Source organism: Rutilus rutilus, assembly GCF_951802725.1.
Source record: "Rutilus rutilus genome assembly, chromosome: 4".
Classification (NCBI taxonomy): Eukaryota; Metazoa; Chordata; class Actinopteri; order Cypriniformes; family Leuciscidae; genus Rutilus; species Rutilus rutilus.
The window spans coordinates 35677630-36199772 of record NC_140212.1 but is presented as its reverse complement, the minus strand read 5'-3'; the positions used below and the strand labels follow the sequence as shown (position 1 = coordinate 36199772).

The 522143-nt window shown below is 38.7% G+C and overlaps 5 protein-coding genes and 5 long non-coding RNA genes across 21 annotated transcripts; 5 read left to right on the top strand and 5 right to left on the bottom strand.

Moving 5' to 3' along the window:
* The first annotated feature begins 46590 nt into the window (after positions 1–46590).
* LOC311289760 (uncharacterized protein) lies at positions 46591–254788 on the top strand. Its single transcript, XM_084408013.1, has 4 exons — positions 46591–47069; positions 47244–47294; positions 253868–253996; positions 254176–254788. Exons 1-4 carry the CDS (start codon positions 46619–46621, stop codon positions 254460–254462), a joined length of 918 nt encoding a protein of 305 aa, XP_084264139.1. The 5' UTR covers positions 46591–46618; the 3' UTR covers positions 254463–254788.
* LOC311289067 (uncharacterized protein) lies at positions 91055–98450 on the top strand (the record flags this gene model as incomplete). Its single annotated transcript, XM_084406826.1, has 9 exons — positions 91055–91202; positions 95002–95063; positions 95421–95582; positions 95724–96301; positions 96421–96748; positions 96877–97681; positions 97790–97999; positions 98106–98395; positions 98442–98450. The coding sequence occupies 9 exons, from the start codon at positions 91055–91057 to the stop codon at positions 98448–98450; spliced, it is 2592 nt and encodes an 863-aa protein (XP_084262952.1).
* LOC311289755 (protein NLRC3-like) lies at positions 140059–188243 on the top strand. Of its 7 annotated transcripts, none has more exons than XM_084407999.1 (10): positions 140059–140193; positions 140423–140510; positions 165744–166103; positions 174229–176094; positions 178670–178843; positions 179311–179484; positions 184407–184580; positions 186336–186509; positions 186628–186674; positions 186762–188243. In XM_084407999.1, exons 3-10 carry the CDS (start codon positions 165748–165750, stop codon positions 187286–187288), a joined length of 3492 nt encoding a protein of 1163 aa, XP_084264125.1. In that variant the 5' UTR covers positions 140059–140193; positions 140423–140510; positions 165744–165747; the 3' UTR covers positions 187289–188243. The 7 variants fall into 7 exon arrangements, with proteins under 7 accessions (XP_084264125.1, XP_084264129.1, XP_084264126.1 ...); XM_084408000.1 differs by having other exon boundaries at positions 140070–140193; positions 140447–140510; XM_084408003.1 differs by lacking the exon at positions 165744–166103.
* On the bottom strand, positions 144833–154016 carry LOC311289764. The gene is made up of 5 exons (XR_014627223.1): positions 153929–154016; positions 151615–151680; positions 150725–150758; positions 150524–150621; positions 144833–145670 (listed from the first exon to the last, which is right to left on the bottom strand). It is a non-coding gene; the product is annotated as an uncharacterized lncRNA (long non-coding RNA).
* Positions 229127–352827, top strand: LOC311289759 (uncharacterized protein). Of its 4 annotated transcripts, none has more exons than XM_084408009.1 (4): positions 229127–229695; positions 351728–351778; positions 351884–352015; positions 352219–352827. In XM_084408009.1, the coding sequence occupies exons 1-4, from the start codon at positions 229155–229157 to the stop codon at positions 352497–352499; spliced, it is 1005 nt and encodes a 334-aa protein (XP_084264135.1). In that variant the 5' UTR covers positions 229127–229154; the 3' UTR covers positions 352500–352827. The 4 variants fall into 4 exon arrangements, with proteins under 4 accessions (XP_084264135.1, XP_084264137.1, XP_084264136.1 ...); XM_084408011.1 differs by lacking the exon at positions 229127–229695 and adding an exon at positions 321056–321527; XM_084408010.1 differs by lacking the exons at positions 229127–229695; positions 351728–351778; positions 351884–352015 and adding exons at positions 321056–321527; positions 321706–321759; positions 321855–321986.
* On the bottom strand, positions 238125–239473 carry LOC311288647. The gene is made up of 3 exons (XR_014626967.1): positions 239254–239473; positions 239081–239178; positions 238125–239010 (listed from the first exon to the last, which is right to left on the bottom strand). It is a non-coding gene; the product is annotated as an uncharacterized lncRNA (long non-coding RNA).
* LOC311289066 (uncharacterized protein) lies at positions 267646–292348 on the bottom strand (the record flags this gene model as incomplete). Its single annotated transcript, XM_084406825.1, has 2 exons — positions 291718–292348; positions 267646–267713 (listed from the first exon to the last, which is right to left on the bottom strand). Exons 1-2 carry the CDS (start codon positions 292316–292318, stop codon positions 267646–267648), a joined length of 669 nt encoding a protein of 222 aa, XP_084262951.1. The 5' UTR covers positions 292319–292348.
* Positions 282079–286262, top strand: LOC311289123. 3 transcript variants are annotated; one of them, XR_014627065.1, is made up of 5 exons: positions 282079–282593; positions 282822–282853; positions 283006–283244; positions 283655–283818; positions 285787–286262. It is a non-coding gene; the product is annotated as an uncharacterized lncRNA (long non-coding RNA). The 3 variants fall into 3 exon arrangements; XR_014627066.1 differs by having other exon boundaries at positions 282079–282853; XR_014627067.1 differs by having other exon boundaries at positions 282079–282853; positions 282965–283244.
* A 60273-nt stretch (positions 352828–413100) lies between the features above and the next one.
* LOC311288673 lies at positions 413101–415602 on the bottom strand. Its single transcript, XR_014626972.1, has 4 exons — positions 415300–415602; positions 415150–415226; positions 414958–415010; positions 413101–414857 (listed from the first exon to the last, which is right to left on the bottom strand). It is a non-coding gene; the product is annotated as an uncharacterized lncRNA (long non-coding RNA).
* Positions 415603–418416: 2814 nt separating this feature from the next.
* LOC311288711 lies at positions 418417–420702 on the bottom strand. The gene is made up of 3 exons (XR_014626980.1): positions 419423–420702; positions 419073–419239; positions 418417–418913 (listed from the first exon to the last, which is right to left on the bottom strand). It is a non-coding gene; the product is annotated as an uncharacterized lncRNA (long non-coding RNA).
* Positions 420703–522143: the final 101441 nt, after the last annotated feature.

Genomic DNA, 522143 nt, shown 5'->3' with positions numbered 1-522143 from the left:
CATGCTGCTTCTCCAGGAGAATTGTAAACAAATGAGCGCAGCACACAAAAAAGCAACCCAGTTAACAACATACTGACTATAAAAATTACAAATATGGAGTTTTTATATATTTTATAACATATGATAGAGTTAAGCAACCTCACTTGACGAGTAGGCAACTATTTCCTGAATACAATCACGATTGAAACTGTGACATTGATTTCATACAACAGGTTAATAAACAGTTACAATTAAGTCACTTACATTTTAGATGCAATATTGACTGTTTTTGTTCTGTTTCAGCAGCAAAAATAGTTAAACAAAGATCACAGCAGAACCATTGCGCATCTCACAGCAACTTGTTTTCTCATTACTGAATGATTCAGCATTTTGAAACGAATCGTTTGACTCAAAGATTCAATGGTCAATCCATAAACATCTGTCTCAATCATGAATGACTCAGTCATTGGAACGAATCATTTGAACGAATTAATCAATGACTCGCTCATTAAGATGGTCGCCTGGCGACACCTAATGGCGGTTTAGTGTTATGTTTAAAAGTATCATTCTTTCCAACGTGCACCATTATCAATGTCCGTGCGGACGTCCGTTTTTTTACTTTCACTTTTATATTAGCGATTTAAAAGCACCCACTCGTGTCACACGTCGATTAACCAGTGGAAAAATATCCTCAGACACATACCTAATAAATGTATATTTAAATACAATATTGGCCTACCTGGTAAAAAGTTTTATATACTATTTTGATGTCCTTTTGGACACAAGAGGGCAGTATAGCCCTATGTTTGCTTTTTTGTTGAACCAAATAGCACTAAATAGCCTGTTTTTAACTTTTTCATTCTTCTTGAATTGCAAAAACAGAATAAAATGGGTTTAGTTGTGATATTTGTATACTTTTATATAGAAATAAATGGTATATAATTACATTTTTAGAAGATTTTTAGTGTTTCCTTTTTGGACATTACTTTAATCCCTCGCCATAGCAAAACCGTTTGAGATATTTATTATTTATTATCACAACTTAGCATATTTAATGTAGTTTCATCATGTTGAAAAAGTTTGGTACGAATAAAATAAATAGTTTAAGAGGAGTGGCTAAAAATTCAGAGGCTGATTTTGCAAAAAAATTCACATTCAGACCAAAATATCTGACTTCCTGATGGCCAGAGCTATTGAATGTAAATTAGAAAGTTGTCCGGCTTGATGAGAACAATATACAAACTATTTTTTCTTTACTGTAGTTAAAAGTAACCCCCCCACTTTTGTCAAAAGCATGTTGAAAGTGACACACTTCCTGCTGCCAGTTGGTGGCGCTATAACTTTGACTCACAATAGCTACATCCATCTGATCGGCCTCTTACCACGAACACACTGCTGAAGTTTCATCATGATCAGTTAATGTATGCAGAAGTTATTCCACTTCCGTGTTTCTCTTTTCTCGCCATAAATTCGATTCCTCGCCACAGCCAAACCGTTCGAGATATCAAAAATCCGTCCGCAATTTAGCATCCTCAAAGTCTTGACTACATGCACACCGAGTTTGAAGGGGACACGGTGAATTTTCTAGGAGGAGTATTTCACATTCCACAGCAAGCGTTTTCCAAACAACCCATAATAGCCGACTTCCTGTTGGGCTGGCGTAAAACTTGACCGGGGTAAAGTTGTTCGGCCCGATGAGATCTATATGTGTACCGAGTTTCATATTAATTCATGCGAGCGTGTTTGATATATGGATCAAGTTTTAGAACCCCGTTCAAGGGGGCGCTGTTGAGCCCCCCAGCCACGCCCGGGTACCAGCTTCAGCCCGGCCCTGATGGCCGTGGGTTCTGACTTGTGTGCAAAGTTTCAAGAGTTTTTGAGCACGTTAAGGACCCCAAAAGCCCCTGAAACCTTGATTAACAATATAAAAGCAATAGTCAAATCCCCCCCTCCCCTCACACACACACAGACACAGAGAGAGGGAGAGAAAATTCTTCAGAAAATCCACATTCAAACCAAAATATCTCTCTTCCTGTTGGTCGGAGATGGTTCATGTAAATTAGAAAGTTGTCCGTCTTGATGAGAACAATACACATACCAAGTTTTGTTGCTGTTGATAAAACTAACCCCCCCACTTATGACTAAAGGTGGCGCTACTGAGCCCCTCACCACGCCCGTTTCTGAAACTTTGCACATGTCTACGGGCTAATAAATGTGATGTGTCTGTCGAGTTTCATCCAATTTCAAGTATGTTAAGAGTCTCAAAAGCATCAAAAAAGAATATTAAAGTTTGAAGCGTTGCCATGGCAACAGTATTAAAGATATCAAAAATCCTTTCACAGGTCTACATCTGCCGTGTGTTTACATTATACACATAAAGTTTGAAGCAAATCGGGTAAAAATAAGAGGGTGATTTCAAAGCATTTTGAAAGGGACACACTTCCTGCTGCCAGTTGGTGGCGCTATAACTTTGACTCACAATAGTCACATCCATGTGATCGGCCTCTTACAACGAACACACTGCTGAAGTTTAATCAAGATCAGTTAATGTATGCAGAACTTATAACACACTTCCTGTTTCCATTATTCGCCATAAATTCGTGTCCTCGCCACAGCCAAACCGTTCGAGATATCAAAAATCCGTCCGCAATTTAGCATCCTCAATGTCTTGACTTCATTCCCACCGAGTTTGGTGGCGATCGGGTGAATTCCCTAGGAGAAGTGTTTCAAATACCAGACCATGCGTTTCCAAACAACCCATAATAGCCGACTTCCTGTTGGGCTGGCGTAAAACTTAGAGCACGAAAGTTGTTCGGCCCGATGAGATCTACATGTGTATCGAGTTTCATATTATTACATGCAAGCGTGTTTGATTTATGGACACGTGTTCGGATCCCGTTCCAGGGGGCGCTGTCGAGCCCCCCTGCCACGCCCGGGTACCAGCTTCAGCCCGGCCCTGATGGCCGCGGGTTCTGACCTGTGTGCAAAGTTTCAAGAGTTTTCGAGCATGTTAAGGGCCCCAAAAGTGCCCGAAAGGTTGACAAAATAATAATAATAATAATAATAATAATAATAAAATATAGCTGCGAGCAGCGATTACGGGCCCAAGCTGGTGGCACCGCTACCCCGGTGCCTTTTGTTACCTAAAGGCACCAGGGTGGCGGTGCCGCCGGCTTTGGCCCTTCATTGCTGCTCGCAGCTATTTTTATTATTATTTTGTCAACCTTTCGGGCACTTTTGGAGCTATATATATATATATATATATACACATACACACACACAGTTAGAAACAATATATATATATATATATGGGTCATTGACGAATAAGGTTTTTAAAAGTGTAAAAAAATAGAATGGAGATATAACTATATTTGAAACCATTTTTTAGTTTACTTATTTTTTTTGTTATTTTAAGTTTAAGATTTTGTGGTTTGTACAATGAATTAACACTGTTTTTTGTCTTTTTTTACAAGATGGAAAAAATGTCACCAAAAAGTCATTCGGTTTAACCATTGATTTGAAAGTTAAAAACTGATTTGACATTGATGTTGAGATAGTATATAGTGTGTACCACAGAAGAAATATTACAACAAATTATCATTGATCTCATAAATGTAATCATTTATTGGACTACTCTAAACACTCCAACATATTCAAGTAAAACATTGCACAGGGAAAGGAGAAAAGGGGAAATGTAAAAAAAATAGCCTTATCTGCTTTATATTTGTATTATTGTAGTTCTTTTAGTTATTAAAAATAATATTATTCCATATAAATATTTACTATATCGGTTTTACCGAATGACTTTTTGACTCTTCAAAATCTTTAAAATACCTTTATATGTAGTAAATTATAATTAAAATCTTTTGGATTCAGTAAAAGAGATCAAGTTGTGCTACCTTACTTACAGATGTTATATATTTGTTTTTTTATTATTATTAAGGCCTTTGGGCAAAAAAAATGACTTGTCACGTCATTGACCCATATAATGTCATTTTTGACAGATAGATAGATACCTTTTTTTTTTTGTGTGTGTGTCAAGTAAATTAATAAAGTAATAAAGTAAACGCATTTATGTATTTTGTAGTAGCTAATAATAACAAGCAAGTACACTGCAGGGAATCGAACCCCACCCAAGTGGTTAACCTGGAGTACCATTACCAGTGTATTTTTGCTTTTTGTTATTGTTTTAACTAAGGAAAAGCAAAAACTTGTATTAGCAACAGCATAGTGCAAGTATGTTTTAGTAGGTACATTAGCTTGAGATTAAGGTAAACATTAAGTATGGCATGTGTTTTATGTGAATTTTAGAGGCATTAAATGACAATTTAAAATTAAATAAATTGGATGACACTTATAGAAATCCAAATATTGCAATAACAGTTATGTAATGTTTGTAATCATTTTTGTATACAGAATATTCATATATTGTTAATTTGTATGTAATACAATCATAAATTTGTATGTAAATGTATTTGATTTGTAAAAATATTTTTTTCAGTAAGTATAATAGGCTATATTATGGGTGTCGACATGTTTTTATGCTTTAATATAGCGAAGTTGGTCGATTTTATGAAATGTACACAAAGTAGAACTCTAGGTATTGTTGTGTTATACACCGGCTGTTGCAATACAAGAAAAACAAAACCTTTTTTGTTAAAATGTGTTAATAAAAAAAGTAACTTATTTAGAAATAATTTGATATGTTTGTAGAAAATCAATATTTGTTTAGATATTTTTTTGAAGGATTTAATTAATATGTACATGTAAAGCCAAAACACAGCAATTAATTACACACATTAATAAAACACAGATCAGAACTGTGTGTTTGTGTAAATCTAATACTGGGTGGTTTCATTCAGCATACTCACCCAGCGTTTAGGATCACACTTTGTATTGCACATAGGAATAACCAAAATGCTTCTATTACGCACATTAATAAAACACAGATCAGAACTGTGTGTTTATGTAAATCTAATACTGGGAGTGTTTTTCAGCACACTCACCGAGCGTATAGTATCACACTCTGTATTGCACACAGGAATAAAATAAATTACTGCAATCAATTAAGCACAGAATAGAACAGTTAAAGAATGTGGTTTAACAAGGATCGAAAAGATAGAGCTAAGCTTTGTCTTGGGGTCTCTGTCTCCTTTACCATGTAATTAGATCTGTACATAATGAAATGAAAAACAAAACCTTTTTTGTTAAAATGTGTTAATAAAAAAAGTAACTTATTTAGAAATAATTTGATATGTTTGTAGAAAATCAATATTTGTTTAGATATTTTTTTGAAGGATTTAATTAATATGTACATGTAAAGCCAAAACACAGCAATTAATTACACACATTAATAAAACACAGATCAGAACTGTGTGTTTGTGTAAATCTAATACTGGGTGGTTTCATTCAGCATACTCACCCAGCGTTTAGGATCACACTTTGTATTGCACATAGGAATAACCAAAATGCTTCTATTACGCACATTAATAAAACACAGATCAGAACTGTGTGTTTGTGTAAATCTAATACTGGGTGGTTTCATTCAGCATACTCACCCAGCGTTTAGGATCACACTTTGTATTGCACATAGGAATAACCAAAATGCTTCTATTACGCACATTAATAAAACACAGATCAGAACTGTGTGTTTATGTAAATCTAATACTGGGAGTGTTTTTCAGCACACTCACCGAGCGTATAGTATCACACTCTGTATTGCACATAGGAATAAAATAAATTACTGCAATCAATTAAGCACAGAATAGAACAGCTAAAGAATGTGGTTTAACAAGGATCGAAAAGATAGAGCTAAGCTTTGTCTCGGGGTCTCTGTCTCCTTTACCATGTAATTAGATCTGTACATAATGAAATCTACCAAATCAAGGCTTTATCACTGATGGATCTGTGTAAAAGTAATATATCATCTATAAGCTACAGTTGTGGAACAAGTTGTCCAACACATTTAAACATGTAAGTTTTGAAATGAACACAAAACTCCCTCATGTGTGCTAAAGTAAACTGGCACAACGTTTGTGTGCACAGAAAAGTCGATAATGTTCTTCACGTACACATGGTCTATTAAGGTTCCCTTTTCAGTTGTTGGCTTTTTAACAAGTTGATCAAAACCACTATCTGACATGAAAGAGCACAGGGATTTTGATTTCAATGCATCATTATTAAAGTCTCCTATAAGTACAATTTTATTGCAGACTGAAGTCATGTAATTAATCAATGTACCTAAATTTTGTTTGAAAATGGATAAAGGATATGTTTGTGGTCTATACACTATTCCAAGTAAAATGTCAATTTCAGTGAAGTGTGTCAGGACGCACTCCAAGTTAAGATTTGGGAATGTTATAGTAGTGTTTTCCACACCACATGCTGTATATAAGCCGACGCCACCATGTTGTTGCACTTTCAAATCACTGAAAAGAGGACTATCATTTGTGTATGCTGCTGATCGAGAAAGATTAACAAAGTCATAATTGTCTAAGTGCACATTGTGTGAATGATAGAAAGCAGGCAACCATGTCTCAGTTAAACCAATACACATGGGTTGCAATTGTTGAAGACAAACCATCAAATCCTGTTTATGGCATTGCAAACTCTGTACATTTAACAAAAATACAGAAAAAGAGCTATTTGGCATTGTATAATCTAAATCATTGCATGTCATAAAAGAAGACATTTTATTAATTGCCTCGAAGACTTTGTCATTACAATAAATACTTTTTTCTTTGAAGTCTTTTATTGTCAAACCAGTCAAAGTTCTTACCCGACTTAATGCTACATACGCCTGCCCAGCAGCAAAAACTCTTTTTAAACTAACTACTGCACTATCGACAGTTAAACCCTGAACTTTATGTACTGTGCATGCCCAAGCTAATTTTAAAGGATACTGCCGACGAAGTCCACCTTTCGTACAAACTGTTTCTTCTTCTACATATATTGGTGTGGATTGAAACACTCTTGCTGGCTCAGACAAACACTGCTTACGGCTTTTTATCCCCACGTTACTATCATCAAAACAAACGTAAATCTTTTCAGGTAATTTATTTTTATCTGAACGTTCAATGTGTGTAACTGTACCACAAACACCATTAACTAGTCCATCATTGACATCAAGATTTTTAATTAACATGACACGTGCATTTATGCCTAAAAGCAACTTTGCTGCCAAGCTTGTATTATAAACTTTTACATGATGTCCAACGAGTAATTCTAATTTACCAGTTTGCTTGCTACGTGCAAAATCTTCAGCCTCTATAGTTTCAATATCTTCGCAGATTTTAATTAATTGCTCTAGGTTGTGCTCATGAACTTCATCATTAGTAGAAAAAATATGTAAAGAGTCGTTATTTTCATCATTCTCACAACTTGCTAATATTTCCAAATCTTCATTTTTTAGTGGAGATTTCTTGCTTCGCTTTCTTAATCGATTTAATAATTCAGCAAAAGTGCTGTCCTGTTGTCTAACAACCTGTGTCAACTCTACAACACCAAAGTAATTTATCCATAAATCAATTCCTGGTTCATCCACAAAGAGTGGTTTACCCTTCACAGGAGCTAATTGGAAGAAATCGCCAACAGCTATGACGGCAATATTACCAAAAATAGAAAAATCTCCGGTTTGCTTAATTTGTCTCAATCTTCCATGAATATATGTTAGCAGTTTATGGTCTACCATTGAGATTTCATCTATAATTAATATTTGAAGGCCGTGGAATTTTGCGCGTAAAGAATTTAGCTTGTTTTCGCTCAAAGGGGTGTACGGCAACTTCACATTTATGCCAATACAAAAGGTTGTATGAATTGTGGAAGTTTTTAATTGGAATGCGGCGATTCCCGTAGGCGCGGTTAAAAGAACAGTAATGTCATCTGGTTGCAGAGCTGTTTGAGACAATAATCTTGTTGCTTCATATTGTATGGCTTTAATTAAATGACTTTTTCCTGTGCCTGCTCCACCAGTAATAAAAACATGAAATGGTTCTGGGTTTTCTCCTCTGATTTTATTCAAACACCACTGTCTAATTTTATAGAAAACAGCCATTTGGGTTTTGTTTAAAGAGCGAATTAAGCTCAACCCATCTACACGACTGAGACAATTATCTCTTCTTTCTATCTGAGCAATTTGCTGATTGTTACATGGTAAATCTGGAATGATCTCATGTCCCTCTACTTCCTGATCCGTCTCCTGTCTAAGCTGTTCACACTCAAAACGTTGTAGTTGCTGTTCAGGACAAAGTGCACACCATGCATTTTCTAAAATGCCCTCATTATTAACAGTATTTTGTGCAGTGTCCATCACATTGACATCCTTTTCAAAAAATGCTCTGTTTGTATTTACGACATGTTGTACTAATTGTGTTGATCCATCGCTAAAAGAAACCTCACTTTCCCTATAAAAATGTTCATAATTATTATATCCTTCTGGTTTAAGTTGACTATCAGTACGGTATGGAAGAAAAAGTTGTAATAAACTTTGATAAAATTTTTCTGGACTTTTTGTCACTGAGAATCGTGCAAAACGGACTATAGCAGGTTGAGTGCGTGTTCTTTTCACAATGAAACCCAAATTGTTTTGTAACATAATTTTATTGGAAGTAGGTTCACTTTTGTATGCAATTCGGTACTCTGACGCAAATGTGGCTAAGCACATATCATTAAAAATAAGCTGATTTGGTCTATTCTTGTAACGATCAACAAAACTTGTCATCCACATATCTTCACTTTTCAGATTCTGAGAGTTCAACTTGTTTTGTATAATGCTAAGTGGCAAACTCATACGAACAGTATCGTCACCTGTAGGAATAAACTGAACCTTCCTTGAACACTCTTTTAAGTGCATATTGGTTAATCTATAAACTGCTTCCTGTGCACTAACTTCTCGATTGTGTAAATACACGGTCCCTAATTTTTTCAAAGCTTGTTTTGCATCCACATTACCCTGAGTTGTTGATTCTCGTTGGGCATTAGCTAACAACAAACCCATTTCCCTTTCAGATTTTGAAATGTAGGAAATTATATAAACAATGCAGGCATAAGCATCTGTTACATATTGAATGTCCATATTAGCATTCCAACACTGAAGGCCAAACTTATTATACTGATTAACCCACACTTCATTTAATTGCCGTTTCAAGACAATGTGTGTGGTATTATTTATGCATTTATATGCCATCTCAAACAATTTCTGATTTATTCCAACACTATCAAACAAAGTTTGTACAGAATCTATCTTCTCTTCTAAAACAGCTATCTTAACTGCTGTCATTATGCCACGAGCATATTCTACATTGATGTTATCATTTACAGGTCTACTTTTAGTTCCATCTTGACAACTATTTGTACAATCACCATTATCGGGCACGTCTACCTCAGACACATCTACCTTTCTTCGACATATGAACGTCTGCATTGATGGTGGCTTAGGAAAGTTAAAACGACAGACTGTGTTTTTCTTTTTGCACGTTTTAGAATGATGTTTGCTGTGACATTGCACAGATGTGACAATACTGTGTAAGTTCTCATCTTCAGTGGGCACTTCACAAGTAACATATTTATCTATAAAATCAACAACCTCATCATCAGAATTTGTATCTATTTGTGGAGCATTTTTGATCCAAAACAAACAATGAACATGGGGAGAACCACGTTGTTGAAATTCAACCCTATAAAAATAATCTACAATTTCTCCTATGGGGTGAACAGGTGACATAAGCACCTCTTTTAAAAAACAATGCCACCTAAAATCAAATATGCGAGCTGCAGTAACAGGATTACGACGCAAAAGCTCACATTTGTCAGCCCATTCTAGCTGATCTAAAGTTTCCTGTCTTCCTTCATGTTTTAAAATACTTGACATCAAATTTGTCCATCTCATGTCAGCAGATGAAAACGAGCAAAACCAAGTGGGAATGCCTAACTGTCTAACCATAGCAAACAAATCTTTTTGCACACCTTGCCAGAATGATGGAGTTCCTCGGATGGGTTTCAAAAACCTGTATCCTTCATCAAAATTAAGAACTTGCCTCAAGGTCTCTGTGTCTTTAAACATATCACTTGGTATGGATTTACTACAGCCATGTCCTTTCCTTAGAGCAATAGATACACTAGCCACTACCTTTTCAACTTCAGACAAATACTGTGCATAAAAAATGTAATCAACATTTTGTGCAAATCTTCCATCTGCATGCAAAATTCTATTATTAAAATAGCGTGACAATGTTAATCTCTGTGGCCTTTTGTCGCTATAAATTGAACTACCATCTGGAAATAAAACAGGAAAACATTTTGCCTCGTTTGTTTCATCTGCAAGCATTTTCACTGGATTATTCCCTTCAGCAGGAGCAATACTCAAGATCCCATCAAAGTACTGATCAAGAACTTCTTGCCCTATATCTACAGGCTGTAAACACGTGTCCATAAAAACACAGTGCTGTTGCCTATCATGTAACTCCTCATCAACTTCATTTTCTGCTTCATTTTCTTCAATGTCATTTTTATCATCTTCATTTTCTTGCCTAGTAAACTCATTAAACCAATCATCATTAAAAACTATATCTGAATAAAATTTGTTGCATTGTTTTAAGTAACATAAAGCCTGTCTAATCTTATTTGTATCTACATACTGATATTTATAATGACCTTTATAAGTTAATTTGCGCTTTAACTTCACACATACGAAAGACCCTTCAGCTTCTGTTCTAGGCAAGACATTTGTTGTGTTTTTAACATTAGCTGGCACACAAGTGACAGGACCATGAACTCCATTTTGACCACCTTTTGGTAAAGCCAACATTTTCATAAATGGAATATGCAATGAAATCAAATGTTGCTCTAAGTTATTAAGGCAACGGAGTTCTTCTGGTATTTGTTGCAAGTCCAGTTTGTTAACAGAACTCTCTGCTGGCATTTCACCTTTTTTCAATTTAAAATGACAGGTAAAGCAAATCCAAAGCTGACCTTTACTTGACTTTAATTCACAAGGCAGAACACATTCATTGTTGCACTTGTGCAAAAAAACATCTGTAATACATTTGTTAGCTACTGACGCCACGTTTGAATTTTTATTGTAATGATCTTTTTCACAACATAACACTTGCTGCCTAAATAACAATCTGTGACAAACACAACAAACAAAATCTAGGCCTGAATTAACCTTTTGTGCAAAGGTGTTTTTGACAAAATCAAACAAATGTTGTTTTTGTTTTAGCTGCTCTTTCTTCACCTTATTTAATCTTTTAACATTTTCTTTATGCAACGGATCATTTGAATACTTTAACTTACTTATTTCCTTTACTGTAATTCTGTGTTTTTCATCATTACAGTATTTCATCCTGCTATACTTTTTCACTTTATTTTTGTGTTGCTCATCGGTACGATATTTCACCCTGCTGTACTCCTTGACTTTATGGTTATGTTGTGCATTGGTACGATATTTCACCCTGCTGTACTCCTTGACTTTATGGTTATGTTGTGCATCGGTACGATAATTCACCCTGCTGTACTCCTTGACTTTATGGTTATGTTGTGCATCGGTACGATATTTCACCCTGCTGTACTCCTTGACTTTATGGTTATGTTGTGCATCGGTACGATATTTCACCCTGCTGTACTCCTTGACTTTATGGTTATGTTGTGCATCGGTACGATATTTCAGTTTACTTGTTTGTTTTAGTGACTCATTATATAATACATTAGTATAATACTTAATACTTGTCATAGTTTTGACACGTTGCTGAACCTCTTTGTTGTTATGATACTTAAATTGCTTGTTAAGCTTAATTTTGCTTTTGGCTCTTTTTAATAAATAATATTTTTGAAAATAACTGTTCTTATTAGAGGCATCTTTATTTGTATCTTCACAAATAGAATCTGGTGTCTCATGCTTTACATAAACTTCACTCTGTAACTTTACACTTTGTCTTGTGTATAATCGTTTAACATCATTTTTTTTGTTTTGACATAACTCATAACAGAAATGACTCTCAGATCGTCTTGCACAGACAACAACTTCATAATGATTTCCATTGGAGTGTTGTAAATATATGCCTTGGTTATGCATCTTTTCATGCATACAACTATACTTTAACCATTTCCCATTATGAAATGTATAAATGTCTACCCCTAAATAGTTTGCTGTGGCTTGAATTTCCACCTCAGTGGCCCATGATCCTACATACTTCATTTTTGAACATGATAAATAGTCTCCCATAGATGAGTACTGAGATCTTAACTGATTCTTGTATTCTACACTGTGCAATTCCATATGTTTTACAATTGCAAGTCTAACTACCCTATGAACTTTTTGTGTACCACACACCACATTTGCCACTGCCCTGAAGAAACAATTCCCATCACCTACAATACTTTCTGTTTTACAAGGGCTACCTATTGGTCCAGTGTCTGATGGCAAAGCTAGATTTTCAACCTGAAACTCTACATGCAGTTTACTACATAATTTTTGTTTATTTTCATGAGAGAGTGGACTGAAATTAAACATTGTAGTAGTTATGTTTCCCAAGCAAACTACATCTGCATTTGCATTACTTTTGGAAATTGTTTCAATTGCCTCATTGCCTTCTTTACAAGGTTTTTTCTGTTTCTTCATGATACATTCTCTCTCTTCTTCTAGACATGACTGTGAACTCTGAATTCTTCTCTTTTTACCAACACAATTCCTTTGTTCAGTTTTAGCAATTAGGATTTCTGCCTGACTGGCACATTTATTACTGGTTATAACTTGGTGTACGCAAACACCACTTATTTCAAAAATCTTTCGGTTTCCGCCAAAACATGCAGCCAAATTTTGTATGTGCCTCAAGACACAGTTCAATGTTTTGTGATACACAACCACACTGAAGCCATCACCATTAACCATCCCAGAACCACTACGGGCATGAGAATCAACCACAGCAAATTTTCCATTTTGCTTAATAATTGCACAGGTATTACCATTCAAGGTAAAAAAGCATGTGGAGTAATTTTCAAACATTGTTTGCAAACCATCAGCTAATGTCACACATGCACCAGACATAAGAAATTCTTCATCAACCATGTCTACATATCCAGAAACAAAGTCACCGTATTCAAATGTAAACCCATTCGAATTAAAAGCATAGTGCTGAGGAAGATCTGGAATGGACAACAACTTTTCCTTTGTCGGATCAGTAATTGAACCACTTTGATGCAAATTGCCATACAAACTATCACCATCAGTTACCACGTTATCTAAATCATTTGTTTCCCATGAGAACACACTGTGTACACTGTGCATTGCCATTGCAGCCAAACAAACAGCAATACACTGTTTCCCTGGCCACCTTAACTTGCTGTCTCCCTGATGAAAAGATCCATGAATGCTTTCTCTTTCATTTGATGGATACACTGGACTTTCTTTAATGTTGTTTTCAGTGCATGTATTAGTTTCTCCATCAACATCACTGTTAACATATAATGACATATCTGATGTCATAACCTGTACGTTAATTCCACATATAATGAACGTATGTGCATTCAAACTCACCATAAGGGCATCAATGTGCAAAAACAGATCGTGCCAGTTTGTGTTAAACACCACAACTGATGTACCAATGTCTGATCCCAGACCATGTGCATTACGAACATTACAGTCTACAACCACATAAAAATCATTATGTCTCATTATAGCGCAAGTGTCTCCATTTATGTGCACCAGGCAAGATTCATGACTCAACAAAATCTCCTGCAGTCTCTCATACAACTCGCTCTTTTCTGCATTCAGTGTTTGTTCTAGTGCTACTTTGCACATTTTATTGAAAACAGTGTATTGGCCACTAATCCAACGGGGAAAATTAAAATCTTCATATCCCTCAGTAACTTTTTTACACAAGGGCCTATCCTTAATCAATTTTGCACCCTCACTATGAATGTCTTTAAGAACTGTTTTGTTCCAGGTACACACATGTTGTATCTTATGCTTGACAATTGAAGCTACACTGGAGGTTACGTCTAGAAACTTCACATTTACCTCTGCAGACTGCAATCTTACCTCATTGGCTGCAACAATGCCGGACACATCCGGACACACACAAGCAAATGAATTAGAAACCTCAGCCTTACTTTTGTTGATCAATGGCTTGCGCCGCATTCGAAAACTCTTCAGCTTAGGCATCTAAGAAAAAAAAAAAAAAGGGATCATTTTAAAATTACACATCTGTTGCTCCTGTTAAGGCTTCCTCCAATTTAATAACTTTCTATTTGAGTAGTAGTTGTTCATTTAAGCTATTATAGTCAACTTGTCGCATGTTTCTGATATCAATTTGATTATTTGGTTTATACTGGGGAGGGGACTCATCAGAAAAAGTTTGGGTTTCAATGTTCAAAAATTATAAGTAAAATTATTATCATTCTTGCAGATTATAAAGTTATACAATAACATTTAATTAAGCATTGATTTCTTTATTTAACAATTTAATTAAACATTTAATAAAGTAAGCAGTCAAGCACCGGAATGAAGCTTGCAACAGGGACTCCGGCAAGTGATGATATTTATGTTGGAAAAAAACAAGGACACTGCCAGAATATTTTAATAATGTAAAAAAAAAAAAAAAAAAAAAAAAAAAAAAAAAGTTTATAAAATGAGATATATGTGATGCGATCTGGGAAAACCCGTCGGATGTCGCGCTGGGCCGTTTTCAGTAAATTCCAAAATAGTTTGAATGTCAGTTTTTTTGTCAAATTTTTTTTTCCATTAAATTATTATTCTATAACATCTTTTCTCTTATCTCTGAAAATATCTTTGCAAAATTCCCTTGTTTAGTGCAGAAAAACAGCGATTTATAGTGTCAAGCTGAAAATACTCTCTTTCTCTAATGCATTCTATGCGACCATTAACGCCCGGCAGAGGTGAAAAAAACTAAACAATCGCCGTATATCCCATACACCTGTCCGTCTCGTAACACTACAAAGATAGTTTACCTTTAAAATAAACCACATACATGTACAGTGAATGTGTATAGTGCGCATTTCGCGCCAATCCTGTTTAAACTATAACGTCACGCAGTTTCATAACAATCGCGAGATGGACGCGTCTCAACGGTGACAGTTATTTAAACCTGTTTTTCTCAAAATTCCGTTCCAGAAAATCATTGAGATCGGCCGACTTCAGATAAACATAACTTCTGCTACCAATAAGCTATGATAAAAATAAAAACAGATTTGGAAAGGGCTTGACACCAGCATCCATATGATATCAAAACCTGTAATAGGTAAAATTTCACCATGTGGTGGGTTTTCCCAGATCGCATCACATATACAGTCAACATTTGAAGTGAATCAAAACCTTTCATCAAAGTGATACATGATTTTTTAACAATAGCCTACCTGTTCTTGTTTTAGGACAACTTTGATGCACTTCAGACAAATGTTGAGTACTGGATATTTTATATATATATACAGTGCTGCTATGCATAAGTTTAGACACCCATTCTAAAGTTGACTAAAAAGAGGAATAAAAAATCATCTTTTGGAAATTGAACTTAATGCCTTAATTTAAAAAATTAGGAAAAATCCAACCTTTAAGGACACCAATTTTCTTTGTGAATGAATAATGCATCGAAAATAAATAAATGTTCTTCCTTAAAATACAGGGTGCATAAGTTTGGACACCGCTATGTTAAATTCCCATAGAGGCAGGCAGATTTTTATTTTTAAGTATTTTTATTTTTATTTTTTAGGATACTATGCATCCTGATAAAGTTCCCTTGGCCTTTGGAATTAAAATAGCCCCAAATCATCACATAGCCTTCACCATACCTAGAGATTGGCATGGGGTACTTTCCATAAGATCATCTCTCAATGCAAATCAAACTAGCTTTTAGGCTAACTGAAATAAAACCATGCCAATCTCTAGGTATGGTGAAGGCTATGTGATGATGTGGGGCTATTTTAATTCCAAAGGCCAAGGGAACTTTATCAGGATGCATAGTATCCTGGATCCATGAAGTAACTGGCTTTTAAAAATAAAAATCTGCCTGCCTCTATGGGAATTTAACATAGGGGTGTCCAAACTTATGCACCATGTATTTTAAGGAAGAACATTTATTTATTTACGATGCATTATTCATTCACAAAGAAAATTGGTGTCCTTAAAGGTTGGATTTTTCCTAATTTTTTAAATTAAGGCATTAAGTTCAATTTCCAAAAGATGATTTTTTATTCCTCTTTTTAGTCAACTTTAGCATGGGTGTCTAAACTTATGCATAGCACTGTATATATTATTACATATACATATATATATATATACATACATATATTAGGGCTGTCAAAAGATTAATCACGATTAATCCATCCAAAATAAAAGTTTGTGTTTACATAATATATGTGTGTGTACTGTGTATAATAATTTTGTATATATCAATACACACACATGCTTGTATTTATATTTAAGAAAAGTGTAATTTATTTATAAAAACATTATATTTATATATAATATAAATTAGATATAAATATACAGTATATGTATGCAAATATTTCTTAAATATATACATGTGTGTGTGTATTGATATATACAAAATTATTATACACAGTACACACACATATATTATGTAAACACAAACTTTTATTTTGGATGGATTAATCGTGATTAATCTTTTGACAGCCCATATTATATATATATATATATATATATATATATATATATATATATATATATATATATATATATATATATATATATATATATATATATATATATATATATATATATATATATATATATATATATACACACACACACATATATACACACACACATAAACAAAATAGGGATTTAATTTTTTCCCGACACTCATTAACCTTTCATTAATGTAAAATGCATTTTGTCTTTGACACTTAGAAATTACCAGAATTTGCATGGGTTTATTTAAATGTGTTTTTGAACTTTTTAGAGCAACCCCCTTTTTTTTTTTATTGACGCGACCCGCATATAGGCCTACATCCATTTATGCAAACAAGTCAAGCAAAGCATTATAATGGGGCTAAATGGGGTATTTTACTTTATTCCCCTTTAAACCACTAGATTGCACAAAAATTCACGTGCACTGGCTGATACTTGACGCGATCGCAAAGCTAAGTTGATTCTGCACTAATTTTTAGTTATACAGGGATGCTAACCATAAAATTAACCACCCATAAGAATTTCAACCAATTAGTAGCTTACTATCATTTGCTGCATTCTTAAAAAAAATACATTAGAAATATTTTCGTTTGTTTTTGAGAGACAAAAAAAACAGGCATTTTATTGCATTTTCAAAATAAAACTGGTAAATAAAGCGAAATGTCATATAGGCCTACAAACATTATAAACTCTACAAACATAATAAACACTTCACACATAGCTATAGGGAATGTGAAGGTGACGTCACGCCGTGATACATTATGCGTCCGCCGCCATATTTAGAGGATCGCGCCCTATCCCGCTCTACCCGCTGTATTTGAATTCGTGTGTAGGAGGCTGTTTTTGGATTTTCTGTCGAGTTTTTAATAACAGCGTTATTGTTGGTCAGTGTTGCTCGATCAAGAACTGCCATAGCAGGTCACACGATCGTTCAGGGAGGAAAATAAACAAAAGGAATACGTTTTTCCAGCAACATGGGAAGCAGGTGGAGGAGCTGACGAGAAGACGCCATGATCGCGTGGGTTGCCGCAATAATGAGGAAATTTTAATAAACAAATACAAAATATTGTCTTCTAAAATTCCCATAAATATGGTTCTGTCATGTGAGGGTGAGACTGTGGTTTTCTTGGATAAAGTTGTCATAACGTTAGTCTGCTGTGCTCTTACAAACGTGTCCAAGTGTTGAGCAGTGATTGCTAAATCAACTGGTTTGTAAAAACGTTTGTTAAAAGTTGTACAAAGCTAGAGGTTTTGTATTGTATATTCCTTGATGACTTGTAGGATAGTTGATGAATTATGTTGATTTTGTGGTTCATGTTAGCAGACGATAAAGCCAGGCCACATTGCATGAATCAAATAAATTATATTTATTTTGTTTTCAATTAACAATTTGTTTTGATATTCTGTACATCTTTTTACATACCTTTTTAAAATGTTTGTGAATCAAGGTTTTATATAACTGCTTAATAAATACATTAAGTGGCTTGTATCTGTTTTTCTACTGATTGCACTATTTTTTTTTACAGTCTATGTGATTGCATCCACAAAGACTCTTTTAAGTAACGTTACACATAAACTGGGATGGGCAAAGATACATCAGTCTATTTTGAAGGGATGTATAGCTCTTAAACTCCTGCAAAGTGTACGCACTCAATTCAAAAACAAAGTTAACGATGTCCAGATTTGTGAGCGGAGGTAACGTTAGTGCGTCTGGATCTGTAACGTTAATCCAGTCTTGGGCTGCTAAATAATATGGATCAACGTTGTTTATCGCGGACAGTTTGTCCAAATAACTTTTAAATTAAAATTTTGGCAGTGGCATTTAGTTTCTCCCGATAGGGTCCCTTGTCTTTTTCTTCAAATTTCTTCCGTTCTTCTTCAATTTTACCTCGTTTTAGCCAAACACACCAACTATTACATGTCATAGCAACGGGCGGCGAAAAGGTAAACAGAGATCGTGCCTCCTAAGATGGCGCCCACGTCCCATAATGCAACACTGCGTGAAGTACCTTCACATTCCCTATAGCCTAGTCTATTTTAGTTCCCCTCACTCCATAACAAATCCTTTTAATTTCGATCTTGTCACAGCTCCCTGAAAACTATCAACAAAACGGACAACATCTGCTATTCTTACTTTTGTCAGATATATTAATGACAGAGAAAACAAGCTGTTCAGTCCATTTTGAGAATGAATGGCGATCGTAGCGGGCGGCGGCTTGACCGGAAGTATCGCTACCCTAACTTCCCGTCTCGGTCGCCATTTTGTGGTAGGCCTATTCAGCAGAAAAAGAATGAAAAAAATAAATAGGCTAAGCCAAAACAAAATATTTTTAAGCAAAACTTAAAGTAACCAGCGTTGGGCTCACGAATATTTGAAAAAAAATGTGGATGCTAAACTATTATTTATTATTGGCTTTATACTTCTCTCACTTTACAATGATTGACAGAAAAAAGAATACTCTTTACGTGTGCAAAAATATGCTTGGAAACACCACAGTGGAGCAGTGCTCACAACTGTTTGACTATTTACATAAACAGCAGTGTCATTTTTTATATGTTACGGTGACTATTTTATTTTAATAATGAACAGGCATGAACATGACAATGAACATCACAATTGTTTGCAATAGTGGATTATGGCGTTGTGCGCGTATAGGCGCCGGCGCGATCGAACAGAAGAAACATAAAAACATACTCCATTTCTTCAGGACATCATTCGAAATTGCAAAGTGTGTGAGTGTGTACACTCACGATAAAACAGAACATTGTGCTTTTGTAAAATAAAGAAAACAAACACACTGCCGTCTTGGTTTCTTTTCGGTCAACTTTGTGGAGAGCCGCGTGCTTCACAAAGATGAACCAAACTCAGCATATAGTTTTCTCTTTCGATGTCGATGTAACTGAATTTTCTTTACATTTTCCTGGCGACCTATTTTTGAAGGGGTCGGCGATCCAAGATTTGAAAAACTGTGGTTTACAAAATGCAAATAAACAACAGAACAAGGATTCACGCAGCGTCACATTAGTGCAGTGATCCTGTGAACATAAAACCATATAGGCCTAGCCAATATGATTAATTGGTCCAAACGCGAAATATATTTCTCTTACATAACAGTAAAACGTCTCTTACAAACGTGCTAGTTTAATAAGCAGTTTATGCTGAGTTTCAGTTCATTTTTAAGATGCGATTCAGGGCCTAAATTTAGGCCTACTTTTCAAATTCACTTAATTTAACAAACTAGTGTACTGCTAGCACACTTAAAACCCACCTAACATTCGGTAAATCTGAACATGTAAACTATATTTTACACAACATCGAAAAAGCCTGACTTTATCTTAAAACAATCCTGTTCACTGGAAAGAAACATTATGCCACATACCTTGCTGAAAAGTATTAGCTGAAATTTCTCAGAGGAAGATCCGGCAACAGCAATCCAACACTTCTTTCTCGGGTAATAGTCCTTGTTATTTCACGGTGATACGTAAAACTATACCGCAGAAGACACGTATGCTGGTTTTTGTGTAAAAAAAAAAATCGTCATCGCGGTGTGGGCGGACTTGCACCTGGAATGCATGCCCCTGTGTCACGTGACGATTTGAATGACTTATTTTGCTACTTTCTAAGTTAGGCCTAATAGTGAATTTTAACTTGCAGTGGCATTCCTTCCTTGTTTATTGTCATTATTATCAATATAGCTAGCTAATATTTTCCCCTACTCTGTTTGTTTTGACTATAGTGAGTGAGTGAGTGAGTGAGTGTGTGTGTGTGTGTGTGTGTGTGTGTGTGTGTGTGTGTGTGTGTGTGTGAAAGTGACTGCAAAGAAGTTTCATATTTAGTTCATAATCTTATAGGCTAACAAACACTATGCATTGTTTTTAGGAGTGTAACGGATCCCAGTTGAATCCGTATAGGCCACGGTTCGGCACTCATGTGATTCGCAGATTAAATATAACCATCACAGAGTGAAAGGTTTTAATGTGGACACATTTTTTTCTTGCCAATTTACAGCTTCCAACAATTTTAAACTCTGAAGAAGAGGCGAAAATAGGGATTCACGCGTTATCCGCGCCCGAAGCGCACACGCTGAGAGAAAGAGAAGCTTGAACACCGAATTAATTCCTCTTTCGCGTTATATATATATATATATATATATATATATTTTTTTTTTTGCTGATCCGTGGCTCAAAAACATTAAATGATCCAAGTGAATTTTGTGATATGTTGCACCACTAATTGTATTTATTTTATTGTCTGTAAAGTGTATTAAAATATATATTTCATTTAAATCTAATTGCTTACAGATGATTACTATATTTGGTTAAGTTTTTTCAAAGAATGATTATTTTAGTATCCTCACGAAATATACATTTCAGGGCCTGATTTAGTCAATGCACAATCACCTATTTACTCCTACAAAGGGTAACATACAAAAGAGAGCCTTTCAAAGGATTAAGATTCTGTCTCCAACCTGCACACGTGTGAACTGCTTGAAGGTAAAAGGCAGTCACCATGTCTGGTGTGGTGTTGCTACTTCAAAACCAACAATGCAAGAAGTAAACTGATCAATGAAAATGTATTTTAGCACTTTGACTATTGTTTAAAAACATCTGAAGTTTCTGGAGACTCTCCCTCTCCAGTGACATTTGACCACCCTGCTCGTAATTGGACCTGCACTACCCCAAGCACATTAGTCTAATTACAGCGCCACAATACGTCCCACTACACAATTGTTATTTTTCAGTGTAAAAGATGTAATTTGATCAGCCCTACCTATAGGGTAACGGACCTATATAATTGACCCTTCGCTAAGCCCCGCCCTCCTTAGTTACTGTTGCTACGCCTGTCAAGCTTTCGCGCCTGGCACGTCTATTACAGTATGCACCGGTTTCAGACATTCCCAAGGAGATAATTAGTCATTTTTGGCAAAACAGGTGAAAATCTGAGAGAGCAAGACAAAAGGGACTGCAGTATGCATTCGAGGGATGTATCCACGACATAATATGCAACCGATTACAGAATAATTTCATAAAAAGTGAAGCTAAAGCCTATACTGTAACGTTAGGTCCCAGCGCAAGCAGCCGACGCCTCATACGCTGACCATTCAAATGGGAAACACACAAATTGAGGAACAGCTATGTGCATGCACAGCAGGGTGGGTGAAATTTGAAAATATTCTAATGTTTATAAATCAAACAGCTTATCCATAAGTATTGTGGAATAAACACAAGACATTAGCCTGACCACTTTGCAATGATAACATTCTCCCGCTTATATTTTTAGTGCGCCAGGCTACTGCTCACACGTCGTGGGTCACATAAGTGACTACTGTTATGATTAACTGACTAACTGATTAAGTTTGGATACCAACCTTTTTTCTTGGAGATGTCCAGTAAGCCCCCTGGTGTTCCCTCCTTTTACTAACTACCTTTTACTTTTACTAGAGCTAACACCGGGACAGTCACGATCGGATTGGGGTAACGTTAGTTCGGCCGTTGATTAACAAAACGCTGAAATAAGTTATGTTATGATAAGTTATGTCAGTGAGCCTCCGTCTTGCCTTTAATCACACTGCTTGATCCACGAGCTTATCCATTTAAAAGCCCCAGTTTCACACGTCGATTAACCGGTGGGAAAATATCCTCACAGTCACATACCTAAATGATGGAAAAAAAATTCTCCGCCTATCATTTTGAACACAAGAGGGCGTATTGAGGGCACAAGAGCTAATGACTGTAAATTAGAAAGTTGTCCGGCTCGATGAGACCAAGATACGTACTGATTTTTGTAACTGTGGGTAAAACTAACCCCCCCACTTTTGTCAAAAGCATTTTGAAAGTGACACACTTCCTGCTGCCAGTTGGTGGCGCTATAACTTTGACTCACAATAGTTACATCCATCTGATCGGCCTCTTACCACGAACACACTGCTGAAGTTTCATCAAGATCAGTTAATGTGTGCAGAAGTTATAACACTTCGTGTTTCTCTTTTCTCGCCAAAAATTCATGTCCTCGCCACGAGCAAAGCGTTCGAAATATCAAAAATCCGTCCGCAATTTAGCATCCTCAATGTCTTGACTTCATGCACACAGAGTTTGGTGGCGATTTAATTAATTCTCTAGGAGGAGTGTTTTAAATTCCACAGCAAGCGTTCTCCAAACAACCCATAATAGCTGACTTCCTGTTGGGCTGGCGTATAACTTAAGAGTGCGAAAGTTGTTTGGCCCGATGAGATCTATATGTGTGCTGAGTTTCATATTAATTCATGCAAGCTAGTTTGATCTATGGACCAAGTTTTCGAACCCTATTCAAGGGGGCGCTGTTGAGCCCCCCTGCCACGCCCGGTTACCAGCTTCAGTCTGTCCCTAATGGCCACAGGTTCTGACCTGTGTGCAAAGTTTCAAGAGTTTTCGAGCACGTTGAGGGCCACAAAAGCCCCTGAAACCTTGAAAAACAATTATAAAAGCAAACCTCTCCTAACAGACAAATTCCCCACACCCCACACACACACACAGAGACACAGATACAGAGAGAGAGAGAGAGAGAATTCTCCAAAAAATCACATTCAAACCAAAATATCTGACTTCCTGTTTGTCAGAGCTTATGACTTTAAATTAGAAAGTTGTCCGGGTCGATGAGATCAATATATGAACTGAGTTTTTTTTACTGTAGTTAAAACTAACCCCCCCACTTTTGTCAAAAGCATGTTGAAAGTGACACACTTCCTGCTGCCAGTTGGTGGCGCTATAACTTTGAATCACAATAGCTACATCCATCTGATCGGCCTCTTACCACGAACACACTGGTGAAGTTTGATCAAGATCAGTTAATGTATGCAGAAGTTATTCCACTTCGTGTTTCTCTTTTCTCGCCATAAATTCGATTCCTCGCCACGGCCAAACCGTTCGAGATATCAAAAATCCGTCCGCAATTTAGCATCCTCAATGTCTTGACTACATGCACACCGAGTTTGGAGGGGACACGGTGAATTTTCTAGGAGGAGTATTTCACATTCCACAGCAAGCGTTTTCCAAACAACCCATAATAGCCGACTTCCTGTTGGGCTGGCGTAAAACTTGACCAGGGTAAAGTTGTTCGGCACGATGAGATCTATATGTGTACCGAGTTTCATATTAATTCATGCAAGCGTGTTTGATATATGGACCAAGTTTTAGAACCCCGTTCAAGGGGGCGCTGTTGAGCCCCCCAGCCACGCCCGGGTACCAGCTTCAGCCCGGCCCTGATGGCCGTGGGTTCTGACCTGTGTGCAAAGTTTCAAGAGTTTTTGAGCACGTTAAGGACCCCAAAAGCCCCTGAAACCTTGATTAACAATATAAAAGCAATTGTCAAATCCCCCCCTCCCCTCACACACACACAGACACAGAGAGAGGGAGAGAAAATTCTTCAGAAAATCCACATTCAAACCAAAATATCTCTCTTCCTGTTGGTCTGAGATGGTTAATGTCAATTAGAAAGTTGTCCGTCTTGATGAGAACAATACACATACCAAGTTTTGTTGCTGTTGATAAAACTAACCCCCCCACTTATGATTAAAGGTGGCGCTACTGAGCCCCTCACCACGCCCGTTTCTGAAACTTTGCACATGTCTACGGGCTAATAAATGTGATGTGTCTGTCGAGTTTCATCCAATTTCAAGTATGTTAAGAGTCTCAAAAGCATCAAAAAAGAATATTAAAGTTTGAAGCGTTGCCATGGCAACAGTATTAAAGATATCAAAAATCCTTTCACAGGTCTACATCTGCCGTGTGTTTACATTATACACATAAAGTTTGAAGCAAATCGGGTAAAAATAAGAGGGTGATTTCAAAGCATTTTGAAAGTGACACACTTCCTGCTGCCAGTTGGTGGCGCTATAACTTTGACTCACAATAGTCACATCAATGTGATCGGCCTCTGACCACGAACACACTGCTGAAGTTTTATCAAGATCAGTCAATGTATGCAGAAGTTATAATACACTTCCTGTGTCCCATTATTCGCCATAAATTCGTTTCCTCGCCTTGGCCAAACCGTTCGAGATATCAAAAATCCGTCCGCAATTTATCATCCTCAATGCCTTGACTTCATGCACACCGAGTTTTGAGGCGAATGGATGAATTTCCTAGGAGGAGTACATCAAATTCCACAGCATGCGTTTTCCAAACAACCCATAATAGCCGACTTCCTGTTGGGCTGGCGTAAAACTTAGAGCACGAAAGTTGTTCAGCCCAATAAGATCTATATGTGTACCGAGTTTCATATTAATTCATGCAAGAGTGTTTGGTATATGGACCAAGTTTTCGGACCGCACTCGGACCCCATTCAAGGGGGCGCTGTCGAGCCCCCCTGCCACGCCCAGGTACCATCTTCAGCCCGGCCCTAATGGCCGCAGCTTCTGACCTGTGTGCAAAGTTTCATGAGTTTTTGAGCACGTTAAAGGCCCCAAAAGCCCCCGAACCCTTGAACAATAATAATAATAATAATAAATATAGCTGCGAGCAGCGATTACGGGCCCAAGCCGGTGGCACCGCAACCCCGGTGCCTTTAGTTACCTAAAGGCACCGGGGTGGCGGTACTGCCGGCTTTGGCCCTCCATCGCTGCTCGCAGCTATATTTATATATATATATATATATATATATATATATATATATATATATATATATATATATATATATATATACATACATACATACACACACATACATATATATGTATATGTATATATATATATATATATATATATATATATATATATATATATATACATACATACATACATACATACATACACATACGTATATATATATATGTATGTATATATATATATATATATATATATATATATATATATATATATATATATTATTGTTCAAAAGTTCGGGGTCAGTAAGATTTTTAATGTTTTTAGGAGAAGTCTCTTCTGCTCACCAAGGCTGCATTTATTGATTAAAAATACAAACAAAAACAGTAATATTGTGAAATATTATTCCAATTTAAAACAGCTGTTTTCAATTTTCAAATATTTTACATAGTAATTCATTTCTGTGATCAAAGTTGAGTTTTCAGCATCATTACTCCAGTCTTCAGTGTCACATGATCCTTCAGAAATCATACTAATATGATGATTGATGCTCAATAAATATTCATTATTATTTTCAATGTTGAAAACAGTTGTGTACAGATTTTTTTTTTCAAAATGCTTTGATGAATGTAAAGTTCAAAAGAACAGCATATATTTCAAAGATATATATTTTTAACATTATAAATGTCTTTACTGTAACTGTTGATCAGTTTAACTCATCCTTCATAAATAAAAGTACTGATTTATTTTATTTCTTTCCCCCAAAAATAAAATTGTAATTATTACTAACCACAAACTTTTGAGCGGTAGTGTTTAACGTTACAAAAGCTTTAGATTTCAGATAAATGCTGTTCTTTTGAACTTTCTATTCATCAAAGACTGTACACAACTGTTTTCGACATTTAAAATAATAATGAATGTTTCTTGAGTATCAATCATCATACAAGAATAATTTCTCAAGGATCATGTGACAGTGACGACTGAAGTAATGATGCTGAAAACTCAGCTTTGATCACAGGAATAAATAACAGTTTAAAATATATTAAAATAGAAAGCAGCTGTTTTAAATTGGAATAATATTTTACAATATTACTGTTTTTGTTTGTATTTTTAATCAAATAAATGCAGCCTTGGTGAGCAGAAGAAACTTCTCTGTTATGTGCGCGCCACAGACTGCACGCACGTCCGCTTAGAGTTGCGCCTTTTGCCTTCCGTCAATATTACGTTATTAGAAAAAATATTTTTTTAGAGAATCGATTTTTTTACATTTGTGAATCGATTCAGAATCGTCCACGTCCGCATCGCGATGCATCTAAGAATAAATTTTTTTCTCCCACCCCTAGATTTCATACAACAGGTTAATAAACAGTTACAATTAAGTCACTTACATTTTGGATGCAATGTTGACTGTTTTTGTTCTGTTTCAGCATCACGTGTTTTCTCATAACTGAACGATTCAGCATTTTTAACGAATCGGTTGACTCAAAGATTGAATGATCAATCCATAAACATCTGTCTTAATCATGATCGACTCATTCGAACGAATCGTTTGAACGAACGAATCAATGACTCGCTTATTAAGATGGATGCCTGGCGACACCTAATGGCGGTTTAGTGTTGTTTAAAAGCATCATTCTGTCCCACATGTGTGTGATTTGTGTGTGCAACATTATCATTATTTTTCTTTCACTATTATATTAGCGATTTAAAAGCACCCACTTGTGTCACACGTCGATTAACCGGTGGGAAAATATCTTCAGACACATACCTAATAAATGTATATTTAAATACAATATTGGCCTACCTGGTAAAAAGTTTTATATACTATTTTGATGTCCTTTTGGACACAAGAGGGCAGTATAGCCCTATGTTTGCTTTTTTGTTGAACCAAATAGCACTAAATAGCCTGTTTTTTACTTTTTCATTCTTCTTGAATTGCAAAAACAGAATAAAATGGGTTTAGTTGTGATATTTGTATACTTTTATATAGAAATAAATGGTATATAATTACATTTTTAGAATATTTTTACTTTAATCCCTCGCCATAGCAAAACCGTTTGAGATATTTATTATCCATTCACAATTTAGCATATTTAATGTAGTTTCATCATGTTGAAAAAGTTTGGTACGAATAAAATAAATAGTTTAAGAGGAGTGGCTAAAAATTCAGAGGCTGATTTTGCAAAAAAATTCACATTCAGACCAAAATATCTGACTTCCTGATGGCCAGAGCTATTGAATGTAAATTAGAAAGTTGTCCGGCTTGATGAGTACAATATAGAAACAATTTTTTCTTTACTGTAGTTAAAAGTAACCCCCCCACTTTTGTCAAAAGCATGTTGAAAGTGACACACTTCCTGCTGCCAGTTGGTGGCGCTATAACTTTGACTCACAATAGCTACATCCATCTGATCGGCCTCTTACCACGAACACACTGCTGAAGTTTCATCAAGATCAGTTAATGTATGCAGAAGTTATTCCACTTCCGTGTTTCTCTTTTCTCGCCATAAATTCGATTCCTCGCCACAGCCAAACCGTTCGAGATATCAAAAATCCGTCCGCAATTTAGCATCCTCAAAGTCTTGACTACATGCACACCGAGTTTGAAGGGGACACGGTGAATTTTCTAGGAGGAGTATTTCACATTCCACAGCAAGCGTTTTCCAAACAACCCATAATAGCCGACTTCCTGTTGGGCTGGCGTAAAACTTGACCGGGGTAAAGTTGTTCGGCCCGATGAGATCTATATGTGTACCGAGTTTCATATTAATTCATGCGAGCGTGTTTGATATATGGATCAAGTTTTAGAACCCCGTTCAAGGGGGCGCTGTTGAGCCCCCCAGCCACGCCCGGGTACCAGCTTCAGCCCGGCCCTGATGGCCGTGGGTTCTGACTTGTGTGCAAAGTTTCAAGAGTTTTTGAGCACGTTAAGGACCCCAAAAGCCCCTGAAACCTTGATTAACAATATAAAAGCAATATTCAAATCCCCCCTCCCCTCACACACACAGAGACACAGAGAGAGGGAGAGAAAATTCTTCAGAAAATCCACATTCAAACCAAAATATCTCTCTTCCTGTTGGTCGGAGATGGTTAATGTCAATTAGAAAGTTGTCCGTCTTGATGAGAACAATACACATACCAAGTTTTGTTGCTGTTGATAAAACTAACCGCCCCATTTATGACTAAAGGTGGCGCTACTGAGCCCCTCACCACGCCCGTTTCTGAAACTTTGCACATGTCTACGGGCTAATAAATGTGATGTGTCTGTCGAGTTTCATCCAATTTCAAGTATGTTAAGAGTCTCAAAAGCATCAAAAAAGAATATTAAAGTTTGAAGCTTTGCCATGGCAACAGTATTAAAGATATCAAAAATCCTTTCACAGGTCTACATCTGCCCAGTGTTTACATTATACACATAAAGTTTGAAGCAAATCGGGTAAAAATAAGAGGGTGATTTCAAAGCATTTTGAAAGTGACACACTTCCTGCTGCCAGTTGGTGGCGCTATAACTTTGACTCACAATAGTCACATCAATGTGATCGGCCTCTGACCACGAACACACTGCTGAAGTTTTATCAAGATCAGTCAATGTATGCAGAAGTTATAATACACTTCCTGTGTCCCATTATTCGCCATAAATTCGTTTCCTCGCCTTGGCCAAACCGTTCGAGATATCAAAAATCTGTCCGCAATTTATCATCCTCAATGTCTTGACTTCATGCACACGGAGTTTTGAGGCGAATGGATGAATTTCCTAGGAGGAGTACATCAAATTCCACAGCATGCGTTTTCCAAACAACCCATAATAGCCGACTTCCTGTTGGGCTGGCGTAAAACTTAGAGCACGAAAGTTGTTCAGCCCAATAAGATCTATATGTGTACCGAGTTTCATATTAATTCATGCAAGAGTGTTTGGTATATGGACCAAGTTTTCGGACCGCACTCGGACCCCATTCAAGGGGGCGCTGTCGAGCCCCCCTGCCACGCCCAGGTACCATCTTCAGCCCGGCCCTAATGGCCGCAGCTTCTGACCTGTGTGCAAAGTTTCATGAGTTTTTGAGCACGTTAAAGGCCCCAACACGCCCAGGTACCATCTTCAGCCCGGCCCTAATGGCCGCAGCTTCTGACCTGTGTGCAAAGTTTCATGAGTTTTTGAGCACGTTAAAGGCCCCAAAAGCCCCCGAACCCTTGAACAATAATAATAATAATAATAATAATAATCCTAACGAAAACAATAGGGCCTTCGCCCTTTCAGGGCTTGGGCCCTAATAATAATAATCCTAACGAAAACAATAGGGCCTTCGCCCTTTCAGGGCTTGGGCCCTAATAATCCTACCGAAAACAATAGGGCTCTTCGCCCTTTCAGGGCTTGGGCCCTAATAATCCTACCGTAAACAATAGGGCCTCCGCCCTTTCAGGGCTTGCCTTTAAAGGCACCGGGGATGGCGGTGCCACCGGCTTTGGCCCTCCATCGCTGCTCGCAGCTATATTTATATATATATATATATATATACATACACACACACACACACACATATATATATATATATATATGTGTGTGTGTGTATATAAATATCTATCTATATCTATATATATATATATATATATATATATATATATATATATATATATATATATATATATACACACACACACACACACATACATATATATATATATATATATATATATATATATATATATAGATAGATAGATAGATAGATAGATATATATATATATATATATATATATATATATATATATATATATATATATATATATAAGACAGAAAATATTACTTGTCTTACCTTATTCTGATTTTATGATACACTCAAAATATTCCACAACAAATCCTTTAAATTTAATGTAAAAATAAAAACGAAAGTAAGCAGTGTTGGTCTCACGTAACCCTCTCATTAGAATCAAAATGTTTCAATTTTTGCTATGTATTTGGATGCTAAACTATTCTTTATTATAGGCTTTGTACTTCACTCGTGTTCCAATATCGATGGAAAAAATCATCCTCTTCACACGCGCAAAAATGTTCTTGGAAACATCACAGTGGAGCTCTGCTTACTGTGAATGGTACAGATTGTACTACTGACTATTTAAACAGAGCAGTGTAATTCGTTTATGTTAGGTTGACTATTTTTATTATTATATTGTATTAGGGCTATAATGAATGTCAAGATTGCAATTCTGGAATGTGTGTGTGACGCGGTTGCGGTTGAACAGTGGACACAAAAACATAAATAAAATGTTTTAGTTAATTCCTACATCCATAGGAATACATTGAAAATGCTCGCTCTACTCCGCACCATTATCAATGTCTGTGCGGACGTCTGTATTTTACTAGTATATAGTATACTATAGTTAGCGATTTAAAAGCCCTCAGCGGTGTCACATGTCGATTAACCGGTGGGAAAATTTTATCACAGTCACATCCCTAATATATTTATATATAAATACAATAGGCCTACCTGAAAGAGAATTTTACTTGCCCGACCAAAGTATAGCCTGATTAGAACGTCAATAACAAAAAAATAACTTGGGAATCACTAAAACGAGAGATTATTCTAATTTCATTACATTCATTTTAAGTTGCAATCAGCAGTTAATAATAAATGTATTACTGATCAATGGTAACAAGGTTGCACTGCTGAGGCTCATGCTGCTTCTCCAGGAGAATTGTAAACAAATGAGCGCAGCACACAAAAAAGCAACCCAGTTAACAACATACTGACTATAAAAATTACAAATATGGAGTTTTTATATATTTTATAACATATGATAGAGTTAAGCAACCTCACTTGACGAGTAGGCAACTATTTCCTGAATACAATCACGATTGAAACTGTGACATTGATTTCATACAACAGGTTAATAAACAGTTACAATTAAGTCACTTACATTTTAGATGCAATATTGACTGTTTTTGTTCTGTTTCAGCAGCAAAAATAGTTAAACAAAGATCACAGCAACTTGTTTTCTCTGAATGATTACTGAATGATTCAGCATTTTGAAACGAATCGCTTGACTCAAAGATTCAATGGTCAATCCATAAACATCTGTCTCAATCATGAATGACTCAGTCATTGGAATGAATCGTTTGAACGAATGAATCAATGACTCGCTCATTAAGATGGTCGCCTGGCGACACCTAATGGCGGTTTAGTGTTATGTTTAAAAGTATCATTCTTTCCAACGTGCACCATTATCAATGTCCGTGCGGACGTCCGTTTTTTTACTTTCACTTTTATATTAGCGATTTAAAAGCACCCGCTCGTGTCACACGTCGCTTAACCGATGGGAAAATATCCTCACAGTCATATACCTAATAAATTTATATTTAAATACAATAGGCCTACCTAGTAAAACGTTTTATATACTATTTTGATATCCTTTTGGACACAAGAGGGCAGTATAGCCCTATGTTTGCTTTTTTGTTGAAACAAATAGCACTAAATAGCCTGTTTTTAACTTTTTCATACTTTTTGAATTGCAAAAACAGAATAAAATAGGTTTAGTTCTAATATTTGTATAATTTTATATAAAAATAAATGGTGTATAATTAAATTTTAAGAATATATGAGATGTTTTCTGATTCCTTTTTTGACATTATTTTAATCCCTCGCCATGTCAAAACCGTTTGAAATATTTAATATCCGTTCACAATTTAGCATCTTTAATGTATTTTCATCATGTTGAAAAAGTTTGGTGTGAATAAATAAACCACTTAGCAGGAGTGGGTAAAAATTCAGAGGCTGAATTTGCAAATAAATCCACATTCAAACCAAAATATCTGACTTCCTGTTGTTCAGAGCTAATAACTGTATATTAGAAAGTTGTCCGGCTCGATGAGACCAATGTACGTACTGATTTTTAAAACTGTGGGTAAAACTAACCCCCCCACTTTTGTCAAAAGCATTTTGAAAGTGACACACTTCCTGCTGCCAGTGGGTGGCGCTATAACTTTGACTCACAATAGTTATATCCATCTGATCGGCCTCTTACCACGAACACACTGGTGAAGTTTCATCAAGATCCGTTAATGTATGCAGAAGTTATACCACTTCGTGTTTCTCTTTTCTCGCCATAAATTCGTTTCCTCGCCACGGCCAAACCGTTCGAGATATCAAAAATCCGTCCGCAATTTAGAATCCTCAATGTCCTGACTTCATGCACACCGAGTTTGGTGGGGATTGGATGAATTCTCTAGGAGGAGTACTTCGCATTCCACAGCAAGCGTTCTCCAAACAACCCATAATTGCCGACTTCTTGTTGGGCTGGCGTAAAACTTAGAGCACGAAAGTTGTTCAGCTCGATGTGATCTATATGTGTACCGAGTTTCATATCATTACATGCAAGTGTGTTTGATTTATGGACAAGTGTTCGGATCCCGTTCCAGGGGGCGCTGTTGAGCCCCCCTGCCACGCCCGGGTACCAGCTTCAGCCCGGCCCTGATGGCCGCGGGTTCTGACCTGTGTGCAAAGTTTCAAGAGTTTTCGAGCACGTTAAAGGCCCCAAAAGCCCCTGAAACCTTGAAAAACAGGAATTTTAAACAAATCTCACTCAAAAGACAAATCCCCCCACCCCTCACACACACAGAGGCAGAGAGAGAGAGGGAGAGAATTCTCCAATAAATCACATTCAAACCAAAATATCTCACTTCCTGTAGGTCACAGCTTATGACTATAAATTAGAAAGTTGTCCGGCTTGATGAGAACAATATACATAACGATTTTTGTGACTCTACTTAAAACTAAGCCCCCATTTTTGACTAAAGGTGGCGCTACTGAGCCCCTCACCACGCCCGTTTCTGAAACTTTGCACATGTCTACCGGCTAATAAATGTGATGTGTCTGTCGAGTTTCATCCAATTTCAAGTATGTTTAGAGTCTCAAAAGCATCTGAAAAGAATATTAAAGTTTGATGCGTTGCCACGGCAACAGTATTTAAGATATCAATAAACCTTTCACAGTTCTACATCTGCCAAGTGTCTACATTATACACATAAAGTTTGAAGCAAATCGGGTAAAAATAAGAGGGTGATTTCAAAGCATTTTGAAAGTGACACACTTCCTGCTGCCAGTTGGTGGCGCTATAACTTTGACTCACAATAGTCACATCCATGTGATCGGCCTCTTACAACGAACACACTGTGGAAGTTTCATCAAGATCAGTTAATGTATGCAGAAGTTATAACACACTTCCTGTTTATCTTTTCTCGCTATAATTTCGTTTCATCGCCACGGCCAAACCGTTCGAGATATCAAAAATCCGTCCGCAATTTAGCATCCTCAATGTCTTGACTTCATGCTGACCGAGTTTGGTGTGGATCGGATCAATTCCCTAGGAGGAGTACATTAAATTCCACAGCATGCATTTTTCAAACAACCCATAATAGCTGACTTCCTGTTGGGCAGAGCTAATAACGTAGAGTGCGAAAGTTGTTCGGCCCGATGAGATCTATATGTGTACCGAGTTTCATACTAATACGTTCTTGTATGTGTCCAAGATTTAGGATTGTGTTCTAGGGGGCGCTGTTGAGCCCCCCTGCCACGCCCGGGTACCAGCTTCAGCCTGGCCCTAATGGCCGCAGGTTCTGACCTGCGTGCAAAGTTTCATGAGTTTTTGAGCACGTTAAAGGCCCCAAAAGCCCCCGAACCCTTGAAGAACAATAATAATAATAAATATATATAAATATAGCTGCGAGCAGCGATTACGGGCCCAAGCCGGTGGCACCGCAACCCCGGTGCCTTTAGTTACCTAAAGGCACCGGGGTGGCGGTACCGCCGGCTTTGGCCCTCCATCGCTGCTCGCAGCTATATTTATATATATATATATATATATATATATATATATATATATATATATACATACATACATACACATACATATATATGTATGTATATATATATATATATATATATATATTATTGTTCAAAAGTTTGGGGTCAGTAAGATTTTTAATGTTTTTAGGAGAAGTCTGTTCTGCTCACCAAGGCTGCATTTATTGATTAAAAATACAAACAAAAACAGTAATATTGTGAAATATTATTCCAATTTAAAACAGCTGTTTTCAATTTTAAAATATTTTACATAGTAATTCATTTCTGTGATCAAAGTTGAGTTTTCAGCATCATTACTCAAGTCTTCAGTGTCACATGATCCTTCAGAAATCATACTAATATGATGATTGATGCTCAATAAATATTCATTATTATTTTCAATGTTGAAAACAGTTGTGTACAGATTTTTTTTTTTTTCAAAATGCTTTGATGAATGTAAAGTTCAAAAGAACAGCATATATTTCAAATATATATATTTTTAACATTATAAATGTCTTTACTGTAACTGTTGATCAGTTTAACTCATCCTTCATAAATAAAAGTACTGATTTATTTTATTTATTTCCCCCAAAAATAAAATTTTAAATATTACTAACCACAAACTTTTGAGCGGTAGTGTTTAACGTTACAAAAGCTTTAGATTTCAGATAAATGCTGTTCTTTTGAACTTTCTATTCATCAAAGACTGTACACAACTGTTTTCGACATTTAAAATAATAATGAATGTTTCTTGAGTATCAATCATCATATTAGAATAATTTCTGAAGGATCATGTGACAGTGACGACTGGAGTAATGATGCTGAAAACTCAGCTTTGATCACAGGAATAAATAACAGTTTAAAATATATTAAAATAGAAAGCAGCTGTTTTAAATTGGAATACTATTTTACAATATTACTGTTTTTGTTTGTATTTTTAATCAAATAAATGCAGCCTTGGTGAGCAGAAGAAACTTCTCTGTTATGTGCGCGCCACAGACTGCACGCACGTCCGCTTAGAGTTCCGCCTTTTGCCTTCCGTCAATATTACGTTATTAGAAAAAATATTTTTTTAGAGAATCGATTTTTTTACATTTGTGAATCGATTCAGAATCGTCCACGTCCGCATCGCGATGCATCTAAGAATCAATTTTTTCTCCCACCCCTAGATTTCATACAACAGGTTAATAAACAGTTACAATTAAGTCACTTACATTTTGGATGCAATGTTGACTGTTTTTGTTCTGTTTCAGCATCACGTGTTTTCTCATAACTGAACGATTCAGCATTTTTAACGAATCGGTTGACTCAAAGATTGAATGATCAATCCATAAACATCTGTCTTAATCATGATCGACTCATTCGAACGAATCGTTTGAACGAACGAATCAATGACTCGCTTATTAAGATGGATGCCTGGCGACACCTAATGGCGGTTTAGTATTGTTTAAAAGCATCATTCTTTCCCACATGTGTGTGATTTGTGTGTGCAACATTATCATTATTTTTCTTTCACTATTATATTAGCGATTTAAAAGCACCCACTCGTGTCACACGTCGATTAACCGGTGGGAAAATATCTTCAGACACATACCTAATAAATGTATATTTAAATACAATATTGGCCTACCTGGTAAAAAGTTTTATATACTATTTTGATGTCCTTTTGGACACAAGAGGGCAGTATAGCCCTATGTTTGCTTTTTTGTTGAACCAAATAGCACTAAATAGCCTGTTTTTAACTTTTTCATTCTTCTTGAATTGCAAAAACAGAATAAAATGGGTTTAGTTGTGATATTTGTATACTTTTATATAGAAATAAATGGTATATAATTACATTTTTAGAAGATTTTTACTTTAATCCCTCGCCATAGCAAAACCGTTTGAGATATTTATTATCCATTCACAATTTAGCATATTTAATGTAGTTTCATCATGTTGAAAAAGTTTGGTACGAATAAAATAAATAGTTTAAGAGGAGTGGCTAAAAATTCAGAGGCTGATTTTGCAAAAAAATTCACATTCAGACCAAAATATCTGACTTCCTGATGGCCAGAGCTATTGAATGTAAATTAGAAAGTTGTCCGGCTTGATGAGTACAATATAGAAACTATTTTTTCTTTACTGTAGTTAAAAGTAACCCCCCCACTTTTGTCAAAAGCATGTTGAAAGTGACACACTTCCTGCTGCCAGTTGGTGGCGCTATAACTTTGACTCACAATAGCTACATCCATCTGATCGGCCTCTTACCACGAACACACTGCTGAAGTTTCATCAAGATCAGTTAATGTATGCAGAAGTTATTCCACTTCCGTGTTTCTCTTTTCTCGCCATAAATTCGATTCCTCGCCACAGCCAAACCGTTCGAGATATCAAAAATCCGTCCGCAATTTAGCATCCTCAAAGTCTTGACTACATGCACACCGAGTTTGAAGGGGACACGGTGAATTTTCTAGGAGGAGTATTTCACATTCCACAGCAAGCGTTTTCCAAACAACCCATAATAGCCGACTTCCTGTTGGGCTGGCGTAAAACTTGACCGGGGTAAAGTTGTTCGGCCCGATGAGATCTATATGTGTACCGAGTTTCATATTAATTCATGCGAGCGTGTTTGATATATGGATCAAGTTTTAGAACCCCGTTCAAGGGGGCGCTGTTGAGCCCCCCAGCCACGCCCGGGTACCAGCTTCAGCCCGGCCCTGATGGCCGTGGGTTCTGACTTGTGTGCAAAGTTTCAAGAGTTTTTGAGCACGTTAAGGACCCCAAAAGCCCCTGAAACCTTGATTAACAATATAAAAGCAATATTCAAATCCCCCCTCCCCTCACAGACACAGAGAGAGGGAGAGAAAATTCTTCAGAAAATCCACATTCAAACCAAAATATCTCTCTTCCTGTTGGTCGGAGATGGTTAATGTCAATTAGAAAGTTGTCCGTCTTGATGAGAACAATACACATACAAAGTTTTGTTGCTGTTGATAAAACTAACCGCCCCATTTATGACTAAAGGTGGCGCTACTGAGCCCCTCACCACGCCCGTTTCTGAAACTTTGCACATGTCTACGGGCTAATAAATGTGATGTGTCTGTCGAGTTTCATCCAATTTCAAGTATGTTAATAGTCTCAAAAGCATCAAAAAAGAATATTAAAGTTTGAAGCGTTGCCATGGCAACAGTATTAAAGATATCAAAAATCCTTTCACAGGTCTACATCTGCCGTGTGTTTACATTATACACATAAAGTTTGAAGCAAATCGGGTAAAAATAAGAGGGTGATTTCAAAGCATTTTGAAAGTGACACACTTCCTGCTGCCAGTTGGTGGCGCTATAACTTTGACTCACAATAGTCACATCAATGTGATCGGCCTCTGACCACGAACACACTGCTGAAGTTTTATCAAGATCAGTCAATGTATGCAGAAGTTATAATACACTTCCTGTGTCCCATTATTCGCCATAAATTCGTTTCCTCGCCTTGGCCAAACCGTTCGAGATATCAAAAATCCGTCCGCAATTTATCATCCTCAATGTCTTGACTTCATGCACACCGAGTTTTGAGGCGAATGGATGAATTTCCTAGGAGGAGTACATCAAATTCCACAGCATGCGTTTTCCAAACAACCCATAATAGCCGACTTCCTGTTGGGCTGGCGTAAAACTTAGAGCACGAAAGTTGTTCAGCCCAATAAGATCTATATGTGTACCGAGTTTCATATTAATTCATGCAAGAATGTTTGGTATATGGACCAAGTTTTCGGACCGCACTCGGACCCCATTCAAGGGGGCGCTGTCGAGCCCCCCTGCCACGCCCAGGGACCATCTTCAGCCCGGCCCTAATGGCCGCAGCTTCTGACCTGTGTGCAAAGTTTCATGAGTTTTTGAGCACGTTAAAGGCCCCAAAAGCCCCCGAACCCTTGAACAATAATAATAATAATAATAATAATAATAATCCTAACGAAAACAATAGGGCCTTCGCCCTTTCAGGGCTTGGGCCCTAATAATAATAATCCTAACGAAAACAATAGGGCCTTCGCCCCTTCAGGGCTTGGGCCCTAATAATAATAATCCTAACGAAAACAATAGGGCCTTCGCCCTTTCAGGGCTTGGGCCCTAATAATCCTACCGAAAACAATAGGGCTCTTCGCCCTTTCAGGGCTTGGGCCCTAATAATCCTACCGGAAACAATAGGGCCTTCGCCCTTTCAGGGCTTGGGCCCTAATAATCCTACCGAAAACAATAGGGCCTTCGCCCTTTCAGGGCTTGGGCCCTAATAATCCTACCGAAAACAATAGGGCCTTCGCCCTTTCAGGGCTTGGGCCCTAATAATCCTACCGAAAACAATAGGGCCTTCGCCCTTTCAGGGCTTGGGCCCTAATAATAATCCTAACGAAAACAATAGGGCCTTCGCCCTTTCAGGGCTTGGGCCCTAATAATCCTACCGGAAACAATAGGGCCTTCGCCCTTTCAGGGCTTGGGCCCTAATAAGGTAGAAGGTGTTTGGGGATACACACCATAAAACAATATATATAGACATTCAATTTGAATGCCTCATGGGCAACGCAGCGATATATAGCGTTGTTGCGCTTCGGGCGACCTGACTTCGAGTCCTTTCACGAACCTTTCTCCCTCTCTTTATCCCAATTCGCTTCCTGTCTATAATAAAGACACAAACACAGAAGAAAAAAAAACACTTTTTGCTCTAATATAGTCATATCGAGACTTTCCCCTCAGCTGTATTGATAAATTAATAAATGGGATTAATTGACTTTTACTGAAGCAATTTGTATGAATCAGCTTCAACACATGCATCACATAAACTCTTGCCTTAGTTCTAAACCTATGAGTTCATATAAGAAGTCCTTGTGATCTGGGCAGTGAAACTGCTTGTAAACTGGGGAGATGATAATCAGTGCAGGAGGAGTAGCGTGCCAAACTTTTTAAAATAAATTGTAAAGGCTATTGATGTACTAGTACATGAAATATTGAAATTTCATTTTTTTAGTTCTAACTTTCCACTTTTTTTTTTTATGGGTTTTTTTTATGGGGTTTTTATTTCTGGCAGATTATGGGTCTTGCCGCTAGTTTATGTTAAACATTTTTTAAGCTTTATATACTTGTAGCGCCCCCTACCTGTCTTTCTTGTAATTAAGTAGGAGAGCGCTCCAGATTCAGTAATGATACGCCTACAGATGTTGAAGTTAGGCCCCTCTGGTGTCACTAAATTAATTAATTTTCCTGTAGAAAATTATAATAAAATCTAGACTAACTTATGCTTAAACGGACTGGTATAAACTCTTTTGAAAGAATAAAACTCTTTGAAAAGTAACAAAATATAAATAATTTAATTTGTATAAAATAAAAATGTCAAATGAGTTCATATAAACAAATTAACTGTATGTGATTAATTAACAGTCACATTTTATCTCAAATCACCAATGGACACAATATCACACACAATATGCAATATATTAAGTGTCAAAATTAATGAATGTGTCTGTCACACTTTCACTATAGATGAAAATAGTCAAAAATCACAGTTTTTAAGTGCACTGAATAACAACATATGATGGATAACGAAACACTGTGGGCCTACACACATACACACACACACACACACACACACACACACACACACACACACCGTTGCAGGCCTGAGACGTTGCTGGGGCCTTTGAAACAACAAACTGGCTGCTTCACACTCCTGAGCGGGAAAACAAACTTACACAAAGGTACCTGAATTCAGTTTGGAACCATAAGTGACTCAGCGGCACTGAAGAAATCTAAGGAAATCGTCCTCCTTCGCGTTGTCGCACGCCCTCTGAATAAGGGCCAACGACTCCTCTGCACAGTAGGCCTCCGGGATATCGTCCTCCAGTGCGCGGCTGCCCTCTCTCTGAAGACGAGCCACAGACTCCTCTTTTGCAGCCGGCAAAGAGCTTTCATCTTATAGATTCCCCTATCCTAGAGAGAGTGAATTGCTAAGTGCTAATCTGTCTAGATATGCAATAAACATTTTGCAAAAGAACACCTCAAAAAGTTTAATTATAGATAAATTAAGACAGAAACACACCCGTTCACCGGTCATTTTCCTCAGCTGTAGGCAAAGACAAGTTTCAAATCAGTGCTTCTCCCGGGAGACTAGCGTTAAATTAATCCCCTAGTTAGCGCCATCTACTGTTTTAGAAGAGGAAGTTGCTCAACTGCATTTGTGAGAAAATCTGCCTGGACACATTTGTGAGAAAATCGAGCGGAGAGATCTCATAAAAAGCCAAGTGTCACACAATCATAACAGACAGATATGCATTTTTATGCACTAGATTTGGTATTTGTTCCAAGGTTACATGCAATTTGTAGGATGGTTTGTATTTATTTGTGAAGTATTATCTTGGCTCATTTATTTATATTTGTAAAACATAATACATATTTGTTACTCCACTGCATTTTCACTCAAACTGACCTTTGTACTTGCACATTGCTTTCTGTTTGTTTGCAAGTCGAGTTTTCCTTTGCAAAGCAGATCCAGTTTGTTTGCAAAATGCTGGATTTGTTTGTTTCATTTTGGCACATAATTCACTCCATAGTACTCCAGTACAATGGTGTTCTAGGTTGAAAAATTGCGTGCACACACACCATACAAAAACTGCATAATCCTAGCTTAAAGATTTTGTTGTTATACTATAGAGTTGGTAAAACAGTTTTCCAGGGAAGAAGTTCCAGGTTGTGAAAAACCATAAATTCACAGAGCTCCACATGGATGCTGTAGTGGCCGTTTGTCAACAAACAAAAGGAAATTAAACTTAAATCAAACTTTCAAACGACAACTTCTAGCACCCTGGGCAGGTGATGTACGCAGGCAAGAAATATAATCTAATTCCAGGCTGGATTCAAGGTTTATGGCTGGTTTATTTGTTCCAGCTGAGCAAAAAATACAGCATCTCTCACGCTGTTAAAAAAACACAAAAAAAACATATGCCCATCACTCAGGTGCATACAGGCCACCTCCTACTTCCTACCTATATTTACCCTTACCTGTGCCCACTACTGCCCTCAGGGGGGTATTCCAGAAAGCAGGTTATGTGACATACCCGGGTAAGTTTAAGGGTAAGTTAGTGGATAACCTCAACTTTCGGTTCCAAAAACGGAGGTAACTTTCTGGGTATGTATGTAACCATAGGAACTTACTCTCTGAAGATAACCTGCTCGGTAGCAGGTTATGTTCCAGGGTTAGTTTGTTTCAGAGAGGTGACGGAGCATGGCGTGCCCTTTTGAAGACGATCCAGTGGATGTGGAAGCACAGATAATACGAAATCTTTTCCGCCGTGAGGGTGATACGACCACGTATCAATGTGTTTTCGTATCCAAGTGAATATTTACCGTTTTTCAAAAGAATCGTTAATTTATTAAACGAAGATAATGGAGTTAAATATTTAACTCCATTTATTTAACTTTTTTTGCGACAGGGAGTTTTTTGTATAGCCTACAATAGGCGATGCAGAGCATGTGGGAAAGGCAACTGTGTGTAGGGCTGTTCGTACAGTATGCATTGCACTCAAACAGTTCCTACACACTTTTGTGCAGTTCCCTGGCCATAAACCACTGAGGGTCATTAAAGAGGAATTCCACAGAGTGGCGGGTTTGTCCATTCTATGATATTCTATGAAAGACCATTTTAGTTACATAGCACTACTTAATCTATTCATACTGTATACAGTCACAATAATTTTAAATGTTTCTAATTATATAACTTTCAATTTCAGGGTTCCCAAATGTGATTGGGTGCATTGATGGAACCTACACTCCCATTAAAGCTCCTTCAGTCAATGAAGGAGACTATGTTAATAGGAAGTCAATCCATAGCATCAATGTGCAGGTGACAATAGATTTTTTGGGTGCTAAATGTTTGGGTGTTTAAACCATTAAATCACCCTCATTACTGGTCCCCACTAACTGATAATATGTGATGCAACCCCTAATGTTGAAGCCAAATGGCCAGGGTCTGTACATGATGCCAGAATGTTTAGGGAGTCATCATTGTGCCACAAATTTCAACAGGGTATGTTTTGCCTTACACAATGTTTTTTTTTTTTTTTTTTTTTTTTAATGCAATTATACACTTTAACTACCTTTATAGGACACTTCAATGGTTACTTGCTGGGGGACAGAGGGTACCCTTGTCTGCCCTATATGATGACACCCTACCCTGAACCTGAGCCTGGACCACAGGCACAATTCAACCTGGCCCACAGCAGAACACGGGTCAAGGTGGAAATGACTATAGGCATCCTGAAGGCAAGGTTTCAGTGCCTGCGTGGGCTCAGGGTCAGCCCAGAAAGGTCATGTGACATCACAGCTGCTTGTGTTGTTCTTCACAACATTGCCACACTGAGAGGTGAGAGGGCCCCCCCTTCTCTTGAAGATGGCCAAGAGGAACCCCCAGTGAACCCAGTAGACCAAAGAGATGGCAGGGTGGTACGAGACATGATTTGCCAAAATCACTTTAATTAAAACCAGTTAACAGTCAAGGGTTGTTCATTGTTTCTTTATTTCCTGTAACAATATACATTTGTATTTATTGCTTTAGATTTCATTCAACAACAAATTACAGATTAATGTTCACATACTGTTTCCCACCTTAAGCTGGTGCTCCAGCAATTCAAGTCTGGCCTTTTTTAGGTTAAGCCTTTTCTCCTCCATTTGAAGCTGTATAAGGTCCATCTCCATGTCACTTTTTCTGATTTGCTTTTGAAGGTGGACCTTATACAGCTCTTTGGCAGGCAACTAGAAAGACAGAATAATTAAACATGACTGATAAAGTCTGTAATACAAACACAGACCAAATATTTAAATGAGGAAGGAGAACTGCAGATTCTGTGTGGAGGTAGATGGACCCTCATCTGTATTCAAATCTCCTGCCATATTCTGTAAAATGACAATGACAATTTATTTATTCTCTTATGTAAAAAAGGGGGAATGCATTCTATGCATCATACCTCTATGGGCCTCCCCACATTTTCTGTTTCTGTCACAGCAGAAGTGGTCTCTTCATCGTCAGCCTACAGTAAAAATAAGGAATGCTTGGTCTAGCAAACAGAAACCTAAAGACAATAATCACTTACAACTGTGACAGAGTGTGGTGTTGCAGGAGGATCCAATAATACAATGTGGCCATCAGCAACTGCAAGATAATTAAACCAATAATATAATCATGCATATTCAATACTCAATGTATATTCTTAAACAAATACAACTAATAATGAAGGACATTAGGAACATCTAAGAGTACTAGTAATAAGATTACAGTATACAGCATATGCAGTCAAAGCAGCATGCATACTGCACAAGTGAATCAATGACTGTAAAATGCATTCAAAATGCCTATTTAAAATGGTGACAATGTTGATGATTTTCTTTATTAAAACACTGACAAAAACAGTGAAAACATCAATAAATCATAAGTATTAATATGGTACACCTACATTTTACTAAGCCACTTGTCTTGGTAGCTGAGTCTGACGAACTGCCCCCTGGAATCCCATCGACCACAGGTCGCCCTTTACTAAGGGACAGTGCCAGCTCCTCAGCTGGGGTGAGGGAAGGTGGAGGTGGACCCCCACCTGTTTTACGGGCCTCAGCCTTCTTTCTATTGGCTACTTAGACAACTAAATTAGGCTACATTAAATACTAAATTACATTGCTGGAGAATGTTTTTGTGTTTCATTTTGACTTAGCTCACACTTCTTCTGGCTCCAGAAGGATTACACCTGAAAAAAACAAGAAGCCAACATACTAGCCAATTATGTGCATTACTACTGTAATATTAAGAAATGTATGGAGGCCAACAAGTAAAAACTTGTCTATTTTTACTGCATGCCCCAAAGAATTTTTGCGTCACAATGAAAGGGGAAAATAGCCCATTTATAATTTTATAAACTCACACATTTACTCTGTCGTTATTTTTTGCCAAGCCAACTCTCTTTCTTTTGCTGATGCAGCAGTATTGCTTTTTTTTAGTTATAATGGGCTTATAGTCTTCATAAGCAAGCATTAAAACCTCCAACTCAGTTTCACCGAAATATGTAGCTCGCTTTTTTTCTCCCTGGGTTTCCATGGTGACTCCTGAAATCGGAGATCCATTGAAAATGTCTTTATGTACTCGCCGTGCGCGCGCATTAACTCTGGGTTACCAATAGGAGGTTGATTAAACTAACTCTTCTCAGGTGTTTTGGAACCGACATACTCATTCTTCTTTGATTTATGATGTTGTATTATTGTATTACTTTTACAAAAGTCAAGCTCAAATGCAGTTACAGGGTTTTTGACCTGCGAATGTGTGCAAATGTGCATTTTGTCCATCATTAAAACAGCGCCGGCGGCATCACATTATATTTTCATCAACAGGTTACGAACTAGTTTGTTGTAGTTATATGGGTGCTCAGTTTTTCCTGTTGTAAAATACATTTGGCCAAAATCTCATTTTATAAAAGATGAAATGCTACTGTATGCACAGGCTATTTAAGTGTAGGCTATGGCTATGACTAGATGGCAAATGCTAGACCTCTCTCTCAGGTCCCACATGTTTCAGTCAGACATCAAATAAATAAAATATGAGCCTTTATATACATAGTGTTTAGTACTTATTCAAACAACAAGATCTTTGTTTACCCTTGCAAAACTTCATTCAGCTGCTGTCTGCTGTGTGTCTGCTGCAGAACTTCAGTTCATTCAGTCAAGATAGAGGGGGCAGAGTTATCAGGTTTACTGACAGTTTGAGGATCAAAGAAGATTTACACAAGCTCTTTTTAAGATCTTTCATTGGCTAAATATTTGTATAAACAGACAGACAGATGTAAAGGGTGACCGATAGCGTTGATTTATTGAAGAAGAAAAAAACACCACCATCAAAAAAAAGTGTAAGATACGCACATGGATACCAGAGTCATGTGACCATCTATATCAGACGTCAGAAATATATCAGAGGTCGGGATAATCACTGGCATGTGACAATAGCTAATGTATTTGATTTAAATAAAGTCACTCAAACTTGAATATTGACGTACATTTTGAGGTAATCATTCCTCACAGTCAGATCCAATAATCCATTCACACGACCGGAGGTGATTTTCTCTTTGTGTGCTATAATGATGCCGATCGCTGATCTATATAAAAAAACAGGTAACACTTTATAATAATGTTCAGTTGTAAGTCATTTATAAGTGGTTAGTTAATGATGAACTAATCATTTACAAAACATTCATAAATGATTAGCAAGAGATATACTAACATTTTATGTATGTTTTGTAAATTCCATTACAAGTCATTTACAAGTGATTAGTAAATGATTAACTAATCATTTATGTTCATTATTTTATGTATGTTTTGTAGATTGTTATAAGTCATTTACATTTGATAAGTTAATGATTAACTAATCATTTACAAAACATGACTATGCATTTCATAAATGTTTAATACATTAATTATTTTTGTATGTTTTGCTCACATCAGGTGAACAGTGTTTAAAGACTCTGTCTATACCCTCACCAGTCAGCACTTACACTGCAGTACACACTACACTACACACTACAGTGTTCAACACCTGTTATAGATGTTATAACGCATGAATAAATCATTTACAACACTTTCTGCATCCCCTAATCTAAAGTGTAAACTATTCATCACTTGTAAATGTGTTACACATCATTCGTAGATACAAACTATGTCTTATGCCTTATTGATTCTTGAAGTGGTAATCTATGAATGATGTGTAACACATTTACAAGTGATGAATAGTTCACACTTTAGATTAGGGGATGCAGAAAGTGTTGTAAATGATTTATTAATGCGTTTACACATCGTGTTGAACACTGTTACTGACCTGGTACAAATGATCTGTACGTGTATACAAGGCATTTACAACACTTTCTGCACCCTCTAATTGCTACATGAATAATACAAAAAAATAACATAATTTATTAAACATTTATGAACCGCATATTCATGTTTTGTAAATGATTAGTTAATCATTAACTAATCAATTTTAAATGACTTACAACTAAATATAGAAAACATACATACAATAATGAACATAACACTTATTAATTATTTATGAATGCATAGTCATGTTTCCTAAATAATTAGTCAATCATTTACTAATCACTTGTAAATTACTTGTAACAGAATTTACAAAACATACATAAAATGTTAGTATATCACTTGCTAATCATTTATGAATGTTTTGTAAATGATTAGTTCATCATTAACTAACCACTTATAAATCACTTACAACTGAACGCTATTATAAAGTTACCAAAAAACATTAAAAAAACCATAAGGGAGAGAGATGAATCAGTTATTTTCTGCTGTGATCAACAGTGCCACAAATGTTGTGAATAGACATCTACTGAACCCGGAACATTCCTTTGATTTTGATTAACAATTAACTTGAACTACTTATTTATCTGGAGCAATATAGATACAAAAGTACAAAAGACAGTAAATCAGGACACTATAAAAGGAACACGAGAGGCTGTGAGGAGGACAGAGCAAGAGCTGGAAACAAACATCAGTGAAGAATGAAGGGTTTAGTATGTTTACTGCTGCTGTTGGAAACCTTTGTGTGTGTCGTACAGCATCAGGTAGATGGAGGACTCAATGAGAATGAGATCAGTCAACAGCTCAGATCTGAGGACGGAAGACAGAATCCACCTCAAACAGACACTTTGAGAGATGAAGCTTCAACTGACAGCCAACAAAACTGTTGCTTCACTGACATCCATGCAGCGCTGAGAGAACTGACCGCCACAGTTACAGAGCAGAAAGTGAACATCAGAGAACTGACCGCCACAGTTACAGAGCAGAAAGTGAACATCAGAGAACTGACCGCCACAGTTACAGAGCAGAAAACCATCAACAGAGAACTGACCGCCACAGTTACAGAGCAGAAAACCATCAACAGAGCTTTAGAGACGCAACTGAGGGAACAACAGACGTTTATCCTGGAAGAGATGAACAAGAAAAATGATGGTACCTCAACAAAACATTAATTCTTTTATCAATGATCCTCAAAGTAAAACACCAATGCAATACATTGTATAGTGTAAATGTTAGTGTAAAGTTTAGTGTGTAATGTGTAAATTGTGTTATCTATTACAATAATCAGTGTGAATTACATTTAACAGAATCTTTATTCCTTAACAGAAATCTCAAATCTTACTCTGGGTCAAGTGGAGTTGAGAAAGGAAAATAGAGGTGAAACTGTGCTTGAATGATGTTAAATCCAGTGTATACATTATCAGTGTAATAGTGTAATATATACTACCAGTGTTGGGAGTAACGCGTTACAAAAGTAATTAATTACTGTAATGCATTGCTTTTTGCTGTAACGCGGTAATGTAAGGCATTACAGGGGGAAAAAAAGTAATATTTTACTCGGTACAAATGTCAGTAACGCGCGTTACAAGCATTGTTAGTTAACCTGGAATAAGGAGTTTTTTCTTCATACAAATTCGCCAAAATCACCGCGAGAGATCAGCAGAGGAGAAACGTCCGCGCAAAATGTTTCACTTTCTGTACGTTAATCAGACAGAGCCGAGATGAGTGAGCCTGCAGCGGATAGTACATTCTCAACAGCGAGAGAGGGAGTTTCTTTTACTGTCTATGGGAGTTTCCTGCTTACCAGTCGCAGTGGTCCAGCGCCGTTTCCATGGCAACTCTGCGCCGCGGCCGCTCCAGTGTTTGAAAGCGACATGAATGTTCAAAGTTCACGCGCACGGCCATTGATTAAACCACGTCAAAATCATGCAGCATTTACAAACATCTAGAATTAGAACATTACTTAAATAAAAATCTCATTAATATTAAATTATACATTTAAAACTGATTTTGGAGATCTATGACTCGTTCATAGACCAAATGGCCTATGCCCACACTACTGCAGTCACTCACAATAATAATTAAAATAAAATAAAAATATTTGGCTTAGTTATTATTCATTAGTTATTTTTATTTTTGCTAAAGTTTAAGCCTAAAGTTTACCCCGGGCTTAAAGTAAAAAGATGTCTGTACCATGCGTCCATGCAAAGTACCATGGTAATATTTGAGGTACCATGGTTATATCTGAGGTAGTATGTACCATGGTAATATGTACGGCAGAATGTACCATAGTTATATCTGAAGTACTAGGGCATGTACCATGTTAAATCTGAGGTACCATACTATGTACCATAGTAACATACTGTACAGTATAGTACTTCAGATATTATCATGGTACCATGATAATATCTGAAGTACTATAAAGTATGTACCATGGTTATATCTGAGGTTCTATGGTATGTACCATGGTAGGTACCATACTATGTACCATAGTAACATATACAGTACCATGCAATGTACCATGGTACCATGATAATATCTGAAGTACTATATAGTATGTACCATGGTTAGATGTAAGGTACCATGGTACTACCATGGTATACCATGGTATGTACTATAGTACATCATGGTAAAATTTCTTATGGGTCCAAGCTCAGTCGGATACCACATCACCTTCTACTGGATGTGTAATGAGCTAATTGAGCATCATACGCTACATTTAGATTGCCAAATCCATATTGGCAGTTATTTTGGTGAGAGTAACTTAAAAGTAATGCAATAGTAGTGTAATGCCTTACATTTTAAATACAGTAATATTGTAATGTAACGGATTACTTTGAAATGACAGTAACAAGTAATAAATAACGCATTACAGTTTCGAAGTAACTTGCCCAACACTGTATACTACAATATTGCTTATGTTTTTCAATAACAGAAAGAGAAATAGCTTTTTCAGCTTCACTGATGCAATCTGGCAGTGGAGATATTGGTCCTTTTACCACTGAAATCACACTAACCTACAGGAACGTCTTCACAAACATAGGGAACGCCTACAACCCAATTACAGGTAATTATCAATGAAATGAGTCATAAACTCAGTTTATAATAATGAAAACCCTTCTGCTCCATTCAGACCTCTCTGCAGTTGTGTAATGTGTATAAGAGAAATAAATGATCTGCCATCTTTAAAAACTATTACACAGTGTGTTTGGTAATTAAGCGATCCTACAGGAAACATCTGATTCTGTATCTCTTGTTATTTGATTTAGGTGTTTTCATTGCCCCACTGAAAGGAGCGTACATGTTCAGAGTCTCTATATATGGTTATGGCCCAACTCCATCAGCTGCATCCATTGTTAAGAATGGAGAGCGTGTGGTTGTAGCACATGATCATCAGGCTCAGGCTCATGATCGGTTAAACTCCTCTAATGGAGTTGTGTTGATCCTGGAGGTTGGAGATGTTGTCTATGTGAGACTTTGGTCTGGCACGAGGATATATGATAGCCAGAATACCCACAATACTTTCAGTGGTTTCCTACTGTTTCCCTTAAGAGAACAGGAGCTTTGCAGAATGTGATTACAGTAATACTGAACCTTCAGTGTATGATTTCAAAATGAAAATGTGAATCTGTATTAATGAGGACTATTGTGTGTTTGAAATGTGCAATAGATTACTGAGCGGTATATACATGTAACTTTGTATAAAGAGTTTCAGCACTGAGACAGGACCCATGAATACCACATGTGACTCAAAAGTGTTTTGATAAAGTATTAAATCTAGAATGTTAAATAATATCTTTTTAAGTGTAGTTTGTAACTGATCCTTGATCTGTATCTCTTAACCCTACATAAATAAACAAGAGAATAAAGAGACATTGTGGCATTTTCTTTTCCTCATATTTTTCGTGAATATTTTCCTAACAATGCTTGCTTTAAAGCTCTCATGGTATCATATTTATTTTTCCAGAAATTTTTAAGAGTTTTTTTTATAATTAGGACAGCTCATTTACCAGATTATGTATTATGTTAGATGCTCAATAGTCATACATGACAAAAAGGACAAACAAAATGCATAAATCTTTTTTATTTTGGTCTCTTACCAAATACTGATACATTTTAACTTTTAAAACAACATATGGTATTTTTTTTAGGTTTGGAAAGGGGGATGTTGAGTGTGGTCAAAGACTATAGATATTGAAAGTCGGTTCACTCATATTACTTATGAATGGGATAAACTCCAACGCGCAATATGGCGGAATATGTCCCGCCTTCTAAGTAAAAGAGCCAATTGCTGATTGGTCATTGCGTCACTGCAGCTGCCATTAAAAGCTTCAGTTCTCATAGAAACCTGAGACTTGCGCTTATTACTACACATGCGCATTGGCTCGTCTTGCCTGAAAAATACGTTTTTTTACCGCTATTTTAGCATAAGAAGCAACATTTATGGGACAGTTCATGTCAGATTTTGTTGCTGATTTGAAATATGTTATTTAATAGGGAATTCGGCAAGCAGTTTTTGAAATATTAGGGTTCCCCCATTCAAATAGATAGGACTTTGTCTTGAATGCCCGAAACAGATGCCCGGAGGTGTTGGCCGCCAAGTAAACAGACTTTCCTTGAACGGGACTTTGGTGTGGTGCACAGACTTATTTCACAATCTGAAATAATTTTATTTATTTATTCATTTTCAAACTTGTAGGGCTATTATAGATAGCTAGTCTAATCTAGTGGTGTACTAGCTTTAATAACATGATCACTCAGGATGGGCAATATGACCAAAATCTTAGAGGCTAAGCAAATCACAGCAAAACAAATACTTACAAATACTGCTGTGCTCCGTGTACGACACCCTGTGGTCAAAAGGGGACACTGGCACACATATTGTCAGGGTGCAAAACATCTTTAACACAAGGTCGATATAGGTGGCGTCACGACAAGGCACACTTGAGCGAAAGAGGTGCAAGAAGAGGCTAGGTAGTACAGACCTAGTATCACCTTCATCAAGGAGGGAGCCAGACCCTTCACAGCCAGGGCATCAGCAAAATCCAGTCTGCTGCCACAAGCTCTTGGGAAATGAGAGTCGACGTCGGAAGGAGGCTACAGTTTCCGGAAGTGGTCCACACAGCTCTTCGCGCAGACATCATCCTGTGGTCAGCCAAAGACCGTAAAATTTTCATATTCGAGCTGACCGTGCCATGGGAGGAGGGCTGTGAGGAGGCTCATGAGAGGAAGGCCTTGAAATGTCAGCCTTTAATCCAGGAGTGCAAAGACAAGGGATGGCAGGCATGGCTGTTCCCTGTGGAAGTAGGGTGCAGAGGCTTTCCTGCAAAATCAGCATGATGGCTGCTGTCAGCTTTAGGCATGGACAAGAAGAGCAAAAAGCACGCTACTCGTAGGATGGGAGAGGAGGCTGAACGAGCTTCAGGCTGGATATGGAGTAAGAGAGAGGAAGACAGCTGGAAGCCAGGAGCAGATGGGCAATGATTTGGCCACCACTGCCGACCCACCAACTGGAGAGGGTTGTGGTTAAGGGTCGAAACACTCAAGGAAAGATGGGTACCACCTGATGATATCTGCTTCTGGCTGAAAGCTACGGTTACCTTAAGGCAGGGCTATTCAATTGGTGGCCCGCCAATCATCTCCATCCGGCCCGAGGACACCCTAACCTCCCTCCTCCTCTGTTTCCGGCGGTGCGGCTACATTTGGTTAGATATGCGCGTGGCCACAGTGGCGCATACACAGGTGTGTGTCCCGTATTTCTGTCGACTGAACCAGCGATACCAATCATTCATGAATTAATAATTCTTTGGTTCGATTCTTTCGTTTCCATGAATTGGCCAAACGTGCTTGCATAATGGTCTTAAACGATTCGGATTCGTTCGGACCGCTCAGTCACTGAATCATCTGAAGTGGTTTCTCCATCTGAAGTGGTTTCTCAATTAGTAACAACAAATAGAGAACAAATCGCGCTGTTTTCAGTTGTTTCACGAGTTTACTTTGAACTACGTAGCATGGCCTGGTGGATAACGGAATGCAAGCTTAAAGCCCATGTTGCAGGTTAACCACCACTCTCAATTAATGGGTACATAAATCACTCAAGATATGTATATAATTTTTTAAATATCTCAAAAATGGTCTTAAAGACCAGTTTTTTACGTTTTTGGTATTAATGTTTTTTTTTAACACAATTCGGTGATGACGTCACGTTGGGGAGAAGTGGAGGAAAGGTAGCCTCAGCCTAGTGTTAGAACTATGGCGACTGACTGGGATGAGGAAGAGGTGGCAAGAGCCAACATGTATGATGGCCCGCAGCCGTATAATTTTGAACCTGCCAGACGTGAGAGGGCAAATGAGGAATTGCCAAGAACTGATGGCTGTCAAAGCCAATTAAATGCATGGTCCGAGGAGAATGAGTGGAGAGTTGGTGAAGTGTCCTGGTGAGTTGCTATCATTTAGCAACGCAGCAATGAGCACTGGAGCTAGTCTACGAGCAGCAGTGCACAATAACGACACTTTTTTTTTTTTACTGTCATTGAATAGCACAGAGTGAAAAATCAACGTTTTCTTTATATTTAGTGACAGTGATCATGACGTTAGTTCAGATAAGTACCGGTAACCTTTGTCATAGTGTCGTAGACTCGTAGTACTAGTAAACTTTGTATTTGTCATCTAGAAATAGAAGGCATCATGCTAGCTATATGGGCGTTTCTAAGCGTTTATCTCTTCCTCCGGTGAAAATGTTGTTGCAAACGTAGCCGCCGTGTGTCTGTCGCTGTGTTTGGCAGGTGCTTGTGTGGGCGGTGCCGTCCCATGGAAACTGCGTTGGAAAGCTTGTGCTGTAGGGAAGTGAGTGCATTTTGGTCACTGGTCGAGGAGCTTACCCCGCGATGGACCCAAATGACCCAGCCCCCTTCTCAAAGGAGGATCAGGCGGCAACTGAGGAGATGCAAGCCAGGCAAGGCCCCAGGGCCTGGGATCCCAGCAAGGGTGCTTAAGACCTGTGCTACTGAACTCTCTGCAATAATCCACCCACTCTTCTGTGAAGTCTACCATCAATGCAAAATCCCCACCCTCTGGAAAACAGCTACAATAATTCCAGTACCTAAAAAAACACGTCCCAAAGAACTCAATGACTTCCGCCCCATTGCTCTTACACCCATCCTGATGAAGTGTCTGGAATATTTGCTGCTACAATCCATCCTGCCACATGTCTGTCCACATCTGGATCCCCTCCAATTTGCTTACAAGGCCAAGAGAGGCACTGAGGACGCTGTAGCATGCCTGTTGCACCTCGTCCTACAACACCTGGATTCTCCAGGCACGACTGTCAGGATTCTGTTTGCAGATTTCAGCTCTGCATTCAACACCATTCAGAGACATCTACTGATCCAGAAACTGCTCCACCTCAATGTCCCCTCCCGCCTGATCCATCTTCTCCACAACTTCCTCACCAACAGACAACAGGCTGTACGGGTAAGCACAACCACCACAACTATACTGACTTCCAACACAGGAGCCCCGCAGGGCTGTGTTTTAAGCCCCTTTCTTTATACCCTCTACACAAACGACTGTACCAGCCCCTCACCCAACACCATATTCCTCAAGTATGCCGATGACACTGCAATCCTTGGACTCCTCACAGACACACATTCAACCCAAGAATATCTTAACACAGTCTCTCACTTCACGCAGTGGTGTGGAAATAACTATCTCAAACTCAACATCAGCAAAACAAAAGAAATGGCTTTTGGATTGGCACAATCCCACCACCCCATTATCATTAACAACGAAACAGTAGGGACAGTAGATCACTTCAAATATCTTGGACTCACAATTGACAATAACCTCACCTTTGAACACCACACAACAGACATACAGAAAAAAGGAACCCAAAGACTGTCAGTGGTGCGTAAACTAAAAGGACTTCATGTTGCCCCCCATCTACTCCTACTACTGTATATTAGCATTGTTCAACCCATCCTACTATACTGTTCCACCTGTTTTTTCAACATGCTTACTGTAAAAAACCGTAACAAACTTACACAGATAACCAATACTGCCACCAAAATAATAGGTTTGCCCACTTCAAATCTACTAGAACTAAACACCAAAGCCATCACACGTATCGCTCATGCAATATCCCTGGACATTACTCACCCACTCAACCGCTACTTCTTACTCCTACCCTCTGGCAGGAGGTTCAGAAGCATAAGATGCAATAAAACCCGCTTCAGCAGAAGCCTAATCCCTTCAGCCATCCAAACACTCAATAAGACAAAGCCACACAGATAGATAAATTGTTTTACAGTGAAATAATGTATGTTTTTCCCATATATGTATGTGTCAAATGTCTACTGTGTATGAAAATATGTATGTCTATATGTGCCGTGAGTATGTACAATGAAAAGCGTTTCTGGAAATGTGAAAAAGAATTTCCCTAAAGGGACAATAAATATATACATACATACACCAGATGTACACCATTGTCAATCTACCTACTATATATTTATCTATTTATCTATCTAGCTGCTAGCTATCTATGCTAACGTTATGCTATCTGGCTGTCTGCCTATCTCTCTCTATACTAGCCTATCTATCTATATCTATCTATCTGTCTGTCTGTCTGTCTGTCTATCTATATATCTAGTCTATCTATCTATCTGATAGATTGGATCAGATGAATGTTTTAGTGAGCTTTCACTATGGCACATTGTCTTCCGTTCTAGGTGACACACAGGAACATGTTACATTAATTGCATGACATTATATTTGATTAAATTAATCATTGTGTTTATTATAAACACATGATGATGGCGGATACGGCTGCCTGCAACCCGGCTCGTGCTCTTAAACGGTCTCGTCTAAAACCAGAGATCTACAGGACAACTGATGGCAAAGTAATAGTGGGGGATGAGTTACTAAACTTCCTGGCTGTGAAAATTAAGACTCTAAGCCAGGATGAGATTGTCTTATTGGCCACAAACACGTTTGACTCGGAGGCAATTGAAGCCTCCAAGAAAGTTTTGTTAGAGCTCTGTCCGGGAACCTCGCAGAGATGTGTTGCATACAAAGGGCAGCACAGAGACGCCAACAACATAAAACTCTGCCTTAAAGTACTGAATGAATGCGGGTCTAATATCCCTAGATTTGTTTCCTATTACTTGGATGAGCTCCCTCCGGTGACATTCTCGAGTCTAGATGTCTCCTGTTTGCTTCGGAGAATGGAGCAGCTTTGTGTGGAAGTGGGAGCTCTAAAACACATAACCCAGCTCCAGACGGGTGTTTGTGAACAAGTTCGTGCTGAAGCTGTGGAAATTAACCACCGGGTATCTGTTCTGGAGTGCAGATCTGGTAACCCTACTGCTAGTGCTGTTGCTGCTGCTGCTGCTGCTGGGATTTCTCCAGGATCAAAGAAGGCCTTTCACCATGGCCTGGGGAACGCTAAGGAGCCGACGCCGGGGGTGCGAGGTGGCGAACATGCACAGGCTGTGGAGCAGGGAGTTGGAGGCTTGGCGGACCTGCACACAATGCAGGCAAATGGGCACTCTGGTGTTAACCCGTTGGCATGAAAATGTCAATTTGGGTACTGTCCTACAACTGCCGTGGCCTGCGCCTGGGACAGAGTGCAGGGGATAAAGCTCGACGTTCTGTGGGGGACAGTTTGCTCGCAGAATGTGACATTTTATGTTTGCAAGAGACTTTTATTGCTAAACAAGATCTAGAGAAACTGAACACTCTTTATGAAAACTTTCTTGGAGTGGGAGAGTCAACGACTGATCTTAGCAAGGCTATAGTCAGAGGCAGAATCCCAGGTGGGGTGGCTGTGCTCTGGGACAAAAAGCTTGATGCTGTGATAAAGCCGTTCAGGCTTGATGTTGACTGGTGTATTGGTATACAATATACTCATAAATGTAATCATTTTGTTATTTTAAATGTTTATACTCCATATGAGTCTAGAGAGAATGAGGTTGAATATCTCAATAGACTGGCTTTTATAAATGCTTTTATTCAAGACAATAGCATCTGCAGTGTATATGTTGTTGGGGAAATGAATGCTGATATCAATGACAGTAACTCATTATTTGCTAAGCATCTGACCTGCTTCAGTGAAGATAATAACTTCACTCTATCAAGTAGAGTACTGTTGCCTGCAGACAGTTGTAGCGACAATGGGTAGAAAGCAACCACCAACTAATCTTCTTTTTGAATATTAATTCAAAATCTCTACTTCTCGATGACTGAGGGGGGAAGATTTGTTCAGAACGTCTCATGATCATCACCGGTCTGACTAATTAGAGGAGCCCCCAGCACTAACTAAATAATGAATGGACAATACTATCTTTGTTGCCGAAATTACTGATTGGTTAAGAGAAAGACAGAGACCAAGGTCTCACACAAGAGCCCTCACATTCCAGATTCAAATTACCCAACCCAGAGCCATGAATCATTTCAGTCTCCAGAAAGTCTGCTTACCAAAGACTTTTATTGGTTAACTGAAGGAAGAACTGGTCAACGTTTGATAGTTTCGCAAGACGGATCAGTTCAGAAAATGGTACTGCTGACCCCTGCGGCTAACGGACCCCATCTTGGTCCCATGAGAGATGAACAAAACCTCTCTTCAGCAGGAACTATCCATGACCTCAGATTGGAATGTCTAAACTTTACACACCAAAAAGACTTTACCTGTCAAAATCCATAAAACTCATTCAAGAACAATTTTCAATGGACTTATAGACATCAGACATCATTCTATGTGTTTCTACGATATATGTGTCCATTTAATATGCTTTAATCCCATATAATTAATGTAATTGTATAACTATTAGATGTTTGAATGAAAGTGTGTTGTGTTTCATATCAGTATGATCGTATGCCCGAGATTCAAAAGATGGCTTGAATGATATCTGGTAATATGTTTTGATCTTCTTTTAATTAGAAATCATGTCTAAACTGTGGCCTCTGTTCTCTCTGCTTAAGAGCTAGAGAACAGACACCCCCCCAGATAATGCATGATTTACGATGAGACAAACAAAGCCAGTGTCTAATTGGTCCGATCTCTTCAGGAGGGGTGGACAAACTTTTAGTTTAAAAACCTTAGACTTAAAACTCTCTCTCTCTCTCGGTGCTCTCTCTCGGTTCTCGCTCATGAAGAAGAAGAAGAACTCTCTCAACAAAGGCAGAACAAAGATGGGCAGAAAAAGATGAAAATCTAAAGCAAGACAAGTAACCATGTAGGCTAACTGAAGAGCAGACCAACCCAAATTAAGATCAGATGGGTTAGATTTATTTCCAGTCATCTAACTACTCTCCATATTTCATTTCATTTCTTTCTTTGTGTTATTTTCCCTTTCCGATTGAAAGTCTCGGTTTTAAGTTAAGTTTTGCGGCAAAGTTTCGGTCAACGAATCACGGTTGCAACGAACACTTTCAACTTAAAAGACTTTTCATTCAGCAGCTCCAGCACGCCACGTGACTGGAACGCGCCACAGACATTTATCCAAGCACGAGGAGGCCAGCCGACGGACGAACAAAGGGAAACCCCCCCCCCTTTTACGCAACAAAAGGAATTCCCAAAAGGAAAAGCAAAGACTCAAGTACCTCTAGGCTAAAATCTTAACTGGTGCATTGATACATTTAATAACCTGTCTTAAAACGATAGAAGGGTTAAATTAATGTTTGATGGTTCATTCAGGTTGTGTCTTATTAGTGCATAGAAACTTGGGATTTAATCATCTCATCTCTTAAAACTCTCTCTCTCTCTCTCTCTCTCTCTTTCTTTCTGCAACTCGTATGAATGTGTATGCGTGTGTTTGTGTTAGATATTAGCTTTATGTGTTAGTAGCCTATATAATCAATAAAGTATTGTTTGTATTTAAAAGAGATTACTCGTGTGTGCTTATCAGATTTATTGTCTTGAACTTCGATTTAAGTTACCTATGCTGTTACCCTTAATTTACTTCGTAATTTATTGTTAGCTGGGGATTGATTCTTTCTTGGCCAGGAAGATATTATATTTCCTAGAGTTAATACTTGTTTATGCTTTCTGTTCATTGGATGAACTGATAAAATGATCATACTATTGATTCTGCTACAGTAAATTCTGAAAATAATTAAAAATAATTAAAATATTAATTATTGGTCATATTCCGTTATGAATAATAATTAGTAATATTTATACGTGGGCGTATAAACGCTACACAGTTATACATACATAAGTGAAGCCTGGCACTCAACATCATGGCTTGACCATTGTTTTAGTACAGCTGATGGGCATGCAGCCATAGAGAATATCGCTATTAACCCTCTGGGGTCGGCAAACGCGCCCCCGCGTTTTGCTGGATTTTCTTCACATTGTAGCACAATAAACTTAAATTACTCCGTCATTTATGGTCATACAGAAAAAAGAAATATAAAAAAAGAATCTGTGATATTTCTACTTTTGTATGTGTCCACTTACAATCAAATCAAAACATTGTGCTTTTGTAAAATAAAGAAAATAAACAGGGTGTGCGTGCTGCCTCTCCGTCGCGGTGAACTTTTTTTTCTTGAGCACATCTATAAACTGAAACAAAACTCAGCGAATACTTCTCACACATTTATGAGCCATATACCTTTATAAACATTTAAGTGTGTACTTTTAAATGACCGGATTCAAACTGAAAACAAATATTCTCTGTTTAAGTAATTTGTATAAAACCAACAAGATGTCCAGTATCTCAAATGCTTGCTCATTATTTTTTATTTGACCACGCCCATGCGCGCAAAAGAGATTCACATGCAAATCTCCACATGGAATGCGAACGTGCTCATTACCTCAAAATCAAAGCACCAAAAAACGTAGTCTCTGCTTTTCGTCGAGTTTGAAAGACGCGCCGTGAGCTTACATTGGATTTACCTCAGAAGAAGAAGAACGCGATTTGAAGACAAGAAAGATGTAAGGTAAGAAATTCTTACTTATTAGTTTATGTTATTGTTGCATAAACTTCACATTGTAGTTGAACTGTTGCTAGATATATGGTGAATATTATAATATTTAGACCCGTGTTTACTGTTAAATACTGTGTTTGTGGATATCTGCTCAAACGTAGATATGTACAGTATAATATGGTAACCATAATGTTTCATATTTTGGAGCATGCTGTGCGTTAGAATGTATCATATTTTGGAGCGCGATCGCGTTTGAAAAGCAAAACGCACCAAACATTAGGCTTCATGTTTTTACTATTATCTCATTTCATATCATCATAATAAATGGAAACATTTGAAGTAACATATGATAATCAATATATTTTTCTCTAGCGTAGTTGTTACTGAAATCTTTTGTAAGATTTAAAGGCTGCTATAGGTTATTGTTTGTTATTATTATTTTTTGCAGCACTGCGCATAGCCTATGCCTACAAGGCACAACAAACCTGGTGTTCATTATATTATATATTGTTGGAAACATTTGTGTGTGTGTGTATTCTGTGAATTTTAAAAAGCAATTTTAACCAGAAAAATCTCAAATTTATTCCCAAAATCGTGCAGCCCTATAGTTTCTCTTGATATTAGTATGTTCACTTTTTTTTTTCAGGGCCCAGATGCCACTGAGTCCTGCTGACTTCAACATTCATATGAGTCTCTGTATATGAACATGGTAAAGTGAAAATCAAACACCTTGGAAATGAAAGGTATGTAACAATGTTTTTAGGAATGGCACAAAGGTCTCTGTCTTTGGCTCATTGTTTTCAATAATGTGCTTTTTTGTCATTTGTTGTGTATCTTTGGATTATGTTGTGTTGTAAATAAATCCAAACAATCAAAAAGCCATTCTTTTTTAAATCTCCTCATTCTTTGTGCAAGGTTGCTCAGAATGATAGGGCCTGATAGCTCCTAATAGGGCATTAGGGGTGGGTCTTTGTCTTTCTGTCAGACTGTCTGACTGTCAACTGTCAGATAGAGGAGCACAAGAGTAATCTATGTGCCATGTATGATGATGTTGTGGTTGCTCTGTTGGAGGGTGGTAAACCTCTTCAAAAACACAGGAGAAATGGGGCCTATAATATTAGACCAGGATGGAATGAGCATGTAGCACCATATCACACCGAAGCTCGGGAAGCTTACAAGCTTTGGGCCCTGGCTGGGAGACCTAGGCAGGGTCCTGAGCTTGAGAATAAAAAGCTTGCCAATGCCAGATATAAGTATGCTGTTCGTTTTATATCTAGAAATGAGCAAGCCATGAGGGCTGACTCTATGACCAGTAAAATGATGAGCAACAATATTACTGATTTTTGGGAGGAGGTGAGGTCCCTCAATAACTATAAATCTTCCCTTCCTTGTACTGTTGAAGGAGTCTCTGGAGAAGATAATGTTGCTGAAATAAGGAGACAGCACTATAGCTCCCTCTTTAACTGTTTAAAACATGATCCACATGTGGAGGACTCTGCTATCAGTAATGAATCAATAAGTATTCTGACACGAGGTATTTGATGCCATATGTAAATTACCTAACGATAAAGCATGTGGTATGGATTCAATAACTGCAGAGCATCTGAAAAATGCCAGTCTTAGGCTTGCTTCCCTCCTAGCAATCAACTTTACTGTTTTGTTGATCCATGGCATACTACCAGATTCAATGTTATCTATTCTGCTTGTCCCAGTTATTAAGTCCTTCCGGACTCTGGATGAAGACAGGAGACACTGGATGGGCGGTCTCGGCGGAATGAGACTCAGGATGGGTGGTGATGATGGAGGCTGGTGACGGTGGTTGAGCGGCGATGTTAAAGTCAACCTCACCCAAAGTGTAGGCTGAGCCGCTCAACAAAAGCACGTGATCCAGATAATGAACAAACGCCCCTGGGATCGCTGCTGCTGGAGCTTGCTGGTGCAGATGATCGTCCAACCCGTACCAAAACAGTCTTTTGGACGTCATCTGCCCAGCTTACCCCGTCCGAGAGCTCCAGGAACTCAACGACATATTGCTCTATGTGACGGCCATCCTGGAAACAGATCAGAAGACTGTTGGTGGAGTTAGCAGGGGTGATGAGTATGCCCATCTTAAATTTCTTCTGTCAGGGTGTGGTGTAGGTTGAAGAAGACGATGAAGGCAGAAAGCTCCAATGTAAAGTTTTACTTACAAATATAACAGGTTACAAACAGGCAGGTAGGATACACTCACACCAAATACAACATGACTCAGACATAACTATGACTAGACATTAGAACGGACAACGACTAACTGAACAGAGGGAAACTAAATACAGACACAAATCAACAATGATGAGGTGAGCACAGGTGACACGGATGATGAAGACGATGAACAGGTGGGTAATTGAGGGAGTGAGTTAAGGTGTGAAGACACGAGGGATTCTGGGAAGTGTAGTGCAGATGAAGACAGAGTGGTGAAGACGATAACTGTGACACTATTACCACCAAACAGAGGAGGCTACTTGTAAGACTCCTTATATCCCACTTGCTGGAAACCAATGGGGAAATGTGAGTGAGCTATATTTAAATTAGCATGTGAACACACAGCAGCTACCAAGTGCTTAGAAGACATAATTGGCCATTCTCTTTATTTAGCGTTTAAACATGAAAATACCAACATTATTTCGAATTATAAAATGGTTAGTTCCAGCCCTTGATTCTGACTGGTCAATATCTGTGTTTTATTTACGATAAAGCACAGCTATGACCGCTTCACCCAACGGTTCTGTGTATCACTGCACAACACCCTTAGCAACCACTCTTTGCAACATAAACATATCTTCTCAATTGATATTGTTCATTGAAGCTTACTGTATTATGTAGAAGAGTAATGTGAGAGAGATCGGCTGAAAGGGTTACTTCGCTTTGCGTACCTAACAACGCCCTTCAGCCGTGACTTATTCACGATACAGCACTAGCATCGAGTACCTAATTACTTATGTGAAGCCTGAGTAAGATCATACTGGCCTCTGCAAAAGCCTACCATATTGCCCCTTTTTTGACATCTTCATCAACTTCTGTTGTTTACATAACAGGCCATGCTCACAAAGAAAGGACTTGCCATGGCTTAGTTGTATGAATTTCCATGCCTAAAGGATGATACAGGCACTAGCTACGTAAGTAAAACCAGCTTTACATAAAAGGATCAATAAATATTTTTACCTATTCTGTGCTTTTTATTTATTATTACTATTATTCAGGGGCGGTTTCTTCATTAGGGCGATTGGGCGACGCACCACCAAAGTGTGAAAGGGACTTTTTCAATCACATTCACAATCTCATTCAACCACAGAGTTACGCTAGCCGTATGTTCTGCCCTGGTTCTGCCTCTGGATATAGTCCAATCAGCGTCATGTCACGTTCTGTGGAGTACCGCCTCTTTTTGGGCGATTTCACTCTGGCTGAGAATCGCCCAGAGTGTTCCCATAGACTTACATTCAAAGATGTTTTTTTTCGAACTGCAGGCACTGCAATGCATTCTCTATGGGTTCCGGGAGGGCTCGCACTTACGTGCTTACGTCATCATACGTATCCTTAACTTGTGCAGCGATTGGTGGAAACAAACATACACTATTAAAAATCTTTAAGATTAAGTGACAAATAATATTTGAAAACAATTTTGAATTTGAACAACAAGAAAAAAATGAAACACTACTTTAATATCTTTATCAAATGTGTTTAAAAAAAACAAAAACAAAAAAAGAGAGCGTGAGAGACTGTTAGGACATCTCGCGAGTTGAGGCCAGTTGAACTTGAACAACGTCATGGCGAACGCAATTAATTCTATCGTCTGAATGCACTGGCTATGCTTTCCATGGAGAGGGAACTAGTCAAGAACATGCCTGCTTTCAATGAGAGAGTAATTAATCACTTTGCTACGTTGAAAGAGAGAAGAGCAAAATTTCAGTATAAGTAAGCAGTGTATTAAGCGAGTAATGTGATGTAAGCAGTGTAATAATAGTGAGTAGTGTAACTAGTGAGTAATGTGCAGGGTTCGTACGGGTGCTTGAAATCCTTGAAAGTGCTTGAATTTTGATGTGTTTAAGGTTTGAAAAGTGCTTAAATTTTGGATAAAATGCTTGAAAATGTAACTGTATTTTTTTTTCACAACAAATATTTATCTGACGGAATAGTTTGTTTATTAAATGGAGAAATAAAATGTAGCCCTTCAGATTCAGAACGATTTGCATTCTGGCCAGAGCAAGTAGCGTAAATAGTGAGTTATGTGATTTCAGTTGTTTCTTATTAAATTGAAATTGGAGTAAATGTTTTTGGAAATTCGCATCTTGGCTGGGCTTTGTTTAAATTGATTTTGACTTGCTGCTGAATTGTTAACCCTCATATAGAAACAAACAAGGAGATTTATTTATTGTAAATAATTTATTTGTAAGAGTCACTTGAATGCGACAATATTGTCACTGAGTGCCAACATGCTCTCTATACAAAACTGCTAAACAATGGACATGCTGCGATTGCCTCAAAGACGCACGAGAAGAAGAGCAAGCGCAACTATGCAGAAGTTGAACTGTTAATTGTACTGCTACTTGCCGGTGATATAGAACTCAATCCTGGACCACATCTACCAGCTTCGAGTACCGCACTATCGGCTTCTACTCCAATCAGCCCCCAGCATCCCGGTTTTGACAGTCCCACTAACCAAACTCACTTACCATCGTTGGGGCTTCTGTTTCCGCTGGATGTGTTGACGACGGCCTGCGCTCACCTTGGGCCGGCGGCTGGTGGTGTGCTGTCTCCTGGTTTTGTGTCCCCGCTGTCCGTGCTTCCCCCGTCTGTTCCTGAGCGGTTTGGGGGCGGGTCTGTGGTGGCGGCGGGTGTGGTTGGCCTTGGCGGCGGCCTTGGTCCGGCTCTCTGCCCTGGTTGTGCACGCGGCGAGGGGTTGGGAGTTGTTGGCGTCTCGGTGGCTGGCGGGGGCTGCTCGTCGGCTTGTTGCACGGCCGTGGGAACGGCACGTGCTCCTGGATCGATTTCTGATGGGCAGCTTTCATCAACGGCGGCCCCGGTGGTCGTTGGGTGTGGCACGAAGGATTGCATGGATGTGTTCAAACCAGGAATTCAAACTACCGATTTAACTATTGGAAATGGCATCGCGCTGCCTTTGCAAGACTCAGTAATTTCCATTGAGGTGAGTGGAGGTGCTTTTACATCCAACGTTACAATCACAGATGCGCCTCAACAAACTGTGAAAGCGAAAGACAAAAACGCGTCGGTTAACCCTTTAAAACCCCGTGTTTACTCAGGCTTAATGGATACAGACTTGTGTACAGACAGTGCGGCCTCAAAGCAGACAACGTTTAGGTTGTTTCAGACCGTAAATCATGCAAAAATACTCTGGGACCCTAAAGTTAAACCAAAGGGTATTCTTGGTGGACATTTGAATATTAGGAGTGTAGTGTCAAAGACTGAGCAACTAGAGCATTTGTTGACAGACTCTAATTTGGATTTTCTGTGTCTGTCAGAGACTTGGTTAAAACCATCAACTCCACAGAGTGTTTTTTATGTACCAGGGTATAACGTTTTTAGATGTGACCGAAAACAAGGAAAAGGTGGTGGAGTAATGATATATGTGAAAGAGAGGTTTGACTGTAAATTAATTGAAAACCTCAGTGATTCTATAGAATGTGTGGGTATAACCATCAGACTCTCACCGGAAATGTCATTTGTAGTTATTGTGCTGTATAGACCTCCAACGGCAAAGGACATTTTCTTTACCCATCTCACTGAGATACTTAAAAAATGTAACAATAAGGAAATTATTTTGCTAGGAGATTATAATATCAATTGGCTAGATAAAAGCTGCAGGAAAAAATTAAAACAAATAACAACTAAGTTTCACATGGCGCAAATGATAAAGAATGCAACTCGTATAACAAAAACATCCCAAACATTGATTGATCTTGTATTTTCAAATAGAGAAGAACGAATTGCAAAATCCTATAACCTGATAACTGGACTATCTGACCACAACCTTACTTTGATAGTCAGGAGATTATCAAAAACTAGATATAAAACTTCTAATAGAATTGATATCAATTCAGGGGCTACATATATCTCAAATAGAGACTTGAAATTGTTTTATAATGAAATAGAACAAATTCAATGGAATCAGATAACTTGTGGTAAAAATTGCCAATCAGCAAGTAATGACTTCATGATAACCTTTAGTGATCTCCTATCGAAATACTCCAAAGAATCATCTCGGAAAATCAAAAGTAAAACACCCCTTCCATGGATGAATGAGACGGTGTGGAATTTAATGAAACTAAGAGATGCAGCACTTAAAAAGTCCTTGAAAACGGGCTTTTTGACAGACTCGCTTCTGTACAAGGAGCTCAGAAACAAAGTTACCACACTGTTACGAAGAACGAAAGCAAATTTTTTTATGAATTTAATTGAACAAGCAAAAGGAAACACTAAAAGACTTTGGCAAACCATTGATAAAGTAACTGGTCGGAAGATTTGTAAAGGTCATAAACTAGAAATTAATATTAATGGAAATCCGGAAACTGATGCTCAAATAGTGGCGAATCATTTTAATAATTATTTTATAGAATCAGTCAAAGAACTGGGAATTAAAAATATTGCATCAAATGATTATGTACGAGCATCTGACTGTATCTCACACGAACAAAATATGCTATATTTTAAATTGACAAATGAATTTGAAATAAATAAAATGTTGCAATCATTGACAAATTCTAAAAGTAAAGATATTTGGGGAATGGACAATGCTCTTCTTAAAAAATATAAAGACAAATTTGTAACTCCCATCACATACTTGATAAACAAATCTATAGAAGAGAGCTCTTTTCCAACTGCTTTCAAAACTGCAGTAATCACTCCAGTATTCAAATCAGGGGACAAACATGAGGTCTGCAATTACAGGCCGATTAGCATACTTCCTGTTGTCTCAAAGATTACAGAGAAAGTAATTGCGGAGCAATTAAAAGAACATTTAAATAAAAATAATATGCTACATCCCATGCAATTTGGATATAGAAAACACCATTCCACCGAAACTGCATGCAGTTATTTTATTGAGGTGGTGAAGGCAAAGCTGGAAAAGGGCGGGGTCGTGGGCGCCGTGTTTTTGGACCTACGCAAGGCGTTTGACACGGTCAACCATTCTGTGCTACTGAGGAAGCTGAGCAACTATAATTTGTCCCTAAGAGCACTACAGTGGGTGGAATCATATCTCAGTGATCGTGTCCAGTGCGTAAGAGTCAAAAGTAAGTTATCAACATTTAAGACTAATGACATGGGTGTCCCACAAGGCTCTGTCCTTGGCCCATTGCTGTTCGCGCTTTACATAAATGATCTTCCTTCGGTGTGCGGTGATGTGGACATGCAGATGTACGCGGACGACACTGTAGTTTACGTACATGGAAGTGATGCGACCACTGTAGCTAATAAACTAACCAATGTTATGGGAAACATCTTGAATTGGCTTTCGTCTGCCTCGCTTACGCTGAATGTAAACAAAACAGTAGCAATGTATTTTACTAAAACTCAAAAACGGCAGTCCTCCTTCCCATGTATTTACGCAAATCAGAGTCAAATAAAAGTGGTGGAGGAATTTAAATATTTAGGCCTTATTTTGGATTCAACCTTTACTTTTAAAAAACATGTTAAGAAAATCTGCTGCACGCTAAAATACAGTTTGTCCGTTTTTAGACATATTAGGAATACACTGACTCATGATGCTGCAAAAATTTACTTGGAGGCAATGATAATTCCTCATATCAATTATTGTATTTCTTGTTGGTCACAGACAAGTGAAACAGCAATAAAACCTCTAAAATCTTTATATAATCAAGCTGTTAAAGTGTTAGACAAAAAGCCACTGAGATACCATCACTGTCTGATTCTTGGAAAATACAGCATGTTAAATTTTGATAATATAATTGTGTATGCCAATGTGCGACTAGTTTTTAAAATTTTGAATAATATTGCACCACCACCCCTGAAAACATTTGTCCAGCTTTGTTCCGAACAGATGACTAGGAGCTCCAGGTCCACGAGTCGCAATGACTGCAGACTGCCTAAACGTGGCTCGGCTTTTGCACAGACAGCCTTCTCATTTAAAGGCATCAAAGAATGGAACAAACTCCCACAGAGTCTGAAACTTTCCTTAGACCTAAAGGACTTCTCTCGCAATACAAAGAAAGCGTTATTGGAAACCCAGTCGTGTCAGCATAGATAACTGTGTATGTATATATGATTTTTAGTAATGTTTTACTGTAGTAAATTTGGTATGTTTATAATAGGACTGGTGGCTGTAATGGGTGTATGGCTGATTGAATGAATTTATAGTTGCATTTGAGTTTTATATTGTATATTTTGTATTGTAATTCACCTGCTCAGGGACTGCAGATGGAAACTAGCTTAGGCTAAATCTGGTGCAAGGCATCTTTAATTAATGTTTTTTGCACATTGTCCCTGTTGAAATAAATAAACAAAACAAAACAAACAAACAAACTTTATTTTTCATTAATATTAAAGTAGTGAAGTTGCCTTTACATGCTTAAGCTGTTAATTTATCCAGTGCATGTGTGGACCTTATCCTTATCAATCATCCAAACATTTGAATGGGGTAGCATGCACAGATAAATGTAAAATTGGAACTTTTGTAAAAAACAAAAGAACCTTTTCACAGACTGATGACACGTTTAAACGGTCATCAACATCGTAAATCCTGCAAAGTTTTTATATTTTCATGTAAAAAAAAAAAAAAAAAATGTATGTACATTTATAGCATTATACTTTGTATTATATTACCTTTGTATTAAATTACAAAAAACTAGTTACCGCTGCTGTGAGGATGTTTCAAATTCAGCGTCTATGGGAGTGTCTATAAAAAGTTTTTCTCTCTTCAGACTGCCGTTATCAGTCTCTCTCTACTTTTTTCCTCTTTTTGAAAGTCCTGAAAACAGTTTTTCTTTTGATATTTGAGCAAATGGGAATGCAAAAATATATTTAACGTAGCCTCATTCACCACTATAGAAATTAACCCAACTATGACGACTTCCGCTTCTGAGAAACCTGGATATGTGAAAAGGGTCTACATTGAAATAGTTTTTTTTTTTTTTTTTTTTTACACAAACAATATTTAGAAAACAAACTTTTAAAGAAAAATTGTCGATGGCTCCTTAAATCCCTTTCAGTCATCTCTTGTACAAAACTATGCTTCACCCAATCCTGGTCACGTTAAGCTGAATTTATTCTAATGTTACAGGGAGCTTGGTACACACCTGGACGAAAACACAGGCCTGCTACAGGTTTCCTGGAAGAGCGTCTGCGGAACGTTAGGGAACGGATGAGAAAGTTAAAACAACCTGGTCACCTAGAACCACAGCAGGACCATATGTGACCCGTCACGGAAACCAGTGACACAAGTCGGCAGCACAACTTTCGAGCAAAATGAGAAAGAAGCGCGGTTTTTTTCAAAATTGGTGATTTTCGTTTTTTTGCAGAATCTGTTAGTTGAGATCACGAAGAAGCCTCTCCATGTTTGAGATAGCAGTATTGGTATATTTAAAAGCGTACATTTTGAGGTTGAAATCGGCTTGTTTTTCGGAGATTCTAGCACACAGTAGGGGCGTGTCATTGTCGGTGCGTATTTCCATACTGAATAAGCCGGCTTTTGTTTCTTTTGTTATTGCCCCCGCCCTCCAAGGGAACAGCGTGGCTACTTAGGCTATTATGCAGCGCTCTGGCCGGCTCTATCTGGTTTCAAAATTCAATGAAGATGGACGCCAATAACATTACGATGTCCACCAATCGATTTAAATAGTAGGTTACATGGGGTTTCATTTGTCGTTTAACCCCCTGGGGTCGTTTTTTTTCCATATGAGTGCAAAAAAAAAAAAAAAAAAAAAAAAAAAATTTTTATCTTATATGCTTGTGTTATACATCAATCGATCCTGTTTAGTGTGTATTTTTTTTGTGTATGCTCATAATAAAAACAAAGTTGTGCTGTTGTGTTGTGTTGAGTTGTGTTGTGCTTTTCGCCAAACAAAGAAAAATAAACATGATGCGAGTTCTGCCTACTCTCTGTCAGTGAAGTCAATTCTGAAACGCGTCCGAAAATGAACTGTAACTCAGCGAATACTCAGTCAAACAGGCATATAGTCACACAGGCATGAAGCTTGAATTCTCTTCTTTTAAATGAAGTATTTTTTATAAAAAACAAATATTCACAGTTTATATAATATGTATGTAAAGAGAGAGATGTCAGTCGTTCTCATCTCAGCTAATTAAGTTTTAATGTGACTCCGCCCACGGAGACCGCGCTATACAAACGCAAATGTGAGGCGATCCATACAAACCTGTGAAATGCCCACATCCGCTGGATAAGGCCGGTCACACACTGGATGCGTGGCGTAAGCGACTCAGCTGCGTGGCGTGTCCGTTTTTATTTCGGCTCCCATGTTAACAGTTTAGAGTTTGCACACTGCCTGTGTGAGATGCGCGTCTCAGGTGCGGCACGAGCCGCGTGGAAAACGCGTGCATGCTAGAAATAGAACCGACGCCTATTTTTCACGCGACACGCAAGCGTCTTGGAAGCGTTTCCATGCAAAATTGAATAGGAAAATCTGTTTATTTGTCATTTTGACACGAATACATATTAATAAATGTCCTTTTGATGTTTAAAAGTGTCTAGGTTTTGACATAAATGCAAATATAAATGTAATTTTACAAAATATGATTGATTTTCAAATACTGCTGTATTGAATGAACAGCTTTTAGCAAACTCTATTGCTATACTGAGATGAGGAATTTACTGTATGTGTTTTGTCAAAAATAAAGTCATCAACTAACTAATGAATCCTTTACTTTGAAATACGTATGATAAAATGTATACTTTAGTTTTGAAAGACGTTGACTAGTTTTGAAAAGATTCTAAAGTATGTATGTGCATGCATATATATATATATGTGTGTGTGTATATATGAAGAGTTCAGATGCAAAAGCCTCTAAATGCCATCTGAAATTTTCTCCTAGAATGATCATTTTTATGAAGCTTGTATATTTAAGTTAGCTATAGGTGACACACCTGAATGAATGGCTCATTAAGTATGCAGGGGCATTGTCTCACCAGGTGTGAACTACTAAATATGCATGATGCTGTTGGAGCGTTTACGCCCCATCCGCATATTGGCTTTCCAAACTAAAAGTGTTTCACAAAACTAAAATCAATGTATCGTTTTATGTGAACGATTAGGCAGGATGATTTTCACATCATTTTGAAGAAAAAACTCTAGGCGACAACATCCATTAGTCAAAAGTCTTATTGCCACATATTTAGTATGTGTTTTGTGGCCTTATTTCAGAAACTTTCATTTTTAGTTTTTTCGATAACCATGCATAAACATTATTCTCTCAAAAATGAAAACATGTACATACATGTGGCTCACATATTATGGTAGTCCTGTTTGTGCTATATAGAGTGAATTTACACCTTTGCCATTAATATGTTTATAAGCAACTGAAAAAAGCACAAATGTCAGGGCATGTCAGAACATCTCAAGGACCCCAAAAACACCCCAGACCCCAGAGGGTTAATGAGATGTAGCCTAATACATGTTGTCAGTGCCAATACATAGATCCGCCTATTTAACCAATGTGTATCTTAATGGTCCAGTGGTAGATCTTTCGCCAATGGTGTCAGAGGTTTATGGTTCTAATCTGCCCTCGTATAGGTTTTTTTTTTTCTCGTAGAGTTTTTTTCTCTCATCAAAACGATTATGTTCATCAGTGGTTGTATATCAAGCAGGTACACGCAAACGTTTGCATTATGTTTTGTGGTTTCACCAGAACGAATAGAGAGTATCCGCAACGCAACGGATTGAAGCGCGCGTCGAGTGAAGACAGTGCGGTGTGTGCGCGAGCCACACGAGAAAACACTGATCGCAGCGGCAACGAGCACCTTGATCACTGGATTTAAAAAACACATTTCAGCGCTAGTCCCTTATTTAAAAAACGAACGAAATGAATGCTCTGCCAGGTAACTGGAGATGTTTTATTTATTTGTAGAATTGGTACATTCGTGCTGCGAGATGTTTTAAAAAGTGGTGGGGACAATATCGACCCTGGCAAAAAGTGGTGGGAACATGTCCCATCCGCAAATTACTCCTATGCCTATTTCCATAGTTTATTGCATATTATTTATCATTAGAAAAAGTTTGTTTCATGTTGCACGAGTACACTGAAGAAAATTCCTAGTCTGTGAAACCTTTCATTGACAATGGCAATAAAATCTATTCTGATTCTGATTCATACTTGGATTCATACTCATATACTGTGTGTATATATATATATATAGAGTTCAAAGGTGCAGCACGCACATCCAAAACAATAAAGCTGGGTGCTGGACAGACAAGTAATAGCAAAGATGAACAATGAGTCCGCACACCAGAGAATGCTCCTTAGCAATTTTAATAGTTGCTCACCAACTTGTGACGTTTCGGGCCCAAGCCCTTCATCAGACATGAAAAAAGTGGGGAGACACACCTCCATATATACAGCCATGTATGATCACATGATCACATACATCCATGATTAATCACATGACCAATCAAGTGAAAATGCAATTACATCAAGAAAACAGACAAAAAAATATATATATTTCAACATACGTAATACAAAAATATATTAGAAAAAAATATTAGAAATATATTAGAAACATACCAAAAATATATTAGAAACATATTAGAAATACCTTAGAAAAACATAAAAATACATAGGTGGCTAAAAGAAGGCCTAAAGTGCTTAAAACATAGCCCAAATTTTTTTTTTTTAAATGTCTCTACCACTATAAGCAGTAATGATAGATGAGCAAGAGTATAAATACTAGAGTTGAGCCGGATACTCGGCTGAAACGAGTATCCGGTACGGATAAAGCACTTTTGTCGAGTACGAGTATTATACGAGTAATACGAGTCAATATCTGTGCTCGGATTGAAAAAAAAAAGAAAGTTATGTTGAGATTAGGGCTGGGCGATATATCGATATATTTATTTATTTATTTTTTAATGCGATATGGAATTAGACCATATCGCATACCATATCGCATATAGTTCAAATTTGCGCTGTGATCCTTGCTCCAAGCAAGCTGCTGACCCGGAGCTCTCTGCACTGCTCCCCGCACCCCGCCCCTCCTTTTCCACTTTGCGTGCGTGTTTAGAGCATGTTATGTTATAACATGAAATAAAGTCTTTCACCTCAGAAAAATGGACTTTCTTGTCCTGTCAGCCGTTATACTGTAGTCGTAGCGCACACTCAATTGCACGCGCAAATGCGGCGTCGCGCGCTGTGTATCGCCTCACTGTATATAAAGTGCAAAAGAAACTATGAGCATGCAACGCCGTTACGTTGTAAATTACACAAAATAAAAGTAATGCAGGTATGATTTTCATTCTATTTACCAGGAGCAGTTTCCATGTTTCATTAACAGTTCTTGTATTGTGTAGGCTATTCACCATGGTAACTGTCGTTTCCATATTAACCCCAAAATGCCACTATTTTTCTTTGTGTTATTTTTTATATTTTTAAATGACTCTAGTGGCTCATACCAACATTGTATTAACAAAAACTAGTTTGGGACTGCTATTTAATACCTTTAGCATTGGCATAATGTTTATTTATTAGTACTAGTCTTTACTATTAGTCATATTCTTACAATTTATGTTAAGTAAAGGGGGACAGTACTTGTGTGTGTGTTAACAAATTTTGAAAAAAATAAAACATGAAAAATAAAAAATATTGGGATATATATATCGTATATTGAAATTCAGCCTAAATATATCGGGATATGACTTTTGGTCCATATCACCCAGCCCTAGTTGAGATGAAAACTCTTGTTCATTACATTTTACTTCATAATTGCAACAGCATGTGTTGTATTCATTGTTGCAAAACTTGTTCTGTAGTTCGTTTGTTATCGTGATCAAAACCATTGATCTGAAGCTCAATGCTGATGCTGTCATGTAAATATTTTTTTAATCAGCAATAAATATAACAATTTCTGATCAACCCATATCAATTGCATGCTTAAAATAACATACCGGTTAAATCCCCGCCCATTTTAAGACAACCTGACTCACTTCCTGGTTAAATCCCGCCCACTTCCGGGTTAGGCCCCGCCCAGTCCGAGTACAGATACAGATACAGATAATTCATATGGTTAACAGATACAGATACAGATACAGATAATGCTGTACTCGCTCATCCCTAATAAATACATAAGGGATACCACAAAGGTGTGTTACATATATCATATATCAAGTCAGCAAAAAGATAACACAACATTTACAATATACAGAGATAATTTACAGAAATGATTTACAGAAATGGCCTCAGGTCAAAGTCTTCATTCAACCCTTTTGGAGCTAAAGTGTCCAGGGTATAGATCCAGAATGCTTCTCTTTTGAGTAACAGACAATTTACATCTCCTCCACGGGAGGGCTGTCTTACAAGTTCAATGCCGCAATATCTGAGAGAGGAAACGTTATGAGAGGCTTGTGAAAAATGAACTGCTACTGGGCTTTTGATGTCATGGTTACGAATATTTTGATCTGTGTTCTGAGATTCTTGTTTTCAGTGGCCTGGTCGTTTTACCAACATAGGCCAAGCCGCACGGGCATTTCAGTAAATAGATAACATTCTTTGTGTTACAGGTGATCACACCTTTGATGTCATAAAGTTTTCCAGTGCGGGGATGATTGAAGGTGGTAGTTTTATGTGTAAAGTTGCATTGAGTGCAATTACCACATCTGTAATTCCCAAAGGGAATAGACTGTAAAAAATGTGGTGGAGTCAGTGATGGAAGATGAGCTCTCACCAACATGTTTTTGAGATTAGGTGCTCTCTTATACACAATGCGGGGTGATGTAATGAAGCATTTTAGTGCTGGGTCAGAGTCAATAATGTGCCAATGTTTTTTAATGATGGATTCAAAATCTCTACCAAGAGGTGAGTATTGGACAATACAGTTAACTCTAGACTCAGAAGTTCTGGATCTGGTGTTACTGAGACAATCAGTTTGTGATATATTTTCAAAACGATTACGTGCTTGGATAATCCATTCATGTCTGTATTGTCTCTGTTGAAAACGTTTTTCTAAATCAGCTGCCTGGGCTTGAAAGTCACTATCTGAACTACAGATCACGTTTTCCTCTTTAGAGGCATGAGACTTCAGAGGCTGGTTTGCCTTCCCCAACATCTTGGGCCACATGTAGAGAAATACCCTGGATGAATGGCCAGTCTATAACAGGGGTCACATTCACACCTAATGACAGTTTATGTCTCCAATTGAACTATGATGCATGTTTTTGGACTGTTGTAGGGAAACCAGAGAAGGTTAGGGTTAGGGTTAGGGTTAAGCCTGAGGAAACCCCACATATACTGGCTTAGATGATCAAATAGGGACATTGCCTGTTGAGCGAACTTCCTGTGAACGTAACATTTGGACACCTAATTTGATTACTCTCTTTTTGATTAGTAAAGAGAGTCATTTGATAAGTCAATGCAGATGCTCACGGGAGCGTGTCTATGTTCCCACAGCCCTATGTTCCATCATTTCCAAGGTTGATTTTCTTTAACCCTAACCCTAAACCCAATATAAACGAGACTGTGGGATCATAGGGCTGTGGGAACATAAGACTGTGGAAACATAGGGCCTAATTTTCTAAATTCTTCGTAAAAAGAAAAAAAAAATTCTTAGAAATGTGGGAACATAGGGTTGACCCCATGCTGACAAGTTCATGACTCATACAAAAACACTTAAATAGTGCATATTTTACTTGGGTGTGGTACATGGTACATGCATATGTGCACTACTGTAATAAACACAATTGTGATGGGATGCCTGTGAGGTTGGAGGCTGGAGGTTGGGCTTCCAAAGGTTTCACTGAAACTATCCCTGGGACAAAGCTGTGTCCATGAAATGTTGAAATTAAAGCCTTGACGTATGATTAGAGAATAATATATGCCAGTATGAAGATTGGAAATGGCTCCTGCTTTGGAATATTGACCTCTGAACCTTGACCTCAGTGCATGCCCTGCTGAAAAATCCAGCTAGCCATGGCTGGTCTCCCAGCCTGGCCTAGCTTTTTTCCAGCCTGGCCTAGCTGGTTTTAGCCTGACCAGCTAAAACCAGCTAAGACCAGCTAAAAAATGTTCAAAACCCCTCTAAAACCAATCTGCTATAGCTACTTCCAGTTTAAACCAGCTTAGACCAGCCAACTGTCTTAGGCTGGTTTTAGCTGGATTTTTCAGCAGGGTGTTAAGCCTTGTCATTCAAAATACAGAAGGGGCGAAATACATCGGACCAATTGTTATAGAGAGCTCTTTAGCTATGTGACTATACTCTTAAGGATAGAGTCACTAAAATGGGGTGCAGTCAATTATGGTCAAAATTGATTCTCACCTATTTAGCAGTTATATAAAATATTATCACACAAATGCGATTACATCCACTTAAATCCCGCCTAATTGTACTCTTAATTCAGTATTTATTACTTTCAATTTTAAGTAATAAGCTATATTTATTTAAAACTACAATTTCCTATAGCAGCACCTTCCAGCTTGACACAAATTAGCGCCATATTTGTAGTTCTTCCAGTTACCAAAGTATTGCTGTGAATAGGGTTGTAAAAAGATACATCTACGGAATATATCAAACCTATAGTAGCCTAAAACCGAAGTCATACTTACACTGTATTTATAGATCTATGTTGTGAAAAAGTAAAGATGTTAGTTAATATTTTGGAGCAGCTTTATAAAAACATCAGCAGCACCACTCTCGTTGTCTTAGCAAATTAGGGGTTAAATATAGGGTTATAAAACCATCTATGCACATAATATAAAAAGGTTTTACTGCAGCCGGAGTTTTAAAACGTTTGTTTGGCCATGGCTTTACTAAACTGCCCCCTTACTTAGAAATTAGCAGTTAGCATGTTGTTAACAGTGTAGGATTAATGTGATATGAATAATGCTATTTGGGTGAACATGACGCTGTTTGTAGTTTGCATTTACTTTTGGATGTGAAACTTACTTTAGTAAATTGTAGTAGGCCTAACTGTATTACAACACTTTGTTAATGAATACTACAGAACCCTGATAAAGTGTAGCCTACTGTTTAGTTTTTACTACGGTAAACTGTAGTGTAGTTCACTCAACAGGCAATGCCATCACAATTGTCTTTATAATTGTCTTAACAATTGTCTTTACAGTAGTGTATGCACCACACAAGTAAAATATGCACCATTTAAGTGTTTTTGCACGGAAGTGTTTGCTAAGTGTTTTTGCACAATTCATGTAGCCTACTTGTGAGCATCTGCATTATAGAGAATAAGTCAATTAGGTGTCCAAATGGTACTTTCATAGCAGGCAATGCCATCACAATGGTGTTTATTAGTGCACATACGTTTGTACCACAGTAAAATAGGCTACACTATAGGCCTAAGTGCTTTTGCATGAGTCATGAACTTGTGAGAAATAAAAACTATAGTAAGCATGATACATTTAATTTTTGTTTATTTGATGAATGGAAAGTTTAAAATAATTATTTTATATTATTTAACAGAAAGCTTTTGTAGCATTGTAAATGTCTTTACTGTCACTTTTAATTAATGTAATGTATCCTTGCTGAATAAAATTATAAGTCTACTTTCTTTAATTTATTTTTTTAAATATGTATTCTGTTAAGTTCACACAACCGGCCATTACAATTGTGTTTATTACAGTAGTGAACATATGTATGCATCAAGACAAAGGAAGAAATTTCTCCACAGATTTACAGGATGTCAGTGAAAGTGGATTTTATCGATGATACAATATGGAAAACATAACAGAAAAACATCTATGGTTTAAATTCCATTTGATGATGTTCAACAAACAGTGAATAGATATTGCATACATACACATATAGAATAATATGAAGAAATTGAAGAAGATCAGAGGCAATATTACATACCCTGTCAATGTACTTCATGCAAAAGTTACAGTGATTTATTAAAGCAGTAGGCTACTAAGGACTTTTTAGTTCACTAACAAACTTTTAACATTATTATTTCGCTACTGGTGATGCCAGTCAAGAGAGACACTTATTAGCTTTGGTTTGAAATGTAAAATTCAATTGCACTATTTTCCAACAGACAAACAGACGATTGATAGAACTGTTGTGCCCACATCTAGCGTCCTCTATCAAGTCACAGGAACCTGTAGAGGAATTGTAAGGAAAAACAGAAAGAAAAAGATGACATCACACAGCAGTCAAGGTCCCAAAAAAACATGACAATTCCAAATATCTACAAATAGTCTACAATGCTGCATTTCCAACATCAAAATAACTTTTTAATCATTATCTTTACTCATCAAAAGAAAATGCAGCTTCATGTAAACGATACCAAGATATCATACAAGTGGCTATAAATATTTGGCTGGAGATATTGTGAAATTGTGACAGACAAGCATTTAATTACAGATTACTACAGCAGATTAACATTGTGGTCAACTTCGTAATAAACACAAAACTTCTTCATGTCAGATCATGTTCATTATTTTCTTACCATCTGCCCACTCTCTCATTTCCAGCTGGTGCTTTCAGGGTTTCCAGGTCCCAAAGTGGATCTGCTTTAGAAGTCTAAAATTACAAGAAACTTATTATTAGTGTACGAACCACCATTTGATTTTTGTTATCTGATTACTTGATAATTCAGGTTATTCTGTTTAATCATGTTCATATTGTTAAAAACAAGTTACATTTGTTTCTTGGATATTAAACAGGTCTCTTTTTTATGTATTTAAATTTATATGTAATTTTATGCCAATATTAAATCAGTTTGATGCTTAGAAGGCATAATTATTGCATTGCCAATGAATAATAGATCAAAAGATACAACTGCTACTGGTCTTCTATCCAAATACAGAGGCATATAGTCAGGGGGCCAATTCTGAAAATGAACATTTATTGTACAGTGTAAGAGACAACAGAACTAGAACATGAAAAAAACAATCTCCGCCTAAAGAGAACCAGTTTTCAAAGTGAATATCAGCTTGGAAACATAACCTAGTATCCCAAAACCTCTATCAATCAGTACCCATATCTATGGGAATGAGTCAAGCCAAGTTTAAAGCTTGTAGGGAGAGACAGTGCAATGCTGCACAAGTTATAATACTTTAATGTCAAGGCGGAAATTTAGAACTGTAGATGATGGTCTATGGTGCTATTTGACTTAGTGTACCAGGTTGTAACACAAATTATATTTAATTCACATATCACTATAGTTATTAATTCCATCCTAACAAAACTGCTCTTTCACTTCTTTAGGGTTAGGGGTTAATAACTAGTTAGTAGTAATAACTATGTAATAGGCGTATGGCAAAGGTATGTTTTTCCCCATCAAAGCAGTGGCTCTCAGGTTGGCAGAGGTTGGCTCTCAGGTTGTCAGTCTCATCCCTTTGAGACTGAATGGATTGAATAAGCAAGGTCAAGCTAAGCGCAATGCAAATAATGGTGTGTGTCTATTATATTACAAAAATTTGCACAATATTATACTACAATAATCTCTAGAAAGAGCACAAAGACACCACTTCCTGAAAAATCACTTCAATCAAAGGGCTTTATCTTGACAAATGAAACATTTTTCCCAATCAATATCTCTTCCTATTTTTTTTTTCTTTGGACGCTAGGCTTACAGCTCCCTCTGGATCCATGTTATCTCATCTGAAGGCAAAGAAATTTTTCACTACACTAGTCTGATTGGTTTCTGAGTGGATCACTACAATGTCCTCTGACATAAGCTGAGGGCTTTGCTATCTAACAAACTTATTAACACTTTTAGCTATAGAAGACTGTAAAATAGGCTGCTGTGCAGCAAATAAATTAAAAACATAATATTTCCATTACACATCTGCACAAAACTTAATTTACCTATTAGTAAGTAAGCTAGTAATTATGAAAGTAAATTAGCCTAGCTATACACTCACCTAAAGGATTATCAGGAACACCTGTTCAATTTCTCATTAATGCAATTATCTAATCAACCAATCACATGGCAGTTGCTTCAATGCATTTAGGGGTGTGGTCCTGGTCAAGACAATCTCCTGAACTCCAAACTGAATGTCAGAATGGGAAAGAAAGGTGATTTAAGCAATTTTGAGCGTGGCATGGTTGTTGGTGCCAGACGGGCCGGTCTGAGTATTTCACAATCTGCTCAGTTACTGGGATTTTCACGCACAACCATTTCTAGGGTTTACAAAGAATGGTGTGAAAAGGGAAAACATCCAGTATGCGGCAGTCCTGTGGGCGAAAATGCCTTGTTGATGCTAGAGGTCAGAGGAGAATGGGCCGACTGATTCAAGCTGATAGAAGAGCAACTTTGACTGAAATAATCACTCGTTACAACCGAGGTATGCAGCAAAGCATTTGTGAAGCCACAACACGCATAACCTTGAGGCGGATGGGCTACAACAGCAGAAGACCCCACCGGGTACCACTCATCTCCACTACAAATAGGAAAAAGAGGCTACAATTTGCACGAGCTCACCAAAATTGGACAGTTGAAGACTGGAAAAATGTTGCCTGGTCTGATGAGTCTCAGAGTTTCTGTTGAGACATTCAGATGGTAGAGTCAGAATTTGGCGTAAACAGAATGAGAACATGGATCCATCATGCCTTGTTACCACTGTGCAGGCTGGTGGTGGTGGTGTAATGGTGTGGGGGATGTTTTCTTGGCACACTTTAGGCCCCTTAGTGCCAATTGGGCATCGTTTAAATGCCACGGCCTACCTGTGCATTGTTTCTGACCATGTCCATCCCTTTATGACCACCATGTACCCATCCTCTGATGGCTACTTCCAGCAGGATAATGCACCATGTCACAAAGCTCGAATCATTTCAAATTGGTTTCTTGAACATGACAATGAGTTCACTGTACTAAAATGGCCCCCACAGTCACCAGATCTCAACCCAATAGAGCATCTTTGGGATGTGGTGGAACGGGAGCTTCGTGCCCTGGATGTGCATCCCACAAATCTCCATCAACTGCAAGATGCTATCCTATCAATATGGGCCAACATTTCTAAAGAATGCTTTCAGCACCTTGTTGAATCAATGCCACGTAGAATTAAGGCAGTTCTGAAGGCGAAAGGGGGTCAAACACAGTATTAATATGGTGTTCCTAATAATCCTTTAGATGAGTGTATGTCTGGGAGGTATATAGCTAGTTGGAAAACAGTTTAGCTTACCTGTTTCTGGCAACATTTGATGGTAGAATGGTAGAATCTTGAGGTAGAATGTGTAGACAAATAGATCAAGTTAATCTGTTGTGTGATTGTGTGATTCACTCCTTTATAAAGTTTTGTTCACACTGTACTGTTGACACCTGCTGTGATCATCTTCTCTGGATCTGCTGCCTCAATCTGCTGCCAAATCACAGCTGTGCTGAAACAACAGTGACCCTTGTGGTGTGATACTCTTGTGGTATTTATTGATTATTATTTTTTAATGATCATGCTTGCACATAAGTTGGATTATATTGCACATTTGCCCAAAATTACAATAGGTAACATGGAAGAAAATGGAAGCACTTTGGGAAAAAAAATCCGCTTTTACCACTTTTAAGAATATAGTGTTAAAATGGACAAAAAAACATTTTCTAAGCTGACAACCTGGCTAGAACACATGTTGAGGGGTTAAATATTAATACTGGATAGGTTGTATACTTGTACCAAAAAGTGTCCAACAAAGTTTTAATATCAGTTTTGGCCCCCTGACTAATATAATGATGGCACTTGGCACATCTATGGCGCTTTTCCACTACACAGTACCAGCTCGCCCCGACTCGCCTTTGTTTGGTTTTCCACATGTATAAAAGTTGTACCTGTAACTGCTTCCAGGTACTTTTTTTCGTATCACCTCCGGCCAGGTTCTGAGCGAGCTGAGGCGATACTAAAACATTGTGAAAACCAGGCAGACTGCTGATTGGTCAGAGAGAATCGTCACTATTCACTGCATCACTGCAAAGTAACGAGTGAATAACCCCGTCATTTTTAAATAGTTTACTTTTTGCTATGAGAAACAGCCACATCCAGAGGATCAAAAACAGCATATACACTCGATTTCCTCCATTGCCCTGTGTGTGTGGGTAGCGGGAGTGTGTCGCTATGACAACCAGGTACTATTGTGAAGGTACTAGCTGCAATGGAAAACACAGTGAAAAGCTAGCCGAGCCAAGCTGGTACTGTGTAGTGGAAAACTGCCATTACATGGCATGCCAACTACTGTTCCACTTCCTTCCCTAGTGTGGAACCAGGACCATTATGATGTTTACCACACAATGTCATCTGAACAAAGGGACACAAACCTGAACATCAAGGGCATATAGTAAAGCAAATGTCTCCAAATACATCCATTTTAATTAATCTAAACCCTAATAAAAAATTTGATAGTTTCCTACCTGGACCATGCCCCACCCATCCATCAAGTTACAAGTAATCCTGTTTACAAACAAGACACATACAGAAAAACACAGGTGAAAAAAAAATAACATCTTTCACAGACATAAATATAAATGAAGTTTTATTAACTAAGTTTGGGAGGAACACGTTCAGATAATTAACACGAGTGGATAGCACTCAGCAAACAAGAGGGTATATATAGACTCAACAGTTTTACCTCGATCCATTAACAGTTTGCATCATCCCTCCACCACCCCTTCTCCACACTTCTAGTTCTGAACACTTACACGGGGGGAGTACTCTGGATTCGGGCCTAATCCGAGCTCGGAGCCCTCCCTCCGGACAGCACGCCAAATAGGCATTAAACCTTGCTACCTGAAATTATATGTAAGTGTGAACTAGTGAACATTTATTCATACAAAACTGACATTTAATACAATATTTTAAATTAAGTTATTTCTAAAGATCTGTATGAACTGTATATAGCATAGTTTTTTAGACAATGAATAACAAGCCAAAAACTTTGAAGTTATTTTATTCATTATAATTTTAAAATTAACAAACAAAATGCTTAACTCATTCTTCAAGAAGGGAGGAGGGCTCCCAGGAGTCCTTTCATTTGGTCCCACTGTAAAGATACAACGTTTAAAGTAAAAATTTACATTTGCTGAGTAACTCTGTCAGGCTAGCAAAATGGTATATCATTTTATGAAATATAACTATTAAAAAAAACTGTTAACATTGTTAATGTTTAAACTGTTGTGTATGGTGTCAGTGTGTAATAAACTGTACATTAGTACACCTACCAGGTCTTGCATGGAACCCAACGAATAAGGACCTCCTCTGTTCCCTATAGAATAAACACACACAGAAAAACTATCACAACACAACATCCAGCAACGTTTGTCTTGGCACAAGTCTTGCAATTGTGGTGGTAGCAAGTAAGTCATGTCAGGAGTACTCAAAATATACTTTGTTGGAAAATATTAACATGTAATAACATTAAAACAAGAACATTTATTGCTGTAAGGTGGTGTTTCAAAGTGGTACAGTACAATATCATACATCTGAGTGGTCTAGTAAATTACATGAAAACATTGTGACAGTTTCAATTAATGTTAACTTTACATTACCAACGTATTCATTCTACTATTTTATCTTTACATTAATGTTTTCAAGGTTTCTGCAAGTTTCAACAAGTAAATTACATTTAATTAGTAAATAAATATTTTTAAGATTTTAAGAATTTAAGACCTATTTCATGTCAATACTTGCAAAAAAGTATGAAGGCTATAAGGAAAATCAAAGACGAATAATTACTTGCAAAATTACATTAATGTGCAATTGTAGGTTTCATATTTGTCAGACAGACAGACAACTAATAACTACAACAAGTAACGTTAAATAAATTCCAACATAAGACCTACCTAAACATATATTGGTTGGTAACCGAAGTATTGATTGGACAGCAGTCTACATTATATGAGCAATACGTACAGCCAAATTATTTTCTGTTATTGTAAAGTATGTATGCATCTTGTTTGTAAAACTCTGGTTAAATTAGTGCTCAGTGCATGAACACTAAATCCAGATTATTGTTCTCCAAACATCCAGTTGTAGAGTCAAGTGCTCAAACAATGAAGACATTTTTTTAACGCAGTATTAAACCGCATGTCCACAAGCCGTTTTTAGCCAGCTGAAAACGCTAGGCGCTCTGCTGAAATCACATATTATATGAAATATCAACAAAAGTGTACTAGTATCTCATTTCACAGATCATTTTATTTCTGTGTTGTTAAAAATTCCAATAAATTTAAATGTGAGCAAGCAGAATGTGACAGTTGGTCTGTGTGGCATTTGTCCAGCCCCTCCTCCACTGTGATTGGACGGCTGGGTAAAAAGTGACAGTGATGAGCGCTGCGTTTTACCCAAAGTTGAACATTCGTCAACTCTCGGCGACTGGTAAAAAACGCAGAAGGCTCGGTATATCAGCGTGTAAAATACGCTCAGCACCTTGTTACACCCATGCATGTTTTAAAACCACGGCGCTCCCATTAAAAACAATTGGAAAAATACGGCAGTCGCGTGAAAAAAACGCTTTGGTGGACACATGGCCTTTTTTCATTGTAGAATCAAAAAGGATTAAAATATTAATAATGAGTGAATGAGGGTACATTGATATAAAGCAAGACAATTTGAAATGGCTTTAGAAAGACAAACCTCTCTCACTCTTCTTTTCAAAACCTTGGAGTACTCAAAGTTGTTTTGCCTCACTCTCATACAGCATTCTGGACACTCATCTGAAAGATAGGCAATATAACATTGAAATAAGTATACCAATATACCAGTATAGACAAAACCAAACTGTGGCAAACTGTTACCAAATACCCTGAATCAATGTGTAATTGATACATCATATCATTTTAAATAGAGAAAATTTACTTAACACTTTTTTTTTTTGCTTCATCTTGCTGGCTACCCTCTGTTGGACTGAATCTGTATAAAGAATATACAACATACCACATTTTATTAAACATTATTTCAGTCAGGACCACAATCATCAAACATGATTGACAGTTAGCATACAGTTTTGATTGGCGATCTAGTTTTGCTCTGGACAAGAACTCCATGCGCATCCATGCAGCCTAGCATGAATAAGAGCAGGGAGAGCAGCAATAACAGAACAGAACCAACATTAATGTATTGCAGATATCATTAATTATTTGTAATGTACAACATTATTAGAGAATTTAAGTCTCATTCAGAGGGAATCAGAATGCCACATACTGATTGATGAGAGGAGGAGCTGGGGATGGAGGAGAGTAAATAACTCCTGGGAAACGCAATAGCTGTTAATAATACTGGAGGAGCGTATATATGTATTCAGTGATAGGCGTTGTATTCCTATAGGTAGACGTGGATCAGCTGATGCGAGCTTGTCTAACGTGACCTGCCAGAACTGGGTTCTACAGACTCATTTAGAATGTACAGTATCAGTCAAAAGATTGGGCACGCTTTCCCATTCTCTCAAATGGGTATGTGGGTTCCAACTTTTGACTGGTACTGTATTAAAAGACATAGTTCTGAGATGCCCCACATATTATTCACTAATAAGACATTACTGACAATTAAGGAAATATACTTCACTTCTTTGTCTTTTTTTTGCCTTAGGGCCCCGGGGTCTTGTAGCTTCTGATGAGCCTGTGGTCTCGCTGACAGTAGCTACTGGAGGGTTCTCGGTCTCGCTGACAGTAGCTACTGGAGGGTTCTCTGTCTCGCTGACAGTAGCTACTGGAGGGTTCTCGGTCTCGCTGACAGTAGCTTCTGGAGGGTTCTCGGTCTCGCTGACAGTAGCTACTGGAGGGTTCTCGGTCTCGCTGACAGTAGCTACTGGAGGGTTCTCGGTCTCGCTGACAGTAGCTACTGGAGGGTTCTCGGTCTCGCTGACAGTAGCTACTGGAGGGTTCTCGGTCTCGCTGACAGTAGCTACTGGAGGGTTCTCGGTCTCGCTGACAGTAGCTTCTGGAGGGTTCTTGGTCTCGCTGACAGTAGCTTCTGGAGGGTCAGGGGTTTCTGTGCTACTTGTTGCCTTCTGTCTTTGAAAATGAACTTGCAGAAAAGACAAACATCAAACACAAGAAAAATTAAACAGTTTGCCTACATTTTTGTTAGTGCCACTTTATTCTATATAGAATATGACTAATTATAATTAATAGGACCTGCAGCGGGTGATGATAACAGAATAGTATTTATAATAAGATTGATTTCTACATTACAGGTGTTTTATGTTATGACTGAAAAGTGCCATTAATTATCTACAGTCTATGTCAACAAATCTAGTCATCTAGTTCTCAGTCAAGGTAATGCTGTGCTGATCAGAGCATTCTTGATTTTCTGCTTACTTTTTATCTAGCTTGTTGACTTGGCTCAACTGCTAAAAAAAACTATTGGGTGATCACATGCTACTTTATCCTATTATGGCTGAAAGTAATGCTCATCCTTTGCGTCAATATGAAAAATAAAGAGAAAGATACTTGTGGGTTCACATTCCTTTGGGTTACCAGTGTTTCCACATTACAGAGCTCCGTGTTTGTACAAAAATACTTACTCTTTAGCACAGCTTCATACATAAGTTTAACCCTCTGAAGCAAATCAGGATCCAAAACATAATCCCCTCCTAGGATGACATCGGCCACTAAGCTTCCTTTGCATTTCTTCCCCAAAAGTAGTACAGGGTAGAAATCAAGGGCAGCAAGTTTGTCAAGCTGAAATATAAAAACATTAAATAAAAAACATGCACATATTTTTAAAAAATATTTAAATATGAATTTCATGACAGCTGTTTAATGGTAATATTTAATGTACAGCTCATATCAAGGAATTCATTACTATACTATATGTTTCACTAACCATGTTTTCATCAACATTAGAGAAAAAAATATCCTCAATTTAGCAAAAAACTTTATTTTAACTGTTGTTTGAGGTGGTATTTGCCTTTTTCGAAAAAGAGTTAATGTGCTGAACGGGATATGGAAAAAGCTTTGACAAAGTTCCAAGCTGTATATGCAGTCAGGCACATTACTAAGTGGAAGAAAATAAACTAACCAGGAAACTCTCAGTAGCAGTGAGCAAAGATCCCAGCACTTAATACTTATCTGACAGGCGGAATGGGAAATGTGGTGTAAGGCAAACCTGTAATTTCCCTAGCTGGATCTTAATTAATTCCCTCCAAACCAGTTGATAGAAACACCTGATTCATATTTTACAAAAAAATTCTCTTTTTCGAAACATTTAAAAATTTCACTTGACAAATAAATGGAAACATGGCTATTGACTGTTGACCTTTACTGTGTCAATTGACCCTTCACAGGGAGCTTAAGTGACAGGTGATCTGACAAATCATACTTTGCCATTTTGCCCGACAATGCAGTCAGAAGAGATAGCAGATTAACGTGAGGATTTGAACTTGAGAAACGGAGTGTACTAATGTCTTTCCGCGGTTAAAACAACATTTCTTCTTATGTTCATTCATGTTTATTTGATGATATAACTGAACTGGAAGGAAGAGATGATCGGGTCACGAGAAGCTGTAACTGATGCTCTACAATGATCTGTCAAGAGTCTCACAACACATTATTACGATATTTATTGTTTATATTTCTTTTTAAAAAATTTGAAAGGTGAGCCTTTGTTTAAACGTACAATATGTAATTTTTTCGCCGCTAGGGGTCGCTAACCTCTTACAATAACAAAGGCGTATTTTGATGACGCAACACTTGCTAAGAAGAATTATGGATCTTGTGGTCAACTTCAAGTCCACCAATCTAATATTGTTTATGGATGAGTAAATACATCAATGTGATATTAAGCAGGGCGCGTTTGCTAAGAGACAGCTATCAGTTCCAAACGCGACGTGAGTCCAGCAGATATAACAGCTAACGTTAAAAGGAATATGCTATGGACATTTCAGCTATCAGCAGAATCACACGCGAATCGAGTCCCACGCAAATGTAACGTCAAAAGGAAAATGGACATTTCATTCTACCAAAGTGCAGAATTACTACTCACAGGTCAGTTTATTAAACAAATTAAACGTGTGAGGTAATGCAGCACTGTTTCACTTGGTCTAACGTTACACTATCAAACAAAACTGCACATAAACACAATAAACATTTATGTTATTCTATGTGTTCGTTTGTCTGTATGACAAACGAACAGTAAGCTGTAGCAGTAAGCTCAATTAATATTAGAATAACGTAGGCCCTACAGATCATATTCTAACATTTTATCATTGCTGAACTATATAACATTGATTAGTTTATGTAAATGTGCTCACCTGTTTAATAAAGTACATGTACGAGCGGTCGAAGTTAGTCATAGACGTGGAACTCGATCTCAACATCTCAAAAACACAGCGCTGATCTTAATCCTCGTTTTAGTTCTCCTTTTTTATCCAAAGTCTGCTTGCCATGATGCATAATGTTTGAACGAAACAACAACAGCATGCAGATAGACATTACAAGCTACACAGTTGTCCATGTCTGTCGCCTTGGTTAAGGTGCTCTGGTGTATGCATAGACTGTATATGGGTGTATGTCAGTACGAGCGGAAACCAGAGAGAAGCGGATATGACGCCATTGACGGGAGACAAAACGAAAATAAAGACACGTCCCATGTCTTAGAATTAAATTACAAATTTATCCTTATTTGAAAGTTGTTGAAAAGAGTCGGGATAATGTAAGTACACAACTAAAAAGATACATAACATAGATATATTGATTTTTGCTATTTTTAAAGCAAAAAAACTACATATTGTGCCTTTAATATGTTTAATATCAAAAGTAACCGAAAAGTTGTCGGGCAAAATGGCAGATGGCGAAGTATGATTCGTCAGGGGGTGTCAATCGTCCTGTCAATCGAGCTCCCTGCAAAGGGTCAATTGACTTAATTTCATAAATCCATATTAGCATCCTTAACTCTGAACTAATCTTACCAACAGATGACTGCTATTAAGAACAACTGTCCTGTTGTTGTTTTTATTTATTGAATCCTTCCACTTGATTTTTTGATTTTCAAAGTTGCGTCTCTTGGCTGCAACTTTGGCTTTGTACGGCTGCAGTTGTTTGCAAGCTGGACAGGTCTTGTATGCAACACTTATTAGGGTGTTGCACCCTGTGCACATTTTCTGAGAACTTCCTGGCATCTCTAAAATGAAGAAAAAATTATATTAAAACCTATATACAACTTGTTTTTGTAACATGAGATCCAGTAACAAGAGGCACAATTATAATGTTGGGTTAAACCAAAAATCACATTTAAAAAGCATTTAAAAAGTAAAGGGGTGGTTGAATATGATTTCACTTTTCTAACTTTAGTTAGTGTAATGTTGCTGTTAAATTATAAAATAAATAAATTAAAATTTTGGATAGGCAAACATTAAATTTTATATATAAAAAAAGCAACCAACTAGCATTAATCAACTCACCTGTCTGTGTACGTTATACTATATAAAAAATGAACATCATGTTGTGCATAAAAAATACACGTTTTTAATTTGTACCTAAGACTGTAAGGTTTGTACCATAGTACACGCTGTATTATGGCAGGAACACGTGACTTAATTGGTCGAAAGTTTCATGGGATCTGTAGTTCTTAAGGCATAGGCCTACACGCAGCTTATCTACATGAAAGTAATGCAATATATCTCGCATTTGTTTGCACATATTTGTTGAAGAATGTGTGTATGTGCAAATATATATCGTTCAGTCAGTACAGGGTTAGCTCACTAAATACGTAACGTTAACTAACTTTACAAAACATTACAGGATACGTAACTGAAGGCCATTGGTTTCATCGAGAGTGCTCACATACGATTCTAACGTCATATTTACCATTACAGCAAACATATCACTAAAAAATAACTTAACAAGCGCTAGCTAGCAGCTAGCTGGCCAGCTGGCTACATGCGTACTTTGCCGATGTAACTTTACGAACTTCAGCTAAATCACGAGGCATTCATTTGTCCTACTGACGTCATGATCACTCACATGGTTCTAAAGTTAGATTTTTCATTACAGAAAACATGATCAAGTAAAACAACACGTACCACTTAACATTTATCATTAAATAACACAGTTTTAGGAAATTGGATATACTACAGTACATACCTCTCCGACTGTCGATCGCAATGCCACATACAGTGACAGTCCTTCTCTTTAGCGACTCCAATGGATGTTTGAGCATTGAGCATTAACTTTACGTACCGAGTGGTACATATTTGTGGCGCTGCAATAAAGTGTTAATAAAACAAATCACCTGACTGAAACGTATCGTTCTGGCTAAACTTGTTAATGCGTTTGATATCTTATTAAATCATACTTGTGTGAGACATAGTGAGACACATAGCAAAGGTATAATATTTTTTGGCTGGCTGTTCGCGAATAGTTTGCCAACAAGTTTTGTGCGGTTTGGTACGTAATCAACACGGTCATGATTGCGCGATTCCCTGCCGTTTAATTTACACAAAACACATGAAAACTAAAACATGCAAAAGCATTTTAATTATGAATTGTTCCTTTTGCGAGGCAATACCATACTATTTCGGTAAGTTACCTCGGGGAAGTGCGATCCAAGGTGCTCGTCGGACGTCTATCCTCAGTCTGGCATGCTTGGCACCTCAAAGGCGTGGAAATAATTCCTAATTTATATTAAAATAAGTGTATGCTGAACATCATTTATTAATATTGTCGCCTTTATAAGCTTATAAACAAGCATCTGGAACGGGGGAAATGTATGCCAAGCTTAAATGTATGTATAGTGCCTCTAGTGGACGTTTCACCCGGAAAGTGCAGGGAAATGTACTTTCAGGTACGTATTTCAGGGTTTGCAAAAAAGTACCCAGAGTAACGTATTTCCAATGAGCCTGGGTTGGAATATGGAGTGCCTCTCGAAAAAGTTCAGGAGATGGTTGAGTGGTTGAAGGTCCACAAATATCCCATCTCTGAAGTCGAAAATTATATGAAGGAAACGACTATTTACAGAGGCAAGTGGATCCGCAACAATGGGTCTAAAAGCATTCCTGAAGTTTTGAAGGAGTTCCCCAGGCTTGTAGACAATCCTGGCATGGTAAGAATTATTTTTGTTGGTTTTTATTATTATTTTATTAATTATTTTGGTTTTGTTGAAGAAATTTGAAATGGTTAAGCTGCTAATGGGATGAGAAGTGGGTATTCATGTGATTTTTATCCTGGTCATTGAATTTTGAACATCTTTTTGAACTTTGATTGCTGATTTGTTGTCATGGCACAAATAGCCAGATTATAAATTGACCTTTATGATTATAGGCTGATGTGTTGTAGGTACTCATTTAACATTTGGCAAATTTGAATTTGGACTATACAAAAGGAGAAGAAGGGTAAATTCATATCCAGTGCATTGATTAAAGGCGACTTACTAACTGTACTGTTACTCTGGACTGTCTGCTTCACTGATCTAACTAACATACTTGACTATTAAGACCTAAGTTACAACCTTTATTAAAGGAAAAACCTGAACCCATGACTCCTACAAGTGAGAGAATCTGGGGGCATTTTTGCTGGCATGGTTTTGGTCCACTTGTCTTCTTAGAGCAGGGGTCTCCAATCCATGTTCCTGGAGGTCCACAGAGTTTAGCTACAACCTACTCCAACATTAATGCCTGTATGTTTCTAGCAGTGCCAAAACGCATTCAGTGGGTCAAAGTTGTTTTGAGTGATCACCTTTATCATAAAACATCTTTATCCTCCTGGAAGTGGTCTCTTCCACGAGGACAATGCCATCTGAATGGTTTAAATTAAATGCTGAATGGTTTAATCTATATCCAACTGAACACCTGTGGGAGATTTTAGACCAGCACTGTCTAACAAGTTATTCTTCACCATCATCAAATCACCAAAAGATTGAATATATTTTAGAAGAAGGATGTTTCATCTCTGTAAAAGAAAGTACCATGTACTCAAGCTGTTCTGGTGGCATTTGCAGTACCAAAACTTTACTAAGACATTTTATGTTGGTTTTTCCTTTTATTTATAACTGATCATCTGTCAAATGAACATCTTTTAGTACTTTGTTCTTTCCTAACAGGTGCTTTCTGCAATACATTTTTTTTTATCCGTATTGTTCTAGTTACATGTGTTTTCTATGTTTTCAAAATGGATCAGATTTCACAAGATTTCAAGCAGCTGTATCCTGATGCAGCGAGAAAACTGTTTGAAAACTGGACTACTGTCAGTGAAAGATTTCTTCCATATGCCCAGCGAGAGGGTAAACTGCACTCAGTACTGGGTGACATGACACCAGGTAAGCTATTTCTTATAATGTTATCTCAGAATATTGTTTTTGTAGTTCACCTACCTAAAGCATTTGAGCCTTCCATGAAGTAGCTCTAAAAACAATGTCATTTTTTTGATTCACCATGTACAGTCTTCAATAGGATCCTTGCTGTTACAGTACGTCTCCTCTACCTCTGTCTACCACCACTGTTGCAGTTTCAAACTTATATCATTCATAGCCTATATTTAGCACAAAAATCCTAAATAGTCCCCATACATTTAGAAACTTGATGTGGGTATTCTTAGTCAGTCAGTCATTTTACAATGATAAAATGAAATTTAAAAAAGCTTAAATATCTCTTGCTTGTCTCCTATTCTTTTGAAAGCAGGCATTCCAATGAACTAGCCTGGGTTTCCCCCTGCTGCCTTGCGTGCAGCGCAATTTTATTCACGCTGCTAGGCAGCCTGGATACCATGGACCAGATTTTACCCTCAAAAAGGGAACCAATCACAGAACGGGGAGGGAGCAGCAAGACGATGACGACGTCCATGCGACACACCGAAGCAGTTTGTTTATATCTATGGATCCAACATGGCATCAGACGCGAAGTTACCTTTCGATGCAGCCTTAGATAGTGTTCTAAGTAGTTTAGAACGCAAGTTTATTTCGTCTTCTTCCTCGTCGGATTTCTGTCGCTCTACATACGTCATCTGGTATAATTGAAGCGATTGGCTATGAGCTACGTACAGGCGCATTTGATAGACATTTGTAGAGCCCAATAAACAGCTCTGGGCATTCGTAAACCACGCCTCAAATACGAGAAAATGAACATGTGGTTCCCAGACCACGTCTCAATGAGAAAAGAGGTCTGACGTTAGCCAGGCTACCAATGAACAGCAGTTATAAGACTTTTTTTATTTTATATAAAATGCTATCGAATCAAAACTATTTGTTATAGGGCTGTAAAATCGATTAATCGTATCTAACATAAAAGTCTGTGTTAAAATAATATATGTGTGTGTATATTATATTTAGCACACATAATATACACACACACACACACACACACATACTGTATATTATGTTACACATACAGACCACTTTTGATAGATACTGACCACTGCTGACCGGGAACACCCCTCAAGAGCTGCAGTTTTGGAGATGCTCTGACCCAGTCGTCTAGCCATCACTTGGCTAATTTTGAAAGCTGCAGTCCATAACTTTTTTTGTGTGTTCAAAATGTACAAAAAGTATATAATGAGTACATCATGAATCTATTTTCCAAATCGTGTTTTTGTCTTATCCTGAATCACTAACGGTACACCTATATAATAAGTGTTTATATTCAGACTATTTTAGAATGGCGGAGGAGCACAGTACCTGCGTGACTCGTCATAGACATAAAAAGAGAGAAGTAACTCCGGTTACAATGTTCTTCTGCAAGACGCATGCAGTTCTGTTTATTAACCGCTAGAGCACCAAAAGTTATGGACTGCAGCTTTACCCAACAAAAGTTAAGGAAAGCTGCAATTCGTAACTTTTTTTGGATAAAAATGTACAAAAATCAGTTATTGAGCAAGTACACGAAAGAACCGTGTCCTTTCCCAGTGTCCCAGTCGCCTTAACTTCCCCAGATTCGCAACGGTACATTTATAATAATGATTTATAATTTGAGCTGTCGGGTCCGATTTCACTGGAAATGTCTGTCTGTATACTAAGAATATACAGCTATTATATCGCAAGTGAGAGTACTGGTGATGGTGCTTCATTTTTAGCTTAGTTCTTACAGCAGTTATTTAGAATTTAAACCACATCAAGAAAATAGCTTCAAGTACCCTGCAATTTTATGTTTCAAACAGAGATGACAAAAGTTATGGATTGCAGCTTTAAGAAAAATACATAAATTATCAAAATTAACCAAACCAGTAAATGAGAAAACAAAAAGTACGGCAAGTAAACAACCATAAACAAAGAACAGAAAATTTTAACTGAAGAATAACATTTAAATGAGAAAACTATAGGCCTTTATCAAAGTACGCGTCGTCACATCCGGCTCTGATTAGTAGTGTAAAGGAATTTCCGCCTGGATTATTTTCAATGGACAGGCGCCAGTTTTGAGAAAAAAATTATACCCGTTAAGTTGAACTTAAGATTGATCGTCAATATTTTAAACTTTAAAAATGTTGACTTACATGATACCCTACCATGCATGTAATTTTTCATTTTATTGTGTAACATTATCTTTCCTGTAGCTGCCGGGAGACAGTTCGTCTGTCTAATTTCGACAAATCACGTCTCTGCATGTCCATCTTTTGCAGCCCATCAGATCTCAGCATTTCCATCTTTTACATTTTACGACAGCCAATCAGGTCTCTGCATGTCCATCTTTTGCATTTTATGAAAGCCCATCAGATCTCAGCATTTCCATCTTTTACATTTTAAGACAGCCAATCACTGTGGCCCTTTCCATCATTGCCGGAGCATGCGCATAAGTCCACCTCTTATCGCTCACAGCGAATCAATAAATACTATTTTTATTTATAGAGTTATTTTTGGAAATATATATATATATATTTTTTTTTAAATAAACTTTTAACTACGTTACATTGTTTTAGGTAAGACATTGACACCGAAGTAAGATTTATCTATTTAATTAACTATATTTAATTAATAGTTTTTTCTTAAATAAACTTGTACATTGTGTTAGGTAAGACGTCGACGTTGTTGCTTTGTTTAGTCTGCTAACGTTAACTAACTTAGCTAAGAATGAATGAATGAATGAATGAATGGAGTAACGTTAGCATTAACGTTAGCTGAAACGTATTTTCGGTACAACACCTGATATTGTGTTCACTTTTAACACAGACAATGATTTAATATGAATGAATGAGTTTTGTGTTGTATTCAGGTGTTGCACCTGTTATAACAGGAGACTTTGTGTTTACCAACTGATAATAATCTTAATATGATTGTATTAAATTACTTCTATATCTGCTACTACTATGTATTAATATATTATACACTGAGGTACTATGTATTAATATATAATACACTGAGGTACTATGTATTAATATAGTATACACTGAGGTACTATGTATTCATATATTATATGTATTACAGAAATATATAATACACTGAGGTACTATGTATTAATATAGTATACACTGAGGTACTATGTATTAATAAATTATACACTGGCTAAAAATAGCTAGCCTATCATATAACGTTAGATTATACATACCTCGTACCACGATATGGCTGAATTATGCATAATGTTAATTAGCCTATAGTTTTGGGCACCAGTTTTTACCTGAGGTAAAATAATTTTGTCTGTTCATTGCATCTGTAATTCAATACATAGGCATAAAACTGCGCCTTTATTAACATTAACATGACGTTTTATGACGTAATATGGGGCTTGTGTTGTTTAAGTGGGCTATAATCGATAATAATCATAATGTGGGCTAATTGTAAGCCTATGTAATCGAAATGGTATGTAATAATCTGATTTTTATGGAGTTATGGCATATTATTATACCCACACACCACAATTCCTCCCAAAATATCAAACTATACCTTGTCCAAAAACACTGAGATGAAAATGTGCTATGTGAAATAAATGTATGAAATTGATTCACTGTCATATGTTACAGATTGAGAAGTGTCTACTGCAACACAGGGGGCAAATGTCTCTGTTTGGGGGGACACAGACATGTGACTGTGGTTTCCATACGAAAAAGGTATAAGAAGTGTTTCATAAAACTGTGATGTGTTGATGGTGTATTGTGTATTTTTGAATTTAATTTCCTTTTCTGTGAAACTGTAGCCTTCCAGTTTGGCCCCTGTGTCATCCACACCATCCACGTCACCACCTGTAACACCAGGGCAGTCAGGAACAACATCTGGAAAGGCACCTTTAAAGCCTACTTTAACTTTGGCATCGGTAAATGCATGTCTTTACAGATATTTATGTTATCATATGTTATAGCATTTTAAAATGCTTCACATAATGTTACTAATTTCTTTTTGTCAGTTTACAAAGCCACGTTATGGTGGGGCCCATGGTGCAGCTTTAAAGCCAAACCTAGGTGTGGCAAGGACGCATGCAACCAAAGTATATAGTCAAAAAATGACATTTCATTCCATAAAGATATGCTAAGTTTATCTTATCATTGTTACTGCAATACCTGATAATGATAGATTATTTCATTCAATATTGTAAACTGTGCTCTCTTAATCTTGCAGCCTATTAGCACTTCTGCATTGTCCAGCCCTGCATCTAGGACACCATCTCCTGCTCACAGTCCCAGGCTGTATATTCAGACCGTCTCCCCCCTGTCTCTTCCTCCTTCTTCTGTGTCTGAAGCCACCTCTGCTTCCTGTGCTCCAGGAGCTGCTTCTAGAGTTGTGAGAAACTCTTTAATTTTATCGTTTTCTTCACACTAATATTGTTGGATCACATAAATATGCTACATTTTGAAAAAACATTCCTCATAAGTGGCTTGTAATCATATCTACTGTATGTGTTTGCCTTTTTTAATACATTAGGAAGTGTCAGCTGCTGCCTCCTCTGGGACGTCCTCTGCTCCTCTCACCCCTGTGATCAGCTCCACCTGTGTTCCCTCTGCTGCTCCATCTGTGGCTGGATCCTCTGTTCAACCTGCCGAGGATAGGGTGACCGCTCCAGGTTCAGAGTCTGGATGGCTTCCCGCAAAGTTGATGAAAACCATACCACCACAGGATCAGAAATGGATTTCAGCAGCTTTATGGAAGCAACATCGGCTTCATACTGACCTGAAGCTGTGGTATGATCCACCAGAACCAGCTCTGATCTATCACCAAGGCCCCGCTCCAGAGCGCTTTTTTACACACAGGCTTCTACTGTGGATGCCATACCACCTCTGGAAGGTCAGGCTGTCCTGTACTGTGTGTGGGAGACAGCTCACAGGCTATGGGGCACACAAGAGAGCCCGTCAGGTTCTGGATGTGGACCAGTACTACCTGATGATCACAGAGACTCTCTGGTGCAGTGGGTGCAAAACGGCCTTAATTTCCACCAGCAAGGCCATCTTGGACCAGCTGGACTTAGCCCACAGACTGGAATTTAGGCTGATCCTAACTCGAAAGTGAGTATACTGAGATTATTTAGCTTGTGTAACAAATGTTTGTCATTTAAAACACACTTGAGATGAGCTGGTTTTAATGTTTGTGTCTTTCTGTCTCTCTTTCCCTTTGTTTTATTTAGGCATGCCTGTGACATGCGAGTCATAAGGTTCCTGAGGGAGAGGGCCCTGGGCAACAGCCCCTCTCGCTTAGTGAGGCAGCTGCGGGAGAACCACAGCGAGGAGTGGCTGAAGCGTCTTTGCAGATACCTTGGTGCCTGCTCAGACTTCATCTCCCAGCCAAGCCTGCTCCCTGTGAGGTTTCAGGAGCCACCTGAGCCCGAAACTATCCCCTCCCACAGGTGGATGCTGGCTGTTTATGGGCGAGATATCTTGTGCAGGATTGACCACATTAAAGCCAGCATAACGTCCACATATGGCTGCATCCTGAAGATGGACTCCACCAAAAAGGTAACTATTTTTACATTTCAATCAAAATAATTGAAAATACACCATTAGTAGTAGTACAGTAGTATGTAAGTAATGTTCCATATATAAATAATTTAGCATCACTCACTGTCTTTTCTGTGTGATTGCAGATCACAAAGAAGCTGTCGGGGTTTGCAAAGGGGACAGCTTTGTGGCTAACATCTGTCAGTAATGAGGTGGGCCAGATCCTCACTAGTGTTCTGACAGCTCAGGAGGGTCCAGCCCTGGACCAAATGGCAGCTGACCTCATCCGGAGGTACACTGATGCGGGTGTGGCTCCGCCTCAGCTCCTCTATGTGGACTGCGACTGCTGTCGGGAGGGCACTGGGCAGACCAAGCTCAAGCAGCGATTTGGTGGGTGGCCAGAATTGGTGGTGAAGCTGGACATCTACCACTTTATGCGGCGACTGGCAGCTGGGTGCACTAAAGATGCACATCCTCTTTACCCCATTTTCATGGCACGCATGTCTTGCTCCATTTTTGAATGGGACGGTGGGGATGTGTCTCTGCTGAGGCAGGCCAAGAGGGAGCAGCTGAAACATGAAGGTGTCCCTGGTATCACCAACACTATGGTGGACCAACGGATCACCAAGGAGGAATTGGCCCTGCACTGCCGAAGGCGGACAAGAGGGGAGCAGCAGACCATTCTGATGATCGAGCACCTCCTCAGCGAGCTGATGGGGGTAAAGGGTCGAGACCTTCTTGGTGTCCCTCTCTTGGACCAGGAGAGGATGCAGCACATCTGGCAAGTCCAGAAGAGGCACGTAAAGTGCATTCAGGATGAACCAGGTGTGCTGCTCTACACACAGACTGGCACCACCACCAAAGATGGTATTGTGCTGCCAAAATACAGATGTGCAAGGGGCTCCACATCACTGGAGTCCTTTCATCTCCACCTGAACAGGTTCATTCCAGGTCAGTATAAATCATTATTCATCAAAAATATTAAGGGTGACACAATGAATGTCTTTCAAATAGCATAGCACAAAAAAAGTAATGTAACGTTATTGATCTTATCTAAAGGAACAAGCGCCAACGGTTTAAATTTCCAGCTGTACCTCCTGGAAGGCCTGAACAGGTGGAATCAGGACCGTAAAATGGCATCTCTGGCAGGCACACCTCCGTCCCTGTTAAGCTACTCCGGGGACCTGGTGCACTGTGTCAACACCCACAGTGTTAAGGTACTTGGAAGACAGCTTGTACCATCTTTTCAGCCACCATCTGTCTATACTGGTGAGTTTTAGCTTTAAATTGCTTTTTATATTGCATAAAAATAGAATATTTATATTAATTTTCTGAAAACTGATTTCCCTCTACTGTGTTCTCCTGTCTGTCCCAGGTGAACTCATAGGTATAGATTACCTGTACCGTCAAACAGGGCAGGCCATGCAGGACGTGGATCCTGACTCTGAGGCGACAGAACAGATGTTGGAGGATGTGGGCATGGAGGAGGAGTTGGAGGATGAGGGATTCGGAGATGTCAGTTTGGACCTTAACCTGGATCCCACTATTGAGGTGCTGGACCTGTCCCCTGGCTCATCACCCACCACGACCAGCATAGCCAGGACTCCTGCCTCTGTCCAGACTGGGTCTGCTAACACCATCACAGCAGCACCTAATCAACAACTGGTAACTATTCTTAATAATAACAGTACAAGTTGTATTATTTGTATAGCACTATTAACTTTATTTGTATAGCGCACTGAAAAGAGAAATAGAAACAAACTAAATACATTAATACAATCTAAAGAGTAAATAGATTAATAAAAAAGCAAAGTAAAAAAGATAGATTAAATTCCATAAACATGTTTTTTCCCCCCTTTTTTTCAGTCTTTCAACTGGATGACCAGGGTGCCCTCTGGTCCATCTGCCACGACCACCTACGCCGCCTCTGGTCCATCCTCTGCCACAACCACCCACACCGCCTCTGGTCCATCCGCCACGACCACCTACGCCGCCTCTGGTCCATCCGCCACAACCACCTATGCCGCCTCTGGTCCATCCTCTGCCACGACCACCCACGCCTCCATCCTTCCTCTCCCGACCACTCTCACTGTCGCTGTCGCTGCAGCCACTGCTCCTCCAGCAGTGCAACCAGTGCCTGAGCAACCGCTGGTAAGACTTTTTGATGAGTACATTGTGTAAGTACATTGTGATGGTTGTGTTGTTCTTCTGCCTGTAATATTGTATCTTTTTAACATTGATTTACTCTTATATTTTACCAGGCTGTGGATGAGCGCAGTGTACCAGGGATAGAGAAAGTGGACAACCTGGCAGGCTACTTGGTGGGGCTTAGGGTGGAAACTGGGCAAACTCTGAGCCACCAGCAGAGAGTGGCGTACGCTGCCCGGCACCAGGTGCGTCTTACAACAGGACGCTTCAGGTGCTCAAAAACCAAGCCTGAATTCACGCCTGGTGTGGACAGCATGACCCGTTGTGTCCTTGGGTCAACAGGATCCCCTGCCCAGTGGCCAGACTGTTGCCGCCTGGTAGAGTCTATCTTTGTTAAACTGTGTGATATTCACAGGAGCCCCAAAAAATTGGGAAATCATGCCGTAACAAGATGGACTCTAATTCTGAGGGACTACAGTAAGATCCGGCAGCTGGTCCTGGGCAATGGGACTGTGATGGAGAATACCACCCTGCAATTGTTTGAGGTGAATCAAACAACCTTAATTCAGTGGCACAACAAGCGACTGAAGAGGCAAGAATGTGCCATCCTGCTTCAGGGTGTGAACTTGCCAGCCCCCATTCCTATTGCTGCTAGGCCTCTCCCACCTGGACAGATTCGCCCCACTGCAGCACCCCTACAGCCTGGTCCCCAACACCGCTACCACTTGCCTGAAAGCACAGTGGGAAAGGCAGTGGACAAGCGAAAGTCTGCAGTTCCAGCTACGCACCCCCCTCCTCCAAAAGTTTTCCGGCCAAGGCAGTTGTTCCCTGCTGATTCTGCCCCTTTACCTGTTGTCCCCAACCCCAGTCCTGCATTTGCCCCCATTGTCCAAACACCTGTTTCTGCTCTTTCACCTGTCATCCCCAACCCCAGTCCTGCCTTTGGCCCGTTTGTGTTTTTGTGTCCAGCTCCAGTTCCTGCCATCCGGCAGATTGCTCCTGCTGGCCCCATTCCCTCCCCACCACCTGCTCGGTGGCTCTACGTCCGCACTGTGGACAAAAACAAGTGCAGTGTGTGCCACCAGCCCCGCAACAAAGATACTGGCCACAGCCAGTATTATGGCCACATTTACTGTCCCCAGACTGCTGTTATGCCACTTGACCAGTGGATGGAGGAGATGAAGAAGAAGAGGGCAGATAAAAATTTTTTTTTTGTTTATTTCAAAATGCTACATGTGTGTGTGCGTGTGTGTGTACGCCTCCGTTAGGGTCATTTGTTCACCCTCCATGAAGCTAATTTGTTCATTTGCTTTTTAAATTTGTTCATTTACCCCATATGAGACTATGTAAGCTTAAAGCTTTTTTGTTTGTATATAGTCCACAACCTGTTATATACTGTGTGTGTGTGTGTGTGTGTGTGTGTGTGTGTGTGTGTGTGTGTGTGTGTGTGTGTGCGCGCGTGTGTGCATGTGTGTGTGTGTGTATGCTCGTGAGGGTGTGTTTATGTGAGAGAGAAGGAGAAGGTGTTTGTAAATAAAAAATAAAAAGAACTTTATTTCTACAACAGTATCCTTTGGCTTTTTTCTATCAAACCTATCTGGAAAACTTTTTACAAACTCACACAGATATTAAAATTACAAGAAAGGGACATAATGGTATTCCAGACAGATCCACAGGGTGTGAGAAGTGAGTGTCAGAAACATTTCTTTGATATAAAGGTTTATTATTATTATAAGCAGTAATAGTATCACATTCTTATTTTTATTCTTATTGCAACAAAGCATTAAAATTACAAGAAAGGGACAGAACTGTATAGCAGACAGGTCCACAGGATGTGAGAAGTGATTGGCAGAAAAATTTCTTTGATATAAAGGTTTATTATTATTTATTATATGCAGTAGTAGTATCAAATTCTTATTTTAATTATTTGTATTGCAACAAAGCATTAAAATTACAAGAAAGGGACAGAATTGTAAAAACATTAATAAAATAAACATATGAAACCATTTGAAATTCCAGTGAAATATCACTATCATATGATATCGCAATATGATATATATGACCTTGGATATGATATGATATGACCTTGGATTCACAATCGAATTTCATCATAGAACGAATTAGATTGACAGATCCTTCTTGGCCAATGACGATACCACAATAATGTAAAGACCAATCGCGAATCAGCATTCATACTGTGGCGTGCAATTTGATATAGAGCATCTTCAACAGTAAGCAAAAATAAACATAGTTCAGTTAGAAAGAGAGTAATTTAAAAAAGATATTAAAGATTCTTATATTCAATGGTGAAATAATAAAACAAATAATACATTTCAAGAAACCACATATTATCATTTAATAAATACATTTTAACATGTATCCATACAATGAGAAATATGTTTTTATAAAATAACTGTTAAGGCATAAAAGCACATGAAATTTTTGCATATGTGTTCATTCATTATGGAAAGATTAGAAAATATATTGGGTGATTTCAACCTTGTCCGAGGTGGAACTCGAACCGATGTCATTCACGTCAGTGATTTGCCCATGAAATATATAAAAAGGCAATTTTCTATAATATATGAATACCGATCTACCAAAAATCACACAGAAGTGTGAAAGGTGGGTTTACCTTTTCCCTTTCCTTTCATTTTTTTCTTTTTTTCCTTCTCTTTTTCTTTCTTTTTCCTTCTTCCCCTTCTTTTTCCTTCTCCACCTCCTCAAACAGACTATTGTTCCCCAGCTTTAGCTCAAACAGTAGAGCGTTAGCACTTGCAACTGCAAGATCATGGGTTTGATTCCCAGGAAAAGCAAGAACTGATAAGAATAGGGATGTAACGATATCAAAATCTCACGGTACGATACAATTTCGATATTGACCTCACGGTACGATATTTATTGCGATATTGTGGAAAAGCTCACGGTATTGTTAAATAGCTCACGATAGTGTTTGTGATGATAATAGCGAAAAAACACTGACATTTATTCTGCTTTTGCCAGTCAACAGGCAATTTATTGTTGTATTTATGGATCATGACAACATAAAACGCTGATCACATAGTGCTTTAAAGTGCAAGTTGTAGTCAGGAACATCAATATTCTGTATAGTCATATTTGGTTGCCTAACTGATTCTTCTGTGCAATGTTCAAGTTAAGAAGCAACTAGAACAATTGTAAACAATAGGGAATTCCCTTTAAGTGCAAACAAAGATCAAGTTAAGTCAGGTTTAAATGTGCAAGGCAAATAAAAGCAGCCTTTTAAAACTGGTATTTAGGAACATAACTTAAACTTAAATAAAATAGTCAGTCAAAAAGCCTTTTAAAAAAACACTGACCTATCATTTAGCTTATGTTCACGTTTTTCATCAGAAAGATCAAAATATCTACATTGCAAGGGAGAAAAAAAAAAAAAAACAGTAAAAAAAAAATCCTTAAACAGTCTGGCAAAAAGCTTCTGAAAAACACTGACCTATCCTTTAGCTAATGTTCAAGTTTTTCTTTAGAAAGATCAAAAGATCTACATTGCAAGGGAGAAGAAGAGACCTCTGGGCATTTACAATATCCCCTGCTGTTGAAAATACCCTTTCACTGGGCACCGAGGTAGCAGGTATACACAGGTAGGTCTTTGCTAATGACGACAGAATAGGATACCGCCCTGCATTGTCTCTCCACCACTTAAGAGGGCAAGCAGACAGAGAAACTAATGCTTCTTTGCAGTAAGAGTCAATTTCTGCCTGAATTCCACCTGTGACTTGATTACTGCTAAAAGAAGAGCCAAGGAGGTCCTCAAGGGCATGCTTCTTAAGAGGAGGCACAAAGCTCGCGCTGCTGTCGTCTAGATCTGCTGGATGTGGGCTCCTGGGCAGCACATCTTGGTCCTGGTTCATAAATGATAAAAAGACATTATATTAGCATTTTATTGTATTTCTCTCAATTTTCTCTATGGCACAGCGTTAACATTTTTTACCTGTTGTTGCATCTGTGATGCTTTGAACTTTATTCTTTCAAAGACGTCCTCTCTCTCTCCACTGCCTAGATGTTGCAAGGTCCGAAAGCGTGGATCCAAAGCACTGCTCTCCTGCATGAACTTTTCATCCTCTCCTTGGTATCTGTCAGTAAGATCCTTCAGAATGGCTGCCTTCATCTGAGCAATGGCATTTGAGTGGTGATTATCTGTGGCCATGCTGTCTTGAATCATTTGTTTTAGTGGTGAAATGAGAGATATTGTTGGTTGCGACTCATCACAGAGAACAGTTGTGGCCTTTTTTATTGGTAAAAGAATCTTCACAAGATCCTCTGCATTTGCAATGTCAGATGTGTCCAAAGTGTCAATTTCACGTGACTTGTGTCTCAGTTCATCACTCAGTAGGGCTGCAGCAACAGCTTGTTGTTGTTCAAGGTAGCGCTCCACCATGTCCAGAGAGCTATTCCATCTTGTCACTACATCAATAATGAGTTTATGTACAGGGAGATTGAGTAGTTTTTGTTTGGTGGTCAGCACGGCTGTGGCTGTAGAACTGCGGTGAAAAAAACTTGCTACACGTCTGACTCTACCGAGGAGGCGGCTCACTGCGTTGACCTTTAAACCTGCTTGGGAGGCCAGGTTTAGTGTGTGCGCAAAGCACCGTATGTGAGGGGACAGTTCGGCTTCCTTTACTGCTACTCGCATGTTGCTTGCGTTGTCAGTAACAACAGCGATCCTTGTTCCAATCTTGTCCAGCCCCCACTCTTTGACTGCAGATTTAAGGACTTCGGCTATGTTTACGCCAGTGTGTGATTCGCTAAGCTGTCTAGTTTGTAAAACGTAACTCTGCATTTCCCATTCACTCGTCAAAACATGTGCCGTAATAGTGATGTAACTGTGAGTCGCTCTGGAAGTCCACCCATCAGTGGTAATAGCAATGCACTCAGACTGTTTAAGGTTCAACATGACACGTTCTTTTGTCTCACGGTAAAGAGCAGGGAACACAGTTTGACTAAAATGAGCCCGCGACGGCATTTGATACTTCGGCTCAAGCTTGGCCACTAACCTTTTAAATCCTTTGCCATCTACTGCAGAAAAGGGACGTAAATCACACGCTATGTATTCCGCGATGTACCTCGTGATTTCTTGAGCCCTTGCGCTGTTGTGTGGCATAGTTGTTGAAAATGCCTCCTTCAGGGTTTTTTGACCGGACAGGACATTCTTTGTGAGAGAATCTGCAAACTTTTCGGGATGATGGGTCGTCAGATGACTTCGCATATTGCTTGTGTTTCCCGTGTTGTATCGCAGTTTACTGTGGCAGTGCTTGCACATAGTCCATTGTCTGTCCACCACCTTCTCTCCTTTTGCGTTTTTTGACACGGCGAAACCAAAATGTTTCCAGACATCTGATTTAAAAGCTGCAGGGGCTGGCACAATCTCAACTTCGGGGTTGTTGTTTTCATCCTTACAAGTATCGCTGTCGGCCATGCTGGCTTGCTGTGAGCTTGTGTGGACAGCGTGCAGCGTGCAATCCTATTGGCTTAACAACGGTTGTTGTGACGACGCAGCGCAAAGGATCATGGTCTATGTAGTTAACAATGATTTGTTCCGCGGTACTGTGTTTATTCCTCTTGCTTTTTGACGGACACCTGTCCTTTTAATATTGTAACCCAACCACGACGATATCGAGACACGTTTACCACCGCGATAGCGCGATATCGTCAATATCGTTACATCCCTAGATAAGAATGTAAATGTGTATCTTGAAATGCAATGAAAGTCACTTAAAAGCATCTGCCAAATGCATAAATGTAAATGTAAATGATCTAAGAGAGGTGATCATCAGTGCTGCCAGTCAGGAGATTAACAAGCAGCTTTGTGAGTTTTAATGTTAAAGACACTATCAACATTACAGTAATATTTTGACTTTTAATGACTAAATGTTGATAATATTAGTAAAAAAAAAATGTATTCAATATTGTATACAAACAAAGTATTAAAGAAATGTATTAAAAATGTTTTTTAAAAAAACAATTAAATGAGATTGAAATCACATATACAGTGGCCTCTCTGGTTTATTGTATTATAGAAACAATCATTTTTTTACATTCGTAATATAAAAAATATTTGTAACTAATTTTATTAAGGCAATGAGACAGGAAATAACCCAGCACATGAGTAAGACTTAAACCAGAAAGAGGGTTAATTTCACCCACAGGTTGGATCAAATGAATGACCCAGAAATATGGGTTAAATGGTAAAACCCAGCACTTGGGTCAAATCAACCCAGCGCGTGTTCTGTCCAATAGTGACCCAGCGGTGTGGTTAAGGTTGGGTTATTTTTTAACCCAGCAGTTTTTAGAGTGTAGTGTACAAACATTCAAGTATACAGTCACACATATAAAAATATTCAGATTCAATTAGAAGGTACCGGGACCTTAAGTGCAAAAAAAAAAAAAAATTAGAAAGATAAATTTTTTTTAAATATAAAATGGCAGTACAAGCGGAATAGCATAAGGATAAGATAGATAACTTGAAGCAACATAATGTCACAAGGCTAGTCTGTGTTTCTGTCTGGGTTCATGTTTGTCACAGTCTAGTCTGTGTTTCTGTTGTGTTTCATGCATGTCACAAGTCTAGTCTGTGTTTCTGTCTTGTTTCATGTTTAGCAGCTCTCCGTTATGTTTATTAGTCTGTCACAGGTGTTTCCTATTAGCCACACCCTCTTGTTATCTTGTTAGCTCGTTTACCCTTGTATTTAAGCCTGTATGTCTAGTTCAGTCTTGGTGGGTCCTTAATGTTGTTGGCTGGTTGTTCTGTTCCTGATTCCTGTTTCTTGTTGCCTGTTGCCTGAGTCTGTCTTTGTATAGTTTGAGTTGTGTAAATAAAGTCAATCTGCAAATGGATCCTACTACCTTGTATTCTTCAACCACACGTGACAGAAGGACCCACCCTACCATGGATCCAGCAGATTGCCGCTTCCACCTCCGCCAGGATAAACGCCTGATGGAGGATTATGTGAGAGATTTTTTTGAGTTTTGCCATGGGGTGAACTTTAAGGAAACGGACTTAAAGGACATGTTTGGCCGGGGACTTAATAAGTTTCTGTATTTCCTCATGCCTCACGATACCCCACATTACACTCTGGCACAATATATTGGGTTCGCCCTTTTATTGAGTGGTTCGCCATTTATGGTGGGCTTTGCAAGTGAGGAACCCCACAAACTCACACTATTCCCGAAGCCTGTCATAGTTCATGTCACGCCCACCACGCCTGAACCTGCTGCAGAGGAAGCTGTCCCAGAACCCGCTGTCCCGGAACCCGCTGCGGAGGAAGCTGTCCCGGAACCTGCTGTCCCTGAACCCGCTGCGGAGGAAGCTGTCCCTGAACCCGCTGCAGAGGAAGCTGTCCCAGAACCCGCTGTCCCAGAACCCGCTGCGGAGGAAGCTGTCCCTGAACCTGCTGCAGAGGAAGCTGTCCCTGAACCTGCTGTCCCTGAACCCGCTGCTGAGGAAGCTGTCCCGGAACCTGCTGTCCCTGAACCCGCTGCGGAGGAAGCTGTCCCTGAACCTGCTGTCCCTGAACCTGCTGTCCCTGAACCCGCTGCGGAGGAAGCTGTCCCTGAACCTGCTGTCCCTGAACCCGCTGCGGAGGAAGCTGTCCCTGAACCTGCTGTCCCTGAACCCGCTGCGGAGGAAGCTGTCCCGGAACCTGCTGTCCCGGAACCTGCTGCGGAGGAACCTGTCCCGGAACCTGCTGCAGAGGAAGCTGTCCCTGAACCTGCTGTCCCTGAACCCGCTGCTGAGGAAGCTGTCCCGGAACCTGCTGTCCCTGAACCCGCTGCGGAGGAAGCTGTCCCTGAACCTGCTGTCCCTGAACCTGCTGCAGAGGAAGCTGTCCCTGAACCTGCTGTCCCTGAACCCGCTGCTGAGGAAGCTGTCCCGGAACCTGCTGTCCCTGAACCCGCTGCGGAGGAAGCTGTCCCTGAACCTGCTGTCCCTGAACCCGCTGCGGAGGAAGCTGTCCCTGAACCTGCTGTCCCTGAACCCGCTGCGGAGGAACCTGTCCCAGAACCCGCTGCGGAGGAAGCTGTCCCTGAACCTGCTGCAGAGGAAGCTGTCCCTGAACCTGCTGTCCCTGAACCCGCTGCTGAGGAAGCTGTCCCGGAACCTGCTGTCCCTGAACCCGCTGCGGAGGAAGCTGTCCCTGAACCTGCTGTCCCTGAACCTGCTGTCCCTGAACCCGCTGCGGAGGAAGCTGTCCCTGAACCTGCTGTCCCTGAACCCGCTGCGGAGGAAGCTGTCCCGGAACCTGCTGCGGAGGAAGCTGTCCCGGAACCTGCTGCAGAGGAAGCTGTCCCTGAACCTGCTGTCCCTGAACCCGCTGCTGAGGAAGCTGTCCCGGAACCTGCTGTCCCTGAACCCGCTGCGGAGGAAGCTGTCCCTGAACCTGCTGTCCCTGAACCTGCTGCAGAGGAAGCTGTCCCTGAACCTGCTGTCCCTGAACCCGCTGCTGAGGAAGCTGTCCCGGAACCTGCTGTCCCTGAACCCGCTGCGGAGGAAGCTGTCCCTGAACCTGCTGTCCCTGAACCCGCTGCGGAGGAAGCTGTCCCTGAACCTGCTGTCCCTGAACCCGCTGCGGAGGAACCTGTCCCGGAACCCGCTGCGGAGGAAGCTGTCCCGGAACCTGCTGTCCCTGAACCCGCTGCGGAGGAAGCTGTCCCTGAACCTGCTGTCCCTGAACCCGCTGTGGAGGAACCTGTCCCTGAACCCGCTGCGGAGGAAGCTGTCCTGGAACCTGCTGTCCCTGAACCCGCTGCGGAGGAACCTGTCCCGGAACCCGCTGCGGAGGAGGCTGTTCCTGAGCATGCCGCGGTGGGCGCTCCCGAGTTGGTCCAGAAGCACGCCAGGGCTGCCCAGGAGGACGTACTTGAGTCTGTCCCTGAGCATGCTGTGGAGGGTGCTCCCGAGGCTGTTCCTGAGCTGTCTGGTCCACCCTGGTCGCATATACGGCATGCTCCGCCCTGGCCGCCCATACAGTTTGCTCCATTGACCTGGCCCTCCCACCTCCCCCAAGAACACCTCCATTTCACCACCACCCTGGACTATATTCTGAAGAGCGTCTGGGATCCGCTCTTTAAGGGGGAGGTTATGTCACAAGGCTAGTCTGTGTTTCTGTCTGGGTTCATGTTTGTCACAGTCTAGTCTGTGTTTCTGTTGTGTTTCATGCATGTCACAAGTCTAGTCTGTGTTTCTGTCTTGTTTCATGTTTAGCAGCTCTCCGTTATGTTTATTAGTCTGTCACAGGTGTTTCCTATTAGCCACACCCTCTTGTTATCTTGTTAGCTCGTTTACCCTTGTATTTAAGCCTGTATGTCTAGTTCAGTCTTGGTGGGTCCTTAATGTTGTTGGCTGGTTGTTCTGTTCCTGATTCCTGTTTCTTGTTGCCTGAGTCTGTCTTTGTATAGTTTGAGTTGTGTAAATAAAGTCAATCTGCAAATGGATCCTACTACCTTGTATTCTTCAACCACACGTGACACATAACTAACATGGTAATGTGCAAATTGTTTCAAAGACAGCTATTCAGTTGGATATGTGCAAGATGCATCAAAGCTTTGTTGAAAGTGCTAGGGCAATTAAAGGGCATAGAATGTCAACATGTGCAGCGGTCCGTTAAAAATGCTTTAAAAGTAGTGATAGGAACGATGGATTCAAGTTTAAGAGATGTTTGTAAATTATTCCAATCATTTGCAGCAGAAAATTGGAAAGAGAGGCGGCCAAATGAGGTACGGGCTTTTGTAGCAACTAGGGAGCTGTATCTACTTGAGCGTAGGTTGAGTGTAGGTACTGCTATAGATATTAAAGAGCTTAAGTAAGATGGTGTTTTGCCTAATAAGCACTTGTAGATTAAATGATACCAATGATTTAGGCGTCGGGTGTGTAATGAAGGACACAAAACGAATGGTACTATGATAAACATCCAATTTCTTGAGAAGAGAATTTGAAGCAGTTCTATAGACAACATCACCGAAGTCAAGCAATGGAATAATGATCATTTTCACCAGGGCATGTCTTGCAGGAAAAGTAAATGACGCCTTGTTACGGAATAAAAAAAACAATCCTAGACTTGGTCTTGGACTGGAGATGATTTATGCGTGTCTGGAAGGAGAGCGAGGGGTCTAGCCAGACCCCTAAGTATTTGTATTTCTCCACATATTCCAGCTTGGACCTATCCAGGGTAGTAATGTTTATTGGGCAGGAAGGTGCATAGCGTGACCGGTTGAAGATCATGCATTTTGTTTTACCAGAATTTAAAGACAGTTAGAGTTGTATTTTTTTTATTATATATATATATACTTGTGTAATTAATCAACTGAGGAAGTTTCATGGTGATATCTATTATTTTAAAACTTTACCAGTGTTGATATTATGAAATATTTCTTGGCTACATAGCAAGCTACTGTTAACAAGTGTTCCCCAGCTTTTCCATGTCACATTAATAGATTGACCATGGTTCATCACATGTTGAATTCTGCTGATTTTGCAGGGGCTGTGGAGATTGGCTAATGAAGCCCTCTTCACTGGAAAAAGAAATGCTGCAATTAAAGGTTTTGAGTAAGTATACAAGACAAATGTAATATGTAATTTTATTCAAGTGCTGTAGATTCAAAGGTAAGTTAGTTGTAGATGTAAACATTTCTACTCAAGCTCTTACTGCATTCCTTTTATGCTTGATTTCTGTGCATTTATTGCAGAGTTTAGGCTAGAGGGCAAATGTCTGCTGTTCAGATAAAAAAAAATGAAAAAACCTTAAACAAAAATATAAAGTAAAGTAAAAAAATTTTTTATGTAGTTCACCCCAAAATGAGAATTCTGTCATGATTGAATCATGCTCATGTTTGGCTCTGTAATGCAATAATTTAACGAATCATATGTTTTACAATATAATTGACTGTCTTGATATTCTGTTATTTTGTATTATTTGTAGGATCTGAAATGTCCACAGACTGGGGTGAGCACTGAGGATGGGGAGGTTACAGCAGCATCCTGGAAATGGTATTCTGCCATGGATGAAGCAATAGGGGGCAGACCCTCCATCACACCACCCCACCCTTATTGCCTCATCTGGCCCGGATGTTGCTGTTACCTCTCCATCCTCAGTGAGGTCAGAGCGTGAAAGAGTAGGGGGGAAAAGAAAAGATTTTGAGGAGCTGATCTGAGAGATGGAAAAGAGGGAGGCTGAAAGAGATGCCATTGAAAGGGAAGAGAGATGGTTGAGAGAGATGGAGAAAAAGGAGGAAAGTAAAGAAAGAGCGCGACGAGAGCATGAGAAGAGACTAGAACAGGAGGCCAGAGAAAGAGAAGAAAGAAGAGACCGAGAAGTGAGAGAAAGGGAGACGAGAGAGAGGGAAGATTCCTTCAGCTATTAGAAGTAATTGCTAAAAAATAATATTAATAAAGAAATCAAATGATACACACTCTCTTTTCATTTATTTGTTAGTAAGGTCACTGTGTCATGCTGTTTTAGCAACTTTTATTACAAAACACTTAATTCCCAGGGATGTACAGGAGCTAGATTGTCGGTTGTAAAGTGCTTAATATGTGACATTGATTAATTAATATTTTGTAAATAAGTGTTTTGTGTGCGCCCATATTTTGTAGCAGATTACAGATGGTTTTGAAACAAGCAAATTGCAGGTATATCTGACAAATATGTTGTCTGAATATGAGTGCCGCACTGTAGAGAAATACCCACACACTCCAGACACCGTTAAAATGTATTTAAAACACTTAAAACAAAATCACATACCTTTGGCATAAAGTAGTACAATAGAGCTTAAAGCACCACCAAAAAGAAAAAAAAATATTATAGTGTCATCATGAGGAAATAAAGTGAACTTCAGCAGCTTCAGTAAGGTAACTTTCACAGGTTTCAAAAATATTTAAAGGGACTTTGATACTAGCAATCTCATTTGTAGGGCATCACTTTAAAATAATTCAATATTTGATTCTTTCAAAGCATGTGTACAAGATGAGGACTTTATGCCTTGGGTAATTTTTGGATTTCCACTTGAAGTAAATAATTTGTGAAACATTAAGCTGAAATATGTGATATAGCTAGAATTTCAAAGATTTGGTATACAAATTCAAACACAGCCTAAGGCAGTGTGCCAGTGGTTGGTGGGTGTCACCTCTAGGGACCACTGTAGCTCCGAGATCCCCTGTCAATTAGCCTGGGTCTGCAATATCCCCAGCTACCATGTGTAGCCACGAGGAGGCCCGACAGGAGTCTTGGTGATGGAGAGGCTTTGTCCAGCGGCAGTGAGCTGTAAGCAGTGGCGGTTCTAGACCAATTTTACTGGGGGGGCCAGGCTGGGGCCAAGGTTGTTATCAGAGGGACACATCAACACTGACAAAAGTGTTCAAGTATTCAAAAAAATAATACATAATAATACAATAACACAAAGTATTCCAGTTGCAGTCAAAGTCTTTATTGATTTTTTTTTTTTAATTATAATTTACAAGGAAATCAAACAAAACAAAACATCCTTGTTGGCTTCAGCAACAATGCCGTGTTCAAGCCTTCAACATAGCTATTTCAGCATAAAACAAAGTATTGGTATTTATTTCAGTAACAATACTGACAATGAAAACAAGTGCATCCACTATAGCCTTTATAAGGTTAGTCTAGATGGTCTCTGTATCCCAGTCTACTTTCCTATATAGGAATTCAAATTACAGCAACTGTATTCTGCGGTTTTGGTGATTTCTAGCAAAACGATCAACAAATTACTCAAGATTTAAAGCCTTTGCCCTCCTTGACTCAATGCTCAGTACACCCAGATTGCTTAACCTGTCATCATTCATGGTGGATCTGAGGTACGTTTTCACCAGCTTTAAAGTAGAAAAACTCCGCTCACAAGAAGCAGTGCTCACCGGGATCGCAACGGCTATTTTGCAGAGTCTGTAGAGCTAAAAAAAAACTTCTCTATATGGCTCAATGAACTGTACCAGCTCCACTGTACTGGAGGGTCTCTGCATCCCGGTCTGTATTTTCCTGTCCAAGATCCTGCTAAACTGATGCAGTTCATGTCCCAAATCCTCAACATTTGAATCATACAATCGAGCAAATGAGTACAGAGCTGTCTCTTTTAGAAATGCATCATTTTTAGGGTTTAGAGCCTGGATGCTGTTCATTATGTCACAGTTTGTCCTGGAAAAACGCCTGTTAATCTCACTGAGCATCAGATCAATGATAGGGTAGAAGAAGGTTGTGCGAAACCCGTCTTTACCTCGTTCCGACTCTCTCTGACCAACAGTTGTCATCACACAGTGCTCACCGAGTTTAGAGCTTAGCATTTTTTGTCGTTTTGCCGGTGGCTGTGTTGCATCACATTGTCCAGAAATGTTCAACACCTCATCCCAAACATCATCAAAAAACAATTCCTGCCTGAAGTCCTTTAATGTCTGAACTAAAGCTTCAACTAAATCTACAGCTTTTGAAATATCAAGAGTCGAGGCCTGTAGCATATCAGAGAGAAGTTTTGTTTCTCCAAACACTTTACGGAGAGTAACAAGATGCACTATGAACTCAAGATCTATCTGTGCCAGCAGACCTCGAGCCTCAACGGATCTTTCACCATTATGTTCTTGGGCTATCTCTTGCAGGAGCCGCTTGAGGGCAGGCAGTCGATCCATAATGTTACGTAGAGCTAAAAATCGGCATGCCCAACATGTGTCACTTAATCGCTGAAGCTCTCTTGGTGCCCCTTCATACATCTCTCTTTGTATAGCTAGCCATATTTTCTCACTAAGACTTGCTGCATCCAGCTTCTCTGTGGACTCAAAATAGAGAAAACTTTCCTGGATAGTTCCATTGTAGTAATATCTCAGCACCAGAGAGATCTGTTCCTTTTTCTTTACATCTTTTGTTTCGTCAGCCATGATGCTGAAGACTTCACTGCTTTTCACTTCTTCTGCAATTTCAGTTCGAACCATGTCCGCTAAACAATCTAGAACCTCATTCTGGATTATTTTGCTAGTATACTTTGCATTATGAAATGATGTTAACCTTTTTTTAACAGCTTTATCATGGTTACCAATTGTCTCTAGAATTGACATGAAGTTCCCTCTGTTATCAGATTCTACAGACTCATTGTGACCTCTTTGGGCCATGTTTTGAGTTGCAGTAAGTAGCAGCACTTCCCCTATAGTTTTTATGTATTCCCTGTTTTCTCTGATCTGTCTGTTGTGTTCCTTATTTAAGACATTTACCAGTGTTGCATTAGCTGCTGCAGCTTTCTGATAATCCCGCCAGCTAACCATAGCTTGTTTGTGCCTCTCAGATCTTGCATGCATTGCAAAACCCCCCACTTTATAGGTTGCCTTCTTCCATTTTTTGAATCCGGATGGCGAGTCAAAGACTGTGTCAGGACATTAGGAGGGCTAAAATGTCTGCATGCGTAACAATACGCAGAGTCCGAGTTTTTTTGAATACTCAAGCCAGGGGTAGATGTGGTACCAGGCTGCCTTGAAGCTCCTCCTTCTGTCCCCCATCAAGGTTCTTGGGAACAATTTAAGGTTTGGCTGCATCGGTGGGTCTTCTCTACATTTGCTGATATCTGTGGAGAAAGACAAACCCAATACATGTAAAAATATATTCTATAAAGACACACACTCTCTCTCACACACACTCACACAACACATACACACAAAAGAAAAGGTAAACTTGTTATACTAATCCACACATGATTATAAAAGGGTATCCCCTCTGTATTGTGTAAATGTTCGGAACATTCATTAAAGTGCACATTTCCTAAAGCTGCTCTCTCTCTCTAAATTTCAATAAGCTTTATTGGCATGACTGTAAATTTGCAAATACTGTACAATAATAAAAGTTAAATCAGGAAATTTACAAATTACAAATAAAGCAAGTAAATCAATCAGAAAATAAGAAAATTATGGGAAAGAAATGTGCATATAACAGATGATTTAAACATAAAATTAAATTATGTAATTGATTCATTTCTCTCTCTCTCTCACACACACTTTATGCAAATGCTTTTCTTTTTCCACATCACAAACCTAATGGTCCAGTGCTTGTGGATGCACATGGATCCTCTGTCTGTGTCTCAAACTCTACTTGTATGTCTCCCTCAGGCTCGTCTTCACTATTAGGATCTTCATCTTGCTCTTGTTCCTGCTCTGTGGCCTTACTGCTAATCTCTCCAAAGTTCACTGGCTCTCTTTCTGTGGCCCTCTCTTTCTTAGCCTCCTCACACATCTCTGCATCTCTGTCTGGCTCTGGCTCAACATTTGCCTTGTCATCTTTCTTTTGGGGGCAGAAATAGGACACAATGTCCCTTTTTCTCCTCATTTTGAACTATTGACAAAAAAGCAAATGAGAGGAATACACAACATCAGCAAACCAGAATATGAATATTACATATGATAGGTGCTGGCTTTCTTGGATTTGTGTTGTGATATCGTGAGCCTTTGTGCTTATGTAGTACCCTCACCGCCTGATGAGGGGAGATATATTTATATATTAATACAGGACACGGAGCTGTTGCTGCTTCAATCATCAGAGTCTGTATTGTTTTTTTCATTCAATGTAAAACAGTTCAATCACTCTTATGTCAATAAATGACAGTGCATCACTTCAAGAGTAGGCTAATCACAATATACAGAATTACATACAGTATTTTTCCTTTACTACTGTGTCCACAGATTAAGCAGATGTACTATGAAATATTCACTGATAACATAGATAACATTTTACACGTGAATAAATCCTAAAAATGTGTTCATATTTGCCAGAATTATTCTTTCTGATACATTTTTAGTACAGACACTCATTTTCAAAGTCATTTGGCACTTACAACTTACTCATTGCATTATTTCACCAAAACACATCTCATTTGTGGACTTACTCTAATATTGCGCCTTCTCTCTGAGACCGCATGGTCTCCATCACTAGCATGAAATGTATAACTAGCACGCGTGACGCAGCACACAGACGTGAATAGAAGCGAACTTTTACATGTCCGTAATAACAGTAAACTTAAACACTTTAAACCATGTGTGGTGAAGTGCCCCTTTAAGCATGACTCCGCCCCATGATTATTTAGCGGGCCTTATTTGGACTATATAAAGGGCATTCCCAGAGTGGTAGGAAATGGCGTCATCCTTTCGTCCTTCTGGGTGTCATGGTTGCTGGTGCCCGCTTGCTCTGTGAGCTGACTTTTCCACGCAGCTGGTGTCTGTGTGGAGGTATGGAGCGTACTGCTTGAGGGTTTTTCTTCCTCTGCATTGCTGCTGTAGTTCCAGTGTAGAAAAGAGAAAATTATCGTACACGAGTCAAACCTGTACAGAATACAGCTATTTATTGACAAACAACTTTTTGAAACGACATGAAAATGACAGACATCCCAACCTGCACAAAGTCATTTCTGGGAGTCAAGAAATCTCCAACGGGGTGGGGTGGGGGGGTATCGGTTCTGATTCGGTTCGGGAGTATTAAAAGCCCGCCCGCACTTACAACTGATTGGTTGGGTCCTTACATGCGCTTCGTGAGACACACTAGCACACACGCAAGGTCTCTCGCTCCCTCTCTCTACACGTTCTTCCCACGGTAGACGTAGAATCCACAGCTAGATCAATGAGAAGCCCTATGATTACAACGACCATCATTTGAAGTGTCACACAGTTCTGAAATTATCGTACATTATAGGATTTTTTCCATTATTGATCGTACATCGTACAGAGGTCAAAATTATCGTACAAATACGATAATTATCGTACATCTGGCAACACTGGCCGGATATTTGAACGGAAGTTCTGCTGATCGGTATGTAAACCCATTTATGTCTGTCCACTTTGAAGCGAAAAGTGTGGTTTTAATTCTGTTTCTTGTGTATTTTAGGCCGTTAAAGATGGCGTTTGATCGCGATGCTGTCTAGCCTCGACGCTGCTGTTTTGTTTCTATTTGTTTTGCTTTTAGTTTTCTTTTCATTCATTTTGTTTCTATTTGTTTTGTTTCTTTTGTTTTGTTTCTATCTGTTTTACTGATACTGTTTCGGACAACTGTTTTGCGTGCAACTGTTTTGAGTACAGCTGCTTGCTTTTGGTTTTCTTTTTCTCATTTTAATATTTGGCTTATGCTTAGATTCCGATATAATTGATTCTTTGTTTTTGTGCCCGTTGTCTTCACTGTTGGTAAGCAACTGTTTTTGTGTGTTTATTTGGCGTTAATTGCCTATTGCTGGTAACATTAGTAATTAATGCTGTTTTCCATCTTTATGTTCTTTTGACCCAAAGGCGGGCAGGCTAGCCATCCTGTGCCTGGTGTACAACAATCCTCCTTAAGTGTGCGGTAGAGGTTTTCTTGTAGTGGATTTCACCAGTGTGTGTATGCTTTGGAAGTTTTGGGCACAGTGTACTCCTTGCGGGCTGATTCGAGCCTACTGCTCAGCCTGTCCAGCTAATGGTGCAACCCCAGCTCCGTCACGAGAATCTACATGTCTGGTTATTGACTGAACTTCAATGCTCATATACAGACTAGTGGTCTTGCCATCCAGTACCATTGTTTTATGGACTCTAGTAGTCTTTTAAATTTATTTATGACCATCAAATAAAGAATTCTATTTTTCTGTACGTATTCACGTCTCAGTGTCTTGTAATTGTGGGAGGGAGAAACGAACTTGTGTGCCCTTTTTATGGGTATTTCCCCAGCTGGATTCATGCTGGGGTGGCGTAGTCGTGATTCATTGTAGCCCTGTATTTGAGGACGTGGCCTCGATTTGAGGGCACAGCTCGCCTCGTATTGCCACACATGTAATTAACATTTCTTAAAGGGATACTCCACTTTTTTCGGAAATAAGCTCATTTTACATCTCCCCCAGAGTTAAACAGTTGAGTTTTACCGTTTTAGAATCCATTCAGCCGAACTCCGGTTCTGACGGTACCACTTTTAGCATAGCTTAGCACAGATCATTGATTCTGATTAGTCCAGTAGCATTTCTTTCAAAATGACCAAAAAGTTTCAATATTTTTCCTATTTAAAACTTGACTCTTCTGTAGTTAAACCGTGTACTAAGATCGACGGAAAATGAAAAGTTGCGATTTTCTAGGCTGATATGGCTAGGAACTACTCTCATTCCAGCGTAATAATCAAGGAACTGTGTGTCTGTACCATGGGTGCAGCAGGCGTAGTGATATGACGCAGCGCCTGAAAATAGTCCCCAGCTCGGTAACTTCTTCCAACGTGACCGGGACTAAGTTTGTCTAACCTATTAGACCTATTTTCAGGCGCTGCGTCATATCACTACGCCTGCTGCACCCATGGTACAGCCGCACAGTTCCTTGATTATTACGCCGGAATGAGAGTAGTTCCTAGTCATATAGGCTTAGAAAATCGCAACTTTTCATTTTCCGTCGATCTTAGTACACGGTTTAACTACAGAAGAGTCAAGTTTTAAATAGGAAAAATATTGAAACTCTTTGGTCATTTTGAAAGAAATGCTACTGGACTAATCAGAATCAATGATCTGTGCTAAGCTATGCTAAAAGTGGTACCGTCAGAACCGGAGTTCGGCTGAATGGATTCTAAAACGGTAAAACTCAACTGTTTAACTCTGGGGGAGATGTAAAATGAGCTTATTTCCGAAAAAAGTGGAGTATCCCTTTAACCTCTTACATGTCAAAACACATACTCCTATTGCTTTTATGTAATTCATACCTGATGAGGGGAGATATATTTTTATATTAATAGTACAGGACACGGAGCTGTTGTGTTGCTGCTTCTATCATTAGAGTCTGTATTGTTTGAGCAGCGCACGCGCGTCCCCTCCTCAAGCAGGCGAACACTCCCAAAAGGTAAAAGCAAATAATCGAACGATGGAGCAGGGAACATTAATCGTCAACGAAATAACCACTAAAACATTTAAGAAATACATTCTCTTGCCGTCACATCTTACATATCATATATTTATTTACTACTATTTATCTACTTATTTATTTACAATTACTTATCTACTTTTGTAACCACCACACTTACATCTGGGTTCTGTTAACTAAAGTGTGTGGAGACTGGAGAGTCTTCTTCTTCATCTCTGAACAAACTAAGTTTGAACTTTCCTCTTTGTTTCTGGAATGTTTGAAGAACATGTTCACTTCGGATTCTAACAAATTCCTCTTTCCATCTTTACAACGCCGTTACCATTACTGACGATAAAAAAACGTTACTGACAGTGTGTTATTACTATTGTAAAATAATTAAGAGAGAAGGCAGAGTGATACGTTTCAATCTGGAAAATACGCTCAGTGTTTGAGTAAAAGAAGGGTTGCTGTGGTCTGCTGTGAACGGTGTAAGCTCAGAATAAAGCAGTCAACAACATTACCTGACCAGAAGTCTTACTTTATAACAGTTACACAAAAGATACTAGCTTTGCTTACCTTAAATCTCAGCGGTAATTCCCTTTTTCCCGGCCGCGGCCGTGGCGCGCAACAGTCAGTCAGTGAGCTTCTGGCGTGTAACCGTGTAACGCTCCAAGGGGGCCGGCCGACTGGAACCAAGTGCGACACGCATTTGTTCCGCCTGTCACATCAGGTCGAATTATTGTGATACATCGTGCTGCAGTGTAGCCTAGCGAAGGCGCCGCGACTGATCAAATGCCTGCGGCAGTTGTTTGGTGTGATTTTACGATTCCAAATTTAGGGGGGCCAGAGGGGGGGCCAAGCTTGGTGACACAGGGGCACTGCACCCCCCCCTAGAACCGCCAGTGGCTGTAAGCCAGAGGGATGCACACAGATAGTCACCTTTCTAACTACTGCTACTGCACTGTACGCATCACAGCACACACACACCTAACTATTTACATAATAACTAAAACATAGACAAGCTGGAACACTGTCAATCTGAGTTGATTTTTAGTGTCTTAACCTGTTGAAGTGTCTCAAAGGTAATCGTGCTCATGAAGAGCAGGCACACAGTTGCCTGGTGCAGACACCGCTGCTGCTAGATTGTCCCGCACGTGCTCTCCTGCGCTGGCTTCTGTGTTGCGGGGTTCAATGATGTTCTGTGCTTGAGAATGCTTCCTGTTGTTGCGAGCCTGTACAGCTTTCTGAGCAGGCTCTTTGTATGGGGTCATGAGGCAGATGGGCGCACTCATGCAAGGATACCCACCATCTCCAAGGATGCACTTTCCTGCAGGTGGAAACAGGCGGGCAGTGTACACAGGGCTGTTCTTCAGCACCCTGACATCGTGCACCGACCCAGGATACCCAACAAAAATATCGAGGAACTTCCCCTGGTGGTCAGTGATGGCCTGCAGCTGTACATAATTAAACAGCTGCCGGTTGAAGTAGCACTGCACGTCACTTGCTGGTGGTTTGATGTGGATGTGACAGCCATCTATTGCACCAGCTACTACCCTGAAAGCTGGAGACCCTGCCAGCTGAGCAAAACCTGCTCCCACCGCCTCCTTCGCTGGGGAAAGCGATGAGCTGCCTCAAAATGCCGATGACTGCCTTGCTCATTCTGTGCAGAATGCCGTGGGATGTCAAAGGCAAGTGACACTACCCTGTATGATGCTGCATGGGCCAGCCAGTAAAGGAACATCAGCACCTCAAGAGTCGGAGGTTGGGGCGGAGGTCAGCTCCATCTTCAAAAATACAGCCGAAGAATTGGCACAGCAGCATTGAGTTGGCAGTACGTTGTAGGGCTCACAATCTGTAAACGTGTATATAGTTTTATTTTAAGAATACAATATGAAACAAGACACTTGTTTTCTGTGTTGGCTTATTTTATAAATATAATATGTATGTATTTATGTATATGATCCATTTCTTATGTATGATGTATTTGTATGTGTGTGTGTGTGTGTGTATATATATATATATATATGAAAACTTTAGATGTAAAAGCCTTTAAGTGCCATCTGAAATTTTCTTCTAGAATTCAATTTTTTATCAAGCTTGTATATTTATGTTCAGTTATTTAACTGTAATGACAATGAAAATGACCTATTGCCATTTAAATGTAATTACTGAACCTAAACATACGAGCATAATAAAAATGTTAATTTTAGGATAGTTAGTTAATTCATTAATTAATAATTAACAAGATCAGTTCAGTCGGCATTAGAGACTTTTACATCTGACGTTTTCATAAATACACATGTATATGAGTGTATTGTATCTGACCTCAGTGTATTGCCTTACCGTCCACCACTGTGACCCTCAGTGTGTGTGTGTGTGTGTGTGTGTGTAGTCCTAGCAGACTAAGGCTATGTTCACACTTAGCGTCTTTTTTGACAAGAAAAAGTTGACAACGGCGTTATTTTAGCAAAAAAAAAACAAAACGCTGGCAGCGTTCGGTTACAAATAGCAGCCGAGCGCGTCTTTTGTTGCTATAACAACAGTAGCCTAGTGCTGTGTGATGCAAAAAATGTCGAGAAAGAGAAAGTTGGCTCTTGCGTTGGCTTTTGAAGTTACCGGGGAGGAGAATGTCGGTTCACAAAGACGTTTGTGGGTGCACGACATTATACGGGGAAGGAAACTGTATGGTGCTTACAACAATTTAGTCCAGGAGCTCCGGTTGGATGATGCACGGTTTGTGGCATATTTGACTACACAAATGTCAGTTTGAAGACCTGCTACAAATCATTGCACCATCGATTGCAAAAACGCAGACAAAATTCAGGGAGACCATCAGCGCGGAGGAACGTCTCTGCATTTGTTTAACCCTTTCGCACGTACGATCACACCGGTATGATTAGAACGGTCAGTGCATCACGTGATCAACTGCTAAATTCAAATGTGCTTTCGCGCGTTGGCTGGCACAGAGACAGGCACGCTCAGAGCTGTCATATATCACAACTTTTCAGTGTTTTCAACCACATAATGTATATTTTAGGTTTCAGACATATAAGTACTAAAAAAACAATACATTTAGAGTTTGTAAAATACACACTGATGTCAAAGGAAGAGGCAATAATAATCCTTTCCATTATAATTAGTTATATTCATATCAGATACACATTGTGTAAGTAACTTTAAAGTTTACTCTATTCTTCTCCCAGTTCACCTGCCACTTACTTTTAAGTATTTCGGGAGAAGTGGATGAATTCACTTGTTGTAAATCCAACAGATCCGATTCTCTGAACTGCGTCTGTGGCACAAACTAACATGGCGGCGCCCATCGCGCATACAGCTCAACTAACGCGATCGCTATAAAGGTGTTTAAACAACAAAACACTTCCACTTGCATATATTTGACAATCGGAATATCAGATATTTCATGCCATATCTAACTAATTTGTGAATATTTTGAATAAAAAAGGAAAAATGACATAAAAGCAGATCATCATTCATTCAGCTCTGTTGTTGCTGCGGTGTGTCACGTGACAAGCAATAACGCGTCACCTTGGAAACCATAAAGTGACACATTCTAAATAACGGTCACCTTGAAAAACTCACGCTGGGGGGTCAGCCAGAATATTTTAAACTTACGAGTGAAAGGGTTAAGGTGAGTCGCCTGACTTTTTTTTTTTTTTTTTTTAATCCCTCTTTTAACAGGTGGTACTAGCTACATAACGTTTGTTACTTAGTAAAATTTGAAATGCTAGGTTTACATGAAAGGACATTAAATATATACTTATGTATACTTATATAAGGATGTGTGTATGTATGTATGTGTGTGTGTGTGTGTGTATATATATATATATATATATATATGTATATGTATGTGAGTATATGTATGTATGTATGCTGTGCGTCTTGTAGTCTCTGTAAATTATAGAATGTTCTAGTTGTTGACAAATAAGATGGATAAATATTAACATAAGACCATGTTTATAATAGTTTTAAATAAAATCTCTCATCTGTTTTAAAGGTATTTGGCAACAGGCGATTCTTTCCAGTCTATTGCCTTTGGCTTCAGGGTAGGTGCCAGTACCGTGGCTGGGATAGTGAGCCAGGTATGGGGTGTGAGGCAATAGTGAGGGTATCAACAGTGACTACGTTTACATGCAGCCAATAACCCGTTCAAAACCGGGATATTAGCAATAACCCGGTCGCGCACTGCCATGTAAACACCGGCAAAAACCCGGATATGCTCATATCCCGGTTTTTAAAAACCCGGATATTACCCCTGGGGTTCCCCTTTTCTAACCCGAATATTTGGTCATGTAAACGCGTATCGGCATATCCCCATCAAAAGGAACATTGATTTGTGTTCTGCGCATGTTCTATTCGCAAGGAATCTTGGTCTTTTGAGGAGAGACGGTGCATACAGAAACCCGCGTGCAGTATACCGGAAGTAAACAAGAAGTAGAGGTAAACATGGCGAGACGCAGCACAGCAACACACTTTTGGAGCGAGAAGGAAAGCGCAAACAAAGGCGATCGCTATCTGCCCCGAACTATTCATTATCCGCGTGTTGCTGCTGTTGTTGTTGTCTTTGGATACAGGAAGAAGAATTGGAAATGACGCATATTGCGTCTTAAGGTTGTCCGTACGTCCTGACGCTAACCGTGCGTCGCCGTTTACATCGGGATATTGCCAATTGATTACAAATTCCATGTATACAGGAGTAACTCTCTCTCTACTCACGCATGTAAACGGGTTATTCCGAATGTTTCAGAAACTCGAATAGTGACCTTAACCCGACCATAACCCGGTTATTGGCTGCATGTAAACGTAGTCAATGACGCGCGAACTATGAACTATGAAACGCTGCAGCTGTCAATCACAATCGTGGGAGGGGTGTCCGGCCGTGTGACGTCACACGGTCGAACGGCTTGATTTCAGAGAGAGTCAAACATATAAGGAGATTTAAAAAAAACCACTGGATGGATTTTTATCATTTTATGATGGTTGTGTACAGGCACTGCCAACACACATTTCAGTACAATCAACTTGTAAAAGTGCATGTACCATTATATGACCCCTTTAAATTCCATATATTCCTGATTGTCTCACTGCTCATTTACGAAGTCAATGATTTGTTGAGCTTGAGCTACAGAGCTGATTTGTTACTTTTAAGTAACCTAATTTTATAAGAACAGGAGAGTTGTTTTCATGGCCAGAAAATAGCTTTCTTTTAATTATAAGAAAGAGATAATTTTGTTGAGAAGTTGATGGAATTAATTTCACGACCAGTTTGCGGGACAAACAACTGTTTAATTAATACATTAATTTCCCTTAAAAATTATTCTGATTAATTGATCTGAAAGAGGGACCTTTTTGTATATTAATGATTAAATTATAATTCATTGTAATTGAATATTGATGTATACGAATGGGTCTAAATTTCAGCTTCAATAATTTATTAATATTGTAAGAATATAGATGAATCAACCCGATTCATAATTTTGATTCCCTATAATCATTTGAGCTAAGTCATATTCTTTTACAATCTTGTCTGCCTCTATAAATGGTGTAAGCTACGTGGTAAACTAAATGTCTTTTTAAAAGTATGGAGAAACGTGACATTATGTTTCCAACTGAGATTTAATGTAATTTAATTTCTGTTCTTTATTATAAGTTATTCATTACTCCAGTCTAACACACACACACACACACACACACACACACACACACACACACACACACACACACACACACATATATATATATATATATATATATATACAGTGCTATGCATAAGTTTAGACACCCATACTAAAGTTGACTAAAAAATCATCTTTTGGAAACTGAACTTAATGCCTTAATTTAAAAAATTAGGAAAAATCCAACCTTTAAGGACACCAATTTTCTTTGTGAATGAATAATGTATCGTAAATAAATAAATGTTCTTCCTTAAAATACAGGGTGCATAAGTTTGGACACCCCTATGTTAAATTCCCATAGAGGCAGGCAGATTTTTATTTTTAAAGGCCAGTTACTTCATGGATCCAGGATACTATGCATCCTGATAAAGTTCCCTTGGCCTTTGGAATTAAAATAGCCCCACATCATCACATAGCCTTCACCATACCTAGAGATTGGCATGGTTTTATTTCAGTTAGCCTAATAGCTAGTTTGATTTGCATTGAGAGATGATCTTATGGAAAGTACCCCATGCCAATCTCTAGGTATGGTGAAGGCTATGTGATGATGTGGGGCTATTTTAATTCCAAAGGCCAAGGGAACTTTATCAGGATGCATAGTATCCTAAACAAAAAAAACAAAAAACAAAAACTTAAAAATAAAAATCTGCCTGCCTCTATGGGAATTTAACATAGGGGTGTCCAAACTTATGCACCCTGTATTTTAAGGAAGAACATTTATTTATTTACGATACATTATTCATTCACAAAGAAAATGTAAATTCTGTAAACACAACCCCCCCCCCAGTTAATTAATGCTTACATTGTTAGGTTTGTAAGTTTGTAGGCTTATAATTACCATTATGTCACTTTCATGTTCTTTTTCCAGAGTTGTCTAGGAGAATAAACACTTTAATGCAGTCTGAGATATTAAAAAAAAAAAAAAAAACCTTTCCCTATGTTAGCCAGTTGGTAAAGTTGAATGTGTACTGTTGGATATACTGTAATTTAATCGATTTATAAATGTAATAAATACGGCACTATTTCTTTAAAGGTGCCTTGTGTAATGTCCGCCAAAAATCAATTCATACTCCACATTCCATACCAGATGGGGGCAGTATACCTCCAGAAAGTGAGTTGGTCTACTCTAGAGTAACAACCGAGAAACGGCATAGTCTCTATGCTCCGCCCCTACCTTGACAACGACCCTAGAGCCATAGCCGAAGCCGAGCCAACTCCTAATAGAGGACGTTTTGACTCCAGAGGAATTTTTACTGTTAGTTTGAATTACATTAATTTGACAGACAGCATTCGCTGATGTTGACCAAGCTAGCGCAGAGCTGCCAACTCTCACGCATTCACCGTGAGACACACGCAATTGACACTTTTCAACTTTTCACACGCTCTCACGCCACACATCAATTTTCTCACGCACAGAAAAATCGCGAAGCAAAGAGGACACGGAGACCGACAGACTTGACAGAGCAGGTTAGTTATGATATAAAAAATCTCAGCTCTCAGATTCTGTCTATTTTATTATGCAATTCAAACAATAAATACCGTTTTGGCGCTTGTAAATGTTACACGACAGATCCCTAGCGCACGTGAACCGATCATCTCTACTAGCTAAGGGCTTCAGCCATTCTTCCGCTCTCTTCCCTGAACTGAAATGTATTAGTGGGCTGTACTTTCCACACGATTGACATCAGGTTCAAGTACGCCCACAAGCCGTGCGAGTTATTCGTGTATTGCAGTTTGGCTGGTGGTTATGTTGCCCGCATACCGCCTCCCATGGCCGAAACTGGTATTATGACACCTGTCGGGCTGTGGCTAGTAATTTAGCATGCTAATTCAGGTTGATATCTCTGCAGCACTATAACTTGTCATTTTTTTAATGACATCATCGCCCTTATTGCTTCTCATTCTTTTGATGCGTGTAGCTAATTTTTTGGATATTTTTACCTCAATTCTTACACATGGCACCTTTAAAAAAATGTTTTACAGTATTGCATATATTTTATTAATTACCTTTAGGACTGTGTATCCATGTTCCTCATCTGAACTAATCTGAAACATAATGAAATATTTTGCAAATACAAAAGTTAACTAAAACTGGTGTTGTGCTCTAACTTATGGTATTTTAATCATCTTTACTTTTAAAAAAAATAGCCTACCGTTATGACTGTGTCACATGGTTCTTTATCAGGTAGGGATGTTAACCGATGACCGTTTGACCGATGGTTGACCGTATCAACGTTAACCGATCAAAGTTGTCAGTAGTCGGTTAAAAAAAAAAAAGTGATCTCTAAATTAGGCTATTATAGACAGTGGACTAAACGATACTACAGTTAGCCATCTCATTCCAAGATCTTTTTGTGTGAAGTGAACAAATCCCACACACTTAATTTTTCATAACTCGCCTGTTTGTACTTAATAAACCAATAAAAAACATTTGGCGCGAGGTCAAAGCGTTTGGGTTTGCGTGCTCAAAAGGTTTGCGAAAAGTAAAGGCTACAGGCTAAAACACTCAAGGTTAGAGCCAGGGCAGACGACAGGATGAAGCGTGCAAAGAAAGGTAGTGTGTGGGACCATTTCACCAAAAAGAATGACACAGATGTAAGTTGCAACTTGTGTGATACAGTGCTTAAATACAGTAGTAGCACATCATCTATGATGTAAGGTGATGATGATCATCATCTTTCTTTATTATTGTTAGCACTACCTCAAACTAAAGAGGCGTCTCTTCGGAGCTGTCATTTTCTTAAATGAGCCGCGGCAATGTTTTTTAAATGAGCTTCTAACGCTAGACAAACGCCTTTATTTTCAGCGCGATCACCTTGTACCCAAACCATTTCGAAACTAAGGAGCCATTTGTCCTCCGATTACATACAAGCTCCTCGGTGCCGCGTTTGCGGGACTCATGTTTCGCGCTGTAGGGGATTTAAAAAAAGTGATGTGAGTGGAAGGGCGGCAGTGTGTGTGTGTGTGAGCGGGAGGCAGAGAGATGCGACAGAGTTGCGAAATTGCAAGTGCGGCTCGAAATGGCTGTTATTTCAAATAGTGTAGCATATTTTAAACTAATCGGTTAACCGGTTTCAACCGGCTAATGAGGCTCGGTGGTCGGTCAAGAAATTTTTTAGTTTTCGCCATCCCTAGTATCAGGTGAAACCTTCAGGGGAGAATAACATTTTTTTTTGCTAGATGTAGCCTACTCTCAGAAATAAAAGAAACACAATCAATTATTTAGTCTATCATTTGACAGTTCCGTCATGTTCAATGTTCTTTGTGGTTTTCAAAAGTAACTGATCAATTTAGCCAATATAACCACACAAATCAAACCAAGTTAAAATTAGTAAGTAGGCTATGTATTTGAATTTGTCAGATTATATTTGCTCATTTACATGGAAATGCGCACATTTATTTTCGCACGGTTTTCAGTTTTTGCTTACATCTTGGTTACACTTTTGCCACATTACGAAAAAAGAATGTCCTTCTGTTTTATATTGAAAGATAATTAACAGCGTTTCCAAAAATTGACATTGGATTACCTTTTCGGCTGCATTACCATTGCCAGAACTCGCCTTTAAAATGAAAGAGATAGAAAGCATAGGCACACATAGGCCTATATTAAAAAGTAATACATAATTGATGTCACAATAAAGTTAATAAGCTAAGTTCATTCAAAATGTACACTTATGTTCGTCTTACTTCTTATACTGACATTACCTTTTGATCAGCTTCATCTTGTTCCTTTTCCACCTGAAAAGTTAAAAATCATTAATTATCTCACAACATTTTCAATGTGTGTAACAGTTTAGTGACCCTTATGATCACAGATTAACGGAACTGCATACTGGCACCTTGGAAATGTGTAATAAAAAAGTGTGTGGCTTACCCTTAAAGGAGTCATAATGTTGTGTTACCTTGGATACCCAAATGCTCTATTATAGTATTTTAGGCACTTCTAAAAAAGAAAAGTGGAAAAAAAATCAACACAGAGCCCCTCAGACCCTTATTTCTAAAGGCATTATTGTCTCGCGAGATCTGATGCGATGTTTTGGCTGTCGTGGACGGTCATTATAATAATGCAAATGAGGGGCGCGTTGATTGGTTGCAGGAATGTATTTTACTACTTCCAAGCGGTACAAAAACATAGACAAAATACTGCAATAGCTCAATAAATGTGACGGTACTTATTGTTAGTGAAATTGTAATCACAACCAAAGAAAAAAGAAAAAATACACCATTGCCAGATACATTCTTACAGAAGCCCCACTAACTGAAAGCTATTTTCGATATTTTAGGTCAATACTGCCATTGCCCAAAATAATATCTGCAGTTATATGCTCATGGACGTGAGTTGCAAAAACCATAAACAGCTCAGGTAAACCTCTGAGAAATGACGGCTGCTCTGCACACACACGCAAAGGTCTCTCGCTCCCTCTCTCTGCCGCGCGCGCTACGTATGCGCGCTCATGCTCGCTCGCGATTCCGGGAGATTTAAACTAATTTGCGGGCATTAGGGAGCCGGTATCAATACGCGGGAGACTCCCGGAACTTCCGGAAGACTTGGGATGTCTGTGTTTTGAAAATCGCTGTCCGTGGGTCACTCTTAGATATATTTAAATACGTCCACACCGCAGATATGTAATGTTGCTTCAGACAAGCACGTGCAGGTCGCGGTGTCTGCTGTTTGCGTCATCACAACATTTCGGCCGTATTGTTTCGGTGATAAAAGTCTTTCGGCCGAAAACCGAAAATGCACTTTTGGGCCATTTTCGGCCGAAAATTTTCGGTGGCCGAATATTCGGTGCATCCCTAGTGGTATATTGTTTTCATACTTGCATTTAAACAGTTTTAGCCACTGAGCATGGACTCCTGTACCGTCACTACTGTAGCGTAAAACAAAGTCGAAAGATGTGGCTAGCATTCGTAGAGTCCATTCCCCGTGTTTACCTCGAAGGTAACGTTACATACAATAGCCGCATTAGCTGTTAGCTGCTATTTGTTAACCACAGTAGAGCAATAAAAACACAGTCTTACCTTTTCAATTTCTGGCAAGTCCCTGATGGTTGGGATGGCACCTTTTCCCAAACGGAGCTTCGAGGCCAAGTTCGCCTGATATTGCCCCAAATTTGTAAAAGATTCCGGTGTAAAATGTTTAGCACACACACCTAACGATACGCCACTTGAAAGAGTTGTTGGGACAGCGTCATTAAAAATGAATTTCATCCACTGTTCCCTGATAGTTTCGTCCGTTTTTGGTAGATAAAACACATTTGCATGTTGTTTGTGGCAGTCACCCACAGAGCATCTCAGGTGTGCACTCGATTTCTCCATCTTTCTCGAGTCAACTAAACTGAATCTGAGGGGGAGAGGGGCGGGCTTCCCGCGGCATAGGTTTGCGGTGTCCATATTTGGTATATCCTCCCCCGTCTTGACGTCAAGAAGGGGAAGAAATCAAAATCTCGTTTTTTCGTGCGCGTGCACGTGGCCTATTTTACAAACCCCGAGGTAAACAAACGCTTCACTTTTAAATATCGGCTTCCCGGCCAGTGTACAATCATTATGCAATCATAACATACATTGATTCTCATGGAAAAGTGAAATTTCTACATTATGACTCCTTTAATAGGAGAACATGACCCACAGTACACTCTGTTGAGAACACAGTACTCATAACTTCAAGAGTTGCAATCTGGTCATCAGAGCCTGGATGTATTTTTTCATTCATCCCGTCATAGAGCCTCCACTGGTCGCTAGTGAGTCGATGGAATCCAATAAAATGTTTTTTTCGACTCTGATGATATGTTACGGCAACTGGATTGTACCTGTGAAATGTACACACTTGTTCTTATTTTTCTTTCTTTCTTTCTTTCCATCCATATTTTTACAGTAACGTTAACTATAACCACCTCTGTATGCTCAGTGGCATTTCAGCGCCATGGTCAGCGCCCGTAAAAACAATAACCTTTCTGAAATTGCTCATACAAAATGCACATAATTAAAAGCATTTTGAAAACAATGTGACTGACATTATAAAAAAACACAATCTTGCCTATTGCCATCAATGGACACAGTTGATGGTATCGCTGTCGGCTGGATTTCAGGATGATCATGACAGAGCACAGTACAATCTATTGCCACAATCATAAACGTGGGGATTCCATTCCTAAATTGGCGCAGAGTGTATGCCCTTTTGCCTGGACATACCAAATCTTGCCTGTGAAAACAAATTTTTTGTTTGTTGAAAACATATCCATTTATTTCAGACATTATTTTCACCACATTAATATTTCACATAAACTGTTTACATTTTTGTAAACAATAAGAAATTTTATTTTAATATAGTTATTGTACAGATTTGACATTTTGCATTACCTTGATTCTGTGCATGGAAAACTGTGACTTGGCAATGACCAGTTTTCTAATGACTCTTGTAACTTAGAGAAGTCATCGCACCTATAATGGTAAAATAAATTGTTAATATAAATTACAAATGTCAATACAGTGCAGACTGCTTTTAAAATTCATTCTAAATGTAAAGTTCAGTACTCACAGGACAGCAACAACAGTATCATCTGGGTACTCTTTTGTCGGGTTAGGACAATCATGGCCATCACATATATATTGTCTTTTGGTCTGATGTACGTAGTCCAGATGGGAAACCATAAATTTGGTTTCTGTTCCATACACATCCCACTGCTGCTTTCCATGGAAACACTTTGATGTTTCTTGAAGCCAAGCAATTTTTCCCTGGGACCACTGACGAAGCATGAAATGCTGATAAACCTTCAATAATAGCTTGAAGCATTTGTCATGGGCCTGCTTATTCTCAATTTCACTTAAGAGTGAAGGTCTGGTCTTCATTGCTAAGAAAATGAAGTACAGCAGGTTATCAACTGTGCAGGTGTTAGCCAATTCTATGATTCTTTTTGCTATTTGTCCCTTCCCGCACCAGGGAGGCGAAGTGTAGATGCTTTCCATGCCAGTCATATTTTTTGGTGGGTTGTAGTACTTTGCCTTCTTTTTCTGTCTGCCTTTCTGCCATTTCTCCTCTTGACTAAGAGTCAATTTTGCTGTCATTTGTTTCCTTCTCATTGACTGTGTCTTCGCGAATTGCAGAAACAGTGACACCAGGCATTCTACCACAAATGAATTCATACATAATTTGTACAAAGTCTCCTGGTCTTCTGTGGAGTTTGTTCCTCAGCACGATTCGCTTTGTGGTTCGAAACCAGTTCTCAACCTGTGTATTTGTGTCTCTAGTTTTCCCCAGATGTTTTAACATTATGCCTGTCCATAGTGGCACTGTTGCCAAGTATGGCTTGAGAATTTGAATCAAGCTTGGACAGTAAAATGGGTTAGCTTGAGCTGTACCACTGCCTTGTTCGTTTTGTGCATCTAATAGTGTTTTTTCAAAGAGTCTTGCAAATGGGGAGTTATGAACAACTGTTTTTGGAGTTTTTTCAGTAACTACTTCTTCCAGAGGTGTTTCATTGAAATCAGCATCAGCAAAGAAAGACTGATTGTGTATTTTAGTCTGCAGTGTCTTCAGATGATCAAGGGTGGGCAAAGCATCTCTTTGGGAAAAAACTATGCAAATGTCTTGCAACAAAGATTGGATCTCAACCAGTGTGGTGGCATTCTGCATTAGCGCAAATGAATGCAGAAACAAGGTCTTCGTTTCCTTGGTGCACTTAGCCTTTACAATTTTAGTGCACAGCAATTTCACCATGTGCGCAGCACATACGTGCACAACAGTGAATGCACATGATTTTCCTTCCAGACATACCTCAAGACATTGTTGCAGATACTTGTGTATATTACACTGACAGAACGTCTGTAGGGTTGCATGAATGAGTGCCCAACTAAAATCGGTTTCCACTTTTTGTGGTTGGAGGCTTTGTTTATATATGTACATAAAATCATGGGACAGGCAGGTCAACCAGTGCTGAATTGTCAGTGTGCTCTGATCTGATGAGAGCATCTCAGCTACAGCAACTGTTGTTGCTGTAGTAGACTGAACTGGGCAGCAAAGTGCATAATACAATACACTTTTGCATTTTTGTGGTTTTGACACAAAACACAAGACACAACACTTCCTGTGGCATCTAGATACAAAAAAAGGTTTTTGTCCTTTTGTAAATCTTTTAAGAGCTGAAGCTGTGTTTTAGTGTACATGTGTAGTGTAAATGCAGAAATTGCCACACACAAAATGTATTGGTGTTTCAGGGGTGTAAACTGTTGGTTTAACCTGTTAAGCTGCAACCCCACTTTTGAAAAATCCCAAGAAATGACATACCCAAACTGAAACAGATACAGTTCATGAACCCTTTGTACTAAAAGCACAAGTATGATCTCATTTGAAAGCTGACACCTGGCAGTTTATTGTAAATGTAGAATTAATTATTGTCATAATGACAAAAATTGTTATAAATAGCTTCAAAGTTTTGTAAAGTTATTAGAAATTATTTTTTATGAAATATCCTCATGAAAATAAAATTGAAGTTGGCACTGGAGCAATCTAGAAATGCACTACAGCTAATGCCACATGTCTAAACATTTTATGTTTAAAATCTTAAGATAATAAGTCCAAAACTCTGTATTTAGTGAAATGTTTTTCAAGACCATGTCATGTGACTTTATTTTGATTTGACGCTAAGATGCTTCTGATGTTTATTGCCATCTTCTAACCATCTATCCAGTATATTGTCTTTATTGTTTTGTGGTGCAAACGAGCCCCATTCAGTCTCAGTCTCGAATAAAGAAACATTTCAGGTAGCATTCAAAAAATAATAAAAATATAACTTCTAGGTGGCAGGTGCACCTAGGGCTAGCTAGCATGTTAGCTTAGCACACCATCAATACACGACAATTTATGAGATTAAAACCATGTTTGTGCTTATAAACTTACTTTATAAAGCAAATCGAGTATTTTAAATAATTTTCTGTGATTTAATTTGGCTTCAGATAAAAAATCAGACAGAAAATATAGCCTACTATTGGATAGTGTTCTGCACAACGATTCTATATAGATTAGCATTACATTATAAATATAATCTATTATTATGGAAATACCTGGCATGGATTGAAAAACACAGGTAACTCAAATATCATAGCAAACATGTTTATTGTCTTCAAAATGTCTGTATCTGCATGTTACAGCCATAGTTACAGCGCGATCTGTTGTTAGCTGTGTGTGTGTTCGAGGCTTCCTGGATTGTCACATGATTATGGCTCTTCTTCATGTTCTAATACTGTGCACAGGGCGGCGAGGGCGCCCTCAGGCTATTGGTATGAATTGAAAATACATTAACAGAGTATGCAAACGCTCATAATGATTACATCGACGCATTTGGGTATAAATTCAATAAATATTATTCCTGTCTATAGAAATCTGATGTAAACCTATGAGAATATATCAATATTTCTCCAAATCTGCACATTTTTGAGCTAAAGCCTAGAAAGGACGTTGTTTTGTGTATCGCTGTCATGACGACAGCACGGAGTTTTTTTATGAATGAAAGCGGCTGACGCGCATAATTCATATCAAAGGTATCGACTCATTTTTTCATTTCATAACTCCTGACACAAATTAAGAAATAACTGTCGCTATGAGTTTCTCAGAATACAATAGTGGTCAAATACTGAAACTTGAGTCTTATATCTTTTTAATGATGTATAGTTTGTCAAGATATAACATTAAATCTGATAGTAACTTTGAACTATATATAAATAAAACCGCTTCAGTGCGCCGACGCTCTGGCAACGGTTAACAGGTTAACCCTCTGGGGTCTAAGGTGTTTTTGGGGTCCTTGAGATGTTTTGACATGCCCTGACATTTGTGCTTTTTTCAGTTGCTTATAAACATATTAATGGCAAAGGTGTAATTACACTCTATTTAGCACAAACAGGGCTACCATAATATGTGAGCAACATATATGTTCATGTTTGTATTTTTGAGAGAGTAATGTTTATGCATGGTTATTGAAAAAACTAAAGTTTCTGAAATAAGGCCACAAAACACATACTAAATATGTGTCAATAAGAATTTTGACTACTGGATGTTGTTGCCTAGAGTTTTTTCTTCAAAATGATCTGAAAATCATCCTGCCTAATCGTTCACATAAAAAAAATACATTGATTTAAACTTTGTAAGTCAGTTTTTTTTGTCAGAAGAGGTTTATGTGTGGGAGTGGTAATGGCCTATCAATATTAATGAGATTCAGACCAGGGGGGTGACATAGACACTTCCCCAATGGCTAATGGGCCATCAAGTGAGGCAGCCTGAACAAAGAATAGAATGAGAGGAGATTCAAAGGTTTTGTTTTTCAATCTGTTTTATTGTAATTCCTCTATGTGGAGGAACTAAATGTTCTAAATTTGCTCTAAGCAAATCAAATGTGAGCAAAATAAAAAAATAATCAGTCGGCTATAAACAAAGCAATTGTGAGCGATAAATAAACAAAAGTAAAGGCAGGTATCTCACAGTAAATGCTTATGCCCCGTTGATGTGGGCTCTAAGCAAATCAAATGTGAGCAAAATAAATAATCAAAATTGTTGATTGCAATCAAAATTGTATTCAAAGAATCCTGAAAAAAACGTATCATTGGTTATAAAAATATATTAAGCAGCACAACGGTTTCCAACATTGATTTAAAAAAAAAAAAATTATATCAGAATGATATATATATATATATATATATATATATATATATATATATATATATATATATATATATATATATATATATATATATATATATACATATTCTACCAAATTGGTTCACAGTTAGAAGCATCTAAAAATTTTTTTTTTTTTTTTTGCAAATTGTGCTTTCAAAATATCCAAGGAAAACATGTCTAGTAATTGTGCAGTTAATTCTCATACTGTATTTTCAGTTTTAGAATATGTATCCTCTCCCCAAATTTGTCACTAATAAAAAAAAATATTTAAAGAAAAGGCTTATATTTACCTTTTAATAGTTTGTTTACATATACCTTGTAAATATATTTTTTATTAAAAAGGTTACAATTACAACAATTCAAATGTAATCTTTCTTTGTAAAAACTAAAGTATACATTTTAACATACATATTTCAAAGTTAAGGATTCATTACTTTGAATATAACCTAGGCTACATTGGAAAAAACACTAATAACATATTATTTGATGACTTTATTTTTGACAAAACATACTTTATTTAACATATGAGCAAAAATTGGCAAACAAAAGCTTATTTGAGGTGGCAGATATTTTACAGTAAAAATGTATAATCTATCCAAAACTAGTCAACGAAATGTTGTCTTTCATATGTCTGTAACATAGGTCTTTCGTTTTTATTATAAGGAATATAAAAGCGGATCATTCATTCACACACAGAAACGCGATTCAAATTTAAACGGTCTTTTTGCGAGTTGTGGCATCTCTGCCGTTCATTCATTCACACACAGAAACGCGATTCACTTGAGAATGAAAAAAACTTACTACAGTATTCCTCAGCTCAGCTGGATCCGTTGTCCTTGAAATACCCGCACTTCTGAGGTACATTTTCCATTATTATTATTACGATAGTATTATTCCTCACCAGTGTTGGGTAAGTTACTTTAAAAAAGTAATTAGTTATAGTTACTTCTCATAAAAAGTAACTGCGTTAGTAACTGAATTACATCATTACAAAAGTAACTAATTACCAGGGAAAGTAACTATTGCGTTACTTAAAAAAAACATACATACACATACACTAGTGCATATCATTAAAATGATAAAACACACACCTTTACAACAGGTAGACTGTATTGCCTACTTGAAGTATTTTCTTCCTCACAATATTAAGTTAAACAAAAGCAAGCTCTCAATATAATACTGAACAATGTACCAACATAAATAATAATAATAAAATCTTTATAATCTTTTGGGGCTTTATTTTTATAACCTACAGAGAACGTCATCATCAGAGGTTAGCCAAATTCTAGTCGTGTTTGCCGCACAACAACCGGTCAAACAAATAGCCATGTTTGAACGTTCCCTGCAGGTTATTTTGGAGTTTATGTTAGGCTATATAAACTAATTAAAACATTGCATATGATACCAATATATTCTACAGAGATTATTCTAATGCTGAAATATGTAATTTATTTATAAATAAAGTATTTATGCTCGTTGCGCTCGGACACACTCGGTCTCTCTCGCGCAGTTGAGCGCGTTCTCGGACACACTCGGTCTCTCTCGCGCACTGTCGAGCGCGTTCTCGGACACACTCGGTCTCTCTCGCGCACTGTCGAGCGCGTTCTTGGACACACTCGGTCTCTCTCGCGCACTGTCGAGCGCGCTGGCTCGCGGCATTCGCCTCGCTTTTGTCCAGTCCGGCGCCTCATAAACACACACACACACACACAAACACAGAGAGAGCCCACTCGGATGAAAACCGCTTCAGTGAGCTCAATTATAGTAACGCCGCATTTTTATTGACAGTAACGGCAACGGCATTGTAACGGAGGAAACAGTAATTAGTTTGATTACTCGTTACTGACAAAAATAACGCCGTTAGTAACGCCGTTTATTTATAACGCCGTTATTCCCATCACTGTTCCTCACAGCGCTGCGAGACGGTGTAAACAAGTACAATGTGTTTTCTCAAGCTGATATGGGGGCGTTCACAGGTTTGCAGGATTGCCTCAGATCATTTGTGTTTGAATAGCACACGCTCTCCGTGGGCGGGGTCAAATTAAAAATAATGAGCTGAGATGAGAACGACTGACATCTCTCTCTTTTCATACAGATTACATAAACTTAGAATATTTGTCTGGACTTGGCAACAGGATCTAGGCAGGACATAAGAAGTATATTCGACGACGAAACAATCTATCATGATATGTGTCATGATTTACGGTGTCAAAAGCAGCTCTTAAGATAAAGTAAAATTAGCAATGAAATGCAACCTTGGTCAGATGCTAAAAGGAAGTAATTTGTAGTTTTAACAAATGTAATCGCAGTGCTATGAAGGGGCCTGAAACCTGAGAATTTTATAGGGTCTAGTTTAGTTGCCAATAGCTTGTTTTTGCACTTCCTGACATCCAAAGCATTGTTTAGCTAACATTCAGATAAAGATACATAAATGTTCAGGCTGATGAACAGTATTTTGTTAAGATATTGCCCCTCATTTGGCATGGTTTCCCAAAAATGTTTAGCTTGCTTTGACAACATTCATGCTTGTTACCACAGGATCTGGACAACATCTAGGGTCACACTGGAAAGAGATAAAACCTTTTAAATGAAGATCTGTAAAGTGTATTTTAATTTGACTAAATTATCTTTAAAATACTGTCTCTTAAAAAGGGACATTTCTTTTCTCTCTTTTTTTGCATAGTTTATATAATGTACATTTTGCTATTTAGTTGTATTATTTTTAATAATTGTTTTATAATTTTCTTCATTTTGTACTTTGTAGACAGCCCCTATCCTCCGTGATTACATTATAAAATCTATGGGTCGCCATACATCAAAGCAGATTGAATCGTGGTTTGAGAAAGCCAACATATTGAAATGCTATTTGATCCTAATATTATTCCTCTGAGACAACATTTTCTGACTGCATCTTTTTCTACAGCTTTAATGCTACAAGCACCAAACTCGCCACAGACCATGGGCCTGTTCTGAAGTTCGTTGCTTTATATTTTCAAACTGTCCAGATTAACAGTTTTTTTTTTCACTTTATTTTCATTTTCTTAAAGACAACAAACATGTACAATGACACCAAAATAGTATCTATACAGGTAGATATCTAAATATACTTTCTAGGCAGTACCTTGTACATGCTACAATGAGCTAAGTACTTGAATTAGAACACCCCCCTCCCCATATTGCAATGATTGTAGAAGGTTTCTTCAAGTGCTCTACAAACAAAAACCTTTTGTACATGAGCAAAGAGTGAACATATACAATCTTTTATCTTAGTGAGCGACAAAAACAGAAATTAAAATAATGTATAATCAGACAGCTTTTTTAAATTGAAGTATTGTAAAACAAAAATAATAAAAACAAAATAATAATAATACACATAAAGCTTGTTCAGTCCACCTTTAAAAATGTTCTTATTGGTTTCCAAATCTTAATGAAAATGGATAGTTTGTCTTTTAATATAAATCTCAGTTCTTCCAAGTGCAACATATTTCCCAACTCCCTAGCCCACATCTCAAAAGTGGGTACAGAATCTGCTTTCCACAACTGCAAAATAAGTCTTTTTGCAAGCATCATACACAGCGAAATGGCCTGTGTCTGATATTTATTGCAAGAAGCATTCTCTGCTCCTAAAAGTCCAGTGCAAGGCTCAGGCTCTAAATCAATCGAGTTTGCTTCAGAAAGAAATTTAAATATACATTCCCAAAATGGCTGAATTTTACTACATGACCATAAAGAATGAAACAGTGTGCCTTCTGACATTTTACATTTATTACAGAGTGGAGAAATCGTGGGATAAATTTTATGAAGTTTTGACTTAGAATAATGAAGCCTATGAATTATCTTGAACTGAATCAGATTGTGTCTAGCATTCAAAGAACATGCATGTATGCTTCTCAAGCACTCATCCCACATGTTTTCATGAATGTTTAGACCAATTTCCTCCTCCCAGTCTTGTTTTATTTTCTCTGTGTTATTGTCCACATTTTCTAGCAGTAATTTGTAAAAGTATGACACACTACCACTCATACCAGGGTTAACATTAACAATTCTCTCTAAAGTGGGATTCAAATTCACAATTTCAAAGTTTGGAATGTGCTTTCTTACAAAATCTCTAACTTGCAAGTAATGGAAAAAATGTGCAGAAACAATAGCATAGTTTTGTTGTAGCTGCTCAAAAGAGCTGAATGTGCCTTCCCTATAAAGATCTTGAATTGTTACTATACCCATTCGTTTCCATTGAAAAAACAGCTTATCGTGTAATCCCGGAGGAAAAGCATGATTAATACAAATAGGAGTGTCCAGATATATATCTGGAATTTTCAAATATACTTTAATTTGTTTCCAAACCTTGATTAGATTAGAAATAACTATGTTTCCGTTGATACTCTTGACATCAATTTTAATGGGACTATGAAGAAGAGCCGGTATTGAAGTCTTATTACAACAGGCTTCTTCAATTGCTAACCATTCTGGCTTGTCACTTAACTCCGCCAACCCAGATTTCCTCCACCATGCTAAAGTATTTAAATTAGCTGCCCAATAATAATATTTAAAATTGGGAAGCCCAAACCCTCCTTGATCCTTAAGTTTGTTTAGATGTTTCTTGTTGATCCTGGCTGTCTTATTGGCCCAAATGAAGCTGCTTATAATAGATTCTAGCTGTTTAAAATGATAGAGGGGGATAAAGAAAGGAATACATTGAAATACATACAAAAATCTTGGAAGTACAACCATTTTTATAGCATTTATCCTGCCTACCATGGACATGGGGAGAGTCTTCCAAAAAATTAAATTATCTTTAAGCTGATCAATTTTCTTTTTCCAATTCAATTTCAATAACATTGCAGGATTTTTAGTGATCATCAGACCCAAATATTTAAAGGAGTTGTTTGCAATTTTAAATTTGGTGCTGGCTAAAAAATTAGTATCTAGATCATCAGAGACTGGCATTAATTCGCTTTTTTCCCAATTTATCGTGAATCCAGAGAAATGGCCAAATTTTTCAATAAGCTCAAGTAATGGTGGAATAGACGTTTCAGGTTTAGAAATGTACAGTAGAACATCGTCCGCATACAGTGAAAGATGTTGGGGTCTGCCCTCAATCATTATAGGCGCTATGTTAAGATGTTGCCTGATCCTTGCTGCCAAAGGTTCCATCGATATGGCAAACAAAAAAGGAGATAGGGGGCAGATTAACAGTTTTGGTATAAATGTCAAAAATCTAAAAGATTCCCATAGATTTACATTGGCTAAGCAAAAAAGCCCCCTCTAGTGGAGCAGTATAGTTTTACAGTTTACTGCACTTTGTTTTTAATAATTCCTCTATTTACCTATGGCAGCTTATGAATCAGAAGTCTCACATTTACAGAGAATAGTTTTTTTTCAGCATTGCAAAATAAAGTGAATGGATAGGCCTACACTGTGTGTGTGTGTGTGTGTGTGTGTGTGTGTGTGTGTGTGTGTGTGTGTGTGTGTGTGTGTGTGTGTGTGTGTGTGTGTGTGTGTGTGTGTGTGTGTGTGTGTGTGTGTGTGTGTGTGTGTGGTTTTACACTTTGCTGTAAAATGAGAGTTTAAAAACAATTTATTGAAAAAATAAACCTATTTGCCATTATGGGAAATCATTCATGATTTGTTACAGTTTTTAAGGGCCAAATGCCTTAAAATGATCAAACGTCAAGCCAACTTGATCTTGGTAAACTTTTTTTGACACATTCAAGCACATTTTTTTCTTCATGGATAAGCAAGTAAGATCCATATGCATTATTGGCTGGTAATGTTTTCACTTTGAACATTAGGCATTCCAGATTCTTACTAAACTTATCTCTCCAAATAATCAAACAGGCACCCAGTGTCCGACTGGTATTTATGTAAAAATGGGGGCAAGAATGCATGCATTAAGAGAAAAAAAGGTTACTTGAGGATAAGTTATGCACTTATGTGGGCCAATCACAGCTGTCTGCTGTCAGGATAGACCGGTCACATTTGGTTGTAATTTGATCCTTCACAGTCAAGAGTAAAAGAAATCGAAACCAAAAGTTTTAATTCTTTGCCTGATAAGACACCATTTTAAGGTTGCTGTAAACCAAAGCTTACAAGTTCAAATTTATTGGTAAGTCTAGTAATGTCTTTCTTATAACATTCATAACGTTGTCATAGGAATGTCTTGACACTAGACGTGTATATTCAGTTACGACTATACTATACCAAAATGTCTTCACTATTCAAATATTACCTTTTTATTAATATTACTAATATTATCATGAAAGCTGTTTAACACCAACTAGTGAGCCGAACCTGACTAGTTAAAAAGACCAAATCATGTTTATATTTACATTTAGTGTCTTGTACGGGTTTCTGTAAAGGGTTATATTTCGGGGTCGAGCGAGGACAACTTCTTCTTTCCTGGCGCATTCCTGTTCATACAAGGTCAGTAGAAGCCTATGAGACGCCCTCGCTAATATAGTCAAACAAACGTTCACATGCCTGTATGTGTGTGTATTTGGTATATATTTACAGTCAAACTCAATTAATAGTTTACTTAAAGGTATACTTGCGGAATCAAGCACAATGAATGAATAGATAATGTTTATCATATAATGTATTATATACATTTAATTTCTGTGAAACTTGAACTGGTACAGGTTTCAATGAGGTTTTCTCAACATTCGTATCGAGGTCAACAATTGTTATTTTTATAACTATTTCTCCCACGGGTATGTTGGGTCCTTCCTAGGAAACGGTGGCTAAGATACAATCCCTGACATATCTTCTCTGTTACCAATCCACCATCTTGTTTTCTCCCCTGCTTAGTAGAGAAGAGTACAACAGATGACGTTAATCAAGGTTGCTGCACACTTTTTAAAGTCAAATTAAAGGCTTTTTAAGACCTGAAGAAATAACAAATAAAACTGTACATTAGGGGTGTGCAATATTGACAAAAAAAATGATATCTCTATATTTTCGAAGTTTTGTTGATAATAATGTGCTTTTGTGCTGGTACCATGACTGGTTTAGGCTTGTTGTTGACAGCTGACTCACGAAGATATTTATATCTCTTTATAACAGTCATCAGTTCACAGCAGTGACAGAAATTTACTTTTTTTATTAGGGTCATTGTTTGCCACCTTAAATTGATTTCGAGGGGCATTTTTACCTATATATGGATTTTTTTTTTTTTTTTACTAATTAGATGTATGCATCACCTTTTATGTCAAATTCTAACATTCAAAATAAATTATATTAGAAGAATAACAGTATAGGGAGCTAACCAATCAAATAAAATCATTATCAACAAAATCCATCTTTGCAGTGCAGAGGAGACAAAGTGCCATTAATATATTTACACAGCATTTACAATTGCATAAATATTGCTATGCGATTTAAAAAAAAAAAAAAAAAATATTATTCAATATTTAAATATGAAATGATTTCTAATTTTAATGTTTTAATTAAAGGGTACTTTAAATATGAAACTAAAACCGCCAGTAGGTGGCAGCAAGTCACTGTCTTCTTCTTGTTCTGCTACGGTTTCATTTTGAAATTTCCGTCAGCGAAATAAAGAAAAAACAAACAACATTGACAATATTGTATCTAAAATGTATCTCACAATTTTAACTTATTGTTCATTTAAAGGCACAATATGTATTTTTTTTTGCCCTAAAAATATAAAAAATCACTATATCTATGTTATATATTTTTTAAAGTTGTGTATTTACATTATCCCGACAGTTCCAATTAACTTCTAAATCCAGAGAAATTAATATTTTAATTCGAAGACACGGACCGTGTCTTTATTTCCGTTTTGTCGCCGTCAATGCCGTCATATCCGTGTTGTCTCTGGTTTCCGATCGTGCTGCCATGGCAACCAGAGCTATGACCCAGAGCCCTCTGATAGTAACCAAACTGACGCGGACAACTGTGTAGTTCGCAATGTCTATCTGCACGCTGTTGTTGTTTCGTTCAAACATTATGGACCATGGAAAGCAGACTTTGGATAAAAAAGGAGAACTAAACCGAGAATCAATATCAGCGCGGTGTTTTCGAGATGCCTAGTGCTCCCATAGACAGTATATAAAAGAGAGCTCCACGTCCGAGACTTCGACAACTCCTACATGTACTTTATTAAACAGGTGAGCACATTTACATAAAACTAATCAATATTATATAGTTCAACAATGATAAAATGTTAGAATATGATCTGTATGTTATTCTAATGTTGATCTAGCTTACTGCTAGTCTCATACAGACAAACTAACACATACATTTCAACACATTCAAATGCAGTTTAGAGTGATAGTGTAATGTTAGACCAAGTGAAACAGCGCTGCGTTACCTCACAAGTTTAATTTGTCTAATAAACTGACCTGTGAGTAGTAATTCTGCGTGTAGTTCGGTAGAATGAAATGTCCATATTCCTTTTATATCCGCGGGACTCGCGTCACGTGTGGACCTGATAGCTGTCTCTTAGCAATCCCGAACTGCTTCATATCACAGTCATGATAAAAACATCGATGTATTCAGTCATCCATAAACATTATTAGATCGGCCGGCTTGACGTTGACGACAACATCCATAATTCTTAGCATGTGTTGCGTCATCAAACTACGCCTTTGTTATTGTAAAGAGGTTAGCGACCCCTAGTGGAGAAAAATTCCATACTGTACGTTTAAATGTTGTATAAAATATCCCAGTTGCAATTGTGCTGGGGAAGACGGCACTCTTGCTCATGTAATATTGTAATATAACTACATGCATAATATGATATAAATATAAGACAAAAACTCATTTGGGGACATGCCTATAACCGCACACATCACACAGTGAAAGCACGAGTGACACATGCGATGTCAGCTCGCAGTGACACGCACAACATTAAAACAATGATTACAATATCATCATAGACAATCGCACATAAAGAATGAACTTACAATTCAACAACTGACATTACCAATTTTCTTCTCCTCTCCCTTCGCGTGCAGGAGACTGATGTAATATTGTGCCGTAAATGAGGCGAATTGTCACATTAACAAGCAAATCCACAAAGATAGAATAAATAAAAAAATATGTACGCTAATTACAGTTTGTAGTCAACCAGAATAATACTTTTACTGCCGCTGTTCCCGCGGTGGTAAAATTGGGGGTGTGTATTTGCTACCTTTTACCGCTAAGAGGCGCTACAATCACAGACTTTGAAAAGTGTCAGTTTATTCTCTCTATTGCGTAATCTGCCGCGGCTCGTTAAGAACTGCTAGCAGATAAATTAAAGTGAAACGTAGTTAAACAAATTCATAATCACAATACTGAAATTACAGTACAAATTTAGAACTGAAACAAATGTAGGCTTCTATTATTGCATCAAATTTAAGCAAAGTAGGCTAAACTTTAACATTGTGTGCCCAGTTTTTCTATAAAGAAAAACTGCATCTCAATAGGTTATGCATTTATATAGCCTACTTCGTGTTATTTTAATTTGTTAGTAGATTTTTTAACTGAAACATTGTCAGGACTTGATGTTAGTCGGCAGCATTTGTGTTTAAGCTGTCTTTATTATTTTAAGAATTAAATAGACTTACATGATTAGCATAATTTTCTGCAATAAATAATGAAAAACATTTCAACATAAAACATTGCAATAGAAAATGTTACATCAATAAGGTTTTGCATGGGTGTAAAACATATAGCTTTCAGACGGTAGCTGTGCTACAACATGCGCCTCGCTGGGCTTTAAGAGTTCAGAGTTGGAAACTCAGCTCTATAAACTAATTTCATAATTTTGTCTTTAGTTTAATATTTGTCGAAAATAAAAACTTTTGAAATGTGCATTTATTGATTTAAAAAACTTTTCGGAGCTTTGTTATTCATTGTATGTCCTTTTTATTAACGCATTTAGACGATAACATTGTAGACCCTATAGCTACATGCTGTTAACCGATGTTGGCCGACAGCGTTTATGTTTAACTGGTCTTGATGCTTAAATAGGTAACAGTTTATTGAAGTAAAGCGTTTTGTTTAATTAATAATGGCACAATACAATATAAATTTGCTACATTCCCTTATGAAAATTAACCATGGTTTTACTATAGTAAAACTGTAGTTAACTACGACCGTAGTAGCCGTGGTATTTTGGCGGAAACCATGGTTTTTAAAAACCATGGTTTTGATACCATGGTTTTACTACAGTTATATTGCAGTAATACTATAGTAAAACAGTAGTTAACTACAACCGTAGTAACCGTGGTATTTTGGCGGAAACCATGGTTTTTAAAAACCATGGTTTTGATACCATGGTTTTACTACAGTTATATTGCAGTAATACTATAGTAAAACAGTAGTTAACTACAACCGTAGTAACCGTGGTATTTTGGCGGAAACCATGGTTTTTAAAAACCATGGTTTTGATACCATGGTTTTACTACAGTTATATTGCAGTAATGCTACAGTTAAACCATAGTAACCATGACTGTAGTTTTCTCCAAAAACCATGGTTACTACAGTCATGGTTATGGTTTTACTGTAGTATTACCACAGTGTAGCCATGGTTTTACAAAATTCTTGAATTACATTTAAGCCATTTACTTACAACAAACATCTACAAAATAACAACAGAAAGAAGTTACCATTCTATGATACAGACTTTATTACAGAAATTACATAATCTGAAAACATATAGACTTGCATTTGTTCTCACATGTGACATAAAACAATAAACTACAAAGTTATACAAAATTATTGGTGATGAAGTGCAATGGTTAAATTCAGTTGCTAATTTACAAATAAAAAAATAGCAATTTGTTCCACTGTAATAATGATTTATATACAAATATAACACAAATAAACATGACTTAGAGCACCTTTAAATACACAGCATCTACCTCCTCTAAAAATGTCTATAACATGTAAACACGTGTTCAACACAAGCATGTTTGCAATTTATACTGTACATACATTAACAAGATGACATTACTTAATTACTTCATTACTTAAACATTACTAAAAGTTTAATGGAAAATTCTTACATATACTACTAAACAAATTCAGAAGAAATTAGCAGTTCTTTGAAGAATGTTTAAAATGATATCCACTCACAAGAGATGAAGACATGGAGTCTCCTCAAGAGATGAAGACATGGAGTCTCCTCAAGAGATGAAGACATGGAGTCTCCTCAAGAGATGAAGACATGGAGTCTCCTCAAGAGATGAAGACATGGAGTCTCCTCAAGAGATGAAGACATGGAGTCTCCTCAAGAGATGAAGACATGGAGTCTCCTCAAGAGATGAAGACATGGAGTCTCCTCAAGAGATGAAGACATGGAGTCTCCTCAAGAGATGAAGACATGGAGTCTCCTCAAGAGATGAAGACATGGAGTCTCCTCAAGAGATGAAGACATGGAGTCTCCTCAAGAGATGAAGACATGGAGTCTCCTCAAGGGGGATGAAAACTCTAGGTGAAGAAGTTTTTGTTCAATAACATGTGATGCAGCATCCATGCCAGTAGTTGTCAGTATGAAGTCTGTCATATAGGCCAGCAGGTTACAGTCCAGCTTTGGTTTGGTTCTGTCTTGACCTTCAGCCCAAATGGACACAGGAGCTAAAATGAGAAGAATACACACCACATTAACACACAGCTTGCTGGAATACTCAACTGTACTATTGAGTAGCCGAGTAATAATGTCCAATTGCAATAATGTCCATTCAGCCAGTGTTTTCATAAATAACCCATAAATTATTAGGGCTCCAAAAGCCAAGCAGAAAGAATGTACATTATATGATCAGCTGACTGTATTTTCTTTTACTTATACTCTTGAAAGGTTAAACAGAACAAAAAGTACAAGTCTCATATATACATCATTTCACGAAAGAGAAAATGAGATGGAGAAAGTATTGGTTTGAGTAGAGACATCTGTAACCAACAAAGGGATAGAGCTCTAGACACTCAATTCAATCGTAAATGCATGATAACCGATAATCAAGAAAGGTTTTCTCTCACCCAAAGCTATTGTATTGTTTCAACCTGGAAAACAGTGCATGAGTCACGTGGACCTATTTTATGGTGATTTTCCATTCCTTTTACAGTTTAAAAAAATATCTGTTAAATTTCACTACATGGAAAGAACAAATCAGAACATTCTTCCAAATAGGGGTGGGCGATATGCCAAAAATATCATATCACAATTTTTTTTTTCAGGAAAATCACGATTCACAATTTTATCACGATTCTTTTTTAAGTTGGTTCTACTATTTTGTGACTGAGCATTACAGCCAAACTAAACAAATGTCCATATTTTAAAAATAAAGCCTTAGGTAACAAAATATAAAATAAAAAAGAATGGCAGACAGGGGCGAAGATAAAAAAAATGGTCATTATTTTCTTTGTTATTAAATATTAAGATCAAAGATACACATTACACATACACAACTTAATATACAAATTAAATAAACAGTGCTTTATGTTTTCAGCTACAGTAGGTGTATTTTACAGTAGCATTGAAGAAAGTAATTAAATGAACAAATATGATAATAAAACAAAACATAGACTTCACTGTATAAATTAGGGCTGAACGATATTCTGTTTTAACATCGACATCGCGATGTGCGAATGAGCGATAGTCACATCGCCGGAACATGCGATGTGAAGGGTAACGTTACGTTAGTAGCACCCATAGTGTAAGAGAACGGTAGCACCAGGGTAGCACACAATAAACACAAGTTTGTTGTATGGCTTTTTGCTGGGGTGACATACCATGTTTGCACAGTGAGGATCTGACAGGAACGCGCTCACCGCTCACAGCCAACATTCACTGGCAATCCTATAGCTAAAAATGCGCGACGAAGAGGATCCGCCGCAAAAAAGTCAAAAACCGCTATTTGGGACTAGACTATTTTGTCTACAAAAAGGAGGATGTTGACCAAAAAGAGGTAGGCTACTTTGCTGGAGTGGTATAAAGTTGTGGATGGTTGTCTTTTAAAAAAAAGTTGTTCCGTGTTCGCATTTATGAGGAAAAAAACAATGTTACGTGACATTACGGACTCGTCACGCGGCCGTTATGAAAGCGGCACTAAAAGACTGCTTTAAAACTTTCACAGAGACCTCAAACAGAAAGCACAAAGCCTTTCTTTAAAACGAATTTCGTTTTGTATTAATTGTATCTTAATTTTAATCAGTATTTCATTATCCAATTTCCTGGATTTAATAAATAGCCTAAAAATTAAATATAGCAGCCAGCGCCTGAACTGGAGATTAAGCTATCATCCATGAACCGAAACTTAGCTTAAAAGGTAGCCTACTCGCCTCACACACCGAAAAATAACAATAATAATAAAAAAAATAGAAATATAACTATTATCTACAGAAGAACCATTAAAAAAAATAAAATAATAATCTGTATGAAAAGTGCATTTCTCCCGATCACTGCTGCGAAGATTCATCTTTACAGAAAACACTTGGTTATTAATAAATAGGGGTGGTTAATCTGTCTGATTTCCCGATTCGATTCGATTATGATTATTGAAGTCCCGATTCGATTACAGTCGATTTTCGATTATTAACGATTCTCGATTATTGATTTTCCAGTTCACAACAGTAAACGAAAATACACCACAAAGTGATTGCAGTATTAAAAAAAGTCAGCTGCTGAATTACTTAACTCTTTTATTGAGTAACAACTCAAAGCACTTTCTGTGTCGTGTAGTTATAACTTCAGAATTATTTGTATGTAGCTTATGTTCTGTAGAACACAGAAATGAATACATCACATTGTGTTGTGACTCATCAAGTTGAACTAAACAATAACAAATAAATGAAAGGCTTATTTCCTTTAGGAAGTAGATCAGAACCAACATACTGTAGAAATTGGACAGTTTTCTTCTAGAAAGATAAGGTGTTCAGCTAAAGATATTAAATAGCAGTCCCAAACTAGCTTTTGTTAATACAATGTTGGTATGAGCCACCACAGTATTTTACAAATATAAAAAATAACACAAAGTGAAAATAAAGTGGCATTTTGGCGTTAATATTGAAACGACAGTTACCATGGTGAATACACAATACTAACAAGAACTGTTAATGAAACATGGAAACTGCTCCTGGTGAATAGAATGAAAATCATACCTGCATGCAAATCCTTCTCAGCTAACACACGACGTACCAGTAACGTGATTTATTGGTATTTTACTTTTATTTCATGACTTACTAATTTACAACGTAACAACGTTGCATGCTCGTAGTTTCCTTTGCACTTTGCACTATACAGTGAAGCGATACACAGCGCGCCCCTCCGCATTTGCGCGTGCAATTGAAGAGTGTGCGCTACGAGTACAGTATAACGGCTGACAGGACAGGAACGTCCGTTTTTCTGAGGTGAAATACTTTTTATTTCAGCGTACACATACGTCACTGCCTGGTAGTTCCTATATTGTGCTGGGTTTTCTGAAGTAGTTGTGATTCGCCTCTCATAACATAACATGCTCTAAATGCACGCAGAGTGGATTTTTTTTTTTTTTTTTTTTTTTTTATCGCGGCTTTGAACGATTACGTAATCCTGGCATAATTATTTATTTTTTTTAATAAAAAATCGATTTTTGAAAATTTAATAATCGATTCATACTCGTCCATAACATACTCGCGATTAATCAATAATCGATTTTTTTCACCACCCCTATTAATAAACAATTAAAATGTTTCATTATAATATTTTACATACTATTAATCATTACTTTTGCTGGTTCTAGGTGCCGTTTACATGAACGCGTCACTGAATCAGCACAGAAAACATAATTTTTCGGGTCCTATACCTGAAGAACGTTAGGTCCTGTGTAGAACGTTCACCGAATTCTGAGAGAAATATGTTTCTGGAATAAAATATTAAGTGGCCTTTTTGTCACTTGTAATGAAGCTTGCTTATTAGTGAAATTATTAATAACATGGAATGGTAATTATTGACTTTAGCTTGGATTGATGGCTCGCAATATCGCGATATATATCGTTGGGAAAAAAATATCGCAATGTAATTTTTTTTCCAATATCGTGCAGCCCTAGTATAAATTATACATTTATACTTATTAAAGCTACTATTAAAAGTTATCAGTCAAGAGCAGTGAGTGATTTTCTCATTGCATTTTGTTGTTTTATTAGTTTGTGTTCACTTTAGACATAACCGACTTTGTTTATGTAAACCTTGTGTGTATTTGACAGTATTAGCACAATAAGACTCGAAAGATAACTTAGTCCAGTATCCAGGCGCTGGTAGACAGGCTTTTAGTGCATGTGAGCTTCACGTGTAGGCGCTGAGAAACGCACACGTTAGAACAGCGCATCAGCACGCGAATTAAATGTTTAAAGGACAATTCCGGTATTTAACACTTTGAGTCTATTTTGTAGTTTGTTTTGGATGAACAAGAGTGGTGGACAAAGAAATTTTGACAATGGTTCCTGTCGCGACTTTTTGACTATTTTAGAATTGCCCATGACCGCTTTAGAATGGGAGTCTATGGCCATGCACAAACATGTCCTTAAAACAACCCTTAACGTTCGTTTTCAAAACTGTGCAACTCACCGAGTGGTTAGTGGTGTTCGTTGATGTTCCAAAACAAGTAGCGAAGCGAAATACAGTTTCTGTCGTGTTTTATTTGGCATTTTGTAAAAATCCATTGATTTCCGTTGGAGGACTCATTGCTTGTTGATATTACTGCGCTACCGGAAACGGAAAGGATGCTGTTTACATTTGATTGTAGTCTTTTAGGTCTTTTCGCTCTCAGAAGGCTAGCGTGAGCAGAGCAACGGAAGTTGCGGAAGAGCGGAAGTTTATACGCGGTTGTGAGGTATCTGAAAAAATAGTTCCACTATAGAAAAATAAACGGATTGAAATCATACATTGCGCCGATATATTTGTTTTTAATCATCAACGAACACCACTAACCACTCGGTGAGTTGCACAGTTTTGAAAACGAACGTTAAGGGTTGTTTTAAGGACATGTTTGTGCATGGCCATAGACTCCCATTCTAAAGCGGTCATGGGCAATTCTAAAATAGTCAAAAAGTCGAGACAGGAACCATTGTCAAAATTTCTTTGTCCACCACTCTTGTTCATCCAAAACAAACTACAAAATAGACTCAAAGTGTTAAATACCGGAATTGTCCTTTAACTGACAAGGCATTAAAGTACATGCAAATTATGAACTTTTGTGAACTGCAGTGTCCCGTTCCGCTGCGTTAACATTTTATGTGAATATACGTCGCGTTGTTCAGTATGTTTGGACAGAGGCGCCAGAACATCGTCATATCGCACACCCCTACTTACAAAGTTCATGTTTTGTGTTCCACAGAGTAGATGACGACAGATATAAAATATTTTTTGGTAAGTTACTTATTCCTTTAATGTTTATCATATTTTGTTATACTGACATTTGTTAGACAACAATTAATTGGTTTGTAAATGTACTTACCACTAATACACTCGAATTGCCAATAGAACTCGCTTTCTTCCAGTCCAAGAATTCTTTTTTTCATGTTGGTATAGATTGGACAGTTTTTTTTGGGCAAACTGAAAAAAAAAAAAAAAAAAAAAAGATTTGAGAAAAAATTGAGATATACCATATAATCATTATATGTTTATTAATGGTATTCACTATGACTTCACTATTTACCTGGCAAACAGCTGATGGTTTCACACTCTCTCGTCTGTTTTAAAGAAGATGATAAATAGAAATGACATTTTTGACAGTCACAAATTGTCCAATGTCATTAAATATAATGCTTAAGACCTGTGCATGGATAGACAATTCTGTGTGGATGTCAAAATATATTAACAATACGGAACAAGATTTTAGATTCAAATTCAATTTGAATTGGTTATAGATCTGCCAGGTTCTCACAGCAGCCAATCACAGCGCACTCCCTCTCCCACTTCGGTTCAGCTTCGTTCATCTTAGGAACACAAATGAAGATATTTTTAATGAAATTCTGAGGGCTTTCTGTCTCTCCATTGGGAGCAATGCAACTAACACATTCAAGGCCCAGAACGATAGGAAAGACATCATTGAAGTAATCCATGTGACTCCAGTGGTTTAACCGATTTTATGAAGCGATGCCGGTGCTTTGCTTGTTTTTGCAAAAAAATAAAAAATACTGACCTGCAATCCAGTATGAGGAGCACTGCGACATATGTGAATTGTGTTGACTCAAGACCGGAAGTTGTTCCGTGAATGTGCTTTAGATAATATTATTTTGTAAATATAGAGGTAAATTATGCTGGGTTTTTTTTTGCACAAAACAAAGCACTTGCATCGCTTCATTAAATTGAGGTTAAACCACTGGAGTCACATGGATTACCTCAATGGTGTCTTTACTACCTTTCTGGGGCTTGAATGTATTAGTTGCGTAGGCTACCAATGGAGGAACAGAAAGCTCTTGGAGTTCATTAAAAATATCTTCATTTGTGTTCTGAAGATAAACGAAGGTCTTACGGGTTTGGAACGACATGAGGGTGAGTAATTGATGACAGAATTTTTTTTTACAATTTTTAGCTGAACTATACCTTTAAGTAATCCTGGAAACACCTTAATTCAACCACAGCATGCACTCGGTCCATTTTCTGGAATGACTGAAATGCAGATAAGAAAACAACAGTTTCACAAAAAAGCACAGCAGTTTTAGAAAGCTTCATATAAAGTACCCAGAAAAGTTCAATGTTAGCTGCAGCCCTATTTTACAGCGCAAATCTTCTCCATACTGTGCACTTTTATGATAGAAGCTTGTTGCCACATTTGAGAAACTGTTTACACAAAAATACTGCTTTAACTTTAATTTGTCATGCACTCTTGAATGTGCAAAGTAGAGCTAGGGCTACTGTATGATGAAAGGCAAGATGTTCACTAAAAATAAGATGAAGAAGTCAAATGGACAATATTTTTGATACTTTCAGAATTTAAATTAAGTAAATAAAGTGATAGTTCACCTCCAAATGGAAATTCTGTCATTAATTACTCACCCTCATGTAGTTCCAAACCTTTAAGACTTTCGTTAATCTTAGGAACACAAATGAAGATCTTAATAATGAAATCTGAGAGCTTTCTGACCCCCCATAGACAGCTAAGCAACTACCTCTTTAACGCTTTAAAAAGTTAAAGTGACTGTAAAACTAATCCATATAAATTGAATGGTTTAGTCTAAATTTTGTGAAGACATGATCGCTTCCTTTATGATGAACAGTTTGACACTGTCACCATTCATGTTAAATACCCTTAAACGTTAAAAGGATGACAAGACAAATATTTCGCTTTCCTTGGACACGGCAACCTTTTCACGAATATATATATGACTTGACCTCAAAAACAGACGCAGGTCATCGCACGCACTCAGTCGATCACTCTCATTCACTGTCTGTTTAGGCTTAAGTGCAAATCAGCGAAGCCTCTATACAAACCACCATGATAAAAACAGTCTTGTTATCATTATTAACTTATTTTACATTCAATACACATGCACGAAGTTCAAAACTAGAAGGGTATAGCCTTTTGAAAAAAGAAAACACGCGAATATCACGGTTGTTGCGGTTGGCTTGTCAGTAGCCAATATCGTAGTCAGTAGCTTGTCAGTAGCCAATATCGGTACTGCGATATTGCGGTTATCGCCACAACAGATTTAATTTAGTCTTTTCTTCACACTTAAACAATGATTGGCGAACATAAACAGAAGCTCAACCGAACATGCTTGACACGTGAGAGCAAACCTCTCTCAAACGTGCTGCGCAACACACGAGAATGAACCTAGTTTGTTCTTGCATGTCAAGTAAACATGCTTGAGCTTCTGTTTACCGTACCTGAATTTATGAATGTTTATATGTGAATAAAAGCCTAAATTCAACCTGTTCATCATAAAGGAAGCGATCATGTCATCATATGGATTAGCATACAATCACTTTAACTTTTTAAAGCGTTAAAGTGGTAGTTGCTTAGCTGTCTATGGGGGTCAGAGAGCTCTCAGATTTCATTATTTAGATCTTCATTTGAGTTCCTAAGATGAACAAAAGTCTTACAAGTTTGGAACGACATGAGGGTGAATAATTAATGGCAGAATTTAAATTTTTGGGTGAATTAACCCTTTAACATGTTCAAGTTAAAATTGTAGCAAAATGATCATTTAAATGCTATTTTTTCTTAATAGCATTTACACTCACAGTTAAGACACTTACGATTGCATTTTTATAAATACCCGCAATGCACGTAGCAAAATTCAATGTGGATTTAAAAAAAGGATTCCGAGCCAATCACATCCCCGCACCGCCCTGTCAATCACTGCATCAAGTGCCTTAACTTTGAGTGTAAATGCTAGGAAACATAACTTAAATTATCATTTTGTTACAATATTTACTTGAACATGTTAAACATCTAATTTCTGTAATAAATAATAATTGTAATTTTAAAAACATATAAACGTTCAAATGTATGTTCAAATTATATGTTAAAGCTAGTGTAGTAATCCCAGCAGGCACTTTATCAAGATTGACATCACTCTGTCATTATGGCAAACAAACTCTTAGGACTAAAAATTCAACCTCACCAGAAAAAAGAATATCATAAGATTAAAGGGATACTCCACTTTTTTTGGAAATAGGCTAATTTTACAACTCCCCCAGAGTTACACAGTTGAGTTTTACAGTTTTTGAATCCATTCAGCCGATCTCCGGGTCTGGCAGTACCACTTTTAGCATAGCTTAGCATAGATCATTGAATCGGACAAGACCATTAGCATATCTCTTAAAAAAATGAACAAATAATATTTGTAATATTTCCAAAAAAAGTGGAGTATCCCTTTAAGAAACTCAAATAACTCATTGTACTGATACTTGCCTCACAGCTGAGGATGCAGGAAGACTTCCAGATGTGTGATGATCAGTGAGACCAGCACTGGTAGTTTACCCCATCATCTTCATGATCTAAAAATCAAAAACACATTTGCTGAGTTTCAACAAAGTTCTCTGTTAAAATGAATGACCTGTAACTTACATGACTTAGAGATCGAGTGATCAACTATTTTATCTGTGCACTGTTCAGTGGTGTTCAGTCACATTCAACTGCATACAGTATTGTGGACTAATGTGAAGTACACCAGCATGGAACCTCTGGTTAAGCATTCATTTACAATAATTACCTATTAAATGTGTACTCACGACACAGAAACTCAATAGGGTATATGTCGAACGTCGCATGACGAAACCGGAAACCTGGTCTCATCGCATCCGCTTGTCATAGAAAGTGTTAACAGCCGTATGAACTGATGCCGATATCTATGGAATTTTAAGGTAATCAGCTAACCTACCTATCTCACTTTGTTATTGGCTTTTTATTCTATTTAAATATCTAAACGTTAGTGTGAAGATTTTTTTTTTTTTTTACTTTTAAATATCGATCTTCACATGCGAGGGACATTGGTTATGATCATCTTTGCTCGCTCCTTTTAAGTTATCTTGAGTAAAACAGTAAAAAAATGTATGAAGCACATACAAAAGACCTGAACCGGAAGCGATGCGTTCTGTTTTCCGGTTTCGTAATGCGGCGTTCGACATATACCCTATTGCTTTAAAATATATTTGCAGACGGTTAATATCACCGACTCGATTCGTACCTACACAATTTACACTCGTTATTGTCATGTTAAGTTGTAACGCTTTATACATTTGTTATTTGGTTAAACATAAACATAAAACCCACCTTTGAATTTCCTCTTCTCTTCAACTTATAATTCGGGTCCGACCTCTGATAAGCGAGGGCGAAGCCATGGTTGTTGTGGTGCTCGTGCTCCGAAGTCCGAAGTTCCCGCTCTCCATCTAACGTTATTTGAAAATGCAGTAACGGCTGCAGCGACCTTGGGCAATCAGATTTATGTTGCCTAATAGCAAAGTTAACATTTAACAGTTATAGTGGATAATGGAGAACAAAAGCCATATTATGTGTACACGCAATGACTTAATACTAGTCAAAGATTAAAGAGTGTAACTTATAACTTAACTTACAAGTCAAACATGGCTAAAAAGCATTCGGTGCAAAGCTAGTTTAACTCGCTAAATTAACGTCAAGTGGCTATAACATGTATATTTTCGACTTGTGAACTACATATAAACGTAAATTATCAGAACTCACCTTTAAATTTCGTCTTCTTCAAGTTAAATATTTCAAATAAACCAACAAACTCGACCGCGCTGCTGTCGTGTAACGATAGCCTGCTTCAGCTGTCAGTTCGGAAAATTCCTTGGCTGAAGCGATTTTGACCAACCAGCGTCTTGTTGCTATGCCACATACTCAATGCATCAACCAATCATGAATGAAACAGTAATTTGACCTATCACTGCACCCTTGACGTGAGAACAATTAAAAAAATTTCCAATTGCTAACACACAATTTTGCAAACTATTTTTTTCCTAGTTTTATTAAAATACTTAACACAATTTACAAAACCACACATCCAAACTGCAAAATACCGAATATATCATGCAAAATGAAGCACTGCAACCAAAACTACATAATATAGTAGTGGTTGCACACTTCATCACAAAATGGCACACACACTGCATTCATTCATATCACCTGGTTTTTGTCTAACCAACTACTGTTGGGCATAAAATCATTTTAGTACGCTTTTCCATAATACTAAAATAGTTCAAATTGTAGAAAATTCTTCAGATTGTTCACAAAAATATTTGCAGATACACATAGGCCTATGCTGTTGATTTTTTTTTTTTTTTTTTTTTTTTTTACCAAACAAGTCAGTGCAACATATGCACAGCAGATATATTTACATTGGACTGAACAAAACCATGCTAAAAAAAAAAAAAAAAAAAAAAAAAAAAACCCAGTACACTGGCAATGTTCACTACCATGGTTCATTTTGTAGTTACTATGGCTTTACTACAAAAACCATGGTTCATTTTATGGTTACTATGGTTTTACTATAAAAACCATGGCTCATTTTATGGTTACTATGGTTTTACTACAAAAACCATGGTTAAACCAAGGTTATTGTAGTAAAACCATGGTTCATTTGTAGTTACTATGGTTTGACTGGAAAAACCATAGTTAACTATGGTTCATTTTGTAGTTACTATGGTTTTACTACAAAAACCATAGTTAAACCATGGTAACTATAAAAAAAACATGGTTAAACCACGGTTATTGTAGTAAAACCATGGTTAATTTGCAGTTACTATGGTTTTACTGCAAAAACCATAGTTAAACTATGGTTCATTTTGTAGTTACTATGGTTTTACTGCAAAAACCATAGTTAAACCATGGTAACTACAAAAAAACCATAGTTACTACAAAAAAACCATGGTTAATTTTCGTAAGGGTTCCAGTAGAGCCTCTGTTGCACTGCACAGACAACAAAAACCCGAAGGTGCTGTAGAAGGAGATTATAAGCAGATCGCACCAGAAAACTCAGATGATGAATCTCATCTTTAATCTGCTAAATTATTGTTTTGTGAATCATTCACGAAATTGAGATGACTGACAGTGATACCCAGCCATAGCAATGAAATACATTTTTCAAAACAGATCCATAGGCCTATAAACAACTCAGAAAAACTGACTTGGCAACAAAAAAATAATAGACTAATTTATAGTATTGATTTCAATATAAAAACCAATGAAAATGTAAAAGAACACTAAAATTGTAATATAAACCCATCGTACATTTCTAGGTTTAAATAAAGAGTCGGGACAGTTGATTTATTTATCACAGGGTTGGATCGAGTTTAGCTTTTAACGAGGCAAAATGAGAAATACAGAATCTTCTTGCGACATTTTAAATTTGTATTGCCAAAGAAATTGCAGCTTTGCTGTGTGCAATTAAAATAGTACAAAATGAAAATAGTACAAAGTTACATAAATTAAGAACAGGTGTATTTCTTTGCCTCTCTCTCGCTGACGCACTGGATCTCTTTTTAGCAAGTTTCTTTTGTCTCCCTCACTGCGCACGCCGGGTCACTATTAAAATTAAACAGAGTAGAACCACACCGTATAGCTGATAATACAGTATATTTCGCTCCGTGTCAGTCACATCAATTACAAAAAACAACTGTAACAAATTATTTAGCCTTTGTTGCTTAAAAGAAACAGAATACCTTTTTGAATTCACCTTACAATAAAACAAGGTTGATCGCGAATTAAAGAGCTCTGTATCTGCTGATCACTCCCATTCGTTTCTTGGCATGAACGCGTTTCGTCAACAGTTCATGTTTAGATAATGCCAGATTGCTGACAATCATACACACTGCTCAAACATTCTAAAACTCTACAAAACCAGTTGAAACAACTGGATTGAACCCTTCAAATAAAAAATATATATATTTATGAAAGTATTATTTAAATACTTTAGCTAATTTAATAAGATATAGAGCTTACATTTGGACACATTGAGAAATTTATCCTGAAAGGAACTTTGCCTTTGCCTGCTCTTTAAGATAAAATCTGTATCATCAGGCTGGCTATCCGAGACTCTCAATGTGAAAGAGGGGCGGTTAATGGTCCTGCACCCCAATGATAAAGCCACTGAACTGCCCCTACAAACCACCACAGGCTCTCTGAAAGGAGAGGTGCGCTGTTCTATACATTAGCATTATTATGTTGATAACGAAGGAATTCAATAATTTAGGCTACATGTAGTAATGTTTCTGTCATAAAATTGTATTAACTAAATATTTCAATGATTGAAGAATTAAAATGCTACTTAATTAGCTAAACTTATTTAGCAAAACTAAATACAATCTTCAAACGCATGTTCATTTGTTGTCATGAATAAAATGTTCAACTCCGTATTAAATTCCACTGTTTTTTTGGGGATCCTGGGTGTGATTTGGGGGGGTTGAACTATCACACCTGAGAACTGTCACACACTATCTCACTCTCTTTATAAGCCTTGGACTTTCTCTCCCTGTTGCCAAGTATTGAATTGCGTTTAGCACTCCCCTAGTGTTAGCTTCTCTACAGAGCCCTTCCAGTGATCTTAGTCTTGCCTTGTCCTTTGTGTTTTCCTGTGTTCTGATTCTTGCCCCTGTTTCCTGGATTCACCCTTAGCCTAGCCCTTTGGACTCTGTTTGCACCTCGTTTGGATTATTGCTGTTTACTTGGATTATCTCTCTTTGCCTTGCCCCTGTTGGATATTGTTTGCTGATCGTCTACCCACGCCTGCCCTAAGGATTACTCTGTGTCATGCCCCTGCCATACCTGTTTGCTGTTTATTGACCCTGCCTGTATTATGACCATGTTTTGGAATAAAGCCTTGCATGTGGATCCGCACGTCTCTCGTCTTGTTCGCCCCGTTACAGGTAGGCTATTTCGTGCTGCTGTTAAACCAAATAATATATATAGAAAATTATTAACTTAAATGGAAAAATATTGAAACATTTTGACGAAGAAATTATTTGATCTGTTTTTACACTTTAATTGAGGGTGAATTAGGCTACATTTAACTAGAGTGAGATTTTCACTCTGGCCTTGTCCTCTCCTCATTGGGAAGCGCTCATACACATGATAAACCTGTTTGAGTAGATCCTCTGTGCCTCTCGTTGGTTTCAAATGACATAATCAGAGAATATTTGTTCACATTTAAAGCTTTAGACATGTTTCTTATCATGACTGAGCTGCAAATGGCCTAGTTTTGGTTCATTTTTTTGACGCGCAGCAGTTTCCGGAGACAGAGACCACAGAAAACGTTTTGTCGTTAGCCTATTGTGAGTGTACATTAATGAAAGCAGACCTTTTACAGTTTTACCCAGAATAACTCTTATCTGTATGACCAAAAAATGATGGAGTGTATGAAGTTATTTTAGCTGTTAAATTAATCCAAGTGAACATGCCGCCGTGTCTGTCGAACGCTAATTCAACCTGAATTATTAGCCAGAATAAAAAATATATTTTAGAACAATGCGCAGCACCACTCGGCGTGATGTGCCAATAGACTCAATTATAAACTTCAATATTTCATTAAAACAATATCAAAACGCTTTGTGACATTTTGAAAAGCTTGCATGCATTAAGGCCACTGAAACCAGGATCGTAACTGAAACACGCTGCGTGTTATCTCTCAATACAGGAGCTGAAGCACTGGTTCTGATTGTATTGTTTGTCGCTTAAACGTGCGTGTTGCATATCTTTATTATATATTTTTATATGGTCTATTTGTGAAGTAGCATTGATTACTTTTGAGGGAAATCCCCGTCCCCCCTGGCAAATCGCACCTTCCTTACAACCTTGTTCTTAAAAACTATATAATTTTTTTTTTAACAGAACTGCTTTTGAAATTACAATTGGAATTATTATTATACAGATGTAATATTTGTTCCTATTGTAAAATGGAAATGCATGGTAATTTTATTTTATAAATACCCTATAAAAAAAAAAATACTAGGCCTATGATGTTACAAAGTTTTAGTACACGACAAATCTCTCTGCATTAATAATAAAAACTCAGTGAGTGTTTTAGCGCAATTTTCTCACGTCATGGGATCACAACACTAAGAGATAGTAAATGAAAGAGAAAATAAGTTGCTCGAGAATATAACTTTCTCTTGAAATTCAAATGAACTTTCTGAAATCAAATCAGCAATGGATAATAAAAAAGGCACAATCACTTGACTGGTTGAACATCATTTTTTTTATTAGCTCATTATTTTTTACATCTTGTGTTCACTCAATATCCTCGATTTTCTCTGTATCAGCTTCCTTTTCTGCTTTGTCCTCTTCAGATTCTTCCTTCTTTTCTGCTTGACTATTGGCTTGTGACTTTGTAAACTCTTCTTCTGCTTTCGAGATATTTGCCAAAACATCCTCTGAAAGCCACGAGTCATCGTAGAAGTCAGATACGCCTGATGAGGAAGCCGTTGGTGTGGATGTCGCCATCTTTTGTCGCTTTGCTGAACGTTCTTCCATTTATTTTGCAACAACCTCTTGTCGTTTTCTCATATATTCTTGCTCCTTCTCCAAATCTTGATCGATACCTTCATTGATTTCTTGCCGTAATTCAGTGGAATTAATTGTGCTCATGACTCTTGTGAATACCTTCCTTACGTATTTCTGTGGAACAATAGTTTTATAGGTGAAAAGGCAATATTGTTCTTATTTCCCTTCATATAAAGTTTTAATTAATTTTTGAAGCATAAAGGAAAGATTTTTGATCAATTCTTTTTTTCTAATATTATTGTACATTTTAGAAGCTATCGCTTGCAATTTGTTTCAACCCGATAGCTATTATGGTTGCCGAGAAATTTGCAAAAAAATGATTTTTTTCTGGAATTTCCAGGAAATCCAAAAGTTTTTTGTGCGTTCCCGAGATTAGACCTTCCTTAACATAATGCCGAAAACCCGAAGTCTCTAGGTGGTCTGGTTGAGGAGTAGATAGAAGTGCAAGATTGGTGCGCACAGACAGAACAGAAATCATGAGTTAACAATCGCAATTTTGTCCGGTGGAAAATTGTGCTAAAAAATTACAATAGCACATCTTTGTTTGGGATTTGAACCCGTGTCATCTAAACAATTGATATCTAAGCTTCTGGGTTCGCGGTTCTACCACTCAACCATGAATTTACACCCTGATAAATGCCCAAAAGTTTGTTTGTCCAGCAGTCAGTGTGTTCGCTCCCACGAGAGAGAAGCTCTCTTCATTCGTCTCATTCCTCAATAGAATAGTAAAAATAATCAGCGTCATTGCACCTAATTTATTTTCACTGACTGCGAGATATGACGTTTTTTTGTTTGTTATCGCGCTGCTCCCCCGAGGAATAGGCTTCTGTTACCCACCGACGTCTACAATATGAAATCTTTAACTGTTGACTCTATTTTTCAGTTCTAAAAGTTTGTTCTGTTCGGTTTAAAACGTACTTTTACATATTTAATTTAAAGTTGTATTTATTTTTTGTTCTAAAAGTTTGTGCTATTGTATTTTTTTTTTTTTTTACATATTCAATCAGTGTCATTTTTGTCGAAATAATGAAAAAAGATTTTACAAGACCTTGTGCTGTGTATTTAAAAAAACAAACAACCAGACAAACAGACATAATACTTCACTGAAATATTGAAGTTTGTTACACCTGTTACACCTCTTCTCAAGAAACCTTCACTTGATGATAGGGATTGTAATAATTCTCTCCACTTCCTTTTATTACTAAAGCATTGGAGAAAATGGTTCTCATTCAACATTCAACAGTCTTTTCTTGGCTCAAATACATTTTTTGAAACTTTCCAGTCTGGCTTTAAGCCTCTGCACAGCACCAAGTCTGCTTTATTACAGGTTTCTAATGATATACTGTTAGCGACTGACTCTGGTGACTCTGTGTACTGTTAGACCTAACCTCGGCTTTTGATATAGTTGATCATACAATTCTCTTATCCCGATTGGAATGTTTTGTGGGCATCCAGGGAACTGTCCTCAGTTGGTTTAATGCGAGACACGGCAGGCAAAAAAAATACACATTTAGGTCTTTATTTTACTACACTTTGTCTGTTTGAGTGTGCCGATTTCGCCTAAATTCATAAAAAGTTGGCGTTCTAAATCATCCCGCTGCTCCACGATCGCTGCCTGCACCCCGTCATCACATACACCGTTAGAAAGCTCTCTCTCTTTTGCAATGCTGTCGGATCCAAATATGGTCATTTCCTGTCTATCAGCAACCAATCATGAAAGTAAAACAGGTGATTTAACTCGAAATGCGCAATCTCATTGGCTGATGCCAATTTCTGACAATGTGATTCGTTCAGAATCGTCACGTGACGCGCTCTGACATTTCCGCGGTAGTTCAAAATGTCGAAAGATATGCGTGTAAAATTCTCTCAGAGAAGCCGAAAACAGTTGTCATTAGCTAGAAGACACAAGGGATTACCAACGAAGACAAAAGATGATGAAATGCCATCACATAGTGCATGGGTCTTCACTATTTTTGTGAACGCTCCACACGCACTGATAGGACAAAGTCAGTAGGAGAGCCATACGTCGTCCTTTCAGTTTCGGTTCTCAATCGATCAAGTGTTTACATGTTCTCTCGATAAACCACCTCTTTCAATCCGATCGAAATTATTTGTAATAGAGCTGACACTTTGAGTTTGTAATGGGTTATGTTATGAAATATCTGTAGTGACTGGCTGCATGATATCGCCGTATTTTTACAGCCATGCGAGGCACAAATTAAAGCTTGGCGGGCCGCATGAGGCTCGCGAGCCGCGAAATGAGTAACCCTGACATAGTGCGTCGATGCGTTACGAACAAGCTGAAACATTTTGAACACATCTAAATGTAAGTCAAAAAGACACATTACATTTCAAAGCACTTAAAACCCACGAGCTAAATCCTGAAAACAGTCCCCTCAGTCAGCTGATGGTGAAGCTAACCAACCAGGCTCCCTTCAGCACTGGTTCAAAACAACTCAACAGAACAAACCTAATTATGAATCATTCAAAATATCAATATTTAGAACATTGGAGAAAGCAAACAAAGTAGACTAAATTGTTATTTGACATAATATCTGCACACTGTCAGAGAAGAAGAGACGGATCCTGACTAAATACAGGCTCAGTGACGACCAACTGGGTCAGACAGAGATGCACTTCCTCCTCCACTGGGGAAAAAGTATCTTCACTAAGTGATTTACACCTTGGACAAATAGCCAAAAGAATAAAACTTCCCAAAGTTAGCACCAGAAAAGAAGCTGGAAGTTCTCCTAGGAGAGGGTAAAGCAGCTCCACTGATAGCTAAATATGTATCTGCCTGAGGGACTGTGATATATTTAGTTTTTCCATTCCACCTGTGTGATGGACTGTTGATGTGTTGTTTTGGATGTTATGATCAGTGATGGATGAAGCAATAATGAGTTTTAGATGTTCAACAGTGTGATACATGGATTTTACTTGGACCTAAAGCATATTTTGTCTGTAATTCATGGCTTTCAATAGAAATTAGTGGAATTTTGCCATAAAAATCTTTAAAGGCCGTTTTCTCAAAATGAGTTTTTTCTCACACTCCTAGTGACGATTTTCCACTTCTGTAGCACCTACATACACCAAACTTTACAGTCGTATTCCTAACTATATTGTGAATAGTTAACCAAGGTTAAAGTCTTTGGCCCCCATGAAAACTTTAAGAGCAGTAACATTGACCTGGATTACCTTTCTTCTCCTACCTCATTCTGCATTAAAAACTTCTGAGATAAGAACCTCAAATTCGAAAAACAAATAAATGCGGTGATTAGTTCTTGTTTTGTCCAGCAACGTCTTCTCTCTAAGATCAAATCCTCTCTCTCTGAGAAAACCTTAGAGATTCCTATCCATGCGCTCATTACATCGCGTTTGGATTATTGCAACTCTCTTTACTATGGCATGTCCAAATACTCTATTGCTCATCTCCAATTAGTACAAAATGCTGGTGCAAAGTTCCTCAAAAGAAAACGTAAATTTGATCATGTTTCTCCTATCTTAAAATCGCTGCATTGGCTACCTGTGCATTTTAGAATTGAGTTTAAAATTCTTCTCTTTGTTTTTAAATCCTTAAGTAATCTGGCACCAAGCTATTTGTCCGAGCTTCTCTGTCCACACAATCCCACACGAAACCTGAGGTCTGGTGATAAGAGACTTTTGTCTGTACCCAGATCACGGTTAAAGCATAGAGGAGACAGAGCCTTTGCTATTGCCGGCCCTAGGCTGTGGAACAGCCTTCCAGTTTACATCAGCTCGGCACAGTCTTTAACCGTTTTTAAATCTCTGCTTAAAACTGACTTTTTTTTTCTTTAGCTTTTAATTCATTGTGAGCTTTTGTCATGAATGTGTGGTTTGCCCATGTCTCTTAATCTTGTGTTTTGTTCAGCACTTTGGTCAGCCATGTTTGCTGTTTTTAAATGTGCTATAAAAATAAATACAAACTTGAAGATAAAAGGCTGTGGCCTATCAAATGTAGCTGGTTTCAATGAGTTTGAGCAAACTCTGGTGTTTGGTTTCAAAAAGGCTTTTAGTGGTGTTTCACCGACATTGACATGTCATGGCTACCATGCTCTGGAACAGATTTTATTCTTCTTTTTAAGAGATTGCAATCCAAAATTGGACTAATGTGAGCAAAGCAACATGTATCTGATACACTGTTATAATGATATAATACATTTTATATGATAAATAATTAGCACACTACACATAAGCAGTTAATTTTCAACTTTTAATTTAAAACTATATTCAAGCTTTAGAACATATAAAGATTTAAAAACTGCTAAACTTAGGTTTTCATATGTTATTTGTAAACAATTATTAAATAAATTCAATTGATACATTTGCATTAATATAGATATAATTATTTCAGCAGTCTTCTAATCTTCTGAGAAATGAAACTGTACCAACCCTCTCACAAGAACAGAATCAAACTAACGCTCTCCATGTTTTGTGTAAATAGCTGGGTTTCCATCCAAACGTGAAGCAAATCTTTTCAAACTTCGCAAAAAAAAAAAAAAAAAAATTGGTGTATTTCCAGCAAGTTGTTAGAGCAGATGACGTTGTTATTAGTAACCTTGTAAGCAACAGTAAATAAAACACCATCAGCAGAAGCAGTCACGTGGATTTAAGGTTCGCTATGTCAGAATTTATTCGGCAAATGTGTTTCCATCTCCCATTATTCACAACTATTTTTCGCAAAACCACTCACCTTTTGAGAGTGTAAAAACTTTTTTGCAAAGGGATTTTTTTCCCTGCGTTTCCATCACTCGTTTCTGATGTGATACTTCAGAATGGGCATAAAAACAGGGTGAAGAAAACAGCTATTTCTGCAGATGTCACACTTTCAGGGGCATTTGGTCTATAACCATGATGAATCTGGTGCAAATTCAGTCTTCAGTGTCCTTCCACAGGTTTTTGGGCTTTTTTATTCAATGTATTAATATGATGAATTAACTTATTTTCTTATTGAAGTCAGGGTCTTAGAACTCAGAAACCAATAAAAATAAAGAAACATCTAACTTAATACCACATTTAATAAATGTACTAAGCAATCAACGTTTTGGTAAGTCACTTTTAGTTGTATAACGCTTTATATTATACAGATTGAGATTGTTTGAAAGCAGCTTTACAGTGATAAACAGAAAAATAAAGATCCAATGATGCAAAGAGAATTCAATTCTGCTGTAAAGCAGCTCTAAAAGGACAATAGTAAAGAGTCACATTTGAGTTGAAAGCAGTTCAGTGTTGATTCATTTTGGTTCAATAATTGTGAAAAATACATACATTTAGAAATTAGTTAAAATTCTAATTAATTCAGCCATAAAGCAGCTCTGGAGAAAACAGTGACGTCATCATCCAACTAAGTTGAGTTCTCTTAAAATAGTATATATGCACACATTTCCATTAAAACTATAGCTCTGATTTAGAAGCTAAAATAATATTACATGAATGTACATAACCCTTTACTCCTAGAATAATTTTTGGTGGGTTTCATAAGTGATCTATGAGCAGATTTCGTTATTAATTTTGCCTTGTTTTATTGGCGGGAGAGAATGAGACAGAGCCTGAAAGCACGTCTCATGGAAAATATGCGAGACGTGTGCAACCCGGCATTACAGAATGATATTGTTTATTATTTTCCTGTTATGCATAATTTATGTTGTCAGTGTTTGTAAAGGTTTGGCTGAAAATCACATTTAAATCACAGGAGAATGAGTCTCTATGAGGAGAGAGATGAGGAGAAGGATGTTGTTCACTACCAGAACCAGAGAGCAGCATCTCCAGAGCCCAGCCTTATGTCTATGGAGAGTGATGAATCCATAGGAGCCCCCCATAACTTCAGTGATGAATCCATGGGAGCCCCCCATAACTTCAGTGATGAATCCATAGGAGCCCCCCATAACTTCAGTGATGAATCCATAGGAGCTCCCCATAACTTCAGTGATGAATCCATAGGAGCTCCCCATAACTTCAGTGATGAATCCATAGGAGCCCCCCATAACTTCAGTGATGAATCCATGGGAGCCCCCCATAACTTCAGTGATGAAACAGTGACCTTTAACCCCAGGTGAGCCAAAAATCAGTACTAGGGACAAGAGAAAGAATTATAACTTAAACATCAGTGATAAAAGGAGATAATCTGATTCACTGAGGTCCCTTTCTCAGTATCAGACCAAAGAAACGTCATGTGTCTATGAAGGGTGACAGTGACTTGAGTCTTTTGAATCATTTAACTAAATTGTTTGTTCAAATAGTTCAGTGACTGTTATTTACACCAGTAGTGAAAAGTTTGATAAGTATTTTTTGTGTAAACAAATTAAAAATGTATACCCCAGTTTCACAGACAAGGCTTAAGCCTAGTCCCATACTAAAATGCATATTTGAGCTGTTTTAAATTAAATAAACTTGCACTGATATATCTTAAAATACATCACTTCCATTGTTTTGTCTCAAGATCAAGAACCCGTAATGTTTTTTCCTAAATGTCCTAATTGACCTAAAACCTAATCCTGGCTTAATTTCACCCCTGTCTGTGAAACCAGGCCATTATGCTATTTTAAAAAGATCTATAATTTTTCCTCTATTGTAAAGTGCTACGAGTTTCTTCATTTAGTATTGTAGGATTTGAGAATGAACCAGACCCAAATAAATCTTTCAGGCTAATCGAGAATCAGAATTTCATAGAAACTCTGATCGACATGCAGGAACCTATATCAGACAATCTGCCATTTGAGATACCATCCAGTCTCCGGTTACTATCGTAACCTCGGTTCCCTGAGAGGCGGGAACCAGACATTGCGTCAGCTGACGCTGCGGAAACTCCTCCCTTCTCCACTTTTGTTGAAATCTTATAGGCTAACGCCCGCTTGGAACAGCTGGCCAATTGCCGTGAAGTATTTAACTGCTGACAGGCTCACGGGCAGTATAAAATGCAAACTTTACTGATGAGTCTTTTGAAGTCTTTTGTATATCACACAAAACATGAAGTGTCCGTTTTAACTCCAGAAAATCACAGTAAGAGCTGAATAAAACAGTACAAGAAGTGTGCATTAATGTCTTATCCATTAACTCTCTCTTCCTTGTATTATCATCAACATACACAGCGAATTACACAAAAAAACATTTGTTACAACTAACAGTAAACAAATTCAGGGGGTGTTAAATAAACTGGTAAAATTTATATTTTTATAAAAAAAAAAAAAGTATGGAATAATGTGCGCACGTTCCCTTTCATTACTGCCGTGACCAGTATCGTTCCGGAGACCGTAAGCTGGATCACGAAAAGTTGGTACAGATCCATCCTAGTGTAACAACTTCAACCACGTTGTCCTCAGTGACTCAGATTCCGGGAGTCTATGGAGACTTTTATGTTGGTTGGTACATCAGTAAACAGAACGTAATGTTTTTTTGGCACAGACATTGCATACATGTCTACAGCGAGTAAACAGAATTGGCGGACTGCTGTCACTATGGCTCACTCAGAGTCTATAGAGACTCTTATGTTCGTTGTGACATTCTTCAAACAGAACGTAATGTTTTTTTTTGGCGAAGACATCACCAGCTGCTACAGCAAGTAAACAGAACTGATGGACTGACGTCACTGGCTCACTCAGAGTCAGGCCGGATCTATGCTAATAGGGCAGATTGTCACCAGTAGGGGGAAATCTGAAACCACACATTTGGAGATATTGTTTATTATTTATGGGGATTATAAAAAAAGTATTGGGTAATTTTTATAATCATAGGCTTGTTGTTTACACACACTGTAGACACACATCTGTGTTCAAACACCTTATAAAAATGAATTTGGCATAATAGGTCCCCTAATTAATGTCATTGATGAACTTACAGACCTTTTTGATCACCTTACAGTTTTATGGATGTTGTGAATGTTGATCTTTCAAAATTCTTTTTATGTTTAAAATCAGTGACTCAGAGCACATAAAAATTTTTTTTTTACCAAGTCACATTTCAGCAAATATATGGTTTCAACTTCTCGGGTGAGTTTTATAACATTGGTCAGTTTTAATGAGAAATATGTTTGCATAATGTGACAAAGGGAGAATAATAGCTAATAGGTAATTCTCTATAATTGTCCAGATTTGCCAATCCCTGCCTTAAAACACTTAAAACAAGCACAAAAAAAAACAAACATTCATTCATACAATAATAATGATTCATAATTTTTTTTTTAAATATGGTTTGTTGAAGATGCTATTAGATATATTAGCTGTTTCACTGCATTTACATAGTTTTGATCAGTAGGTGTCCCCTTCGAATGGAGATTCACTAGATGTTGGATGTTCAATAGACATAATTTACTGTAGAAGGATTGGTTCATTAAAAATATTCAGCTTTCTGCTGAAGTGTTTCATTCTGATTTTAAATAAGGAGAAACTAGAGGATTTTATAGTCCTGTTCCCGCAGGATTCTGTCCCGCTCCTGCAAAAAATAAAATGTTACCTTCTTTCTGTCCCAACTCCAACATTCATGTTTTGTCCTGCTCCCATCTGTAAAAGTAAAAATATACTTTTTTCAGTACGTTCATGAATTGGTTTAAAGTTACGTTTGGTTGCACAACCTACAAATCCCAGCATTAACGCTCTCAATAAATTGTTATTAAAGGATCTATATCCACAGACCACTGTTAATTCTATCAGAAAAGCAAGCATAGGCTACTGCATGCATGATTTGTCATGGCAGAAAGCATGCAGAGTGCTCCCTTTATAATCACAAAAGCTGTCACTCATTTTAGTTTATCACAAAGGTCCATTATAATCAATGAAGCCATCTACACTGCATAATGAATCATTTACATAAGAGTCTACATCGAGTCTGTTATAATGAGAGGATTCAAGAGCATGCAGAACTCAGCACCGAAAAAAAAACTCGTTTTGACCAGTGAGTGGATTCAAACTTAAAGGACAAGTTCGGTATTTTACACTTAAAGCCCTGTTTACAGATCGTTTCTGATGAAATAGAACGGTTAAGATTAAAATTTGGACACATGCTGCTGTCCCGAGAATTTTAGGTTTATTTCGCTTTCCCCCCCACCTACAGAATGGCTGCATAGGTGCACTCGAACATATCCTTCCTAAAACGCATTAAACTTTCGTTTACAAAGAGATGAAACTCACCGAGTGGTCAGGGGTGTTCACTGATATGCTCATACAAAAATCGCTGCAAAATATGCTTTCCAACAGGTGTTTTACCATTCGTTGTAAAACTGTGGATCTATTTTTCCAAAGTCTTACACCCGTAGATTCTTCCGTTGAGAGCTTGAATAATAGACACTCCAGCCCAGTTGGTGGCGATAATGCACCTTTGCCAATTGCAAGCAAACCACTGGTATTTCATTGAATACACAGAAGAAGCAGAAGAAGAAGCGGCGGCGGAGTAATGCCGTACCTCACACAGCTCTTTCATTTACTAGTCAATGGAGTTGGACAAAAACTACGATAAAACCTGTTGGAAAGCATCTTTTGCAGCGATTTTTGTGTGAGCATATCAGTGAACACCCCTGACCACTCGGTGAGTTTCACGTCTTTGTAAACGAAAGTTAAATGTGTTAAATGCGTTTTTAGGAAGGATTGGGGGGGAACGCGAAAGAAACCTAAAATTCTCGGGACAGCAGCATGTGTCCAAATTTTCATCTTAACCGTTCTATTTCATCACAAACGATCTGTAAACAGGGCTTTAAGTGTAAAATACCGAACTTGTCCTTTAAACATCCCTGGCCGTTTTGTTCAAGAAATCAATGTTTCGTTCAAGTGAAAACATTTGAAACTCTCCAGAGCACAAACACAGATATGCAATGGATCGATTGCCAAATATTTTTCACCAATATGCTATTGTTACGGAGAAAACGTCTCAGGCTATGACTGTTAACATGATTCCCTTTAGAGGGAACTCCACGCTGCCTCTGACATCGATGCTATGGGGAACGCCTCAGTGTGACTGCGTCTGAAGCATATGAAGCCTATGGAACTATTCCAATTCTGATCGGCACAACGTCACCCCATGACAAGTGAGGGCATACTGCGGAAGCTATAGGGTATACCAGGAACAAAGTATTGTTAGCTTCTAAATTGGTTGAATCCACTCACAGGCATGCAGGAAGTATGGCAGGGTGACGCAGTGTCTTGTTCCTATCTCAGGAAACCATGGTTACAATTGTGACTTGAGTCGTTTCCTTTCCAGTGAGCAGTATGCGTCTGATGTGAACAATATGGGAAATGAAATTACTCACTGCTCCATACTGACAAATGCCTGTCCTAGTGTGAAGCTCTTCAGGCGACCCTGGTATATAGTCCAGTTCCAGAATATAGAATCTTATAACAGTGATGACCAAACTAACTGCATCACTGATAAGGCCAGGAGGAGACAGTAGGGCATCCAGGAGAAACAATTTATCTTTCTCTTTTATTCCAGAAAGATTTTAAAAAAGTTGTCTTTCTCCCATGGCACAGGCCGTCTCCTTGGTGTCCCAGAGAGACAGGTCTGTGGCCCAACGCAGCTCTGTCATTAGCAGTGGTGGAAAGAGTACTGAAAAATCTTACTTAAGTAAAAGAATTGCTACTTCAGAAATTATTTACTTAAGTACAAGTAGAAGTACTGAAAAATTATATGACTCCAGTAAGAGTAAGTACAAGTAGAAGTACTAATAAAATAATATGACACAAGTAAGAGTAAACTTTACTACGTTATAAAGTAGTTCAGTATTATTTTTCTATTTTTACCCAAAATGAGTCGATGTGAGCATCATTGAGTGCTAAACACTCTAATTGAATGTCTGTTTCATTCATACTGGAAGCCAGAAGGCCCCCTCATGAATAAAGTCCATCAGTGAGACTCGCAGAGCCATACATTTTACAAAGCTCCTGGAAATCCCTTAATGGACAAATGCATTAGATATCGTTACAGCTGATGAGCACATGAGCTTCCAAAACTGCGAACTTAAAAATTGGAATATGAGTATAGCTCACTTACATTCACTAAAATAGATAGTGAATGTAAGCAGTCTGCCAAACGTTAGTGATACTACGTTAGTTTGAACGCCCCGCCACGAGCTGGACTGGAAGTTTTCATTGGTTTTGCACCTGAGTCAGACCTGTCAGTTATGCACAGGGGTCTACCACAGTAAATGTGCCCGTCAAATGCCAACTTGCCCTGTTGCTCCATCAGCACCTTTACCTTTATTGTACTTTTTACTTTTGTTGAAAAATAAATGTAGCGAAGTTGAATTCATCTCAAGTAAAATAAAAGAACACAATTTATTACACTCAAAAAACCGCTTGTCCAGCATGCTTTTATAATGCGCCTCCTGCTTCTTGGCCTGCCAATCACAGTTTAAATTGGCCACAGAAAAAGTGGCAACCTCCACCAGCTCCTCGTAAGCAGGGGATAGAGGTGGCGGATCATCTAAATCCAGAGGTGGGAGTAAGTCACACATGTGCAAGTCACAAGTAAGTCTCAAGTCTTAACCTTCGAGTCTCAAGCAAGTCCAAGTCAATTTTGTGAAAAGCAAGTCAAGTCAAGTCACTGCTTTATGTCAAGCAAGTCAAGTCAAGTCGTAGCTTGGGTCACAAGTCACTGGCAAGTCATACAAACGTTTGATGATTTCACTGAATTTATATATTAAAATAAGTTAAAACTACAGAAGTTGTGGACTATGGTTTTATTTGCTTTTTTTTTTAAATATGCATTTCCACATACAGCTGAGTGGTTACTACAATAAAAATATAAAAAAATAAAAAATAAATACAATTTCAAACTACATAGCCTAAAATGTAAATGTAACTGAAATTAGGCCAACATTAAAGCATGAAAAAATAAATATGCCTCAAACATTGCAGAAGACCATTAAAAGGTATTAAACAATTCACAATTCAAGTATAATTGTTCCTATGCCACCAAATGGCATTCTTCAAACTGGCATCCCCTTTATATAAGTTATGTATTTTTAATTATGAAGTTAAAACCACCAATAGGTGGCGCCAAATCACTGTCTTAATGTACGAGTCATAGAAGCATTCATTCAACTGATTTGTTCAAAACGGCAGATTCGGTCTGGAACTAAGCAACTAGGTCACTGAATCACAAATACGCATAACTCTTTCTGTGGCTTGTTTGGAACTATTGTCATTGGAGAAATAGAGCAAAAACAGAGAATATTTGGAATATTATGTCTAAAATGTCACATCACAATATTCACTCTTTGTTTTATAAAATCATTATCACATTTGCAATCGCGCCAATATTCTGGAAATATATTTTTTTAATATCATATGTTATAATTATAAAAATAACTCATACTAGGGCAATTTTTCCACCACATTTTGAATTTTGGGTGCATATTAATTCTGCTGGCATTTTGCCCCCAACCCTCTGATAACATCTTACCCTGCTTTAAGAGAAACATAAAACACAACAAAACATTAACAGTTTTCTATGTTGTTTTTCGTCATTGGAAAGAACGACATATTTGGCTTTAAAGCATGATTGGAAAAAAATTTGGCAAATGTTATTCAAAACATATGCCATCATTAATTATCATTTGAATATTGACAACATTAAGCTACATTTGAAAACATAATTGTGTATAAAGAGGCATGCTGTTTTGACCAATATTCTCTCTAGATTTAAAGATAGTGAAATTAACTATAACAAACAGGTTAAACAAGGCATAGCTTAGGCTACTTTTAGAATTAATTTTACTTGGTGAATGAAGTTCGACTGTTCGAGGTTGTGATGGTCGTCCGATATCCCTTGCCTGTTATTATGCGTACAGCAAATCTTCTTGTATGAATATGGTCAATTTCTAGTGTTTATATCCAAAAAGAAACGATGCTGGGAGATGTTTTTGTATTTGCCGCGCTCACCGCGATGTATGTTTTTTCTGGGCTTGTGCAGTGTCACGCAATTGCGCAGAATCTGATGACTGGCGTCAATGGTTCCGTTGCTTTCATTTTGTTCATCAATTGATGTTGCGATGATTTATATATCGTACGTATTTATGTATTTGTGATTCGTTTGTTCTATGTTATGATCTATTTGTCCTCTAGGGGGCGAGTATGTTGTGTGTCTTTGTTTTATTAGGGACTGATTGCCGGCACCTGTGGATCCTGTATGTTTGGCCAAATCTGTGCGGCGGGCGGGGTGTTCGGCGGCGGTTCTGTGCTCTCTTGTTGTGTCTTACCCCGGTTTTTCTATCGTTATGTCTATATAATTTTGGCAATAAATCCCCTATTGTACGAGCTGAGTTGTCTATGTCCTCTCTTGTGTTATGGCTGCGGTCGTAACAATATACAAATGTATATCAAGTAATTCTTGAGTCATACAGTTCAAGTCAAGTCAAGTCTTGAGTCATTGGATCTCAAGTCAAAGTCAAGTCGAGTCATTTTCTTAATTTAGTCAAGCAAGTCTCAAGTCCTTAAATTTGCGACTCGAGTCAAGTCGTGACTCGAGTCCCCCATCTCTGTCTAAATCCCCTGCCTTGATGCTCACGATATTCACCTCTCACTCGGGACAGAAGAAGCTGCAAAGTGGGCTCCTGGTTCCCGAGGTGAAAGCACCAATCAGGATTGGGATAGTTGCACACGTGTCACACTGAGGCTTTCCCCATAGTGTTTGAGTTCCCTCAAAAGGGAACTGACACTAGACCAGAATGTATTAGCAGGTTTAACTCTAAATGCAATCAGAAGCAGCAGCAGACAAGAGAAGCCTAAGCCTTTCACAATACTCTGCCTATGCTTGTGCCAGTAAATCATTTTCATTTTAATTTAGTTGTTTTTTTTGCTTTGTCTCTCACAACACCCCCCCCCCCCACACACACACACACACACACACACACACACACACATACACATACACACACCCGCACACACACACACGTGTCTTACTGCCCAAACCCACACTCACCAATCAAATCTTGTCTCATGCAACACTCTGTTGTATCAGTTCCTGCAGGAGTGAAGGTCATTAGAATACAAGAGCTTGTTAGTCATCATTTTATAAACACACTGTCACAGTTGAAACAAATACGAAGAGACATTTGTGAGATGTTATTTGAAGAATAAAACATTCTTAAAAAGAGTTGTTTATTATATCTCAGCTGGTTTTAAATGACAGCTGGCTTTCCTAGAAGATCTTGCTCTCATTCATTCTTTGTGTTGTTGTTCTTGTTTCTGCAGTGTGAATAGAGATTATCAGATTGAAGACCTGCAGCAGGATTCTCACCAACCAGTAAATAATGAACTACAGAAAGTCAAAGACCTACACAAAATCACCATGAAGAACAAGTATGAGACCTTATTCGAGGGAATCAAACTTGAAGAGAATCAAACCCTCCTGAACAGGATCTACACACAGCTGTACATCATAGAGGGAGAGTTTGAAGAAGTGAACAAAGAACATGAGGTTTTACAGATGGAGAAAACACCCAGATTAAAGAACTCGCATAACACTCAAATCTTCTGCAATGACATTTTTAAATCCTTACCTGAACCAGTATGTGATGAGAAGGACAAAATAAAGGTTGTTCTTACTAAAGGCATTGCTGGAATTGGAAAAACCGTCTCAGTGCAGAAGTTTGTTTTGGACTGGGCAGAGGGAAAAGCCAATCAGGATGTAGATTTCATGTTTGTGCTTCCATTTCGAGATCTGAACTTGATTCGAGATGATCAATACAGTCTTCACAATCTTCTGGTGGACTTTCATCCTGAACTTAAAGATCTGGACTCAAAGATTTATGAGGAGTGTAAAGTTGTGTTCATTTTTGATGGACTTGATGAAAACAGAATGACACTGATATTTTCAGACAGTGAGAAAGTTACTGATGTTACTAAGGCTTCCTCAGTGAGTCTGTTGATGTCAAACCTCATGAAAGGAGATCTGCTTCCCTCTGCTCTCATCTGGATCACCTCTAGACCAGCAGCAGCCAATCAGATCCCCTCCAAATATATCAACCGTCTGACTGAAATTCAGGGATTCAATGAGCTTCAGAAGGAGGAATATTTCAAGAAGAGAATCAGTGATGAGCATCAAGCCACCAGAATCATTGCACACATTAAAAAAGCAAGAAGCCTCCACATCATGTGCCACATACCAGTCTTCTGCTGGATCTCATCCACTGTGCTTCAGAAGCTCCTGAAAGAAGATCTGAGTGAAGAAATCCCTAAAACTCTGACTGAAATGTACATCCACTTCTTGCTCATTCAGATCAACAAGAAGACTCAGAAGTATGAACAAAGAGATCCTGAGAAACTCCTGCAGTCAAACAGAGAAGTGATTATAAAACTTGCTGAACTGGCTTTCAAACAATTGATGAAGGGCAATGTCATGTTTTATGAGGAAGACCTGAGAGAGAGCGGTATAGACGTCACTGATGCCTCAGTGTATTCTGGGATTTGCACTGAGATCTTTAAGGAGGAATCTGCAATTCATCAGAGGAAAGTCTACTGCTTCATACACCTGAGTGTTCAGGAGTTTCTCTCTGCATTCTATGTGTTTTACTGCCATCTGTTGAAGAACATGGAGCCACTGGAGTTGTTTCTGAATGACAAACATGAGAAGTACAGATCTACGAAAAACATGTTTGCACTACTATCATCGGCAGTCGATAAAACCCTTCAGACTGAAAATGGACACTTGGATCTTTTTCTGCGGTTCCTGCTGGGTGTCTCACTGGAGTCAAATCAGAAACTCTTAAAGGATCTACTGACACACACAGAGACCAGCTCAGAGAGCATTAGAGAAACCACACAGTACATTAAAGATGAAATCAAAGGAAGTTATGGTCTCTCAGCTGACAGATCCATCAATCTGTTCCTTTGTCTGCTGGAAGTGAATGATCAGACTCTGTACAGAGAGATTCAGGAATTTGTGAAATCAGGCACACACTCAGAAAATAAACTTTCTCCTGCTCACTGCTCAGCAATAGCCTACATGCTTCAGATGTTAGAAGAGGTGCTGGATGAGTTTGACCTCATGAAATACAACACATCAGATGAGGGTAGATGGAGACTCATACCAGCAGTGATGAACTGCAGAAAAGCTCTGTGAGTATTCATTCATGGCATCACAAAATAAACATATTTCTATTTAGTTGTGATTCAAACTAATTAATCTATAGAACAATAACCCTATATTTATTAATAGAATACAAGTGTGGAAATAATTGCATTTATCCTATTTGTATTGAAGCGGAAAGGATATAAACAGTTGAAGCACATTAAAGAGTAGACCGTAGAAGCACAGCCATGTGGAAACTGTTTATAATCTCAGAGTCAGAATATAAAGCACACAATTTTACTTAGTATTACTTAGTACATTTGTTTCCCAACCCTGTTTCTGGAGGCACACCAGTGTAATTTGAGTCTAAATGCAACAGTGATGAGAATGACAAGTCTCCAGCTGTTCTGCATCACATACTTTCAGCTCACCTCCATATTCGGACTCTATCTAATGTATTGGGTTACTTTTGGTTAGGGTTTTCAGACAGCTAATGTATCAATCATTAGTGTTTGTAGAGCTTCATGTCAAACAGTGTATTAGCTTTGGCAGTTTTTTGTATCCTGGCCCTGGGGACCCACATACTGCGGGGGGGGGGGGGGGGGTGGCCAATTCTGTTCCTGGAGATATACGTCCATTCAAAGTTCAGGTCTAACCCTGATTAAACACAACTAAAGCCAAATATTAAGATCTTCAGTAGTAGTGTGTTTGAACTCTGCAGGTGGGTCGATTTTCAGGACAGGATTTGGTACGTTGTTTAGCTCCAACCCCCTGAAGATCTTGGTTAGCTTGTTCATGTGTGCAGGAAAGTGGATCTTGAGGGTCAGAAATCCCAGCTCTGCACTAAAATAGCTGCTTTTCCACTGTCGAACTATGACAAACAACTAGCCTGACTGGGACAAAAGCCTTGGACCGAGGCCAAAATAAGCTGCGTTTCCAGTGTTGGGCCAGTAGCCATAGAGCAACGTCACACAACCCCTCCATTTCACCAGCTCTAGCATATCTGACAAAAAAAAATTAGATAGATTGCTAAATGAACATGATGGTTGGTATTTTATTAAAGATAAGACTCCAGCATAGATATTTGACCAATGATTTATAATAAAAATGCTGCAGTAACAGTCATTTATTATTTTGTCAGGAGTGCACATCAATCATGCTGAAAAAGGAGAACACACACATACTTTCACTACAAAGGGGCTTTCACACCTGTGGAACCTTTTCATAGTCCCAATAACTAATGGCAGAAATATCCACTTTTTGGTGTATTTGCATTGAAGGAACTGGGAACTATTTTAGTTTTAGGAACGCTTTTTGAGGGAACTAAACTAGTTCCATCTTCAGAGTATGGTCTAACCCAGCATAATATGAACTAACAGTGACGCAAATGTATGTAAGTACTCCATGAACATGGAAATCAACGATAGATGGACCGAGGCCAAAATCCAGGCACTTCGCAACCTTCATGCAAAGGAGGAAATCCAGCATGAATTTGAAGGGACTAAGCGAAACATGATTATGTATTTCTGCTCAGCTAGCAACATTGGATGTCAATTAGATGGTAAACACTATAATACTTTTTTGTATCCCATCTACTTTCTTCGTTTAACAGTTATATCTAATACTGTGCAAGATAGGACTGTTAAAAAGATTGTAAATGAATGAAGACAGAGAATAAGCACTGTGTGCTCATGCTGCATTCAAGCCATGCTGTATTACCGTAGTCTCAAGATGACAACACATGATGGTATATTTGGAGCTGTTCACATCCTCGAACTGGGAATTATGAATTTATATGGCACCACTATCAACGCTTTAATGAATCTGCAGAGGTTAGGTGGTAAAGAAGTCACGTGGTACAAGTAGGAGCTCTCAGACAATTCCCATCTTACAAGCTCAAAGCTCATGAACTCTACGAGGATGTGAACGCTTTGTACTAGTTGAAATCACGTAATTGCGATAATTTCGACATGGCGTGAATGCACCTTTAGGCTCTGGCTAAGCTGTTCTCAGTGCTATCAAAATAAAGTCTGCCGTGCTGTCAAAATTAAAGGCCCGCACAACAACCAGAGTGGCAGGAAGTAAGTGATAGCTAATGTCATTTCAAAGTTCCAACTGACGGTGCAAATGCAACCAGGAAAATGGTTCTAGGGGAACATTTTGTTCTCTGGGGACTGCCCTGGTGGATAGTTCCTATAACTAAGTTACTATAACTACTCTGTGTGAAAGCCACTATAGGCACAGGGAAGAGACAGACGAAACATGAAACATCCTCCCTACCTGGGTCTCTGTATTGAAAACTGGAAGGCTTGTGTTCTAGTACATAAATCGAAATAGTCCAATTTTACACACAGTATGATCAGCAACACAGTCAATTAATCACTACTGCTGGGTGACAAGAACTCATGAAGCGAACGTCCAGACAGTTTAAATATGCTTTGTGGGAACACCACCACCACTCCACCTCTGATGTGGATGCAGCCTTCAAATTGAGAAGCGCCTAAAATATGCAGTTCTATGGACCCCCAGGACCAGGACTGAAAGCTTTGTGATCATTAAAAGCACAAAACATTGAAAACATTTTAACATCCCTCTCCTCCTCATTGTTATCCTCTGTAATAGGCTTGTTGGATGTGGTCTCTCTGATCAGTGCTGTGAAAGTTTGTCTTCAGCTCTACAATCATCAAATACCTATTTGAGAGAGCTGGACCTGAGTAACAATGACATCCAAGATTCAGGAGTGAAGCTGCTCTCAGTTGGACTGATAAGTTCACACTGTCAACTGAACATACTAAGGTTTAACCTTCACATTCACTATTAGACATGCACAACCTATGAGCAGTCAATGTATTACTGGCTGATAATTAGGAATATTTTTATTATTATATGTCAATAATGGAGTTATTTTACTGTATTGTAACTGCTCTGGTGTATTTGCATGCTCACTACTTAAATATTATAGAAATTTTCAGGTGGCTTCAAGCGTTTCTGCAACGTGTGACCTATATAGTTAAATGTGTGGCATATTATGTTGTAGCAAATCTATTCTGTGTGGAAAACAGTATCCCTTATAAATCAGATATAAACTGTTATGAACGCTTGGTTATGAATGCTTAGTTGCTATGGATACAAAGGTTCAAATACAATAGGATTGATGGCTTATTGATAGTATAAGACATTTAACAAGGAAGGTATGTAAATATTTAATGACATATGTCAATTAATTCTGACATTTTAATTACCAAATCCTTTATTTTGTTCAGACTGGCAGGTTGTCGATTGACTGCTCAGTGCTGTGAAAGTTTGTCTTCAGCTCTACAATCATCAAACTCTCCTCTGAGCGAGTTGGACCTGAGTAACAATGACCTGCAGGATTCTGGAGTGAAGCTGCTCTCTACTGGACTGAAGAGTTCATACTGTCAACTGAACATACTGAGGTGTGACTTTCACTTCACTATATACTCAAATATGTGTATGAATAGGTGTTTTGTAGTGATCAAATTTTATTTTAAATCAGCAGCATCTGATAACTGACAAATGGACTATTTGTAAGAAAATAAAAGAGTGTTTTATTTAACCCTTATGCATCGATTAAAAAAAAAGTTACACATAGGTTCATAGTGGGCAAAAATGTCCATGTCCAAAAACTGTCAAAATATTATAGATTTATATTTTCTTCCACTTTAACTGACGTCATTTTATTTAACCAACATCGTTCTAATCAAAATTACCAAACATTCATTCATTTTCAGAATTGCAACCCTTTAAATGCTGGTTTGTTTACATAATGCCACAGATGTTTTTTTTAAATAGTAATAGTAATTATTTTCATTTTACTAAATGCTAAGCAGATTTTCTTTCTTTGATTATTATAGTCTTGGATATGTCAATGATTAACAACAATATTAATTTGTATGCATTCATATTTTTTTGTGCAATGTGAGACAAAAAAGAAAAAACTACCACTCAGTTCAATAAAGGACAAAAATGTCCTTGTCAAAATAGTGTCGTTAATAGTTCTTTTTCACTTTCACTGACTTAAGATTTTTTTTACCAGGATCAGTTAACACATTTTTAACACATTAAACACCGTTTTCTTTACACAATACCAGCGTTGTTTTTTATAAAAATATTTATAAAATAATTTTCCATATACTAAATATTACAGCCTTGAATATGTTTAACAACAACATTCATTTTAATGCATTCATATTTTTTATGCAAAAATACAAGATCACTTTGATCAAGAACAAGATTTATTGTTCAAAACTCAAGAACATCCAGAACAGAAATAATAGGCATATGCACAAGTGAGCGAGAGGGAATTCACTCACAGCAGGAGCTGCAGTATGTGATTGTGTGGACTTTGCCAGGTCCATGGAGGGGAACAGGAACAGGGGGGAACAGTTTAGCCGGCAGCTAGGGCAAAACAGACAGTCCATCGGGTGGCCAAGGCGGAGCAGGCTGTGCAGACGGCCAGGGCGGAAATGTCAGTCCATCGGGCGGCCAGAGTGGAGACGACAGTCCATCTGGCGGCCAGGGCGGAGACTTTTCCTCGGGAGGCCAGGGCGGAGACGACCCTTCAGGAGGCCAGGGCGGAGACGACCCTTCAGGAGGCCAGGGAGGAGACGACCCTTCAGGAGGCCAGGGAGTAGACGACCCTTCAGGAGGCCAGGGAAGAGACGACCCTTCCGGCGGCCATGGCACAGGAACAGGAGCGGACCCCGGCTTAGGAACAGGAACGGACACCGGCTCAGGAACAGAAACAGACATCGGAACAGGAACAGACACCGGCTCAGGAACAGGAATAGACACCGGCTCAGGAACAGACACCGGCTCGGCGGCGGCCATCTTGTCCGGAAACACAGGCTCAGCGGCGGCCATCTTGTCCAGAGACACAGGCTCAGCGGTGGCCATCTTGTCCGGAGACACTGGATCGGCAGACGTGATGTGAACAGTCTCTGGATCGGCAGACGTGACGTGAACAGTCTCTGGATCGGCAGACGTGCCAGGTCGCTGGGGTGGCGCCGGCAGGGCGGGCAGCTTGGGCACAACCTCCGGGAAGACAGCGGGCTTCTCGGGCACGGCCTCCGGGAAGACAGCGGCCTACTCGGGCACGGCCTCCGGGACGGCAGCGGGCTGCTCGGGCACGGCCTCCGGGACGGCAGCGGGCTGCTCGGGCACGGCCTCCGGGTCTTTGGGGAGGCTGGAGGTCTTCCTCCTCCTCCGCTGTTTCTGATGGCGATGTGCAGGCTCTGGGCTGGACGGGAACCGTGGCGAACAGAGCTCTGGGCTGGGCGGAATCAGCGGCGGATGGAGCTCTGGGCTGGACATCACCAGCCCAGGGTCGAAGAGGGGCCAGAGTGGAGAATGGTGTCGGGATTCCTCTCGACCACCTCCTCCACTGCGGCCTCCACGGGTCCCGCGAAATCTGACCAAAAATTGTCTTCTCTCCCGCTCGGTGGCTGGGGAAGAGACATTGGAAAACATACCGCTGGATCTTGTATGACGGAGTCCTTCTGTCACGATCCACACTCAAAGAGACAAGGGAAGATCCAATAATGCAGTGATATTTTATTAGGGAAATCTGTAACTCATAAACAGTCCAGGCAGGGGTCAAAATCCAAATAAGCAATCCAAACACAAAACAATAAACAGGTAAACCAGAGCGGAAACAGACCTCAAAAGTGGTGTGACGAATAACAAGGACTCCGTAACAAACACTAAACAGGCAGGGTATTTATACACACAGAAACTAACAATCATGATGGGGAACAGCTGGGTGCAATGAACAGTGATGAGTGTAGAAAAGGATTGTGGGGAATGCAGTTCCTAAAGTGAATGACACCGTGGGGAAAGAGGACCTCTAGTGGACACCAGGGAACATAAACCAACAATGTGACAATATGCTTGCCACACTTGTTGCAGGTGTAGGCAATTTTTTTCTTTTTGTCAGTGCAGAACTCGCTTAACTGCATCTTTTTGGTGTTTGGGTCTCCCTGCTGTTGATCCTTTATCATGGTGGAGGCAGATATGGCATTTATGGCATTACAAACATTTTCCACAGTTCCTCCAAAAACACCCTCCGTCTGAATGTTTTGCCCTGGTTCCAGGAGGGATCCACGGCTGACCACAGTACAAATGAGTTGAAGGAAGAGACATCTACAAGGTCTAGAGGACATCTACATTATTCACAAAAATATAGCATTGTGTATAGAAATTCAAAAAATACTGATTTATAAAAGAACTATGCAGCAAAAATAAAAATAAACAAAATATTCTTGTCCTCATCATTCACAAAACTACAAGAAATACTGAATAATAAAAGCATTATGCTGTAAGAATAAATGTGTGTGTAACTAATGCATAATGAGACATACCGTGTCCAGCTTGTTCACATCTCCTTTGCAGCGGTTGTAGTCTGTTATGATCACTGGCTTCTTTTTCTCAGTGTCGCTCACAGTGTTGCGGTGCTTGGTGCTAAGGAGCAGCACATTTTACCCTTGTTTGGGTATATAAGACACCGCTGTGTGCGTCATAGAGAAAGCAAAGAGGGAGGACAGGAGTGCTCTATGCCTTGTTTGCATAAGCTATGGGGGAAGCTCTCTTTTTTTGTGAATCGTACCGACTAGGGCCAGCTTGTCGTGCGTGTAATGTGCAGGTCGTGTCATCCTGTCATCTAACCTCAGGGTGGAGCTTAGGAGGTTGAATTTACGGTGGGACATGGTGGCCTGGAAAATGGAATGTCCATTTTCCACATCCCACAGGCTTCTTGTCGATTCATTTCGGGACCTGTACACACCGGCCAGAATCAGCAGACTGATGTATGCCTGAATGTCAGTGGAATCGAAATCAATCCAATCTGTCACAGAACGCCTCCCCTGTAAATTGGTGTTTTCCAGAAGAAGCTGAATGATGTCTTCAGTGATGAAGAGGTCGAAGCAAGACAGCACAGTTGTGATGCGGGCAGTGGCATGGTGTGTGGGACCCGGGGTCATACCCTTGGCAGGATTGTAGCTCAGCGTCCCAGTGTGAGTGGAAGACAAGAGAATCTACCCTTTTTTTTTATTCCACTGAGGATCTGCTGTCTCTTCTGTGTCCTCACAGTGCTGTCATCAGAGGAACACGAGCTATCAGAGGGGTAAGACTCCAGCGCCAACTAGACTTCCTCTGAAGTCAACTCTTCATCAGTTTCACATGTACCCGGGTGCTCACTGAGTGGGCACAACTAGCTCCAGAGCTTCCCTTGCTGTGAAACGTATCTTTATCTTACAAACTATGAATGACAAGTCCCCTCAAGTATCACATATTTAAAGGTTTGGCTCTGAGAGCACCTGTGTCAACTAAAACTTACCAGACAAAACAATCACTATTTTCTTGTGGTGAAAATAAAATCAAGGTGTTGAGGGTCTTCTGAACTTCTACATCAAAATTAAGCTCACCTTTTATCTTTGTACAAAAACAATAACAAATAAAAAATCTTAAAAACTCAGTAACTTCTTGACTTTATTTATAGTTTTCACATGGCAGGGTCTGACTCAATTACATTGGGTGGGATTTGTGATTTCCAGTACAATAGATTTTCTTTCTTTCACTGTTCACACACACACATAAAGTGTTCAATACACACATACAAACCACACTCTGTAGTATAGTAGTACTGACTGTATTTATTTTAATCAGTCTTTATTTTTATTATATAATTAGCATCAAACAAACGATATAGTTCTTATTCACAGGGATTAAAGATTTTTAAATGAAAAGATTGAAAAATTATTGCACAAATAAGTGGCAATATGCACTGTGTGTGTAAATCAACATTTAACAAAAGAAGAAGAAAGTAGTATGGCGCTTTTTCTTAGCGTCTGTTTCCATGGTGACTCGTCTATTTGTCGCTCTGTTTAGAATTTCTGGTGTGTTATCCATGAATATAGTCTGAGTTGGATGAACTTACTCTGGATGCATTTTTGGAACCAGCATACCTCGAGTAAGCAAGGTTTGGTTTACTCAACCGAGAGTTCAGGGTATGTTTGACGGTAAGATAACCTTGCTTTCTGGAATACACCCCAGGATTACTAGAAAGCTACGGGCAGGTGAGTTTTACCATGGTTAGAGCTAAACTCTGCAGGAAAGACTCATGAGAGTCAGAGTTGCCCAGCCCTGCTGTAGAATATACAATGTTTTTAATCGTTTTTACAGAGCTGTGTGAATGGGGATTGTTCTGACAGCGTTGCCGTCTGTACACAAAATCTGCTAAAGAAAATCTTTTCTGATTTTGGTACATTGTTGTCATGTAAACACCCTATATCTTATCTTTCTGACATTGGTGATGATTAGTTTCTGCTTCATTTTTGTTTAGATTGGCCATCTGTAATCTCACTGGTCAGTGTTGTGAAAGTTTGTCTTCAGTTCTACAATTATTAAACTCTTGTCTGAGAGAGCTGGACCTGAGTAACAATGCCTTGATGGATTCAGGAGTGAAGCTGCTCTATTCTGGACTGAAGAGTTCGCACTGTCTCCTGAACATACTCAGGTAATTAAGAATGAAGATAAATACTCTGATCAAATTAAATATGTAACTTTATGCTCTTGATTTCATGGGAGCCTGTACTATCACATCATAACCCAGTTGCTTTATTTGCTCTAGTCTTTAACTGAAAACATTGGGCTTCTTTTTTAATGAATTGTCTGATTTTTAATCTGGGATGCAGTAATTTCACCATAACATCTCTACACACGAAATGAGGACGTAAAAAACTGAATGGTATTGCATATGATGGAGACATACAATCAGAATACAGCGAATTTGAATAGTAATGCCAATCAGAAGAGAATTATAGAGATTAACCCGCAGAGACACAGAATTGCAATCTTTGAATTAAGGCTTTTAAGTAATGCCTTATTTTCAAAAACAATTTATGACAACTATATAAAAATATGTTCTGATATGATTGTTTTAAAATTAGTTTTTAAATGGTCATGATCTTTCATATACATATGTGTTTTAAATTTACTTTTACTTAATGTATTCACTATCATTTCATGTATTAAAAGTTTGTTTTAATGTGGCTATCTTATGGCCAAACAGTCTAGTCCCAATTATGTAAGCTCTCTTCACATTATGCATTTTTAAATGCTATTAAACAGCCATACGTTGTTGTACTATACATTTTTTTATTTATGTGACTTCAACAAGCATTGAAGACTGCACTACAGTACTGCAGTTAAAAGGATTTGTAAGTACAGAACAGGCTGTGATTATGCAGGACAGTAAGTCTAAAAAAAAAACATGGATAAGCACAAAAGGTTTGGGCATCTTGAATGATACATCAATCAGACTGCAGTCCATTTTTTGTAAGAGAGAGACTGGGCAATGCACATTCAGAGCACAGTCTTAAAACAGAGAAATAGAGAGATTATACCAAACTCTCTTTCCTTGCCCTTATATTAAATTTGAGTTAAGGCGAGACACGGCAGGCAAAAACATTGTTTTGTTTTTTTACTGGTCAGTTTTGAGATTTTTGGATATTTGTCTTCAATAACGTGTCTTCTTTCAGACTTGTGGTGAAAAAAAGTCTGAAATACACATTTAGGTCTTTATTTTACTACATTTTGTCTGTTTGCGTCTGTAGATTTCTCATAAATTAAACAAACGTTGGCGTTCTTAATCAACATGCTGCTCCTACCTAGTTATATTATGAAGACATTTACAGAGGGATTTGTAAATATATTATTCCTAGTCTGATTTCTATAACATTTTATTCCAAAAACATGCCGAAAATCATTTATTTAAGGCTATTGACAATATATTCTGATTTACAGGATAACAAAAGTAGATATCCATAAATGCCTCTGTCATTTTTTTTGCCATCTAATATGTGAACACAGTGAAAAAATAATTTTTAACCTGGCTTTATCCAGTACTCAATTTCGTTTTTTTAAATATATGCAAATTAGTGCATATTTAATTAGATATAACCTAATTTGCATACTTAAACATTAAATTATAGAAAACTTTTCTCATCTTAATGTAGGTAATCAACTGGGAAAGTTTCATGGTGATATCTGCTAGTTAAAAAATTTACCCTATTAACCTGTAGTGTCTCGCCTTAAGAAACTGTTTAACTGATTTTATACTGCTTGATTGATTTCAGTAAAGAAGCTAAAATCACATGGATTCAAGGAAAGTGTAGCTCCATCTGGAACTAAATTAACCAAACAGGTCACTGTGATAGTGATGTCGGATTGACAAACTAATGTCATGTGGACTATTGCTGTGTGTTTGTAGATTGTCTGGATGTATGGTGACAGAGGAAGGCTGTGGTTATGTGTCTTCAGCTCTGAGTTCAAACCCCTCACACCTGAGAGAGCTGGATCTGAGCTACAATCACCCAGGGGATTCAGGAGTCAAGCTGCTCTCTAATACAATGAACAATCCAAACTGCACACTGGACAAACTCAAGTAAGTGTGTGTGTGTGTGTGTGTGTGTGTGTGTGTGTGTGTGTGTGTGTGTGTGTGTGTGTGTGTGTGTGTGTTGATTGCATTGGATGTGCAGAATGTGACACTGTGTGTTTCATAGTGTGGATCATGGAGGAGAATTCAGGATTACAGCAGGACTACAAAAATGTATGTCTACAATCACACACTCACACACTCACACACACATATTTAGTGACTGTTGTTGTTGTAAACGTTTTCTCTTCTTGTGTTCAGATGCCTGTAATCTCACACTGGATCCAAACACAGTAAACACTGAACTTATTATTTCTGATGAGAACAAAAAAGTGACATGTTTGGAAGAGAAACAGTCTTATCCTGACCATCCAGAGAGATTTGATGAGTGTCCTCAGGTTCTGTGTAGAGAGAGTATTTCTGAACGTTGTTACTGGGAGGCTGAATGGAGAGGAGAGGCTGATATATCAGTGACATATAAAGGAATCAACAGGAAAGGATGGAGTGACTGTCAGTTTGGACTTAATGAATTTTCCTGGAGTCTGAATTGCTCTGATAACAGATTCACTGTCTGGCATGATAAAAAGTCAACTGACATACGTGTCCCTTCAGGCTCCTTAAAAAGAGTTGGAGTGTATGTGGATGTGTCAGCCGGTACTCTGTCCTTCTACAGCCTCTCTGACACACATACACTCATACACTTGCACACATTCACCTCCACGTTTACTCAGTTCCTCTATGCTGGATTTTGGGTTTATCGCTTAAACTCCTCAGTGTCTCTGTTATAGTTTGAAAAGCTTTGAGCAAAAACAGAGATGTTGCAAATAAATAAATAAAATTAAAATTGTATAAATCTTTAACACACAAAAACACACTCTGTTTCTCAGATTTATGTAATTATTTTATTTTAAATGTAACATGTATCAAAAATGTGTAACCATTCAATGTAAAATTCTGATGCAGTGCTCCTAACAGCATAATATCTGTAAATATGAGAATATTAAAGAACTGGAAAATTATGAGTAGAACCAGAAAATATGAACATTGATTTTAAAGTACCGGTACTTGTTTATAAATCACTCAATGGCCTAGGACCAGATATGCTCATTGAATATAAACCTAACAGATCACTCAGATCTTTAGGATCAAGTCACTTAGAAATACCACTTCAAAGTGGTTCACTCAAAGCACGATGAGTTCGCTTTAAGCTATTATGCCAGCTGCAGCTGGAACCAGATTCCTTGTTATTTTTATTTCTTATGCATGATATTTTTATTTCTTATGCATCTGTTGTGATTATTTTAATTCCTTTTCTATGTAAAGCACTTAACAGTAAAGTAACCTTTGTGTTGTAACAGCTTTAACTCTGTTACCTTAGGGGTTATGTTTTGCCACACCATTAGGGGGCGCTAATCATCTTCATAGATGAGTATTTAGACAGGTACTATACTTGAAGAAGGAGGCAAGCATGTGGATAGAGGAAGCAATGGCTTTCTTGGGCTATTTCGTTTGACTTTTTATAAGGTCCTGTGATTGAGGAATGTGTTTCCTTTTTGGTCAATCAGTAAGTAGTAGTGATGGCAAAATGAGGCTTCCTGAACCACTGAGACCTCGCAGTCCATTGCTTCAGCCATTGCTTCAGCTTCAATGTATATTTTATAAAAATATTTTTATTTTATTATTTTGTACTCACTGTTAATGTCTGTAACCTTTCATTTGCAATAATAAAAAGACATGAGCAGACATTTGTCCATTACCTGTGTATAATATAAAATATGTATCTTTCTCTGTCTGAATTTACTTGTGCAGAGTCACACACACAGTTAATTAATTAGTCATAAATTGTTTGGATAGTGACAGTATGAACAACAACAGTGACACTGTGTTGAGTGCAGTGCTTATGTTGGAGGGAGTGTACTTAAGTAAACTGCAACAGAATAGTCTGGAAGGAAGGATTACAATAGATTTTTATTGAGAAACAGAATTATTTCAAGTGTGTTGGGGTTTAGACGATTCCTCTTCTCAGACAAAATCTCTCCAGCCTTGGAAAAGATCCTTTCACAAGGAACAGAGGATGCAGGGGAACATAAAAATGGCAGTGCCAGCTGGTATAAATGAGGATACTGATGCTTCTTTTGAGCCTCTTTCTTTCCTCTTTCTAACTGGCTCCATTACCAGGAAAAAGGAAGAGGTCACAAAAAGCAAACAAATCCAAAAGGGCAATCCAAATCAAAAAGCAGTCCAGTACAGATCCAAAAATCCAGAGCAATCCAAATAATCTTATCTAATTAATATAACAAGACTATAATATAGCTACTATAATTAATAATAACAATATACTATAACTATTCTAACCTGATAATGTAATAATATACAGCCTTAAACACATACAGTATATGACACAATAACGACAATGACAATGATAGTTATCTAACTTTCTGACTCTCTGACACTACTACAACTGCTTCTACTACTGTTGACAACAGCCACAAGGTGGCGCGAGTTTCGAACCGCCTTTTATCCGGAAGCAACACTCGGACCGAACCGATGACGTATCCGCACAAACCGAGGCCTCGTTTGTCATTAGTCACGTGATTTTCACGTTAACAACACAAGCCTCGAATCGCGGCTTCATCTGGCACGCCCATTTTTTCTCGACACAAGCTCCGACGCCTCAGTTCAAATGTCACATCACTAGTAAGTAGTATGTTTTTTTTTACAAATATTACCAAAACCAGAGTGTACATGTATTTAATGTATAACTATGATATTGAGTGTGTTGAGCATTGGGCTATTCATGCTAATTGTGACCGTGTCGTGTATTTAGATGGACCTTTTTATTCCTGTGCTTTCTTACATGGGTGAAAGTACTTGCTTCAGCTAACTTTCTGCTTTGTGGTTTGGTGCTTGCATTATGACGCTTGGACGTTTAATGTGAACACTAGAGGGTTTGGATTGCACTTGTGGAATACAGGAGGACAATTTTCCTATCTGCAACCTTGGGACTATCAAATTAAAAGTGCTGACTTTTGCAAGGACATTTCATCCATTACCAAGCTTTGTTGGCTTCACCATCAGCTAAATTTAATCATTCACTTTTCCAGTCCAGATTCCCCAAACGCTTAACTTTTCTTGTTTGATGACTGATGTAACTGATGTTTTCCTGTTTTCTACCTTGTTTATTATTATTTTTATTATTTTTTTTATTTTTTTTGTATAATGTAAACATTTGAGATTTTGGGTTGGTGAATACATTATAAGCGTAAAGCTTGGGTCTGATTCTTCAGAAATATAGCTGGGTAAACCAAAGCAAACTAGTTTTTTATCTATACCTAAGTTAACATCAAGCCTTGCCATCCCTACTCTGATATTTAACTTAAGCCCAAAAGGGGTAACGGTTACAGTGTAAAGTTACCTTTGTGCATGAAATTAATATTTTATTAATTGATTCGTTAAATTAAGAAAATGCTTGTACATGTATAACATCTTATTTAAGTTTTGTAATGCTGTATTCTTTACCATTGTTACATATATTGTTGTTGTTGTTGTTGAGGTGGTCTGATGGAAATGTTGTTTTAAAACAGAAGTTGTTTTAAAGTGGTTGTTCGCCCAAAAATGAACGCTTTACCGCATACGTCTTTTTCTGTGCAGCATAGAACTGTTGGGCGAATTTCTCCACCGCGTCGCCGATGAGGCCGGCCTGGGAGATAGGGGAGTCTGAGAACCGATATTTAATGCTTTACGCTGCTGAGACATTACAAGTCACATCGATGTCACGTGTCTTTACGGGATTTTTACAGGTTGTGCATGAACGCACTCTCTGATTCCGGAAAATCACTGGCAGTGTGAATCACTTGGGGCTCACTGTCTTGCTGGCTTTATTTTATTTATTTATTTTATTTAAGTTTTTATTGGGAAGGGATACAATTCACGTCTGATCACATTTGTCACTTTTACAGCTTTACCGGTTTACATAAATATTTGTTAAACAGGACTAGCAAACCTCTCCAGGCAGTGACAGTGACAAAAAATAAAACACCTCAACGTATCCCTTTACAGTTTTCTTCAGATTTAACACAGAAACTATTTACAAAAGAGGGGGGAGGTAATCTCATCACTCAAAACAAAAAAGCACAAAAAAACAGACAAAACTCTAAAAAAAAAAAGTATTTGGTTCAATAGGAGTTATGTACTCAATCCATTTAGACCAGAAATTGATTAACAAATCCTTCTGAAATTCACATAAAATGTAATTCTCTCCATATTGAAAATTTATTTTAAAACATCAATCCAATCCTGTATTTGTGGGGGATTAGGTTTATCTGGTATCTGGTTATTGCTTTTTTGCTTGATGCAAGAATTATTCTAAACATGTATTTGTTCCTCCTTTCCCAGGAGACCATCGGCACAATGCTCAAATAAAGTGTCTCAAAACTGCAATCAACTGAGGTGAAACAGTTTTTCAAGATATACAATCTTTTCTAGTATACTGTGTATATCTTTCCAAAATCCTCTGATGTTAGGGCAATCCAAAAATATGTGAAAGTGGTTGGCATCCTGAGAACCGCACTGTCTCCAACAATTTGCGCTACCTGAATTTGTTTTTCTGTATTAGAGTAATAAAAAAACTGATAATATTTCTACAGCAAAATTATCTCCAGTATAAGGAGCGGGAAGTTGCCCATTGTTGTTTGCATATTTTTTCCCAATCCTCAGTTGTTATTACCAAAATGCTTTCCTTTTCCCATCTCTCCTTAATATATAGGGATGAATCTCCTTGTAAAATATGTCAATGCCTTATATAATTTAGTAATAGTCTTCCCCATTCGTTGAGCATTATACGCTGAGGTGATTATTTTAACTAAAGCAATCTTATTTGGATGCTTTTTTAATTTTCTGATAGAAATGTTGTCACAGTTGAAGATATCTGAAGAAGTCCTAAGATTCTAAATTGAATCTTTCTTTCAAGGACTGAAAATCTAATAATTGACCTTTGTCCGTTATTGAACAATAGGCTGTAATCGCTTTCTTAGACCACAATTTGAAACGATTGTCTAATGTATTTGCTTTAAAGTCTGAGTCATATGTACTCCATTTCAGTATTCTCACACAAATCTTTATTATACTCTTTATACTTAATTATATATATACTCCTTAATAATCTCGTGCCAAGTTTTCTGATTTACCTTAACGCGCTGAGGTACTTCGAATGTAAAAGGTTCCCGCTCAACTTGCCTGTCACACTCACATGTGATTGCGCAAGCAGCGCAACATATTTTAAATGTATTTAATTTTTTAAGGCAATGTTTAAAAATAAATAATTGAGTTCTTATAAGATTTATTATAGTTTTTACAGTAGTAGGCCATGGTTTATTGCTATTCATTCATCAACCACTGGTAACACGGTATCGAATTTGGATCGGTCACGCATCACTGATATCCGATCCATTCAAAAAGCTTGGATCGGCGTCGATACCAATCCAGAGTATCGGATCGATGCATCCTTGGCAGGTTGGTGACTGAAGGCGGTGACTGAGTAGTTCTGAAGTCACATTTTTATGGAAGTCACAATGGCTTGTGAAAAGGCACAGCTACTTTATGCAGGCGTTGTGCATTTGTCTGTGGATTGACTGTTTTGAAACTTATATGGTAGTTACATAGCCCTGAGACCTCTGTTATCATGAAAAAAGCCAGGTAATTTCAGTTTTGACAATATGGGACCTTTAATGTGTCCGTTAAGGTGCTCCAGCATGAGTTGCTCCCATAGGAAGGGTTCTCAAAAATGAACGAGAAGAAAACATACCACTGTATCTGGTCATCTTTTTCTGACTGTTCTGTATACTATCGGTAGTTCTGCAATTGCTGACATTCTATATCTCATCTGTCGGTTATTGAAACCAAATTCAATAGTTTTTTTTCTTCGGTTTGACAGCAATTGTACCTTTTTGTATAAGGTTTGTTGGAGTTTGGCGCCAGGAAAGCTGTCCACCTGGAGATCAGGGCAGGTTAAAATGGGTTTTGAACTGCCTAACAATGTTGTAGTCACCAATGATGACACATTTTTTCTTTGAGGTTAAGCTACAGTGGAATCATTTTCTCCCCATATTAGGGCGCTCAAGCCAGTATGTGCTACCTGTAGATCCCCAGGAGGAAACTCCTCGTCAAAGGACCATTCTCCTCTATTTAGAGGAGAATCAACTACTCTACCTCTTGCCACTAAAGATGGCGAGGTCTGAACCTCAATATGATGCACCCATCTGGATCTAAACAATGTTTGTTGTGGACGGTATGGGTGCCAAAACAGGAGTGGTAGCGCGTACCCCAGATTATGTCACATCAGCATATGTGTGAGGGTTCAATTTCTTGTGTTTCAGTCCTGACGTGTGGTATTGTCAATGACTCAGCTTCTGCTAACTCTGCTGTGATTAAGGCCTCAGCCTGTTCTGTAGTCTCAGCTCTCATTTTTCCTCTGAAATTCTGGTCGGCACAACTGGATGCCACCTCAAAGGCTTCTGGCCAGTCAACCTGGTCTGTTTGGTAGTGTACAGTCATTATATTGTTATGCAAAAGAAGCCTCTTCAGGGTGATACAAGACCCCCCTGCGCAACTCAGTACATTTCAGTTCAGTCTAAAGTCTGTTGTAGAAATTATTACATAAGTGTATTTTTTTCCATCTGTAAGATTATAAGAAGGATCATTTAGTTAATATGTGATAATTATAGGCAATATATAATTTATTTCCAGTTATTCAATCTGAATAAATCCAGATTTAGAAATAAATAACTATTTATTTGCACAGTCATTCTGATATAAATCGGTGTGTGTGTTTAGGTCTGATCTGAAGCTTTTACTGTAGGCCTGTATAACAGCCTAAATGTCATTTTTGCTTCTGCACGTGTCAAAAAATATACATTCATTATTGATTTACCACTATAAACTTTATGGTGGTTTACCCTGCTGGCACCTATGATGAAGCAAACCATATAAAAAAATAATGTTTTTACCACACAACAAATTCAGACATTTCATGTGTCAATTAACACATTATCAAAAGTGCAGATTCTCCCACTTTCCCATAACTTAGGACAGTGTTTCCCAAACCTGTCCTGGAGTACCCCCAACAATAGTGATGTCACGTATGACACTGAAGCTTCGATGTGCATATCGCACATGTGACACAATTTCTAGTGAAGCCCCGTATCGCCGTGTGTATTGGTTTACTAGAGTCACGTGATCGACGACAAATGAAGCCTCACTTTCTGTCCAATCATGTGCGCGTTTCGCTTTGGGTGTCAGAAGGCTCGAAGCCCAGATCTTATTTAACGTGTCATTGTTGGCTCAGTCTGGTTGATGTGTTTGTGAGGAGAGAAAATGAATTTATTTAATGAACAAATCAAACACAAACATGTAAGGCTTTTATTTGTACACATAACATTGAAACTATGGAGTGTGTTCGTGTTGTGGTTGCTTCATCTGCCAGAGCTTCTAACACAGGCTTCTGGCTGCTTTATTTTAAATAAGCACCAGATGGCGCTGTTCTCTACACTCTCAAAGCTTTGAATCTTTTCCCAGAACAGTCAGGGGAAAGCCTCAGTGATTCACAAGGCTTCATTTCCCCATCCCTACCCAACACTGCACGTTCCCATTCAGTCGGTCAACTCGGTACAATACATGACTATGGGATATCGCACTCTAACGCCATCTGCTGAAGACACCTTTATTCACGCCTGAAAGGCTAATGACGCATGACGACGTGGGCGGTGCCACATGCCCACAGCATATAAATGCAGTCGTATGCGTCATTCCCTTTGTTCTTCAGCTCTCCACCGTGCTGCTAGAACGCCATCACGCCACAATCTTCATAGGAAAAGCCCACGGTGGTGATTCCTATTGAAAGGCACAAACAGAGAAAAGTATTAAAAGTTTAAGTTTAGCATTGCTAACTAAAAGCTAATAAGTCTCTTTCTCGGGGGAAAAATGGCTAACAACAAGAATTCTCGCTCATGCCCAATGGCATGTGGGTACCTGTTGTCTGAAAAAGATACACACGAGTACTGCCCGGTGTGTCTGGGGATTGTCCATGCTAAGCTGGCTCTCTCCGACACGGGAACATGTATACACTGCCGACAGCTTCGTCGTTCGACACTCGAGCGACGTATAGCGTTTGTTGAACGAGTACTCGAGAGTACAGCGGACAGACACGGCCCGCTTCTGTCCTCAGGTGCTGCTCCAGATACGACACTAGCCGGTTTTGAGGCAGGTACGTGGGGCGACCGTATGGAAGCCGGGGAGGTTATGAATGATTTTAATAATGTTACCCTGATGGCTTTGTTGGAGTGTCGGGAGGAGGACTCTGTCTCACTGGAAGCGGGCGAAGAATTCTTTGAAGATCATTTTCAGCCGGAGCAGGTCACACTTCCCCCCATCGCCTCGGAGAGGGAGGGGGAAGCCGAGTTCATGGAGGAGCCCTTCTTTGAACTATATCGAAGGGCGGCAGCAAAGCTGTCAGTGGAATGGCCTGCCCCTCCACCGGTTCAAAAAAGCTCGCGTTTCGGTGGGTTCTATTTGTCTCAGGTTCAAACTGTGGTAAGTACACATCTGCCGATTTACCCAGACTGTATGGCAGAGCTTACAGCTTCATGGTCAAAACCCATGTCTTCTCCTTCCCCGGTGCCGGGAATGAGTAAGTTCACCGACCTCGAAGGAGCACAGGAAGCAGGGTTAATATCAGCTCCGCCAATGGAGCATTCGCTTGCGACTTACTTGGCTCCAATGCAAAATAGCAGTATCGCGGGCATCCCCACTCTCCCGTCGGAACCGTGTAGGTTCTCGTACAGACAGCTTAGCAGGATTTATAGTGATCAAGCCTGCACGGCTAGAGCCTTGAGCACAATGTCCCTGCTACAAACATCAGAATCAGAATCAGAATCAGAATCAGAATCAGAAAGAGCTTTATTGCCAAGTGTGCTTGCACCCACAAGGAATTTTTCTTGGTACTGAAGCTTCCAGTGCACATATACAAATACAAATACAACAAGAACATAGTAATACAAATTCTAAGAATGAAAATATATAAAAAATAAATAAAAATAGTATAAAAGTAAAAAAGTAGGGTCACAGTTGGGTTTAGTCTGAATAAACATTTACAGATTATGAACATATTTACAGTATTTTGAGTAGTATGAATAATATAAATATCACCTGAATTAGAGAATATTACACTAGACAGTGGGAGTCTAGTGCATGTTACAGATTATAAACATATTTACAGTATTTTGAGTAGTATGAATAATATAGATATAAATATCACCTGAGTTTATTGCACTAGACAGTGGGAGTATTGCACTTACAGGCATATGCTTTGGGGGGCATGTTAAGTGTTCAGAAGGGAAATGGCCTGTGGAAAGAAACTGTTCCTGTGCCTGGAAGTTCTTGTGGCCAGTGATCTGTCTCGCCGTCCTGACGGTAACAGTTCAAACAGGGGATGTCCAGGGTGAGTGGAGTCTGTGATGATTTTACCTGCTTTCTTCCTCACTCTGGAAGAGTACAGGTCCTGGAGGGTTGGCAGGGGGGCACCAATAATCCTCTCTGCAGTCCGGACTGTCCGTTGTAGTCTCCTGATGTCCGATTTGGTAGCTGAACCAAACCAGACAGTGATGGAAGTGCTTAAAACAGACTCAATGACGGCTGAGTAGAACTGGATCAGCAGCTCCTGTGGCAGATTGAACTTCTTCAGCTGGCGAAGGAAGTACAGTCTCTGCTGGGCCTTTTTCACAATGGAGTCAATGTGATTTGCCCACTTCAGGTCCTGGGAGATGGTAGAGCCCAGGAACCTGAATGACTCCACTGCTTCCACAGTGCTGTTCATGATGGTGAGAGGGGGGAGTGCTGGGGTGTTTCTCCTGAAGTCCACGATCATCTCCACTGTTTTGAGTGTGTTCAGCTCAAGGTTGTTATAACTGCACCAGACAGCCAGCTGTTCAACCCCCAGTCTGTAAGCAGACTCGTCACCATTTTGGATGAGACCGATGACAGTGGTGTCGTCTGCAAATTTCAGGAGCTTGACAGAGGGGTCTTTAGAAGTGCAGTCATTAGTGTACAGGGAGAAGAGCAGTGGGGAGAGAACGCACCCTTGGGGGGCGCCAGTGCTGATGGTGAGGGTCCTGGATGTGAGTTTCCCCAGTCTCACTAGCTGCTGCCGGTCCGTCAGGAAGCTGGAGATCCACTGACAGATTGTGGATGGCATGGAGAGCTGAGTCAGTTTGGCTGTGAGAAGATCAGGGATGATGGTATTGAAGGCCGAACTGAAGTCCACAAATAAGATCCGTGCATAAGTCCCAGGTCTGTCAAGATGTTGCAGGATATAGTGCAGTCCCATGTTGACTGCATCATCCACAGACCTGTTTGCTCTGTAAGCAAACTGAAGGGGATCCATCAGGGGTCCGGTGATGTCCTTCAGATAGGCCAACACCAGTCTTTCAAACGACTTCATGACCACAGACGTGAGAGCGACAGGTCTGTAGTCATTAAGTCCAGTGATTTTTGTTTTTTTGGGAACCGGAATGATAGTGGAGCGTTTGAAGCAGCAGGGAACTTCACACTGCTCCAATGATCTGTTGAAGATCTGCGTGAAGACTGGGGCCAGTTGGTCAGCACAGGCTTTTAGACAAGCAGATGAGATGCCGTCTGGGCCTGAAGCTTTCCTAGTCTTCTGTTTTTTGAAGACTCTGCTCACGTCCTCCACACAGACCTTAAGCTCAGGTTGGATGGCAGAAGGGGGGAGGAGAGGGGTTGCAGGAGGTGATGGTGGATGTGTGAAGTGCACATCAGGGCGGGTGTGAGGTGTGAGTCTGGGCTTCTCAAACCTGCAATAGAATGCATTGAGAGTGTCAGCCAGTTGTTGATTCTCCACAGATGGGGGGGATGGTGACTTGTAGTTGGTGATGTTCCTCAGGCCTCTCCAGACTGATGCCGGGTCGTTGGCTGAAAACTGGTTTTTCAGCTTTTCAGAGTAGCTTCTTTTAGCAACTCTGATCTCCTTTGTCAGAAACATATCAGGCTATTTGCTTGGGGGAACTAAGCGATGCCGTGTCAGAGGGTAGATCGTGTGACGAACTTATGGGGGAGGTGAGATCCACAGCTGATTATATACTGTGTACAACACGTTGCGCGTTGGTATCGTTAGGTCATGCGATGGCCAGTACGGTGGTGGCTCAGCGCCATCTGTGGTTGACTCTGGCGAACCTGCCGGAACAGCTAAAGCCATATGTCTGACCATATTATATTTAAAATATGAAGATGTTAAGTCTAAAACTCTGTATTTAGTTAAATGTTTTTCAAGATCATGTCATGACTTTATTTTGATTAGACTCTAAAATGCTACTGATGTTTAGTCATCTTCTAAGTCATCCATTCAGTCTTTTGTCTGTATTGTTTTGTGGTGCAAACGAGCCCCATTCAGTCTCTGTCTCCCCATGCACACATTCACACCTCTCCAGCCTGGTTATGACTCTAAATATGCATTTCTTTTGTCTGCATTATAGCTACTAACAACTGGCTATTCACAGGCTATTCATAGAGTTTCAGTCCCTAATTTCTTTTATCAAAGTTCTCACTGTATCTAACTGTATCAAATGCCCTTCTGGAATAAAGAAACATTTCAGTAAGGATTCCTATTTAGAAAAAAAATCATACAAGAATAACGGCTATGTGGCAGGTGCACCCAGAGCTAGCTAGCATGTTAGCTTAGCACACCATCAATACACGACAATTTATGAGATTAAAACCATGTTTGTGCTCCAAACTTACTTTATAACGCAAGTCGAGTGTTTTAAATAATCTTCTGTGGTCTAATTTGGCTTCAGATAAAAAAATCAGACAGAAAATATATTATTTTATAGTATGAAAATACCTGGCATGGCTTGAAAAACACAGGTAACTCAAATATCATTGCAATCATGTTTATTGTCTTCAAAACATCTTTATCTGCATATTACTGCGATCTCTGATAGGTTTTTGTGTGTTCGTGGCTTCCTGGAATGTCACATGATCATGGCTCTTCTTCATGTTCCATATATGGACTATTATTGTGCATATAGCGCCCTCAGGCTGCTGGTATGAATTGAAAACACAGTAAATCAGCGTATACAGCGCTCATAATGATTACATCGACGCATTTGGGTATAAATTCAATAAATATTATTCCTGTCTATAGAAATATGATGTAAACCTATGAGAATCTATCAATATTTCTCCAAATCTGCACATTTTTGAGCTAAAAGCCCTGAGGGACGTTGTTTTGTCAAGCGCTGTCATGACGACAGCACAGAGTTTTTTTTATGAATGAAAGCGGCTGACGGTCATAATTCAAATTAAAGGTATCGCCTCATTTTTTCATTTCATAACTCCTGACACAAATTAAGAAATAACTGTCGCTAAGTTTCTCAGAATACAATAGTGGTCAAATACTGAAACTTGAGTCTTATATCTTTTTAATGATGTATAGTTTGTCAAGGTATAACATTAAATCTGATAGTAACTTTGAACTAAATAAATGAAAAAACGCTTCAGTGCGCGGGCGCACTGGCAACGGTTAACAGGTTAACAGACCAACACAATCGGCTGCTCAGCCAGGGTTTAGGGGGTCATCTCGACCTCCACCAGCTAAGAGGCCGGCTGCTGCAGCGGCAGCGCCGAGACCCAATGCTTGGGAGGCTAGACCTAGGCGAACTTATCCACAACCTAAACAGCAAGCTCGCAAACGAGGGAGGATCATCGGCCCAGAGGCAGCCGCCGCCTTCTCTCAGTGGAAAAGAAACCTTGCAAAAGAGTGGGTTCAGTTTTGAGTTCAATTTCAATAAAGACACATGCGCATGCGCACCAACACCATGGGTTCTTCGCACAGTTCAGTGCGGTTATCGGCTGCAGTTCCTCTCATGCCCCCCCCCCCCCCCCCCGTCACGACGTCAGTGTCTGGGGAGGCTTCCCCAGTATTAAGAGAAGAAATTCGGGTTCTTCTCAGCAAAGCTGCAATACAGGTGGTTCCACAGCGAAAAACGGAGGAAGGGTTTTACAGCCGTTACTTCATCCTCCCAAAGAAAGTGGGGGCTTACGCCCGATTCTGGATTTACGGCAGTTGAACAAACACCTCAGACGTTACAAATTCAAAATGCTCACAGTGCGTCATCTACTATCCTCTCTGCGTCCCCGGGAATGGTACACATCGGTAGATTTGACCGATGCGTACTTTCATGTCACAATTCACCCGGATCACAGAAAATTTCTGAGGTTCTCCTTCGAGGGGACTGCATACGAATTTCAAGTCCTGCCGTTCGGGTTGTCCCTAGCGCCGTGCACATTCACGAAGTGTGCAGAAGCGGCACTGACTCCGCTGCGTCATCAAGGCATGAGAGTATTCGCCTTTTTGGACGATCTACTCCTAGCCACAGACACCAGGGAACAAGCAGTATTGCAAACACAGACCCTTGTCTCCCACCTACGAGATCTGGGATTTTTAATAAATCTCAAGAAGAGCTCCCTGGTTCCGTGTCAGTGGATTTAATATCTCGGTTTAGAGATAGATTCGATAAAGAACACAGCTATGCTGTCGCTTCAAAGAGCTGAGAATTTTCGCAGCTGCCTGAGTCGGTTTCGACTGGGAAGGCGAGTGCGTTTTCACATAGTGTTGAGGCTGCTGGGGTTGATGGCCTCAATAATAACAGTCGTTCGGCTCGGTCTCCTCTTTATGCGTACGTTCCAGAGATGGGCGCTGAGCACTGGTCTGAATGTCACATGGCATTTAAACAGACAAGTGACGATAACACCAGCGTGCGTTCGGGCTCTGGTTCCCTGGGAATCCCCGAGTCTGTTGACAGAGGGAATCCCCCTAGGCAGAGTTACGTCACGTGTAGTAGTGACGACAGATGCATCCCTACATGGGTGGGGAGCCCTATGCCGGGGGAGTTCTGTAAGAGGAGAATGGTCATCAACGCTGAAGGAGCGTCATATAAATTATTTGGAGTTGCAGGCAGTTCTTCTGGCACTGAAACACTTTGTGCAGCATCTGCACGGCGAACATGTGTTAGTCAGAACGGACAACACAACAGTAATGTCATATATAAACAGACAAGGGGGCACATGCTCTCTTCCACTGCTGCAACTAACACAGACACTCCTAATATGGGCCAGCAAACACTTAGCGTCGCTCAGGGCAGTGCATGTCCCGGGCCACCTGAATGGCGGAGCAGACCTGCTATCCCGGGGAGGACCACAGGTCAGGGAATGGCGTTTGCACCCGAGAATAGTGGCGCAGATTTGGGATCGGTTCGGCAGGGCCGAGGTCGATCTTTTTGCATCCAGGGAAAAAACGCACTGCCCGCTGTTTTTCTCGATAATAAACAGCAGCGCCCCGCTGGGGGTGGATGCGCTGTCTCATGCATGGCCCAAAACTCTACTGTATGCGTTTCCGCCGGTAAAACTGATACAGCCCACTCTGGACAGAGTGCCTCAGGAGGGTCTGTCACTAATTTTAGTGGCCCCGCGCTGGCCAACGAAAACATGGTACGCATGTATCATGACGCTGCTGTCCGGGACACCGTGGTGTCTTCTCCAATGCAGGGACCTGCTGTCCCAGGCAGAAGGACAGGTTCTACACCCCCGGCCGGAACTGTGGCATCTATGGGCTTACCCGCTGAGAGGGTGAATTTAGTGGCAGCAGGGCTCCCAGTTAATGTAGTAGCCACGATACAGAGTGCTAGGGCACCATCAACAAGGGGGCTCTACGCGTCGAAATGGCGCATATTTGAACAATGGTGCGGACAAAAGTCTTTATCGCCATTTCAATGCCCGATCGCGGGAATATTAACTTTTCTGCAGGAATTGTTCGAAGAGGGTAGCTCACATTCCACACTAAAAGTTTACTTAGCGGCCATTTCGGCCTGTCACGAGGGTATTAATGGGGCCGCGCCGAGCGCGCACCTGCTGGCCGTTCGGTTCCTTAAAGGAGCGAAGCGACTGAGACCCGTTACAAAGTCGATGGTACCATCATGGGACCTAACTGTGGTTTTGGAGGCTATGTGTAAACCTCCATTCGAGCCCTTAGAATCATTGAATCTGAGGATGCTGTCTTATAAAACAGGCCATTGCTGGCATCAGCAAAGCGCATTGGGGATCTCCATGCGCTGTCAGTGCATCCCTCATGCATCCAGTTTGCACTGGATGGGTCTAGAGTGGTGTTGCGCCCGAACGCTGCGTATACACCAAAAGTCATGTCAGGGGCATATAGTCGAGCTGCCAGCTCTGTCAAATCTCTCGATTGACTCAGAGGAAGACAGGAGACTCCAAGCGTTATGCCCTGTACAAATTTTACGCAGATATATCGAGCAGACGCAGGCAGTGCGTTCGTCCGACCAGCTTTTTGTGTGTTTTACCAACCCAGTTCGTGGGAAACCGCTGTCTAAACAGCGTCTTTCACATTGGATCGTGGAGGCGATTTCAATTGCATACAAGAGTAAAGGGTTAGCTCCACCGACAGGTGCGGGCGCATTCTACAAGAGGCATGGCAACGTCATGGGCGTTGTTTAGAGCGGCCATTCCCAAACTGTGGTCCGCGGACCACTAGTGGTCCGTGAGGGTACTGCAGGTGGTCCGTGGAAAGGCAAAATAAAATATAAAATTATTTTTTTTTACCTTCATTTTACCAGGAAATTCCCATTAAAAAAATAAAAAGAATATGTAGGCCTATATTGATATACAATTTAAATTAACTTGTCAAGTTATTGTGTGATTACTAAAATAGGCTAGTGGCGCTCGGCCGTGACGTTCAAGTTCAGTGCCGTTAGAACCACAACATGGATCGGTGAGTAGCAAGAAGAGAAAAGTGGCAGAGGCAGATATGTTCTCATTATCACATCACATGCATAGCCTTTAGTTTATCGGCAGTTTATGAAACGAAATGTTTATAAATGGAATGAATAAGGCCTGTTATTATTTTAATTTCCAGTTAGTTTCTTGACCTCACGTTTCTGAAATGTTTTGCGGATGTGCTTGTTAAGTGAACAAACTCAAGCCTAACGTTACTTTTTGAGGACTTGTAAAACCCTAAAATCGCCAAAGGTTTTGAAATGTTGACTATATCCAAGTGTTCTTATTACTACTGTATAGATTTCATACTCCATTGCTATGGAAATAAGCCTGTTCAAATTAACCTGATTATGCCCTCGGGCGCTTGAGTAAATAAATAAATAAAATATGTGGCAACTGTTGTGAGCAGTAAACTTTCTTTTAACAAGCCGTATATACTGATGTGATGACCAGATATAGTTTTAGTGCCAGTAAGCCTATTTAGAGGTGCGGATTAATTCAGGTGTGTGTAGACATATTTTATTATGTGTATTATGAGGTGGTCCGCGAAAATTCTTGATTACAAATAGTGGTCCACACACACAAAAAGTTTGAAAACCCCTGGTTTAGAGGGGTGTCAGTAGAAGATATTTGTGCGGCAGCCAGTTGGGCATCACCACACACATTTGTTCGGTTTTACCGACTAGATGTCACTGCTTTGACAGTAGCGCGGTCCGTGCTTACTGCGGGGACTTCAGACCAAGGACCGTCACTCTCTTGAAAAGGGGTCATGTGGCGGTGCTGGCCTCTTACGTTTAGTTCAGCGACTCGGCAGGGCGTGAATATATGTCCCATAGTCATGTGTTGTACCGAGTTGACCGACTGAATGGGAACGTTGAGTTATGGATATAACTACTGTTCCCAGAAGGAGGGAAACGAGGTACAACACCTCTGGACTAAACAAAGGAAATGACGCATACGACTGCATTTATATGCTGTGGGCATGTGGCACCGCCCACGTCGGCATGCGTCATTAGCCTTTCAGGCGTGAATAAAGGTGTCTTCAGCAGATGGCGCTAGAGCGCGATATCCCATAGTCATGTGTTGTACCTCGTTTCCCTCCTTCTGGGAACAGTAGTTATATCCATAACTCAACGTTTTCTTTGTCTCCCTAATCAAACACACCTGATTCAACTCATCAGCTCATTATCACATGGGTTAATGAGCTGATGAGTTGAATCAGGTGTGTTTGATTAAGGAGACAAAGAAAACATGCAGTGTTGGGGGTACTCCAGGACAGGTTTGGGAACCACTGAATTAGGATGTTCTTGCATGTAAAGGAAAACCACACATATAATTATTAACTCTGTGTAAAGTTAAAGCTTGTGCTGCTATTTTTAACCAATAATCAGAACAAAAAGCAGTTGAAGCATAACGTGCATAATTCAATTATTTATCTGACTCCAATATAATTAACCTGATTCCATGTAAGTTGTTGTTATTCGTCTTTTTAGAACTGATATCTCAGTATAGTAGATGTCAATGTACACATTATCAAAAGTGCAGATTCTCCCACTTTCCCTTAACTTAGGGTATTTTTGCATGTGAAGGAAAACCACACATATAATTATTAACTCGGTGTAAGGCTAAAAGCTTGTGCTTGTGCAGAACTTAGGATGTTTTTGCATGTGAAGGAAAACCACACATATAATTATTAACTCGATGTAAGGCTAAAAGCTCAGACATCCCACCTGCAATAAGTCATTTCAGGGAGGTGAAATGAGGTGAAATGACTTTTTGTAAAGCTAAAGCTTGTGCTGCTATTTTGAACCAATAATCAGAACAAAAAGCAGTTAAAGCATAATAAAGTTCCAAGCATTGGAACTTTAAACAGGTCTAAGGAGTTTGTTGTTTTCATGTAGCCTTGGCAACTAGCTGGCCTGAATAATATGTGACCCGTCAAGGAAACCAGGGACACAAGTCGGCAGCACAACTTTCGAGCAAAATGAGAAAGAAGCGTTTTTTTTTTCAAAATTGGTGATTTTCGTTTTTTTGCAGAATCTGTTAGTTGAGATCACGAAGAAGCCTCTCCATGTTTGAGATAGCAGTATTGGTATATTTAAAAGCGTACATTTTGATGTTGAAATCGGCTTGTTTTTCGGAGATTCTAGCACGCAGTAGGGGCGTGTCATTGTCGGTGCGTATTTCCATACTGAATAAGCCGGCGTGGCTACTTATTATGCAGCGCTCTGGCCGGCTCTATCTGATTTCAAAATTCAATGAAGATGGACGCCAATAACATTACGATGTCCAGCAATCGATTTAAATAGTAGGTTACATGGGGTTTAATATTTGTCGTTTAATGAGATGTAGCCCAATATGTTGTCAGTGCCAATAAATAGATCCGCCTACAAAATTAACGTGTATATGAATGGTACAATGGTAGAACTTTCGCCAGCCGTGTCAGAGGTTGAGAGTTCAAATCCGCCCTTGTATAGGTTTTTTTTTTTTTCTCGTATAGTTTTTTTTCTCTCATCAAAACGATTATGTTCATCAGTGGTTGTATATCAAGCAGGGACACACAAACGTTTGAATTATTTTGTTATTTCAACAGAACGAATAGAGAGTATCCGACCGCAACGCAACGGATTGAAGCGCGCGTCGAGTGAAGACAATGCAGTGTGTGCGCGAGCCACACGAGTAAACACTGTATCTGCGCCACTGATCGCAGCGGCAACGAGCACTTTGATCACTTGATTAAAAAAAAACACATTTCAGCGCTGGTATCTTATTTAAAAAACGAACGAAATGAATGCTCTGCCAGTTAACTGGAGATGTTTTATTTAGAGAATTTGTAGAATTGGTACATTCAGGGGGGAGGGGGAGACGGGGGAGCTTTACAGGGGGTATGACTTATCTAAATGAGATGTAAATGAGCCCTATTGTCATTCCCAGAAGGGTGAGAATTTGTCAATCTTTAGAAGCAGATTTCTACCATTTCAGTTTTTTTGAGTGCCTACCTTCAAATGGCCACAACTTCTCCAAATATTATCAGATTTCCATGTGTTACACATCGTTGGAAAGCTTGAATACTACACTTTCAGAATATGTGAATAACTCAAAATGCCCCAGAACCGACTTGTGTCCCTACTTTCCGTGACTGGTCACATATGCACATGAAATTAAACTTGTTGAACTCACCTCAACATGTCTTTTACAATCATTTAACCCGCCATGGGCAATGCGGAAGTCACTGTTACAAACTAGAGATGCGCGGTTGGCGGTTATAGCCGCAGACTCCGCGGATAAACCGCGGATCGGGCGGATGACGTGACGAAAAATTATATTTTAATTAAATTCGGGCGGGTGGTTGAACCAATCAAATGAAAAATATATGTATACATTGTTAAATATTGTTATCTGACTATACCTACATCCCCCCCCCCAAAAAAATCGAGCACTCTTTGAAATAGTCAAATTTTCATCAGGCAGTAATATGGCCTAGTCGAGTCTATGCAAACTGCTTGTTATTATCAGAGATGGCAACGCCGGCGAAGGAGGTAGGCTACGTGACAAACTCAAAAAAGGAGAATTAAAAACAAAGGAAATAAAAGGTCGTCCATTCATTTTTTCCCCAAAACGCTATAAATTTGTCTTTTTTAAAAAGTCTTTTGTCATTTGTTTTTCATGTTTGCATTTATGAGGGAAAAAACAATGTTACGTGACAGTTCTCCATTACGGACGCGACCACTCTGAAAGCGGCACTAAAAAGACTTTCAAACTTTCACAGAGACCTCAAACAGAAAGCACAAAGCCTTAACCTGTTAAGCTGCAACCCCACTTTTGAAAAATCCCAAGAAATGACATACCCAAACTGAAACAGATACAGTTCATGAACCCTTTGTACTAAAAGCACAAGTATGATCTCATTTGAAAGCTGACACCTGGCAGTTTATTGTAAATGTAGAATTAATTATTGTCATAATGACAAAAATTGTTATAAATAGCTTCAAAGTTTTGTAAAGTTATTAGAAATTATTTTTTTATGAAATATCCTCATGAAAATAAAATTGAAGTTGGCACTGGAGCAATCTAGAAATGCACTACAGCTAATGCCACATGTCTAAACATTTTATGTTTAAAATCTTAAGATAATAAGTCCAAAACTCTGTATTTAGTGAAATGTTTTTCAAGACCATGTCATGTGACTTTATTTTGATTTGATGCTAAAATGCTACTGATGTTTATTGCCATCTTCTAACCATCTATCCAGTATATTTTCTTTATTGTTTTGTGGTGCAAACGAGCCCCATTCAGTCTCAGTCTCCCCCTGCACACATTCACACCTCTCCAGCCTGGTTATGGCTCGTAATATGCATTTCTTTTGTCTGCATTATAGTTACTAACGACTGGCTATTCACAGGCTATTCATATGGTTTCAGTCACCAATTTCTTTTCTCAAAGTTCACCCTTACATTTTAAACTGTATCTAATGCATTTCTTGAATAAATAAACATTTCAGTAAGCATTCAAAAAATAATAAAAATATAACTTCTAGGTGGCAGGTGCACCTAGGGCTAGCTAGCATGTTAGCTTAGCACACCATCAATACACGAGAATTTATGAGATTAAAACAATGTTTGTGCTTATAAACTTACTTTATAAAGCAAATCGAGTATTTTAAATAATTTTCTGTGATCTAATTTGGCTTCAGATAAAAAATCAGACAGAAAATATACTATTGGATAGTGTTCTGCACAACGATTCTATATAGATTAGCATTACATTATAAATATAATCTATTATTATGGAAATACCTGGCATGGATTGAAAAACACAGGTAACTCAAATATCATAGCAAACATGTTTATTGTCTTCAAAATGTCTGTATCTGCATGTTACAGCCATAGCTACAGCGCGATCTGTTGTTAGCTGTGTGTGTGTTCGAGGCTTCCTGGATTGTCACATGATTATGGCACTTCTTCATGTTCTAATACTGTGCACAGGGCGGCGAGGGCGCCCTCAGGCTATTGGTATGAATTGAAAACACATTAACAGAGTATGCAAACGCTCATAATGATTACATCGACGCATTTGGGTATAAATTCAATAAATATTATTCCTGTCTATAGAAATCTGATGTAAACCTATGAGAATATATCAATATTTCTCCAAATCTGCAAATTTTTTAGCTAAAAGCCCTGAAGGACGTTGTTTTGTGTATCGCTGTCATGACGACAGCACAGAGTTTTTTATGAATGAAAGCGGCTGACGCGCATAATTCATATCAAAGGTATCGACTCATTTTTTCATTTCATAACTCCTGACACAAATTAAGAAATAACTGTCGCTATAAGTTTCTCAGAATACAATAGTGGTCAAATTCTGAAACTTGAGTATTATATCTTTTTAATGATGTATAGTTTGTCAAGGTATAACATTAAATCTGATAGTAACTTTGAACTATATATAAATAAAACCGCTTCAGTGCGCCCACGCTCTGGCAACGGTTAACAGGTTAATTTAAAGCAAATTTCGAATTTCGTATTGTATCTTCATTTTAATCCATGTTTCATTAACCAATTTCCTGGATTTAATAAATAAAAAGTAGGTAGGCTATCTTGATTGTGTAGGCTATTTTTTCCATTATAAGTGTAAAATATTAGGCTGTGTATACCGACATGGATCAATTATTAATATTAGATTTCATCTGTCTTTTGTAGGCACCAACGAAAAAGCCTATAAATTATGTGCCAAAATGCGTTTTCTATTAGGCTACAATGAAAATATTGTACAGTAGCCTATCAGATAAGGTCAGGTTTGCCGAAGTGCGTTTAATTTAGGCAATTTATTTATTTAAATTATTTATTAATTTTTGTCCCTGTGCGCCGATCGGAGACGGAGTTCACTGCTGATATTCTGAGGTAAGAGCTTTCTAGTCTCGCGGCTGTCATCAGCAGCACCTTGCATCGCCCAATCAGTGGATGGCGGGCGGGTGCGGTTTTGAAAATTGGTCAAAAACGTTGGTGTGGATGGATGGCGGACGGATGATGAGTTTTGTGATGCGGTTGCGGATGAAATAATAGCCCATCCGCGCATCTCTATTACAAACTGTACAGCGTGCAAGACTGTCATTATGTTTTACTCTTATAAGACAAGGGTACACTTTCGTGTAGTCTGGCGTAAAATGTATCTTATACTTTCGTTTTTGTGGCAATCTCCCTCTGCCATGGCGCTCCTGTTTCTAGACACACTGAACTGATTAATTCAGTTCGGGAAAAGACCACAAGGCACATAGTATGACATTTTTATCTCTTTCCTCTGGGGGTAGTTCATTAACAGAGCATAGTAAGGGCCATATGCTGTATTTAGATGACTGGAACACTGGCACTCCGTCACAATTGAATGACAGGGAAAATAATGAATCACTAACTGATTTTAGATATTTGTACAACTTCCCATCTGAAATATCTGGTATTCCATCTCTGTTTTGGTCATTGTAAATATATGGAATAGGCTCATTCTCCAAAAGAGCTTTAAGTTGATTCCTCAAAGGTATACAAATAAAAAATTTTTTACCCAACTCTAAACTTTGTCTCACATTTTGGGTTGATGAGCAAATCTGACATTTTAACGAACCGTCCTTTAACACTGAGAGGCCAATGTAAGAGCTGCAAACACCACACTAATGATGGTGTTCTGATTTGTCTACATAATCTTTAATCTCCTTCTCTAGCATGTACTTGCTACTTGGGATGCTTACAGCATCCCCACTACATAACCTTAACAGCTTCAGTAGGTCCTCCATTAAAGCCCCTGTTACATTGTGCTTCATGGAAAATGCGAGGATGTTCAGCCAACTGGCATCTGTGACATGGTCATTTGAGGGACCTGAAGACGCATGGTTCGATTAGTTGGTATTCTGTAACAAATGGAAAATAATCCAAATATGAGTGATCATAAGCAAAGTGTGTACCAAAAGAAATGTTTTACTCTAAATGTTGATATTCTTGTTCAACAATATGGCAAGCTGTTTTGACTTTTATTAATTCCCAGGAAGTTCATCAAGATTAAAGCTAGTGTTCACAACCCACCCCACCATCTACTTGTATGCTCCTTTCACTTTTACAGACAGAATAATAAATTACATTTTAGCATTGCTGTTGTGCTTAGATTTATATTGTTGTCTTGAGATGGAAGCCATCTCCATAGGCTACAGATGAATATATTATTATGACTAATGACATAAAATGAATAGCCATGCATAATATTTTACTGACATTACTAATGCCAGGCTGCTAATTTATAGAATGCCTGTAAACCTAAAATTGGCGACATATCCTGCTGAGGGATACTAACATAGACGCTATGGCGAGCAGTGAAAGCATTGGTCTCGTTTCTTGGTTTCATGTTGAAGGGGTGTTTGTTGTGAATATTTAGATATGTGACTTCGTTCATACATTCTTTGTTCAGCTCACGGGCAGCATTTAAAAACAACATGACCACCTGTAGTGGGAAATCTACTCGCCTTCAGATAAAAGTCAATATATTTCACATATTTACAATTTTTGGAGGGGACTCACATGTTTAAAAAGTTGTTGTTAAGCGTTAGCTTTTTTCGTTTATGACTGAATGTTATGAATTACATTTTTACTTTTTTTTCATAATCTGTCTGTAAATGGTTTTTATCACCCAGGATACGTCGCCCTTTTGGGGGTATAAATTAATTGGAAAAAGAATAATTGTTTGGCAATGCATGTTACAACATTTTAATCAAATTCATAAAACCTTAAAACTATAACTTAACGGCCCGGTTTCACAGACAGGGCTTAGACTAAGCCAGGATTAGACCATAGATCAATTAGGACATTTAAGTAATTTTTATAAACATGCTTAGAAAAAAACATTACCGATGTGCATCTTAAAACTAAAAAGGCACTGATATATTTTTAAGATCAGTCAGTGCAAGTTTATTTCAGTGGAAAAAGCTCAGACTTACATTTTAGTCTAGGACTAGTCTTAAGCCCTGTCTGTGAAACCAGGGGAACATAACTTAAACTAAACATTATTTGTAAAATTATGTTAAACAATAAGCATAATGCCTATTTATGAATATATTATAGTGTATCATATTTAATACACACATTTCTAGGGCCAAAACTTTGCTGGAAAAACAAGTTTTACCTTCTTTTCCACCTGTTCCGAGTACGACGAGAAATAATTTTTTCTTCTCCTTGGCAACTGTTAAAGCAATAACATTTTCGTTTCGGCATTTTGCATAATATAAAAGTAGCCTATTTTCTGAACACATACCTACATGTAGGCAAGTGAATTAGGTCCATATGACCATAAAATACGCCGATTGGTTGATGTTTGAACTGCTGCCCGGGATCCAATAGAAATCCAGATCACTGACTAATTTAAGCACCCAGAGAGCGGTAAAACGGTCTTGAGTTCAAATATTTTAATCGCGTTATTTTCTCACAACTAACGTTAATTAATCAGATTACCGCATTAAATCAACAGCCCTAATTATCTATTGTAAGTTACTGATCTTTTTCACAGATCTGCAGCTAACTTGCATACAGCTGACATTTAGCTGGCGTAACGTTAGCTGTGTCTGGCAAACTGTTAAGCAAAAATGATGCCCATGATGCTACAATCAGACTCACAAGACATAAAAATGTGACCTTCCCATGTGAGATCTGATGAAACAACCTTATATGCCGTAATCTAAATTCACTAAAAGCCAAACTCTTTTAATGCCCAAGGTGTGATGAGAAAGTTTGCAGTGGTCCAGTGGGTCAGTGGGGAGGATGCTGGGATGTATAGCGAGGTGAAAACTGAAGCCATTCGTAAATATGATGACACCAAGATGGATGACGATGGATACCTGCAAACTGACTATTCAGCTGCTGTGGAATGGCAGAAAGGGAAAAAGCCAAAACATGGCTGGCCAGTGTACTATCAAGTACTCTATCAAGTTTGTGAGCAGTAAGTAGACCTATCTAATGCATTTTGTTTTTACAGTGTCAGGTTCAATAAATAACGTGAAGCTGTTATGATGTGTGAAGTTATGACAGTTGTGTAACTACGGGCGATATATATCGATATAAAAAATATATCGGCAAATATATTATAACATACACATATACATATATATATATATATATATATATATATATATAGGCAAATTATAACACGTTTACACAAAATTTGTTTATATATATCGTCACCTTCCTAAAATAATTGCCTAAGTCATTTTTTCAAGTTTCTCAGAAAACACAAAAAACTTAACCAATAATTGAATATATGATATTTATTGATAATGTCACTCAAAAAGGTAATGGCAGAAGATGACTATTGACATACTAATAACAATGTATGTCAATTATGTAACGTAACAGGAATAAATGACTTAGGCAGATTTTTGAACATGCCTTTGTGACTTAGGCAATTTTAGATGTTCACCTCTGTCAACAATAAAACACTAACAAACAAACTAAACATCATTCTGAGGAGGCATGTGCATCTCCTCACTTCTACCTCCAGCTCTTCTTTGCTGGGTTCTTGCCTGATGCCTATTAATGTGGCAAATTATCAAAGTAGTGATGACACTCAACAGGCATGATGTGTTTCATTGACTGGAGGTCGTGGAACTTTCTCTCTTTGATTGGCAGAGCACATGGAAACATTCTTATCCATAGTATCGGCTCTTTTGGCACCTGCACCCTCTGTAGCAGTTCTTCCCACACAGAGTCCCCCGAAAAGGAAAGCTTGAAATGGACCTTGCCTTCACTGCCATACATACTGAATAGCCCGCAAATGATGCACAGTCGGATCTCCAGCCTTTTTGCCTGGTCTGATGCTAGTGAAGTAAGATCCATTCATTTTCAGGAATTCATCATGCTTTTGCACCTTCACATGGTAAGATGATGGGTTGATTCTTGCAGTCTGGAGTATGATGACGTAGTCTCTCGGTGTAAAGACATCCGTAACTATTTTGCGTTAATAGTACTATGCATGCTGTCACACTCCATCTGTGTGTGGCCTGCAACAAGGTATTTCTGTGTTATTAGTACCCCATATTTCCTCGCAAGCTCAGAGAATGCATTCGCCACACCTGCACTGCGGTTCTGATAACCGCAACCGTCACTCCACACTATGATTTCTTTGAGTTCTGGATGGTCTTTGATCACACCTTCAAAATGGCTATATTGAAGATGTGCAAATACCTCGCTACTCAGGTCACCCTCCGATTCGTCCCAAATGTAGCAGTATCCTTCTTTTGATCTCAAGTCGAAGAGGGTAAAGTTATGGACCTGCAGTTTCGTTTTGTAATACAGGCTGCTGGCTTGGGTTTTTGGACACAGCAGCACAGCTTGCAAGTCCATTGTCCAAACGGACTTCTCATTATTCGCAGAATCCTTGTCACAGGATTTCTCTTGCCTCGCTTCATCTTTCTGGGTGACATGTGCATCATATTCGGCCTGACTGATATTCCCATGCTTGAATGAAACACAAACATCACACTGATCTTTTCGCGGAATAAATACAGAATAGTTCTCTTCATGGAATACATCTGTGAAATATCGTATTCCAACGGCCCTCACTCCAGTAGTTGCAGCTGCTTGTTGATATTCCCGATGTAGTTGGGAGATAGTTGTGCCTGGGTGAAGGAACTTCTTGTGTTTGTAAGTCTCTGTGCTTCTGCAGTAGTGTGAATCAACAGTGGGCAGGTCCCTCAACCAGTCCTTAAGGAAATCCTTGACATCAGCTTCAAGCTTTGCATGCTTGCCACTCATAGGTCCAGATTTAGACAGAGGCACTGCTGCTTGTTCGTCATGGTCGATGGTGTCTTTGTTCAGCCAGTCTGTAATGGTTCTTTCAGGGACACCAAGTGTAGATGAAAAAAGGGCCTTGCACACTTTGAGAATCGTTCCATCTTGAAGCTTCAGTTGGTAGGACAATGATGAATTGCGTCGGGAACCCTCACCAACTTTCTTTTGCTTGATGTTAACCTTTGTGACCAAAGTGGTGACGTATAATCGACATTCTTCCCAGGTGTTCATTGCCCAAATCTTCTGAAATATCCACTGCTGCTGCTCTTCTGTAAGGACTTGGCAGTCTCGAGTTGAGACTCGCTGACAGAACTTCGAGTTGCAGGGAGGACCCATAGCCTTTGCACTTATTTCTTTGCCACCTTTGCTGTTGTATGATATTCCTTTGAGACGTTTCTCCTTGGATTAATTTTGTTTCCATGTTCCCATACTAAGGCATTTATTTCTTTTCCTTTTGACCATTTTGTTTAAAGCAACATCCTCATCCTCATCCTGCTGTTCTGGAGTTGTTGCCACCATGGTTAGGCTGTCTTCATTTTCAGGGGCAGAGGACTCATCACAGGATGGGGTATAGTCTGGATCTCTTATGACATCATCAGATATGTCCTCTTCATTGTGTGAATGTATCTGCTTGGCATCTTCAGCAACATCAATGGGAGTGTTTAAGGTGTTTAAGGTATTTTCGTCTCCATTTTCTGTTACATAATCTACATAATCTAGGATTAGAGTTATGGTCTCGATGTAATTTCTCCTGCCTGCTCTTGACCTGCTATTGACCTGATTGTCAAGTGCATCTCCTACAAAAAGAAAAAAAACATTTCAACCCTTTGAGGTGTACGGTCACAAATGTGTGATCATTCTGAAAAACATTAATTGTCTTGTGGTCAGAGGTGGGTAGTAACGACGAAGTACATTTACTTAAGTATTTATTTGGGATTTTTTTACTTTTAAGAGCAGATTTAAATGTGGGTACTTTTACTTTAACTCGAGTACATTTCCAATAAAAAAAACTGTTCTTTTACATTGGGCAACGTTCCTCTCGTTACTTTATTTTAACCAAATAAGTTGTTAAATGCGTAGTTTATTCCAAGCACGCTGTATCTTTTTTTTTCTGGGCATGAGCGATGCTCAATTCACAAATGAATCACTCTTTTGAGTCGATTCTGTTCAAATACTTTTTTCTGGGCACGAGTGATACTCAATTGACAAACGATTCACTCTTTTGTGTCGATTCTGTTCAAAGACTTAATCAAATAAGTTGGCATAACTGTCTGAATCGGTTCGCGAATCAGTTTGAATGATTTGTTCGGTTTCCTGCACGCACTGAATCTGAAGCGGTTTCACACTCGGACTCGTAACAGGACGATTTAAGAACATCAAGCGTCCGACTGTACTGGCCGTGGACCTACAGTACAGTCAAGTGAAAGTAAATCTGCAAATTAATTATTTTGTTTGCCAGCGATGAAGATCTTTATTAGTTGAACATCTTCGTAAGCTGTCTGTGAATGAATGATTCCACAGGACAATACATTCGATTTCATTTCATTCAGGTAATGCATTTTACAACCAAACAGATTATATACACATAATTTCTAGCTGTTTGATTACAATACGGTAGCCTATTCAAATCTTCCTATATTAGATCATGTAATGTGGAAAAAATTAGACAAAAACTGTAGATGAAATATTGTTTAAATAGACAGAAAAGAGCTAACAGAAAGCCTAATGCTAGCTTCATTGACTTAGCTATTTTTATTGACTAAAATGCTGACTAAAAAGACTCAATAAAAAGACAAAAAACTATGCAATATTTATAGTCTAGCCTATATTATAGTAAACCTCATCACTTACCAATAGTGGGTGAGCCTTGAATCATGGAAATAACTTCAGAGGTTGAGTAGCTTTTCGGTCTTCTTGATGCACCTGCCATCTTGAAAAGCTTGTAAAATTGCTTGTAAAATTGCCTAAGTCTCATTGCCTTTTGACTTAGGCAAAATAAAACGGCCTAAGTCACACACTTGACATAGGCGATTATACTATAGGGGTAGAATTGCATGATCTGTTCAACTTAGGATGTGGGTGATTTTACCAGAGGTGGCCAGCATCATGAGAAGATGACTTATGCAAAAAAAATCATTTTTGTCAAAAAATGACTTAGGCAATTATTTTAGGAAGGTGACGATATTCAATGTAAATTTTGATAATCATAATTAACTTAGAGAAACTTGTGCATGCTTTCATCACCAGCAGGGTGGATTACTGTAATGGACTCCTCACTGGCCTTCCCAAAAAGACCATAAGACAGTTGCAGCTCATACAGAACGCTGCCGCCAGGATTCTGAGCAGAACCAGAAAATATGAACATATCACACCAGTCCTCAGGTCTTTACACTGGCTCCCAGTTAGATTTAGGATTGATTTTAAAGTATTATTACTGGTATATAAATCATTCAATGGCCTAGGACCTCAATACATTGCAGATATGCTCACTGAATATAAACCCAACAGATCACTCAGATCATTAGGATCATATCAGCTAGAAATACCAAGGGTTCACTCTAAGCATGGCGAATCTGCTTTTAGCTATTATGCCAGCCGCAGCTGGAACCAGCTTCCAGAGGAGATCAGATGTGCTCCTACTGTAGTCACTTTTAAATAGACTCAAAACACATCTGTTTAGCTATGCATTTACTGAATGAGCACTGTGCCACTGTTCGTCCGACTGTTTGTACTGTACTGTATTTTTTTTTTTTTTTTTTTTATGTTTTAATTTTTTTAATTTCTTCTATGTAAAGCACTTTGAATTGCCATTGTGTATGAAATGTGCTATATAAATAAACTTGCCTTGCCTTAATAAATCACAATTACAATTCCAAGGGAATAATCGGCAATTATGATTTTTGTCATAATTGTGCAGCCCTAAGGTGAAGAAACCTGTTTATTATTTATTCATTTGATTTTGCAACTGTTCACTGAAATAGATAAATAAAACTACTTGTGACATGTCATATTTGGCTTTGACTTTGACTGAACATTTGGTCTCACTTTGCAGAAAAAATATCGGGATATATATCATATATCGATATTCAGCCTAAATATATCGGGATATGACTTTTGGTCCATATCGCCCAGCCCTATATGCACAAAAATTATTAAGTGCACTAAATTTTGTTTTCTTTACTGTAAAGTGCCTTAATCTGATCTATCCTCCAACTTTGAAATTTTTTTTCAGGCAATCGATTTCATACTAATTCTAAAATTAAGGAATTTCTACGGTTGGAGTCTGATGAAATGAACAACCCACTGCCTAAAAACAGGCCCTCAGTCCCGCCGTCAAGATATATGGATTCAGATGAAACTGATGTTGAGCATACACCGGTAAGACTGTTTGTATTCTTCTGTCACTGAATGAATTTCATGCACATAATCACACACCATTTACTTAAGTACCAATTTACATAATAATACATTTAAAATATTTGCAGTCTAGCAGTTTAGCCATAATTATTGCCTTATTCTAGGCCAATAAACCTAAATATCACTCAATTAGTGCAATAATTAATGTGGATATAACTTTCACTTTAGAACAGGCCTATAATTGGCCTAAATTCAGTTGTTATTTACTTTTTAAATATGGGCCTAATATCAACAGCCAAATAACACACTGTATGCAAACATGTGAACTGCACTTAAGTTTTTGCATTAACTTCTGAATCTAATTATAAAATTATATTTTTACTCCAATTCGTTGTTGAAATATAATCATTTATACACAGTGGCTGTAATTTTCATGACAGATTTATTTAAACATACATTAAATAATCAAGACATCACTAACAGCTTAACTAAAATATAATGAATATATAGGCTAATATAGTGCATAATATTAAGTGAAAGAGTGACTTACCTGCTGTAAACATTGAATGACTTTACCTGAGGTAAATGCTATGTGACATAGCCTATAGTTTACCAGCTGTTTTATTGATGTCTTTCCGCTATTGAAACGCGAAATGAGCGATTAGAAGAGATATGATACGTTTCAGTAAGTTGTACTGCATCTTTCAATATACCCTCAGATGTTCATTCACGTTTATTCTGTTACTATTAAAGGGGAACAGATGATCACGCTCAGTCGCTCCACGAGCTGACGTTCTAACCACACAACTTTGCTATGCAGTTTGCGAATGTTCGTTGGAGCGATGTTTTCGGGAAACAACGACTTGTTGAACAATGCTGATAACGATAGAACTTGCGACAATAGTTAGCTAACGATGCTTTCAGGAAACGCACCCCTGGCCAGTAATTTTGTGTCAGTCTGTTTACATTTATAGAGGTAAGAAGACAAATATGTATCATCTCCATCTCTTGTTTCTTGACAGACCCAAAAGAAAATGACAATGATTCCCCAAAAACAGAGAAATGTTGCCCAATTGGTTGTGGATAAGTACCAAGACACCACCTTGACGGAGACTCAGAGGCAGCTAAAAGAAATGGAGGAAGAAAAAAAAAAAAAAATTGAAATGACAACGAACAATTGAGAAAAATGCTCATTCAAGGCATGTATTACAGTTACTCCCTGTTGTGGTGAATCAGCTATCAAACTATTTGGTGGTATAGATTTGAACCTTAACTTGGTTTATTTTTTAGTGTCTTTGCACTTAGGACTTTAAATTATTGTTGAACTGCCATTCTGTTTCAATATTATTATTTAACTTGGTATGTAAAGTTGAGACAAAAACAATAATAATTGTTAATAGTTCATAATTACTGGTAATTGCATTATTACCAAGTATATGACAAGAAACCTAAAACATTCAACCTCTGTAACATGTATGAGCATATGTACACATAGGAGTTAGTTGAGTAGGTAAATCAGTATAAGCTACTTCTTTATCATATCTTATTTTTATATATATATATATTTTTTTTTTTGTTTTTTTTTGCTAGAGCTATCAAATATGATAAATGACGTGAAAATGGCCCTGAAGTGTCAGCGTTCGCCAACGTCGTCATCAGTCAGCTCTGACTTTGAAGGTGGACAACGTTTGCCACAGAGTAATACAGAGCCTTCCCCACCGAAAGTAGTGTCTACAGAACAGGTAGTGTACTAGTTTATTCTGGGCAATGAAGACTGCACTTTTCAATAAACCATTTGGTAATCAGTATCTATATAAAACTATTGCAGCCCTTGGAAACACTGCATAATAAAGAGTTTTCGTACTCTTCATAAAAACAGGTGGAAATTTCTCCTGAGGGGTATTGCACAAAAGTAGAATTAAGAAAGCCAGGATAACAGAACAGTCGCGGCTTGACCTAGTTTAATCAGTGCATCCTGGCTTAATCCGTTGCACGTTTGCTGAGCCAGGATGAAAACGCGCGGATATGTCAAGCCAGGTGTATATAGTTTGGATAAATGCACGTTCACGGCATTCTTAAAAAGATCACAAAATCGATCACAGAATCACCGATGCAAAAATGGACAAAACCCGTGCGGCATACTTTTCGCCTAATGAGCAACAGCTTCTTATGGAAACGTATGAAGAAGTGAAACAAATAATATGAAAAAAAGGCAATACAGCTGCTGTAATAAAACAAAGAGAGAATGCCTGGCAAACAATAGCGGACCGATTGAATGCGTAAGTAGTCCAAATAACCAGTGCTCCACTGAAACCCTCATAATTACAATTCAAGGAGTTACTTGTCATTTTCAAAAATAATTGTATACTTTGCCTTAAATGTGACCAGTGGACACGCATTTAACATGAAGAATAATTGCAAACACTTACCCACTATGTGCATCTATTTGATCTATTTAGTTTCTTTTTTGTCTATAATCTGTTTAATCTTTTTATTCTTATTTATTTGTATGTAGGTTTTGTTTCTAATTGATTTGATGTAATCTATAATCAGATAATTTGCTCTATTTTTATCCATCTAATCTATTTTATCATTTGTATCTATCTATTCCTCGTAAAGAACAAACATGTCTGGCCAAAAAAGGACTTGGCAGCAAGTCAAGATTAAATACAAGAATATTTTGCAGGCTGGTAAGTGACTTGTTTGCGGAGAACATAGGTGACATGTTTGCTGACATTTTATTGTCTGTGCTGATTTTAGCAAAAAAAAAAAAAAGTCATATATCTGGTACGGGGGTGGCCCTCCAACCCAAGACTTCACCACAGCAGAGGAGCTGGCCCTGGACTTAAATTAAGGGAAGCCAAATTAAGGGCTGTCCCTCCCTGATCCAGGGAGGGACAGCCACTGACTCTGGCCCAGCAAGGGATACTGGCCTCTTCATACAAGGTACATTATTTGCCATACTACTGCACATGGAAAATATTGAAATCCATATATATTTTGTTATGTGGACTGTGTGACTTTGCCTTACCTTGCAGTGGCTGGTAACACCCTTACACTTTTGGAGCCACCAGACTATGATTCGCCGCTGAGTACTCTTTATTAAATCATAGGCTTTGCATGTCCTGTCAAAAATATCAATACAAGTATTGAATATGGCAGAGGGAAGCCACATCTACAGCAGTCCGTGTCGCTGGACTCCAGAAGGCTCGAGGTATCATGTCAATTTTGTGGAAATAGACACTTTTTTTAAGTTCATAATAGATAAGAAGTCAGGGAAGTGGTACTAATAGAAAATATCATTTGTTACAGGATCCTGACATTGGGCAGCCTGGTAACATAGTGAGTATTGCCTAAAGTAAATTTACATTATGCAAAAATTCTGCTATGCTAACTAAAAGGTGTTCACAGAATTCACAAACTGTCAGATATCTCTACACAACGCATCTTAAGAGACAGATCGAGCTGACAGAAGTCAAGATTGATGTGAACAAAAGAAAGCTGCAGGACATGGACCTTGAGATGCAAATTAAACGCAAGACACTGAGGAAACTAGACCTGGAAATCCAGAAACTCATCATAATTTTTTCTCTCCAAAGCTCCAAGCTGACAAGTGATAACAGCAAAATAATAAAGAAAAATATTCCAAAACCATTGTAGTTTTGTAACTTTTTTTATGAATGTCAAGTACACTTTATAGTTATTGATCCAGTGAAGTGGAACTAGAATTTGGGAAGATAACCACAGTGTGTGCTACCGATGCCAAATAAAATGCATGTACACATGAAAAAGTTATATAGCCTACATTATCCTTTATTAAGGGATGGGCTAAATCAAAACTAAATTAACTGAAATAATTTGCAATGTATTGTTCTCTAACAAGTCTACCATTTCTGTTATCTGGGAATATGGCAGCATTGTCCCAATCAACATCCAAAGCAACTCTGGGAGCCCTTTCTTTTCTTAGGCTGGCAATATTGTGCAGCACTGTGCAGGCAACAGTCACGTCACATGCTCTGTCTGGGGAGACCCTCAGGTGGTGCAGGCACTGAAATCATTCTGTTCTCTCTTGAGAGCATGACCACGTCGGCACGTTGTTCGTCTTGCCTTTCTCATTAAGGTTTCAGCGTGCTGTCGAGCTGCCGGCTGACAGCGCGGGTTGTGTTAAGCGATCTGTGTGCCGTGTGCCGTCGAATTGGCGCCCACATTCACTGTCTCGCTACTATAGTAAGTGATATGACGCAAACAGCGTCGAGTGGAGAAGGAGACAGAGAGCGAGTGGAGAATTACACACACAGATTTATATGAGAGAGAGACAGAACGATTATATATATATATATATATATAGCAATTATAGCATTATTATTTTATTGTTTTAGCACTTTTATGATGGCAAGCAGTAAAAGATTTAACTCAGAACAAGTTCTGGAACAATTACTGGAAAGTGACAAGGAGAAATCCGAAGCTGACAAAACGCCTGGGACTGTTTGTATATAAAGTTCATTATTTCATTGTTCTTTACACTTTTGATTGAACAATTACAAATTTATGTCAAGCAAAGGTTTTGAAAAATATATATTTTGTTCAAAAACTGTTCACTGTTGTTGTGAGGTGTGATTTTCAGTAATAAATGACTAAAATAAACTTTTCGTTTTTGAAATTCTCTAGTATATTGTAAATTTTTTACTCCTACTTGCTTTATAAACACATTACATGCATTCTTATGTTAGCTTAGGGTCTTCTGAATCCATAGATACCAAACACATGGTGTTCCATCTCCATTACATATGGTTTATAAGCCCAAATGTAAAAATAGAGAAAACGGACCAAAAAGGGCTTAGTCCCCAGAGGGTTAAAGGCAACAACGGCTCTTTTCAGAGCTACTCACTCAACAAATTTAAACAAAAAGTTAAACAAAGATAAACAAAAGAGAAACAATTAAACAAAGATACACATTAAATAGGCCTACACAGTGCTTTAATTTCAGGAAGGTCTACTAACATTACTGTTCAGGTATGGTCTAAAAAGAAATCTAATAAAGTAATCAAATGTAAAACAACACTGCATAGTTTATCATAGATAGATCATAGATGGATTAATGCTTATTCAAGCTGAAGTTATTCATTCAAGAGACTGTGAACATAAATAATTGCTTTTTTTTTCTTTTTTTTACAGGTCAACATCTAACTGATTATTGCTAAACATTCTGTAAGCATAAACATTCAAGAGGTAAGAATACAGTATTGATCCCTTATGAACATGAATCATTATAAATTTAAGATAATAAAATAAATAATTACATGAATTCCAGACAGAATCTTAACTTTTTACATCTCATTAAATATTGTAAATATGTTCAAATCATCTAATTTAAAATCATTTAAAGCATCAATCAAGGGAAAACAACAAACAATGAAAAATATGTCCCAAACGAGGACAAATGTTGATTAATAAGATGACTTTTCTTCTTTTCCTATTCTGCAAAGACCGCCTCTGCAAAGTGATACCTTCCTCTGTTATCTATTTTTGGGTTGAAAGTCTCAATCACTTGGTCAGGTGTCACCCAAGCCTTATCTTCCATCACAGGTAAGATGTAGACAAATCCAGCACTGTCATTTCTTCTTAAAAACCTTATTTCCAGTGCCACCTGGTCTTGGTTGTTGACAAGTCCAACAAACTGTCTGACAGATTTGTTTGCCCTGAATTGGACCAAGACACAGTCTCCAGTTTTGATGTTCTTTGCAGCTGCTGGGTGGAGCTCAGAGGACTGGTGTGCGGGACTTTCAGCAGATGTAATTTCTGAGGGCAAAAATCTATGGACACTTGACTGCTCTGCCTCCGAGTAGATTTTTGTGACGCACTTCTCCCCAGGTGACTGGCTCAAAATGATGAACTGACTGAGTGCCTGAAAGAGCTGTGGTAATGACCCATCTATCAGCCAGCCTATGATGCTCTATAAAATCAGAGATTTCGGTGGATGTAATCATCTTGATTTTAATGTTTGGGCAACTCTTCTTTGCAGAATCTGCAAACGAAGCTGCATCTGTCACAACTATAGCCTGTCTGCTGAGGACATCAGTGTTAACCGCACGCTTCACTGTTGCTCCCACACCATCCACTGCACCTTTGCCGTGGCTTGTGGCAAAGAAGTGCCACTGCACTTTTACAGTTTTTCTCGATTGTTTACACACATTTTCTGAAAGCATGCCTCATATTCTCAGAACTCTACACACAAATCAAAAAACACACACACAATGGGCAAAACCCCTCAATTCTCCTGCAAAATGAAACTTTACATTCAAAACAATATTATTTCTTCTCAAAATGGTATTTTGTTTTCAAATGACACACACAAACCATCATATGAATAGACATTTATAAGAACCAGTTGAACACTGATGTGCTCAATGTAAAACACTATGATGAATGGAAAACACTTCTTCTCCATTCATCATGATGACTTAGGCCTTTTTTTTGGTTCAGTGTTCCACTTACTACAGACAGTACATACATAAGTGTGTTGTAAAATATTTGAGAATATTGTTTTTATACTCAGAACACACAAATACACGGTAACAAATATGTTTAATTTTTCCCCACAAAAACATTGTACACAGTGTACATGCCAACCAACACAAAGTTGTACATATACAGTGGTCTACATACAAAACAACAGAAGAATTGACTGTATACAGTTACAGTAAAAAAAAAAAAAAATCCAGTGTTGCCAAAAGCAGAGAATTGTGTGTAGTGTTTTGAAAAAGGTGTGTTTTAGAACTGTAGTTTGAGTGTAAAGCAGGAATTGTGCTTGTAGTTTAGCAGAATTGGTTCAGGGGGTTGGTGAATGAGTTACATGTTGTGGTCATTGTGTCTCAAGTACCAGTATTTGTGTGTAAACAATCGAGAAAAACTGTAAAGTTGGAAACAACTCCTTGAAGGTGGTTGACATGAAACACCAGATAAATTTGTTTTTGAACTGAGAGGCAGCTCCATCGCTAAAAATGTGCATCACGTTTCTCTTGAACGTCCAGGACAATCTTGGTGAGGAACGTTGCCACGGACCTCTTGTCATGTTCCAAGCTGTCACTCACTATGACATATGCCTCTGGTTCTCCATCAGACCACAGAACAGAGGGAAACACTGTGACCTGTTTCTGATGCCAGTATGCTGACTGGATCTGATCTTGGTAAGCAGCCGTATAGTTTTCTGCAAAATCTACCTGCAGCACCACAGTTTCCTTGTCTGTTTTTGACTGCTTTCTTTTGGCCTTCACAAAACAGTGATTCAGAAATTGTGTAGCTGCTGTCTTCAGAGAATCTAGGACATCACCTAGTGTGCCACTCTTCTGGACCTTATTCGGCAGCGCTCCTGTTGCTTCCCATGTGTACCAGGTCACCTTAATTTGTTTGTCTTCCTCAGGAATGTGACTAAGAACACTGATTTCCAGCAGCTTTCCACTCCTGCATTCAGCAAACCGGCCTAACATGCAGTGAGGACTGTCTGGATTGCAGGCCACAGCTTTTATAAAATCCTGTGTGCTCTGGAATGCTTGCCTTGGGATGACACGTTGCACACAGTCCAGGGCTAATTTAAGATTCTCATGGTAACAGCACAGACAAACATTTCTCGGAGTATCTGAACACCAGAGTACATGAGATGGTCGAAGCTCAGCAAATTTAGATTTCCCAATTATAAACTCCGGATGTTCACTCTTGAAGCCGCGGTAGGCCTCTAGAATAGACATTGTTAAATGTCGTTTCTGGATTTTCTTTTTTACTCCTCCCTCTCTGACTGTGAGCACATCCCTCATCCCCGGTGCTTGCCTTGAGATGTCATCTCTCTCATAGAACTCCTTGACTTGATCATATGTTGTAGTTGTGGTATTATTATTTTTCTTTTTCTCTTGAAGAAGGCACAGTGATGTTGCAATTTTTTTTATAACTATACATATTTTTCGAGGGCTGCTAGGTAAAGCTTGGAGTGCCTGTTTACAGCCTTGCCTATAGTGACTGTCTTGTTTTAAAAGGTGAATTTTGTGGGGACTCCAGGAACCTGTGACTTCTTTAGAAGACGCCTTTGTCTTGTTTCTGCCTCTTGGTTTGATTGTGTTTCTTTCTTTCTTTGTCTTTCTGCTTTTTTCCTTTCCTTTTCCTTGAAATTTTCATTATTCCTCTTTTTCTCTCTGAATGTACATTGTCTTTCAGTATTAGTTTTTGCCATTTCGCTGTAGGATGAGATGTATATAAATACATTTTATTGTTTCTTTATTTGTTATTGTATGTATTTGTTATTATTGGTTGTTGTATTAATTACTGTTATTCACATTGATATTTTGTAATAAAAAATTGTAAAGTTGATGAATTTATTTTTTCGTCTTGATTTAATCAGAATGCTTCTTGATTGCCTTTTGTTATGTGTCATTATATTGCTTGAAATAAATAAATTAATAAATTAATTAAACAAATATGCGCTGGTCAAATCATGCATGATTTAATATGAAGCGTCCGTAACGGTCACGTCCGTAACGCATAATTAGGTTGTTTAGAGCAAATAAGTGAGATGAATTGTCAATCATAACTAGAATATACATATTTTGGCTTTGTACATAAAGTTTCAAATTAATTGTAATAATAATGATTATACAATATAAACTTATTCTTTAAATCGTTACGGACGTGACACAGCACTTAAGCGTCGTGACTTCCTAAATATAGCCTTTATAAATTTAAAGGGCAATGCAGTTATAACAAAGTGAGTGTATTTATATCTCAGTCATGCTCCCATCTTTCTGCAAAATGCTTACTGTCAACATAAAGTATAATTAAAGGAGTCTTTGATCCCTCTTTTTAAAGCATGAAATAGGTTTGTATAAAAAAGCTATTTTAGTATCTGTGCACACACCTTATCTGAGGTGAATAAACACAGACATTTCCTTAAAATTTACATGACAACACATCAATACAATAAAATACAGACCCAAATGGACAACTTAGAAAGGGTTTTGATTTTTTTATGATAACTTATTTTTTCATGGCAAGGTTGACATTTGCATGGAATTGCCCGCATGTTACGAACTGCTCCGAGACAAGAAGGTTGAGATCCAAATGCAGTTTATTAAAGTAATCCAGAATCATAAACAAACCCAGGCAAAGGGTCAAACACAGGAAGGCAAACAAACAAGCAAAAAAAAAAAAAAAAAAACAGGCAGGCAGGGGTCAGAGGCAAAAAGGAAATCCAAGAGACAGGCAAACATCCAAAAACTAAGAGACAATGAAACCAGGTAGAATGCTCAGAGATGCAGCGTAATAACATACAAAACTTTGCAGTGAGTGATGGGATGTACCAGGCTTATATGGGGTGAGCTAAACAAGATAATGAGACACAGGTGAATGTGATAATGAGTGTTGATGAGTCCAGGCAGAGAATTATGGGAGATGTAGTTTGTGGGGGAATGGCAATAGTCTGATGTGGAGTCCCCTCTGGTGGCTCTGAAGGGCACTCCAGCTGGTGACTGTTACAGCGCACATTACAGCGCAGGTCTGTTTCGGACTCAGATTTTTGTGCTTTTAATAGCTCTTTTTATTATTAAACGGATCCCGAAATTTAGCAACAGTAGCTAGACTGCATTTTACAACAATTACCGATCATGCTGATTCTGTCGTGAAGTTTGAGTTTTAGGGAGAAATGACAGCTGCTGCGAAGGGAAGGAAGTTGCGCTAGACAATAGTTTTAGTTTTTAATGGTTTTACCTCAATGTATTCTTTTTATAATCTTTGGAAGCCGCAATCTAAAATAAAATCAGACTAATATCACAGATCAGAAGTGTAACCAGGCTACGTTTGAATGTTTAGTTCTGTCCTCCGTCGTCACTCGTTAAGCAGGGCTGTAGTGATGTGCGTGTTGTGGCATCTCTCTCTCTCTCTCTCTCTCTTGGACTGTGAATAGCAAAAATGCATCACAGACAAATGGTTTAATATTATTATTATTATTATTTATTTATTTATTTTTAAATAACGTCTTTATAGCAATAATAAATAGTATGTGTATTTTCTTAATTTCTCCAGTACCGACATTAGAACCGATAAAGTCCGAGCTTATCGATACACTGGTCTTTCAAAATTCAGCCCCGGGGCCTGTTTAATACCGGGTTTCGGTACCCATCCCTAACTTAGACACAACCACAACGCATCCCTGAATGTCAGCAGATTGTGTTAACTAGACTCTGCCCTGTGAATGCCTTATCGACACGACAGCCATCGGCACTGATCCTCAACAAACCCGCCTCTATACTGGTGTGATGAATCCGATCTTCAACCAGATGGAACTGGATTAAATATTTGTAATGTTTCGATCCCCATCTGACTACTGAAGTGTGATGTCACCTGAATCATAATCATACACTTTTTGTTTGTTTGTTGGCCAGAGGAGAACTGGCCCAGACTGAGCCTGATTTCTCCCAAAGGTTTTCTTCTATTTCTGTCACCTGATGGAGTTTTGGTTTCTTACCACAGGCTTGCTTAGTTTGGGACACTTCTTATTCTTGATCTGACTGCTTTGACAACATTCTATGAGATCTGAACCGAGCTGGACGATGACATCACTTTTTTCCAGAGCTGCTGTACAAATTAACTAAATGAATAACTAATGATTTTTACTATGGAAATGAATCAACACTGAACTTACATAAGCTGGAAAATGATACTATTTTCTTCTAGAGCTGCTGTACAGCCGAAACAGACTTTGTTGCAGTATTGTCCTGTTATCACTGTAAAGCTGCTTGAAAACAATCTGTATTGTAAAAAAGTGCTATATAAATAAAGGTGACTTTCTAGAAAAATACAGGATTCAAACTTAATGCTAGGATAACTAAAGTTACAATACACAACATACTTGAATGTTTAAAAAACACTAGTAGATAAATAGTGAAAAGCACATGTCCTGTGAAGCAAATGGTACAGATGTGTCATAAAACACCCTACTTAAAGGGATAGTTCACCCAAATATGAAAATGCTGTCATCATTTACTCGCTTTAAATTGTCCTAAAGCAACCAGGGTGGCGGTGGCAAACAAAGGGTAAATTAAGAATAGGAAATAGATGTGCACATACAAACAGTAGTATTACATACAGTGCACTTTTAGACAGACTACTCTGCACTATGAACTAAAACAGAAAACTTTTACAGAACCACCTTATCAAGATAAATGCATAGCATACCCCATAATAAGCTATCTGCACCAATGCAGTCCCATCAAATGATACGTGCACACATTTATTTACAAATGCTGACAACAACAACAACTCAAGATGGAACATTTCTAAATGATTAATTTCGAAGAAATCTTAAGGAATATAAGGTTAGCTTGGCTGCTTGTGTTTTAAAAAACTATTATCTTTTATTGATATATTCTTCTCTGTGTTCTGTAAAGCTGTGCAACAATGTACATTGTAAAAGGTGATGTACAAATAAATTGAAATTGAATTGTAATATAAAAGTTTTCCTGGTGCTTGCAACACCATGGTCATGGGTTTGATTCCCAGGGAAAGCAAGAACTGATAAGAATGTAAATGTGTACTTTGAAATGCAATGGAAGTCGCTTTGGATAAAAGTGTCTGCCAAATGTAAAATGCTTTGGAATAAAGAATCTGTCAAATGTATAAATTGGTTGCACTCTCTGACAGAACCTATAAGTAATTATTAGCAAAGGTAAAAAGATGGATCACTTTATGGTACCATGAAACAAGTTAATGTAAACTTTATCATGTGCATAAGTTCACTTTCCCAAAATCTAGGGCATTCTTTTATATGACAAATTGTAAATCCGGTTAATAATTACATTTTAAGTTTTTATACATGATATTAAATTTAAGTTGACAAGTTTAATGCATTTATTCAGTTTTACATCTGTTGATACAGGATGTTGTTGCATGTGGTTTAATACTATAGCCACTTTTATATATAAACATCACTTACTAATTTTGTCTGTGTAAATTTATATCCAATGTTTCCTCTTTTTATGTCATAACATAAAGCTAGTAAACCTGGTTACTTTTGTAAGATATGCACATGGATACCAGAGAGTCATGTGACCATCTATATCAGAGGTCAGAAATATATCAGAGGTCGGGATAATCACTGGCATGTGACAATAGCTAATGTATTTAATTTAAATAAAGTCACTCAAACTTGCATCTGGATGTACATTTTGAGGTAATCATTCCTCACAGAGCCTGTTTTATTAAGCCTGTCCAATAAATATTAAAGTGTGAGATCCGACAATCCATTCATGTGACCGGAGGTGTTCTGTGATTTTCCCTTCGCGTGTTATAATGACGATAATTATTGTAATAAAAATATTTTTAAAGGGAGGCAAATTAATCAGAGTTATTTTCTGTTGTGATCAACATAGTGCCACAAATGTTGTGACTAGAGATAAACATTAACTGAACCCGGAACATTCCTTTGATTATGATTAACAATTAACTTGAACTATTTATTTATCTGGAGCAATATAGATACAAAAGTGCAAAAGACAGTAAATCAGGACACTATAAAAGGAACACGAGAGGCTGTGAGGAGGACAGAGCAAGAGCTGGAAACAAACATCAGTGAAGAATGAAGGGTTTAGTATGTTTACTGCTGCTGTTGGAAACCTTTGTGTGTGTCGTACAGCATCAGGTAGATGGAGGACTCAATGAGAATGAGATCAGTCAACAGCTCAGATCTGAGGACGGAAGACAGAATCCACCTCAAACAGACACTTTGAGAGATGAAGCTTCAACTGACAGCCAACAAAACTACCATCTGTTCTTCACTGACATCCATGCAGCGCTGAGAGAACTGACCGCCACCGTTACAGAGCAGAAAGTGAACATCAGAGAACTGACCGCCACAGTTACAGAGCAGAAAGTGAACATCAGAGAACTGACCGCCACCGTTACAGAGCAGAAAGTGAACATCAGAGAACTGACCGCCACCGTTACAGAGCAGAAAGTGAACATCAGAGAACTGACCGCCACCGTTACAGAGCAGAAAGTGAACATCAGAGAACTGACCACCACAGTTACAGAGCAGAAAGGAAACATCAGAGCTTTAGAGACACGACTGAGTGAACAACAGACGTTTATCCTGGAAGAGCTGAACAAGAAAAATGATGGTACCTTTCTTTTATCAATGATCCTTGTAACGAGGTATGTTGTTACGGGAAGAATGAGGGGGGAACCGGCGAACATTGAAAGACTTTTAATGAAAAAATAAACCAAATACAAAATGAAAGTAAAAGCCAGCAGCCCCTCACGGACGACTGCTGGCCACACAAAACAAAAACAAAACATCAACTAAAACACAGGCCTGTTCCTCTCTCGCTCTTCACTGTCGTCGCTCCTCCTTTATGCTTCCGCTCCTCCGTGAGAGATTCGAGACCGGTGCGTCGCGCAGGTGTCGCTCATCAGCAATCACGCCACCGGCCTCGTGCCGCCCTCTCACGGCCCTCGGCCTCGTCCTGCTCGCCACAATCCTCAAAGTAAAACACCAATGCAATACATTGCAAAGTGTAAATGTTAGTTTAAAGTTAAGTATATACTGTGTAAATTGTTTAGTCAATCTATTACAATAAGTAGAATAAATGTCATTTAACAGAATCTTTATTCCTTCACAGAAATGTCAAATCTAACTCTGAGTCAAGTTGAGGAGTTGAGAAAGGAAAATAGAGGTGAAACTGTGCTTGAATGATATTAAATAGATATTAGATATTAAATTCAGTGAATACATTCTCAGTGTAATAGAGTAATATATCACAATATTGCTTATGTTTTTCAATAACAGACAGAGAAATAGCTTTTTCAGCTTCACTGATGCAATCTGGCGGTGGACATACTGGTCCTTTTCCCACTGAAATCACACTAATCTACAGGAACGTCTTCACAAACATAGGGAACGCCTACAGCCCAATTACAGGTAATGATCAATGAAATGAGTCATAAAACTCAGTTTATAATAATGAAAACCTTTCTGCTCCATTCAGACCTCTCTGCAGTTGTGTAATGTGTATTAGAGAATTAGAGGATCTGCTGTCTTTCAAAACTATTACACAGTGTGTTTGGTTATTAAGCGATCATACAGGAAACATCTGATTCTGTATCTCTTGTTATTTGATTTAGGTATTTTCACAGCCCTGCTGAAAGGAGCGTACATGTTCAGAGTCTCTGTATTTAGTTTCGGAGGAACTCCATCAAGTGTATCCATTGTTAAGAATGGAGAGCGTGTGGTTTCAGCACATGATGATCAGCCTCAGGGAACGGAAAACTCCTCGAATGGAGTTGTGTTGATCCTGGAGGTTGGAGATGTTGTCTATGTGAGACTTTGGTCTGGCGCGAGGATATTTGATAGCCAGAATAACCACAGCACTTTCAGTGGTTTCCTACTGTTTCCCTTAGGATAACAGGAGCTTTGCAGAATGTGATTCCAATAATTCTGAACTTTCAGTGTATGATTTAATTGAAATCATGAAGTATCTTTGACATATGAATCTGTATTAATGAGAACTAATGTGTGTTTGAAATTTGCAATAGATTAATGTATAAAAGTCTGAGCTGTCTATAAATATAACTTTGTATAAAGAGTTTCAGCACTGAGACAGACAGGACCCATGAATATCACGTGACTCAAAAGTGTTTTGATAAAGTATTAAATCTAGAATGTTAAATAAAATCTTTTTAAGTGTAGTTTGTAACTGATCCTTGATCTGTATCTCTCAATCCTACATAAATAAACAAGAGAATAAAGAGACATTGTGGCATTTTCTTTTCCTCATATTTGTGTGGTGTTATAAAGCAGTGGTTCTCAAACTTTTTAGAGTGGCGTACCCCCTGAGGCTTTTAACAACCTTCTATGTACCCCCTTCTCTGCAGTTGCACCTTTTTCAGTATGGGACAATATTTGGCCCCTTAAATCGATTTTTAAATTGACCTTTACAAATACCTTTATAAAAGAAATAATGCTTTAAACTCCAGCAACTGTAGGCATTGTTAAGAATGGACAGCATGTGGTTATAGCACATGATGATCAGGCTCAGGGAACGAAAAACTCCTCTAATGGAGTTGTGTCAAAACTCAAAACAAAGTCAGACTTTGGCCAAAGGCGAGGATAGTACCCACGATAACTACAACACTTTCAGTGGTTTCCTACTGTTTGCCTTAAGATAACAGGAGCTTTGCAGAATATGATTCCAATAATACTGAACTTTTAGTGTATGATTTAATTGAAAAATCATGAAGTATCTTTGACACATGAATCTGTATTAATGAGGACTAATGTGTGTTTGAAATTTGCAATAGATTAATGTATAAAAGTCTGAGCTGTCTATAAATATAACTTTGTATAAAGAGTTTCAGCACTGAGACAGGATCCAGGCTCTCAAGTGTCACGCATTGAGCGTGACAGTCACTCATTTCAGTCTTTTGTCACGCACTCCTGCCACACATTGTATTTCTCACGCGGAAAAACTATTTATAATATATTTAATATGCGCAGCGCCCAACATTTCTCTGGCCGTGCCGCTCTCACTATGGACCCGGCAGGAATCAAGCGCGTCTCCCCTGGAGTTCTTAGTCGGCCACTTATCAGCCAATCAAAAAAAAGAAAAGGGATACACAATAGCCAATCAGAAAATAGCACTATTGTATCCGGGTAAGATTTGACGCAACAACCAGTTAAAAAAAAAGGATATCATGGAATTGTTCACTTGATTCTGCTACAACATCTTCCGAAAGTTTCGCTCATCCACAGAGGAAACCACTGGAGCTCTGAGCATCACTTTGAGCACAAAGTCATGATGTCCTGTTTTAATGTTACAACAAATTCACAAATTGTTTGATACAAACAATGACAACTTGACTGCTGTTAGAGAATGTTTCCCAGATAATTAGCATCAGTTTTTCATGAGTGTCTGTAACTTAGCCAACAGTTTTACAGCCTGTTCACTGACAACACCTGCTCAGAACAAGTAGTCTAGGCCTAGTCATATTTTCATTATCACACGATGACTGACATATCGTCACATTATTACAGTTTTTCTCGATTTGCTTAAACACATTTCTTGAAACTATGCCTCGTATTCTCAAAACTGTAAACACAAATCCATAACGTCTCACCCAATTCCCCAAACATCCTATTTTCAGGTCAATATGAAGCTCTACACTCAAAACCATTCACTCTTGCTGAAAAACCAAACTTTGCCCTCAGACAGGACTCACAAGCCCTCAAAATCACACACACTACAACATAGTCTAACACACTGGTGCAATAAATTCAAAACAACATTTCCAAAACTGGTAAGTTATGTTGCTTGTGGTCTTACTCGTAGCCCAGCCTCCCTCATAGTCATACCATTGACTAAGACATGGGCAACTAGAGTGGCTTGAATGTCATCTGAGACTGCTTGTCTTCTTTGTCTTCTTGCCCTTGCCCTTGCCCTTGCCCTTCCTCCTCCTCCTTCTTATCCATCCTCAATCTCTTCCTTCATGTCTTTCTGGATCCATTGTTCCAAAACTCAAACTGATTTGGGCCCTTTTATCTACACTGTAAAAAATGATCGTAATTTTAACGGTAAAAGACAGTAAAAATGCAGTTAGTAAATTTACAGTTTTTGAAAGTGAAAAAGAACAACTCATTGTATAATTTACAGTGAAAAAACGTAAACTGACATTCCCACAATTCCCTGTGTGACACTTCACATTTGATGTATTTTTGTTGAAATAAATATGTTTCTTGATAGTTTTCTTCGTTTTTTTCTAATCAGTTATGTACATTAGGGTTTTATGTTACATTTAATGTTGTTTAATTAATGTTTATTTCATTTTTAAAATTTCATGTGCGTTACCATGATGGTGTTTAATGTTTGTGTGAATGACACTGTGCAGCTTCTATATATTAGTATTAACTTTCTTGTGGAAAAGCTGCTTGTGATGATCTTTGAGTGATCATGTGACTCTCATCACTGCTGTGATTGTTGGTTAACAATGGTACAAAAAAGATATTACATGTCAAAAGTGTTTTGTTAAAAGTATTAAATGTAGAATGTTAAATAATATCTTTTTAAGTGTAGTTTGTTACTGATCCCTGATATCTTCATCCTACGTAAATAAGAGAATAAAGAGACATTATGGCATTTTCTTTTCCTAATATTTTTTAATTGTTATTTTTTATAGTTTTATTTATAATTAGGACTGCACATTTACCAGATTATGTATTATGCTAGATGCACAATGGTAATACATGAAACAAAGGACAAACAAAATGCATAAATCTTGTATATTTTGCTCACTTACCAAATGCTGATATATTTTAACTTTTAAAACAACTAGAGCATACGTTCACTGTAGACAGAGTAGCTGCTCAGTTGTATTTAAATGTATCCCAGAAGTGTTTTTTTTTAATTATTATTATTAAGAATTAAAAGTAAGTAAAATATAATAAATATTAGTAGCCTATTATAAATAAAATATTAGTAAAATATGTGTTCTTTAAAAATAAGTTGCAAAATAATGCAAAAAGATGACTTTAACAAATGCATAGTCTATTAATTTACAGCCTCAGATGAGCCGTGTTTCGACCGCAGGAACCACAGGGTCTAAACTAAGTTCCGGGTAAAAATGTTCATCTCAGAAAGTCCCTGCTCCCAAGGCAGTACTTTTTCAAAGTTCAGGAACTTTTGGGGGTAGGACTTGGGCGTTGAACATGCTGATTGGTTGAGTTCACACAGCATTTTGATTGGTTGACTCCATGCAGCATTTTATTTCAACCACTATTTTTAAAAGTCGGTTGTCGTGCGTGCAGTAAGAGTTGTTTGCTATTCGAATCAACAATGGAGTTTAAAATATACAACCAATGGACCGACAACGAGGTTCAGGCTTTATTAAGCTTATATGCAGAGGACAAAATCCAGCGTGAACTAGAAAGCCGTGCGCAGTCCTACATCACCGGACTAATTTGCCTAATCTTCACATTACTTTAGACCGTGATGGATACTAGTAACTGGCAGATTTTTTGATAAAAATTAAAGGTAATTTATAGTGTTAAAGGGGTCATATAATGGTACATGCACTTTTACAAGTTGATTGTACTGAAATGTGTGTTGGCAGTGCCTGTACACAACCATCCTAAAATGATAAAAGTGTGTGTTTTTTTTAATCTTCTTATATGTTTTCCCCCATCTCAAATCAAGCCGTTCGAGTTTGTGACGTCACAAAATCGACGCCCCTCCCACGATTGTTGATTGACAGCAGCGTTTCAAATCAGACCCGCCCTCGCTCGTGAGCGAGCTGTCAGTCATCATAGTCCGCGCGGTCAATGTTGATACGCTGGACTGGAGGAGCACTGTCTATGAGCAGAATGGCGTCTAAGCGGTTGTGGTGTTCTGTTCTTGGGTGCAGTAAGGAACACAGCAGTCATTTTGACGAACCGCTGAAGACGCAGTGGCTGAGTTTTCCCCACGATCAACAGCAATGCTTTCATGTTTGCGCGAATCATTTCACACACCAGACTGCTTTACAAACGAGGGTCAGTAAAGCTGGTTTTGCTAAGAAGCTGCTCCTGAAAAAAGGATCAGTACCAATTATTCGTGTTCCTGCTGCACCTCCAGAATAACTGAAGTGAGTGTAACGTTTTATTAACCATTATATTAATCTTTATATTAATCTTTGCAAATCGCGAGTCACGTGACGCAGGGATAAGTGATGGCAGCTTGAAACGTATGCTCCCGCTGTCCATTGGGTTTATATCCTTATTATATCCTAAAATACGTTCAGATATAGGTATTTTACTTTTATATGTTACGTGGACCTCAAAATGTCAGAAGAAGGCAAAAGTTCGTCTTCTGGCTGTAACACTGAACAAAGAAAACTTCGCTCAGCCACACAGACTCAGCTCAACATGTGCACGAGGGGAGAAACAGCTAGCAAAGAAGCCACAGCTAGCGCTACCACGGAGCCTGACCAGCCTGACATGGCTCAGATTCATGGGATGCTGAGCAAGATATTAGAGGAAAAATGTTTTCCTCTCTCATCTCCCGCATCACGGAATTGGAAGATCGGGTGAGTCAGCTAGAGGACGAGCAAGCTAACATAAACGCTAGACCGATGGGAGCCACTAAAGAGGACATACAACTATTGATAGATCGGTTGGCCACAGCCGAAGACAGATCTCGACGCAACAACCTCAGATTCGTGGGGATACCGGAGGGGGCTGAAAAGAGCAATGTTACCGCGTTCCTGAACGAGTTTATCTCAGCGACCCTTGGCATTGATCCAACCCCGGGAGGAATCGAGATGGACCGCGCTCATAGGATTGGGAAACGGCTGGAAGCGGGGGATAAGAATTATGGTCGAACGATTGTGGCGCGCTTGCTACGATACAAAGATTGCCAAGCCATCCTGGAAGCAGCACGGGAAAAGAAACGCTTGGCGTGGAACGGCAAACAAGTTATGATTTTCCCGGATTATTCGAGGGAGACGCAAAGGAAGCGAGAAGCATTCTCCCGCTGCAAGAAAGCTCTCCATGAGCGCAAGATTAAATTTGGCATGCTCTACCCTGCACTTCTGAAGATTTTCATCAGTGGACAGAGTCCACGGGTGTTTGATGACCCAAATAAAGCAATGGAGTACATTGAGAGACGCTGAGGTACATGTCTGACACTCTGTTAGTACGTCATATGCGATCCGGATACGTTATGGATGTGCCTTGGAAAGATCTTGCTGTGTCCGTACATTCGGGAAAGTAACGGTATGTGAGATAGTGGGTGATATGCGAACTGGCAGACCTCTGTTTTTTTTTGTTTTTTTTTTGGACATGGATATATCAGGTCAAATTACAGGCTATGCTGATTTTTTGAGTTTATATTTCTCATAGCCGGGGCAGGTGTAGCCAACAATTTTTATTTTTGTATAGAAATCCCTATGTTCTCCTTAAACTAATACCTTACACCTGAACACAATTTTGTATATTATACTCAGGACGGTGGGCCTTCGGGTTGCCCTTGTTCCACAAGTCATGGACCTAAGAGATTCACTTTTTTGTTTTATTTCAACAATGTTCCTTGGTCTATTGTTCTTTGTGCCAGAATGGTTCACAGTCTGCTGGTTATTGATATCACTATTGGTTGATATTATGGCTTTTTTTTCTCTTTCTTTTTTTTTTCTTGTTAATGTGTATAATTTATGTTGCACCATGGGTTTTATGTTATAATAGAATGGCCACTTATTCTACTCTAAAATACATTAAGATTGATTATATTATTCAACTTGGAATGTGAATGGCCTGGGTTGTCCAATTAAAAGGAAGAAAATACTGGGACATCTGAAAACTAAAAAACAAGATGTAGTATTCTTGCAGAAAACACATTGTTGTCCCCAGGAATCAGTTAAATTATGTAGGGACTGGGTAGGACATGTTTCCTTTAGTGCTGGGTCATCTAAAAGTCGAGGAGTAGCTATATTAATTAACAAAGGCTTACAGTTCAGGCTCAGGAGGGAGGTTAAAGATGAGGAGGGCAGAATAATTATAATATTTGCAGAGATACAAGGACATGCTCTGATACTGGCCAATATATATGCACACAATGTTGATCACCCTAACTTTTTCATAGACTTAGAAAGTAAGTTGCATGATATTGGACAGTACCCCATAATTTTGGGAGGAGACTTAAATTTTGTCTTAGATCAATTCCTTGATAGAAGTAAACCAACATTAAGTAGAATGCCTGACTCTGTCTTACTGGTTAAGAGAATGTGTTCATCTATGGGCCTAATAGATGTGTGGAGGTTGAACCACCCAACGGACAGAGACTATACTTTTTATTCAGGAGCCCACAAAGTCTATTCAAGAATAGATTTTTTTCTAATTTCCAGCTCCTTGCTACCTGCGACACTATCCTGTTTAATTGATAGTATTCTGTTGACAGCCCATACAAAAATGTAATATATGGCCATATATGTACTTATATTTTAAATAGCAGGACATATATCTATACATATATTTGACTTATCTGAGAACACAATATATGCCTGCAACATATATCTCTACATATATTTGACTTATCTGAGAACACAATATATGTTCAACATATATGTATACATATATTTGACTTATCTGAGAACACAATATATGCCTGCAACATATATCTCTACATATATTTGACTTATCTGAGAACACAATATATGCCTACAACATATATCTATACATATATTTGACTTATCTGAGAACACAATATATGTTCAACATATATGTATACATATATTTGACTTATCTGAGAACACAATATATGCCTGCAACATATATGTATACATATATTTGACTTATCTGAGAACACAATATATGCCTGCAACATATATCTCTACATATATTTGACTTATCTGAGAACACAATATATGCCTGCAACATATATGTATATGTGGCATGAAGGGATACACTTCTCAGGGCTTAAGCCCAGGCAGATTGCAGACTACGCCACGATGGGAATTTCACCCAAAGATTTAACTATTTTGTTCAACCAAGGCACTCAAGTTCGTTGATGGATAGCCAGAGACAGTGTTCCAGTACAAAAATATAATCTTTATTTTCACTTCGACAATGATTGAGATTTCACAACAAGCATGCACTGTACACTAAATCAAATAAAACACATACACTCAATATTCACTCCACTCACTATACTCTATTCGCAACACACATATACAAGGGAGGAGGGCAATAGGGCGGAATCTTACCAGTGGGAGGCTAGTGGCTCGAGCAATGCGCATCCATGAAAAACATCCCAATCACACGTGTCAAATTTCATACACACAGCAAGAGATATGACCACACTTAGTGAACACGCAGCCACAGCACACCAAGGGACCCGCCACCGCAAGGGGCACTGCTCCCACTGGCAGTTCTCAGCACCTGGACAATGAACAGACACATAGAAATTAAACAATTACAATACCCAAGGTCTAATAAGCCACCTGTTCTAAAGCCCAAGGTGGTACTTGGATTAGCAATATGAACAGACTCAATCACACAATAAATCAAAAATAAACAATTAAACATGGACAAATCACATAAAAAGGTCAAACAAAAGAAATCAAAAATTAGGCCAATCCTCTTGGATATCAGCAGCAAGAAAAGGCCTCCATACAAGAGTTAAAAGAAATAAATAAAACAATTAACTTGGTGTCAGTCCATCAAACACTCGATACTCAAACACTGAATCACAACAATGACAGGAAGAATCAAACAGTGTTAAACAGGCAACGATGTAACCCGCCAGCCAACAGCCTGTTAATCACAGGTTTAATAATCCTTAGTCCCGTGTGAAGAAGCAGCCGGGTACGACGAAAATCCATAAACACGTAATGTGAAAAGCATAAGCAAAGCAGCAGATGTTCAGCGTCGATGTAGCCAACTGGCGACCGCACCCCCGGTTAAATAGCACTCCCTAAAATGCAAAGAATGTCCATTTACAAATGTCCCACAATAACCATTCAACTCTCAGTATAGCAACATACCTATGATTAACAGCGTTGCGTCACAGGCCCTAAGCTCTGATTGCTGATCGCAGGGCGCACACTCAGCTGGTGAAAGGGCTGCTGCCACACCGGGGATTCTATAGCACGAAACATTCCCTATAAGCCCACGTTATAAAGTTAAGGAGTGGAAAGAGAAACAAAGCTAACCATACCTGCGGCGCTACGGTAGACAGATAACCAGGCAGACATCAGGTCTCTGGGCAGGTAAACAAGACAAGTCGCATACCGGTGACATCATTTGTCAAAAGTAAAGTCCCGGTTTATAAAGGGGTGAAGCCCTCGCGATTGGCTCAAAGTTAACTGCCCAGAATCACTCACAGCTGCAGCAAATTAAGCGTCACTTAGGAGGCATGATCCAAACAACTGCATCCTGCTACATATACATATATTTGACTTATATGAGAACACAATATATGCCTGCAACATATATGTATACATATATTTGACTTATCTGAGAACACAATATATGACTGCAACATATATCTCTACATATATTTGACTTATCTGAGAACACAATATATGCCCGCCACATATGTGAACATTTATGTGTCCAAACATGTGAAGAAAATATTTCAGTTCATCTATATATGATACCATATATCTGCATATATTACAGTATAGTATTGGTTTCTCGCATATATGGACAACATTAAGTATACATATGTTACATACATTTATTAAATATGTGGAAAACAAATATGTATGTAAACATGCATGTGATACTGATGCATTTTTAAAGTGGTGGCATATGGTTATGGTACTTTGTGGATGTATTTGTCAAAAATGACAAAGAAAACACTGAATTATTGTACTAAAAGTACTATATTTGGTATTCACACAATACAGACACAATATCTCCAACTATAGACATTCAGATATAATATATAAAACAGTACATTTTAATTTTTTTTAAATATTGGCGTTTGAGGTATTCAGACATTAAGTATCATCTTTTCAAACTATTCAGACAAGTAAATACAACATTTCTATTATTAACTTTCATTTCATTACATGACATTTTGACAAGTACAAACAATTCATGTCAAGGTATTCAGAGTTAGACAATATTCTTTTTAACTATCAATTGGCATTTCATTGACAAGCGAAAACTCTATAAAGAATAATGTGTTTTCACCATTTGGTCTGCATGGGTAAAAATGTTTTCCATTCTATGACCCCTTTCGTTTTTTTAATCAATTCGTCAACTCATTACGATTCAAAAACATAAAAACATAATTAACCTTCAGGTTTGGAAGATTCATAAAGAGACACTTTCTCTGAATAACTGCAGCTGGAACAGCTGTCAGATGCCCCAACTTTTTGCCAACAGCAACAAAGTGGTGTGGGTTCGACAATGAAGCAAAAAAACTGTGTCGCTTTGTTTCAAAATAATGTCCTATGGCATAGCAGTGTTCCCCACTTCCTAAGTCTGCAACAACAAACTTATCAACACTGAAAATACTGTTATCTGTGAGGACTACAACATGCGAGTTTCTCTTTCTCTCTCTCGAATGTCTTTTAGAGTGCGTAACTTCACCATTAATTACTGCCCTGTCACGGTAACTGACAAGAAGTTCTCTCTCTATGTGATTAGCTACATTGTGGAGGGCAAGGTAGTCATCTTGCTCAAGTCTTACTTTTTCATGTCTGTCTCCAAGTGCAATGACCTCTTTACACCTTATTGCACTCTGGGTGTGTGTAGGACTGACTAAGTCTTCAAAGGCTGAAATGCATTCAGAGGATGCATTTGACAGTGTTTTCTTGGCATATAAGGGCAGACCCTTTTGTAACTGAAATGTTTTGGCAATCTGCAAAGGGACCCCTTGTGTGCTCTTGATCATTTTGAGCAGGCTGTGATTATATGACTCAAATGTGAAAGCTGAATGAGCCCATAAAGGACCCCAGTTTCGCACACTTTGTGCAAGGTGAAGAGAGAGATGGACATTATAGGACATGTTTTGTATACCATAGAGATCCCCCATTTCCATCACAAATCTCCTAAGCATGATATCTGCTTCCTGAATTTGTTGCAAAGTGACACTTTCAGTTAAGAGCAATGCCAAAGCCTTCACAAACCGTGTCCAGTGGATTAGATAGCACTCTGGTAAGATCCCTTTAAGCACTGGGATGCTATAGTAGAAAAGCCACATGTACCACTCATGCGCCTTCCAATAGTTTCTCTCTCGCAGTGATCTAGGCACTCTGGAAACACAGGAGGGTGGTTGAATAAGGTGAAGTTTTTGATCAATCACTTGGATACATCTTCCTACATACCATGGATTTTCATGATTGTCACTTCCAACCCACATATAAGTCATAGATCTTGCAACACCAAGAAGACAGGCGTGCATGTAGTCAGGTACGCAACCTTGTATCAGGTCAACTGATGGGATCAAGGACAAAATAGACGGTCCTTTCACTCCTTTCACAGTAGTGCGATTTTCTATAGCCTCTCGAGCAAAATCTAGGCTGCTACCATGATTTCTGCTTTCAGTATCAGACTCAAAAGGATAGACCCTTACATGACCTTGGCCCTTCTCAACGACTATACCTTTTTGTAAACAGTAAGAACATCCATATTCTCCATTGAATTGCTTAAAATTTTGAATCATCGGTCTCGCAACAGAATCACATACTGCAACCAAGGGAAATACTTTGGACCGGCCATGAATACCATTTACACTGATCCACTCAAACCCATGAGTAAGCAATTGATTGCATTCTTTCACAAATGGTGATAAGTATGTGTTACAGTTTGGCTTTGATGGACCAAACCATAAGGCTGCCAACATCACTTGTTTTGCTCTCAAATCAGGTGGTAATTCATTGACTGTATAGAGAAGTGGCCAAATACTGTAAGAAGATTTCTTAAACACAGGTACCCCGTCACAGCTAAAGGTTAGTGTGAGATTGACGTGATGCTTAGATTGGCCTTCAATATTTCTGTTTACCCTCTTGTAAAGCTCACCATCGGTGATATCTGTCAGTGGACTAGAGTGAGCACCACTGTTAGGCCTAGTCAACTGGCTGAAGAGTTCCTCTTGTTCCATCATATTCCTTAATTGTGATTCTAGTGGAAAAACAATAAAGAAGTGCCCCTGTTTCATGTGATCGGCTACACTACAAGAATATTGACAGTTAGGACAAACCACTTTTTCTCCCTCAATGTTTACAGAAATTGTGCATCCCTCACAAATGTAGTGAAACTGAATATTTCTTTTCAAGTCATCAAAAGTTCTGTAAAAGTGATGTTTGGTAGATGACACAGAATGCCTCTGACTTATAACGTTAACAACTTTAAGTGTGTCTTCGAAAGCTTCATCAGTCAGTCCATGCTTGAGTTTTAAAGCAAGAAGAAGCAACTCATGCTGTTTTCTTGTATCCTCGACAGTAGCAGTTTGCCGTACCTGCCCATATGCACAGGAAGTGTTTGTAGAGGTTTGGTGGACTGGTGGTATGAATGAGAGTGGAGGTTCTTCACAGACCTGCAACACACAAAGAAATTTAAAATGTTATTTTATTTCAGCCAACGATACCAAATAGCCATGATAAAGTATGTGTATTAATCTTACTATTATAAAGTAAAACTTTCATAACAATTAACATTCCGGTTTGTTGAGATTTCACAAATAAGCAAAAACGAGCTTTAATATGTGACCGGGAGTAGTTTTTAGAATTTAATATAATAATATTATTTTATATAATATTTATAGTATTTATAGAGACAGCTATTAACATTTACCAATATAGTACTAATGAGTGCAGAATCAGTATCAGGGGACACAAGTGCAGGATCACAGGGGACGCGTGTGGGATCAGGATCAGGACCATGTGAGTTCAGTGCAGGACCACAGGAGACGAGTGCAGGATCATGTCGGTCGAGTGCAGGATCAGGACCATGTGAGTTCAGTGCAGGACCACAGGAGACGAGTACAGGATCATGTCGGTCGAGTGCAGGATCAGGATCAGGACCATGTGAGTTCAGTGCAGGACCACAGGAGACGAGTACAGGATCATGTCGGTCGAGTGCAGGATCAGGATCAGGACCATGTGAGTTCAGTGCAGGATCACGGGAGACGAGTGCAGGATCATGTCGGTCGAGTGCAGGATCAGGACCAGGACCATGTGAGTTCAGTGCAGGACCACAGGAGACGAGTGCAGGATCATGTCGGTCGAGTGCAGGATCAGGATCAGGACCATGTGAGTTCAGTGCAGGACCACGGGAGACGAGTACAGGATCATGTCGGTCGAGTGCAGGATCAGGATCAGGACCATGTGAGTTCAGTGCAGGATCATGTCGGTCGAGTGCAGGATCAGGATCAGGACCATGTGAGTTCAGTGCAGGATCATGTCGGTCGAGTGCAGGATCAGGATCAGGACCATGTGAGTTCAGTGCAGGACCACAGGAGACGAGTACAGGATCATGTCGGTCGAGTGCAGGATCAGGATCAGGACCATGTGAGTTCAGTGCAGGATCACGGGAGACGAGTGCAGGATCATGTCGGTCGAGTGCAGGATCAGGACCAGGACCATGTGAGTTCAGTGCAGGACCACAGGAGACGAGTGCAGGATCATGTCGGTCGAGTGCAGGATCAGGATCAGGACCATGTGAGTTCAGTGCAGGACCACGGGAGACGAGTACAGGATCATGTCGGTCGAGTGCAGGATCAGGATCAGGACCATGTGAGTTCAGTGCAGGATCATGTCGGTCGAGTGCAGGATCAGGATCAGGACCATGTGAGTTCAGTGCAGGATCATGTCGGTCGAGTGCAGGATCAGGATCAGGACCATGTGAGTTCAGTGCAGGACCACAGGAGACGAGTACAGGATCATGTCGGTCGAGTGCAGGATCAGGATCAGGACCATGTGAGTTCAGTGCAGGATCACGGGAGACGAGTGCAGGATCATGTCGGTCGAGTGCAGGATCAGGATCAGGACCATGTGAGTTCAGTGCAGGACCACAGGAGACGAGTGCAGGATCATGTCGGTCGAGTGCAGGATCAGGATCAGGACCATGTGAGTTCAGTGCAGGATCACGGGAGACGAGTGCAGGATCATGTCGGTCGAGTGCAGGATCAGGATCAGGATCAGGACCATGTGAGTTCAGTGCAGGATCACGGGAGACGAGTGCAGGATCATGTCGGTCGAGTGCAGGATCAGGATCAGGACCATGTGAGTTCAGTGCAGGACCACGGGAGACGAGTACAGGATCATGTCGGTCGAGTGCAGGATCAGGATCAGGACCATGTGAGTTCAGTGCAGGACCACAGGAGACGAGTACAGGATCATGTCGTCGAGTGCAGGATCAGGATCAGGACCATGTGAGTTCAGTGCAGGACCACAGGAGACGAGTACAGGATCAGGATTAAGTGAGTCGAGTGCAGGACCACAGGAGATGCGTGCAGGATCACTTAGGGTAACAGCAGAAACACATACCTGAAATAGGAAACCAATATTTATGAAAATAATAAATATTACTTCAAGGCGGTATTCAATTCTTCAAGGCAGTATTCAATTCAACATGTTTCCTTAATCTCTGATAATACATGATTTTTTTGTACAATAATTTATCAACTTAAAATGAATAAACACGAGCTAGAGCTAATACACTACAAATATAACATTATAATTAAGTTAGACTTTATAAAGTTGGTGCAGGTAAAATGGTAAAAATGGAAGCAGGTAGCCTGCAATCCTGACACAGATCAGTGTCGAATTAGACAGAATTTCATTGTGTTCACATGTAAAGTGACTTACTTTTTTTCTCCTTGGGGAGCCTGAACATGCCGCTGACCTGAAAGAAGAAAATAAGAAAAAATGAGAATTGTATTTTAACACTAAGCTTGACCGTTTCTTCAGGGTTTGGCAATTTATGTTTGTCACAAAGACCATTCACTGTTCTTCAGAATAACGCATGGAGGTCGTTAAATGCCATTAAAGTGTTTATTTTAGGTTCTCCCAAGCCAGCAAAGTACAGGGGCTCACAGGTGCCAAGGCATGAAAAATTCAAAAAAAAGAAAAAAAACTTCAATATAAAAACACAAGAACCTTGTATCAGGTCTGTTCCTTCAATCAAAGTACTCAGCAGATACTGCATTTACCACCAACAGTCTTAGCCCTCCTGATCACTCAATTCTGTGAGAATTTATACACCTGGGTACAACCATTTCTCAGCAATAATCACCTGGGAAAGTAATTAAGACCATAAACATGTAATACATTCCAAGTAACAATAGTATGTGATCAAGTAACCAGTTCCTTCACCACACAAATTCAAATAACAGTACAAGCTTCAATAAATAAACTTCCATAGTAATTAGAGGAAATAAACATCAATGACATCAAACCAATTCCCCCTCTTTTCCCACCACACTTGGTATCTCCCACTCCCCATGATGCAACACAGTACAGGTATAAAAGCATGAGAAAAGTCCATTCCAGTCTTTTACTCAAATCAAGATGTCCGCCACCATATATGCTGATCCATGCGATAATCAACAGTTTGTAGCAAACTTTAAATGTCCTCTGAGTTAGTGCTCAGGTGGCCAGTCTGAAACACAACAGTATAGTTGTAGGTATATATTTTTGTGGCTAATCCATCTCTCCTGTTGCTGGTACTTCAAGGTAAATAAAGAGTCTTTTACAAACCAAATGTGTGTACATGTGTTTGTTGAAAGGGCTAACAAGGGGTCACAAGAGCAGAGGGTAGCTCTGTGACAATGTTGATTTTTTTTTTTTTGTGGCAATTTCTCAAGTGATTTTATTTTTTTATTTTTTTTTAAGGTCCAGTTTACACATATATGTAGGCTAGATATTTTTATAATCGGATTTTTTTGAGGTTTTGAGGTTGCTAAAACTTCAGTACAAACACACACTTAGAAACTTATACTTTATAATTGTTATTTTCCCCCAATCATTAGATTCAGCAGCATTTGTTCTCCAACATTAACGTTAACTTGCATGTCAATGTCTCCTTTGCATGGCTACAATAAACTTAAACCTACCCAGAATCATCTTCCTATGGCTCTGAACCTACCTAAAGTTCCGTGTACTTTTTCGTTCATTTATTATTATTCTTTTTTAACAAATAAATGAAAAACGAAAAAAAAAAGTGTGATTTTCTTTTTTTTCTTTTACACGGACCACCCCTGGTTATACATAAACAATTCTCATGAATGAAATGCGGAAAAGGTCAATATTACTCAAGTTTTCCCTTTTCGCTTTCTAAATTTAACAGAAACGGATAATAATAATCGAAGCATGCTTGCTTGCTAGTTCACATATAGACAGTATAGTTCAAGTTAGGTAGCGATAATTGCTAAGGTAACTAACGCTATGTCTTATGCACGCACGGAATTGTCTTTTAAAGTTAGCTAACGTTATCAATATAGTGCACTTACCTTTTCCATCGACGTGCTGTTCGCGCAGGAACTGCTGCACCCGTGGTAAGGTATTTTCGATACTCCATTTATGAACTTAAAATCAAAATGCTGTCTTCCATAGTTGACTCTGAAATCACCCAAGCTAATATTTATTTGAACCACCTTCTTCTTCTTTATGGCAGTTGGCAAACAGCGTCTGGTTGCCGCCACCTTCTGAAATGTGTGTCAGAATAATATATTTACCTACACTTAAATTATCTTTGTTAAACCAGTTCTTCTAAAAAAAAAAAAAAAATCTCCAGAATTCATTTGGAAAATATAATTTAATATCAAATGTATCTCTTCATCTATATTTGAACCTTGCTTTCTTACTTGGTGGATTACGTAACCTCCGGTAACAGCCATCTGATTTTTAAAACTAAGATAATAATAATAATAATAATAATAATAACAATAACAATAACATATTGGTTTTGATTTTTAAAACATTAACATTTTTCTTATTGAGATTTTTTTTCAGTATTTCGATGGTAACCAGTTATGTCACTATAGCAACACCCGCGTAAACCTGAGGACCGTTAACGAAGAAGACACGACAAGGAGAAGTAAGACATGTATGCGCTTGTGAAATGGTGTGCCGGGGTTGATGAGGGGAAATTTAGTATTGTTCACATTAAATACATACGAAATTTTGATCTGGAAAGTTTTGTAAACGGCGTGATTACCTACGAAGACGAATTTGCCGTCGAGTGGGGTGTGGGAAAACGACCAAAAGGTGGATTCCCCATTTATATGGCTACCGTTCAATCAGTTGGAGGTAAGTAAGTTCAACCCTAACGTTTTTTTTACTGCTTTGTATTAGTTACACAGGGATATAATGTAAGGAATAATGTAATACGAGGCGGTTTATAACTGTTAACTTAGACGTTAACAACCCCGACAGGCTGAATGCGGAGGGGTCTTGAATCAGCCTGAAGGCTTGTATTCTCAATAATAACCGCCTCGCTATAGGCTACATTATCCCGCTTATTACATGGCTAACGTTACGTACAAAATAAATAAATAATTTGACAAAATATTGATTTAAAATTTTTTTGTATTGCTTCCGCAAAAGAAAATAGTCCGTTCTGCGTCCAACGCTCTGTTTTTCATGGCAACGGCGTAATGTTACTTCGCAGCGGTTTGTTAACGTTATCAATAAATAACAGGCCGCATAGTACTAAACCAAGCCATGTAATAAGCTATATTAACATAAATAGATAACTTATTACGAAACCACGTTGTCAAGGAATGTGTTTAGTTAACGTTATGTTACATGTGTTTAATTTTTCTGAGGCAAAAAGGTTTCTTTGACTTGCTAAAGCTACCTCGAGGTTATGTAGGATAACGTTAATGAACGGCGTTCTACCGATATGAGTGATCACTTTGTGATATTAATAATAATGTGATGATATCATATTGAGTGGGCATTACATTATTTCATGTGTTGTTTCAAACCTGTATGAATTTCTTCTGCTAAACAGATAACAGAAAGAAAGATATTCAGAAGAATGTCATCAGACAGTTTTTGGTTTCATTGACTTCCATAGTATAACGTTATTTTTTTTCCTACTATGGAAGTCAATGAGACCAGAATCTGTCTGGTTACTGACATTCTTCTAAATATCTTCCTTTCTGTTCAGCAGAAGAAAGAAATTCATACAGGTTTAAAACAACATGAGGGTGAGTATATGATGACAGTATTTTCATTTTAAAGTGGAGCATCCCTTTAACTCAGACCCTTGCTGGTACTATCAGTGTGTTAGTGGCAATGGTGACTGATATTTCTCTGCAATAGACATGAATACTTTGGAGCGAAAGTTGGACAAACGTTCGAAGAAAGATTCCGAAGACAACGCCATTGTGGGAAAGAGAATCCGTGTTGCCAAACGTCTGTGGGAGGATGAGGATGAGGATGACCCCCCTACTGCCGTGGCCACAGTCAGTGGAACCAAAGTGAGTTTTTTGTTTAATGTACTAACTCTTTACCCCATAATGATATATAACTAAGGCAATAATTTGTATACATGTTAATTTAAAATAATTTCATTTATATGTTTCCACAGGCTGCCATTCACAATCAAGGGGCTGAAATCCTAGCTTCCATTTCCTTGGAAGAACAAGCAGAAAATAGTGACAACGAGCTCTCACTTGTGCGTCAAGAATTGCTAGAAATAAAAAAATTCATCTTTACAGGTAAACATATTATATTTCCATTCTGCACACACACATATACACACACACAGTAAAACTTAAATACCGGGGGCTTTTATTTTGTCAGATCATAAAACTTAGGGCTGGGACGGTATGGATTTTTTCTTACCGTGGTTGAAAAGCAAGAAATTCCCGCGGTATTGCGGTAAACCGCTTTAAACCTCAACCACCCTCCCCCAGTTTTTTTTTTTCTGCGACGTCGCGGCTGGAACAACAAACAAAGTGTGACAATGATAATCTCAGGTACTGTTTATGTGCTTTATTTAATGTTAAAAGCATGCAATGTGACTTTGAATATCGTTTAGTGCTCCAGCTTTGTAGCTGTAAAAGCAACAATGGATAATTCACCTCAGATCTTGATATTAAACAAATGGAAACCAGAACGTTCAAACTGTGAACATACAAGTGTATTCTTTGACAAATATTGTTTTAGTAACTCAGTAGCCTATATATTTTTAATAATGTTTAAATGGTGTAATATTTGTGAATTTGATTATGTAACTAGTCTACTTATCCATTTTCTTGCAAGTGCCGTCAAGATTCCTCTCTGGTGCTGTGAGTGTGCACTTGCCGCGACTCGCAAGGGTTGACAAATGCGGTCTTCACGTGAGAGAATTGTGTTAAATAAGCACGTGCAATTAAAAGCTGAGGTCCTTTTACTTTTTTTTATTTATGGTGCGGCTTGGACGCGGCGTCCGTTGAAAATAGACTAGGCGCCTATCTTTATCGAAGCGGCGCGGAGAGACGCTTCTGAAACGCACCGCGTCGTGGCTGTTGTAAACACACAAGCATTGACTAGAGTGGGCGCGATCAGCTCCGGTAGCCGCGTCGCAGCCGTAACACGCCACAGAGTGTAAATAAGGGGTTATAGTCAATAGCCTACGAATGGAATGTTATTATGTGTCATGGAACAACTTGCGTACTTGCGAAAGTTCGGATTTGCTCCATCTATTGATGATAAGTTTTGTTTAGAAAACCTTGAATCCATGCAAGACACAATGTTATTAGACACAATCCATGTCATTAGAATCAATGAATCCATGTCATTAGACACAACGTGAACACATGTGAAGGCCAGTGTTTATTTATTTTATTTTTTTATTATTTTTTTGCGGTGATGACGGTGACGAGCTCAGACCCGCGGTAAGCGTCACGTGACCGCGGTATTGCGGTAATGCGGTAACTGTCCCAGCCCTAATAAAACTCGACCTGCCAATGTTTCCTATTCATTGACCAGACTGCTGGCCTGCCATCCCACACAGAAAAATTGGCTGGTGTAAATTGTATATGGGGACTTACATCATCACATCATTATTTTAAAAGGACTGATAAGAAGCGTGATGTTTTCAACAGTTTGTCTCACTAATACATAGATGGGATAAATGCAGAGACTGAATTTCCCTCACAGGATCAAAAGAGTATACTTCTATTCTTATACTTTTTGGCTACAGTCTTTCACACCCGTTTTTCCTGTTGATGCAGAGATACCTCAGATAAAAGAAATGATCAACAGAAGCTCCATGCACCTCGGCAGTCCAGGGTCTCTCCCCAGCCCTTCAAACCCTGTTCAAATAGTGAGTACTTTTTTATGCAGTGCTGTTGGAACGTATGTGAACTGCTTGCAATCACCTTGTCTTCTATATCAGGGTAGCAGTGGGGTCTTAAAAAGGTCTTAAATGTCATGTTCCTAAATTAAGGCCTTAAAAAGTCTTAAATTCCGTTGTCCAAGTCTTAATTTTTTAAACGAAGGTCTTAAATTTCATTATACTAGCCTATTTATTCAAAGTCAACCAGACTGCAACGCAAGGTGAAATGGGGGAAACAACAACAACGTGAAAATTCAACAGGGTTTAGCGTAACGTCAGAGAACGTCTAATTTCTAGTATGCACAAACAATAGTTTGGGTTTTCGCGCTGGCGGGCAATGGATCAACATTCTAATCAACCAGTCAAGAGGAGAGACATCATGGGGAAGTGTCGTTCGGTTCGGTGTAACTGTTACGCATTTTCAAACTGAACGGTTCGTTGGACCATTTTACCTGCCGACCAAAATTTCATTATTTCAAATGTAGGCGCGCTGCGCGTGGCAAGCGCACTCATAAAGAGCCGCCGGCGCGACCACAACATTGTCCAACATCAAATGTGCAAACTAGGGCTGGGCGATAAATCGATTTTATCGATTCATTCGAATGTGTAGCTTACGTCGATTTGTTTGAATGAAAATCGGTTTTCTCTTTAACAATTGCCGACGCTCCCCTCTGGGCTCCCGTAGCTCCGAACGGGCTCATCCCTCCCCCTGCGCGTTTGCCATAGAGATATACAAACAACATGGCAAATGAACTAGACCGCGGCAGCACAAGCACACCAGCCAAAAAAACAACCTACAGCCTTACAAACTGAATCCACAGGGCTGCCAACTCTCACGAATTCACCGTGAGACTCACGCAATCGTCACTTTTTACACGCTCTCACGCCACACATCCATTTTCTCACGCAGAGAAAAATCGCGAAGCAAAGAGGACACTGACACCGACAGACAAGGCAGAGAAGGTTACTACTGCAATGAAACACATTCTCAGCTCTCAGATTCTGTCGATTTAATTACGAAATTCAAACAATAAACACCGTTTTGGCGCTTGACAGATCGCTGACAGAGTTCAAGCGACACGTGAACTTAGTGATGTGTCGTTCGCGAACGATCCGTTCATTGCGTGCGTCACATGACAAATGAACCAAAGACTCGGAAGGTAAATTAAATATTTATGTTCCCTGTAAATTATCTTTGGCTGCATTATAATGATTTCTTCATTTAAAATATGATCGAGATTGCGTAGGTGGATGTTTTTGGGGAATTTGGCTGTTAAAAGTATAACATTTAAAGCCACTTAAATGAACAAAATGACTCAAATAAAGATTCGTTCATTTTGATGAACGAGATCGAACGAGGTTACTCTTAACTACTAGTTAATTATAGGCTAAATAAACACGAATGATCAGTAGGTAATTTGAAAGATAACGTTACATTACCGAAATGAAATAAAATCGATCGATCAGTGTTTTTCAGCTGCGGAAAGAGGTCTATAATAACATCTGGAGAACAATGTCACTTAACATTAGCCTGCATTTACCTCTGGAAAGCCATTTAATGACCATAGCACGTTAGTTGGACTTTTAAAATAATTGCTGTAGAGAGGAGTATTTCGCCAAATATGATAACTACACTATATATTTATTATATCTTTACCTATATCATTAAAATATTATAATGCTGTTATAAAAAAACGCATGGTTTAATTTGAGATGTTATTTTTAACCTTTAATAATAATACCATCTGACAGGGCTTTAAATTAACGTGTATCTACTGTACCTAGTATTTATCCAAAGGAATCGATATTGAATCAAGATCAGAATCAAATCACAAGAATTTAATTAAAATTGTGAAAGCAATAATAAAAACAGTAGCATACCAGTCATTGTACCATGTAGACATTGTGTTGTCACTAAACTTAATAAAATTCTGTTTAGTTACCAAATGTTTTGACAATCACAATACACTTTATTGTGATGTACTTTTTTTTTTTTACGTTCCGCCCCAATCCCAATCCCAATCCACCAATTTCATGCTATGTTACGTTATGTTATGTTACATTTTCACTGTTTACAAAGGCAGGGCCTGCCATCATGTCTTTTTGGCTTGTTGTTTCTGATTGCACTTTAACCCCAAGGGGGAAATCCAAATCAAATCCCAGAAGGGAAAATCAAAACAAAATAAAGTTAGAACTTGTTTTAAACAATTTCTGTCATCTGCAGATTGATTTTAAGTAAGGGAAGAAAAATAAATCGATTTAAATCGTAAATCGATTTTTTTGTGAAAAAATCTGGGATTTTTTTTTAGGCCATATCGCCCAGCCCTAGTGCAAACGTAAAGTAAGTGGAATGAAACTGCTCGTTATTGTGTGGTTGAAGGACCGTTTATCAGTTTAAACCAAAGCAGCGCGAGCCGATCGTGATCAAGCGACACTGTTACTACACAGCGCTAATAAGAGATCCAGTAAAGAAAGCATTTGAATTCGCCACAGAAGTAATAACATCGCTGCGAGATCTAGTGAGAAACATTCACATTTCTCCGTCCTTAACCCCCTGAGGTCGGCGGTATCGCCGGCGATACCAGCTCGCTTTTTTTTTATCAGTGTAAAAGAAACTCATAAATACTCTGTTGACTTTGATTTTCCATAAGAGTTTCATACATCAATCGATTCTGTTAAATGTGTATTATTTTTGTGTATACTCACAATAAAAACAAAGTGTGGTGCTTTTTGCCAAATAAAGAAAAATAAACACGAAGCGAGTTCTGCCTTCTCTCTGTCCGTGTAGTCCATTCTGAAACGCGTCCGAAAATGAATCATAACTCAGCGAATACTTCTCACACAGGCATGTGAGTTATGTCTTTATGAAGCTTGAAATCTCTTATTTTAAATGAAGTAATTTATATAAAACACAAATGTTTTCAACTCATGTAATCCGTTTGAAAGCAAGGAGAGGTACCGTTTTTCCTTCTCCCTTCACTGACCGCCACCGTTGCAGAGCAGAAAACCATCAACAGAGAACTGACCGCCACAGTTACAGAGCAGAAAGTGAACATCAGAGAACTGACCGCCACCGTTACAGAGCAGAAAACCATTAACAGAGAACTGACCGCCACAGTTACAGAGCAGAAAGGAAACATCAGAGCTTTAGAGACGCGACTGAATGAACAACAGACGTTTATCAAGGAAGAGCTGAACAAGAAAAGTGATGGTACCTCTCTTTTATCAATGATCCTCAAAGTAAAACACCAATGGAATACATTCCAAAGTGTAAATGTTAGTTTATATATACTTTATATATACTGTATAAGTTGTTTAGTCAATCTATTACAATAAGTAGAATAAATGTCACTTAACAGAATCTTTATTTTTTCACAGAAATGTCAAATCTAACTCTGAGTCAAGTTGAGGAGTTGAGAAAGGAAAATAGAGGTGAAAGTGTGCTTGAATGATATTAAATAGATATTAGATATTAAATTCAGTGAATACATTCTCAGTGTAATAGAGTGCTATATCACAATATTTCTAATGTTTTTCATCAACAGACAGAGAAATAGCTTTTTCAGCTTCACTGATGCAATCTGGCAGTGGATATATTGGTCCTTTTACCACTGAAATCACACTAACCTACAAAGTCTTCACAAACATAGGGAACGCCTACAACCCAATTACAGGTAATGATCAATGAAATGAGTCATAAAACTCAGTTTATAATAATGAAAACCCTTCTGCTCCATTCAGACCTCTCTGCAGTTGCTATCTGCTATCTTTCAAAACTATTACACAGTGTGTTTGGTAATTAAGCAATCATAGAGGAACCATCTGATTCTGTATCTCTTGTTATTTGATTTAGGTGTTTTCACAGCCCCACTGAAAGGAGCGTACATGTTCAGAGTCTCTGTATATGGTAATGGAGGAACTCCAGTAAGTGTATCCATTGTTAAGAATGGAGAGCGTGTGGTTTCAGCACATGATATTCAGGTTCAGGCTCAGGATCGGTCAAACTCCTCTAATGGAGTTGTGTTGATCCTGAAGGTTGGAGATGTTGTCTATGTGAGACTTTGGTCTGGCAACAAGATAGCAGATAGCGAGAATAACCACAACACTTTCAGTGGTTTCCTACTGTTTCCCTTAAGATAACAGGAGCTTTGCAGAATGTGATTCCAATAATACTGAACTTTCAGTGTATGATTTAATTGAAATCATGAAGAATCATTGACATATGAATCTGTATTAATGAGGACTAATGTGTGTTTGAAATTTGCAATAGATTACTGTATAAAAGTCTGAGCTGTCTATAAATATAACTTTGTATAAAGAGTTTCAGCACTGAGACAGGACCCATGAATATCACGTGACTCAAAATTGTTTTGATAAAGTATTAAATCTAGAATGTTAAATAATATATTTTTAAGTGTAGTTTGTAACTGATCCTTGATCTGTATCTCTCAATCCTACATAAATAAACAAGAGAATAAAGAGACATTGTGGCATTTTCTTTTCCTCATATTTGTGTGGTGTTATAAAGCAGTGGTTCTCAAACTTTTTAGAGTGGCGTACCCCCTGAGGCTTTTAACAACCTTCTACGTAGGCAGTTGCACAGTATGGGACAATATTTGCCCCCGTAAATCGATTTTTAAATCGACCTTTACAAATAGCCTACCTTTGTAAAAGAAATAATGCTTTAAACTCCAGCAACTGTAGGCATTGTTAAGAATGGACACTACAGTAGTATAAAAGATAGAATTTGCAATAGATTAGTGTATAAAAGTCTGAGCTGTCTATAAATATAACTTTGTATAAAGAGTTTCAGCACTGAGACAGGACCAGGGCTCTGCAAGTGTCATGCATTGATTGTGACAGTCACTCATTTCGGTCTTTTGTCACGCACTCCCGCCACACATTGTATTTCTCACACGGAAAAACTATTTATAATATATTTAATATACGCAGCCCAACATTTCTCTGGCCGTGCCGCTCTCACTAGGCAGGAATCAAGCGCGTCTACCCTGGAGTTCTTAGTCGAGCCTGCCACTTATCAGCCAATCAAAAAAAAAGAAAGCTGGTACACAATAGCCAATCAGAAAATAGCACTATTGTATCCGGGTAAGATTTGACACAACAACCAATTAAAAAAAAACAACTCCTGGAATTGTTCACGTGATTCTGCTACAACATCTTCCGAAAGTTTCGCTCATCCACAGAGGAAACCACTGGAGCTCTGAGCATCACTTTGAGCACAAAGTCATGATGTCCTGTTTTAATGTTACAACAAATTCACCAATTGTTTGATACAAAAAAAATGACAACTTGACTGCTGTTAGAGAATGTTTCCCAGATAATTAGCATCAGTTTTTCATGAGTGTCTGTAACTTAGCCAACAGTTTTACAGCCTGTTCACTGACAACACCTGCTCAGAACAAGTAGTCTAGGCCTAGTCATATTTTCATTATCACACGATGACTGACATATCGTCACATTATTACAGTTTTTCTCGATTTGCTTAAACACATTTCTTGAAACTATGCCTCGTATTCTCAAAACTGTAAACACAAATCCATAACGTCTCACCCAATTCCCCAAACATCCTATTTTCAGGTCAATATGAAGCTCTACACTCAAAACCATTCACTCTTGCTGAAAAACCAAACTTTGCCCTCAGACAGGACTCACAAGCCCTCAAAATCACACACACTACAACATAGTCTAACACACTGGTGCAATAAATTCAAAACAACATTTCCAAAACTGGTAAGTTATGTTGCTTGTGGTCTTACTCGTAGCCCAGCCTCCCTCATAGTCATACCATTGACTAAGACATGGGCAACTAGAGTGGCTTGAATGTCATCTGAGACTGCTTGTCTTCTTTGTCTTCTTGCCCTTGCCCTTGCCCTTGCCCTTCCTCCTCCTCCTTCTTATCCATCCTCAATCTCTTCCTTCATGTCTTTCTGGATCCATTGTTCCAAAACTCAAACTGATTTGGGCCCTTTTATCTACACTGTAAAAAATGATCGTAATTTTAACGGTAAAAGACAGTAAAAATGCAGTTAGTAAATTTACAGTTTTTGAAAGTGAAAAAGAACAACTCATTGTATAATTTACAGTGAAAAAACGTAAACTGACATTCCCACAATTCCCTGTGTGACACTTCACATTTGATGTATTTTTGTTGAAATAAATATGTTTCTTGATAGTTTTCTTCGTTTTTTTCTAATCAGTTATGTACATTAGGGTTTTATGTTACATTTAATGTTGTTTAATTAATGTTTATTTCATTTTTAAAATTTCATGTGCGTTACCATGATGGTGTTTAATGTTTGTGTGAATGACACTGTGCAGCTTCTATATATTAGTATTAACTTTCTTGTGGAAAAGCTGCTTGTGATGATCTTTGAGTGATCATGTGACTCTCATCACTGCTGTGATTGTTGGTTTACAATGGTACAAAACAGATATTACACGTCAAAAGTGTTTTGTTAAAAGTATTAAATGTAGAATGTTAAATAATATCTTTTAAGTGTAGTTTGTTACTGATCCCTGATATCTTCATCCTACGTAAATAAACAAGAGAATAAAGAGACATTATGGTATTTTCTTTTCCTAATATTTTTTAATTGTTATTTTTTATAGTTTTATTTATAATTAGGACTGCACATTTACCAGATTATGTATTATGCTAGATGCACAATGGTAATACATGACACAAAGGACAAACAAAATGCATAAATCTTGTATATTTTGCTCTCTTACCAAATGCTGATATATTTTAACTTTAAAACAACTAGAGCATACGTTCACTGTAGACAGAGTAGCTGCTCAGTTGTATTTAAATGTATCCCAGAAGTGTTTTTTTTTATTATTATTAAGAATTAAAAGTAAGTATAATATAATAAATATTAGTAGCCTATTATAAATAAAATATTAGTAAAATATGTGTTCTTTAAAAATAAGTTGCAAAATAATGCAAAAAGATGACTTTAACAAATGCATAGACTATTAATTTACAGCCTCAGATGAGCCGTGTTTCGACCGCAGGAACCACAGGGTCTAAACTAAGTTCCGGGTAAAAATATTCATCTCAGAAAGTCCCTGCTCGCAAGGTAGTACTTTTTCAAAGTTCAGGAACTTTTGGGGGTAGGACTTGGGCGTTGAACATGCTGATTAGTTGAGTTCACACAGCATTTTGATTGGTTGACTCCATGCAGCATTTTATTTCAACCACTATTTTTAAAAGTCTGTTATCGTGCGTGCAGTAAGAGTTGTTTGCTATTCGAATCAACAATGGAGTTTAAAATATACAACCAATGTACCGACAACGAGGTTCAGGCTTTGTTAAGCTTATATGCAGAGGACAAAATCCAGCGTGAGCTAGAAAGCCGTGCGCAGTCCTACATCACCGGACTAATTTGCCTAATCTTCACATTACTTTAGACCGTGATGGATACTAGTAACTGGCAGATTTTTTGATAAAAATTAAAGGTAATTTATAGTGTTAAAGGGGTCATGTAATGGTACATGCACTTTTACAAGTTGATTGTACTGAAATGTGTGTTGGCAGTGCCTGTACACAACCATCCTAAAATGATAAAAGTGTAGTTTTTTTTAAATCTTCTTATATGTTTTCCCCCATCTCAAATCAAGCCGTTCGAGTTTGTGACGTCACAAAATCGACGCACCTCCCACGATTGTTGATTGACAGCAGCGTTTCAAATCAGACCCGCCCTCGCTCGTGAGCGAGCTGTCAGTCATCATAGTCCGCGCGGTCAATGTTGATACGCTGGACTGGAGGAGCACTGTCTATGAGCAGAATGGCGTCTAAGCGGTTGTGGTGTTCTGTTCTTGGGTGCAGTAAGGAACACAGCATCATTTTGACGACCCGCTGAAGACGCAGTGGCTGAGTTTTGTTTTCAAAGGGAATATTCCCCACGATCAACAGCAATGCTTTCATGTTTGTGCGAATCATTTCACACACCAGACTGCTTTACAAACGAGGGTCAGTATAAAGCTGGTTTTGCTAAGAAGCTGCTCCTGAAAAAAGGATCGGTACCAACTATTCATGTTCCTGCTGCACCTCCAGAAGAATACAACGTTCTCAATATAATTCATAATCCCACGTTTATAATGAACAACGCGCTATGGTTATTGTGTTATGGTTATAACAAACGGTGTACGCACAGAACAGGGGCGGGGTGAGCAAAGCTCATGGTTACACTTTATTTCGATAATCCACTTTATGCATTCTACTAACTATAAATAACTTTTCAACTACATGTCAACTGACTCTCATTAGAGTATTAGTAGACTGTAGTAGACTGTCAGTAGACTGTTAGGGTTAGGTGTTAGGGTTCAGGTTAGGAGAATAAGTTGACTTGTAGTTGCCAAGCTACTTATAGTCAGTAGATTATCTGTTGGGGGACCAACAAAATAAAGAGTTAGCATATGTTAAGTAGACAGTCTACTAATACTCTAATGACTGATAGTTGACATGTAGCTGCAAAGTTACTTATAGATAGTAGAATGTCTAAAGTGGACTATTGAAATAAAGTGTTACCAAGCTCATTATCATTTAAAGACACATGCACTTAAACGGCGTGCTGAAAACAGAGCTGTTTTTGACCAGGTACAATTAGTGTTATCTTACAATACTAATGAGAATTTTTAATTAAAGTATATTACAAACTTTTAATTGAGACACTAAAGAATCATATTAGCTTGTACAAAAATGACATTATATGACCCCTTTAATGTTAATTAGTGAGTCCACGGATGGCTTTGGTATGCAGAGCATTCGCAGATTGGACGCCCTTGATGATTATTAATATCAGATACTGAATACAAATATCTATAAATCAGCATACTATCATCTCAAAAATACTGCAAGAATTAGATGCTTTGTTTCCAGAAAAGACTTAGAGAAACTTGTGCATGCTTTCATCACCAGCAGGGTGGATTATTGTAATGGACTCCTCACTGGCCTTCTCAAAAAGACCATAAGACAGTTGCAGCTCATACAGAACGCTGCCGCCAGGATTCTGAGCAGAACCAGAAAATATGAACATATCACACCAGTCCTCAGGTCTTTACACTGGCTCCCAGTTAGATTTAGGATTGATTTAAAAGTATTATTACTGGTAAATAAATCACTCAATGGCCTAGGACCTCAATATATTGCAGATATGCTCACTGAATATAAACCCAACAGATCACTCAGATCATTAGGATCATATCAGCTTGAAATACCAAGGGTTCACTCTAAACATGGTGAGTCTGCTTTTAGCTACTATGCTGGAACCAGCTTCCAGAAGAGATCAGATGTGCTCCTACAGTAGTCACTTTCAAATCCAGACACAAAACACATCTGTTTAGCTGTGCATTTACTGAATGAGCACTGTGCCACTGTACATCTGACTGATTACACTGTATTTTATTTTGCATCCTCCTTTTTATTCTAAACTGAACTCAAATGGCACTGAGAATTGGGTAAGAGAGATGAAACAATGCTAATGACCTGAGTCTGTGGTGGAGTAGTGAGTTTGATGTGTGATTAAACTCGAGGTTCTGTAGGGTGCAGACAGGATTGATTCCATTCCTATAGCTTCCGAAACAAATGGGTTTTTGGGTTGCAGACCTCCTGTCCGATTTTAGAGAAAAAAAATCGGGTACATCGGAGGATTTCTTAGGGATTCCTCCCTCCTCCCTCCTCCCTCTCGTACAAATAAATTGAAATTGAATTGTAATATAAAATGCTTAGAATTAAAGCATCTGCCAAATGTATGAATTTAAAATTGGTTGCACTCTGACGGAATCTATGAGTAAGTAATAATTAACAAAGTTAAAAACATAGTTCACTTTATGGTACCATGAAACAAGTTACTGTAAACTTTATCATGTGCATAAGTTCACTTTCCCAAAATCTAGGGCATTCTTTTCACAACAAGTTGTAAATCAGGTTAATAATTACATTTAACATTTTTATACATGTCATAAAATGTATTTAAGTTGACCAGTTTTACATCTGTTGATACAGGATGTTGTTGCATGTGGGGGAAAAATAATAATTATGTAATTTTGTGGATTCAACACAAGTTTATCAACATCATCATCTTTCAGCAATATTTGTGGCATGATATCAATCACCACAGAAAAAAACGTCAACTCGTTCCTTAGTTAAAAAAAGAAAAAAGTCAGGCATTTACAATGGAAATTTCCGAGCAGGAAATGTTAAAATCCACACTGTTTTACAGGTTTTCTCGATTGTTTACACACATTTTCTGAAGGCATGCCTCATACTCTCAGAACTCTTCACACAAATCACCACTTATATATAGCCACTTATATATGTAAACACCACTTACTAATTTTGTGCAATGTTTCCTCTTATGTCATTACATAAAGCTGGTAAACCTGGTAACTGCTGTAAGATATGCACATGGATACCGGAGAGTCATGTGACCATCTATATCCAGTGTTGGAAACGTTACTTTTAAAAAGTAATTAGTTATAGTTACTCACTACTTGTTCCAAAAAGTAACTGAGTTAGTAACTGAATTACTCTTTAATAAAAGTAACTCGTTACCAGGGAAAGTAACTATTTGCGTTACTGTTAAAAAAAAAAGTTGCTATATGTCAAAGAATTTGTAAACACTTTGCAGTTTGAATGTCCTGTATAAACAAAATTACCGAGTATGTTTTTATGTTTTCACTGTTCGATCGCGTCCGCGCCTCTCTCTCACACACACACACACACACACACACGCACACACACACACGCACACACACGCACATAAATGTAAACAGTTTGCGACTTTTCGATCGCGCCCGCGCCTCTCTCACACAAACACACACACACACACACGCGCATTCCAATCTTTAAATCGCAGCCTGCTCCAGATCCATGTTCGGCGGGGCTACAGATAAAGAACCCGCGTATCTAACAGTAGTTCCGCATTACATTAATTAATTTTAATTTTTTTTTATTTTTAGACCGTGTATTCTCCGTGTAAATGTATGCACCGAACCGTCGACGCCCGTATCGTTTCGGTTCAATACAAATACAGTACCGTTCCACCCAGTGGCGGCTCCTGCAAAATCTCTCAGGGGGGGCAAATGTTTGGATGATTGATAAGGATAAGGTCCACCCATGCAATGGATAAATTAACAGCTTAAGCATGTAAAGGCAACTTCACTACTTTTATTTCAAGTCACTTTTTTTCATTAATATTAATCTCCTTTTTTGTTTCTATGAGTGTTAACAATTCGGCAGCAAGTCAAAATCAATTCAAACAAAGCCCAACCAGGATGCGAATTTCCAAAAACGTTTACTCCAATTTCAATTTAATAAAAAAAACAACTGAAATCCCATAACTCACTATTTACACTACTTTTAGCTATGCACTTTTCAAACCTTAAACACATCAAAATGCAAGCACTTTCAAGGATCAAGCACCCGTACGGACCCTGCACATTACTCACTATTTACAATACTACTCACTATTATTACACTGCTTACGTCACATTACTCGCTTATTACACTGCTTACTTATACTGAAATTTTGCTCTTCTCTCTTTCAAAGTAGCAAAGTGATCAATTACTCTCTCATTGAAAGCAGGCATGTTCCTGACTAGTTCCCTCTCCATGGAAAGCATAGCCAGTGCATTCAGACGTTCCTGTCCCATTACATTTCTCAGGAATGTCTTGATTCTCTTCAAGGTTGAGAAACACCTCTCAGCTTCAGCAGTTGTCATGGGAGTGGTTATGAGGATGTTCAACAGAGCAACAGTCTCTGAAAAAGTATCCTGGAGGTTGTACTTCAGCAAAACCTGGTACAGTGCCAGTGCACCACAGCAGCCCTTGAATTCTGGACTCTCGTAAATGAGAGACAGTTCAGTCTTCAGCTTCGCCTTATTTAACATAGGGTATGCCCTGACAGTGATGTTCAGAGCCTCAACAGGGAATGTATGGCCATGCTGTTGAAACATCTCTCCTTGTAGCAGCGTGGCACTTACAAGGTGGTCGGTAAAGGAGAACCTTTCTTTGGTGTGGACCAAGATTGTGTCGCAGACCTGACAAAATAAATACATTTATTTTAGTTATAAAATATTTTTTTTATTATAATATAAATATGGAGATACAAGGTTTCCATCCTGACAGCAACAATGTATCAGGCAGAATCCATATTTTATATCTCCATATATTTTCAAACATTAATGCTATTATTGGTCACCCTTTACATCTGTCAATGTGTTTTACAAATATTTAAACAATGAAAAGCATTAAAAGAGCTTGGAAATTATTTTGGGGAAAAAACAGGTTTTCTTTCGTTTCCTGAAAAGTAACAGTTTTGGACATACAAGGCTTCTGTCCGACAGCGATGATTTGGGTGTGTGTGTGTGTGTGTGTGTGTGTGTCTGTTATTACGTTAATTAACATTTTACCATAATTCAAGCTCAAATGGAATTTGACAAGGGTTTTTGACCAGTAAATGTATTTTCAATCCACTCAGATAGTTTATTTTATTAAAGATTCCACTAGGTGGCGACAAATAATATTGTTGACTGAAATTTGTACATTCCATTCGAACACTAACACAATCTTTATCCTACACGTCAACGATTCAAAGTACAATGCTAGGAGTAAAAAAGACTGCTACCATCCTTTCCTAAACTGATTGTAAAAACAAAGTGAGATTTTCCAACACTATTTTGGAGAATTTAAATGGTCAGCAATAAATACCTCTTTGGACAGCCTCTGCTTTTCTTCTTCTCCCAAGGCCCTCCTAGATCTTGTTGTTCCTGTTGCTACTTGCTCCTGCTCCTGAAATGAGCTCTGGTCCCTGAACACAGATAGATCAACAGTGTTTTTATGAATAATCTCATGTCATTGACAATACTTATTCATGTCTTAGAAAAACAGAAGCAACACAAATAGTCTGTTTTAGATATATTTTCTCAGAATAGCTCAAAAGATATAAAAATTGCTAGCTAAACTTTGTTACAGACAAGGTAATTACAATTTCTAAAGATGCAGAGGATTAAATTAGTTCCCCACTTTTAAGTGTCTAAATCTTGTTACCATATAGCATACATTTTATGTAAATAAATAATATTTGAAAACATAATATGTTAAATACATAAATGACATGGTCCTATATTGAGAAGGTATGATCAATATTATATGATCTTACCTGACGGACTGCACTTTCATTGTGAAGTTCTGGAGGGCTTGTTTGATGAAGACTGCATCAATGTTCTTCTTCTGCAGCTGCTGGTACATCATGTCAACGTGAGGCATGATTTGATAAAACAGATGCAGAAAAAACTGAAAGTCTTCATCTTGCAGCATCCTCAGAAAGCCAGATGCCTCCCTCACCGTGTTGCTATCAAATGAGCTGTCAGTCGCAATAGATCTGAAACACTATAAGGTCATCTAGGTTCTCGTATACAGTGTTCACGATTCTGCTATTAAAGTTCCATCTTGTGGATGAGGCTCTTGGCAGCCTTCGTGCAACAATCTCGTCGAGAATAGTAGTGCGTTTTGGTGACCGGGTAAAAAAGCTGGTAATGCCACTCAGATCAGAAAAGAATACTCTAACTGCTGGAGTTTGAGATGTAGCTTGCTGCATGATCAAATTCAGCTGGTGTGCATAGCAATGCACATAATGTGCATTTTCATAATGTTCACGCACCTTTTGCTGCACACCAGCCCGCTCTCCCCTCATCACACTTGCCCCGTCGTATGCTTGCGCGATGAGTTTAGCTTTGTCATCAGTGAAAAGACTGTTCAGCCTCTCCAGAATCACACTGGCAATCGACTCGGCTGTTGTATTCAAGATAGGGATGAACTCATAGAAACGTTCTTGCACAGCATGGTCCCTGTCAATGTATCTGAACACAAGCACTAACTGGGTCTGTGTAGAAACGTCAGTAGTCTCATCTGCTTGAATTGCTACGAATCTAGCTGACTTCACCTCTTCCATTATATGCTCCCTGATGACTGACAGCATGCAATCCAACAGCTCATTTTGTACAGTCTTTGATGTACCTTTAAAGACTGGCAGTTTTCAAGTGCTCCTCAAACACCTCGTCTAGCGATGCTACCAAGTTGACCAGTCCACGAAAAATGCCAGCGTGGCTTGAGCCTTCGCTCTCATCTTTGCCCCTCAATGCTAATTCGAACAGGCCACAAAACTTCACGCAGTCGATAAGACGGCCTAGAATGTGGCGGTTCTTACTAACCTCGTCATTGTGACGACGTACAGCTATCCGGTAACTGTCGTCCAACTGTGTGGCAATATTGACCGTCCCGAAAGCCGCCAATTTTAGGCAACTGTCCATATGCATCTTCGCCGTTTCATGCTTTTTCACCTTCTCCGAGAGATGATGCATATCGGTGACACCTGTCGTTGTCCATGCGATGTCCGTCCCGTTCTCGGGATGGAAGAGAATGCAGGGGAAGCAGAATAAAGCATTAGCTGCTTCACAACCTGCTAGCCATTTTATCCGCTCATACCAGTTCCTCGAGAATCCTCTATTATATGATTTCCCGCCCTTTGTAGATACTTGTTTTATTTTTAAATTTGGTCTTGGTGGCCCTAACTCTTTAATTGACAATTTATCCTGATTACTACGACGGCTGAATGGTGTTTCTTTTAATGACACGATAGAATTAATGTTAACTGCGTTCGCCATGACGTTCTTCAAGTTCAACTGGCCTCAACCGCCTCAACTCGCGAGATGTCCCAACAGTCTCTCTCGCTCTCGTTCTTTTTTTTATTTTATTTTATTTTTTATCACATTTGATAAAGATATTAAAGTAGTGCTTCATTTTTTCTTGTTGTTCAAATTCAAAATTGGTTTCAAATATTATTTGTCACTTAATCTTAAAGATTTTTAATAGTGTATGTTTGTTCCCACCAATCGCTGCACAAGTGAAGTTTACGTATGATGACGAAAGCACGTTAGTGCGAGCCCTCCCGGAACCCATAGAGAATGCATTGCAGTGCCTGCAGTTCGAAAAAAAAACATCTTTGAATGTAAGTCTATGGGAAGACTCTGGGCGATTCTCAGCCAGAGTGAAATCGCCCAAAAAGAGGCGGTACTCCACAGAACGTGACATGACGCTGATTGGACTATATCCAGAGGCAGAACATACAGTGACGGCTAGCGTAACTCTGTGGTTGAATGAGATTATGAATGTGATTGAAAAAGTCCCTTCACTTTCACACTTTGGTGGTGCGTCGCCCAATCGCCCTAATGAAGAAACCGCCCCTGGTTCCACCCCTAGTTCTTGCCTTTGTTTGACCTCAATGAATTTGAAGTAGTATATCTCCACCTTGAAAATGCCAACTTTTCATCGGATTGCTCCTGACTCGCCATCTCTGCTGCTTCATCGAATCTCTGTTTAGCTTGTGTGTGTGTGTGTGTGTGTGTGTGGCGCGTGTGCTGGCATGTGTGTAAAAATACTGGCTCTGATTGGCTACCATGAAAGACATGACTCTGCCTTAGCCAATCATAATCGCTTACCTCGTTATTAACCTACCTCCTCACTAGCTGTGTGAGCCAGGTGTGCGTTCGGATTACACAGTTTATCAGAGAATGTCTAATAGAGTTTATTCAATCAATGCATAGTAACGCACCGCATTTAACGTCCAGTAATGTTAACGGCGTTGTAACGACAGGAAAAGTAATTAGTTAGATTACCCCGTTACTGAAAAAAAGAACGGCGTTAGGTAACGGCGTTATTTTTTCAGTAACGGGGTAATCTAACTAATTATTCCTAACACTGTCTATATCAGAGGGCAGAAATATATCAGAGGTCGGGATAATCACTGGCACGTGAAAATAGCTAATGCCTGTTTTAAGCCTGTCCAATAAATACTAATCAAGTGTGAGATCCGACAATCCATTCAAACGACTGGATTTTTTGTGATTTTCCCTTTGTGTAATGACGCCGACTGCTGATCTATCTATCTATCTATAATTTTTTAGTTATATAAAATTTTTTTTTTTTTTTTTTTTTTACAGGGACAATGCACAAATAAGAGTAATTGCACCAGAGTTAGTTAACAGCTAATTTACATCTGCTGTCCCTGTGCAGGTTGACAAATAAAATAACATACAATATTACATATACACCACATGAAACATCATAAAACATATGTCCAGGAATGTAAGATTAAGTTAATTCTATTAACTGATCCAAATATTCATGATTAATTATAACAAGTTATGATTGATTATTAATATTTCTTTAGAGCTAATTTGCTACAGGAAAGAAATTCATGAAAATATGTGGGGAAAAGGCCACAATGTCTCTTTATTCTCTTATTTATTTATGTAGGATGAACATATACAGATCAGGGATCAGTAATAAACTATAATTTTTAAATAGAACAGATATTATTTAACGTTCTAGATTTAATACTTTATTAAAACTAAAGTCAAAAATTTCAATTCAATTATAAAGTCTGTCTCAGTGGTGAAACTTTTTATACAAAGTTACATTTATAAACATCTCAGACTTGTATAAACTAATCCATTGCAAACTTCAAACACACATTGGTCCTCATTAATACAGGTTTTTTTTTTTTGTTTGTTTTTTTTATCCTAAATCATATGCTGAAGGTTCAGAATAATTGGAATCACATTCTGCAAAGCTCCTGTTATCTTAAGGGAAACAGTAGGAAACCACTGAAAGTGTTGTGGTTACTCTGGCTATCATATATCCTCGTGCCAGACCAAAGTCTCACATAGACAACATCTCCAACCTCCAGGATCAACACAACTCCATTAGAGGAGTGTAACCGATCCTGAGCCTGAACATCATGTGCTATAACCATATGCTCTCCATTCTTAATAATGGTTGCAGTTGCTGGAGTTCCACCATGACCATATATAGAGATTCTGAACATGTACGCTCCTTTCAGTGGGGCTGTGAAAACACCTAAATCAAATAACATTGCTTGATTACTAAACACATTGTGATAGTTTTAAAGATGGCATATCATTTAATTCTCTTATACACTTTATACAACTGCAGAGAGATCTGAATGGAGCAGAAGGGTTTTCATTACTATAAACTGAGTTTTATGACTTTATGATTTAATTGATAATTACCTGTAATTGGGTTGTAGGCGTTCCCTATGTTTGTGAAGACGTTCCTGTAGGTTAGTGTGATTTCAGTGGTAAAAGGACCAATATATCCATCGCCAGATTGCATCAGTGAAGCTGAAAAAGCAATCTCTCTGTCTGATATTGAAAAACATAAGAAATATTGTGATATTACTGTATAATGCTGAGAATGTATACACTGAATTTAACATCATTAAAGCATACTTTCACCTTTATTTTCCTTTCTCAACTCCACTTGACCCAGAGTAAGATTTGATATTTCTGTGAAGGAATAAAGATTCAGTTAAGTGACATCTATTAGACTAGGCAGAATTTCAGAAAATGTGCTTATTTAAAGTGCTGGAGGCATTATACAACATTTCTAGGGGTATTAAGGGGTGCTGAATCCAAATCTGCTGTATGAAGCTCAAAAATGTCCCAAAATGCCTCAAAATTGAGAAATTCAAAATGGCCGCCACCGCCAGGCTGAAATCTATTTTTCAGTATATCTTTTTGACTAAACAAGGTACAAACATGAAATAAATGTGGTTTTGTAAGTTTTCCTACATGGGCAATTCAATGCCATATTCAGATTTTAGATGTCATGTGAAGAAACTGCTTAGATATTGCAAAAATAGTTGTTTTTAACTATGAACTATTATTAACTAATTATTAATTAATAATTAAGTTATTATTATTAATATTATCAGGCTACTTTTACTTAGTTTGTATTTTGTTATGAGGTAAAATGTGTCAAATGTGCTGCAATGCACTCCCATACCTTTGCCCTCCCCAATATCATACCACCCCTCCCCCGAGCTAAGCCTTTCTCACACTTCTCAGATCAGCTGATCGGAAACATAAGACAGCTAACAGGTAAAGTCATGTCCAGTGTATATTTTCATAATGTAACATGTTTTCATAAACATCCCAAGGGGATCAATAACGTTTCTATCTATCTATGTAGTTTAAATAATTGCAGTATATATTTTAGCATTTTTGATCACTAAAAGAAGCCTATTAGCGCGATTAGCTAGATGACATCAAAGTCAGTAAACTTAACACACTTGCTTTTACACTGACTGATTGGAGGAAATACTTTAAATTTATTTAAGTATTAAATAAATACTTATTTATTTATTTTTTGGATAAAGGAATCAAAAGTTACAGCATTTGAAAAAGAGATAGCCTTTTTGTACAGTCTTTGACACCCCCTCATGGGCAATTTTTTCTCCATGAAGAATATCTTGTCATAAAAGCAATAGATTATGTTAATTTTGGGCTCATTTTAATTGTAATAATATGCTGTAAAAAAATAAGTGCCATTTTCAATGATCTGTGAATGTTTCATGAGCTGTATGATGTTTTTGACACATTGCAGTACATTATTTTATAGATTATGAAAAAAAGAAATTCTATTTATCAGCATATAAATATATAAATCATTCAATGGCCTAGGACCATGCAGATATGCTCACTGAATATAAACCCAACTGTCATGAATCAGACCTCTGTGGCTCTCTCTGATGGCCACCGGAGGGCACCCTCACCTGAATATTGACTTTCCTGGACTCCATTTCCCATGCACCCCGTACAGAGACTAATTACCCGCACAGGTGTTTTCCATTATTTGCTCTACTTAAGCAGCATTCACACTCATACTGATTGCGAAGTCTTGTTTTGCCCTGGCTGACATTTCTAAGCATTTTCCTGGATATCCTGTGACTCTTCTGTGTATGACCTTGGATTGTTTGACTTCTGTTGATTCTCTGCCGCCTGCCCTTGTGACCTTGCTTTCTGGAACCTTAACTGCCTTGCTGCCTGCCCTGACTTTTGCCCGGTATCGTTTTTGTTTCTGCTCTGCCTCTGATATTCCTGCCACTGTTGTTTTGAACATTGCCTGTTTGACTCTGATATTGATTAGTAAAGTTTATCTGCAAATGGATCCACATGCTTCTGACCCATCATTACAGAAGACTTCGCCAACTATGGATCCAGCAGCCGTGTATCATCTCACCTCTGAGGTTTCAGCTCAGGCTACCGTGTTAGCGTCACACCAACAACAACTCCAACGCCTTACGTCTGTCACGGAGGAGCTGGTTAAGACTCTGCAAGCACTTCAGTTAACCATACCACCGCCTATCGCACCACCGCCAAACCCACCAGTTCCTGATCCTCAGCCCATCAGCCCTAATGTGAACCCTCGACTATCTTTACCAGAGAAATATGATGGCTCTCCAGATAAGTGTAAGGGATTTCTGTTACAATGTTCTCTGTTTATGGATCAACAACCACAGTTATACACCATTGACAAGAGCCGCGTATCATTTATCTGCTCCCTGTTAACTGGCCGAGCTTTAGACTGGGCTACTGCAGTATGGGAAGGAGGTAGCATGGCATTTCCCTCATACGCCAACTTTCTTAAGCAGTTTCGAGAAGTATTCGAACACACTGCTGGTGGCAAGGAGGCAGGTGAACAACTGCTCGCGCTCCGTCAAGGGAAGGACACGGCAGCTGACTACTCTCTCACTTTCCGCACACTCGCGGCCCAGACCGGTTGGGGTAACGATCCATTGAAGCTGCTATATCGCAAGGGCTTATCAACTGAGCTTCAAACTGAACTGGCTTGTCGCGATGAAGGAAGGACGCTGGAACAATTTATCGATCTAGCTATCCGCCTTGATAATCTATTGCGCTCACGACGTCCTTCACGACACTCTCCCATTCAACCATCTGCCTTCGCTTTCGCTCCAGAACCTGAACCCATGCAAGTGGGTGTTACTCATCTATCTACGGAGGAGAGGGAATGCAGAATGCGAAACCACCTCTGCCTATACTGCGGGTTACCTGGTCACTTACGAGCCAACTGTCCCACTCGGCCACCCATCAAAGATACTACGGTGGTGAGTTCTACTAATAGTTTAAATGTACCCATCTCCCTGACCTGTATGAATGTCACGGTTGAGACAAAGGCTTTAATCGACTCTGGGGCAGCAGGAAACTTCATTGATATTAACTTTGCTAACTTTCACAAATTTCCTCTCCTTCCATGTGGATCTCGGTTGGCAGTGGCGGCGCTAGACGGGCGTCCTCTGGGCACAGGACTGGTCAAATGCACTACCCAAGACCTTATTCTTAAGGTTGGATCCCTCCACACCGAACTCATTCGTCTCTTCGCCATTGACTCACCACAAAACCCGGTAATTCTCGGCCTACCCTGGCTGGAGAGACACAACCCTCATATTTCCTGGACCACTAAACAGATTCAACAATGGTCAGAACCCTGTCAAAGAGAATGCCTGCAGTTCCAATTTCATGTCACAACCCCTGAATCCCCTTTGTCATCAGAAACCACGGTCATACCAGACCTTCCAGCAGAATATCAAGCTCTCTCTGAGGCGTTCAGCAAATCACGGGCCTGTCAACTGCCACCACATCGATCTAGTGATTGCGCCATCGATTTGCTTCCTGGAGCCATGCCGACGAGAGGCAGAGTATTTCCCCTATCACAACCTGAGTCTGAAGCTATGAAAGCATACATCGAGGAGGAGCTGGCCAAGGGCTTCATTAGACCCTCCACCTCTCCTGCATCAGCCGGGTTCTTCTTTGTCAAGAAAAAGGACGGGGGTCTACGACCATGCATTGATTACCGAAGTCTCAACGATATCACAGTCAAATTCCATTACCCACTGCCGCTGGTCCCAGCCGCTCTGGAACAACTCCGTACTGCCAAGTACTTTACCAAACTCGACCTTCGCAGTGCCTACAATCTAATTCGCATCCGGGACGGAGACGAGTGGAAGACGGCTTTCTCAACGACCACAGGACATTATGAATATCTCGTTATGCCTTTCGGCCTGTCCAATAGTCCATCCGTCTTTCAAGCCTACATCAATGATGTGTTCCGGGACATGCTCAATCGCTGGGTTATAGTCTACATCGATGATATACTAATTTACTCAAGACTCTCTGGAAACGCACATTCAACACGTCCGGGCAGTTCTAAATCGTCTAATTGAGCACCAACTGTATGCTAAGAAGGAGAAGTGTGAGTTCCATCAAACACGAGTGTCATTCCTGGGTTACATCATCAGCACCGACGGGGTCGCCATGGACAATAACAAGGTCCAATCAGTGCTGAACTGGCCTCAACCCACAACCGTGAAAGAGCTGCAACGTTTCCTGGGCTTTGCCAATTTCTACAGGCGGTTCATACGCAACTTCAGCACCATAGCGGCTCCGCTCACTTCGTTGCTCAGGGGAGGGAGACAGCGCTTAAACTGGTCGCCATCAGCTCAGAACAGTTTCCAACAACTCAAGGATCGCTTCACCACCGCCCCTATCCTTCATCATCCAGACCCAGATCAAGAATTTATAGTCGAAGTTGACGCTTCCAACACTGGCATTGGAGCTATCTTATCTCAACGTCAGGGCAGTCCTCCCAAGCTATTCCCATGTGCTTATTATTCACGCAAATTGAATTCCTCCGAGAGCAACTATGACGTTGGAGACCGGGAGTTGCTGGCGATGAAGGCAGCCTTTGAGGAATGGCGACATTGGCTAGAGGGTGCCAAAGTTCCCTTCACTGTTCTCACAGATCACCGTAATCTAGAGTATATCCGCTCAGCCAGAAGACTCAATCCCCGGCAGGCACGATGGTCATTGTTCTTTTCACGCTTCGATTTTAAAGTCACCTATAGACCCGGGTCCAAGAACTGCAAAGCCGATGCACTGTCAAGACTACATGACTCTTCATCATCTCTGAGAAGTACCAATGAAACTATCATTCCATCAACACTAATCGTAGCTCCAGTCCAATGGGACATCCTCACTGAGATCACAGAGGCTCAAATTAATGATCCCACTCCACCAAATTGTCCCAACGATCGAACTTATGTTCCTCATGATTTTCGCAAACGGGTCTTACATCTGGTACACGACTCCCCTAGCTCTGGTCACCCCGGGATTACGGCATCACTTCAGCTGGTGTTGGAACGCTTCTGGTGGCCAACGCTACAGGCTGACACCATCGCATTCGTCCAACAATGTCCAACTTGCAATATGTCCAAATCATCTCACCAACGCCCTGCTGGGTTGTTACAGCCTCTGCCCGTTCCTCGACGCCCATGGTCTCATATTGCCATTGACTTTGTTACTGACCTCCCCAACTCCAGGAATTGCACAACCATTCTGACCGTGATTGACCGGTTCTCCAAGGCTTGCCGACTCATTCCCTTACCCAAACTACCTACAGCCTTCGAGACTGCAGAGGTGCTCTTTGAACAAGTCTTTCGATTCTATGGACTCCCCGAAGACATTGTCTCAGACCGGGGGCCGCAATTCACGTCACGAGTCTGGAAATCCTTCTGTCAACAACTCAACATCAACGTCAGTCTCACCTCAGGTTACCATCCACAATCCAACGGCCAGGTGGAGAGGCTCAATCAAGAGATAACCCGATTTCTAAGATCATACTGCCATCAAAACCAGAACGATTGGAGTCGGTTCCTGATACGGGCCGAATACGCCCAGAATTCTCTCCGCAAACCTTCAACCAATCTCACCCCATTCCAATGTATTCTCGGCTTCCAACCGCCCCTGTTCCCCTGGTCAGGAGAACCCTCTGAACTCCCTGCGGTCAACGACTGGCTAATCAGGAGTGAGAATACTTGGAATGCTGCTCATGTACATCTACAACGAGCTGTTCGACGAACTAAGGAACAAGCCGACCGTCGAAGAAGAGAGGAACCTGAATATACACCTGGACAATGGGTCTGGCTCTCCACTAGAGACTTACGACTCCGACTGCCAAGCAAGAAATTAAGTCCCAGGTACGTGGGTCCATTCAAAATACTCAGACAAATCACTCCTGTTTCATTTCGATTAGCTTTACCTGCCAATTATCGTATCTCACCCACCTTTCATGTCTCCCTGCTCAAGCCCGCCGGTGGTACCAGAGGAGAGAGGGACCAGGAGGAGGTCGCTGACGAGACAACCCCTCCTATCATTGTGGACGGCGAGGAGGCTTACCAGGTCAGAGAGATTCTGAATTCTCGACGTCGTGGACGAGTGCTGCAGTATCTGATTGATTGGGAAGGATATGGCCCAGAGGAAAGATCCTGGGTCAACGCCCATGACATCTTGGATCCCACACTTACCACTGAATTTCACCAATCTCATCCAGACAGACCTGCACCACGTACTCGAGGACGACCTCAGCGTCGAAATGCCCCTCGCGTCCGGAGCCGCTCGCAGGGGAGGGGCTCTGTCATGAATCAGACCTCTGTGGCTCTCTCTGATGGCCACCGGAGGGCACCCTCACCTGAATATTGACTTTCCTGGACTCCATTTCCCATGCACCCCGTACAGAGACTAATTACCCGCACAGGTGTTTTCCATTATTTGCTCTACTTAAGCAGCATTCACACTCATACTGATTGCGAAGTCTTGTTTTGCCCTGGCTGACATTTCTAAGCATTTTCCTGGATATCCTGTGACTCTTCTGTGTATGACCTTGGATTGTTTGACTTCTGTTGATTCTCTGCCGCCTGCCCTTGTGACCTTGCTTTCTGGAACCTTAACTGCCTTGCTGCCTGCCCTGACTTTTGCCCGGTATCGTTTTTGTTTCTGCTCTGCCTCTGATATTCCTGCCACTGTTGTTTTGAACATTGCCTGTTTGACTCTGATATTGATTAGTAAAGTTTATCTGCAAATGGATCCACATGCTTCTGACCCATCATTACACCAACAGATCACTCAGATCATTAGGATCATATCAGCTAGAAATACCAAGGGTTCACTCTAAGCATGGCGAGTCCGCTTTTAGCTATTATGCCAGCCGCAGCTGGAACCAGCTTCCAGAAGAGATCAGATGTGCTCCTACTGTAGTCACTTTCAAATCCAGACTCAAAACACTTATGTTTAGCTGTGTATTTACTGAATGAGCACTGTGCCACTGTACATCTGACTGATTACGCTGTATTTTATTTTGCATCCTCCTTTTTATTCTAAACTGAACTCAAATGGCACTGAGAATTGGGTAAGAGAGATGAAACAATGCTAATGACCTGAGTCTGTGGTGGAGTAGTGAGTTTGATGTGTGATTAAACTCGAGGTTCTGTAGGGTGCAGACAGGATTGATTCCATTCCTTTAGCTTCCGAAACAAATGGGTTTTTGGGTTGCAGACCTCCTATTATGCCAACCGCAGCTGGAACCAGCTTCCAGAGGAGATCAGACGTGCTCCTACAGTAATCACTTTCAAATCCAGACTCAAAACACATCTGTTTAGCTATGCATTTAATGAATGAGCACTGTGCCAATGTTCGTCCGACTGTACTGTACTGTATTTTATTTTTCTAAACTGTTTTAATTATTCTTATTTCTTTTTATTATTTTAATTTCTTCTATGTAAAGCACTTTGAATTGCCATTGTGTATGAAATGTGCTATATAAATAAACTTGCCTTACCTTGCCTTCCTCAGATTAACACGAATGAAGGTTTTTAGAAAAATAAATCCTCTCTGGGAATACATATGTATGAGGTGCCCCTAGGGACATTATTAAGAATTACCATGCATATACATGTACTTTTCCTCTCACATACACATGAAACCAAATTCATTCACATACTATAATGAAATGCTCACACACATACAAGTGAAATGCTTTTACAAACACAACTGAAACGCTCTCATACATACAACTGAAAATATTACGCTCATACACACAACTGAAACACTCACACACACACAACTGAAATGCTCTCATACATACAACTGAAAATATTACGCTCACACACACAACTGAAATGCTCACACACATACAAGTGAAATGCTTTTACAAACACAACTGAAACGCTCTTATACATCCAACTGAAAATATTACGCTCACACACACAACTTAAACACACACACACACACACACACACACACACACACACACACACACACACACACACAACTGAGATGCTCACACTAGGGGTGTCGCAATATACCGGTATTGACGATAATCGTGATATTCAAAGCATGAAATATCGACATCGTGTTAATTTAGAGCAATACAATCAGGGCTTGACATTAACACCCGCCAACCCGCCAAATGCGGGTGGATTTTGCTCGTGGCGGGTTACGCAGTCACTCCAACTAGCCACTTTGGCGGGTTGAATAATTGTAGTCTTTTCAAAAGGCATCTGAAATAAGTGTGACACTACGACACTACAAATCCCATGAGTATTAGGGCTGTCAATGAATATTCTAAATTAGAATATATATTCGAATAGTTTTAAAAAACAGAATTTCGAAGGTGAAAATTAATATTCGAATGTGGAAAAACGCCCGCGGTAGCAGAGGCGCGGCTGTCTGCTTTGCGAGTGGGCGCGCTGCCTGAGGGATCATTTTATTTAACGTTAAACAGAAACATTTCTGAAGTGTAAGCTACTGTACTGACTGAATAGATATTGCATGAATAAGGTAGATACAGCAGTTTCATGCACTGCAGGCTTCCACTGGTTTGATTATTTACCGTTTCATGTCAAGGTAAAGTTCCATGTTTACCACAGCACAGCTCGCTCGGAGCGTTCAATGTCGGTTCTATATACTGTAAAACTTCAATTAATGTTAATAATATTTGTTTCAATCACCGAATGAAGCCTGCTATATAAGAGTCGCGACCTTAAATTGCTTGCACAAAACTCTTGATCAGCACTCAACATTTGCTTATTGTTGTTGTTCATTTAAACTGCACAGAGCGCGTGACGCCTCATTCATGCCGCAAGACCTCCAGACACGCGTAAACGCGTCTTTACACTCGTGCCAGACGCTCTATTCGCGTTTGGTGCTGAGGGTGAGGGCGAGAGAGAGAAAGAGTGCCTGCGAGTGAGCGAGCGAGAGTGAGTGAGGTCTGCGGTCTTGGCCATTAGTTGATTTACTTGTTTTCGTGTAGGTAATACGTTGTCAAATATGTTTAAACTTAAATAAACTACCTATACAAGTAGGTATGTCTCTTTGTATTAATTTGTCCTGTTATTGACGTAATGCGCGTCATTGACAAAATGTGCAACCAGATGTTCGAATAGTTCGAATATAAGCTATGTGTTTTTTTTAGAGGGAATATGGAAGGTCATTTTTGAGCAATTTTGACAGCCCTAATGAGTATTGTCGCTAGTGACCGACAACAAAGAATCGAAGAGACAGCTAGCTGCCCTGCTGGAGCTATGTCGTATGCCGGTGGAGCAATGTGGCAACATATAATACATAGGCCTAATACATGGTTTTATTTTAAAAAAGGAGCTTTACACACAACCTTATCAGAGCTAATGATAATGACCTGTATTGTTATATATTTATGTAGTCTTGATTTGGGTGGATGTAACAATGGTTTTACATTTAAAAGGGTTGTAAATCTAGTTCAAGTAAATTTTAGCACGCCATAGTCCACTTTTATCAGGTAATTTCACAACAACAAAAATGTGGCTAGTAAAAATGCTGTGTGGCTAGTAACTTTGATAAACCACTAGCCACATTGGCTAGTGAGGAAAAAAGTTAATGTCAAGCCCTGAATACAATATACCGGTATTGGCGATATTGGCGTTTTCTAGACGCAGCGCTCGTCCGCGCCCGCGCAGCTAGAGTGAAACACTCTGTCCACACCCGAAAAAAGTAAGCTGAGCTCGCCAGTATTAACAACAGAGTTCTTCGGCTTCAAAGAAAACAGCACCTTAGAGGTGGTCGCACACCGGACGAGAAGCGCAGCGCCACGTCTTTAAAATTCGAACACATTCTGTATGAGTGTGTACACACACCGGACGAGAAGCACAGCGCGGTTCTATTCGGCGTCTGTCCGCGGCGCCCAGCAACGGCTCAGGACCTTTTTCAAAATCCTGCCGCGACACAGAGCGCAGAAAAAAGTGTTCAGATCACAGACTCAGCAACTATTGTATTTAATTGTACAGTATAATCATAACATAGTACAGACATTATCTCAATTCCATAATGTCCTTAAACATAATGATATTGCTGGCCATAAACTGAGAAAGTGCGTGTCCGGTGTGCAATACCTGGAGTTGTCATAGACGCGACGCGGATATTATTTTACTAGTCATCATGGAATGGGAAACGTGACATTAACTGTTAACAGGGGGTTTCTGTGTTCATATATTTAATACAGGGTGATTATTAAAATTAAGAACCCCCGTTTTCTTTACTCATCTTATTTTTGTATTTGTATTTGCACTTGATTTTTTTATTCAAATCTGCTATCTGCATGACTGTATTGGCGCCAGTGCAACAACAGGTTTAAGAGCTTTTCAGTTCTTCAGGAAACCTTCAGACAGTGTTTGGCTTCAGTTTGAAACCAGATAAACTTCACATGCTTGTCTTCCTTCACAAAAATTTGCCATAGATTGAGAATCCCCCCCCCCCCCCATAGATTCTATAGATATCGCGATATATCGATATCGTGAATTCTTTTGGCCACAATAACCCGCGGCGGCAAAATTGGGATGTGTATTTGCTGCCTTTTACCGCTGAGTGGCGCTGTAATCACAGACTTTGAAAAGTGTCAGTTTATTCTCTTTATGACGTAATCTGCCGCGGCAGTAATCTGAGCTGAGGCCACAGATAAATTCAAGATAAATATTGTGGTTAAACGAATTCAAATTCATTAAATTTAAACAAAGTATAGACACACGTTAACATTGTGTGCCCAGTTTTTCTATAATTTAGAAAGGCTATGTCAATAGATTACTTGTCATTTACTTCGTGTTATTTTAATGTGTTTGTAGATTTATTAACTGAAACATAATGCCTATTACTGCCGCGGCAAAAATAAGCCAGTCGAATTTCAAAGTCGTTCGCGAAATGACTAGGCTATACCGGGTGGCGCAAGTGACAGGGCAAAACAGCAGCAACTGCGGCATTTTAAAAGGTAAGTTACCTATCTGTTTATAAAAAAAAAAAAAAAAAAAGTTCATTATTTGAACAAAAAATGAGACTGATTGAATATGTAAAAATATAAACAAACAAAGCAGAGAATAAAACAAACTTTTAGGGAAAAAATATAGGCCTATTATGCTACAACAGAATTGGTTAACATTAACGAAAGCAAAATATGTAAAAATACATTAGTGTTTCGTGGCTCTGTGGTCAATGCATTAACAATAGCCTCTCGGAGCTTCTAACGATCTGAGATCGAATCTCAGTGTAGCTGACAGTGTTTATGTTTTTCCGTTCTTGATGCTTAAATATGCATCTGTTTATTAAAGTCAATCGTCTTGTTTAATTATCAATTGTACATTACAACATAAATTTGCTACATTCCAGTTGAGCCGCTGCAAAGACGACACTGATGAATCTGATGAAGGAAGACTGTCAGCCGATTGCACCAGAAAATGAAGATGATGAAGCTCGTCTTTAATCTGCTAAATTATTTTTTTGTGTGTGTGTGAATCATTCACGAGATTGAGATGACTGCCAGTGATACCCGGCCATAGCAACGGTAGACATTTTCCAAAACAGATCGAACAAATCAGAAAAATACTTTCAATACAGTATTACTTTCAATTAAAAAATAAACAATGAAAATGTAAAAGAAAAAGAAAATTAATTAAGTTTGAAAACCCATCGCACATTTCAAGGTATGAATAAAGTGTCGGGACAGTTTATTTATTTAAACAGGGTTGCATCGATAGAGTTTATTCCCTTTGTGATGCAAAATAAGAAACACAGAATCTTATTCTTGCAACATTTTAAATTTCTATTGTTAAAGAAATTGCAGCTAAATTATAAAATTAAAACGGTACAAAACGAAAAAAGTTCAAAGCAACAAATTAAGAATAGGCGTTTTTCTTTGCCTCTCTCGCGCTGGATATTTTTTTAGTAAGTTTGGTCTCCCTCACTGCGCGTGGCGGGTCTTTCTCGAAATTAAGCATTTCAGCGTAAAAAAACACCATACAGCTGATAATACTGTATATGTCGCTGTGTGTCATCCACACAAATCACGAAAGAAAAAACTGTAACAAATAGCTTTTGTCGCTTCAAAGATACAACATGCCTTGCTGAATTCACCTTACAATAAAACGAGGTGGGTCGCGAATTAAAGAGCTCTGTATCTGCTAAATTGAAATTGTGTGTGGAAAACCTTTAAATACAATCAATAAAACTACAATATATAATTTAATAAGATATAGGGCCTACTGTACATAGGCTATGGACTTTTGGAGATTTTGAGATTAATTAATCCTTAAAAGAATGTTGCCTTTGCCTGCTCATCAGGCTGGCTCCGACACTCTCCATATGAAAGACGGAACATTAACACCTCTGTCCTGCACCCCCACGATAAAGCAACTATTGCCTTCTCCAAACCCCCCACAGGCTAGCTGAGTTTGCAAAACAAAACAAAGAGTTTGCCACTCGTCGTGGTGTGCCAAAACACTTAATTATAAACTTCAATATTTCATACAAAACAATCTCAAAACGCTTTGTGACATTTTGAAAAGCCGTGGATGCATTACTGCCACTGGAACCATGAACGAAAAAGAATACTGGTTCTGATTTTATTGTTTGTCGTTTAAACGTCATATAGGCTATATATATATTTTTTTTTTAACGGAACTGCTTTTGAAATTACGATTGGAATTATTATAGGCTACAGAAGTAAAGTCATTGTATAATATTTGTTCCTTTGTGTAAAATGGAAATGCATGGTGATTTTATTTTGTAAATAGGCTATAAGCAAAAAAACTATGTTTTAGAACTAGACAAATCTCTCTGCATCAACAATAGACTATAAAATGCATTAATAGGCTAATATAAAAATATCAGTAGTCCAAGTTAATTCGGGATTCGAACCCGTGTCATCTAAATGATCGTAACGTAAGTTCAACCACTCGGCCACCATTCACTCGTTGCGATATGGCCTAACGTTCCAGTGTGTTCGCTCACACGAGAGAGAAGCGCTCTTCATTCAAATGAACGCGCCGCCGCGTTTGTCCAACACTAATTCAACATACCAGAATAAAACCTGGCTTTAGAACAATGCATAGCGCCACTCGTCGTGGTGTGACAACATTTTTTACAATAATTTAGTTTCATTTATTTCAGTGTTAATGTTTGAGTTAACCCTTTAAAGCCTGACACATTAAAAAAATGGCAGAAAATTATATATTTTGGGAAATTAGATGTTTATTAAGCCTTGAATCAAAAAAAAAAAAAAATTTTGCCAACTCATTTTGTTTATGATATATTTTTTGTATCACATTTGATACATCAGGCTTTTTGGGAACGTTTTGCTTACAACCGTGTAGAGTTTAGATACAAAAAATCTATTATGCCTTTAACAGTTTGAAAACATAGCAGTTTCTGTCTTTGTTCAGGCAAAGATGCACCTTACACTTCTCACAGTACACATGTGAGAAGTGATTGTTGGTGCAATGCTTGCATCTTTGCACCAACAAAGTGCAAAGATGCACTTTGGCGGCCTATAGCCTTAGGCGGCCTATAGCTTTTTTATTTATTTATTTGATTTATTCCCATTCGGAAATATTTTTTTATATTACTAAGCAACCACTGAATGGAACAACACAAATTATATATCATTTTAAAGCTTAGGATCTCAGCTTTTTAATGCATCTAATTACATTTATTAACTCCTAACGAGTGCTGAGTAATCCCTCTAAAACCGAGTGTACCGCCAGCAGGCGCCACCTAGCTGCGAAAATATTCATTACCATATTTTTCAAAAATCTTGCCTTGATTAACACAAAGTTGATGTCATTTGAAAGCTTAGAGTCTGAACTTTACAGTGAATGTATCCACTTTGAAAAACTCTTAAGTATTGCTGAGTTATTTGCTGATAAATATAATTTCTTTTTTTTCATAATCTATAAAATAATGTACTGCAATGTGTCAAAAACATCATACAGCTCATGAAACATTCTCAGATAATTGAAAATGGCACTTCATTTTTTACAGCATATTATTGCAATTAAAATGAGCCCAAAATTAACATAATCTATTGCTTTTATGACAAGATATTCTTCATGGAGAAAAAAATGCCCATGAGGGGGTGTCAAAGACTGTACAAAAAGGCCATCTCTTTTCCAAATGCTGTTTTGATTCCTTTATCCAAAAATTATTATTTTATTGTAGGGGGACTTCACTAAAAAATTATTTTCCTCCTACCTTATTTCCTTCCTGAGTTATTCCATGACAAATAAGAAAGATATGCAAAATCATAATAAAAATTATATATATATATTGTCTTTTATCCGCCGTTTCTTGGCAGGACAATGTCCAAATGTAATGTAATTTATATTTTCAAAAAATTTAAAAAGAGTTCTTTCAAACGATACCTACCTTTTCTGATATGTTAAAGGGTCGTAAAAAAAAAAATCACACTTAGCTTCCTCCCGCCCGAAAATGGGCGACATATCCCAGATAGCACCGACTATTTGAAGTGCATTTTACATCTGGAAGACGTATTTTTAAGAGTGTTTGCTCATCTGCAATACGTCTATAGCCCAGAGGGTTAATATGGCATTTCAGTCATTAATTGCCATTAATTGAATCATCCCAATATTGTTTGTGTTTGCATTGTGGTAGTCATAAAGTAGATAACATTACTACAATTTGACATTACCATTAATACCTGCACTGTAAAACTTTACTGTAAATTTACAGCGAATTTCCTACAGAATTGTACTGTATTTCCATAATACAGTATTTGGCTGTATCTTTTACAGAACAGCTGTAAATATACAGCACATTTCTGTTTTCAACCCGATAAATTCGTAATACAGTATCATACTGTAAAAGCACTGCATTGTGGGATTGATTTCTTTCGCGCTCAATTCAGTTCAAATGTGACGCGAGCAGACAGTAGCTACTACAGGCAAACTTGTTTTGTCAGCGGGATTCAACTGAACAGAATAATCATTCCTGTTATCAAGATAAACAGTGTCTGCGAATCTGTGAGCAATTTTTAAGCTTTTGTGAGCTTCGGTTCGTGTTTCAAACATTAGTTGCCTGTGACGCAGCAGAAAATGGGAGACATTAACTTTACATGAAGACGGATGGAAGAAATTGTCATCTGAATAACCTGCGCCTGTGACGATTAGTGGGATTTAGAGTTTGAGAAGATGGAAAATTGTTCAACTGAGTGATACGGTAAGCCAATATATATATATATATTTTTTTTTTTGCGTTCGCATTTCTAACATACGTTGATTTCACGAATGCATTTGGTTTGATTCTGCCGCGGCCGCGCAAACAATTCACTCTGTTCCACCTGTTTACCAAGTAACGTTAACGTTAACTTCGATATTTCACATAATAGGCAACATATACCATGTTATTTGCATGACCTGCTTTTGATATATATATTTTTCGTTTCAGGCTTTGTAATCTGATGACGGTCCAGTGCTAATGTAAGTACTTTTAAGTAGTGTTACAGTTATAGTCTATGTGGTAAAAAAAATTCTATCAAATGCTGTCAGTTCTGTGATCGTGCTTTTGAATCGTTGTCATAATTTTGCTAGCACAAGAAAATCCATGTTCCTAATGCTGTTTTCAAATGTAGTATTCCTGATTGCCATGCCATGGTCCTACAACTAACAATTCAAAGAGAAGTTAAGACGGTGTTATCCTTCAAGCAGATAAGTAGAAATTATTCAACAAATCTCATTAATCTGTAATATGTTTTATGTTTTGGTTCTGTTGATCATGGCTGTGCTGTCCTTTTTAAAAATTGTTTCAGGAATTTGCATCGCTGATGTCCAGCAATCTACACTTGCCAGAGAGTCCAGGCCTTATTTCCTGGTATGTAGCCTAAACATTAAAGGGGTAGTTTAAACCTAAAATGAAAAGCCATCATTTACTCACTCCACTGCAAAATATATTTTTCTTAATTAGTGTTTTTTTTCTGTTTTCCAGTCCAGATATATAAAATTCTTACATGAAGAAGCATTTAATAGACAAGTAAAAATTGTCTTGTTTTCTGAAAGAATATGTCAAAATTTAGTGAGTTTATGCTTAAAACAAGCAAAATAATATGGCAGTGCGTTTTATCGTTCTAACCCTAATCAATTTACATTTTTAGGTGAAAATTTTAATTTATAGAACTATGAATAGATAGACAACTACATCGAACCACAGTGGAACCCACAATAGTTATTTTAATTATTAATATTATTTATTAATTCATTTTATTATTATTTTTTCAATTACAGGTCAATCTCTAAGCAACCAGTGCTGGACATTACGTTTGGAAGGTCAAGGTGTGTGTGGAAAGGATCACAGCCTAACTTCATCATGGCCTGGCAGCGCTGTTTGCCTCCTCCTATAACTTCAGCTTGCAGTACAGGAAGAGGCAGCACCTTGAGTTTGTTCAGAGGTTAGTCATTAGCATATTTGCCATTCATATAAATATTAGACTGAATTGTGACTTTTCGTTACAGTATTTATTATGTTGACTACTGGTATGAACAATATGGCCCTGGTTTCCATACTGGGCTTAGCTTAAGACAGGTCTAGGCCTTAATAAAATTAGGGTATTTAAGCAGCTTTTATAAAAATGTCTAATAAAAAAAAAAAAAACATTACTGGTGTGCATCTTGAGACAAAACAGTGACAGTCACATATTTCAGATATGTCAGTGCAAGTTGTTTTCAGTTGAAGGATTAGTGAAAATTCTGTCATTAATTATTCACCCTCATGTCGTTCCAAACCTGTAAGACCTTCATTCATCTTCAGAACACAAATGAAGATATTTTTGATGAAATCTGAGAGGTTTCTGAACCAGCCATAGACTGAAACATCTTTGTAACTTTCAAGGCCCAGAAAGCTAGTAAAAACATTGTTTAAATAATTCATGTAACTACAGTGGTGCAACCTTAATATTATGAAGCGATGAGAATACCTTTTGTGCACAAAAAACCCCAAAATAACGACATTATTCAACAATCTCTACTCTTTCACGTCATTCTCCTACGCTGTTGACGTAGTGTAAACAGTGTCAAGTCACCTTCATTTATATAGCGCTTTTAACAATATAGATTGTTTCAAAGCAGCTTTACAGTGATAATAGGAAATTACCGTAACATAGATTGTTTTGGCTTTACAGCAGCTCTAGAATAAAGTTATTAGATCGACTATTTTTGACTGTCAAAATGCAGGCGGACACAGTTTCCGTGAGTTGTTCAAAATCTTTCTTTTTAGTAAACTCTGTGTACACAAACAATGTTCTCAATGCTGGAGTTCATGTGTAGAGTCTCTGGTGATACTGAGAGCACAGTTTCATGTTGTGTCGAGCCTTCTTAGTGTTTTAAAAAATAGCGATTTTTGATGCTATCATAGTCGTGCCACAAGCACTCCCATTCAAAAGGCAATTTGAACGAAAACGAAAATACGGTCAAACTTAAAAGTGGCGTTTCCATCCTAATTATGCTTTTAAACGAAGGTTTGCCTCGGGTAGATTAACAAAAAGACCCTAGGTTGCATTTTGGCAAGAGTTATCCTTTAATACACTCCGGCCCACTCATCCTCACAAAACAGTGTAGGAGAATGACATGTAAAAGAAGAGATTATTCAACAATGTTGTTATTTTGCACACAAAAAGTATTCTCGTCACTTCATAATATTAAGGTTGAACCACTGTAGTTATATGTACTATTTACCAATGTTTTTACCACCTTTCTGGGCTTTGACAGTTGCAATGACATTGATGTCAATGGAGGGACAGAAACCTCCCAGATTTCATCAAAAATATCTTAATTTGTGTTCCGAAGATGAACGAAAGTCTTAAGGATGAGCAATAATGACAGAATTTTTATTTTTGGGTGCAAACATGCATTTTAGTCTGGTAAATGTCATGTTTAACATTATCATGTAGTCATGTATGCAATAAACATTGCAAGGCTTGCAATTAAAGTTAAATTATTTCTGTCACAAAGGTTTGGGCTGGATTCTGGCAATGTGTGCTCTATATAAACAGTCTATGGCTGCCTTTCCACTGATACTCTGATGGGACCTGATGAGGGGATGATATTAAAAGTTGTAGAATAAAACTTTAAATCTGGCAACCCCACTTCCAAAAGTTTAGTTAGTTGACAGTGCACATGTAAACAGACACATTGAGTTGATGTATTTTAACCAGGGCAGAAAAAATATCAGTTATTGATCACAACATCCAACATTGCATTTTTTTTTTCATGTTGTTCAGTTTTATCCAAACAGTTTAGTCGTTAAAACCGATATCTGGTTTTTATTTACACATCTTTTGTGCTGTCTCTCTTTGTCAAAATATATAAACTCAGTCCATAATATTTCATTGTTTTTTTTTCCTTTCTTTTCTGCCTTTTAGACGATTTCCTGACATCAATCCTGAACGTGGATCAAAAACAAAGAAAGGACAAGTAACTTCAAAGAAAACTGGCCAAGTTGTGCAAAAAAAGAACACTTCTGTCCTCACTTCTGCGAAAACTTGAAGACTTTGAATGGGATTTCGTTTGCACTTGAATGGACTTCAAAACAGAAACAGGAATTCACTGCCATTATAAAGCTTGGAAGAGCCAGGACATTTTTTAATAGAACTCCGATTGTATTCGTCTGAAAGAAGAATGTCATGTAGACCTAGGATGACTTGAGGGTGAGTAAATCATGAGCTAATTTAAATTTTTGGGTGAATTATCCCTTTAATTAAGTGCTAAGTGTTACCTGTTTGTTGTTAAGTGTTAAAATTGCATTTTATGTTTAAAAAAAATTCAGCCAACATGTTCACAGAAGGCAATTTTCTGATCTTTGCTTTTAACCAAAATAAATGTTTTAAAACCCAGAAAATGTTGTTTTCTTTTTCATAGTGTGACTACTATACAATTTATTGCTGTAGACAAGTTTAATATTGTAAAATTATGTGGTATATACTGTATTTGGTAATTACAGTGGAGTACTGTAAATGCTGTTTACTGTACTAGTGCTGTAAAAATACAGTATGTGGCTGGCAACCCAGCTGCCAGTATTTTACTGTAAATTTACAGTACAACGTTTTACAGTACAATACTGTAAATGCTGTTTACAGTACTAGTTCTGTAAAAATACAGTATGTGGCTGGCAACCCAGCTGCCAGTATTTTACTGTAAATTTACAGTGAAAAGTTTTACAGTGTGCAGTATCAAATTTGATACACAATTTCCAACACGATTTACTTGTAATTTAACGATTAAATTATTAAGTAATTATGCATTATTTCAATTCAGAAAGTGTTAAATTAATTATATCAGGCGCAATCCAATATTATTTTTTATCTTAACAACTTGAAATTAGCCTTTATTTTACTGCCGAAAGCGTCTGGCTTGATCCAATCGCAGCCGCCATTTTGAAAAGCTAAAAAATCACCCCTCTACTGCCTGCAGTACAGTGAAATTCCACAAGATGGCAGAATACACGTATCAAAATAGATACAACAGGTTTTCAAAGAAAGTATTGCTCTCACTGATTCAATATATGTCTTAGAAACTCGTGTATCAAATATGATATGTGCGGCTTTAAAGGGTTAAAAAAATCCTTTACAAATTAAATTAACACAAAGTCGGCTATAAGAGTCCTTTATAGGCTATACGTAAAAAAGCAAAGGGCTTACAGTCTTAACATTTAGGCTACTTTGCTTAAATTCGATACATTTATTTTCAGTAGGGCCTAATAAATTTGTAGGGATGTAATTGCTTTACCAACGCTATGTATTCAATAAAAGTTCCAAGAGGTCTAGTCTCTATATTTCCTTCCCAGCTGACACCAATATGCAAGTGCACAGCAAAAATCACAACTTGTGCTTGCTGCGAACGCAAGTTATTTAAGGTGTCTCAACTGTACACAGTCTACCCTACAATGTGAATTCGTTACAAGGTTTCATTTAATTAAATTAATGTGCAGCAATTTGTACAAATAGAGTCTATAGGCCTACTATACTGTTGTAGCCATTAAATAATCTCATTTAGTATCATATTTGTTAAAATATTATAATGTTATTTTTTTCCATCTATGTTGAATATGAAAAGTGAACAGCACGAGTAAGATAGGATGCATTATATCGAGAGATGGATATGGAGTGGGTCAGACATGATTTTGACCACTTCATTAAGTTTTGTTTAGTAGAAAACTCAGCGTATGCCTCACACAGACATGATAAATACATCAAATACACAAAGCTTGAAATGTCTTCAAACGAAATAATTCAAAACGAAAAGAAAAAGGCTACTCTCTGATTATGTCTTTATGTGCATTTCTCTCTAGGTGCGTTCACTACAAATATGGCGATCGTCAACTTCATCTTTGCAGTCGACACTGTCAGAAAACACTAGTTTATTGATAAAAATCAATGCACGCATCACCGGATTTACAAATACACATCTTGCTTGTTGCAGGCACACATTATGTCGAAAAAACGAAATATTATGTTGAAGTAACATTATTATTAATAATACATCTTTTATAATATTTGATTAAATGCTGATTGTTGCGCTTGTTCAATTTAATAAAATTAAAACTTAATTGTGATAATTAAAATAATTGAAAATTAAATATTTAGTGGCCAAGTTTTGCTAATTTATTATATAGGCTATTATATGCCTATTGCCTATATTAAGTAGGTCATATTAAGACAAGGCATATATTAGTTATTTTAGCTAGTTTAGTTATGAGAAAAATAAATCTAACGAAATCTAAAATCTAAATCTAATAAAAATAAAAAAATAAAAAAAATCTAACGCCAATTCAACATGCCAGAATAAAACCAGATTTTTGAACAATGCGTAACGCCACTCGGCCTGGTGTGCCAAAACACTACATTTTAAACTTCAATGTTTAATCCAAAACAATCTCAAAACGCGTTGTGACATTTTTTTAAAGCAGTAGCCTAGCCTATATACATTAAGGGCATTGAAACCAGGATCTTAACTAAAACGCGTTCCGCGTAATCTCTCAAAAATTATGCCACACTACTCCATGTATTATTATTATTTTTTTAAGGACTGCTTTTGAAATCACTATAAATTACTATGTAATTGTATCGCTCACGAGAGCTCTTCATTTATCTAATTCCTCAATAGAATAGTAAAAATATTCCGCGTCATTGCTCCTAATATCGTCTCTATTTTTAACTTTTGATTCTATTTTTTCAGTTCTAAAATTTATTCTATCTTTGGTTCTATTCTGTTGTAGCCTAATAGGCCTATTTATATATGAAAAATATGCCTATTAGGCTTAGGGTTTTATATTTAACCCACTTACATTTTAAAATACGGCAATTGCTGCTGTTTTGCACAATGTCCCTTTGCGCCACCTGGCGGTCATTTCGGGAACGACTTTGAAATGCGGCTGGTTTATTTTCGCCGCAGTGATTTCGCCGCGGCAGCTGGCGCGGCGGTAATAGGCATTTTGGTTGTCCACCATCTGTAGCTCACACACACACAATTGAAATGCTTTTACAAACACAACTGAAACGCTCTCATACATACAACTGAAAATAACACGCTCACACACACAACTGAAATGCTCACACACATACAAGTGTGTCATAAAAAGCATAAAAAATATAAATGTACAATTGTATATACAATTTAAAATACATGTTTACCCCAAAAAAGTGTTGTAGTATAACCATCGGGGCATCAGTAATGTGTAAACTGAATTTGGCAACAATACAGTGAATTACAGTTAAGTTATTGAATATTTTCCATAATAAAAATCATCAAAAAGATACATTTACAATTGTATATACAATTAAAAACTCTTTTTTTTTCAAAATAAGTGTTGTAGTATAACCTTCAGGACAGCAGTGTTATTGCATTTTTTCATAAAAATTATAAATTGACCTTTCGCCGGCCCCTCCCCCAAAACGGCCATTGTCCAATCACACATCATAGCAACCGTTACTATGTGAGCAGGTCCGACAAACATTCTCTGCCCACGGCGTTTGTAAATATGTGGAATAAGGGCTGCCTCCGACAAAAAACATTTTCTAGTCGACTATAGTTATTCATTTAAGCCATTAGTGGACAAATCGCCCCTTTATATTAATTGAATTACTTAAATAGGCTATATAGCCTACAGGATAATGAGCGTTTACGTAATATAGCCACACTCAAGCGCACGACCGCAGGCATAAAGCTTGCCACAAAGAACCGGTAAAAGTAATTTGGGGTCAGAAAGATTTTTTAAGAAATTAAGAAAAGTAATAGGCAAGGATGCATCCAATTGATCAAAAGTGACAGTATAGACATTTATAACGTTAGAAAAGCTTTCTATTTCAGAAAACTCTGAAACTTTCTATTCATCAAAGAATCCCCCCCAAAAAAACTGTTTTCTACATTGATAACAATCAGAAATATTTATTGAGCAGTAAATCAGCGTATTATTCCCTCAGGTAGGTTGCACGTTTTCTTGCGTGGGTGGATGTTGAAATCAATAATCACGTTGTTTGCATTCGCCTAAACTGATTTGCCGAAATCAAAATGCTGACATTGAAAGTCCCGCTTGAAGCGGTAAATCAAACAATGATTTGTCCCTAAATAATGATATATTATATCATAATATATTATATATTATTATTATTGATAGGATGATAACAGGTGTTGTGATCAGCACTGCTGTTGTATTAGTCAGTGGTTAGATCAGCTTTATATCGCGGAGGTATTGCTCCAAAAAAGGTCACTGACACGCACGGGTATACCTCTTCCCGTCATGGCAATCTGTCACGCTGGTCGTGTTTGACCATTTGTTTGTCGGACGTAGCAACAGTAACTAAGGGGGGCGGGGCTCGGCGAAAGGCTAATTTACAATTGTATATACAATTTAAAATATATCTTTCCCAAATTAAGTGTTGTAGTATAACCATCAGGACATCAGTGATGTGTAAACTGAATTTGGCAACAATACAGTGAATTTCAGTTAAGTTATTAAATATTTTTCATAATAAAAATCATCAACATGATACATTTACAATTGTATATACTGCAATAACTACAGTAATCCATATGACCCCAATGGATGAATCAATGTCTTCTCAAGTGAAACGATAAGTGTTTGTAAGAAAAATACCAGTATTTTAAACTTTTTAAACTGTAGACTATCGCTTCAGATGAACTATCACCAGCGCATGCATGAGAGGGTTGAGTTCACGTCAAGAGTGACAAGAGCGAGCCGAGAAACTCACGCGGAAGTCGGATGCGTCTTTAAAAAAAATATATATACAGTATATTGCTCACAATAAAATACAAACAATAACAGATAATAACAATGAGAAACAAACAAGACAGGAGGAAAGAGACGCCAGTTCTCACGCGAGTTTCACATTGTGCTTCACAGCGAGCTTACATTTATGTCAAACATGAACTAGATTCTCATGCACGCGCTGGTGACAGATTGTTGGAACCGAAAAGTTTATAATTATGAGAATATTTCTTGGTGTACTGTATTTTCTTTTAATACATAATATAGAATAGCAAGAGACATGGGATTCCTTCTTAAGATTCATCAGTGGAAAGATTGAAAAAGGAGAAGAGGACCAAGCAAGAAAAACAAAAAACATGCTACTTTCTGTGTTTGAAATCAAACTTCTTCTTTTTTTTTGATGAATAAGAAGTGTTGTAAATCTGTTTTGAAAGAAGTTGTTTTTCAAATAAAGGTTTCTGAGTCAGTGATATTAGATTTTGTGTATGTATTTTTATTGTACTTGCCCTGTAACTACATGAACCAAAAGTATATTTCCCCAGTATAAAAATAAAATAAAATATTGCAATAGTTTTTGTTTTACTTGCCTTGAAACATTATCTGTAAAAGTGCATAGATATGTACCCTGTAATTTTTAAAAAGCCTACACAGTATGTATTGGTACACTATTATTACAAAAAGGTACATGTGTATGTTCTCGCTTAATTGCTCCCAAATGTAAGATCGTTGTATCATAATAGTAGATTAAGTACCTCTTTGTTCTAAAATAATTACAGTATGAATAATTTGTTAATTCTCCTAGTTGTTACTCCTTTTTTCCCAAAACTTAACATATTGTTCCCTTAACTTGTATGTGTAAGTACTTTATAGGTACACTATAATGTACTGTAAATGTGTCTTAATTACGCAGTACTTTCCGAGATGTAATCTAAAGCGTTACCACTAATTGTAATAGATATATAATACAATTTACACAGTACACACTCAACTTTACACTAACATTTACACTATGTAATGTATTGCATTGTTTTACTTTGAGGATCATTGATTAAAGAATGTTTTGAGGTACCATAATTTTTCTTGTTCAGCTCTTCCAGGATAAACGTCTGTTGTTCTGCAGCCTTCTCAGCATCCCTCAATCGCGTCTCTAAAGCTCTGATGTTTGTTTTCTCCTCTGTAACCGTGGCGGTCACTTCTCTGATGTTTGCTTTCTGCTCTGTAACTGTGGCAGTCAGTTCTCTGATGTTTGCTTTCTGCTCTGTAACTGTGGCGGTCAGTTCTCTGTTGATGGTTTTCTGCTCTGTAACCGTGGCGGTCAGTTCTCCGATGTTTGCTTTCTGCTCTGTAACTGTGGCAGTCAGTTCTCTGATGTTTGCTTTCTGCTCTGTAACTGTGGCGGTCAGTTCTCTGATGTTCACTTTCTGCTCTGTAACGGTGGCGGTCAGTTCTCTCAGCGCTGCATGGATGTCAGTGAAGAACAGATGGTAGTTTTGTTGGCTGTTAGCTGAAGCTTCATCTCTCAAAGTGTCTGTTTGAGGTGGATTCTGTCTTCCGTCCTCAGATCTGAGCTGTTGACTGATCTCATTCTCATTGAGTCCTCCATCTACCTGATGCTGTACGACACACACAAAGGTTTCCAACAGCAGCAGTAAACATACTAAACCCTTCATTCTTCACTGATGTTTGTTTCCAGCTCTTGCTCTGTCATCCTCACAGCCTTTCATGTTCCTTTTATAGTGTCCTGATTTATTGTCTTTTGTACTTTTGTATCTGTATTACTCCAGATAAAGTAGTTCAAGTTAATTGTTAATCATAATCAAAGGAATGTTCCAGGTTCAGTAGATTTTAATCTCTATTCACAACATTTGCGGCACTATGTTGACAGACAGAAAATAACTCTCTCCCTTTAAAAAAATAAATACAATTATATATGATGTTCGGCATCCTTATAGCATGCAAAGGGAAAATTACAGAAACCTCCGGTCTGATGAATGGATTGTCGGATCTCACACTTTAATAATATTTATTGGACAGGCTTAATAAAAGGCTCTGTGACTCTCTTTCTTAGCGTTATTCTCACTCATTTGAAGGGTCTGCTTCACACACACATGATTTGGCACAGGCTTTACTTACACTGAGAGTGCTGGGACACATTTACAATCACACTACGACAATTTGCCATATCCACTCAACCTTACCTGCATGTCTTTAGACTGTGGGGGAAACCGGAGCACCCGGAAAAAAAACAACGCTTCCCTTTCAGTCGAGAATGTCAGACGTAGTCAATGTCAGACGTAGTTTACGTCAACTGAATGGGGATCAAGCTTAGGGAGCCTGTCTTCTTCGTACTACTATTTAATCAAGCCAATTCAACATTGGTGTGCGCGATTACATGCTCCACTCCGCAGAGTGGGTATAAACACGGAAGTGGACGCACGCACCAGTTGCCTTTCGCTTCGGAGCCGATCGGATGAAGAGTACTATTGTTTACATAACAAGCGAGTGTGTCGGTGTTCTTGCAGGGACACCTCCCAGTGTTGGTGTTTCTACAGCGTGAGTTCAGCGGTGATCACAAGCTTCTCAAGCTCTCAACTGCTGTTTTAACAGCATCAAATTTCTATTTATTTGTGTGTTTAAAAAGTTAATGTTCCCATTGCGGGAATATGACTGTCGCGGTGTTGAGGTCAAGACTCACCTGCGTCCGCGAAGCGCGAGTCCCTATTACCATGCCCCACCTTCAGGTGCCGCGTGGGGTGGGTGATTGGAGGATAGTGGTGGAGTCCGCCGTGGAGCGTGCTGGTCCATCTGTAATGGGTGGACCGGCCGTTTCACCCAGGGCTCCCCCAGAGGACAAGACGCCGATTGCAGCATCGGAGGGTGAGCTGGCCTCTGGAGATGATGACTCGACTGCGTTATCTCCCTCTGGGAGCGTAACGTTGCTCGAGCTGGATCCAGAACTGTCAGCTATGCTGAATTGGGCCGCCGAGGCTGTCGGCTCGAGCGGAACCCTCCACCGTGTCCCGTTCAGTCTCGGTTGGATGATTGGTTCTCAGCCCGCCGCCCCAGTGCCCTTCTTTCGCGAAGTGCATGGAGAGCTTACTAGGTCGTGGACAGCACCTTTTACTGCCTAAAACTGCCTGAGTGGTTCTTCCCCCCTTGCTACCTTTGAGGGAGGAGCGGTGAAGGGTTATGAAGCTATCCCTCCAGTGGAGAGGTCTGTTGCGACAACAGGTGTACCTGTGTCCAACGGCCGCTGCATCTGGGGGATCCTTGTCCCCCCTGCAGGCCTGTGAGCTCGTGTCAGGTTTGACGGTCAGAGCCTACAAAGTTTGCGGGCAAGCCACCTCCTCTTTGCATGCCATGGCGTTGTTGCAGGTCGATCAGGCCAAGACACTCATGGACATGCACGAGGGTAGTCTAGACCGTGCGCTCATGAGTGAGCCCCACACTGCTGCTGACCTCGCCCTCATGGGCATGAGCGTCGCAGCGTGCGTGATCGGTCTAGCGATGTCCACCCTAGTGGTCCAGGAGCGCCATTGTTGGCTCAGCCTGGTTGAGATGGTGGATGCGGACAAGGTTCGGTTCCTGGACTCCCCAGTTTCTCAGGTTGGGTTGTTAGGCAACATGGTGGAGAGCTGCGCCTGCTCTTCGTTGAGGGCGTCCCCTGCCGCTGCCTCCGGTTCCGCCGCAGCAGCCTCCACCCAGGCCCCAGCGTAGAGCCAGCAGCAGGCAGGCCGCCCGGTCTGTCTAGGGCACTGCCAAGCCAGGGGGCAAGTGTCAGACTTAGCATCCCTGAGACAGGCCACCCAGGGATGGGGGGGACGAGCTCTTCAGATGGTTACTGTTCCGCCACTGGCTCCCCGGAGTCCAGTGGTACCCGAATTGTTTAGAGAGCAAATTCCTCCGTCCCTGGGTCCCAAGAGGGTCCCCTCTTGTTCGCTAGCCGGCAGCATGGTGCGTTCGAGGACCCGGTCATCCGCCTTCTCACGCATCCCCTGTTGCCCCGTGGAGACAGGTAAGTGTTGCACCGCACACTCAGACCCCGCATCGGGCTGCCCCGAGCCGGGTCCCTGTCCTCCACCCTGCTGCCCCACCTCGGGTACGTCTGTGGTCTTCTGGGCCTGGGCCTGGTTCAAGAAGCGGAAAGAGCTTCCCAACTGGTCCAGACCAGACCGTGACCATCAGACTCTATGCGATTGCTATGCGATTCATTATCGCTCGGTGCCCGCTCAGGTTCAGTGATAATCATCACACTAGGTGTTGAGCAGAAATGCTTCTGAAAGCTCAGTGATATTCATCACATCTAGTGTTGAGCAGTGCTCCTGTCTTATGCGCATGTCGCTGTCCTACTGGCGAAGGAAGTGATATACCCCGGCCTGCCGCCAAACCCTCAGCCCGTGATCAGACCTTTCGTTTATTCGAGCCGATCGCTCCTAGAACGAGGTCCACTAACACGACTGAGGGGCCATGTACAAAGAGCATGCTTTAACGGAGGCCTGGGCGACCTCCGACTGCATTGGCATTCATTGCCTCGAGTTGTTGCAGTTCACCTCACTTTGAGCCACCGCTGCTCAGCGAGCTGGTACTGGTCTGAAAAGAAAGCATCGCGATCGTTGCGCTTAGCTTCCCTCACATGTCACAACTCGCCCGTCACCTCCTCCTTGGAGTCAGAAGCTTCTGAGGTCACTTCAACATTCCACTATTTCTTCCGGCCTGCTCAATCGTGCCGCCGACGAGCCTCACGACAGCCTATGGCAAGGGAGAGTGGAGACTCCATCCCCAGGCGGTCTAGCTGGGCAGGGACAACTTCGGGGCCGTACAGTTACATCTGTTTGCCTCTCCGGATTCGTTCCTCTGTCAGTTGTATTATTTCTGTCCGAGCGGACAACCCTTGGACAGACACTGGCTCTCAGCTGGCCCCAGGGCCCCGCAGAAATGTGTTCCCCAGTGAGCCTTCTAAAAAAGCGGCTTTGCCGTTTATTGTCGCTTGGCGCCGCTCAAGTTCAGTGATTTTCATAACACTTAGGTGTTGAGCAGTGATGCTCCTGAAGCTCGGTGAATTTCTTCACGCTCAGGTGTTGAGCAGAGATGCTCCTGAAGCTCGGTGAATTTCTTCACACTCAGGTGTTGAGCAGAGATGCTCCTGAAGCTCAGTGATTTTCTTCACACCTAGTGTTGAGCAGTGCTCCTGTCTTGTGTGCGCATGTCGCTTGCATGTGCCGTGCTATCTCAGGAGTGGAGCAGGTCTTGATAGTTGCCCCTTATTGGCCCAACCAGACCTAGTTCCCCTCGACAACCCCTGAATACTTTCTCAGGGAGGTGGCATGATGGCACCCGCGTTCAGACCCCTGGAGATTCCAGGCCGGTCCTGAAAATGGATGCGGAGGTTCAGGTGGCTACCGCAGGACTGTGTGGTAGTCACCATCACTTCTGTGAAAGCACCCCTAAGAGGAAGTGTTGCTTACGCCAAATAGAAGTGGAACCTACTCATTGAGTAAGTCTTCTCTCCATGAGGAGATCCTGAAGGCGTTCGGCCATTTCAGTGCTCTCTTTCCTGCAAAATGGGTTGGAGTGAGGACTGTGTCCTCCACCCTCAAAATGATGTTGCCTCAATCTTTTCTTTGACGCACATCATGATGCAGTAGCTGGGAAGCACGTCCTGATCGTCAAGTTCCTGAGGGAACAAGGTAACCAAAGGCCTTGCGCCCCTTTTTATCCTGTTGGGCCTTATCTCTGGTGCTACTGCACTGCAGAGCAAGCAAGCAAGCAAGCAAATTTTATTTATATCGCACTTTTCCAAACAAGTCAATGCAGTTCAAAGTGTTTTACAGGCACAAAAATAAAAAAAACACAAGTACAAGTAAAATACAAGAATAAAATAAAAATTTATGAAAATGTATTAAAATGAAGAAAAAATTTAAAAATATATTACAAATATTGTAAAATATTATAGGAAGGCCAGGCTATATATGTTTATTGATATGTTTTTGATTTAGACTTAAAACTATTTATATTTCTAGCACGTCTTACTTCTTGTGGAAGATTATTCCAGAGGCGAGGAGCATAGCGGTTAAAAGCAGCATCACCAAATCTTTTAGTTCTACTGTATGGTACTGTTAAAAGTAAAGAATCTGATGATCTGAGTCCTTACAGATTCATATACTGTAAGCATTTTTAAAAGATAATCTGGAGCAAATCCATGCAGTGCCTTATAAACTAATAAAAGGTTTTTAAAATCAATATGAAAACTAACAGGTGAAGGGTTACAAATTTAAGAATCTATTTCAGATATGCTTCCTTACATAACATCACAGTGAAGAATACTGATTTTAGCATTTGAGGTTTTAATTTAGAAAGTATATAAACTGAGAAAGTGATTATTGAGTTTACAACAAGATATTCCTGCCCGACCTGTTTTTCCTTTGTAAGTTAAATGAGTCAGATCACGGAGACGCTAACCTATTGTCTTTAATGGCTCTTGGAGCAAGAGCCACAGTCCAGACGTTGAATCGTATGGCTGATTGGATTAGCACATATGCATTTGAGTGGTTATGCTGATTGGATTGAGACTGGTAACACGCTGGAGTCTGGGTTTCCTTAACCTGTATACTCATTTACATGCTTTGTTTGAATTTGTCTCCACCTTCAAAAGTCCCTCCTCCTAAAATGCCTATAAGACACCATGTAAATTTATATACTTTAGATTATGTTGGAAGCACCGCAGCCGCGCTCAAATAAAGAAACTCTTCTGTTTGAACGTGATCCCCAACGTCTCCTGGTCTGCTTTGAAGAAAGAAAAACTTTACAACACAGGTAACCAATGTAATGATTTTAGTATAGGTGTGATGTGTTCTCTCTTCTTGGTCTTTGTCAATACTCGAGCAGCAAAGTTTTGTATTAATTGTAGTTTATTTATTGTAGTCTTTGGTAGACCAGAAAGGAGGGCATTACAATAGTCAAGCCTGCAAGTTATAAATGTATGCATTAATTTTTCTGTATTGGGGAAAAATTCCCCAATTCCCCAGAGACCGCCCCTGAGCTTCCGTTTTTAAAGAAACAGTTCTCTTGCTTGCATGGTCTCTACTAGAGGGTATGGACTTGCTCATCTTCGGTCAACGAGTTGTGCCTGGAATTGGGGCCGGCTTAACTCTCACGAGCTGAGAGCCTGGCCTGGCTATGTGCCCAAGGATATGTGCCCTCTCCCTAAAAGGTGGGACCAGGTGGTGAGCCTGCAAGCGCTGCCCCGGAGGAGGCAGACCCAGCCCTGACTTTCTCTGTCCGTCCGCTTCATTGCGGTTATACGTGCACAGAATACAAGCCTTAGGACCTCAGACCAGCTCTTGTCTATTAGGAAATCAGCAGAAAGGGAAGGCTGTTTCCAAGCGTCGTTGGCCCATTGATAAAGGTGGCTGCCCCTTCATTTTGGTGAAAAAACCCGAGATGCACGTGTCCGAGTGTGTGCTCTCGCCTAGGCGTTGACACAGTGTGCTTCGCTGACAGATATTCTAGAGTTGGGGGCTGGGCGACACCTATGTTCTAGTATTATTTACAATGATTTACCATGTTTCCGGCGTGATTTACCATGATTTACTGGGTCATTATACGAAAACGTGCCATTTTGTGTCCTTCAGAAAAAAAAAGCTCTGTAAATCTTAATAAACCATAAAACAAATAAAATATTTTATAATTTAGTTTCCATAATATGTCTCATAATATAAGAAGAAATTAAGTTCTGTTTCTTTTGTTTTTAAAGGATTTTAATCACATTTTTGTGCAAAGCATCTTGCAGAAATGTTGAAAATGGCCTGTCCCTCATTATGATTTTTCTACTTCTACTTGCTATCGAGGTCAAAAAAGTCAAACTATCACAAAAAAACATATACTTGTATAAAGCCTTAAGTGTCAGTTCATTAGTCATGAATGGATTTTATTCTTAACGTGTCAAATTTTGAAAAAAAAATACAATTTAGTCGGGTCCCTAGGTTCTCGTCAACCCTGTTACTTTTTATGAAAACACCTTTTTAAAGATAATGGACTGTTCCAAAAGTTGCATCAGTTCCAGGAAGTGACATCATCTGTCTTTCATGATGTTGATGGTAGAAGACAAGTAAGTGTTCTCTTCTTTTAATGAATTTTCTTTGAGTTTATGTAACGTCTGAAAGACAGGGACACGCTCATTGTGTCAGCCCTGTTACCAGAAAAGCATACGTTAAAAAGTTATTTGTACATATTTAAAAATGTACATATATAACAACATTTAAGCCTCTCATTAAGGCACATAATGTGGTGTCATTACCTATACCTCATGGCTAGAAATGGTCGCCAATAACATTTTTCGTCAACCCTGTTACCGTCAACCCTGTTACCATTCCAGGGTAACAGGGTTGACGAAAGTATGCTTTTGTGTGTCTTACCCATGTTGTATACCCAAGAAGGGTTAAATCAAGGGCAGCTGGACTTGGTACTTTCATATTTGAAGATGTTTTGCCTCTCATCCAAGGGGTTTCTTCAGTTCTAAATGACTGATGGTGCCAGGTATTTAACCTCTGTGGGGTTGTCACCCCTGAGTCAACCCTTCTTGGATAACTATGACCTGGATGAGTGAGAATTGTCACAGACGTACTTTTCTTACTAATAGTATTTACATAATATACAGTGGGGAGAACAAGTATTTGATACACTGCCGATTTTGCAGGTTTTCCCACTTACAAAGCATGTAGAAGTCTGTAATTTTTATCATAGGTACACTTCAACTGTGAGTGACGGAATCTAAAACAAAAATCCAGAAAATCACATTGTATGATTTTTAAGTAATTAATTTGCATTTTATTGCATGACATAAGTATTTGATACATCAGAAAAGCAGGACTTAATATCTGGTTCAGAAACCATTGTTTGCAATTACAGAGATCATACGTTTCCTGTAGTTCTTGACCAGGTTTGCACACACTGCAGCAGGGATTTTGGCCCACTCCTCCATACAGAGGATGGAGATCCTCCAGATCCTTCAGGTTTCGGGGCTGTCGCTGGGCAATACGGACTTTCAGCTCCCTCCAAAGATTTTCTATTGGATTCAGGTCTGGAGCCTGGCTAGGCCACTCCAGGACCTTGAGATGCTTCTTACCGAGCCACTCCTTTGTTGCCCTGGCTTTGTGTTTCGGGTCGTTGTCATGCTGGAAGACCCAGCCACGACCCATCTTCAATGCTCTTACTGAGAGAAGGAGGTTGTTGGCCAAGATCTCACGATACATGTCCCCATCCATCCTCCCCTCAATACGGTGCAGTCGTCCTGTCCCCTTTGCAGAAAAGCATCCCCAAAGAATGATGTTTCCACCTCCATGTTTCACGGTTGGGATGGTGTTCTTGGGGTTGTACTCATCCTTCTTCTTCCTCCAAACACGGCGAGTGGAGTTTAGACCACAAAGCTCTATTTTTGTCTCATCAGACCACATGACCTTCTCCCATTCCTCCTCTGGATAATCCAGATGGTCATTGGCAAACTTCAGACGGGCCTGGACATGCGCTGGCTTGAGCAGGGGGACCTTGTGTGTGCTGCAGGATTTTAATCCATGACGGCGTAGTGTGTTACTAATGGTTTTCTTTGAGACTGTGGTCCCAGCTCTCTTCAGGTCATTGATCAGGTCCTGCCGTGGAGTTCTGGGCTGATCCCTCACCTTCCTCATGATCATTGATGCCCCACGAGGTGAGATCTTGCATGGTGCCCCAGAGTGAGGGAGATTGACCGTCATCTTGAACTTCTTCCATTTTCTAATAATTGCGCCAACAGTTGTTGCCTTCTCACCAAGCTGCTTGCCTATTGTCCTGTAGCCCATCCCAGCCTTGTGCAGATCTACAATTTTTGTGTGTGTGTGTGGGTGGATGTGTATGCATGCATGTTCATGTACATGCATCTCCCTATTTATATATGATAATTTGATTGTCAGTACAAGTATTTCATTAATCAGTGCTTCATTGTGTTGCAGGCAACGTGATCAGGGGCGTTTAACCCCCTGAGGTCGGCGGTATCGCCGGCGATACCAGCTCGCTTTTTTTTATCAGTGTAAAAGAAACTCAGAAATACTCTGTTGACTTTGATTTTCCATAGGAGTTTCATACATCAATCGATTCTGTTAACTGTGTATTATTTTTGTGTATACTCACAATAAAAACAAAGTGTGGTGCTTTTTGCCAAATAAAGAAAAATAAACACGAAGCTAGGTTCTGCCTTCTCTCTGTCCGTGTAGTCCATTCTGAAACGCGTCCGAAAATGAATCATAACTCAGCGAATACTTCTCACACAGGCATGTGAGTTATGTCTTTATGAAGCTTGAAATCTCTTCTTTTAAATGAAGTAATTTATATAAAACACAAATGTTTTCAACTCATGTAATCCGCTTGAAAGCAAGGAGAGTTACCGTTTTTCCTTCTCCCTTCATTATCTCTAAATGAGCTGCGGCCGCCCCGCCCCCGGCGCGATTCACATGTAAATAGTTTAGGTGATCTAGTATGCATCGCATACGCCCCCCGATCAATGCCATAAAAACACAGTTTCTATCAGACTTACTGATAGTTCATCGCGTTTTGAGTATGGCACGCTTCTCCGGTAATAAAGACGCCCTTCAGATGATTCTGGACAGCGCCGGGTTGTTTCCTCAGAGGAAGATTGTAACAGACGACGAACGGCAGCATATTGAAGAGCGAATTCCGCCGAGGACACAATTTCGGAGTAAGTTTTACTTAAAAGTCTTTTGTCTTTTATTTTTCGTGTTCGCATTTATGAGGAAAAAAACAATATTACCTGACAGTTCTCCATTATGGACGCGAGCGCTCTAAGCACTAAAATACTTTCAAACATTCACAGAGACCTCAAAACAGAAAGTACAAATCCTTTCTTTAAAACGAATTTCGTTTTGTATCAATTGTATCTTAATTTTAATAATTTTTTCATTAACAAATTTAAGTAAATAAGTAAATATAGGCTAGCAATCACAACATAAGGTCTGAATGGGTTAGATTTGGGTACAGTTTTTACTGTAGAATATACTGCCACATCAAATAAGCTTTTGTTTAGCAATTTCTATATATAAAATAGCCTACTATTTTTGTCAAAAATAAAGTCATCAACTAAGATGTTAGCTGTTCCAATGTTGGCTATATTCAAAGTAATGAATACATAGATAAAATGTAGGCCTATAATCTTTTTTTTTTTTACAAAAAAAGAGTACACTTGAAATATTGTTGAAATTGTAATTATTGTTGTTGTAACCTTTTTAACTTTGAAATATGTATGATAAAATGTATACTTTAGTTTTTACAAAGAAAGATTACACTTGAATTGTTGTTGTAATTGTAACCTTTTTAATAAAAATATATATTTACAAGGTAGATGTAAACAAACTTTTAAAAGGTAAATATAAGCCTTTTCTTTAAATAATTTTTATTGTGTTTTATTAGTGACAAATTTGGGGAGAGGATAAATATTCCAAAACTGAAAATACAGTATGAGAATTAACTGCACAATTACTAGACATGTTTTCCTTGGATATTATAGGCCAAATTGCAAGCACAATATGTGGAAAAATAAAAAAGAATTGAGATGCTTCCAACTGTTGCTCTTGCATTCTTGTGGCTCAGTGACTCACCTGAATGAATGGCTAATTAAGTATGCGGTCCCCATTGTCTCCTGAGGTGTGAACCACTACATATGCATGATCTGTGACGCCCACTCCGCATATGGCCTTTCCAAACAGAAAGTGCTTTGCAAAATTCAAATCAATGTATTGTGTTATGTGAATGATTAGGCAGGGTGATTTTCACATCATTTTGAAGAAAAAACACTAGGCAATGACATCTATTAGACAAAAGTCTTATTGGCACATATTTAGTATGTGTTTTATGGCCTTATTTCAGAAACTTTAGTTTTTAGTTTTTTCAATAACCACGCATAAACATTATTCTCTCAAAAATGCAGACATGTACATTATTGTTGCTCACATATTATGGTAGCCCTGTTTGTGCTAAATAGTGTGTAATTTTTTTTTTGCCATTAATATGTTTATAAGCAACTGAAAAAAGCACAAATGTCAGGGCATGTCAGAACATCTCAAGGACCCCAAAAACACCTCAGACCCCAGAGGGTTAACCCCCTGAGGTCGGCGGTATCGCCGGCGATACCAGCTCGCTTTTTTTTTAGCAGTGTAAAAGAAACTCATGAATACTCTGTTGACTTTGATTTTTCATTGGAGTTTCATACATCAATAGATTCTGTTAAATGTGTATTATTTTTGTGTATACTCACAATAAAAACAAAGTGTTGTGCTTTTTGCCAAATAAAGAAAAATAAAAACACGAAGCGAGTTCTGCCTCCTCTCTTTCAGTGTAGTCCATTCTGAAACGCGTCCGAAAATTAACCATAACTCAGCGAATACTCAGTCAAACAGGCATACAGGCATACAGACATGAAGCTTGAATTCTCTCCTTTTAAATGAAGTAATTTTTATAAAAAACAAATATTCACAGTTTATGTAATATGTATGCAAAGAGAGAGATGTCAGTCGTTCTCATCTCAGCTAATTACGTTATAATGTGCTCCGCCCACGGAGAGCGCGCGCTATTCAAAGGCAAATGTAAGCCGATCCATACAAACCTGTGAAACGCCCACATCAGCTGGATAACACACACCGCGAGTTCACTTTCAGACGTATGTACTTTACGATGCTGTGAGGAATAATACTATCTTGATCCTGCAAAAATGTACCTCAGAAGTTCTGGAAGTATCATTTCGAGGAGCAAACGGATCCCGCTGAGGAATAGGTCAGTTCTGTTTGCTTTGTTCTAATCGGAATGAATGAATGCACAGATGCGCGCTGTTGTGGAGCTACTACAGCTGGCAAAAATACTGTTTTAATATGAATCGCGAATACAAAGAAAGATTACACTGGAAATACTGTTACAATTTTAAATGTTGTTGTAATTGTATAACCTTAATATATATATATATATATATATATATATATATATATATATATATATATATAGGCCTATATAAGGATAGATGTAAACAAAATCTTAAAAGGTCATTATAAGCCTTCTCTTTAAATAATTTTATTATGCTTTATTAGTGACACATTTGGGAAGAGAATATATTCCAAATCTGACAGTATGAGAACAATTAACTGCACAATTACTAGAAATGTTTACCTTGGATATTGTACAATTTGCAAGCAAAATTTGTGGAAAAAACAACAAACCAGTTATATATTGTCCTTGCATTCTTGTGGCTCAGTCACACACCTGAATGAAAGGCTCATTACGTATGCAGCCTCATTATGCGGGCCCCATTGACTCTGCAGGTGTGAATCACGCCCACCCGCATATGGCCTTTCCAGACAAAAAGTGTTTTACAAGATTTAAATCAATGTATTGTGTTATGTGAATGATTAGGCAGGATGATTTTCACATAATTCTGAAGAAAAAACAGTAGGCAATGACATCCATTAGTCAAAAGTCTTATTTACATATATTTAGAATGTGTTTTATGGCCTTATTTCAGAAACTTTAGTTTTTTGTTTTTTAAAAAACCATGCATAAACATTATTCTCTCAAAAATACAAACATGTACATGCAAGTTGTTCACATATTATGGTAGCCCTGTTTGTGCTAAATAGAGTGAATTTACACCTTTGCCATTAATATGTTTATAAGCAACTGAAAAAAGCACAAATGTCAGGGCATGTCAGAACATCTCAAGGACCCCAAAAACCTCTCAGACCCCAGAGGGTAGTTTTCTGTGGTTTTCTATGATGGTCGTTTTTAGGTGTACGGGATAGCTATGGAAAGCCCCCACCATAAAAATTGAAACCCAGCATGGACAAAAAATGCTGATTGAATCTTTTTCATATAAATGAGATTTAAGACGACCAAGTACAGTTTTTGAACAGACATTGTTTAATAACAATTATACTTTAGGTCACCGTTAAGCACCGTTTTTCCACAGACCATCGTTGTAGAATATTTGTTTTTTATTAAGACTTTTAATAATTTATTTAAAACATCTTTTATTTTTAAAAGATGTCATTTAAACTTTTAGGATTATAAGTTTAACACACCATTCAAAATGTCTCATCCCATCACTGAATACACCCCTCTGAGTCAGAGACGCTGGTGTGAGAGAGAACCTCTGTGATTTATGTTAACTCTCTTAAGAGTTGTAACTCTAAACATGTAAGATGAATTTTATTTATTCATCTAAAATAATTGGTTTCAGTATATTTATATAACCATTTTATTTATACACTTTTAAGGAACAGTATGTTTTTCAACTTTTGTGAGTGTGATATTAGGAAACCCCTTCCTCACTTTCACTGTGCTTTGGTATGCGAAGGAGAGGGGTCAAGGCTCACGTGAAGGGGCGCGCACAGACACACACACACACACACACACACACACACCGCGCGCCTCCCTATGTTTTGAGACGGTGCTTTGAGAGACATTCAGGAATGACTATATGAATTCAGTTGTGTAAAACAATTTTGAATCCATTCATACATTGCATTTTTTGTGGACATCAATGGACAATGATGTGTTAGGAGCCACTTCTTCAACTCTCTCTCTAAAATAAGGTAAGATGATTTTATTTACTTTTATCTAAAACTAAAACAATTGGTTTTAGTAAGCTTTTTATGTTATATTCTTTTAAAAGAACTGAATATTTTTTCAACCTTAGTAAAATTATTTTATAACCATTACATTTATACAGTTTTAAAGGTATGTTTATCAACTATAGTTTAATTATTTTTGTGGGCATCAGTGGTATGGACATTGATGTGTTAATTTTAACTCAGTCATTTTTTATTCATCTAAAACTAAAACAATTGGATCAATAAGATATTTATATTATACTTTTAAAGGCATGTTTTCAACTTTTGTTAGTGTGAGATTCACTTGACAGTTACACTGTAAGGAGGGGGGTCAGAGCTCGCAGGAAGAGGACGCGCGCATAGACACAGACACACAGACACGCGCGCGCTCCTTATGTTTTGAGACAGTGTGAGGTCATTCAGGAATGACTATGTGAATTCAGTTGTGTAAAACAATTTTGAATCCATTCATACATTGCATTTTTGTGGACATCAATGGTATACTTCAACTTTCTAAAATAAGGTAAGATGATTTTATTCAGCTAAAACTATTGGTTTTAGTAAGCTTTTAAAAGAACAGAATATTTTTCAACCTTAGTTAAATTGCTTTAGATTATATAATTTATGTTATACACTTTTAAAAAGAACTTTAGCATGATAATTACTATATAATTTATATTATATAAAGGATGTTTTACATATGAATGTGAAATAACTAAATGTTTTTTCAACCTTTAATTGTTTTAGATTATATTATATAAATTATAGAATGTTTTATATATAAATGTGAAATAACTGAATGTCACATATATGAAATAACTGGCCCCATTTATATACTGCTCAGGAATGTAATGGGAGGGGGGCGCAGGTCTCTGACACAAGCCATATAACCACACACACACACACACACACATATATAACTGGGACAAAGTTCAAACAAACGGCAAAAAACATCTGTTCTATTAATATAGGACAAAACTACCCGTCAAAATTATGATTTAGTCCTAGCTAGGTCATAGTTCAAAACTAACTGTCATACAACATGATCGATAGGCTAGCAGGGTCAATAGGTTAATCCCATGACCGCATCCCGGAAGTTCACCCATCAATCATAAAGGTCACCGGAAGTTCAACCTGTCACAAAGGTCAAAGTCGTAAATCATTTTGACACAATGTCCCCCATAAGGACTACTTTATAGTCATCAGGTCTCTGAATGAAATCGTCCAACTAAATTTGCGAATCATAAAAACCTGACATAGCCTATGAATTCATGAACTTACATGCTTTTGTTGGTTGTTGAGCCTTTCTATCCTAAATGTTTACGACAAGGCTATGTCACGAACCGCCACATTTAAAATAAATTTGATACTGTAAACATACTGTACAAGACATGAGACGCGTGACAGCTAGGTGTGTGACAGTGAGGAAATGGCTAGCATGAATTACTTTGGAAGCCTAGGTAGTGCGGACTCCGCCGATTATTTATTTTAAGAAATGAACTCTCAGTAACAGTGAGACATTACCAGATCCCTACACTATTTCAGACCATGAATGGATCACAGATATGTCTAAGTGGCCAGCAATCACATGGCCCGATATATACACTTATCTCATAGAGAAGCCCAGTGTATTTACACAAAGGAACAACTGCAGGCATATAAATCCTTAGATGCATATAATTATGTGCTTTGTGGTCATGTTTGTCACAGTTGTGTTCGGTTAGTCACATGTCTTTTGTTCTGGTTTCCCGCCACTCATCCGTTTCCATGTCAACCTTTATTAGTTCTTCTGTATCACCTGTTCAATTAATCGTCGTCATCTGTGTCACCTGTTATACTTAGTGTGTGAGTATCCTGCCTGCCTGTACCCGTAAGAATTTCTATTTAGTAAAAGTTTGTATTGGAGCCTTTTTACCTTCGCCTTCTTCTGGTTGGTGGTTAGTGCAGTTTACAGCACAAGCCTGCATGTGCTAGAGTGCTACCTGTAGATCCCCAGGAGGAAACTCCTCATCAAAGGACCATTCTCCTCTATTTAGAGGAGAATCAACCATTCTACCTCTAGCCACTAAATATAGTGAGGTCTGAAGCTCAATACGTTACACCCCTGTCTGGATTGCACGGCTACTGCAATTCATAGCCTAATGCAACAATTACATAAGTAAACTCTCAAAACATTATAGTTATGACATTACATATTTAAATTTTCATGTAACAGAGTAAAGCCAAATAAATAGTCGTTTTTGCCTTTCATTTCAGACGCAATGTCCGCTTTTAGGGGCCGTTCACATATTGCGTCTTTTGTGCGCTCAAGTTATTAAGTTATTCCAAATGTAGGTGTGTGGCAAGCGCGCTCATAATGGAAGCTAATTTTTCCATTTGCGCCGATTCCTCGGCGAGATGAAAACATCTAAACTTTTCAGAATGCCGCAAATGCACTGCAGGTCATGTGACAAAGACCAACCGATCACCTTCGGCCTTTCCAAAACATCATCAAAAGCTCGGCCGAACAGCTAATCATAGTTGTACAGGGCGGGTTTTTATTTCTCATCTCCATAAATATATCTAGTAGTAAAGCTAATGCAAGGACTAGAAATCAATGAATCCTTTGCTGATACTTCCAGGTATCTGATGGTTCAGGAAGAAAGAGTAGATAGAAACAGAATCCAAGAGAAGGCTGTTTTCTCTGGATATCCAGCAGCTTTTTTTGCTGTGAGTATTTCAAATTCATTCACACACTGATTAACACAGGAGCTTTTAAACTCTCTTTCTACTGCAGCACAGTTGCTCACAATAATGACTTGTGTATTATCATTGCTGTAGAGACACTAGAAGCATCAAACAATAGGCTTTATGCGAAACGTCTCGTGAACAAACAGGAAAACAGTTACTATCCTTTGGACATTTGGTCCCCACAACAACAACAAAAAAATTTATCTGAAATACACACACAAACAAATATTATAATTGTGTATACTCTCTGCAGTTTCACGCCTTGTATGTATTTCTGTGTCTTGGAATATTGCTTTTGGAAAGCTGAATATCAGTTAATTGGACATGTATCACTGGAAATTTTATTCTCAGTACATTATCAGTTTATGTGTGTTTATATAATCCTTCAAAACACTGTTTATCTAAAGCCGGGTGCACACTGTGTGATTTATAATAGTCCTTTGCGATTAGTGCTTTTCGGAGTGTACGAACATGATCCTCGCTGTAAGCCATGTCACACTGTAAGATCAGGGTTGTCATTAATGTCAGACTCTACGACATCAAGACGCGCTAAAGACGGACACACGCAAGAAAACTTGTCCGGAGTTTTACATCATCAATCAATGACGCGTTCGGTGACAGTGAGCTGCGTTACACACAGGATTGAAATGGTGGCTACAAAGAAATATATTTTGGTCACGGATTGTCTTAAAAAACAAAGACAATTTGACGGTCGTCCTAGAAGTCACACTGCAGGACTGTGAGTCAAATCTTCTGACACTGCCAGAATTTCGTCTGAGGTCAAATTTGATCGTAAGGGTCATTAATTGGCTGTCTGTGAACATGTCTAACTAATGTTCAAAGACTTCCAATTGTAGCCTAGGATCAGAAGATTCTTGAGGATTTACAAAATTTGTCTCAGATGGCCAAATCACGGCCAAAATCTCACAGTGTGCACCCGGATTTTATTTCAGTGGAGATTAAAGACCCCATGAGCACTTACTCTAAATGCTTCAATTCAGTGTTGGTCAGTCCAAAGTCTGATTGAAATTATTACACAAGTGTCTTTTTTCCATCTGTAAGATTATGAGAAGTATCATTTAGTTGACGTGACCATAATTACAGGAAAAATATATATTCTTTTCTAGTACTGTGGTTCCTAGGGTGACCATATTTTAGTTTTCAGAAAACAGGACGGGGGCGTGGTTGATGGACGGGGGCGTAGTCTGGGAGGCGTGGTTAAGGGGTTGGGGGCGTGGTTGGGGTGAATGCATAAAAAAATACTTGACAAACGCATTCACAACCTTGCAATTATGTTATTGTACTTTAATACATAAAGGCCCGGTTTCACAGACAGGGCTTAGACTAAGCCAGGATTAGACCATAGATCAATTAGGACATTTAAGTAATTTTTATAAACATGCTTAGAAAAAAAACATTACCGATGTGCATCTTAAAACTAAAAAGGCACTGATATATTTTTAAGATCAGTCAGTGCAAGTTTATTTCAGTGGAAACAGCTCAGACTTACATTTTAGTCTAGGACTAGTCTTAAGCCCTGTCTGTGAAACCAGGGGTTAGTAATACATCCTTTCCATTCAATGTTTGGACCGAAACAATAAAATAGGCCTACTATTAAAAAAAAAGTTTAGCTTTTAACACCTTTTACATGACACTATTTCTTTTCATGGTCATACTGTAGGTTAAAAATCTACCACTAAAATAAAAAATCTAGGCTACTACACTATTTAAGTATATATATTTCAATCCTCCTGATGTTCTCTTGTAGCCTATAATTTCTTTATGTGGGCTTCTAGATCGCTAGTACCTTTATTTGACACTGACACGTACGTGCCAGCTTTGCAGTTCAAGCATTCTGCTTTACACGGATCCCGCCCGAAACGAAAACACGGGAATTTTCTCTGTAAATCATCTGTGAATTTACATTTGGGCTTTTTTTTTACGCTGTTAGCTACTTAAATATAAACTGAAGCGTCGACCGTCGAGTCTGGTCAAATCACGCTGCTAAAATTTAAATTCTGTGTCTGTGAACGTAAAGTCCGCCTACTTTGATTTGATTGGTCATTTCAAATATTCTGACATTGAAGAGCAGTGTGACAGACCAATGAGGCTGAGATGAACAGTGAACACACACAGGCATCTGTATTCTGACGTGCACTCTGCTTGCCGCTGCGGATTGAATTTGAGGAACGCGCTGATTATAAAACGGGGCGAAGCCGAAGTCGGTTTCATATGTTTTGTGTGCAAAGGCAAACATGTATTTAAAGTACACGCTTAATGGCCCAGTGAAAAATAATGAAAACCAGGACATTTTCACCACTTTACAAAAAACAGACAGGACGGCCAGGACAGGACGTGAAAACAGGACATGTCCTGGGAAAACAGGACGGTTGGTCACCCTAGTGGTTCCCAATCTGAATAAATCCAGATTCAGAAATAAAGAACTATTTATTTGCACAGTAATTCTGTGATGTAAATCGGCGTGTGTGTTTAGGTCTGATCTGAAGCGTTTACTGCCGGCCTGTTTATCAGCCTGAATGTCATTTTTGCTTCTGCACGTGTCAAAAAATGCACTATCATTATTGATTTACCACTATATACTTTATGGTGGTTTACACACCCTGTCGGCACCTATGATGAAGCAAAACAAATAAAAAACAATCTTACCAACACAACAAATTTTTAGACATTTTAGTGTAGTAGAGGTCAATGTACACATTATCAAAAGTGCCGATCCTCCCACTTTCCCATAACTTAGGATATTTTTGCATGTGAAGGAAAACCACACATATAATTATTAACTCGGTGCAAGGCTAAAAGCTTGTGCTGCTATTTTGAACCAATAATCAGAACAAAAAGCAGTTGAAGGATGACGTGCATAATTCAGTTATTTATCTGACTCCAATATATTTAATCTGACTCCATTTAAGTTGTTGTTATTTGTCTTTTTATAACTGATATCTCCTCAGTATACCAGATGGCTTAGAAGAACTCAATGTTGTAACAGAAACTTTTGACTCTCTCTTTTCCAGCACTTTAGACACACTTGCTCCTTTGCGCTTAAAGAAGATTAAAGAAATATATTAATTTCTATAATTCAAATCATATTATAGAATTTATTAAAGAAACACACTTAATAAACAAACTCCAGCTGGTCCAAAACGCAGCAGCTCGAGTTCTTACCAGAACCAGGAAGTATGACCATATTAGCCCGGTTCTGCCAACACTGCACTGGCTCCCTATTAAACATTGCATACATTTTAAATTACATTAAATTAAATGAATATTACATTTAAATTAAAATTACTTTCAAAGCACTAAATGGTTTAGCTCCCCAGTACTTGAGCGAGCTCTTAACGCATTATAGTCCTTCACGTCTATTGCGATCTCAAAATTCCGGCCAGTTGATAATACCTAGAATATCAAAATCGACTGCTGGCGGTAGATCCTTCTCCATTATTAGCACCAAAACTTTGGAATAGTCTTCCTAGCATTGTCCGGGAAGCAAACACACTCTGTCAGTTCAAAGCTAGACTATTCTTTAACCTTTAACCACACACATAACACAATATTAATTTCTATAATTCAAATCAGTTAAATAATTGTTGCTTAAACTAGGTCAGCTAGAACTGGGAAAACTTCCCATAATACCCTTTGTACTTGTTACATCATAAGAAGAATGGCATCTACGTTTATATTACTCTCTTTGTTTATCCCAAGTAATCACCGTAATCAGCCGGATCCGGGCCTTATCCAGATCAGATGGTGGACCTACACTTGGACACGACCACAACGCATCCCTGAATGTCAGCAGAGATTGTGTTAACTAGACTCTCCCCTGTAAGGCCTCATCGACACGACAGCCATCGGCACTGATCCTCAACAAACTCGTCTCTATACCAGCGTGACTCCGATCTTCAACCAGATGGAACTGGATAAATATTCTGAATGTTCCAATCTAATCTGATTTCTGACCTGTAATGCTGCCTGAATCATAATCATACACTGTTTGTTTGTTGGCCAGGTTTCTCCCAAGGTTTTCTTCTATTTCTGTCACCTGATGGAGTTTTGGTTCCTTGTCACTGGCTTGCTTAGTTGGGGACACTTATTATTCTTGATCTGACTGCTTCGACGACATTCTATGATAACTGAACCGAGCTGGACGATGACATCACTGTTTTCATAACGAAAGTTACAATCACTTTAGTTTTCAATATTATCAGTGGTAAAAGGAAATATTCTCAAAGCCTTTAAAGCAGGGAAAGTTATTTATTAAGCTAAATATTAAATATACAGACAGTAGAATGGAACAACATACTGAAGAGATAAACTTAACTGTAACAAATAATGCACTGCTGTGAAGGAGAGACTCTAAAAGCCTTTCTTGTAGTATGAGGTTATGCACCGGTGTACAGGAGTAGCAGGGTTAAAGCCTTTCTCCCAGATCAACAGTTACCTTTCCTTCTTATACTCTGAGCAAAGTATTGTTAAACATCATCGGAATACCAACACTAAAACCAGCTGACAGGAAACTGAAAGATAAGGCAAATGGTTGGAGATAAAAAGAGGGAGAATACTTTAACATATTCTCCTCAATGCATGTTTAAACAATAACACCTATATTGTACATTAGGTTACTTTAATAAAAAGTTCACCACTATTCAGTTCAGATTATAAACTGTCAGATGAGACCAAACATGACATACTTGCATGTTAGAAAATACTAGTAGATAAATAATGGAAAGCACATGTGTCCTGTGAAGCAAATGAAAGGATGAAATGATGTGTCATAAAACACCCTACTTAACCCCCTGGGGTCGGCTATCGCGCCGGCGCGATAGGCTCGTTTTTTTCCGTATGAGTGCAAAAAAATAAATAAAATAAAAATATTAATTTTTATCTTATATGCTTGTGTTATACATCAATCGATCCTGTTTAGTGTGTATTTTTTTTTGTGTATGCTCATAATAAAAACAAAGTGTTGTGCTTTTCGCCAAATAAAGAAAAATAAACATGATGCGAGTTCTGCCTACTCTCTGTCAGTGAAGTCAATTCTGAAACGCGTCCGAAAATGAACTGTAACTCACCGAATACTCAGTCAAACAGACATACAGACACACAGGCATGAAGCTTGAATTCTCTTCTTTTAAATGAAGTATTTTTTATAAAAAACAAATATTCACAGTTTATATAATATGTATGTAAAGAGAGAGATGTCAGTCGTTCTCATCTCAGCTAATTAAGTTTTAATGTGACTCCGCCTACGGAGACCGCGCTATTCAAACGCAAATGTGAGGCGATCCATACAAACCTCCGAAACGCCCACATCCGCTGGATAAGGCCGGTGACACACTGGATGCGTGGCGTAAGCGTCTCAGCTGCGTGGCGTGTCCGTTTTTATTTCGGCTCCCATGTTAACAGTTTAGAGTTTGCACACTGCCTGCGTGACACGCGCGTCTCAGGCGCGGCTCGAGCCGCGTGGAAAACGCGTGCAGGCTAGAAATAGAACCGACGCCTATTTTTCACGCGACACGCAAGCGTCTTGGAAGCGTTTCCATGCAAAATTGAATAGGAAAATCTGTTTATTTGTCATTTTGACACGAATACATATTAATAAATGTCCTTTTGATGTTTAAAAGTGTCTAGGTTTTGACATAAACGCAAATATAAATGTAATTTTACAAAATATGATCGATTTTCAAATACTGCTGTATTGAATGAACAGCTTTTAGCAAACTCTATTGCTATACTGAGATGAAGAATATATACTGTATGTGTTTTGTCAAAAATAGTCATCAACTAACTAATGAATCCTTTACTTTGAAATACGTATGATAAAATGTATACTTTAGGTTTGAAAGACGTTTTGTAGAGACAGCAGCGGGAATCCACCTGTCACTCAAAAGTGGACACACCCTTAAATTATGCAGAACTTTAAATATTAATCAACTAAACGGATGAGTTATAAAAAAAATTCACCCCCCTCACAGTTGTTATGAAGGGCAAAATTAGCTGTATAGACCAGAGCCACATAGAGATCCAGGCTGTAAACATATTTTTTTCTGCTGTAAAGTTGGTAATTTTAACATGGGGGAGATACAAATTTGACTCACTTCTGCAGCCAGCCTCAAGCGGCCAGTCAATGAATTGCAGTTTAACTCACTTCCGTGTTGGTTTCAAGAGAGAGACGGGGAGGTTGCCGCTTGGGTTAAACCACTGGAGTCACATGGATTACCTCTTCATGACTTTGTCTTTACTACCTTTCTGGGGCTTGAATGTATTAGTTGCGTAGGGTACCAATGGAGGAACAGAAAGCTCTTGGAGTTCATTAAAAATATCTTCATTTGTGTTCCGAAGATAAACAAAGGTCTTACGGGTTTGGAACGACATGAGGGTGAGTAATTAATGACAGATTTAAAAAAAATATATATTTTTTAGCTGAACTATACCTTTAAGGAATCCTGGAAACACCTTAATTCAACCACTGAATGCATTCGGTTCATTTTCTGGAATTACTAAAATGCAGATAAGAAAACAACAGTTTCACAAAAAACCACAGCAGTTTTAAATGATTAACTTAAAGCTTCATATAAAGTACCCAGAAAAGTTCAATGTTAGCTGCAGCCCTATTTTACAGCGCAAGAACTTTCAGAATTTAGATTAAGTAAATAAAGGGATAGTTCACCCAGTTTATAATCAATTTTCGCTTTAAAAATGTTTCCCCTCAACTGTCTCCTTTTCTCACACAGTAAATCTGTATTACCAGAACAAAAGGCAACCTTCCTTTCATTAAGACAGTTATTCAGCTGTTTCGATACCCAGAGCTTGTTATTTGGGAAAATTTTCACAGTTTTAGTTTCATACACAGTGTCTTCACAAAACTTAATATATAACGTAATGGTATCTGTGAGCTCATCAGCATCATGACAAGATTGAAAGAAAATGTCCCAATTAGTTTACTCAAAGCAGTCCCTTAGTTGCTGTTTACACCTGTATTTACTTAATAAAAGGCTTTGCCCTCTTCACTACAGTCTTATATTTAGGTAGAAGATGAATTACATTATGGTCAGATTTCCCAAGGGGGGGTCTGCATACTGCTTTATAATCATTGGGAATATTTCCGTAACAGCGATCAATAGTCCGAATAGTCCGGAGAGTAGGCAGGTATTCCGATAAATCACATGAATTAAAATCCCCAAGAATTTGAACAGGTTGATCTGCAGAGCAAGTGAGTGCATCATTGTAGCTTTTTGCTATTCTCTCCCCTGCTGCCATGAAATTAGGTCTAGGTACATAGGTAAATATGACAGTGATCTGGCCAAACTCCCGCGGGAGATACAATGGTCTAAAAGAAATCGTTAAAATCTCAAAGTCCGGCGTGCACACTTCCTCCCGTACACTGTACAATGTGGCCCAGCTGTTATCAACAAACACACACATACCTCCACCAATGGATTTAAATAAGCTACGATCGTCTCTGTCCGCTCTTATATGTTTTGATTTAACAAAAAGCAGAAAATCGAAGATCTTAGAGCTTCCCGGGAAAGCTTCTCTAAGGTGACAGAAACACATACTCTGCACTCATGTGTAAACCACATCCTGTAAAGATGACGCATGTTGCATTATGTGTGTGGGGAAACGTGTTCTGGGGAACAGGAGCATTGCTGTGTGTAACCGTCAAATATGAAGACAGTCAGGAGTTAAATGTATAGAAAGGTAGAAATATGATAAAATGTACAAAAAAAGTGTGCATTCCTAATGCCATTGATGCAAACAAGAAATGTGTTGACGCAGGTAAATAAAGCAATTGATGCAAGTAACAACAATTAACACATGCAGGACATTTGTTAACGCAAGTAGAAGCAACGTGCGTAAGTGTAGAGATAGTTTGCATCATTAGTGGCTATAAAAAGCAGGACCTTTAGAGCTCTCAGAGTAGAAGATCTTTTAGAGAGATTATACAAGCAAGCAGAAGCCAGCTACAAAACCACAACATAAGAAGAGCAAAGGAGAAGAACACACATATTGAGTAAAAAGGAGAGTAAGCCTTGAAATGTAATTGTGTATCTGGCCCATGGAACGTCCAGCTTAGCTGGCATTGGTGTATTTAGCTTAAGAAATAATAAAATGAGAATGAGGGCTGCCCTCAAACTCTGATAGTATTGTCCCAGTCTGTTTATTGCTGAAGATTAAGAATACTTTTGCAGTCTCATGAGATGAATGTCTGAAAAAGATAGTTTTTTATAAAGATATCCTGACAGACTTTACAAAGTCAGTCAAGGTTGCCAAACAGTCTCAACAGAGAGAGCCATGGGAGTGCATGATCAGATAAAGCTGTTATCTGAGGGCGAAGAGCCAGCTGTGGTGCACTGAACTCAAGACTATCACACACCACACAGGTAGGCTTGGTTCTTATCTGAACCGTAGGCCTATTGTGGCTTTATATAGCTATGGTCAGACACTTGCACGTGTCACTATAATATTAGCATTTTATGAACATCAAGCTCAAATGTAGTTGCGAGTTTTTTGACCAGCAAATGACAGATATATTTTGTATGTCACTGGAACAGCCACATCTGAGGCAGTAAGTGCATCGCATTACGTTTTCATCAACTTACAGGATAATGTTTATTGTAGCTATATGGGCGCTCACTCAGTTTTCTTGTTGAAATCTCATGATACAAACGATGAAGCACTCGCCACATGTAGCGTAAGCCTGATAAGGGAGGCTTTAAAGGAATTTTTTTTTTTTTTTTTTTGAGCCTTTTTGGCTTGTTGAAGACAAGACGAGCTGCAGCATTCTGAATCATTTGTAGAGGTTTAGTTGCACATGATGGAAGTCCAGCCAGAAGAGCATTGTAGTAATCAAGCCTAGATATGACCAGGGCCTGGACGAGAAGTTGTGTTGCATGCTCAGTTAGGAAAGGCCTGATCTTCCTGATGTTGTGAAGTGCGAGTCTGCATGATCGAGCTGTCTTTGAAATGTGGTCTGTGAAGGTCAGCTGGTCATCAAATATTACTCCAAAATTTCTGACCGACCTTGATGGGGTGATTGATGATGAATCTAGCTGGATAGTGAAGTCGTGCTGTAGAGACGGATTGGCAGGGAGGCAGAGAAGCTCAGTCTTTGCCAGGTTGAGCTGCAGGTGATGTTCCTTCATCCATGCCGAGATGTCCTCCAGACAGCTTGAGATCTGTGCAGCTACTGTGGGATCATCTGGTTGAAATGAGAGGAAGAGCTGTGTTTCATCAGCATAGCAATGGTAAGAGAAACCATGTGCCTGTATGATGTGTCCCAGTGACATGGTGTAGATGGAGAAGAGGAGGGGTCCAAGAACTGAACCCTGAGGAACCCCTGTGGTCAGTTGATGTGCTTTGGATACCTTGCCTCTCCATGCGACCCTGAATGACCTACCTGTGAGATAGGATTCAAACCAGTGGAGAGGAGTACCTGTGATGCCCAGTGATGAGAGGGTGGACATAAGGATCTGATGATTCACAGTGTCGAAGGCAGCAGACAGATCCAGGAGAATGAGAACCGAAGATTTGGAAGTAGCTTTTGCGATCCGTAGGGCTTCTATGACCGACAGTAATGCAGTCTCGGTTGAGTGCCCTTTCTTGAAGCCAGATTGGTTGACATCCAACTGGTTGTTCAGAGACAAGAATGATGTTACTTGGTTGAAAGCAGCTCGTTCAAGTGTTTTCGCAATGAATGGTAGGAGAGAGACAGGTCAGTAATTCTCTACAAGTGATGTGTTTAATGTTGTTTTTTTAAGCAGTGGAGTTACCCGAGCCTGCTTGAATGCACAGATAATTGAAATGTTATTATTTTTAATAAGCCAGCCCAGCTGAAAGTAAGCGACAAGCACATCACCCACTTTCAGGAGGAGCGGACACTTGCCCAGAGCCGCATAGACAAGCTGGAAGAGTAAGTCCAGGACGACTTCAAGCGTCAGACCACTGAGTTCCTGAGAGAGCTGATGCACACCCAACGCTGCACAGACCAGCTCAAAGTGAAAGTTCAAGACGAACTCAAAGTGCCCGACGAAGTGGAGCAAGAAACCAAGAAACAGGCTGACAAGCTCCAAGAAAACCTTGCAGTCACTGAACGTGACAAACTAGAATTAAAGACTGTCCAGAAGCACCTGGTAAACCAACTCCAGTCTGCTGAACATCTACTAGAGAAAGCCAAAGCTGACATTAAAGGTAATAACTCAAAAACCAATGCTCTGGAAGACCACCTGGAAAGGTACAGTACTGAAATGGACCATCTGACCCGACAGTGAGATGATGCCAACGACGAGTTCTACACTATCAGAGATGAACTCAAGCATGTTCTCAAACAGAAACCAGGGCCAAGAAGGGAGAAACTTCCCGCAGCATCACCACTGCAGAACAGAGTCGCCCATCCAAGAACTGCCATACGATGGAAGAAGTGAATGGCCACAACCCAAAACGTCACCACAGAACTTTTCCCTGCCAACAAAAGAAGAGAGCTCATCCAAGCAGACTCCAAAGCTGCGCATGGAATGACCCTTAAAGATCTCAACAAGCTGGCTAAGAACATCATCCAGGTCAACCCGAACTCCACTGAGGGCCACAAAATCCAGGCCTACCTCCGAGATTTCGACTTCCACCTAGAGGTGAGACCTCATGTGACTGACAGAGACAGGTTATACCGCCTCAGATCCACATCCAGTTGAGAGGTACGAAGCTTCCTGGACCGACAGCCTGTTCATGTAAAGTCAAACTACCAGCTACTACGTGAGACACTGATTAAAGAATTTACAGGCCCAGAGTCTGAACATGGACTGTTAATCGCCTTGGAAACTAAACAAGGTCGACAAGAGACACCCCAAGCTTACTACAACCGTTTTCGACAAGTCTACTTTGGTGCACATAACTAACCTGAACTTGAAGAGGATGTGAACTTCAAAACCCTCTTCCTCAGAAACCTGCACCCTGGATTGAGTCACCATCTTGGTGTCATGGCCTGCCCTATCATGATGACAATCTAACAGCTACGTGACCTGACACACAAGGCCTACATCATACAAAAGATGACCTCAAAGAAAGGTTTGAAAACATCCACCAGCCCAGACACAAGCCTTGCACTGGAAGACACCCAGTGGTTTGACAACACCACAGTCCTCGGCAACAATCAGTTAAGCACAGCACAGAGGACGCCCAGGAACAAGACAGTTTACGCTCAGAAGACATGTTAAAACTTATGAGGCAACTGAAAGTGTTCATCGAAAAAAAGGTAAACATGGATGACCAACAAGATGAGGCCGCCCAAAACATTAATCCAGACACGACTAGACCACCAGCCAATCAACGCCATAATAAGCTCACTTCCACCAAATGATACATGCACACATTTATTTGCTAATGCTGACAACAACTCAAGATGGGAAATTATTCATGTCATACAAATCTTAAGTAATTTCCTTGGCACTTTTTCCTTTGGCTACTTGTGTTTTACACTATATTCTGTTCTTTCTATTTTCTTCTCTGTGTTCTGTAAAGCTGTACAACAGTGACCATTGTACAATGTATGATGTACAAATACATTGAAATTGAATTGTAATATAAAATGCTTTGGATTAAAGCATCTGCCAAGTCAATACGTTTTAAATCGGTTGCACTCTGACAGAACCTATGAGTAAGTAATTATTGACAAAGGTAAAAACACAGATCACTTTATGGTATCATGAAACAAGTTAATGTAAACTTTATCATGTGCACAAGTTCACTTTCCGAAAATCTAGGGCAAGTCCGAAATAACAAGTTTTGTGCATTTATTCAGTGTTACATCTGTTGACAAAGGATGTTGTTGCATGTGGTGGAAAAATCCATTTTGTGGATTCATCACAAGTTGAAATCTATCAGCAACATTTGTGGCATGATATCAATCACCACAGAAATAACTGTCAACTCGTTCTTAAGTAAAAAAAAAAAATCTGTCAGGCACAATGGAAATAAATGGGCCAAGCAATGGGCCTCTTTTAATAGTACAGACACTAATATATGTAAACATCACTTACTAATTTTGTCTGTGTAAATTTATATCCAATGTTTCCTCTTTTTATGTCATTACATAAAGCTGCTAAACCTGGTAACTGCTGTAAGATATGCACAAGGATACCAGAGAGTCATGTGACCATCTATATCAGAGGTCAGAAAAATATCAGAGGTCGGGATAATCACTGGCACGTGACAATAGCTAATGTATTTAATTTAAATAAAGTCACTCAAGCTTGCATCTGGACGTACATTTTGAGGTAACCATTTCTCACAGTCACACAGCCTGTTTTATTAAGCCTGTCCAATAGGCTACATGTCGAACGTCGCATGACGAAACCGGAAACCTGGTCTCATCGCATCCGCTTGTCATAGAAAGTGTTAACAGCCGTATGAACTGATGCCGATATCTATGGAATTTTAAGGTAATCAGCTAACCTACCTATCTTACTTTGTTATTGGCTTTTTATTCTATTTAAATATCTAAACGTTAGTGTGAAGATTTTTTTTTTTTTTTACTTTTAAATATCGATCTTCACATGCGAGGGACATTGGTTATGATCATCTTTGCTCGCTCCTTTTAAGTTATCTTGAGTAAAACAGTAAAAAAATGCATGAAGCACATACAAAAGACCTGAACCGGAAGCGATGCGTTCTGTTTTCCGGTTTCGTAATGCGGCGTTCGACATATACCCTATAAATACTATTAAAGTGTGAGATCCGACAATCCATTCACGCGACCGGAGGTTTCTGTGATTTTCCCTTTGTGTGCTATAATGATGCCGACCTCTGATCTATATAATTGTGTTATTTTTTGAAAGGGAGAGAGATGAATTAGAGTTATTTTCTGTTGTGATCAACATAGTGCCGCAAATGTTGTGAACCCGGAACATCCGGATTATGATTAACAATTAACTTGAACTACTTACTTATCTGAAGTGATATAGATAAAGTACAAAAGACAGTAAATCAGGACACTATAAAAGGAACACGAGAGGCTGTGAGGATGACAGAGCAAGAGCTGGAAACAAACATCAGTGAAGAATGAAGGGTTTAGTATGTTTACTGCTGCTGTTGGAAACCTTTGTGTGTGTCGTACAGCATCAGGTAGATGGAGGACTCAATGAGAATGAGATCAGTCAACAGCTCAGATCTGAGGACGGAAGACAGAATCCACCTCAAACAGACACTTTGAGAGATGAAGCTTCAACTGACAGCCAACAAAACTGTTGCTTCACTGACATCCATGCAGCTCTGAGAGAACTGACCGCCACCGTTACAGAGCAGAAAGTGAACATCAGAGAACTGACCGCCACCGTTACAGAGCAGAAAACCATCAACAGAGAACTGACCGCCACAGTTACAGAGCAGAAAACCATCAACAGAGCTTTAGAGACGCGAATGAGTGAACAACAGAAGTTTATCCTAGAAGAGCTGAACAAGAAAAATGATGTTATCCTGGAAGAGCTGAACAAGAAAAATGACGGTACCTCACCAAAACATTCACTGTTTTTTCATTGACCCTCAAAGTAAAACACCAATGCAATACGTTGCATAGTGTAAATGTTAGTGTAAAGTTGAGAATATACTGTGTAAATTGTGTTATCTATTACAATAATCAGTCAGTGTAAATGTAATTTAACAGAATCATTATTCCTTCACAGAAATATCAAATCTTACTCTGAGTCAAGTGGAGGAGTTGAGAAAGGAAAATAGAGGTGAAAGTTTGCTTGAATGATTTTAAATTCAGTGTATACATTCTCAGTGCAATAGAGTAATATATCACAATATTGTTTATGTTTTTCAATAACAGACAGAGAAATAGCTTTTTCAGCTTCACTGATGCAATCTGGCAGTGGACATATTGGTCCTTTTACCACTGACATCACATTAACCTACAGGAACGTCTTCACAAACATAGGGAACGCCTACAACCCAATTACAGGTAATGATCAATGAAATGAGTCATACAACTCAGTTTATAGTAATGAAAACTCTTCTGCTCCATTCAGACCTCTCTGCAGTTGTGTAATGTGTATTATAGAATTAAATGATCTGCTGTCAAACTATTACACAGTGTGCTTAGTAAATAAACAGTCATACAGGAAACAGCTGATTATGTATCTCTTGTTATTTGATTTAGGTATTTTCACAGCCCCACTGAAAGGAACGTACATGTTCAGGATTTCTGTATTTGGTTTCGGCGGAATTTCATCAAGTGTATCCATTATTAAGAATGGAGAGCGTGTGGTTTCAGCACATGATCATCAGGCTCAGGATTGGGTAAACTCCTCAAATGGAGTTGTGTTGATCCTGGAGGTTGGGGATGTTGTCTATGTGAGACTTTGGTCTGGCACGAGGATATATGATAGCGAGAATATCTACAGCACTTTCAGTGGTTTCCTACTGTTTCCCTTAAGATAACAGGAGCATTGCAGAATGTGATTCCAATAATACTGAACTTTCAGTGTATGATTTAATTGAAATCATGAAGTATCTTTGACATATGTGTAACGACTGAGTGCGAATCAAACACCAATGAAGCTTCCAGGTGTTTTGTTCAAACATAACTCCACACAGAACTCAACATTCTAGAACCATAAAAGAAGGCTCCAGCCAACTTTTATGGCCAACTAATGGAAGAACTTGTCAATGTGAGATGGTTTTTAAAAGAATGATTGGTTCAGAGATGGCACAACTCAGTGCTCGATCAAGATAACAGCAGAAGCTGCTCGAGCCCACGACAGAGATACAAAACAGACCATCTTCTTCTTAAGGACCTCTGAATGACCCAGAGTAAAATCTCTCCAAACCACAGAAAACTGAGATTTACCCCTTAACAATACATAAAATCATTCCAGAACAGTTTTCGATGGACTTATAATCAAACATCATGCAACTACATAATTCTTTGTTTCTACCACTTATATGCATGTTTAATAAGCTTAGATCCCATGTAAGTCATTTAATGGTTATAACTGTTAGATGTTTGAATGAAAGTGTGTTGTGTTTCATATCAGCATGATCGTATGCTCGTGATTCAAAAGATGGCTTGATTGAAATCTGTGTAAAATGTTTCGTATTCTTATAATAGTAATGATGTCTAAACTGGGGCCTCTGTTCTCTCTGCTAGTAAGGAGATCCCAGATAAGCAATGATTTATGGTAAGAAGTGAAGAGAACGCCACCTCCTAAATAAAGCCAGTGTCTAATTGGTCAAATCTGTTCAGGAGGTTGGACAAACTTTTGAGTTTAAAATCTTAGACCTGAACAAAGTTTGCTCTCTCGGGAAACTCTCTCTCTCTCTCTCTCAAGAAAGTCTCTCTCTCAAGAAAAAGTAACCATGTAGACGCGCAGAGACAAAGAACCCAAATCAAGATCAGAAGAACGGGTTCAACAGCTTCATTCAAGCCATCTAACTACTCTCGTCTCAATTTCCTTTCTTTTCTTAGTTCTCTTATTTTCCATTGTGAGTCTCGGTTCTAAGTTAAGTTTTGCGGCAAGTTTTCGGTCCACGTTTCTTCTGCAAAGCCAGCTTCAACAAAGACTGTCATTCATCCGCCAACACCACGTGATTGGCCGCCCCAGACATCTATCCCAGCAGGAGGACACCAGCCAACTAACGAACTCGGGAAACCCCCTTTTATGACTACAGAAGGGAATCCCCAAAAGCAAAGATGCAAGTACCTCCAGACTCTTAAACTGAACTGGTGCATTGATATAAATTTTATAACCTGCCTAAAATGATAGAAGGGTTAAATTAATGCTTGATGGTTCGTTCAGGTCATGTCTTGAGTGCATAGAAACTTGAGATTTCATCATCTCACTCTTAAACTCACTCTTTCCTCACTCTCTTCCTTTCTGCAACTCGTATGAATGTGTGTGTGCGTGTGTTTGTGTTAGATATTAGTTTTAGTCTGTGTTAGAATAATCAATAAAGTCTTGTTTGTATTTTAAAGAGAAGTGTTACTTGTGTTATGTGCTTACGAATTTAATGTCTTAAACTGCTGATCTAAGTTACCTTGCTAATAAATAGTGTTTCACTATAGTTTGGAAAATTTACATCCACTGCAGAGCGGATGGTTACGGCCGGTTCAAATGAACCCTGAACGAGTCATTTGCTCGGTCGTAATAAGTGATTCTTTCGAATTCCCTATAAATTGATTAATAATTCCTTTGAGCTAAATTAAATTATCAGAATCACTCTATTAACGCTACATATGAATCTGTATTAATGAGGACTAATGTGTGTTTGAAATTTGCAAAAGATTACTGTATAAAAGTCTGAAATGTCTATAAATATAACTTTGTATAAAGAGTTTCAGTACTGAGACAGGACCCATGAATATCACATGACTCAAAAGTGTTTTGATAAAGTATTAAATCTAGAATGTTAAATAATATCTTTTTTAAGTGTAGTTTGTAACTGATCCTTGATCTGTATCTCTCAATCCTACATAAATAAACAAGAGAATAAAGAGACAATTGTGGCATTTTCTTTTCCTCATATTTGTGTGGCAAAGGAGGTGGTGTTATAAAGGGTTAAAGAGATTTTGTACTCTATTATACTGATTCCAAAAGGAACGACTACCCCAGCCAGGATTAACTACCCGGGAAAGACCCAAGGACCCACCGGTTCGATATTTCATAAGATGACCCAGAGACGTGGATACTTGTTATAAAAGGTATAAATCTTTATTAAACAGTCAATTCGTTAAATTGTCTCATTCACTAGAGGAATCATAAAAAGGATCAGCCACAAGAAGCAACTAGCACTGTGAAATAAGTTTATCAAACACAAAAGAAAGAGACAAACAAACAAAGAGCTGGGGCTTACCAATAAGGAGGCAGGCAGACTAGATGCCGGGCTTCAATAATGTCTGTAATAACAGATACCCACATGTGCACCAAACCCCACTTACACACTAAAGAAATTCACTGCAAAATCTACACCACTTTGGTGAGAGGAAAGCTACTGCCACACAGGAACAGCCAGCCTGCCTTCTCCAGGCCCCCAGCTCCAACAAAAAGAAAAGAGAAAAAAAGCTAAATACAACAAATCAAAATAAAAAAACCAATACAAAAGCAAAAACACTTTTCTTCCAACTGCAACAGAACCAAAACCACAGGTAACAAACAGACTTGTTACAACAACACAAGGTCAAGAATGCTAGACAGATTATTTGTATGCAAAACAATTAAAGCAAAACAGCAGTGTTGGAACTGCAAGCCATGCTGTAGACTATGCTATAAGCCATGCAAAGCCAGACGCCACAGAAATGGCACGCTCACAGAGTGGTTAAAATCTGTCCAGCAGCCAAACCTTTATGGATCGCATGCAGACGGCAGCAGTCGCTCAAAGAGGCACCAAAGTACATATAGCCCGCAATTCTCCAGTGCAGAGAACACCACGGCAACGAAGGGCGATCGATCATATACAGGTGCAGCAAAACGCCCAAATAAACGCCAGCTTCGCGAAGGGGCCCTCGTGCAAAGCGGCGAGGCTCTGGAAATGCGCTTATTCAATCCCACCCCCTTGCCACACACAATTAACTACCTTGTATGATATTACAATATCTATGGATTAATAAATAATAGTAGTAATTAGTATAACAATAACAGTTACACCATTAATAGACTATCAATTTAATAATAATGATATTTTTAAACATCAATATCATGAAAAAAAAATGTCAATAATTAATCATTATCACTACCATTACCACAATAACTATTATTAGTATAATTAGTATAATAACAATGATGACAACAATAATCAGTGAAAGTCACAACCCCTCATTCTTGTATCTTTCAAAGACCGTATTCTTATATGATGATTTAAAAGAATATATATTAGGAGATTGCCTGTGTTTGGAAGAACTAATGAGCAATACAGAATATGAAGTGAATTGTAATCTAAAAATTGCTTTATTTTATTTATAATTCCAATGTTCTTAGCGACTTTGTTCTGTATGTGTCTGATATGGGGCTTCCTTGTTTATTTTGCTATCTTACCAAATTCTGATACATTTTAAAACTTTTACTGTAAAACAACCAGGGCCCGTATTTATCAAGCCTCTGAGAATTACTCAAAAGAACACTGCTAAGAATTGACTTAAGAGTAAAATAAGTCATAATTTAAGTTAAGTGTAGGACTAAATCTTAAGTGTCAGTTTTAGAGATGATTCACGACACTTTGCTGGACCACAAACTGGATTTTGGCATGGACCAATCACTCAATAGATGTCCTTAATTAAGGATATTCTCAGATAAATTCACATTGAATGGTGAAATTCCCAAGAAGAGTTTATGTTCAACACACATTTGACAATAAATAATTTTCAAGAGAATACATTGTGATTGTGGCAGAAATAAGGAACTACATTGACCAAAATGCAATGTGGTTATTAGGAGGGGTTCGGTGAGACAGAAGGACGTAGTGGGATTATTTAAGCAACAGGTGTGTGGGGTTAAAGCAGGGAAGTTTGAAAGACACAAAGAGTGAACGTGAACTGGAAGGGTTTTAAACAAGACTTGAGTTATCTGGTGTTTCTAAGCATTTCGCTGGCTGCACTGCGGAAGAGTATTGGGATTATCGCTGTCTCGATTCCTGAAGGACACTCGTTCATCGGCTGTGTTTGGACTGTGCGTGAGCTGAATAGTACACATTTTTATAAGTTTCCATTATAACGCTCCATCGTTATTCTAGCGGACCTCCGCTACCGAGCCGCTGGTTTATAATGAGTGTTTTCTGGTGGACCACGGTCGCTCCACGGGTCATATTATGTTTGTTTTTTTTCATTACTGGATAATTATAATAGTTATAATTAGATCCAATGTAGGCTAATATTAGTCTTTTATGAATTAATGAATCAAAAACAAAGTACACCACTGCTAATAACCATTGTAAATATATACATTTTATTGGATAGAAGACACAAATGCATAACATACTCAAAATAAACACTTGGAAATAAACATAATATAACTATAACCATTATAATAAATATTCAAAATATGTACTTTTGTTAATATATCAGTATATCTTATTATTATTATAAATAATATTATTTATAACACTTTACTATAGTATACATAAATATATATTACATATAATATTGTTTATATGACTTATTAACTGGATACATAAGATCATAAGATTATATTAAATTACATATTATTATTATTATTATATATAATATTGTTTATAACACTACTATACTATATATATATATAAAATGGTTAGTTCTAATCCTTGATTCTGATTGGTCAATAGCTGTGCTTTATTCACGGTTCTATTTATCACTGCGCAACACCCTTAGCAACCACCCGTATGAACATAAACATATGCTTTTTTTCTTATTTGAGGAAAAACGTTAGAATTAAAAGGCTAAAATGTTTCAAGTAAAATTTGATTTACTAGGTGGCATGACAGTAGATGAGTGGTTTGAGAAACAATTTAGAGAGCCATCAGGCTCAAGTGCTGAAATATAACACTGATACATTCGAGAAGACTCGTAATGAAAAAAAATACCATGCAGCAAACCCAATGGGCAGTGAAATGCTTCAGTTACTGGTGTAATGAAAAGAGTTGCAGCATTGGTCTTAAAAAAAATCACCAAGACGGAACTCAGCGCACTTCTCCATGAATTCTACGGAACTGTCAGAAGCTCCAAAGGCAAAAAAATATGGCATTAGTAGTTATGTAGTGTTACGTGCAGGTCTGAACAGATTTCTGAATAATCCACCTTTGAGTTTGTCCTGGTGTCTAATGAGGACCCACATGAGAGAAATAAGAAGAGCGGGCGTGGCTTCATGTTCCAACAATCTGTGAACCCGCTTTGTCCCGTTGCCTCTCTAGAGAAGTACTTTTCTCTTCTGCCAACAAACCCCCCTGCTTTCTACCTTCACCCCAAAATGCAAAACCTCTCTAAGGGCGCTTTCACACTTGGTTCGATTGCTCCCCGCTGCCATTCCTCATTCGAACCCGGATGCGCACCTAAAGTGCTAGCGTGAAAGCACCCTTAATGTTTTTGGTATGTAGATCATGCAGCGACACATCAAATTAGCTAATTATAATTTGTGTTTAATCTTAGTTGTAGTGTTTTTTCTCATTTTTAACTGTTGCAGGTACACAAGAGAGCCTATGGGTGTAAACTACCTTGCAACAATGTTGCCGAGAATTTGTAAAGCAGCAGGCACCTCCAAGGTTTAGACAAATCACTGCTTTCGCAGGGCCATGGTGCAGAGATTGTCCGATGCTGGTCTCGAATCGAGGTAAATTATGTGTGTGAGTGGACATAAGTGTGAAAGATCACTACAGAGCTACTGGAGGCCAAACTTAAATCAAAGAAAGCACTGGAGCGACATTCTTGGTGCAACAGGAAACACTGCTGAACAGAACTGCGTTGAATATCACCACAGTGGAGCCGATTGAAATGAGACAAATATTTAATGCATGACAGCTTCTAGGTGTACTTGGGTTCTATATTGGTAAAGACTGTCAATGTCAATGGTAAAATGAAAAGCATTATGGGGAGTCTTAAAAAATATTTTTACCTTCAAAAAATGTTTCTAGTGTTAAGTCTATGGTGGTTGGACTGTATGTTTTTCAATGACTCTTTCTTTTGAGACTTAGGGTCTAAGAGGGCTAGGAATAAAGGAGAGACCTTTCAATAAAACAGAATTTTATTCCTCAGAAAGTACAAAAGATTTTGAAAGATTAATTATCAGTTTGTGTGAGGGTTTCTTGTATACAAACAATACCGGATGCGCGCCAGTGGGGGTTTCTTTAAGACTGCAATGGAAGCTCGGCTATAATGTCCAAAAATGTCCAAAAAATAATGGTCAAATACGTACTATTGTGTTAACATTTTATTGACAAAAAATGCGTTAGAAAACGTTCATCTCAAAGACGAGTTCATTCAGAATCAGTTACATACAGCAGGTCGGCTGACTCGATTTCCTTCTCATACATTCCCGTAGCGTCACAGTGCATGTCCCTGTTGAAGCCCAGTGTCCATTGACTTCAGTGGGGCTGCTTTGAACAGTTTTTTTCAGTGCTTCGAAACTAGACGGTCATTGGATAAATGCTGTGATTATGTCCCGCCCGCGGACGCTCAGCGTCTCTGGGAGTGAATGAGGAGTGGGCTGGCCTGGACTCTGGGCTTCTGCGTGATGATTGGAGGGTCTGTCGAAAGGCTGCGTCTCCTTTTGATTGACAGCGATTTCATACAATAAAAAGTCGCTGATGCTGAAGCTGTTCGAGCTCAGTCCCATCACGGATTTTTCAAGTGTAGTCGAAAGACAAACTGCTGCAAACTATTTATTGGTATTTGCTTGTCGAAATTTCTAGCCAATTTTCATAATACATTTCACACAATTCTACATTTATACCTTTATTATATTATTATTTTTATTTCATTTTATATTATTATTAGTAATAATTAAAAAAATAATTATTAAAATAATTAAAAAATATATATTATTATTAGTAGTATTATTATACTTTATTATATTATTATTTATACCTTTATTATATTATTACATTTATACAATTATATTTAACTCTGCTGGCCATTGAGAGGACACTGGTCAAGTCACTGGAAAAGACGCCTAGTTGGTACAACAGGGTCACAGAGCATTTTCCTGAAAAGGAACGTAGAATTTACGTATAAATAAATGGACAATTTTTATGATGTAGGCCGAGAATGAGCTTCCCCTCTTTGAAAGACCAGCAGCCGCCACTGATACGCGCGCATCCAAGGGGCAAAACCACTATCTGTTATGCCGAGTTCTGTAAAAGAACAGTAATTAACGTAGATTTCGCATTGTTTGTAAATTCTAGTTGACTCAGTAATAAACTGCAATTTCAGAGTTGGATCTGTTTGTTTGTGTTTCATTTGCATATTAATATAACATTATGTAAAACGTTAGCTAGTTGACTAGTAGGCTATAATGTTATAGTCATCAGGTCTCTGAATGAAATCGTCCAACTAAATTTGCGAATCATAAAAACCTGACATAGCCTATGAATTCATGAACTTACATGCTTTTGTTGGTTGTTGAGCCTTTCTATCCTAAATGTTTACGACAAGGCTATGTCACGAACCGCCACATTTAAAATAAATTTGATACTGTAAACATACTGTACAAGACATGAGACGCGTGACAGCTAGGTGTGTGACAGTGAAGAAATGGCTAGCATGAATTACTTTGGAAGCCTAGGTAGTGCGGACTCCGCCAATTATTTTAAGAAATGAACTCTCGGTAACAGTGAGACATTACCAGATCCCTACACTATTTCAGACCATGAATGGATCACAGATATGTCTAAGTGGCCAGCAATCATATGGCCCGATATATACACTTATCTCATAGAGAAGCCCAGTGTATTTACACAAAGGAACAACTGCAGGCATATAAATCCTTAGATGCATATAATTATGTGCTTTGTGGTCATGTTTGTCACAGTTGTGTTCTGTTTGTCACATGTCTTTTGTTCTGGTTTCCCGTCACTCATTCGTTTCCATGTCAACCTTTATTAGTTCTTCTGTATCACCTGTTCAGTTAATCGTCGTCATCTGTGTCACCTATTATACTTAGTGTGTGAGTATCCTGCCTGCCTGTACCCGCTAGAATTTCTATTTAGTAAAAGTTTGTATTGGAGCCTTTTTACCTTCACCTTCTTCTCCGGTTGGCGGTTAGTGCAGTTTACAGCACAAGCCTGCATGTGCTAGAGTGCTACCTGTAGATCCCCAGGAGGAAACTCCTCATCAAAGGACCATTCTCCTCTATTTAGAGGAGAATCAACCATTTTACCTCTAGCCACTAAATATGGTGAGGTCTGAACCTCAATATGTTGCACCCCTGTCTGGATCTAAAAAAAGTTTCACGACTTCACACTTACATGTAATTAGAGGAAGTAAAGCTTTATGCGTATTAGAGGTTGCACGGCTACTGATTTCTGCTAGTCGATTTCTTATCAAAACAATACTTGAGTTACTCGACTACTCGTGGTTAATGCTACTGTAAATAAAAAGACGTGAAATAGTTCTTATCAATAAATATTTATTAATTCATAGCCTAATGCAACAATTACATAAGTAAACTCTCAAAACATTATAATTATGACATTACATATTTCAATTTTCATGTAACAGAGTAAAGCCAAATAAATAGCCGTTCTTGCCTTTCATTTCAGACGCAATGTCCGCTTTTAGGGGCCATTCACATATCGCGTCTTTTGTGCGCTCAAGTTATTAAGTTATTCCAAATGTAGGCGTGCGGCAAGCACGCTCATAATGGAAGCTAAGCGGTCGTGACGCGCTAGTTTTTCCAGGCGCGCCGATGCCGTGGCAAGATGAAAACATCTCAACTTTTCAGAACTACTCAAGACTACTCGACTAGTCTATGCAAGCCCTAATGCGTATTAAGACTGCTGTATATACAGTATATACTTCTTATCGTTGATTGACTGAATGCTCTCCACTTGTGTTAGTTATCTGAATGTGCTCCTCCCGAACTTCGTTAATAAAATATAATTTCACGAGTTCACAATTACATATAATTAGAGGGAGTAAAGCTTAATGTGTTTTTTGCGTGCTGTCCGGGGGGAGGCATCCACGCTCAGAATTTAGCTCGAACCCAGAGTACTGCCCCAAAAAGCTAAAGAGCAGAGGACAGCCGCTAGACTAAAGACCCCCCCACAGCGCCGGGCGGACAGGCCCTGCTGGCCCATGAATGGGGAGCAGTTGTAATTTGGAACGAGTAGTCGGGAGGGCTCGCATCGGGTAAGCTCTGCCGACCGATGGGCGGGGAGTGGCCAGATCAAGGACGGCCGACAGAGAGGGCCCATGTAGCTTCCGACGGGGGCGGCTCGCGGCATCAGGCCGGTGGGCCCTATCAGCCGACGGCAGTGAGACAAATTTTGGAAGCCCGGCTGGGAGAATTCTTGCTGCGTCCGCTGGGAGATCAATACTTGTTGGAAGGAGAAAGAGGAAACATAGATGCTCTACTGCGAGGGTTCTCGCTGCCTCAGCTAGGTTTTCAATTTCAATTTCTCATGTTTCAGTCCTGACGTGTGGTATTGCCAATGACTCAGCTTCTGCTAACTCTGCTGTGATTAAGGCCTGTTCTATAGTCTCAGCTCTCATTCTTCCTCTGAAATTCCGGTCGGCCCAACTGAATGCCACCTCAAAGGCTTCTGGCCAGTCAACCTGATCTGTTTGGTAGTGTACAGTCAGCATCGGGGGTGGACGACGACACACATGCATTATATTGCATTGCATATAATGTGTGCTGGTCAACTAGTCTAAAATTAAGAAACCCCTAGAAAACAGTTAAAAAAATATATATATATAGGAACATTGTGCACAATTAGGATAGGCTACTTAATATATTATTCCAATATCAAAATATGATACTAAATACCGCAGGGAAAAGGGCTTCTATTTGTGACGTGCTGCCTTTGCGTTTGAACATTGCACATTTTAAACAGGACACGCATTAGCTGAATAAATGTTAGCCAATACAAACATATTTATAGAAACAGTTGACAATGAATAGACAGGAGTCCAATAATAGCAGAACGAATCACTTATTCTAGACGAATCAGACATATAATGATGGCTGTGTTAACAGTAAAACGTCCGTCATCAACGAATTTTAAAAACACGGATGGATAATGCAAAATGCTTTCTGACATTTTGACAGAAAAAAACCCAAGCAAGAAAAAATTTTAAACTTAGCCTGTCAATTTTCATTTTACAGTTATCTTCTTTCTCTGTATGCGCGCGTCCGTGTTTGTGAGAGAGAGCTCGTGCAGCACTGATACAACGGTACTTTTTAATCCATAAGTAACTAACGCGCTAGTTTTCATACAAAATAAATATGTAACATAATTAGGTACTTTAGATATTATTAACACAATAACGTAACACATGAAGGCTTCGTTTCTCAACACTGAGAATGAATAAACGCCTGTTTCTCCAGACTCGCGCTTATCGGTAATCCACAAATCACATCACTTTCATAATCACCAAGCCATAGCGATTTCAAATTTATTAAGATTTATTGTTCAGCATTACTTGAGCATTTTATTATTTGTGTCACAGGTCGGGGTGGAGCGCCAGCGGGCCGCCCACCCCTTCACTTGCGTGCCGCCCCTGAGGAGCCGGCCGTGGACACAAAGGAAATGGCGGACACAGCATTCAAAATAAATATTCTTTATTAAATAATAAAAACAATATAAAATCCCTTCAGCATCCTCTTTTCTTCGGGAGCAGGCTCTTCCAGCATCAGCAGGACCTCCCAGCGTTAGCCGGCTCTTCACTAGCCACAGGCTCTTCCAGCATCAGCAGGCTCTTCCAGCATTAGCAGGCCCTTCCGGCATTAGCCGGCTCTTCACTAGCCTCAGGCTCTTCCAGCATTAACGGGCTCTTCCAGCATCAGCAGGCCCTTCCAGCATTAGCAGGCCCTTCCGGCATTAGCCGGCTCTTCACTAGCCTCAGGCTCTTCCAGCATTAACGGGCTCTTCCAGCATTAGCAGGCCCTTCCAGCATTAGCAGGCCCTTCCGGCATTAGCCGGTTCTTCAAGCGTTAGCAGAGTCTTCACTGGACTCAGGCAGAGAGAGGAATGAATACATGTAACTCACAGCGTTAGCAGGGTCTTCAAGCATTAGCAGGTTCTTCACTGGACTCAGACAGAGGGAGGAATAGACACGTGTAACTCACAGCATTAGCAGGCTCTTCACTGGACTCAGACAGAGGGAGGAATAGACACGTGTAACTCACAGCATTAGCAGGCTCTTCAAGCATTAGCAGGCTCTTCACTGGACTCCGACAGAGGGAGGAATAGACACGTGTAACTCACAGCATTAGCAGGCTCTTCACTGGACTCAGACAGAGGGAGGAATAGACACGTGTAACTCACAGCATTAGCAGGCTCTTCAAGCATTAGCAGGCTCTTCACTGGACTCCGACAGAGGGAGGAATAGACACGTGTAACTCACAGCATTAGCAGGCTCTTCAAGCATTAGCAGGCTCTTCACTGGACTCAGACAGAGAGAGGAATAGACACGTGTAACTCACAGCATTAGCAGGCTCTTCACTGGACTCAGACAGAGGGAGGAATAGACACGTGTAACTCACAGCATTAGCAGGCTCTTCACTGGACTCAGACAGAGAGAGGAATAGACACGTGTAACTCACAGCAATAGCAGGCTCTTCACTGGACTCAGACAGAGGGAGGAATGGACACGTGTAACTCACAGCATTAGCAGGCTCTTCAAGCATTAGCAGGCTCTTCACTGGACTCAGACAGAGGGAGGAATGGACACGTGTAACTCACAGCATTAGCAGGCTCTTCACTGGACTCAGACAGAAGGAGGAATAGACACGTGTAACTCACAGCATTAGCAGGCTCTTCACTGGACTCAGACAGAGAGAGGAATGGACAGCTGTGATTGCGAGTGAACAGCAGAAATAATTCCCACACTCACATTTCCACCACACACTGTAAGGTTTCACTCGTGCTCATTTCCACAATAAAACTGCAATTCAACAGACTCAGTGTACCAAGGCTTCCGCCCGCAATCCAGCCGAAGTTTTCTCTGGCTCTCTCATCTGTCTCTCTCACCTGTCTCTCTCGTCCTCTCTCTCCCGCGGCCTCCCGCCGCGACCGCGGCCACGGCCGCTCACGTGCTGCGTGTCTCACCTCTCATTCTCGTCGTGTCCCCCTCTGCTCGTGCCTCTCTCTCCCGCGGCCACGGCCGCTCACGTGCTGCCCGCCTCTCTCTCACACCCCCGCGGGGAAGAACCACACTCACTTTCTCTTCCTCTGACTTTTTATACTCTCATGAGCTAGTGTGGCTCCATTCAAACGCTCAACGCAAATTACCCACACCTGCTGTCAATCCGCCACTAGGTTACCATAGCGACAGGCACTCACCCAGGCTTTGGGACGGTGTTTCGCTTCCCAAATCTCAGCGGGGACATTTCTCTAGCAGGGATAGTCCCGGGCTTATTTGTCACCCCGTGACATTTGCATGGCTGAATGATGTCTTCCTCTTATCTGAGTGACCATGAATAACGGAGTATTTTAAGATAATCCATGCGATCCATGTGATCATCGAATCCATAGGATTAAGTTAACTCAGTACAATATTTCAACTTTCCACATCGACCCCAGGCCGTTTACCTTCAGGAGTCAGAAGTACCGTACTGTACTGTCCTCGCTTATGAAATTAGTCAGACGGCGGCCACGGGAGTGGAACGGGGATCGAGCGGGATTCTTTATTGGTGTCGATTTTCAGTCTCTTTTTAATGATAGGCCTTACGCATCTGTCAATCATCCCCGCTTGCTATTTGGGGAATGAACCCAGCGCTATGATTGGTCGAACTCTTCTTTTGCTGTTGCTTGATTTGAGGACTGCACGTGCACAGAGGCGTCACCAGGTTTTTGCGTAGTTTAGAGTAACAAATCGTACCAGCGTACTTTGAAGTCAAAATGCATATCCGCTACGCAAAATGCGTACAGGTTGCCAGGTCTGCAATATAGATGAAAGATGCATGGTTCTGCATTAAACATGGACAAGTTTGTGAAAGGACTGCCAGTGCCAGGTAAACCTAGAGCAGACGATGAATCTACATAAAATTCACAAATACCAAAACAATGTGTCTATGACAGATGCTATCAGCACAAAAGCAAATAGAACCCATTATAATGAGTGATGCTATCCACTGGATGTGGCGCGACATGACAAATTCCAGACAGTAAACTGATGCCCTGTTCTATTTCTGATGTAGCCGATTTCAGTGCTCTGACACAAAGGACAAATGGGTTTCCAACGTTCACTTTATCCACGTCCAGTAGACGGCCTCTGTTGTGGTCAGCCAACCATCATGTCTGTTGCCTTACAAAAAAATAAAGAGAGAAAAAGGTTCAGGAAGAAAGAGTAGATAGAAACAGAATCCAAGAGAAGGCTGTTTTCTCTGGATATCCAGCAGCTTTTTTTGCTGAGAGTATTTCAAATTCATTCACACACTGATTAACACAGGAGCTTTTAAACTCTCTTTCTACTGCAGCACAGTTGCTCACAATAATGACTTGTGTATTCTCATTGCTATAGAGACACCAGGGGCCTGTACCATGAAGGTAGCTGAACAAACTCGGGGTTACAGGATAAGTTTTGAGTTGACAAAACCAAACCGATGCAATCAGGCTTTATTGGTACCATGACGCAGCTCATCAACTTTCTCTGTCAACTCAGGCTTTGATCCTGCACATAAAAGAGTGACGTCGACACTGAACAACCAATCGCGGGTCGCGATTTTTCCGCGGAGGAGCAAGAGATAATCATTCATAATTACGATGAATTTAAATATGTATTTCAAGCTCGAAACAATACGGTTTATGCGGCCAAAGCAAGAGAAGACTGTTGGAGAAAGATTGCTTATTGTTAATGTGTAAGTTAAACAAATACGTTCTATATTTATGTAAAATTATGTTTGTATGTGTAGCCTATACGTGTAATATAGCCTATAGCCTATTTTTATAATATATAAAAATGTGCATGTACCGGTACTAAGAAAAATTAATATTCACTGATTTTTAGATGCAACCCCAACTCCAAATGTTCTTGGCAGCAGATAAAGACAAAATATAAAAATATAATTCAAAGTGGTGAGTATTTACCACGACCTTTTATTACTTTTGTGAACATTTTATCACAAACACTTGTTTGCAGCAAACAGAAATAAAGAATTAAATTCAGAAAACCAGAATACACTGGCAGAGTAGTTGGCTCTGAGTAGGCAATAAGGGATGGCCGATTATGGATGTGATTACAGGTGCTGTACAATCTGACCCTGGTGCTGGCTCCTCTAAGCAAGTAACACTGGGTACGTGTGCAATACATTACTACTTTTTTTTAAGTTGTAAATATGGCTGACTGTATGTTCTGCAGTAGAGGGAAATACAGTGTCCCTGTTGAAGCCAGCACACATACACACAGTCTCCCACACAGAGGTCAGTATGCAGCAGACAGAACACCAGAAACATAACCTGCTTTACAACAGTTATGCTTTACATTGGCCTATTTTTATAGTCTGTGTGTTCTCAGACAGTTGCTGATGTGAATGCACTGGGCTTTTTATTGTGGCAAACATTTGAATGTGTGGCATAAAAAAGGGACTGGCCCTTACACATCTCTTTTATTGTAGGATTTTTCACAACCTGCCCCAGAAACTGAGGCCTCTACCTCAATGGGCTTCAGAAGAAATGTGTAAGGATTTAAAACCCTTGACATAAATTACAGTCAGTCCTGTGTTTGTAGGAAGTCAAGGAACTTTTTGTGATTTTGATGAGCCTCCAGAAAACTTGTAATGATCATGTTTGTGGTGGAATTATGTTTCAGGTGGAAACAGACTCAGTCAGGGCCCTGTACAAAAGGAGTCTTGAACTAGACTGTTCACTAAAGGAGACTTGAACTAGACTGCACACTAAAGGAGTCTTGAACTAGACTGCACACTAAAGGAGTCTTGAACTAGACTGCACACTAAAGGAGTCTTGAACTAGACTGCACACTAAAGGAGACTTGAACTAGACTGCACACTAAGGGAGTCTTGAACTAGACTGCACACTAAAGGAGTCTTGAACTAGACTGCACACTAAAGGAGTCTTGAACTAGACTGCACACTAAGGGAGTCTTGAACTAGACTGCACACTAAAGGAGTCTTGAACTAGACTGCACACTAAAGGAGTCTTGAACTAGACTGCACACTAAAGGAGTCTTGAACTAGACTGCACACTAAAGGAGTCTTGAACTAGACTGCACACTAAAGGAGCTGACTGTGAGCTGAGGAGGCTCCAAACAAAATCAAACAGCTGGATAAAACTGATCTCAGTATGTATATATATATATATATATATATATATATATATATATATATATATATATATATATATATTAGTATAACTTATTTAACCAAGTAACACTTTAGTATGAATATTTATTAATGCAAATTTCTCTTGCTCTCTTTCTCCCTCTCATCCCACAAAACCAATAAAACAGTTTGAGACATATCTGCAGTTTCAATGTGCTTTTATTAAGTGTAATATTGTATGGTGATTGCATCTACATCTGCACCAGCTGGGTGGTCAAGTGTGATCGGGTCAGTTTCATCGGGGAGAAGCTGGTTTTGTGGTGTTTCTCGCTCCTTTCTACTGGTGGCTATATTGTGCAGAATGGCACATGCAGCCACTATCTGTGATGCCTGCTCTGGTGACTCTTAAGGGCCGAACACCATTGAAACGTGCATTTAGGATGCCAAAGGTCATCTCTATCTTTACTCTGGTTTTACTGAGGGCCACACTGAAGCGGTGCTGTGGCCCTGTCTGAGGGTCATGATAGGGGGTTATTGTGTAGGTTTTTCTAGCTCAGTTCAAATTAACAGTGTTTTGTACTGTACCAAATTTAACTTGCTTTCCTCAAAGCGCTGACACAACACAGACTCATGGAAAATTTGTGAGACAAGCACTGGAGCCAGGCCATTTGGCATCCAAACTTGATCATATATGTTCATGACCACAAGTCGTCTGCAGATGAAATGTTTAGTAAATCATTATATCTGTTAATGTTACTATTAATTTAAAGATTCATCTCACAGAAAATAATCATCTCACATATTCACATCATCTCTACCTGAACATTAAGGCTGTGATAGGACTTCCTATTAACATAATCTGCCTCATGTTCCCCTAGCCTAGAGCAGTGGAGATTGGAGCAATAGACTGCATACATGTTGCAATGACTTGGGAATCCTATCATAAGATTAACAGAAGAATAATAAAAAAAAGATTCAAAATAATTCTTAACATGTATTATATTGTATAGTACACTTGTGAAATTTGCTTTAAAAAAAAAGTGTTCATGTGATGTCACCCTATCAATATATCTTACTGGCAATTTGATAAAAGCCCTCTTTTATGGACATGGTCGATAAATGTCCGGGGAACACTAATGAAACTTTTCATGTAGCCTACTCCTGCAGAGCGAGGACCACCTTGCGAATGGTTCGACAAACATATGTTTTCCCCCAGCTTCTGTGCGTCACCCACCGTGCAAGAATGTACCACTTGCAAAAAAAAACAAAAAAAAAACAACGCAATACCATTTGCGGTACAGTAAGTGCATGAATTCGACGTGTTAAATTCTTTATGTGCGGTTCAAGAAGTTTGCAAAGATAAGAAATTCCTTCCGCGGAAAATCTGTATCTTTCATACAAGTAACTATCAAGGGGATTTTGTCTAGCTAAAAACTCTTTCTCTACGAAGTGCTCGTCAAAAAATTTGCGCTGAGACCGGATTTGGAAGAAAAGGTGAAGTCATTGCAACAGACACTTGGAATAAGTTACGTCACCTATATGTTTCTTTGCTCTCAGCTGATTGGTCAAACTTCAGTCTGAGATCTTGAATCCAGAACATAACCTGCCCCGGAGCAGGTTAGCCGTGCAGCGTAAGATACCATGGCAACGAACACCGATTTAAGCCGAGCTACTTTCATAGTACCTAAAACCCAGGGTTGGCGGAAACTAAGCTGAAACATAGCTGGCTAGCCACCTAATCCGGCTTCATGGTACAGGCCCCAGAAGCATCAAGCAATAGGCTTTATGCAAAAAATCACATGAACAAACAGGAAAACAATTACTATCCTTTGGACATTTGGTCCCCACAACAACTAAAAAATGATCTGAAATACACACACAAACAAATATTATAATTGTGTATACTCTCTGCAGTTTCACGCCTTGTATGTATTTCTGTGTCTTGGAATATTGCTTTTGGAAAGCTGAATATCAGTTAATTGGACATGTATCACTGGAAATTTTATTCTCAGTACATTATCAGTTTATGTGTGTTTATATAATCATTCAAAACACTGTTTATCTAAAACCGGGTGCACACTGTGCGATTTATAATAGTCCTTTGCGATTAGTGCTTGTCGGAGTGTACGAACATGATCCTCGCTGTAAGCCATGTCACACTGTAAGATCAGGGTTGTCATTAATGTCAGACTCTACGACAGTCAAGACGCGCTAAAGACGGACACACGCAAGAAAACTTGTCCGGAGTTTTACATCATCAATCAATGACGCGTTCGGTGACAGTGAGCTGCGTTACACACAGGATTGAAATGGTGGCTACAAAGAAATATATTTTGGTCACGGATTGTCTTAAAAAACAAAGACAATTTGTCGGTCGTCCTAGAAGTCACACTGCAGGACTGTGAGTCAAATCTTCTGACACTGCCAGAATTTCATCTGAGGTCAAATTTGATCTTAAGGGTCACTGTCTGTGAACATGTCTAACTAATGTTCAAAGACTTCCGATTGTAACCTAGGATCAGAAGATTCTTGAGGATTTACAAAATTTGTCTCAGATGGCCAAATCACGGCCAAAATCTCACAGCGTGCACCCGGATTTAATTTCAGTGGAGATTAAAGACCTCATGAACACTTACTCTAAATGCTTCAATTCAGTGTTGGTCAGTCCAAAGTCTGTTTGAAATGATTACACAAGTGTCTTTTTTCCATCTGTAAGATTATGAGAAGTATCATTTAGTTAACGTGACCATAATTACAGGAAAAAAATATATATTTTAATGAATAAATCCAGATTCAGAGATAAAGAACTATTTATTTGCACAGTAAATATGTGATGTAAATCAGTGTGTGTGTTTAGGTCTGATCTGAAGCGTTTACTGCCGGCCTGTTTATCAGCCTGACTGTCATTTTTGCTTCTGCACGTGTCAAAAAATACACTATCATTATTGATTTACCACTATATACTTTATGGTGGTTTACACACCCTGGCGGCACCTATGATGAAGCAAAACAAATAAAAAACAATCTTACCAACACAACAAATTCAGACATTTCAGTATAGTAGAGGTCAATGTACACATTATCAAAAGTGCCGATCCTCCCACTTTCCCGTAACTTAGGATATTTTTGCATGTGAAGGAAAACCACACATATAATTATTAACTCGGTGCAAGGCTAAAAGCTTGTGCTGCTATTTTGAACCAATAATCAGAACAAAAAGCAGTTAAAGGTTGACGTGAATAATTCAGTTATTTATCTGACTCCATTTAAGTTGTTGTTGTTCATCTTTTTAGAACTGATATCTCCTCAGTATACCAGATGGCTTAGAAGAACTCGATGTTGTAACAGAAACTTTTGACTCTCTCTTTTCTAGCACTTTAGACAGTTGCTCCTTTGCACTTATAGAAGATTAAAGAAATATATTAATTTCTATAATTCAAATCATATTATAGAATTTATTAAAGAAACACACTTAATAAACAAACTCCAGCTGGTCCAAAACGCAGCAGCTCGAGTTCTTACCAGAACCAGGAAGTATGACCATATTAGCCCGGTTCTGTCAACACTGCATTGGCTCCCTATTAAACATTGCATACATTTTAAATTACATTAAATTAAATTAATATTACATTTAAATTAAAATTACTTTCAAAGCACTAAATGGTTTAGCTCCCCAGTACTTGAGCGAGCTCTTAACACATTATAGTCCTTCACGTCTATTGCGATCTCAAAATTCCGGCCAGTTGATAATACCTAGAATATCAAAATCGACTGCTGGCGGTAGATCCTTTTCCTATTTAGCACCTAAACTTTGGAATAGTCTTCCTAGCATTGTCCGGGAAGCAGACACACTCTGTCAGTTCAAAGCTAGACTATTCTTTAACCTTTAACCACACACATAACACAATATCAATTTCTATAATTCAAATCAGTTAAATAGTTGTTGCTTAAACTAGGTCAGCTAGAACTGGGAAAACTTCCCATAACACCCTTTGTACTTGTTACATCATAAGAAGAATGGCATCTACGTTTATATTAGTTTCTTTGTTTATCCCAAGGTTACCGCAGTCAGCCGGATCCGGGCCTTATCCAGATCAGATGGTGGACCTACACTTAGACACGACCACAGCGCATCCCTGAATGTCAGCAGAGATTGTGTTAACTAGACTCTCCCCTGTAAGGCCTCATCGACACGACAGCCATCGGCACTGATCCTCAACAAACCCGTCTCTATACCAGCGTGACTCCGATCTTCAAACAGAGGGAACTGGATAATATTCTGAATGTTCCAATCTAATCTGATTTCTGACCTGTAATGCTGCCTGAATCATAATCATACACTGTTTGTTTGTTGGCCAGGTTTCTCCCAAGGTTTTCTTCTATTTATATCATCTGATGGAGTTTTGGTTCCTTGTCACTGGCTTGCTTAGTTGGGGACACTTCTTATTCTTGATCTGACTGCTTCGACAACATTATATGAGAACTGAACCGAGCTGGACGATGACATCACTGTTTTCTCTAGAGCTGCTGTACAGCCAAAACAAACTTTGTTGCATTATTTTCCATTATTTTTCAATCTGTATTGTAAAAACTGCTATATAAATAAAGGTGACTTGACGGGAAAATATAGTATTTAACCTTAACGCTAGGATAACGAAAGTTACAATCACTTTAGTTTTCAATATTATCAGTGGTAAAAGGAAATATTCTCAAAGCCTTTAAAGCAGGGAAAGTTATTTATTAAGCTACATGTTTAAATATACAGATGTAGCACCCTGCTAAATTTATATATTGTTTATTTTGTGTTCTGTTAACAGAAATACAATATATCCTGAAATATGGGCCAGTTCAATTGTTCCTGGTGTGTAATACGTTTTTGTATTAATACGTGTTAATGCAGTTATAAAGTGGAGGTGTTAAAATATCCTCTGTTGTGAGTAACCTTTGAACCCTCTGTCATTTTATTTTGTATTGGGTGGCCAGGTGTCAGTTTTGTTTGTTATCCAATCAGTGCCATCCAGAGAGCAGTTAGGCAACCTATCGGGTTGTTGAGGGGGCGGGACAAAAAAATAGAGCGAGACTGAAAACAAGAGTGACGAGAAAAGAGAACCGGAGAGATAGTTACGAGCTAAAGTTAGTTCTAAGTTCTGTATGATTGATATATTATTGGTCATCGAAGTTAAGAGCCAGGGGGGGATTTTTCTTGGGTTTTTTTGTGTGTGTATCCCTGTTAAAACGGGAAAGTGAGCTTTGTTTTGGAGCTGGTTAAATTGGTCACGGAGATTCTACTGAAGTGAAACTAATACATAGCCATGTGCGAACTGCTAATACATAGCCATGTGCGAACTGCTACTACATAGCCATGTGCGAACTTCTTCTATATAGCCAGAAATCCACTTTGCCACCGAGTTTCTGAGTGAGTATGGACATTGTGAACTAAGATGAAATTGACATTTTTGGACAAGATATAGTTAAACTCATTTGATTTTGTGAACTTTTGGCTAGTGTGCGTCAGATGCTGCTACCCATGTTGCTGCAATAGATGTGCTCAGGATTCGCGCTGCAGGCCGGAGGTGTCGCGTTTGCACATGGACGAACGCCGAACGGAGCTTCAGGACGGGTTTCCTCACTGCGTGTCTCACCATTGGACGGAACGGTTTGGATAGACGGTCACTATAATCTTTCTGTTACTGAGGAATCGTGAGTACAGACAATATTATTTGGACAGATTTCAACTGAGCTCCAACAAGCGCGCCAACATTGTGGTACCACAAAACTGAGACGTAAAAGTAGAAAAAACCCTGGGGTATTGTTCATTGTTATTTCATTTGGAACATGAGGACACTTTAAAAGGTTAACTCACCTAGTTCTGAAAAAAAAAACCAATATAAATACATTTTGAGTATAACATTCAATCGTTGTGGTCTGATATTTAAGTGTGTGCGATTGAAATGTCATTGGTTGTGATTTTAGTTTAAATTTTTTTTTTGCAAATAAGGGTTATAGTGGCTAAGTATATGTGCATGGGAGTTTTATGCTCACAGTGAAAACAAATCAAAACAAACGAACACAGTATAGCTATATTTAAGCTAACCAGGCCTCTCTACACTCTAGCAAGAGTCGCATGCCCGAAGTTTAGTTGCTGTGAATACATCCTGATTTTAAATTCTAGTAACCTCTCACCAATTCATTCCCCATGCACATGATAAGTCCTTAATAAAGTGGAATTGTGTAGGAGGGTTACACAGACATTAGAATGGAACAACATACTGAAGAGATAAACTTAACTGTAAAAAAATAATGCACTGCTGTGAAGGAGAGACTGTAAAAGCCTTTCTTGTAGTATGCGGTTATGCACCAGTGTACAGGAGTAGCAGGGTTAAAGCCTTTCTCCAAGATCAACAGTTAACTTTCCTTCTTATACTCTGAGCAAAGTATTGTTAAACATCATCGGAATACCAACACTAAAACCAGCTGACAGGAAACTGAAAGATAAGGCAAATGGTTGGAGATAAAAAGAGGGAGAATACATTAACATATTCTCCTCAATGCATGTTTAAAGTCATTTTTCTCAGTGCCTTTTTAGGGCAGAGACTAAGTGCCCAGAAGGGATATGCAGCCTAGACCTTAGAGAAGTCTTTGGGTGCCGACTGAGCTGTTAACTTGTCCAAATACCCGAGAAATGGACCCCAAACAGCAGAAAACTTTTCAATAGAATCAGTCCTCAAAAGTCGAAGTCTTTCCATCTGTATGACAGAGATCATATCCATAATCCACATCTGGAAGGAAGCGGGTGAGGGTGACTTCCAGTTCTTAAGCACAAGTCTCTTTGCCACGACCATACCCAGCATTAAGGACTGTTTCAATGCACCTGAAAGGCAAGAGGTGCGCTGTGAGAGGCTGAAGATGGCAAGTTCAGCATCCGGTGGAAGAGGCTGGAGTACCAGTGAAAAATGCTTGACCAAAATCTAGACAATAAAGGGCAAAACCAAAAAGCATGAGAAGCTGTATCCTCTGCCACCTTACACCTGTCACACATTGGTGAAACGGAGGGGAAAATTTTATGCAATTAAGCTTTGGTGTAATGTAAGCGGTGAATAACTTTGAACTGGATCAGTTGGTGTCTGCTATTGACTGAACAAGCATGTATCGTGAACAAGCATGTATCGTAGCCAAGCACCTGTCCCACGTGTCATCGGAGAGCTCAACTCCTAGATCTTCCTCCCAGGCCTCTTTAAATCTTACAGTAGGGGCTGAGAGGCAACTTCCAAATAAAGAAACAAATTTAGAAATAAGACGTACAGAGCCAAGAGGATTAAAAAAAAACATTGAAAAAGACATGTTTCTCCGGGAGGAGTTCAAAATTACAAATTTTGGACTTCATATAAAGTCTGATTTGTAAATAACGAAAAAAATGTGCATGAGGCAAATCAAAATTCTCTCTTAACTGATTAAAAGATGCAAACCGTCCCTCAATATAAAGATCTTTAATGGAACCCAAACCCTTTTCCCTCCAGACATGATAAGTTCTATCAGACCATGGGGGTAAAAAGGACTGATTGTAACAAATTGGCGAATGAACAGAGGTCTCCGGCAGGGACAGAACTTTTCTCACTTGATTTAAAATTTTGACAGAATGTTTCAAAACAAAGCTTAATTTATTTAACTCTTTGGGCTTATCCAATTTGGAGAACAGCAGTGCCGTTAAGGAGGTGCCAACAGCCAGGTTGGTCACCATTTGTACCCACAAGGGCCTCAGGGGTCTGATTACCCGGTGTCCCCTTCAGTCAGAACATTAAAGCCCTAATATTGGCAGCCCAATAATAATGTTTAAATACTGGCATACCCAGACCACCCAAAGACTTGGATTTTTGTAGATGACTCTTAGAAATCCGGTGGGTCTTATAATTCCAAAAATAAGACAGGATTATAGAATCCAGTTCCTTAAAGAAAGCAGATGTAAGAAAAATAGGGTGATTTTTACACAGATATAGGAATCTAGGAAGAGAAACCATTTTAATTGAATTTATACGGCCAAACATAGACAAAGGTAAAATTTTCCAATTCCCTATATTACTTTTGAGCTTAGAAAGAAACTCCACAAAATTTTACTTAAATATTAATTTGCGATCTTTGGGGATTGTCAGTCCAAGATACATGAAATGATCCCTAACTATCTTAAATGGCATATTCTCCAAAAAAACAGGGCTGTAAGTCTCAGAGAGAGGCATAAAGTTACTCTTTGACCAATTAATGGTATATCCCGATAGTCTCCCAAAGGAAGTAATTAAATCTAAGAGAATGGGAAATGATCTCTGAGTTCCGCAAATATAATATTATATCATCAGCATACAGGCTAATAAGAGCTTCCCTGCCCCCCACTTCAAGACCCGTGATATCTGTATGACGCCTTATACTTAGGGCGAGAGGCTCTATCGCAATGGCAAAAAGGGCAGGTGAGAGGGGACAACCCTGTTGCACTGAGCGCTGCAAGGGGAACCTAGGCGACCTGTCTTTGTTAGTTAAAACTGAACACATTGGCCTGGCGTATATTAATCTGACCCATGATATAAATGCCTCGCCAAACCCAAACCGAGAAGTCAACAGACATGGTCAGGGGACTGTGATCAGATATCAATATACTGTTGTATTTGGTATCAATAACCTGCGAAATTAACTGGGAATCAACCAAAAAATAATCTATTCTACTATACAATTTGTGGACATGAGAGTAGTAAGAGTAGTCCCTATCAGCAGGGTGCTGAACTCCCCAAATGTCCACCAAATTCCTGCATTTAAGCAGGTTGTTTAAAACCTGTACGGACGCAATTCCGGGGGGAGGGCGAGTGGATAGTCTATCCAAGTAAGGGTCTAAATAACAATTCAGATCTCCCTCGATTATTATTTTGGAATTACTTAAATAATTCATTATTAATTATTAAGTCAAAAACCCTCTTGAAAAAATGAGGGTCGTCAGTGTTTGGACCATAGATGTTTAAGAACCAGATGTTTATGGTTCCAGATACAATAATAAATCTGCTGTAAGGATCAGTGACCATAGAGGAAAGTTTAAATGGAATGCTTTTCCTAAAAAGAATGGCCACCCCACGAGCATGGGAAGTGAACGGTGATTGATAGACCTGTGATATCCAACTGCACCTCAATCTACGCTGCTCTGTCGTTTTAATATGGGTCTCTTGCAGAAAAATCACATCTGCTGATAATGATTTAAGGTGTCTAAATACTTTTTCTCTTTTTATAGAATGTCCAAGCCCCTTAACGTTCCAAGAGACCAATGTCACGTTTTCCCCCCCAATCAATGCCTAGGCATTTAAAAAACATAATTAAATCTTAGAATTGGCATCCACCTTTGAAAACATAACATGACTAGCAGCATCCGAAGAATACATTGTAAAAGACTAAACAAAAAAGTAAAAAGCACAGACGAATAAAAAGACAGCAAATAAAAATAGGATAAACAAGTCCGAGCCAGAAAGAACAACAACCCCCAACTTACCCCACCCGCCTTCGTGTCTACCCGAACCAGACACACAATTCCCAGTTCCATCCAGAAAGGAGCTGCCGGGCAGTTATCAAAAAACAACACCTCCGGGAAAAAAGAACACCTCCCCAAGGCCTCAATTATGTGATCACAGACAGAATATTGCCGCAAAAAATAAAAAAATAAAAAAAATAAATAAAAAAATAGAAATAATAAAATAAATAAATTAAAAAGGGGAAATTAAAATAAACAAATGGGTAACTATCAATACATAAAATGTGTAAAATGAGTTAATTAAATTAAAAAATAAACTAGAAAGGAGGTACAGAATTATTTATTTATTTTTCATCTTAAAAAAAAAAAAGAAAAGCTGAAAGTACTACCCCCAAAACTGAAATTAAATGGAGTCAGATTAAATATATTGGAGTCAGATAAATAAGTGAATTATGCACGTCAACCTTTAACTGCTTTTTGTTCTGATTATTGGTTCAAAATAGCAGCACAAGCTTTTAGCCTTGCACCGAGTTAAGTTGTTGTTATTCGTCTTTTAATAACTGATATCTCCTCAGTATACCAGATGGCTTTGAAGAACTCGATGTTGTAACAGAAACTTTTGACTCTCTCTTTTCTAGCACTTTAGACAGTTGCTCCTTTGCACTTATAGAAGATTAAAGAAATATATTAATTTCTATAATTCAAATCATATTATAGAATTTATTAAAGAAACACACTTAATAAACAAACTCCAGCTGGTCCAGCAGCTTGAGTTCTTACCAGAACCAGGAAGTATGACCATATTAACTCGGTTCTGCCAACACTGCACTGGCTCCCTATTAAACATTGCATACATTTTAAATTACACACTATTTCTTTAAGAAACACACTTAATAAACAAACTCCAGCTGGTCCAAAACCCGGAAGTATGACCATATTAGCCCGGTTCTGCCAACTATTAAACATTGCATACATTTTAAATTACATTAAATAAAATTAATATTACATTTAAATTAAAATTACTTTCAAAGCACTAAATGGTTTAGCTCTGCAGTACTTGAGGGAGCTCTTAACACATTATAGTCCTTCACGTCTATTGCGATCTCAAAATTCCGGCCAGTTGATAATACCTAGAATATCAAAATCAACTGCTGGCAGTAGATCCTTTTCCTATTTAGCACCTAAACTACTTCTATAATTCAAATCAGTTAAATAATTGTTGCTTAAACTAGGTCAGCTAGAACTGGGAAAACTTCCTATAACACCCTATGTACTTGTTACATCATAAGAAGAATGGCATCTACGTTTATATTAGTCTCTTTGTTTATCCCAAGGTTACCGCAGTCAGCCGGATCCGGGCCTTATCCAGATCAGATGGTGGACCTACACTTAGACACGACCACAGCGCATCCCTGAATGTCAGCAGAGATTGTGTTAACTAGACTCTCCCCTGTAAGGCCTCATCGACACGACAGCCATCGGCACTGATCCTCAACAAACCCGTCTCTATACCAGCGTGACTCCGATCTTCAAACAGAGGGAACTGGATAATATTCTGAATGTTCCAATCTAATCTGATTTCTGACCGATAATGCTGCCTGAATCATAATCATACACTGTTTGTTTGTTGGCCTGGTTTCTCCCAAGGTTTTCTTCTATTTCTGTCACCTGATGGAGTTTTGGTTCCTTGTCACTGGCTTGCTTAGTTGGGGACACTTCTTATTCTTGATCTGACTGCTTCGACAACATTATATGAGAACTGAACCGAGCTGGACGATGACATCACTGTTTTCTCTAGAGCTGCTGTACAGCCAAAACAAACTTTGTTGCATTATTTTCCATTATTTTTCAATCTGTATTGTAAAAACTGCTATATAAATAAAGGTGACTTGACAGGAAAATATAGGTTTTACCCTAACGCTAGAATAACGAAAGTTACAATCACTTTAGTTTTCAAAATTATCAGTGGTAAAAGGAAATATTCTCAAAGCCTTTAAAGCAGGGAAAGTTATTTATTAAGTTACATGTTTAAATATACAGACAGTAGAATGGAACAACATACTGAAGAGAGAAATTTAACTGTAACAAATAATGCACTGCTGTGAAGGAGAGACTGTAAAAGTCTTTCTTGTATTATGAGATTATGCACCGGTGTACAGGAGTAGCAGGGTTAAAGCCTTTCTCCCAGATCAACAGTTACCTTTCCTTCTTATACTCTGAGCAAAGTATTGTTAATACATCGGAATACCAACACTAAAACCAGCTGACAGGAAACTGAAAGATAAGGCAAATGGTTGGAGATAAAAAGAGGGAGAATACATTAACATATTCTCCTCAATGCATGTTTAAACAACAGCACCTAGATTGTACATTATTATACTTTAATATAAAGTTCACCACAATTCAGTTCAGATTATAAACTGTCCGATGAGACCAAACATGACATACTTGCATGTTAGAAAATACTAGTAGATAAATAATGGAAAGCACATGTGTCCTGTGAAGCAAATGGAATGATGAAAATTATGAAATGATGTGTCATAAAACACCCTACTTAAGGGATAGTTCATCCAAAAATTAAATATCTTGAGGATTTTCCTTTGGCTGCTTGTGTTTTTTTTTTTTTTTTTTAATCTCAATTTTCTCTTCTTTATATGTTATTCTTCTGTGTTCTGTAAAGCTGTGCAACAATTTGCATTTTAAAAGGTGATGTACAAATAAATTGAAATTGAATTGTAATTGTAATATAAAATGCTTTGGATTAAAGCATCTGCCAAATTTATAAATGCAAAACCCATGGGAACCCATGACTAAGTAATAATTAGATAAAGATAAAAACACGGCTCACTTTATGGTACTGTAAAACAATCCAATATCAACGTTATCTACTTATCTTAAGAGCATAAATCCACTTTCCCAAAATCTAGGGCATTCTTTTACATGAAAAGTTGTAAATCAGGTTAATAATTACATTTAACCTATTTTTACGTCATTAAATTCAAGTTGACGAGTTCTGTGCATTGATTCAGTTTTACATTTGTTGATACAGGAAGTTGTTGCATGTGGAGGAAAAATAACATTTAAATGAGTTTTGTTTGTTTGATTTAACACAAGTTGAAATCCAGCAACATTTGTGGCATGAAATCACAATTATATTACTATTTTATATTATTATAATAATATAATTATATTAATCAATCACTATTAAATTGTGAGATCAAACAACCCATTCATGCGACTGGAGGCTTCTGGGATTTTCCCTTCGCATGCTACAAGGATGCTGACCGCTGATCTATCTATCTATCTATCTATCTATCTATCTATCTATCTATCTATCTATTTTATTTAGTTAGTTTATTTGTCAGGGACAATGTACAAAATACATTAATATTACTAAAAGATGTTTTGTACCAGAGTTAGCAAAAGCTATTTTCCATCTGCAGTCCCCAATACTATCTATGTATCTATATATTTATTTATTTTTTAAGGGAGAGAGATGAATCAGAGTTATTTTCTGTTGAGATCAACATAGTGCTACAAATGTTGTGAATAGAGATAAACATCTACTGAACCCGGAACATTCCTTTGATTGTAATTAACAATTAACTTGAACTACTTATTTTTCTGAAGCAATATAAATGAAGTACAAAAGACAGTAAATCAGGACGCTATAAAAGGAACATGAGAGGCTCTGAGGATGACAGAGCAAGAGCTGGAGACAAACATCAGTGAAGAATGAAGGGTTTAGTATGTTTACTGCTGCTGTTGGAAACCTTTGTGTGTGTCGTACAGCATCAGGTAGATGGAGGACTCAATGAGAATGAGATCAGTCAACAGCTCAGATCTGAGGACGGAAGACAGAATCCACCTCAAACAGACACTTTGAGAGATGAAGCTTCAACTGACAGCCAACAAAACTGTTGCTTCACTGACATCCATGCAGCGCTGAGAGAACTGACCGCCACAGTTACAGAGCAGAAAGTGAACATCAGAGAACTGACCGCCACCGTTACAGAGCAGAAAACCATCAACAGAGAACTGACCGCCACCGTTACAGAGCAGAAAACCATCAACAGAGCTTTAGAGATGCAACAGACGTTCATCCTGGAAGAGCTCAAGAAGAAAAATGATGGTACCTCACCAAAACATTCATTCTTTTATCAATGATCCTCAAAGTGAATCACAAAAAAATACATTGCATAGTGTAAATGTTAGTTTAAAGTTGAGTGTATACTGTGTAAATTGTGTTATCTATTACAATAAACAGTGTAAATGTAATTTAACAGAATCATTATTCCTTCACAGAAATATCAAATCTTACTCTGGGTCAAGTGGAGTTGAGAAAGGAAAATGGAGGTGAAACTTCTTGAATATATATTAAATTGATATTAAAGTCAGTGTATACATTCTCAGTGTAAAAGAGTAAAATATCACAATATTTCTTATGTTTTTCAATAACAGACAGAGAAATAGCTTTTTCAGCTTCACTGATGCAATCTGGCGATGGATATATTGGTCCTTTTACCACTGAAATCACACTAACCTACAGGAACGTCTACACAAACATAGGGAATGCCTACAACCCAATTACAGGTAATGATCAATGAAATGAGTCATAAAACTCAGTTTATAATAATGAAAACTCTTCTGCTCCATTCAGACCTCTCCGCAGTTGTGTAATGTGTATTAGAGAATTAAATGATCTGCCATCTTTCAAAACTATTACACAGTGTGTTTGGTGATTAAGCAATGATGCAGGAAACATCTGATTCTGTATCTCTTGTTATTTGATTTAGGTATTTTCACAGCCCCACTGAAAGGAGCGTACATGTTCAGAGTCTCTGTATTTTGTCATGGTGGAACTCCAGCAAGTGTATCCATTGTTAAGAATGGAGAGCGTGTGGTTTCAGCACATGATGTTCAGGCTCAGGATCGGTCAAACTCCTCTAATGGAGTTGTGTTGATCCTGGAGGTTGGAGATGTTGTCTATGTGAGACTTTGGTCTGGCGCGAGGATATATGATGACCAGAATAACTACAGCACCTTCAGTGGTTTCCTACTGTTTCCTTTAAGATAACAGGAGCTTTGCAGAATGTGATTCCAATAATACTGAACTTTCAGTGTATGATTTAATTGAAATCATGAAGTATCATTGACATATGAATCTGTATTAATGAGAACTAATGTGTGTTTGAAATTTGCAATAGATTACTGTATAAAAGTCTGAAATGTCTATAAATGTAACTTTGTAGTTTCAGCACTGAGACAGACAGGACCCATGAATACCACATGTGACTCAAAAGTGTTTTGATAAAGTATTAAATCTAGAATGTTAAATAATATCTTTTTAAGTGTAGTTTGTAACTGATCCTTGATCTGTATCTCTCAATCCTTCATAAATAAACAAGAGAATAAAGAGACATTGTGGCATTTTCTTTTCCTCATATTTGTGTGGCAAAAGAGGTGGTGTTATAAAGGGTTAAATAGATTTTGTACTCTATTATACTGATTCCAAAAGGAACGACTACCCCAGCCGGGATTAACTACCCGGGAAAGACCCAAGGGCCCACAGGTTCGATTTTTCACAAGATGACCCAGAGACGTGGATACTTGTTATAAAAGGTATAAATCTTTATTAAACAGTCAATTCGTTAAATTGTCTCATTCACTAGAGGAATCATAAAAAGGATCAGCCACAAGAAGCAACTAGCACTGTGAAATAAGTTTATCAAACACAAAAGAAAGAGACAAACAAACAAAGAGCTTGGGCTTACCAATAAGGAGGCAGGCAGACTAGATGCCGGGCTTTAAAGTAAGAATAACTTGAAAAGTTCCCTTGGCCTTTGGAATTAAAATAGCCCCACATCATCACATAGCCTTCACCATACCTAGAGATTGGCATGGAGTACTTTCATGAAGTAACTGGCCTTTAAAAATAAAAATCTGCCTGCCTCTATGGGAATTTAACATAGGGGTGTCCAGACTTATGCACCATGTATTTTAAGGAAGAACATTTATTTATTTACGATACATTATTCATTCACAAAGAAAATTGGTGTCCTTAAAGGTTGGATTTTTCCTATTTTTTTTAATTAAGGCATTAAGTTCAATTTCCAAAAGTTGATTTTTTATTCCTCTTTTTAGTGAACTTTAGCATGGGTGTCTAAACTTATGCATAGCACTGTATTAAAATAAGTTGCTAAATAAATAAGATTATTGTCTTTGTATAGTGTATTATAATAGTGTATTAGTTCACCCAAAAATGTAAAAAGTGTTATTTACTCAACCTCATGTCGTTCCAAACCCGAAACACTACGGAGCCCCGCACATGACATGCAAGAAAAAAAGTAAATTGTGCGCACAATTTAATAATTCATTCCCTCTATTTGCTAAATCGTGCGCACGTTTAAAAAATTTTTTCTTGCATGTCATGTGTGGGGCTCCGTACAACACAAATAAAGATATTTTTTATTAAATCTGAGAGGTTTCTGTTCCCCCATTGACAGCTACGCAATCACCACTTTGACATTTCAAAAAGTTCATAAAGAGATTTTTTTATTCGCTTTGGTACTATTTTCACAAGTTAGGTGTACATTTTCAAAACTCTTAGTGCTAATATCACAACAGATCATCAAAAGTGCATGATTCTTATTATTCTATAACATCTTTTCTCTTATCTCTGAAAATATCTTGGCAAAATCCCCTTGTTTAGTGCAGAAAAACAGCGATTTATAGTGTCAAGCTAAAAATACTCTCTTTCTCTAATGCATTCTATGCGACCATTTTCTCTAACGCCCGGCAGAGGTGAAAAAAAACAAACAATCGCCGTATATCCCATACACCTGTCGGTCTCTTAACACTACAGTGAATGTGTATATTGCGCATTTCGCGCCAATCCTGTTTAAACTATAACGTCACGCAGTTTTATAACAATCGCGAGATGGACAAGAAGCATCTCGACAGTGACAGTTAATTAAACCCGTTTTTCTCAAAATTCCGTTCCAGAAAATCATAGCGATCGGCCGACTTCAGATAAACATAACTTTTGCTACCAACAAGCTATGATAAAAATAAAAGCAGATTTGGAAAGGGCTTAATACCAGCTTCCATGTGATATCAAAATCTGTAATAGGTAAAATTTCACCATGTGGTGGGTTTTCCCAGATCGCATCACGTTTCATCATGTTTTCAATTGTGTAAGTACAATACACAAAATCACAAAGTATCCATTTCACAACACAAAATAAGTGTTTCATCTACATAAATGTTTCATTCACAGTAACTGCCTTTCATAAAGCTCTTACTATCAAACTTTTGATTTGCATCTCTTCTTGTTCAGTTTAATACATGTGTCTATTTTTTAATCCAACTGATCTTACAGTTTTTTTTATTCGCTTTGGTACTATTTTCACAAGTAAGGTGTACATTTTCAAAACTCTTAGTACAAAAATCCAAACTGAACACACTTGAAACGCAGCTAGTCATTCTTTCAAAACCTGATGTAATGCTTACAGTCAGTTGCATATGTTTTGAGTCCACCTAATCATTGTTTCAAACACAAGATTTTTGTAATATGTAATGAGAACATTTGGTTTAATCACCGAAACACAACAGTATGATCTTCTTTCAATTTAGTACTTTTAACAATCAGTTCATCCAACAGCAAGCAATGCAAGATACATGTTTCAAATCGGCTTTAGAAGTGCTAAAAAACAGATTACACAGTTTTCACATTAGGTAATACACTTACATTACCCAACATTTACATAATCTATAATTTCCAAAATATCCATCCTATGTGTGAAGACATCTTCTACAATCATTTGGGCAAATTAGTTTTTATTTTTCAGATATAATTGTAACATAGGTATACTTTCTATAATGAAATGTAACTAAATGAGAACAAAACATAACATATAGTGCACACATTCCATTCATTTGGATCAATCAAGCCTGTCTTGACCATTTGGCCATAGATTCTCGTCCACATCACAATGAATGTTATCATTGTTCATGCACCTTGGAAAAAACCTTTTGGCATGACGAATCCATGCTTGAAATTGGTCTACACTGATGTCATCACATGCATCATCCATGGCCTGAAGGAGGGTGGCACGCTCAAGGGGTTGACGATCATAGACCTTCCACCTCCATGCTGAAAAAAATTCCTCAATAGGGTTGAGGAAAGGAGAGTATGGAGGCAGGTAGAGGGTCATGAATCGGGGATGGGCCTGAAACCATGCTTGAACCACCTCTGCGTGGTGGAACCTGACATTGTGCCACACAATTCCATACGTGACCCCTTCACCTTGACAGGCCAGCTCAATTTCATTGAGAAACTCAATAAGATGTGCAGCATTATAGGAGCCAAGTAATGGCCTACGTCCTACAACACCATCTTCAGAGATAGCTGCGCACATGGAGATGTTTCCTCCACGTTGTCCAGGCACTTGGACAGTGGCCCGTTGGCCGATGATGTTTCGTCCACGGCGACGAGTTTTGGCCAGGTTAAAGCCCGCTTCATCAACAAAAATATACTTGTGATGGTTCACATCAGCGTTAAGCACCATAACCCTCTAAAAAATATATTTTGGTTAGTTCTTTTTACAGTGTTGTTCCAATATACATAATACAGTATTACATACTGTAAGTGACGCATCGAATAGTAACAGTAATATAGTGCAGTACCTGAACATACTCAGCCCTTAGTTGTTTCACCTGGTCATTGTTTCTCTCAAAAGGCACCAGGTAAATGTGTTTCATTGATACCTGGTGCCTCTTTAAAAGACGGCCTACTGTTGGTAGGCTGATGGATGCCACATTGGCAAAGGTGTTATTGTTCTCCTCAATTGCCTGCTTTATTTCTGACAGCCGTATATCATTCCTGGCCCTCACCATTTCCACCACTGCCCAGTCTTGCTGGTCGGTCAGCACACGGCCGCGGCCACCACTGTGGGGTTTTCTGTCAATTCTAAGCATAGAACAGAGTATACTGTCAATAGATCATACTGTACGAATACTGTAACATGTCTGATGAATTTACATGCATTACAATTTACTGTAAATGTAATAGTTTACATCCTCCACACTTACCGGTTTTCTTGGCGAAAAGTTCGGATGATAGAATTGACAGTTGATCTTTTGAGATTTGGATCAACTAATCTGGCAGCCTCTGCCATAGTAAAGCCTCGGTTCACCACATGATCAACAATGATGGCCCGGACTTCATTAGAGACAACAGTTCTGCCTCCCTCTCTCTGATGACCAACCCTTTGACGGGCCCCATGGCCACCTCTCTGTTGGTGCCCATGCCCACCTCTCCGACCTCTCTGTTGGTGCCCACCTCTCTGACCTCTCTGTTGGTGCCCACCTCTCTGTTGGTGCCCACCTCTCTGACCTCTCTGTTGGTGCCCACCTCTCTGTTGGTGCCCATGCCCACCTCTCTGACCTCTCTGTTGGTGCCCATGCCCACCTCTCTGACGGATCCCTTGTCCACGAGCTCTTCCTCTTCCTTGCTGTCTATCCTGCTCCATGTTGAAAGAAATTGCCAGTGTTTACACCCCCACTTTTATATATGGTGACCAATTGTGGTTACCACTATGTGAAATCAATTAGCAATAACGAGTATTCATCATGTGTGGTTACACGTAATTTCTATGTTCGTACAAACACATTTTATTTACTGTATGTAGTTCTCAAAATCCATATACTGTATATTGCTGAAATGAAAATCTATAGGTTTACCAAACGGTTCTGTGATTGACCATTAAGATCAGTTGTATTAAGTGTTGGTCATATGTATTTACGCAAATCAATTGAGAGGCATATCAAAAGTATTGTGAGCATTGCATTGTGAACGACAATTACTTCATATGAAAGGTATTTCTTTGATGACACACTAGCTACGTTTACATGGACACAATCGGAATGAAATCAATTCGATTGATGAATCCGAACAAGGTGTTTACATGAATGATAAATAAAGTAATCGGGTTGATGTGCGCGTTTATATGTCACAAGTTTCAAATCGGATCTGATGTTTGACATGCGCACACTGCACGAATATACAGAGTTTCCCGCTTTTCGCGCATAAATATTCTCCTCTATTGGTTCTTTATTTGTTTTAAAAAGCAGACGTAATATTAATTCGTCTCTGGTCATAACTTAGAGCATATTAACCGTTTTGCCGTGCCGCTTATTGATCATGCAGTAAAAACGCCCCTCCCCGCGGCCAAAACCAGACGTCTGTGGATGAGAATCCAAAACAAGGACTGGTGGGACGTTGTCCTGCTTCACTTCACAGACGCGCGAGTGAAATGAGAATTTTAGAATGACGGGAAACTTATTAATATGACACTTTATTCAACAGGAAGAACAGCTCGTTCCGCGCGTCATACGTCATTACGCTAGTTGGGTCATTCCTGGGATTCGGTAATATTTCAACTTGGACTTTTTAAATTTTTGAACTACATATGATTACATTTCTAAATACCCCACATTATTAGGCACATATCAAACCTTCAAAAAATCATATTTTCCCATCTCAGGCATTAAAGACTTTTTATTATTTTCATTTTTTTTCAGATTTGTACACCTTTTATTCTCAACCCCGTAACGGACAAAATTGAATTAGTTTAAACAGGATTTTACACAAAACTTGTTATAAAACTAACATCTACCTACTGCTCATGTGTCCCTCATACCAATTCAGTGACTTCAAATGTAACATTTATGCTAATTTTCACATTTGTATGTGATGGAAGTTACAAATATCCAAATTGTTTGTCCGTGGTCTCTTTATTTTAGTAAGAATATTTTTTATTTAGATGTTTCACTAAAACCACAATTTTACTGTGTTAGCCCTTAACCCTCTGAGGTCGGCAAACGCGCCCCCACGTTTTGCTGGATTTTCTCCACATTGTAGAACTATAAACTTAAATTACTCCATCATTTATGGTCATACAGAAAAAAAGAAATATAAAAAAAGAATCTGTGATATTTCTACTTTTGTATGTGTCCACTTACAATCAAATCAAAACATTGTGCTTTTGTAAAATAAAGAAAATAAACAGGGTGTGCGTTCTGCCTCTCCGTCGCGGTGAACTTTTTTTTCTTGAGCACGTCTATAAACTGAAACAAAACTCAGCGAATACTTGTCACACATTTATGAGCCATACACCTTTATAAACATTTAAGTGTGTACTTTTAAAACGATTGGGTTCAAAACGAAAACAAATATTCTCTGTTTAAGTAATTTGTATAAAACCAACAAGATGTCCAGCTTCTCAAACGCTTGCTCATTACAGTTAATTTGGCCACGCCTACGAGCGCAAAAGACATTCACATGCAAATCTCCACATGGAACGCGATCGCGCTCATTACCTCAAAAACAAAACACCAAAACACTTCACTTTTCGTCGAGTTAGGCGCACCGTGAGCTTACCTTGGATTTAGGCTACCTCAGAAGAAGAAGAAGAATGCGATTTGAAGACAAGAAAGATTTAAGGTAAGAAATTCTTACATATTAGTTTGTTATTGTTGCATAAATGTCACATTGCAGTTGAACTGTTGCTAGATATATGGGGAATATTATAATATTTAGACCCGTGTTTACTGTTAGGCCTACTGTGTTTGTGGATATCTGGTCAAACGTAGATATGTATGGTAACCATAATGTTTTATATTTGAGCGCGATCGCGTTTGAATGTATCATATTTTGCAGCGCGATCGCGTTTGAATGTATCATATTTTGCAGCGCGATCGCGTTTGAATGTATCATATTTTGCAGCGCGATCGCATTTGAATGTATCATTTGAAAATTTGAAAAGCAAAACACACCAAACAGCTTCATGTTTTTACTATTATCTCATTTCATATCATCATAATGAATGGAAACATTTGAAGTAACATGATAATCAATATATTTTTCTCTAGCTTGGTTGTTACTGAAATCTTTTGGAAGATTTATACTGCTATCTATTGTTATTATTATTTTACCCAGCACTGCGCATAGCCTATGCCTACAAGGCACAACAAACCTGGTGTTCATTATATTATATATTGTTGGAAACATTTGTGTGTGTGTGTGTATTCTGTGAATTTTAAAAAGCAATTTTAACCAGAAAAATCTAATATTTATTTCCAAAATCGTGCAGGCCTTTCTCTTGATATCAGTATGTTCACTTTTTTTTCAGGGCCCAGATGCCACTGAGTCCTGCCGACTTCAACATTCACATGAGTCTCTGGAACATGAACATGGTAAAGTGAAAATCAAACACCTTGGAAATGAAAGGTATGTACAATGTTTTTAGGAATGGCACAAAGGTCTCTGTCTTTCAATAAGTGCTTTTTTGCCATTTGTTGTGTCTATTTGGATTATGTTGTGTAAATAAATCCAAACAATCTAAAAGCCATTCTTTTTTAAATCTCCTCATTTACAGTATTGTGCAAGGTTGCTCAGAATGACAGGGGCCTGATAGCCTCCTAATAGGGCAGTTGGAGGAGGGTCTTTGTCTTTCTCAGGTGTGAAATCCATACATATTAATGAGCTCACGCATAGAGCTTTCTCACACAAAACATGTCGTAAACTTTTTAAATCAATATATTGTCTTCTCTGAATGAGCAGTCAGGGTGATTTTCACATAGTTTTAGAGCAAATATTCTAGGCTATGTCATACAATTTTCAAAAGTCTTGTGAAGAAATAATCAGTATGGGTTTCATGGCCTTATTTCAGTGAGAATTTTTTTTTGTATTTTCACAAACCACGCATAAATGTCATTATCTCAAAACTACAAACTTTTACATTCATGTTGTTGATATATTATTGTAGCAGAGTTTGTGCTGAATACAGTGTAATTAGACTTTAGCCATGAAAATGTCACAAGTAACAGAAATAAGCACAAATGTCAGAGCATGTCAGAACACCACCAGGGCCCAGAAAACAGCTCAGACCTCAGAGGGTTAACATGTCGGGTGGTAATCAGCAAGAAATGCTTTAATTTTTAATTGACTTCCTTATTTTATTTTCCAAAAATATTAATGTGACAGGGTTGAGAATACTGTAACAGGGTTGAAAGGACACAATGGCCTACTTTTAATTTGTATTTGTTTAATACGAAAATCCCTCTTTGAGACTCAAACAAAACACTATTTTATTTTAGGCAACCATGTAATTTTTCATTTTTACTTTATTATCTGAACTGCAGTGAGAATTTAAACAAAGAAAACTACTGCAGACAGTACGGTCGTTAGTAACTTTCAAATATTTTTGGTAAGAAAAAACAAAAATAGATTACCAAACAGAACCTTTTATCAAATGGGCACAATAGGTAAATTCACTAGTGTCTAAAACCGGAAAAGATGCCCGAGCCACCTCAGCTGGCCCCTCTCGATGTGGAGGAGCAGCGGCTCTACTCTGAGCTCCTCCCAAGTGACCGAGCTTCTCACCCTATCTCTAAGGGATCGCCCAGCCACCCTGCGGAGGAAGCTAATTTCGGCCGCCTGTATCCGGGATCTTGTCCTTTCGGTCATGACCCACAGCTCATGACCATAGGTGAGAGTAGGAACGTAGATTGACCGGTAAATCAAGAGCTTCGCCTAGCGGCTAAGCTCTTCCTTCACCACGACAGACCGGTACATCGACCGCAGTACTGCAGAAGCTGCACCGATCCGTCTGTCAATCTCCCGTTCCATCCTTCCCTCACTCGTGAACAAGACCCCAAGAAACTTAAACTCCTCCACTTGAGGCAGGAACTCTCCACCAACCTGAAGTGGGCAAACCACCCTTTTCCGACTGAGGACCATGGCCTCGGATTTGGAGGTGCTGATTCTCATCCCAGCCGCTTCACACTTGGCTGCAAACCGCCCCAGTGCATGCTGAAGGTCCTGGTCTGATGGGGCCAGCACGACAAAGAGCAGAGATGAAATCACGTGGTCCCCAAACCTGACACCCTCTGGCCCCTGGCTGCGCCTAGAAATTCTGTCCATAAAAATGAACCGAACCGGCGACAAAGGGCAGCCCTGCCGGAGTCCAACATGCACCGGGAACAAGTCTGACTTACTGCCGGCAATGCGAACCAAGCTCCTTCTCCGGTCGTACAGGGACCGGATAGCCCTTAGCAAAGGGCGCCCGAACCCCATACTCCCAGAGCACCCTCCACAAAATGCCGCGAGGGACACAGTCGAATGCCTTCTCCAAATACAAAGCAAAGCACATGTGGATTGGTTGGGCAAACTCACATGAACCCTCCAGCACCCTGGAGAGGGTATAGAGCTGGTCCAGTGTTCCACAACCAGGATGAAAACCACACTGTTCCTCCTGAATCCAAGGTTCAACTATCGGCCGTATTCTCCTCTCCAGTACCCTGGCATAGACTTTCCCGGGGAGGCTGAGAAGTGTGATCCCCCTATAGTTGGAGCACACCCTCCGGTCCCCCTTCTTAAAAAGAGGGACCACCACCCCGGTCTGCCAGTCCAAAGGTACTGTCCCCGACCACCACGCGATGCTGCAGAGGCGTGTCAGCCAAGACAGCCCCACAACATCCAGAGACTTGAGGTACTCTGGGCGGATCTCATCCACCCCCGGTGCCTTGCCACCGAGGAGTTTCTTGACTATCTCGGTGACTTCAGCCTGGGTGATGGACGAGTCCGCCTCCGAGCCCTCAGCCTCTACTTCCTCAATGGAAGACGTGACGGCGGGATTGAGAAGATCCTCGAAGTATTCCTTCCACCGTCCGATGATATCCCCAGTTGAATCTCTTCGAGGCCGACCGATAGTCCTTCTCCATGGCCTCACTGAACTCCTCCCAGGCCCGATTTTTTGCCTCCACAACCACCCGGGCAGCAGTCCACGTGGCCTGCCGGTACCCATCAGCTGCCTCAGGAGTCCCACAAGCCAGCCAGGCCCGATAGGACTCCTTCTTCAGCTTGACGGCATCCCTTGCTTCCGGTGTCCACCACTGGGTTCGGGGATTGCCGCCTCGACAGGCACCGGAGACCTTACGGCCACAGCTCCGAGTGGCCGCGTTGACAATGAAGGTGGAGAACATGGTCCACTCAGACTCAATATCTCCAGACTCCCTCGCGATCTGGTCTAAGCTCTGCCGGAGTTGGAAGTTGAAGATCTCTCTGACAGGGGATTCGGCCAAGCGTCCCCAACAGACCATCACAGTACGTTTGGGTCTGCCAAGTCTGTCCAGCTTCCTCCCCCGCCATCGGATCCAACTCACCACCAGGTGGTGATCAGTTGACAGCTCCGCCCCTCTCTTCACCCGAGTGTCCAAGACATACAGCCGGAGGTCAGATGAAACGACCACAAAGTCGATCATTGACCTCCGGCCTAGGGTGTCCTGGTGACGTGCACTGATGGACACCCTTATGCTTGAACATGGTGTTCGTTATGTACAAGCTGTAACTAGCACAGAAGTCCAATAACAGAACACCATTCGGGTTCAGATCAGGGGGGCAGTTCATCCCAACCACCCCCCTCCAGGTGTCACTGTCGCTGCCCACGTGGGCGTTGAAGTCCCCCAGTAGAGCGACGGAGTCCCCAGTCGGAGCACTTTCCAGCACCCCTCCCAGAGACCCCAAGAAGCCTAGGTACTCTACACTGCTGTTTGGCCCATAGGCGCACACGATAGTAAGAGACCTATCCCCGACCCGAAGGCACAGGGAAGCGACCCTCTCGTTCACCGGGTTGAACTCCAACACAATGACGGCTGAGCTGGGGGGCTATAAGCAAACCCACACCAGCCCGCCGCCTCTCACCATGGGCAACTCCAGAGTGGTGAAGAGTCCATCCTCTCTCAAGGAGTGTGGTTCCAGAGCCCAAGCTGTGCGTGGAGGTGATCCCAACTATCTCTAGTCGGAATCTCTGAACCTCACGCACAATCTCAGGCTCCTTTCCCCGCCAGAGAGGTGACGTTCCATGTCCCTAGAGCTATATTCCGTGTCCAGGGATCGAGTTGTCGAGGCCCTCGCCTTCGACTGCCGCCCGATCCACTAAGCACCGGCCCTTTACAGTCCCTCCTGCAGGTGGTGGGTCCACGGGAGGGCGGCCCCACGTCGCTCCTTCGGGCTGAGCCCGGCTGGACCCCATGGGGGATGGCCCGACCACCAGGCGCTTACATACGAGCCCCAACCCCGGGCCTGGCTCCAGGGTGGGGCCCAGGCTGCGCCATGCCGGGCGACGTCACGGTCCTTGGATTTAATGCCATAATAAAGGGTTTTTGAACCGCTCATCACCTAGAACCTGTTTGTCTTGGGAGATCCTACCAGGGGCATATAGCCCCAGACAACATAGCTCCTAGGGTCATTCAGGTACTCAAACCCCTCCACCACGGTAAGGTGGCAGTTCAAGGAGGGGAATATGAGTTATGATTTTGGTAATAATATATTTACTGAAATTACATTTTTAAATTGAAATCATTGATTAAATTAAGTGAATAACTCAACCCTGTCACAAAGTTTACAACCCCGAAACAATGACATATGTGATGGGGTTGAGTGTGATGGGGTTGAGTTTATTTGCTCAAAATGGCCACTGCTCTTAATGTGATGTAGAAGAGTGGGCCACATGGCAGCCAATGAAATAAGTATATTTTAGATTTTTATGGATTAAAATAAAATTGTGAAAAGTCATCATTTTCCATCTTAATTGTATGTGATGGGGTTGAGTTGTTAAGCTTGACAGTACCCTCCCTGACTATAATACACCTCAAAAAATGAATAAAAAGTGTGATATCACTCATCTTCTTCTGCACCATGCTGTTGAAGAGAGCTGAATGATGCAACTTCCTGTGAATGATGTCACATGTGGGTGGAGTCTAAATTATTATGGGCGGGGAATGGTTGGCGTGACGGGGTTGAGTTCAGACTGAGGGACGTAACTTTATAAGTTGTTTTTTATCAAATATCTTGCATATTTAAAAAATATATATTTTCAAAAGCAAAGAACACAAATAAATACTTGCATTATTGCCAAAAATTATAGACACTGCACATTATATTAATTATTTTCCAAGTACAAATTCAGCGAAGAACCTCAGGGACATGACAAAATGCTTGCTGTAAGACAGAAATAAGATTTTTTTTAATGATAAAAATTATTTAAATGCAATAATTATTTGTATTTATTATAAAGGACATACCCAAGTATTGTGAAAAGCTTTTAACATTTCATTTTGGTGAACCACCACTTTCAAAAATCTAGGGGACTGAAATATTACCGAATCCCAGGAATGACCCAGTTAACGTCATTGCACATGCGCAGTCCTTTCAGTTTCGGTTTTCAATCCGATCAAGTGTTTACATGTTCTCTCGATCGGATTACAAAAGGGATAAACCACCCCTTTCAATCTGATCGAAATTTCATTCGGATCGAGCTCAATCGGATCGATTAAGGTGTTTACATGAAGGTTTTTTAGTCCGATTGAGTCGTCAATCCGATTATAAGTGTCCATGTAAACGCAGCTACTGATTAGGTGTGGTGAAAAAGTGAATGTGTAATTTTGTGCGTTGTACTTAGTCAATTGAACATGTGATTACATGTTTGAAAAAACTGACTTTTTGATGATCTGCTTTGACTTTTGTACTAACAGTTGTGAGGTTTTACCACATACTTGCGATAATAGTACCAAAGCGAATAAAAAAACCTGTAATGGTTAATCAATGAATCATTTGGTGCACCTATAGATTTCTATAGATATTGATTCTATACACAGTTTCTATGGAACTTGTTTGCAATTTCTGATATGGAAAACCAAATGTAATGAACTATTTTTACATAAGTGATTTATAGATAATAACCACCACGATGTTCAAAGTGTGTGCACGTGTGTGTGTGTGTGTGTGTGCGTGTGTGTGTGTGTGTGTGAGAGAGAGAGAGTGTGAGAGAGTGTGTGAGAGGGAGAGAGAGGGAGAGAGAAATTTGCCATTTGTGCAAATACTGTAAAGCAGAATAGAGTATAAGGGAGAGGAGACAGTCAATGACTGTAAAACATCAGATTGATCAGAGATGCATCCGTAGAAGGGAGATAGATGGCATCAAATACAGCATTTTACATTACAGTATGTATGCAATACTGTAAACATTTACATTACATTTATGCATTTGGCAGACACTTTTATCCAAAGCGACTTACATTGCATTTCAAGGTACACATTTACATTCTTATCAGTTCTAAACAGATTACCATGGTAGAGACTGCTGAATTACTGTAACTCAACCTTCATCTGTAAAGGTCCACTACAGTATAGATTCAGTCAAATGGTATAGAGTGAAATCATTTACTGTATTGCCAGCAAACTCTGCTAGCACAGAACCTCATGGCTGTACTTCATCACACCTTTTGATATCACACTGGATAGATACTATTACAAACATTATGGATTCAATTACTTCTAATGTGGCAACTGTAGCCTGTATTACTGTAATTATTTCAGCAACAACAGTGATTTGAAACACAGACATCCCAAGTCTCCCGGAAGTTCCGGGAGTCTCCCGCATGTCGAGAGCCCCCATGTTATGCTCCCTGATGCCCGCAAATCAGTTAAAATCTCCCAGAACCTAGAGTGAGCGAGCAAGAGCGCGGAGAGAGGGAGCGCGTGTGTGTGCTAGTGTGCCCCACGAAGCGCATGTAAGGACCCAACCAATCAATTGTCAGTGCGGGGCGGGGTGGGGTGGGGTGGGGCGGGGCGGGGGGTGCTTTTATCTATACTACCGAACCGAATTAACAACCCCTCCCTCCCTCTGCAGGTTGGGATGTCTGGAAACATGTATCTTGCATTGTTAGCTGTTGAATGAGCTGATTGTTAAAAGTACTAAACTGAAAGAAGGTCATACTGTTGTGTTTCTGTGATTAAACCAAATGTTCTCATTACATATTACAATAATCTTGTGTTTGAAACAATGATTATGTGGACTGAAAAGTGTATAACTGTAATGAAAGCATGAGATCAGGTTTTGAAAGAATGACTAGCTGTGTCACAAGTGTGATCAGTTTGGATTTTTCGTACTAAGGGTTTTGAAAATGTACACCTTACTTGTGAAAATAGTACCAAAGCGAATAAAAAAAACTGTAAAACTCATCCATATGAATTGAGTGGTTTAGTCCAAATTTTCTGAAGAGATGAACAGATTGAATTTAGGCTTTTTTCACATACAAACATTCATCAATTCCCATCAGTTATAGTAAACGGAAGCTCAGGAATTTTCACATTGATGTGCGATAACCAGTGAGGTTTGTTCTAGTGTGTTAAGCAGGTTCGGTTGAGCTTCTGTTTATGTTAGCTGATCAATGTTTATATGAATAAAAGCCTAAATTTATTCTGTTCATCAAATAAAGCGATCATGTATCTTTAGAAAATTTGGACTGAACTGCTCAATTCATATGGAATAGTTTTACGATCTCTATGAATTTTTTGAAGCGTCAAAGTGGTGATTGCGTAGCTGTCAATGGAGAAACAAAGTTTTTAGATTTCATCAAAAGAGATCTTCATTTGTGTTCTGAAGATGAACAAAAGTTGAACAAAATTAATGACAGAATTTTTATTTTGGGGGTGAACCATCCCTTTAAAATTGAGCCTTACTTAAACTAAGTTAATAATTAATTACGTTTTTTTGGGATCTTCTTATGCTTGTTTGAGAATGAAGACATAACACCAGGCGTGATTGTATCCTGAGGTGACTTAAGTGTCTACCTCAACGAAGACACTGAGACACTTGTCAAAGAATATGTGGTAAGTGTGTGTCAGCCTGTTCTCTTCATGTTATACATTTCTTATGGATATATTTACATTGATAGTTATGTTAATTTTCTCATTGGTATCACAGTCTAGCTTATGCCCTTGTATGTAGTGTGCAGCGAAAGATTAAACAATGCAGCAATCAGTGCAGAGCATGATTGATCATACAAGACAAATGAGAAGTTTTCAACTAGAAATGACCTGGATAAAATGATACAGTTGGTATTACAAAGTAAGCAAAATATGAAATCAGAATCATGAAACACTCACATCATTATGCTGATCTCAGATTTGGTGTAGATGGGGATTTTAATATGTTATTCATCGCAAAAGAGGAACACAATACAATTATGTCAGAATGAGAGTCGTAGATCCAAATGCAAGCAAGTAGTTTATTGAAGACAAGGTGAAACAGGGATAATACTCAAAACACCACGTATAGCAGGCGGGCGACCAGGATACAAATTCTCAGGAGAGGATGAGTGATATGAATAAACCCAGCGCGGATGCCAAACTGGAACTGGATGAGGAGAACTCCAAACGATCTCCAGAAGTCTGGAAAAACAGACGAGATCGAGGAAATAACTCCGTAAGGAAACTCAGGCACCGGAACTGGGTAAGAGAACACAAACAAGAGTGACGAATCGACACCAAACAATAATCACTCCTGCTAGATATAGGCAGCTAACAACAGAAGTAACTAGCTGCAGCTACGGGCTGATTAAGTGATCAGCTGGTTACTAAGCAACAAACAAGCACTACACACTCAGACCCCACACCCACAACAACCAACAGATACACAAAATGAACACACGGATCGATGAACCGTGACAAATTATCATTTCAATTACATGACTGCCTGCTGCAAAATAAAATGGGAAAACTTGGAACACATTGGGACACAACTTATTTTCTTTGTTTATCCTCCAGGACTCTGAAAGTGGGGAGGCTGAGTCTCTCATTGCACAGACAACAATGGGCATCTATGTCATTCGAGTGGAGGGCACTGGTTCTGAAGAAGAACCTTCTGATGTTGGTGTTGTTCTTGAAGGTGTTGAAGTTCTGCAAAACCTGCCAAGTGTCACACTTGGATGTGTAATGCTTTTTGGACTAATTTATGCCCTTAACTTAAACTATCCAAAGGACCTCAAGTGCACATTTGAAGCATCAGAAAATCCTGAAGGAACTGGATACAACCAAGCTGTCGCCAAAAGTTCAGGGACTGAAAATTAAGATGCTTCAGTGATTCATTGACAGATACGCTGATATTTACATCTTTCCTCTTGACTTGTTGCACTTTTTCTACCTATTTGAGATTTTGTTGTTGTTGTTGCAGAACCTTTTATACACCTGTACTCCTAATATGTAAACATGGTTAAAAAGTGTGATGGTGCAAAACCACTCAACCACGGAGTGTTATGGCATTTTCTGGTGACCACCACCCTATCGTTCCAAATTACTGCATGTCACACATGTGAAAATGTTAGTGTAATATAAGCAAGTGTTGTCCTTGAATCAGATTTGACCAAAATGTTATGTCTACCTCAAGTTTTACAGTTTTTAAGCAGTACTTGAGGAAATGTATCTTGGTTTGCTGTAGAACCTTTTATACTCCTGTACTCCTAACATGGAGACATGCGTAAAGAAGTGTGCTGGTGCAAAACCACTCAACCACTGAGTCTTATTGCATTTTCTGGTGACTACCAGCCTATTTCTCCAAATTATTGCACGTCACAGATTTGTGAAAATGTTTGTGTAATGTTAATAAGTGTTGTCATTGATTCAGATTTGACCTGATTTTTATGTCTACCTCAAGTTTTGCAGTTTTTTAAGCACAGTTCTTCAGAAAAAGTACTATGTCTGCAGTCACAAATGGGTTAATGGTTAAAATCCTTTGCATTTATTTGTTATAGGTTGATTGTGGCAAAAAAAAAAAAACACCTTTAAAGTGCTGCATTTAACCTTGGTGCGTAACTTTGTTACATGAAGGTACTTTATTTTTTGTTGAGGTTGCACACAACACAGTATAAGTGAGGAAAGGCTCTCTTGCTAGCTCCACTTTTTGCTGCCTTTTGAGCTAGTTATTTCTAAAATAAAAATGTGAAATGAGGTGGTCTGGCCGTTCTTTTTTGTGTTGTATATTGTGATTGGGGAGGGGAAATGATGATGAATAAGTAAATACAAATTTATAAATATCATTTTAAAATACATTGGGTTTATTAATACAAATTACTTAAATGTGATGCATTTTAAGTAAATTAGGTTTATTACATAATAATACATAAACCCATTTCTTATTCATTTAAAATAAATTGGATTCATTGAAAATTTTGCATAAATCGAATTCTTGCCTGTTTTTATTTATATAGGACTTACAAATATGTATCACATAAAGTTTATTAATATGTTTACGTTAAAAATACGTAATCCAAATGGATGATACATTTTTATGCAATCAAATTACATAAATCTTATTTATTATTTTTTTGAGTGCTGTTGTGCAGACAAGGCCATAAAAGCCTTTCTTGTAGTATGAGGTTACGCACCGTTGTGCAGGAGTGGCATGGTTAAAGCCTTTCTCCCAGATCAACAGTTAACTTTCCTTCTTATACCCTGAGCAAAGCATTGTTAAACATGAGTGGAATACCAACACCGAAACCGACCGACAGGAAACCAAAAGATGAGGCAAATGTGTGGTGATCAAGAGGAGGAGAGCATTAACATATTCTTCTCAATGCATGTTTAACCAATAGTACCTAGATTGTACATTAGGATACTTAAATATCTCTATTTAGTTCACCACCATTCATTTCAGTTTATAAGCTGTCAGGTGAGACCAAACATGACATAGTTACATATTAGAACACAATAGTAAATAAACAGTAAGTAGTTGAAAGCATATGTCCTGTGAAGCAAATGGTATAGACGTGTCATTGAGGTACAGAACCATCCTGTGCCTGGAGTTTCCCAACAGTCCTAAATCAGCATATTGATGAAATCCCTTGCACTGGATAGGCATTAGCATACTGTGGTGATGAAGGCCATTGTGCCATGTTTAATTCACATGTATACCTTTAAAAGGCTTTTTTGAAGTACTAGGGCAGTAAAGAGCTCAGCCCTACAAGACCAAAAATAAACCAGATTTGTGCATGTTTCTGGCCTTTGTGTAATGTATGACTATTGTGCATCTAACATAATTTGATTGATAAATATTGTGCTTCAAAGTAAGAATTGTTTGGGAAATATTCATTAAAATATGAGGGAAAAATGCTAACTGTCTCTATTCTCTTATTTATTTATGTGGGATGAACATATACAGATCATGGATCAGTAATAAACTAGAGTTAAGTTTAAAAACTACATTTTTAAATAGAACAGATATCATTTAACATTATAGATTAAACACTTTAACAAAAAAAAACCAAAAAAAAAAAAACACTTTTGAGACACGTGATATTCAGGGGCTGAAACTCTATTGAGATGGATCTTATAAGCAGAAGAGATTTATTCTTCCGAGTCTGTAGTTCATCAAGTCTGTAGTTCATCATCATCAAGTCTCCTGGTTTCTGCTTCGATGAAGGAATAAAAAGTTTCCAACAAATTCTTGATTCAAAGTTACATTTATAGACAGCTCAGACTTTTATACAGTAATCTATTACAAATTTCAAACACACATTGGTCCTCATTTAAACAGATTCATATGTTAACGATTCTTCATTATTTTTATCTTAAATCATACGCTGAGGGTTCAAAATTATTGGATTCACATTCTGCAAAGCTCCTGTTCTCTTAAGGGAAACAGTAGGAAACCACTGAAAGTGCTGGGGCTATTCTGGTCATCATATATCCTCCTGCCAGACCAAAGTCTCACATAGACGACATCTCCAACCTCCAGGATCAACACAACTCCATTTGAGGAGGCTAAGGTTCCCTGAGCCTGATCATTATGTGCTGAAACCACACGCTCTCCATTCTTAACAATGCCTGCACTTGCTGCAGTTCCACCATGACCATAAACAGAGACTCTGAACATGTACGCTCCTTTCAGCGGGGCTGTGAAAACACCTAAATCAAATAACAAGAGATACAGAATCAGATGTAACACACTTAACACACTGTGTAATAGTTTTGAAAGATGGCAGATCATTTAATTCTCTTATACACATTACACAACTGCAGAGAGGTCTGAATGGAGCAGAAGGGTTTTCATTATTATAAACTGAGTTTTATGACTCATTTCATTGATAATTACCTGTAATTGGGTTGTAGGCGTTCCCTATGTTTGTGAAGACGTTCCTGTAGGTTAGTGTGATTTCAGTGGTAAAAGGATCAATATATCCACTGCTTGATTGCATCAGTGAAGCTGAAATAGCTATTTCTCTGTCTGTTGTTGAAAAACATAAACAATATTGTGATATTTTACTCTATTACACTGAGAATGTATACATTTTAAACATAATTTGGAGGATTTAAACATAATTCAAGCACACTTTCACCTCTATTTTCCTTTCTCAACTCCACTTGACCCAGAGTAAGATTTGATATTTCTGTGAAAGAATAAAGATTCTGTTAAATTACATTTATACTAATAATTGGGTAACACTTTAGATTACATCCCGCAAAGTACTGAGTAATTAAAATGACCTCACAGTGTAACTTTCAGTAATCACCATTGAGGACCTCGGTAATTTTTAAAGTGTATATAATGAACGTTGTGAAATAATTGCCTGATATTAACTATCATTTTGCGCTGCAATGTTTCGCACATCGCAACGATAACCAACCATCTCATCTGAGCTGCTTCAGTACTCAAACACAGCTCGTCATCAATGTCAAAGATGACCGATCAAAGCAAGCGGGATTTATGTTCACAGAAGCGAGAGCCGAGCGCGAATCCAAACGTGACGCTTCAGTTAACGGTTATACAGTGTGAGATGTAAGTAGCTAAACTAAACAGCTGTTTTACGATGGAAGTTTTAAACGACCGATTTAATCAGTTTGGAAAGACCGTAGGCTATCAATCAAAGTTCAGCTTCGGGAAGGGGAGATTTACAGGTCAAGATAAAAAATAATTACAGTATGAATAATTTGTTAATTCTCTTAGTCGTTACCCCTTTATTCCCAAAACTTTACATGTCATTCCCTTATACTTAAATGTAAGTACTTTATAGGTACACTATAATTACTGAAAGTTACACTGTAAATTATCCTTAATATTTACTTAAAGTTATATTTTTCTATTCTGGCAGACACATAATCTACTCTAAATAATGGATTTTAGAATATTGGCCTAAAAATGGAATATGACATTTTGATTTTTTAACTAAGCTGTGACCCGGAAGTTCACGTGCCGGGACGAATGGAAACAGAAGAGTGCGGATGCCGAATTCAGTCGCGAAACTTCCTTCAAGCAAGCCATGGATACATACACGCTTTTCAAGGGTCCTAAGAGGGTAACTTTAAAGGACGAAGACATGACAACTGATAAGATTGGCCGTATATTTCAGGTAATGATTTAGATTGTTTTTTTTTTTTTTTTATAAAACGTATCACATATATACAGTATATATATATATATATATATATATATATACATATATCATATGCCACTGCAGTGATGGGCAAACTCGCCTTATCCAGGCCAATGTCCTGCAAAGTTCTGCTGCATCCCTAATCAAGCACACCTTAACCAGTTAATCTCTGTCTTAATGATTACTGGAATGCTACAGGCAGGCGAGTTTTATCACGGTTGGGTCTAAACTGCAGGACAGTGAGCCTGCAGGGCCGAATTTGCCCATCTGTGCCAATTATTAGAAAATGTTACAATTAAGCAAAACTATATAATCTTATAGACAACTATCAATTTTAATTTAAGGTGTGTAGTTCCAGTGTTTACATCACAGATGATAGCAACATCGCTATCTTCGCTGGAGCGAGTGGATTTTTTAGTAGTGCCGATCTTGTTGCGAGAGGACACTACGAAGTTGACGGAGATTCTGCCGAGGTGCAGTCACCGGACTCAAGTGTTCGACCCATTGCTGGATCTGAGTCTGTGCGCTTTGCATTTCAATGACCCAGTGCAGCCGCTGATTTTGCTTCGCAGGCATCTTTGTCTGCGCCGCGGGCCAGTATGTCAAAACCTTTTCAATGGTGAGTTCAACAAACGTTTTGCCCATGGGAACAATATTATTATATGACAGTTTTGGTTGATGCTTTTGAGTTGTAACGAAAAATTGAAGACCTTAGCAAATGGCATATGTTATCAGTTCACTGTCAGTTCTCTAATAATAGCAATTTTTTTTTTTTTTTCAACTTGTATGTCTGCCTGAATTATTGAAACCAGAAATATACTGTGACTACACTGTATGTTGGCATTGCATTCTCCCTAGGTCTAGGGCTAGGCTATAGGAAGATGGGGTGGTCTTTGGATATTAAACTAAACATATTTTCATTTCAAGGAATGTTTTTCTTGCTGATCTGGTTGGTGGAAAATGGACACCCCAGAAGACTGTGGCGATCCGTTTTCATGAACATGAGGCATCAGTTCCTGGTATCTTGGCAAAAGTCCAAGATGCTATTGGATCAGAAGATGGTATGATGCTGACTTGATGGCCAGGGGAATGAAATTCTCGATACAGAGGGAACAAAAGGCAACTGCAAAAGATGAGATTGACTACAAGCTGTTTTAAAAAATCTAAGAAAAACACAATGAAAACACCAGTAAGGTCAGAGAAATGTTCTATACACCTAAACAATATAAATATGATTTAATTTTTTTTTGAAATTAAGGGTTTAATTCACATAAAAATATGATACACATTAAAATGACCTGAATTTTTCTGACCCTCAAAAAGGATTAAGATCCCAGAAATATTATGAAAAAACTAACAAGTAATTTTCTTTATTTTAAATTTCTAGGGCCCATGAATGATCCTGTTTTTGCAGTTTGCTGTCAAAGTCTCATTGCATGCAAAGTGTGCTTTGACCCGTGGCAGCGAAATGCCAACACCTGTGTAAAATGCAGAGGAGACAACTCAAGGGAAAACACCTACAGAGTCACAGGAATTGATGGTGCATTGTCTGCTTTTGGTGATCTTATCAAAGTTTAAATACAGTGGGAAAAAAAGCTGTATATCTGTTACAAGTGTCACACGTTAAGAAGTTTCATAATATGGCACTACTACGGCAGCTCTTTATTAGTTACTGGTGTTTGTTACACGTTAAGAGTAAATATACTCTTGAATATACAGTATAAAAAAAGTGATTACTGTTACTGTTCAGTTATTGACTTAAAAGTGAGAAGCACTACAGGCAGCTCTTTTTCTGCTTTAATCAGAGTAATGGTATACATTATATACAATGTAAGTTATATACCAAATATCACTGTTTAAGTGTCAAGTTCAACTATTGAAGTAAAATGCAGCACTGGATAGCACTTTATTAAAGCTTTAATGTGACAGTTTTATACCTCAAATTACAGCATTGTTTTAATACAATTGATAATGCCTATGGTCAAAAGACTTGCTGTTTATTTTTGTACTTTGTAAAATTATTGTTCACAGAAATATGTAATAAATGTTCGTTTTATGATGAATGTCTTGTTCCTGGTATTCTTAAAGAAATCTTCATGAATAACGTCTTGTTACATTTATGAGATGTAATATGGCTTCTTTAAAGGGTGTGAAGTCATAATTTACAGCCTGATCAAAGCACCGTGTAATGTCTGGATAATGATCAGCAAATTCTTTCTCCGCCTGGGCTCTGTCTTCCTCACAAGAAAAGGGATCTGTCCCGAATGTTGATGTTCTTGTCAGAATGGACCCCACATCTTGCTGGTACATGTCAGCAACCACAGAGGCCTGTGGAAGGAGTTCCTCGGAAATCTTTGCTGGACACCCACCTTCAGCCAAGATGTTTGGTATTCCTTTTCCTACAACAGCAGTACCATAATTAATATATAAACAAGAAGAAAGGTTTAAAAAGGTTGTAAGTAAAGCCAACTCTAGCATAAAAATGGCTCGGATCTCGATCATAGAGAGGACACAAAATCTACATGTAGCTTGACAATGGTGCAATTATATACAAAATAATGATTTGTATATATTTTTGTATGTTTACATTGTTACAACCAAAAAAAGAAAATGCATGTTTAGAAATACCTGCAATCCTATGTGCATTCCATGATAGCACAGTTCGTTCAAGCCCAATTGAGGAAACCTGACAAGTGAGATTGGATACACAAAATCTAGTTGTGTTGTCCTCCATGTTGATCACCTCTTGGTCTTGAAGTTGCAGCAGGGCTTCTTTCAGGGGATAGTTGACTGTTATTTATTTCTGGCCATATTCGCTCAACTTTGAGGTACAGTATCATACTGTTTATTTTATTGTGTAAAGAAATGATGGACTTCAGGTGAAGTTTTTAATGTGGCAGGAAAAACTTACCCTTGATGATTTTGTCTGTACATGTGGTTGCCTGTTTATATTGTATCTGTGTCTGGACAGCAGCTCTTGGATATACAGGCACATATAGAACTCTTTTCCATGGTCAACCCGGATTTGATCCCACATGCCGGTTTTTGTCACAGCTTCTCTGAAAGAAAATCCAGGCTTCAAAAACTGGCAGTGCAGTTTAAATGTTCAAAACATGCTGAATTAGTTCATAATGATTCTCAATTCTAGTTAGACCAATTTACCTGGTGTCACTTTTCACACCAATTTTTAAATTGTTCATAAGGGCCAAAGTATTGTGATATAGTGTTTTTAATGGGTAGGGGGCGCATAGAAATATCTTGTCAGGGAGTCAAAAATGTTTCCAGTCTGTGACATCTGAAAAGTGCAGTGATGTGTTCACTCAGGTCAGGAATTGAGAACCATTGATTTAAGACTGACACACAAAGAATAAATGTTAATGGGGCATGTATTAACCTGTAAACTTTCTGATAGATTGTTAAGTTGTTTTTAACAGGCATGGTGTTATGAGCCACAATTTGGCTGCTGAAGCCATCTATTGCCACAACATGGGTCACCCCAAACATCACCAGCTTCTCATTTTGGTCCAAGTGTAGTTTATGTCCCATGTATTCTGCATGGTAGGGGACTGGATTCAGATTGCGTACACCCTAATAGTTCACAAAACAAGCTGTTATAACAGAACTGCCACTGCATTTCAGACTCACTCAGGAATAATCAATAATAATACTATTTAATTAATAAACTTTAACTTTAAATGATTAGACAACTGTATTAAATAACAGGGTAAAACCGACCGTATGTCGCAATTCATGATATGGTGGATGAGCCAGTCGTAGTGCTTTACCGACCCGAACTGTTGCCATCTAGTAATGTTGGCCCCACCTGTTTAACAAAGAAGAAAATGTTGTTTTTATGATATAACTCATTAGTATGCATTATACTAATTGTGTGTTTGTGTGTGTGTGTGTGTGTGTGTACTGGTATTCCCAAAGTTAAAGGGGGGAGAATATAGTACAGTATAAAAAACGATTACGCATGGACAGTCCCCTTAATGATAGGTGTGTGTGTGTGTGTGTGTGTGTGTGTGTGTGTGTGTGTGTGTGTGTGTGTGTGTGTGTGTGTGTTACAAAGAGTGTTACATATACATCTAAGATTACATGTCATGCCAGATCTTCTCATTAATCCTGGCAAAGATGTAAAATAAATGTAAATGCGAAAGGAAGACACAATCATTATCAGTAATAACAAATATATTTGCTTTTGCAGGCTGAATATTTTTGTGCTGCATTCATAACAAATGTCCCCTTACATAACATGAATAAACATGAATAATAAACTTAAAAAATAGTCCATAAACTTACCTCATTTATAGCGCTGGCCACTGCCAGCTCTAGATGACTATCATCAACGTGGCTGCGTCTTTTCACGTTGTGTTCTTTGCAAAATCTGCGAACACTCCTGGCAGAGCATTTTTGTACACCCATTTGGGATAGGTGCGCAGAAATATTTTCATTAGTCATATGATCATCAATCATGTTGACGATCACATCTGCGTGCCTTGCTAAAGATGCCATTGTAATAATTTTGCCGCGTCTTTGCTCCCCCTGCCGTTGACCTTTGCAAATGCTGATGAAAAAAAGGTAGCTCCGTCGTGGAAAATGTAGCTTTTTAAGATTTTGTTTATTTCATTTTTCACAATTTAGTTTTAAGAAGTAAGATTGAGAAACGAAATATAGGAAAATTTATTAATTCCTTCTTTTTAAAATCCGTCTTCTTTTATCTTCATTTTATGACGGATATAATAAATTGAAAAACGATTACATTTTTCGTTTTCTGTTTTTTAATTGAAAACGGATTTGAAATGGATGGAAGATACCCTGATTCAATGGCAACTCTAATAAATACATTTACTATAGTTCACATTGTTTAAATAGTAATAAGTATCCAGCTCTCTACGTTAAATTTGTTGATTTAACAATTAGTTAAAACTAATAAAATAATAAAACAAACATTAAATTAATATGCTAACTATATCTATGTCTACTTAGCGTTGCTTGTTCCACCACGCAAATTACTGTTTTTAAGGTGGCTACCTGTTACACGTTTGAAGATTTACTGTATCTTGCTGTATTGTATTATATTTCTGTTATAAGATGGAGACTGATATTTCGTTAATTTAAAAAATAAGTACACAATGTCGTAAAAATTAAACACATGTTAGATGTTAGATGTTTTTGTGTTTTGACTATACTTTTTGAATTTTGTATAATTATATCTATGTAATGAAGATATATTATCCCAAAAATTATATATATATATATATATATATATATATATATATATATAAGGGCCCCATTGATTAATTTTGCCTGGGGCTCCCACTCAGTGTTGGTTTGCCTCTTAGTATTAGTTAGTAATACCCTTTTAGCTAAAAGTGATTATAGAGAACACCAGGGGATAATATTACACAAAAATTGCATTCCCACTGTTTTCATTATAAGAAAAAATATGGAGGGACAGTTTATGCAGCCAGAAGAGAAAAAAAAAAAAAAAAAAACTCCATCAGTAAACCCCATAGAAGTTATTAATTAATTAATTAAATTAATTAATTATTGTATGTGTCATTTAATGGCAGAATAATATAACAAAAGATTGGAATAAATGTATACATTACATTTTACATAATTAAGAAAATATTACATATTTGAATTTTTGCTCGCGTGCTGAGCACGCGAATCTGGCCGAGGGTATATAAGCGGCTGTCTCAGTGCTTATCGCGCGCATTGCTTCTGGATCGCTACAGAGATATGTGAGTATTCTTAAAGTAGCCTAGCCTATTGATTTAAATTACATTTACAACTGAAAATATCAATTATAAAACCACAAATATGACAATTAACAATATGACCAGAGTAAATAATACAATTAAGTTATATTGCTGCTAGGATACATTATAGTGAACCTGTGAGGGAATGTGAGCCTGATTGGTTTTCTCAGCTAAGTTATTTTAACCACTAAAAATAAGTTCTCTCATATGGAAAGGTTAATTGACTTTCTTTTTCTTGTAAATGTACCCACATCTTACAAGCGTCTTTCCGTCTTTTCTTATAGGCCTACAATCTTCCGTTAAATACCGTTAGATGTATGACGTCATTTGAGAGACGCGCTCTTTTAGTTTTTTGTTTGCCATGTTACGTTACTTTGGAGGAACAGTATTATTATTCACGAGTTCACATCTACATATAATTAATACAATACGTTTATGCGTATTTGGCGTGCTGTCCGGGGGGAGGGCTCCGAGCTCGGAGTTAGGCCCGAACCCAAAGTACTCCTCCAGTTGGTAAGTGTAGATGGAACTGGAAGTGAGGAGATGGGGTGGAGGAGGGATGCTGACAAACTTTCAATGAACAGAGATAGGTCTGCTGTGAATTTATACTCTGTCATTGAGTTGATTACTGATTAATCTCCAGCTGTGCATAATTTGGTTAATTATCTGAACCTGCTCCTCCCGAACTTTGTTAAATAAAACCTCATTTAGTAGTAGGCTATAGGGTTTTCAAGGGTCACAATCCTACAGATTTTACTTTAGGCTGCGATTGGCAGGAGAGTTTGATCAGGTTTGGAGCAAAACTCAGCAGGACTGTGACGTGGCATGATCGATTTTGTCCCCACCACTTTTCGAAACATCTTGTGGCAAGGATGTACCTAATAAAAATAAATAAAACATATCCAGTTAACCAGCGGAGGTTTTTTTTTTTTTTTTTATCAGTGCTCCTTGCCGCTGCTATAAGTGGCGCGGATACAGTGTTCTCAGTTGTGACTCGCGCACAGTCTTCACACGGACACGCGCTTTAACGGCGTTGCGGAGTCTCTCTATTCGTTCTGGTGAAATCACAAAACAAAAGTCACAAAAAAGTGTCCCTGCTTGACATACAACCACCGATGAACATATTCGGTTTTGAAAAACTATTCGAGTGCGGTAGAACCCAGTTCTCTTACGAGAGGTCTCTCGTACTGCGTAAGTATCTTACGCTAGGGGAAAATCCCTTTTCCACGAGATACTGAAGCCAAGAAAATTATCCTTAATTTTGTACTAATGTAAAACGCGTTGCGGCAGCATGCAGACATAGGCAAGACGGCTCGTGTGCCTATTGGCTGCTCTGCGTCAACTGCAGCAGCCTATCGAGCGAGGCCTAGCGTGACGTCAGACCCAATGGGGTGCTTCGCGCCCACTGCGTCACGTCCCGCCGAAACGGGCGTGGCCTAGGCCTATAAATTCAGCTCGCAGGCAGCTATTTCTGATTTTTCATCTCTTCAGCGAAGCACACGCATCACTGGATCCCGAGAGAAGCCGCGCTGTCTGAAGAAGCCTCTGCAGCAGGACGAGTCGCCTCTGAAGTCGCTGGCCGCGCCGCCTTCAACCGCCTTCCCGCCGCGCTATCCGGCGCTCATATCCTTTTCTCTCTGCTGCGTGTGTGTTCGCCGCCGCGACACACACTGTCTAAAAGAGCTTGCGTCTTTTTTAAGATGCCATCCTGCGGCTCGTGCAGAGCCACACTCAGTGACGGGGACCACTATGTTATCTGCGCTTCCTGCCTGGGTGAGGATCATGCAGCTCTCGCGCTCGCTGACGGCGGCTGCCCTCATTGCGAGCTGTTGCCCATGGCGACTCTGAGGACTCGCCTGGCACTCTTCGCCGAGACTGCACCCCCGCCCGCTGTAGTGCCGCGCCGTAAAAAGCGCCGTGCAGCTGCCCCGTAATCTGGGGGGCATGGCACTTCCTAATTTCATGTACTATTACTGGGCAGCTAATATTAGAGCGTGGTTGTATTGGTTGAGAAGGGACACTTTTCTGCCAAGCTGGGTGACTTTGGAGAGGGCTTCAATTACATCCAGCTCTCCTACAGCATTGCTCTGCTCTCGGTTACCCTTTAAACAATCAATTTCAACATACACTTCTAACCCAGTTGTTGTCCACACAGTTAAGATTTGGAATCAATGTAGACGGTCTTTTGGTTTTACCGGGTTATTGTTCGCTGCCCCTGTGTCAAATAACCACATGTTTATCCCTTCGGTAACTGATGAGGCTTTTAATAGTGGGCTTTGAATGGACTACGTTCACTTTATAATCTGTACATTGATAATAAGTTTGCCTCATTTGAACAACTGGTAGAGAAATTTAATATACAAAAATCACAGTTTTTTAGACATTTGCAATTGAGAAACTTTGTTATGGCTAATTCTGATTGTTTTCCTCAGTGTCCCGCTCAGTCCCTTGTGGATAAGATATTTGACTGTAGGACAGACACTAAACAGGTCTTGAGCAGGATTTACACACTGCTCAGTTCATACCATGAGACCAGTCTGGACATTCTGAAACACAAGTGGGAATCTTACTTGGATGAAGACATATCGGACGTGGTCTGGCAAAAGGTCATACAGAACATTCACTCGTCTTCGGTGTGTCTGAGACATGCTGTTATTCAGTTTAAAGTGGTACACCGTCTGCATTGGTCCAAAGACAAACTGTCCAAGATAAAGTTGGACTTGGATCCTGCATGTGATCGTTGCAAACAAACCCCTGCTACACTTCTTCACATGTTTTGGACTTGTTCAAAACTTCATGGATATTGGTTATCTATTTTTGATGCATTTTCCAAAATATGTGGAAAAACTGTGCACCCATGCCCTTTGACTGCATTATTTGGGGTGATCAAGGTGGATGCTTCTTTTAGCAGGTACCAGGTGAACATGATCGCTTTTTGCTCTTTGCTAGCTAGAAGACTTATTTTGTGTAGGTGGAAGGATTCATACCCACCAACATATGGACACTGGATTAGAGAGGTCATGTGTCATATACATTTGGAAAAGATTAGATATAGTGTAAAAGGGTCGGTTGAGAAGTTTTATAACATGTGGATGCCATTTATGTCTTATTTTGAAAGTGTGTCAACTGACAATTTTGTATAACTGTTTACACAAACCTGTGTTAAGAATTGTATGATGTTACCTAGAGGCCTGACTACTGTTTACATCTCTTATTGACCCAGTATGGGGTGGGAGGAGGGGTGCTCTTTGTTGCTGTTAATTTAAATGTGAAACTAAAAAAACAATAAAAAGACTTTGTTCAAAAAAAAGCGCCGTGCTCAGCGGGTCCCGGAACCTTCCCCCACCCGCCCAAGCTTGCCGGTTCATCCACCAGCTTCACCGGTCTCGTCTGCGTCTCTTCCTGACGGATAGCGGCCGCCGTCTGCAGCCGCTTCCGTTGATGACGCTGCTGAAAGAGCCGCGTCAGGGGAAGATGATTCCTGATGCCTCTCTCACCGTAGCTGAAAGACACCTGTGGCTGACGCTTTCCGAGATGTCTGAGTCTGAGCGCACCGCGCTTCTTATTACAAGCAAAAATATCTTGTACAGTATTAATTTTTTTTTGCTTATTTTTGGAGTGGCCTTTTTTCCAGTGTAAAATATGAGTACATGGTGAGGATGCTTGGTGTACTGCATTTTCTTTTAATACAGAATAGCAAGAGACATCATTTCTTCTTCAGATTCATCAGTGGAAAGAAAAAAGTAGAAGAGGAAGAAGCCAAGCAAGAGAAAAAAGGGACAAAATGTGCTACTTTCTGTCAAGACTTTAAGCCTTGACCACGGTTCGAACCACGAACGCTGTGTGACGAAGTCACAGTTCAGCTCACGTAGCATCGCGTTCATGGTTCGACTGGTCGAGACTGTTTTCCAAAGATGGCTCCTGCCTGTATACACTAAGTGTACTGTCTTTATAAAGTATCTTCTTATTAAACTGTCTGTACACTTACAAAGTTCTCAATGCTTCGGTTTGCATGTAGGGATCCTCATTATGCTACCGTGTTAGTGTGGGGCTATTTTGAGTCTTCAAAACACATCCCAGAGAACAGTCGACTCTGTACCCATGTGTTATTAACCCCTAGGTTCATTTTGCGCCAAAATTGTCCTTTAAGTTGTTTTTCAAATAAACGTTTCCGAGTCAGTGATATTAGATTGTGTATATGTATTTTAATTGTACTTACCCAGTATTTTTATTATAACTACATGAAACAAAAGGGTAACAAGCACAAGCACCACTTTAATTTACAGCCTGCAGATGTCACACTTACCCTGTAACTACATGGAACAAGTGTATATTTCTTAAGTATTTAAGCAAAAGTTGCAATAGTTTTAGTTTTCAGTCTACTTTTGTTAAAAAAATGTACTGCATAAATGCACAGATATGCACCCTGTAATTTAAAAGCCTATATGTAAAAAAAAGTGCCTGTATTTATTGGTACACTATTAGTACAATACGGTACGCAGTGTATGTTTTTGCTAAATTGCTCCCAAATGTAAGATTGTTGTATCAATAAGCACCCTTTGTCATGAACCAGGATTGATCTTTCTCCTTTTTCTCTCTCTCACTCATTCACACACATACACACACACTCGCTCTTTCAGCTGATCCTCATTACAATCATTGCTCGCGCTGATTATCTCCTCCCTCCTGATTTTGCCTGCTACTTCTAGCGACCTCTCTCCCTTTTTCAGTGCCAGATTATTGTTGCTGTTATAAGCTTCGTCCCTGTGAGATCTATCGTTATTTTCTTGTCCTGTCTCGTCTACGTGTCTGCTTACATTGTGTTCTTCCCAGCGATCCTGCTGCTCGTGGCTTTCTTCAACCTTCCGTCCGGCATCTACTGGTTTAGAACTGTGTTCCCTCGCTGACCGCTGCTATCCAGCACAGGGGTTCCCTGCTGTTTCTGTTTCATTAAGCCAAGTCAAGAATATTTCTGTTTACCAGTTCTGCGCCCGCCTGGCAGCTGACTGCCTTGTTTTCTTTACATTTAGACTTTGTTTGTACCTGCATTCGCTCTTGGGTCCTCTGTTCTTCCTGACACCCACTAGTTCTAAAATACTTAGAGTATAAATTAACTAATGTTAATTCTCCTGGTTGTCACCCCTTTATTCCCAAAACTTTACATATTGTTCCCTTATACTTGCATGTAAGTACTTTAAAGGTACACACTAATTATTGAAAGTTACACTATAAGTTTGTTTTAATTACACAGTACTTTGCGGGCTGCAATCTAAAGTGTTACAAAATCTTTATTCCTTCACAGAAATATCAAATCTTACTCTGGGTCAAGTGGAGTTGAGAAAGGAAAATAGAGGTGAAATGTTAAATTCAGTCTCTACATTCTCAGCATTATAATGTAATATCACAATATTGCTTATGTTTTTCAACAACAGACAGAGAAATAGCTTTTTCAGCTTCACTGATGCAATCTGGCAGTGGATATATTGGTCCTTTTATCTAGGTCCTCTAGAGCGTCAAAGTGCGCACGCCTGACATACAGTGCTATGCATAAGTTTAGACACCCATGCTAAAGTTGACTAAAAAGAGGAATAAAAAATCATCTTTTGGAAATTGAACTTAATGCCTTAATTAAAAAAATTAGGAAAAATCCAACCTTTAAGGACACCAGTTTTCTTTGTGAATGAATAATGTATCGTAAATAAATAAATGTTCTTCCTTAAAATACAGGGTGCATAAGTTTGGACACCCCTATGTTAAATTCCCATAGAGGCAGGCAGATTTTTATTTTTAAGTATTTTTTTTTATTTTTTGTTTAGGATACTATGCATCCTGATAAAGTTCCCTTGGCCTTTGGAATTAAAATAGCCCCACATCATCACATAGCCTTCACCATACCTAGAGATTGGCATGGGGTACTTTCCATAAGATCATCTCTCAATGCAAATCAAACTAGCTATTAGGCTAACTGAAATAAAACCATGCCAATCTCTAGGTATGGTGAAGGCTATGTGATGATGTGGGGCTATTTTAATTCCAAAGGCCAAGGGAACTTTATCAGGATGCATAGTATCCTGGATCCATGAAGTAACTGGCCTTTAAAAATAAAAATCTGCCTGCCTCTATGGGAATTTAACATAGGGGTGTCCAAACTTATGCACCCTGTATTTTAAGGAAGAACATTTATTTATTTACGATGCATTATTCATTCACAAAGAAAATTGGTGTCCTTAAAGGTTGGATTTTTCCTAATTTTTTTAATTAAGGCATTAAGTTCAGTTTCCAAAAGATGATTTTTTATTCCTCTTTTTAGTCAACTTTAGTATGGGTGTCTAAACTTATGCATAGCACTGTATCTATTAATAGCTTCGGAATGGATTAAGGTATTAACTTACTTTTTTTTCTATGAAAAAGCTGACATTCGTCTGCGTAATGAGTAGACTGTGTTGACTTTCGCGAATGATAAGCCTTCTGTATTTGAGTGCAAATCTATAGCATTTTACCGCAAAACAGAGAACTGGTATTTTACCCTATCAAATGATATATAATGCTGTTGGTGTGTGAACCAATCACAGACCAATATAAAACAAACAAGGACATTATCAGGTGTCCTAGGAACGTAAAAAAGGGAGGGGTTTGGAATAAATCTCGCGCGTCTTCTCCTCAGACACAAGCCGTTTCTCAATATGCGTACTTGTCTGTACTTGTGTTCTTGTGGACTTGTGAAACGTCATCAGTCGCTGCCCAAGTACTGTTCCAAATCAAAGTTCACATCTAGCCAAGTCCAGTTCAAATCCCCGGATGTGTTCTTGATCCGCCTCTTTTACCGAGGATGCATCAAGAGGTGACTTGTGCGGACTTGAGACAGCCAGGTATCCCAGAATGCATCTCACACCAACCAGCAAGCGTCAATAGCAGAGGAGAAACCCTGCGTAATTCAAAAATACTGCTGTAATTGTGTCACGAAATGTAGTTTTAAGAGTATTTCAGGCGAGAATGTAGTTGTTTAAAGCTCAAATCTTTGGTTTATTTATAAAGATAGCGCCTATTTAAAAATTTGATCTGACGTTTTCGGAGTTGTGAGAACCGGGCAATTGGACGCTCGGTGCTCGTACCCCGCCGAGAACAGCCTTTCCTCGGTTAGTGCTGCTGACTGCCGCTGGCTCGGATGTCTCCAGTCTAGTGGTTTAACATGAGATATAAATCGTCTTGTGTATATCTAACGGACGATTTATTTATTCATTTATTTTATTTGTCTCAATCTATAATTTGTTCCCTGGCAAATCGTTAAGCTGAGGGCAAAGTGAAGTTTCATAGCTTTATTTAGTCTATTTAACTTTAACGTTGTAGCCTAGAGAGCTGACTTATGTTTGACTGAATCGTTTGCTTTATTATTGTATAGCTTCTTATACCTTTTAGGCTACTTATACTTTTATAATGGCTATTATTGATCATTAAAACTGACATTTAACAAAAAAGGTTATGTCATTTTTATTTTATATATTTAAAACATAAAATATTTTATTATACATATTGCCTACATTCTCTTCACTGTATGTACATAATAAAATAAAATTACACAACCCTGTCTCTTTTTGCTAAATGTTAGTTTTAATGATCAATATTATAGTGTTTTTTTATTTATCATATTTTTAAAATGAAAACAAAAAGAGTCAGGGTTGTGCTTTATATTTCGTGTTGTTATAAATATATGCAGTGAAGATAATCAATTGCGTTGCCTGAACCACATTTGTGTGGCCATTATGTTTAAGATTTTTTTAAATGAAAATGAAAAGAGGCAGAGTGGTGGTTTAGAACATATTTTGTTTTATTTGTAGCCTAGATATACATAAAGAGATAACCGGAGTAGCGAGAGCGAGCTGAGTGACGCTATCAAGTACGCCGCTATTCCATTTCAGAATTATCGGACTTGCGTCCTCCCGTCCTCGGGAGTTCGTTCTCCTGAGTCGAACTTGTCAAGTCCGAACTACCAAGGACTCAAGTCCGAACTTTGCGTACTTGGTATTGAGAAACGGCTATCCTCTCCTCCGCTCATTATCTCTTACAGCTGTTTCCCCTTTCGTTCCTATCTCCTCACCTGTTCCCTTTTTCCTCTTGATTGTCTCAGCTTCTTATTCCCTCTTCCTAGCCCTGTCTTGTTGTCGGATTATTCAATGACCTCACGTGAGAAACGTCTGAGCTAATGTCCTGTCCTGTCTGTATCCGTCTGTGAAAAGTGATACCATTTATTCTACTGTGAGTTATACTGCCATCAGACTGTGTATTATCTAGCTGTGCCTGTTTGCAGAGTACCTGTTCTGCGCCTGCTCATGGCTGTTCACCCTCTCTGCTGTCTTCACTATTCCTGACTGGCTGAAAGCATCTCGGGGTCCCTGGTCTCTGTCCTCGTGGAAGTTTATGTTGTTTTCCTAAGATCCAGTCATCTGGCAGTTTCTGTTCTGGCTCTGATTAATGCCTGTGATTTGTGCTCTAATTATTCATTGAGGACTATTTCCTTTATTCATTAAAGACTGTAAACTGCATCCTGCCCTGGTCTTCCATCATTCTTACCATAACAATTAAATTAGACTGATGCATCAAAAGTTATATTTTTTTTACTATTTGATTAAAAAGGTTATACAATTACAACAACAATTTAAATTGTAACAATATTTCCAGTGTAATCTTTCTTTGTAAAAACTAAAGTATACATTTTATCATACGTATTTCAAAGTTAAGGATTCATTAGTTTGAATATAGCCTACATTGGAACAAACACTTGATGACTTTATTTTTGACAAAACACAATATATATATACAGTGAGGAAAATAAGTATTTGAACACCCTGCTATTTTGCAAGTTCTCCCACTTGGAAATCATGGAGGGGTCTGAAATTGTCATCGTAGGTGCATGTCCACTGTGAGAGACATAATCTAAAAAAAAAAATCCAGAAATCACAATATATGATTTTTTAACAATTTATTTGTATGATACAGCTGCAAATAAGTATTTGAACACCTGTCTATCAGCTAGAATTCTGACCCTCAAAGACCTGTTAGTCTGCCTTTAAAATGTCCACCTCCACTCCATTTATTATCCTAAATTAGATGCACCTGTTTGAGGTCGTTAGCTGCATAAAGACACCTGTCCACCCCATACAATCAGTAAGAATCCAACTACTAACATGGCCAAGACCAAAGAGCTGTCCAAAGACACTAGAGACAAAATTGTACACCTCCACAAGGCTGGAAAGGGCTACGGGGAAATTGCCAAGCAGCTTGGTGAAAAAAGGTCCACTGTTGGAGCAATCATTAGAAAATGGAAGAAGCTAAACATGGCTGTCAATCTCCCTCGGACTGGGTCTCAATGCAAGATCTTACCTCGTGGGGTCTCAATGATCCTAAGAAAGGTGAGAAATCAGCCCAGAACTACACGGGAGGAGCTGGTCAATGACCTGAAAAGAGCTGGGACCACCGTTTCCAAGGTTACTGTTGGTAATACACTAAGACGTCATGGTGTGAAATCATGCATGGCACGGAAGGTTCCCCTGCTTAAACCAGCACATGTCAAGGCCCGTCTTAAGTTTGCCAATGACTATTTGGATGATCCAGAGGAGTCATGGGAGAAAGTCATGTGGTCAGATGAGACCAAAATAGAACTTTTTGGTCATAATTCCACTAAACATGTTTGGAGGAAGAAGAATGATGAGTACCATCCCAAGAACACCATCCCTACTGTGAAGCATGGGGGTGGTAGCATCATGCTTTGGGGGTGTTTTTCTGCACATGGAACAGGGCGACTGCACTGTATTAAGGAGAGGGTGACCGGGGCCATGTATTGCGAGATTTTGGGGAACAACCTCCTTCCCTCAGTTAGAGCATTGAAGATGGGTCGAGGCTGGTTCTTCCAACATGACAATGACCCGAACCACACAGCTAGGATAACCAAGGAGTGGCTCTGTAAGAAGCATATCAAGGTTCTGGCATGGCCTAGCCAGTCTCCAGACCTAAACCCAATAGAGAATCTTTGGAGGGAGCTCAAACTCCGTGTTTCTCAGCGACAGCCCAGAAACCTGACTGATCTAGAGAAGATCTGTGTGGAGGAGTGGGCCAAAATCCCTCCTGCAGTGTGTGCAAACCTGGTGAAAAACTACAGGAAACGTTTGACCTCTGTAATTGCAAACAAAGGCTACTGTACCAAATATTAACATTGATTTTCTCAGGTGTTCAAATACTTATTTGCAGCTGTATCATACAAATAAATAGTTAAAAAATCATACATTGTGATTTCTGGATTTTTTTTTTTAGATTATGTCTCTCACAGTGGACATGCACCTACGATGACAATTTCAGACCCCTCCATGATTTCTAAGTGGGAGAACTTGCAAAATAGCAGGGTGTTCAAATACTTATTTTCCTCACTGTATATATATATATATATATATATATATATATATATATATATATATATATATATATATATATATATATATAATTAATATATGAGCAGAAATCGGCAACATTATAAGCTCATTTGATGTGGCAGTATTTTACAGTAAAAACTTTATAATCCATCCGATTTCTCTAGTCGATTTTTACTCATCTCAGTATAGCAATAGAGTTTGGTAAAAGCTGTTCATTCATTCACACACAAAAACGCGATTCATATTTAAACAGTCTTTTTGCATACAGACACTATTGCGATTAGAACAAAGCAAATATAGAACTGACCTCTTCCTCAGCTGCATCCGTTGCTCCTCGAAATGAAAGTTCCAGCACTTCTGAGGTAAATTTTCCAGGATTATTATTAACATAGTATTATTCCTCACAATGTCGTAAAGTACATGACTCTGATAACTCGCGGTGTGTGTTATCCAGCTGATGTGGACGTCGACACGTTTGCATGGATGGCTCAGATCATTTGCGTTTGAATAGTGCGCACTCTCCGTGGGCGGGGTCACATTAAAACATAATGAGCTGAGATGAGAATGACTGACATCTCTCTCTTTTCATGCATATTACATAAACTGAGAATATTTGTTTTTTATATAAATTACTTAGTTTAAAAGAAGAGAATTCAAGCTTCATGCCTGTGTGACTGAGTATTTGCTGAGTTATGGTTCATTTTCGTTTGCGTTTCAGAATGGACTTCACTGACAGAGAGAAGGCAGAACTCGCATCATGTTTATTTTTCTTTATTTGGCAAAAAGCACAACACTTTGTTTTTATTGTGAGTGAATCTCTTTTGCACCGATAAGAAAAAAAGCGAGCCCGACCCCAGGGGGTTAAAGAATTTTGAATTGTAAAATAAAATGCTTTGGATTAAAGCATCTGCCAAATGTATACATTTAAAATTGGTTGCACTCTGACAGAACCTATGAGTAAGTAATAATTAACAAAGATAAAAACACAGATCACTTTATGGTACCATGAAACAAGTTAATGTAAACTTTATCATCTGCACAAGTTCACTTTCCGAAAATCTAGGCCATTCTTTTAAATAACAAGTTGTAAATCAGGTTAATAATTACATTTTAAGTTTTTATACATGTCATTACATTTAAGTTGACAAGTTTTGTGTATTTATTCAGTGTTACATCTGTTGATAAAGGATGTTGTTGCATGTGGTGGAAAAATAAGTTTTGTGGATTCATCACAAGTTGAAATCTATCAGCAACATTTGTGGCATGATATCTTTCACCACAGAAATAACTGTCAACTCGTTCTTAAGTTCTTAAAAATCTGTCAGGCACAATGGAAATAAATGGGCCAAGCAGTGAATGTTAAAATACATGCTCTTTTAATAGTACAGACACTAATATATGTAAACATCACTTACTAATTTTGTCTGTGTAAATTTATATCCAGTGTTTCCTCTTTTAATGTCATTACATAAAGCTGCTAAACCTGGTAACTGCTGTAAGATATGCACAAGGATACCAGAGAGTCATGTGACCATCTATATCAGAGGTCAGAAAAATATCAGAGGTCGGGATAATCACTGGCACGTGACAATAGCTAATGTATTTAATTTAAAAAAAAGTCACTCACTTGCATATGGACGTACATTTTGAGGTAATCATTCCTCACAGTCACACAGCCTGTTTTATTAATCCTGTCCAATAAATACTATTAAAGTGTGAGATCTGACAATCCATTCATGCGACCGGAGGTTTCTGAGATTTTCCCTTTGCGTACTATAAGGATGCCGACCTCTGATCTATATAATTGTTATTTTTTTAAAGGGAGAGAGATGAATCAGAGTTATTTTCTGTTGTGATCAACATAGTGCCGCAAATGTTGTGAATCCGGAACATCCCTTTGATTATGATTAACAATTAACTTGAACTACTTATTTATCTGAAGTGATATAGATAAAGTACAAAAGACAGTAAATCAGGACACTATAAAAGCAACACGAGAGGCAGTGAGGATGACAGAGCAAGAGCTGGAAACAAACATCAGTGAAGAATGATGGATTTAGTACAGCATCAGGTAGATGGAGGACTCAAGGAGAATGAGATCAGTCAACAGCTCAGATCTGAGGACGGAAGACAGAATCCACCTCAAACAGACACTTTGAGAGATGAAGCTTCAACTGACAGCCAACAAAACTACCATCTGTTCTTCACTGACATCCATGCAGCACTGAGAGAACTGACCGCCATCGTTACAGAGCAGAAAGTGAACATCAGAGAACTGACCGCCACAGTTACAGAGCAGAAAGAAAACATCAGAGAACTGACCGCCACAGTTACAGAGCAGAAAGGAAACATCAGAGAACTGACCGCCACCGTTACAGAGCAGAAAGCAAACATCAGAGCTTTAGAGACGCAACTGAGGGAACAACAGACGTTTATCATGGAAGAGCTGAACAAGAAAAATGATGGTACCTTTCTTTTATCAATGATCCTCAAAGTAAAACACCAATGGAATACATTGCAAAGTGTAAATGTTAGTTTAAAGTATATACTGTGTAAATTGTTTAGTCAATCTATTACAATAAGTAGAATAAACAGAATCTTTATTTTTTCACAGAAATGTCTAATCTTACTCTGAGTCAAGTTGAGGAGTTGAGAAAGGAAAATAGAGGTGAAAATGTGCTTGAATGATGTTAGATATTAGATATTAAATTCAGTGAATACATTCTCAGTGTAATAGAGTGATATATCACAATATTGTTTATGCTTTTCAATAACAGAAAGAGAAATAGCCTTTTCCGCTGGATTGGTGCAATCTGGCTATGTAGAATTTGGTCCTTTTACCACTGAAATCACACTAACCTACAGGAACGTCTTCACAAACATAGGGAACGCATACAACCCAATTACAGGTAATGATCAATGAAATGAGTCATAAATCTCAGTTTATAGTAAAGAAAACCCTTCTGCTCCATTCAGACCTCTCTGCAGTTGTGTAATGTGTATTAGAGAATTAGAGGATCTGCTGTCTTTCAAAACTATTACACAGTGTGTTTGCTGATTAAGTGATCATTCAGGAAACATCTGATTCTGTATCTCTTGTTATTTGATTTAGGTATTTTCACAGCCCCGCTGAAAGGAGCGTACATGTTCAGAATCTCTATACATGGTCATGGTGGAACTCCAGCAACTGTAGGCATTGTTAAGAATGGAGAGCGTGTGGTTTCAGCACATGATGATCAGGCTCAGGGAACGAAAAACTCCTCTAATGGAGTTGTGTTGCTCCTGGAGGTTGGAGATGTCGTCTATGTGAGACTTTTGTCTGGCACAAGGATAGCAGATACCCACGATAACTACAACACTTTCAGTGGTTTCCTACTGTTTCCCTTAAGATAACAGGAGCTTTGCAGAATGTGATTCCAATAATACTGAACTTTTAGTGTATGATTTAATTGAAAAATCATGAAGTATCTTTGACATATGAATCTGTATGAGGACTAATGTGTGTTTGAAATTTGCAATAGATTACTGTATAAAAGTCTGAGCTGTCTATAAATATAACTTTGTATAAAGAGTTTCAGCACTGAGACAGTATCAGGAATAAAACGTCTCTCCGCCTCGCCCTGCCGGATCCGCCTCTGTGCCTCACCTCACCTGCGCCTATCAAGCTCCGGGAGCCTTTTCCAGAGGCCGTTTCCAGCCCGGAGGCTTTACTCTTAAGTTTTCCCAAGAACTTTTTTGGGGGGGGGCAGTAGGTATCCTGAGAGGACCATGGGGGCGGCGTCTACAGGGACCTTTGCTCTACTGTCTATGCCTGAGCTTCCTATATTACTGTTTCTTGCTAGCCCAGTGAAGTGTAGTCTGCCCCGTTCCCATGTTCAGTGTGCTCCGCCTTTGTTCTCCTGTCTGTTATGCTCCGGCCTGGTTCCCTGCCAAGCATGCCCTGCCTTGGTCGTTCACGGAGCGTGCTTCTCCGTGGTTCCGTGTCTTGCTCCTGTCTCTAGGTCCTCTGCCTCTCCACGGGCCTGGCCCTCCATTCCATCCCCCGTTGACCTCCCCCTGGAGCTCTTAGGAGCGTCTGGAAGCCGCTCCTTAGAGGGGGGGGTTATGTGACGATCAGCGGCTGGCGTGCCCGCGTGAGCCACTGGGGGGCACTCCTTCTCTATTTATCATTTCATCTTATAGCTTTACCTGGACTGATTATGTCTTATGTCATTCACCTGTTTCAGATTATGCTTGTTAGAATCTCTGATTTAAGCCTTGGCTTTCCTTTGTATCATTGTGAAGTGTTGTTAGACTGTCATGCTGCAAGTCTGTACAATTACCTTGTATCTTGTTCTAGTCTGAGTATCCCTGTTTCCTGGACACCTTGCCTGTATCTAGTTTACCCGTTTGCCTTGTCCCTGTTTTGTACTTCTGCTGTATTGGACTGCTTACCTGGACTCTGACCCTCTGCCTGAGTATTCGTTGTGTTATTTGGATTATCCTTCATTAAAGCCTGCTCTTGGATCTCCTCTGTGTGTTTCCTCATGTAGTTTCATGACACCAGTAGTTGGTCGTCATAGTTTTTAACAATATAAGTGAGGACATTTGGTCCTGAAATGTATAGTCAAAACAAGTTGAAGTGCACAACCATACAAAAGCGTGTGGACATACACACACATAACGCTCTTCTAAACTGTAATTAAGATCACCTGTCTGTAATGATCGTTTCATTATAACCTGACCCTTACCAGCATTTACCGTTTGGCCTCTGTGGATACATGCATCTGCGGTATGACCAGGTCTATCCTGCTGTCGACTGCATGTGTAAGTACAAGTTTACTAATTTGTTGTGTACGTGCTGAAGATTGCATGTAAAGTATTAGTTACCTGTTGTGTTGTTTAGAATAAATACCTGAATTTCTTGTTCTTTCGTCATGGAAATAGGTGCGGAGCTCTTAGGAGGTTAATTGTTCTGTATGAGGTGGTGGTGTTCTTTTGTGTAAGTATAATGCAAGTATATCGCCACCTACTGGTCTGGATGTTTATTCTTTTTCATGTGAAAGTAACCTCCTGAACAGAGAATTTAACACTATATAATGCAAAATGGTAATTTAACCCTCTGAGGTCGGCAAACGCGCCCCCGCGTTTTGCTGGACTTTTTTTACATTGTAGCACTTTAAACTTAAATTACTCCGTCATTTATGGTCATACAGAAAAAATAAATATAAAAAAAGAATCTGTGATATTTCTACTTTTGTATGTGTCCTCTTAGAATCAAATCAAAACATTGTGCTTTTGAAAAATAAAGAAAATAAACAGGGTGTGCGTTCTGCCTCTCCGTCGCGGTGAACTTTTTTTTCTTGAGCACGTCTATAAACTGAAACAAAACTCAGCGAATACTTGTCACACATTTATGAGCCATATACCTTTATAAACATTTAAGTGTGTACTTTTAAATGATCGGATTCAAACTGAAAACAAATATTTTCTGTTTAAGTAATTTGTATAAAACCAACAAGATGTCCAGCTTCTCAAACGCTTGCTCATTACAGTTAATTTGGCCACGCCTACTCGCGCAAAAGATATTCACATGCAAATCTCCACATGGAACGCGAACGCGCTCGTTACCTCAAAAACAAAACACTTCATCAGTCTCTGCTTTTCGTCGAGTTTGAAAGACGTGAGTTTACATTGGCTTTACCCCAGAAGAAGAATGCGATTTCAAGACAAGAAAGATAAGGTAAGATATTCTTACATATTAGTTTGTTATTGTTGCATAAATTTCACATTGCAGTTGAACTGTTGCTAGATATATGGTGAATATTATAATATTTAGACCCGTGTTTACTGTTACTGTGTTTGTGGATATCTGCTCAAACGTAGATATGTATATGGTAGGCCTAACCATAATGTTTTATATTTGAGCGCGATCGCGTTTGAATGTATCATATTTTTTATCGCGATCGCGTTTGAATGCATCATATTTTGGAAAAGCAAAACGCTCCAAACGGCTTCATGTTTTACTATTATCTCATTTCATATCATCATAACGAATGGAAACATTTGAAGTAACATGATAATCAATATATTTTTCTCTAGCTTAGTTGTTACTGAAATCTTTTTGAAAATGTATATAGGCTGCTATATTGTTATTATTTTATGCAGCACTGCGCATAGCCTATACCTACAAGGCACAACAAACCTGTGTTCATTATATTATATATTGTTGGAAACATTTGTGTGAGTGTGTGTGTGTATTCTGTGAATTTTAAAAAGCAATTTTAACCAGAAAAATCTAAAATGTATTCCCAAAATCGTGCAGGCCTTTCTCTTGATATCAGTATGTTCATTTTTTTTTTTTTTTTTTTTTTCAGGGCCCAGATGCCACTGAGTCCTGCTGACTTCAACATTCACAGTACATGTCTCTGTACATGAACATGGTAAAGTGAAAATCAAACACCTTGGAAATGAAAGGTATGTACAATGTTTTTAGGAATGGCACAAATGTCTCTTTCTTTGGATCATTGTTATCAATAAGAGTTTTTTTTTTGTGTGTGTATCTTTGGATTATGTTGTAAATAAATCCAAACAATTTTAAAAGCCATTCTTTTTTTAATCTCCTCATTCTTTGTGCAAGGTTGGTCAGAATGATGGGCCCTGATAAGCTCCTAATAGGGCCATTAGGGAGTGTCTTTGTCTTTCTCAGGTGTAAAAAGCCTTACATATTAATGAGATGATCCGCCCCTTCGCATATTGCTTTTTCACACAAAACACGTCGTAAAAATTTTAAATCAATATATTGTCTTCTCTGAATGAGCAGTCAGGGTGATTTTCACATAGTTTTAGAGCAAATATTCTAGGCTACTTCATACAATTTTCAAAAGTCTTGTGAAGAAATAATCAGTATGGGTTTCATGACCTTATTTCAGTGAGAATTTTTTTTGTATTTTCACAAACCACGCATAAATGTCATTATCTCAAAACTACAAACTTTTACACACATGCTGTTGATATATTATTGTAGCAGAGTTTGTGCTGAATACAGTGTAATTAGACTTTAGCCATGAAAATGTCACAAGTAACAGAAATAAGCACAAATGTCAGAGCATGTCAGAACACCTCCAGGGCCCAGAAAACAGCTCAGACCCCAGAGGGTTAAGTATTTGGCTTTAGTTTATAATTGATATTTTCATTCACTAAATATAGTAAACAGTTGTGAAGACAACATGTTTCTGAAGGAGTGATTTAAGGAAAATATTGTTACATTGAATATTGCTGTTGAACTTTTCATTTGTGTTCTTCAGAATAAGACACTTTTTGAACATGAAAGAACACATATGATTGTAAGAAGTTTTACAGTTTCAGAATTTGAATTAAAAATTGGTTTATTGCAAGGTAAAATTAGAAATGGAAAAGTAATGTTTAAATAGAAGTTACAATAACACTATAAATCAAAGCGTAACAATTACAGTGACTGAACAAAAAACTTTGTACATGAATATGGTAAATAGGATTTTTTTTTTATAGTAGCAATAAATGCGCCTAAATAAGAGAAGTTTAATAATTCCAAACACAATTGATTTGAAAGGGGGAAAAAAGCTTTCAGATTTTACAATAACCTAAGCAAACTATTCCAATTTTACTTATTAAAGAAAAAAAAAAACATGATAATGAATAAAACTGTCTGTTTTTGTCGTGTAAAGCTTAAATGGATAGTTCACCCAAAAATGTACATTTTCTCATTATGTCAGCTTTGTGTCCTAAACCTGCATGTGTTTGTTTCTTCCACTGAAAACAGAAGAAGATAGTTTGAAGAATGCTGATAACCAAACAGCTGACGGCAACCACTGAAGAAAAAGTACTTTGAAATTTATTGGCTACTGCTGATTATTTGGTTATCAGTATTTTTCAAACTGAGTTTGCCAGAAGAAACAAACGCATGCAGGTTTGGAATAACATAAGGGTGAGTAAATTATGAGAATTGCAATTGCTGAGTGAACTATCCCTTTAATATGGTATGTCTATACCATATATAAAGTATGTTACTTTGAGTCTTTGGGGGGTCGTGTTTGTTTTGCATCTATGGCCCTGTCCCGAATGGCAGTTAAAGAGACCGCATCTGTGATTGAGCAAAGTTCTTGCTCAAGCTCAGGCATCTCATCTGAGGCGAGTTCAGTACTGCACATTGCTTTATTGATTTCAATCACATGGTTATCATTAGTGTAGTTAACAGCCACAGGCCCACAGGTAAGAAGATATTCCTCTATGTCCTGTGCATCAATATATGTCATCTTTTTCTTTTTTAAGAAAGTTTGTCAAGGCCGAATATGGGATGACCAGTGACAGCTCATCCTCTCCAATTTTAAATATCAAGGATCCATTACATTTTGTGCTGTAACTTGATTGTTTGCTGAGAATTTTGCAGGTGTTGAACCTGTGGAAGTTTTCTTTAGTGTTAATCGATTGCTGTGTACTGTGACACTTGGGACACAGTTTTTTTATTGTGATTGTGCTGCCTTCAACTGGTTGTGTAAGTGTGTTTGTTTGTATTTCCAAATCGTTTGTGTTTTTGTTGGGCAGTGTGATTGTTGAGCTGCTTTGTATGATGTTTGTGTTGCGGGTGGTTGTCAGTGTGGTTTTCCCATTAAAGAATCTTGTTGACAAGTTTGTAAACGCGCATGTTTTACCCAACTTTACACGGTCTATTTGACTGTCCCACAAGGACAGTTGAATTGTCCCTGTGAAGACTCCAAATTGGCAGGACTTGACCTCACTTTCGGAGTCCCGAATGGTTACCATGCTGCTTACCTCGTACATGTTGGAAACCGTTGCCATGAGTTTCAAAACCTGTAAAGAAGATTAAATGGTTAATAAAATGTTTTATTTTATAGCAAAGCTCATGTTTTAAGCTCATGTTTTAAATTAACGCGCCCGCGCTTTTTGCTCGTTTTTTTTTTAGCAATGAAAAATAAACACAAAATGCTCTGTTAATTTTGATCTTTCATTTTCGTGTAATACATCAATCGATCCTGTTCAGTTTCTATTTTTTTTCTGTATACTCACAATAAAAATAAAGTGTTTTGCTTTTTGACAAAGAAAAATGAACATGATGAACATTTCTGCCTTCTCTCTGTCAGTAAACTCCCATTTGAAATGCGTTCGAAAATGATCTATAACTCCGCGAAAATTCAGTCAAACAGGCAAACAGACCCACGGGCATAAAGCTTGAGATCGCAGCTTTTAAATGAAGTAATTTATATAAAAAACAAATATTATCAGCTTCTGTAATCTGTATAAAAAGAGAGCGACTCCAGTCGAGCTCATTAGGAGCTCATTCAAAAGTAATGTGACCACACCCCGGAGAGCGCGTCCTATTCAAATGCAAATTCTGAGAACGCCCACATCAGCTGTAAACAAAGCGCCGCGAGTGAGGCATAATATAGCCTACCTTATGGAGAAAAGTTTCCTCAGAACAGTGCTGATATGAGGAGCAATATCTCCTGATATGAGGAGCAGATCCCGCTGAGGAGTGAGGTAGGCTGTTATCTTTTCTCAAGTGTTAATGTGGAATAACGTTATGGAATAACGTTAGTGTAGGCCTATGTAAACAAAAAGATGAATCGCGTTTCTATAATATGAATCGCGTTTCTGTGAGATGAATGAAGGGTACATATTTGTAAAGACTGTTTAGCCTAAATATGAATCGCGCGTCTGTGTGTGAAAGAATGAACTGCTTTGCTATAGCCTACTGAGATGAGTAAATATCGACTGAAATATGTTGAAATAAAATGTATTTGTATAAGCAACGTATTAAACTTCAAATTAACATTTATAGGCTATGCCCTAATATTTCATAAAAACAACGTTACAGTCAGGCGAAGTATGAAAGACAACATTTTGTTGACTAGATTTGGGTACAGTTTTTACTGTAGAATATACTGTCACATCAAATAAGCTTTTGTTTAGCAATTTCTGCTCATATATATATATATATATATAAAAATACTGTTTTTGTCAAAAATAAAGTCATAGACTAAGATGTTAGATGTTCCAATGTTGGCTATATTCAAACTAATGAATACATATGATAAAACGTAGGCCTATAATCTTTCTTTTTTTGTACAAAGAAAGAGTACACTTGAAATATTGTTGAAATTGTAATTATTTTTGTAATTGTAACCTTTATAATAAAATAGCAAAACATATTTAAAAGATAGATGTAAGCAAAATCTTAAATGGTCAATATAAGTCTTCTTCAAAATATATCTTTTGTCCTTGCATTGTGGCTCAGTCAGTGTCACACCTGAATGAATGGCTCATTAGGCAGAGTCATTATGCAGAGTCATTATGCAGAGTGGGTGGGACATTGTAATCTCAGGTGTAAACTACTCCTCCTTCACGCATATTGGCTTTCCAAGCAAAACCTGTTTTACACTATTTAAATCAATGTATTTTTTTTTTTGTGAACGATAAAGCAAGACTATTTTCACATAATTTTGAAGCCAGAACTCGAAGAGACAACATCCATTAGTCAAAAGTCTTGTGGGCACATATTTTGTATGAGTTTTGTGGTCTTAATTCAGCAACTTTCATTTTTATTTTTTTAAATAACCATGCATAAACATTATTCTCTTAAAAATACAAACATCTACATACATGTTGCTCGCATATTATGGTAGGCCTGTTTGTGCTATATAGAGTGAATTTACACCTTTGCCATTAACATGTTTATAAATAACAAAAAAAAGCACAAATGTCAAGGCATGTCAGAACATCTCAAGGGCCCCAAAAACACCTTGGTCCCCAGAGGGTTAACAAAGCTAAAAGCTTACATTTGTTTTGGTATCAATACATTTGTAATAGTTCGCATAGAATAAAATATTATATAATGTTGATAAATAGCCTATAAACAATATTTTTCTATTGTAAAGTTATAGAACACGTACTTACCAATTGTTTTTCTTGCGTTTTTGAGCTTGACCGGAGTCTTGTTTCTTTCTGCCGTGACTATGCTGCTGTATTTTTCTGGTGTGAAAAATACAGCCTGGTGGTACTCTTGTCTTGCAGTTTGTATAGTTGCATTCAAATACCTGGTATTTTTTCTAGATGTTTTTATAGGTGAAACTGAATGAAAGTAACCAGGTATCGGGGTCTCACTATCTGAGGTGTCCATGTCCAATGCTCTGCTTAAATGTTTCTTTGAATTGTTTCCCTCTATTTGGCGGGCTGGTGTTTTGAGCGCATCTGAAGCTGTATTTGGAAATGGCTGTTTTTATATTCTTATTTTTCAAATTGAGATGGGCGTATTCAACTGCTTGGGTCTGATTCGCTGAAATCCAGTTAATATTTTTTGTAAACAAAAAGTCACATTAAAACTACATTAGTTTGAATATAGCATAATGAGATTTACGATCGAAATGAAGTTTAAAAAATTGATAGAATTTTCACATATTATATTAGTTATTAGTTATATTAGTTATATTAATATATTATATTAGTTATATTAACTAATTTAAGCTTTTTCAATGTAAAAAAAAAAAAAAAAAAAGGTACTGTATATGTTTGATTTAGGCTATTTGATTAGCCATCAGATAAACTGATGTATTGTTTAAAAATAAGTTTTAGAGTTATTGGTGATGGTTGTAAGATTTGTAGTATAACAATATGAGACTCCTTATTGTGTGAATATAAATCGATAGCAATATATCATTTTAGAATTATTTTTTAAATCTGAAATATTTGAGTGAGGTATTGTCTTGGAGGACCACTCATTGTTTCAGTTTAATTTTAAGCATTTTGGGTTTTCCACTAGTAGCCTAATTTCCATAAATGAATGGCACATTTCCATATTAACTCCATAATGCTACATGCACATAAACGCACATACACAGCATACACAGAGACACACTTTATATAATAAGGACATTCCATTTGTGTAATGTTTTCATTATAAGGTAATGACATTTTCCAGCCCCTAACTCTTAAAGCTATGGTCTACGATTTCAAAGATTGTTCATTATTAATAACCTCGTTTAGATGCTGGTTATGGTTCTACAGTACAATCCTAACAATATGAAGAAAAAAAAGAATGAAAAAAATCCATTCACTCTATTGGGTGTACAGCTGCAGAGAAGTTGACCAATGTAAGCTGTCCGGCCGGACAGCTTACATTGGTCAACTGCTCTCATCCAATCCCCCGCTCCACTTGACGCTCGCGTCTCCACCCCAACGCACACCACCCCGCCCCCCTCCTGCGACATGAAATTTCGCGGGCAAGCAGCTGACAGTCTGGTAGCTAGCAAAGTAGCATCAGCTCAGCGATGGAGAAAAAACAAACCGAAAAAAACGACGCTGACACGGCTGACTTTTTGTTGAGCAGGTAAGCATTTATTTATACTTTTATGGTGTGAGGTGTTACATAAATAGCTTTTTATCAGTCTGACAACATGCTTATGCTGCCGGTCGGCATTGGAATGTTAGCTGTTTAGCATCGCCTATCACGGGTCAAAGTAATAATATTTCTCAAAGTGCTTGAATATATTACAACTGTGAATATATTACATTCTGTTCGAGCCGATCGGAATTTGAACAAGATGCGCCGGTGTTTACTACCGGTGATCACAGCTTGACTGAGTGACGTTGTTCAGGTCGTTTCCCGGTGGGAGGGATCAGGTAGCACAGAGGGGAGGGGGGTGTGTGTGGAGGGGCGGGATGAGTTTTTTAAAACGTCTCAGGCTTTCTCGACCGATTTTCAACATCGTAGACTACAGCTTTAAAGTGCCTATCCCAGAAAATCATTCTGCATTTATACATTTTTAATAATAATGAAAATAAAATAAAAAATTATCCATATCGTTCGCAACTGTTTGTGGCTTGGTAATAAGGTGTTAACATTCTCACAATGTAGGTAAAACTAGAGCCATTTAGAAACATTTTTCTTAATGGCACTGGGTCAAACCTGTACACAAAGACTAAAAAAAAGGCAAAAGTTCTGCAAATAAAACATTGAACTGAGATATTTTGATTGGAAGTGGTCATGCATCAAACTAAGTTGATTCAACAAATTCGTTTATTAAACGTTAAAAATGTGCATTGTTTTGTTGATTGGAGTAAATGTTTTTTTTTTTTTTTTTTGCACACGTGCAGTTTGAACCCTGAACGAATGCTCAGTTTTAAACTTCTACGGCGGATTCCAAGTGTTGCTGCTGGTGAGAAATTCGGCAGCTGTGTGCTACCTTAAATTCAGTGTTTCTGCAGAATCACTGGTATGCATTAGTCATTTTTATAAACGACTGTGTTATTTTTCATATAATATTATGTATATTGTGCTGTTCCCAAACTAATGGCCTGATTTGATTTAATAGTGTTGCCGATTTCGGCACTTTTGGGTGCTTTCCAATGCTGATGTTAACGAACGGTGTCTTGTTTATTCAATCCAGCGTTTCTGCAGAGTCACTGGTATGTATTAACGACACATTGACGGGAATTGTGATGTTTGTGTTTACAGCAATGCTTGTTTTGGGATTTGTTACCGCCGGCGCTCACCGGAAGACTACATTACCTATCTATCACCGCTAACTACAGCAAGTCAAATAGCTCAAAATACACAGCACGTTTTTTTTTCTCGTGGTGGTTCTCCTTGCATTACAAATGGTATAGTTATATAATTTAAGTGTTTTATTTTTATTGTGAATCATTTAATTAATGATTTAAGCTATAATTTGTGTTATATTACACATTTTCTATATAATCATATAATCTAATTTAGCAGTGTTGCTGATTTCATGCACTTTTTTTGTGAAACAAAAAGGAAAATACATTTAATGAAACTGAGTAATGGAGAAATTGCTAAAATAATGTAGATGTATTAAATGAGACATATACAATGTCTTCAGCCAGTAGTTGAAGAGATCAGAGCGAGGGATGGCCTGCACTTATTCTAAAGGACAAGGTGAACTAAATAACTTTTTTATCTTAACCGAACAGCTTCGGAGTCATTGGAATGGTTATATGACTGTTTTTGGGTTGAATGGTGGTCTTCTTGCACCCCTCGAGCGCCTGTGAGACGAAAAACCACCCTTGCAACTTTGGGCCGGCGGGCCGCCCGCAGCATCAGGAAGTATCGCGTGATATCAGGTCTCGCGATGTAACAAACTGCTTTACAGCACTGCACACATATACTATCTAAACATTTATATGCTAGCCTTCTGTGTATTATACATACCTCAGTGGACATGGCTCCGTGTGTTCGCCGGGTTCTTTGAAAACAAATGAACATGACCAGCGGGAGAAGATGGGACGAGCCAACGAGTTTTGACGACAGTGTTGTCAAATATCTATTCCGAAGCTGTAGGGGGAGCTCTATAGAGAAACCCGCGAGCAAAAAGCGAGAAAACAGCGAAGAAATCGACAAAGCTGCATAATGCAGCTTTAACCCTCTGGGGTTGGCAAATGCGCCGGCGCGCTTTGCTGGATTTTCTTCACATTGCAGCACAATAGACTTAAATTACTCCGTCATTTATGGTCATACAGATAAAAGAAATATGAAAAAAGAATCTGTGAAATTTCTTAAAATAAAGTAAATAAACAGGGTGTAGCTCTCTGCCTCTCCGTCGCGGTGAACTTTTTTTTTCTTGAGCACGTCTATAAACTGAAACAAAACTCAGCGAATACTTGTCACACATTTATGAGCCATATATCTTTATAAACATTTAATTGTGTACTTTTAAATGATCAGATTCAAACTGAAAACAAATATTCTCTGTTTAAGTAATTTGTATAAAACCAACAAGATGTCCAGTTTCTCAAACCCTTGCTCATTAATTTTAATTTGACCACGTCCACGCGCGCAAAAGAGATTGACATGCAAATCATCCACATGGAACGCGAACACGCTCATTACCTCAAACACAAAGCACCAAACTTCATAAGTCTCTGCTTTTCGTCGAGTTTGGAAGACACGCCCCACCCGATAGTAGCCTCTTCATTACTACCGGGCTTGCTCTTTTACTGGGCACGAGTGTAAGAAATGTCCCGTGCCCCCACAGTACAGACAAAGTCCTCAGGATCTCCGCCTCTCTCTCTCCTCCCGGGAAAGCCAAGTTCTCCCCACCTGCATGGGCTCGTGATCGACGATGGGACCGACTGTGTTCTCCTGGCTGGCCAATCGACCCTCTGCGCCTCCGGAGGTGCGGATAGGGCGAGTGTACCGCTCCATGCGGTTGAGACGAGCATCCACTCGTAGAGTCAGTTCGATAAGTCCGTTGAGATTCTGGGGAAGGTCCAGGATGTATATCTCCTTTTGAACACGGGCAGCCAGCCCATGCAGGAACATATCCCACTGCGCCTCCTCGTTCCACTTGCACTCCGCTGCCAACGTGCGGAACTCAATGAAGTAATCGGCAACAGAACGATCACCTTGCCTGAGATCTGCGAGCATTCTGGCAGCTTCCTTGCCCGCCACCGCACGGTCAAAAACTCTCCTCATCTCGGTAGAGAGTGCCTGGAACGAGGCGCAGCATTGGTCTTGATTCTCCCACACCGCCGTTCCCCATAATGCCGCTCGACCCGTGAGCAGAGTGAGCACGAACGATACCTTGGAATCTTCCATCTCAAAAGTCCTGGGCTGTAAGGAGAAATGCATTGAACACCTGGTAAGAAAGGCTCTGCAAAAATTAGGCTCCCCAGTATAGCTCTCAGGAACGGGTAGGCATGGCTCAGGTCGATTCCTCGGCGGTGTGGGTGGCACAGTGGGAATACTCAGAAGTTGGACCTATTGGGTAAGCTCGGACACATGCGTCACGAGCGCTTGCACAGTGCGCCCCGTGTTGGTGATACTTTCCTGCTGCTGGTCCATGCGAGAGAGATTGTGATTGATGAAATCAGTCAGTGAGGCAGAACTTGCTGCTTCCATGACTGGTGTTGCAAGCAATTGCAAGTAAAATGCTCTTTAATATAACAATGGTTGACTCAGGATGTAGCGCAGCAAATCACAGAAGCAGATCGCAGACAACAGAAGGCAGACAGCAGCAGAGCAGCAGAGTGGTGACGCAGGGACTGAGATGGGCAATCTCCGGGGAAGGAAGTATCCGAGTGATGAGATGATGAACGAAGTGAATCAGAATCCAGAGAACAGGAACACACGAGGAGAACAGGGAACAGGCAGTCCCAGGAAGCTTGAACAACGATCTGACAAACACAAGACGAAAGACAAGGCATTAAATAGGCTGGTTGATGGAATGCAGCTGGCGCTGATGAGGGAATCAGGTAATCAGCAGTAACCCCCACAAGAAACACTCAGTACGAACACCACACACACACACACACACACACACACACACACACACACACACACACACAAGACGAGAGAGAGACAGCGGATCTAACAACCGTGACAGTATGGATGCATACACTTACAAAATTAGGTCAAAATACCACAAGAACGAGAGGGATATTGTAAGAAAAAATGATGTGGACGTCGAAGATCTCAAAAATGAAGTTTATTACAGCATAGCAGTGGCAAGGTACACAAAGCACCTTGGATTCAGCGGAGTCAAACAGAATGAATCTCATCCTCTCAGCTCAAACATTTATCCTCTATTTCGTTTGTCTTCCCCCTCTACATGTAAATTAAGCACATCGTCTTTCCCTTCAACATGTAAATGAAGCTGTGTTTTAAATGTAAATGAAATCAGAACAGCAAAAGGTTTAGGTGATATAATCAATCTGAAGTGATCACATCTTTGATCTTCTGTTAAAACAGAATGGTCAAATGTTTAAGGTGGCAAGCTATTTGAAGTCCCTGTAATCAAGATGGTTGTTGGTTGCCCTCTGTGATACTATTTACATATTACTGAGAATGGATGTAATTGTCTCTATATGATAATTAAGCTCTTTTAAGTGAAGGAACATTTTGATAAATATATATATTGGAGTGGAAGTTGTTGGGAACAGACCATAATTTCTTATAATATGTATCATTAATACTTGAATTCTGTCTTAAAATGACAGCAGTCAATAAATACCTGCTATCTATCTGTCATTAATGTTAATCAAAATACAGCTTTAACAAAGATTGATTGATATACAATTTATACAGTGAACAGTTACATTACATGATTACATTTCTGTATGTGAAAGGAAGTTAGACCATATTTATTTGTAACTTTGTTTGGCTATATTGCATTTATATATGCTTTTAATATGTGTGTTTGTTCATTATATATATTTATTGATCTCTTGTCTTTAACAATGTTTGAAATTTATAAGTTAAGTTAGTAGTCTTTGCAGTCTTTTCATACCCAGTTTCCATGTCATATTTTAAACAATGTGTTTACTACATGTATTCTGATACATGAATGAACTCTTAAAACTACTCATCCCAGAAAACTTTGAGCAGTTTTATTTTTTTAATTATAAAAATTGTTTAATATATATTTATATAGCGTTCTGGTTTATATATAGAACACTATATAAATAAATAATAATAAAAAAAAAAAATATATATATATATATATATATATATATATATATATACACAAAACATTTTTTATAATAAATATATAAAACATTTTTTATTATAAAAAAAATGAAAAAATGCTCAATTTTCTGGGATGTGCAGTTTTAAGGTGCTAGAAAATATATAGGGTGCGTGATGTATTGTCCTTCCGTTTTGCCCAGAAAGAAAGCCATTTTGACTACTTTCTGGAAAGGTAAGCCATGCTGTGTTTCTCTGTATGTAATCGTAAATCATCTGTGCATTAATCTTAATCATGTAAAACATTTTTAGGCCAGTATATTATGGTTTTTGTCTGTTTGTATGTTTTGTGGTTGTATTTTGTGATTAATTGTATAAAGGCACCGTTACATTAACATGCCTACGACTTTTGCACAGTACTGTATATTAGGTGGCCTTAACTACTATGTTCTTGCATCCAAAAACTAAGTACAGGTACAGTACATCTCCTGCAAGGACTCATTTCGCTTCTGGGGGACTATGATATTGCTGTCTTGGACCTTTCTAAGTGAAAACATTCTTTCCCAGGGTTTCCACTATTTGCAGCTATGCTCATGAAATCCATGCATGACTCCACTTCACAGGCAAAATATTTAATAACGGAAGACTTTTGCTCATGTATAAGTAGTCTCACCCCATGGGATTCTTTTGTTGTCACATATATTCCATTGACAGAATTGATACACAACATTGGTTCCTGCCTTCCATGCTGTTGTCTTTCATGTCTTTTGAAGTTGGATGTGTTGGTGAAATGAATCCCACATTTCTTGTTGAATAGGTTCCCTTTCTGAACTGGGTCAACATGGGTGGTGTCCTGGCAGGGTTCTCCATCATCTAAGAAATTATCATGATAAATGACATTATTGCAGTTACATTGATGTCGAATAACTGAGTAGGATGGTTATGTATTATGTGCTGACCTGGGGGTCCTGCAGCAACCACCAGACCTGTTGTTGCCACACCACAAAAACAAAAGTAAATGACCAAAGACAAATCTAAAAATAAAGAGTACACATTTCACAACTAGAAATAAACTTGTGTGACACTTAAAGTCCTCAGGATCTCCGCCTCTCTCTCTCCTCCCGGGAAAGCCAAGTTCTCCCCACCTGCAGTGACACTTAAAAATAACATTATGACATTGTTATTACATATTTTATGTAAATAAAAAACATATACAAATCATTTTAAATTGCAATAGTTTTAAACAATTACTTACTCAAGCCACCAGCACTATTGTAACGGTCTGTAACGGATGCTTCTGTAGTGGGAGGCACGACGACAACGATGAAGATAAATTCAAGATAAGATAATTTATTTAAACCATTAGGTGATACGGAAAACAACCAAACACATACCAGACCAGACAAGGAATGACAGGTGTTACGTTATGTGTATTTGTCTTTTTGTCTTTATATGTTTTTCTGTGAGTTTCAGATTACCGCTGATTTGATGACAACCTAACTGGGTGATCAGATGATGACTCGGTCCTTAAAAACACCTCTTCCGCTCGACATGGAGGACGGTTGCGGCTTTGGGTCAGTCGCAGCGGTTCTGACTTCCTGCCAGCCACCAGATCAAAACATTATTTTCATGTGTCCTTTGGTTATGTGTTCTATTTAGAATCTGGTGATGTAGGAGAGACCTTCAAACTTTGTTTGGAACCTATTTATCTTATGTTTTTGATGAGCGCAGTTAGGTAAGCTTATTGTCGTTTCTTTTCCTTTCTTTGTGGTAGGTTAATTACGTTGCTGTTTAATTTCATTAGGTTGGGTTTTGTTTGTTATTTTGGGCCTTGGGTCTCTCTGACGAGAATACCACTTTATTCATTTATTTCTGTCGATATATTCTTGTTGTTTACAAATTATACTTTATTGATATATCTTTTTTATTTTTATTTGGGCCATGGGTCTCTAACTGATTTATTATTCACTTTTGTGATGATACAATAAATTCATTGTATTCGCCTTCTTTGGTATTCGTTATTTGGTTCTCTTTTTTTTTAACTGACGGCCTGCGGGAAGCTGGTCGTATTTATTTATTAATTTATTGCGTCTCACCCCTAGCGGATGTAACACAGGACAAGCAGGAACTTATAATCCGGATACATTTGAAAACGGCGTTTTCGTTTATAAACGCTCTCTGTCCACACTAGCGTTTTCAGACGTTTCAGTGTGGATGAGAAACTTTTGAAAAACGCCTGAAAACGCTAAATTCACTTTACTGCGCATGCGTAAAATCCCACAAAAGATCACTGATATGATTCAAATGGAAAAATAAATAATGAGGTTATCGTGCAATTCTTCTGACAGGATAATTTTATTTAGTAAAATAACTCACCATTCACTGATGTGGTCCAGGTCGCACTCAGTCACCATATGTTTGGTCTAAAACGCAACTGCTCTCATGTATTGCCGCAGGACAGCAAATGTGAGTAAATTCTATCATCTTTGCAGGACTGTGATATGTGTCAGGGTTTCACAGATGAAACAGACAAGATGGTAAGTTTAATGCTTTAATTGCAGAATGAATCGGAGATGAAGACAAAAGGTGAGTAAAAGCAACACAGATAATCTGAATATGCTTAGCTGAATGGTAAAGTCTTTCTATCTTCCTTTCTTGCAGGTGAAGATGATGGAGGATCGATGGAGGATCAATGAAGATGGCTGGCAGACAGATCGAAGGCGTTCACGTCACAGGTAAGGGACCAGGTAAGTGTTCAGGGAGTCTGTGAGTCTTGAATTGTCGTGTATAGACCAGACCAGACGAGGAGTGAAGGGAGAGTGCTGAATATAAAGGATGACTGATGAGGGGGTGCAGGTGATGCTGATGATTAGTGATTGAGAGAGTGAGTGCAGGTGTGCGCCACGGAGGATTCTGGGTAATGTAGTGCACACACACAGGTGAAGGCAGATGAAGGAAGAACGTGACATAACTCCCCCCTCCCGCAAGGCGCGTCCCGCGCCGCAAACGGCAGAGTACGGGAGGGAGGGTGGGCATCCTGGAGTCCGAGACTGGAGGATGAACAGGAAGACGGACTCCAGGATGGCTCAGGTGACCTAGGTGGAGCTGGCTGAGGAGGTGGCCATGGTGAAGCAGGCTGAGATGATGACCACGGCAGTGCAGGCAGAGGAGGTGACCACGGCGGTGCAGATCCTTCGGTGGCCACGGCGGAGAGGACCCTTCGGGTGGCCATGGCGGAGAGGACCCTTCGGGTGGCCATGGCGGAGAGGACCCTTCGGGTGGCCATGGCGGAGAGGACCCTTTGGGTGGCCATGGCGGAGACGACTTATTGCCCCCCCAAAAAAATTTCCTTGGGCAAATATCAGGCTTTGACACTGGGCTAGATGAAGCAGGGGGCGAAAGCGGCTCTGGGCTGGACAGGACCAGTGACGAAGGCGGCTCTGGACTGGACAGGACCAGCGGCAAAGAGGGCTCTGAGCTGGGCGGCACCAGCGGCGAAGAGGGCTCTGAACTGGGCAGGACCAGCTGGGCAGGACCAGCGGCGAAGAGGGCTCAGAGCTGGACAGGACCAGCTGCGAAGAGGGCTCTGAGCTGGACAGGACCAGCGGAGAAGAGGGCTCTGAGCTGGACAGGACCAGCGGAGAAGAGGGCTTAGAGCTGACCAGCGGCGAAGAGGGCTCTGTGCTGGGCAGCGAAGAGGGCTCCGTGCTGGGGGCTCCGTGCTGGGCAGCGAAGAGGGCTCCGTGCTGGGCAGCGCCAGCTGTTAAGAGGGCGTTGAGCTGGACAGGACCAGCTGTGAAGAGGGCGTGGAGCTGGACAGGACCAGCTGTGAAGAGGGCTTAGTGCTGGACAGGACCAGCTGTGAAGAGGGCTTAGTGCTGGATGGGACCAGCGGTGAAGGGTCTCTGCTGGACGGGACCAGCGGTGAAGACTCTGCGCTGGACGGGACCAGCGGTCAAGGCTCTGTGCTGGACGGAACCAGCGGTGAAAAGGGCTTAGTGCTGGACGGGACCAGCGGTGAAGGGTCTCTGCTGGACGGGACCAGCGGTGAAGGCTCTGTGCTGGACGGGACCAGCGGCGAAGAGGGCTTTAAGCTGGACGGGACCAGCGGCGAAGAGGGCTTTAAGCTGGACGGAACCAGCTGTGAAGAGGGCTTTGAGCTGGACGGAACCAGCAGTGAAGAGGGCTTAGTACTGGACGGGACCAGCGATGAAGAGGGCTTTGTGCTGGACAGGACCAGCGATGAAGGCTTTGTGCCGGACGGGACCAGCAATAAGGGCTTTGAAAACCCTGGCTCTGGCTCGGGGAGAACGACGCTCACAGACTCTAGCGGGCAGGCGACTGGCTCTGGCGGGCAGGCGACTGGCTCTGGCGGGCAGGCGACTGACTCTGGCTCTGGCGGGCAGGCAGGATGAGCGGGATCTGGATCAGCTGGGCCGATGAGAGGAGGGAGATCGGAGAAATCATCATCCCTGGAGATAAGCTCGGTTGAGCTGGCGTGAAGAGTGGGCTGGATGTGAGGACCAGGATGGTCGAGAAGATCGGGCTGGACTAGTGTTTGAGTGGGTGTGGTGTCCTCACCTTCCTCACCAATTGTGAAGGAAGACCCACTCAACCATAATATAAAGTCTATGTAGTGGGCCAGAGAACCAGGAGTCGCTGCTGCCGGAACTTTCTGAAATAGCAGATCATCCAGACCATACCAGAAAACTGTTTTTAAAGTGTCCTCGTTCCACGGGACCTTGTGTGCCTGATCGAGGAAGTCTTGGACGTAATCCTCGATCGGTCGACCATCCTGGAAGGTGGTGAGGAGTGAGTGAGCTGGGTTTACTGGGGTGAGGAGGATAACCATCTTGTCTCGTTGTTATGGTCTGGTCTTCTGTCAGGGTTTCACAGATGATACAGACAAGATGGTAAGTTTAATGCTTTAATTGCAGAATGAATCGGAGATGAAGACAAAAGGTGAGTAAAAGCAACACAGATAATCTGAATATGCTTAGCTGAATGGTAAAGTCTTTCTATCTTCCTTTCTTGCAGGTGAAGATGATGGAGGATCGATGGAGGATCAATGAAGATGGCTGGCAGACAGATCGAAGGCGTTCGCATCACAGGTAAGGGACCAGGTAAGTGTTCAGGGAGTCTGTGAGTCTTGAATTGTCGTGTATAGACGAGACCAGACGAGGAGTGAAGGGAGAGTACTGAATATAAAGGGTGAGACTGATGAGGGGGTGCAGGTGATGCTGATGATTAGTGATTGAGAGAGTGAGTGCAGGTGTGCGCCACGGAGGATTCTGGGTAATGTAGTGCACACACAGGTGAAGGCAGATGAAGGAAGAACGTGACAATATGAAGAGTGTGCAATGTAGAATATGTTTAGCAACAGTGTGAGAGTGAATAGCACATAACAATAACAATATCTATTATCGGCCTACAATATTCGTCACATGACTAAACTACAACGTGAAAATGGCGTTTTCAAATGTATCCATTTTGGAGTGCGTTTTCATTAATAAAAACGCCGTCTCAGTGTGGACCGGAAGGCCAAAACGGATAGAAAAATATACGTTTTCAAATGAAAACGTATTAGTGTGGACATGGCCTTAAATACACAGATGATAACTCGACAATGACAGACAGCTGTGATGATAATGATGATCGCTGGCAGGTGTGGGTAATCGTAGAGGAGGGGCAGGTGTGGGCCAAGGAGGATGCTGGGAACTGTAGTGCGGACGGAGACTAACAGATGACAGTAACAGTGATGGTGACGATGACAGCGACGGTGAAGATGATGATGACTGGCGGTGAAGGTGATCGTGACAACTACAGTGGATGGCAAATCTTAAATGTTTTGGGTTATGTGATCCTTTGATGCTGTTACTGATGTTCTGCAGTAACAACAGTCCTGATCTCCTTCGAGACTTAAAAGCTCTTGTTGACTCTCAAATTCAAACTTCCTTGCTGAAAATTAAATAGCTATTTATGAAGAACTGGACCAAGGGAAATAGATTTTGAGTAAACATATCTATTATTCTAAAGTGTTATCAAATGTTGATTTAGTTTGCTTACCTTCCATGGCGTCATTGTCAATGATCAACACATCAGTCATCAACACCTTTTAAAAAAAAAAAAGTTTGCATTTAGTAGCGACGTAACTAAAGCAACTGACGTTAATCAGAGGCAAAAGTAAATATGGCGTCTATATAATTTGTAAATAGCGCATTTGAATGCAAAACATCTAGCTGTATCAAAAATAGGTGTATATACGCAAAAATGGTGGGTGAAAAATGAGCCTTGAAATGCATCGCTATTGCTTGGTCGCTCACAACCAATCAGATTGTTCGATGGAACACCAATCTAATTCAACCAATAAAAAAACGTAGATGTAGCATCTAAGTCGGTGGGGGTGAAGGTGGGGGGCCGTCAATGTTACCTCTATTCACTCTCGGGTGGGGGTGGCTGATTTCAAAGTGATAAACATTTTCTGCTCACCAATACTCCTGATGTAACTCCAATACATTTTCTTTGCATCATCTATCGAGTAATTATTAAGAAGAAAGGTTCTTTAGGGCCAGGAGCGTGTCTAGAGGGGTGGCACGGGGTAACACAACCCCCATCCCCAAAGTGTTTGTGTCAGTGTTGGCTGCAAAGATGAAGTTGACTTGTGGCAGATGCGACGCTTAGTAAGAGCCACAAGACGCGCTCCAATACGGGCAAAACAAGCGAATAAAATATAAGATTGTGGCAAACAAGAGAATCTGTCCCACAACATTGTTTACTTTCACTTTCATTTTAGCGTGATTTTGGGTGGAGTGTGTCAATTAACGACGGAAGGAAGTTGTATTTAAAGGGAGTGTGTCATACCTGAATCAGAAGCGTCATCCGTTTGTTTGCACATGAGGGTTGCCCGTATGAGTGATGGTTTACGGTGGAAAGACGGCTGCGTGTCAATCAGCTGTTTCACGTGTAACTTATGTCTGGTGCGTGACTGAAGCATTGCATTTCCAGACCAACTGTCGTGAGCTGTCCTGAAGACAAGGCAAAAAACGCTTATCCACCTATCTGGTGTCTGTTGACCCGCGATACTCATTGGTGCCTTCTATACCTGCAAACGTGGTCAGTACCTCTGCGCCGCCATTACACACACTGCAATATACGCACGCACGCACCCACTTGCATAGCTTTCGTATTCGCACATTCTGTGTGCTTAGTGTTTTGTTTATAATTGTTGTTGCCCGTTAAAATTATTGTTGCTGTTGATTTAATGTTGGTGATTTACTTAATGAGATGTTTATCCAATGTTTTCTTTGTTCTCTCTTTTCTTTTCTTATGGACATTTTTTGTGAATGAATGTGGACACGAATCTGCGAACGTGGATTAGCGTGACGCGGTCGGTTTCCGGTACGGGGTTCGGATCTCGAAGACCAGAGACCGCTAGTGTGAACTTCATTTTGTTTTTATTTGGTTTTTTTTTTTGTCCTTTTCGTTTTTCCTGAGTGATTGTGATTTTGAGCATATGTGGAAGAATAAATATCCCTTGTGAAATGACCTTTTTTCTTGGATTATTATTATTTGTTGTGTAACAGGTGGTTACATTTCGTGCTATCCTGGGTTCAGTTAATTTTTGACAGGTTTAATCCTGTCTGGCGCCCGAAGTTTTTTCCTTTAAAATAATTATTTAAGTTAGGGCGGCGACCACCGTTACAGAGTGGCGCCCGAACAGGGACTTGACCTGAAACCTGCTTGAACTATTGAACACTTGAGAAAAAAAAAAAAACTCTGAAACATTGTGATTCGTAAACTTAATTTTTTTTTTTATGGAAAAATTGGTGAAACAATGGAATTGTCTGAATTAATCTGGTAAATTGTTTATGCTTGTGAAAATTGTTTTTTTTTGTGTATAAACTGTGAACGCTAAATGATCAATTAGAGTTGTTATCTCTAAGGTGTCACAGTAATTGATAATTGTTTGAATAATTGAAATAAGTGAAGGTGAATTACTTTGAATACTTATTGTTTTTGATTTACTTAGTGTTTTTGAGATAATACTGATTGAACAGTTGTGAAAAATTGTATTTTGTTGTTTAGTAGAAATATTTCAGGGACAAACAAACTGACACACATCTCATTTACTGATATTTATTGTTTTTCACACTCAACATTCTTACACTCAATCACAGCAATCATGGCGCATACCCCTCCTTCCCAAACTACTTTTGTGGAAATTGAGCCTCCACCAGACATCTCAACTCCAGTATGGCCGCCTGCACTGCGACCGTGGATGCCTCTGGTACCACCTCCATGTGCTCCTGTGTTCTACCACACCCCCACTCCACTCAGTCCTGTTCATCCTGGAGCCCGTGTGCACATGTCCACTCCTGTTCTGGCTGGGAGCACTCCAGTGCAAACTCTCACCTGGGCACCACAAGTGGATAACATGCAACTTTGCACCTCATCTGAAGGTGGAACTCCTTCTTCAGTAGCACAACATGACCTGCCCAACATTCTACCAACTCCTGGAAGGGAAATACAAGAAGTCACTGCCCGGGTACAAGGGAACTGGGATACCTTGTTTGACTTAATGGCAAGACAAGAAAGAAGAGTGAATGAACTTACCCAGGAAGTGAGAGATACCTCTTCTCATCACCAGAGCCAGATTGCTGATCTTGCTGCAAAAGTGGAGGATAACAAAAAACAAGTTTTAACCCTGTTTACTACCACTAAGAAACAAGAGGAAACTGAAGCAGATAACCTGACTAAAGCGATGAAGTTAATGATCACGGAAGAACTCCAGAAGGTGGAATCTACCTTGGTGTCCGAACTACGATTCATGGTTGATCAACTCCAGGCAGAGGTTCAGCAGGACATCAAAGCTGTTCAAAACACTTTCCAAACAAGCCATAATAAGATAACTTCACAACTCCACCAATGTGTTACTCAAACTGATCAATGTCTCACCGGTTTCAAAGAGTTGAAAAGTGAAGTGGAGAAAGGATTTCAAAGTGTCAAAAAAAGTGCAGATCAACAAAAGTTAAGTGCATTGACACCACCAGATCCCAGCACAACCAGTACTTTATCCCAGCCATCTCCTGCTGCTCCAGTGACTCCTTCAACTTCTTCAACCCCTCCTTTAACATCTGTGGTTAAAAGTGACCATATTAAATTAACTTTCCCCACATTTGGAAGGCCTTCAGACGATGCAGACCCCCTATTGTACTTAACCAAATGTCAGGATTTTTTGGCTATACATCCCCTGACAGATGCAGACATCCTGGCTACCTTCCGAACTGTCTTGTACGGAACAGCACGTGACTGGTGGGAAGTCAGACGGTCCACCATAACCACTTGGAATGAGTTTGAGACTGCATTTCTATCTGATTTCCTTTCTGAGGATTATGAGGACGAACTGGCTGAACGTGTCCGTACTAGGATTCAAAGAGACACAGAATCTATTAGAGACTTTGCGTTTTCTTACAGAGCTCTCTGTAAAAGATGGAAGGCAGATTTTACAGAGGGTGAGATTGTGAAGATGATACTTAAGAATATCAAGCCGTACCTTGCCAGCCAATTACGTAGCCGAGTGAATACTGTGGAAGAGCTGGTAAAATTAGGACATCAACTGGAAAAAGATTATGAGCAACAGCTTCGTTATGATTGTGGTCGAATGGGCCCTAAGCATCAAGCCACATCACAAAGACCCTCCTCAAACCAACCTACTGAGAAAATCCCAGTTCAGTGTTGGAGATGTAGAGGACAGCATCCACCAGGAAAATGTCCACACTATACCTCTCCCCAGTCACCTCAGACATCTGGTCCACAGTATTCCACCAGCGGCAAACAACCTTATCACCCCAAGTCAGGTGGTCATCCGTCCAACAACTCTGTTGCAGCAACAAGAAGTCATAAGTCACAATCAGCAACCAAGAAAACCTCCTCCTCATCTACAAGCTCTAATGAACGTGTAGCGATACCTCAACAACTAGTTGTTCCCCTTTGTATCGATGCCTGGTCAGGTAAAGCCATTGTGGACACTGGTGCAAGCTACACACTCATCAATGAGAATCTCATGAGGCAGCTTACATCCCCGGACCAGCTGCAACCGTGGTGCCGTGGTCCTCTTTATCTGGCAAATGGAAAAGCAGAGACTCCATTAGGATGGCTGAATACCACAATTAATTTACATGACCAAGCCTTTACCTTACCTACTGCTGTACTTTCATCCCAAGCTCTAGCCTATGCTGTAGTCTTGGGGTTGGACTTTATTTTCTTCAGTGGGCTGCAACTCAATGTCATTGATCAAAAATACTCCTTCAAGCTGGATCCTTCAAAAGAGTACCCCTTTCAACCAGGAAATCCAAGTGTGCCAAATGTAAGTCCCCAAAAAGAGATATGTCAACTTAATGAAGCCACACAAAACCTTTCCTTATTAACTTCTGTGCCCCCTCCATCATCACCATTGCAAATTCAACACCCGGATGGTATTGACGAACAGACATTGATAAAAAATGCTGTAGACGCTGCTCATTTACCCTTTGATGATAAGCTACAGTTACTCCAAATCCTGAACGAAAGTCCTCAGGTGTGTACTCTCCGTACTGGACGTACTGAGGTTCTCCAACACAGCATCTATGCCACCAGCCAAGTCCCCATTAAACAACGGCCATACCGCTTGTCTCCCCTCAAGCAACTTGCCCTGGAGGAGCAACTTGATGAGATGTTGAGGCAAGGAATAGTTGAACCATCCCACTCTGGTTGGGCATCACCGGTGGTCTTAGTACCCAAAAAAGACGGCAAATTTAGATTTTGTGTGGATTATAGAAAAGTTAATTCTGTAACAGAAAGTGACGCTTACCCTCTTCCCAATATAACAGAAATTCTGGAATCCCTCTCTGGGGCCGCCATCTTCTCAACGATTGATCTAAACAGTGGATATTGGCAGGTGACCATGGACCCCAACAGCAAAACCAAGACAGCCTTCATCACTCCTGCAGGTCTCTATCAATTTAATGTTATGCCGTTTGGGCTCAAAAATGCTCCCGCAACTTTTCAGAGGCTCATGGAGACAGTTCTGGGAGAACTAAGGAGAAAAATATGCTTTGTGTACATCGATGACATCATTGTGTACTCGCCTTCAATAACCCAGCATTTCCACGACCTCCAGACTGTCCTCCATAGACTAGAAACTGCTGGTCTCACCATAAACTTGAAGAAAAGTCAATTTTGTCTTCAAGAGCTCACTTTCCTAGGACATGTTGTAAGTGTCAAGGGCATTTCAGCAGACCCATGTAAGACTGAAGCCATTCATGCCTACCCTGTGCCTAAGAACTTGAAGGAAGTTCAGCGGTTCCTTGGGTTAGCAGGGTGGTATCACCGTTTCGTTCCGAATTTTTCCAAGATTACTGAACCCCTCAACGCACTGAAAAAGAAGGGACATAGTTTTCAATGGTCAATTCCGTGTCAGCAAGCTTTTGACCAGCTTAAGTCTCACCTCACCTCACCTCCCATTCTGGGCCATCCCGATCTTCAGCGGCCATTCATTGTTTACACCGATGCCAGTGACATCGGCCTGGGTGCCATATTAGCACAACGTAGGGACGTAGGCAGAGAGGAGGTTATAGCCTATGCAAGCCGAACCTTAACTGGGGCCGAGCTCAATTATACTGCAACGGAGAAGGAATGTCTTGCAGTCATCTGGGCCCTGGAAAAGTGGCAACATTACTTGGAGCACAAGCTTTTTACAGTTGTTACCGATCATGCTGCGCTGCAATGGGTCATGAACTCCACGAAAACCACCAGCCGCCTCATTCGTTGGGTTCTGCGATTGCAGAAATTTGATTTTGTTATTGAGTACCGAAAAGGGAAGCTAAATGTAGCTCCGGATGCTCTATCCAGGTCTTCGGTTACCCCAGGATGTAACTTGTACACCAGCGGAAAAGACCCAGCACTGCCTGTATCAGATGTTGTCCTGTGGGACGAACAGCACAAAGACCCCGAAGTTACAAAATTATTGCAAGCAGTTGCAGATAAGTGTGCGAGTCTGATTGACCAGTACGAAATAATTGAGGACAAATTGTATCACAAAACATACCTGACAAATAACCAACTACATTACAGAATCTACATCCCCAGCAGTCTCAGATCCACCCTTCTCCAGTACTATCACTCCACTCCCATCTGTGGCCATGGAGGAATCTACAAGACCTATAAGCGACTTCAGGAAGTAGCATTTTGGCCAGGAATGTGGTCAGCGGTGAAACAGCATGTGAGGACCTGTGTAAAATGTCAAACTCTGAAAAGTGATAACCGGAAGCCTGCTGGAAAACTACAGCAAATCACAACAAGCCGCCCAAACCAAATGCTGGGAGTCGACCTCATGGGTCCGTTGCCACGTAGCCCAAATCAAAATGAATACCTGCTGGTCTTTGTTGATTATTATTCTCGATGGGTTGAGTTGTTCCCCATTCGGAGTGCCACAGCAAAGAATGTTGCCTCCATCTTCAGAAAAGACATCCTGACACGGTGGGGCGTACCAGACTTCGTTCTCTCAGACAGAGGCGCTCAGTTTGTTTCATCTGTTTTCAGAGAGTTATGTGAGAACTGGGGTGTTACTCCCAAATTAACTACAGCCTATCACCCCCAAACCAACATGACAGAAAGAGTTAATCGAAATCTCAAGAGCATGATGGCGGCCTATGTGGACGACAACCATCAGAGGTGGGACCAGTTATTACCAGAATTCCGATTCGCTCTTAATTCAGCCGTTCAAGAGACCACTGGATTAACCCCAGCAGAACTCCAGCTGGGTAGGAAACTCCAAAGTCCAATGGACAAAATACTCTCTGGGCCTAATCTAACCCCAGACACTGCCTCGTATGATGTAGTTCATCATCTTCATCATCTGCAAACTCAAGCCAAAGAAAACAGCAAGAGAGCCAAAATGAGACAACTGAGGAACTATAACAAAAATAGGAGAGATGTAACATTTAAAAGCAAGGATCGAGTATGGTTGCGTAACTTTCCACAGTCTAATGCACAGCGTAAATTTAGTGCAAAACTAGCCCAAAAATGGAAAGGTCCTTACCGCATTATCAAGCAGCTGGGTCCGTTGAACTATCAAATAGCCCTTGAAGACACTGGAGAAGACGTACGTACAGCTCACGTTTGTAACATAAAAATGTGTTATCCAACGGCTGAGGAATTGGAGATACAAGAAAAGAAAAAACTCCTGGATATATTTCAAGAATCCTCTGATGACGAAGATTTTCTAGGATTTTAATCTGCATTTTCTCTCTTCTAAACAACCATAGGTTGTTTTTTTCTAGGGGGGGAGAGTGTGGCAAACAAGAGAATCTGTCCCACAACATTGTTTACTTTCACTTTCATTTTAGCGTGATTTTGGGTGGAGTGTGTCAATTAACGACGGAAGGAAGTTGTATTTAAAGGGAGTGTGTCATACCTGAATCAGAAGCGTCATCCGTTTGTTTGCACATGAGGGTTGCCCGTATGAGTGATGGTTTACGGTGGAAAGACGGCTGCGTGTCAATCAGCTGTTTCACGTGTAACTTATGTCTGGTGCGTGACTGAAGCATTGCATTTCCAGACCAACTGTCGTGAGCTGTCCTGAAGACAAGGCAAAAAACGCTTATCCACCTATCTGGTGTCTGTTGACCCGCGATACTCATTGGTGCCTTCTATACCTGCAAACGTGGTCAGTACCTCTGCGCCGCCATTACACACACTGCAATATACGCACGCACGCACCCACTCGCATAGCTTTCGTATTCGCACATTCTGTGTGCTTAGTGTTTTGTTTATAATTGTTGTTGCCCGTTAAAATTATTGTTGCTGTTGATTTAATGTTGGTGATTTACTTAATGAGATGTTTATCCAATGTTTTCTTTGTTCTCTCTTTTCTTTTCTTATGGACATTTTTTGTGAATGAATGTGGACACGAATCTGCGAACGTGGATTAGCGTGACGCGGTCGGTTTCCGGTACGGGGTTCGGATCTCGAAGACCAGAGACCGCTAGTGTGAACTTCATTTTGTTTTTATTTGGTTTTTTTTTTTGTCCTTTTCGTTTTTCCTGAGTGATTGTGATTTTGAGCATATGTGGAAGAATAAATATCCCTTGTGAAATGACCTTTTTTCTTGGATTATTATTATTTGTTGTGTAACAGGTGGTTACATTTCGTGCTATCCTGGGTTCAGTTAATTTTTGACAGGTTTAATCCTGTCTGGCGCCCGAAGTTTTTTCCTTTAAAATAATTATTTAAGTTAGGGCGGCGACCACCGTTACAAGATAAGATGACAAATAAGTAAATAAGAACACGATTGCACTGTCTGTGTGCTCTCGTGCATCAGTCGGAGTGTCTGGTAGACGTAGTGAGAGATCTTGTGGCAGGTGCGACGCTAGTGTCACAAGACTCGCGCTCCGGATTAAAATGGCAAAATATAATATAAGGTAATGTAGACTAAATAAGAGTAGAAGGAAAAGCGGGATGCCAGTCTATTTGATCATGTGCATCAGTCGGAGTGTCAGGGAGCTGTAAGGCAGGTGAAAAGCGTTTGGTTAATGGTGAATATTGACCTATTGTGCGTACCGTTCTGGCTCCCGCTGGCTACAGATGATACGCGCTGCATTTGGTTTAAAAAAACATCTTACATATTGTGTAAAAGACTGATCGATGACTGGTCGAGTGGCAGGCGCATATCGCGGTGACTGGTCGAGTGGCAGGTGCATATATCCGTGACTGGTCGAGTGGCAGGCGCATATCGCGGTGACTGGTCGAGTGGCAGGCGCATATATCCGTGACTGGTCGAGTGGCAGGCGCATATATCCTTGACTGGTCGAGTGGCAGGCGCATATAATGGTGACTGGTTAACCCTTCAAAGTCGACTGACGCTCTAGAGCGTCAAAGTGCGCACGCCTGACATATCTATTAATAGCTTCGGAATGGATTAAGGTATTAACTTACTTTTTTTTCTATGAAAAAGCTGACATTCGTCTGCGTAATAATTAGTAGACTGTGTTGACTTCCGCGAATGATAAGCCTTCAGATCTTCTACAAGCATTTCATAATAAAAAAAAAAAAAAAAAAAAAGCCTTCCGTATTTGAGTGCAAATCTATAGCATTTTACCGCAAGACAGAGAACTGGTACTTTACCCTATCAAATGATATATAATGCTGTTGGTGTGTGAACCAATCACAGACCAATATAAAACAAACAAGGACATTATCAGGTGTCCTAGGAACGTAAAAAAGGGAGGGGTTTGGAATAAATCTCGCGCGTCTTCTCCTCAGACACAATCTTTTATATATACGGTCTTTGGACACCATACATTTGGATTACTGTGGAGATAGACGTTTTTGTACTGGTCAGATTTTACAGAAAATCAACATGGCCAAACGAAGATTCACTGCCGAGCAAGCTACTGCAATGTTTTTTTTTGAGAGTGAGAGTGATAACGGATCTGATCCAGACCGATTTAATTCAGATGAAGAGGATCAAATTCTGGACGGAATCGATCCATTTAAGGAGTAAGTATGAAGGCAATATTGCTGATAATATTTTGTCTAATATGTATTGTCATTTTTTTTTTTGTAAAATTATTTTATTGTCAGAAATAACAGTGCAGTAATCAAATAATGTGCGCCATTACTCTTAGTAAGTAGATTTAAAAATGCATGGGCCTTTGTCTGCTACATAAACGGTAGTACAGTAGCCTATTGCTAAAATGAGATTGCAGATTAGGCTGCATGTAGTCCATCTTCATTTTTTTGCATAGTAATAAGCTATATTTTTTATAGCTATGGGGCGGCAGTGGTTCAGTGGTTCATGTAGGTTGTCTACAAACCGAAAGGTTGGTGGTTCAATCCCCGGTTCCTCTTGACCAAGTGTCGAGGTGTCCATGAGCAAGACACCTAACCCCAGCTGCTCCCGACGAGCTGGATGGCGCCTTGCATGGCTGACACCGTCGGTGTATGAATGAGTGTGTGAATGGGTGAATGTGAGGCTATGTAAAGCACTTTGGTGGCCATAGGTCTGTGAAAGCGCTATATAAATGCAGTCCATTTACCATTTACCATATTTAGTTTACTTTGCTTGTCTATTTTATTGTAATGCTTTTAGGGAAATTTTATTGTAACTTTTCAGAAATAATGGTGCAGTAAGCCTTATCTAAAGCCTGTACTATTTGTCTACATAAAGCTGAAATGGGGAGGGGGTTTGGTTTAGACATTGTATTTACTCATATTTTCTCATTTACATCATTTTTACTATGATAAAGTAGTATAATTTACATGATACTAATATCATACTTTACATCATTACTATGATAATAGTAATAATAATTTTGTAGTTAGAAGTTTAACTTCTCGCTTAACTTAGTCCTAATTTGTAAGTCGCTTTGGACAAAAGCGTCTGCTAAATGACTAAATGTAAAAATGTAAATGTATATAAATTAATTATAAAATAAAATTTCACTACATGGAAAGAACAAATCAGAACATTCATCCAAAGTTCACGTTTTGTGTTCCACAGAGTCATAAAGGTCTGAAAAAACGAGAGAGTAGATGACGACAGATATAAAAAAATAATATTTGGTAAGTTATTTAACCCTCTAATGTTTATCATATTTAATTTGGGGAGTTATACTGACATTTGTTAGACAAAAATTAATTGGTTTGTAAATGTACTTACCAGTAATACACTTGAATTGCCAATAGAACTCACTTTCTTCCAGTCCAAGAATACTTTTTTTTTTCATGTTGGTATAGATTGGACAGGTTTTTTTGCAGGCTAAAAAAAAAAAAAAAACTTTTAAATGACAAAAAATTTAGATATAAAGTACATACCATATAATCATTATATGTTTATTAATGGTATTCACTATGACTTCAGTATTTACCTGGCAAACAGCTGATGGTTTCACACTCTCTCGTCTGTATTAAAGAAGATGATAATTAGAAATTACCAATTTGTATTGGTTATAGATCTGCCAGGTTCTCACACCAGCCAATCACAGCGCACTCCCTCTCCCACTTCGGTTTACCTTCGTTCATCTTCAGAACACAAATGAAGATATTTTTAATGAAATTCTGAGGGCTTTCTGTCTCTCCATTGGAAGCAATGCAACTAACACATTCAAGGCCCAGAACGATAGGAAAGACATCATTTAAGTAATCCATGTGACTCCAGTGGTTTAACCGATTTTATGAAGCGATGCGGGTGCTTTGCTTGTTTTTGCCAAAAAACACAATTTACCACTTTATTTAGGAAAATTATGTCCTGCAATCCAGTAGGGGGAGCACTGAGACGCATGCGTATTGTGTTGACTCAAGACCGGAAGTTGTTCTGTGAATGTGCTTTAGATAATATTATTTTGTAAATATAGAGGTAAATTATGTTGTTGTTTTTAGTGCAAAACAAAGCACTTGCATCGCTTCATTAAACTGAGGTTAAACCACTGGAGTCACATGGATTACCTCAATGGTGTCTTTACTACCTTTCTGGGGCTTGAATGTATTAGTTGCGTAGGCTACCAATGGAGGAACAGAAAGCTCTTGGAGTTCATAAAAAATATCTTCATTTGTGTTCCGAATTGATAAGCGAAGGTCTTACGGGTTTGGAACAACAAGAGGGTGAGTAATTAATGACAGAATTCTTTTAATTTTTTTAGCTGAACTATACCTTTAAGGAATCCTGGAAACACCTTAATTCAACCACAGCATGCATTCGGTCCAATTTCTGGAATAACTGAAATGCAGATAAGAAAACAACAGTTTCACAAAAAAGCACAGCAGTTTTAAATGATTCACTTAAAGCTTCATATCTAGTACCCAGAAAAGTTAAATGTTAGCTGCAGCCCTATTTTACAGCGCAAGAACTTTCAGAATTTAAATTAAGTAAATAAAGGGATAGTTCACCCAGTTTATAATCAATTTTCGCTTTAAAAATGTTTCCCCTCAACTGTCTCCTTTTCTCACACAGTAAATCTGTATTACCAGAAAAAAGGCAACCTTCCTTTCATTAAAGGTCCCATTCCATGGATTATTTTTATTATTTTATAATGTTTCCAGGGGTGCCCTTATAATGTTAGTATGTTTTTTAGATCAAAAATTGTTATAATTTAGAAATAAAAGGCATATTTCCTAGCCTGATTTCATTCCCTGGTTTGAACACTCTGTTTGAAGGGGCGTGTCTGCTGTGAGACTTCAGTGTAAACGCCCTCTGCTGTGATTGGCTGACATGCTTGCATATGAAATATCTGGTGAGCACTGAGCAGATGACAGTCTGTTGATCGCGTGAAAGATCTTATCATTGCAACGCAGTTTCTGCACTATCACTAATGATTTCACCAATGCAAACATGAGGCATATAAATACAGTAAGAGCTTCGTTGTGCAGTGTAACAGCGTCATTGATTTCATAACGAGTTTTGGCAAGTGTCCAGATAAACTCGCGCTGTGTGATTGATAGCTTGGGCGATTGGAAAGGGATTGTTCTTTGATCGCTTTCTGTATATTAATCACAGTTTAAGTAAGATTATTTTCATCCTACTAAGAGAAACGAACGATGTGAAGAGTGATCGCTACTTCCATATTAAATCACTACTTACCGCTTGCTGGAATATAGTTGAAATAGTCCCCTTCGTCAGTATGAAACGCTGAGAGAAGTCTGCTTGATATTATTCCAAATAAAAACAGTCCGTGGTGAAATGGACAGAGCAAACTAACAACTTCGAATTAAACTTTTGCGGTATCCGATTATAGATAAACATCAACCACGTCTGTTGACATTTCGCCATCAATACGCCTGTGTTCCTGTGGGCGGAGGTTACGGTTCTAGTGACATCATTAAAGCAGGATGTAGAGGGGTGTAGTCCAATCCAGCCGTTTTTTGTAGTCAACTTCTGTTAAATAAAATATCTCGCTTGGCATTGAACTTTGAGCTTTATAATTTTACAGATATTATTTATACTCTAACAACAACATTACACACTAACTAAAGTTTGAAACATGGGATCACATAGAACGGGACCTTTAACCCTCTGGGGACCAAGGTGTTTTTGGGGCCCTTGAGATGTTCTGACATGCCTTGACATTTGTGCTTTTTTCAGTTATTTATAAACATGTTAATGGCAAAGGTGTAAATTCACTCTATATAGCACAAACAGGGCTACCATAATATGCAAACAACGTGTATGTAGATGTTTGTATTTTTAAGAGAATAATGTTTATGCGTGGTTATTGGAAAAAATTAAAATGAAAGTTGCTGAAATAAGACCACAAAACACATATTAAATATGTGTCCACAAGACTTTTGACTAATGGATGTTGTCGCTTTGAGTTCTGGCTTCAAAATTATGTGAAAATAGTCTTGCTTTATCGTTCACAAAAAAAAAATACATTGATTTAAATGGTGTAAAACAGGTTTTGCTTGGAAAGCCAATATGCGAGGGGGGCGTGAACGAGGAGTGGTTTACACCTGAGAATACAATGTCCCACCCATTATGCGTAATGTCTTGCATAATGAGCCATTCATTCAGGTGTGACACTGACTGAGCCACAATGCAAGTACAAAAGATATATTTAGAAGAAGACTTATATTGACCATTTAAGATTTTGCTTACATCTATCTTGTAAATATGTTGTGCTATTTTATTAAAAAGGTTACAATTACAACAATAATTACAATTTCAACAATATTTCAAGAGTACTCTTTCTTTGTAAAAAAAAAAAAAAAAAGATTATAAGATTATTTTATCATATGTATTCATTAGTTTGAATATAGCCAACATTGGAACATCTAACATCTTAGTCTATGACTTTATTTTTAACAAAAATAGTATTTTATATATATATATATATATATATATAGATATGAGCAGAAATTGCTAAACAAAAGCTTATTTGATGTGGCAGGATATTCTACAGTAAAAACTGTACCCAAATCTAGTCAACAAAATGTTGTCTTTCATACTTCGCCTGACTGTAACGTTGTTTTATGAAATATTAGGGCATAGCCTATAAATGTTAATTTGCAGTTTAATACATTGCTTATACAAATACATTTTATTTCAACATATTTCAGTCGATTTTTACTCATCTCAGTAGGCTATAGCAAAGCAGTTTATTCTTTCACACACAGACGCGCAATTCATATTTAGGCTAAACAGTCTTTACAAATATGTACCCTTCATTCATCTCACAGAAACGCGATTCATATTATAGAAACGCGATTCATCTTTTTGTTTACATAGGCCTACACTAACTAACGTTATTCCACATTAACACTTGAGAAAAGATAACAGCCTACCTCACTCCTCAGCGGGATCTGCTCCTCATATCAGGAGATATTGCTCCTCATATCAGCACTGTTCTGAGGAAACTTTTCTCCATAAGATAGGCTATATTATGCCTCACTCGCGGCGCTTTGTTTACAGCTGATGTGGGCGTTTCACAGGTCTGAAATGGTTCTCAGAATTTGCATTTGAATAGCACGCGCTCTCCGGGGAGTGGTCACATTACTTTTGAATGGCTCGTAATGAGCTCGACTGGAGTCGCTCTCTTTTTATACAGATTACAGAAGCTGAGAATATTTGTTTTTTATATAAATTACTTCATTTAAAAGATGCGATCTTAAGCTTTATGCCCGTGGGTCTGTTTGCCTGTTTGACTGAATTTTCGCGGAGTTATAGATCATTTTCAAACGCGTTTCAAATGGGAGTTTACTGACAGAGAGAAGGCAGAAATCGCATCATGTTAATTTTTCTTTATTTGTCAAAAAGCAAAACACTTTATTTTTATTGTGAGTATACAGAAAAAAAATAGAAACTGAACAGGATCGATTGATGTATTACACGAAAATGAAAGATCAAAATTAACAGAGCATTTTGTTTATTTTTCAAAGCTAAAAAAAAAAAAACGAGCAAAACGCGCGGGCGCGTTTTTGGTCCCCAGAGGGTTTCATTAAGACAGCTTTTCAGCTGTTTCGATACCCAGGGCTTGTTATTTCGGAAAATTTTCACAGTTTTAGTTTCAGACAGTGTCTTCACAAAACTTAATATATAACGTAATGGTATCATTACACCTATCAGACCACACCTGTATTTGCTTAATAACAGGCTTTGCCCTCTTCACTACAGTCTTACTCTTATATTTAGGTAGAAGATGAATTACATTATGGTCAGATTTCCCAAGGGAGGGTCTGCATACCGCTTTATAAGCATTGGGAATATTTCCGTAACAGCGATATCAATAGTACGATTTAGATGAGTGGAACATTCCACATACTGCTGAGGAGCAGACTGGTATTCCGATAAATCACATGAATTAAAATCCCCAAGAATTAGAACAGGTTGATCTGCAGAGCGAGTGAGTGCATCATTGTAGCTTTTCGCTATTCTCTCCCCTGCTGCCATGAAATTAGGTCTAGGTACATAGGTAAATATGACAGTGATCTGGCCAAACTCCCGCGGGAGATACAACGGTCTAAAAGAAATCGTTAAAATTTCAAAGTCCGGCGTGCACACTTCCTCCCGTACACTGTACTAAGTGGCCCAGCTGTTATCAACAAACACACACATACCTCCACCAATGGATTTAAATGAGCTACGATCGTCTCTGTCCGCTCTTATATGTTTTGATATAACAAAAAGCAGAAAATCGAAGATCTTAGAGCTTCTCTAGTGGCCATGAAGTTTTCATAAGGTGACAGAAACACATACTGTGCACTCATGTGTAAACCACATCCTGTAAAGATGACGCATGTTGCAGTATGTGTGTGGGTGAATGTGTTCTGGGGAACAGGAGCATTGCTGTGTGTAACCGTCAAATATGAAGACAGTCAGGAGTTAAATGTCTAGAAAGGTAGAAATATGATAAAATGTACAAAAAAGTTTGCATTCCTAATGCCATTGATGCAAACAAGAAATGTGTTGACACAGGTAAATAAAGCAATTGACGCAAGTAACAACAATTAACGCATGCAGGACATGTGTTAACGCAAGTAGAAGCAACGTGCGTAAGTGTAGAGATAGTTTGCGTCATTAGTGGCTATAAAAAGCAGGACTTTTAGAGCTCTCGGGGTAGAAGATCTTTTAGAGAGATTATACAAGCAAGCAGAAACCAGCTACAAAACCACAACATCAGAAGAGCAAAGGAGAAGAACACACATATTGAGTAAAGAGGAGAGTAAGCCTTGAAATGTAATTGTGTATCTGGCCCAAGGAACGTCCAGCTTAGCTGGCATTGGTGTATTTAGTTTAAGAAATAATAAAATGAGAATGAGGGCTGTCCTCAAACTCTGATAGTATTGTCCCAGTCTTTTTATTGCTGTAGAGTAAGAATACTTTTGCAGTCTCATGAGATGAATGTCTAAAAAAGATAGATTTGTATAAAGATATCCTGACAGACTTTACAAAGTCGGTCAAGGTTGCCAAACAGTCTCAACAGAGTGAGCCATGGGAGTGCATGATCAGATAAAGCTGTTCTCTGAGGGCGAAGAGCCAGCTGTGGTGCACTGAACTCAAGACTAACGCACACCACACAGGTAGGCTTGGTTCTTATCTGAACCGTAGGCCTATTGTGGCTTTATATAGCTATGGTCAGACACTTGCACGTGTCATCATAATATTAGCGTTTTATGAACATCAAGCTCAAATGGAGTTGCGAGTTTTTTGACCAGCAAATGACAGATATATTTTGTCTGTCACTGGAACAGCCACATCTGAGGCAGTAAGTGCATCGCGTTATGTTTTAATCAACTTACAGGATAATGTTTATTGTAGCTATATGGGCGCTCACTCAGTTTTCTTGTTGAAATCACATGATACAAAAGATGAAGCACTCGGCACATGTAGCATAAGCCTGATAAGGGAGGCTTTAAAGGAAATATATATTTTTTTTTTAATGAGGTTAAGTGCTCACGGAAGAGATGAGTTTTTAGTTGTCTTTTGAGTGTTGTCAGGGATTCTGCATTCCGGATGAGGGTGGGGAGAGCATTCCACCAGCATGGAACCGTGAATGAGAATGTTCTGGAAAGTGATTTTGTGGCTCTCTGTGATGGTAACACGAGCCGTCGCTCAATGATTGATCTTAGGCTTCTGGTAGGGATGTAGACTCGTAGGAGCGAGTGAAAGTAGGAGGGAGCTGAGCCTGTGATAGATTTGTAAGCAAGCGTCAATGCCTTGAACTTGATGCGAGCAGCGAGTGGTAGCCAGTGCAGAGAGATGAACAGAGGAGTGACGTGGGCCCTTTTGGGCTCGTTGAAGACAAGATGAGCTGCAGCATTCTGGATCATTTGTAGAGGTTTAGTTGCACATGATGGAAGTCCAGCCAGAAGAGCATTGTAGTAATCAAGCCAAGATATGACCAGGGCCTGGACGAGAAGTTGTGTTGCATGCTCAGTTAGGAAAGGCCTGATCTTCCTGATGTTGTGCAGTGCAAATCTGCATGATCGAACTGTCTTTGAAATGTGATCTGTGAAGGTCAGCTGGTCATCAAACGTTACTCCAAGATTTCTGACCGACCTTGATGGGGTGATTGATTATGAATCTAGCTGGATGGTGAAGTCGTGCTATAGAGACGGATTGGCAGGGAGGACGAGAAGCTCAGTCTTTGCCAGGTTGAGCGGCAGGTGATGTTCCTTCATCCATGCCGAGATGTCCTCCAGACAGCTTGAGATCCGTGCAGCTACTGTAGGATCATCTGGTTGAAATGAGAGGAAAAGCTGTGTGTCATCAGCATAGCAATGGTAAGAGAAACCATGTGCCTGTATGATGTGTCCCAGTGATGTGGTGTAGATGGATAAGAGGAGGGGTCCAAGAACTGAACTCTGAGGAACCCCTGTGGTCAGTTGATGTGCTTTGGATACCTCACCTCTCCATGCGACCCTGAAGGACCTACCTGTGGGATAGGATTTAAACCAGTGGAGGGAAGTTCCTGTGATGCCCAGTGATGAGAGGGTGGACATAAGTATCTGATGATTCACAGTGTCGAAGGCAGCAGACAGATCCAGGAGAATGAGAACTGAAGATTTGGAAGCAGCTTTTGCGATCCGTAGGGCTTCTGTGACCGACAGTAATGCAGTCTCGGTTGAGTGCCCTTTCTTGAAGCCAGATTGGTTGACATCCAGCTGGTTGTTCAGAGACAAGAATGATGTTACTTGGTTGAAAGCAGCTCGTTCAAGTGTTTTCGCAATGAATGGTAGGAGAGAGACAGGTCGGTAATTCTCTACAAGTGAGGTTTAATGTAAAGCAGTGGAGTTACCCGAGCCTGCTTGAATGCACAGACAATTGAACTGTTATTATTTTTAATAAGCCATCCCAGCTGAAAGTAAGCGACAAGCACATCACCCACCCTGGATTGAGTCATCATCTTGGCATCATGGCCTGCCCTATCACGATGACAATCTAACAGCTACGTGACCTGACACACAAGGCCTACATCATACAAAAGATGACCTCAAAGAAAGGTTTGAAAACATCCACCAGCCCAGACACAAGCCTTGCACTGGAAGACACCCAGTGGCTTGACAATACCACAGTCCTCGGCACCAATCAGTTAAGCACAGCACAGAGGACGCCCAGGAACAAGACAGTTTATACTCAGAAGACATGTTAAAACTTATGAGGCAACTGAAAGTGTTCATCGAAAATAAGGTAAACATGGATGACCAACAAGATGAGGCCGCCCAAAACATTAATCCAGACACGACTAGACCGCCAGCCAATCAACGCCATAATAAGCTCACTTCCACCAAATGATACATGCACACATTTATTTGCTAATGCTGACAACAACTCAAGATGGGAAATTGCTAAATTATTCATGTCATAAAAATCTTAAGTAATTTCATTGGCACTTTTTCCTTTGGCTACTTGTGTTTTACACTATATTCTGTTCTTTCTATTTTCTTCTCTGTGTTCTGTAAAGCTGTACAACAGTGACCATTGTACAATGTATGATGTACAAATACATTGAAATTGAATTGTAAAATAAAATGCTTTGGATTAAAGCATCTGCCAAGTCAATACATTTTAAATTGGTTGCACTCTGACAGAACCTATGAGTAAGTAATTATTGACAAAGGTAAAAACACAGATCACTTTATGGTACCATGAAACAAGTTAATGTAAACTTTATCATGTGCACAAGTTCACTTTCCGAAAATCTAGGGCTTTCTTTTACATGACAAGTTGTAAATCAGGTTAATAATTACATTTGAAGTTTTTATACATGTCATTACATTTAAGTTGACAAGTTTTGTGCATTTATTCAGTGTTACATCTGTTGACAAAGGATGTTGTTGCATGTGGTGGAAAAATTAATTTTGTGGATTCATCACAAGTTGAAATCTATCAGCAACATTTGTGGCATGATATCTTTCACCACAGAAATAACTGTCAACTCGTTCTTAAGTTAAAAAAAAATCTGTCAGGCACAATGGAAATAAATGGGCCAAGCAATGGGCCTCTTTTAATAGTACAGACACTAATATATGTAAACATCACTTACTAATTTTGTCTGTGTAAATTTATATCCAATGTTTCCTCTTTTTATGTCATTACATAAAGCTGCTAAACCTGGTAACTGCTGTAAGATATGCACAAGGATATCAGAGAGTCATGTGACCATCTATATCAGAGGTCAGAAATATATCAGAGGTCGGGATAATCACTGGCACGTGACAATAGCTAATGTATTTAATTTAAATAAAGTCACTCAAGCTTGCATCTGGACGTACATTTTGAGGTAACCATTCCTCACAGTCACACAGCCTGTTTTATTAATCCTGTCCAATAAATACTATTAAAGTGTGAGATCCAACAATCCACTGACGCGACCGGAGGTTTCTGTGATTTTCCCTTTGTGTGCTATAATGATGCCGACCTCTGATCTATATAATTGTGTTATTTTTTTAAAGGGAGAGAGATGAATTAGAGTTATTTTCTGTTGTGATCAACATAGTGCCGCAAATGTTGTGAACCCGGAACATCCGGATTATGATTAACAATTAACTTGAACTACTTACTTATCTGAAGTGATATAGATAAAGTACAAAAGACAGTAAATCAGGACACTATAAAAGGAACACGAGAGGCTGTGAGGAGGACAGAGCAAGAGCTGGAAACAAACATCAGTGAAGAATGAAGGGTTTAGTATGTTTACTGCTGCTGTTGGAAACCTTTGTGTGTGTCGTACAGCATCAGGTAGATGGAGGACTCAATGAGAATGAGATCAGTCAACAGCTCAGATCTGAGGACGGAAGACAGAATCCACCTCAAACAGACACTTTGAGAGATGAAGCTTCAACTGACAGCCAACAAAACTGTTGCTTCACTGACATCCATGCAGCGCTGAGAGAACTGACCGCCACCGTTACAGAGCAGAAGGTGAACATCAGAGAACTGACCGCCACCGTTACAGAGCAGAAAGTGAACATCAGAGAACTGACCGCCACAGTTACAGAGCAGAAAACCATCAACAGAGCTTTAGAGACGCGAATGAGTGAACAACAGACGTTTATCCTAGAAGAGCTGAACAAGAAAAATGATGGTACCTCAACAAAACATTCACTGTTTTTTCATTGACCCTCAAAGTAAAACACCAATGCAATACGATGCATAGTGTAAATGTTAGTGTAAAGTTGAGAATATACTGTGTAAATTGTGTTATCTATTACAATAATCAGTCAGTGTAAATGTAATTTAACAGAATCTTTATTCCTTCACAGAAATATCAAATCTTACTCTGAGTCAAGTGGAGGGGTTGAGAAAGGAAAATAGAGGTGAAACTGCTTGAATGATGTTACATTCAGTGTATACATTATCAGTGTAATAGAGTAATATATCACAAAATATTGCTTATGTTTTTCAACAACAGACAGAGAAATAGCTTTTTCAGCTGCACTGATACAATCTGGCGATGGACATATTGGTCCTTTTACCACTGAAATCACACTAACCTACAGGAACGTCTTCACAAACATAGGGAATGCATACAACCCAGTTACAGGTAATGATCAATGAAATGAGTCATAAACTCATTTATAACTTTCTTTATAATAATGAAAACCCTTCTGCTCCATTCAGACCTCTCTGCAGTTGTGTAATGTGTATTAGAGAATTAAATGATCTGCCATCTTTCAAACTATTACACAGTGTGCTTGGTAAATAAACAATCATACAGGACACAGCTGATTCTGTATCTCTTGTTATTTGATTTAGGTATTTTCACAGCCCCACTGAAAGGAGCGTACATGTTCAGGATTTCTGTATTTGATTTCGGCGGAATTTCATCAAGTGCATCCATTATTAAGAATGGAGAGCGTGTGGTTTCAGCACGTGATCATCAGGCTCAGGATCGGTTAAACTCCTCAAATGGAGTTGTGTTGATCCTGGAGGTTGGGGATGTTGTCTATGTGAGACTTTGGTCTGGCGCGAGGATATATGATAGCGAGAATAACTACAGCACTTTCAGTGGTTTCCTACTGTTTCCCTTAAGATAACAGGAGCATTGCAGAATGTGATTCCAATAATACTGAACTTTCAGTGTATGATTTAATTGAAATCATGAAGTATCTTTGACATATGTGTAACGACTGAGTGTGAATCAAACACAAATGAAGCTTCCAGGTGTTTTGTTCAAACATAACTCCACACAGATCTCAACATTCTAGAACCATAAAAGAAGGCTCCAGCCAACTTTTATGGCCAACTAATGGAAGAACGTTGTCAATGTGAGATGGTTTTTAAAAGAATGATTGGTTCAGAGATGGCACAACTCAGTGCTCGATCAAGATAACAGCAGAAGCTGCTCGAGCCCACGACAGAGATACAAAACAGACCATCTTCTTCTTAAGGACCTCTGAATGACCCAGAGTAAAATCTCTCCAAACCACAGAAAACTGAGATTTACCCCATAAATCATTCCAGAACAGTTTTCGATGGACTTATAATCAAACATCATGCAACTACATAATTCTTTGTTTCTACCACTTATATGCATGTTTAATAAGCTTAGATCCCATGTAAGTCATTTAATGGTTATAACTGTTAGATGTTTGAATGAAAGTGTGTTGTGTTTCATATCAGTATGATCGTATGCTCGTGATTCAAAAGATGGCTTGATTGAAATCTGTGTAAAATGTTTCGTATTCTTATAATAGTAATGATGTCTAAACTGGGGCCTCTGTTCTCTCTGCTAGTAAGGAGATCCCAGATAAGCAATGATTTATGGTAAGAAGTGAAGAGAACGCCACCTCCTAAATAAAGCCAGTGTCTAATTGGTCAAATCTCTTCAGGAGGTTGGACGAACTTTTGAGTTTAAAATCTTAGACCTGAACAAAGTTTGCTCTCTCGGGAAACTCTCTCTCTCTCTCAAGAAAGTCTCTCTCTCAAGAAAAAGTAACCATGTAGACGCGCAGAGACAAAGAACCCAAATCAAGATCAGAAGAACGGGTTCAACAGCTTCATTCAAGCCATCTAACTACTCTCGTCTCAATTTCCTTTCTTTTCTTAGTTCTCTTATTCTCCATTGTGAGTCTCGGTTCTAAGTTAAGTTTTGCGGCAAGATTTCGGTCCACGTTTCTTCTGCAAAGCCAGCTTCAACAAAGACTGTCATTCATCCGCCAACACCACGTGATTGGCCGCCCCAGACATCTATCCCAGCAGGAGGACACCAGCCAACTAACGAACTCGGGAAACCCCCTTTTATGACTACAGAAGGGAATCCCCAAAAGCAAAGATGCAAGTACCTCCAGACTCTTAAACTGAACTGGTGCATTGATATAAATTTTATAACCTGCCTAAAATGATAGAAGGGTTAAATTAATGCTTGATGGTTCGTTCAGGTCATGTCTTGAGTGCATAGAAACTTGAGATTTCATCATCTCACTCTTAAACTCACTCTTTCCTCACTCTCTTCCTTTCTGCAACTCGTATGAATGTGTGTGTGCGTGTGTTTGTGTTAGATATTAGTTTTAGTCTGTGTTAGAATAATCAATAAAGTCTTGTTTGTATTTTAAAGAGAAGTGTTACTTGTGTTATGTGCTTACGAATTTAATGTCTTAAACTGCTGATCTAAGTTACCTTGCTAATAAATAGTGTTTCACTATAGTTTGGAAAATTTACATCCACTGCAGAGCGGATGGTTACGGCCGGTTCAAATGAACCCTGAACGAGTCATTTGCTCGGTCGTAATAAGTGATTCTTTTGAATTCCCTATAAATTGATTAATAATTCCTTTGAGCTAAATTAAATTATCAGAATCACTCTATTAACGCTACATATGAATCTGTATTAATGAGGACTAATGTGTGTTTGAAATTTGCAAAAGATTACTGTATAAAAGTCTGAAATGTCTATAAATATAACTTTGTATAAAGAGTTTCAGTACTGAGACAGGACCCATGAATATCACGTGACTCAAAAGTGTTTTGATAAAGTATTAAATCTAGAATGTTAAATAATATCTTTTTTAAGTGTAGTTTGTAACTGATCCTTGATCTGTATCTCTCAATCCTACATAAATAAACAAGAGAATAAAGAGACAATTGTGGCATTTTCTTTTCCTCATATTTGTGTGGCAAAAGAGGTGGTGTTATAAAGGGTTAAATAGATTTTGTACTCTATTATACTGATTCCAAAAGGAACGACTGCGCCACCCGGGATTAACTACCTGGGAAAGACCCAAGGGCCCACAGGTTCGATATTTCATAAGATGACGTGGATACTTGTTATAAAAGGTATAAATCTTTATTAAACAGTCAATTCGTTAAATTGTCTCATTCACTAGAGGAATCATAAAAAGGATCAGCCACAAGAAGCAACTAGCACTGTGAAATAAGTTTATCAAACACAAAAGAAAGAGACAAACAAACAAAGAGCTGGGGCTTACCAATAAGGAGGCAGGCAGACTAGATGCCGGGCTTTAGTAATGCCTGTAATAACAGATACCCACATGTGCACCAAACCACACTTACACACTAGAGAAATTCACTGCAAAATCCACACCACTTTGGTGAGAGGAGAGCTACTGCCACACAGGAACAGCCAGCCTGTCTTCTCCAGGCCCCCAGCTCCAACAAAAAGAAAAGAGAAAAAAAGCAAGATTAGGGAAATACAACAAATAAAATAAAACAATACAAAAGCAAAAACACTTTTCTTCCAACTGCAACAGAACCAAAACCACAGGTAACAAACAGACTTGTTACAACAACACAAGGTCAAGAATGCTAGACAGATTATTTGTATGCAAAACAATTAAAGCAAAACAGCAGTGTTGGAACTGCAAGCCATGCTGTAGACCATGCTATAAGCCGTGCAAAGCCATGACGCCACAGAAATGGCACGCTCACAGAGTGGTTTAAATATATCCAGCAGCCAAACCTTTATGGATCACATGCAGACGGCAGCAGTCGCTCAAAGAGGCACCAAAGTACATATAGCCCGCAATTCTTCAATGCAGAGAACGCCATGGCAACGAATGGTGATCGATCATACACAGGTGCAGCAAAACGCCCAAACAAACGCCAGCTTCGCGAAGGGGCCCTCGTGCAAAGCGGCGAGACTCCGGAAATGCGATCAGCTGAGTATGATGCAACACCCATTTACCTTCCCTCAAGCCTTTATATACGCTCTCCTGACCAGAACTCCATAACATATTTGATTATCTCAAAATGACCTGCAAAATCATGCAATATCAGACCACTAGATGGCACTATTGAAGAATCAGAATGGAGTAATGCAGGGAGCTGTGTAACAATATAGATGAAAGATGCATGGTTCTGCATTAAACATGGACAAGTTTTTGAAAGGACTGCCAGTGCCAGGTAAACCTAGAGCAGACGATGAATCTACGTAAAATTCACAAATACCAAAAACAATGTGTCTATGCCAGATGCTATCAGCACAAAAGCAAATAGAACCCATTATGATGAGTGATGCTATCCACTGGATGTGGCGCGACATGACAAATTCCAGACAGTAAACTGATGCCCTGTTCTATTTCTGATGTAGCCGATTTCAGTGCTCTGACACAAAGGACAAATGGGTTTCCAACGTTCACTTTATCCACGTCCAGTAGACGGCCTCTGTTGTGGTCAGCCAACCATCATGTCTGTTGCCTTAAAAAAAAATAAAGAGGGAAAAAGGTTCAGGAAGAAAGAGTAGATAGAAACAGAATCCAAGAGAAGGCTGTTTTCTCTGGATATCCAGCAGCTTTTTTTGCTGTGAGTATTTCAAATTCATTCACACACTGATTAACACAGGAGCTTTTAAACTCTCTTTCTACTGCAGCACAGTTGCTCACAATAATGACTTGTGTATTCTCATTGCTATAGAGACACCAGAAGCATCAAGCAATAGGCTTTATGCGAAACGTCACATGACAAACAGGAAAACAATTACTATCCTTTGGACATTTGGTCCCCACAACAACTAAAAAATGATCTGAAATACACACAAACAAATATTATAATTGTGTACATCAGGCCCGGGGTGGGTAATCGGGAGAATCGGGAGAATTCCCGGTGGGCCGCTTCACTTTTGGGCCGGTTGAGGAATTTTTAAAAAAAAATTCACATTTGTCACGTTAGTTACATTAGGCTACACACGTTCCGCATTCTGACACCGCAGCGCACAGCCTCTGCATGGGTTATACCATGAGAGGGAGTTCTCCCCTCCCCTCCCATAAAGTTGGTTGGGTCCATAGCCCGTCTTTTCCAAAACGTTTTCTCAGGAAGGCTACCACGGCACCGCCGGCGCCTACCGATAGCTTGGCCGGCCCTACCGTAACGGTACGCGTCAGGGAGGATGGAGGATGGAAGAGGCCAGGAGGGGCTGAAAAAGCCAGGTTGAAAAAAAGAAAGGCATTGGAGGAGGATGCTGCCAAATGTGCCAAGCTTACAGATTTATTTTCAAGAGGACAAACACAAGTGGCATCAGGTAAAGAGAGACAGCCTAGGTCTAGTAATGATTAGCATTAGCAACGTAATTATTCGGCTAATACTGTTGTAGCGTTGTCAACCTATTCACAAGCAAAATATAAATTTAATTAAAATATTAGCCTTTTTGTATCACCCCAATACATGGCGATTCATAGACTTTGCTAATATTATGCAATTTAAAGGGACACTCCACCTCTGGAAAGATGAATGTGTATTTAAATTGGGCCATTTATGTAGAAGAAATGTGAAATTATTTTTGAATTTGGAGCTTTCTAGACTGAGAAAAGCCAGAAAATGTATTTCTGGCTCATGTGGATGAAAGACAACAGCTCCCAGAATGCACTTGCTTCACTGCTCTACGAGGCCACTCCCAAGCCACGCCTACCGGTTAGAGAGCAGTTGTAAACAATAAAGCTAAGCTAAGTTACTAGTCTCCGTGAGTCTGCCCGGGTTTTTGAGATCGCATATCGCACAAAATGTCCGAGATTCGGCTTTTGCGTTCTACAGTCGCCATTCATTGTGTTTACTGTGGCGAGGACGAGACTAGGGCCGCGGGAGAACGACGTGAGGCCGGTGGCGTGATTACTGATGACCGACACCTGTGAGGCACTGGTCTCGTATCTCTCACGGAGGAGCGGGTATTTTCTTAGCAATGGTAAAATGCACATCAACCGATCACGCCACCGGCCTCGCGTCTTTCTCCCGCGGCCCTAGCCTCGTCCTGCTCGCCACAGTAAACATGATGAATGGCGACTGTAGAACGCAAAAGCCGGTGGCGTGATTACTGATGAGCGCCTGTGAGATGCACCGGTCTTGTGGGCTATCTCTCACGGAGGAGCGGGTATTTTCATAGCAATGGTAAAACGCACATCAACCGATCACTTGTTTAGCGTTCATGTAAACACTACATTCAGATTCACCGATCGGAATGAATTCAGTTAGATTGAAACAAATGGTGTGCATGTAAACAATGAATGGCGACCGTAGAAAGCAAAGCCGAATCCCGGACATTTTGGACGGTCTCGGCGGCCAGACATGCAGGTTTCTGCCGGTGAAATCAAACGCACTGGCACTGATCTGTGATAGGTCTGTTAGCGCATTAGGTCCAACCCCCTATGGGCGGGTTTGAAAGGGTGGGAACTAGTGCTTGTAGTCTCAACAGAAATCCCCCCCTCTTACACTTCCTCCTACAATGACGCAAAATGACGATTTTTGCGTCATTGTAGGAGGAAGTGTAAAGAGGTAAATACAGATTTATCTCGTCTCAGGGGAAAATGAGAAAATGTTGCACGACCATTCAATAGTATGACTGGGTTTCTAACATTGCAAAGCTTAATGTAAATGGGTGGAGTGTCCCTTTAATATTGATGATAACAAAACTCAAGCTATGAAAAAATTTGCACTGTTGATCACACTAGTCTACTTAAATTTTTCACCAGGAAATTTGTTTTGAAAAACTTTTATTTTGTACAAAATGGCACATAGTCACACTTGTGGTGTTCCCGGTAAAAAATGACCAGCCTACAAAAAATAGCTTATAAATCTCTCATTATACTATATTATCACCCAATATTGGATTCAATCTTTTTGTCAACTTGTCTTCTTTCAATTAGGACTAGTTTTATATTTCTATTTGCATCTGATTAATCAAAGGCCTCATTTATCTGAGAGTAGTAGGTATCATGTTTTTTTTATTAAAAAAGCATTATTTTTGAATACAAATAGGCTAAATCTGTAAACATTAGTTCAATATGCCTCTTTGTGGAAGACTGGGATACATTTCAAATGCTTTCTTTCTTTCTTTCTTTCTTTTTTTCTTTCTTTCTTTCTTTCTGCTTTTGTTAATTTATCAACCTATCCTTGTGGAATAGTGGAATATTTTTTGTTAACTTCTCAGCTTAAGTGAATTATTATTTAACCTTTACATTATTTGTTGAACCATGGTATTAATAAAAACTACACAATAGTAAGAGCTGAACTGTTGCTTCATTTATCTAGTTTGGAAAAAGTGCTAATTTGGAATTCCACCATGGAAAAAGTGGGCCGGTCTTGGGCCTGAAACTCCCCGGCTGAAAAGTGGCCCCACTCCGGCCCTGGTGTACATTCTCTGCAGTTTCACGCCTTATATGTATTCCTGTGTCTTGGAATATTGCTTTTGGAAAGCTGAATATCAGTTAATTGGACATGTATCACTGGAAATGTTATACTCAGTACATTATCAGTTTATGTGTGTTTATATAATCCTTCAAAACACTGTTTATCTAAAGCCGGGTGCACACTGTGCGATTTATAATAGTCCTTTGCGATTAGTGCTTGTCAGAGTCTACAAACATGATCCTCGCTACAGCGAGAGTACAGCTTACAAGCCATGTCACACTGTAAGATCAGGGTTGTCATTAATGTCAGACTCTACGACAGTCAAGACGCGCTAAAGACGGACACACGCAAGAAAACTTGTCCGGAGTTTTACATCATCAATCAATGACGCGTTCGGTCACAGTGAGCTGCGTTACACACAGGATTGAAATGGTGGCTACAAAGAAATATATTTTGGTCACGGATTGTCTTAAAAAACAAAGACAATTTGACGGTCGTCCTAGCACCTTCCTACAATGGCGCCGCTGCGTTCGGTCGCCGTCAGGGTAGCTCCTCATAGATTGTGCTTTTACTTAATTTTTTACTTACTTTTTCTTTCTCTTTCTACCCGTATTACATCTGCACTGATAACTTACGAGAAAATGACACTTTTGGATATTGGATATCGCTGTACTGACTTGTTCTGGGACACTTTATCCTCAAACTCTTCATTTCCACCGGAGATTCTTCGCAACGAAGAAACAAACAATGGACACCCACCGAGACGACGCTACAAAAAACATCGCGGGAAACGCGCCGGTATTCGAAACAGATTGAGGCAGAGAGCACACAGTCCTCCTCTGCCTAGCATTTTACTCGCCAATGTCCAATCCTTGGAGAATAAGATGGACGATCTGAGAGCCAGGACAAGTTTCCAACGGGACATCAGGGACTGTAACATCTTTTGTTTTTCTGAAACATGGCTCGCGACCTCAGCCCCGGACTCTACTGTGACGCCGTCTGATAACTTCTTTGTGTTACGGAAGGACAGAACAGCTGAGGCCGGGAAAACAAAGGGTGGTGGAGTGTGTTTTATGATTAACAAGAAATGGTGTGACCCCAGGAACACCACCACTCTGTCGCACTCTTGCTCGCCCCATCTGGAACATTTATCCATCTCTTGCCGTCCATTCTATCTACCCCGGGAGTTCTCATCGATCATCGCTACTGCTGTTTACATTCCACCACAGGCCGACACCGGTGAGGCTTTGTCTAAACTCCATGAAGTGCTAAGCGGCTACATAAACAAACATCCTGATGCTGCTTTTATCATCGCGGGGGACTTTAACAAAGCTAATCTCAGGAAAGTCATGCCGAACTTTTACCAACATGTCACCTGCCCTACCAGAGGGAACAATACGCTGGATCATTGCTACTCTCAGTTTAAGAATGCCTACAAAGCCCGATCACAACCCGCTTTTGGCAAATCGGACCATGCCGCCATTTTCCTCACACCGGAATATAAACAAAGGCTCGTCCAGGAACCTCCGGTGCAGAAAGTGGTGACGCGCTGGTCCTCCACTTCTGAAACTTGGCTACAGGCGGCTCTTGATGACGTAGACTGGGACATGTTCCGGGCGAGCTCATCTGACGTCAGCGAGTTTACGGACGTAGCATTAAGTTTTGTAAACACACTAAGAGAACAAGCAACGGAAACTGTAACTATCAAGATTTTCTCAAATCAGAAACCATGGGTGGACAAAAATATTCGTGCTGCAGTGAACAAACGCACGGAAACATACAACGCCGGTCTTCTGTCGGGAAATATGAGCGAGTACAAATCATCCTGCTATGCTCTTCGCCACGCAGTTAAAGACGCCAAACTCCGCTACAGGGATCGTGTGGAGACTCACTTCCAACTAAATGACTCCAGACGCATGTGGCAAGGACTGAGGACCATCTGCACCTTCGGAACCAAATCCTCTACAGAGGTGAGAGCAGATCCGTCGCTGGCTGACGAGTTAAACTCTTTCTTTGCTCGCTTTGATTGCAATCGCGGCAGAGCAACTCTGCCTCTCGGCGCGCGAGAGAGTAGCGGACAGAGCGGCGACAACCCTGCAATCACCGTGTCGGAGGACGAGGTTAGACGGGCGCTAAAGCGGGTTAATGTCAGGAAAGCAGCCGGACCTGATGGCATCTCTGGTCGCGTTCTGAGGTGCTGTGCTGATCAGCTCGCTGGATTGTTTACATCTATCTTCAACGAGTCCCTTGCTACATCCGTGGTCCCCTCATCTTTAAAAAAATCGGTCATCATTCCTGTGCCGAAGAACAATAAACCCTCATGCCTGAATGACTATCGTCCAGTTGCCCTCACATCCACAGTCATGAAGGTATTTGAAAGACTGGTTAAAAACAACATCTGCTCCTTCATACCTGATACACTGGACCCTCTTCAGTTTGCCTATCGGACAAACAGATCTACGAAGGACGCCATCTCTCACGTCCTACATTCCTCTCTCACCCACATCGACAGCAAAAATGGGAACTATGTAAGGCTGCTTTTCATCGACTACAGCTCAGCCTTTAACACTATAATTCCCAGCAAATTAACTTCCAAACTCCTAAATCTGGGTCTGAATCCTTCACTCTGCAAGTGGATTCAGGACTTTCTTTCATACAGACCCCAGGTAGTGAAAGTAGGCCGGTCCACCTCCGACTCCATCACCCTGAGCGTAGGAGCGCCACAGGGCTGCGTTCTGAGTCCCCTACTTTACTCTCTCTACACACATGATTGCGTGGCTTCTCACAGCTCCACTTCTATTGTCAAATTCGCTGACGATACAGTGGTTCTGGGCCTTATCTCCAACAACAACGAGACCGCATACATGGAAGAGGTTGAGAAATTAACATCTTGGTGCCAGGACAACTGTCTCTCTCTGAATGTGACCAAAACCAAAGAGCTGATTGTGGACTTCAGAAAGAGACAGCAGGCCTTTACTCCTCTTATGATCAGTGGGACACCTGTGGAGAAGGTGAGCAGCTACAAGTACCTCGGTGTGAACATCTCTGAGGATCTTACTTGGACCTCTCACATTCACACACAGGTGAAGAAAGCCAGGCAAAGACTATACCATCTGCGACAGCTGAGAAAATTCAGGGTATCACCAACGATCCTAAAAACTTTCTATTCAGGGGCCATAGAAAGTGTTTTAACTCAGTGTATCACAGTGTGGTATGGGAATAGCTCAAGTCACGACTGCAAATCACTTCAGAGAGTTGTGCGCTTAGCTGAGCGCATCTCTGGGTCTTCTCTTCCCCCCCTGCAAGACATTTACCACAAACGCTGCAAGAGCAGAGCCAACAAAATTATTAAGGACTTCAACCACCCACATAACTGTCTCTTCAACTTGCTGCCATCAGGTAAGCGCTACCACAGCGTGAGGTCTAAAACAGAGAGACTTAGGAGAAGCTTCTTCCCTCAGGCCATCAGGCTCCTAAACTCGGCCTCCTAGCATTATCTGTACCCTGGACATCACACCCGCACTCTGGACATTAATACCTGCACTCAGCACTGACTGCTCTTATTGTAACGAAGCTACAAATCTGCATCCCTGCACTTTACACTGCTGCTATGTAACTACCTCGTTACTATTGTCTGTACATTTCTGTAAATATTCTCAGTTAGCTTACAGATCTTTTTTTTTTATTTATTTATTTTTTTTTTATTTTTTTTTTTATTATTATTATTTTTATTTATTTAATTTTTAATTATTATTATTATTAGAATTTTATCTTATATTGCTTAAATTGTTAATATTTTTAGTGTTTTATAACATTGCACTATCTTGGAGTTCACCCTATTTACATTTCACTACTGGTTGTATATTCTGTATATAACTGTGTATGTGACAAATAAAATCTTGAATCTTGAATCTTGAATCTTGAAGTCACACTGCAGGACTGTGAGTCAAATCTTCTGACACTGCCAGAATTTCGTCTGAGGTCAAATTTGATCGTAAGGGTCATTAATTGGCTGTCTGTGAACATGTCTAACTAACGTTCAAAGACTTCCAATTGTAGCCTAGGATCAGAAGATTTTTGAGGATTTACAAAATTTGTCTCAGACGGCCAAATCACGGCCAAAATCGCACAGTGTGCACCCGGATTTTATTTCAGTGGAGATTAAAGACCTCATGAACACTTACTCTAAATGCTTCAATTCAGTGTTGGTCAGTCCAAAGTCTGATTGAAATTATTACACAAGTGTCTTTTTTCCATCTGTAAGATTATGAGAAGTATAGTTAACGTGACCATAATTACAGGAAAAATATATATTCTTTGCTAGAACTGTGGTCCCCAATCTGAATAAATCCAGATTCAGAAATAAAGAACTAATTTGCACAGTAATTCTGTGATGTAAATCAGCGTGTGTGTTTAGGTCTGATCTGAAGCGTTTACTGCCGGCCTGTTTATCAGCCTGACTGTCATTTTTGCTTCTGCACGTGTCAAAAAATACACTATCATTATTGATTTACCACTATATACTTTATGGTGGTTTACACACCCTGGCGGCACCTATGATGAAGCAAAACAAATAAAAAACAATCTTACCAACACAACAAATTCAGACATTTTAGTGTAGTAGAGGTCAATGTACACATTATCAAAAGTGCCGATCCTCCCACTTTCCCGTAACTTAGGATATTTTTGCATGTGAAGGAAAACCACACATATAATTATTAACTCGGTGCAAGGCTACAAGCTTGTGCTGCTATTTTGAACCAATAATCAGAACAAAAAGCAGTTAAAGGTTGACGTGCATAATTCAGTTATTTATCTGACTCCAATATATTTAATCTGACTCCATTTAAGTTGTTGTTATTCGTCTTTTTATAACTGATATCTCCTCAGTATACCAGATGGCTTAGAAGAACTCAATGTTGTAACAGAAACTTTTGACTCTCTCTTTTCTAGCACTTTAGACAGTTGCTCCTTTGCGCTTAAAGAAGATTAAAGAAATATATTAATTTCTATAATTCAAATCATATTATAGAATTTATTAAAGAAACACACTTAATAAACAAACTCCAGCTGGTCCAAAATGCAGCAGCTCGAGTTCTTACCAGAACCAGGAAGTATGACCATATTAGCCCGGTTCTGTCAACACTGCATTGGCTCCCTATTAAACATAGCATACATTTTAAAATCTTGCTAATTACTTACAAAGCACTAAATGGTTTAGCTCCCCAGTACTCGAGAAGCTCTTAACACATTATAGTCCTTCACATCTATTGCGATCTCAAAATTCCGGCCAGTTGATAATACCTAGAATATCAAAATCGACTGCTGGCGGTAGATCCTTCTCCATTATTAGCACCAAAACTTTGGAACAGTATTCCTAGCATTGTCCGGGAAGCAAACACACTCTGTCAGTTCAAAGCTAGACTATTCTTTAACCTTTAACCATACACATAACACAATATCAATTTCTATAATTCAAATCAGTTAAATAGTTGTTGCATGAACTAGGTCAGCTAGAACTGGGAAAACTTCCCATAACACCCTTTGTACTTGTTACATCATAAGAAGAATGGCATCTACGTTTATATTAGTTTCTTTGTTTATCCCAAGGTTACCGTAATCAGCCGGATCCGGGCCTTATCCAGATCAGATGGTGGACCTACACTTAGACACGACCACAACGCATCCCTGAATGTCAGCAGAGATTGTGTTAACTAGACTCTCCCCTGTAAGGCCTCATCGACACGACAGCCATCGGCACTGAACCTCAACAAACCCGTCTCTATACCAGCGTGACTCCGATCTTCAACCAGAGGGAACTGGATAATATTCTGAATGTTCCAATCTAATCTGACTTCTGACCTGTAATGCTGCCTAATCATAATCATACACTGTTTGTTTGTTGGCCAGGTTTCTCCCAAGGTTTTCTTCTATTTATATCATCTGATGGAGTTTTGGTTCCTTGTCACTGGCTTGCTTAGTTGGGGACACTTCTTATTCTTGATCTGACTGCTTCGACAACATTCTATGAGAACTGAACCGAGCTGGACGATGACATCACTGTTTTCTCTAGAGCTGCTGTACAGCCAAAACAAACTTTGTTGCATTATTTTCCATTATTTTTCAATCTGTATTGTAAAAACTGCTATATAAATAAAGGTGACTTGACAGGAAAATATAGTATTTAACCTTAACGCTAGGATAACGAAAGTTACAATCACTTTAGTTTTCAATATTATCAGTGGTAAAAGGAAATATTCTCAAAGCCTTTAAAGCAGGGAAAGTTATTTATTAAGCTACATGTTTAAATATACAGACAGTAGAATGGAACAACATACTGAAGAGAGAAATTTAACTGTAAAAAAATAATGCACTGCAGTGAAGGAGAGACTGTAAAAGCCTTTCTTGTAGTATGAGGTTATGCACCAGTGTACAGGAGTAGCAGGGTTAAAGCCTTTCTCCCAGATCAACAGTTACCTTTCCTTCTTATACTCTGAGCAAAGTATTGTTAAACATCATCGGAATACCAACACTAAAACCAGCCGACAAGAAACTGAAAGATAAGGCAAATGGTTGGAGATAAAAAGAGGGAGAATACATTAACATATTCTCCTCAATGCATGTTTAAACAACAGCACCTAGATTGTACATTAGGATACTTTAATATAAAGTTCACCACAATTAAGTTCAGTTTATAAGCTGTCAGATGAGACCAAACATGACATACTTGCATGTTAGAAAATACTAGTAGATAAATAATGGAAAGCACATGTGTCCTGTGAAGCAAATGGAATGATGAAAATTATGAAATGATGTGTCATAAAACAGTTCATCCAAAAATAAAATATCTTGACGATTTTCCTTGGCACCTTGTCCTTTGGTTGCTTGTGTTTTTTAAAAAATAATTAATTTTCTCTTCTTTATATGTTATTCTTCTGTGTTCTGTAAAGCTGTGCAACAATGTGCATTTTAAAAGGTGATGTACAAATAAATTGAAATTGAATTGTAATATAAAATGCTTTGGATGAAAGCATCTGCCATAATTATAAATGCAAAACCCATGAGAACCCATGACTAAGTAATAATTAACAGGTAAAAACACAGCTCACTTTATTCTACTGTAAAACAAGCCAATATCAACGTTATCTTTAGAGCATAAATCCACTTTCCCAAAATCTAGGGCATTCTTTTACATGAAAAGTTGTAAATCAGGTTAATAATTACATTTAACCTATTTTTACGTCATTAAATTCAAGTTGACGAGTTCTGTGCATTTATTCAGTTTTACATCTGTTGATACAGGAAGTTGTTGCATGTGGAGGAAAAATAACATTTAAATGAGTTTTGTTGATTTAACACAAGTTGAAATCCAGCAACATTTGTGGCATGAAATCACAATTATATTACTCAATAACTACTGAAGTGTGAGATCTGACAATCCATTCATGCGACTGGAGGCTTCTGGGATTTTCCCTTTGCGTGCTACAAGGATGCTGACCGCTGATCTATAAATGTTGTGAATAGAGATAAACATCTACTGAACCCGGGACATTCCTTTGATTGTAATTAACAATTAACTTGAACTACTTATTTATTTGAAGCAATATAAATGAAGTACAAAAGACAGTAAATCAGGACACTATAAAAGGAACATGAGAGACTGTGAGGATGACAGAGCAAGAGCTGGAAACAAACATCAGTGAAGAATGAAGGGTTTAGTATGTTTACTGCTGCTGTTGGAAACCTTTGTGTGTGTCGTACAGCATCAGGTAGATGGAGGACTCAATGAGAATGAGATCAGTCAACAGCTCAGATCTGAGGACGGAAGACAGAATCCACCTCAAACAGACACTTTGAGAGATGAAGCTTCAACTGACAGCCAACAAAACTACCATCTGTGCTTCAGTGACATCCATGCAGCACTGAGAGAACTGACCGCCACAGTTACAGAGCAGAAAGTGAACATCAGAGAACTGACCGCCACCGTTACAGAGCAGAAAACCATCAACAGAGAACTGACCGCCACCGTTACAGAGCAGAAAGCAAACATCAGAGCTTTAGAGACGCAACAGACGCTTATCCTGGAAGAGCTGAACAAGAAAAATTATGGTACCTCACCAAAACATTAATTCTTTTATCAATGATCCTCAAAGTGAATCACAAAAGAAATACATTGCATAGTGTAAATGTTAGTTTAAAGTTGAGTGTATACTGTGTTATCTATTACAACAGTGTAAATTTCATTTAATAGAATCATTATTCCTTCACAGAAATATCAAATCTTACTCTGGGTCAAGTGGAGCTGAGAAAGGAAAATAGAGGTGAAAGTTTGCTTGAATGATGTTAAATTCAGTGTATAGATTCTCAGTGTAATAGAGTAATATATCACAATATTGCTTATGTTTTTCAACATCAGACAGAGAAATAGCTTTTTCAGCTTCTCTGATGCAATCTAGCAGTGGAGATTATATTGGTCCTTTTACCACTGAAATCACACTAACCTACAGGAACGTCTTCACAAACATAGGGAACGCCTACAACCCAATTACAGGTAATTATCAATGAAATGAGTCATAAACTCAGTTTATAATAATGAAAACTCTTCTGCTCCATTCAGACCTCTCTGCAGTTGTGTAATGTGTATTAGAGAATTAAAGGATCTGCCATCTTTCAGAACTATAACACAATGTGTTTAGTAATCAAGCAATCATACAGGAAACATCTGATTCTGTATCTCTTGTTATTTGATTTAGGTATTTTCACAGCCCCGCTGAAAGGAGCGTACATGTTCAGAGTCTCTATATATGGTCATGGTGGAACTGCAGCAAGTGTATACATTGTTAAGAATGGAGAGCGTGTGGTTTCAGCACATGAACATCAGGCAAAGGATGCATTAAACTCCTCTAATGGAGTTGTGTTGATCCTGGAGGTTGGAGATGTTGTCTATGTGAGACTTTGGTCTGGCAGGAGGATATATGAAAGCCAGAATACCCACAACACTTTCAGTGGTTTCCTACTGTTTCCGTTAAGATAACAGGAGCTTTGCAGAATATGATTCCACTAATACTGAACTTTCAGTGTATGATTTAATTGAAATCATGAAGTATCATTGACATATGAATCTGCTCAGACTTTTTTAATACAGTCTATAAATGTAACTTTGTATGTAACCATGAATACCACATGTGACTCAAAAGTGTTTTGATAAAGTATTAAATCTAGAATGTTAAATAATATCTTTTTAAGTGTAGTTTGTAACTGATCCTTGATCTGTATCTCTCAATCCTACATAAATAAACAAGAGAATAAAGAGACATTGTGGCATTTTCTTTTCCTCATATTTGTGTGGCAAAGGAGGTGGTGTTATAAAGGGTTAAAGAGATTTTGTACTCTATTATACTGATTCCAAAAGGAACGACTACACCAGCCGGGATTAACTACCCGGGAAAGACCCAAGGGCCCACAGGTTCGATTTTCACAAGATGACCCAGAGACGTGGATACTTGTTATAATCTTTATTAATATTACTCTTTTTTTTTACTGAAAATTATATATTTTAGTAAAACAAGCAAAATGTAATTTGTTTTGTCATATGACATAGCTATGCATGACTGTAACCCCTTTAAATTTAGGTAGTTAACCTGTTAAGCTGCAACCCCACTTTTGAAAAATCCCCAGAAATGACATACCCAAACTGAAACAGATACAGTTCAAGAACCCTTTGCACTAAAAACACAACTATGATCTCATTTGAAAGCTGACACCTGGCAGTTTATTGTAAATGTAGAATTAATTATTGTCATAATGAAATTTTTTTTTAAAAAGTTATTAGAAATTTATGAAACATCCTCATGAATATAAAATTGAAGTTGGCACTGTAGCAATCTAGAAATGCACTACAGCTAAAGCCATATGTCTGACCATGTTATATGTAAAATCTGGAGATGATAAGTCTAAAACTCTGTATTTAGTTAAATGTTTTTCAAGATCATGTCATGTGACTTTTTTTAGAGTCTTATCAAAATATGCAACTGATGTTTGTCATCATCTAAGCATCCATTCAGTCTTTTGTCTCTATTGTTTTGTGGTGCAAACGAGCCCCATTCAGTCTCAGTCTCCCCATGCACACATTCACACCTCTCCAGCCTGGTTATGGCTCTAAATATGCATTTCTTTTGTCTGCATTATAGTTACTAACGACTGGCTATTCACATGCTATTCATAGGGTTTCAATCCCTAATATCTTTTATCAAAGTTCTCAATTCAAATGCCCTTCTTGAATAAAGAAACATTTCAGTAAGCATTGCTATTTAGAAAAAAATCATAAAAGAATAACCTGCTAACTTAGGTGGCAGGTGCACCTGGGCTAGCTAGCATGTTAGCTTAGCACACCATCAATACACAACCATTTATGAGATTAAAACCATGTTTGTGCTCCAAACTTCCTTTATAACGCAAGTCGAGTGTTTTAAATAATCTTCTGTGATCTAATTTGGCTTCAGATAAAAAAAAAATCAGACAAAAAATATATTATTTTATAGTATTCTGCACAATGATAAAGTCTATATCGATTAGCATTACATTATAAATATAATCTATTATTATGAAAATACCTGGCATGGCTTGAAGAACACAGGCAAATCAAATATCATTGCAATCATGTTTATTGTCTTCAAAACGTCTATATCTGCATGTTACAGCGATCTGTGTTAGCTGTGTGTGTATCAGTGACGTCCTCGAATGTCACATGATCATGGCTCTTCTTCATGTTCCATATATGGACTATACCGTGCATATAGCGCCCTCAGGCTGCTGGTATGGATTGAAAACGATCGATTCGATTGCTCCTGTCTGCCTCGCTGCCTGCTGTGAGTGTGTTTGCCTCGGTGCTGTAAGCTCCGTCTTAGCCTCGTATTTCTTTGTTTTGAACCATCATTTACTACAATTTGTAGTTGTTTATACTAAATACAGCTTACCCAACATCTCAGATTGACATCGCTAGCATCCGTTACTACTAACACAACACGCTAATTCGCTACTGCTAGCCTGTTAATGCGCCACCCGTGCGCTCAGCTGTTTTATTTATTTATTTTTTCTCTCGCGCGCTCGCGCCTTTGAGTTAATAAAAGCTCAGGTAAGTAATAATCAGTCAACAAACACGGTGAGTAATGTCTTGTCCTGTTATTGTCACCTGCACTTCATGTCACATGTTTAGCATAGACTTCTCTGTTGGCAATGTAGGATTTATATGTGATAAATGTAAGGAGACAGTTAGGCTGACAGAGAAGATTTCAGAATTAGAGACACGCATCCAAACTTTAATTGAGGATAGTAAGAGTGCTAGAGCTTTAGATACTATTTTGGATGCGCCTAGCATAGTGAACTCTTTACATGATTCGGTTCCAGCTGAAGTAGTGCCTGAGCAGCCGGGCAAATGGGTGACAGTGAGGGATCGCTCTAGTCGCGGATCAAAAAACCACTCTTCCGTTCCGATTACCACAACAAATCGATTTGCCCCGCTCAGTGAAACACCCACTGAGAATTCTGTTGATTGTGCCCTAGTAATTGGTGATTCGATCACACGGAACGTGAAAATAGAGACACCAGCGAACATAGTCACATGTTTGCCGGGAGCCAGAGCGCCTGACATCAAAGCAAATTTAAAAGTGCTGGCTAATGCTAATCGTAAATTCTCTAAGATCATTATTCATGTCGGCACTAATGATGTTCGACTCCGCCAGTCGGAGATCACCAAAATTAATATTAAAGAGGTGTGTGAACTTGCAAGTACGATGTCAGGCACTGTAATTTGCTCTGGCCCCCTTCCTGTTCGCAGGAGTGATGAGATAGTTAGTAGATTGTGTTCACTGAATCGCTGGCTGTCTGAGTGGTGTCCGTGTAATAATATAGAATTCATAGACAATTGGAAAAGTTTTTGGGGCAAACCTGACCTGTTGAAAAGAGATGGTATTCATCCCTCCTGGGATGGTGCTGCTCTTCTCTCTAGTAATATGGCTCATAGTCTTAGAGCTCAAACATGACAAATTGGGCACCAGGTCAGGAAGCAGACAGACTGGCTAAACCAACCGTCTGCTAGCGGCCTCGCGTCACCCAGGTCAGATAAATCCCATCACATAGAGCCTCTTTCACCTAGCTATCATCATATAGAGACTGTGTCTGTTCCCCGATTTTGGAAATCCAAAAAATGTTTAAACCTATCTAAGGTTAAAAATTTAATTGATGTTCAACAAATAAAAAACAGCTATAATACAGATGAGCAAATGATAAAGCTTGGGTTGCTGAATATTCGATCGCTTACTTCAAAAGCACTCATTGTTAATGATATGATTTCAGATAATAACCTAGATGTGCTGTGTTTGACAGAAACCTGGCTAAAACCAAACGATTACATTACTTTAAATGAGTCCACCCCGCAAGATTACTGTTATAAACATGAGCCTCGTCTGAAACGCAAAGGGGGTGGTGTTGCTGTAATTTATAGTAATATTTTCAAAACCACTAAGAAATCAAGTTTCGAATATAATTCTTTTGAAGTGTTAGTGCTTAATGTAAAAATATATAGTAAAAATGATAAATCACGTTTGAGATTTGTGCTGGCTACTGTATACAGGCCACCAGGGCACCATACAGACTTTATCAAAGAATTTGCGGACTTTCTATCAGAGTTAGTATTGGCTGCAGATAAAGTACTAATTGTTGGTGATTTTAATATACACATCGATAATGAAAAAGATGCATTGGGATTGGCATTTAAAGACATTGTAAACTCAATTGGAGTTAGACAACACGTGTCAGGACCTACTCATCGTCGTAATCATACTCTAGATCTAATATTATCACATGGAATAGATGTTGATGCCGTTGAAATTCTGCAGCAGAGCGATGACATCTCAGATCATTATCTAGTCTCGTGTAAATTACATTTAGCCAAGGCTGCAAAGCCGACTCCGTGTTACAAATATGTTAGACCTATCACTTCTGCTACTAAAGATTGCTTTATTAATAATCTTCCTGATCAGTTTCATCATTTTAGCATCCCGGATAGCTTAGAAAAACTTGATATTGCAACAGAAACTTTTAACTCTCTCTTTTCCAGCACTTTAGACACAGTTGCTCCTTTGCGCTTAAAGAAGATTAAAGAAAATAATCCAACGCCGTGGTACAACGAGCACACTCGGGCCCTTAAGAGAGCAGCCAGAAAAATGGAGCGCAACTGGAAGAAAACAAAATTAGAGGTATTTCGCATTTCATGGAAAGAGAGCTCGATTGCTTACAGAGAGGCTTTAAAAGCTGCTAGATCTGCTTATTTTTCAAACCTATTAGAAGAAAATAAACATAATCCTAGGTATTTATTTGAAACAGTGGCTAAACTAACGAAAAAGAAAGCTTCAAACACAGAAGGTTCCAAGCAGCACAGCAGTAATGACTTTATGAACTTCTTCACTTATAAGATTGATAATATCAGGGAGAAAATTATAACTATGCAACCGTCTACTACAGTATCGCATCAGGCAGTGCATTGTAGTCTCCCTGAGGAAAAATTTGATTCATTCATTGCTATAGGAGAGGAAGAATTTACTAAACTCGTTAAATCATCTAAATCTACAACATGTATGTTAGACCCTATACCGACTAAGCTACTGAAAGAGATGCTTCCAGAGGTCATAGATCCTCTTCTTAATATCATTAATTCCTCTTTGTCTCTAGGATACGTACCAAAAAACTTTAAGCTGGCTATGATTAAACCGCTTGTTAAAAAAATGCAACTTGATCCTTCAGAATTAGTCAATTACAGGCCGATCTCGAATCTACCCTTTCTGTCAAAGATACTAGAAAAGGCAGTATCTTCACAACTATGTTCCTTTCTAGAAAGAAATGATATCTGCGAGGATTTTCAGTCCGGATTTAGACCATACCATAGTACTGAGACTGCTCTCGTTAGAGTAACAAATGATTTGCTCTTATCATCCGATCGTGGTTGTGTCTCTCTATTAGTGTTACTCGATCTTAGTGCTGCGTTTGACACCATTGACCACGACATTCTTTTAAATAGACTAGAAAACTATGTTGGCATTAGTGGAATTGCACTAGCATGGTTTAAATCATACTTATCTGACCGTTATCAGTTTGTAGCAGTAAATGAAGAGATGTCTTATCAATCACAAGTTCAGTATGGCGTACCACAGGGCTCAGTACTAGGACCGCTGCTGTTCACTCTGTACATGCTGCCATTAGGAGATATTATTAGGAAACATGGAATTAGCTTCCACTGTTATGCCGACGATACTCAGCTCTATATTTCTTCAAAACCTAACGAAACTTACCAATTCACTAAATTAACAGAATGCATAGCTGATATAAAAAACTGGATGACTCGTAATTTCCTACTTCTAAATTCTGAAAAAACAGAGATTCTAATTATTGGACAAAAAACTTCCTCACGTAATAACCTAGAATACTGTCTAACACTTGATGGCTGCTCTGTTAAGTCTTCGTCGTCGGTTAGGAACCTGGGTGTGCTCTTTGATACCAATCTTTCATTTGAAAGTCACGTGTCTAGTATCTGTAAAACCGCATTTTTCCATCTTAAAAATATATCTAAATTACGCCATATGCTCTCATTGACAAATGCGGAACAATTAGTCCATGCGTTCATGACCTCAAGGCTAGATTATTGTAATGCTCTACTGGGTGGTTGCCCTGCACGCTTAATAAACAAACTACAGCTGGTCCAAAACGCAGCAGCTCGAGTTCTTACCAGAACCAGGAAGTATGACCATATTAGCCCGGTTCTGTCAAAACTGCACTGGCTCCCTATTAAACATCGCATCAATTTTAAAATATTGCTGATTACTTACAAAGCACTAAATGGTTTAGCTCCGCGGTACTTGAGCGAGCTCTTAACGCATTATACTCCTTCACGTCTATTGCGATCTCAAAATTCCGGCCAGTTGATAATACCTAGAATATCTAAATCGACTGCTGGCGGTAGATCCTTTTCCTATTTAGCACCAAAACTTTGGAACAGCCTTCCTACCATTGTCCGGGAAGCAGACACACTCTGTCAGTTCAAATCTAGATTAAAGACACATCTCTTTGACATAGCGTTCACATAATACATTATAGACTTCTATAATTCAATATTAGGCTGCATAGATTAGGTCAGCTGGAACCGGGAACACTTCCCATAAATCCTGATGTACTTGTTACATCATGAGAAGAATGGCATCTACGCTAATTTTAGTGTCTTTGTTTATCCCAAGGTTTTCCCGCAGCCTGCCGGATCCAGGCCGTTTCCAGATCTGATGAAGGACCTTCGCCTGGACCCGATGTCAATGCAGTGCTGAAGGGCCAACTAGTCTCTCCCTATGGAGGATCCCTTTCCCACTCTACAGATAACGCGTCGTCGGGAAAACTCAATTTGCGTATCTACCCCGAATTGATAAAATAAAATAAAATTCTGAATCAAAACTATAAGGAAACACCAGTAATTTGTTTAGGTTTGGTTTGTAGGGAATTCCAAACCTGCACACATATATTCAAACGCACATAACTATAGAACCCGTTCTTAATGTGCATCTGAACGCCATCAGCGTTTCTCACAGGTTCGCGTTTAAAGTCTGTGTAGAGAGAATGGTGTCGTCTTAGCGGCCCTAATTTAAAAACAAATGATCGTTGCGACGGAAGCGAATCAATCAAAAATAACTTTAGCTGGAAAATAACTTTATTAAAGAACCGCTATAAAGCCAAAACAATCTTACGTTATATTATACATTTATCTCTGTGAAGCTGCTTTGAGACAATCTACATTGTTAAAAGCGCTATATAAATGAAGATGACTTGACTTGACTTGACTTGAAAACACAATAGAGCAGAGTATGAAAGCGCTCATAATGATTACATCGACGCATTTGGGTATAAATTCAGTAAATATTTTTCCTGTCTATAGAAATATGATGTAAATCTATGAGAATCTATCAATATTTCTCCAAATCTGCACATTTTTGAGCTAAAGCCCTGAGGCACGTTGTTTTGTGAATCGCTGTCATGACGACAGCACGGGAGTTTTTTTATGAATGAAAGCGGCTGACGCACATAATTCATATTAAAGGTATCGACGCATTTTTCCATTTCATAACTCCTGACACAAATTAAGACATAACTGTCACTATAAGTTTCTCAGAATACAATAATGGTCAAATACTGAAACTTGAGTCTTATATCTTTTTAATGATGTATAGTTTGTCAAGGTATAACATTAAATCTGATAGTAACTTTGAACTAAATAAATAAAAAAACGCTTCAGTGCGCCGACGCACTGGTGAAGCTTAACAGGTTAACAGACTCTTAATTTGAAGGAAAAATGTAGTAAATACTATTCTCCAGTAGAGGGTGTTTCTCTGTGACGAGTGAAATAATTGGGGGAAAAAAAGCCATTTTACAAATGAGAGAGAGAGCGGAGGAAAAAGACGATTCAGAGTGTAAATATTTTATGTAAGGGATAATGTAGAGCGAGGCGGTTGTTATAGCGAATACAACCCCGACAGGCTGATCAGGATCTTGAATCAGCCTGAAGGGGTTATATTCGCTATAACAACCGCCTCGCTCTACATTATCCCGCTTATTACATGGCTACCTACCAAATAAATCAATAATTTGACACAAAATATTGATTTAAAAAGGAGTTTATTGATTTATAAACTATTGTATTGCTTCCGCTAAAGAAAATAGTCCGTTCCGTCTCTACGGTTAGAATACTGCATCCATAGCAACTCTCTGTTTTTCATGGCAACGGTGTGTTATCCTTAGCAGCGGCCTGATATCAAGAAATAACACACCGCATTCTACATTAGAATTCAACCAAGCCATGTAATAAAAGAATGTAATAGAGTGTAAAGAAAAAAAGTTTTAAGTTCTTTTCCAGTGAAATCCAGGGGAAGAAACATCTTTTCATACTTTTATTTCAAGGAACACTGGTGAGTGTTTTGTTACTCCGTTGTTGCTCTGTTATCAGTCATATGTGTTCAATGAATGATTTACAGAAGAAAATGTGTGATAACTAACTGATGATGAGTAAATACTGAAATATGCATGTTGTGACGAATAGATAAAGGATTGTTTTGTCACTAAACCAGTCAGAGTTGAATCCAATGTGATGTTAAAATCAACTGCGTCACATACTAATTAATGTGCATTGGTTCGAGCCATTTGATTATAGTTTGATATTGTTAATTAACTCTGGGGATATATTGTTGTAAAAGCATCAGAGTATGTGATTTGATGAATATGTATGTATGACATTCAGTAGTTTCATTTAGTGTTTGAGTCATACAATAATAATATGTCAGACATTGCTCTGTTTAATGTTGATTAAGTGGGTAAATTCTCCCAGGATTTTCTTTGTAAAACAAGTTAATGAGTTCCCAGTTAACACAGTACGTTGTGACGACATCGTCAGTTAGTTGTCATATGGTCAGCGTGACATTACTTTATGACAACGTTGTGAGGACGTCGTGGTAAAGTTCAATTTTTTTATCATTTTGGCTAATGTTCCAGAAACGTTGTGGGCACGTCCTCAAAAGACGTCGCTAGTTTATCCCGTGGAGAACGTTGTAGAGACGTGGTCCACTGGCCACCAGATCGAAAACATATGAGTGGGTCGAAGAACTTCAAAATGAGTTTTAAATTCATGAGACTTTTATTAATTGAGCCTAATGTGTTAATTCTAGAAGTTTATTTATGTAAACGCGCTTGACTGAGCATATGGGCGTGTGCGTTGAACATTCCAGTAGCTTTCAAACCAGTGTTGCCAACTTAGCGCCTTTGTCGCTATTTTTAGCGACTTTTCAGACCCCTTTAGCGACAATTTTTCAAAAAAGCGACTAGCGACTAATCTAGCTACTTTTTGAACAAACCTCGGTAACCTCCAAATGTTGCCAGCATGAGTCCTGCGAGCGCGAGATTTGCTTTCTCCTTGCGGTCACACACCTCTCTCTGCGTCTACCCTGTTCTGTGAATGGCTGAGGGCAGCAGCACCGCAGCTACAGACGTGAATGAGCAGTTTCCACGGACGGACTTTTAAAAAAATATATATTTAAAGAATTTAGTTTGACCATTTTATTTTCCTTTCTTTTCTTGTGCTTATTACTTATAATACTCACTATCACAGTGCTTTAGTTCACCCAGTTCCCGAACTCTCAATTCAGATAATTTTACACATATAAAAAATAGTCATTCAACAGCTACTCGTTCTATTGTCTGACAAAAAAAATATAGTAAATGAGAACAGCTTTATTTTACATTCGGCTATATAGCCTATATTATATTATATTATATTATGTTATGTTATATTAAAATACAGTATGTGAGCATGATTTTAATGAGAAAAAACATCAGGCAGGCGGAACGCAAGTACGCCGCGATGACGTCATGAATATGCTAATTGTCGTTTGACATCATCTAGCGACATTTAGCTACTTTTAGGGGAGGCGTCAGCTACTTTCCATTGAAAATAGTTGGCAACACTGTTTCAAACCCTGGAGCTGCACAGAGTTGCCATGGAAACGGCGCAGCAAACACAACTGACAAGCAGAAAACTCCCTCTTTCGCTGTTGTTTTCACTGTTTTCAGGTGAGTTTAGTCTCTAAAATCACACAAATAATACACACAACTTTTCCTGACACTTTTCTTACGTGTTATTGACACACGTCTGTTGAATATTTACTTTATAGAAAAAGTTTAGTGTCTTCGAAAAAGTCTGTTAGCATCTCACCTGTTTTCAGAAGAGGTAACACTGTTAGGCTAACCTAAACTCTTGTTTATACAAGTTTGGGCTTTTATTTAATCAAGTCTTTATGTGTATACGAGATTTTTTGTTAGTTTTGTAAAGGTTTTGCTGTCAGTTGAATGGGTGATTGGAAGTTGGCTAATTTATTTAACAAACTGATATTTAACATAAATGTATGTGCTGTTAATCGATGACGTCACTTACACAGAGTGCAAAAAATGTCTGAAACTAGTTCAAATGCATTTTGATCTTTCACGGAAAACAAATATTGATAAATGTTCTCTCCTGGAGTTCACAGACTCCCTTTCTGGGGAGTCATATGTGACGGTCTCATACGTGAAGCCTGTGCTCCACCTTTTCCGCTCCAATTTGCTTAAAGTTAATGAGGGGGACACACAGGTGAAGAAGCAACGCCAGTCATTGGGGAGCTTTTTCAAAAAACAGTATCAAGAAGAGGATGCTTTGCCTCTCACTGAAAAACAAAAAGTGGAGAGTGAGCTGGAAAGGTACCTGATGTGCCCTGATGCAGACAGTGAGTCTGAACCTCTGGACTGGTGGAGGCTACATGAACACAACTTTTTGGCTACATGAACACTCCAGATTGTCTCAGTTGGCGAAAAAGTACTTGTGCACCCCAGCCACCAGGACCCCCTCAGAAAGAATTTTTAGTACTGGGGTAATATTGTTTCATGCATCAGGGCAGCTTTAGACCCAGAGAAGGTCAACCAGCTGGTGTTCCTAGCACAAAACCTGGAGTGAAAATATACTTGAATAGTTCATGAGTATGTTTAAAGTAAGAATAACGAAGAGTTACTTTTTCAAATTTCTTTGCTGGTTTTATATTTCAAACAATGTTACTGTACTGTATCAGGTTTGTTTTTTATGTTACAGATGTAAAGTCTACCTCAGTTTTATTTTAATTTCTCCTATGTTTACAAAGCACTGCACATATTTTAAAACACTTTATTCACCAGAAGGTGAGGTGAGCTGATGAAGGTGTTCCGTCACAAAGGAGACAGAAAATCGGCACCATAATGGCACTGACAGCTAAAGTGAGGACATCTCAATCTCTCTCACACACATACACACAGTCTTTCTCTGTTTCTCTCAATTCAAATTAAAGAACTTTATTGGAATTATTGTTTAAACAATAGTGTTAAAGCATTATTCATATAAGAGGTATTAAAATAAGTTGCTAAATAAATAAGATTATTGTCTTTGTATAGTGTATTATAATAGTGTATTAGTTCACCCAAAAATTTTAAGTGTTATTTACTCAACCTCATGACGTTCCAAACCCGTAAGACTTACGTTTATCTTCGCAACACTACGGAGCCCCGCATATGACATGCAAGAAAAAAAAGTAAATCGTGCGCACAATTTAATAATTCATTCCCTCGATTTGCTAAATCGTGTGCACGATTACATTTTTTTATTGCATGTCATGTGCTGGGCTCCGTACAACACAAATAAAGATATTTTTAATTAAATCTGAGAGGTTTCTGTTCCTCCATTGACAGCTACGCAATCACCACTTTGACATTTCAAAAAGTTCATAAAGAGATAATAAAACTCATCCATATGAATTGAGCGGTTTAGTCCAAATTTTCGGAAGAGATGAACAGATTGAATTTAGGCTTTTTTTCACATACATAATACAAACATTCATCAACTCACATCAGTTATAGGAAACGGAAGCTCAGGAATTTTCGCATTGATGTGCGAGAACCAGTGAGGTCTGTTCTAGTGTGTTAAGCAGGTTCGGTTGAGCTTCTGTTTATGTTAGCTGATCAATGTTTATATGAATAAAAGCCTAAATTTATTCTGTTCATCAAATAAAGCGATCATGTATCTTTAGAAAATTTGGACTGAACTGCTCAATTCATATGGACTAGTTTTACGATCTCTATGAATTTTTTGCGTAGCTGTCAATGGAGAAACAAAGTTTTCAGATTTCATCAAAAGAGATCTTCATTTGTGTTCTGAAGATGAACAAAAGTTGAACAAAATTAATGACAGAATTTTTGGGTGAACCATCCCTTTAAAATTTAGCCTTACTTAAACTGTAAGTTAATAATTAATGACGTTTTTGGGGATCTTCTTATGCTTGTTTGAGAATGAAGACATAAACACCAGGCGTGATTGTATCCTTAGGTGCCTAAGTGTCTACCTCAACAAAGACATTGATACACTTGTCAAAGAATATGTGGTAAGTGAGTGTCAGCCTATTCTCTTCACGTTATAAATTTCTTATGGATATATTTACATTGATAGTTATGTTAATTTTCTCATTGGTATCACAGTCTAGCTTATGCCCTTGTATGTAGTGTGCAGCAAAAGATTAAACAATGCAGCAATCAGTGCAGAGCATGATTGATCATACCAGACAAATGAAATGACCTGGATAAAATGATACAGTTGGTATTACAAAGTAAGGAAAATATGAAATCAGAATCATGAAACACTCACATCATTATGCTGATCTCAGATTTGGTGTAGATGGGGAAATTAATGTTTCATGGCAAGACAGGAACACAGTACAATTATCATTTCAATTGCATGACTGAATCAATAGAAAAGAAACTGCCTGCTGCAAAATAAAACGGGAAAACTTGGAGCACATTGGGACACAACTTATTTTCTTTGTTTATCCCCTCCAGGACTCTGAAAGTGGGGAGGCTGAGTCTCATTGCACAGACAACAATGGGCATCTATGTCATTCGAGTGGAGGGCACTGGTCCTGAAGAAGAACCATCTGATGTTGGTGTTGTTCTTGAAGGTGTTGAAGTTCTGCAAAACCTGCCAAGTGTCACACTTGGATGTGTAATGCTTTTTGGAGTAATTTATGCCCTTAACTTAAACTATCAAAAGGACCTCAAGTGCACATTTGAAGCATTTCAGAAAATCCTGAAGGAACTGGATACAACCAAGCTGTCGCCAAAAGTTCAGGGACTGAAAATGAAGGCGCTTCAGTGATTAATTGACAGATACGCTGATATTTACATCTTTCCTCTTGACTTGTTGCACTTTTTCTACCCGTTTGAGATTTTGTTGTTGTTGTTGCAGAACCTTTTATACACCTGTACTCCTAATATGTAAACATGGTTAAAAAGTGTGATGGTGCAAAACCACTCAACCACGGAGTGTTATGGCATTTTCTGGTAACCACCACCCTATCGTTCCAAATTACTGCATGTCACACATATGTGAAAATGTTAGTGTAATATAAGCAAGTGTTGTCCTTGAATCAGATTTGACCAAAATGCTATGTCTACCTCAAATTTTACAGTTTTTAAGCAGTTCTTGAGGAAATTTATCTTGTTTTGCTGTAGAACCTTTTATACTCCTGTACTCCTAACATGGAGACATGCGTAAAGAAGTGTGCTGGTGCAAAACCACTCAACCACTGAGTCTTATTGCATTTTCTGGTGACCACCACCCTAATTTTCCAAATTATTGCACGTCACAGATTTGTGAAAATGTTTGTGTAATGTTAATAAGTGTTGTCATTGATTCAGATTTGACCTGATTTTTGTCTACCTCAAGTTTTACAGTTTTTTTAAGCACAGTTCTTCAAAAAAAGTACTATGTCTGCAGTCACAAATGGGTTAATGGTTAAAATCCTTTGCATTTATTTGTTATAGGTTGATTGTGGCAAAAAAAAAAAAAAAAAAAAACCTTTAAAGTGCTGCATTTAACCTTGGTGTGTAACCTTGTTACATGAAGGTACTTTATTTTTTGTTGAGGTTGCACACAACACAGTATAAGTGAGGAAAGGCTCTCTTGCTAGCTCCACTTTTTGCTGCCTTTTGAGCTTGTTATTTCTAAAATAAAAATGTGAAATGAGGTGGTCTGGCCGTTCTTTTTTGTGTTGTATATTGTGATTGGGGAGGGGAAATGGTGATGAATAAGTAAATACAAATTTATAAATATAATTTTAAAATACATTGGCTTTATTAATACAAATTACTTAAATGTGATGCATTTTAAGTAAATTAGGTGTATTACATAATAATACATAAACCCATTTCTTATTCATTTCATTCATTGAAAATTTTGCATAAATCTAATTCTTGCCTGTTTTTATTTATATAGGACTTACAAATATGTATCACATAAAGTTTATTAATGTTTACGTTAAAAATACGTAATCCAAATGGATGAAAAGTTTATATGCAATCAAATTACATAAATCTTATTTATTATTTTTTTGAGTGCTGTCGTGCAGACGAGGCCGTAAAAGCCTTTCTTGTAGTATGAGGTTACGCACCGTTGTGCGGGAATGGCATGGTTAAAGCCTTTCTCCCAGATCAACAGTTAACTTTCCTTCTTATACTCTGAGCAAAGCATTGTTAAACATGAGTGGAATACCAACACCGAAACCGACCGACAGGAAACCAAAAGATGAGGCAAATGTGTGGTGATCAAGAGGAGGAGAGCATTAACATATTCTTCTCAATGCATGTTTAACCAGTAGTACCTAGATTGTACATTAGGATACTTAAATATCTTCACCACCATTCATTTCAGTTTATAAGCTGTCAGGTGAGACCAAACATGACATAGTTACATATTAGAACACAATAGTAAATAAACAGTAAGTAGTTGAAAGCATATGTCCTGTGAAGCAAATGGTATAGACGTGTCATTGAGGTACAGAACCATCCTGTGCCTGGAGTGTCCCAACAGTCCTAAATCAGCATATTGATGAAATCACTTGCACTGGATAGGCATTAGCATACTGTGGTGATGAAGGCCATTTTGCCATGTTTAATTCACATGTATACCTTTAAAAGGCTTTTTTGAAGTACTAGGGCAGTAAAGAGCTCAGCCCTATGTAGCCAATGGTAGTAATCCTCGTTATGGGGCGTGCCTTATTTTACGTGGCCTATAAAGACAGCCTTAGGTGTGGCATGAAGGAGGGTCTCATAGGCCGTTTCTCAATACCAAGTACGAGGTTGACAAGTTCTACTCAGGAGAACGAACTCCCAGGGACGGGAGGACGCAAGTCCGATAATTCTGCAAATGGAACACTTGATAGCGTCACTCAGCTCGCTCTGGCTACTCCGGTTATCTCTTTATATATATCTAGGCTACAATAAAACAAAATATGTTATAAACCACCACTCTGCCTCTATTCATTTTCATTTAAAAAAATCTTAAACATATTAATGGCCACACAAATGTGGTTCAGGCAACGCAATTGATTATCTTCACTGCATATATGTATAACAACACGAAATATAAAACACAACCCTGACTCTTTTTGTTTTCATTTTAAAAATATGATACATAAAAAACATAATATTGATCATTAAAACTGACATTTAGCAAAAAGAGACAGGGTTGTGTCATTTTATTTTATTATATATACATACAGTGAAGAGAATGTAGGCAACATGTATAATAAAATATTTTATATGTTTTTATATATATAAAATAAAATTACATAACCTTTTTTGTTAAATGTCAGTTTTAATGATCAATAATAGCCATTATAAAAGTATAAGTAGCCTAAAAGGTATAAGAAGCTAGAAAACGATTCAGTCAAACATAAGTCAGCTCTCTAGGCTACAACGTTAAAGTTAAATAGACTAAATATATAAAGCTATGAAACTCACTTTGCCCTCAGCCAAAACGTTTTGCCAGGGAACAAATTACAAATAAAATAAATAAATCGCCCGTTAGATATACACAAGACGATTTATATCTCATGTTAAACCACTAGACTAGAGACATCCGAGCCAGCGGCAAACGTCAGCAGCACTAGCCGAGGAAAGGCTGTTCTCGGCGGGGTACATGAGCCTCCGATTGCCTGGTTCTCACAACTCCGAAAACGTCAGATCAAATTTTCAAATAGGCACTATCTTTATAAATAAACCAAAGATTTGAGCTTTAAACAACTACATTCTCGCCTGAAATACTCTTAAAACTACATTTCGTGACACAATAACAGCAGTATTTTTAAATTACGCTGGGTTTCTCCTCTACTATTGACGCTTGCTGGTTGGTGTGAGATGCATTCTGGGATACCTGGCTGTCTCAAGTCCGCACAAGTCACCTCTCGATGCATCCTCGGTAAAAGGGGCGGATCAAGAACACATCCGGGGATTTGAACTGGACTTGGCTAGATGTGAACTTTGAATTGGAACAGTACTTGGGCAGCGACTGATGACGTTTCACAAGTCCACAAGAACACAAGTACAGACAAGAACGCATATTGAGAAACGGCCATAGTCACGGATGACGTTATCCATTTCCGGGGTGTCGCGGGAGTGTTTGTCCGGTAAGGAGCAGTCGCGGCTGTATTTTTGAACATTTGTATTGAACCAGGTTTAATGTACTTATTTGGCTCGCATATCTCTCTAGTGTGGAATGAGGAATCCTGCGGGACAACGTGTGTTGTACCAGATTGTTTTTTTACGTCCTGGAGTTTAAATCCCCTGTGCATCGCAAGCAGTTCAAACCGGTAGGTTGTTTGAATTTATTGTTGTTGCACTAATGGTCTGGATCGACCATTCTAAGTTTTTGTATTTATCTTTTTAGTTTACAGACAGAGGGAGAGACGGTGCAGTGGGTTTCTCGTCGGGGCTTTTTGTGGCCGTATTCTTGTATGCTGATGTTTACACTACTGATTCCAGTTCAGCATTGTGCTGCAGACTGTATCGTTATGTCGATACGCGGTGCTGCGCTGGCTTGATTACAAGAGTGGATGTGTAATATCTGCGAATTGTATTCGCGTACTGCTGTGGGGTGCTTGCTTTACGTTACGTGTTTATTTCAACGCTGGACGCTTGGAACATCAGCTGCCTGGTAGCCTGGCGTGCCGCAAATTCGATACAGTGGCCTGCTCCCTCTCTCCGAGGCATCAAATGTTTTGACCATCCAACAGTCACCATCGTGATCTGGTCTCTCTTTTGTAGAGCGTGTCACTGTATACATTTAATTAGTTTATTTGCTTATTTTGTTTTTCTTTGCTTTCTTTGTTGATGTGAACCAATTGCTTTAAAATTCTACTTTTCTTCTGTTGTAGATCGGTGTTGAATTTATTATTTCTTTGTGCTAACCGAGTTTCTGTGAACTTCTGACCATTATATTTTTCTTTTGATCAGCTGTGTGAATTTGTAGGTTCTTTTTTTTTTTTGCTATCTATTGTTTCTATGGACTGGTGTACTATGGTAAACATCTATATTTCTGTCAATCTATTGAGTACCAGGTTTTATAAGAATGTGTGTGTGTATATGATTATATGTCTAAATTGTAATTCTGCTTCCTCTCCAGTGGTTGGGGTGACCAGGACTCGTGTCTGTGTGGGCGAGCCTCTCTCTCTGCTTGGTGGTGGTCTCTTCTGATTGCAGTGTTCCACATGTGTGGTTTGAGGTGTGAGTGCAGTGCACGAGTGTTTGCCTGGAGTGGAGGCCGAATTGTGTGTGCGTGTATTTTTTTACTTGCATATTTATACATGTATCAGTGACTTCAAATAAAAACTGTATTTTTTTATATTTCACCTTTGTCTCGGGTCTCAACTCAGCCGTAATCGAACCTGTGTGCTTTGAATAAATCTTATCAGGCGATTCCCCGGTAAATTTGCCTCTGGGGTGGCGTAGTCGAGTATCTTAGAGGCGTAGAGTTTAAATCTGCCCTCTGGAGGTGAATTGCCGGTATAGGCAATTCTCTCCCTGGTATAAACTTTCAACTTTTCTTGTCAACCTATCACGTTGCCACACCTACAAGACCAAAATAAACCAGATTTGTGCATATTTCTATCCTCTGTGTAATGTATGACTATTGTGCATCTAACATAATTTGATTGATAAATATTATATCATGAGTGCTTCAACGTAAGAATTTTTGGGGAAATATTCATTAAAATATGAGGGAAAAATGCTAACTCTCTCTATTCTCTTATTTATTTTTGTGGGATGAACATATACAGATCATGGATCAGTAATAAACTAGAGTTTAGTTTAAAAACTACATTTTTAAATAGAACAGATAATATTTAACATTATAGATTAAACACTAACACACAAAAAAAAAAACTCAGTGCTCTCAGTGCTGAAACTCTTTATACAAAGTTACATTTATAGACAGCTCAGACTTTTATACAGTAATCTATTGCAAATTTCAAACACACATTGGTCCACATTTAAACAGATTCATATGTTAATGATTCTTCATTATTTCCATCTTAAATCATACACTGAAGGTTCAGAATTATTGGAATCACATTCTGCAAAGCTCGTTATCTTAAGGGAAACAGTAGGAAACCACTGAAAGTGCTGTGGTTATTCTGGTCATCATATATCCTCCTGCCAGACCAAAGTCTCACATAGACAACATCTCCAACCTCCAGGATCAACACAACTCCATTTGAGGAGGCTAACGATCCCTGAGCCTGAACATCATGTGCTGAAACCACACGCTCTCCATTCTTAACAATGACTGCAGTTGCAGCAGTTGGACCATGACCATAAACAGAGATTCTGAACATGTACGCTCCTTTCAGCGGGGCTGTGAAAATACCTAAATCAAATAACAAGAGATACAGAATCAGAGGTTTCCTCTATGATTGCTTAATCACCAAACACACTGTGTAATAGTTTTGAAAGACGGCAGATCCTTTAATTCTCTTATACACATTACACAACTGCAGAGAGGTCTGAATGGAGCAGAAGGGTTTTTATTATTATAAACTGAGTTTTATGACTCATTTCATTGATCATTACCTGTAATTGGGTTGTAGGCGTTCCCTATGTTTGTGATGACGTTCCTGTAGGTTAGTGTGATTTCAGTGGTAAAAGGACCAATATGTCCACTGCCAGATTGCATCAGTGCAGCTGAAAAAGCTATTTCTCTGTCTGTTGTTGAAAAACATAAGAAATATTGTGATATATTACTCTATTACACTGGGAATGTATACACTGAATTTAACATCATTCAAGCACACTTTCACCTCTATTTTCCTTTCGCAACTCCAATTGACCCAGAGTAAGATTTGATATTTCTGTGAGAGAATAAAGATTCTGTTAAATTACATTTACACTAATAATTGGGTAACACTTTAGATTACAGCCCGCAAAGTACTGAGTAATTAAAATGACCTCACAGTGTAACTTTCAGTAATTATTGTCTACCTATAAAGTACTTACCTGCAAGCAGGGCCGTACCCACCATTGAGGACCTTGGTCATTTTTAAAGTGTATATAATGAACGTTGTGAAATAATTGCCTGATATTAACTATCATTTTGTGCTGCAATGTTTCGCACATCACGATGATAACCAACCATCTCATCTGAGCTGCTATAGCACTCAAACACAGCTCGTCATCAATGTCAAAATGTTTGAGATGACCGATCAAAGCAAGCGGGATTTATGTTCACAGAAGCGAGAGCTGAGCACGAATCCCAACTTGGCGCTTCAGTTAACGGTTATACAATGTGAGATGTAAGCAGCTAAACTAAACAGCAGGAAGTTTTAAACGACCGACAGAAATAATCAGTTTGCAAAGACCGTAGGCTATCAATCAAAGCTCAGCTTCGGGAAGGGGAGATTAACTGGTCAAGATAAAGAGACTGAGAGAAAAAGAAAGAGAGAGAGAATGTGATGGAGATGAGAGAGGAAGAGCAGGTATTGCATACTGTGCCCATGGTGAGATTAACATTATTACAATGGATTCCTAATTAACACAGATGTTCTTATATGTAAGATTGTTGTATCATAATAGTAGAATAAGTACCACTTACAGATGGTGGACAACCAGAATGCCAGCCGCCGCCGCGAAATCACCGCAGCGAAAATAAACCAGCCGCATTTCAAAGTCGTTCCCGAAATGACCGCCAGGTGGCGCAAAGGGACATTGTGCAAAACAGCAGCAATTGCCATATTTTAAAATGTAAGTGGGTTAAATATAAAACCCTAAGCCTAATAGGCATATTTTTCATATATATATAAATAGGCCTATTAGGCTACAACAGAATAGAACCAAAGATAGAATCAATTTTAGAACTGAAAAAATAGAATCAAAAGTTAAAAATAGAGACGATATTAGGAGCAATGACGCGGAATATTTGTACTATTCTATTGAGGAATTAGATAAATGAAGAGCTCTGGTGAGCGATACAATTGCATAGTAATTTATAGTGATTTCAAAAGCAGTCCTTAAAAAAAAAATACATGGAGTAGTGTGGCATAATTTTTGAGAGATTACGCGGAATGCGTTTTAGTTAAGATCCTGGTTTCAATGCCCTTAATGTATATAGGCTAGGCTACTGCTTTAAAAAAATGTCACAACGCGTTTTGAGATTGTTTTGAATTAAACATTGAAGTTTAAAATGTAGTGTTTTGGCACACCAGGCCGAGTGGCGTTACGCATTGTTCAAAAATCAGGTTTTATTCTGGCATGTTGAATTGGCGTTAGATTTTTTTTTTTTTTTTAGATTTAGATTTTAGATTTCGTTAGATTTATTTTTCTCATAACAGCTAAAATAACTAATATATGCCTTGTCTTAATATGACCTACTTAATATAGGCAATAGGCATATAATAGCCTATAAAATAAATTAGCAAAACTTGGCCACTAAATATTTAATTTTCAATTATTTTAATTATCACAATTAAAGTTTTAATTTTATTAAATTGAACAAGCGCAACAATCAGCATTTAATCAAATATTCTAAAAGATGTATTATTAATAATAATGTTATTTCAACATAATATTTCGTTTTTTCGACATAATGTGTGCGTGCAACAAGCAAGATGTGTATTTGTAAATCCAGTGATGCGTGCATTGATTTTTATCAATAAACTAGTGTTTTCTGACAGTGTCGACTGCAAAGATGAAGTTGACGATCGCCATATTTGTAGTGAACGCACCTAGAGAGGAATGCACATAAAGACATAATCAGAGAGTAGCCTTTTTCTTTTCGTTTTGAATTATTTCGTTTGAAGACATTTCAAGCTTCGTGTATTTGATGTATTTATCATGTCTGTGTGAGGCATACGCTGAGTTTCGTTAAGTTAGGAGGATGAGATGCGCTCCAGCTGACGTGCAATGCAAGTGACCGCGCGGGCGCCTCCATGATTAGTGTCTGTTATATTTGCTTCTCTTACTTATTAAATCCAGGCAATTGGCAAATCATGTCTGACCCACTCCATATCCATCTCTCGATATAATGCATCCTATCTTACCCCCAATTTCCACCGGCTGCGTTACGGCTCCGGCACGGCGGCGGAGTCAATAGGTTTCCATTAAAGTCAATGAGTGTATTTCCACTGAATGCGGTACAGCTGCGTTCCGACTCCGGCGATCCGCAGCCCTCCGGAGCAGATACGCAGAGCTTCTATTTTTGCCGGATGCCGGAGAGCTCCGCAGCAATTCAGCACTTATATCGCGCGATCATACGTGAATTTGCGAGATCTCGTGGGTCCTTGTGACTTCAGCTGTCAGTCATGACCGCAGCCGTTCCGCAACAAATACGGACCTGGTGGGTATTGACGGACGACGGAACACGGAGCTGTCACGCAGCGGAGCCGTTCCGCAGCCGTTACGCATCTGGTGGAAATTGGGGGTTACTCGTGCTGTTCACTTTTCATATTCAACATAGATGGAAAAAAATAACATTATAATATTTTAACAAATATGATACTAAATGAGATTATTTAATGGCTACAACAGTATAGTAGGCCTATAGACTCTATTTGTACAAATTGCTGCACATTAATTTAATTAAATGAAACCTTGTAACGAATTCACATTGTAGGGTAGACTATGTACAGTTGAGATACCTTAAATAACTTGCGTTCGCAGCAAGCACAAGTTGTGATTTTTGCTGTGCACTTGCATATTAGTGTCAGCTGGGAAGGAAATATAGAGACCAGACCTCTTGGAACTTTAATTGAATACATAGCGTTGGTAAAGCATACTGAAATTACATCCCTACAAATTTATTAGGCCCTACTGAAAATAAATGTATCGAATTTAAGCAAAGTAGCCTAAATGTTAAGACTGTAAGCCCTTTGCTTTTTTACGTAGCCTATAAAGGACTCTTATAGCCGACTTTGTGTTAATTTAATTTGTAGAGGATTTTTTTTAACTCAAACATTAACACTGAAATAAATGAAACTAAATTATTGTAAATTTTTTGGCACACCACGACGAGTGGCGCTATGCATTGTTCTAAAGCCAGGTTTTATTCTGGCATGTTGAATTAGTGTTCGACAAACGCGGCGGCGCGTTCATTTGAATGAAGAGCGCTTCTCGCTCGTGTGAGCGAACAGACACTGGAACGTTAGGCCATGTCACAACGAGTCAATTGTGGCCGAGTGGTTGAACTTACGTTACGATCATTTAGATGACACGGGTTCGAATCCCGAACTAACTTGGACTACTGATATTTTTATATTAGCATATTAATGCATTTTATAGTCTATTGTTGATGCAGAGAGATTTGTCTAGTTCTAAAACATAGTTTTTTGCTTATAGCCTATTTACAAAATAAAATCACCATGCATTTCCATTTTACACTAAGGAACAAATATTATACAATGACTTTACTTCTGTAGCCTATAATAATTCCAATCGTAATTTCAAAAGCAGTTCTGTTAAAAAAAAAATATATATATATGACGTTTAAACGACAAACAATAAAATCAGAACCAGTATTCTGTTGCGTTCATGGTTCCAGTGGCAGTAATGCATCCACGGCTTTTCAAAATGTCACAAAGCGTTTTGAGATTGTTTTGAATGAAATATTGAAGTTTATAATTAAGTGTTTTGGCACACCACGACGAGTGGCAAACTCTTTGTTTTATTTTGCAAACTCAGCTAGCCTGTGGGGGGTTTGGAGAAGGCAATAGTTGCTTTATCGTGGGGGTGCAGGACAGAGGTGTTAATGTTTCGTCTTTCGTATGGAGAGTGTCGGAGCCAGCCTGATGAGCAGGCAAAGGCTAAATTCTTTTAAGGATTAATCTCAAAATCTCCAAAGGTCCATAGCCTATGTACAGTAGGCCCTATATCTTATTAAATTATATATTGTAGTTTTATTGATTGTATTTAAAGGTTTTCCACACACAATTTCAATTTAGCAGATACAGAGCTCTTTAATTCGCGACCCACCTCGTTTTATTGTAAGGTGAATTCAGCAAGGCATGTTGTATCTTTGAAGGAACAAAAGCTATTTGTTACAGTTTTTTCTTTCGTGATTTGTGTGGATGACACACAGCGACATATACAGTATTATCAGCTGTATGGTGTTTTTTACGCTGAAATGCTTAATTTCGAGAAAGACCCGCCGCGAGCAGTGAGGGAGACCAAACTTACTAAAAAAATATCCAGCGCGAGAGAGGCAAAGAAAAACGCCTGTTCTTAATTTATGTTGCTTTGAACTTTTTTCGTTTTGTACAGTTTTAATTTAGCTGCAATTTCTTTGACAATAGAAATTTAAAATGTTGCAAGAATAAGATTCTGTGTTTCTTATTTTGCATCACAAAGGGAATAAACTCTATCGATGCAACCCTGTTTAAATAAATAAACTGTCCCGACACTTTATTCATACCTTGAAATGTGCGATGGGTTTTCAAACTTAGTTAATTTTCTTTTTCTTTTACATTTTCATTGTTTATTTTTTAATTGAAAGCAATACTGTATTGAAAGTATTTTTCTGATTTGTTCGATCTGTTTTGAAAAATGTCTTCCGTTGCTATGGCCGGGTATTACTGTCAGTCATCTCAATCTCGTGAATGATTCACACACACAAAAAAAATAATTTAGCAGATTAAAGACGAGCTTCACCATCTTCATTTTCTGGTGCGATCGGCTGACAGTCTTCCTTCATCAGATGTGTCGTCTTTGCAGCGGCTCAACTGGAATGTAGCAAATTTATGTTGTAATGTACAATTGATAATTAAACAAGACGATTGACTTTAATAAACAGATGCATATTTAAGCATCAAGAACGGAAAAACATAAACACTGTCGGCTACACTGAGATTCGATCTCAGATCGTTTGAAGCTCCGAGAGGCTATTGTTAAAGCATTGACCACAGAGCTATCGTCTGAATAGCCTAGGTCTACTACTGTTTGTTCGGGATTTGAACCGATTTGAATTCGGCCGCGAATTTGTTTTGTTTTATTTTGTTTTAAATGTATTTTTACATATTTTGCTTTCGTTAATGTTAACCAATTCTGTTGTAGCATAATAGGCCTATATTTTTTCCCTAAAAGTTTGTTTTATTCTCTGCTTTGTTTATATTTTTACATATTCAATCAGTCTCATTTTTGTTCAAATAATGAAAAAAGTTTTTTTTTTTTTTTTTTTTTTTACAAGATCTTTAAATAAACAGATAGGAAACTTACCTTTTAAAATGCCGCAGTTGCTGCTGTTTTGCCCTGTCACTTGCGCCACCCGGTATAGCCTAGTCATTTCGCGAACGACTTTGAAATTCGACTGGTTTATTTTTGCTGCGGCAGTAATAGGCATTGTGGTTGATTATTTATTAAATAACTCAATTGATAATCATAACAACATGTAAGCCTATTTAATTCTGAATATAACAAAGAATGCTTAAACCGACTAACATCGGTTAGTAACTGCAAGTCCTGAAAATGTTTTAATTTTACAGTAAATTATTTTAATTTATTTCACTGTTATGTTTCAGTTAATAAATCTACAAACACATTAAAATAACACGAAGTAAAGGACAAGTAACCTATTGACATAGCCTTTCTAAATTATAGAAAAACTGGGCACACAATGTTAACGTGTGTCTACTTTGTTTAAATTTAATGAATTTGAATTCGTTTAACCACAATATTTATCTTGAATTTATCTGTGGCCTCAGCTCAGATTACTGCCGCGGCAGATTACGTCATAAAGAGAATAAACTGACACTTTTCAAAGTCTGTGATTACAGCGCCACTCAGCGGTAAAAGGCAGCAAATACACATCCCAATTTTGCCGCCGCGGGAACGGTAAAAGTCTCATTCTGGTTGTCCACCATCTGTAGTTCTAAAATAATTACAGTATTAATAATTTGTTAATCCTCTTAGTTGTTTTGTTACCCCTTTATTCCCAAAACTTTACATATCATTCCCTTATACTTAAATGTAAGTACTTTATAGGTACACTATAATTACTGAAAGTTACACTGTAAATTATCCTTAATTACACAGTACTTTCCAGGCTGTAATCTAAAGCGTTACCACTAATTGTAATAGACATATAATACAATTTACACAGAACACACTCAACTTTACTCTAACATTTACACTATGCAATGTATTGCATTGGTGTTTTACTTTGAGGATCATTGATTATAGAATGTTTTGTTGAGGTACCATCATTTTTCTTGTTCAGCTCTTCCAGGATAAACGTCTGTTGTTCTGCAGCCTTCTCAGCATCTCTCAATCGCGTCTCTAAAGCTCTTATGTTCGCTTTCTGCTCTGTAACGGTGGCAGTCAGTTCTCTGATGTTCACTTTCTGCTCTGTAACTGTGGCGGTCAGTTCTCTGATGTTCACTTTCTGCTCTGTAACTGTGGCGGTCAGTTCTCTCAGCGCTGCATGGATGTCAGTGAAGCAACAGTTTTGTTGGCTGTCAGTTGAAGCTTCATCTCTCAAAGTGTCTGTTTGAGGTGGATTCTGTCTTCCGTCCTCAGATCTGAGCTGTTGACTGATCTCATTCTCATTGAGTCCTCCATCTACCTGATGCTGTACGACACAAACAAAGGTTTCCAACAGCAGCAGTAAACATACTAAACCCTTCATTCTTCACTGATGTTTGTTTCCAGCTCTTGCTCTGTCCTCCTCACAGCCTCTCGTGTTCCTTTTATAGTGTCCTGATTTACTGTCTTTTGTACTTTTGCATCTATATTGCTCCAGATAAATAAGTAGTTCAAGTTAATTGTTAATCATAATCAAAAGAATGTTCCGGGTTCAGTATATGTTTATCTCTATTCACAACATTTGCGGCACTATGTTGATCACAACAAAAAATAATTCACTATCTTCCTTTAAAAAAATAAATACAATTATATAGATCTGCGTTCAGCATCATTAGAGCATGCAAAGGGAAAATCAAAGAAACCTCCGGTCAGCGTGAATGGTTTGCCGGGATCTATTTAATAGACAGGCTTAATGAAACAGGCTGTGTGACTCTCTTTCTTAGCGTTATTCCTGCTCATTTGAAGGGTCTGCTTCTCACACACATGATTTGGCACAGGTTTTACGTCGGATGACGTGAGAGTGCTGGGACACATTCACAATCACACTACGACAATTTGGCATATCCAGTCAACCTTACCTGCATGTCTTTAGACTGTGGCAGAAACCAGAGCACCCGGAGGAAACCCACGCTGACCTTGTCAGCCAAGTACTTTATGGCCATGCAAGCTTGAAAGAGCCATATAAACATATTAATGGCAAAGGTGTCATTACACTCTATTCAGCACAAACAGGGCTACCATAATATGTGAGCAACATGTATGTACATGTTTGTATTTTTGAGAGAATAATGTTTATGCATGGTTATTGAAAAAACTAAAAAATTAAGTTTCTGAAATAAGGCCAAAAAAATACATACTAAATATATGTCCACAAGAGTTTTTGCTTCACATAAAACAATACATTGATTTAAATTTTGTAAGACACTTTTTGTTTGGAAAGTCAATATGCGTGGGGGCGTGAATGATCATGAATAATGCTCTGATTCACACCTGAGAAAACAGTGACCTACATAATAAATAAATCTGATTAAACTTGATGTGTTTTATCCAGCCGATGTGGCGTTGACACGTTTGCATGGATTGCCTCTGATAATTTGCGTTTGAATAGTGCATGCTCTCCGTGGGCGTGTTCACATTAGCAGATAATGAGCTATAATGAGCTGAAATGAGAACAAAGTTTCTAAGGACCCCCAAGCTTGTGCCAGGCTGCGGCCTTGTCTTTCCATTCATCAAAGATCCTCTGACTACCACTGGTTCTCTCTCATCAAGACCACCTCAGCAAAGATCAACTGGAGACTCAACAAATTGCATTAGGACAGTTTAATTCAAATGGGCGAGACATGCAAGTATCAAACTTAGTCTCATTATTTGATGCATTAAAGGGCCCCTATTATGGATTTTTGAAAATGACCTTTCGTGTAGTGTGTAACATAGCTCTAAGTGAATGAAAACATCCTGCAAAGTTTTAAATCTGAAAGTTCACTGTAATATAAAGTTATTGTCTTTCAAAAGTAAGAGTCAACTCTGAGCCAAAAAAAAAAGAAAAGTTTTTCAAACGAGTAATAAACAGTTTCGTTGTGACATCAAGACATACATTAGCATATTGTGCGCGCAGACACCAGAGAAAACTTGAACGCCCTCAAACACTGCAGCTGATTCCTGTGGATACTGGATAGCATTATGTTGAGGAGAAGCTGTGCTCTACATTGTAAAGGTAAAGGTTTTCACTGCCCAAGGACGAGCATGTGAAGAATCAGTGGTTAAAATCCATCTTTACCACGATACCACAGCAGTATAATCCTAAACTTTTGCTGTGTTCCCTTTATTTTACTGACGACTGCTTCTCAAATCTCGGAGTTTAGTGTCACGGTGTGACAAATGAGGGCGGAACTAAAGTTCGCCGCAATTGTGTCCCCTCCGGTACAATAATAAGGAAACACTACCCCCCCGTGTAAGTGTATATCTGTTGCCCTGCCAACCGGGATGAGGAAATTGACACCAGGTGTGAGCAATTAATTTGGAGCCATGACAAAGCCATGTGGGCATTGAGAAGGATATAAAAAGCCAGTGAAGAGAGACTGTGGGGTGGTCCTCTCCCGTGAGAAGTCGTTCTATTTGAGTGTTGCAGAGAGGAATTGCGGGGTGCAAAGGGAAGTGCTGCTGGAGGGGACTTGAGGAGTGTGGAAGAGTTGTGAAAACACACCGTTTGCCTGGAAGGGAGAGAGATAAGTAATCGACCATCGTATCTCGTACCTGCATGTTTCAACACTGAATTTGAGGTGGATTGGAGTGCTTTGATTGTGCTACCTAAACGTCACTGAGTGAATTATACTGATTCATGTTCGATCTCTTGCCCTCTTCCCCCGTGTTGGAACGGTGATGTGAATCCGTCTATGTTTGTGGAGGAAAACCTTGAAACATCTTTTCCCCAACATTGGAGCTCGTTGCTTGTGGCACGGAGACCCCTGGGTGAGTGCTGGCCTTATCTGCACTTATTGAAGTGGATTGCAGTGCTTAAATTGACGTTTCCCCCCTCACGTTGCATGTTTGGAGTGAAATTGCCGTGTGTGTGTGGAAGATTTATTTTCTCTTGCCGTGCACTCCCCACGTGCCATGCTGGTCTACTGTCAGTAATTGGAGCTTAATAATTCGATCGGTCCCATCTGTTGAGGACTAGAAGGAATAGCATCTGTGAGTCAAACTAACCTCTCTGTTTTGAAGTAGTGATTCTGACTGTCTTAGAAGAAGCTCTGTCCAGCCTGTTGACTTAAGTTCGCTACTTGCATGTCAACCCACCTGTATGGTGAGAAGGTTTGCCCCCCTTGCAACACACGTGAGACTGCACACTCTATCTGCAATCGTGATTTTGTCTGTCTTAGCAGGAGCTCCGCTCAGCCTGCTGACTTTGAGTCTGCTGCAGCCCTAAGCCCACCTGTACGGTGTGAAGTTATCTGTCCCCGGCAACCCACGTGAGAACTGTATACTGCTGTTGAAGTTGATTCTGTCTGTCCTAGAGAAGCTCACCTCAGCCTGCGACTGGAGTCTGCTACAACCCCAAGTCCATTCTGCATGGTGCGAAGTCATCTGTCCCCTGCAACACATGTGCGAATTGTATACTGCTGTTGAAGTTGATTCTGTCTGTTCTAGAGAAGCTCCACTCAGCCCGCGACTTGAACCTGCTACAACCCCAAGTCCATCTGCATGGTGTGAAGTTATCTGTCCCCTGCAACACACGTGAGAACTGTATACTGCTGTTGAAGTTGATTCTGTCTGTCCTAGAGAAGTTCACCTCAGCCTGCGACTTGAGTCTGCTACAACCCCAAGTCCATCTGCATGGTGTGAAGTTATCTGTCCCCTGCAACACACGTGAGAACTGTATACTGCTGTTGAAGTTGATTCTGTCTGTCCTAGAGAAGTTCACCTCAGCCTGCGACTTGAGTCTGCTACAACCCCAAGTCCATTCTGCATGGTGTGAAGTCATCTGTCCCCTGCAACACACGTGAGAATTGTATACCGCTGTTGAAGTTGATTCTGTCTGTTCTAGAGAAGCTCCACTCAGCCTGTGACTTGAATCTGCTATAGCCCCCGGTCCATCTGCATGGTGTGAAGTTATCTGTCCCCTGCAACACACGTAAGAACTGTATACTGTGGTGAAGTTGATTTTGTCTGTCTTAGAGCAGCCCTGCTCAGCTGCGACTTTGAGTCTGTTACAATCCCAAGTCCATCTGCATGGTGCGAAGTTAGCGGTCCCCCGCAACACACGTGAGAGTGGTATATTGCTGTTGAAGTTGATTCTGTCTGTCCAGGAGAAGCTCCGCTCGGCCTGCACTTTGAGTCTGCTATAGCCCCCGGCCCATCTGCATGGTGTGGAGTCACCTGTCCCCGGCAACACACGTGAGGCCTATATACTGCTGTTGAAGCTGACTCTGTCTGTTCTAACTGTCTGCCCTAGAGAAGCTCCGTTCAGCCTGTTGACTCGAGTCTGCTGTAGCCCTAGAGTTCCAACTGTCTACTCACCTGTGGAAACTCACCTGTCTGTCGTCGGTCCCTGTGAACCCTGCATCAGTGTGGGAAGAGGAACAGCCCGACCGTCTACTCACCTGTGGAAACTCACCTGTCTGTCGTCGGTCCCTGTGAACCCTGCATCAGTGTGGGAAGAGGAACAGCCCGACCGTCTACTCACCTGTGGAAACTCACCTGTCTGTCGTCGGTCCCTGTGAACCCTGCATCAGTGTGGGAAGAGGAACAGCCCGACCGTCTGCTCACCTGTGGAAACTCACCTGTCTGTCGTAGGTCCCTGCGGACCCCGCATCAGTGCGGGAAGAGGAACAGCCCCGACCGCATACACACCCGTGGAAATCCATCGATCCATCTCAGGCCATTGCGAACCTTGTATCGGCGTGGGAGTGGGCCCCGGAGACTGCTGCATTGCCTCGATTCCGGGGGAGAAGAGGAAAGGAAGATTTTAGCTTAGGTTATTCAAATTACTTTTAACTTTAATAAAAAGAACTGTGATTCCCTTGAATTCTGTTTCCGTCTCGTCTCTGACACGCTCCTCAGGGTGGTCCTGGTTCAGGGGTGGGCGCAGTCCGGCTTGGCCCATCCCGACCTGTGACATTAGTGTAGGATTCACAAACGCTTGCTCTTAAAAGATGGTGTTCAAAATACTTAGTTTTGAGTTTTATATTGTGTAGGTCTCCTGCTAACTCACATTAATACTGTCTTACTGAAATATTTATGCTAATCAGTTGTGGGCCACTCTTACCTAAAACTGTGTCTATTAATGCATATTGTCTGTCGTTCTCACAACTTTGAGGAAAGATTAAGCATGGAGCAAGATTTGTTTAACCAACGTTTATGTTACATCAGTCATTCACGCTAGAGCTCGGCTAATGTATGCACTGTTATTGATACAGTTTCCACATGTTCACCGCAATAAATTAGAAAGATACTTAAATAAATAAGTAGGCCTATAAGTAAAAAAATCGGTTTGCTGATGGTGAGGAATTACAGTTGCAACATCTCAAAATGTACCTCAAACTAAGTAGTGTATCACTGAGAAACGTCCTGGGGTGCGTTTCCCGAAAGCATCGTTGGCTAACTATGGTCGCAAGTTCATCGCAATGTCCATTGAACTCTATTGGTAACGACAGAACTTGCGACCATAGTTGGCCAACGATGCTTTCGGGAAACGCACCCCTGCTCGAGTTGTCCTTGCGATGGATGTTCGGGGTTGAATAACTAGTTCTTCCAGGGTTTCATCATCGGACTCGCGCTCAGATTGATATGGTCAAATCGACGTCATTGACTACGTTTACAAGCTGTTAAAATTAGGGTTATGGTCGGGTTAAGGTCACTATTTGGGTTTCTGAAACATTCGGAATAACCCGTTTACATGCGTGAGCAGAGAGAGTTACTCCTGTATACATGGAATTTGTAATCAATTGGCAATATCCCGATGTAAACGGCGACGCACGGTTAGAGTCTGGACGTACGGACAACCTTAAGACGCAATATGCGTCATTTCCGATTCTTCTTCCTGTATCCAAAGACAACAACAACAGCGCAGCAGCACGCGGATAATGAATAGTTCGGGGCAGATAGCGATCGCCTTTGTTTGCGCTTTCCTCCTTGCTCCAAAAGTCTCTACTCAAAAGACCAAGATTCCTTGCGAATAGAACATGCGCAGAACACAAATCAATGTTCCTTTTGATGGGGATATGCCGATACGCGTTTACATGACCAAATATTTGGGTTAGAAAAGGGGTACCCCAGGTATAATATCCGGGTTTTTAAAAACCGGGATATGAGCATATCCGGGTTTTTGCCGGTGTTTACATGGCCGTGCGCGACCGGGTTATTGCTAATATTCCGGTTTTGAACGGGTTATTGGCTGCATGTAAACGTAGTCATTGTTTGTTACTGTGTTTAGTTTACGGTGTAGGAAGCCTCAGGACAGCTGATGTTGTTATGGCAATGGCCACGCTGTACTCTGTTAACCAATCACAACAGTCTGAGCTGTCTGGCCAATCAGAGCAGAGTAGCTTGTGGAAAGGAGGGATTTAGAGAGTTTGATTCATCTCATGAGTCGTTTGAGAATCATTGAAAATGTGGTGATGTTCAAATATATATTATGAGAAAATGAAACAGTTTTTTGACCTTTGATGCATGTAAACCTGTCGTAGGAGACTCCAAAACAACATTAGGAAACTTTAAAATAACATAATAGGGGAACTTTAAGTATCCTTACCCCTTTTAAAGAAGGGCGTGTTAGAACTAAACTGATGGTTTGCTCAAGCTGTTGATCTGCTGAATTTCAAACAATGCTATAACTTCTTGCTTTCCTGTATTCTGCTTCAGCTCTCTTTCCCTTGGTAAACTGTATGCATGTATGTATGTGTGTGTTAGAGTAGTTTAAGTGTTTAGTCTAGTTAGTAAAGTCTTGTAAAGTAAAGTAAAGTTGTCCATGTCTCAAGCTCATATCTGGAGTCTCTAATCATATATCTTGACTACTTGCTCTAAGTAGTACTGTAAAGTAAGAAAGACATTTCCTATGCCCTTAGAATTTATAAACAATTAACACTGAGTGTTCACAGGACAAACAGGTTAATTGATTGGAATATTAATTTACAACAAGTTAATTATATTAACTTATCCAAATATGCATAATCAATTATAACCATTTATTATTGATTATGAATATTACATAGAGCTAATTTGCTACATCAAACATTGTTCAACTGCATAATTATATATCATTTCTACAACCTATATGTGTGACTATTATGCTTAGATCACACATAATTCATGCAATTACTATAACTACTGAATGGTTGATTGAAAGGGTGCCTTGCTTGGTACCAATGTGTGTGTCTGTTTATAATTCGGAAGATAACTTGAATGAAAACTGTGTAAAATGTATTGTATTCCTATAATAGGAATCATATCTAAACTGTACTCTCTGTTTAGTGCGTGAAGTTAACCCTTCTGGGGTCGACAAACACGCCGGCGTGTTTTGCTGGATTTTTTTCACATAGCAGCAAAATAGACTTAAAATACTTCGTCATTTATGGTCATACAGACATATGAAATATGAAAAAATAAACTGTTAAATGGGTGAGGCATTCGGCAACAGGGTGGATGACATGTCGCAGTCCCAATTTCTGTTGATTGTCTTTAAAGACAAGTACCATTGGGAATTCTTGAAGAAGGGTGTAAATGTCCGCTTCATCATAAAAATCATGTGCTTCCAATCTTTCCGGGATGTTTTCCTTCAACAGAAAGACTGCCTCCATTCTTGCATAGACCCGGCATTTGGTTTTGCCAGCTAGGTCCCGCATGTAGTCAACGTAATCCTTTGCTTGTTTCAACAGGGATTGGCTGTGCTGTGGATTGTGTAAACCACATGTTGTGATGACTCTACTGACAGGGTGTTTTGTTGTTTTCCCCATATGACAGTGAGGTGTCGTAGAGTAAAGTTGGACAAAGTTTAAGTCCGCATTTGGTTGCATGCCACTGAACACCATCTTGAGATTTGGCTCAATTGTATGGGGATACTGGTCAAGGTTTGATTGGAAGTTACTCGCTTCAGGTATCCCGTATCCTGTGTCGAACCACATGTTGAAGTCCTTGTCGTGACCACATCATGTCGATGCGGTGGTCTTTCGGACAGAGGGTGCAGGCTGCATGGACAGATATGGATTTATTGGCTGTTAGGTCGATCATTGCCGCAAGCTCGATGGGCTCGGGGTCCTTTTGTCCGAATTTGGTTAGGGACACAACAAGGGATTGGTCTGGAGTGGTATTGACTTCCCCTATTGCCTCCATTAGCAGTTTTAGGAAGAAAGGGTTGATCCGCTTTTAAGATATGCATTCGTCCTAGATTGTTGCTGTTGTTTTTCATGATAGTTTCGCGTTGTTTCTCTTCTGGTGGCAGATTCTTTATTTTCTCGGCGCGAACACATGAAAAGACCGTGTTGATCAGAACTAGGGCATTGGCCCGGGCGGCATTTTTCAGACTGGAAAACTGGGCTAGGGTGAGTGTGATGAGCGGACAAGATGCTCAAATTCAGAAAATGTCCTCCATCCACAAAGGCCAACACAGTGCCATATGTCTTGTGTAGTGCAGAGAATCCAGCACCGCTGTATGTCTGGAGTTGGATGTGTTTTTTCAAAATTGGCCAGTGGTGTTGTAGGCTGGACATCAAAACTCTGCCCACAAAGAGGTAGTGTAGCTGGATTTTCAGTGCAGACAGATCGTTGATATGGATGATAATGCCATCCAAGTGATATTTACATCGTAGGGCATGGCTGGCTTGTTGGACTGTAGTTGGGAAAAGGGGAATGTTGAAGTCTTCATTCAATAAGAAGTCGTACACGAAATTGTGTCCATATATGGCATCAAGCAAGTTTTTGGTGTTCTCCTCAGATGAATCACTGAAGAGGTACCCATACAGGTAATCTTGTTCTTCATCAATGTAGTTCTGTTCTTCATAGTACTCCATTATCTGAAAGAGATAAAAAAAAATCAGAAAAAGGTTCAATTTTGTCAAAAAGAGCCACGGGCATGACTCCTGGGAAGTAGTATTACCACCCCCAAAGGATGAAATACCCCAAAACACAGATCATTAGTGCTGATAATTTGGATAAAGCAGACAAAACACTCATGATGGGCCAATAATCAAAATACAACAGAGGAAGATGTAAAGGAACGTTCAAAAAGCAGGAATAGTCATCAAAAACTGTTCACATACTGGAAAGATTCATAATGAGAAAGGTCCATTGAAGACAAAGATTACTTGAAGAGCACTGAAACGCACAGTAAACATGAAAAGCATGAACTTCAAAAGCGGTTGAAATTTGGAAGTATAAGAAAATTATCCAAGAGAAGTCAAAGTTCATTGAAAAGTTACAAAATTAGGACTGAAACGCTGGGAAAAATAGCCGGAAATGTACATTTCTTAGAATTTATAAACAATTAACACTGAGTCTTCACAGGACAAACAGGTTAATTGATTGGAATATTAATTTACAACAATAAGTTAATTATATTAACTTATCCAAATATTCATAATCAATTATAACCATTTATTATTGATTATTAATATTTAATAGAGCTAATTTGCTACATCAAACATCGTTCAACTGCATAATTATATATCATCTCTACAACCTATATGTGTGACTATTATGTTTAGATCACACATAATTCATGCAATTATTATAACTACTGAATGGTTGATTGAAAGGGTGCCTTGCTTGGTACCAATGTGTGTGTCTGTTTATAATTCAGAAGATGATTTGAATGAAAACTGTGTAAAATGTATTGTATTCCTATAATAGGAATCATATCTAAAGTGTACTCTCTGTTTAGTGTGTGAAGTTAACCCTTCTGGGGTCGACAAACACGCCGGCGCAATTTCTATAAAATAAACTGTTAAATGTCTACTTTTTTTATGTGTCCACTTACAATCAAAACAAACCATTGTGCTTTTATAAAATATAGAAAATAAACAGGGTGTGCTTACTAACTCTCCGTCTCAGTGAACTTTTTTTCTGCAGCACATCTCTAAATAAAACTCAGCGAATAATTGTCACACAGACATGAGCAATAAATCTTTATAAACATTTAATTGTCTATTTTTAAATGATCTAATTCAAAATGAAAACAAATATTCTCTGTTTATGTTATTTGTATGAAAAGAGAGATGTCAGTCATTCTCATGGCAACTCATTATCTGCTAATATGAACACGTTTACACGTGGCTGGTTATTTTCATAAACGGACATTTCACCCTCTCCGTTTTCAGAAAAGTGTTCGTTTACACAAACCCGTGTATATGCTGCCAAGAGCATGCCAAACCTGTAGGTGGCAGTGTAACGAGAAGCTCAAGCCCATGTTAGCCAATCAGAATCCCGAAAATATAGTTCGCACCTTTGACGCAGTCAAAGTTCCGTCGCTTACTGTGACATCGACTGCCTAAAACTCTGTTTTTCTCAGTTTACATGCAAACGTGCAAACAGAGTTTTCCAAAATCTCCACTCTGGCCAGAGTTTTTAGAAAGAATCGGTTTCAGAGGCGAATCCTCCGTTTGTGTGTAAACGAGGGGCACAACCTAAGGGAAATGTCTCCGTTTTTCAAAATAACCATGTACGTGTAAATGGGGCCTCAAATGCAAATGATTTGAAGCAATCCATGCAAACCTGTCAAATCCCCCATATCAGCTCGATAAAACGCATCAAGTTGAATCAGATTCATGTACTTTACGTCGTCTTGCGACGCTGTGAGGAATAATAATAGCATAATAGTAATATAATCCTGGAAAATTTTACCTCAGAAGTGCTGGTTTCAGTTTCATTTCAAGGAGCAACGGATACATCTGAGGACTGTGAATAGTAAGTTATTTATTCTTAAGTACTTTGTTCTAATCACAATATGGAATAGTGTCTGTAAACCGCAAAAAGAGTGTTTAAATTGAATCTTGTGTCTATGTGTGAATGAACGGCACAGATGCGCGTTGTTGTTTACAAAAAATATATTTACAATGTAGATGTAAACAACATCTTAATAGGTCAATATAAGCCCTCTCATTACATTATTTATTATTTTGTTTAATTTGGGGAGAGGAAAATTATTCCAAAACTTTCTGAAAATACAGTATGTGAATTAACTGCACAATTACTAGAAATGTTTACCTTGGATATTATACAATTTGCATGCATACAAAATTTGTGGAAAAAGATATTTCTTTCAAGATGTTTCCAGCTCTAACCTTAAACAAATTCTGTAAAATGGCCCATATAGCCTATTTGAACAGGATTTGTTTCCAGGTATGACTGTGTACTAAAAATGTGCTTTTGACTTTCATTTATTTTTTGGATTATATTGTTAACTATATTATAAATAAATTAAAAGCAATATACTGTATGTACAGTATATATATCTTTGGTCCTCACATTCTTCCTTATAGTTCCTTCTCAGTGACTGACTGAAAGGCTCATTATGCGGCTCATTATGCAGTTCATTGTCTTCTCAGGTGTGAATCACAGCATTATTCATGATCATTCACGCCCCCACGCATATTGCCTTTCTAAACAAGAAGCGTCTTACAAAATTTAAATCAATGTATTGTTTTATGTGAATAAGTAGGCAGGATGATTTTCACATCACTTTGAAGCAAAAAATCTAGGCGAAAATGTCCATTAGTCAAAAGTCTTATTGACACATATTTAGTATGTTTTGAGGCCTTATTTCAGAAACTTTAATTTTTAGTTTTTTCAATAACCATGCATAAACATTATTCTCTCAAATATACAAACATGTACATACATGTTGCTCACATATTATGGTAGCCCTGTTTCTGCTAAATATAGTGTAATTACATCTTTGCCATTAATATGTTTAAAATTAACTAAAAAAAGCAAAAATGTCAGGCCATGTCAGAACATCTCAAGGGATCCAAAAACACGTTGGACCCCTAAGGTAAAAGGATTTTCTTTTTATTTGTGGCGTTTTAGCCTATTCAATTTAAATATCATCTATATGTTAGTGAGAAGAATAACACACAAGCAACACTTTCAAAAAAACAATTTAGTATGCTGTCCTCATGGGGAACGATATTTCCTCCCAATAATGTAAATCAGGTTTTGTTTTCCTGTGTGTCGAGGATGAACATCAGTTAACTGGAAATGAATCACTGGAATTTTATTCAGTTTATATGTGTTTATATAATCCTTCAAAATGCTGTTTATCTTAGTTTCAGGGAAGATTAAAGACCCCATGAACACTTACTCTAAATGCTTCAATTCAGTGTTGTTCAGTCCAAAGTCTGTTTGAAATTATCACACAAGTGTCTTTTTTTTCCCATCTGTAAGATTATCATTTAGTTAACGTGACCATAATAACAGGGAAAATATTATTTATTTCCAGTTCTGTGGTTCCCAATCTGTATTAATCAAGATTCAGAAATAATTAACTATTTATTTGCACAGTCATTCTGTGATGTAAATCGGTGTGTGTGTTTAGGTCTGATCTGAAGCTTTTACTGCAGGCCTGTTTAACAGCCTGAATGTCATTTTTGCTTCTGCACGTGTCATAAGATATCCTTTCATTATTGATTTACCACTATAAACTTTATGGTGATTTACACACCCTGGCGGCATCTATGATGAAGCAAAACAAATATTAAACATATGTGACCCGCTCTGGCGAAATGAGTCGTAAGTCGCAACGTTCCAATTTAAGATATGGGCCGAATATGTGGAAAAACAATGAAATAATTGTTTGTTTTTTTTGTGCTAATTTCAAAGAACAGACATTCAAAAATAATCTCCCAAAGTTTTGTAGTCCAGATAATTGAGTAAATGTATTTAAAGCCCATGTTGCAGTTTTTTTATTTTATATTTATTAATATAACCTTGTATGAAAATACCATATGAAAAGTAAATGCAGGATTAAAAATTGTTTTGCAAGACATAAGGGCACAAATTTAATACAAAACGTGACAGTTTCCTTGACCGTGTTGAAAAAACGCTTTTTTTCACCATCGCGTCATATGACATCACATGAGGGAGTCGTTTGCCGGCTCTGCGTTCGCTCAGTGCGGAGCATAGATATAAACACTAGATGTCGCCTTGTATACGGCAGTTCATTGGAACATTTAGCATTCAATCAAATATTCCAAAAGATGTATTATTAATAATAATGTTATTTTAACATAATATCTCGTTATTTCGACATAATATGTGTGCGTGCAACAAGCAAGATGTGCATTTGTTAATCCGGTGACACGCGTGCATTGATTTTTTTTTATTAATAAACTAGTGTTTTCTTACAGTGTCGACTCGGCTGCAAAGATGAAGTTGACGATCACCATATTCATAGTGAACGCGCGAGAGAAATGCACATAATGGATTACATAATCAGAGAGTAGCCTTTTTCTTTTCGTTTTGAATTATTTCGTTTAAAGACATTTCAAGCTTTGTGTATTTGATGTATTTCTCATGTCTGTGTGAGGCATACACTGAGTTTCGTTAAGTTAGGATGAGATGCGCTCCAGTTCACGTGCAATGCAAGTGACCGCGCGGGCGCCTCCATGATTATATTGTCTGTTCGGTATATTTGCTTCTTATTAATTAGGCCTAAATCCAGGCAATTGGTTGATGAAAAAATTATTAAAATTAAGATACAATTTATACAAAACGAAATTCACTTTAAAGAAAGGCTTTAAACAGTTGACATTTTCACAAATTCCAGTGTCCTTCCACACCTCCATCCCCAGTTTGCAAGGAAGAAACAAGCCCTTGAGCCCACTGTATCCTTGTGCAAAACGTACACATACATAGGATTTGTGGAATTCTGTGTATAATAATCATGGATGTACTGTTTGAAGATTGACAGGGAGAGGACAAGCATAGCCTACTATTAGGACTGTACTTACAGGTTACAAGCGCCACACTGTTTTTTTTGTTGTTTTTTTTTCATTAAAAAGTTTGAGTACAATTGGTAAAAAAATCAAAAGTTAGGAACAACACAGCCAAAAGTGGGTATTGAGGATCAACTCCTGCATATTGTACATTTTAAACACAAGGGTTATTTTCAAATAATATCTAAAGAGTATAGCACATTCAGAATTAATTTTGACGGTCCGCCGTCAGCATGTGGTTCGGCCGCCAGCGGGAAACATGACGCTCACGGATCCGTCAGAGATCACTTATTGTACATCTGTTTTACAAAATGTGCCTTGTCTTAATTTAATTCATTAACATATCCTACATAAACTTGTAATGTAATGCATTTATGTGTTTGTTATTAGTCTGCAGCCGACACTTATTATTATTATTATTATTATTATTATAAATATAATATATTATGTTCTAATTCATTTTCAATCTGTACAAACCGACTTTAATGTTTGTGTTGGCTGTTTCTACATATAAAGTTTTTATACAGTAAGACAGTTGTGATTGTGATAATTTTTTTTTTATTCATCGTCACCAAATGGGTCAATTCAAAGCCTTTTATAAAGTCCCCCTTCCTCTGGAAACTGTCTCCTAATGGCTGACACACACAACACATGCAGGTAAGGGTCCAATACTAGCTTTGCTATTGCCTGATACATGATGATAATAATCTGTACAGTATTGTGATCTGAGCATAGTGTTGTACATATCGTCGGCTAACGTGAATACATCGATAAACTAACACTGTTCTCTCACCCTGTTCTCCTCACACCACAACTCACCGTTGTTCTGTCTAACCCTGGCCTGTCCTGCTCACTTGGCTTCATATCAGGCTCATAATTATATGATATCATCATATATATCAATTATATATATCATACGAGTAAACATTTAGGCTACAATTCCCCCAGCTTTCCGAGCTGTCATTGCGATCCATTGTTTACTTTGACCGCTCTCCCTCATGTTACGTCACTTCCGGTTCGGCGGTTTTCAAATGCGGAAGTAAAATTCTCTCACAAAAACGACTCCAGAAGCCTAAATAGCGTTTTATAAGTATATGTTTATATTTAAATCTAGTTCCTACATTATTTTTCTATACATTGTCTTACTGGGTACTCTAACCTGCAACATGGGCTTTAAATGACAATTAAAGTTTACAAAGTTTTACTAAATTCGCTAGAAATCCTCTCGTCACCTCTGAGCATTTCCCGGGTATCCCCTGTAACGTCACTATCTCTGCTCTCCAAATATCAGGGTTCCTGCAGGTTTCAGTTAGTCAAATTTAAGACCTTTTTAAGACATTTTAAGACCATAAAGATTGAAATTTAAGGCCTACAAATTTCTAGCATTTGAATGAATATGATATTTTTGGCATTGCCAAAAAAATATTCAAATTAAAGAATTAATTTTATTTCAATGAATTCAGTAATTGAAAAAGCATTAACTTAAACAGATAAAGCAATCACATTAGTAACCTTCCAGACCCAACAACGCGTGTCAGAGAAAAGAACAGAATCAGATATAATTTTTTTATAGAAAATTGTACTTTGCATATTATAGGCCTACTGTAAAAAACACATAATTAGTTGATTTTAGTTGATCATAGTTGATCATAACTAGAGATGAAATGGCATGAACATTTCATTTAATTATTATAGTGCCAAAAATTACCACTGTTATCACAGAATCCTGTTCAAAAAGTACTAATACTACACAATGAAATCAATTCACCAAGTTTTATGTCGAAAAACAGCAAATAACAAATCAAATTAGCATCAATACACACTAACATAAACATTAAAATAATACGATTAAAAATGATAGCCAGATTTTAAAAGTGTCTTGCAACATGTTATATACTAACATGTACAAGTTCAAATAAAGGTGACAAAAAAGGTTTTTATAAAAAGATAAACCTCACATATTTCAGACTTTTAATTTATCTTTTTTGACTCATTCTTTTTATAAAAAATGATTTACTGACATTTACAATACAGTTTAGCTTATCTTTTATTTTTAATAGTAAAATTCGGTCCGATTTTCCCGTGGCGTCTGTCGTTGCTATGCAACCATGCACTGCGCTCTCCACAATGACAAAAAGGTTTTAGTGGCTAATGGATTTCCACCGCCGAAAAACACTTGCTGTAGCTCTGTTACAAGATTTATTTACGGAGAAGAGAAAAACACCCGTAGTGTTTGGGTGCACCCGCATCCTTCATGTCTTTTTTCATGTCCCTGCGCCTGGAAAAAAACGAGCGCGTCGCTTCTATTATAAGCGCGCTTACCGCGCGCCTACATTTGAATGAACTTGAGCGTGAAAAAGACGCGATATGTGAACTGCCTCTTGGTCAGCAAGAGTGGCTAAGGCTAGTCAGTGATTTTTTTGGATCTGGAGATGTGTCATCCTCTGATGACAGCGACAGAGAAAGTGACAGCCCTGTGGAAGAGGATCACGACGATGATGAAAACGTTGAACAGCCTGTGACTGATGTCAGGGAAGTTAAATAGGGTCATGTCTAGTTGTGAAGCAGTTAGTAGTGAGCGAGATGACGAGTTAGCAAAAATACGTGCATTTTGCTGTAAAAGGTGTAAACTCAATGATGGAGAGCCGTGTTTTCGGTCATTTGATGAAGATTTCGTTTACGAGATACGTCTGTCTATGGCCTCTCTCACCGAATACGAGAAAGACCTGGTCCTGTTGGGGAAACTGAGTTGCCACTTTCACAATTCCAAGATGACAAGATGCTCAAAGAAGAAAGTGCAGCAAGAGCGTCAGCACCAAAGGACAGACAATTACGTTAATGGCAAGAGAGTCTGTCGAGAGACATTCAAGTTTTTACATTGGTAAGTAACTTTAAAAATGTAAGCAGCTCTTAATTCAGAACTAGCTATTATGGTGAAATGCATTGCTCTGCATTTTCGTGACAGTGGGTTGTTCTTGTTTTTATTTTAGCATAAGCAAAAACAAGTTGACAGCTCTCCTGAAGCATTACAAAGAACATGGGTTGACCCCCCGTGTAAAAACATCCGGTGGCCGTCAGAAATCAGACAAGCGCCTGCTCACGCATGATGACATCTGTCGTGTGGTATCATTCATCGTCAACTTCGCGGAGCTTCACGGACTGGTTCTTCCATGTCAAGTCCCTGGCTACAACGTTTTGATATCAAGTTGCTGCCCTCTCATTACACCAAGGCCACAGTTTTCCGTGCCTATGAACAGGCAGTTTGGTCAGGAGGTAAAAATAACTTAACAATGTGATAATGAATGTTATTCATTAGCTTGCACATGTAGCCTATGCTTGCTGAGTGATCTTTAGTGAAAGGCTTGTCAGTTAATGAAAGACTGTAATTGATGGAAAAGTTTTAAAGTGCATTAATAGTGCATCAAAACCAAATTGAGGAAGTTCTTCTCAAACTTTGTTTTATCAGAACATCAGGTGGTCAACATTGTGACCTTTCGGCGCCTGTGGAAGACCCTTGTGCCCTACATTGTCCGGACGAAGCCAATGACTGACTTGTGTTGGGAATGCCAAAAAAACAACTCGACCATCTACAAGTCTGCCAACCTGACCGAAGCAGAGAAATCCGAGCGATGCAGAAACCAGGAAGACCACCTCATGAAAGTTATATTAGAACACTCACTGTTATCAAGACATGGCTCAGAAAGCCAAGGATACTGTAAAAGACCATGGCATTCATGAACTCTGTCCTTGTGATCCATGCTCCCGAGAAATCACAATGCATTACTCGTTTGATTTTGCCCAGCAGGTGCATTTTCCCTCCAATCCACTTCAGCCCGGTCCTATGTACTACTTGACCCCTCGAAAATGTGGCTTGTTTGGCATTAACTGTGAGGCTATTCCAAGACAGGTTAACTACCTTATCGATGAGAGTGTATGCATCACCAAAGGGCCAAATGCTGTGGTGTCATTCCTTGATAATTTCTTCACTCAATATGGCATGGGTGAAAAGCATGTCCAGCTACATTGTGACAACTGTGTAGGCCAGAACAAGAACAATACTGTGCTACAGTACCTGCTATGGAGAGTTCTTCATGGATTGCATGAAACAATTTCATTGAACTTTCTCATTGTGGGCCATACAAAGTTTGCACCAGATTGGGCATTTGGCTTGGTGAAACAAAGCTATCGCCGAAAGATGGTATCATGTCTGGACGATATTGTTGAAGTTGTTCGAAGCAGCACACTGACTGGAGTTAACATCCAACTGGTTGGATGGGAAGATGGGGAAGTCATAGTGAAGCAGAATGATTGGCAGTCATTCCTGAAGCCATTCTTCCGACATCTTCCAGTAATAACCCGACACCAGCATTATCGGTATGTAATTTATGGTACTATAATACTAATGGCATGTCTATTATGCTCAAGTGCTGTGTGTGTGGGTGTGTGCTTCTGTGTTACATGGGTATCTGCATATAATAGTTAATGGATCTTTTACAACTAGTTTTCCCCAATCTTCTGTGTTTTTCAGAATGAGCAGTGACCATCCTGGCTGGGTATTTTACAAGGCCTTTGCCACCTCTGAGGAACAAGGAATATGCTTGCTCCAAGAGGACGCACCACCAATCCAGAGACCCCCTGTCATCAAGCCCCCTGGCCTGGATTTGAAAAGAAAGACTTACCTGTACCAAAATATCTGTGAGTTTTGCACAGAAAATACAAAGGACATTGCATGCCCAAAACCGCCAGTTGAGAAAGTAAGTTGTCCCTCTCCCTGCCCAGTTAAGAAGAAAAGAGCTGAAATGTGAATTTAATGTCCAATTTGAATCTGAGTGAGTGTGTTTATTGTGTATGGATGTGAGTGAGTGCAATTATTGTGTGAGTGTATTTATCTGCAAGGAGAATCCATTACAATGTGTTTGATTTATTTATATATATATATATATATATATATATATATATATATATATATATATATATATTTGACCATGTATTTGGTCAAATTAAGCTGTAAAATAAATAGTTTATCCCTTTAAATGCAATGGATTTTTAAAGATATTAACAAAAAATGGGCAAAACACTTTAAAAGCGATTTTCTCAGGTTTTCGATTGGAAAAAGAGGGCAGACGACCATAATTCAAATGTGTATATCTTTACAACCATTCAAGGTATGACTTTGACTATGATATCATTTGAAAGATTATGGTCTCAAACCTGAAATTTGGGTCACTGTGACTCATTTTGCTGGATCAGGTCACATATATAATTATTAATCCAATATAATAAATCTGACTCCATTTAAGTTGTTGTTATCCATCTTTTTAGAACTGATATCTCCTCAGTATACCAGATAGTTTAGAAGAACTTGATATTGTAACAGAAACTATTGACTTTACCTTTTTTTTTTTACTGCCGGCCTGGTTGTCATTTTTGCTTCTGCACGTGTCAAAAAATGCACTATCATTATTGATTTACCACTATATACTTTATGGTGGTTTACACACCCTGGCGGCACCTATGATGAAGCAAAACAAATAAAAAACAATCTTACCAACACAACAAATTCAGACATTTCAGTGTAGTAGAGGTCAATGTACACATTATCAAAAGTGCCGATCCTCCCACTTTCCCGTAACTTAGGATGTTTTTGCATGTGAAGGAAAACCACACATATAATTATTAACTCGGTGCAAGGCTAAAAGCTTGTGCTGCTATTTTGAACCAATAATCAGAACAAAAAGCAGTTGAAGGATGACGTGCATAATTCAGTTATTTATCTGACTCCATTTAAGTTGTTGTTGTTCATCTTTTTAGAACTGATATTGCGTCAGTATACCAGATAGCTTAGAACAACTCAATGTTGTAACAGAAACAATTGACTCTCTCTTTTCCAGCATTTTAGACACAGGTGCTCCTTTGCGCTTAAAGAATATTAAAGAAAATAGTCCAACGCTGTGGTACAACAAGCACACTCGGGCGCTCAAGAGAGCAGCCAGAAAAATGAAGCACATCTGGAAGTAGGCAAAACTAGAGGTGTTTCGCATTTTGTGGAAAGAAAGCATTGCATACAGAAAGGCCTTATAAACTGCTAGATCTGCTTATTCTTCGAATCTCTTAGTAGAAAACAAATACATCCCTAGGTATTTATTTGATACAGTGGCTAAATTATTTATAAATAAAGGTTCAACTTCAGTTGTTTCCAAACAGCACCGCAGTAGTTGACTTTATTAACTTCTAAATAGACATATTGCACAAAAATGGCACCAGCAACACAACCGTACGCATTCTGTGAATTGAACACTCTTATAGCTGAGAGTACAAAACTTTTCCCTGATTTTTTTTATTTTTAAAGGGGAGTCTGTATCTACGGCCTGAGGAGTGAAACATGAGTTGAGAGGGTGGTTGGGATTTTGTATTATTGTGTCTGCTTTACGAAGGGTAACAGTCACAATGAGCGCTGACAAGTTAACCCTCTGGGGACCAAGCTGTTTTTGGGGTCCTTGAGATGTTCTGACATGCTCTGACATTTGTGCTTTTTTCAGTTATTTATAAACATGTTAATGGCAAAGGTGTAAATTCACTCTATATAGCACAAACAGGGCTACCATAATATGCGAGCAACGTGTATGTAGATGTTTGTATTTTTAAGAGAATAATGTTTATGCGTGGTTATTGGAAAATGTTTTAATGAAAGTTGCTGAATTAAGACCACAAAACACATATTAAATATGTGCCCACAAGACTTTTGACTAATGGATGTTGTCCCTTTGAGTTCTAGCTTCAAAATTATGTGAAAATAGTCTTGCTTTATCGTTCACAAAAAAAAAATACATTGATTTAAATTGTGTAAAACAGGTTTTGCTTGGAAAGCCAATATGCGAGGGGGAGGAGTAGTTTACACCTTAGATTACAATGTCCCACCCACTCTGCATAATGACTCTGCATAATTAGCCATTCATTCAGGTGTGACACTGACTGAGCCACAATGCAAGGACAAAAGATGTATTTAGAAGAAGACTTATATTGTCCATTTAAGATTTCGCTTACATCTATCTTGTAAATATGTTTTGCTATTTTATTAAAAATGTTACAATTACAACAATAATCTAATGCCTTATGCCTGTTTGACTGAATTTTCGCGGAGTTATAGATCATTTTCGAACGCGTTTCAAATGGGGGTTTACTGACAGAGAGAAGGCAGAAATCGCATCATGTTAATATTTCTTTATTTGTCAAAAAGCAAAACACTTTATTTTTATTGTGAGTATACAGAAAAAAAATAGAAACTGAACAGGATCGATTGATGTATTACACGAAAATGAAAGATCAAAATTAACAGAGCATTTAGTGTTTATTTTCATTGCTAAAAAAAAAAAACGAGCAAAACGCGCGGGCGCGTTTTTGGTCCCCAGAGGGTTAAGAGTGGAATGTCATACCGATCACAAGTTCTTACTAGAACCAGGAAGTATTAGCCCAGTTCTGTCAACACTGCATTGGCTCCCCAATAAACATCACATTCATTTGAAAATATTGCTAATTACTTTCAAAGCACTAAATGGTTTAGCTCCCCAGTACTTGAGTAGCTCTTAACACATTATAGTCCTTCACGTCTATTGCGATCTCAAAATTCTGGCCAGTTGATAATACCTAGAATATCAAATTTGACAGATGGCGGGAGATCCTTTTCCTATTTAGCACCAAAACTTTGGAGTAGTCTTCCTAGCATTGTTTGGGAAGCTGACACACTCTGTCAGTTTAAGGGGCTGTTTACACCTGGCCACTTAATGCGTTTTCTCAGATCGGATAGCTATCCGATCATGAAAAGACCAGGTGTAAATGCCCTCCAAAACGCATTCGAGATGGATTTGAATCGCTCAAACCACTTCAGGAAGAGGTCTGGGCCGCATTCCAGACGAAACTGGACAAGTGTAAATGCATCTGGTTGTTGAAACAACATATGTAAATTGTACTCCTAAAAATGCTAAAAAAATAAACGTGTGAGAGCGTGTTATAGGCTATATGTAATGTTATAGCCAGATATGACGGCGCTACTGCAACACGCATCACTGCAGATGAGAAGCTGAGCATCTATTCATCAAGCCAACGTGCAAACTATCGCAAATCAAAGTGAAAGTAAGTCACAGACACTTAACACACAATCATCATCATTAAAAGTAAAGAAACGAAATGATCGCTCTCTCTTATTGCGGTCTTTGATTTTGAAATTTTAGCTGATGATCAATAAAATGCAGTTCATATCTGTTGCGTTCGGTGACGTGCACTCCATTAAATCTGAATATAGCGCGGGAATTGAAGATCGGATTTAAATCCGTTTCGCAAAAACACATTTATGTGACCAGGTGTAAATGGAATCGGTTTGATGAATCAGATAGCTATCCGATCTGAGATGAAGTGGCCAGGTGTAAACAGCCCCTAAATCTAGACTAAAAACATCTCTTTAATCTGGCATACACATATTCCACTATCAATTTCTATTATTCAAATCAGTTTTAATGATTGTTAGGTTGCATAAACTAGGTCAGCCAGAAACCGGGAACACTTCCTATTACACCTGATGTACTCGTTACATCATAAGAAGAATGGCATGGCATCTACGCTAATGTTAGTCTTTCTGCTTATTCCGAGGTTTACTCAGTTAACCCCTTACCAGACAGCTCCAATTTTGGCAAGTGGGGCATACATGACATACCCAAAATAAAAAGGTTGCTGCTCTTAAGTCAATCTAAATAGACACATAACCAACATATATTTAGAAAGCTAACCCTTGAGAGTTTACAGTTCAAGACTCACATTTAATCATACTGTTATTAAAGGGGTGATGAACTGAGAAATCAAAATTTCCTTGAGCTTTTGACATAAAAGAGATCATCATACTATAATAATATCCTGTAAGTTTCAGAACTGAAAACTACCTTGTTAGTCCAATAAAAGCTTTTATAGGCATCAGGCTCAGCAAACGACTCGTTTTTCAAAGTGGGGAACTATGACGTCAAAGAGGATAAAACACCGCCTCCGCAGAAGAAGATCAACGCCTACTTCAACACGGCCTGTTTAGCCCCGCCCACCGATTCGCCCAAACATGCTAAATAACATAGGACGACATGATAATTGCTAAACCGGATCGAGCTACTTCCAAGCAATAAACATGCTGTTTACTAAATATTGTGCAGTGCCTGTTTGTGGAAGAAGACAGTCTGCATAAGCTTCCTTCGGATTCCAGCATGGTTAAACTTTATTAAATCAGTCAATCACAATTTCCCGAGACGGATCTGCCAGCAACATGTAAGTAACCATGTGTATTCTAATGCCTGATCTGCGATCAGTGATTTCTGTGTAATTATTCAAGTTCAGATATTTCTCTTAAAATCGTTCAATACTGTTTATGCATCAGTGACTAAACGATCAACTTCACATCATTTCTCGTAGTATTATGAAAATAATCTTTTTTAAACTGTTATTAAATTATATACAGAAAGCGATCAAAGAACGATCCCTTTCCAATCGCCCAAGCTGTCAATCAAACAGCATAGCGCGAGCCGCGAGAGCTTATCTGGACACTTACCAAACTCGTGATGAAATAATGACACTGTTACACTACACAACGAAGCTCTTACTGTGTATTCACATCGTGTTTGCATTGTGATTTGGTGTAAGCGTTTGTGAGAGTGCAATGATAAGATCTTTATTCATGTGATCAACAGACTGTCTGTCATCTGCTCAGTCAGTGCTCATCATGCTGCAACCTTTCATGTGATGGAATAGATTTAAATATAATGCTTTAAACGATACTTTTCACGATTTGTTAATCTCGATAGCTGTAATAGTAAAAACGTAGTAAAAGTTTTCGAGAGAGTTCATGTAATACTAGCTATTTCATATGCAAGCATGTCAGCCAATCACAGCAGTGGGCGTTTGCACTGCAGTCTCATAGCAGACACGCCCCTTAAAACAGAGCGTTCAAATCAGAGGCTGAAATCAGGCTTTGGAAAAATGGCATTTATTTATAAATTATGACAATTTTTGATGTAAAAATCATACTAACATTATAAGGGCACCCCAGGCAACATTATACAATAATAAAACAATCCAGTTCATGACCCCTTTAAAATATTCATCCGATGCCTTATCGACATATTAGTAACAGTAGCGCGGGAAGGGGGGTGCTGCGGGGGCTGCAGCCCCCTCATCATAGCATCAGCACCCCCTGGTGGGGGGCTGTGGACTAACATAACATTGTACTTTAAAAACGTGAAATAAAAATAAATAAATGGACAGCATTAACTAACTCTCTTATGCCTAATGTGTTCAACCTATGGAGAAAATTAAATAAAGTTTGAATTTGTCATGCTTTGTTTCGATCAGAGCACGTGAGCAGAGAGCGCATTTCTGAATATTCCGCTGCGCTCGCTCATTCCGCTCAGGGTCGCTCGCTCAACACAGAATGGCCTGCTGGTACCAAAATATGTGGAACAAGGGCTGCCTCCGGATGGACAAATTGCCCCTTTATATTAATTTTATTACTTAAATAGGCTATATACAGGATAATGAGCGTGTAGGTTACATATAGCTGCACTCAAGCGCACGACCGCAGGCATAAAGCTTGCCGCAAAGAACCAGCAAAAGTATGAATGTGTCCAAAATAGCAAGGAGACATTTAATTGTTTATTAATAAACTGGTGTTTTCTGTGTCACTGCAAAGATGAAGTTGACAATGTGGACTTGCCATGAACGCCAGAGAGAAATGCATGAGAAATGCACATTTCATATGAATTACATAATCAGAGGGTAGCCTATTTCTTTTCGTTTGAAATAGTTTTGTTTAAAAGTAGACATTTCAAGCTTTTTATAATAGATAACCCTTATTTCTCAAATCTGTGATGCACAAGCTGAGTTTCGGTGCCCTTCAGTTCACGTGCAATGCAAGTGATCCTGCGGCGTCTTATTACATTGTCTGCTATAGGCTATATTTGCTTCTTATTTATTAAAAACAGGCAATTGGTTGATAAAACATTGATCAAAATTAAGATACAATTTATACAAAACGAAAATCTTTTAAAAATAGTCTTTCTACAAAACTAAACTCAATGAAGTGGTCAAAATCATGTCTTACCCACTCAATGGAGACATATTGCGCATCTCATGGTGTAGGCTATCATTATCTTTCTCATGCTGCATATGCTCACTTTCATAATCAACATTTATTAAATAAAAAAATAACATTAGCCTATAATATTTAAACATAAATATGAAACTAAAAATGTTTTCTTTAATGGCTACAATACATAGGCTAGGCCTATACAGTATGTGGCGAGGTGATGGATCGGGTAAATTACGGTTACACTTATGAGGAAAAGTGTAACTAAATGGAGAGCAGACTACGCCACCCCGTTTCACTAAACGGGGAAATTTATACAAGACACGCTGGTTCGTGACCACAGACGACAAGAGACGTGGATCAGAATACAAAAATACTTTTTTTATTTATCAACAATAATTTAATATATAAAAACTTTCAGGTGGACAAAAGTTTTGCACTGTTAAGTGTGCACCAGGCCAGAAATAAAGAAAAGAAAACAAAAATAAAGAACACAAAAAAACACTTTTGGGCTGAGGCTTGCCAGCAGGGAGCTAGCTGGACAGTGAGTGTTCTAAGATCACACCACTCATCAAATTCCACTCCACACAACACTCACACTCACTAGGTGAAAGACACACAGGTGCCCACGGCAAAACACTCTGTGAAGGAACCACCACCAAAAGAGGACAGACAGCTAGCTTCCCTGCACAGGGCGGGCCTTCAACTCCTGAAAGAAACAAAAAAACAATATAATATACTTTCACAGTTGGCTGCAAACGTATGAAATTATAATAAAACAAATTCAACAAAGAAATCGACACTCTGCAAGTTACTAGGCACAATAGTTAACCTGGCTGGTGGTGACCTAGAAGGTTCACAATATGGCCACGTTACAGCCGCCAAAGGCTATGAACAAGAGTGAAATAAACCAAAAAAAATACAATTAAACATTAAATCACAAAAATCAAATCCAGGATTACAAGAACAAAAAGAAAATGCTGCTCCCTTCACAGTCTTTGAGGAACGCACAGAGCGAAGAGCTCAAGGATAACCAAACGACTGGTGGTGATATACATTAAGTGGGGCTAGATTATTCCATCACATATAGCTACGTAATGCATGGACGGACAGCTCGGAAGCTAGCCTCACACTAGTACCACCAGCGTTTACAACCATATAATGCTACCGACACAATATAAACTAACGAAAATAATTAATGAATCACGCTGGTCACAGTGATACTAAATGGCAGCAGAACAAAACAGTGCCGTCTTAGCGACGTTGTCAATGGAGCATTTTGCCCCCGGTCCACAGTGATGAACCACTCACAAGTGGTTTAATGCACTAAAAGAAATGAAAACAATTAATAAATGAATTTAAAAACACCCACCTCAGGTTACTCAAGTGGTTAGATTTACCTACCCAATGGTAGATCGCTAGGCCCACAGAAGATTCAGTTACTCACACGCAGTCTCGTTCACAATAGGCAACCCGCAAGTGTACAGAGATGTTGCATCTGCTCAAACACACTAGCCGCGCTACGATGGAAACATGGGTTTACCGGAGATCACATCAAAACAAACGTTAGTCTGTCAGAATAAACATACCTCGGATAGGGACAGCCTGCACCCAAAAGCAACGTCGCATTGATTTGAACAGTAACCTGGCTAAAACATGTACACATTCACTATTAACGTGGGAATGCATTAACAACAACATTAGCCAAACAGCTAGGTACATACCTCCCACGGAACTGCGCACGCACCCACAACAACGTCCGTGACGATGACGTATGCCCAGGTGGCCTGAACTCCGCCTTAAGTACGCCAGGGGTGGCTGCCGATAGGCTGTCACCCCCGTCACTCAACACAAATCACAGGGCGAAATCTAGCCCGCCTTGCCACAATCACAAATAAATTTCATGTCTTGTCGTCAGCCACAACATAATGACGTCACATATTTTCCAACCCAGCATGAAACAACTTCCAGCGCGCCTGATTAGTAATGTGATAAAGAGCTCGCGGGAGTGCTAGAGCAGCGCACACACTTTTGTAAATCTGACACCTCTTGTTAGCTGCAGCCCGATCTGTTTAATGTAGCTGCATTTAGAGCATATATAATGCAATAAGATCTGGTTTGCTGTTACTTCATATAACTTTAACTTATCTGTGTATATTCTGTCATGTCATATTATCATTTATATTTATCATCCTTATTTTGTTCTCTCAAGAAGTTGAGTTCCAACCATCCCACTGCGCGCAGAATATCCCACAGTTTCCTCTTTTTATGTCATTACATAACACTGCTAAACCTGCAACTGCTGTAAGATATGCATATGGATACTAGAGAGTCATGTGATCATCTATAGCAAAGGTCAGAAATATATCAGAGGTCGGGATAATCACTGGCACGTGACAATAGCTAATGTATTTATAAAGTCACTCAAACTTGCATCTGGACGTACATTTTGAGGTAATCATTATTCACAGTCAAACAGCCTGTTTTATTACGCGGCAGTGGTGTAGTCTACGTGATACGCAGGTATACGCCGTATACCCACTAGAAAAGGCCAAGGATTTGCGTATACCCACTTAAAAAAAGCGTGAGGATACGTATCAACTTCGTTTTGTGTCAGAACTTTCACACTTTCATTCATAAATTCACCCCGTCTGTGTTTGCGAAGCGACGGATCGAATCGCGGAATCCAGTCACAAATGGAGCTTGCTATATAAAGCAGAACGTCACGGAATTAGGCTATTTTTGAATGAATAAATCAAAAGTAGCTGCTGTACAATGAATCAAATCTCGATATGGACTAGTGTCTATGAATATTAAAGCTAAAAGAGACTGCAATTGTTCTACGCGTCTCTGGGAATGAGCGCTCAGTGTATGCTCCACTACACACACACACACACACACACACACACACACACACACACACACACAGAGAAGCACGCGTGACTCACGCTCGTGGTGTTTTCAGCGTTTCACTGTATTGAGACATGATGTAAGCTACACATGTGCATTTCATCGCAGAGCTGCTATGAGAGTCACTTGATGACAATTTCACCATTTCATTTGATAAAACTATTGTCATTCATTCGTTTCATATACACACACAGAAACTGTTATGTCTTTACGACAACCTGTCAAAATAAAAGTTCTGTATAACTTGAAGAAATTATAACAGAAATATATTATTATTGCACAGAGTATACTTCAGTCCTAATAATAATAATAATAATAATAGTTTATTAAAACACACAGAAACTCAAATGTCTACAACCCACCAAAATAAAAGTTCGGTCTAACTCAAATTAATTAGAAAGGAATTGCACAGTAAAATGTATTTTAAAATAACATTTTTTTTTCAAAAACACCATTTCTAAAAGTAAATTTGTATTTGTGCCTATAATGTTTTTTTTTTTTTTAATTGTTGATAATTGTCAACTGATAAAACCTGTGCTTCAGGGACCATATTCATATAACAAATAAATAAGTTGATAACACTTAGTATTTCATAATGCTCTCAATTACATGTCGATGCATACTGTATGCATTAGTGAGTGTGGTGGTGCTTATGGGGTGACGCTCTGGGCTGGGTGAGTATGCAGCAGGGGGGGTTATATTAGAGTATACTCACTACAAAAAAATAGACTACACCACTGATTACGCCTGTCCAATAAATACTAATAAAGTCTGAGATCTGACAATCCATTCACGCGACCAGAGGTTTCTGTGATTTTCCCTTTGTGATGCCGACCTCTGATCTATATAATTGTATTTTTTTTAAAGGGAGAGAGATGAATCAGTTATTTCTGTTGTGATCAACATAGTGCCGCAAATGTTGTGAATCCGGAACATCCGGATTATGATTAACAATTAACTTGAACTACTTATTTATTTGAAGTGATATAGATAAAGTACAAAAGACAGTAAATCAGGACACTATAAAAGCAACACGAGAGGCTGTGAGGATGACAGAGCAAGAGCTGGAAACAAACATCAGTGAAGAATGATGGATTTAGTACAGCATCAGGTAGATGGAGGACTCAATGAGAATGAGATCAGTCAACAGCTCAGATCTGAGGACGGAAGACAGAATCCACCTCAAACAGACACTTTGAGAGATGAAGCTTCAACTGACAGCCAACAAAACTGCCATCTGTTCTTCACTGACATCCATGCAGCGCTGAGAGAACTGACCGCCACCGTTACAGAGCAGAAAGTGAACATCAGAGAACTGACCGCCACCGTTACAGAGCAGAAAACCATTAACAGAGAACTGACCGCCACAGTTACAGAGCAGAAAACGAACATCAGAGAACTGACCGCCACCGTTACAGAGCAGAAAGCAAACATCAGAGAACTGACCGCCACAGTTACAGAGCAGAAAACCATTAACAGAGAACTGACCACCACAGTTACAGAGCAGAAAGGAAACATCAGAGCTTTAGAGACGCAACTGAGGGAACAACAGACGTTTATCCTAGAAGAGCTGAACAAGAAAAATGACGGTACCTCACCAATACATTCACTCTTTTTTCAATAATCCTCAAAGTAAAACACCAATGCAATACATTGCATAGTGTAAATGTTAGTGTAAAGTTGAGTGTATACTGTTATCTATTACAATAATCAGTGTAAATGTCATTTAACAGAATCATTATTCCTTCACAGAAATATCAAATCTTACTCTGGGTCAAGTGGAGTTGAGAAAGGAAAATAGAGGTGAAAGTGTGCTTTAATGATGTTAAATTCAGTGTATAAATTCTCAGTGTAATAGAGTAATATATCACAATATTGCTTATGTTTTTCAATTACAGACAGAGAAATTGCTTTTTCAGCTTCACTGATTCAATCTGGCCATGAAAATATTGGTCCTTTTACCACTCATATCACACTCATCTACAGGAATGTCTTCACAAACATAGGGAACGCCTACAACCCAATTACAGGTAATTATTAATAAAATTAGTCATAAAACTCAGTTTATAATAATGAAAACTCTTCAGCTCCATTCAGACCTCTCTGCAGTTGTGTAATGTGTATTAGAGAATTAGAGGATCTGCTGTCTTTCAAACTATTACACAGTGTGTTTGGTAATTAAGCAATCATAGAGGAAACATCTGATTCTGTATCTCTTGTTATTTGATTTAGGTATTTTCACAGCCCCGCTGAAAGGAGCGTACATGTTCAGAATCGTTGTACATGGTTATGGTGGAATTGCAGCAAGTGTATCCATTATTAAGAATGGAGAGCATATGGTTATGGCACATGATATTCAGGCTCAGGATCGGATAAACTCCTCTAATGGAGTTGTGTTGATCCTGGAGGTTGGAGATGTTGTCTATGTGAGACTTGGGTCTGGCACAAGGATAGCAGATAGCTACAATAACCACAACACTTTCAGTGGTTTCCTACTGTTTCCCTTAAGATAACAGGAACGTTGCAGAATGTGATTCCAATAATACTGAACTTTCGGTGTATGATTTAATTGAAATCATTAAATATCTTTGACATATGAATCTGTATTAATGAGAACTAATGTATGTTTCAAATTTGCAATAGATTACTGTATAAAAGTCTGAAATGTCTATAAATATAACTTTGTATAAAGAGTTTCAGCACTGAGACAGGACCCATGATTATCACGTGACTCAAAAGTGTTTTGATAAAGTATTAAATCTAGAATGTTAAATAATATCTTTTTAAGTGTAGTTTGTAACTGATCCTTGATCTGTATCTCTCAATCCTACATAAATAAACAAGAGAATAAAGAGGCATTGTGGCATTTTCTTTTCCTCATATTTGTGTGGCAAAGGAGGTGGTGTTATAAAGGGTTAAAGAGATTTGGTACTCTATTATACTGATTCCAAAAGGAACGACTACCCCAGCCGGGATTAACTACCCGGGAAAGACCCAAGGGCCCACAACTTCGATATTTCATAAGATGACCCAGAGCCGTGGATACTTGTTATAAAAGGTATAAATCTTTATTAAACAGTCAATTTGTTAAATTGTCTCATTCACTAGAGGAATCATAAAAAGGATCAGCCACAAGAAGCAACTAGCACTGTGAAATAAGTTTATCAAACACAAAAGAAAGAGACAAACAAACAAAGAGCTGGGGCTTACCAGCTTTGTCACAAAATAAAGCGTGGCGCTTTTCTAAGTGGGTTAAAAAGGATAACTATATAATGTATGGCGTAATAGCACTTTTTGGAGTACTTCGACTCGGCGCAGTAAAAAGTCACGCCTGATCCTCTTCCTCTCCCTTCTGTCAATAGAACAAACGTGACTTTTTACTGCGCCGAGTCGAAGTACTCCCAAAAGTGCTATTACGCCATACATTATATAGTTATCCTTTTTAACCCTTAAAGACCTAGAACATTTTTGGGGCGCCTGACTCACCTGTACTTTTCTTTGTTTTTCTAACCCATTCTAGCAGCAAGCATCAAGTGCCATATATCATTTTAAACAGGAGAACCTGAAGTTTCCATCTAGCTCATTTAAAGTCCGAGTTTTACATTTCTTTTGTCAGAGAATTTATGAAATTAACAGGATTTTAAGAAAAACGGCAGCAAAAAATGTGGTGTTTTCAGTGTGAACTCAAACAGAACTTCCTGAAGTTTTGTTTTTTTCTTTTAGAAAGTTAGACTTTGTTTTGGTTGTTTTAGACTTCCAGATGAAATTTTGTCTACATGTAACAATCCCTCAGCAAGTTATAGCCATTTATTATAATATTATTCTAGGCGTTTTTGAGTAAAAACAGGTGTATTACATTTACTGACAATGTAGATGTGTCCAAATAAGTTCAGGAAGTAAAGTAAATAGAAAAGTTGTTATATTACAACGGAACACTAAAGCAAACATTTTTCTTCAGAAAATTATATTATAATTTGACCATGAACAACAAATGCAAACAATATAACAAGTAGTGACAACTGTGCAATATAAATACTAACAATACAATATACATTGTGTAAATGAACAAATGGTTCAAATAATCTTCACAAACTAAATACAAAAAGAAATAAACAGTGCAAATGAAGAAATGGTTAATTGAGGGTAATATACTGAGTGCTAATGAACAAATAGTGCAAATAATCTTCACAAACTAAATACAAATAGATAAATAAACAGTGCAAATGATTCAAACAATCTTCTGAATCGGAAGGTTCCACCAGGTCTAACGACTCGTTTAAAAAAATCAATTCTAACACATCCTCCGATTTGTACTGCTGTTTTTTTTTACATACTCATGCTCTTTCGTGTTTTATGCTCTTTCGTGTTTTATGCTCTTTCGTGTTTTGCGCTCTTTCGTGTTTTGCGCTATGGTCAAAAACTTTGCATCCGTTAGTTTTCATGCGTAGTTTTCAATGCATTGCGTTTGTTAAAAATGGATAAAGAAACGTGATTGGTTGTTAAAATCACCAATCACTATGTTTGTTGGTTGAGTTGATGACCGTTTGGACGAATCTGGGCATGGGGGTGGGACTAAGCATCAACAATCGTTCCTGTTTGGCTCAGAGAAAGAAACCACATGTGTTTCCTTGACGAATCACTGCTGCAGATTTTGATGACGCAATCACCGGCACTACGGAGCCACTGAATGACAAATAGAGACAACCGTGATAACACGGGAAAGCTGAGAATCTCATCTTTACGGTGCATTTTAAAGCATACAGATTGGATTAGCGACTCAAAAGTTATTAAACATTTTAGAACGATAGTTATTTTATGCCGCGGGCGGCCGTATCGGTCTTTAAGGGTTAATAGTGAACTAAATGAATGCTCTGCTAGTTAACTGGAGATGTTTTATTTATTTGTATTAGGTACATCCGTTCTATGACATTAGTATATTTTTTAGTAACCGTATATTTACGTATATTGCGTCATTGTACCCAGCACTTCTGAAAATGCACTTCCGATTGCGTCTCTGTCCCCAGCACATTTCAAACCAAACTGACGCCCATGATCTCAACACTAAATTAAAGGCCTGTCTCATATAGACGCCTGTCTCAAATACAAGCCAGTGCAGTTCGGCGATTTGGGAAAATAAAAGCCCGGGCTATTATTTGAAGTTTTACGGTATGTGTTGTTGCCCTGCTTTAAACTTATTTTTCTTTTTTCTCAACAGTTGTGTGGATTGTGATTCATCTTCACTGGTTGCAACATTTACCTGCAGATTTAGAACAGGTTTGTTGAAATACACTTGCAAAACCTATAGCCTTTTTTTAATATTCAAATTAGGGGTGTGACAAGACACATAGCTCTCTAGATGAGACGAAATATTGGATTTCCACACAAAGTTATGTAATGTACCTCTAATGCAGTTTAGATGCGTCACATTGAAAACTACCATTCTGCAATATGGCCGGTCCTTTCGTATGTCGATCCTGTGGCCTCTCTTTGAAAACTGTCAAAGGTTATGTTGATCATCAATTACTACACAGACATGAAGCAAATAATCAGTACCCTTGTTGTTTTGCTGGGTGCAAATGTCAGTTTCTAAAGTTCAGTGCTTTTAAAGCACATATTTACCGTTACCACAGGACAACCTCTGCCTCACAGAAAAATGACATGGGAGGTTCATTCAAATGTGACACCAAGTTGTCAGAAACAATGTACCAATCTCAATGATCTCCTTGCACATCCGAGATCACACCTGTTAAAAAATGAGACTATAAAATGTCCATTTGCAAACTGTGGGAAAACTTTTAAAGTGAGATCATCATTCACTGCCCATATGTCAAGAGTTCATAAGCGTGAAACAGAATTGTATGCAACACCTACATATTCTGCACAGTCAGAGTCTATTGAGGATTCTGCTGAGGTTGAAAGTGATATAGATGTAGGTCATGGCGCAAGTGGATTTGACAATATGCCAGATGACAGTGAAATGAGAGCCCTGTATCTAAAAAATCTATGCATGTTTTACATGCAACTGCAGGCTAAGTACCTCATTCCATCATCAACTATACAGGTTATTGTTGATGAAATAAACAGTTTGAATGACATTTGTCATCAGTACACTAAGAAGGAATTCAAGCAGGTACTGTCAGCTAAAATAAACCTGTCTAACACTGATATTGAAAGTGTTTTGAGTTGTTTGGGAGGAGCAGATTTGCATTCTTCGTGCAGCTCTCATCTTTCCACTGAGTACAAAAGAAAACACTACTTCAAAAATCACTTTTCGTATGTGCACCCACAGGCTATTTATCTGGGGAAAAATGAGAATGGGGGGACTGCTACGCACAGTATATCCCCCTTCAAGATACTTTAAAAGCCATGTTAAAAGACCCTGTTGTGTGGCAAGAGTGTGCAAAGTCACAAAATAATGGTACATCTACTAATGTGTTCACTGATGTTTGTGATGGATCAGTATTCAAGTCCAATGACTTATTTATGGAGCAAGGTATAAGCTTAAAGCTGATCTTGTACCAGGATGCATTTGAGGTAGTAAACCCTCTTGGATCATCAAAGAGAAAGCACAAAATAGTAGGTGTTTACTTTACACTTGCGAACTTTGAGCCGTTCTATCGTTCTTGTGTGGAGAACTTGCAGCTTTTGCTTCTGTGCCCTGAGAGAGACTTTAAGTACTTTGCACATGACAAGGTGTTTGCCAGGATGCTGTCAGATATAAGAGAACTTGAGAGAAATGGACTAATCACTTCAACTGGCAAGGTGGTGCAGGCAACAGTCCTATGTATTGCTGGGGACAATTTGGGCTCCCACTACATTGGTGGCTTTACTGAAAATTTCAGTACTGCCAGTCACTGCTGCAGGTACTGCATTGTGCCTACAAAAGAAATGGACAATGTGACAGACCGGTTTCCTGTAAGAACAGTTGAAACCTACAAGGAGGCAGTGCAAAAACTGAAGGAAACTGAGGCAGCAAATATCATGGGACTCAAGTTTGACTCCGTTTTCAACTCCCTTGATTATTTCCATGTATGCCAGCCAGGGCTTCCACCATGCATAGGCCATGACGTATTTGAAGGTGTGGTTGCCTACGACCTTACCCTTTACATAAGATACTTTGTAAAGGTAAAAAAATGGTTCACATACACACAGCTGAACAGAGGAATCGCACAATTCAGGTATGAGGGTTCTGATGCTGGTTCTGCTCCTTCTGAAGTAAATGGAAGTGGTACTAAGATTGGTGGACAGGCAGCTGAAAACTGGTGTCTTTTGAGACTTGTACCAGTGATCGTTGGTGATAAAATCTCAGATACTAAGGATCCGGTGTGGCAGCTACTGATCTTGCTGAAAGAGCTTGTTAAGTTACTCTGTGCTCCCAAGATATCTGTCCCCCAAGTTAGTTTCCTCAACGTTCTGATTCAAGATTATCTTGAAACCAGGAAAGGACTTTTTCCCACAGAGAAACTCAAACCAAAACATCACTAGATTAGCAGATTAGCAGAATATGAACATTGCGTTTAATTGCACATTAGGCTAAGCGTTTTCCTCCCATAGAAAACTCTTATTATAAAGAAAAAGCTTAATGTGGCTTAATAGGCTACTATAGTGATAAAGATAAAATGCTGTACACACCTTATTAATAAACCATACTATCCTACAGAAAAGCAGATAAGCCCAGAATATGAGCATTTAATTACACGGATGGCATTGCGGTGCACAACAAATCCTTTAAATGGTATTCAATGCAAAAAAAAAAAAAATGAAAAACATAAGTAGCCAATAAAATAAACAAATTATTGTGGCATTAATAAGCCCACAAACAATATTTATTTTAAAGCCTAAATTAATTTATTTAAAGAAAAACACCAGCATTGGGCGTTTATCTGTATAGGTTAAGTGTTGTGTTTCAGCCGCCCTTTTCAAACTTGTGCAAGAAACTGCAACAATTTAATTTGTTAAACATGAAGAGGACTTATCCGTCTGGCATGGCCGCTCGCTCTAACGTTAACCTAGATAAAAGTTCGCTATTATTAGGCAAGTGTTTGTGCGGAGAGTGGAGCGCGCACTGCATGACATGGAGATGGTGGTGCCATCACTCGCATTTTCCTATCAACAGTGGAAACAACTCAAAATACTCCATTTCTGGTCAAACAGAAAAGAATATGTCATTCGACTATCTTTATTTGTGTAAACTCACAATAACAAGAAAACTTTGTGCTTTCATAAAAGAAAAGAAAACGAACAGGACACGCTTTCACAGTCTCTGTGAATTGGAGCGCGTCTCAAAAATGAACTGAAAAACAGCATATAGACAAGCACAGACATGAGAAATTTAGCTATTTATATAAAGCTTATAAAAAAATGTCCACCAATGTAAAAAATCCAATCGAAAGCAAATACGTACGGTACCATCTGATTATGTAATCCTGTCCGTATGAAAGGCGCATCTACTTTACAGCGGAGATGTATGGAGATATGTTTGTAGCCTACACTGATTTAGAAAACACTAGTTCATTAATAAACAATTAAAATGTTTCTTTTTTTTTCAGACTATAAACTATTTGCACCCAGGATTGAATAAACGTGTGATTAGTCCTAATTGCTTACTGTAAATGAATGACTACTAGTCTAGAAAAATCTTTAGTCTATGGCAACTCTAATCAATAGCCTACATTTAATAGTTGACATTATTTAATTAGTAATTAGAATCCAGCTATTTACATTAAATTAGTTGAGTTAGCATAATTAGTTAATGAACTAATAAAATAAGATTAAAAATAAGTTTATGAATAAAATAACAAATTAATTAAAAATAAGTTTAAATTAAGATGCTAACCATATATTTCTATATAGCATTGCTTATTCCACCACACAAAGGACTGTTTATAAGGTGACAATCCGTTATACATGTGAAGATTGTAGGCTGTACCTTGAAGATTTTTGTATTGTATTGTATCTTCTGTTATAAAGACGAAGATTGACATTTCGTTAATAAAAAAAAAATAAGAACTCAATGTTGTAAAAAATAAACAACTTAGGCTATGTTCTGTTAGATGCGTTCTGTTAGACTACTTTTTGTTTAATTATGAAGATATAGCCAAATAACAAAAATAAATCTTATATATTATATTTAAAAAACGTATAGAATATATAAAATATATATTTTTTAAATCACTGATTAATTTGGCCTGGGGCCCCACACTCAGTGTAGGTTCGCCTCTGATTGGGGGCTGCTACTATTTGCTACGAGAAAAAGATGTCGTTTTAATGACACAGGATCTCATTATTACGACATAATTGAGTGGAAAAAATATTATGTATGTGGCAGCAATGCGTCACCGTAATTTTGTACTCCTGGCATAAATTAAGAAATGACTGTCACTGCAAACCGGTTTTATCATAAACAGTGGTCAAATATCGAAGCTGGAGTCTTAAATCTTTCTTTTCAGTTCGTCCAGATCAAGTATGTTATGTTTTAATGGGTAGAGAATGTTAAACAACAATAATCTGGGGCCGTCTGCGATCTTTGACGCGAAAGGGATTAAATGATTTTTAGGCTATAACACCCAATGTACTTGTTGCATAATGAGAAGATTGGCATCTACGCTAATATTAGTCTATGTTTATCCCAAGGTTACTGTAGTCAGCCAGATCCGGGCCGTATCCAGATCAGATGGAGGACCTGTGTCTAGACACAACCAAAACGAATCCCTGAATGTCAGCAGAGATTGTGTCAACTAGATTCTCGCCTGTAAAGTCATCGACACTAGAGTTCTCAACGGGTCGGGTCGGCCCGACAAACCCGACGGGACCCGTGGGTTCGGGCCGGGTTCGGGTCGAAAATATAATCAAATGACTCGGGTCGGGTCGGACCTCGGGCTTAATCTTTTCCGCTCAAAAAAATAAATAAAACATATATTAATCATCGCTGCTTTTCACCGTAAACAAAGTCTGGCTGCTGCGTGTAACGTGCATCATGGAGAGGGGCGGGGGCAGACCTGACGCCGCTGCGTGCACGCCTTTAGCCTTAGCCTGGAGAAGAAGATGGAGTTGGTGAGAAGAAAACTTGCCGCAGGTGAATTCACCGTCGCTACTACAGCCTGTTTATATATTTAAAGTTTATTGTTTCATTTGTTTGTATTGTTAAAAGGTGTGAACATTAAAGGTTGATTTGAATTCCCATCTGCTGGTCATGATAATACGTTTATGAGAGAAAAAAAAAATCCGACGCGGCGTCGGGCCGGGTTCGGGCAGATGATTCATGTTTATGTGTCGGGTTACATCGGGTCCGGGCTTTAAAAGCCACGGGCCGGGTCGGGTCGGGTTGTAATTTTCAGGCCCGTTGAGAACTCTAATCGACACAACAGCCAGTGGCACTGGAGCGTTTAACATACAATCATCTTTATTAAAAGTAAAGAAACAATTATCTTACCAGGGCTGTTGCCACTCTCTTCTATTGCAGTGTTTGATTTTGAGATTTGCTGATTATCAATAAAATGGAGCTCATATCTGTTGCTTTCGCTGATGTGAGTTCCATTAAATGTGCATATAGAGCAGGAATTGAAGATCGGATTTATATCCTTTTTGCGAAAACACATTTATGTGACCAGGTGTAAATGGAATCGTTTTGATAAATCAGATAGCTATCCGATCTGGGAAAACGCATGAAGTGGCCAGGAGTAAACAGCCCCAAAGAGAGTGAGATACATTAAGTGAGATACAGCACCTAGATTGTATATTAGGATACTTTAATATAAAGTTCACCACAATTCAGTTCAGATTATAAGATATCAGATGAGAACAAACATGACATACTTGCATGTTAGAAAATACTAGTAGATAAATAGTGGAAAGCACATGTGTTCTGTGAAGCAAATGGTACCGATGTGTCATAAAACACCCTACTTAAAGGGATAGTTCACCCAAATATGAAAATTCTGTCATCATTTACTCTAATTGTCTAAAGCAACCAGGGTGGCAGTGGCAAACAAAGGGTAAAATAAGAGTAGGAAATAGTTGTGCACATACAAACAGTAGTATTACATACAATGCACTTTTAGACAAACTTAACATCCCCGTTTTAGGAAGCAATCCAATCAAGTGTATACATGGCTAATGTTTTCTTAACGATCGGATAACAAAAGGTGTATACCACCACTTACAATCCGAATAAAATTTCATTCAGATCAAGGTCATTAGGATCATTAGAGGTATTTACATGGTTTTCAATCCAATTGAGGTCTTAATCCGATTACTAAAGGATTATAAAGGTCCATTTTAATGCTTTCACTGAGTCGGTGCCTTAAGAACTTCTAGTTACAAATAAAACACTAACGATTGTGATATCAATGTGTATGGATTCCATAATGTTATACAGTTATCAAACAGCAACAATGCCGAAGAGCTGATAACAGTTGTAATAATGACCAAAAATGTCTCTCTGTCTAGTGACAACCCCGGAGCAGGTTACACACCGGTACCTGCGTATACTGACAACATTCATGAAAACAAAGAGCATCCCTGAATCCTTGAAAAAGCACAAGTTTGACAAAACTACCTTGGCCTTGTCAAGTATCATTGCAGAGGTATGTATCAGTAAATATGCAATCATAATTGTACTGTTATTGTTACACTGCTTGCTATCGTGTATAAGTGAGTGACCACTTACTACTATTACAATGTTAAAATTAGTTACACTTAGTAAAAACTAATGCGGTCTAAACCAATTTTTTCTTTTTAAAACTAATGTTGTCCTGGAATTAATCCTCCTTCATGAAGGTGATCATGTTTAGTTTTTGTTCAGATCATTTTTTAGATATCTTGATTTAAACTGCATAATCATTTGTGTTGCTGTTGAATTATAGTGTTATGCTAAAAGGCTTCCCTATTGTTTTTGGGGGCAGTAGAAAATCTCGTTCCATGGCCGGGGCCCTTAGAGAAGATCATTATAGGCCCTCCTGGCCTCAGGCCCCCCTGTACACAGTCCCCCTTTCGTAATCTATGTAGTTTGAGTTAAAATGTTGTGCAAATGGTAATATTCAAATGTAAAAATTATATTATGTTAAGTTGATTACATCTTTGCATTTTTAACAAGATATTTTCTTAAAGGGTTTCACACAGCTTTTTATGGTAAAAACAGGGGTGTCCAATCCTGCTCCTGGAGGGCTACCGTCCTGCAGAGTTTGGTTCCAACCCTGACCAAACACAACTGAAAAATCTTACCAAAGTCTTCAGGATTACTTTGACAATTATTTGTTGTATCACAAATCAGATTAAATGATTGCTTAGGGATAGAGCTAAACCCTGCAGCTTAGAGTTGCTGCCCACCCCTGAGGTTGAAGATGAAACTGTTCAGCAGTGAAAAATAAATAAATAAATAAATAAACCTCAGTTTTAGGACACTTAGACCTGTCATACAAGCAGTATATTTTGCACATTATATATTGTTACGGAAGCAGACGGACAACAAGGTAAGTAGTGATGTAATGTTAATTTAAACAGCTGAGTGTCAAGAAGATTCAACGTGCTGAATTTAGGTGAGTATCAGAGTTCAGAAGTGCAGTGTTCTTGAATGTAATTCGTGAATGAATGATCGCTGTATCTTTTGCAGGAACGGCAGGATGAGACTTCAGAGTGGAGATGATCTTCGTATGAAGAGGATGACAGGTGACTGCACACACTCACGCACCACTTGATGGGACAGACAGGCTTACGGCTCGGACACCACTCGAGATGAGATCTGAACAGACTGGAATCGTCGTAGAGAACTGGTAAGTAAACACAAGTAAGTTTAGTAGTGAAACTCGCAGAAAGAAGCACTATGAGTCCGCTTCGGATAAACGAGCCCGGACAATGAGAGGTGCGTGAGGTGTGCTTATGAAGCAGTGGTGATTGATGGGGTGCAGGTGTGACTTATTAAAACTCAGGTGACTGTGATCGCTGGGTGATTGTGGTGGATGAACCTGGCCAATCCGTGACATATATATATATTATATATTTGCATCAAATAAATCATAGGAATATTGATGACTTTGGCCTTTTTTCATCATCACATAGCCTACACTACACCATACCTAGAGATTGGCATGGAGTACTTTCCATAAGATCATCTCTCAATGCAAATCAAACTAGCTATTAGGCTAACTGAAATAAAACCATGCCAATCTCTAGGTATGGTGAAGGCTATGTGATGATGTGGGGCTATTTTAATTCCAAAGGCCAAGGGAACTTTATCAGGATGCATAGTATCCTGGGTCCATGAAGTAACTGGCCTTTAAAAATAAAAATCTGCCCGCCTCTATGGGAATTTAGCATAGGGGTGCCCAGACTTATGCACCCTGTATTTTAAGGAAGAACATTTATTTATTTACGATACATTATTCATTCACAAAGAAAATTGGTGTCCTTAAAGGTTGGATTTTGCCAATTTTTTTTTAAATTAAGGCATTAAGTTCAATTTCCAAAAGATGATTTTTTTTATTCCTCTTTTTAGTCAACTTTAGCATGGGTGTCTAAACTTATGCATAGCACTGTACCCTTAATAGGGCAACATATCCTAGGAGATACAACTCATAAAATCCAAACTATATCAAATATTTAAAATATTCCTTTGGATATGTTTTACTTAAGTCCAGATGATATAAAAATTTACATGAAATAATTTTTTGCTGATCATTTTCTATTTTCGCCTGTTCCTCATTTGGGAGTCACACTTGTGTTCTTCGCGGTCAAAAGTGACTGGACACCTGAAAATAAAACTCCATCAATTTTTTTAAATACATTTTTCAATGAATGCAGTATTTCATATTAATATAGAGACTAGGTTTTTTTTTTATAATTTTTTTGAAGGCAGATTAGTGCAATACAGGTGAGAGAAAATAAAATAAAACTTGTAATTTTGTGGTGTAACCACTAAATGCCTGTATAGCTCTCTATATAGAGATAATTTTTTTTTAAATTCTCAAATACTATTTTTTGTCAAGGTTTATAAAAAAAATTTATTTGAAGTGTACACATCAAACCTTGAATACAGAGTGAAAGCATTTTGCAACATGTAACATTAAAGTTTGATTTAAAAAAAAAAAACTTAAAAAAAACAAAAAAAACAGGAATGCTTTATCACAGCTTAATCCATCTGAATTAAACCTTTTATTTCAGTCTTCTGACTCATTTTTGCTGTATGGTAATATCCGTACCAGTTCGTGTGCATGTGTGTGTGTGTGTGTGTGTGTGTGTGTGTGTGTGTGTGTGTGTGTGTGTGTGTGTGTGTGTGTGTGTGTGTGTGTGTGTGTGTGTGTGTGTCTGTTTTGCACTCTTGATGTTTGAGTTTCCCCCGTTCATCGCTGTGCACTTTGTACACACAAAAATATTCAGTTTTCATATTTTTTGCCCATTTCCCAGTCATTTCCTATTATTGTATTGTACTAGTGCAACACATTTTTTTTGACATTCTGCTAAATATATATATATTTCTCTACTTGTGATTACAGGTGGCAATTGCATCAGAGGGAGAAGCCTTAACAGTGCCTCCCAATACTGCAGGGACAACCTTCATATGTGATATGTGTCATATGTGAAGGATTTGCTGCAATTTCTTTCATCCCGCCCTCAGCTGAAATTGAAAATTGAAAAAATGAAGGCAGCAAACAAGCTGTTGCCAACAGCAAATTTAGCCATTCATTTTTTTTCAAATACTTAAAATGATGTTCTTTTGTTGAATTGTTCATTTGTCATTTGTGGTTTTTAAAGTTTCTTGTTATTATTTTAAAAATGTTAGTATTTAATGTGTTATAGTTCGGATAAATATTTTTGTTTTAAATAAACTTGTTTTGGGTTAAATTAAAGTTTAGTTCTTTGTTGATAACTTTGGCTGAAGTTAGGTTTATCTGTACCAGTACTTTAATAATAACTACACAGAACAAGGGGGTAACAGGTGCCACTTTAATTTACAGCCCGCAGATGTTGTACTTACTCTGTAACTACATGAAACAAGGGGGTAACAAGTTTGACTTGCACTGTAACAACACAAAACAAAACAATGGACTACAGAAAATAGTTATAACTGTTTGTTTTCACCATAGTTGCCTTGCCTTTTTTTAATTTTGCTTGATGACCCAACAAAATCTTGTACTCTTTTTCTTTCTTAAAGTGCAAAAATAATATATAATAGTACACTACAAGTATACTACTTTGTTCCTATTTAGGTTTTTTTACATGTACATTTATGATGTAAATGTACATTTTTTATACTTGAAATATACCTTTAACTGTACTTTAATTTTAAAAACATTGTATTCTAGCTTCATGCATCTTTTTGATCAACACTAGAATGTGGGTAATTTAATTGAAAAAAGCAACATTTTAAACAAAAAGCTGAAATAAATCCCATTTTTGTCAGAAGCCCTATTCGGACGGTAATTGTTTCTCAGGGGGACGTAAGGTATTTTCACCATTTACAGGGGTTAGTCTGAGAGTGTATTGCCGTCCGAATTCAGAATGTCTGTGTTTTTCTCCCAACACCCCCGTGAAAATACCTGGCCGAATAATCTACTGTTTTTTGACAAACACCAAGGTCGTGTGGTGATTTAATTGCCGTCCGAATCCACATATCTAAGTTTACAAGAAGAGATCACTTCAAAATTCACTGTTTAAATCCTTTTTGGCCACCGCGGAGCACCGTATGATAAGTGTTAAGTTTCGTGTTGTAATTTGAACACATTCTGATAGCAACAGGTGTGCTATACCATTTTAAAATATGTAGCATATTATATATACAATTACATAAAAAATATTAACCAAGCAGCTTCATGCTTACCTCGTGTACTGTAAATAAGAAGCTGTATTAACTTTTCCTGCTAATTTCCTATTTTAAAATGTCATAATTTTGAGATAAATAGCAAGACAGAAAACCATTTCAACTATATAATGTATCTATCTTCCTATTTTTAAACAGGATATTCAAATAATCAAATAATAAATATAATATTATTATTTACATTAAATATTAATTTATTCTCATTATTCACAGCAGACAATCATGCAACTTACCGTGAGCAGCGCGCGCTCCCACAAAACTCGCTCCTCCACCGTGAATAAATCGATCATCCGAATGCATGAGTTTTATCACTGAGGTGCCATGCAAATTTATTTTTACAGACGTCCACATGAGAAACAATTACCGTCCGAATAGTGCTAAAGACATGTAGTCCAGATGGGATTCAGAATGATGATCAAAACATAGACAGTAGATCGTGTCCATCAACACCCCAAAAGCTTCACAGTAAATAATTCAGTAACATTAGGCAGGTTTGATTAATATGTTGTTTAATGTCAGATGATCGGCAAAATGAATGGTAAAATAATTACAGCATTTTTTTGGAACTGGAACGTGATTTCTTCATGGGCTCTCTTCCTCTGAATCTTAAACTGTCCTTTGTCTCAGAGTCCTCCTCATCTGCCTGGTCTCTATCATCCACATTAAAAAAATTAAAAAAAGTTCCAGGGTCTGAATTTCCTCAGTATTGTGTTGCTCTCCATAACAGCATTTTTTTTTATTTTTTTTTTATAAAAGTCAGCCTTTTTTGAGCCACAATGTCTCTGAATTTTTTTTTATTTACTGACAAGGGTAATTCCGCTGTGATGATAAAAGGACGAGGGCTGAAAGACGTGAGATGAACAAACTGGCAGCAATCAGGGACGACTAGGTCATGTGGATAGATCGTCTTTACAACCCAGGGCCAGAAGTCACAGTGGATGAACGCCTGGTCCCCTTTAGAAGTCACTACCCCTTTAAGCAGTGCTTGCTGAATAAACCCGGCAAGTACTGAATCAAAATATGGACAACATGTGATGCAAATTCAAGTTATGCTTGGAGGATGCAAGTTTACACTGGAAAAGCTGCAAAAAGTGGTGTGACGGAGCGAAAGCAAGGAATCCAGCAGCACCCCCACCCTGAAGAGAAAGAGATGCCGCTACTGTGGCCCAAAAGACAGAAATACTTGATGTGTGAAAAATGCAAACATTACATTTGCAAATCACACGCTAAAATAACTGTTATCTGCCAAATTTGCAAAGACGAATGAATGTTTCTGTTAAAGTTTATTCATATTGTTCAGTAATATTCTTTTTTACTGATTTTATTTCTGTTATCTGTCAAACATGCAAGAATGAACAAATCTTTCTATGAATGTTTATTCATATTGTTCAGTCATTTTTTTCTTTACTTCCTGTTTATTCATATTCTTCGCTGTTTTATTGTTTATTACTGTTTTTTCAGTTTATTACCATTTTCGATTAGTTCTCAAAATAAATAGTAATAGTTCATTGGGGTATTTTTGTTCATTATTGATGTTCACTACCTTGAATTACATAAATCTGTCACTTCAACAAAATGTCTAAACATACACCTGAATGCACAAATAAGCAAACAGACTCTAAATGTGATGTTAGAATCCAGGGGAACAGTTCATTTGCTCCATATACAGCTTTAAGGACATCTAGTGGCAAGAGTCATTAAATATAATGTCATATAATTTTTTGCCCCACAAGAGGTCATCAAAGTGTAAGGTTTATTGAGACGGTTTAAAAGGTTATGAATGCAATTGTGTTAGGTGTTTATATGAAAGAATTTGTACAATGTGCTTATCTTGGTAAATAAAATATAAAATAACAAAACACTTCCACAAAAAAATTGCATTTAGAAGTCGAAAAATGAAATTCTTCTATTCTGTCAAAAAAGAAAGTATAATTTTAGGGCTTCGGGTCATTTTGTCCCTTTAGGGAAGGATTTATTACAAAACGCGAGGGAACTCAGGGAAGACAGGTGAAGATGGCATACTCGTGCCTAAAGCCTTGCACGATCATCCTGAACTCTGCCAGAGAAGGTGTCTTGATGTACTGTGGCTTCATTATCATGTTTATTGCAGTCCCGACCTCTTGAGTTATATATGTGAATGTTATTTGAATAGCAGATGTAAAGCTTTTTAGATTAAATTACTTTTACATTTAATGGATGTTACAAATAGGAAAGAATAGAAAAAAATATTGTGTAAAAATGTATTTCAACAATTTCAGAATGAATTAGCCTACTAAAAAGGTAACTAATAATGTAGATGTATAAAATGAATGCACAAATGAGGTTGACCCATTCAAATTTTTCACAAATATGATACAGATAAAAAAAATTTTTCATGGCCATAAAATGGTTTACTTGAATTAAAAATTATGTTTACTTAATACATTTAAATAATCGACACGCTGTGTCACGGAGGAATCACGGAAAATAAACAGATGCACTCTGACCAATTAAAGGAAAGTTTACTTGCACGTGACTTGTATTATCAAAGTTTGGTCCGTTTGGAAATATTGCCTTGTTAAAGCTAACCGAACCAAGATAAAATTACAACATTGTAGCAATTTAACCCCCAGTTTTGGAACAAAGCAAGCAATCTACAGATGTGAAAACACCCTTAGAAAACTTAATTATACTTTTAAGTATATCTCGATGAAAAGAGGCCAAATATACTTAAACCTTTCTGTGAGTATAAGTCAAGTATATTAAATGCAATTTTAAGTATATTTCTCAGAAGTACATAAAATATATCTCTGAGGAGTACAGTTGTGGTCAGAATTATTGGCACCCCTGGTAAATATGATGAAAGATGGCTGTAAAAATAAATCTGCATTGTTTATCCTTTTTTCATTCAAAAAATTTGCAAAAATCTAGCCTTTCGTTGTAGTAAAATAATTGAAAGTGGGGGGAATGAATATCATATTATGAAATAAATGTTTTTCTCCTAAACACATAGGCCATAATTCTTGGCACCCCAAGAATGTATTACTAGTAAAATATCTCTGAAGTATATTCCCATTAATATTTAAAAATTTTAACACACCAGGGTGACTAGGAACATGAAATTGTCCAGCCATGACTTCTTGTTCCACAGGAGTATAAATATGAGGAAACATAAAGGCCAAATTCCCTAAATCATTCATCACACTTTAAAACCAAAGAATATAGTTCTGATGTGCAGCAAAAGATTGTTTAGCATCACAAAATAGAAAGTGGCTGTAAGAAAATAGCTAAAGCATTGAAAATCCCCATTTCCACCATCAGGGCAATAATTAATAAGTTAATTATTATAGTTAATTATTATCAACTAAAGATGTTACGAATCTGCCAGGAAGAGGACGTGTATCTATACTGTCTTAATGCATAGTGAGGAAGAAAGTTTGAGTGGCCAAAGACTCTCCAAGTGTCACAAATGGAGAATTGCAGAGATTACTTGAGTGTTGGGGGTCAAAAAGCCTACATCAACAACCCCTACATCAGCACATGTTGTTTGGGAGGGTTTCAAGAAAAAATGTCCTCGCTCCTTCAAAAATAAACTCCAGCATATTCAGTTGTCAGACACGACTGGAACTTCAAATGGGACCGGCTTCTATGGTCAGATGAAACAAACAAAAAAAGGGCTTTTTGCCAGCAAACCCACCAGATGGGTTTAATGCGAGCAGGGATAAAAAGTACCCCATGCCTACGGTTAAATACACTGCTGGATCTTTAATGTTGTGGGAGTATTTTTTTTGCTGGAGGTCCTGGACCTCTTGTTCAGATACATGGCATCATGGATTCTAGCAAATACCAACAGATAAAAAATCAAAACCTGACCACCTCTGCTTGAAATCTTATAATGGGCAAGACAAACATCAAAATCATCACAAAAATGTGTCACTGAGCACAAAATGAAGCTTCTGCCATGGCCATCTCAGTTCCATGA

Bases quoted from the DNA above. Each gene is read 5' to 3' on its own strand.
- LOC311289759 (XM_084408009.1), top strand. From the start codon at position 229,155: ATGAAGGGTTTAGTATGTTTACTGCTGCTGTTGGAAACCTTTGTGTGT. The intron at 351,779-351,883 runs GTGAAACTTCTT...TTTCAATAACAG, and splicing joins GTTGAGAAAGGAAAATGGAG to ACAGAGAAATAGCTTTTTCA. The intron at 352,016-352,218 runs GTAATGATCAAT...TATTTGATTTAG, and splicing joins TGCCTACAACCCAATTACAG to GTATTTTCACAGCCCCACTG.
- LOC311289755 (XM_084407999.1), top strand. From the start codon at position 165,748: ATGAGTCTCTATGAGGAGAGAGATGAGGAGAAGGATGTTGTTCACTAC. The intron at 178,844-179,310 runs GTTTAACCTTCA...TATTTTGTTCAG, and splicing joins TGTCAACTGAACATACTAAG to ACTGGCAGGTTGTCGATTGA. The intron at 179,485-184,406 runs GTGTGACTTTCA...ATTTTTGTTTAG, and splicing joins TGTCAACTGAACATACTGAG to ATTGGCCATCTGTAATCTCA.
- LOC311289760 (XM_084408013.1), top strand. From the start codon at position 46,619: ATGAAGGGTTTAGTATGTTTACTGCTGCTGTTGGAAACCTTTGTGTGT. The intron at 47,070-47,243 runs GTACCTCAACAA...ATTCCTTAACAG, and splicing joins GATGAACAAGAAAAATGATG to AAATCTCAAATCTTACTCTG. The intron at 253,997-254,175 runs GTAATGATCAAT...TATTTGATTTAG, and splicing joins CGCCTACAACCCAATTACAG to GTGTTTTCACAGCCCCACTG.